General features: G+C 39.2%; 1 protein-coding gene across 13 annotated transcripts; it reads left to right on the forward strand.

The window, feature by feature from the left end:
• Positions 1–89,314: 89,314 nt before the first annotated feature.
• Positions 89,315–460,228, forward strand: CELF2 (CUGBP Elav-like family member 2; the record flags this gene model as incomplete). Of its 13 annotated transcripts, none has more annotated exons than XM_080352320.1 (14): positions 89,315–89,587; positions 156,413–156,448; positions 331,899–332,095; positions 364,500–364,582; positions 387,257–387,305; positions 396,188–396,322; positions 406,770–406,849; positions 411,759–411,917; positions 413,584–413,647; positions 425,639–425,773; positions 445,382–445,513; positions 451,117–451,296; positions 454,618–454,761; positions 460,101–460,228. In XM_080352320.1, 14 exons carry the CDS (start codon positions 89,535–89,537, stop codon positions 460,226–460,228), a joined length of 1,575 nt encoding a protein of 524 aa, XP_080208446.1. The 13 variants fall into 13 exon arrangements, with proteins under 13 accessions (XP_080208446.1, XP_080208445.1, XP_080208436.1 ...); XM_080352319.1 differs by having other exon boundaries at positions 445,382–445,501; positions 451,099–451,296; XM_080352310.1 differs by having other exon boundaries at positions 445,382–445,501.
• Between the last annotated feature and the right edge of the window lie 47,107 nt (positions 460,229–507,335).

Here is a 507,335-nt window from a genome sequence, read left to right on the forward strand (position 1 = left end):
AGGAGCTCCTTTTATATTAGGGCTCTTGAAAGTCACATTCCTATTCCATTCCATTCTACTCTTAAATAAGTTTTGTGCCAGAAAATAACTCAATCACATCACTAATACACATCACATGGGTTACTACATTGTGTAGGTCAACATGTCATTAGTAATGGATGCATATGTGCTGAAGAAATCAAAGAAGCTTCTAAGCTTGCAATCATTTTTAGTTTCTAATGTCCTATCAGAACTCCGAACATTAGTGCTCAAGCCAAAGCCACAACAGCAGAAAAAGATGCGTGCTAGTGCAAACCCGTAGGAGCTTAGTCTAAACTGGTAAAGCAAAGAAGGAAAAAGCTGAGGAAATGGAACACAGATGTGGAAAGATGAGGTGAATAGCCTCATGAGCACACAGTGCAGCTAGATGATGATAAAGCTGGGAACCAAATCAGCTCCACAGTTTCCCAGTTCAAGGCACAACCCAGCAGCTTTGGTGGCTGGCCATACTGGGAACCTATTCAATTTGTTGATCTTTCACAAGTCACTCTAGATTGCAAAAAATAAGAAAAAAAAAATAAAAAGGGTTTAAAAGCCACTTGGGTGAACTAAAAATGTTTGAGGGTCAGCGGGGGGAAAGATATATTTTAAATGTCAATTGTACCCACCATTGCATATATTGATCATCTCCATGGTCTGGATGACCACCACACAGAGATAGACCAGCCAGTATAAATACCATAGGCACTCGTTACAAAATAAATCCTTATCTATTTACCTTTCAGAACATTAGATCGATCTGCTCTGAACTTTGGTCTTTTCGCAATCATAAGTATTATTGTTTCCTATTCATAGCAACTGCAGAAATAACGGGGCTACCACTGATGGAAAGACCATGACCTTACTTATTACACCACCTGTGTACTCTTGAGAACCCTATAATTGAAAAATTACATGTTGACTCACCTTTTTCTTATGATGTATTGTAACTTCTCAAGGCTAGAGTTTTCAATCATGGATTTTCAGAGCTATATCAGTGGAACAGATTTTAAATCTATTCTGCTCTGAGAGAAGCTGGTCGTCCTCGAGAAACTCTCCATATTTCCCAGTTATTTGATTTCATTAAAAAGAATGTTGTAAACAATTTGTTTTTCTATTATAGCTCAGCTTATTCTTGAATAACATTTTACTATAAGGTTTTCTGTTAACTGGGAAGAGTTCAAAAGTGTAGCTGGGCCATTCAGGACTCCAGCATATCAGCACTGCACACCCTATTCCCCTCTCAAAGGCCCCTATACCTTTCTTAGACCACATATAGAAACAAAAATATCCTCCCACTACTACTGCATCTTGAAGATGTTATCCCCTATGTTTCACTTGCCCCCTGCAAAACCTTTTGTATAGATGCTACCTTCAGCTCCTCTCTGGTACTATTCCCAAAAACAGGGAGCCGGGAAAGCATCTAAGATATGCTCCTCTGTCATTGCAGCACCAGCCTGTGCCATTTGTCTTCCCAGGAGATACCTCCTGATGGGAAGCAGTCAGACCATCTGCAGATTCTCCTCCAAGACATTCAACCAATGATTTCATATGAATAGTGCATTGGTCTAATAAAACCTATTAGTCCTGTGGAGCCAGATTACTATGGAGAGCAAATATGTTTCTAGCTTGACTAACATGCTTGCCTAAATATGTTTTTGAGGTTTGGCCCTTATTCTATTAGATGCTTGGAGGATGCCAATAGCTAGAAGACATTTCTCCCAGTGAACTCCATGAATGTTGCTTGTTTCTTAGGTCTCGCTGCAGCCTTCATGCACACAGCTGAGAGATGAAGGACCACAGAGTGTGGTTCATCTGTCTATGGCAGCTTTCCATTCCCATGGGGGAAATCAGCTCCCTTTACTAGCAGAAATCTCGGTGATCAATGCATTTTGGTCTGTAGTCCCTACAAAATAGGCAAAAAGGAGGCACTTATAAGGAAAACTCTTTCTGTGGTTGTGATACACTGATACCTAAATTAATCCTAAAGATAACCAAACAATGCTTTGTGAATTCTGATCACCCTGGCTATTTTTTTTTCATGTTTCATCACTTTATGATAGTTACTTACTAGTTAAAAACACTGCTGAGAAGCATGTCGCCTCCTGTAGGAATAGCTGAGGAGAATATGTTACAAGAAGTTGTACAGAAAGCTACCTGCAGGTGAGAAAAGACATCTAAAATTTTCTCAGATTTTAGAGTGCTTGCTCAACAGATAACTGAAGATCTGCTTACAAAAGCAATTTGAATCACTGGTAATCAACTGTTTGGAAGCACTGATATTTCTAGGCTGATATTATAAATGCCCTATCCATCCTTAAACACCATCTCCCCATTTCAGGCAGTAGTATCTTCTGCGTATTTTGTGGTTCAGTATTGTGGAAGGTTTCCAGAGATTTTCCAAAGAATTGTCAACGGGACACTAGTTAATATAAAGACCTATGGAAGAAATGAACTAAAATCTTGGCTTTGACAATTGCCTGACAGTTAAATGGGCAAGAGTTCTACTTCCTCAAGTACAGTTAGGTACTTATCATCTGCTGATTCCACGGTGAATTAGATGCCTGCATAAATTCAGAGATCCCAGTCTGTATCTCCTTATGACAGCTGGGATTCTGTTAAGGATCTCAAACACTTTGAAATCTACTAAGGTAGTAGTAAGAAATTATTATTGATAACAGTTATTAGTGAAAATATTTAATTCCCTTAATTCTTTGAAAAATTCTCTTATTTTTGAGAAGGTGCATATTGTTCCTCACCTAAAATTCCTGGCACCACTTCCAGCTTCTTTCGTCTTAATAGAAAGATGTTCCAGAACACTGCTTCCATATTTTACATCTTTTAAATAAAGAATGCCTTCTGAAATACTAAAATTATGCTTGGCTTTGGTTACTAAAGAAGTTAACATAAGCTACTTAGATTACTATTATAAAAATGTTATTCAAATGTTTTTACTAATTTGAGTCCATATAGAGAACTTGACATGAATGGCTTTTGTTCTTCAAGTTCTTCTTGACCTGCATAATCTTTTGGTTTAAATTCTTGAGGGAACGCAAAAGCACATTAAAGAAATCGTGCTCTGTATACAAATATTTTTCATTATATGCATAACATATTCCTGGTATTCCTATCATGCATTGGTTTCTTCTTTCACAAAAATATTTCTTCAAATCCAAAAAATATATAGCCTCGAATCATGAAGGTCGAAAGTTTGACAATGTGATAAAATATTTTCACAGCAGTAATTTAAAATAGGCTGTACCAGTTGCTAATTTTTCCGTCAACTGTAAGATTACAAAAGATTTGCAAAGGGGAAAAAGTACACCCTGCCTTTTTTGCTAGCCTATGTACAACTTCCTAACTGCTTTCTAAATAAAATAAAATTAAATTAAATTAAAAGAATGAAAGGAAATTAAAAAAAAAAAATCACTGGAGTAAGAATAAGAGAAGTCTCAGAAGGTATCAGAGAAATCCAGAAATCTACATTCAACTGGAGACAAAGTAAAAATTTTGAAGAATATTTTGCTACCAAAGTAGCAAAACCAGACTGAGGAAAGGGAGGAGACCTTTACCATGTTCACAGAGCCATGAATATGCAAATATAATGCATCCTGCCACAACATGGCTCCTTCCTCAACTAGAGTTTAACCCACATAACATTGTTGGTGAATATGTTGCTGGTATTGATGAAGTTAATGGTTCTGGAATTTTTAGTTAATCAGTAGAAATTTCCATTTTCAGATATCCTACTATTCATTCTCATAGACAATTATCCTCAGGAGCATTATAATGGTTTGTAGTCTTCAGCTGATGGCAATTATGGATGAAAAATATTTCAGATGAGAGAGAGATGGAGATTGAGTGGATTGAGTAAGGTCACTGCAGTGATCTAGAGATTACTTTACCAGTCCAGTTCCCACCTCATTGCAAAATATATTCATTTCTATAGTGTGTTCTTCCCTTGAAAACACAGACCAGAAATACTGCTGTGCAACTTTCCTTTTACTGTGGGAGTGTGGTAGTGTACTGCCACCCTCTGCTGGAATATACATGGACCAAACCATTACTCCACCTCCCCATGTCTATTTAGAAAGAACAGTATGGATTGCATTTTATTTTTCTTGTCAGACACAGGAAAAAATTAAGGAAAGTGGAAGTTTAATTTGAGATCATTTAAAAAAAAAAAAAAGTTTAGAAACTTCGTAATAAATTTTATTACAAGACCAATGTACACTAAGTATATAAAATTCAGTTCCTACAACCAAAGCAATGGCAAGTGGAGTTTGGTCAGGGAGCTTTGATGTTACTAGTTGCAGAGCAGTTGACCTCTAGGGATTCCTTGGTTGCTTCAAAATTTACAAGCATTATGAAAGGACTTAAACAAGCTTCCAGTTACGACTTTTTGCAACACTTCTAAACCCCACTAGAGAACAACTAAAAGCAGAAAGAGACACAAGTTCAGCTCCTGGCTTTTCTTTAAATGAACCAAGGTCTACTTGATATTATTTAGGTTATAAGTCAGAATTTTGTGCTTCGTTACAGTGGAATTGGACCAAATCTTTTGAGTTATAAAAGCAAATAATGGGTGTGATGAGATGGACAGCAATAAATTATTTAAATAAGATCAAGGGATCAACAACTTTACCTATATGTTTGTTCTAAAGAGGTATGATAAGGTATATGTTTTTAAATGCAAGTGATGAAACTTGAGTACTTCCATTTTGCTCAGTTTAGTCGTTTAAAGACAGGTAAACTACACTCAGTCCTCTCTGAGTACCCCAGATTTCTCAAAAATATTTAAACCAAACTCATGTAGAGCATGAGTTCCGTTTCTAAAAAAAAAAAAAAAAAAAAAAAAAAAAGAAAAAAAGCTATTGAGATCAAATTCTGACCATATGGGAGTTACAAGAAGGTCTCAGTGCAAGAATATTCCATCATGTTAATTGATTACTGCAATATGTTGCACATGAGGAGAAGGAAGGAAAAAGAATGTTATGAAGATGTTCCAGCAGGTCTCGTCTGAGTAATGTGGATCACTGAGGATTTATTGCCCAAGAATTTACTGCCTTTATTCACAGTTGGCTCTGATTTAAATATCTGATCCAGATTCTTGAAACAAATGGTAGACAAAACCTTGACTGTACTTGAGCTAGGTTCTTTAGAAAATAAAGTTAACTATTATAAGCAATACTTTGTTTATCTAGGACAATCAGATCTTTACACCTAACAGTCCATAGCTGATTTACTGTACTGATTTAAATGGCAGTCTGACATGCACTATGATAATTTCATTATCATAGTCTATATATGACCACCTAAGATCTTTTCACTGGTCATATTTGATAACTTGGATTTATATTAGTTAAGCAAAAATAGAAGGCATTATTTTGTGTAATCACCTACTCATAAAGTGATGTTCACATTTATTATTTGTTATTATTTCTGTCTAAAAATATATTCATTCTCCGTGTTTGAAGCTTAGATAGATGCGAGGGGGGTGGAGGGGGGAGAAAAACTGTAGTGTAAGCAAGGGAAAAACCATTACAATTCGGGAGGGAAAGTGTAGCATAAAGAGAAAGTTGGGTTAACATTAAAGCACAGTATTTCATTGTCTTGACTAGTAATTCGGAATTTAAAATCAATTCAAATTACTAACACAAGAGAGCTTTCAATAAAATCAAAGTTGACTGGACTTATGAGTCATCTGTGCCATACACTGAAGCTTAACTGCATTACTGTGGTCAAAGTGCTGAATTAAAGGGAGTCAGAAGGGGGACATGGGAGGAGACACAAGAGGTATAACCTCTAAAACCTCTATAAATCTAATGTCCCACCTTCCTACTGCCATCATTAGATTCCTACTCTGCCACAGAATAGTCTCAGGTAAGGCTTTAGCATTTGACAAATGAAGGCAATTTGAGGATTTTATACTTGTGGATACAATGTTGGACTTACTGTGTGACTGAAAAGCATTTTTCTTGTAAATCAAATATTACCTCGGAAAATAACAATACTGGCAAATGAAACCAGTGAGGTGCCACACAAGACTACAGTTCTGCTTTAATCGTGTTGCTCTTTGAGAATTTAAAGCTTTTAATCATGCCAGGCTGCCACGTTTTGGGTTAAAATTCATGGGAATTTACAGATATTATTTTGGCCACTGGAGAGCTCACTTACTGATACAACAGGGACTCTACTGAAATCATGGAAACTTTTTGCATTATTATTTTTGAATGCACTAAAATAACTGCAAAGCTCATACCTATCTGAGTTCATATGCGAAAAAGTTAATGAAAAACAGTCTTAATTTGCAATGATTTTGCTTCTTTTGCTCTTTTTTTTTTTTTTGGTCTGTGCTATGCAATAGCAAGTGATTCAGTGTAAAACCAGCATATTTTTGTTTCATCATATCTTCACAGCAATAGCTTGTGTTGACTTTTGTATTAGTGCTTTAACCTTGAATTAATAAAGACATAAATGAGTTTTCACATCTCTGCTGTTTTTAGTATCCAGTTTAGGTCAATGTGGTCTTATGACAGGATACAAGCCAACAATTAACTGCTCAGAGTTTCATTCAATAAGGCAATTTTTTATCTTTCAGACAAATTATCAAATAACTACCTATGAGACACCAGTCTGAAATATAAAACCAAAGCCATGAGAAACTAGTCTTGGGTTTTTTTTCCTCCTAGTTTTAAGGAGAAACCTAAAGACTGGCAGCAAATATCGGGGGTTATTTATATTTTTCTCCCCCTATTCTGTATGTTTGCAGTTACGTACCACTGAGAAGCTTCAGAAGCCAATAGGGACAGACAATGTATACAGCACACCATTACTGATACACAACCAAACAAAATTAGAAAATGCTACTGTTGTGGTTTAACCCCAGCCGGCAACTAAGCACCACACAGCCACACACTCACTCCTCCACAGTGGGATGGGGAGAGAATCCGAAGAGTGCAAGTGAGAAAACCCATGGGTTGAGATTAAGATAGTTTAATAGGTAAAGAAGCTGCAAGACTAACAAAGCAAAACAAGTAATTCATTCACTACTTCCCATCGGCAAGGAGATGTTCAGCCATCTCCAGGAAGGCCGGGCTCTGTAATCTGTAGCAGTTACTTGGGAAGACAAAGCATTATTAACTCTAAACATCCCTCCCTTCCTTCTCCTTCCCCCAGCTTTATATACTGAGCATGACACCATACAGTATGGAATTTTCCTTTTGTAAGCTGGGATCAGCTGTCCTATCTGTGTCCCCTCACAATTTTGACACCATCAGCCTAGTCACTGGTGGGGTAGTGTGAGGAGCCAAAAATGCCTCAACTCTGTGTAAGCACTGCTTAGCAATAATGAATCCATGTATTATCAGCACTGTTTCCAGCAGAAATTCAAAACATAGCCCCATAATAGCTACTATGAAGAAAATTAGCTGCATTTCAGTCAAAACCAGCACAGGTACCAACTAGCTACTATTACAGATAAACACTGGAAAGATGTGCTTTGGTTTTATGAGCATGTAAGTCTGATTTTACGGAATACACTTCATGAAAATCTAAGCCTTTTGAATATTCCTTCAGCAGTTACATTCCTCCTATTGACAAATCTTTTAAACACATTATGCAAGCATCACTTCATGCAAATCAGATTTTCAGAGGTGCCATGTGAGAATACATGCATTAGAACCAAATCCATCAGAATGATGGGGATAAACACGTGTTGCCAAATCATAGGAAAATCAGAACAGTTTTTAAAAGGCAGTCTTTCTAGAACATAGATTCATTTCTTCATAACACCATTTTCCAGATGGATTTATTTCTGAGTATCAGGTTTTGAGTTCATCTTAGTTCGTACTTCTGAGCCCAAGACTGTCAGCCAGATATTTGAAAAGCCATCTATTTCTCAGACATTTAAACTAACCAATTCATGGATATGCACGGCTTGTAAACCTACTTCCATATACCAATCTTAATGAGATTTTGTTCTTCAGCCTTCTAGTTATGGGCAAAACAATCTAGTTTTGTGACTCCAGTGTATATGCCTTGAATGTGAAATAAACTTGCATGTTTCTGTTCCTCACTTTTGTATTTGGGTGACAATTCATGTTATGCAGAGAAACACAGTTTTAAAGTGGTAATAAAAGCACATTAAGCCTACTTAATTTTTGGTATTTCATGTATTTTCAGTTGTGTGCAACCATATAAAATGTACTGAAGTGTCCGTCTAAAAAACAGAGTTCTCAGAAACATGCTGTATAATTGTTAACAGCACTTGTGTCCATTATGTCCATACACCCCATTTAATATGGAATAGAGGATGTATAAGACATTTCCGGTGCAAATATAATGTCAAACAGCACAGCAGATTTTATATTTCTCTCACGACGTTAAAATTATTAACTCACCAAATGCAATTAGTTAAGTATAAAGGACCATATCACCATAATTCTTGTCCTTTAGCCTTTAACAGTTATGAATTGTTAGCACTATGAAGTTGCTTATGTATTGCTTGAGAACTCATTTTCATACTCCCTAAGTGCTTGCTATGGACAAGTTTACACGACTACCAGTGCCTGAGCAATTGCATTCAGTTGAACTATTCTTGCCAGCTGACCCATATTATCTCATCTTCTGCATGCTCCACTTCTGAGCCATTTGTAAAACAAGGCAGACAGTCTTAAATCACCACTGTGTTAGTTTAACACATTTTAATTTGCATTTACAAGAGGTTGCAAGAGCAGTAGAAGTTTATCAAGCAACCATCATTTGCAGTGAGCAACAACATTTGAGCACTGGACTAGATGACTTTCAGAGATTCCTTCCACCCTATTTTTTTTTTTTTATCTGGGATTGTATGAATTACGTAATTTAGTGACTAAATCACATCAAAGATTTGCAAACAGTGAACTCTGGTAACCAGAACATCCCAGGTGGAGTAATCATTGCTATGCTGATGTTATGATACATCTACTGAGAGGAAACTTCTATTTGAAAGGAAAGGGATTCCAATCACCAGTTGACCAGGTGTCTACACAAAAGGGTTATAACAGAATATCTGTAGCCCAGACCAGCTAGTCAGCTATTTGCCTGAACTCCATGTAGCTTTTAGTGCTGCCAAAGAGTTTCTTAAAGCTTCCCCAAAGCAAGAGAAATTGTTGAGGAAGGAGATGTGGGAAGGGAAATATTACAAATCTCACTGGTGAGGTAGACGCTGTAAGGAGGTAGATTATAACCCCAAGGTTTATAGGTTTAAAGCTCCAAATTTGCTATTGGACAATATATATTTTATAATAACATTGCTTTTCCTTCATAGACTTGTGGCCTCAACCAGTTCTGAGCAAAAGCCTGACTCTATCTGTCTGAACTATGAAGGCTGATCCATAACAAGGAATTTTCCTGTCACAGTTACAGTGGGAAGCCCAAACCAGACAAACTGGGAAGTCAAATGACTCAGAGAACTTAGTCCCAGATATGTAACACGGCCTTATCTCATGCTCATTGAGAGTTAGATATACACATGCTTTGCAAAGTTAAACTAAATTAAAATGAGTTTGTTATTGATTTAAAAGATTCAAAAACTTTAGAATCACATGCAGAATGTTCACAGTGTGAGTCACAAATTGAATTCATTCTTTTCAAATAAAAGTCTCTATTCAGGGAAAGAAAATCAATTTTTTGAACGTAGTCGGCAGGCAGATCAATTTGTAGTAGAGCTGCTGTTCAAGGAATGTCAGAGGCCCTTATTGCCCAGGTCTAAAAAAAAGTATGTTTGATTTAATTTTAAAAAGTTAAATAATGTAAATTACATTCCCATCTGATTTCTGGTGTGAGTCTGTCAAAGACTTGGACTGCACCAAAGGAATCAGTTCACAGTTGTTTTGTGGGGTGTTTGTTTATTAATAGCTTGGTTTAACCTCCATTATGTTGTATTGAAGAACCCATTTGACAGTTTGGTCCTGTGTAGGCAGGCAATGAAGATGATGGATCTTGCATTACGTGACAGAACATACTGGACAGAGAGAAGGCAAATGGGAAAGGCCAGAAATGGATACACATTAAGTGAACAATCAGAAGAAGAGGAAAAAAGATTTTTTTGGTCCATGGATTGCTTAATTAATAGAGGAGGAAACAACTCCACCACACCAGAAGTAGCTTACCATGTCACTTCTTAGTAGTTTATGTGGGATGAGTAAGAATTGCCTTCATAAGACATCTTTTACCTAAATATTTGCTGTGATAGCTATGTGTATTGTACATACGTGGTCTCTGGACCAAACCTGAATGGAACTTGAGCAGTAGCGGCAGAAGATGGAACACTGGTAGAGACCTTGACAGAAGTAAGTTGTCACAAGGTCAGAATCCTAGATACAAATCATACTACTAAAAATCCAAGGGAATAAGCTGCTTGAGAACTTTAATGTGGACATATTTGATTTCATTTTGTGAGCCCTTCAAGCTGCAAAACTGTATACCCAGACACACACACACACACCAAAACTAAACCAAACCAATCACACACACACACACACACAAAACAGACAAATAAACAAACAAACAGTCTAATAAACATTATCTTGCATTATATTAAAATTTTGAGGTTAATGTTTACTTATTCAGTATTTTTACCTCAAGTCTTAGGTTTCAAATCAATGCAAAACTACTTTGAGTGTTTATATGGCCTTTTTCTTCCAGATTCAGGCTGCAAATGGAAGCAGGAGAAATAACAGTGTTAGGTCAGCCTGATGTTATTTATGCTCCAAAAAGAAGCATAAACTACAAGAAATCTCTTGTGAAAATCCTTGGTACTTACATCTCTCTTTTTAGCATTTTCAGGTTGAATAACTTTAAGACAAACAGCAATACTCCAAACATTTGTGACACAGGTCACAGTTTACCTTGTCTGCTTTTGAGGCTTCCTATCACCAACATTTAGCTGAGGATCTTCACTGACTCTATATTCAAGTAGGATTATGCTCTCCCAAGTGCCATGAATCAGAAACCCAGAGTTTATGACTGGGACAGCCTGTGAGACTCTACCATTATCAAACTTCTTTCTAATCTGATCTGAAGCTGGAGACCAGATGCAACACTAGTTTGTATTTAAGTTAGCAAAAAATAAATAATCTGTTTTAAATATTTTGTTTTGACTGGACAACAGTGATTTTCTGTGTTGCTCCTATCTAAATACTATGCATTCCCTACTTTATGGAGGTAATAATCTTCCTAAAGAGCCATTGGCTCAGGTTTAATCAGAACTCCATTTCTCAGATGGGATAATATCATTTTCTGCAATGAGCCACCAACCCAATCACCATAGGATTAATAACAGTACATACCACTTGGTACATCAATAATTTTCTTTCCACGCAGCTTGGATGGTCAAAGCCTGCTTAGTACCTGGGTCACAGCTATGGTTCAGTAGCTACATACACACTAGTGATCGAAAGAAATAAAATTCAGTCCAGTCATTTTATAACGCCTTTTTGAATCTCACAGTATTGACAACATGTTTAACTTTTGCTTCCTAAACTTAGACACATCAAGTGACTATTAAGAAACTGCCTATTTTTTTGTCTTGTTTACATATATGCCTGATGCAAAGCATGCAAATAAACCTTTTGAAGTTGTAGAGAATTTGCATGTGACACTATACATATGCTTTATCACTGTGCTTTATGGAACTGCTAATGATTTTTGTCCTGACCATTTTAATGCCCATTTTAGCATCTGTCATGCATGAAATTCCTCTTACTGACAGACTTATGTGGATAATCTGGCATTTAACTCCTATCTTTGCTGAGTCAGGTGCATTTTGCTTTCATCTCTATTCTAAGCCAATACATTTTTGGTGATTACCTTTATCAATCTCCCTGCACTAAATCTGAGAATATTCACTGAGTAAACTGCACCATAAACAACCTGTTTGGTACACTGATAAGAACTGAATCCTTTTAATCCCAACTTGTAATTATTTCAAACTCCAAATTTGTAATTTATGATCAAAGCCTGAATTATTGTCATAAATGCAATTCAATAACAAGGAAAACCTGAATGATTTTCAGATAAACAGAATCAAGCTAAATCAATGTAAATCTATAACTATTTGTCTAATGTCATTTAGTGTATTTAATTTCATTTTGTATTTTTCTTTGTTAGGTCTACAAATAGAAAGAGTTCAAGGTGTTAATCAACTGAACAGGTAAGAGTCAAGTTTTCCCTAGGGCTTTAGAATTTTGTTTTAATTATTCTATTTTTCTACTATATCTGCAATTCAAGGGTATAACAAATTTATAATGTAACATTATTATTTAGTTATCTTGTTTCCAATTTCTGTAATCTTGTTTACACTAATTTTTCGTGTTCATTTCTCTGCATTTTATTTTCTTTTAGGCAATTTTCATACTGTCTTTCAGTTATTTGTTACACATTTAACACTTGATGTTTTCCTTGTTTAAACTAAAAGAAATACCTCAGGATTATCAATGAAATGTTAGTTAATTGGTTTAAAAAAAAAAAAAAAAAAGGAAAAATCCTTCAGTTTGATGTGAATTGAAATGTTGGGAGTCAAAGTAACAGTAAAAGTATGGGATAGATCAGCAGTATAAACACACAAAGTATGTTGCCCAGAGTTCAGAATAGAATTTCTGCGTTCTCTCTCCTTCACTTAAATATACACAGGTGCACTTAAATATGCACAGGTGCATCTTTACCGTAGTCTGCCTGTGTTCATGTAAACTTTATCAATGCTATTTGGTTGATACCTGAAACAGAATAGTGAACTACCAGCCTGTGGTTAAATCATATTTTTTCTTTCTGTAATAAAAGTTTAATTACAATTTAAAAGGGCTGAAAAGCTAGAAGAAAAATGACAGTAAACATAAATATTTATTTCACCATTATTTAGTAAATACATAAATCTTTTCTTCTTTCCTTAGATATTCATCTCTTTTCAACAGAATAACACAGAGTAGGTAAGTTACAATGATAAATTATTCTTTCTAGTTTCATATTCTATTTATAATATTTTCATCCATTAGAGGTTTTAATTTGTTTGGGGTTTTTGGTTTTCATGCTCTCATGTATTTTTAAAGAAATAATTTATTACAATTCATATTTCTTTCTTTTCAAAATTATAATCCAATTACTTTCTCAGTAAACAAGAATTCCTCCTTTTTGTGTGAAATGAACTACTAGCAAAAGTGGTTTCTGATTAGACAAGCTAATATTGAAAGGACAGAAAGAATCAAGCAATGAACTGGATAAAAATAATAATGGAGCATACCTTGTTAGATAACAAATGGAACAGGCTTTAGAGACAATTAATGCAGGAGGTACTTAATGCTGAGATATGTTAAACAAGCTTTGTCTTATTTATTTGTTGCTATAAATCATAGTTAATTTCCTTAAATAACATACTGTAACCACTTAGCTAAAAACATTGCATTTCTGTAAACACATGCTATTGTAACTCTCTGTTCTCCCCTGCTTTGCATGAAAACACTGGCACCCATTGTAGGAGGGGGCGTGTGTACTTATATATGTGTATACAGAGATAAAATAGATACAGATATACATAGACAGACAGATAGTTACATACATACATATGTACATGGATACACAGAGACATAGATAGATGGAAAGATCAACAGTTTTTCAATTGATACAGTAAGGGAAAGTGGTCTGACAACATTCAGGATGAATACTGCAGGAAGATGTTTGGTAACTCCATCCAACAGATAAACACGATTTCTTTTACAGTAGGTTTCCAAATGGCTAAATTTAAAGACTGCAAGCCATTACATGCAGGGCTTGATTCAGTTTCAATTCTTACACTAAAGTAGCCATTTTTATTTGCTGTTGGAAAAATTGTATCAGAGTCATGTGGTCTGAGTGATATTTTTTCCTACATTATCTCTTTGCTCTATATAAAAACTTCTGGTTTTAAGAAGTATAAAAAGGGACTTTTTTCAAGTAAAAAACCAGAATGGTAGACTTTTGATTAAAAATCAAACAAACAAACAAAAACCCCAAAACTATTACTTTTATGTACTGTGTACATATTTCTAGAGAAAGAATCAAGTTAGTATTAAAAATATCTCTGGCCTATATTAATGACTTAGCCCTTCCAATGGAAGCAATTTTCCAAGTCCAAACCTCGTCAAATTCCAGAGGTCAAGAGTAAACCATTTCAGTTTTTTAGGACTGTATAAATCTGTACAATATAATCAAAATAAAATTTCAAGTTTTTTAGTACAGATGGATGATCCTGACTGTATCTGTTCAGCATTTGATTCAGCAGTTAAGCAATTGGCAATTTATTTAGGAAAGATAATTTGTAGGTGCATATCTGTGTAGTGCTTGTCTGATGTTTTTTCTTTTCTTTGGAGCTAGAGAAATTTTACAAAAGACTTGTTTTTTTCACCCTTACAAAATAAATTTTCTATATCTTCTCTTAGAAAAAATACTTTTTTGGGCAATTTTCAAGAGTGCTTTCAAAGAGTAGAGAAACACTATGTGCAACTATTAAGAAATCAGAGTTTGACATAATTCTCTGACTTTATATTATATGATTGCATTTTGTATCAAACAACAAAATTTACTGCTGTGAAAAATTTAGTTATAATGCTATTTCTTGAACAATGCCTTCGACTAGAAGGCTGCTGAAGCAAGCAGATGATACACAATGGTTTAAAAAGGAACTGGACAAGGTTATAGGGAGTCAAGATGTTCCTCAGCAACACTTAACTATGAAGGGCTTAGAAAATGCATCATTTTCTCTGGAAACACAAGGACCTTGTATGATTTTGGGGACAAATGACACCAAGGAGTCAATGCAGGACTTCAGGAGAAGAAGCAGTCAGCATGGATGGTTAAGGATACTGTCCTCCAGGCTACTTATGGTCCCAATCCAATGTTTACTGCCAGATTGCTCCATCTTCCTCTTTCTGTGGTTTTATCTCAGTAAGAATAGTGTTGCTTCCTGTTCGTCTTGTGATCTGTGAATATCTCAATGTCAGACAGGAAAACACTATAGAAAGCTTTCAACAGTTCTACAAGGAGGATTCAGTCCTCTCAGTACCTTTATACCTTCTTAATTCTCTTCTATGAAACAAGTTGAAATGGAAACAGAGTCCTTCTCCATGTAGCCAGTCCTGATTTTGGGCAGCCAGGTTCTTCCCCACAGTGAGTAGCATCTATAGAGGAGTTGTTTTAGACAGAAATGTGTCAGGCGCTTCACCTCAGTGTACTCCACTGGAATCAATCTTATCATCTCGAGTCTGAGGAACAACTCTTTACACTTAAGTTGGAATGGTGTGTGACTGCTTATAAATATATAATAATATATAATAAGTATGTTCCACCACCAGCATAATATCCAGCCTGTGTTGAAGAAAATATTTTATTTTAAAGGTCTGATGATTTTTAAAGATGTCAGTAGAAAGGTAGCAAATACCACCAGTACCATAAACAGCCAAATTCTAGAATTGAAGAAGGGAAGGGAATCATAGGTCTTTGTCTCTTTCTAACAAATATTGTAGGTACGATCTTTTTAAACCAGGGACTGCAATCACTGTGCAGGCCCACATGCTGTGACAGTATTCAGAATAAACTCTTCACCTGAGTTCTCACAAATTGTGTGAAACTGATCCTTCTGCTTTTATTTGTGCTACAAACTTCAGTTTTATATAATGTTTTAACGTTAAAAACTTCAATAGTTTTATTTTATTTTTCAGTACTCAGGCAACTAGTCATGTGGATGTTAATTTTTCTTGGCGACTGTTAATCTGTTTCTAAGCATTCCCTGTACTAAAACTTTTTTATTTACTTCCACGCACTCCCCCTTATTCACTTGCTTTCAAAGATTATATAATACCAACAAATCCTTCTTATCTCTCATGTCCATATCTGGAAATAATCTCTAACCACCTTCTCTCCTTTACTCAGCCAAACTGCACCTTAATACTGAGCCACTGAAACAATTTCATAGCTTCAACACCTGAAATGCCTTTCTCCGGTTTGTGTCTTTCTCCAGCCACCAAGTCCAGCATTTCCAGGTGTCTGTTATTCATGCTGTACTGCATGTCTAGATTTACGGCCACTCTCATTTTTCTACTTGTTCCTTCCTCTACTACCTCAGGTTCCCTTTTGTCATGGTTTTCTGGATGTACACTGCCAGAAGAGTGCAAGATATGCAAGGCTATGCTGGGAGGCAAAGCCAAGTCCAGACCGCAAACCTCTAGTACCTCAGCACAGGGCATGAAATTTAGTTTGCAATATATGTGATGATAAGATTTTGGGGTATTGTTGAATAGCACTACCATTCTTTGCTTATGAACCCTTGCCTAATTTTGTATCATTTTTCATCTCTTCTGCTCTCGTTTTTCCATTGTGATTTCCTCTTCAGACCTCCTTGCTTACAAGAAAGTTGTTCCCAGGATTATTTCCCCTCTGGCCTTGTGATTTCTCTTAGAGTATCCGGTCCTATCCCGTGACTACCCTGCTTATTAATAGAGCTTATTTTTATATGGATTAGAGTCTTTCTGTATTTCAGAACCACTCCGTCAGAGAACCACTGCACAAATACAGTTACAATTGAGTGCCACATATGTTAAATATGGCTGAATCTCATCTTGCCTGCCTGTTCCTGTTTACTCTCCTTACATACGTATTCAGTAAAGAACAAAAGTGAAAGACTAGTCATATAGTTTTTTTGGAAAGATGGGCTTTTGTCAAGATAGTCATAGTATAATTCTGCATGTTTTAATTGTAAGTTATATTTTCATTTATCATGGTAGATGTTTCCAGGAAAAATACTTTTGCCTTCTCATGTTTGAAACAGGCCCTGCAAGCAGCTCAAATGTGACCCAATTTAGTACTTAATGTAATATTGCCTTTGATTTAATTTGGGGATTTTTTTTGGCCTCAGGTTATGTGTAGTCCAGGGTTTCATGCTGCCACTGAACAAAAGATTTAACACATAGGCAGATTGTTCTTTAACTTTCAGCTGTCTTAGGACTCGTGCAATGAGGTATATGGGAAAGGATGGAGCACAATTATATCCCTCCCGTAGAAACAGAAAGTGTGATGCGTTGCATTTTTAGCCTGAATGGGTAGGAGAGACAAGGGTAGAAAGATATCTGAATGCAGAAGACATGGCGATGGGAGGTAAGAACCATCCTAGGAGGAGAAAAAGTGTTGAAGGCAGATTGTAACATGAAACAGCTGTGATTTCAGACACTTAATGAGTCAAACCCCCTCCACTGTCCCTCTGTGATGGAGCCTGAGGACCAGATTGGCCTCTGGGGAATGATGGTGAATGATCTAGCTAGGAGACAATGAAGATTTTGAGGTTGCCTGTATTTCGTTAGAAAGTTGAGCAGAATCAGCACATTTCCTGAGAAATGGTTCTGTATTGATGAACCGGCATTTTCTGTAAGAAGGCAAATATTCTGTTGACAGTTTTGATCAGCTCTATTTTCAGCATGAAGGGATCCTATGTAACTTCTCTCTGTCACATCCACTCTGGCCCTTGATGCAAGAATTGTCATCTTTAGTTATATTTGCATGTTGCCTGCAGCACTGGCTGGAAGCTATAGACCACAGCACAAATAGGCATAGAAATCGAGAGACCTAAGGTGTTTTCATTTCTGTGCCTATCTAATTGATGGCCCCTGTAATTAATGCTGCCAAAAGTTGATATTGTCACATCACAGATCAACCCCACACAAGTGAACCATGTGCCACATTCCAGGTTATCTTTGGTGTTGCTGGTACAGGAATATACTACAGCAAAACCTCAAGTTATTGAATGTGGATAGTTTGTACCCAAGCAAAGTATAATCACAAGTGATGAGACTTCTCCTTTCCTTTGTGACAAAGCTGATTTAAATTTAAGTTTAGTTCACTCTTTTTAATTTATTTCTCCTTTTAATTTCCTCTTTTCATATAGGGGAAATTATGATCTTATGAAGCTGACAGTAAATGATCAAACAATATTGAACAACCTAATGAAAATCTTAGGCAAAAGTCATTGTGAATTAGGTATTTGCTAAACTGACAACACAAGCCTTTGTAAACCTGATATTGTTCTTATGTAAACTCATGAATGGAGACTTTCTCAAATAAATTACTTAATAGCATCAGAGAGTCATTGGCTGTGTAAATATATCCCAGGGGCGCATACTAAGATTCCTGAATTTAAATGTTCAATAGAACTTCATATTTGTCACCTTTACTAACGAGTTTTTCCTTATGAAATCATTATTAGCATGAAAAAGTTAAATTTTGTATCTAATTTCTGGAATTAATGCTGTTTGAAGACCCTAAGGGTTTGAAAGTTCTTTCGCTAGAATTCATCATTTACATAATTTTCATAGCCCCAGTCCTTTGCTCTCAACTATGAATGCACATTGTGATTTTTTTACACATTAAGGAAGCAACTTCTATTTTTCTCTACACAAAACAATTAACAGAAGAATAACAGGTAATAAACATTTTTAATCTTTAATGTTACATTAACAGTGAAGTGCCATATTTCATGCTTTCGCAACAACACTGCCTGCTGAATGAAGCCTTACTGGTTCCTCGCTATGAAGATATTTGATTAGAAAAGGAAAAACAATTGAGTTATTTGAGATCAGTGGAGCTTTCCATCATTTCCTGCTTGAGATACTTGTGAGTGCACAGCAGCACTGCCAGATTTTTAAGCAGACTAGACAGTTTATCAACTCTACATTATCATAGTTCAGTCGTGATCTATGCAAGAGACGCTAACTTGATATATTTCTTTTTGTTGTTAATATAGCTTATTAAACTGAAATTGTATTATTTTCATAAGCCTAAACTTTGGACACCAATGCAACACAGCTTCTGACCAAAATATCTCTTGACATTAACCCCTCCTCTGTGTATTGTTACTAATAATATTAGTACTGCAGATCTTTGTGAACTCAGGGTCACAGACATACAGTAGGCTTCAGACAAAGATGTAGGACAGAGCTAAAACTGAAAAATACTGTCAAAGTAGTGACAAAGTCAGACCTAATATCTGAGGGGTTCAGATTTAGCATAAGTGTCACAATGGAATCACAACAGTTCAGACAGTATTTGGAATGGAAAAACTGAACTTAGCTCTGTGTTGAGGCTAAACTTGTTAGACAACAACTAGTTCCATCCAGTGATTTACTACAGAGTACAAATCAATTTTACATTGTAGACATATCCACTGTTCCTCAGTCTAACAATGTGGATTTTTATTTTTTTTTATTTTATTTTTATTATTCTTCCTGCCTATGCATAGTGAAAAGACTAAGGCAAATGATGCAATCTGGTTTGTGACAAACTTTTGATTAGGATTCAATGTGAGGTTAATATTGTGCATTTGAGTGTACACGTTTAATCCATCTACGGGTACCTAAAATGCTATTGTAGCCACATAAGATGCACTGACCCTTCCCTGGCTGTGATAGGAACTTAAACACCTACTGCACTAACTACTTCTGTATTTTTGACTTTTCAAGTCTACATCTGGAGCTGAATGTGACCCTCTGAGTTTCATTAATTTGCCCATACTGTTATGCCTACTAGCATTTGAGAATCCATAAGTTACTTGAGAAATCCTTATGGGATCAACATAGATTCAGCAGGATGTATGGCAGTCCAGTGGATTTCTGGACTGGCCACCATATGCCAGACCCTGCTGCAACTCCTATTGCCCTGTGCGTGTTATTTAGGTAACCAAATTAGTTCTTCGCATCTCAAGAGTCATGTTCTCTTACGATAAAAGAGTTAACACCACCTCCTTACACCAGCCCTGGAAGTAGTTTGCCCTATTCCAATTCAAAATGGAGAATCAGCTTCATAAAATTTAAACTGAATGCAATTAACTTGCATTGCTAAATGCCATGCAATACAGTGAACACTGATGGGTATTTTAAGCCAAGCTAATGTGCCTCGGACTTCCTCCAATCTTTTTAAAATTTTCTGTAAACGCACACACTTGTTATTCTGTAGAATGAAAACAACAAGAAAAAAAAATCTGTTTTTTTCTCTCTATCCACAAAATATCTAGAAAGAGCTTCTAGGAGCATTGTATATCTTCTTATTTTCCAACAGAAGTTTAAAATGTCATGTTACATGTTAATGTTACTGTTATTCCCACTCAGGGACAGTACCGAAGAGTCACAAGGATGGAAAAAAAAGATGAACTATCTTGAAAGTATTGTTAACAACGAAACCGAGTGGTGATCAGTGCTTAATGTAGAAAAGGATTTAAATCAAATGCTAAAAATAATGAACCCAAAGAAACCCTATGAGTTTACATTCTGAGCACCAGCAGCTTCCTTGCAAACCTTACCCCACATTTTCTCTCTAGACAAACCACTCTGCTTGCCATGATGGAAGAAGTCCAGTATGTGTGATCAACTGTGTATGGTTTTAAATTTCCTACAAATCATGTTAGTTGCTTGACAATATGTGAAACTGTAGGAATTAGCCATACTGAAGTTATTCATTTTGGACTCCAAATGAACAACCCCAGAACAGCTTGTTGGAAGGCCTGGCCACTTAGTTACAATCAAAATGAGGTCAGCCATTTGAGGCTGCTTACAACCAGCCTTCCCTTTCCACGAGCCAAATCACTGCCCAGGCACTCATAGAAGCTTGTTATTATCATAATGCAAACATGTTACCCAGGTTAAAATGTGTTTTTGCTATTGATCCAAATATCCACTAACCCACTGGAAAACTTTATCAAGGAGTGCTATGCCGCTCGTGAATGCCAGAATTCTACTGGCTCAGAATATTGACAGATTTTGAGCCATTTGCTGTGTCATAACTCACTCTGTTGTAAATTCTGGTGTATAAGATGTGAGATATTAAATTAATCCAGATGTTTGTGGGCTTTTGTAGTTGTTTTGCTGTTTTGGATTTGTTTATTTGGTTTTGGTTTTCCCATGCTTTTACATGACCATTTGCAATAGCCAAACCCCCAAAAAGGCATTTACCACAGAACCCCACAGATTTCTGTGTGTTCTGGATGCAGCTGTTGGAAAATCTGCACTTGACATGCATTGCCCTGCTGAGATTCCAGCCAATGTTCTCACCCTGTACTGATGTGCTCTTCAGATGTAACTTTTTGTATCTGATTTGCAGTATCTCTTAGTAACCCAGATACTCTCTGTGATTAATTCCAGTGACAACGAGCACAAATTGAAAAAAAAAAAAACAAACCACTCATAAAGCTCAAATTAAAACATGTAACTCAAACTTTCATGTGACAGCAAGATTTGACTGGTTGTAAATAAAAACTATCTGGTCTGATTTTAAGAAAATATATTGTTGTCCTTTAAACCAAAGCTATGAAAAAGTATGACTAATGATACCAGGACAACAGGAGATACATATTTCCGTCTGTTTATCTCTTCTAGTTTGAATAACTCAGGGATACTTTCGATTTCATTCCTGTTAGGGCACTAATTTTACATTTGTAGACGAAAAATCTCTCTGTGTGAGCATCAGAAGATACTGAAGGCATCACAAACCAGTGTTTCACTGGATCTTCCCTCTATTTTCAGCATGTTTTTAAAGTGCATATTAGACACCAGATGGGGGGGGGAAAAAAACCAAAAAAAAACCAACTCTTTCATTAAAATTTCTCTCAATTTTGTAATTTTGTTTTTGGACACCAGTATCTTTCAGTTTGACATCTAAGAAATATACACTTTTGAGGGATACTTTACTCCTTGGTGTTGATGTGTGTCCTAATTTAGAGGAGACTATTCATGAACCAAAACAATTTTGGTTTTTTTTTCTGTATTGTCTACCTGTAACTTTGACTTTTCCTAGTTTGTGTAAACAGCAAACTTTCCCATGTTATCTGTTATCACCATTGTCATCTCTGTTGTATGACATATATTGTCTTTTTCTGCTATTCAGAAAAGAGAAAATGGACTATCATCAAAGATTCCTTTTGTTCTTATCCTGCTGTATTTTGATAATATGCAAGTTCATAATGTTGGGATTTTTTGTTGATTTGAATTGCTGTAATTGGTACTTAGTGTATAGAATGAGCTTGTACATCAGTTAAAGAGAGAGAACCTTGAGCTGCTTAACTTAATAAGGAGAAGTTAACTGACTTGATCAAAGTCTAATACTTGCAGAGGGAAGAATTTCTGATAATCGTTGACTCTTTAATTTAGCAGAAAAAGATATAACAAGATCCAGGCAGTGGTAGATGAAGCTTGACAAATTCAGAGGTAGAAAGAAGATACTCAGAGTGTAATTAAGCATCACAACTTCCCTACTGATTTATTAGATTCTTTGCTGCGTGCAGTTTTGAAGTTGAAACAGTCTTCTGACAAAATTCAGAATTCAAATAGAATTTATTGCCTGGTTGCCATGCTAGGATGAAATTCCTGGTATACTGTGTAGAAGAGAAAGCAAGTAGTTTTATGACAAGCTTTTTTGGATTTCACCTACATTTATAGCAGAATGTTTTCATTTTACTCAGTTGTCTACATCACATCTTCTAAACATCAGGACGGCATTCTTCTGCTTTATGTACAAGGTCTCCACTGAGTTCTGGTTTGCATCCATACAGGATGCAAATGATACAAGACCTATAATAATTAATTTGTATTTGACTTCTAGATAGAAAGACATTAGTAATAACAGCCTCTACTCATGGCAAAACCAGCAATATGTTTGCACCATAGACTTCAGGAATGTGATTCAGGAGTATCAAATTAGTCATCTAATTTTAACCAGTTCTCAGGTTATGCCAAAATATTCTTCATAGAGTCAGCAAGAAGGGAGAGAGAGAGAGAGAGGTGTTGCCTATCGAAGTTTAGGTTTTATACCAAAGCTCTGGGCCCAAATAAAATTCTGAAACAGCCTGTTTCTCTTCTTTAATTGTGTAATGATGCTAAGAGATTAAACCTCTAAGATAGATAACCACTTAGGTTTCAGGAAAACACTTTATAGTAAACCTCTGATGACTTTCAAAAATTACAGCTTCCCATTTGCGCTTTACTTACCCTAAATACTTGTGAGTCCTGTCTAGCCACAACACCTTCAAACCTTCTACTTCCCTCTTCAAACCCAAATTCCTCTTAGATAAGGTGGTTCTTATAAAAAAATTTGGAAGGATTTATCAGATGTAGGCCTCTTGGGACAATCATCCTCAATTGTCTTTATATTAAAAAAAAAAAAATCATCTTTTGTATTGTTATATATAAATTGCATTCTAATTACACCTATTTTTCCCTATCACTACAAAGTCAACCTAAGGAAATTAGTTAGGGTTTAGACACTGACACTGTATATGTCTGAAGTTAGGTCAGATGTACCTTCCAAATGTTGTCATGAAAAGCTTCTTCATCTGGTCAAATTAACAAGGGTTGAACAGAACCAGATGTAACTCAGTAACATTTCAGAAGACAGGTCAGAATACTGTATTGCATGCATCATGCATTTACTATTTCAATATAGGAAAAAAAGCTTCTGTTACACAATAGCAAAAAAATAAATGGAAATTCATTTTGAACACACTGTACAGAACATTTCTCCTGAATAAACCTTTGTTATGAAAATAACACATCATATGCAAAGTGTTATCAATATTTTTGGTGCTCAGAACCAGACCATGCTGATTATGCTTTGGAGTGCACACATGGCATTTGGGTACTTAGTTGACATTTTAAGTGATTGAGTGTTAGGAACCTACATCCCATCCCTCTTGCTGAAAATGTGCTCCCAGGGTTCATATCCTAGAAAAGTCCCAGGTCATAGGTATAACAACAAATAGATGAGGAGAAAGGGAAATTATATCATCCATAAGGTCAGGCAGCTTCCTTTCATTGTGAGAGAATAGGTTTTTGAAATTAGCAAAGGGTTTGGAAGAGAATATCAAAGCTTTCAAGGCAGAGATTTTTTTTCAATAGGGAGCTGGAGTTGGGGAAATTGGAGGTATCGAAGTGTGTTAGGTTTAGAGCCACAGGCATTGCAACTATCCTGAAACAACCAAGAGAAAGAGAAGGATGCTGGAGGATTAAAAGGAATATAAACAAGTTCAAGGACAAACATGAGGAAACTCATTGTCCTTTACCATGAAAGAGGTTAGAATGAATGATAATCTCAAATACTTTCAGCCTCTCATCAAAAGGAAAATGGAATTTTATACCTATTATTTTTTTAAACTATATTTCTGTTCCTTTCCTGGAGTGACATCAAACAGTTCCCTCTATGTTCTACTTTGTTCCAAAAGTGAGCTTAAAAGGGTACAGGTGAAACTGGTGTCATAGGTAATGAATATTGGGGTCTATATCTCAACAGCAGCTGTAGAGCATGTTTTTCCATTGTGAACCTATTATGCAAGTGGATAAAATTGCATCAAAGTATGACTGGCTCATCTTATAGCAACTTTAAGATCTTTTACTAGTTATGTCTTCAAAGCAAGAAAATTTAGTTCAAGAAAATTTAAACTCTTTGATTCTGAATGGGTTATCAGGAGTAAGTGGCTTTGAATTTTAGTCTTTATGCAGTTGCAGAGCAAAAATTTCCTAAGGGTTAGCTTTAGTAAGTAAACACAACATGAAATCCAGCTGTGAGTTTCTCCATAGATTTGGCTGTTTGTGGAAAATATCTTTTGAAGTTCTCAAAGTAATACCCTATCACACTAAAAAGCAACACCAGGTCATATCTCCTGGCAATGTTCATGTACTTGCTAATAAGGATTCCAATGTACTTGCTAATAAAGACTCCTGGAACCTGTAAAGTTGCTAGATACAATTCTCAAATGGTAGAACTGTATAAAGTAACTATTTGCATTTTATTTCCACCAATGTGAATTAAAATTTCACACTGTTCAAATAAGATCGCATTTGTATCCAATAAAATTGCATTTTTACCCAAAAACACAAAAAGAAAAAATAACATTACCTATTGTGAATCTTTTCATGACAATTTGCAGTTGGCCCATTTCTAGGTTTTATTTTCTTAGAATGCATCAGAGCTACCAGTCTGGGACATATGAAAATGTAATTGAGCTTGAAATGTCATCTTGATAGCAAGTGATACAGTTAATTCTGTTGGTAAATGTTGTGCAGTGCTAATTGCTAAGTCTAAATTTAACAATTCATTTAGAAAATCTGAAGTGTAATTTATAATGGGATTTAAGCTGCAGGCTTCAGCTTGTACTGACTTTTTTATTATTATTACTTGTACCAGTTTAGGAGGATGCAGCTGAAGAATTTTAACCAACAATCAAGATGCATGCCTAATTTAGCTTCAACCAAATTTGACTATACATCTAGTAAATTTGCTATGGCTTCAAAATATGTTCTAACAAATTAAACTTGTATCAAGTCTTTTGCTTTCTACACTTTGTAATTATACATGAACTGATATTGTCATCCTAAACTTCATTAACTTCTTTAAAATTTTCATTGATGTTGTCTATCAGATAAGTTGTTTGGTACTGATCTCTGTGTTTTCCATCCTTTTAAAGAGGAATGTTGTTATATATCAGCATTTGGGGTTTTAAAACTTTGAAATAGTCACAGGTTTTATGTTGGACATTCTGCAATACAAAAATCTTTGAGTTAGTAAAACACTAGCCAGAAGGAAATAAACTGGAGATCATTAAATTAAAACTTATTTTTCTCACACAAAAACACTTTATATCGCAGAATCACTGGATAGCTGACGTCGAAAGAGAGTTCTGAAGAATAGCTTGTTCAAATACCCTGCTCAAAGCAGAGTCAATTAGTGTAGGCTACCCAAGATCATTCTCCAAGGATTGAGACTCCACAGTCTCTCTGGGCAACCTATTCCAGTGTTTGATGACCCTCACAGTGAAAGCGTTTTAATGGAATTTCTTGTACTTCAATGTAGGCTCATGACATCTTGTTCTGTGACTAGGCACCACCAAAAAGAGTCTGGCTCCTCCCCATTGATTATTTATACACACTGATGACATCCCCCGTGAGCTGCCTTCTCTCCTGGCAAAACAAACCCTGCTGCTTTGGCCTCTCCACATTTAACAGGTGTTAAAACCCCTTAAGCATCTTCATGGCCCTTTGCTGGACTTGCTCCAGTATGTCCATGCCTATCTTGTACTGGAAAACACAAAACTGTGTATGGCACTCCAGAAGTGTTTCCCCAATGCTGAGCAGAGAGGACAGATCACTTCCCTTGATCTGATGTACACGCTCTGCCTAATACAGCCGAGGATGCCATTGGTCTTTTTTGCCACAAGGGTGCATCACTGGTTCGTGGTCAACTTGGAGGCTCCCAGAACCCCAAGTGTTTCTTTCCAAGCTACTTTCCAACCATTTGCCCCCCAGCATGTACTGGTATGTAGAATTGTTCCACCCCATTCTCAGGATTTTGCATTTCCCTTCTTTACCTTCATGATGTCCATGTTGGTCCATTTCTTCAGCCTGCTGAGGTTCCTTTTCTGTTCATATTTTTAGATACAGTAGCATAAAAATACTTCGGTGTTGTCATTGTCAACAAAGCTGGATTTACCAAGTTACACAATCCTGAAAAGATTCACTTATAAGAAAGACAACACCCCCAGCTAATATAAACTGCCATGTTTCATTGAAGTGTGCCATGCCAGACTTGCACTGGCTCAATATTTGGCTCCAAAAGCTCCTTTTGAAGTCAGTCAACCACATATTATCATCCTTGTGGAATGTGGAACATTTCACCTGTGCCATAATCTTTTAGGTAGAACAGGTAGAAGGATTTTCCTCAACAACAGAGTATTACAGAAGAGATAGAACAAGTTAACTGCTTTTTAAGCTGTACAATGTAATTACTGAACAGTCACTGCTCTGGTATGAGGAAAAACAATGACTGAAAGAATAGTCACAGTAAATAATTTTCAGCCCACTGAAAGAGCATTCTTGCTCTCCCACAACAGTCCGAAGATGATACAAAAGCTTGAGCCTGGTAATGATAGCTTGATATTCTTTTGCATTGCCCCAGCTCAGAAAGCGTAATCTTCCTGTCATATAAAAATATCTGAATGACAACAAGGCAAAAATGTAGTTCAGCATCCTACTTAGTATTGACCTTAGTTATGCATTGCCAGCTCACCACTATAAGGAGACAGTTACATGTCTTCTCTTCCACTTAACCTCTCTTTATATGAAACAATTCAGATTCCCTGTGCCTTCCACCGGTTCTGAGCAGAGTAAGCAAAGCAGCACAAAAACTCAAGTGATGTCAGTGACTGTTGCCCTGGGTTCTGGGGGAATAGGCAGGGGAATGATGAACTGAAATCTGTATCACACAACCACAATGGCAGTGGCAGAAAAAGGGAAGAGATTTCATCTTCTTTTTAGCTGTAAGATGTACTTAGTGAATTGAGCATTTTTTTAAATCAACATGAACCATGACTTGCCTAGGTCTGTGTAGTTTAGTTTTTTCTTTTCTTCCGGTAGCAGGTTTGCAGTCCAACATTCTTCTTTATGAATGAAAATAAAAAAAATAGGTTAAATGGGGTCAAAATGTTACCTTGCTAAAGATGCAGAGACTTGCCTCTGTTACAGTACCTTTTCCATAGCAGTCTTGTGCAGGATTACTGTGGCATTCACATCACCAACAGTAAGCAACACGCATCTTTCATGCTTTTGTCGTAGAAGTAGTGACACCTTGCCAGACCTCTTTACTGAAAGCCAGGTGAATTAAATGAGCTTAAAGGCAATAAAGTATATACTTTAACCTATAATCATTGAAACGAATACGATTATATTTCCAGCAATTTTCAGAGATTAAGGTTAGATCCAAGCATTAAATATGACTTTTACTGTTCTCTTCATACAGTACCAAAGGCACAATAAATTAAATAAGTTACTACAGTTCATAAAATCATTGTAAATGTAATACATATCGGTTGATATAAATGAACTCGGTTAGGATTTTATATAACAAAGATGAGTCTTTAAATGATGAGTAATATTTCTGCTTTTATTAGTTGAACTAGAGAAGGTTTTTGTCTTGCATTTTTGAAGAGACAGTTAAAATGTAACTTCCAGGATCTCATAAAATGGATTTAGAAGCTTTCACATTACAAAACCAAAAAAAGCAGATGGTCAACAGAGTTCAGCAGGTGAGTTTTGGAAGGGTTACAGAGAGGTAGCTTGGATGTCAGTAAAGCTTTAGTGCTGGGTATTAGAAACATAATTTTATCTGCATTAAACACACATCAACAATTTTAATGGTTGGCGTTTAGAAAAAGGAACACAAAAATGATGATGTAGATACAAACTGAGTAGGAGGCAAGGACTTAAGGTGAATACAGCAGCCAACTTCTGAGCAGTTCTTATGTAAAAGAACATACTAAAAATATTTTCCACATTTTATCCTTCAAAACCAATGCAATGTTAAAAAGAAGTGTTCAATAAAACCAGAGAGAATTCACAACTAATAATGTACAGGTTGTCCAGGCCCTTATATGAATCCTGTCACTGCTAGTTGCAAAGCTCTTACGCCTCTATGTATTCTCACTGTTTTTTAAAGCAATCTAGAGTTGAAAGCAATCCAAAGCTACATTGTTACATTGTAAATTGATGTACATCATCGTTAAACCAGTCATTAGTGTGAAGGGAACCAGGAGAAGACGGGGAAGACATAAATTATTCAGCATACAGGGAGACCATTTTTCTATATGCTTCCATTTTTAATATAAAAAATAAATGTGTACGCACGTACACACACCCACACAGACACTTTCTATGAACCCTTCAAGTCTGAGCGTCTTTGAAAGCAACAGCATACAGATAGAATCCAAATACTTAGTACAATTCTCTCCACAATGGCATTAGTGTAAATAGACTCTCTTTTGTATTGGATGACTAGATGACATAAAAGTTTGCCGTCTGGCTGTGATGAACAGGTACCCAGGGAGAGGTTTTCAAACCTCTCAGGTTTTGACCTGTTGATTTTATTAAGAACAAAATTTGTGCAAAATTAAGCACTTTTCACAATTTTAGCCATCTTTTATTGTAGTAAGAACAATAGACACCATTTCTGCTTATGACTTTTATGTCTTTAAAAAATTATCTTAGATGCTGAACAAATACTCAGTGACATGACAGACAAATTCATTCTGGAGCTGGTAACTAGTCTTAACATAGCCTGGCATAGAACTGAAAAATCTCAAAACTATACCTTTTAATGGAAATGTCTTCTAATCTTACACTGTATCAAAGAATGTATTCTGTATTAAAGAAAGAGAAATCATAATTTTTTAAAATCCAATTTTCTTTTACAATTTTATCTGTATTTGATGTACAAGCAGCACTTGGTAAAACTTAAGCTGAACCAGGTAATATAATTTCCAATTTATAATCAATAATAGAAAATATTAACATGTATTTCTGGTGCCACAATGGAACATTTATGAAGCTGTATCTGTCCAGTTCCATTTGCATGAAATATTTGTGGTCCTACCATGAGTCACAAACCTCAGAACTTAAATTTGGAACATATGCTTCCTAATAGCCTCTCGTTAATAATGTATCTGTGTCTCTAATCAATGTGAGTGAAATGTTTTCATAATTTAATAATAAAGTGGGTATATTCAGAATTTTGAACACGTGAGGATAAATCATGTTTGCCTGTGAATAACAGCTTTTATCATTGACTCAGTGGGATCATAATGTATTCTTTCAATCTGCACCAAAGGTAGTAGCAGGAAGCTATTTTATAGATTTCTTGGTAATCTGAGTTGATGTTATACCTGTTACAGGACACTTCCAATAAAATAGAAACACAGCAGGATGAAAAAAGATACAAAATGGTGGTTTTATACCAGTCAATAAAAGCATGACTCTGTAGTAATAGAAATTTTGTTCATAAATTGTGAAGTACCAGTGGCTCAGTTGGTAAGGTATTAAAATAATTCATGTCCTGCTATTGTATTTTTTTCTTGCAGTTGTACCTTTAATTTGTTGTCTCATTTTCATTGTCAAAGAGAAAAATTAAGTACATTTATGGACCATATCATTAAAGCAGTTTATTGGAATTACTTTATATCTTATAGATAATTCTCTGTAAGAAGGAAGTCTAGCACATGTGTACATATGAACTTATTTCTAACGACTCAAGTTCATGTCTTATAAGTTGTACTTTAATGATGCAAAACTTATTTTATTTGAGATTCCAGGTCTGGTCAGCTAACATCACAAAACCACTTCCAAAAACATTAAAAAGTCTAGGCTGCTATCTGCAAGCTGATGCATGCCAGCAAACACTTTTCTCCTCTTCACCAAAACCCTGCAGACTTCAGGGTTACTCCCAGTAGACATCAAGGTTGCTAGTTGGGCTCAGTTTGCTGAACAGAGTCAGTAATTTTGGAAACAAGCATTGCAGATATGAAAGTTAATTGGGTGCACCAGATTCTGACCCGAGTCACACTGCTTAAACTGGGAGTCATTCCAGAAGGAGTAGAAATTCTTCTACTTTCTGGTTATGGTCCATAAGCTGTGATTAGTGTGGGTCATGCATTTCTTTTAAACCAGGAAGTGAAAATTAAATACATAGAAGAGAAATAGGAATAACCATTCTGCACCTGAAATGTAATTTCTCTGGCTGGTTGGAGAAGAATTTTATAGCCGTTATTCTCTCAGTTTTGGTAAAAAGATGTTTTAGTACATTTAGTTTTCCAGTCTCCATCTTTTTAACTGTGGATTTTGTTTTGGTTTTTTTTTTAAAGTCTAGATGGACATTGCTCTATTGCATTTGTTTCACCGCATGTGCATTTGTTATTTTCTTCCTGAGTAGGAAATTCTGATATTTAAAAACATGTTACACTTTTAAAGCATGTGATGCTAAGCACATTCAATCTATAAAGGAATGTTCTTTCAGCCTTCCATGGGAGAAAAGAAATCATGAGTGGTATAAATTTTGCATCTTAGATCTCATTTCCTCTTTATAATATAAATCTTGTGCAAAGGAAATGGGGTCTCCATTATCTCTTAAAGATGAAACAGCTTCTAATATGGATAGTCTGCATTCCCTCTGTCATGTTCCTAGGGGATAGGTTAATAAATAATGAACTAAATGTCATATTTTGAAGTCTCTTAGTTCATGGTGATGCAGCTTTCTTACAAGTTTATTAAATTTCAGTCTTCATTAGACAGAGTTAGTGAAGAAATTAGGTCCCTCTTGTATTGATTTACTACTTTAGGGTTATAAAATAAATAAAAAGTAGATAGGGGGGTTTTTTACTATTATTTTTAATCATCTGTGGGTCTTTCCTTGATCTTGACTGTGCCAGGTACACTGACTATAACTGAATCAGCTGAAGCATTTGTCGAAATTCTTTCAACACCATCCATTGTGAAGGTTAAAAATGGAAAAAAACATTTGAGATTATGTGTTATATCTGAACAACAGTGACCAGCCTGAGCAATTACTAATTAAATTTGGTAAAACTCTTTAAAAATTAGTAAAACTTTATTGAAAAGCACAAGTTACCCAGGACCTTCAGCTCCGTTCAGGTCCCAGGCATAGGAAAGTGTGTGAACACTGAACTTATCACCACCTCTCTTCATCTCTACATTCAACTGAGTCATTGGAGTAATCTTTTTAAATTTCTCTCCAGCATCCAGGGACTAACCTAAGCTCAAGTGGAAGAACTCATGCTTACTTGGTGTTTGCTTCTTACCTTTCCTGGAAGGAGTTTAACAATCTAACATAAGCACAAATGAAGTTGTTTAGGAATCCAGAAGTGATTTAGGGATTAGAAAATCTCACCTACTGGACATTCTGCAGACTGGTGAATTTGAGCCAAAAGGCCAAAACAGGCTGAGCAAAGCTTGGTTTTCTAGGCATCATTTCCAAATGCAATGCCAAAAACTTTGTGGTTCTGCTCTCTGGGCACCGAGACTAACGTCTGTAATGGTCTTCATTTATTCTCTACTCTCCAAGAGTTTAAGTAAAACCTTTCATTTTGCTCCCATCTGTTGGGAGCTCCCATTTGTAGTTCATCTCCCCAGGGTTATAAAAGAACTGATGGTCATAACACACAGGACCAAAAAAAAAAATGTAAATCTTACCTTCCTAGAATAATCCTGGTGGGTAAGGACCTCAGAGGGTCTCTAGTCCAACTTCTCACTCAAAATACAGTTAGCCACAGGTCAGACCAGGTTGCTCAGATCATTGTACAGTCAGGTCTTTACTCTGAATACAAGGGCAAAGAAAGTCTAACTAATGGAAATGTTGATCTGAAAGTTAGTAGTTGCAGCTAAAAGAGGTGAGCAATAAATCCCTGACCGGGAGACCATTTGGTTAAAATTACTAACACACAGCTCTTATAGTACCAACACATGCATGAGAAACTTGCTAAGCCAGGTAAGTACTATGTAACTAGAAACTCACTATAATTAATCCTATAATCAAGAAATGGACCTTGGAAAACTATAAATTTGAAAGTATATAATACTTTAAAACTTATTTTGTAGAAAACGATAATCATCTCTGAAAGAGCAGGAAAATAAAAAAATATACAAATGCAGTATTATCAGTTACAAAATAAATGTCTACTTAAGAGAGATTTCGAATTTACTAAAGTATTTCCTCTGCTAACATATGAAAAATCATTACTCCTGTTAGAAAAAGTTGGAATTAACACAGAAACTGTGAGGAAGGTCAGCTAAATGAAAATAAAGTAGATCCATGTGAACCTCATGAGGTTCAACAAGGCCATGTGCAACGTCCTGCACCTGGGTCGGGGCAACCCCAGGTGTCAATCCAGGCTGGGGATGAAGGGATTGAGAGCAGCCCTGCCGAGAAGGACTTGGGGGTACTGGTGGATGAGAGATCGGACATGAGCCGGCAATGTGCGCTTGCAGCCCAGAAGCCAATGGTGTCCTGGGCTGCATCACAAGGAGCGTGGGCAGCAGGTCAGGGAGGTGATTCTGCCCCTCTGCTCCGCTCTGGTGAGACCCCACCTGCAGTGCTGGTCCAGCTCTGGGGTCCTCAGCACAGGACACACATTGACCTGTTGGAGAGGGGCCAGAGGAGCCACAGGAATGATCCGAGGCTGGAACAGCTCTGCTGGGAGGACAGGCTGAGAGTTGGGCTGTTTAGAGTGGAGAAGGTTCCAGGGAGACCTTATTGCGGCCTTTCAGTGCTTAAAAGGGGCCGATAAGAAAGATGAGGCCAGACTTTTTAGCAGGGCCTGTTGTGGAACGACAAGAGGTGATGGTTTTAAAATAAAAGAAGGGAGATTCAGGCGAGACATAAGGAAGAAATTTTTTATGATCAGAGTGGTAGAACACTGACCCAGATTGCCCAGAGAGGTGGTAGATGTCCCATCCCTGGAGACATCCCAGGCCAGGCTGAACGGGGCTCTGAGAAACCTGATCTGGGTGAAGATGTCCCTGTTCATGGCAGGGGTGTTGAACTAGGTGATCTTTGAAGGTCCCTTCAACACAAACTATTCTATGAATACAGTGAAAAAAACAAGGGGATTAGAAGGAGGATCACAGGACTATTGGAGTGGTAGGACACAACTGTGAAAAAGGATGTGACAAGTATTTCTGTTATTGTTGGCACTCTTCCCATGCTGTTGAGACTTCACTGGGAAAATAGCAGGTATTGCTGATCACTCTTATATGAAAACATGCTTTCAAACATTGACAGACACAAGCAGAGGCTGGTAGGATGAGCACAGAAACAGAGTGTTTCTTTTGCAGAAGGACACAAAGAGAGTTTGGCTTATTTAGCCTTGCAAAACACAGATGAAGACAGTATGTGATTGCTCTCTATAAACTTATCAGGTAGGTAAACACCAGGGAAAAGAATAGCTTAAACTAAAAAACAATGTTTGTCCAAGAACAAATAGCTATAAATTGTCTATGAATAAATTTAGGCTGGAAATTAGATAAAGTTTTCTAATCCTCTGGTGAGTAAGGTTCTGAAACAGTTTTCCAGTAAGAATAATAAAGGAAATGGGACTCTAGTTAGTCTTGAGAAGGACTATTAAATAGTTTTTGAAAGGGATTACATGGTGTGGGTGCCTGTGATGAGCAGATTGGATTCAGTGGCCCAGTGGACTCTTCCCCATTTTATAAGCAGATATTCTGCTTAGACTGATTCTACAACATTATATCTAACTCTTTACTCATGGGTGTCCTGTTTGAGTGGATAGTGATACAAATGTAGGAGTCATCCCTGATGGCGCTAAAACTGAATTGATAATTTACTTTTCTGGTGTATTTTATGTGAACATGAAGGCAAAAGGCATCAGAAAATGAAAACAAAAAGGTCATTCAAAGCAGGCTGCTTACTGTACAAAGGAAATCACAAGGAGAACAAAAAGACACTTGATGCCCCCAAGAAAATGTGCAATTTAAAAATAAGAAAATAGCCAACATTTAGATAGTGGAATACGAAGAAATAATGAGGTAGTATTGGTCAGCACGCTGAATAGCTGTGTTAGCACATGACAAGTATTTTGTAAGTATGAGGAGGAAAATGAACTACATGTATTTATGTGAATCTGCATTAAAGTTTGCATGGCAGTGAAAGTGGAAGGGCAGAAGGGGGTGCATGAATGTGAACAGTAAGTTGAAGGTTTACTCATTACTTAACCAGAGATGAGTCCATGTCATGAGAGAAAGAGAGATGATAGACAGACAAGGCTGCAGGTGGTGAAGAGCCATGAAAGTAAAGGGAATGGTTCCCATTTGATCCATGGGAACACAGCAAGCAAGGAGAATAAAGTACTATCAAAATGAAAAAATCAGAAGGTGGTGTTTGTGGTGACATTCAAAGGGGACACAAGCAAGTTAAAGTTGCATACGTCAAAAAAAAATAGTATCACAGAAACAGACAAATAAGACACCAGATCTGTTGGTGGGAAATATACCATACATGTTATAAATGTTGAAAATCAACCTATAAAACTTGAGCAAAAGTGAAACTTGAGCCTGAAAATGAGACTATAGTATGACAATAATGCACATACGGGAAATTCTGAAGTCAGAAATTCAGATGGGATCTATAAATTGTCTAAAGATGGACATCACAGATTATTACAGATGCTCAAGTACCTTTGACTCCCAGCACACAGCAGCTCTTCAACTCTTTAACTGATGTTTGGGTTGTTAAAAATGCTGTCTCTTAAACCCAGGTCTTGAAAAGGTGGGTCACTTCATGGTGTTAGTTTAGTTTTCTTCTACATTTACAATGGGAACAGATTAATGTCAGACCTAGCATTTAATTTTTCACTTTAAATCTTTGTATCCATTTGTAACTTTGCAGGATTATTTCACTTAATAGATACGCTCTGACTCTTGAGTATGGGCTTCATGCACTCAATCTACCCCTTTTTTCTCCCAAGTGATATTTAGCAATTATTGTTATTTAATTCCTGGATGAAAAATTACAGGGCTCTGCTCTGTAATTATCAATGACCTTTCCATGCAGAAAAATGCAGCCAATCAGATTAAATGGGACTGCCACAGGCGGCCTAAGTATTTGGACAGATATCTTAGGAAGAATGCTTTCCCTCGTCTGGATCTGTCTTTCATTGAAGGCCAGTGAAGCTGTAGGGTAGAGCTTTGAACAAACTTTTCTTATTGCTGCTTGTCATTTTAGAATTAGTTATGTTAAAAAATGAACTAGGAATGAATCTATCTGGAAAATGACACAGCACTCATCTATTTTTTTTGCTTCAGGCAACACTGGTTTGTTAAGTTAATAAACACAACATTAACACTGGTAGTACCGCAAATGCAGTCGCATATATGGTATCAAGTACTATACTGACATATAGAAATTCATTCTTTCTGTAGAGATATTATGGCACAGCTAGGAAAAGCAGTGAACAGGAGAACTTAAATTATCTTAATTTTAGAGAGAGAAACACAATGATGAGGATCTGATTCAGCAAGCGACTTGAGACATGCTGGGTAGTCAGCTTCACATCCACAGTGGGTAAACCTCCTCAGTATCTTCCTTCATCACATCCTAGAGTGGTCTGTCCCAGGTTACAGTAGTAGAATATGGTGATGAGAGAGGAATAGGCCTCTAGTACTTTGGTCTGGAGACAAAAAACACACCAAAAAATCATTGGTATAAGCACAGCTCTACTGGCTGCCCTGCCTGAGGCACAGTCAGGAGGTGACATGCAGTAAGTAGCAGCTATCCTCTACGAGAAAGTCTAGAAAAGAGTATAGCAAGGCCAAAAGCACTTCAGACCCTGATGGGTGCTTCCCTATCTACTGTTTACTGTTTGTTCAGTGACTCCTCATGGAGTCACCTCTGCTGATCCACATTTGGTGCAATAACTAGACACAACAAAGAAAAAAATATCTTCTAAGGATCTCATTGACTGTTGCAACACAGGGAAGCATCCTTCTTGGGTCAAGTCCTGCCTCCTGTTCATAGGGTGAACACTACAGCACTTTTCTGAACTTTGAAACAGAAAAAGAAGTGAGTTGGGCCATGTGCTTTTGCGAAGTTATTATTCCTCAATTTATTCATCCAAATTTCTAAATAGGGCACTTTCCATTTATCTCCCTGACTGTTCCTGTATTCTGAGTGATACATCTGATAAGAAGGCCTTAGGTCTCAAGATATTCCTCTTATTACCTTTGCATTTTGTCTAATCTGATTGGAACTAAGCTTAAAAAATTGTTCACTTGTCTAGTTTCTATGAGGCTTTGCCCAGACTGTGGTTATACTAATGCACATATGTCTGCAAATGCCCATCACTGCAATAGTAAGTTAAAGCCATTTCTTTGATGGTCCACAATTGCCATATATTCATTAGTTACTTGGACCTTAACAGCTTTTTTTTCTGAATCATTTGCTGTACTAAGTCCTGCACCCAGTAATATCTGTCAGCATTATTAATGGACACTGTGTTGCAGAACCACCGTGCCAAAGCATTAGCTATAACTATTTTCATGCATGTTTATGTGTACATAAATCCAGGGACATATGCAGGTAAGATTTTCATACCCATGTGACACTCAGATAACCAATGATGCTTTAGAACTAGATTGGATCAAGAAACCGTGAGGCATCCTCACAGAGCCATGCATTAGAAAGGGTTATGTATTCAAGGAATCTTTTTCATCCACTGACCCAGAGTAAACTGTGGGAGCTGCTCAAACCACACAATTTAGGATGGGAAGTGAAGGCAACTTCTGTCTCAGTAGCAGGAATCTAATTAACCTTTGGGAAAACAGCCAAGACCCTGGATGTATTATAGATATAGTATTCTGTACTAAATGGTACAGATTTTTAAGAACCACATGTGGGTAACTTTCCATTCCACTTCCCTATTAGAGACATTTTCAGTGGCCTCTTGTCTCCTAATACCATAGACATTACCTCAGGCTTGACACAGAGAAACAGACTGTCTACTGCATTCATTCATTCTGATGCTTTGGCTTAAAGAGAGGATGGCCATGCCCATATTCACCAAGCTATATACTCCATAAATCCCACTAAGACTAGAAGATCTGAGAAGATAACTCCAGAGGTTGAGTGACTGCAGGTAGTAGGATACGGTTGAGTGTAATTTAGAAGATAAATTTAATCATCAGAATCTTAACTGTGAATCACCATCACATCCAACCATTATGATATATTAATTTATAATTAAATGTTGATTGTTTTCCCTAAAGATATTTTGGTTTCTATACCAGCACAGTTCAAAGTTAGTGACTGTGGCTGATCCAGTTCTTGTCATGTCTTCGATCACTTTCCATCTAACTGAGCAAAGAGTAGATACCAAAACCCTTTGTGCTTCTTCGTAACTGCAGGCAGAATGTTTGCTTCCTATGGAAGGAATAGCATTTTCTCAACCTGAGTCATTGCTTCTCATGACGGTCCTCTTATTTTGTTGAAAATCATGAAAATTTCCCCAAATCCATGTTTTGGATCATGATATTTCCTTTTCCTGATGTCATGTACATCAGTGAGATAACCAGTGTTATTTTCACAGGACTCTCTGGTGATTCTTAAAATGAGTAATTCTCGCTAGTAGAGATGAAAAAATGGTTTTAAAAAAAATCCAGTTAAGTAACATCTATGCTATTGGTTCTCTAGGTCTAAAACTATTATAAACTATTATATATTTTTGCTTAAATATAATGTACAATATAATTCCTGTTCTGAATCAGCCCTCAAAGCATAATGGTGCTTCTCTCTGTCAGAAAGTAAAGACGTAGAAAACATTAAGTTTATAAAAGCTTGACTGAATTTAAGTATGTTATTTCCACTACAATTCCCTCTACCTTAGTTACTAACCAATTGAAGTTTCTTACTCAAACAGTAGGAAATTTTCTTCTTTAGAAGATATTTTCCTGCTTAATTTTTTATAGATTTTTTTTTTAAAGTCTAGTGAAAAAAAAAATGAAAAAGCAAACAAACAAACAAAAACAACAAAACCAAACTAATACAGAGCTGACAATACTTTTTAGTAACATTGTCAACACAGATGATTTGCAGATGATACCAACTTGTTAAAATGCACCATCAACTTTATAAAACATCAGTTTCTCTCTTATATTTCTCACAGCTTTTGCTATGCATAACACCAAAGCCTCCCGTAACTGAAGGTTTAATGTATTTTTTAAACCAGCCTCTTTAATCTTTCAGTATTTCTTTGAGCATTTGTCAGAACTTTGTGCTTACACACCTTCATTAACTCCCTTGTATAGTCACTCAGTTAGGATTTGTTTAATGTAACTTCAATCGTCTAGAAGTTAGTATGTGGAGTAAACGAGCAATCTGAGCTTTCTGCAGGGACAGCTGATCCCTTGCTAGGATGCACGTTTGATATAGACGGAATTATATTCTTCTGAAGTTGTTTATCTCAATCCACTGACTACAGGGGAAGCCTAAGCAATTACCTCAAAAGAAACACCAAATATTTTAACAGCTAAAATGATGAGATGAATTTCTTAGCCTTGTCTTTTGTTTATGTGGCTGAGCTACGGGAGAAGAAAACACTGTTTTCATTTTTTAACAGGGTATCATGACTGTGAATCTGGCAGCAGAGAAAGAATTGAAAACTATGCTTTGGCTCATATTTTGAAATTAACAGTAGTGGAAATCGTGTCCCTCCTCAGTTCATGCACCTCACTGGAAAACGTGTCTTAGTTACAACAGCTGTGTTACAGAGCTAAGAGGCAATCATGATATTTGCCCACAGCTAACTTTTGACATTACTTGATATAATAACTAAGCCAGGCTTGTCACCAAAAGGGACCATTCCTCTTTCCCCATCCCTAATTGTTCACATGCATTCCATCCTTCTTCCTTGACTAAAGCTTGTATGGAGAGGTGATTCAAAGCAAACTCTCTTCTTGACGTTAGTTTTGTTTAAAATTCACCCTCTGGACTTGCTCACTCAATGCCAGGTCAGCAGTGGGAACACACCGGTTGAATTGGCAATGGCTGGAAGAGACGGACTGTCTCCATTTCCAGTCTTCAGCATTTCTAGGTAAATGGTAAATCACACCCTAAACGATGTTCTCCTCATGGCATGTATGGTTTTGAACTTGTATACAAGGTGTATATAGAAATGTAGCACAAATATAAGATTCAGGTAGACATTTGTTGTCTGACATGTTAAGAGTGATGAAATATTTTGTGTTTATTTGTCATTGTCCTAAAATATCCAGAGGTGTACACTGACCACACTCCACACCCCCAAAAATAAATACTCTCTAGTCTGGACTGTGGTAATTGGCAGTTGCAAATAGCATAACATACTGCTGTCCTGCCCTAAGTGTTACAACTCAATGAAGTCTGAGGGATAAAAATTCCTATCTCTATTTATAAAAACTGGAAGGACAGAAGGAGAGTGATACAGAATTAGATTATGATCAGAAAATTTCTCAAAAGCACATAGATCTTGAAAAATTGTAGCCAAAGTTTCAAAACATTGCCTTTCAAAACAGGTTTGTGCAGTGATTTGAAGTTATCTTTCACTACTTATACAGAATTTTATATTATTAATGATCTCTCTTGTTCTTATATTACTTTTATGGCTTCCATTCATTTCACATTGATTTTTTCCTGATTTATTAAGGGCCCAGTCTCAGACCCTAGACACTTTGCAAATGTAAATTGCTGTACAGAAAATAAAAATGCCAAAATCAGGCTGTACTTGCCAAGTCATAACTCAATAATATCTACCATCTATGAAAATGAAATCCATAAATACTTCTTAATATCTACATTAGCTTCATAGAGCATAATCTGTAAATGCTCTAACCATTCCCTCCTCTGATGCATGAGGTTGCTTAATCCAGATGCTAGAAGTATTTCTTTTGCGAGCATTAGTATTAAACCGCTGATCAAAGTGAACCTTCAAAGCTTCCACATGTCTAAGTATTTACAGGATCCTGCACCATCTGCATGTAGTCTTGCCACCATATTTCAGACTATTTACGTGCTAAGCTTCACGTTGAATATATAAACAACGCTGGATTGCACCAAGCATGCTGTTCAAACACTACAGTGTGGAAGGTGCTTTCCCTCCTGGGCTTCACAATACCAGGAAGATGCTGGGAAGCTCTTCATAAAAGCAGCAGGAATTATTAGAAGACTGACTGGTAGATTTAGGAAGATGGAAGAGAGTAAGAATGAATTTGAATAGTTTGACTAAATAGTGTCTCAGACTTATTAATAAATCGGTCTAGCAAATGACTTTTAAGTCTTTGTCCCTTATCAGCAGGCACATAACCAATATTCATTATGGGTCGTAGGGTACCCACAGATAAAATTCATGCTATAGTGTCTTTCTACCTTATGGATATGCAGGTAAATATATCATTTATCATGTACATCTTCCTATTCATTTGGAAAACAGTAGAGTATTTTGCAGCATATTCCACTGGGATATGTAGAAAATATTGATATCCTGGTGTGCAGTAGCCTTACATTGGTTTGAGAGTTTATGTTGCACAGTAATTATGAAGTATAATGTACATTAATTATAATGCAAAATGACTGTTTAATTCAAGACAGACCCAAGGATTTAGATTACTGCAGATATATACAATATGTATGAGCAATATAAGTATATCCATATTTTGAGCAGGAGAACATGACATGTCCAGGGATTTCAGTATCACAAAGAATAACACAAGGTTTTCTTAGCATGTTCTACAAGTATAAATCCATCTTGATGTTCAAGACATCTTTTCAATTTACACTAAAATTAACAAAGTCAATTAGTTTAATAAATGAGCACTTTTACCTATAGAAAGCAATTTCACTGTGTGTCTCAATTGATACTAAACAAAAGGAAAACAAGTTGAAAAAGCGTAAGGTAGCATTTAAGCAAAAACTGATAGGAGCAGGGCATTCACATCTACCATGTCCTCACAATTTCTTCATCTTTTCCACGTGCATTCAACCAAGGAGGGGACTGGGTGACTCAGGGAGTGAATGCCCAGCTCAGGAGATGCTCTCTGCTCAGCGGGATCCTCTTCCAGCTTTGACAACAATCTTCACAGGAACTGAAGGCCACATATAGTATTATTAATATTAACTTCCAGGGGGATGGTTTTGCAGTCAGACTTGGGGGAACCCATATACAGTGGGTGCATATGAGAAGCCCATATGTAACACATATGCAGTTTCCCCCCCCTTCACAGTGGGACCTTCTACATCCTCACAGCCCCCTCTTCCCTGAGGGATATTGCAGCTGGAAAGAGAGAAATGCCGAGAATTTTCTTCTGTATGCTGTAGGTATGGATATACAAAGGGTGGATATCACAAGGATGGAGCCAGGCTCTTCTCGGTGACAACCAATGATAGGACAAGGGTCAATGGGTATAAACTGGAACACAGGAGGTTCCATTTAAATTTGAGAAGAAACTTCTTCATGGTGAGGGTGACAGACACTGGAACAGGCTGCCTGGGGAGGGGGGTGGAGTCTCCTTCTCTGGAGACATTCAAACCCACCTGGACACCTTCCTGTGTAACCTTATCTAGATGTTCCTGCTCTGGTAGGGGGATTGGACCAGATGATCTTTCCAGGTCTCTTTCAAACCCTGACATTCTGTGATTCTGTGATTCTGCGATATGTTGTGGTTTCTGCTCTCATTCTTCTGCATGCATCGTACTCCATGCTGCCCATTAGTGAAGTACCTATAGACCGAAAGTGGTATGTCAAGATGCTGACACAGTCAACTTTTCATCTGAGTGTTGATTTCAACAGTTCCTTTGACTGTGGTTCTTCTGCTGACAAAGTTTCGCTCCCATGAAAACGAGCAGACTCATCGCTATTTCTTCACTAGCTGGGAAAATAAAGCTGTCCTGGCTGCAGCGTTGTGCTCCAGCCAGAGTGGGGCTGAAGCTGAAACTGCAGAGAACATCACACTTTAATGCACAAAGCCACAACTTCTGGGTGAAACAGCCTTTGACTGCATGTGGAAGAGACATGAAAAGGTATTATTTCTGTCCTGGCTGTGTAAGAAATTGAGGCATTTCATCTAAAATGTCTGTTTTTTTCTAGAAACTGGATTTAGGTGCACGTAATGCACCAATTAATACAAGACAAACAAATGAGGTCTCACCTGGTCTTTATTGAAATTAGCAATTGCTATTGTTGGAGATGGGATAGTTGAAATAATAGAACATTATCTGGTCTGGTAAGGACACCCCTGTTGGATCTCAATTTGAAGTGTTTTGTAGTGTCTCAGAGAGCACAAGGGAAAAAGCTGGAAAAAATCCCTTACTTTGAAGACTAACATACTTCACTTGGAAATACTGTAAAATAAAGCTTACATTCAGAAGGACTGAGGCAATCCTAGGCCAGTCTCAAATGTTCATAACTACTAAAATGGTATCTATGTGTTTGCTTGTAGTTAATATGATTTGGTTTTGTTAATTTACATCAAAATAACTTGGAAGTTAAAAGTAGTCTATACACAAGAATCAAATACTCGGTAACTGTTTAGGGGAAAATATGTGTATGCATATATAAAATACGCATATATTTATATATATGTACATACAGATGTATCTCATAGGTGCTATTTGCAGGTTTTGACTAATGGTTTTGTGCCAAATTTTCGAAGCTAAACCAGTAACGCACAATGTTTTTTTTTTTTCTTTTTTTAAGCATATATATTGGATAACTTCTTGATGCCTTTCAGGACTTTTTGATTGCCAGGAAAGGAATTCTTACATCTTAAGAGGATAAAATATTACCTGGAAATGGGATGAGCAGGTAAATTAGTGGGATTCTGCTGCTACCATGAGAGTCTTGTTGCAGACAGACACAGGTTAAGGCAGCAGAGAGACTGTTCCAATTAACACTATACTATGAAGAGGCCAAAGGACTTGACAAGTGAAAAGCTATTTTTATATCCTTTGGAGTTAGGCACTGCTGGAAAGCAGGCAGATATATCAAATGACACTTATGGATATTTAAATAAAAACACCTATGTAAGAGCTTGCAGTTTCATACATGCTCCTAACCACAGGCAGGACCAGGCATTGAATCTACTCTTCAAGTTGAAACATCAGATGGATGTTGAATCTCCATTTGTAGCTTCAAGTGACCAGTGGAAAAATTCCACATGCAAAGACTCAGTCCTGCCATAGAAGGACTCAGTCAGACATATCACACTTCTTAACACCAGCCAGAAGTAAGGGATAAAATGTAGTAATAACAAATACTGAAGCATCTACATATTTTTTCAATTATTTCATTTTTTTCTTAGTAGTCTCTTATTCAAATGTGATCTGGCCTCAAATGAATTCAACTGGAAAGACTTGGTAAATCAAAGTTCAAGTTGATTTGACTGCAGATTTCCAGTTACAAGCGTACAGATTAGGTGACTGGAACCAACCACTACAGAAGAATTTGGCTAAAATCTCAAGAAAATATGTTATATTTTTTTAGTTACCCTTTTTAATGAAAACATGCTTTGTCTGAAATATTTTAGGGAGGTTATGTCTCTTCAAAAAATTCCAACCAATACACATTTCGCTGACAGTGCACCTTACTTGCCACAAGACCCTTGGTTAAAAGTTATCTCTACAGTTACTAGTCTTTAGTATTCCCATTATACAACATACAAAAAATTGGCAAAGGTTTTGGAACTGGAATAAACTTTGAGCTAGAATTATAATTCTATCACAGAAAAATTTTGAACAGCAGTAGTTTGTGTGGATTTACTGATAATGCCAATGCTTTTTAAAGGCTTTTACGCAAGCGTGCACATGCATGCACTCAGTATCTCATAACTGAGATAGCCCTACGATGCCAATACAAGACTTGCCAGGCAGATGAAATCAATTCACTTCAACTACAACTATTTTGCATGTCAGTAAGACCTGTTGCTTAATTCACTTATGCACTTTGAAAACAAGGTAGGAAGTTAAATCCTTCTTAGTGGTGTGACTATTCTAAAGGCAACAAAAATTTGCTCTTCAAAAGTGTTTTTCAGAACCCCTAGGATAAGTCTTCTCTGGCAAAGAGTTAGCTATAGACAAAGAGGGGGTGGACTCCATCAGAGACAGAAAAAAAATCACACCTACTGTTGAGGTGGAGGAGGATTTCTTAAATTGGGGCTCCCAAAAGCCCCCTCTAGCACTCCATCATATGAACGCTTTGAAGATCTTTGATGGAGACTTGGAGCCATATTCTTCAAAGTGTAGTGAATAGATTTCATTTTTAAGCAACTTCATCAAATAAACAGGAGAACCATGAAATTTATTTTCTATGTACTGTGGAAGTTTAAACAAGGGGTTCCTCTGACTGGCAATGGGGTTTGTGATTTCGACATCTAGCACTTGAAGAAGATGGATGTTATCTCCTGTAGATAAGAGAAACAGTGAGCATAATATTCTGGAAAATTTTGAGTGTTCAGTAATACTTACACCTGATGAAAACCATATTGTACTACATGAGGCATTCAGCCGTTTTATTGAAATGTGAACATTTATGGATATAGCTGTCTGTACGTTTGATAACATATACATCCATGAGAAGACTCAGTATGTTTACAACTGTAAGATCACTATGGAGAGCTGTTAAAGCCAAAGGAGAGCAGAAATTTGTCAGCTGACCAAAACAAAGGTTGCCTCTTTCTGCATGCCTTGCCTCACTTACGTCTCCAGATCCTCATGGCTGCAAAAACTTACTGATGCTTCACAGGCCTGAACTAACAGATCACATCTTTGCATGAAAAACACCTCAGTGTCTAGATAAGTTTGATCTTCTGTTTAGGTTGCAAATTGTGATATTCTTGAAATGGGGAAAGTTGCCTACTAAAACTCATATTGAGTGCACTCAGCTTATTTTACACAGAACTCATGGACAGGTTTCAGGTAGAAATGCAACCTGTTCATTATCAAGCCAAGTTTTTAATCAGTTGTCTCAGGGTAAAAGGCTTTGCTACAGCAACTCTTAATCTGTGTCCCACTGCAGTGTTCGGTCTGCTGTACAAATCAGGGATTTTCCAAGAGCTTTGTGCACCACAGATGGATTACTGTACTTGAAATATCGCCCTCAAAAATTACATGCTCTCATGCACTTAAAACAACATGCTTTCATACTTTTGTTGTTATTCTAGCTGAAACAAGGAGAAAGGACTTTTCATTTGTCTTACACAAGCAGTAGCATCCAGCTTGTGAGATTAGGTGGGAGACATGCTAGAGTTCCAGTTAAACTGAGACCTGCAGTAGAATGCCCACAAATCCCAAAGCTTTGTTAAATGGTATCCTATATCATGAAAAAATAAGAAATCAAGGCAGCTTTCCCACTGTGACACCACAGGCTTGTTTGTTTTGTTTTTTTTTTTCATTATAGAGTGCTATCCATTAAATCACAATGTCATCAGTTATATCCATCATCAGATTTGATAATGAGTAAAAATTCACCTTCCTCAACCTTAACTTTGACTGTTCAGATACATTTGAATAACTAAACCACCAATTCTTACCAGGTTGAAAGATATATTTTAGCACCTTATTAATAAAGAATTATTGGTTCTATGTTAATGGGACAGTATGTATGGTAATATAAAGTACACAATATGAGTTCAACCTCTTGTATGGCAGGGTTTGAGAAAAATTCCAAGACCACTGATCAATAAGGGCAATGCCAATGAAAATTACAAACATTACCAATGAAGATATGTTCCTAACACTGTAGCACACCATACCTCAGGGAAAGACTTATTGGGGGCTAATATTTAAAACACATAGGAATGCAAATAGAAACAGTTTTCTTTTTCAAATAAGTAATTTTCTTCTTCGCTGAGCTAAGTAAACTGAGAGAAAAATGTTCTGCTCTCAAAGGCCTCCTTTTTACTGAGGAAAAATAGGTTTTTTACACAAATCTGCTAATGTGGCAACTGATTTGAGATGAATTTATGAAGAGAAAGGCTGTTAATCCATCTCCATGCAAGTTAGCAGACTGACATTTTCAGTGTGAAAATCACTGGCTACCTTGTTTCCTCTGAGGTTTTTGCTTAGTTTTAGTTAACATAAAGTAAAACCACTTTTTTCTCCCTTAATGATAATTAAAGTCACTTATTTTCACTTTATTGTCTTCATTCCAGACTGACAAAACACTTATTTTCAGAGGAAGTGCAAAAAAAGATGTGTGATTTATTCTAGGATTTGTAAATTTCTCTTCGCAGAAACAGGTGTTGTATATATAAAGTTGGGAATCTTTCTTCTAGAGGAAAACAAACAAAAAACCCACACCAAACTACATTGCTTTAGAAACCTTCTATTTAATTAAAAGAAAGACAAACAGGCAGAAAGACAGAAAAACAGAAAGACAGTGGATTAAATGAATCAAGACAGACAAAAAAAAAGAAAGTGAGCATCAAAGTGTAGTGATCTGATGTATTTGAATATTCCTTAGCAAAAATAAAGTTTCAGAAAGTGTATCTGCAGAAATATTCCCAAATATATGTGCTATTAGTCCATTCAAATGCAATGTGAAAAGATCTGAAAATCTTAGAGGAAAACTTATGATGCTACTCTAGATGGTAAATGAAGCAGAGCCATGTCTATTCTACCTAATAAGAACTCACTTAAAGTGAAATATGTAGCCACACAGCAAAAGCTTTCATAAATATATAGATTTTCACCTATAGCGTATATTCCAAAATTGATCCTGACACAATCCTTTGAAGGGAATTTGTATATAGAAAATCAACAGTTGTGGCTATTTTTTTAGTACCTGTGACAGAGTGACTGGGATGGCCAAGAAGGGACTAGGACTCTCAGTCATCCATTCTTGACCTGGGGATAAAAGTGATTTGCAGAGGCCAAGCATGTTCACAACATGCAAATAGTATCTGTTGAGGAGTCTCCTGACTTCTTCTCAGACCACTACACTGCAATAATTGTTTTCTCAGGCTATTTTTAATGGCAATTCCCATTTCAAAATCGAAGCAAGATTTAACTTCCTATTTATTATTATTCCCTTTATATTCTTCCAAAGAGATCCGTGCCTTTTTTAGTAAATTGCGTTACAGGCTTCAGTGGGTTTTGTAGTGACTTGTAAAGTATTTCTAAAATGTCTTTGCAAAAACTGAGCCGAGGTTCCAGTATGAAGTTTCAGACTAATCCTGAAATCACTAAACTCTGTTTTACTAGATCAAAATGTAGTCATTTTTTAAACACTTTGGGGAAAGGCTCTACACCAGTACAGATGGCAAAGTATTCAACTAGCTCTGGAGTCTATAAAAATAATTCCTTTTTATTACTCAGTTCTTTCACAAGTAATATGAAAAGAGGTCTGTTTCTTGATAATTATATTAAGGATAATTGGCAGAAAGTAATAGGGCATCTTCTCATTATTGCATATGAATTGATGTTCCTCAATTATGTTTTTTTACATGAATGTCCTGTATTGTTTGCTTTTTTTGTTGTTGTTTTTAAGGGAGCAATTTTGCCTTCCAAGTATCTTTTCCAAGGGAAATTAACACATATCGTGCTTCTAGACTAAGTACTGCAGCATAATTCATCTCTGCACTGTCCTTCCTAGCAACCCAAAGTAGGAAATATATGCAGCTAAAGTGTAAAGCTAAACAGCTAGCAGGTTTCTATATTTACAAGAATCAAAGCAGTTAAATGACTCAGCTGCCTCCTAATGTGGGTTATATTTGAATTTGGGGAGGGTGGAGGGAAGAATGGGACATTATTGCTTTAACAAGGTTTACTGCTAAACTGAACATATGTTGCTCATAATGTCACTTTCTAAATCAATGAAATTATCATTATAGAACATGTCGACAAATTAGACATGTAAAGTGCAGGCTGTATGTGGGAGAGATGTAATTTGGCTCTATAAAAAGAAATTAAACAATAAAATATCAATGACAGATGTAGTTAGCTAAAGGTTTTGAGGTTTAAATACCAATTTGTGAAAAAAAATTATGCAGACCCAATCAGGCTGTGAGATAAAAATACCAGCCTTCATGCAACAAGATGATTAAGTATTTGGACCAGATGTTCGGAGACCTTAGCTGTGCCCTTTATTTAACTGGCAAGCATGCTGGCAAGTCCTTAAATTTGTAAAATCCAAGTAAGGAAGGTTAGCTCAGATGGAAGTAATAAAACAATCAAATATCAAGAGACGTTCATGTCTGTGCACAATAGATCATGCTACAGTTCTGAACTCCGCCTTTTAATATACCAGCATAGGTTTTCAAGGAATAGGCTTTTTGCATTATTTTTTAGAGAAGCTTACTGAAGTATTATTTTCTGTTCCAACTTTCAGTTCTCAAAGCAAATGCAGGAACTGGATGCATTTGGTATGTTTTAGATCTGTTTCGCCACAGGTCTGCAGATTTTATAGCTCTCAAGTCTCAGCTAAAACTCTGTGTCATAACTCCTGGGTTATAGCTTTGTCTTGCAGCTGCTATATCGTTGTGGGCAAGGTGTTTAAGACTAAACAACAAAACATCTGTACCTTCAAAGAAGAATGTCTTGCAGGTTAAGAGATGACTTCTGTTTCAGACTCTTTATCGACTTTGCAAGGCGATCAATCTCTTTGTGCCCTGTCTTTTTCTATTCACAAACAGCAGGGTGACATAATGTAATCTTTTAGCCTCATTCCAAACCACACAGGAGCTGCCGTGCACAACCATGTTGTGTCAGACCAAAGTTGTGCTCTGCAGTCACATATCTTGGGGTCCTGGCTGGGCCAAGCTACAGGTCCTGTACTACCCATGCACCACATATATTTGTATCTTACCAGAGTGTTTATCCCGAGCTCAGAAATACTGGATCCTGTCTTTGATGCAGCCACTCTGCTTGGACAGTGACTGGCAGAGATGGCCCTGATCTTGTTTAAGCCTTCAAGACATTGCCATAATATAATCAGCAGCAATTCTGAGGGCATAAATAAAAGATAACATTCATGAGGTTTTCAGAGGGATGACATAGTGTGCATAAAACATCCGAGTGCCACAGACAGAGCAGATGAAAAGGGATTGAGCTGTAAAGAAGAAATCATTCCTTGATGGGGTGATGTAGTTTGGCAGTAGAAGATGGGTTTCATCTGATCGATGTCAGCATCTGCAGCTATTCACCCCCACTCTTTACCAACCGTATAGACAATTAATATTCTTCTCAGACACAATTTAACTCTTCTGAAAAAAAAAAAAAATAGATGCATTTTAACTACAGCCTAAAAACTCATGTTCCTCACCATCAGCTCTGGAGATAGTCTATGGTGACTAGCTCAGATGTGGAGATCTGCTGGATAAATAAGAAGAGGCAAACGAAATGTGTGCCAATGACAGCGACCATCAATTTGCAGCTTTTCAGCCTGCCTTCCTATTGTAACCCCACTTTAAGGAGCATTACAGCCAGTTAGAAAGTTAAAGAAAATAAATGCATGAAAAATATAATACTATCATGAAAATTCTCCCGTGTCTTAGGAGAAGCTTGATTTGATATTCCCCACAATTTAGGAAAATGATTCCAGCCATATGTGTAGAAGAATATGCTCTTATGTACTCTGTTGCTCTTGTGTAACATACTTTGAAATATGCATTTCAACTCTTCTGTTACCATGGTGTCACTTGCAAAACATTTGCAAGCCTGCTAAGGACATCACAACTTGATTAATTATAAAATGCTTTGAATTTCACTAGGTAAAAGATATCCAGGGTTAGTTTTTCAGCCCTCTCTCATGAGGAGCAGGATTTTCAAAATATGAGTGAAGGTATGTGAAAATTATTGTTTGCCTGGAGGCAGATAAACTAGTCCTGCAAAATGAGGTTTTGTAAATTCATTTTGACCCTCCTTTTTTTCCCTATTGCCCTTTAAAGGGCAAATCCCAGTCCTATGTAAATGCTAACTTTGATGTACTGACTACACTAAGTGTAAACTCTTACACAGTCTGGGCAAGCAGGGAAAAAGCTTTTGTTATTCAAAAGCACTTAAATGAAGTGAAATACCTTATTTTAAGTGATTGTCTGAACATAGAAGAGAGACGGAACTTGTAGGAAGAAGTAATGTCTTTTCCAAGACAAACCGATAAAAGCGAAAAGAAATAGACAAGCTTTAAGGGGCTTTTGTCCTGGAAAGATTGTTTCTTTCCAACACTGTCAGTTATTCTAATAAAAGATATTACCTCTCCATATAAACCTTGCCTCTCACCTCTTAATGTTTCTTATACTTCTTTTTATTCCTCTTTCCAAAGCTATATGGATTTAGCAAGAGTCTATATCTATCTTATGAAGTTTCCAAGTGCTTAAAAGACTCTGCCTGTAGAATTTATACTGTATATGGAGTGCTCTCAAAGAGCTGCACTTACATAACAGTGTTTGATTGAATGTCTTGTTTTCCACATGCAAGTCCAACAGGCTGGAAATTCGGACTGCAGAGAAATACCTGCTTTCTGAAAATCATTAGTCTTTTTTTCCCCTCTCTAATTAATTTTTCTGTACCGCTAGAGAGTTGCACTAGGGGCAACAAGTTTGCTGAATCTGGATCATGCTCCAGTGTAACCCGGGCTTGCCTAGGCATCCACTAAGATCCCCTGCTCACTCCTAGAAGGGCTTTTTGTGAGCTTGACATAACTTTATTCCCAGAATTTGGGCTGGAGTTATATTTAGCTGCTTTTGTTCTTCTCTGGACATGATTAGAAGGATGTTCACTTTGTCTCTAAGATGCTTCAAAAATAAGAAAGCTTCTGGGTATTCATATTGAACTTCCCAATCACTCCATTTATCTGCAACAAATAAAAATTATCTACAGTTCTTTGGACAAAAGCAAAATTACCTTGCCTACTGAACTGATTGAAAATAGAATTCCCCTGTGTTACCCAGCTTGGACTATTTTTTTCTATCTGTTAACTGAGGTTAGTTCTGTTGTTCCCCTTCCCAAACCATCAGGTCACTGCTTCAGAAAACTGAGACAAAGTTCTTCTCTAAGAGCTATTTTAACCAATATCCTACAGAAAGATTATGCCCGGAAGGCAAATAGTCCCAAAATTGACAGTCTGATAGCTTTAATTTAGAGAAAAAAATAACCAGAGAGATTATCATAGAATCATAGAACCTCAGAATAACTTGGGTTGGAAGGGACCTTCAAAGTTCACCTCGCCCAACCCCCCTGCCCTTCACCCAGATCAGGTTGCTCAGGGCCCCGTACAGACTGGCCTGGGATGTCTCCAGGGATGGGGCATCCACCACCTCTCTGGCCAACCTGGCCTAGCATTCTACCACTCCCATCATAAAAAATTTCTTCCTCATGTCTTGCCTGAATCTCCCCTCTTTTAGTTTAAAACCGTCACCCCTTGTCCTATCACAACAGGCCCTGCTAAAAAGTCTGTCCCCATCTTTCTTATAGGCCCCTTTTAAGTATTGAAAGCCACAATAAGGTCTCCACTACTGGAGGGACAACACAGCAAGGCTTAAACAATCCAGGAGGTTCCTGGAGTGTGTTCATGGCAAGTTCCTCCTCCAAGTGATAGAGGACCCAACAAGGAGAAGTGTTATGCTGGACCTCGTATGCACCAACAATGAGAGGCTTGTTGGGTTTGTGAAGGTCAAAGGTAACCATGGATTTAGTGAGCATAACATGGTGGAGTTCAGAATCCTGGGAGTAGGAAGGAGGGTGAAAAGCAAGCTCAAAGTCCTGGACTTCAGGAGAATAGATTTTCACATCTTCAGAGATCTTCTCAGAAGAGTCTTGTGAGCTAAGGTGCTGGAGGGAAGGAGGGCCCAAGAAACTTGTTGTATATTCAAGGATCACCTCCTCCAAGCCCAGGAGAGTTCCATTACAACAAATACGAAGTCAGGTAAAAATGCCAGGAGGCCTGCATGGATGAACAAGGAGCTCTTGGCCAAAAAGACAAAAAGAAGGCATATAAAGGGTGGAAGCAACCAATGGCCCTGCTTGAGCAGGAGGGTTGTACCAGATGACCTCCATAGGTCCCTTCCAAACACAGCCACTCTGTGATTCTGTGATATCTGCCATCATGTCTTGAAAGCTATCCAACTAGAGACATAATATATTTTTCAAGATATATAAAATATTGGCACATCACAGCTAGCTCACTGCAAAACTGAAAGCTGGAGCCTGGGTGATGTTCTGGCATTGTATCATCTCCCATTTTCACCTCTGGACACTGACCACTGGATGCTGGAGACCTTTACTTGGAGCCAGAATGTTTTTAACATCTGGCCAAACAAACCCAGAAATCAGCACTACCATCTAACTGCACTTCCATGGCATTTTCTTGCTGTCAGGGAATGAATTTTGTAGACATAAATGGCACAAATGACAAAATATAAGCTTCTTCTCATTTTACTGAGGGTATATGAGGGTGTTCAAGAAGGACTACAGCATCCAAGTGTTCATTAATGTAGTGTTCCACAGCTATAAGGCATAATATTTAGAATAATTCCTGGTGGAGTTTAATTAGATATGTTAAAACTTTTTGTACTTTTTTTGATGGAAACATATTTTCAGTGAAATGGTAGGAAATTTGAAGGTTTGGGCTTGGGGGAAGAAAATCAGACAACAAATTTTTATGTTTTAAGTCATAATCTGGAAAATATAGAAAACTTTAAAAAAATACTTATTAATACTCACTAAGTAATAAAATCTGTGATTTTTTTACTCAGGGTAAAATGAATTATTTTCTGACTATCTGTCTTTACACTATGCATTTTGCATAACAGGCTGTATCAGCCCTTTCTCTCATGAGCAATATAAGCAAATGTAAATTGTTGGCATGAGTCCAGACAGCTGGCCTCAGTGGGACATCTTCCTTGGCCATGTCTTTGAATCTAAAAACTGCAGACAAAAGGCGGCGGTGAATAAGTCACCCTTTTCACACTGGGGTCCAATTACATCTGTTGCTTTTTGAGGGAGGGCGTTTGAATTTTGCAGACAGTCCTTGGGCAGCTGTTAAGTTTGCAGCCACATCTGAGTCTGAATTCTCATGAACTGAAAGTACTTAAACTCCACTATGATTCCCATTTCCCACAACCATGGGAACCACGAGAAAACTTAGGCTGATTGATTAGACTTTCTGAGTCACCTAACTTCTGTCAGGGATGTGAATCTGGAAAGCCAAAATAAGCTTCCTTCAGATGGAGATTCACTGGAGATTTCTCTGTGGTGTTTAATAATATGACTGTGCCCCAAACAAACTAAGAAATTGTATGTTTCTTCTCATCTGACATTAATAAAATTAATTTGCCTTCGGAGTAATAATGAAATGTTTCTCTAAGGAAACTTATTTTACATGCATTTTTATTTCTTCTTTTGAACTGGATATCTTCTACATATTCTGCTAATTATATTTATAAATCCTACACTATTTTGAAACATGAAATTAAAAGGTTTTCAAGCAAAAAAATGCAAAATCTGATAATAGCTTCTTGGTCCATTTTTCTCTCCTTCAGCTGTAGTCCCATGAAACCAGAATGTTAGGAGCTATTAATTCCCTGTTATTTTTTGGTTATCTAAAGACTTCATCATTCTTGTGATATCTTAATATATGACGTGTTTTCTGTGAAAGTGATTAAGGTATTACAGGCAGAAACCTGTGGTACTGCTTGAGCAGTTCCAAAGCATGGGATCTCCAAGGAAACAGAGATCCTTTTACCAGTCCCTTTCCTACAGAAGTTATCAGTTGTACAAGATGCTGTGAGTCGTGCTGTTGACTCCAGTAGGACGATTCCTAATGTGTGAAATTCAGTACGTGAAATCTACCTAATTGGGTTATTTTTAAAATAAATTAAACTGTACACAAATTTATTTCAATGACATGCTTCCCAGGCTTTTTAACTTATTTTGTACTCTTTCAAAGGGACTATCGGTATGAAAAATAAACTTTACAAGAAAAGTTCAGGTTTTGGTGCAAAAACATTCCATGTCCAGCCGTCACAGGAGTTGGCCAGCTTTGGTTATCTTCACAAGTTGGGTCCACCTTCATCCCTTCCAACCCAAATTATTCTATGATTCTATGATCCCAAAGTATCATCAGAGCCTCTCCAGAACTGTAAGACAATAAACACACTTAAACATACGCTTTTGCTACAAGGAGAAAGAAAATGCAAAGTAAATGAAGACTTTTACAACTCTCTGTTATCTCATGACCAGCCTTCCTAGTCAAATATGCAAAATTTTGTTCATATTTCTACTGGAGTACATAAAAGCTTCACTGCTGCTGTATCAGGGCCCCTCATCCCTTTACCAAGGAGGTCTGGGACAGCATAAGTATGTGCAGGCAGGTCCCCAAGGGCTGAAGTATTGTTGTAGCCATAGGACAGCCTTGCAATTTTGTTGGAAGGAGGAGGGGACATGATTTTCCAGTGCTTTGCTGAATTCGGATGTGTATAAGCTTGTTTCCAGGTGTTTTTTTCTTAGTTTCTCTCACACACTGTTTTATATTGGCTTTACAGAATCCTGGTGTATTAGATGTATTGTAAATGATGTCTTAAATATCACTGATGGCTCCCTGAAGTACATTCTCTGTTAAAATGTTCAGTCTGATTTAAATGACCAAAGCTACAGAGCTCACATCAGTTCCCTGAGGAAGCTCTTGAGAGACTAACAGATCTCACCTTCCAGTTAGCAATACTCTCATATTTAATTTTGCCTGTCTTGTACCTACAGACACTTCTTGCACCCTAAGCGTGCCATTTGCACTTTCACTATAATGTGTTATGGCTTAGGATACAAATGACTTAACTGTCTGTTGGTTATGTCTAGCCTTTTGTTCAGAAAAAAAATGTGGATAGAAAACCATACAGCAGAAAAACTGTCAGACACTTTATAGCTAAGGCTAAGAGGTTATTATTTTTTTGGTTATTATCTTTTTTGGCTTAGTTTATTTGCTTGGTTAGTTGGTTGGTTGTTTTTTTAAGATAATGCATCTGGCACTGAAATTTTAAACATAGTGTGGGAGATTTAGCAACTTTATTTTCTGTAAGTTTATAAAGGTAGCTTTACATTAAAATGGGTTGGTCTGTTCTGGAACAAAAATGCAAGCCATACATCTCTTTATGATATCTTAAAGGACGCTGATTTGATACTGTAGGCTTTAGACACATTGGCATTAAAATCTAAGAAAGAAAATCGGAAAATTAGGTCTGCAGGTTTCAAGAAGCTTAGGTGTGGGATTCTAGGCTACCTTAACATTGCAGACGGCATTTGCAGGGACAAATATGTATGTGATAACACTCTAAGTGTCCCTGTAAGTGCAATACCTCATCCTTATGTACAGTTTTGTTGTCTAAGATAACGTTCAAGTTTGTCTCAAGCAACATTAAGATAAGGAACAAGGGATGGCCTTGTACTGAAGAAGACAATCTCCATCCAAAGATGTGTCATCAGCTCAAAGTGGGATTCACCCAATACTGAATTTATTCATGTATTTTTCTCCTGGATCTCATCTGTCTTTCCCACGTCAGTTGTAAACATCAATGAAAGGGCTCTATTTCAGTGTGTGTGCCAGGCACGAAAGATTTCTCATCTTGGACAGCACTTTTGGATGCCAACATAGTGCAGTAATGACTCGCTTCAAATGCAGAATGTTCTGCTCCAGAAATCACAGCTGATTATGGCTTGTACTATACTGATCCAGAATGAGTCTTGCTTCTCACTAAGTAGGGTTTGGATAAAGATGTAGTAGAGGAAGAAAGCACATTTCAGGGAGAACATAAGCCATCTCTTGTACAGTGCCAACAATGCTATGAAGATAACAGAATTTTTGCTGTAATATTTCTCAGCCCTAAGATCTATTCCTGCAGGAAATTAATAGCTCCTCTAAAGTCCTTCAGTCTCATTGATTTTGATGGTGTTCAGTGCCTTAAAAGATGAGGTAAAACATTTGAATAAAATGTAAATACCTCTATAAAAAACAGGGTAAATATAATAATCAAAAGTGAAAATCAGTCATGATAGATTTAAATGGAAATGATTTTTTCTTGTTACTTTCAGCTTTCATTCATTCAGTGGACATTTCCACTTTAGGTCTTTGTACCTTTAATTATTTCAGATATGAAACAGCTGCTGTTTCAGGAACGTACGCTTCAGCAGAACATACAATCAGAATAACTTTCATGCAGCAAAGCCAATTTGACTTGTGTGGAACTGAAATGCAAATTGGTAACGGTAGCATTAGTCAGAAGGTTTCTCTATGCATGACAGCTGCTTTGTAGACCCTGTGACAAAGTGAAAGTGCATGGCATTGTCACCTGCCTGTCTCTTCATCCATCATTAGTTAGGCTAGAATTGGTTAAAGTGTCGCATATGCCGACTGATGTAGCAGGATGCTGTTCAACATTGGTTGCTATGGGTCCCGGAGTCACTAAATCCCTTTTATTCCCGTTCAGACTCAGAGTCTATAAAAGGTGTCATATCCCTTTGTTAAAAACTACAAGCTGGCACTGAAACCTACAGAAATGTCTGACATCATTTCTCTGAATACCTGTAGGTATCTCAGACATGTTTTCTGCAGTATTAGGAAAAAAAATATACATATATATGTGTATGTATATATGTATATATAAAACCTACATATTTTCTCTTCTTTTTTATAGAATATAGAGGGATTAAGAACAGTTTATCTGTGTGATATAGCTTAGTAGATTTGTTAGCTACTGTAAGCTTTCCATAATTCTTTCATACCTTCTTAGCACCCTATAAAAACTCTCAAAAATCAAAAGGAGTTTTTCGAGATTTCAGACTCTGATTAGCCTAAAAAGGATGGTTTGGAAGAAGCATTTAAGTAAGGAATTGCAGGACCAAGATAAACTATTTCAATATAATAATCTAAATTGTATGTGATTAGTGTTTACATGAAAACAAAGCTGTTGGGTTTTGAGTCAGAGACAACAGTGTTTTCTCTAGATTTACATAACATCTAAAAGTGATCCATCCTAGGTTTGGTGGTTTTTTTTTTTTTTTAACTTTCTCTATTTCCTTTGTTTCTGAAATTTGAGGGTGGAAAGCATATGTACATTTTTAGAGTGATAAACTCTTATTTATTTTGTTTCTATGAGGCAATTCATACTATTTGTGTTCCCTGCTCTTGATTAAGATCGGAATTTTCAAGTATCATTAAAATCAATATGTACTTATACAAAGCATAGTGTGTGAATTAAAAAATCGAAGCAAACATTGTTATGCTAACTACTGTAAAGGCAATATTAACATGAGAAATTGCAAAGGTTTCTTACTGCATGATGTTAAAAGCACTTTACCACCTTAATTTCACACTATAATTCATCCAGTGAAGTGATCAAATTTCAATATTCTTCATAATTGCCACACTCAAATTATAAAAATCATTTGGCTTGCTGGAGAGTGCAATGGAACCAAAGGGACAAGTATAAACCTGCAGACACAAGAAATTATTTGGTATTTTTTTCCATATTGAAAGCAATATTTTCAATATTGTTCCAGTACTTATCATTTTCATTTCTATCTCAACATGTTCTGCAGGGCATTACAACAAATAATTTCATTATCTGTGTAACACTGGATCTGAAGTATTGCAGGTTAAGAGTTATGTGACATAAAATGATTCTGAGTCTATCTTATAGGTATCATCTTAAATTTATAGTTGCATTACTTCCAACTGGGTTTGTAGATTGAGCACTGGTTTATGAAGTATTAATTCCTGTTTTATTTTTTTAAATACTGCTTTCTCAGTTAAAAAAAAATCAATATATACAACAGCAAATATTTTCCCACTGGGTTACAAGCAATTAGAATCCACCAAGAGAAAAGTCATCTGTCACTTGCAAATATTGTACTTAAAAACAAATCCTCATTGCTGTGTGACTAAGCCAATGCTTAAGCAAACAAATATATTCAAATATTCAAAGATATAGTTTAAGTAGTAACACTTTTGGCTGAGCTTAATTCAAAAATCATTGCAGTGCAGTAAATAGAACACCCCCTAAAACAGAGATTAAAACAAGTGATGACAGAACTGCATATAAATGACAAAATAACCACAGGTATATGAATCTTTATTGCTGAAAGAGACCATATTTCACAGCAAACACAAGAAGTAGAGGTGAGGTGATATAAAAAATAATGGTTTAAATAAAAAATAATAGGATGTTGTCAGTCAGTGGCACGGTCAGTGTTTGACAATGCTCAAATCATGCACCAGACTAACAATGTCTTGTTCTTATGGACATATATTATAAATATATGTTACATACAGACACAATATTATGTATTTGGCTGCATCTTATTGATGATAAGACTTAACACATGGGATTTACATTTTCGCTGTTTTTTCCAGTCTATAGGGCACACAGGTCACATTTTCATTCTTTTCTTCAAGGTCTTAAGTACCTGAAAACTCAGAGTTTAAATAATAGATGAGGTTTTTTTCTGTTTTCATATGACACACAATAAATCACAGGACTTGGCAATATTGCTATAAATTCATAGGCAGGCATAACAAAGATTAGAAGAAGGCAAAACAAAGATTAGATTCAAGATTACCTTGAATTTATTGGTTTTGAACATACCTTTGACTTTCAAGGTACATACTTTTATTTAGGGTTCTCTGCATTAAGCTTTGACTGCATTTCTTATTTCTGTTTTTGTATCAAATTGTAAAACCCAAGGATCGTAGTCTCTGAACCGATGTTAAGTGCCTGGCACTAAAGACGGTACAGAAGGATCAGCAGCAAACCTGGTTCCCATGATTGGTATGCAAAGCTGCAGCTCGTTCAGCAACAGCAACGAGAGGTTACAATTGCCCACTGCTTGGTTTAATTGGAGTTAAGTAGATCTATTATGTCAGTGTGCCCCATACACTCGCTGTTTATTTTGATTAATACATGCATTCCTGTGAGTGAAACATGTGTGAGAGATAAAAACTTTTAGAAGAAATAAGTGAACAGTAGGAAAATCTTATATAAACTAATTTTACCCAGAGATAGGTGTATTTTTAATGCTTCCCCTGGCTGGGCTATCCGATTTCAGGCTCTTCGATAGATTCGCTGCTCAGGATGAGAAGTACTCAGCAATCGTTATATTTCGCAAGTTAGGACCTTAAGAATTTAAATACTCAAAATCACCAGTCTTGCTTAGATTTTATGACTTCTGATTTGTGACAAAAATAATAGTGAGTGAACTGTGAGTGGGGATCTGGTCAGAAGGAAGACAGAGACTTCAAATGGTCAATTTAAAAGAAGGAGATTTAAAATAAGACAGGGAAAAAAAGAAGCTAGGAAGAAATTTCTTAACTTTGCTTATAAGTAAAAGGGTATACAGCCTGCAAGAGTATTGTGGCAGGGTGTCGAAGGTTTAGATTGCAGGGTGACAATAAAACCCTGGCAGATGTATTGTTAACCTCCTCTCCCCACCCCCCACTTCCCCCTTTTAACTCTCCCTCTCCCCGCTTCCAAACAAGGACAGGCGATTAGGAGGGAAAAAAGACAGAGAGAAGAGAGCTGGAAAAATTAAAGGTATTTTACTAATGCTACTGATAAGAATATAGAAAATAATACAAAATATACAAAACTGATCTTGAAAGTCCCAGCAACTGCAGAGCCGGCACCCAAAGTCCTGGACTGGACTCTGCAGCCAACCGGAGCTGGATTCAGTCTGTCACTAGGCCTCAGTTCGCAGGGACGACTAGCAAGATCCTGTCCTAATGTCGGCAACAGGCAGAAGGGAAAAAAGGAGACGAGATCTTCATGATCTCACACTTTTATATGAAGTATTCACGTGAATGGAATGTTATACGCAGTTGGTCAGTTTCTTGGTCACCTGTTTCTCGTTGCCCCTCTCGCAAGATGTCCATCAGTGCTTATCAATAACTTCGCATTCCATTGCTATGTTTACCAAAACGTGTATCTGGTTCTCCAGGAAAATGCAGCTAATATGAAGCTTTAGCTGACAGGCAAATTCACTAAAAGAGAAACTTGTTTTTTAATAAAAAAAAAAAAAAAAGGTTTTCTTGTGATAGGCTCACAGGAGAGGTGACTTGCCTGGAGAACACAAGGGGTAGATGAACCTAATTGAAAAGAAAACGTGAGAACCAGGACAAAACCTTTCCAGACAAACTCCATCAAGGTCAGGTAAATTCGAGTCCCTTCCAGCATCAGCTGAATTTTCCTGGTGGTTACAAAGGGAACGTAAATGACTCGTTTATGCTAAATGCCTAAAACTAAGGCATCAATCCTGTGCCATCTGTGAATGTTACCAGCCATGTGTGCTGCACGAAATAGCTGCAATGTGGCCTCAGACTGAAGGTTATTTAGAGAAAGTCCTTTTGCAATCTGATTTATCGCACTGGAAAACTCAGGGAAATGTAGAGCCATCAGCAGGCAGAATCTGCTCAGGACCTCATAGAGCCACACCAGTCACATCCTCTGGTGGGAAACAGGGACAGAGAGATTACCTGGGGGAGATTTTTCAGGAGGTCAGGACCAAAAGAGACAAACATTTATCAGAAAATAGGAATAACAACCAGAGTTGGGATAATAGCACATTAGCTTTTAAAGTTTCTAGATGCTTATCCTAATGAAAATTGAACCTCTGAACCTTCTGAGGTTAACTTGTCCCCACTTATAACATCATTAGGAGATAATGTCAATGAAATGGAACATTGTCACAGGACAGCAGTTTCCCACTGCTAAATAAATGCTGAGCCAAAGCCAAGATATTTATTTTCAAAGTGGGAGATATTTACCCTGTAAACATGTTCTGTTCCAGTGACTTTATGTCTGTTACACCAAACTGCTAATGAGGTAGATGCTGCCTGTTGCATGTGGTTAAACTAATAAGAGTTGCTCTGTGTCATCCTATTGAAAATATATCTTTTTATTGGATTAGAGAACAGATTAACTCAGCATTTCAGATAGTCTGGAAAACAGTTCATTCATTCCAGGGCAGTTTTTGATACTTCATACCATACTTCAGTGGCTTCTCAATGTAAACAGCTGGAAAACCCTGTGTTCACACAACAGCTGTAGAGCTGTAAATTAATTGTCTTGCTAAGCTAAAAATTTGACATATATGACACGACACTAGCACTGTAGGCATCACAGGAACCAAAATTTCAGAATCCCATTAACTTCAACATGAATGGTACAAAGGAATAGCAACAGTTTCTGGAGATATGGATGAGAAGGAGGATGTCTGGGCCAAGAATCTGTTCTTTGCACAGATCCAAGAAATTCCAGGTCCAAGCCCAGATGCAGGAATTTGGAGAAAAGCACAGTGGCCTAATCAAGCAGGAGAAGGGTTTTGATACAGAGGCAGGAAGTATAGACAGTTTTAATAGCCACTTTTATTAAACTAAATCTGTGTAAGGCTATAGACCGTTTACCCTCTTGCTTTGAGAAACTCAGTCCTTGATTGTTGACCATCCAAGGGAAACAGAAAAATTGTTTACAAAAAACACCTTTACTTTTCATTATTGTTTACACTAGAAGAAATCAAAGTTTAAATTAGAAGTTCTAAAATTCAATAAATTCTTCCTTTCTTGCCATGTACATTGAGAAAAGTCCTAAAAGTATGACTTAAAAAATAAATTTCTAGACAGAAAATAAAAGGGTATTAAGTACCTATGTCACACCCATGTTAGTAGGATATTTTTTATTTCAGGGGTTTAAGGCTCCTTTATTCTTCTGTGGATCTGGATCTTCATGCCTTAAATTTATCAAATCATAGTTTCTTCACTAATGAGAGCTGAATATTGCACAGGCCTGAACTGGAAGTTGATACAAGTTGTAAAAAGCATTGACTGTTAAGGAATACTTATCTATTGTCATGAAGCATCTCTTATTATTTACACCTGTCATCCTTATTGTTTTTACCATATGGGCTTTTCCATAGGCAAGGAATTTGGGTAGAATCACCTAACAAAACCATTAATCCACTGCCCAGTAGTTTGTAAGTTAGGTATTCCCAGTGCTTCCACTGAGCATTTTCTCTGCTCCTTAGTGAGGCCAGGACATTGGAGTGCTTCAGAAATAAACTTGCCCCAGACCATTAACCATAAGGGCACACCTTTATGACTTACTGTATTCCATTTTTTTGCTTGTGTTACAAACTCTCTCAGTCCTTTATTCTGTTCTGAAAATGATTTTTTTTAAAATAAATGTATTTTCCAGGAGTAATCCTAGGCAACACAGACATCAGCTGGAGTTTGCATTTTGAAAAACCTTGGTTTTCATCATGTACCCAAAGCTCCATGACAGTCCTTCCTTGGACCGCATATGTCAATGATGATAAGCTCTACAGCTTCCTCCATATTCAAGTTACCTCAACATGCTTTTTTTTCTGTAGGTTTATTTCAATTCATTTTAATATAGCCTCAGAGCAGATGTCATCAGGATCCAATAATCACAGTTTATTGGGTGAACAGAAAGCAGGCAGTGTAGTCTCTATTGGGATCTTCAGCATCAATTTATGAGGTGCATTGCAAAATCCGTCTGATTGCCATCAGCTTAGCTATAAATGTGGCCATAATGATTCTGTCCACTTATTTTCAAATCAATTTAACAGAACTATCTCCCAGAATTAGGAGACATGGATCGCTGCACAGTTTAGGCACTAATATAGTGGTTTCTACTCACCAATGTCCAATAGCACTGATTAGTTTAGCATCCCACTCCTGATTAGTTTAGCCTTCACTCCACATCATTAACAACTATTGGAAATTGTAGATTTGTCTTGGTTTGGCTTTCTTATGCAATCCATGCAATTGAGAGAGTAGAAAATTCAAAATGTTTTAATATCAACTGTTGCAATTGATAAGTGCTTAGCACATCAGAATGTTTAACATGTTTTGGTGCTTTGGGAATAAAAACATCAATAACTTGAAATTTGGAAATTTAGACTGATATGTTCATACAAAACTTGGACTGAATAAAAATGTCCATTTTAGAAGCAAAATTGAACTCTGCTTCATCTATGTTTTCTTTCAGTTTTCAGTTGTCTCATCAGCTTTACCAGAATACAAGTGGTTTACATCAGTGTAGTTATGCTGATGGCTGAAATGGGAGCACATCCCAAAATAGACAATGTATTAGTGGGGTTTATATGAGTATGTAAATATGCATAGCCACATTCCAGTGTACACATTATTCCAGAGAAAAATTCAATTCACAACATGTAAAGAAAGAATTGAGACATTAAGATGGATGCATTTTAATGTGGAAGTTTAATTTATATTTTCAATGTTTATTTATAGGGAAGGTTTTATTATGAACAGGATGTTCATCTGATCAAATGCAATGATGCAATTAAATTGCTGCTTGTTGAAACAGGGTTTATGGTGCTTATTAAAAGTAAATATAAATAAATGTTTGAAGATCTGTGTCATCAGAAATGCCTTTTGGTCGTAGACAGAAATATATCAGTGCATTAAATGCCTTAATATTTGAAATGTGGCAGATGAGTTTTCTTAACTTTACCACCCCAGCTTACTGTAAACACAACTAACACAACTTATTTGTTAGTTTGTTTGGGTTTTTTTCAAAAGCTTTTGTTACAGAACTCATGGGAGGCTATTAGAAACAAACAAACAAACAAACAAATCACAAGCAAATGAAAAACAACAACAACAACAAACAAACAAAAAAATGGGGTATATCAGAAATACCTAGGTCAAAGACAGAATCCAGTATGACAGTATACTGCTAGAAAGTCTGTCAATGCAAGAGTAAGTGGATTGAGAAATCTATGGGCAGAAACACCTAAACAACCAGAGTGTCTACTACCTCTTTTGATTCTGCCTTCACTGAGGATGTGATAAAATGGCTAAAGTAATTCAAGGCATGAACAAACAAGAAAAACTGAGACTAAGTAAGATAAGTGCTAATATTAGTTATATATTGTCATGGTCACTGAGCCTCAGGATATCCATCCAAGGTGAACACTATCAGAGAAAAAGAGCTGTCAGGACAATCTCAGAGCTGTCATGGTTATCTTGGGAAGCTTACGGGGGCGTTCCAGAATACTGGAAAAGTGCAATTATTGAGCCTATCTTTTAAAAAAGGGAAAAGGAGGATAGATTTGTCAGCTTAACTTCAATTCCTAGAAAAATCCTGGAGCAAATAACCAAGCAAACAATTTGTAAGCCCCTAGAAGATAACAAAAAGATGAGTGACAGCCAACATGGATTTGTCAGAAACAAATCTTGTCAAACCAACTTCATTTCCTCCTCTGACAGGGTAACAGGTTTGTAGATAGGGTAGAAGCGGTAGATGCTATATGTCTTCACTTCAGTGAGATTTCTGACAATGTTGCACCTGACACTGTCATAGTAAGGAAGGGAAACATTGGCTAGATTAAACTACTATAAGATGGGCAGAGAAATGGCTAGAAATTTGTACTCAAGACATACAGAAGAAAATAAAGTGTATTTATTAGGACAGAAGATGCCAAGTAACTGAAAAGAGGTCCAACCACTTGGTAGGGTGAGAATTCAGAATAAGTTTGACAATCTGTAGAAAAAAGTCTGAAAGATCTAAGATTACTTGAGGGAACAACTGGCTAATCAGCAGCTCTACAGAAAAAGAACAATGATAGGCAATAAGATGAGGATTCCTGAAATTCATTTTATCAGCAAAATGACACTTTTGCAGAAAAGCTAAATGCTATGATGGGATGTACAAGTAGGAATAATCTCCTTAAGATGCATGACATAATCTTTCTGCTCTATTTGGTATGGATGAGGCCATAGTTGAAGCATGGTGTTCCCTCTCCAGTTTGTGCTTAAAGAGATATTTGGGTCAGCTGAAGGCAGAGCAGGGTCATTATGGGTGTAGAAACTTGACCTATTAGAAATCAAAGAGTTCAAATTGCTCCTTCAAGAGAAAAAGACCAGGTAGAGACAGGATTAGTCTTCAAATAAATACATAAAATGTTGCTGAAAATGGCAAAAGTTTGAATTGTTCCACATACTCATTCTGTATGTGACAAGAAATAATGTGGTCTAAGTTGCAGAAAGGGATATTTATGTTAGTCACTGGAAGAACTTTTTAATAGTAAGAATGATCAAGCACAGAAATATATTGCCTGAGAAGACTGTGAATTTCCATCACTGGACACCTTAAGAACAGTTTAGATAAACATATGTTAGGAATAGTTCAGAAAGAACTGATCCTGCCTGAGGTAAAAGAATGACCCTTTGATGTTCCTTCCACCCACTATTTCTTTATTTCTCAAAAACATTCACAGGATAGCACACAAAGGTTCACCATTCAGAGCTGAATGCATCTGCTAATGATGTGCACAATGGATAAGCAGGACACTGGCAGATGACGTAACATTCTCTCTAGTTAAAGTTTACTCAGAGGAACTCTTCTGACAGTAATAAATGGGAAAAATTATAGCAAGGATGGCTTGAAATCCTTATTCACAGCACTGGCTAGGCTAGCTTGCAAGCCAGAAGATATCTAGATGACTTTGTATACACAAGACACATGAAGGGACTGTTCAGCCTCCCCTGATGATGAAACTGAGCATAAAAGAAACGAATCCGCACTAACATTCATAATGTTATTATGTAAAGTCAAAGGATTTTATTAGTTTTTAACCTAGATTATTATATGAATTCGGGTCATTCTTTAGCAGAAATGCAGAAGTCCAAATTTGCATTGTTTCCTTATCACAAAGGAACCGAATGACTGGATTGGATGGAGATGAGTAGGGAATACAAAAACTCTAATGAAAATAATGATATGCTAAAGTGTATTACATCTTATAATCAAGATCATATGAGCGTGCAACATCATTTGTGCCATTCAAAGTGATGAGGGAAATTAAAACCTAGAATGTCCCTAAGTGGAAATATTTTAGGTTATCTGTCATTTAGAGCAGCCTGGCTTGGAGAAAGGAGCGTATTCATCAGAAGAGCAATAGAGCAACATTCATAAATAAGCGGCACATTTTGAACTCCAGAAGACTGCTTCGTCTCTGTACAATAGAGGCTTGTATTCTCATAAAGGGTTTCCTTCTCCTCAATTAGTAACTCTACACGGTTATTAGCCATCAGAGTCTACACTGGGCCATTCTTCCCCTGACGACACATATTTAATTTACTTCTTTGCAACTAACAAACTTGAAGGGTGATTATACAGGCAGGTTTTACCTAATGGTAGGACAGTCTACTTCTCAGAAAAATGCATTACATCTGATATGAGTCTGCTATATCTTTTGAATTAACCAGGGTGTTAACTGGAGTCTTTACCATGATGACAAGCTGAAGAAAACCCAGGTGTACCAATATGTCAGTGATTCTTCATAAGAAATATTGTCTTCCAAGCCATCAAAGATCAAATCCATTCTCTAAAATTCATAATACATAACACAAGAGTGCTAGGTTTTCCTCATTTTTTAAGATGAAGAAACAAGATCTTCCTACCTGCCTAGAGTGTCAAGGAGAGAAATCTCATTGGTTTTATTTCCTATCTAAATATATTAATGTCATATGAATATAAAATTATTACTGTATTTTCCCCAGCTGCAGTTGTCTTCTCAAAGTGGATGACTGTTCCTCAAGGTCTCTAAACTGCGTTGGTGTTCTTTGGGATAGAAACTGCTACTTATATAACTAAAAAAATCATCTACTTTCATGATTTAGGTTTGATCATAAAGGAAAGAGAGTTCTTGCACAACATTTAAAGGAGAAAAAGTTATTAGAAGAGTTTAAAAGTGTTACTTGTTGGAATACAGCAATGCAGACTAGACAATTTGAAATTACTGTAAGTGTCACTAAATAAAGTAATGGGGTCAAATCTCATGTGTCTCTAAACTGGTACAGGTCCATGGAGTTTAACAACACTGAGCTAATTACAGCAGCAGAGAATTTGCCCTCTAGTTTCTTAAGGCCTGTCACACAAAAATGCTTTGCACACAGACATTTATTCTCAATTTGATACCCTTGGATGTGCTTGCTTGTGTTTATATAGATGCAGAGACTGATGCAGGGAAAGATCTGTGCAGTTCTCTGGCTCTGACATGGCTACCAGCAATCTGAGCATTTTCATTTTGAACTCTGGCACCTTGGAATAAACTGGAGAAGAACTAATAACTCTGCCTGGTGTCTCCAGGTCTAGAGAGAGCTGAAATGCTTTTATTGATAGACTATGAACTCTGTTTGTGACTGAGGAATATGGGGAGAGTTGGGGGAGTTCTGCTTCTGAAAAACTATAACTATTGAACTACTTTTACTGAGGAAAGGAAAAAAGCAAGCAAACAAAACAATGTAGTATGTATTAGGCCGGAATTCACCTTAGGCCCTTTATCTACTTTTTTCATTCTGTTTTCTCTCTATTTTATTCCCTGCTCCAGCCTATAAGGATTTGACAGTACTGCTGCCCTTTAGCAGTGCTTGTTCTACATAGGAGGGCTGGAAAATATTAGCTATTTTAATTACACTCTCTGGGTCCCTAGAAGAGTAACATTCATCATCATTACTTAAGAAAACACCTTATCTCAAGTAGACAAGCTCAAGCAGGTTATTGCATCCACATCTATTACAAAGTTGCAATATCTACACTGAGGTTACCAGAATCAACATACATTTTGCTACTACTTCAGAGAGAATTAATATATTGAACCACAGTGCTAGCTAATTATCTATATCATTGACCCTGACACCTCAATGGAAAATATTGTTCGCCCATTGAACAGCAGCTCACACAGAATTAGTGTAGTATTGAACATATGATAATTAAGGCCTGAAAGCACATATATGGGTAGAAGAGGAAAAGAGGCCACTCTCAGTACCTTACTCGTTGCTCCTGTTCTTCCTTCAAATTCAACTCTAAGTCAAATTTTAGCTCATTTATATGTGTTGCAAACTTTTGTCACATCATGGTGTCCAAGCTGATTTTGTCTTGGGATCCTAAGATCATAGACTCATAGGTTAATGCAGACTAGAAAGGACTTCATTTAGTCCAACCTTCTGCTCACAGCAGGGTCAGCAACAAGCTCAGACCACGCTCCTCAGGGCTTCAATGGCTTTGGGTAATAAAAACAATGCAGAGGTGTAAGCATAATGCTCCACCTCTCAAATGGATTGCTCCTACTGGTTGCTTGAGGCCACTGCACTGCTCTGAGTACCACAGCTAACCTTGCGTAGTACTAATTCCACTATGTAGAGCACTTGACTAGCTGTGTCTATTTCCTTTTAATGGTACCCCTAACTAACACCCCATCACTTTGTCAACACACTTGTAACAGTGAGGTAGTAAGACTCAGAAAGGAATTCTAAATATACAATTTTTTGAGGTTTCTCAGTCACTAGCTATCTTCTTGTTTCTTTTCTGTTATTAATTTGCTTTCTCTCCTTTTACTAGTCAGTTGCTTAAATATTAATATTCCAAGTCTCCATAGTGTCCAATGAAAAGGAATTAGGCATTTGAGTGTGTTCTCAGACTTAATCTTGTAATTATCTATTTCATATTGTTCATCACTCTGCCCAGGCTCTCTCGTCAGGAAGATTATTTGGCCTGAATAAATACTTTCAAGGTTTGAAGACTCAGTTTCAATAAAGTTTACAGGGGCTTTCATCTTTATCAACATTACAAAAATCTGCAGTGTGATTTCTAAATTTAGTGGCATACTACCTTCCTTTGAGCCATAGTAATACTCTTGACCAAGAGTACGGAAAACTTTTGTAACCACCTTTTCAGTATTTTGACTTTTCCTTACTGGACTCAGAAACTGGATAAAGATATGGAAAATGTTAAGAATATGTGAAGAACAATGCATGGACTGAAACATGGAGAACCAAGGATTATATAGCAGGTTTCAGATGGCTAGAGATCGCTCACAAAAGATTTGTTGACCTGACTTTAAGTTTTTGGTGTATTAACTGTAGTAGCATCTCAGTATTTACTAACAGTCATTTCAGGCACCTATCAAACTTTGAGAAGTGCTCACAATTTTTAAATCCTCAAAAACTGAGTCCCTCTGAAATGAGCAAAAGAACACATGCTCATGTCAAAACTTTCATGAAGCAGAGACATAAAAATGGCTTCAGAAACTGAGATCCCTAAGGAAACACACGATCATTTCAAAGTACTAGCGCAGATTCTCTCAGGATGCAGCTGCCTGTTGAGAGCAATAACATTTTCCTAGTTTTGAACCTTTAACGAAATTTCAGTATGAAGATTCAGGCACCAAACCCAAGACATTTTCCATGAAAAAGTAAGGCTGACCTTGATTGAGCAGGAGGTTGAACTTGATGATCTCCTCTAGTTCTTTGCAACTTGTGATCCTATAAATCATGAATAATTATTTTTTAGGATATATTTTTACATATTTAATTGTCAGCTTTATTACTGTTGGTTTAAAACTGAATTTTCTGGAGAAATTATATTTAAAAAGCCCTTGACAATAGTAAAGAAGTTGTAAAATTAAATTAAACATCATTCTTTGATATCTAGGGCAGAAAATATGTTTGTAAAGCAGTTACAGTAAATCTATGCACATATTTTATTGGATTAGATGTATAATACACGTGGATGGCCGTCTTATGCTGTTTTATTTGCTATACTAAGTGCATTGTATCTTGCAGATCACAGAGAATTGTGCTGCTGTATTAATTACATTTTTAACTGATTTTCTAATCTTTGGACCATATTAATATCTGACTGTTGCAGAGAGAGTATATTAGAATTTCACACAGCACTGCTATTTGAAAGAATTTAAATAGTAAGCAAAAGCTCTCAATTTTTTGTGTTCTTTCAGCCATTTATTTCCATTAGTATCAAAGTGGCTGTTTTATGTTATGCAAACATTCATTGCAAAAGCAAGTTGGATAGTAGGTTAACTTGTAGAGAAGAAATATATCCTATGATAACATTACCTAGTATGGTTGTGTTACACTTAAGACATTAACTTCAGTATAAATCATGTTTCATTCGAAATAAAAGTGCTTTATTGCATTATAGTAAGACCCTAAAACACAGTAGATGGATGTTGTAGGATGTATTCTGGGTGTTGCCCATCAATTGCTGCTCTTTTCAGAGTAAAGGATGGAATTGTAGACAATGATATCCAGAAGAACATAAAAATCTGATGTATACCCACAAAATCAATGACTATTTAGAATGAAGCCTGAAAACTTGGTATAAAGACTATCTTTATCTCATCAAGCTAGGCCTACATCTTGTCCCATTGAGGGGATTTATGGAGGCAGTACTGCAGTATCTTTAAATGAATGTGAATTCCCCTGCTCCTTCAGTTCTAAGACACACAGTGGAACATTATGACCTGTTGAGATTTTTCTGAGCAGTAGCAAAGGTAATAACAGCTTCACTTACAGGGATATGGGAAATCAATCAGTCTTTCCTTTTAAGATTCTCTTTGCTTGTGAATAATATAACCATAGCATAAAAGTATGTTTAGCAAAACAACGAATTAATTTCTTTTCAGAGCTTGCTGGAAATTTTCCATCCATGTTCTTTCAGTAGAAAAAAAAGATGTTTTGTGAAAATAAAATGTTCTTCCCGAAATGTAATTTTTCTGAGAAATACTTTTTTTTTTCTATCTTAAAAACATGTAGTATACATTTGGACTAAAAAGCATATATTCTGTTCTTTTTTTTTTTTTCCCCCAAGAATTTCCTCTCTGTGTTACTAACTAATCCTTAAGTAGCAGTTTTCATCAGTAGCTTTCAGATCGGTACAAAGGAGAAAAATGTCATTGTTCCTGCTGAACCTAAGGCACAGCAAGGGGGAGGAAAGAGATGCTAAGTGGTTTGCATTAATCACCCAGCAAGCCACTGTAGCAAAGCCCACCTCCCAAACCCTAGGACAATTTTCTACTTACTTTTGCACATTCCCTGTGTGCCCACTAAAATCACCCTCAGCCCAAAATACCTTTAAATGTGGTGGAACTTGGATTTAACCTTCATATTTGATCAGTTCATTTGCTGAAAGAGGAACTTTTGGCTCAATTAGAAAAAAACATCTTCTCTTCTTTCTCAGTTCATCAGCTTTCGAGCACTGGGAGCCAAATCACATGATTTTTTGTGCCTTGAATGTTTATTGCTTTACTTTGTAGCTCAGCAGACAAAGAAGAAGAGAGCAGGTGTGGAAGGCAGGGAAGAACAGTGGGACTCCTTCAAGACAGGAAAAAATACTCTCAGGCATGCAGAAGAAAATAAAGAATAAGCTGCTTTGTGCTACCATTGCCTACAGTGGAGGAGCCAAACTACATTCCAAACAGCAGCTCTGCTACTTTCTCCATGCACCTCATTTTTTGCATAATAAGAGAAAATAACACTTTGTCATGCTGTATTAAAATAATTATCTCCTGCAGTCCTTGTGGTTTTCTATGGTTCTATAGTTAACCCAGTTACAGTCCTTGATATTTGCACAGCAACTTGTTGCTGCCTCAAAATGGAAATTCTTTGTTTGCTCCTAAAGAATTCTTATTCAGTCTGGAGATGTTGACCTTGATTGCTGGTCTCTCGGTCAGCAATTACATGGCCAAATTCAAGGAGAGTTGTGGTCATCCCTTTGACTAGTTTGCATTCTTGAGAGGTTCTGGAAAACGTCCACATGGTTGTAATGCATCTGAGACCTATGTCACTGTTAGTGAAAATGGTAGTGACCCACACCATGAGCCATCAGGGCACAAGAGGGAACAAATATCCCCAGAACTTTTACTGATTTTAGAATAGCTTTGGGGACAAAGAAAATGTTTGGATCTAGTGGTGCTTGACATACTGATGGCAGCTGCTCTTCTAGCAGAGGGCTTTTGTAGGGAAATCAGTCCCTGAAGGTGACATCCAGAGGACCTTCTCTGGAGGTCCTGTAGGTCTGTACATTCATGAGGCCTGGAAATCTGCTCTGTCCTTGAGAAGGTGCTCTTCGTGTTCAATGATGTAGCTGAATGGTTGGCTTACAGACAGATATAAGTCACATCTGTGAACAGAATCCAGATAGATGAAAACCAAACCAATAGAAGATTTCCTGAATGATGGCAAGAGATAGCTATACATCTGTTACTGAATACAATGTGCCTACCAGTTAATATCTTCAGAAAGCCTATAGGATGCAGTCAGTGTTGGAATACCTGAGACACCCTAATGCGTTAAAGGGCTTGCAGATTGGAAGATATAAACCCGATATAAACCCTTATGCTCCAGTATTCAAGTACACAAAGGCTGGGCTTTGTCTACAGGCCAGCACTGCAGTTCTCCTTGTCCCAGGGCTTTCTCTCATGGACTTGCAGAAGGGCAGAATCACACATTAAAGCCACGTACTCAGGTCCCTAATATGTATTTTTACCTTAGGGTAACGCCTAAGTGCATAAGCTGAAATAACTGCACCGTGATATACACTGTACCAGCACTATAAAAGACAGTAGGATTCTCAAGCCACGTATCATTGAAACAGACAAAAAGAATGGGAGAATGTAAATATTATCATTCCCGTTGAGAAAACAGAGAGCTGGTATCACTCAGGGCAGGTCAGGTGGATTAAGGAAGAAAACCCAGATCTCACGACTGCCAGGCCAGCGTCTGAACCACACAACCACAGCTCCTCTCTCAACAGAGCCGCTCTCTCTGGGTTTTGATCAGCATATATGGCTTCTGGCAGTTACCCTGTCTGATTTCCATATCCCTATTAAATTTTCTATTGATGATGTAAAAGGTCAGGGGAGAAAAAAAAAAAGCACGTGCAAATGTTTCGAGAAAAATGCCGTCCCTTTTCTGAAAGCTTATTGTAAAATAAATAAATAAAGTGGCATTAAAGAATGGAAAAATTACCAAGGGAGTCATAAAAAGTTAGCTTTAGGCCAGAGAAATGTTGCTTTTCATTTCTATATAGTACATGAGAATATTTTATGGACTAACAGTGCATGAATAATGTTTTATTAAAATGTATATCTTTACAGCTTTATTTTATCAGGTCCTTCAAGGCTTGGCATAAAAAAGGTTTAACAAGTCTGACACATGCTGATTTAGCATTTATACCACAAACTGAATCTGATGCTTTGTAAGAGAAAATAGGCCAGCTTTCAAAATACAAACACTGTGAAGTATTCAAAGTGAAACAAAACAAAAGTGAGAAGTGGGAAGAACAAAAAAAAAAAAAAGAAGAAGAAAAAAAAATGCAAACCACGATCATTCCAAACCCACTGTGGAAAGGCTTGGACTAACTGAGAAAATAAATTGCATTAAATGTTTCTGCACTGATGGTCTTAACATCCAAGTTTCTTAATATAATATGCAAGTCTGATCTGTGGGATTCAACTAAAAGTATTCAGTGAGCTTTCTTCTTTTTTCTTCTTTCAAATGAGCATTTGATCAGGCCCTTCCTGAGCGATCTTAACACTTTCAGCTACTAAACACATTAGCCAAAAGAAACATTTCTGATAGTATAAAAGAGTATTAAAATTTTAAATTAATGTTACATCATCAGTTACAGAAGGAGGTGTTTTAGGAATCTCCATGTTCAGTCTTAGTCTCCAACCCAGAATAAAGGTGCCCTAATGTTTGTTGGGGCTGTTATTTTCAGGTTTGTTTATAAGGTAATAAATACGTACTGCTGTAAGCCCTAACATTTAGGGGGAAAAGAGCTTTTCCTGCACTATACTAAACTGTGACCCAGATTCCTGCAATACTGAAGTTAGACAAACCTCAGATAAACTCTAAGCTAACCTGTCTTGTGCAGGAATTTTTTTAATGTTTTTAATCAGAATTTTTTCTTATTATATAAACCCTGCATAGCTGGCACGTTCTGTAACTTTGCATTTCCATTATTAAAAATGCCAGATGGAGACTGGTTAAAATGATTTTTATTTCTGTTACTTTGATATTTTCGTATTCTGCTTTTAAAGTAACCAGATGGGGGTTAGCTAAATCCTCTGAGCTACTTGTTTATACAAATGGGCTGTAGAGACAAGTATTTAAATCTATATACTAAGCTTCCTGAAATTGCTACAGCACTACAATAGGCAGACGATAGGTAACATACTATTTTTGTCAACAGGACACCATCTTTACAGAGCTAATCGATAAACTAATTAAGCTTTGGAGTTGTACTATTGCCCAACTTCATGATGAGGCTTTGATGTTTTATCTACATCTCTTCCACATTTCCTATATTTCTGCCAAATTAGAGATGACAGAAATTTGCATCTACCATGACACATACTTGAACTTTTTTTCTTGATATGTTGAACAGCAGAGACCCCCTCTGCATCATAACTTAACGTGTATTTTAGAATGAAAGCTCATATATAAAGCCCTTAATGTTTTCTCTGACAAATACATTCGTATGACATTCATTTAACCTGAAGATTATCTTCCTGACCTCTGTATTCTTTCTGTTTAAAAAGTCCGAAGATTTCCAGTACCTTAAAATCCCTTTAGTAGAGATCATTCCAGGGGTAATTAAAATATTTTTTATTTGTTTAGGAATTTTCCTACCATTAATTTTTGAACTTCAAGAGATTCCGAAACTGTCTGTATGGATTAATTCATTTTTCAGCAGTACAGTGGACACAGACACTTCCTGCAGCAATACAGAAGAAGGAAACAGTAATAGTTGTCGCATTCCTTTGCAATTTCAAAAAATGTACATATACCTTTTGTAAAACCTGAATGTCAAAAAGTAAAACTAACAGAGCTGATCTCATTAAGTAGACATCACAGTTTTCATGAAACCAGCTGTTCTTTACCTACATACATCTACTTGAAACAAATTAATACGGGAAGGGTATGTCAGAAATTATCTAATTTATTAAGCTTTCTGGAACTGTCATTTGTCCATTTAGAAACAGAGTACTTTGAGTTTTAGACAACAGTTTTCCTCTTAACTGTGCCAACTACAATACCTCTTTCCCTAACAATCTTCATAGGCAATACAATACTGGAGGGGAAATATGCTGTTTCTTGTGGTAAGAGGTGAGGTAACATTAACAGGAATTTTAAATTAATTTTTTCCTTTTTAGGGTTTATTTAGTATGAGAAAGGCTCATGCTTTCCTTAAGAAATAGTGTGACTCTTGCACAACAACTGCCAGTTTCTCTCCATTGTATGTTTTATTGTTAGGTGATTCAAAACTGAAAAAATGCTGAAATCATCTCAGGAAAAAAACAGCTAGGTTGGGTAATGGTGCTAATGGAAAGTGATAATTGGGAAAGCTACGAATGTTGGAAATTTTCTAATAATAAAGTAAAAATCATTAATTTGGACTGCTTTACCGTAATCTGCACAAGAGAAGATTTGTATAGCAATAGGAATATGATCAACGGAGAAATTGTCTTGGGATTCTCATCCAGGTTCGCAAGCTAAGCAAATCTACATTTTCTGGTGACGTATTATCCTGTTTGTTCAGTTGTCTCTCCTACGGATTTCCATTTCAAATTTAACTTTGTGAATATAGTAAGGTAGTGTGACAACAGTAGAGCACTCTGAATCCTTATATCACTTTCTAACTTGTGCTATGTCTTCTGTGGCAAACTTCAATGGCAATAATTAATAATTAATTTAAACTCATCCTCTTCATAGTAGCATTTTGTTCATAGTGTCTTCTTAATAATATTTTACTCTTCTTCATTTTAACCTTCTTTCCCATTTGGAGCGTGGAAATAAGGGTTAATCATTTCAAATGCTCACTGCTACAAAATGAGCTGATAACTGTTGATTAGCATGTTCCAGGAAGGTTTACAGAGCAAGTTGTTTTGCTTTGTTTTCTGCTAAGCATTGCGGGTGACCCAATCCTCTCTGCAGGCTTCTGCTTCCACAGAGTTGTCCAGATGGTCTGGCTCTGACCTTCTTTCCTTTCATGTGAGGTGGGGAGTTGGTGGGGAAAGTTTGTTTCTGGCTCAAATGACACATTCCCCAGATCCCTGGACCTCAGCTGCTACGCAATCCTCAGAAGAGCCCCAACGCATGCTTTATGCCATTGCTTTTTTTGGGTTTTTTTGCCTTTTTGCTTTTTTTTTTTAAATAATCTCATCACCACCTCTTGCTCCTTGAGCCCTGGAAGAATACAGAGGAGCAGATGTTACCCTCGCATTAGCTGTACATTGGAAGGCAAACTGCAGAGTGAAAGACAGGGCATGTCAGGATGGCTCTGACTGGTTACAGTAGAAGTAGAGTAGAAATTTCTGTGCATGTTGGAAAAAGACCAGTTTTCCAGGATTGTGGACTCCACAACCTGACAGAAACATGTTGGAGATTGGTCTCACCCCATTCTCCCACTAGACAAGTGGTAATATCAGTGCTCAGGACTGGGTGAAAACTGTCTGTCTGTCTGCTTAGCACAGCCTGAACCCCAGCTGATGAACCATAAAGCACAATACTAACGTTTCAGCTAAATAATAGCTGGAGCAGCCTAGAGGGCTTTAAATTAGCTTGTTTAGTAGGGCACTGTGAAGGTCCAGGCAGTCCAAACTCAAAATTGAACCTATGTGGCTGTGAATATGACAGAAATATGTTTCCTTGTTGCTTACATGTGAATGCTAGTCCTATGAAATATAAAGCAAGGGAACCAGAATTTTATGTAGAAAAATCTGTTGCATTTATCTTGTTGACAGATTACTGATTTGAATAAATAGATATAGTATCTCTACCCTTAACCCTCTGAAATGGGTGGAGCGAGGGGGGGAAAAAAAAAAAAAAAGTGATTGGAGACGATTCGGGGACCATAAGGGGACTGGGGTTGGAAGTAACCTAAAAAGGTTTCTAATGCTCAGTGCTCAAAGCTGCATCACACCAGGTTGCTTAGAGAGAAGGCTGCAAAAAATGAGTCTATGCAAACCACTAAATACACTTGCTAGAGAGAAAGTACTTGAAATTGAGATAATGGGTGGAATTAATGGATGGATGGAATAAGAGGTGCCAAGATCCTTAGTTTTGTGGAGCTCCGTGCAGGTTCGTAAGATCATGGACCATAGAATCATAGAATCATTTCAGTTGGAAGAGACTCTCAATATCATCAAGTACAAACATAATCTAACTCTACCACTAAGTCATGTCCCTAAAAAGCTCATTTAAGTGCCTTTTAAACACCTCCAGGGATGGTGACTCCACCACTCCTCTGGGAAGCCTGTTCCAATGCCCAACAACCCTTTCTGTGAATAATTTTTACTAATATCGAATCTAAACCTCCCCTGGTGCAACTATACTAAAACCACTACCTGCATCTGTGTTAGCAGCACTGAAAGTACACATCAATCAGTGATGCAACTAATAGTGCTGCAAACGTGTCTCCACTCAACTATTTCAAACAAGAGACACAAATTCAACCTCAGAATGTGTTATTCCATAAGCATCAGTCATTAATGCATGGAGGAGAATAAAGGTGTGATGAGAGACTTCAGTTTCTGAGACCTGGCTATGTAGCCATGCAGTTGGTGGCAAAATATCAAGGATGATTTGTTTGTACTTTTTATGTTTCAAACATAAATGATATTGTGCTCAATGACAACAAAGTCTGTTCTGGACTTCATTATGTTGGATGAAGATGAATTTGTCTCTAGACAGGAAGTTAGTGGTTGCCTAAGGATAAATTATGATGACATGATTACATTCAGTACAGCAAATTGAGTACAGTCCTGATAGTCATACAGTACTGGCACTTTCAAACAAATAGTTTTCCAAAGGTGAAAAATTCTGAATGAAACTTATTGGAAAATATTAAGTTCTTTACTCATGATTTATTAGACTATCATATTTCCACAGTGAAGGAAAGAGAACACCTTTCTCTAAAAGCTTATGCTGTCTCAGTGGTATGGACAGCAATTATAGATAGATAGAGATACAGCAAGAGAAAATGAGGAAAAAAAAGAGGTAATAGAGGTAAATCATAAGTTATTAAATATGTAAGGTTCTAATAGAGAAGACAAAGGCACAATGGGATGTGAGGGGTGTCTTTCAGGACTGAGACCAAGTGGGATCTAAAGTGTGAGCTGAAGGTATACCAGGAGCAAACAGCAGTTCTGTAGCTCAGGGGACTGTGAACATTTATTGCCACACACTGGTATTGTTGCTGGTAAGGCAGTAACAGTTTTTGGCTGTGGGACAGACTATTTACTTGAAAATGGCTCTTATATCACTCTTTAATTTGGGAATTCCTGCCTTTAGGAACCCTTTTCCTCTATTATTGAAACGACTTAATTTCTAAAAATCCAATGTATTTTTCATTCACTAGGTTATTTTCTTAATTATATTTGCTGGAGATAGTTTCAATTGCAGCTTTGTTCACCTTCAATTTATGTTCTTATTTCTAAAGCCTTTGGCAGTCTTTCAAAGAGTATCCATACACACTGAATTTTGTCTCTCAGCTCTACATGATAGCTCTCAATAAATCCACAAGCAGTGCCTGCAGAGGGGAGAGCACCTTCGCTTCTTTTCTCCCCCGAGCAGAGCTCCAGAGTAAATCATGATCCGTAACACTTCATTGATCTCGGTAAAGCTTTCCTTGCTGCCAAATTCAATGGCTGATGAAGTTGCAGCTACTATTTCTCCAGTCTCATGCCAAGTTTTACAGCAGTTGGAGCAGAAATTAAGGAATCTGTAGCGTATTAATGTATTAAGGGTTGTTTTTCTATTCCAGGTATTAAAAGCTCTCCTTCTACTCAGGTCAAGACAACTTTCTAGGACAGTTATTTTGCTCAGACATGAGTTTGAACTATGACAGACGTATCAGTTTGGGTGGTTTCGCTAAAATGGTTGTCACCTCTGACAGGGAGGGAGAGTGGCCAGATGGGAGCTGGAAAGCAGGAATTTGCCTCAGCAAGAGCTGGCAAACTTTCAGCACGTGCAGTTGGAGATAAAAAGTGACATTGCTCCTCTATATTGGGCTGTATACTCCTTTAAAATGTTCTTTTAAAACAATTTCTTAACACCTTAACACCTGTGTATGGTGTAGGTCACTACTAGCCAGAGATTGTTAAGTTGTTAATATCACTGTAGGAAAGACAGAGGTAGGCAATAGGTTTCTTTAGATGTTGGGTGAAAAATATTTTCATTATGGATTCGAAAAGTAGCAGGATGATTTATTCACATCACCTGAGAATAATGGCATTTTTTTTTCTTATTTATAGAAAATTTAGATAGCTAGAAACATCTCTTGGGAATGGATCATTTTAAATCTGTAGGCTGGGTTAATCTGCACTGAAAGGGAAATTTTATTTGCGATACCATGGCTGTGTTAGAGTTACATGGGTTCAAAAAGGGCAGGTGGGTTGCCCCACATACCCATAGGCTGCTCAATCTGTCAACAAAGGGAAAATACCAGAAAAGATAGAAAAGATTTGGCTGAAAAATATTTTACTAATAGCAATACAACTAACAAAAAACAGGAATTCCTTCAAAAATACCCATTTCATTCCTTTATGACATTACTGCGGAAAAGCATTAGTACTCCCAGGTTCTTTACTTTTCATCCCTAGGCAGTCTAGGGAAGATTATGACTATTCATTATGAGGTTAACTGGATAGAAGGTTAATTGGATCAAAGACAGGCCATTTAACATCTCAAAGCAGGACTCAGCTGGATGATTGCATTTTGGGAGAAGTACTAGGCCCAGTTCTATCATCAATGTCAACATGAAGCCTGAACTCACTATTCACATCACAAAATGAATGTGAATTTTTGAAGCAGCATCCATAATTTGAAAATAAGTTTGTGTGAACACAACCTTTTTGTGGAGTACAGGATCTTGAGGGTAGGGAGGAGAGTGAAAAGCAAGCTCAAAACCCTGGGCTTCAGGAGAGTAGATTTTGGCATCTTCAAAGATAGGATAAGGCCCTGGAAGAAAGAATGGCCCAAGAAAGCTGGTTCATATTCAAAGATCACATCCTCCAAGCTCAAGAGAGTTCCATCCCAGCAAATTAGAAGTCAGGCAAAAATGTTGGGAGCTCCTGGACAAAGTCAAACACATAAAGGAAGCATACAGAAGGTGGGAGCATGGACAGGTAACCTGAAGGAACACAGAAACATTGTCCAGGCATCCAGAGATTAAGTTAGGAAAGCTAGATCCCATATAGAATTGGGCCAGAGACATCAAAGACAAGAAGTGCAGCTGCAAGTACACAGCTGATAAAAGGAAGGGTAGGGGAAATGCGGGCCCATTGCTCAGTGAGACAGGGAACCTCATTACACAGGACATAGAAACTGAATATCTTCTTTGTCTAAGCCTTGACTAGCAAGACTAGCTCTAAGTAATCTAAGGAGTCAGAGACCAGGTGGAAAGGCTGGATCAAGGAAGCTCTACCATTGGTGGTTGTGGATCAGCTCAGAGAACACTTAAGCAAACAGGACAGACATAAAAAAAACTATGAGTTATTGGCAACCAACCCAATCCAGATTTAGGGTACTCAGCCCATATTAGGTCCTGCAGCTTCCAGAAAAGAATGGATTTGCTTGGTCTGTAACAATTGGACATCCAAATGAGAAAACAAGGATATTTTCCTTGCTCCTTTATGGGCCAAATTGTACAATATGCAATTTTCCAGACGTCCAGTGTATAGAGGGCAGTGTAACATTCTAGAAAGCTGGTTCTCTTAATCTAACTCTTTTTGCAGTCTTTATTGGTTGGATTTTGTCAGATGAAGCAATGAATGTTTATGGCTGAGGTTTAAAAAGTCATAAAAATGTTTTATTTTCAACACAGGGACCTGTGCTTGTCCTTATTGGAATCACAGCATAGACCTTGTCTGGGAGAAGAATCATTAACCGTGCTTGGGCTTTTGTAAATGAGGTCAGCAAGGAAGAAAACTGTGACATGAGATTTTGAATATTTTTGAATGAAAGGAAAACATCTCTAGTAAACAAACTGTATGTGTGAATATGACCCATGTATATAAATAATGCAATCTGGGCCAGGGTAGCTATTAATGCTTTGAAAGATATAAAACTTTCATGAAGTTATGTAGGAAGTAATGGAATAGCCAACATGGGAATGAATGAAAGTTTACATGATGCTTTTTTTGAAATTGGTAGTCATCAGTAACAAAAAAACATGGTACTGCTTTTTCACAAATAAAAGAAGTTACCTCAGATGATAAAGGCAAATAACTGCACTCAATAATTAAGCAAAAGAAAAAGGAGTTTTCTCTGATTTCCCCTGAATTAGAAAAAGGACTTTTTTAGTGAACTTTTTATATGGATAATTTGCATTTTAGAATTCCATTTAATTTCAGACTACTATTGATGAAGTAATATTGTTACGAAACTGTCTCCTGTACTGTTTTCACAGGGATTAAACGGTTTTTCTTTTCTCAGGAGGGAAACAGATTCTTTCAGTGTGCTCCATGGTGCTTTTGTTTAGATGTACACACACACTTGTACATGGATTTGTAGATGCTTGTGCCTATGCACGCAGATAAGCACTTCAAAACAAAAGCTTGAGGGGAGTTACATGCCCAGAATGAGGGCACTTAATTGTTTTCTGTGCCTACAAAAATCTCCTGCCAGCTGTTAAGGCAAAAAAGTAGTCTCCTCATTTTTTTCAGATCTCCCTGCCTTTCTAACAGGAGGGGAAAACGGAACAGTGTTATCTCTAGTGAGTGCAGCAAATCTTGAATCCTAACCAGCGTCAGACATAAACTCAGCCTGAGCTGCTGCAGTTCATACACAGGCTAAAAGGATGCTTGTCCGTGCCTTTATATGAAATATGTATGTGATTGCTCAGCCATCTAAATTATTTTCTCTCTCCCTACTTGCATGTCATCATCTTTAGGTCGATAGCAAAGCACACTGTCATGGGGGACCTCGTGTCTCTTGCTCTCTGTGTTTAAAGGACACAAACTTCATGTACAAAGTAGGTGTTTGTGGCTGGTACTTTCAAAATCACGTGCCTGAATGTAGTTTAATAAAGATGAACCTCAGAAATGGAAGACTTATGTCACCATTTTCTTAGTTTCGTAATTATTCCATTTTGATATTTTCCCCTTATTTCTTCTAGGACTTCAGAGATTTAAATTATTTTCATTTCAGAGTATGATATAGGTGGCCATTTTTTAAAGCTTCAGGAGTTCCTTGCTTTGCTACATAAACTCTTAAATTTTTGAAGCACTGGAAGCCATCTGTCTCAGCAGATCATGTTCTTTTACACTGAATCACGAACCAGTATTTCAGTTGATTTAGACTTACAACAATCTTGGAAAGGAGGGAATTTCATAAGGCTGCCAATTTTTATGTCTTCTTCTAAAAGTTCCTAGTGTTCTGCTCTGTATATTGCTAGGGTGGTATCCGTCCCTCCCAGATGGGAGAGGAGGGCACAGATAAAAGAATTGTTTTTTCAATATGAGGAAGAAAGACTAAGAGGAATTAACTGAATATCTCCATCTAGTCCTTTACTAATAATCATCCCATCCTCCGACTTCTGTGATCGATAGAAAACCAGAGATAAATATATGACAAGTCTGTTAAAGACACATATGTGTACAAAGCCACGAATTTTCCTTTGTCTCTTTGGACATAGTTTCCTAAATATTTTACATTATGCATTCAGCATAATTTACTTACTTTAGATTTATGCTTCAAGCCTGCATGAGGAGACATTCAGATTGTATAAATGCAGCTGTGGTTCATGTGAAAACAAGGCCTTCATAACAAAGCACTTATTAAGGTCATTACCGAAGTTTTTGTTTTCTGGACTATGTTATGGAGGCAGCCTGAACAATAACCTTTTCATGAGGATTCATAAAGACCTCTTGGTGTTCACTGTATGACCTGACACCAAAAGAATGGAAATTAAAAGACAGTGTCAGCTTTGGCTTTTCAGTCTACTGTGGTGCTGGAACAGTTAATGGCTGCTATTTTCCTCTCTACCAAATTTGACCCATGACTCTCCCGAAAGGAATGAAAGAAGCAGATTGGGGTGTGCAAGAAGCTCTTTTTTAACATGTCTGGCAAATACAAGGAGCTTTTCTATTCTTTCTTTCTTTTGGGTTAGGAAGGGCAAGCCCTGCCTCGGACTACAGAAGTGTTTTCCTTCTGCCAATGTTGCAGAATGAAGAAACCCTCCTGCTATCCGATAAAGAGAAATTTAGCACAGGACATAATTGTTTTGCTCATACGCTGTTAAAAAAAAAAAAAAAAAAGAAAAAAAAAAGAAACAAAAAACTAGAAACACCTCAAAAACTATTAGAATGCTGGGAGTTTGGGGGAGACTGTCTCTTCAGAAAGGCTGGAAAGCATTTATCCCATAATAAAATACACTGTAACAGTCATTTTCTGCTAGGTGAATAGGCACAAAACACATCTTTGTTCATAAGGCTTTTTATTGTAGCAGTTGTCATGAGCAAAACCTGAAAGTACTTGAAAATCCATTAAAATCACAATCTGTATATAAAAAAATACCATCTCTTGAAAGTTTGTCTCTACAGACTTTGTAAAAGTGAAAAGTCGATAAGTATGAGACACATTTATGTAATTTTAGACTAATGATTAACTGTTAAAGTGCAGTCTTTGTATAATGAGGCCTGCTGTTTAGCAAAGAAACAAAACCCTTAAATCTCTGCAGCTGCTGGATGAATCCAGCTTCTAAGTTGCTCTGTGTGATAAGATGTGCCGAATCCCAGACTGGTTTACCATTGACTGGCTGTGAATCAGTGCTGACTGTCTCCGGGGTGTTTTGGTTACAGTACTCTTTCCCAAAGGGTAATTGTCATTCGGATTTATGCCTGCTTTTATCTGCTTTTTCTCCACTTGTGCCCAAGCACTGCTGGACAACTTTGTGCATTTCTTAAATTTAGGGCTTACAATTTCTTGTCTCCGACATCATGTATTTCATAACGAGAGAATGGACTTGCTTCAAAGATTTGTAATACTTGGATTTACTCGTATCAGTTCTAGAAGTGAGATTTTCATATTTTTTTTTCAGCAGAACTATTGAATTCAGCCAGATTTTTTTCACACATCCAGGCCATGAGCAAGTGCCCAAGTTCTCAAGTTAAAACAGCATCTTGCCAACTTTAAAACATTTGGCTGGTCAGCAGGAAAGGAAAAGCTGCTTGTAAAGCACTGGAATGCATTTTCAATTAGTCACTACACTGCTTACAAGGCAAGGCGTTAGGCACTGGGAGGAGAGGCAGGGGGTTGGCAATGCTGGTGGGGAGGGATAGCATGAGACAGTCTGGAGAAGAGCCTTTATCAGCCCACAACAGCAGCCCTGAAGTTGGAGGCCACTCTTTCATAGATAAGCTTTTGTTTAACAACAGGCTCCCTAGGGAGAGTGAGGTTTTCCTGGTAAAAGACCAGGATTTCTTTCAAATAAATTAATATTGTTTTATATGAAAGAGTAATGGAAAATATGTGTTGGGAAGATGCTAGAAGGTTATTTATTTCTCTATTATTGCCTGATAACCAGGCTGTTGGGCATCCTGACTAAAAGGTTGTGCTTTGGTAGACCTTCCTTAGCTCCTAAAATATTTTGAATGAGATAACACCCTAGAAAGAAGATTAAATAACCAACCTAAACTGCTTACTATCCTTGGTTTATTTTTCCTGCCCAACAGTATGAAGTCTTCAGTCCAAGAGGTTTCTTATAAAGAAACAGCTGAGAAAAAAAAAATCTCATTATATAAAATCATCTTTCTAGTGCGCAGTAGCCATCATTGCTTATGTTTTTTTAAATGCTTTGTCCTGTACTTGACCTTCAAATGTTTGTAGTTAGCTGATCTGGAACTTTTTTGACTCCACAGCTGTCTAAACTAAGGATGATGACATTGCCTAGAGATCCTTTTGTGTATGTGTGTGTACATATGAATACTGGTTTCAAAAGTATATATATATATATATTTACTTTTACAGGACTCAAAATCTTGGAAAGCTTGTACTTCTTTATCATATTAACTGAGAACTGCTAAGTTCTCACTAGTGGGACATGTTATGGCTTGAGAGATCCAAGTTATACAATAGGTTGGATTTCAGCAGATAGAGAAAACTTTCAGGGTTGTTGCCTTCTGGCTAACTGTAATAAGTTTGCTTAAGTAATATTTCACAGATGTGCTGGCTGTTTCTTGACAAACAAGCTGAAGATGATAGGAAATTTCTTCATTTAAAGCATAAAAATAAAGGTTTTGAAGACAAAGTCCTTAACCGCAATAGAAAAAAACATTTAGTTAAAAGACGAGCTATAGTGCTGCTATCCAAGTACAAGAGTTAAAATAATTTTACAGTGGGTTTGTTTCTGTTCTATTTGTTTTCTCCCACTATAGCTACATGCTGTATGAAATACTCAAGGCTGTTTTGGAAAATCCATTGCCTGTTGCGAGTTTCTCTGTGCTAAACTTAATCTTCTAGTTTTATTTTTAGAAAGCCTATAGTTGCTTTCTTCAACGTTGTAGGAAAAGCTGGCAAAATTCCAGTCAGGTCCAGCAAAATGGAGACCTGGCCTTCGTTTCAGACATGAAGTTGAAGATGAAAACAATTAAAATAACCATAAAAAAATTACAAATGGGAAAGGAATAAGAATCTCTACTCTTCAGTATATTTTTAATGTGAATATGTTAGAGGAAATAATGAAGTGTTTTCTGTGGGAAGGCAGTGGAAAATGTGTCTGAGGAAAGTATAAAATATACCTGTTAGAGACAAAATTGTTGAAATGGAGATAGTTTGCGGAATTTCTGGATGAACAGAGTAAGAGACACTCAGCATCTTGGTGTGATGGAGCTCTGAACAGGCTTGGCACTGACCTGAACTGGGATACAGGGGCTCAGTTGTTGTTCTTGGCCTTGGTTTCTCCATATACTTAGAGGAAACTGTGATCCTCCACCTCCTGTGTCTAGTCTTTGAAGTCTAGAGAACCAGGAACATCTAACCTTATTGTAAAGGTTTCTTGCCTTTGTAGATCTCACCTACTCCTGACCAGAACAGAAACTGAAACCAGTTAGATCCTTAAGTGGGGTATAAAGGCAGAGCTTCACTGCTTCTTTCTCATCCTGATGTGCAACAGTGGACAGATAGGATGTGATAAGGACTCAAACTGGGCTTGGTGAGGGGACACAACAGGTCAGGGTATTTTTAGTTTTCTTTTGTTTTCAGGTTGAGCTTGAAGCCTTTCTTAATTTGAGCTTGGTCACCAGTATGAAACATTCAGTGAGAAGTTCACATGGGAAAATACATGAATATGGCTCTAAAACCTGCAAACGTGACAGTAAAGTCATGAGGAAAGAGAAAAAAGTGTGATCTAACCACTTATGTTCTCCCCAGACTCAAGTGATGGTTTAACATGTAACAGTGGCTTACAAACTTTTGGGAAGAAAGGAAGTGACACTGGCCAATCCCTTTTAAATTGCTTCTCACACTAGAAATGAAAGGTTACACTGCTCCACAAAGAAACATAGGACAAGTGTCAATGGAATTTCATTTTCCATGGCAAGCATCTAACCCATCTCCTGTAGGTAAAAAAACATAGGACCCCAGACGTGGATATAACCTTTATCTCTGAAGAAGTGTTCAGAGATACGTGTGTATCAGGTGAAAAACACTCTGCGCCACACTGGTGTTAAGAGGAAGGTGGATCATCCGTAAACCCCCAGCTGTCCTCCACCCTCCTCCCCCAGATCTGCACTTGCAATCTCACTATCACCAGTCTCTGATGTGTTTATTCTTGTTACACCCCTCAGAGATAAAGCAAAGCTGTTAGAGATGTTGCCCAGGGGAGAATGTAAAATCCAGAGGTCTGAAATTGAGGCCCGACTTGTTAAACCGTTCAACTGATATGGCCCCACAAGCTGAGCCAGGAGTTTCACCAGATTCAGGAGTGGAAAAGGAGGCAGGAGAATAGAATCACAGAAATATAGAATCATTTCAGTTGGAAGAGACCCTCAGGATCATCAAGTCCAACCATAACCTAACCTAAGTCCAGCACTAAACCACGTACCTAAGAACCTCGTCTAAATGCTTTTTAAACACCTTCAAGGGTGGTGACTCTACCACTTCCCTGGGCAGCCTGTTCCAATGCCTGAGAAACCTTTCCATGAAGAATTTTTTCCTAATGTCCAATCTAAACCTCCCCTGGTGCAACTTGAAGCCATTTCCTCTTGTCCTATCACTTGCTGCTTTGGAAAAGAGACCAGCACCCTCCATGCTCCAACCTCATTTCAGGTAGTTGTATTGAGATTGAGAAGGTCTCCCCTCACCCTCCTTTTCTCAAGGCTAAGCAGCCCCAGGTCCCTGAACGACTCCTCATAAGACTTGTGCTCCGGGCTCCTCACCAGCTTCGTCACCTCCTCTATACTCTCTCTTGTACCTCAATGTCCTTCTTATGATGAGGGGCCCAAAACTGAACACAGGATTAGAGGTGGGGCCTCACCAGTGCCAAGTGGAGAGGACCTGATGGACTTTTCTCCTAAATCAAAGGTCAATGACACGCTGCTCTTTGAACAAAGAAGGCATTTTGTGTCTGGGTAGTTTAAAACTGGTAGTTTCTATCTGACCACTCTCTCCTGGCTGCTGTCTGGCAGGGAAAATGGTCACACAGTCATTTTGGGGCAGTGGGAAACCTCATTGTCGCTTTCTGGCATGGTCAAGAATATGCTGGCTTTGTACTATAGGGACACCAGCAAAGGGAGGTTCTGCCTGCGCAAAACCAGCCCACAGCATACAAGGGAGCCCTGAAAACAGTTTAAACAAAACTCAAATTTTTATCTCACCAAAGGAAGAAGTATTGAAAGACTTAAAGCAGCCTCAAAAGTGTATTGTGCCTTATTATATCCTTCATAATGTTTCCATGAGTGTGTGATGTCACACACTACCAGATGTCACATTACTGCTTCTTTTTAACATACAAGAGCTGATCTGAACTTTTTCCCTCCCCCTGCCAAGAACTGATGGCAGAGGGAAACTCTGAGCATATGCCTGTGGTATAAATAGGAAAGTGGAAGTATCTGCCATTTGGGGTAGTTTGCTTCCAATTGAACAGTTCATAAGGTACAGTTTTGCCTTTTCCTCCCCTGAATTTTAATTTGGGAACTTGCAGAAATCCCAATGAATCGGTGGAGCTCAATAAGAGGTTAGTCATCCACAGGACAAATGGAAAACATTTAGCGGGAAAAAAAAATGCAAAAGATAAATATTTAAATGCAGGAAAATCAATGTCAAAAAGTGTTACAGAAACACAAAAGAAGCCAATCATCTAGATTTTCCTAAACAAACACACTAACAGTGGTTACACAACTTTTCAGATCACCATAGTAATCTGGAAGATGTTTTATTCATTATTTTTTTAAGCAGCAAAAAGAAAAAAAGAAAAAATGGATTAAATAGAATTATATAGATGCTCCTTTCCCTTTCAAACATGCAAAGGGTTACATCTTTCTTTGCTTTATTAGGCTTTTTATTATTCTACCATAATAGTAGTCCTGCTATAAATCAGACTTTCAGTCACAGCTTCAGCTTGCAAGTCTAATAGCTTTTAAAAAAATAAAGGAGAGGAGAAAGATGATTCTGTATTCAAAAGGTTGTGAACTGTTTTTAAATGTGTATATCCCTCTATATGAGGTTGAGGGGTAAGGGGAGGAGGAAAGGGTGGGAGAGGAGTTGCATTAGAAACTCCCTCCTTTAAAAGTGTCGAACTCCAACCTGCACAGAATAGGGAAAGGGAGACCCCAACAACCTTCAGAAAATAATATCAAAGTAAACCTCAGAGGCAGAAGGAAATGCCCAAAAGGAGAAGACTGCAGCTTGCAGTAATCTGTAAATGATTGCTGGCAAAGACTGGAGGCTTCAAGCTTGAGCTGTGTTTGTTCCAAAAGAAAGCCAAGAAGGACGGTGTTAATAAAGAGAGATTTAACTGAGGGCTGTGCTTGGAATAAAGTAGGCTACAAAAAGGTCAAATTTGATCAGTTGGAGCAGATTACAAGGGCTTTAAAAGGTAGTGGTGAAGAAATGAAACTGGGACTGTGAAGCAATATAGCACAAGATTGATTTTGGGGGTGGAGAGAAGCTGGGACAAGTGCTTATCAGCTTGAGAAGGAGGAAGAGCTGTGCTGGGTTTGTTGTCATTCCCACACTGAGTAGAGTACTTGCTGCTTTTGTGGTTAGGCTTCCCTGCCGTGTTTTCTTTTTTTAAAAAATATATATATATTTTATTGTTATTATTGCTACAATGGTGTCTATAATCTCTGACTTGGATCCTCTGAAAAGCTGGAAAGTTTTAAGGTAGGCCTATGTTTTTTTTTTTCTCTTTGGTACAGGCATTTTTGGTTTAGTCCTAAATTAACTGGAGCTTGAGTTATAATCGAAATGTGAGCCCTGGGCTTAAGTAAGAGAGGAGTTTCTGGTAATTAGAGCCCTTTTAAGATACGGCAAACCTTTAAGCAGATGTTTAGAGAGACCCGAGGGAGATTTTTAAAATATAGTTCTCAGTGTTACAGTGCAGTGAGGAATTTTCTTTTTTGTTTTCCTTTCTTTTTTTCTTTTTTTTTAAAGTAGAAATTGCTCTGTAAATTCAAATTAATAGTAAAGGCTCACACCAGTTGAAACTGCAGGATTAACTCTTTGGTTTCCTCACTGTGCTCTGCAGGGGAATGGGTGGGAAACTTCAGAGGAGAAAAAAAAAACAGCATAAAAGTTGATCAAGAAAGGGAAAATAGTCTTGGGGGAAGGAAGAGGGAGAAATGTGTTTGTTCCGTTTTGTTGTTGAAACTTCCAGTTTGCTGTCCCGCTAAGGCATGTGTTTGATACTTTAAAGTTGCTACTGATTTTTACCTTCAGCACTGCTCTTTGCTTCTTTGAACAGTGAAAAATGGTAACTTGAACTGTTAAAAGGAAGGATAAAGGACAAAAAAACCACTGTTACTGCCTGCTGCAGATATTAAAACTCCACAGTGTTAAATGTCCATGGTTAATGCTGCTGTAAGTGCCTAGTTTTGCCTATTGAGAATCCAGACGTGTAAAAAGTTTGCAGATGGTTTGCAGAAACTTCACTAAAACATTGGAACCATGTGGGAATGTAGATGGAGAAATTATACAATTAGTTAAATAGAAAGTTTATTTCCCTCAGCTCTTAAGCAAAATGTGAAGCTGCACCTAATACAGTACTTTTTTGGGGGGGAGGAGGGGCTGTTTTTTTCATTTGTTTGTGGGTTTGGTTTGTTTTGGTTTTGTTTAAGGGAATAAATTACATGGATTTTGAGAGGGTGAATTGCGATATTACTATATACATATATATAATAATAATATTTTAAAGTATTCTTGAACTTCTTGTTACAGTATTTTAAAGGACTCAATGTGTCCTGACCTGAAAGATGAAAACAAACCCTTCAAAAGTCAAACTATAAAGTCTACTTACATGACTCGTTTTTCTGTTTGTTTGGGTTTTTTTCCCTCATGTTTGCAGAGTATTAAACTTTCTTTTTTCAGAAGTTTTAAATGTCTTTGACCATCTTCAGAGTTTGGGTGTAGGAATGTGGACTAAGTTTCTTTATCCTTGTCTGTGGTATAAGACCTGGTAGAGCAGTCCTATTGCAAATGTTTGGGGCTTTTTTGTAAGTCATTTAGGACTGTCAGGGGAGGATGATGAGTTTCCACTTGACTTCCAAAACTTCAGTGTGGGTGTTAGTTCACATGTAGTATGGTGCAGGATGGTGGAGTGCAGGGCTGTGATTGGCATCTGAGGCGAGTGGTCACGTTATGGACCAGAGCCGGGCTGACTTCTGTGAGTCATCACTAATGAATGCCAGTAAAGTGTTTTTGCAGAGCTCCATATGTGTTGTCTTACAGTGTGTGTGCTCCAGAAAAGCTATTCTAGGAATTATTTTAAAAGTTTGTCTAGCTCTGTGAGACTACTTCTGATTCCTTGGCTAGTCAGGTCAGGTGATACCTGGGTTTTGCTGAGTTGAAGGATGACACAAAGGACTTGAAAGATGAGAAGATTTGAGAAGGGGAAACTTTTGCCCTCTCGAAGAATCCTGTTTTCTTAGAAAAATAATGTGTTTACATGACTCTGGAAGAAATATCTCCCTGGCACTCTTTCCCTACAGCATGACTGAAGTTTCCCAACTTTGTGTGTGAATCTGGAGGTTACAGCTGTGTGAAAACAGAACAGAGCAGGTTAAAGCTGTGGTTAAAGCAATTATATTGGATGTTTCTTTGTAGTTTCTGTGTACAATTACAGCAGCAACCCTATACAGATGTATCATTGTGTAGTTCAACTGCAGGATGCAGAGGGTTAAGAGATGGGAAAAGTCAGTATGTAATAAAAGTTAAATGATCACTGACAGTCAAAAGAAAAAAAAAAACCAAACCTGGAAGTCACCATGCACCTCAAATGCCTCATGACTTATTAAATTTCAATGCCATTTCTACTTTTTCTTATAAATTTGAGTTCCTTTTCTGCAGGCAAATTTCCAGCCTGTTTGCTGCCTCTGAGCTTACCATTTTTAGTATCTCCCTTCCATGTACCAAGGGAGCCTACACCTAATATTAATAAAAAATAGAGGAGTGTTTCTGTGTTTCTCTTAGATGGCACGAAGCAATTATTTAAGACCCAAATGAAATGCTGTAGCAAACGCTACAATCAGCTCGAGCGTAGTGTCCTGCAGTGACAAATTCTCAATTTTGTTTGCCTTGTGCACCCCCTGTAATTTATTCTGTGACTCACTCACACTCTGAGACCTGCTTAGCTTGGGTAAAGCCTGAAGGATACACATCTTGTGGAGGTGTGGGTAGTAACTGCATTGGGGCTTAAGAATTCCCAGGGGCTCGGACTAAACATGGGCTGCCTTGGTGTTGGCTACCCTCATCTCAGCTGAGCTCTGGCTCCTCTGCTCCCCAAATCCCTCAGAAGCCTATTTGCTGCCCTCTGGGTACAAGTAATAATAGAAGAAAAGGTAAAATATAGCAACACACAAGGCTCTGCCCTGTGGTGGAGCCCAAAGGGTGGGAGAGGTGATGTTGGAGACAGGCAGGGGATTCTGCTGGACTCTGCCCAGCAGGGCTGGGAGAGATAGCAGAGGGATTAAAATACATAAATGGCAATATGGTGTGTGTATATAATATTACAACAGGCCTTCCTCTTTGGCTGTGGCTGTCCAGGGTAGGACAGTGAGAGCTGCAATACTTTCTGGCAAGTCTCAGCACCCGCTGGCTTCATGTTACTGCAAGGGGGGAGGAACTCGTGGAATCTAAACATGGTTTAATGTGCAGAACAAAACTCACTTCAGCAAATATTTTCTTTCTCTGGATTGCTTGATAGTGATCTGATTATTAAAGTTATGGGAAAGTAAATCTTGGAGTGTTCATGGATTTTATTTTTTTTTTCCCCTCTCCTGTTGTCTCTTTTCAGATAAGCCCCCAGTAGAAGATCTATGCTTTGACATTAACACACTGCTGCCTGATCTTCCCTTAGAGATGCCTTCTCACTTTTCATAATGTAACTAGAATAAGTACCATGTCTGTTGTACTCCTTGCAGCCAGGAGGCACTGGCAAATCTTTGGGACATTTTAAAGTCCTTTAGAGCCTCACCAATAAATGATGTGTGCTTGAAGTCCCATTTACCTATCTCCAAAATGATACAGGGAGTTTAGATCTCATGCCCTCAGTGCATAAGAGAGAGTGAGATCTGTTGCTGTGACTCCAGAGACATCTCTAATCTCTGTTCAAAACTTTTCCTGTACTTCTGTGATGTGGTTTTGTTCCTCATATGTGACAGGGACAGCTTTGGTTGCTGTTTTGTTCTGAGCCTGTGCTCTGGGCCCCCAAAATAGTAAAAGTGGAGCAGTAGTCTGGAAAGGAGAGGCACAAAAAGGAGAACAAAAAAATATCTGTGGAGGCCACATCTTCTCTGTTGCTTTTCTCCATTAATTTGTCTCTGAAAAGGCTGAAAGCAGCACTATAAATCACATCAGTTACCTATACAGGCAAGACCTTGTACGCCTTTGCATTCCTGTCTGAAGAAGTATGTGAACTTTCTATGGCCTGTTGCTAGGAAGAAAAAAAAATTGTTTTAATTTGACTTCACAACCTCAAGGTGAAATCCAAGTAAAGAGTAGGAGTTTTTGCTCAGATGAACGGTCAACTTACGGTCTGTAAAGCACCAAATCTTGCTGTTCTGCTCTGCATACAGATGACCTGAATTTCACAAGTCCTATTGAAGTTGCCCGTAAAACTTGGCTAGTGGAGCTGGGAACATCTTGTTTGGAACACGTCATGTGTCAGGCGGATGTACCAATTCAAATGTTCTCTCCAAGATGCCTTTTCCCAGTGTGTGCACCGTCCAAACAGCCTGTAAATGATTTGGCTTTTCAGGAAAAAAAAAAAAGTGGTTTTCATGCTTGGCAAGTCAGTCCCAGAAGGAACAATTTCAGCCTTGTTGGTGTCTCTGTATTATGAGCTATTTTGGGTAAATAGTGCTATCCCCACACCCCATTCTTATGACAGCCTGTGAATTGAGATGGGTTAAATAGATTCAAGGCTTTCAAATTGGGGAAGGTGGCCTGGGATTAGGAGGGGAAGTACACACAACAGCTCAAATTCAGTTGCTGGCACAGAATAAACTGAAACAACCATAGTGATAGGAGTCTTGTTCCTGACTTGGCTTTTGCCTTTCCATCTTAGCAAAGCTTAAGATAAGGCATCCTCTGTCGTATTCAGTATCTGAACAGACCAGTTCAGTGCATGGACCCCCAACACAGAACTAGCATTCAGAAAAGGGGGTATAAAAAGTTATTTTGCATGTGCTTTACTCTGAGGACCTGAACGATGTTGTCTCCGTGTGCTCCTGAAAGACAAAAAACAAGCCCTGAAAGTTTGGCCCAGGGACATAATACTGGACTCCATCACCACCATGAAATACAGATAATGGAATTTCAAATGTCAGTGGAGAATACAAATTCCCACATACCTGCCACAGTGTTCTTGCTTTAAAAAAAAAAAAGGAGTGAAAAGAGGGTGTATCTATTTTGTAATAACTAAAAACACATTTGTGAAGTGGTTTTCCAGTTAACCCCTCCAAAATGCAGATCGTATCAGAGATGGCACTGAAAGGGATGTTAGTGACAGTCATGTAAATCTCAAGTTGTGACACAGATGAGTATCACTAGAGGTATGATGATCGTTGCTAAGCTCTGGTATGTAAAATACAAGCAGCAAAATGTAGTCTAAATTCCTCTGCCTTCAGTTTGAACATGTGACTCTATAATCACTCCAATGACTAATGCAGGCATGAAAAATTAGGGCCAGCTATGTTGAAGTATGAGTTTTTAATCACTTTTTCATCTTTTGTGTCTGTGCTTTCTCTGCACTTTTAGGGGACAATACTGTGAGGGGTTTTTTTTTGTTTGGCTTCTTTTCTTAAAAAGGCAGGATATAGGGGTGATTGAAATAGTAAAGATAACAGAAAATAGCAGATTATGATGTAAGACACTCCTGCATCTATTGTTGATGGCTGAGAAAGTCATCTAGTCCTTCTCTAAGCCTGTGCAGATTTATTCTTGCATCTTTATTTTCCCCTGATTAAAATTCAATATCGCTCTTTTCAATAAGAGGTTATTCTCCACCGTTTTACTAAAAACAATCCACTTTTCACATCAAGCCTGTATACAAGCTTATTACATCTTGTTCATTTGGACATGAGTTGTTAAATCTTTCAAGTGCTTTATGGAGGATTTAACCATCCAATTCAAATGAAAGCTCTATCACAAAGAGGTGTACTTACTGTTGCTGCTACGTTCCTTGGCCTAATTGCTTAAATTGTCCTAACCCCTAAAACATAATAAAAAATTACTGCACCAGCAACACAGATGCGAAGCAAGAGTCTACGATTGTGTGTAGTAACATCCTCCCAGCCACCAATGATTTGCCGTTCAGGTTCTTCCTATGCCAGCAGTGATGTCTCTTTTTGATTAATGCTTCCTTCATGAATTTATCATCTGACTACTTTTGCAGATTTAACTTTGAGGCCACAACATCTTACAGCAAATGAATTCTGTGGTTTGATACAGTGTTTGCATCTATGCTAACAAAACCTTGCACTGGAAGAGCTCATTTACATGTAAACTTGCATCCATGTTTTGGGACATGTGGTGACTGTTTGGAGTTGTTGGCCTGCTAAGGCCTTGAGATGTCAAATTTGGGTTCCCTTTTTTTGAGGGGGAGAAGGAGGCTGTGTTGTTTCTGTATCTGTTATACCCAAAAATTTCATTCCTGAATGGTGATTAGTGACATCCGGTTAAGTGGATGCACACATTGCAGGATGCAGTTAAAAAGTGGATCATCCTTTTCTACACACATTATTTAATCATACTGACCTTTATCTACTATTTCATCATCTTCATCCCTTAAATCAATTTGAGTCCTAATGTACTTCTGCAGCTCTTCCATAACTAACCCATTGCAAATGTTAATCTTTGTCTAGTTGTGCACTCAGTGGAACTGAAATAAGAAGGAAATTGCCTGTAGAAAGGAAACGTAACTGGGCAGTGAGTTACTAAATCTCTACATGCCTCTGTTCCCACCACTCACATGGAGTTGTTAATACCTGTCTTATCTACTTTGGCTATAAAATTTTCATGGCTATAGAGATGTACAGCTCTGTCCATATAAAGCCCACGGCAGTGAGTTCTAAGCCTGAGGCTGGGCTTTTCACCACTTGCCTTCATAAAAATAATTTATTAAATTAAACCAGAATTTAACTCTTTTCAAGACAAGCAATCCCTTGCTCATTTACTAAAACACTTTCTTCCATATTTTTGCCTTGGCAAGGCATCTCCATAGGTCAGCCACTCAAATTCCTTGCAGGCACCAGTTTTTCTTCCAAGAAGTTGTTAGGCTGAATTTGATTGAAGCCTGGAACACAGAGCTGAATGATCTGGCTGGGCTTTGCCTAATAGCAAATTACTTTGCTAGAGCATTTGGTTTTCTTATTTTTCCCCCTTAAATTTTGTGTATGTGTGATGCTTCTGTTTAGTAACCCTTTATAAAAATTTGTAAGCTCAGTTACCGTTCTGCTTTATTAAACTCCCCTCCAATCTTAGTCTCTCCTTTGGTATGCAAGTTCCTTCTCTGCATAGCTGGTCTTTTCATCTCTAATAGCAGCACATGTGAATAATTATTTTCATAGATTCATTTCTTGCTCTCCTTCATTTTTCTAATCCCCTCGCCAGTTGACATGCAACTTTACTCGCCTGCATTTCATCACCATCCTTCAGACATACTTGTACCACACGGGATTTTCACAGCCTTTGGTAGTGTGCCCCGCTGTCCCCACGGAGAGGTGTCATTAGAGGAATTAAAGTCATCTTGTAGTTATTATTCCAGCATTCATTATGACAGTATTGCCTATATAATAGGCTTTGTTTTGTTCAAGAGAGATTCATTAAAGATCTTTTGCACCCCTGCTAGTCTCAAGATGCCATACCAAGGACGGAGCGCAAAGGAAGGTGAAACTGGAGATATTTGCAGTCTCTCTTGCTGGGACTTTACATCAAGATCCAAAGGGTTTTCTTTTGCTTGACCTGAGCAGGAGCTAAATTTCTTATCTGTGAGGAAAATGGTCTAATAGTTCCCTGTGGGTGTTGTCTGGTGGGTATCACTGTCTCCCAAGGAATCTGTTCAGACTGCAAGAGCTCTCATTCTCCTGAAAAATCTTCTGTGGCACTAAAAACATTCTTAGAATAACCTAAATGTTACCATCCAATTCTTTTACATGAGCATCTGAACATGCTTCTACTGATTATACTCTAATTTTCCTTAATAAAAAAAACCACACCTCATATGAATTACATTTCTATGTAACTTCCTCAGATGCTTTTTGTCTGTGTTTCCCCATGTTTCATCACAAGTGGAAGAGATTCCTCAGTTTTCTATTCCTCACCTGGGAAAGTCCATGCACACCTTGTGTAGAGTTCATTTTGGTAATTCATTGTAGGATACTTGCTCTTGAGTTGGTCCCAAGCTGATATTAGTGGGCCACTTTATTACTGCAACTGAACTCCTGTTGATCTGCAGATACCAGCCTTTTGTTGTTGCTCGCTTGTTTTTTTTCAGATGAATTTTAAAGCAGAATATTTTCTAAAACTAGAAATACTGGGAGACTCCAGTGATCATCACAATAATTGGACTGTCTCTTTCGTTGAACATGTGGATTTCAGATTATTGGAAAAATCTGCCATGTTAGTTGTGCTACATTTATCTCCTTTTCATTTGTGTTTTTCTGTTGTCAAGTTAAGTTCTCTGTAGCCTGTTATCTTCAAGAAATGCTTTATATTATTTGTATAATTTGTATCTGTTAAAAAATAATTTACTTGTTCGAGTAACTTTGCAAGAGTGCCCAGTACTGGAAGACTGATTCTTAGTTTAACATACCTGAACTGCAGACTGCTTTTATGTATTAAATTAGTAGATCAATGGAGTCATAGCTCAGTTGGGGTTGGAAATCTTGGTATGACTTTTAAGTGATTTGATTAGTATATTCCATCCAATAATTTGTAAGATAATATGGAAACCTTTAAAGTAAAAGTGGGAGAAGTTAGATTTTTCTTTAGTTTTAAGACTCTTAGATTTAACTATGTGTCTTGGTTTCTAGGTCTCAAAGAAAGCAGTGACATATTAGAACTTCAAATGAGCATTTGAAGCGGTATGTGAAGTATGTGGACTTGATAATCTTTCTCCACAAAGAACAGGTTATAAGTATACAAGTGAATTAACCTATTTGTGTCAATCCAGCACTAGTCTTCCCATTACACCCATCCTGAACCAGGGGGCACTGGGAGATTTCAACCTGACACTACTTAATTCTGCAAATAGTAATTAAATTCACCTTGAAGCAATTGTAAGATGAATTTCACTTCTATTAGGCTGTAATTATTCTTTGCTTTAAGCAAGGGGTTACTATATATGAATCAGAGGTGGTTTCTCATCCCTGAGAAGTTTGCATGGATTTCCATTTGACTTCCTTCAAGAAGTACTATGTATTTGAGCCTAAATTTTTACGTACCCTGTTAGTAGAGCTGCTGGGCACATTTGCGAACTTGGCACTTCAGCTGGGCATCCTTTCTGCCCTAATGTGGTTTTAGGGAAGAATTTCAATCCCACCAGTAGCTGGCACTGCTGAGGCTGGTGAGTGTCCTTGTAGCTCTTGGACTTCCCTCTTGTTGGAAAAACTGACCTTGCCAAGAGTTGCAAAATGTTGTTGACTGAGGTCAGGTTTCGGCTGGACATGCCAAAATAAAGGATTTATGTGGCCTGAGAAGAATTACAGGCTTGGAAGAGGGAAATAGGTATTAAAAGTCTCAAATGGAATGACGGGGAGAAAAGTATTTAAACACTCATGTAAACTTTCGTTGACTCCAACAGGAATTAATTGGCAGAGTCTTTTATGTGGCTTTTGGGGTTAGATTTCCAGCTGACACAAACTGATAAAGCTCCATTGAGGAAGATCTACTGACTTAGAGTAATTGTGAGTTGGGCCCCATGTGTTCTGCAGAAAACCTGACGTCTTTCTTTCTATAAATATAGTTTCTGGATCTAATAGGAGAAAAAATGTCTTAGTCAGAGTACTTACTTTACTAATTAATTCCAGCCTGTTGATGCCCAGTTTTACTCTGTCTGGAGTCTGGATTCTAAAAAGTTCTTGGGAATAATTTTAAAATAACTTTTAGTTTTGTGGTTATTTTTCCATGTATTTAAAAGAAACAGATGACCTGGCTCTTTGCTCCTTAGTCAGCTTTCAAGTAGACTAACAAATTAGCATAATCTATTAACAAACTTAAACTTATGATATACTAGGTTGCAGACAAGCTGTGTAAGCTAACTATATAAGTTTCATGCCAACTTGAAATCATAGGAGAGTAGTGATGGGAGGAACAGAACTTAAACTTGCTGTATTGTAAAGTGACTTTCCCCCCACTTATTTAAGCTGAAAATTTCCTGATATTTTGAAAAGGGATTTTTTTATTATTATTTTATTTATTTTTTTTTTTAGTCTTGCAGAAGCAGATTGTATTTTTAACCCAGAACAATGTGGTTCCCACATACAGACCTGGGACTGTTCTTAGACTTAGTTTAGATCTCCCTGCTGTTCACTGAGGGTTGCAGCCACTTCTGTTGCCAGTAAGTTGCTCTGTTAGCCATGAAATTCATTAAAATGTATGGTTAATGAGAGCTTACATTGTGCACACAGGCCTTAGAAGTGCAACTGCAGAGTCTTGTTATGTGATTGTTCAAAGCCAGCTAGATCGCTATTTCATGTGGACTTTGAGGTCTCCTCTTACATCTTTATTCTCATTCTTCTCATAAGAATTAAAAGCAGTATTAGTTCTCCACCCACACACTCCAGAGAAAAAAACAAGTTACTCTTTTATTAAGAGGTCTCCTAATTTAAAAATACCTTCTGTAATAAGCTACAATCTGAATTTTTCTATCGGCATAGTCTGGGCTGCAATCATTGCACTTTATATTCTCTCTTCTTTGTCTTATCTACACATACTGTAAAACCACACACAGAAGAGCATCCAACAACAAAAATAGGCAATTATTTTACAATGACAAAGTAGTACAAATACTTTAATCTACTGCAAAGGAAATTCATGTTGTTCACATTGATGTGGTTGAGTAAAGGCAATAAGGAGCAGCATGGATTAAGATGTAGGTTCAATTCCAAGAGACATGTCTGAATGGAAATAGGATAAATTTAAGTTACCGTTGCCAGCATTATTTTAGCTACAATTAGAGATGTTTACTGGGCAGGCAGAAAACTCTTAGGAAAATACTTCAGTTAATTTCTAGGAAAAAAAAAAAAAGTCACTGTTTAAGAAGAATAAAACACCTTAAAACTGGAATGTCCTGTAATGTACAGAAACTTAGCTTGAATGTACCGTGTACCCACTTTATTCTGACTGTACTAATTATTGGTTTGTTTTCCTGTTAAACTCTCTGTAAATTATTAGAGAGTTGATTGTACTTCATGTATTGGGAATTATGAAAATACAGTCTGTATACAAGAGGGGAGAAAGAAGCTCTGTGGATGAAAATAAACCATGTATACAGTGAGCTTGTGATGTGAGCATGAAACATTGTTGGGCTTGAGGTTACAACATCACAGAACATGACAGTTCTAGGAAAGAATGAGTTCTGCAGTTTCGTTTTGTTTTTCCCATTTGTTCTTATAATACCCCCAAAAAAATAGTCAGACCACACAGGAAGTTTGCACAAATCTCCATGGTGAAAGTGGGATGGGAAAGCAGAACCAGTTCAGCAGCAAAGGGTTGGACACTTCTATTTTTTTAGCAGCTGGAAGCTTCATGTGGCACTACTGAACAAAATTAGCTTTGTAGGGAAGAAGCTGTGTAATCAGTATGTATGACCATTTTTTAAGATGTGATGGTCTGGAACAGAGCAGTTACCTATATATGGTATCTTTGTATCTCCACAGTAGTACCAGCCAATTTTGAATTCCTTCAGGAAGATGATAAAAAAATAATGTGTTTCAACTGAGGGGTTCCAGCAATAGTTATGTCAGACCTAGAAGGACTTCCTTATGAGGAGTGTTTAATTCAGAGGAAAAGAGTTGTACAGAATAACAAGCACTTCTCAGAAATGGTGATTTAGGCCTTTACTGTTTGAATTTTCTCATAATACAAATGGGGGGGGTGGGGGGAGGGAAACTTGTGAGAGATTTTTAAAGCAATAACCCACATGACAATTACCTTGAGGGATGCTGTGTAAGTAGGTACCGTGGAGACTCAATTCTTGGAACTGGAAAAAGAAATTTTCATGGATGATGAGAACATCTGCAATTAGGATTAAAACAGATGGGTAAGGATGTAAGTCCTCATGCTTTGGACAACTACTGTCAAAAGCCTGAGAAGAAGCTTTCCTTATTTGGGAACATCCCCCTATCCATGTAGGATTTTCGTACCTTCTAGGGATGGAAGTTCATATAAAACAAACTTCTGTCTGATCCCATGAGACAATTCCTGTGTTATACGAGAGTGTTAAAATCCTACTAATTTAATTTTATTTCTTAATGCTGACTTCCAGCTCCATTTACTTTATTGATGCAATGCATGAGTCAGAAGACAGAATAAATCTTTCAAGCCTTGTCTTACTAAAACATATACTTTTATTTAACAGTGTTATATATGGTATCTTAACCACTTTCTGGACCAATGAGTTCCACTGGGTAATTTTGCATTGCATTAAAATAATTATCCATCACCATTTGAACTTCACGTTCTCTCCAACAGGTAAATTGTATACTTTAGCAAGCCAGCATGCATTCTGAAATTGTTATGGGAAGGATTTGCATTAGGAAAATGTAGACTTCCTCCTCCTACTCTCTATGATAAAAATCTCTGTTCACAATAGCTGTACTGCCACATGTCATGGGGACATTGTGTAAATTACAGAGTTACAAATTTGTCAGCCTAACCAAATGTCTGAAAGAATAATGTCATATTAGTTATATTTCAGCTGTAAGCCTGGCCTGTTTTAACCTTGGTTTGTGTGGCAGCCAGCCATACCAACAGCTTGTGCATGGTTGATTATAAACAACTTTGTTTTAATGTAACAAGATTCTCATTTAATTCCTGGGAGCTTGATGCAATGGTGATCAAAGATAAATTCAGACACTTCCCTGAGGTAAAAGATTAGATTAGACTGACCAGAAAAGACAGGGTCCTGACAATTCCAAGATCATAAGATCTTTTGTATGTTGTAATTTAAACTTTCTGAAGTTGGATAATGCGCCTGAAAATACATAGATGGAGAATTGCATTAGGTGCATAGCGAATCTTGATATAATTTGGAATGGTTTTGATTTTAATTTAATTCTGCTTTTGTGTGGAATGACCTATATGTTCAACCAAGTTTGTTTATTTATTTTTTTATAGAAAATCTTAACTCATTTGCATTTTTAAGTTATTTTTCCTCTGTATCATGTTTCCACATGGAGTATGAAAAAATAATTCTGGAAGAGGTGGAACCCTTGAAATCTGTTTTCTTTGTCTGGGGTTTGTGTGTATGTCTTCATCGCATCCTCTTGTGCTGAATCAGATGCAGATTCAGACTTGGGGAGAGAGTGATCATGCTTGAATTTTTTGATATTTCCGATGGTTTCAGTGTTGTTGTTTTAGGGGCTAGATTTGGTGATTTTTTTTAAAATTATTTTTGTGGGCTTTTTTTTTTTTTCCTCTGGTTATCTAATTTGTTTTGGGCTGGGTTTCATATTGGTTTTGTTTAAATTTGGTTTTTGTTCTGGTGAGGATTAATAATGTCCTTGACTAAAGCAGTGTAGCTGAGAGGCTCTCTGTCTTTACTTGACTGCCTATTTTCAGGAGGCTTAAGACAATTCAATATTTTTGAGATTACCACTTCTTTGAAAATGACTCAGAAGCTGGGCAAGAAGTTCAGAAAAGGTGGGAGGGATTAAGCTAACATTTCTATATGCCTATACTTACACATCTGCTTCCTAAAGAGTGGGGGGAGGAACTATGATTTTCACTCTGTTTTGAAATCAGCAATAGTCAACTTAGGTCTGTAAATGTCAAATGTGAGGGGTTTGGTTACATGAGCATCAAAATCTGAGTTGAGTGGTTCTTAAGCCTGTGGCAAAATGGATCAAATTACAGGAATGATCCTTAGCTTAATTACCCTGATAAACTTCTGCTACTTTTCAGCTTTACATTCTGTCTGAATAGCTGGTTTTGAACATGCCCTCTTTCCCTCCTGTAGAAAAAATACAAGTCTTAACCTTCGAATAGAATCACATCTTTACAGAAAGATGATTGGGAAAAAATTAGCTTCTTCCTCTCAAGTCTTAAATTCCTGATTTTTGTTTTGTTTTTTGATTTTTACTTTTTTAATTTCTTTTTTTTTTTGCTTGAGAGAGGAGTGATTTAAATCATGTACTTCTAGTTTCTGTGTGGTGTTGCCAGTGATGGGGAGGAGTAATAATCCACCGTAATTTGTTATGAGTTTGATATTTGTATCATAGGGCAATATGGCATTGCCCATCACCCAGTGTTGGGGAATCTTTAGGAGTAATGATAATTAATCCAGTGCTGCCAGTTTTCATAGTAACAAATTTTATTGGCTCTGGGAGAAATCATTATATGAACAGGAATTTTCATCTATAAACATAGAAGGATGCTCATGTACACAAAGACTTTTAAGGTCAATAACCTCCTGATCAGTCAGAAGATAAAAATGCACAAATCTTCTGTGTATTAGTTCTGGTTTTTATTTTTTTTCCTGTTGGTTTGGTTTTATATATATATATATATATAAATATATATATAATATATATTATATATAAATATAAAAAAAACACTAAGTGGGTTTTTCTTTACATCTGCCCTGAGATTATTGCACAGTCTTAGGACTTGCTTTGAGACCTACTTTTCTGTTGTGGTGGCCAGTCCCTGAGTTTTTGAAACAGGAACCACACAAAGACTTCTGACCTCATAAGGTAACAGAAATTACTCTTCTAAATTCAACAAGAACTTCCAATCAAATGTTTGCTTCTGTTTCAACTGTGATATTTCTCACTCAGTCTGAACTACTTATGATATGAATGTTGCATCAGTCCTGTTTCTGCACTAAATTTTAATAGTCCCTTTAAATGCATACTGTAGAAACTAAATAAAACTCCTGCCCAACATCCACAGAAGAAATCATCTTGCAGAGGTTTCTGACAGTGTGCTTGAGGGAAAGATTTTAAGTAATTTAAAATATTTTAACTACAGTTCTTTTATATGCTCATGTTTATGGCTTGCTGTTTTAAAGACCTGTTGTTTTAAGACTTCGCACTGGTACTAATGAAAGTTAACCTGGGGAGGTCACGAGGCTATGTATGAAGACAATGTATATATGTTTTTATTTTTTAAAGAAGACCGTATGCCAAACTAAAGGCTTAATAATCAGTCAGTGCTGGGTGGAGATCTTTTTTTGTTTAGCTGTGTTTGTCCTGGAGACTGTCAGGCTGAACTATTTGTCTTTCAAAAAAAAAAAAGTCTACAGCCAAGTTTTCAAACCATCATCTTGCTCACTGGCACCCGCTGAGACAGGAAAAGTGATGGCTAGTGCTTCCAAAATCTTTTGTGCTCTCATTTTTTGGAATCTGATCTCCTAAGAGAGTCTGGCGTTTTGCCTACATCTTGAGATAAGCCTGAGCACTGAGGGGTTTTTTTCTGACCTACACAGTTTAAAATTAAGACGATTGTTGGGAAGTTTTTAAGACAGTTCTTGTTACGGTATCTCCTTCGAGGTACCAGCCACCTTTAACCATTATCGACTTCGACTTCTGTTGTTGATGGAGTTCCATACGGGCTTATCAATACAGAAGAAAACCCTAGTTTGAAGAGCTGTGCTTTCATTAGGTTTTGAACCTCTCTTGCCATTTCTGCTCTGTGAATCTCAATTGTTTCTAATACTGTGTTTAACTTTGCTGTGAACTTTTGTTTGGCAAAGTAACGTATTTGCTTGTTTGGGGCAGCCTGAGTTTTCTGCTTTGCTTGAATATCCTGGTGTTCTCCAAAATCACAGTGGTTTACTTGGGAATCTTGCCAGTGTGTTAGACTTCAAATAGTGATAGTAAGATTTGTGGGCTCATTTGAGGCTTACATAAGGCTAAAGCTAATATTTGTGGGCATGATTAAATGTGTTTGGTATTTGGGGGGGGAGCTTTTAAGTTATGCTTGCTGTCTTGTGAGGATTCTTGTGAAATGTAGCAGCAGCTCAGCAAGTTATCTAGCAGAGGGAGAGTGAATACATAGTGCTGATACTCATAAATCAGTATGTTAGTGCCTGCCTTACACCTCTTAATAAAAATAGCAGAGAACAACCGTCTTATCAACATAACATGTAATCAGTAAACAAGTGTTGTATTCATATAACAAAATAGATTTTTATCATTCTTCTGCTTCAAAGGATGTGACTTTGCAGTGAAGCACTTTCAGGAGATGAGTTAATACATGTTTCATGACAGCTGCAGCCAAAAAAAAAAAAAAGTCACAAATGCTAACATGAGAGAGATAATTGGGATAGAAGGGGGTGAATGTCCAGATTTGAACTTTTGAACTGTCAAGAATAAAAGCCTGCTGCTTTCTCTCAGCAACTGGTACAGGCTGGTTGCAAATTTTATGAACACCTGGACTAGACAAAAGTGGCACGTGCTAAATCTTCCAGTTAATGAAGAGACATTGCATCGATGCATCAATTAACAGGCTGATCACTTGTTGTCCTTCTGCACATAGACTGTTTTGATTGGTAAATGGGAAGCTTGGGGGAGGCTGAAAAGAGTTGTTCCTAGAATGAAGTGGTCCTGGAGAAGAGGAGAAGGAGATGGAGGGTTAAAAAGAAGATGAAGATCACAACTAGAGGAAAGATCTGGGAAATGAAGCAAGTCCTGGAGATGAGGAAGATATGCAGAGGTGAATGTTGGGGAATGCCTGGAGACCTTGGCCAGTGATGCCCAATATAGATAACTGCAAGTAGCAGCACAGCATGGACCAACATAACATCCTGCCTGACCTTCCCAAACCAGAGATTTTGAGACCTTCTGCATCTAGCATGAATGTATTATGTGAGTTGATCAAGTAAGGTAAAACTGAAAGTCCTTGATTTCTAAATGATTCCTTATACTGCCATGAATGGTCTGCTGAAACATCAACGAATATTCAAGGTTGCATATATAAGGGAACTCCTTAGGTGGTGGTATATGGCACTTTTCAAAGCACAAAACAAATTCTGGCTCCTATATTTAAACACATCATGCATACATATGCATGCACACGATACACAGGCTCAAAGATTATGTGGAGTTCCAGGAATTTAATAAATAGTATTTATAGCAGGTTGTAGGACTGTAAGCAGCAATGTAACCTTAGGAGTTTTCCAGAGGAGATTGAGGTTGCCTTTTCAATGCCAGTCCACTTCCAAAAAGTACAGAGAAGCTGGAAACATTTTGAATTAAATGTTACTCCGTGAAGAGTACATAAGATTCATTACACACATTCCTAATTAGGTCTTTGAATATAAATTATTTTATATGGCATTTAATAACATATTTTGCTTTGAACTCTCAAACGTCACTCTAATCACCTTCTAGCTTTCTTTGGTACCCCTGGGAACAAACTAACCCTTTTTTTATCCTGAAATAATCTATCAAGGCCTGTTAGCTGTGGGAAGAGTGTCGTTGCAGAAGCCAATAAGTCAGTGACATAGTTTGTTTCCTCTCAAAAATGTGTATGAATGAAGATAGTTGCATCTGTTAGCATAGAGATAAAATTCCTATGCTTTGATTAAGAGTCTTTTGATGAAAATTATTTGTGTATATGTTGTTCAGCTAACCCATTTTAAGGAAAGATTTGAATAAACAGGGTATCTGTACTTCCTAAAAAATGAACTCTTATTAAAAGTGAAGGAAATTATAAGCTATTTTAAATGGCTTAACTTCGCACAGGAAAGAAACTTAACTTTGCACAGAGAAAAGTAGGTGTAAAACCATGTTCTGTATCTTGAAGCTGGAATAAAGGATGACAGGCATACTTATTATTTAAATATCTTCCTACATAAAAGTAATAAACTATTTACTGCCTGATTTTTCTCAGGGCTTTGAAACTCCTAGCATAGGTGTCTCTCCTGCAGCAGGTCCTCCTTATAGCCTTCACTACTGATGGTTTGGAAAATTAGAGAGGAAACCCCTGTTCTCCTGCCCCCATCTCCTCACTATTCTTAGTCCATATTATTTTCCAAACATTAATTGCAAAAATTAATGTTAAGCCATGAATCTGAGCAGGTGTCAGGCCACTAAATCTCATCCTTTAGGGCAGCTTGAATATATTAGCCCAAGCAGAGGAGAGACACCAATCTTGTAAAGACAATTTAGGCACTGAGCAGTAACACTTGGTCTCTAGTCAAGCATAGGGAACTCTAAAACTACTGTATAAATACAGTCACAAATTGTTATAGCTTCAGATACTTCTAGTTGGACTTGAAAAAGTTTGGATCATCTGTAGTTAAATTCTAGTGGTGACCGAGACACCTACCTCCTAAACCTATGCTGCTATTAAAAGCAGACCAACATTGGCTCCAAGTATAAGCCTAGGTTAGATTTTTAAAGCATGTAGATATATCTGTCAACAAAGACCTTTTAAATTATATTAAGTGAAGCTACTCCTTAACTACAAGCATGGCTCTTGTGCAATATTAGTTGGGTTTTGTTGTGTGTGTTTTTTTCTTTATGCAAGTGTCTGTCTTAGAGATTCGTGCTCATGTAATTGCTGGTCAAACACTTGGCTGCAATTTATTTCTGTCAAAAGAAGACAAAAATACAAGCAATTTAGTTTACTTTTTTTTTTTTTTCTCTTTTCTTTGATTTACAATGATATTAGAGAGGTACCCAGCAGACAGTCGTCCCACAGTGTGGCTCTCAAAATCTGTCAGAAATCCTGGCAAATACTTGAGAGTTAAATCAAGGCTCAGTTCTTCACTGCTTAAAAAATTACATAAATATATATATATAATGTTATATGTTTTAAAGTAAATTGGGTACATTCAGGTTTAAATAAGTTAGACTCAGCTCACAAAGGACTAAAGGATAGGGTGTATCTTTAGTATCTGTGCTGCAGCTATTTACATATAAAAAGTTTGACAGGGATGATGTCCAGATAGATACATTAGTAAACTGGGGAGGGGGGCACAAGCATTTTCACTAGGGTAGACCACTCAGAGATGTATGTGTGAGAAACAATGTGCTGCATGCAAGGTTTTTTCTACTAGAGTATGAAATTGGTGCAGACATGAAGTGTTTGAAGCTTCTTGTAGCCATGTGGTGGTTGTACCAAAACTCCTTTCCACTGATTGTTGGCTGGAAAAAAAAAAATATATACATGTATATATATATGTATATATGTGTATATATATGTGTGTATATATATGTATATATATAGACTTGCTGTCTCAGCTGCTGGGTTCACAATATGCTTCACATGGTGAGTCACACCAAATGCATAAGTAGTTATTGTCTGCTGGTGTTAATTGATAGAGTGATCTTCAGAAACAGAAATGGACTCTTAACTCTTCTGGGTATTGTTTCTCCTTTGTACAGAGGTGACACAAAGGGAAAAAAACCTTTATTAAGAGTCTTATTGAATTGGTAAGGTTATACAGAACAGTAACAATTTATGGGTTAGTGTGCTTAAAATGTGTTGTAAAACCCAGCAATTTACACGTGCATATTTGGGATATCCAACATACATTCCAGAGGATACTTGTAAGAAAACCCCTATGTGCCCTCTCCCTAACCCCTTCCTCCCCTGGGCTTCACCTTGCTGTTGATTTGCAGCCTTTTTTGTCACATCTTGATTAATACTAGGTGCTAAAAGCAAATTGGTGATAACTGCTGGTCATGACAGCTATTGTGCAAGTTCTTGCTGATGGCAGTGCTAGTTTTTCCCTGTTCTTACCTGCAGCAGCCTTCGTATTTTAATCATGGGCCCCGAGCAGAAATTGTCAATTAGATTGAGCCTTGCGGTTGTCTTTGAATAAATGTTCTTTAGCAGATAGATTTAGTGCCTTGCTACTCTATTCCCCTGGTTTCTATATGCAATATACCTTCCATATACACTAAAATGAAGTATCTTCCTGGGGAAAAAAAAATCTATCCAATCGCACACCAGATAAAGTGGCTACTCTGCTGAGCTCAAGAAAGAAATGAGAGGGTGTGATGAATGCCTTGAGGCCAAAACAATGATTCTCTTGCTGCTTTCTCTCAGAAAAAAAAAAATGTGAGATGGAAAATCTGAGTTATTTCAATTTAAACAGTACAGAGGATTGTGATAAAAAAGGCAAAGTCGCTTCTTTTATAGCATCTACGTTTGATCAGTGTTTCTTGAACTGTTTTGTCCCAAATGGGATAAGGGAAACCAGGGTCTTCTGTGTAACAGGATACAAATTATTGATAAATAGGCTAGGATCTATGAGGATGCGGGGTGGGTTGTTCCGTGGACTCATGAGAGTTCTGGGTGGTACTGGATGCAAACGCAGCTCTGTTGTGCTTCAAAGGATGGTTGCATAATCAGAGATTTGCCCATCTTAAAAGTCACAGACAATTTGCATGTAATCTGTTGGACTTAAATGGGCTGTGAAAAGGAAAGAAGATAAGAGTCTGGAGTTTGATTAAGTCTAAGAAAAGTCTAGCCCAAGACAGGGAGGGACAAAATGTCATCTTGCATCAAACTTACAATTTTTTGAGTTTCTGATTCTTTTTTTTCTATGAAGTTTCATAGTTATCTTTTATAGTGGAATCGACCATATATGTAAGATGCTTATACGCTGCAGCAAGTGAATGAGGGAAAACATTCCACTTGAAGGGAGTTTGGTGGGTACAAACAGGGCATTGAGATAAGTCCAGGATCACAGCTGGGTTGGGATATCGTCTAATCAGCCATAGCAGATATAGAGAGGACTGAGGTTATATATATGGTAGAGTCCAGACCTGAGACTAACAACTGAACACTGTGGCCAAAATTTTCAGAAGGATAGTTTGTTCTGTTTTGAGTTTTCCTTTTTTTTGTGGTTGCTTGGGTTTTGTTGTTCTTGTTGTTTGTTCTGTTTTAATTTAGTTTTATTTCTTCATTCCAACAAACTAGTAAAAAAAAAAAAAAAGGGAGGGGGGGAAATAACGCAAAATAAAAAAAAAAAAAAGGAAGAAGATTATCTAGCACATATTTCAGCAGTTGTCCTGATGAGTTCTGAGTGCAAACTCAAATGTGAGGTGCTGACCAAAAACTTGACATTGGAGTTGGACAACATGATTTGTTGTGCTTGGTGCAGCTTACACACATGCTCTAAAACATGATTTTCTGTGAAAGCATTTGGCTGGAGGAGGCAAACGAGAAAGGGAATAGTTGTTACCATGATATGGATGAGTGTAATTAGGTGCTTTGCCCAAGGTGACATGGAAATCTTCTGTCAAAAATGAAAATGGCAATCCAGGTCTTGTGGAGAAAAGCCTGTTGCAATAAACACAAAGTTATCCTTCCTCTTCTACCTGCTGCTTTCCAGCTAAGCCCTCTCCTCTAGGACTGTGTGCTTTGGTTTTACCTCCAGTAACATAACGATTGAGAAAAAATAAAAGGTGCTTGGACAAAAAAGATTAGTAACTCTGAGCTTCCAACCATGGGCAGTGTGTAGAACTACTGCCTCTTACTGGCATTTAGGTCAAAGGTCTATCTTAGGTTGCGAGGTTTTTTGATGTTTTTACTATAATTATTTTTTTAATTATTATTTTAACTTGTTTAGAATGGAAAAGCCTCCTGCACAATGAAACTCCAGCACTTTTGCACTGAATAAAATGGAGGCATCATTTGCCTGTGTTTCCCCTGCAGTTACAAAGCAACTCTCTTGTTTTGTTTGAATTTCCTTTGTCGTTATGAAATGCAACAGGCTGACGGCTTGATATTAAAAGCAATTGTGTTTCCATTCATGCAGATGCCAGCCTGTTTAGGTGAATTTACTAAGTCCCTAGACATACATTTTTATATTATTGCTGTCTCTGGGCCGTGCTGAGCATTTTAATTCTCTGAAAATAACCTCTGTTTTCCTTTCATCTCTTCATTAGCTCTTTCATCATGAGAACATGAATTTAAAAATATATATATATATCTTAAAATTGTATGTAATAAAGATGTTTTCATCATTCCAATTTGTTGAGCTGTGCTTTTAAAGTTGCATGGCTTTCACAACCATAAAATGGCACAATTATTTTTGTGTTGTATTACTTTGTACCCTGAGGTTCCATTTAAAGCAAAGCAGAGAGACATGTTTATAGGCAGTATTGAAAGCAACGTATATGGATCTTGATGTCAAGCATATTTTATTGAAGTAAGATTAGAAGGGGATCTGATGACAAATTCTGCACCACTGAAGTGAAATCAGAATGAGGTTTTGTGCCAAGCTGCACATTGTTAAATCAAAATTAAAGTAATACCAAGCCATGTTGTTATTTTTGTGGCTTATTGGTGACATCTTTTAAAGATGAACTTTATAGCCAATTATGAGTATTTTAAAGTAAACATTCTGGGCTTTTGGGACATATTGATACATTGCAGCACTCAATCATGCTATCCCAACCCAGCCTTTGGATTGGGGGGAATTTCTATAGGTGTATCATATATCAGAAGATTGCAGTTCCCTGCTACATATTCTGCATATATGCTTGGATTAAATCGTTGTGAGTAAAACTAATTTCCTTCCTCTATAAAATTGTCCTGTTAAGTACATTTTAAGGGAAAAGCCCTTTTTATTTTATCTCTTCATCTATTTTGATAATGTTCTGAAAACAAGCTGAAAATGTTTGGTTTTTTTGGTTTTTGATTTTCAAGAGGGATAGGCTTAAATTCAATCTGGATTTAAGTCAAGTGCCTGGGATTGGCTCTAGCTAATAGCTGCAGTACAGTAAGGAAAATTAGCTAAATTGTGGATATTCATTCTGTATACAATTCTGTGTTGTGCTGGGAAGAGATGCCATAGGAAACATAAGTTTACCTTCAAATTTTCATTTTAGATACGTAGAGAGGATACATTTCTGTTTAGTAGTGGGGTCACCAAAACTACAGGTTTTATTAGGTTGTGTTTCAGGATGTGAAGGATTAACCTCTTTAATGATGGCCAAATTAAATATCTTATTTCAATGTTTTCTGACGAGTCACTCTGCAGGAACACCTTGTAGTTTGCACATACTCTAAATTTTTTGTGATGCTACAGTATTAGTGTCTGGAAAATACAGTTACATGAGGCTTTTGAAGCTATGAAGTAGTATGACTCAAACTTCTTACTGTGCTATTGCGAGAATTTAAGAGTGTAAAGGAACACCAGGTTCCTATTTTAACTACCAGCTCTGAACGTCAAGCTGGATTTTTTTTTTTATCATCGCTGGCGTTATTACGTCTCTCACCTCTTCTTCCCATGAGACAGTAATCTTAGCAATATAGGATCTAATAAATATAGATGATTTAAATCCCAGCTGCTTTTACTCCATCTAGTCAGGGTTTAGCAACTGCCCAGTATGTGTCATGCAGTAACTCTCCTCTTATTTTTTTTGGGCTGTCCACGTTTTTGCTTCTTTTCCATTGAAATCACAAAGGATGGAGACACAACTGCAATGTGTTTTGTGTAGCATTCAACACAATCAGATCTCATTCCCATTTTAGGCCTGTAGGTGTTGGCATCCCAAACATGTTCCCGCTTGATGTTATTTCTTTAACACATGGAATTTTATAGCTCTCTTCACCCTCAAGGGTGAATAACGTGGAGCTACTGTGCAAAATATACTTCTTTGGTCAGGTTGGCTTTCTAGTTCCAAAACTCCTGTTTTAATAACTGAGCGATGATTCTATATAATAACATATTATGTGATTATATACACAGAATCATATATAATATAATTCTATATAATAACAAGATCTGTGGTACAGAAGTATGATTTTTTTTTTTGCCTGTGCACTGAAAGATTGTGAATTTGGTTTTTGTTTTAGTTTTTTAATGTTAACAAAATCTATCTACAGTTTAAATCCTATCTGTAGGACTGCCACTAGGTGAAGACTGGTAATCTTTAAAAGTTAGTTTTCTGACAATGTGTTTATCCAGGTGAAGGAAGAGATGTTGCTTTAACTTAGTTTTACATTTCCAATAATTTGGGTGGCAGAATAAAAAGGTGTTCTGTCAAACTCAGGAGAAAAAGATAGTAAATGTCTTATTGTTCATTCAAATTTTTGGCTGTTGTAACTTGAGTATGCTAGGCCCATGGATTTTTAGTTAATTTTTTTAATTCTTCATTCTGTTTCATTTTTTTATGGAGAAATTTGGAAAAACTGAGGAATCTACCACCAATTAATATATTAACTAAATGTATTAGTTAATACCAACCTAACGGCTGGCTTGTCCATGTTTAAAGGGGCACATACTGCTTGGGCTTGAAGAATGAATCAAAATAAAAGATCACTATGATATATTTTGGGGTGAACTTTGCGAACAGTCACGTTTCTGCAAGTCTGCCCAAATGGGCAAAACTGGGTGATCCATAGCAATGACCTTTTCTGTCTAAAGGCAATGCTCTTGTCTTGCTCACTGTTAATAAATGCATAGGAACCAGGTATTTGGGAAGCTACCATCCTACAAACAACAAATGTTAGTAAATGACAGGGAAAATGCACAAGACAGTCTCTGAGAACAACTCATTAGCCTTGGCAGAGTGTCTGTCACCCACTGCAGGTAATGCACAGAGAAGGATGTCTTGAGGGAAATGACGTTATCCATTTTTGGTTGCTTTTCTTCTGACATCGCTATGAAAACAAATTGGCTTAATAAGATCTGGGGGGCTTTTGGCTTCTCATTTGTTCTTTTGGTGCCAGGTGATCTCTACCTTTGACAGTGCCATTTTCAGCCAGGCATGTGAGTGAGATACATGTCAGTGGTTGTGCTGCACATATATATTTTTTTGTTATTTATCCTTGGGACACTCATGGTGAAAGACTTCTTGAGCCCCTGCTGTAATGCAGCATGTCAGTTTGGCAGACTCATTTATACAGGCCCTCGGCCTCTTCCTTTTCTCAGCTGTTTAAATGCTCTGTTTTGGCACGCGTGTCAACAAGTGTGATCAGGTGTAAAGAGCCAAGTGGTGCAGAAGTGACATGGCTGTCACATAGGATGGACTTACCACAGTTGAAACAGCACCTTCTGTGGTACAGCTCAGGATGTTTGTATGTAGCCCATTGGCACCCGTGTCACCGTGAGAACTGGCTCACCAGCAAGGAGGTAGTGTTCATGTCTTTTGGTAAATATTTGTGTTTTGACCCCAATGTTGCAGCGCCACTGCTGTGTTGGCTCAGTGATTCCCTTGCTTTACCCTCTTCTCAGCATGAGAACGCGCTGTCGTTCATCCCACTCGTATTTTGGGATGATTTGGAAGCCAGCCAGCTGAAGGTGACTTGATTCCAGTTGTCAGCGTCAGAATCTGCAGACAGCAAGACATTGCTGCTTTATTGGTTGCTGCCAGGAGATCATCCTGGTAGAACAGACCCTGAAAGTAATTTAATGGGACTGCTACATTTTAGATTGCTTAGAAGGCTCCACTAAAGACAGGCTTTAGTTAATGAGAAACTTCACAAAACACGGTGCAAAGTTAAATGCAGTAAGTATTCTATGTTGAATTGTCCTTCTCAGCATATGAAGAAACCATACAAGTGCTAAATACTGCTGGAAGAAATTGTCAGAAATGGATGAAAACAGAATTTTATCAGTAGGAGCTATTAAACATTTGGTTTCAAACCGTTAACAGTCCAATAGTAACATTTTGAAAAATAGTGTACAGTTGTATTTTGATGTTTGGGGAGAGTGATAGCAAAAGGTGTTTTAATTCAGCCCTCCTTTGCATCTAGCACAAGCCACACCTGATGGAGAGATTTAACGATCACAGGTTCCACAAGCTAATGGATCTGAGATAAATAAGGGAACAGGTTGCTCAGAGAAGTGGTGGATGCCCCATCCCTAGAAACATTCAAAGCCAGGCTTGATGTGGCTCTGAGCAACCTGATCTGGGTGAAGATGCCCCTGCTCATGGCAGGGGTGGGACTGGATGAGCTTTGAAGGTCCCTTCCAACCCAAATGGTTCTATGATTTCCCATAGGCTAGGTGGTGACAGCTCAGGCTAGATGTAATGCCCTTTTGAAATATGTCACATCTCAGCCCTGTCCTGAGGCTTGATAATCACAAAAAAAGTTTCTCTATTTCAGAAGAGAGACCAAGGACAAGTTACTCCAAAAGTCAGGGCTTTTAGTTACTTGTCAAACATGGGCATTTCTCTGCTACTTGCCTGTGATGTACCAGTGATGGACTTCATCAGTAACTTCCAGCTGTAGAGCTGTCAGTCTGACAATAGTTCAAATTCAAGTTTAAAATAAAGCCAGGACTTCTCCATAGCTATGCAGGCTATTTTTGATGGATTCTGCCACAGCTGAGAAGTAGGCAGATGTCTGTGCTGTTTTTCAGTGGTTAGGACAAAGCTTTGTGAGTGATGTGGAAGAAGGAAATGAAGAAGGGTCACAAGCAGGGTCCCATTTTGCTGGGTTTGCCTGTCTCCTTTCAGAAGTTACTCTCCCTCTGCCAAACACAATTCTTTCTGACTTCCATGAAGTTATAAGTGATTAAGGGTAGGAATCCAGAAATCCCAGAGCATGAGTGCTCAAAGCATTCAGATCAAACAGGGCATGGTAACAAAAATGTAGGCAAAGGACACGGACCAAAATTCCAACTATAATTGCAGTTCTGCTGTATCAAGCAGTTATTCAGAAAATGAACAATTGAAAAGCTATTCACATCACTTCACATTTGCTTAGCCTTCTGGCTAACATGTCATTTTGGCTATTGTTAGATGGCAAACAAAAGCATTGAAGAGTCTCTACCACTTGGGAAAGAATTTAAAAATATGACTAAATGAACAGCTCTTTTTAGGATGCCTCTTATTGCCCTAAGTTAGACATGGAAGTGTTAGGTGAACTTGACCCATGTTTTGCCAAGTGCCTTGGTCTGTCCATAGCATATATGGAAAGCCTTAATTTTTGAAAGGTAAAAGCCAAGCAAAGGTACAAGAAGACATCTCTTGACAGGAACCCATGCCTACTCACTTCGGAGATTTTCTCACAACATGAATAGAGTTCTTTTACTTTTGACTTTGGATGAAACAGAAAGAAAATGGAAAGGATGCCTTTGCGGTACCTATCTGGAGCCTGTACAAGAACTAAATCAAACTTATTTAATCTAAAGAAATAATTCATTTCAAATATTAGCTTTCAACTTGGCTGCTACTTCTTCTGTAGAAACTATTAGTCTTTCCTTGGGTCTGACCTGGGGCTTCCAAAATCTGAGGGTTTTTCTCTTTCTTTGGATTGCTGGCAGCAATTGCTCTTAACTATTATGTTTAGAATACAAATAAACAAAAAACCCTACAATAACTAAAACACACTGATGTCTAATCTCTGTGCTGATTAGAGATGACGTATTATAGCTTTGTGAAACAGTATAGGAGAAACCAGCTACACAGGAAAGACCTTTGTTAACCACTGAGATTTGCAAGGGTATCAGAATAAATCTGAAATTAGTATTAATCAGGGTCAATGCTATTGTTTTGTTTTAGCATTTTGCTTGATGCAAAACAAGCTCAGACAAATAAAAGAAACCTGTTAATAACAGAGAAAACTCTCCCAAATGCTCCAGTCAAGAAGACTCAAACTTGTTTGTATAAATTCCATTGATGCAGCACACTTTCTTGTTGTTTTTATTTTGTTTTGGTTTGATTGTTATGTTTCTACTGAGTGAAAATCAGCCAATGCCATATAATTTCTTTTTGTGTGGTTGCTAAGGGTTCCTTCGTATGTGCTGATGTGTGACCTGGCACAACATTTAATGTGGGAGAGAAGGGTTATCCCAGACCTTCCTTTTACAGTTTCTGTCTTTCATCAGTCCTCCAGAACAAGCATCAAAAGCAACAACCGAATAGGTTTGGCTGGTTCGATTGGTTTTGAATTGTATTCAGCTCCTTGCATTGTAAAGACCACAGCTTAATTGCTTATCTGCTTACTAAAAAGGCAAAGGTACATGGTTAACAAATAGATCAAAGTCAAGACATAGGACTTGGACTCCATAGGAATTGGGATTCCATCCCAGGTTGACAGTAGATGTCTTACATGACCCTGGAGAAATTGTTTAAATTCTAGGTGGCCTCTATTCAGTATTAGAAAAACAGGATGATACTAATGTAAGTATTGTGAAGATATAACTCATTAACACTTGCATGGGGCTCGAGCACTGCAAAGATCAAAGCACATTCCTGATGTGGTCTTCACAGCTAGACTGGACTCAGTTAAAATCCAGTCTGTCTCCCAAAATACTCAAGTCCAGTTCTGTGAGCTTTAAGGATAACAACGGATTAGGTGTGAGGGGTTTGTTTGTTTATTTGTTTGTTTCCCATGGTTAAGACAGTTCCGTTGACGAGGTAGGAGCAAAAAGGCTTTTGGAAATGAAAGATGCTGTACTTGGATTGAATGAAACAGTGTATCATGCGAGCTAAATTACTTTGTACAAATAACTAACACGATTATGTTTCTATATTAAAAACAGTAATTCACAGTCACAAAAATCCGTTCCCTGAAGACAACGTAATACAAAGAGGCTGATTTGGCTGTTGTGTGTTCTGCCAAATGTTTTTTGTTTGTTTTTTAAATTAGATATTTATTTTGTTGTTTGTTTTTTGTTATGTGTGATGTTTTGTTTGGGTTTTTTTTTTTTTGCTTAAGGGTACTTCAGAAAAACAGTAGAGAGAAATATAAATGGGATATCTCTTCTATAATTTTTTGTATAAACTTCTAGACTCAGAAAAGCCAGACAGATCTATCTGCCACTATGGCAGGCTCTGTGCAAAAGCAGCTAAATTCAGCCCATATTACAATTTAATTAAAATAAACTACAATGAGTATAAGGAAATAACTGAAAAGCGAAAGGTGAAAGTCTTTGGAGATTAATCATATTTGTCACTTAGAAGCACTTTCAGCACAAGTAGGGGGCTTCAGGTCTCTAAAATAAGTAAATATAAGTAGGTTAGGAAGCTGCTAACATCTTCCAAATAACAAGTGATAGTTCCCACATCAGAAGTGGTGTTTCAGGAGGGATTTTTTTAGCTGGAAGGAGTTTAAGAATGTGAGCTGGGTATGAAAAGAGTCCAGTTAATCTGTTACAGGTAGTTATGTTCCTTCCCGGAGGACTAATTTGAGACAGATACTCAATTTTGAAGAAGCAAGATACTGTAGTACCTATATGTGAAGTAAATGAGTGATGAACACCACTTCTGACAGACTGTATATGATGCTTTAACATGAAAGTGAGGACTAGAACTGGGCTTTAGTCATTAAGCAGCACAGGGGTTTTATATATTAAAAATTATTTGCTCTCATTTCCTGAACTGACATATTCACATCTCACTTGTAAAAATCCACTAATTCATAATATTTTGTTGCTTATATTCTTCAAGAAAAAGGTTTTTTTAGTACGTACAAAACCTTATTCTTGGAGGTGGGAGAGGCTGTTAAAAGGGAGAGTACTTTCATGTAGCATTCATTAATAGCAAATCCTTTTTTACTTTTTACATGCAGCTTGTCTTCTGTTCAGAAGGGGATTCATAGTTATGTATGTTTAAGGGAGGAAAACTAAATTCCTTATTAGATTTTTTGTTGTTGTTGTTTTAGGTCTACTTTAGTCAGTGTTGATATGTTGGAAAAGCAAAGTTAGAGCTATTTAAGTTGCTTGCAGAGACAGACATCAGCAGGCTCGCAGCCTCTGTTTATCAGGGCTGTCTTGTGCAGCTGCATTTATAACATCAAGCATCTATGAACAGGCCACAGGGCAAATAGTTTAAAATGTGTTGCAACTCGTGAGGCTGCTTCTTTTTTGTCCACTTTCTAAAATGGAATTGTAGTGGCAGATCCCAAACAATCTGAAGACAAATGTTGTTTTATTCTTTTTCTCTGAACTCTTCTTTCCTGGACTCAAAGTAAAGGTTCACTTTCTGTTCTGTGACGAGTCTTAGGAACTCAAAGTAGTAAGTTCATCCTAGAAAAGAACATTATCACAGTTATCTGTGCAAAAGAGAAGCTGCAGTGGAATCTAAGTCATCCAGACAATCTCAAGCCCTGAAACCTAATTTTAGTATTTCAGGGAGTGGAGAGGGATGCACAGATCTACTTACTCCAACATTAGACCAGCCAAAAAAGGCACATGTCATTTGAGACTTGAGCCCATGGAAACAATTTGGAATGAAAATGTAGGAGGAAAGTGCTTGCTTAATCATAATCTTTCCACATCTTCACTGAAGAAGAAAAGTAAAGTCAGATATATCCAATTTGCATGAGATTTTTTCTTGAATGCAGCTCCTGCTGTGAAGTAATAAAATATTTCCGCTGCATTTGAAGCAGCCATGATAGCCTGCCAGTGGCTAGTTTAACACCTGTAAGCCAGCCTGTCTCTTAACCAAGTCCTGTGAATCCAGGAAGATAAAGCTATTTTATTTCAAAAACAGTGAATTCTAATCTAGTGGTTGTGCATTGTCTTTTACCTTCCATGCCCAACCTATTACTGTGCTTTCAGCACTTATTTATCATATATTAATATCATATCCAAATAGTCTAAATTGAGATATGTCTCACTGTAGAGGATCTTGCCTGAGTAGCAGGAATATCTTATTAAATAAGAGATTATTTTTATCAGTGTAGAGGGTTGCTTAAATACCTTCAATTACCTTATGCCAAAGGAAAATATATGATACCTGGTTTTAATTAATAATTTCACTAACTGTTGCATGATTTTATAGTTTTTCCAAATAAAGCCCTTCAAGGGCTTTAGATGTTTTGACGTAACGTTACAGTTTTGGAGAGGCAAAAGGGCAGAAGTGTGTGTTTTATGTTGAAGCCTTCACCATATCTTTTAGCTTTGCCTTCTTTGTGATTAGGGTACATAAAATATCGGGTAAAACTTCACCTTTCTTTTTCTAGAGCTACAAAGTTTGAATTTATAACTCCACGAGTTGCCTCAAAAAGAGTTGATTTAACCAAGGAGTGTTACTATAAACTCAAACAGCTGGAGTTGGGCAAAGTTGCAATCAATTGGTCACGATGGGAGCTGCTAAATGAGTCTCAATTGCAGTTAGTTTCGAGCTACTGCACCAGGACAGTCGTTAAAATATGTGTTCAGTTGTCAAAGCAAACACTGATCAGAAAGATTTTTCTACTGACAGGGGAGAGAGGTTTATATGATCTAAGGGGATGGTGCTTTTTTCCAAAGGAAAGGAAAATGTGTACTATTTAAAGTCCTTGAAATACTGCTTCAAATTCTGAAAAGCAGCCTGGATGTCACTAGTACATATAGAAAGCCAAGCACATGATAAGTTAGGTATGTAAAGCTGTAGTGCTGCTACAAGGGTGATGTTTCCTGCGTGGTCGGCAATAGTAAAGGGCCTAGCCCTCCCTGCAAAATCCTGAAGCATATTCCCAAAGAGTAAACTGTTTCTTGCTAATGATAATTTTCTCTGAATGGCAAATGAACCTTCCAAGAAATGTAATATGGAAAAGCACAAGCCCTCCACACGACTTCATCTATCAATAAGAAAATGTTATTATCTGGAAGTGAAAAAATTGAACTTTGGGAACTTTGTTTAACAATCATTTCTCTTCCTGATTGAAATAAATGAGCCCAAAGATTTAGCCCCGTGTTCACTCTTCAGAGAAAGGGCTTTTACATTGATTTCTTTCAATGAGCATAATTTTTTATTTTGATGTGCAATTAGGGCAAATTCAACTTATTTTTTTCCAGCTTTTACTTTCACACAATGCTCCTTAATTAAATGCACTATACAGAGATTGCAGGTGACTTGACATGCAGGACTGAGACTCTGCTGTGATCAGAATTAGAGACACGGTTCACACCAGCCAGTGGCACTTTTAGGAATATAAAGCTGCAAAATTGAAGGTAAAAAAGCCAAAGCCCATAATGGCTCACTACAGAGCTAGCTGGTGAAAGCCAAGCACAGTCTAATTCTCAGCTATATGCACAAACTGGTCCATATAGCACCGTTTTGACAAGCTAGTGGTCACATATAGCAAAGGGTACATCTAGTTAGCAAAGTCCAAAGCCACATTTGAACCTCTAATTTGCTTTCAACTTGCTATTCAACAACAACTCCTAACAAGTAAAAAGAGCCCATGCTTGTCAGTGAGGGCTGCGCTAATTGTGTTTAATGTGATTCAGTTCCATGCTCTGAATCCCGGGCTGAAAGCCAGCAGGGACCTTTGGCTCCTCCTCTAGCTTTGGGCTTTCTCAGTTTCCATTGCCCTAATATGTGAGTAATTCTTGCATCCCGTACCAGCGTGTTAATTCTTCAAAGCACTTTGCAAATCCCTTCATGACCAGTTCCAGCTGGCCGCTGTAAAGACACCATGATTCAGATGTCTACTTACGGACACCTCTTTGCCTCACCAACGCTTGAAATTTTTCATGCAAACTGTATCGCAAAGTATCTTCCAATGATGATAAATACTATTTTAGAGCTAAGCAGCTGTGGGAGAGTATGAAAGGTACAAGGAAACAGTTGATTTATTGACTGTAGTCTAAGGAAGATGGAGAACTGAGAAAGCAAGAGTATCCATGGAGATTTCTCCAGGTGGCTAAAGGACAATCTGAAGTGACTTTCCTGCCAAATTCTTTTGAACTCTTAAATTCCTGACCTGGTCAGGATTTCAGTTTCTTTTCACTGTATACACCAATGTTTCTTGACACTTAAAACTAAGAATACATTCAACAGCCTAAAAAGGAAATTAGTGTTAGGTAGAGACAGGGTGGTAACCTGAGGTCTTGAAAATGGTCTTTGAGGGGAAAAAACTGGGCAAACTTCAAATTCTGACATCGGTTGGTATTCTGACAATAACCTGTTTTCAGAAGCTACATATTTTGCTGAATATATGACAAGGATAGTTATAACACAGGGACTTGAGGAGCCTTGGAGAAATACATAGTTAGAAATACTTCTGCTTTGCAGGACTTTTTTTTTCCTTCTTTTTAATATATCCTGAGTACCAGAGTCTATATTTTCTTTGTTCAAAACTGTACAGTAGCTGTCTACAAACTGCTGTAAAGTGCAGTTACCTGTTATTGCCATGTAAATAATTGAATAACCTCTTCCAGGCAACATGGCCAAGATGCAGATTTAATTTACTTACAGGCCAGAAGTAAAGATGGTTGAATTCGTTCAGTTCACTGTCTGTGTCTTGAGGTGTTGCGTGTGGGTACATAAATAGTTTACTGAACTTGTCAAATTCTCTGCCAGGAATGAGCATGCCCTCTGGTCTGCTACATGTGCTTATATGAAACAGTTCCCCTTCAGTTCTCAAGCAGCAGGGAGTAATATATTTTCCAATACTTTTGTGGAAGTAGGTAAAAGACATAATGAATCATACATATAGCAGCAGAAATGGACCCAGGGTTTGGGTTTATGAGTTTTTTGGTGGTGGTTTTTTTTTTGGTTTGGTTTGGGGTTTTGTTTATTTCCTTTCAGGGGAGAGCATGGTATGAGATTTTTTTGTCTCTGTGCTTTTGTGAAACGATATACCCTAATTGGAGAGGTGATATGTGATTGCCTCTGCCAAAATTCTGAAGGTAGTAGACAATAGGGCTGAAATGCTCCCTAATGTAATGTTCAGGTTGTGAAATGAAGCTCAGGAGAATCAAAACTCAAAATAGTCACCATAAACACACAAGCAGATGTGTGTAGCCTGCAGCCTGCTGTGGCAGTGGCCTTTTGAGCTGAGATGCTGAGGACCAGCCTGTTGCTTCATACCAAATTTGGGCTTCCAGAAGAGCTCAAGGGGCTGCTCCCCATCGCCAAGGCATAGGTTTGTAACATCTTGAATGAGGATGTCACATAAAACCTGCTTTTTGGATAATTAGTACCATGATAAGGAGTGCGATTGAAACAAGAGACTAGCTCGTATTTTACTTAAAGCCCAGATCCAAACTCAGTCATGTCCCTTGACTAGTTACCTGAGCCTTTCAAAATCGTTCATGTCTGATTTTCAAAGCTTTTATATTGCTTTCTGTTTAAAGAAAAACAAAATGCTTTTGACTCTGATCTGCACTCATTAGATAAAACTTTAACTGATATTATTTCCTCCTCAAATTGGCATGTTTTGAATTCTTTAGTCTATACCAAAAAAAAGAGACAAAAAGAATTTTTAGGGATGGGATATATTAGAGGGGAGAGAAGAGAGAAACTTTTCTTTAGCAAAGGAAGTCTTCCATGGGGTATCATCATCTGCAGATGTCCCATCTAAATTTATTTTCCAGAATAATTAACAAAATCTGGATACCACTATTTCTTCATTAACACTGCTCCTTTGGAACAGTAGATGCTAAAAATCATGTTGACAGCACAACTTTTCCAATTGTTGACACTTGAAAAAGCTGAAATAATATAAACAAGAACACTCCATCCAACTGTAAGTATCCAAGATGTGGATGCTTTAAGGCCTGATCACATGTAATCAGTAAATTTTCTCTTTATTTTGGTAAGATGGTGGATGTTTAACACACTGACACACACACACACACACACACACACACATGTGCTTGCAATGTCCTGGCAATGTTCCCTAATGGATAATGATTTTTCTGTCTCAGTTCCCCTACAGTTTGGATTAGATACAGTGTTTTTCTACTCTTGCTGTTCTAAATTCTTATATCATGTGGTTGTGCACTGTTAAACAGCTGTTACTGTCACCTCTAGAAGCAGATGCACTAAGCTGTGCTACTGTTGCAAAAATACTTTGGGTGCTTTTTAATGAAAAATCTTGGGATGGGAGCCACACCATATTTTGTTGGAAATCGTCTCTCTTCAAAGGTCACTGAAGATATTCTACTGTTTTGAATGAGTGGTCTTGAGTCTTTCAACAGTCCATGAGTCCTGTTTGTGGTTGCCCTCCATCCAAGGACAGTGCGGTGCCTTCCTGCAAAGTGAGCAAAAGGCGACTGTCCCCAGGGTGTAACCAGATGTGTAGCCATCACACAAAATGGTTTGCCATAACCCTGACCAGTAAAGACAAGCCACAGCTGGCATCACAGAGATGACGTACCTGGTGACAGTATCAGAGCCCAATGACTCCCTTATTTCATGCCCTGAGAGTATCGGGAGTTGCTATCACTACTGTTTCAAGGCAGCAACTCTTGACTTGGAATCTGTTAGTTTTGAAAATAACTTTCTTGTATGGATAGATATAAGTAAAGCCATTATATCTGCATATAATAATGTGCAGCTAATATTTATAGAAGTGTTCCATACTGCTTTATAGTTTGTCACTTTTGTTGCAAGCTTACATAAAATCTATGGCTGCTGTAGGGCAAAAGTATAAAACTTTCATGAGTAATATAAAATATACAAAATGTTGTTGTTAATATTTAATACAATTTGCAGCAGTCAATGAGCACAATCAATGTTTATTAATTAAGTAGTTCTGTTGCAATAGCAATTTCTTCTTTTTGGTGTATGTGTGTCTTCAGAGAGAATTTAGCAAGCTTTTTTGACCCTTTAAAAAAAAAATTGGCGTGTTTAACAATAGTGTTGGCAACATCTTGCATTACTTATTTGCCTTTTCTTGAGCAAGTAAACACAACTCTTTTAGTGACATCTTCTATTTAAACACTACATGATAAGAGAACTGGGATTTGGCCAAGGTGTTTAATAAGATGTGTTGCAATTCAGGCTGTTTGTAGCAGCCATACTGACGCACTGCAGATAATCTAGCATTTGCAAGGGTGTTGCTTTTTTCAGTTGTTGTTTTAACCTGGTTTCCTACATGTTCATGGGGTTGCAAACAACATATGCAGGGGAAGAGCTAAATTTATTCAGCTGATACCTGTAAGACCATAAGAACTTTAGTTAAATTGATGTGTTTCTCGGTGTACCTGTTGAATCAGGCCACATACTGAATTGCCCCAAAGGGGCAGTGCTTTGGCCCCAGGCACAGACATGCCCATGTTGGCGATGCTCTCCCTGAGGACTACAACACCATCTTGTGCTTCCTCGGTTCCCAGACCCAAATGTTCTTTGCAGGGTTGAACTGGTTAGCAACAGAATTTTGAGTAAAACCTCTACAGCTCAGCTTGGTCTCAAGATTGAGTGAAAACCATTAGCTTGGAGGTCTTCATAATACCCAAGGGGCTGGTTGTGATGAAGACCTGCCAAGGGCCACAGCCTGTTTCAGCAGCAGATGCAGTGTGTGATTCCAGTGGATCCATGAGATTACTTCTGTCACCTGAATCAGGCGGTTAATCTCCCACTGTGGTTTCAATCTTTGTTCTCCTTTTTTTTTTTTTTCCATGTTCTTTATCTCTTAAATAAAACTAAGTGGTTTTAAGATGACTTGTTCACACCATAAAATAAAATACATCTCACTATCAAAAAAGCTTTTGTAATAGCACTTAATGCCATATCCAATACGATGTGTAGTCTGTAAAACCCATCCTTTCATTTTCATACATGGGCTGTACGAGTTGAGAATTGCTCAAAGGTATTTTATTTCTGTTTTTCCCCCTAGACCATACTGAACTCTCCAACTGCATTAAAACTGGAGCACTTCATGGTTTAGTTGTTTGGGGGTTTTTTGGCTTCTTCGGAAACAAAAATATTTTACAAGACAGGCCACAGTAAGAAGTGGTTCTGCTGCAGCTACAAAGTGGTTAAGTCATTAATTTATTTGTCTAAAATCATCCCTAAAGTAAACATAACAGCCATGGTTCTTTATTTAATTTGTGCTCTGAGCTAAAAATATCTTGAGATTACCAGTGATCTTAGTTGTAATAACTTTTGTTATAGATATATATACATATACATATATATAACTGTGCCACATTATTTTGAACTGTACTGCTAGGGGTTTATTGAAATATATCAACCTTATGGCTAATATTTCACAGACAGTTCTTCATTTCAGCAATATAGAATTCAATTTAGCAGAAATGTGATATTCCTTCTGAAATTTTAAATTCCCAGCAGATGTATAATTCAATTAAGTCCAGAAGATTAAAAAAACTGAAGTCATTCTCTATACATACACTCTTTCTGCTCAGTTCCAAAATAATGAAAAACTACAGCTGTTCAGTTTTGGTTCATCTATCGCTTTGTACAATTTTTATGGGTTTTATGTGTAATCACATTTGCAGAGAGAATTTTTATACAGTCTGCTCCATTTTGCACAGTTATTATCTTTCCACATTAAAAACAGATTGTAAAAACTGATACACAAGCCTTGGGCCCACTCCTTAAGGAAAGTAAACCACCGTCATTAATCATAGGGGGGTGCAGGGGAAAATGTAGCTTGTAAAACTTAATTGTTCTGTTTCCTTGTACTGCAGGATGACCTTTGTCTCTTCTTCCTTCCATCAACACAATTTTTTGTAAACTCTTTCCAGTCTGTGTGTGGAACTAAAGGGGTCATTTATTTGTGCATAACCGACTTCAGAAGAAATTGGACACACGCATTACCAAAAACTGTAATTCTCCTCTGAAGGTGAAGGGATCCTTTCATGTAACAGCCTGTGTGCTAAGAACTTCACCAATCCCTTCTTACATTCTTGGCTTGTGTTCCCAGGCCAGCACTGGAGGTCAGGTTTCCATGTCAGGTGTCACAACAGTGCCAGCAACCTGTGCAGAATAATTTAATTTCCTTTGCCTCAATTTGTGCATTTTTGAATGCAGCTGCAACACAGACCTGTTTCGGATGGTGCTACTTGCACCTAAACATTTGCTTTGTTTATTAATCTGCGATTCCTACAACCTTGCTACTCTGTAGGGTTATAAGTGAGGTAAACCTTCACTATGTTCGTATAACTTATGCCATTTTTTTTCTTCCAATCACATTGTCTATTAAAATATTACATCTCTCTGTCTCTCTGAATTCCTGGTCCAGAGGCAAATTAAAATCTGTTTCATGTTGGCACTTCAAGCATAAAATATATAAAATATTTTTATTCAAAGTTTCAAGTGTAGGGTGTCAGAAGGATATTTAAAAAAAAAAAAATTATGCTAGGATTCCTTCCAACAGGAAAGCACTTGCAACTCTCCTTAACCAGTCACTCAAAGGTAAATAGCTTAAGCATTAGTGATCACCACTGCATTTAATCAACTACCTGATTGCCTACACGAATCCTACACTGCTTGGTATTGACCTCCATGAAGAAAAAATTGATTCACTGACCTGTCACTAGATTGTTTTCCAGAAAGTATAAGGGTCTTACCCATGCTTGTTGAAGGTGTTTCTTATCTGTAAGGTGTCTTGCCTTTAGCAGATAATGGTAGGGTTTTTTTCTCTCCTCCTCCCCAGGCAAAACTGCAATGTACAGCTGTTGAAATGGAAGAAGCAGATTATTTCACTTTGATTCTGCTTTAGCTAAAGGATCTGACTTTGGGGTGAATAAACCAGCTGAGGAAAAATAACTAGCAAAAAATTAATGTTGGCAGGAGAGCAGTATTGAATGGAACTGTGAACAATCACGCTAGGTGAAATATGATGTATGTACTTGCCATAACATGTGCAATAACACAGCTGTCCTGTCCACAGTTACTACTTTAGCAGCCATGAAAAGCTTTTCAGATCAGACCCTGCATTTGTTTGTGTTACAAATTGATAAGGATTCCACCTTAATATTAAAGGAAGAAAAACTTCTTTATTGTTGACCTGTAATTTTAATGCCTTGTGTATCTGGCAGCATGTTAGGATCTCAGTCATCATTTGGGTACTATGCATTCCTCTTACTACTACTTTTAATTTATATTGTGATCTATGAAGTTTGTAGACTGTTTGCAATTTTGTAGAGATCCAGGTCCCAGGGTTGTTAGTTTTCTAATGGGAAAAACGTCCATGCCCACATAAAACAAAAGGTATTAGTACCTACTGTCTCTTTTCACCTCCTTCTGAATCATGTCTTATAAAATATGAAAGTCTTTGAGCTGCAGTTGGGTGATTACTTCTTCCCTTCCCTATGGAGTCTGCCTGTATCAAAGATGACTTCCTACATCTACTAAGCCAAAAAATCCAGACACTGCCTTCTTCTGATGGTACTGTTCCTCTTTTATGGTACAGTAGCCTTTCCTTGGACTGTAGGATTTGACTTCACACTTCTACATATGAAGTAGAGCTACAGGAGGCACTGTATGGTAAAGGACCATAAGGAAAGTCAGTGTTTACTGTGATCTGCCCTCTATGCTTACCTATGACACTTAAAAAATGCAAGTCAGACATCTGCCATTATATATGTTTGGTTTTGTGAATTCTCTGTTCCTCTCACTCTGGACATAGAGAACACATTATTCTCCTCTTTTTGCAGCAACCTTTTCTGTATTTGAAGATGTTGAAGCTTCCCTTAGCCATCTACTCTCCAGATCATCCCAGCAACCTCAGTTCTTCCCCCTTTTTCTACTTGTAGGTCATAGCATCTGGAACTTTGGCCACTCTTGCTACTCTCCTCTGGGCTCTTTCTAGTTGTCTCATAACTTTGTGGTGATTTGGTGCCTGATACCTCAGCAACACTGAGTAGAGTGTGTTGTGTTAAAAGGTACTTTTGTGGAACAAAAATTCTCATTTCCCACTAGACTGTGTAAATGCGGTGACACTGACTTTGTGCTTATCTTTCCTGTGATCAAGGTGGTTTCCCCATCCCTCCCCTTCACAACTTTGTATATTCCTTTGAAGACAAAACATCAGAAAGAACTCCTTCAGCCTGGTCAGTCTAGGCTGTATCGAAACAAATAATTATTGTGCAGTTGGATGATAAATTCTCTTTGTTTTCTTGTTGAATTTGCTGTATTGCAAAACTTTGAATCTTGTGGCTGTAGCCTATATTTTGGAAGCTGATCCTGTTGATGCAGGAAAGGCTCAAAATGTTTATCCAGAACAGGAAATGTTGGCAGATCTTATACATCTGGCTGACTGATGAGACAATAAAAAAGAGTGGTTCGAGTTTGAGTTCTTTTGCTGTTACCCAATCTGCACTCAGACGTTATCTGCATATCGAAGTGCAATGCCTTTTCCCAAGAAATCTCCATGTGAGATTTTTCTCATAGTTCTGCCATTGCGCTGAAAATGTATTGTCCGGTGAATAGGAGGGCAGTCCTGAGATACTGTATCTATATAAGATAAGCTGCATGAACAAATAAATAATAAAGAAATATTTCTGGGGTTTTGTGCAAAATCCGTATTTTCTTCATAAATGGGTTTCCTTCTCTCAGATTATGACATGAAACAGCCATTTAAATTTGCTGTTTAATTTGTCTGGGCAATAGGTTATGTGATTGGGGCCAAGAAGGAAATAGAGCTGGGTTGCTCACCTTACTGTCTTGCTGTTTTTATGGCGGGGAGCATGCTTCATTGTCAGCTTATACAGGTTTCATGGCTAACACCCCACAACAGTCCCTGTAGAATTTACAATTAATTAGGGCCTTAATATAATTTCCTTTGTAAAAAATTGATAGAAGTTTTGAAAAGCTTGTGTTCTTACTTTTATCAGGTGCAGGCATAAGTCTCCTTAACCTGCCTGAGCTGCAAGTGAGCAAGAGTCTGAGCTGAGCTTTGAAGTATTTTTTTTGCAACTTGCCTACAGTTAAACGTGTCTCTTGGTCTGAGAATGATGAATTTATTCTGAGAGATCCAAGAACATAATGCCAAATTGGTAGCTGAGACTACCTCAATTTGTGAGAAAATTTCTCCTTTGTTTCAAAATGTTAAATCCTTTATCTCTACTAACTGCAAAGTATAAGACTGGTTAAAGTGTGCTGCTACAGGGCTGGTCCTTTTTTTTTTTTTTACTGCTGGGTGCACATTAGGTTTTCAATTACTTTCTTGTTTACATCAAGAGAGGAAAACAATGCTGATTGTACCCACAGGTGGTCAGCCTTTCGGTAATCAAATGAAAGCAATTAATTCCTTCCATGCACAGCAATTCACTTCCTCTTAATGGAAAATAAACACTGTCACTTGCCATAATGCAGCTGAACATAGGAGGAAGGACCCATGGACACTGGCCTTTCTCAGCTGCCATGCTGCTTCCCAGGGAGAGGTGAGGGGTTGGAGTGGGGCAAAAAGGATGCTTTATTTCCCAGCTGCTGCCTTTTGGGTGAAACAGATCAAAACAAGCCAATCTCTGATGTGGAAAACATTGGAGCAATCCATATCCAGAAAACAGAATGACAGAATGTCAGGGATTGGAAGGGACCTCGAAAGATCATCTAGTCCAATCCCCCTGCCGGAGCAGGAACACCTAGATGAGGTCACACAGGAAGGTGTCCAGGCGGGTTTTGAATGTCTCCAGAGTACTCAAAGGAATTAGTGTTTTAAGGGGCAAATTTGTGGTTTCCTGCACTTCCAAACTCTTAAGCAAGCAGCAAATAGATGCTTGAAGAGGTTGAATTCCTACAAGCAGTGTAGGACTCGGGTACCTCATGGCTCAGACCCGGGGCTGGTGGTTTCACAGCCAGGGGTGCACCCAAGACACTGTCACATTGTAAACCAGCTGCTGTCTTGTCTTCAATGTCCAAGAAAAGCACCTCTTTTTACAAAAGTGATGGCACAGCACAAATGGAGATGAGTAAAACAAGCGTTATCTGGATAAGGACAGGAATGAACTCATCCCAGCACTGCTAACAAGGTATTTCAGAGATGTTCATCAAAACATTATGGTGTGGGCCCTTAGAAGAAACTAGGAAGATGGTCTTTCAAATGCTCTAAGGTATACAAAGCTCTATAGTTGTTAGTTTGTTGTGGTTTGTTTTCTCTCTATTAACGTGAGACCTAGAAACTTACTTGTAAAACAACCAAACTAAAAAAGCATCCGGCTAAGAAAAGTGCTACCATGGGACTAGCAATAAAAGTGAAAGAGCTGATAATACTGTATCCCATCTTTCCAAAACATACATTTGAGAATTTTATGACTTTGACTTGGGTAAGCATGAAAACTTACTCAAACTGAGCTTGAAACTCTTATAGGTTTCGTCTTTTAAATTGCAGTATGGGTGAGTTGACAGTTCAACTTTAGTTATACTTAATGTTTTGTTTTGTGGGGGTTATTCTACCATCTTGAAATGACAGTATCTTCTTACATTTACCAAGATCATAAAAGTGTTTTCTTAAAACCTGGGAAAAAAAAAAACCACGTGTTCTGTGTAGTCCATTCTTATTTTGGTCTATTTATATACATAAGTGGTCAGAGTGATACTTGTAAGCGACTTCAGCCTAAGTTTATCCTAACTCAAAAAGAATTTGGAGAAAATCCAGCAATGGACAGGGTAGGGTCTTGTTTTATTTGGAGCTTCTTTTTTTCTTTTTCTTTTTTTCTTTTTTTTTTTTTGTTTGTTTGTTTGTGTTTTTGTTTTTTGTTTTTTTGTTTTGTTTTGTTTTTTGATTTCTTTTTTTTGTGTGTGTGTGTGTGTGTGATTGGTTTACGTTGGTTTAAGGCAGCACCAGTGATAGAAGGAAGATACTGCAAGGGACATGAATTTAATGTTATCCCCAGTTTAGCAGACAACAATGACTTAATGCATTTTTTGTTTTAACTTCTTTTTTTTAATTATTTTTTATTTTTATTTTTAATCTATTAACTCCTAAATAGTTGAGAGCAGTGACAAAAGAAGAAAGAAAAGGCAACAAGCACCGTCCTCTGAGTCTATCAGACCCACCTTTCCTGTGCTGTGGCAAGATCATTCCTATACAACTTCTTGTGCAACAAATAAACTTGAGTAACATGAGCTCGATAATGCAAAAATATTAGTGCTAACCACTTGGGAGATGACATAGCTCTCTGTCGTGTTTATTTTTGTCACAGACGTCAAAATGAAGTTTGCCTTTCTTTCCTTAATCTCTCAATGTTTAATTTCTGTGGTCGGACAACTCAGTCTCTGGTTCCACTGCCCCCCTGAGCTGTTGCACAATAACTAACATCTGCATTCAACAGCCTCCTCCTCCAATGGCGATCCACAACAACCTCAACAAAATAAGCTTTATTTCCATACAACTGTTAAGCCTCCAAACATCACCTCTTTTGTGTTCAGTTTTGCATGAAGGTGTAATTGTTCTTGTCCCTTAAGCGCCCAAAGGAGTGACCCAAGCCTTGAAGTCTATTTTTCTCCTTAGCGGGAAGACCACTGTGGTTTGTACACGTCAGCTTGGCTACTGCTATCAAACATGTAAGTTGTAAATGTGAAGTGTCATGAATCCTTCAAGTGGCTCGAGTGCTGGGAAACTGCCTTGAAAGCTGTCAAACCAGCAAAAACGTTGCTTCTCAGACACGATCTGTCACTAAAAAATCCTTTCAGCTAGAAGCTGCAAATAGCAAATCCGCTACCTGGGCTATCTGACCAATTTCTATTCATAGGGTGGGAGAAAAGGAATGTACAACACTGGGGAAAATTACTTGCTGGTAATTTTTTGTTGTTATCCTCTTCTTTTCCCAGACTACTTTCCTTCTTTCTTGCCTGTCTAGGATGTTGCTTGACAGATGTTTCCTTCTTATCTCACTCTTTCTTTATTGCTCTGCCAGTAGTATCTGATTGATAGAAAGTGGGCAGGCTGGTACTTACAATACCATCATTGGCTGATAACTCTTTTGCCACCTTTTTTAAGAAAGCTGGAGTCTGTTTTGACTGATTTCTGCTAATAGAGTGGGAAAAAGAAAGTAGGATAAATTGTCCTGTGGTAATTACTGTTCTTATTGTGCATGGAATTTTAATAAAGCCTGAATAAATTTGAGCAAATGCTTGAGTTTTAAGGACCTGGGTGATCCATTTTACTTCAAACATTTAGCTGGGCTGGGACTTGGATTAAGCTCAGAGAATGATGTAAAAAGATTTTGAGCAAAAGTTTAAGACCTTTCATCATCTTTGTATAAATAAGCCCTACTGGCCAAATTGCTGGTCACATTTTAAGTGTCACCCTTTTGCCTGGCTTCTTGTTTCCATTCACGTGAGTGCTTATCCTGTTGCTTAATATCTTTGGTCCTACTCTTAGTTCAGTAAAACATCATGCAAGTCGACAGCACAGTTTGCGTGAACAAGGAACGTTACTGGGGGTACAGAGGAGACCTAATGGTCCTCCTGGGTATAGCAGAAGCATATTTATTGCTTTCATTGTAATTTAGTAGATATTTTTTATCTTGATGGCTCTTTAAACTACCTAGAACCTCTAAAATTATTTATATGGGGAAATTTTGCCAAGTAAGAAATGGAGACTGGTCCAAATTGCCGTAGTGCCTAATGCATCCGGAGTGATCTCTGTGAGGATTTTTGTCACTGTGTTTCTCTTTTATCACTTTATTTACTATATGTCATTGCCAGTAAACCCTGTTCATCTGTGATTAATAAGATAATTTCATTCTTGACTTAACTGGGACTCTGCATAGTAAGAAATATGTGGTGATTGTATTGCTTTATGCAATGAGAGCTGTGTCATGTAAGCAATTGGGGAAACGTTCTGCTAGCATGTGTTTATTACAGTGCAGTACTTTGTAAAGTCCATTTGAATTGAACAAGGCTTTTGAACTATTGATTTAACTGGCACTTTGCACATTGAGAATAATAAGGAGTTGTAATATGTAGGCAGAAGTCTGTAAAGATGTAGGAGTCTGTCTGCTGGCATATGTAATGCAACATGCATTGATGGGATGCAGTAATGAATATGGTAAAGCATAAATTTAAAAATTATAAAAATAAAAGAAAAAGAGAGCTTAACTTCAAGTGTCTAAGCAGGAACACACAAGACATTTTGTCCCGAGGCTGGATTTAGGTATACAGCAAATCCCATAATATGTTTTGCAACAGTGTATACTTTGGTGAAATATTTTACACTGTTCAAACAGACTTAGAAATCACTCTAATCAAAGAATAGCATGTGTGTTTATATTGGGTAGATATATGTTTGTATGGGCTAACCTTCTCTTTCTGAGAGATTTACCTGGAAATAAAGAAGTAAGAAATACATTGTCTGGAAGTTTTCTAGTGAGCTTAAGTATTTGTAGATTATTTATAAAGTGTGCAGCTGGATGATAGAGCCACACATCTTAAATCTTTTGGTTTACAAATGTGTCTAAATTGACTTTTCCCCTTTATCAGTGAATGGAAGAGGGGGTTGCACCCGCTAAGATGAAACAGACATAAGAGCTCATGTCAAAATTGCTGCGCGGTAATGGGGATAATCTTTTTGCCCCTGGGAACTCTGGTGACTAATGAACATAGATCAAATCCTCAGCACCACATTCACTTAGTGTGTTCTTGTCTTTTTTATTTTTTCCTTTTTACCTCAAATGCCTGCCTGAAATGACATCCATTAAAAGTGTAGGCGCTAGCTTTGTAGAGGACAACGTGCCACATCACGCTGCCACTTTGGAGACAGAACTCCCACGGACTTCAGCAAACGCTGCTGGGGACCAGACGGCAAGTCTTGGCCCAGCCGAGGCGTGCGAAGCCGAATTGAGGCACGACCAGCCTGTTGGGCAAATCTCTTTGAAACTGGGGTAAATTCTTGCAGCTTTCTGTGATCTAGCCTGGATTTCAAATAGTGGGATTATTTTTTTTTATTGTATAACATCAGCAAAGGACTTTCACAGTCCTGCTGGTCCACTGTGATCAAAAAATGGTGCTCAAGTCTTGCTGCTGGTGGGAAGTTTCATGTGTTACCTCTGTGCTCAGAGTGGATCCGCCGCTTCAATCTGTGACAAGTGGAGGGAATAAAGCAATGTGTTCACCTGCTGTATGTTTTATATATTTAACATAACGTTTTATGGCCAAATTCAAAGTAACCAACTTTTATATCCATAGAGAAGCTCAGAATTAAAACTGGTGGGGTTTTTTTATTCCCCTCAGTTATTTTTCCCCCTCACAAAGGCCCAGAGGCAGCAGCAAGATTAACACATCATGAGGTTTTTGAGTGCACGAGCATTTTATTTTTCCCCCTTCATTTGCGTTCACCATGTGCTTAAAGTTAAACACATGCTTAAGAGCTTTGCTCAATCAGAGGTGAAATCCAGCAAGTCTGACTGTCATTTCCAGCACAAATGATCAGAAATTAAGGACTGTCCGCAGAGTTTTGGCAGCTGCAATTGTTTGGGGCTCTGGACTCCCCGGGTAAAATTACTGGACCATATTAGATGTGCAAAGTTCACAGTTAACCTGCAGTAGCTGCTTTAAAGACTCTGCATAGTCTTCCTGAAGCATTGACCATAGTCTGACTGGTAGCCATCTTGATCCAAAGCATGTTGGCTGTCGCCCATTGAAGAGTTTTGGGTTTTCCTGTGGCATTTGAAATCCAGTTTTGGTTTATTTTGGCCCTCCTTCTCATATTTGGGTTGGTTTTGTTGCTCTTGCTCCCTGTAAGATGTTCTGCATCCTTTGAGACTTGCAATGAAGTGTTTGCTCATAAATGACAGACCGCAGGAAAAATGTGGTATGTGGTTATTCCTGCCATATTATGGGGGCTAAGAATGCAGCTCCTTTTTTTTTTTCCTTTTTACTTTTTTTCTTCCTCTCCGTTTCACTTAAGAGGCAAGGATTATATAGTTGAATTGTCTGTCAGTCCCTATTTTTACTCCTCTTGTCTCTGTGGCGTTTTACGCCAGTGAATACATTTTAACCAAATTTGACAGGCGCAGAGGTCTCAGATATATTTAATTTCTGCCAGTTTCATGAAAATAGCAGGCATTACAGAGGGGAAAAAGTAGTCTCTACAAGGTAAAGTCAGGAGATCAGCCTTCATTAGATATTCAAAAATTCGCGTGGGAGGGCAACTTTGAGACATAAATCAATAGACAACGAGGCCCCTTCAGTTCCACTGCTCACCAAACCCCTTGTCTTCCTCCCACCTCTCCGTTTAGCTGAACCATTAGGAGCAGATACAGCATAATTCTCTGTCTAAGAACACTGTGGGGTGACATAAGATGAATGTGAGCTGTAATAGTGTTACATTGAATGCAAAAGGCAGTTGGGGGAACTAAATTCAGATCGACTTACTATTTCTGGATGGACTTCTGAGCTGGGGAGGGCAAGGAAATGGCCCCACTTAAGTGGTCAGTGCACTTAAGTCTTTGAGCACAGGAGTGGGTTAGGCAGGCTGGTGCTGCCTGTGTGTGTCTGTGTGCATTTGTGGTGCTGATTAATTACATTCTTTTGTAGTTTGGTAGCAATTTCATCTGGAGGAAATGAAAGGATGTGCAGTTAAATAATGCTCTGTGTGTATATGTAATTTCTGGAGCTGCCTGTGAATGTTAATGTTGTTACTTGATAAGTTATTTTTTGGCTTTTGCAGCCTCCTGGCAAAGCGCAAGTGGAAGTTTTTTAACTTCTAGGTGATTTTGCCCAGTGAAAACACAGCAGGTTGCTGATGGTACGATCTGCTTTTGTGTGTCTCTTCAGTTCCTAATCTCTGGGTAAAAATCTCTATTTATTTTCAGGGAAATAATAGGCAGAAGAATGATCTACACCTTGTTTTTAAAAAAGGTCTCAATTCTTTGAAGGTACAAATTCTTCAAGTATGCGAATACACCCCAAAAAATGAACTTAAGCTAAGGAAATTTTTCAGTCTGAAATTTGTGCATTTGCTTTTTTGTTGTTCTCTACTTCTGGCTGCTGTTCTGTGAGATGGCGCCTGCTTGGAGGTGTTAATCTATACACAATGAAAGTTCAGAGAACACATGTTCTGTATCGGTAGTGCTCCAACTGTTCATTGAGATCCCTGTGAATGCATCTCACATAATAACCAAAGAAAATAGCAGAAAACCTGCAATTAGAAACCTAACAAGTAGAGCTTATATAGCGATAGCTAAAAAAGCTACCATTCACATGGACTGGTTTTCTTTATATGGCTCAACAAGACAGATCTATGTCTTTGCTGGCATAGAAAACACTTTAAAGCAGAACACGTGAATTTATTATTTCCATGGCTCACTTTGAAAATCGGTCTTTTTCCAATGTTTTTTTCCTTTTTTAACTACTGAAAGCTCTTTTGGAAGGTGCAAGACCTGTTTCACTAACCAGCTTGACCTTTTTTCCCCACCCTGTGTAAGTACATACAGTGAGAACTTTTCAGGTAAATATCACTGAAGGTTTAGGACAATTAAAGGCATAGCTAATGCTTGTATTAAGTCAATAACAAAGGCTGTTACATAAAATTACCGACTAATCCTTATGTACCAACTTCATGCTTAGCCTTATTTTCTGGGACATTGTGTGTTTGTCACTTGTTAAATAGGAGGGAAGGTGCTTTATAGGTCAAAATAACTTATATCCAGGCAGTCTGTGGCACATAAACACAAACATGAATGTGTAAAGAAGTGACTGAAGAGGCAACTTGCTTTAGCTGAGTATTGCAATGTATAGGTAACTTATGCACTGAGTTGTTTTGTATATTCCAGGTTCACTATTCTATGTGGTTTGGGCGGAAATTTGGCCTTTTGAACAGGCCTGATGTACTAAAAATTTTTTGTGTAATGGATAAAATACTTGGGTTTGGATTTCATTGATTGATGGTAGGGGGGGTGAAATCAGAGGCTGTATTTCTGGAGGCAAGGTTATACAGACTTTCTAGAATAAAGCAAGCTAAGGTAGAAGAAGATGACGTAAAAGGGGAGTGAAAAGCAAGAGAAGGTGACTGTGAACTTAATACTGGGAGTAAACCAGTCTAGTAGAGATTTAAAAATAGAAGAAGTTAAAAAGACACATTACTGGCAGTGAAATAAAGAACCACCACTGAAACTTTTGCCAGGAACACACATGGAAGTATGGGCATAAACCTCAGCAGTGGAAGGGAAAAAGCAAGTATGTCAGTCATTTTGCTGGCTTTTGCCTTTTTTTTTTAAAGATGGGTAAAATCTTGTGCATGTTAAAAGTATTGGAGTATGAGGGGAGAACTTCAGCAGCTGACAGATGATGTGACTGTCACTGTTGTACATGGGGGGAAATGTCTCCAGAGTTTTTAAAAGTCTTTCTAGTCCTGCCTATTTAAAATACAAAGCTTTTAGGAGCCCAATAGCATTAGTGTCACTGTGGGGCATGGATTTGTTGTTAACTCATGGAGGGTTACGTGTAAGAATCTCCACCAAGAACTTTCTGAAGCACCTGGGGTTCCCTGGGAGGTGTCTCCCACAGTCCCAGCCAGACCTGGCCCCATTTCGCTTATGAGATCTGACGAGACCATAGCCCGGGGTGGGAATGGCTTTTGCAAAGAGCTCTGTGGGTTCAGGGAATAGGACGGATTGGGGTCAGGCTGACAAGATTTAAGTTGACACACATTTCGTGAAATGAAAAGGTCATATTTCAATGAAAAAGAAGTGGGTTTTTTGTCTGTGGGATTTGTCTTCTGCCTTGAATTTCACTGTGGCAACCTGGTACACAAATGTGAATGTTGCCAACCCTTGAATATCAGGGCTTTTGTAAGGATTTCAGGTGGTTACAACTCATTCATCTGATATGTCTCAGTTGTATGAATATGCAAGTTCACTCCACACCTCCCACACCCTCTGTATTTCAAAAGCCTTGCCCATGGCTTCATAAACCAAAGAAGTCCAAGAAAGTTTTGCACCTCTCAAGAGGACAGCAGAGCAGCTCCAATACCCCTCCATGTCAAGGGATTCAGCTGGGGGAAAATGTCAAGATTCTGGCTGGTTGAGAAAACTCTTCTTTTGTCCCTGCTATAAAGTTTTAAACCTAAACAAATAAGGATTTTAATTGGGATAAAACTTCAATGAGGAAATTCTTTCTTGTATTGAAATATTCTTGTTTGGTTTTGCTTTTCGGGGTTTCTTTTGTGGGTTTTTTTTGTTTGTTTGTTGGGGTTTCTTTTTCTATTGAAACACTTATGGCATCACCTCAAAGCCCTAGTTGTGCTCTGTGCTGTCTGGAAATGCAACAAAACAGTTGCTTCTGGCTCAAAGACAATATACGCTATATATTGCAACACAACTAGAGGGAGTTCTCACTAATATGGGCTCCCCAGTTAGAAATAAACTGTTGTAGATAACTCTAATGTGGACAAGAGGATTCTGGGTATTTTTTCTACATTCGAGACTGCTTTTAAAGGACTTCTGCTGATAGCTATTTTTATACTTAGTATTTTTCTCTTTGGCATTGATTTGTTTACAGCTGTTGTAGTTGCACCCAATTTCCATCTGTCATGGAGGTGCAATGACTTAAGTTGGATCTCACACACAAGGAGACTTTAACAGCAGTTTGAAATACAGTACCCCCTAAGGTGTATGTATTAAGACCCTTAACACTTTCATTCGCTGGTCCTACTTTTTCCCTTGTGCAGTTGATGTGGTTGCTCTGAGCAGTTGCTACAGAATGATAAATCTTCAATTTTCCTAAACACACTTGCATTATGATGCTATTGGAAGCTGTTTTCCCAAATGGTGTTATCGACTAGCATGACAATATGTTCTTCCACCTATATTGCAGTGTTCCTTCCTAGAGGGGCAAATAGAAACCTCCATTTTTGCCTTCTTTGATCAGAGCAATGAGCATGCCCATAGCATCTGAAGATGGGTATTTCCCTACTCAAGCGAATGTGGTAGCAGCAAATTCCCACTCTCTGGGCAAATGAGTTGTGCCAGGCATTTTAATGATAAGGTAGGTCAGCCAGGTTATAATTATCTTTAATTTGTGCTTGCAGAAGCTGTAACATTTACCTGAACATGATTGGCACTGGGAGAAGTGGAAAATTCTGTTGCACTTCTGAAAAAAAATCAAAGAAACAACTTCAGATGTCGTATTTGAAAGAGAATATCCTGCTGATTGACCATGCACATTGGTATCAGTAGGATTTTTTGATCCATAGAGCTGAATGATCACTGCAAGTAGTGAACACAAAAAATCAGTTCCATGGTGGAAAGCATGTAGTTTTGCTTTTATTTTATCTTTTTTTTTTCCTTTTCCAAGAGTGCTTCAGAGCACTCAGCCCTTTTCCCTGCTGAATGGCACGTTGAATTCTTGCTCTTCTCTCTGCTGTTCTCAGAGACTCAGAACATTTTTAAACCGAGGTTATCTAGGGTTTTGTCTAGTTTAGTTATTTTTAATAATGGAAAGAAAAGGCTGTCCTTCCCATCCCGCCCACTATGGCACCTTTTTACTGTAAAATATAATTTCCTTCATGAGTGAGAAATGAGTGATGAGCATAATAACTACTGCAGTCCTGTGCACCCATCCTGACACTTCTCATTAACTTGTAAACCAAGGCTGTGTATTCCCATTCTGTTGTGTCCTGCAAACTTCCCCTCTTTCTTTGCAGAACTTCTTGCAGGAAATACCCATAGGCTTTAATTTCATACTTACTGCTGCATTTTTTTCTTATTTTTCAACTTTTGAAGTGAATGGTTTTTGCTTTCAGTGTTTCTGTTCTGTAGGAGGGAACTGTGGGTGGTTACAGCTGTAACGTGTGCTACATAATCTCTAAGCATTTGTTCAAAAAATTCCCGTTTGCTCTGTTTCAATTTTTAACTGGTTGAGTGGTGTATGCTGGTGCCCTGGGGGAGTCTTGATGCTCCAGCCATTGCAAGCTGAATTGCATCCCACCAATACTTGGAGTGCTTGGCAATTGTGTTAAGTCCCTACAGGACCCACAGCCTCCAAAAAGAGGATAAGATGAGGGATGACGGTTGCAGTGTAAGCCTAGAAATCACTGCAGGTCATAACTGAGGGGAGCAGCTTCTGAAGATTTTATTTTGCATTCGGTTTAATATTTTCCCATAAGCTTCTGGCCAGCCAGTCCACGACCTCAATTTCTGCTGAAGCCCCTTTGGGAAGGCATGAAGGAGCATTAGGGAACAGTGGGGGTTCTCTTGTTGGTAGCCAACAGCAGAAGGGCCAAAGTATTGATTGGGAAAGGTGTGAGAAAAGGATCCTGCTTCCAAAGAGGAAGCAGAAGGCATGAACAGCAGGTAGTTTGGATGGGGAGAAGGATTTTGGCTTAGGGACAAGAAGAGAAGAGACCATGGTTTGTCTTGGTTTTCATCCATCCAGACTATTTGGGAGCATGTGAATGTTATATCTTCATGTTAATACTCTCCACAAATCTTTTTTTTTCCCCATTCCTTGTTCTGATGATGTGATATTTGCAATGCAAGTTTTCTTGATACTGTTATAGAGACATCTCTTCTCATGCCAACTATTAAGAGCCACCATGTGCAATAACATTTGCGCTTATTCTTCTCCTGGCATTAGCAGAGAGATTTATTCTCTTTGTAAATGTTGAAATGTTTTACAGCTTAGTTATAAATATAGCAAAATCATGTCACTTTAGTTCCAGCATCTGGTAGGATCAGTTTAAAATATAATTGAGAAAAAATTATAATTTAAACAGCAATTTTGTCCCTATTTTGCTACTTTAAAACCAAAAATCCAACTTTTTTTGTCGTGATATCTATAAACAAATATCTTCTTTCTTTTGTAAAACTAAAAATAACTACAGATGCATTCTCTTTCCCAAACTGCTTGCAATTTATATTAGCAGTGGCTTCAAGATTCAAACTATGGATCTGCCTGTTGAACAATCCCTGAGCTGATGGATATAAGATTGTGGGCTTTGTCAGGGACACAGCCAGACGTGAAACCCTGGCTGCCTCTTGTTTACTATTATGAATGTTCATTTTTTAAAATGTTGTAAAGAAATGAAAGCCAGATGAAACATCTGTGAATCTCATTGCTGTGCACACAGGTTCCTGCAATGCATGGTGTACACCAGGGATACAGTTGTCTGCTCCATGTGTTGCTAAAATGGGGTATTCAGCCCCTCTCTTGGGGAAATATGTAGCAGGTTCATGGTGGGGTCTAAAACTGAAATAAAGGATCTATTATATTTATTATCTCCATACTTCTTTTTCCTTGTCTTTTTTTCCTATTGTGTGGTTTGGTTTGGTTTTGTCTCCTTTTTTCTCCATCTTGTTTTTCGGGGTAGCCTTTGGACCAAAGGTGTTTGACATTCTGTCCCAGGTTTTGCCTTTTCAATTCTGGTCTCAGTTTCAGTGAAGAAGTTTTGCTTCAACTTAACAGTAGGAACAAACCTGTTTTGGAGGGGAGGCTGCTTGGAAGTATGTTGTGAGCCTCAGATTTTTCAGAGCACTTTTCTGAACTAATTGTGAGTTTAGTATATTGGTCTAAACTTCTGAACAAATAGTGGCAAGTCATCTTCCCTTTTACAAGGTAATTCAAGCTTCTTAATTCCTGCTTTAGTTTAAATCAGTTGGTGAAACTTCTGTGATTCTCTGCAAGGAAGAGTTTATAAATACAGAGATCCTGCTGTTTCTCTACAGAGCTGGAAAAGAGAAATGACTCTCTTTCTGTCTCAGAGCTCCTCATTCGTTATGTTCATCTTTGCAAGAGTGAAATACCCTCATTAGCCACGATTTGTACTTTATGTGTAAAAATAGTAAGCCTATCGCTTGGCAAAATTGCTGAACCTTGAATAATTTCACTATTTTTACCATTTTTAATTCCGACGACTTGAAGACTGAAGGCATACCTGGGACATTTGTGACCATGTCTCGAAATGTATTTCTCTAGTCCCTGTTGCTGGTTCAGCTACTTTGGGGGAGGCTTTTGGTGTTCAATGTCTGTGCTATAGAGATTTGTGGCTATAGTTAAAAACCTGATGCATCTGTTTAAAGCATGTGAAAGATGGGTCTCGCCACAAAAGCTTCTTCTAAATTTAATCGAAGGAAATAATGTGGGCAAAGGATGGATCAGGAAACAGTTCAGCTGTGATGCTACTCCAAGTTTCCCAATTCTCATGCTTTAGATTATGCTGTTCCTAATCTATACAACAGGCTCACCCCTTGGAACACATGACCAGTAGAAAAAGAAAACTTAATATGACTTTGTAGCTCGCTATCTTTTTACATCACAACACTTATTTTGCAGTGTTTGGAAAAGATGCATTACAGAGTGAGGGAATTTTACATGCCATATCTTCATTTGAAAGCTGTGGCATGCATTAAATTTAATTACTCTCCTTCTATGGCTTAAATTGAGGGCAGCTTCAAAAATGAGGGTGGCTTCTATTAAACTTAATTACTTTTCCCTCCGGTCTGTATGGTTAGTAATCGCGGGTAGATTCTAAACAAAGATACAGTAGAGAGGTTATTTTATGAGAATAAGGCTGGAAAACAGGCTATAAAATATAGAGAGATGCCAAATGCCTTATATATGCAGCTTTAATTTATTATTGTTATAATTAGTATAATAATAATGTTTCAGTGTAATTAAGAAGGTATTGCTGGGGAAGGGGTGTTAGTTGAATTTGGCCTTTATATGTTTAAGCAATGAATTCTTCAATTTCTTCAAGTTCTTTTGTAGATTTATGGGGTGAAAAAAGGTTAATGATAGAATTTTTTTACAGTGTGTTCTATTGACTATAGATGGCAGATCTGACAGTTAAAATGAAAATTGTTCCAGAAGAAATTTGAGTCAAACTAATTATTGGAGATGTTATAAGGATGTATAATTATATTCACCTTAAAAAAAAAAAAAAAAAAAGGAAAGAGGGAGGGGGAAAAAAAGTTGTATTACAACTGTGCTTTTTAAAGAACAAGTGAAGAAATAAAAGCTGTAATTGTTCTTAATTATAGCTAACTGTAATTGCACACGACCACAATATGCAGCACATCAGCAGCAGATTAAGAGATCCTGGCAAATGTGCAACGTGCAGAGCAACTTTGAGAGGTGTAGTTTTATGAATATACTTATGTATAATTTAGGTCTCCTGCTTTGGATTCCATCTGTGTTGATTTTATTTTATTTTTTATGGCTATTGTGGCAAGATAATTGTCAGTTGGAAAGTGCTGCTGCAGTGATTTATCTGTTCCAAACGAGTCAAAAACCTTCAAAAGGAAAACTTGTTTTCTTTCACACCAGCGATGTGATGTGATCAGGAGAGATTTTTTTCTCAAATGCCCTTGTGCATCTGATGCAGATAGATGGCTAGCAAGATGGTTTTTTAAGCATCTCAATATAATCAGCACTGAACTCCCAAGGGTTTTACAGTGTGGTTGAAAATCTTCGTTAACAATCCATCCACAAGTTTTCTTTAGATTGAAACCTCTCAAAAATGTAACCCATGAGTCTTTAGCCCATGTGAAAATGCTGCTTTGAACAAAATCCAGGGATGTGAATGCCTAGAGGTAGACTCTGATTTCTTCTCTTTGCACCTGATTTCCAGTCTAACTTTTTTTTTCACCTGCATACAAACAACTCCTGTCTTCAAGTGCAATTTTACCTGTAAAACATTAAGCGATTGTTACATAGTGAGCCAAAGAGGGAATGTAGATGCTTAAATGAGGCTTCTGAGCTTCAGAGCTACTGCTTGTATTTTCTACTGCAAAACAGACCTTTGCTGAAAGAATTAGGGTCAGTGGGCACCATATTAGTGATGAATATGTGCATCTTGTGATGGTAATTTCTCCATCTCTTGAGTACTTCAGATGCATTCAGACTTTGTCTTGATGTGCCAGGATCCTCCCCTGTGTTCCCAACCTGTTTTAAGCTGTTTCTTTTACCCAAAAATAAATAAAATCCATCTGTCACTGAATGCCTTCCTTCCAAATCATAGTTTTGCAAAATGTTTCAGTCTTGGACCAGCAGCAGAGTTGATTCAGCCTAAACTTTGCGAACCAGAAGCAATCTTTTAGGCTTCTGGGATAGGGTTTGATTTTTGTCCTGATTGCTGGCACAAACTGTAGCCTCAGTTGTAAGGAGATGTACTTCCAAGTTTGTTCAGTTTTGTAGTTTCGGAAAAGTGTGTATGTCTGCTCCAAATCAGTAGAGAAGGTTTTACAAAAGAACTGTATGTTTTAAAAGAGGGGGTTCACCAAGAATAACAGTGATGCACAAGGAGTGACACATTTCTGAGAGTAAGAAGCAGCAGGAAGAAATTGTGAGAAATCGCTCACAGCAAAAAGAAGTAAAATGGATGGCTAGTTACACAAGCAAGCATGCAAAGATGTAGATACAACAGAAGTTAAAGCTCGTTCTTGCACGTAGCCATGAGCAATCAAAACTTGTTGTTTCAAAAGATTTACTGCATGGAGAATCTCCTGATAACTGGCATGTTCTAAATAAAGCATTTGCTTCAAATGGCAGCACCATAGCAAAAATCTATCCATTACAGAGCTGCTAATAAGTAAATGTGTGCAATATTTTTGACAGAAGGCTGTGGGTATTTTTTAATAAATCTGTGTTAAGTAGAAAAAGAATAAAAGCTGAAACCCTAATAGCAACCCTATTTTGGCTACTGTTTTCTTGGCCCAAGCATAGATGGATACATTGACCCTGATCAGAAATTCACGAAGGATGTTCTGGTTAGTAGAAGTTAATGAGGAATTAAATGTATATACATTTGTGTATCTTTTCCCAGAAAAGCTAATGATATGATTCCAAATGCTGAACATGTTCCGCACTCCTCTTTGTTAATACAGTGTTGCTTATGCTTGGCAATAAACTATTATTTCTCTGCTACTTCTGTAATTACATTTAATAATCAGCTCTCACAGTCCGATAGTATTAAGCGTAGGAGTCTTTTCAACAAACTATGATAAATAGCTCCTTGCAGAACTGTTGTACTTGAGGAAGCTTTATGGCTCTCTTTGTAAGATTTGTCATTTTCTTAATGCAGCTTCAAAAAGCTTCTGAGCTTCGTTATGGACCGTCACTGTATTTTTTCCCTTCCCCCTCTGCCTATGAGTGTAGCTGGGTAAATGAAGCTTAATGTGCCATTTCCAAGCACTGTGACACTCCTCCAGGGCTGGTTACATTTACCATTGCTAAAGTCTAAATAAGTGAGTTTTAATGAGCAGGAATGCTTGCTAATAGCTGATTCAGGTACTTAGTAGTCCATGTTATTTAACTGTGGTAGAATTACAGAACATAAATGGTCTGATGATTAATAAATGTACCTGCTATATATTACAGCCTAATAGTTTTTGTCATTAAAGAACTATCTTAACATCCTCTGGTTTGAATGTGGTTGGGGATAAAAGAACTTGCTTGTAGATTTGTATCACTGGTAATTTACACCTTAAAATACTTTTTATAATAATTTCACAATGTCATCAATAAATTGTTCAGTAACATTAATGAACTTGTTAGAGAATGGTGGTACTTGTGTATTTCGACTTCCCGAGGTGGCTAGCTCAGCAGATTTAGTCTCTTTGCTTAGTGTTGTCAAAAATAAATTCAACCCATCCTTTTAAGGTTAAAAAATAAGGCAGTGAATTAGATCTTTATCTCCTGCCTTCTCTTGTCCTGTTAATTTTGGGCAGCAGTAGAGGGACCAGAAAGAAAAGAGGTTGACCATAGGTTTTTCTTTAAAACACTTATGATTTGTGCACAAGCAGGTGGTAAGAGGAGAAAAAGGGGAAAAAAAAATAAAAATTAACAGATGGACAAGAATGAAGAAATAACAGCATCCAACATCTGTTGCGGTTTGTGTTGAGATGCTCCAGAAGATACTGGAGTATTTATGGAAATAGTATAAGGGATGTTTTGAACCACAGCTAATGGCACACAGGCTGCTGGCTGGCAGGCTTGTTCACAGAGGCCTTTCTGCATTTTTGCTATTCCATCCCATGTTTCAACCTGACACTGTTGCTTTTTGGATCACAAGGAGGAGTTGTCAGGACAGAAAGGAGCTAAGCAGTGACTTTATCCTTGAGTAAACAGTAGAGAGAAAGGCAGTAACTATTTCAGCAAGTATCTACATCTTCAGGCAGATGCCTGAAGGAGCTGTTGGCAAAACTGGTGTTTGGTAGAGATGAGCTGTTTTCAGTCAACTTGTGTGCACCCAATTAATCCTCTGTTAAAGTGAAGCTTCCAAAATGTAGGCAGACTTCTCAAAAGTCATCAAATGCTTCCTCAGCACGGGGTTAAGTAAGGTAGGTGCAGCATTTATTGAAGCTGGTTCATGTTTCCATAACTGGGAGTGTAAACAGAGGAGTTTGCATCTGCCTGTGGTCCAGCATGTGGCCAAGGCCAGCATCCCTCCTACTGCATGACACTTCAGCAAGAGTTGACCTTGTGAGATTTCTGGTATTTGCTGCCTTCTTTTGCACGAAAAAAATACCGTGAGATTTCACTGCTCTCAAATCTGGAAGTAGGAAGATCCCAAAACGGTTTTCAGTGTTTGTTAGTTTTGGTGTTTTGGTTTGTTTTTACCTGGTAGCCACCAGTACAGTTCCTGTAGAAAACAAGTTATTTGCATATTGAACTGAGCAAGGAAGGCATTTCCTTCCTAACTAATGTTAATTCTTCGAAGGTGCCTATATTTTAGCATCTCACTTTGTTTCAGAGGTTCCTGAGCTTCACAAAACTTCAGAGGTTCCCAAATGTATGTCTCTGCCTGGTCTGCCTTGAGTAAGAAAACAAGTATTTGAATACATAATAGCTGAAGTATCTAAGTTGTTCTGATTCAGTAAAGTATTTTGAGACCAGGATGAGATGCCATTGCCAAGCTTAGCATTTTGTGGTGGAGAATTAAGAGTTAGTCTGAAATAAGTTTAAATAAAGCCTACAAATTCTTTGAGTGTCTTCAAGTCTGTCTATAATAGTGAAAACATCCAACACCAGGGAATACCAAAGTTTTCAACTGTTATCATGTGAAATCTGGGAGTGGGCTGGGAGAGAGAGGTGTGGACATTCAATGGAAAACAGTTGTTAGGGTGTTGGTTTTTTTCTTTTTTGATGTTCATTATTAAACTGAAGATATGAACTTTTGACCCAATCAACAGCTGCTACATCATAAAAGCTGCTTTGTGTAGATGGTACATATATCTGCTCACTACACACCACATGAATATGAGAAAGTCTTAAATATCAGAAGATATTTACTGTAGCCCTGTACAACATCCTAGAAACTAAGCAAAGAATCTAGGCCATCAACATCTATAGTACTTGAACAATTTCTATGTTTTCATGTCTCTTATGCATCCTTGTGATTGTATGGCTTCTTCTGTGGAATTAACACATGACCCAGAATTCTCCTTCAGTTCTACATTTGTACAAGTAAGTTTGACCTCAAACTTTTGCTGAGATGTCAGACGTGATTACCCTCCTTTCCTATGTAGAGAAGAGATGATGGGAAATTATAGCACTGCAACCGATAGAAACGGCAGCATGAGCTACAGGTCAGTCAAACACCAAGTGTGCAAAATTTTCCACCCAGGGAGGTTACAGTAGGTTTAATGAGCATATGGGGAGGAACATCTGCTCTGTTTTGGATGATCTTCTCATTTTGGAGAGAGACAAAGGGTATTTTCCTCCCACTGAGCTCATACAGCTCCTGGGGAAGGAGACTGCATCACTTCTTTCTCTCCCTGTACTAATAGGGTGAGGGTGTAGGAGTTGGTATCACAGTGGGTTCTTCTGCATGTTCTACCTGCTACTTGCTGCATCCCAGAGAGTCAAATCCTCTACCCATAGTGCTTCCTTCCTTCATTTCTGAGTCATTAGCTTTCAAAATACAGCACTTCCCTGAGAAAACACACAGCGAGAGCAGTCCCAGTGCTGCAACAGCCGTATTTGCACATCCACGATGGCAGGGAATGACCTTGGAGCAAAGCACCAAAACAGGATGTTTCTTCATTTCTTCTGGGTGCCCCGGCTTTTCCCCCTAATTAACCTGGCTAAATTGCATCCTATCTGTGCTCCCGTTACCAGTCTATAAAATGGACACATTGCTGTGTTTCTTCCACCTACTAATTTTTATCTTGCTCTTTAATACCAGAGGAAGAAGATGTAAGACAGGAGCTTTCACCTTATGTCCTTGACAGTCATTTAGATAAGAGGTCAAGATCTTAGCTGGGATTTATAAGTAAATTGCAAGGTGTAAGGATTTGGCCTGAATTATGCTTTAACTTATAATTTATAATATTACTGTCTTCAAAGATGTTGGGTAGTGGTTTAAAACAAAACTTAAGTTTTAGTGAAATATATAAAATAATCACAATGAAGAGGATATGTTTTATTTGGGGTACTATTTGTACGTTGGATGTGCACTGGACTTACACTGTTTCTGTGGCAAGCACTTATCACTGGATACACAGAGATTTACTTCCTCCTTACCTAAGGAGGAACAGAAAATTCAGAAGTAGCAAATTTAGAACAGTGTAAAATGCAGCTTTTAAAAATAATTATGGGAGAAAACAACAAGCATGTTTCCTCATGTCCTTTATCTCAGGCAGCTAATCTTGCAGAATGTCAGCTTGTATAGAAATAGATTTTTACATATGAACTTGTTACATCACTTCCTAAAAAAAGAGTGTTTAGCTTGTACTTAAATAGCACATTCAGAGCCTGTTTATGCAGTTTTTCTGCTGCAAATGTATGATCCTTGTTAGGTAGCTAAGCTCTGTGTGAAGTTTTTAAACTGCAGTGTATTTATTTGCATCTTACTGTGTGAAAGATAAAATACCCGGAGAAGAATCAGTTTGAAATCTTGATTTTTTTTTTTTTTTTAATACCATCTTAATTTGCTTAAAAGGTTAAATTGTTTTTTTACCATTTTGATCTTTAGTGGTGATAGAGCACAATTCTTAAAAAAAATATATGCTAAAAGCATGTGATATGGAGAAAACAAAAGCTTCTGTGGAATGTGTCACATTAGCCTTAGCAACACTGAATTCAAAATTCAAACTCCATATTTTACCCAAATGTAGCTCGTTTGTTTTGTTGCACTCTAACAAATGAAGAAACTATCCAATTTAAGATCAGTGAAATATTTTGTGTCTCACAATGTTATCTCAATGCACACTATTAATTCTTCTAAGTCAACTCAGACATAATACCCTATGTGATTTTAGGAAGAGCAAGAACAACAATGTATCTTTGGAGGTGCCATTTTTCAGCTGAAATGTGAAATCAATGTCCTGACCATTTGTGGTCATTAAAAATCCCATGGCTCTTTTCTGCAAGAGTAGAGGCATTGACTCCCAAGTCTTGGTGAAATTCCAACTGAGTAATTGTATTCCTCCTGATACAACCTTTCTTTTAGAACTAATTCAACGTTCCTCTTCAGCTGTTCTCCCCTGTTTAAGTGGAAAATCCTTCATTTCCCTTTGTAAACTTTTATTTAGTTCTGCTTTATAGTGACAATTAGTAGCTGCCTTGTCTCTTGCCACATCACTGATGCATGTCTATGCAGCGAGCACATGTGCAAACATGGAACTGAACAATTTAGAAAGCTGTTTATTGACGGTCTGGTTAAAAGCGACTGAAATTAATGGGACATATCCCTTTGAGTTGGTTGTCACAGGAGCCACTAACACTGTAGCTGAGAGATGTTGCCAAGCTGCATGCTTTGAACCCTTCTCTACCCTGATTTTCTTGTGTTGCTCAAGTGTAGTGTGGAGCCACTGTTGGTGGTTGGGTTTCTGCTCACTGTCAGGAGAGAGTGGTCAAAAGTATCAGGTGCACTGTTTGTTCTGGCGAGCCAGATTTGCCCATGGGGCAAAACAAAGAATAACTTCACAGTTATGCAGTATTTGGAAATATTTCAAAGTAGATCTTCCTAGTTATCAACATCATTGCAATTTGTTACACACACCTTATCAAAGCACACTTGGCATATCCAGTTATGCCCACAGTGGATATTCCTGGAAAAATACTTTTCAAGTAATTCTCTCAAACACCTCATTTCTCTTTGAATTGTAGTTATTCCTGTTCACAAATATATCTCTTTTGATATGATTAATGCTTCTGTCAGGTGTAGAACCCTGCTCATTCAAGGGCTGAACATTTCACCCAAACCAGAAATATCAGCTTAACCTTTGGGGGTATTTTGTGTTTCATGGAAAATGAGCATAAATTATAGAGCTGCTGCTACATGTCCCAGGGAATCAAATGGATTGTGGTCACTTGTCATGGAGAAGAGAGGACCTTCTAACCCTCCTGGTTGAAACAACAGCTGCTGACCCTGATGCCTACAACCATGACCCAAGGGTTTGGATACTTCTCTTCACCAGCTGGAAGACTCCCATATTCTGCATCTTGGGTATTTTTTGCTTGCATTTGTGCTGCTTTCTTAATAGTACATCATACAGATCCCTTCTTCAGCTTCACCCTTATCCTCATGTCCTTATCCTCACGTGCCTCATCTACCATATGTGGGCTTTATCCTCTCCCCAAAGTGTGAGATAAAAAAAGGAAGAATGGTGACACAACAGCAGGAATGTGTTGCTGCCTTTCTTTTTGCATCTTCCCCAGAACCCTGAGAGATTGCTTAGTTTGAATCCATATGCTTTTCTTTTCAGAACAAAATGTATTACACGGAATCACAGAATCCCAGGATGTCAGGGATTGGAAGGGACCTCGAAAGCTCATCCAGTCCAATCCCCCTGCTGGAGCAGGAACACCCAGATGAGGTTACACAGGAAGGTGTCCAGGTGGGTTTGAATGTCTCCAGAGTAGGAGACTCCACAACCCCCCTGGGCAGCCTGTTCCAGTGTCTGTCACGCTCACTGAGAATTTTCTTCTCTTATTTAAGTGGAACCTCTTGTGTTCCAGTTTGAACCCATTACCCCTTGTCTTACCATTGGTTGTCACTGAGAAGAGCCTGGCTCCATCCTCCTGACACTCACCCTTTACATATCTGTAAACATTAATGAGGTCACTCTTCAGTCTCCTCTTTTCCAAGCTAAAGAGACCCAGGTCCCTCAGCCTTTCCTCATAAGGGAGATGCTCCACTCCCTTCAGCATCCTCATTACCCTGCATTGGACCCTCTCCAGCAGTTCCCTGTCCTTCTGAAACTGAGGGGCCCAGAACTGGACACAATATTCCAGGTGTGATCTCACCAGGGTAGAGTAGAGGGGCAGGAGAACCTCTCTGACCTACTGACCACCTCCCTTCTAATCCACCCCAGGTACCATTGGCCTTCCTGGCCACAAGGGCACAGTGCTGGCTCATGGTCATCCTGTTGTCCACCAGGACCCCCAGTTCCCTTTCCCCTGCGCTGCTCTCTAAGGTTTGGGTTTGTCAGATCGTTGAAGGCCATGATCCTGCAGAAGCAAAAATTGTTTCTAAGCATAATCCTGACCTTGCTAAGTTTTCTCACATTCATCTAGCAGAGCATACACATGTCTATCTCAGTCACCCTTTGAAACCCTGCCCTGTCTCTTGTGCCTCAGTTTACATCTCTGCAGAAGAGCATTAAACTGGATAAAAATATTGCACAGTTAAACCTCATAGCTGTGTTGTGCCAGACCCTGCACGTAGGTGGGTATCAACAGCTGACAATCAGCCTCTGAGAGAAGAGCACCATCTGATTTCTCAGTGAACAAAACATTTAATACAAACACAACACTTTACAAATATTCTGAAGAGTATTCCTCAACAACTTTCTTTAAACAAAACTAATAGGCAGTAAAGTCTGTTTGCTGATCTTTATGCAGATCTTCCCACTTCCACTTCACTATAAGGTTTTGACTAAAATATTTATACTTTTCTGCTTTGGTACACATCCTACTCCGATCCTACAGGAAGGATTCCTCAGCCTGTAGAGAGAAATGGCAAAATCTGTATGTGATGCTTGGTTCATCCACACCAGCTTTCTGGGTTCTGAGAATAGTTATGTAGTTCTCTCTGGAGGGTACAGAGCCTCTTCAATAGGTCTAGTGAATGATTTGTAAACCTGCATTTTGATCTTTTTGGAAGATGGGATAGCACTTTGGGATGCAGACCTCCCACCCAGCACTCTCCTGTCTTCTACAGCACCTTCACTTTCCTTATGTACAGGCTCTGCTGCCCCAGATCCCCCTTGCGTGGCTGAACACAAAATGCTTGGAAATTGTAAATGACCTTCTTGGAAATGCTGTGACTACGTTTTGCAATGTCACCATCCACCTAAAAGCTTTTTCAGGGTCTTTAGTCTTGTCCTCTTCTGTCCTTAGCATTGCTGTGCTGTAGCTTCTCTGATTTGCGTTGGCACAAATTTTAGTGGAATTCGGGACAGCCCTGACAAAGCATTTAGCTTTCCGTTCTCACTCTTTTTCAAGGTCTTCCTTTCATATCATAGGTAGGATGTGAAGACACATAGTCTTATATTAATTTTCCCTATAAGTATTATCCTTCTCTTGTTTTTACCCGTAAAAAAATATTTTTTTTCTGTAGATACAGTAAATCATGAGATATGTTTATTGTATGTCTCATTTGGGAGGACTAGGGATTGGAAAATTGGTTGTATAAGTCTAGCTTCAGTTTCTTGAAATACTGCAGAGTGAGTATCCATTATGTTTAAATAAACTTTAAGCAAGGGTTTTCTTGATGAGTAATTTGCTCCATAAGATTTTCTTTTTTTAAACTCCCATGAAATATATTTATAGAGCAGTGTTTCAATTCCTGATATTTATAGGACACTCACAGTGGACGTAAGCTGTCTTCAGCAGTCCATGTACCATTTATTTCCAGCGACATTGCAAGGATAATTGTGCTTGTTTTCTAGGAAAATAATATTTTTAGTTTAATAAGCTAAAGGCAGTTTGTTTGTTTTTCAATGGTTGGATACTTCAACTTTTAATGGTTGGTTTTTTTTAATGGTTTAGATGTTTATTCAGTTCATGAGAAATAGTGATGTTTCTGGGAAGTAATCTGACTTCTCTTTTACTTGTGAGTCTGAGTTTTGAGTTCGATCTGTATTTCAAAAATCATTACCTTACATATTTTAGTTTAAAATTGAAATTTGATCTGATCAAGCTTGAAACTGGCAACAGAATTAATTACATTAAAAATATATCTGCTAAAGGCCCACAGCGTCTTTGTTTAAGATTCTGATCACATTCAGACTTTTTACCATTATATCAACTATTTAATAATTCTGTTCATGAGGTCATCATGTCTTATAGAGAGGCTTATTTAACAAAAATTAAAATTTTTAGAAATTTAGATGCCCAGATCCCTCACTGCTCTGCTCAGAAGCCGTGTTTCCAGTTTATCATTCTTTTTTAAACATAGCTTCTTATGCTTCTTCAGGCTTCCTGCAATATCCACCTATGATTTGCCTGGTTGTATCTTTAAGCTGGATGAGCAACTGCTATTTTATGAAGTGTGCTCCTATACCCTAAAGCAATAAGGTTTGTGCTATTCTGTTATTAGAGTGATAATAGGTAGCTAAAGGCTAGGGAGTCCCTTTAGAAGAAGAAACAAAGAAATGCCCAGTCTCACTTTGTCATCCAGGTTCTTTCCCAAAAAAAGCATTTAAATGAAAGTACATGATGCCTGTGATTAGTGGTGGAAGGGAGACGATTGGAACCATTTAGTGTTCCAGTTCTTTGATAGGTTATGGGTAATATCATGTTAATTCTTTGAACTGTATAAGTTGTGGGTAAGGCTTGGAAAATAAGGTGATATGATACCAATGTGAAGGAGTTTAATGAAAATAAAATATCTAAAATGTACAGCTGTATCAAATTACCTCATAGAAACCAAATCTGTATTGCTCCACTCTAATGTCATTTTCTTATCTTTTTCCATTCTCCTCCTCTTGCTCCTGGCTCTCAACTTTGATGTCATTTATATTATGGACTTTGTTCATCGCAGGTACTTGTTAAATGCATATGTGTCTGCCTTTGCTGGAGTGGGAACTGGCTTTTTTGAGAAGGATTATATGTCTGTTGTTGAATGGAGGGTGCAAGAAAAGAGTGTTAGCCCCCTTTTTATTTTTCGCTTATTCCTCTTTGCAACCACCAAACACATTTTTGCTCTGTGCCTTTTGAAGCAAAACACCAGGAGCTTTAACGCAACCTTCTGTGACCAGCAAACTGCACAGTTTGAAGATAGAGACTCAATGAAAATGCAAAGCCATGCATGTTTAGCAGGACTGTTTTATCTTCTCTGACACTGTAATGGAGTCTACAGTTGCCAGTGTAACCATTAAGGAAAAAGCTTGGGTGGTCAAAAAACCAACCAACCAACCAAAACAACAATAACAAAACCAAAGCAAAAATATCCTTGTACCTCTTCATATTTCATATAGTGCCAAAAAGCATGGGGGATCTAAAATTATAAAGGAGTTTTGAATTATTGTGGTTTTAGTATAATAATTCTGTAGGTAGCCCATCGAAAAAAGTGGTTTCAGAACATGGAAAAGCTCTACAAGAACCTTCAAATTTTATTTTTTTTTTTTATTTAAGAATAAATTAGGCTTGAATGTTCAATATATATTTATAAGGTTTATACCCTCACAACAAAAAAATATGTAAGCTTGGTTCCATACTTAGACACCACTAGATTAATGGTTTTGAGAACTGTTAAGACACGGAGGATTTTGGGACCTGTCTTAATTACCACCACCCTCCAAAAAAATCAGATTTCTTTTTCCCCCCGCCGTATGTAAAAGTGGAAGGAAGGTTTTTCTGTTCCTCATCTGTAAAAAAGGAGAAGAGAATATTATGTTTAGAATTGTCCCATAGCACATGTTCAAAGCTACAGGTGTGAAATTTTGCAGTTTGGATCTCAGCTGAAATAAATAGGGTATGAATTAACCACCTGTCTTTCATGCAGTCAACTTAAACATAGGACAGAGATTTCATAACTGGACAAGCAAAGTGTGAAATGAGATGGACCTCTGGTCAAGTCTAGGACAACAAGACCCCTTATGCCTCCTTGCTGTGTTTTTAAGGTCTTATACATGAGAGAGAAAGGAGATATGGAGCTATCCAGATGTTTTCCTGATGTTTGGATAACGTATAAGCAAATATGCTGGAGAGGGGAGCGAGGACATACAGTGGTGGTAGATCTGGGACGTGTTTTAAGGCTATGTGCACATAGCTAACGATAATGTATTTAATTGTGCTTTAATGTGACATACTGGTCACAGTAGCCCACTTCCACTGTCTCACACTCAGTTTCCCTCAAACAAACTGCTAACCCACAGAACAGATTCAAGCAAGTAAATTGGATCAAAAATTACATATTTGGACAGTAACTATTGCCTAAAACCCAATATAAGAAGATTTAGCATTCACATCGTACTTTTTTTTTTTCAGTTATGACGTGGTTATAAATCTGTCTAATGTCTTACTTTTGTTGCAGTACTGAAAAGGGAATTTTTTCCACTGGAAAATTGGCCCAGTACTACGTTTTGGCTATGTAGGATCATGTAGTGCTGGCATTTGAAACAGTGATAATTTTGTGCCTAAAAAATGAGTAATTGAACCATTGAGAACTTTATTCTGCCGAAATCCTTAGATCACATTCCATCATCTGTTCTTCGCATTTTTGTGTATATGATCATGTGGAGATTACATCCGCAAAGGACGCATTTGCATATGAAGTTGTGTATGTGTATCCACGCTCCTAAAAAATACAAGCAGGATAAAGGCATCTTTCAAGTTTTAAAGCTTCTTTAAACACAAGCTAATTTTTCCTCACTTTTGTGTCTTTCAGAGAGACTTCCACAGAATTACCTGGAACATTACCAAGGTAAGCAAGTTGCCCTAAACTGTGTCTGTGTATCAGTGTCTTGAAGGTGCTGAAAGAAGCACAACTTTTTGAGCCAGAACATGAGCTTTTTCCTAAGGAAAGCTGCTGGGATATTGAGAACTGAAGTTGTAGAGAGGAGAACACAAGCTACATACCTCAGACAGACAAATAACTGTGAAATACTGGCACAATCAAAACTAAACAGCTCAAAGCGACATGTTGAAGTTGCTTTGAGGCTTAGCACAGTTGTGCCTCTGATGAGAAAAATCCCAGATGTGGCTTTCATCCAGCTGTGCAATTATACCCATTGCAGGTGGCTTGGCTTTTGCTTTAAATTTCACCTGAGGGATGAGGGGAGGGAAACTTGGAGGTAGGAGGAAAAAAACAGTGTGATCTTAAGGCATTTTCATTCGGAAAGCAGCTTAGACCAAATTCTTCTATACTGAGAAAGCTTTTCATAAAATAATAGAACTAGACAAGTCTCTCAAGGTACAGTAGAGGTTTTTGAAGAAGGAACTGCCTACATATTGTCAGAGGATAGAATAAAATTCTGTAATCATGCAGATAAAGTGTTGAGAGAAGGGAAACAAAAGAATCTGATATGGTAACCTGTTACTTAGCAGAGATGTCTGGTGAGCAGAGAAAAAGGTGCTCTCAGTCCTCTTGCATCTTCTGCCACCAGTTCTGTTCTTCAAGGTGCAGAGGTTTTCAGTGAGATTGTGGTTTGGGGGTTTGTTGTCCTCAGATTAATACCAGTGTTGTAGTTCATACAATATATAATGTTGAAAGGATATTTCAACCAAAAAATTCATGTTTTCTTTAGCCATGGTAATACATACAAGTTATTTCTGCGGCCAAGAAAAAATGTCTGCCTTTCTTTGTGGTGCGTATTGGTTGGCTTGACTGTGTTATCAAGCTGTAAAAATATAGATTTTCACTGTGTGGGATTTTTTTTTCCCTTTTGTAATGTATCACCTTGTTTTGTAGGTACAAATTTGTGTAATTTATATCAGATATTCATTTAATAGATAACTTTCTTCTTATGACTTACCATCACTTGATATCCTCAGTTGTGGAAGCAAACATGCTGGTGAAATTTATCCAGGCGTTTCAAGTGCTGACCGATCAGGCCTACCTGACATATAAAAGATTTTAGTCATATTCATTGCAAAGGAATTACGGTTCTTTATACATACAAAAATTCCTTGATTAGGAATAACACTGCTTAGCTGTATCTTTTACTGGTTTTAGTGCTAAAATATTTCAAGTTTGATTGCATGCCCTTAATTGGTTAGGTATTATATGACTAATATACTGGAAACATGAAGACCTTGTACTGTAGAAATGAATTCCACTTTCAATTAAAAATGAGAGATACAGGTGCTTGAATAAACATCCAGTTTCATACTTGCCATTAATGATTGCCTAAATGTGTTTTCTGAATTATTACCACAAGGCTTTAACTTCAACTGTTGCAAGATGTCACAAGTGAAAATCAGATTATACAAACAATGTGCACAAGGCATTGTAATTGTGTTATAAATATTAAAACCACTGATCTCATCTTGATTTAAAACAAACATACACAGCTATGTGCAGGTTCTCTAGTCCTCCAGCCTTCTTGGGGATTCACCTGTTCCTGCATTTCTCTAAACAAGCAGTTCCTTGGGGTTTTTAATCTTATGTGGTGATGTATTCATCTAATATTTTTTGTTCCACTTTCAAACTTCAAGTGAACCCTTTTGCTATTATTAATTCATAAGTGTGAAACAGTCTAATTTCCCCACCAAGACCACATCTTCTTCCACCTTCACCCTGTAACGACTTTATAGCAAATAAAATTTTAGGTGGAGCACCTTGAAATGATGAAACTAATAACCACTTTCCCATAGTCACTGTGCCCTCTATAATGCTAGAAGTCTAATCCTCATTTGTGCAGGCAAACACGATGCCTTTTCTCCTGGATATATTTGTGGCCAGGACTGATCAAATTCTTTTCAAGCATTTGTAAACCTGGTGAAAGGGTTTTCTTTGCAAGCAAAGTGTGAGCAGATGTGTCTGTACTTGGAACATTTTGTCTGACTGTCAGAAGGATTCAGGCACTGGTAGCACTAATTTTTGGTTGTCATTTAAAAAAAAATAATTATATATATATAAAAAATTTCCCAAAAAACTCTTCTGAATTTTACATAGTTGAAATAAAGAAGAGAAAATAGGGATTTATTACTAGAAAGCCCTGTAAATAGTAAGAAGTTATGGAAAATAATATTATATTTTTCATATCTTCTCTGCTCCTATAGTAACCAAGAGAGGTTACTTCCGTGCATTTTTAAAAAAGCAAACATAAAAAAGTGTCTTGATAAATGGTGACTTTTTAATGTAGTCATTTTCCATTAAATACTGCTGACTGATCTCCAATGATTATATTTAAGAGGAAGAAGAAATTACCCTACATTGTGCCACTGAAGAATATGTATCACTGATAGGTTAAAGTAGAAATATCTGAGTTGGTGCATGTCATTTAGAAGGAAACCTAATAGATTAACTTTGCCTGTAGAAAGATATAAAAATATTCAGCACGACTGTATTGTGTCAGTTCTAATTTACCAGTTATTTCTGATGATTTTGGGAAGCTCAGGCTAGAGAAGGAATTGAAAATTTAAACTTAAAATACGATAAAGAAGCTTTACAATTTTTATATTAAATGACATTCTTATATCTATAAATGTATATTGTTTTTTCGAAGAAAGGCTTTCTGTGTGCAACAGCACATCAAAGAACAGATCTTCACAAGGAAAACTTTATAATAATATTAAATTGTTCATTGCATGACCTATTTAAAGTACTCAGATACTTCTTGTTGTAGACTACATAATTAAATTTTAAATGGAACATGATAAAGAAATTATACTGGTGATCTCTAGAGATTTGAATACCCTATTTGGATCTTTACAAGAGTGTAGCGAAGACATACTTTAAAATTTAATAACGGTCTGGCCTATTTTTTTTTCCTTTTAGATGTTCTATAGCTGCTATGGCAGTCCTATTTCAAACTGTATTTGCTCTCAACATTATATAGACAGTACCTGTGTTAACCAACCAAACTAAAAGTACTAGAAGAAATATAGCTTAACCTGAGAAATCCACCATTTTAAGCATGATACAAAACAATTAATGAATGAAGATAAGCTCCTAAAATCTCGTGGTACCTAAGCCTGTAACCACCCTTTCATAGACCAACATCTAAGTGGTTGAGAGGATGGTAAATTAGCGAGGTGGAGTGCTCAGAACAGTGTGAAGCCCCGTGGGCAAAACAGAGATGATATTTGGAGCTTAAATGAGAAAATACTCAGCTTCAATATCAAAGGAATGATTTCAGTCTCTAGCCACTTCTGTTTGTTTCTGTGAAAGTTACTTTATATTTAAAGAAGAACAAATATTTTAAATATAGATTAACCACATGGATTATTTATTTGCTTAATACTAGGTTAGTAATGATAACAGAAGTAAAATTTAGGTTACTATTCCACTTTTATGTAGTGGCTGAATTTTACATTTCACTTGGTGGGGAACTAAAGTTTAAATGGTCACTTCCTCCTCAAGGTCATTCTTATCTACTGTCAAATAAATCCAAGAGAATAATTTGCATAGTTATTTTTCATAGAAAAGTTGTAGAAAGATCTCTGCAACCCCTCCATAAATCTTGGACATAATTCAGGAAAACTTATATTTTGAGGTAAAGGCCATCTTAAAACTGTCATTTAGAAGGGTTTTTTTAGACATGCAGGAGGAAGTATGCAATAAAATATAACAGCATGGATATATTGATGTGAAAACAATCAAGTATCTTCAGAATGGAAATTTAAAACTGTAGTTTTTCTTAGAATTGTAATAATTTGCCAATTTTATGTATTTTAAACAATTGGTCTGGAGTAGGTTACAAATTTTAAGCCCTTCTGACTAAGTTGGGGTTTTATTCTCCACCTTTCCATAAATTTCTCTAATAATGTCTAAGTTCCATTTACTGTAGAGACTTATGTTCTGGAATGTCTACAGCATTTTGAAAATAGAATTTAAGTACTGAAGTCACTTTGGTACTTTTGAAAAATGTTAACCTGCAACTTCACCATTATTTAAATCTAATGCAACGAAGCTTTTATCCAAAGGGAAAAGAAGAATTGACAACCCACCATATGACAAGCAAAATGAAATCTCTTGATCACTAACTGTCAGCAGTCTTTCTGATACCATTGTGTTAGGGAATGATATGTCTTCCAAGGAGCTAAGTACACAATGTTTTGAATCATTTCTGTCTTGACAGCCTAACCCAAGTAACTACTTGTAAGTGTGTGGATGAATTATAAAATCTATGTGGCTCTGTAGAGAGTTAATAAAACATCTATGAGCATTTTAATTACTATAAAATGAACAGGATCTTTTCCCAGCAGTAATAGGGGCATGGACTAAGACGTACTTGACATCTCAGTTGCTGTCTTCACTAGTTTTGCTGGGAAGGTGGGAGCTGGGATTAGCTTCTGTGTTTGTTCTTCTGGTCCACTTCCAGTTGAGGTCTTCTACCAAACAATTTCTCTAAGAAAACTGGGTTATACCTTTCCCCTACTCATATTTCATATATTGTGGATGCCCTTTCATATTACTGGTGCTGCTTTGCAAGTCATGTCTGGCTTGAACGCCCATCCACCTATGCCATATGTGTGTCTCTGCCAATCTATTCCACAATTTTCCTTTCCTTGGTATAATATTTACAGAAGTTTTATTCTCCCTTAAATAAAGCAGGGATTGGGCATATTCCATTTGTGACCCTCCCTTCTAACTGAGAAGTTCTCCTTGCCACCTCCAAATCCCTTCTCAAAACTCACTTTCATTTAGAGGCATATAAATAATAGGTCAAGAAAATGTTGTTCATCCTGGGTGACAGGCAGTGGTAGCTGATAACATCAATCTCTTGAATGTCAAACTATATGCAGCTAACCAGAGTTAGTCTCTGGAAATGATACCATCTTGTAATTTTTCTGAAACCACATCATTAAAAAGAAAAAGATTCCAGACCTCGATATTTAAATGTTCTCAAGTCAGCTGTCATAAAGAGCAGGTTTTCCATAATTTGGATGCCTGCCATTTTCTGAAGAAAATCATTATTTAAAATTGAGACTTGAATTTAACTAATCACTCCCTTAAAAAATGAATCTTGTTTGACCTTTTCTGTGTCTCAGATGCTTATTTCTAAATAATATTTTCTTTCGTCTAACCTTTGAGCTGTTTTTCTGTACTGGAAGCAGGACTGCCTATTACCCATTGTATGTGCTGTATAGGAATGCCCTGATGTTGTTTGGTCTTTCTGAGATTTTGTACTGTAAATTACAGTAATTATTGGGATAGCAATGGGTTTGATGTTATTGTAAATGAATCTGGGTTTCTGAAGAAATAATACACAAGTTGTCTCTTCTCTATTCTGATTTTTATTTTTTTCTAAGTAAAGCTTCAATATAATTAAAATGTGAGATGGAGTTATTCCTTCTAGTAGCTGTCAGCATTTTGGGGGGATTTTTTACATCCATTTTGAAATATGTTTTTTACAGCTACTGTTAATCTTAAAACACACTTATGTGCAATCTGATCCCTTTCTGAAGAGATATTTTTAAAATCTTAAGAGGAACCTAAGGAGCACAGAGGTGATTATCCATATGTGCTTACTGATGAATTGCATTCAAAAATTACTAAGATACCAATGGCAGGATTCACATTGCCTACATTTAGCTATCACAGAAGTCCTCAACCTAATGAACCAAGGGAGAAATGATGAGAAATTCCTTGGGGAATTGTTTTTTCTTTCTCCACTGCCTGAAAGTAGAGCCTGGGGGAATAGCATAGACTAGACGTTCCACCTGATGATTTCTATAATTTAAGGTGAGTCTTAGCAACCTGAGTTTTATAACTGTTAAAAGTGCCAAGTGACATCAGCTGATGCTTACTGGAGTTTTGAGGACATTAGCATCCTTAACCTCAAAAAAACTTTCGATATTTGGTACTTAAGTCCTAAATATAGACCCTGGGAAGGAGGGGAGAAAGTCAGACAAAAATGACTGTTGGACTTGATATGACTCTGACCTAGAAGGCAGCAACTCTTCTCACAGTGTGAAGTTCTCCGAAATCACAGTTCATAGTGTTGAAACAGCTCCTAATTACACATAGCATTTGAATCTTAAAATTATCGTCAGTGATTTTACTCAGTGGTCTGGGTTTTGAACCCACAACCATTTTTTTCACGAGCAATTGTTAACACCTCTCACAAACACTAATGAATTTGACAGCAGACATTTATCTTAAAAGTCTGGTAGGGCTTTTATTTTTATTCCCTGTTGTAAACTCTAGAACTATAGACATGTTCTCCTCTTTTTTTCCCCCCCATTATTCACCTTTAACAGACTTCCAAGCATCTTTTAAACTTGTCTTACAAAGCATTGCCATCCAAAGGTGCCCAATGAGGATAACGTGCAGCAGAAATGAAAGGACTCAGATAATTTCCATTCCTGAAGGTGAATTCCAAGATCGTGATTATTTTTATTTATACAGTGCCTAAAGAGTGCTAAATACTTTATAGAACAAATAAAAGACCTCTTGTAAAATGCACGTGTTCCTATAATCGAATTTTAGTCTCAAATCAGGCAGTCTGAATGCTAAGCAGCAGGGCTTGAAGGAAAACAGAAAGTATATGAGGGCTACACTAATAAGATTGAGCAGTTATTTAGGTTCGTTATCTGTTCGACTTAATAGCGCTGCAATATTTTACTGGTTTACGTTAAATTTACAGTGGTCTGAGGATAACTTTTCACTGACACAGGAATGGTATTTCGTGGATTTGTTCAAAAAATGAGCATTTGAACAGAAGTTTAAATGAAAATAAAGGGACCATTAGATGCGGATTTTGAGACCATTCCAGTGTAAGAAACAGCAAAGGAAACCACCTTTAAATACAAAGCCTTTTTTTACCCTACATGCTTTGTTTCCCAGCTCACTTGAAATACCTGTGCTCCAAGGTAGTAATTTGTGTGTGTCCTTTATTTCAGTGTTGTTTTAGCACTTAAGATCATGAGAACAATGTTCCTTAGAAAGTCAGTGCAAAGGATGAAACTTGTGGGAATAACTTCAGATGTAAATATGCATTTGAGGGGGAAAAAAAGATGTATACGCAACTTCTTATGGTCAAAGACCCCAGCAAGAGAGGTCAAGGAGGGCTTTGTTAACATGTCAGAGTTGAGAAGCTTTCTCGTTGTACCTTTGCTATGACATAGGCAAGATGTTTTGTATGTTATATGTATATTGTAATATAATACAGAGTATTATATCATAAGTTTTATAAATATTAATATTTAGAAATGAACTTTTGATATACAGGGTTTTTTTCTGTGTCATGCTTACCTTTGGTCCCAGAAAAACTACAGTAAGATACATCAATGAGACAGTGTTAGGAAACCCACACTAGAACACCTAGGACAGCAGAGACTCAGGTTTAGTGCTCATTTCAATGTTGTCTGCCTTCTGACCATTACTTTTAATTACAAAATAATAGCTATTCTAACACTTACAAAAATTGCAACTATTTTAATGATTCTAAAACATTTGCTATTAAATACAAGCAAATCTTTGACAGTTCTTAGTAAATTATTTAAAGAGGTTAAAGAAACCCCAAGAACCTAACACATTCCCCGATGTTCAAGGTTAACAGTTTATACTTCATCTACATTATATTAAAAACATTTTTACTGGAGTTCGTAAACGTTGAACATTTTTAAACGGCAATGATCACAGTGGGACTAAATAACATTGCATAAAGCCAGACACGAGACCTGCAAGCAGTAATTGGTGGCTCTTTTTATTTTATGGGGGTGCTGACTTGAGATTCCTCCTGTGAGACAATGCAGGTTTTCCCATCTGCACATTGCCATTAGAAGCAGGGAGTCCTGAAAGTTTTACTGTGGTCAGCAGAAGACAACTGTGAGGCCTAAAGTCAGATCAGTGTTCAGATCAGCGTCTCATAGCGGTGCTGTAACTCTCCTATTAGTGATGATGATTTGCCTGTTTGGAGCCACTGTGGACCTACCCTACTTTCTGTGTATGTTCTCCCAATGTATTTTGCAAGTTGTGCCCTACGCAGCACTTCTACAACAGCAAAGTGCCGGCGTGGCGCTTCTCTTAGCTGGGCTATAATGGAAAATATTATTCATTCAGACCCTTGGAATTTTTAGAGCTTTCAAACCATTGTCTGCAGGGAACATTTAAGCCTCAGCAAAGTCATGATGTTGTACAGTAGATGGAAACCACGTCTGTTTGCTGTAATCTAACCTTAATGAATATCCATGGAGAAAGAAGGAGGGAAAACAAGATACCAGGCTTTACCTAGCACATGCAAAAAAACAAAGAGAACTGACTTTTGGCCCTTTCTGATTCTTTTGCTTCTGAACTTTTAGATACTCATCTCACAATGGTTCACGTGCTTAACTGTGAAGAATAGTTCTGCTGATATCAAAGTGATTGCATAAAGTGCAATTTTAGCGTGAGTATTGCTGCTTACTCATTGCTGTAAAATGAATATCATCTGCTTTGATCCTGTCTTTGTCACTAAGACTATAGACAGCTCTACTTGGTTAAGAAAGGAGAATATACACATAGAAACTTGGTTTTGGTATTGCCCTCTTGAAACGTGAACTGAGAATCGTGAAGTGGAAGCTTAAAATAATGGCCTAAATGACATCTAATACCATTTAGATATATGGTTTAGTTAAATCAAAAGTATTTGCCAACTGCAGGTGCTACTGACTTTAGTTCGAAAGGCAAGTTCACTTTTCTGAATCAGGCTATTAATTAAAGTTCCTAAAAGGTAGAATGACGTTTAGGAAATCTGCTAGGACTTGGAGCCCAACTTTGAATTAGATGTTCAAAAATTATTTTTGTTATTAAGATTTTCTGTTAGGGGGCACAGATGCACCTATACCAGTATGCTCATGGGTGCCAAAGATACTGTGGCTTGCCATGGCTCACTCACTGGAAACTTTCATTCCAGGATGACATGGTGAAGTAAGCAGAAGTTCCTGCAAAAGTTTTATTTAACAGAAATGAAATATTATTATTCATGTCATGAGTAATTGAATCCCCAGATGTTCTCATTCTATATCAATGGCTGGGGACAATATGACTCTAGATAGACTGTGACAACATGAATTGATTTAGTCCTTCTCTTTATTCTTTTTTTTTCTTTTTTTAAACCTGAAAAGTGACTATGGTTTGGTTTTTGGTTTTTTTGTTTGTTTTAGCTGATTGCTTGGAGCTGACATTACGGGCTGTGCAGCTGTAAAAAAGACCTTCTCATTTTCATTGAAAGTAAATAAAATAAAACATTGCAGAAATAGCATTGCTTTTCCCCAGTCCTGCCTCTGAAGAAACAGACATACAAAATTTGGATAAAGCAATTGAATTTGGAGAGGCATTCACAAAAAGAGATGGTTGCTGCTAACGCTGAATATTCAGAATGTAATAATAAAAGTAACCATGTTACTAAAAAGCCACCTGTTACTTTCTTCAGGTTTTATCTAAAGCATGGGGTTCACTTTTTTGTTTCTGAATTTATAGCAGGGACGGAAAGTCCAGTCCTTTAGAAACCTTATTACATGCAAGGTAGCAATTCCTTATTAAAGTTAACCAGAAAAAGAAACCATGCTCGCTAGCATTTCCAAAGCTGTTAAAGACGGATGTTTCCATGAAGGAACAGAAGTAGAAAAACTTTAAGTGCTTGTTAAGGCATGCACACACAGTGCATCCAAGCAATAAGTCTGTTTTGCTGAACTGTGAAATTGCACTCAGTAATTTCTCTAATAACAGAATAGATATTGCGCCTCTGACCCCGGAGGAGCTCCGGGCTCAGTGCAGCCACCGGCCCTGGCATCAGCAGAAACTTGTGCAACCAAAGCATGGGCTGCGTGCTGAGTGGTGGAAAGACGAGGAAAAAGGTGGCGACAAAAGAGATTTGACATACAACTTGTAAATGCTCTGGTTGATTTAAAAATTCAGAAAATGATTAATGATGAAGGTACCTTATTGATTCCCCCCATGTGACCTGTACTTTAGACAAGCTGCACAACTGTGGCCAGAGCTGTGTTTGGAAGCTACCTCCTGCTTGCAATGCAAGTATTTGATTGACTATGAGTGTACAGTAGCAGAAACTTTTAATTGGCATTTCATGTTAGCTTTCTCTTATAGAAGTGATGCAGTGGTGATGTTTTTCCTTTCTGTTATGGAGAATGCCTGTGGAAATAACAGTTCAGTAGCTGGAGCAAGAAAAAAAATGCAGTATCCCTCAGGATAACACTGCACATGCAGAAATGGGCAAAAAAATCATATAAGAAAAGCTTTCAGTTAAAGTAGCAACTTATATCTCTGTTTCAAAAGTTATAAGGTGAAAACGAGTGATGTGGTTTAAAGGAGATATTGATTCGGCTGAGCTATGCATGAACTCATACCACAACCCCAGTACTTCTCCAGTCTCTGAACCTCTTAAAATTAATGTAAGGGGTTTGGATTGATTGCTTGAAGTTTTGCCATAAAAACAGTGAGTTTGATGAATGGCAAGTACTTGAAGTGATTAAAAAATAAATAAATAAAAACTTACTTTAAGGACTAGGCAAAATTTTGTCAGCTATACTTTCTTGTAGTGCTATATAGTCAGAGCAAGGCAGTGAGAGACTCTACCTCATTTCTTCTGCCTTCCATTTTACCGTGTGAGTGATTGACTTTCTTCAGCAGCTCCATCACATAATGTGACATAAATGAGAAATAAACTCCCATCATGAATTTGTCTCACAGTGCCAGGGACATAACAGACATTTTTAGATATTCACCCATTTGAAAAAATTCAGAGCTCAGGCAGATGTTGAAAATCTGGCAGCCAAGTTTGGCTTGTTATTCTAATGCAGGTTTTCAAATTTTGATCTTAAGTAGGTGATAATTCATGAACTTGTGGAGTGCTGTGGGGCCTTGGTAGTGGGTGCTGGATAACAGAAATCGTGTCACAGGAGCTGTTTATCTTTACAGCAGCATAAGATTTCAGTAGAAGTCAGTGGTTCATCAGATTATTACCTAGCACTGAAAGGCAGACTGGCAAAGTCAAGGAGAGGCAGCTATGGAAAGAAATATCTACAGGAAAACCTTCCCAGTCACTAGCCAAACCCCTTTTCACAGTAATAAGAAGACGCTTTATACCTTGTTTTCTATGGATTTTAGGACTTTTATAACGTCTGATAGTCTACCTTTTCAAGACATACAGATAACTGGGTTTTTTTCTTCATTTTCAGCTGTGATGCTTTCTTTGGATGAGCCAAAACCAAAAGCATTTTTCCTTTTGTAAATTCAACTTTGGATTAACTTCATTCTGTGAGACAAGGCACAGCTTTAAAGAATTATGACTAGAGTTTGCAAAACCAATAAGGAAATAAGGATTACCAATAAATAAGGAAAAGCCCCCCATTTCTTTTTCCTTCACCCCCACCCCTTGTATTCTTCTGACCTTCTGGAGGCTTGTAAGATTTAGGTTCTCTATAAATCTTACAGTGAATGATCAAGTCTAATATAAGAAAAATCAAACTGTCCAAAGCAAAAAGACAAATAAAATTAAAACCCCAAAACCTCCACCAAGCCCGTCTTTGATATTATTCTGCCTGTGTGAGAACTTGTCAGAGTAACTAGAGGCAGTTGCATGTGATTTTTCTGCACCCAGTAATGCCTTTGCAAGGCTCACCAGTGGGCTGCTGCTCTCAGGCGTGTGATGCATCAGTCATCTTCTGCTTCTCTCACCATGTTTTTCACTCTTCCTTACTTTCAAAAATTCTCAATGTGCTTTCATAAAAAAAAAAAAAAAAAAATCTTCTCCAACCACCAGACTCTTACTGGTATTTCCTAATTGGAAAAAAAAAAGGGGGGGTGTTTATATAACTTATCTCATATGTGGTTTATGGTGCTGAGACTGGATAACTGAGATATGATTTTAGAATGAAAAATCCTCCAGGGAGGCATGTAGACGTGCTGTGGAAAGATACTGGCACTCTGTGCTTCATTTGTAGGAAGGGTATGAGCAATTTCTCCCCTTCTTTCAAACAGGAAAGAATATTAAATAATAGTCTTGTGTCTCTTGTAAAACTCCTGAAGATATGTCCAACTGGTGGCTGAACAATGTACACACATTGATATGGTACTCTGCAACGCATCAGGCTAAAATTTAGAAAAGATACCTGATCACTGATGGTACCACTGTCTCCTTTCTTTCAACTAAATCTGTAGCCTTTCAAATTTGAAGTGAGTGCTGTAGCTAGGGAAATTCAGCAAGATGCTAATAGTAAAGGGGGCTGTTGATGGCATGCTCCATACTGGAAAGCTGTCTTGTTATTGAATGCAAATGTGACTTAGATATGGAAATTATATTCAAGATTTCATCAGTAAGTCTTTAATATATCTAGAAACTATCCTAAAGCATTTAAATAAAATGTTAATTGAAAGTATGGAATAGTGTTAGCAAGCTTTTTCAAAGAAAGCTTCAATTCCAGGCACGTAACAAGGAAGCAAGTGCTCTGATCTAGTCAAACAGAACCTCCCATGGTAAAAACCTATAATTGTTTTAAAGTTCTCCAAAAACCTACATCTCTGTTCTCATCTCATCCCACACACTGTGATATTCCTTATGTTCCTCACTCTCCTCTCTCAGAGCTGACTTTCTTTGTAGCCTTCTCCCACTCCCAGCGTGCTGCCTTCTCTCACCTCCTACACACGGAGCTGCCTCCTGCTGCCCATACAACAAGCACTTTTCTACACATCCCAGCCTCTTCCTTTCCTTGAGCTGGTCGGTGCCAAATTCCCCATGAAACCATCAGGATGTCTTGCCCTGCATCAAAATCCCAAGGGTGAACTTTGTTTCCAAACTCAGGAAAGCTCGGTAGTAAGCCAAGCAGTGAATTCAGATCTTCTGAGAGCTATGATCAGATGGAGCAGATGACTGATTTTTATATTTAAAAATAAACCCAAACTTATTTTATAGAATAAAGAGAGAGTAACTGAGCTAGAATACATCCCTCTGGTGCTTATGGAAATGCTTTCACAAGTGGCAGGGCAGTTCTCAGCAACATTGACTTTAGTGGTTCAGTGTCAACCAACCCAGGTCCAGTTCATCAACAAAAACTTGAAGTTAGTCCTAAGAGCTAGAAGTGTGAGAACATAGAAGCAACAGCGTCTCTTGCTGCAGTTCTGGTTTGGATTGTCACTACTTACTTACTCATTAAGCATAGGGATTTTGGAGGTGTTTGCTCACCTACCTTCCTATCGGCAGATGGTCTGCAACAGTGACAGCAGCTGTTCCAAAAGTAAGCATGAAGGGAGGTATTATTGCTTCTTAGCTATGTTTACAAATTTGCAACAAGACTACTATTTAAAGTATGTTCTTCTGTGACTGCATGCAATATGTTATCATCTAAATGTTGCTGGATTGCTGGAGGTCATCAAAGGGATGTGGCACAGAGATTTTTCTCTGCTTTGAAGTGGTTTCTTTCTTCCAGAGCTTGTGCGGATGTCGTAGATTTGGGCAGAGGTTGCATGGATTAATACTACAACCTGTGACTTGCATTCCCATGATCAGGGTGAAATGAGAAGCAGGCATGTGATAGTGTTCAGCTGGCAGGAGTTTACTAAGGCTGGGAAAGTGCTTGAGTTCAGGAAAGGCATAGTTTTATGCTGAAAAGCAAAAAAATAACTAGAAATAAAGCACGTTTAATTTTTGCATGTTGAGTGCACTTTTGATGGCAGAAGAAAAGTGCCAACTACGAGTGCAGGAATTATTTTTATGGTCTTTTTTCACAAATCACTGTATCCATAGGCTGAAGGAACCTAGCTGTGTGCTATGCCTCACAGAGGCTGTGGGAGGACCAGGATGCTCTTGTGTGGCTCCAAATCATCCCTTCAACCAGCAGCAACTCGGGCAGGCTGTGCTGCTTTAGCTATGATGCCTCTTGGGAATGACCCGAAGTGGATAACCCATGCAGGTGGGACCCAGATCTTGAAGCTGGTTCATATCAGCCCAAACTGTACAGGAGAGGTGAAATGGTCCTGTCCATGCTCTTCTAGTAGAAGTTTCTCTGTTTCAGTGTATACTTTTAATTACACCTTATAAAATATAGGTGCTATTGAAGATGTTTTGTTTTCTTTTCTTTGCAGAACATCTATGAAAAGGAGGTTTCTGACTATGTATGTCTATGGGAGGTGTTAACAGCAAAAAAAAAAAAAAAAAGTTGGGAAATGCATCTAACAAAAGATTTAAATAGAAATCTGAACTTTTTAGTAGGAAAGTGAAAATCCAAACTGCCTCTGCCTCATTTCCATTGGAGACATGTTGAGTTTCCATGTAGTTCCTCACTTGCATGACTCATTGCTGGTGTTTGTGTTATTCCCATTTGGCTTTGAAAAGGTTCCCCACCCTCTCAGGTGAAGGGATTCATCCCACAGTCCTTTACAGATCCATATTGGAGTGAGATGAATCATTTCTGGCTGTTTTCAGTGTTGACTTGAAGGACACCTACGCAACAGGTTCCCATGGAAAAGTCCATGTTGGAGACAGGTAAAGTTACAGGGGAAAAACTTCACTGTTGTCTTTGCCATCATTTCAATGAGACTGGGGTTACAATTCTCGTTTTGTTGAAATAACACATGATGGGGGGCAACAGGAGTGATGTACGTGTCCCACTGTGTGATACCATTTGGCAAACCACACAAGTTAGACTGATGGATTAAAGACTATAGTAAAGTGAGAATGTGTTGTGTGGTTTTAAGCATTAGATGTTAATTAATACATTTGAGCTAGAAAAATATACTTAATTATCTTTCTAGGAGTGACTGTCATTTCTTAATACTGCTTGCATGTTGGGAAGCAGAACTAGAAAAATGCTTTTAAAAATTGCACCTTGCTGTACCGTTTTAATTGGAGGTCAGTAAAATCTCAATGGGAGAAAAAGAGCTGATGCAGATATTTTGAGTTCATTTAAACTGGGTATTAATACAGAAAGTTCTGTAATGTAGGGCTGAAGGTTATACTTGGTTTCGCTCAAAGGGAAAGGTGAGTGTACTGTGGTTGTTACCTGTTAGGAGAGGTAGAAGAAAATATCATTATTCTCTGAAAAGCCAGAAAAAACAGTATTTGCACGGCTGTTCATGCATGTGTTGTAGCTTACAACAGCTCAGTGTAAGATTTATTGTGTTCCAGTCTGCTGTCATGCCAAAACCTTTGAATACACCTGTGTAATCAAATCACAAAGTAAAGACCTATCATTTACTTCTCTTAATGCTCTTGGACAGATTGCTGTCTCATTAGAAAGACTCAGCAAAGTAATTCAAGAACTGTAAGGCGCTAATAAGGTGCTATCTTTAAAAATGGATTGGCTGAGTGGAAAGTCTGGCAGATCCCCAGAACAAATATCTGGCCACAGGCTGGAATTATTTCTGTGCTAATCTGCTTGGTGTGTTCAGAGGATCTACTTGCATCCTGTGGAGCAGGAGGTTTGGAAGCTACAGACCCATGGAGAGCTTCCATCTGTGGATCCACCTTGCTGCAATGGTGTCGGCTGGGTGACTGATGATTTTACCATTTTCTGCAGCTAAAGTCCATGGGCCAGGGAATGGACTATGAAAAGAGGCATGTTCTGAATATGCCCAGCCCTAATCTGTATTTGCATTTCGCTAGGGTGATGTATAGGCTTTATGCAGTTCTGTTTGCTGTGCTGAAGTGAGCTGTCGGAGCTTATCGCTGTAAATTTAGTTTTTCTATGTGTCCTTGGGAGAGGAAGCTTTGGATTTTAGAAAAGAACTGGCAAAGAGAGAGCTGACAAAATCAGAAACTGCACACTTCACTGAAAAGTGACTGGGCACAGCTCTTTAAAATATGGGGTTTGCAGAATTGATCTGGAAGAGATGCAAATTCCATCCAGACTAAATTAGACTGAGATTTAAAATGCAAGTCACATGGACACCAGCTAATACACCAGCCAAATGCACTTCATTATTAAGTTAAGAGACTATCAGCTGACCCCCATGAAATACAATAGCATAATGTCAATAATGAGTCTTTTTATAGGAAGGTGTTGAGGAAATGCAAGCAGAGTTTGTGATATGGTACCACACTTCCAGCCTGGCTCGTTTCTCGTTTCACAAAGCATTATGTGATGGATCCATCTGTTCCCGGGAGATGAGAGTGTGTTGATGCCATTTTCATGGGACACTCTGTTTCTAGTTTGAAGCTTTCTGAGTTCGCTGGAAGTTGCCTGAGATTTTATATTCATTGCCTGTGACTAATTATTGCCAAGACACTCAGCATAGCTAGCAGAGATTGTCTTCATAGGCTGGGTGGGGCCTTTACTTATCTCGATAAAGTCTCATTAAAGCTTCAAATCTCTGAATGCACATTCAAAATTGAGTGACAGGAACTTCTGGGAAAGTTTTCTTGAAAAGCCTGGCATAACTGAGTAATTATAATATAGAAATACTTCATATGCAACTTGATTGTCACTGCCTGTGTCAAGAGAACTCATAATTTTGGAAGGATAAGACCATATGTTCCAATGAGATCTTTCAGAATGTGGGATACTTGTTTTGCAAGTTATTTTTTTCATCTTCATAAAATACAAAGTGTTATCAAATGAGATTAAAAAAATCCCCCACGCTTAATTAAACTGATTCTCCAAGAGGAGGGCTTAGACCTGTTGGATAAGCATGTTCTCAAAGCTGTGGTTTCTGATTTACTTCTGGGTGTAGCTGAAATAAAATTTTACAAGGATAGTTGGAAGGACACTGTTTTTCCTAAATCTAAATATAATAATGTGTAAGAATTATTTTTTTAAAATTGTTTTTCCATTTATGCAGTCTAATGCACTAGTTAAGGACCTCCTCACATAAGATGAAAATCACCTTGCTGGTTGTAATTGGCTCCTGAAAAAAAGTATGAGTCCAAGAGAGTCCAGCAAATGTCCAGACAGATTTGTATGTAGTATCTGGAAATGTTATATACTGTGGTTTACATCAACATCCAATATAAATGTAGGTGACATCATTGTCTTCCATTTTAAGCTGTATCTAAATCACCTGTGCTGTCCTGAAAACTTTTTACATCTTGAATGTAACGTGAAAGGGTAACTTAGGCAACACCAGTGTTTAAAAGTCAGAACTGAACCTGAGTTGACATTTCTAGGGACATTAAGAATTATTCAGAATTCTGCTCCAACAGGAAGGAATAATATCAACTAACAAGATCTCAGTCTGCTTTTGGACAACTTGAATATACACTGTAGTTTTATTTTTAGAATTTAGATTTTATTTTCATTAGCAATAATATTCCAGTAATAGGGTGGTGAAAATCAACTAGAGTCAGGCTGGTAGGTTGGGATATTTTTATTCCCAGTAAGGGACAAGCACACAGGGAGATGTCATTATTGCCCCAAGAGATTATAATATCCATAGTCACAAGCACAACTTTATCAACTAATTAAGGATATCCCTCTAAGATTTCCTAATAGATTTTTTTTCTGCATTTCATGTTGAAGGAAAGTGCCATACAACAACCAGTCTTTGCTTGCCTTGCTCATGTTGTTGTGAGAAAATGGGATAATATCACCCAAATGTTTTCTTGACCTAGCTGGGAAACGGACACATCATCTTAGCTCTGCATGCTCGAGCTCGCCACTTTATTGTTAGCTTCCTTTAAATAAGGATAACATCACATAGAGTTTCCTTGTAAATTTACCCACTTTAAATACTCAGAAAATTCTAAATGTTTTATGTGTGCTTAATTTTACCTGGTTTCCTAACATTTCAAATTTTGGATAACTTGTCATCACTAGGTTCCTAGTGGATACTTACTGATGAAGGGACGGATACCTCCACTGGAAAGCATCTTTGCAGATTTGGCATTTGTTAGGCTTGTAACATTTGCTGATCTGTGTTTCCCATGGAGTATTGATTGAGATATTAGATTAATCCTAAACAAAATGTTCTTGGTATCAGCTCTGCAGGTGTACTCATCTGGGCTGGCCATTCCATGCTTTCTTTATGGCTGCTAGAGAAAAGTAGGCACTTTTCCAAACAACTTTTCCCAAAATAGCTATTTAAAATAGGTTGTATGGATTGCTTCTTACTCAACGCAGGAAAACAGGCATCACTATACAGGGAACCTGAGTTAGTGGTTCAGGTGTGGACAGCTTCTCTGAAGAGGTCTAAAGTCACATGAAATGGTTTGTACCAACTTCTCCTCTGACTCTTTATGGGGAAAAAAAAAGAAAATCCTTCCATAAATCCTTTCCATTATGCCGTCTCACAGAATAACTTCTAATGGACTGCCAGATGCAAAAAAAAAAAAGATCAACCTTTTTCTACGATCTGTCAAGTTAATTATTTTTATGTTTCAAATCCCAGTGATTTGGTTGCCTGAGTTTTGGCTGGACAACTTGCAACATCTGCAGCAAACCATCTTGTCTGTAAAGGCTTCACTGAATGGTGTTAAGAATAAGCTAATTCTGTGGAGTATAGCCTCCATCAGGCAGTTCTCTGGTAAATGCTAATGAGTAAGTAGCAAGAGGTGTTCCAGAAGTGATGTGAGCTGCCTCCGCTTAACGAAATACTCCCCATTTTCCTAGTTTTAGCTTGTCCCAGTCCTCATTTCCTAATCTAGGCAAACCACAAGAGAACTGTTTAGCTAATGAATGATTGAAAAGTATGAACACCGAATTCAATAAGTCAAGAAGAAAACAAACATAAAACCCCACAGAGATAACAAAATGTATGCTTAAATGCATCATTCAATTACTCTGCTCACTCTTTGCTTCCCATTACACTCTCCTTTGTCAGTACACAGTGTATCTAAATGGCAATCTCTTTGTGACAAGAAACTTTTCTTCATGCCTTTACCTGCTGGTGCAGAACACTGTTGGTACTTTGCAAATATCAAACAATAAAAAGAATTGATTTCAAGCAACATATGAATTGCATGATGGTTAGTGAAGCTTCTCAGAATTTTCCTTACCCAGTACTAAGTCAGCCACCAAAGTTTCCAGATTTGAACTGTGCTTTTCAGGCAGTTTCAAGTCAACTACCATTAGACGATTTTATTTCCTTAAGTCACCAAGTGTCATACAAGCCACAGAAGGATTGTGATCGATGCAACATTATTCTTTGGTTTTTCTTGCAAGAAAACTCAGCCAGGAATCAAATTACCATTTCCTGCTTAAAATTTGTTGTCCCTGGGGATGAAAGTTGTATCAGGTGCTCTACTCAGGCTTTTCTTTCTTGAATATTACTAGAAAGTTGGCTGCTCCGAGGCCACACATATTGCAGAACAGAGACGTTCCCTTGCCTCAAAGCCAACTGCTTTGTCTTGCACCATTTTTAGCAGGTCTTTTAAACTGATTGTAATGTGAATAAGTCAAAGGCAGAGCTAGTGTTTGTATTATTCGGCTGCATTGTATTAATGCTTCTTGCGATCTCAAAATCCTCATTTTCAGTGTACTAGCATCTGAAAATGATTGTGTGGTTCCCCAGAGATTTGTTTGGATATTGCAAGCAGATGTTAGAAAAAACCTGAAAATGGATAGAGGTATTGATGAGTCCCATCATAAAATGATAAAATAAAAATGTCATTACCTTTGCATTGCTCTGTAGCTTAAGATGATGAAATGCAGCAGTTATTATGGAAGAAATGGTCTTTTTGCATCCTCCAGCTATAATCTACTGAACATGATTAACACTGAGAGTCTTTACTAATTAGCTTTTATGGTCAAACGCTTTTCATGAAGTTGATTTCAGAGAAATCAAAATTAAACTCCTTATAGCTCTGAAAGGTAGAATTATGGAAATGAAAACATAGGTAATCTTTACAAGCTAGAGGAAAATGATCGTTGAGCAACAAAAGCTACATAAAAAGACCAAGTAATATTTCAGATATTGCAACATAGTGTGTATGGGTAAGTGATGATGCTGGGATTTTATAAATGCAGTCTAAGTAGATTGGGGAATATATAAGGCTATCTTTTGTCTGATAGTGTGTATTAATGAAACTTTACGTATTGATGCTGTGAATGCAAGTGGTATAAAATTGATCTGAGCAGGATGCAAAGCTTCACTCTTTACTCATCCTTGTAAAATTAAAAAATACAAGAATAGGATGTGGTCAACTGAATTTGTCCCATCAGAAGTACTGCTGCAAATCAAAATGAATCATTTCCCCCTCCGTTATTTTGGTCCTCAGTTTCTCTTTGCGTTACTTTTTTACTTTGCCATACCTTCAAAATAAAACACTGTTTTGACCGACTTGATCCTGCAGTGTTGCGCTGCATCTTCTATTTGTAAGTGTAATGACAAAAGAGCTTTTAAAAGATACTTACACTGAAATGTGGTGTTTATTTTCCAGGTCAAACTGCCTTCATTTACCTATGTGTTTGTGCAGATAAGCTTTACTAAACTGTGGCCCAGTAAATATAATCTCTTCAGTGAGCCTGTAGCAATTACATTTCACAGAAGGAAGGGAAAGCACTGGATTTAGTACAGTTTTCAAAACAACTTAGTTTAATAGCAGAAAAACGTTTTAGCGTTTAGGGGCTCATATCAGTCACTACCAATAAATTTCTAGGTCCCAGAAGATTTAGCAACCCAAGTGCTTTTGAAAAGTCTATCTCTTGCTCACTGAATCTCATAGATGAATCACAAGCATTTAATTTTTTTACAGAATAAAGGCGAGATCTTACGTTTCTTGGGGGCTACATTCTGGAATCAAGATCTTTGTAGAGACAAAAACATAGAACTCCAAAAGATCTCATAATTAGTTTCATGAAATTTGCCCTATTTCTCTGTCATTGATCCCTTTGACATGTGATAACTTTAGGTCAAAGAGATCCTTAAACATGTTTTAAACATTAGAGTCATACACAGAAGTTGTCCTCACAGATAAGCTTTTATTCATGGTGGTTTCATAGGAAGGCTTCATCCTTCTAGTTGTATTGTGGAGCTCTGCAACAGACATATTTGCAGTTGTGATATGGTTTACATATTTGAGATTCCCCAAGCACTGCTTTCTTTGGTCTCTTTGTTAATGTTTGCTTAAATAAATAAGAGAGTGAGGTTGAGGATGATTCTGCCGTAGGCTACATTACTCCAGCTCAGAGAGCCTGCAAAAATTCAGTGTTCTTCTGAAGTAGCACGGGATGACCACGAGATCCTTTCCTTTGAATTTTGATCTCTTGTGTCAGGGCTTTTGGGGTTTTTCTTGTTTTTCTTTTTTTTAATATGGTTTGGGGTTTTGGGGGTGCCAGGTGGGGAGGAGTTGTACCTAGCTATACAAATTCCCAGTATCATTGTTAAAAAATAAACACATATATCATGGTAGAATCTTACCCATTCAGAGAAACATCAGCATGGAGACATTGGAGGCAATTAGGTGTATATAGACAATTCATGTTTTCAAAGTGTCTTACAAACTCAATTTCAAAACAGGTCGATTGTCTCTCAGGACAAGGCAATCTCCATAGCCTGCTGAGATCTTGGCTTGTTTTTTCTGACATTGCCAATGTAGGCCAAATAAATGCAAAACTCATCTTGATTTTGAGATACACCCTCTATCCTACAGCTACAGTGATGACTCTCTTTTCTATTCAAAACAACACTATCTAGTAATAAACACATCTACTACAGCAGATTAAAGAATGTGAAATCTTAGAAAAGCAACAAGGGTTTAAATTATAAAGTGGCCCAGATACCCTCCATTAATAAAAGAAAGAAACCCACTATTTCAAATGTTGGGAAAAGTTTCTTTAGTGGTTGTAAAATAGATTCCATTGCTCAAGAGACTTAGCACACGAAAAGGATCTGGCCCCATTACGTCATTAAGAGAATCCACTTCTTATTTACAAGTTAGGATTAATTTTTACTGAGGTTTAAATTCTGTAAACCCCTGTCGTGTAGCAGAGACTGTGACATTCTGTTACAGGTTAATTTCTTTCCTTGCAAATTAGAAAATAGTGTGACTTGCAAAACAGGGGAAGAGAAAGGGGAAATATGCCAGCAGCTGTGCTTAGACTTTTTTGCCTTTTGGCTTCTTCTTTCATTTTCTAGTCTGCTGCACTTCTTCTTTCAGTGATTTGGATGCTGGATGCCAATTTAAATTTCCAGTGCATTTAGCGTCCTACAACACCAGGGGTTTGAAAAAAGAATTAAGAATCTACACGTCATCAAAAAAGATACATTTTTCTCCACGGTCCTTTTTATCTTTTTAGCTCTTATGATTGCAGTGATAACAGAATCCAGTAAACTAGAGCCACAAAAAGCCAGTAGCATGTTTATTTTGCAAAGGTGTGTTTATAAGGGGAACTAGACGGGGCTCGCTCGTCGCTCGCAATCTGTAGAGGGCTCTTTCACAGATCAACAGACTATAAGATTACTTTCCTGGATATGAGCCACTGATAGACCCATACAGGCTAGTAAGAGTCATGTAAGAGTCTTTTATCCTGTCTCAGCAGGGACATCTTCCCCATGGGCTTCACAAGAGAGTGTTTTCCTAGCAGTGGATTTAACGGGGGGAGAGAGGGGATGGAAAGAAGATTAATGTTTCTGCCAGTTCCCCACAACTTCACAGAAATACTGGCTAGAGCAGGAGTGGTCTGACTCAGTCATGCTCCAGCCCTTTCTGTGTACTTAGACTGGCATGTTTTTAATCAAATGTGAAATATAGCTTTAGCAGGTCGGATGGATTAGCCTTCCTTGTAAGTAACTCTGTCTGATTTAGTCAAGAGTGCAACTTTTTTTTTTTTAATGTTTCGCACCAAACGTTGTTGTCTTTAACTTCATCTGTTTAATGGGTCTTTGGAGTTTTGACTGTTAAAGGTGGGAACTATTTAATAACCATATCCACTTGAGCTTCGAGGTTCGTGCAGTGAAGAGAGCAAGGTAAGAAACTTCTCAGCCGGTCTGTTATAACAGCTTGGAAATACTTTAGAAAAACAGGGAGTGATCTGTTCCTTTTTTCAATGCCATATCAAGATTATAGCACTTGTAAATATTAAAGTTTTCCTTGCTTTGGGCTTTCAAGTCTGTGTACGTTTAGCAAGTTAATATTCTCATATTGAAAAGCTGGAAAATCTGTTCATGACAATGTACATAACTGATTTCCTTCCTCTAATGCTGGTTGTTATTTATATCAGCATCTCATCCGTCTCCTCTTCTTACACAGCGTTGAAGTTATCAAAGAACTGGGGGGATTTTCAACTACCTTGTTTCTGGGCCTCTGAATCAGCTAAGCCTCTAATAAAGTTAGGCTGTTCATATCAAACTATCCCTTATCAGTAATGCACTTTGAAAGCTGTTCTATCTGGTTAAATCCAAGTGAAATAATAGACCTCGTACCTGTCACATCCTCGGGCTGCTGTAAAGTGTTGCTGCTCCACTAAAATAAATAGTTTCAGTGATTTCTGTGTGCTGAGAAATTGATGTAAGAATTAGAAATAATTTTAATATTTTTTTTTTTTCAGAATAACTAAAAAGTTATTTTTGTATATTAATTGCTGCCATATTTCAGTGCCAGATATGCTGTGAAATTGCTCTCAATTTTTGTTGTAACACAGACTTTGAAATTTTTAATTTTTCTTTTAGGCACTATTTGTAAGTACCTTTTACATTTCTGACCTGTGTTTTACTGTGTTGTTTAGGCAAGTTTCTAGGGGCTTGTTCATTTTACTAAGTACAGTTATGAAAAAGCAAGGTTTAACTAAAAACAGACAAAACCAAACCTCAAAACTTGTAAAGCTGTCTTTATAGGAATTAATGGAATTAGAAGAGCAAGGAGAGACAGCAAAATAAAAATATATCCAAAGATTCATGGGCTGAACCAAGTCTCTGCAATAGTCTTAAGACAAGTTTAATTATGTTTGCATTTAAGTAGATAGGAAATGTTAACATTTTGTTTAGTAGAAACCAACACTGACTTCTCTGAAGACCCTGTCTTAGATGACTACCTTGTCATCATTGCTGTCATGTTGAAATTCCTCCTTCTATTCTGCAAGGGTCAGCAATGTAAGTGCAGACAGCAAGAAGTTCAGCAGTCAAGATATACTGCAAAATTTCAGGCAACGGAGAACAGGATAACATGATAGCTTGACCATATACAATTGGATTAAAACTGTAAGACATGGTGCTTTGATTTCTGTGAGAAGTCATTGCAGTGTGACAAAATTCATTACTTAACATAATAGATTTATATATTTTCTTTAAAAAAAAATAGTTTAGCCCAGTAGCATTGCAAAAGAAGTTGGAACCAGATCTTCTGGTTCATATTCCCAATACCTTGCATGTTCCGATCTCTTATCTTTTCTATTCCTCTGTCTGTCTGTCCATTAAGTAGGAATAAAACTCAAAGGGTGCCTGGTGTCTTCTTCACTCTTTTTTTTCTTTTTTTAATTTGAATGTTGGTTCAAGGCCATGTTTCAGCAAAGCATGTCAGCATTTAAGTCTCACTGACTTTAGAGATGAGCACAGTGTTTTGAGAAACCGAGCCCTCTGAAGTTATGAAGTTATGTGAAAACAGTCCATCCTCAGTATAAATAATATATCTTACTTTATCTGATTAGTGGTGGGTTATGCATTTTTTTTTTCTTTTTAAAACAAGTGCTTTCATTTATCACCATCCAGGGACCTATTTGGATAGTCAGTGGACAGAAAACAAGGCATGAATCTGTTGGAAAAATCATTTGGCTCATGTAGTCCTTTCTAAATATAACTCCCTGATCAAAGCGCTGAGTGTCTTTTGTAAGTCCTATCCAAAACAGATGTTAGATGAAGAATATACTGAAGCCTTCAGATTTTTGACGGTGCCTTTTCAAAGGCATGCCATCCTGAATGTAGCATCATGTGATGCTGTTTGAACTAAGCAAACATTTTGCCTTCAACTTCTTTTTCTTGCCTTCATGCCACTCTACAGAGATAATTGTATATACAGCTTTAAAATAAAAAAAAAACAGACAAAAAAGCATCTTCAATTAAAATGCTGGGGATTTTTGAAGGCTTCTGGAGAAAAGCTGTTGCAGTGTTATGTCTTATAAGTAATTTTTTTTGTTCATAGCAACTTGTGGACATAAATAAGCATAAATTGTTTCAGGGTTTTGTAGTACATGCATAAACATAAGGGTCCTTACAGCTGAAATGGTATCCTTCTGAAATGACAGTTAATAATAGCTATTTTTGATTTAGCATCTAACCATTTTACATTCTAACAGTGTCTTTCAGGTAACTCTTACTGTTTTGGGGATACATGCAGGTGTAGGCATAAGAATAATGTGACTAAACCCTCCTGAATCTTTACCAGTTATTAACTGAGCACTGAATTTCATTGTACTGCTTTTCCAACGCTGTGGTTTTCTAAAACAAAATTGTTAGTTGTTCTGAGGGTGCAATCACAGGACAGAGGGATGTACAAAGACATGAGGTTTTCCTGCTAGTGCTTGTCGTAAGAGAGGCCAAGGAGAAAAAGTTGTTGTTCCTGTAAAACTGCCAGAAACAGTGGTAATTAATACACTGTTTTTCCAGGTGATGTAGGGGAAGTTATAAAGACAGAATTAATTATTGAAAAATCTTTCTTCAAAACACTCTTTCTAAGGTGCTCTGCATGATTATAATATGAACCTGCCCTACAAACAAGTCACAGATCTAAGATCAGATTCAGACAACAGTCATGTACTTTATCAAGAGTTTGAAGACGAATGTATGCGCAGATCTGGTGAAATTAGGGAGGCTGGTTCTGAGAGATGCTGTCAGGATCAAAGCCTGGGGAGTACAACATAGTGAGTGAAGTCAACACACATCAGGGGAAAGTAAGACTTTACTAAGTCAGTCACAATACATGGGACGCTCCCTCGCTTGTGAGTTTTTAATGTATTAAGTTTTTTGATTTTGCAAGTTTTAGGAACTTCATTGTGTCGTTTTCATCAGAATCCAAGGAGAGATGTAGTAAACAAATCCAGCTGTGATTACGCTGGAGTTGCACTCTCTCGGTGCTGGATTTACTCCTAAACTACCTGCAATAATCTGCGGTAGCTGCAAAAAAAGAAAACCCAGCTCACTACAAAATAGCTATTTAATTGGGGTTCATGCTTCAGGGAACTATTTTGAGAGTTACAGCAAAAATCAGACCTTGCAGTAGAGAAGGGTTTGTAACAGACCAAAGACCAAATTGTTATTTCTAATGCTGGTTTTATTCTTAGCCCTGCATAGTGATGCTACTCATGTCTGGAGCACAGATAAAAATGAGATATTGATGACTTTCAGACTCCAAAACCCTTTTGCTTGTCTAGAATGCAATTATATAAGTGGCAGTAAGTGATGCCTGAATGAGATTAATACAAACTGCCTTGCTTCTCATTGCTACAGGTAGGAATGAGAAGATCTAGGGAATGACTATTGAAAGTATTAAGCAATTAAGGTTGGTAGTGAAAAAGGGAGACTGTGGTTTGTTTTTTTTTTCTTTAACTGCGTGAAAATCTGAAGTATTGACTAACTGCTTTATATATACCATCAGGTGTGATGATGTATTACATATATTATTATTATTTCATTTAAGAATAGCTTCAAAAGATCTAATGCACCTTCTCAATCTGATTTTAAGCAATCAGAGGATATTTGATGACACATATCTCTTTTTACAGCCTAAAGGTTTATATCAATCTAAATTAGTAAGATTAAAAACAGGGGGTTTGCAATTTGAAAGCAGTTTAGTCTACCAAATACTAATAGTGTAAAGAAAGAGGCTCAGCCTCCACTGATAGTCAGGTTTTATCCTAAATTTTGGGGCAGAATCTGTTCTCAGTTTTACACCTCCATAAGCTGACAGTGATTTCATTAGTGCCTTTATACTTAATCTGTATAATTCAACTAAGAATTGAGACCCTTGAGGTTGAAAAGCACAATGTCAAATTGCAATAACTGTGAAGTCAATCACTCTATAATTTCCCCTAGGTTTCATGGATAGTGAAGTCTCTGGATACCTCGGTAAATTTTGAATAACTGGGTGAACCTAAATTCAGGGGTTTGTGTTGAGGAATTGAGCTTTCAGGAAGGCAGATATTTATTTGGTTGCTTTTTTGTCTTTTTTTTTCCAGAGAAGGTGAAAAGATTACATTGATTATATTGGTGTAATTGATGTGTGGCAGCCCAGTTACTACAAAATAAAAGGCATCAGAAGAAAAAGACTAGCTCTTTTCCTTGAAAGTATAATATTAAAATCTATTGAACTTAAATAAATCCATTGAATTTCATTGCAGAAAAATCGCTTGCTTGAAAAGTTACCTGAACTGACACTAACTGTGTGCTGGGAAATGAAGCAGCAGAACTAAATTCTGATCTCATTTATAGTGATATAATTAGGGAAGATTGTAGGCCCTTTGGTCTTTGAGGTGATCCTTGTGCATGAGTAGGGCCAATGGAGGCTACAATAATAAATCTAATATATCTAAGAAAATCACTGATACTGGTGTAAAGCTGCTTTATGGGTAAGAGTAAAGCTGATCAACACATAAAACATCCACAACACATTTTTCTCAGGAGGTTGTTCACATAATAGGCACGCAAGTGTAGGAATGAGAAGGATGATTATCTTTTATATTAAAGCTTTTTTTATGTCTCTCTGGAATATAAAGCAGCTGTATGAAAGAATTTACGCCAATATTCAGTTCCCTGCATATATCTGCAACATAGAGGGGATATGTGTGTGAGTGGGAACAAGGCTCATGTGTATCATTAATACATCTCAGTGCTGAAACACTCATAGGAAAGCTTGTGCCCAGGATTTTGCTCGTGCAACCCCCAAATTGCACTACTGTCGTTGCTAGGAGTGTTTATTCAAGGTAACATGAAATACAATCCAGTAACCTTGTCCCTACTGCAGACAGAGGAGAGGAGGGGAGGTGACCTCTCTTTATTCTTGCAAGCTATTCAGCTCTGCAAAGAGAAATCTGGGGTGTTGAGCTACCAGCTGCTCCTGCCGCAGGTGCATCTGAGGATGCTGTGGGGGAAGGACTCGGATCGGGACAAGGCAACATGTATCAGGCAAAATATCTGCTGGGACCACTTGTGTGTGCCATGTAGGGCAGCTGGTGTCACTGGTCCCTTTTTTCTTTTATGCCTATGGGGGCTCTGTGGAAAATCCCATCTCTTTTGTTACAAAAAAATAGATCAGTATGTGTCTGCAGCTCTTATACCCAGAGCAGCATTTTGATAGCCATTTCATCCCTCACTTCTCTAGTGTGGATAAAGCTGTTGTTTCTCCTTTACTAGAAGAGAAAAAATAAACATTTTTAATTATTTTAGGTGTGGCAACTGTGCAGCACATGGTTCCTGTGAAACTCTCTTGAAATGCCTGATATTTCAGAAGTATCCACTAATTAGGGCTGCCCAATTGGACCTGATTTTTCAGATCTTCTGAGTGATTGTTGCCTTCATTAATCTTTAACAGGAGTGGACGGTCAGGGCATCTGAAAATCTGTGAGGCAGACGGATGAATGTTGATGAACCAGAGGGAGAGTGTGGAAAGAAAATGCTTTGTTTGATATTGTTAATTGTTTTGTTTTGGCAATTAAGTATTTTTTGAATCAAGTGATTGATTTTGTGAGAGATGAAAAGGGATTAAGTGCGACCCACTGAAACTCATTTCTAGCCCTAGCTGCTTATTATGAAATTACGTTTTGTTTCAGAATAAAACACAGACAGGCTTGGTGGTATGGAAACCATCAATTAGCTAAATATATAGAGAAGTCCCTTTCTGCAAGATGTCATCTTCTTATGTGACAATCTTCTAAATATATTCTTTTGAGAGTTTTAATTATTTGTTGATGTTTTTAAAAGCAGCGGTGGTAAGGAAAAGGAATACATTGTGATAGAAAACAACCGAAAATACTTGTTTACTTTTTTATTTCCCCAAACATGTCCAGAACAAATTATTTTGGCAATTTTAAAATAATACTGCTGGTTTGGTCAAGGAGAGTATGACCCTCTGTCAATAATTATTTGATACTGTTATCATGAAATAGTGATATTAGTGTCTTTGATTTAAAATAATAATAATAATAGCATGTTTGCTTCAGTTTGTCCTAAACTGCAGAGCAATTACTATGAAGTTAGGCGGTAGACATAGACTCAGGCAGAAAAGTGTTTGTCTTACTGTGGTTATCAGACGCACAGATACTACACAGAAAGAGTTTAGGACGAGTCTGATTTTGATCATCTTCTCTCCAGATATTTTCTGCAGTAACTGTCTAGTTGAAATGCAATCTGCTGGACCTTCAAAGATTTTGGAATTAATTTTCCACACGAAACCAAAACTCAATGAAAAAAATCTATCTCATCTTAGAATTGTAGAATCATTTAGGTTGGAAAAGACATTTAAGATCAAGTTCAACTGTTAAGCCAATACTGGCAAGTCCACCACTAACTCTTACAAAGTATTTATTTTAATCATAGAATGTCCTGAATTGGAAGGGACCCATAAGGCTCATCAAGTCCAACTCCTGCCCCTGCATATGACAACCCCACAGTTCACACTATATGTCTGAGGGCCTTGTCTAGTGTTTTCTTGAATAATTAAAGGAATGACGGGGCTTTCCAAATACTTAAATCACTTTATAAAACATAGAAGAAAAAACAAAACAAAGAAACAAAACTCAAAACAAAACAGAAAACCAACCAACCAACCAACAAGCCCCAAAACAAAACAAAACCCCAAACACACAAAAACAAAAATCAAAATAAAACAAAAAACACTAGGGTCCCAAAGACTTTCGATATGTTTTTAGGAACATGCATGATTTTCACAGAGGCTTCAGCATGCCTGATGTAGCCCCTTCCATAAAGATGATCCTTGGACATCCTTGGGTCCCCGGACAGGCAGCCACCAACTCCATCTTGGTGGCTTTGTAGATGATCTGTCTTTGTAGCCGCAGCTGTCAATAAAGAATAAAGAGAAGAGAAGAGAACGGGGCTCTTAACGATGCAGCTTGATTTGATGTTTTACCTGAATCTTCTCAAGTGTAAATATTTGACTGCAGTTTTGGTGGGTTTTTTATTCCCCTTCAGGTAGAGTATTTGTTTACATAGCATAAAATTTCTTTCTTCCTGTCTTCTGTTCTTTCACTCCATGAGTGAAAATCTGCAGCTTTTTTTTTTTGGCAAAGTCTTAAAGGCATTAACACCAGTGATCTGAAATCCTACTTTCTCTTCAGATTGTATAAATTACACTTTTTTTTACTAAAGGCTCCCACAGGAAGGGGGATTTGAGTTTTGACCCATTTTTTGCAGCCTCACCCCACTGAGTCCAAACGGACCTGGAAAGATTAGTTAACAAAATCATCAGATTTTTAACATCAACATCCAAGTTTCAAATTCCTGCTCAAGTGAGACCTTCCTTACAAAGCAGAGGGCAATTTAGGAGATAATGTTGTGCTTGACTACTGTCTACTCCATTCATCTGAATGGATACTGGGACTGTAGGTACTGGGAATATTGTCATATTTTACATGAGACGAATACTCAGCACAAGAGTCTTAGCCCACCCCACCAAAAAAAGAAAAAAACAACAAATGTGGATATGTCCCTACTTCTAGCAATCACATTCATTATTTACTCTTTTATGCAGGCATCATTGCCTCCAGCATGTGCATGTGGTAGGATTGTTCAAGTTTAGGATATTTTAACTTCTCTTTGGAAGTTCTTTTTGAAAAAATAAGAGAGTCTACCATAGGTTTCTATTTATGTTGTTTGTTTAGAGGGTGGAAACAAACAACTAAACATATGTTCTTTCAGATGTGTAGATGTAGAGACATTTGGTTATAAAGTTTATCTGATGCTATATGAAGGTTGCTTTTAAATGCCATAAAAGACAAAAAAAAATAGCCTTAAAAATCCATAAACAAGAACACGTGCTGACATTTGGCAGGTTCACACCCCGTTTCTGGGATCCTGCACAACAAAATAGTCACAAAGGAAATTTAACACTGCAGCATCTGCGGCATTAAAAAAAATCTCCCTCTTTCGAGTGACTTTGCTGAAGTATATAGTTGTAAGATTTAGAAGTAGCTTAATTTAAGCGTATTGAAACCTGATGATTGAGTGAAACAGCTTTTCCTAACGAGTACCTTGCTCCCAAGGCAGACAAGATGACTTGCAATTTTTTTTCTTAATGAAAGCGGAATAGGAAGAAATTAGGTTTCATAGGCCTGTTTCAGAAGTGCTAATGCAAGAAGCAAATCAGTAATGAAACTACAGATTTTTTTCTTCTCGTGTAAAGGAAAGTTACTGAACCTGTAATGACAGACAATGGCTGATTTTCACATTGCTATCAGTTTTCTCTGTGCACTTTATTATGAAATTATTTGACACTTAAATACCTTAATGAAATTATCAGGTTTAAAAGACCAGCATGGGAGAGTGTGGAAGATTTCGTGCTGTCATCTGTGCTGTTTCCCTTAAGAGTTTGAATCTTATTTATTTTGATTTATGAGTTAGGAAAGGTCTTTTCTAGAATGACCTGCGACAACACCTTGCAATTAGTTGTTCACATTCATGGCATCTCCAGGACAGAAGGTACCAATAGGTTAATGATTTTTCTATCTTAAATTGGTCATACTGCTTGACTTATGAGACAATAGATGAATCAAGACTCTAATATTCTTTTAAATCACAGAAGACTGGCAAAATCCACTCATTTGAATGGAGGGGGAACAGATACATGTTGAAGAGTGTAGAAGAGCAATTGAAATAAATGAAAATTATTTGAGGATGAAATTCCTGTCACTCAAAAAATATTTTCTTCAGATTAACTGTAGATGTTATGAATGTTATTAGAAATTTTTAACCTCTATTTGGATTTGTGTCCATAGGGTCAACGATCTACGAAACATTGTTCTCCACCTATGGAGACAGGAATCTTTGAAAACCAGGTTTCATGTCTCTTTGGTTTTTCATGTCGTTTCCCTTCAGTTCAGCCATCTCAGTCTTTGGGGATGATTTAATACCATTTGAAGAACTGAATCCAACTTCTCTAACACTGACATACTTGATACTGTGTGATCTTATATAAGTGCTGTCTGGAAAGTATAATAATATGTAGCTAGACTGAAATATGGACAGTGTGGGTTCCCATTAGCTGAAGTGCCTAAAGAATTTGTTATATTTAGAATTTTGTTCACTTATGCTTAATGGAGCTCCACTTTAAGTTAGGGAAAATTGGTTTCATTTTCTCTTCCTACCATTAATAGCTATTAGAGTTGAAAATAAGGCTTTAAACATATCATTAAAGTACACTTAAGTAACTTACAATTGACAATTAACTCAGCATGGTAATACATTATCATAACATTTTCCTTTGATACATTTGTCTCTTAAAAGATACAAGAAAAGACAAAGGATGCCTTTGGAAGACTTATATTGAAGTTATATCTGTTTCGGTTGTTCACATTTTGTGTATTTTATCAGTGAAATGTGTTTCGTCATATATGTTCATAAAATTTATTTGGTGTTTGGTGGGCAGTTTTAAGGGACTGTGTTGAGGGCGTGTCTGAGTTTTGTTGATCTGTTACTGTGGGTACAGTGGTCAGGTGGGATGCATACAAAAGAAAATCTACTATGTGCTTCATGGATCTCCAAGTTTGGGAGATTGCTTTAGCAGCTGAAGGAAGATACAGGCAGAATTCAGATCCACATCCAAGCATGTTTGGCTTTCAGGTTTTATTAAAATCCTCTTCAGCAGAAGGTATGATAAGTTCTAGGAACAAACACTCTGATTGCCAACATCTCAGCATAACCTACCGTGCATTTTCCTTTTCAGGACAATAGTGAAATATAGTACTGCACTTAAACTGAAAGCACTGTTTGTCCTGTCTGTTAAGATACAGAATTAATGGTCAGTGTGTAAGCTGCGTCTCCTCAGCGTGATTACCAAGGACTGGCATGTCTCAAAGCTGAGTTTTGACGTTACTAAGACAATAGCAACACCGATGACATTCTCTGTTCCTTGCACAGGCAATGGGCATTGACCTTATCCTGTCAAAGCATGTAAAAAGTGATGTGGGGAACAATGGCTTTGTGAAAATTGGACACATTTACCTAGGACATTTCACCACATTACTGTATATTGAGTTTTAGAAGTGTAGCTAAAATAGCTGCTGTATTGTAAGGGTTTTTTGTGGTGAAGCTAGAAATGCAACGAAGGCAACTGTAATCTGAGTGAATGTGTTTTTCTAATGGTTTAAAAGCAAATCCACCAGTGCCAGGCATGCAAAATTCTGTCAGCTCTATGCCCCAGATCTTCTTCTCTCCTGTATTTTTGCAAATCCGCTCTTAAACATATTGGTTTGGAAATTGTACATCTTAGGGCTCTGTAGTCTGGCAGTGTGAGTAGTTTGTTTTGTTTTGAACCATTTCACTACGCCAAAGTCTGCAGAACTTTAAGAAATCAAACTGTTTTCACACATCCTGCTGAAGTCAACAGTAGCACAGCATACAAGCATAGTATTTCTTAGCTCACTATCCTCCCTTTCCTCCTCAATCATTTCATGAAAATGCCTTCATAATAACCTTATCCAAGCCATAAATATGAAAGTCAAATAAGCCCAAAGGAGATTTATCATCCTCTGACTCGGCACTCCTTTTATGATTAATAATGACATTGATTCCTTTAGAAATGAAACAAAAATTAATTTAAAGGTTCTGATTGGTTTTAGTATTAGGTAAACTTAACATATTGAATGAGCGTAAAACAATTATCAGTCTTATTAACAAAATTAGCTACAGCAAATTTACCAGAAGGAAACTGTTGCTATTTAGCTCCCTAATTATGTCGCTATTCTTTGTGACCAAATGATATAATGAAAATAATTTGATCTACTGGTGCTGCATGGAGAATTTTCCAGGAGCAGCTGAATATCATAATCTGTTTTGAACTTCTATTTTCCTACTCTTCTTCTGTTTCAGAAAGTAGAGATCAAGGGCTTCAAAGAACTTTGCAGTGAAGTGAAGTTGAACTGTGCTGGGCAGAATATGGAATAGATCCTTTACTATTACAAAATGTTAGATAACCCTTTCCTTGAGGCCAGGACCCTTTGACTTCTCCAACTGATTCATGGTGTTTGAATTTTAGGCTCTGGAAAAGCATAGGATGTCTTTTATTCTGCCTGGCACAGAAGCCAAGAACTGGACTTTCCGTGCTGTGCTTTTGTCTACATATTTCCTTGCACGGTGCCTCAGTCCTGGCACTTAAACTTGGCAAGATTTTCTTTTCAGCCCTGGGAGATGGTAGAGAGCAGTTGGATGCCCTCTAGCTGTAGACATTTCAGCCCAGAAGGAGTGTCACCTGGCCAGGTTTGAAGGCTACCCAAACATTGGTGTGATAGGCAGAATTTGGTTTTGAGTGTCACCTTTCATCTATTTTGTGTGAGCATCACACGCTCATGGGTTAGCAGTGCAGTGGGACAGAAGCAATGAGAGCTGACGAAGCTAATGAGAGAAATCATACATGGTCTTGGAAAAGTTCTTGCAAAATGTCTCTACTGGTACTTCTATACTTTCACCCCAGTAAGCATCTAAATGTTGGGGTCTCAGAGCGTTTCCTTCCTACCAGATCTGTGTGCTCTCGTTGGCTGCTTCCTGGCTTTGTCAGAATATGACCCATGTCGTATTTGTTCTCATTATTTTCTTCCACTTACCATCTCTCTTCCCTGGATTGCCATCAGTGGGCAACTTGGGTTTAGGCACATTTCTGAGCGCAATACCTGTAACAGCTGCTTTAGGGAAGTTTTTAAGCAGGATTTTTCCCTTTCTTCCTCCTGGTGTAGCTTTTCCACATTGAAACAAGGAGAGGGAGACATTTGGTACAGTAAGAACTCGGCAGCTCATGAGTGATCTGCATATCATAATACTACCCTATATTGTAACGATGAACTTCAACATGATCAACCGTAATATCAAACCACACTGAGGAAGTCAATGGGAAACTGTGGAATAGAAACCCCTTGAGTACATCCCCTGGCTTCTTGCTCAACACTTATGAAGATGCTCTGAAACACACAACTTGTTTTCTTGCCCATACTATGACTTTGTATCTTTACAGTTTATACCCTCTGGGAAACACTTTCATTTGTGTTTCATTATTTAAAGTAAACCTAATATTAATGCTGGGGCTGCTGTGCATTAAAGCACTGTGCTACCAATACACATCAGCACGTAACTTTTGGTGAGGCCTTCTGCATAATTTATGTCCAAAGGAGAGGATGCTGACACAAAATTGAGGATTTAACCATGTTTACTGCTGTTTGCAATAATTAGATCATTTCAAACTGGAACTACTAAGCAAGTATAACAAAGTGAGCTTCTAAGTAACTGTTAAATCTACAATCTTCTTTGAAACTGGTCAGACATAAAGAACTTGAAATGTTTCACAGCCTGCTCTTTATCTAGCTTTATCAGACAACCCAGGTGCTTTAAATAAGACACTTGGGTGCCATCAAATGGACTACTGCAAAAACAGGTAAGCAGAAATCATGTCCAAATCACAGGATTTGCCCCGTCTTAAATTGCTTGGGTTTATGGTATTTCTTGAAATAATTGGGTAAGAGCTGTGTTACGTTCCAAATATCACAATTTGCTGATGGTTTCAACATTTCTAAACATGACTGGAACAGAAAAGGCTTTAAATGAGAAATCAAATCCATACACGTGTGCTTTTGTTAACCTCTAGTTTGGCACACTTTAAATCCATATGCACTCCATTCAGCCATGCTCTAGCATTTGGTTAAAAGTGTGTACCAAGTCTAAGAAATAAATATATGAAGTGTGCGGTGTCAATGTGAGAAACATCTAGAAGATGCAGTATAGAAAGATTATTATTATTATTATACAACATGTATTATTTTAAGTGGAAAGCAAACATTTTTTCCTACTGTGGATTATGATGTAATTGTAAGAAACATAAATTCAGAGTCACACAGCCATCTAAAGACAGTTACATGCAGCAGTACAAAAATCTTCACTATCTTGCGTAGGGAGACTGTAGAAATGCTTTGCTTTGAAATGCATTTTACATTAATCACTCACTCTCGTGGTTCCTTCTCACCTTCATGTTCTGCCATCTGATGTTTGACATCTTGGTTGAAGGGGATGACTCATATTCAGAGTGGTCCCATCCATCCTTTGACAGCACTGGAGGATTTAGGTAGCATAATATGACCCTTCATTGAGTTTATATGCTGTTTTCTACCTAATTGCTTCTGTAGCTGGCGGGTGTGGATAAAGACAATTCAGCAAAGCAAAAACCTGTTTTCACATGTTTAGAAGAGTCAGGCTGTGTCAAGCTGCTACATGTAATCAAGTCAGGCTGTTTTGAGAGGACAGGTAGTTTCTAAACTCTGCTACATGGATGAGACTTTAAATTGTTAGACCCTACAGATCAGAGGGGAGAAGGAGGTTCCCATACATTTGAAGCATAAAGTCTGAGTGCTCCTTGCCAGATTCAAGAGAGCTCTTTTGATTTGGGGATAGTTATTTGTTTCTTTCTTGAATCAGACAATGCCCATTCTTATTTTTTGCAGCTTTTATAGCAGCTCATCTTGTTACCCTTTAGACACCCTGAAGAGATATGTGAGGGAGGTGGACTCCTACCAGGTTGCCCTGTAACTTGGGAATGTGTGTTGGGTTGTTCCTGAGATTACAAGAGGTGTAACCTTCCCGTAGACACCAACCTGATTAGTTTTTGGATGCCTTTACTGAAAAATATTTACTACCAATTTCAGAAAAGTTAAGCAAACCCAGTCTGTGGTGTATATATATTAATGAATTTCCATCTCTCACTCACATCAGCGTAAGGAGACTGCAACAGAAGTCATGACTTGTTTTTTCTGTGGGTTTAATACAAGCTCCCCCATTTGCATCCTTTGCTCAGAAACCAGAAACTGTTCTTCTCCAGCTCCAGATTCGGTTGGGCTATGCTACATCTTTTTCAGTGGGTCGGAGTGTGCTGTGCTTCAATCTTAACATAGAAATTCCAGTCCCTGCTGCAAAGTGATTAAATAAAACAAAATTCCCCGCATATGTTACTCCTGCACTTTGTTTCTTCAGTCATCTCTACGAGTGAAATGCATTCAAATGCCAAAAATACATAGCACTTCTGAAGCTGATTGTTATTAATATTGTCCTGTTTGGGGTTTTTTAGCTGTAAACCTTTTTGAAGTGTCTAGCAAACAGTGAGAGGAGCAGCTTTGGAGGGGGGAGACAACTTTGAAATCCACAGAGCAGAAGCTTTAATCTCCAGTTGTGACTGACATCAAACAAAAGTGCAAAAACTCCCTTTGTTCTTGAGCACAAAGGGTGTGTTTGTTGTTTGTTCAGGGTAAGTGAAAGGCCCCCATGAAGTCCCACTGAAGATGTTTAATGAATCTGGCAGCCTGCAAGCTGTCTCTTCTACAGAGTAATCCTAACGACAGACCCATCACACATAATTTAACAGAGTGTGACATGACAATCTCCACTCAGGAGATACTTCGGAGGGGAAATACTTTTATTACTCAACAGCACAGGCCCCTTAGGGTTAGTGTTGTGGAGCAGAATTCATGCTGGTGGTGGTCACACTTCTGTCTCTGAATTGAGGAGATTTATTCATTCAGCTATCAGTTATTAAGTTTCCTAAACACCGACTTTGAACTCATGTTTAAAACTGAGTGAATTGTACTATCTGTAGTGCAGGTGGGGCTGGCATTTTGGCAGCTTCAACTTGTAGTAGAAGTCAAAGTCAAGATTATCTAAGAAATAAAGTCTTCTACCAAAATCAGGACAAACAAAGACATGCAGGAAGAAATTGCATCAAGATTGGAGCAATAATGGAAAGCAATATTTAAAAAGCAAAACAAACCACAATGAACATTTCTTAGGCATTGAGTGGGATAAGGTCTACCATACACAATTCATCTTTTTATCAGTTCACCATGCTTGATCAGTCTTTGGATGACTAGAATAAGAATGACCATGGCATGTGAATTCAACCTCCCTCGTCCTTTCTATGGTCTAAAGTTTATAGCCTTATGTATTGTGGAAGTTGGGCTGTTTGCTGTCAGGTCTCTTGTTTTCTTGTTGGGATAATGATGTTTTGTGTGGTTGGGAGCATATGGAGTAGTTGGTTTGTGCCTTTGGGTTTGGTCATCTATTGTCCATGAATGGGGCAGAAGGGACTCAGATCCACTTTAGACTTCAGTGCTCAGGTGGGAGTAATATTTGAGCGTGTTACTTTTCTATCAGCAAAATCTGTTTTCAGCTCTACCTCATGCTGCATGTGTAAATTTGGCCAATTCACATAACTTTTCTGTGCTGCTACATCTTCTACGGAATGGACATAATGTTGTTTATGGCCTTTGGAATAAGTATGGAGTGGACTGTGACTATTTACTGCAGCAGAGCCTGTGAAGAAGAAACCACTGTTCTCTTGGAAAATACTGGGTTTGGGGTTCTTTTTTTTTCCCTAGCTTTCTCATGACATAAATCAAATTTCATCCCCACTGCTGGACATAAATGCAAAATGCATTTGTACTGTAAATGTCAGCCACTCCAGGGACTGCTGAAGAGCTAAGCACTACTTGCTGTTGCGTTTGATCCTTATGCCAGTCACCAACCAGAGCCCCAGCAAACCATCATATATCAGATCTAATGACTGGGATTCAGATTCAGTGCCAAAACAATGCTGATATCCTGGAACATAATACACAGCCCCTAAGAGCTTCTCTGCTCAGTGTCACTGTTTGAATTAATTCCTTGTTCTCTCTTGAATTGCAAGAATTTTGTAGGATCTCTCTCAAATAGCAGTCCCTGTTTCCCTCCCTTCTTCCCCCACCCCCTTATCAAATCAGACATGCGAAATCAAGTGTCTGTGTACTCTGCTGAGAAGCACAAGGGGATTAGGGAGTGACGGGTTTAACAAAACTGGCTCAAGGTTTTGTAAAATGCATCTTGGAGCTTGAGCTCTGAACGAGCCATAAAATTCCTCCCATGAGGTAGAAGTGAGGTTTCTGCAAGACTGGATCAGAACTTAATAGTGTTTTTTTAGGTTGTTTTTTCTTGTTTTCTAAAAGGTGCTACAAAAACGCCTGATTTTTGAAGAAGCTGCAAGACTAACAATGCAACTTAATGTAACCATTGTGTAAAGAAAATCACAAATGTGTTTTACACCGGCAAAAAGAACTGATTTCTGGGCTGCATGGAAACAATTTAGGGCAATTAGCATGTAATTTAATTTGCATTAATCAGCACAAGGTCAGCAAGAAATTAACTTCGCATGTAGATTTTGCATATAACAGTATATGAGAAGAAAGGAGGAACTGTTTTTACAAGGTGTTAATTTGGAGTTAAGTGCATTCAGCAAGATTTGCAGGGTTTGGCCTTGCAGAAGGAAGATATATAATGTGGATTTGGGAACATGGAAAGCACAAAATGATGTGGCGATTTACCCAGCATCTAATGTTGCAATATGTAAATGCATTAACAGACTTCTTGGCACTTGTAAAGATCGTAGTGCAGGTTTTGCTGGAGTATCGAACACATGACTTGAACTGAAGGGATGAACGTGGATGGGGTCCCACTAGGCTGTTGTGCACTGACCACATGTTGCGCCAAATGATTCAAGAACACAGACAGATATCCCAAAAGCAGGGATCTCTGTACAGCTCCACAGTATTACCTTACTGAGCTCTAAAGTTGGAAAAATTTAGGCAAATTTTACTCATTTTCTCGTGCATCCCTTTGTCCCTCCAGCCTTTCCCTCCCCTGCTATGGGAAATGAGATTCTGAGGAGTTCAGTGGTGTTTGACTATGGTAAGGAGATAGAAGGTGAGAGGACAAGAGGAAATGGTCTTCAGTTGCATCAAGGGAGGTTTAGATGGGTTATTAGGAAAAAAATTATTCACAGAAAGGGTTGCGAGGCATTGGAACAGGCTGCTCATGGAAGTGGTGGAGTCACCATCCCAATGATCCAGCTGGTCAAGGTCCATCTGTAGAACCTTCCTGCCTTTGAGCAGATCAACACTCTTACCCAGTGTGATGTTTTCTGCAAGCTTACTGAGGGTGCAGTTGATCCCCTTGTCCAGATCATTGCTAAAGACACCTTTCTCTTCAAAAATCGTGCTTTGACGTTTTAAGGAATCCCATAGCCTAGAAACTCAGGTAAGATTTTTCATAAAGGATTTTCAAATGCATTTATCTCATGGGTGATTTCACAGGGTCCAATTTATTTCTTCCTCCCCACTAATTAACATCCTAACTTGAACTACAGGTCCTATGAAACTCTTTGAGTTTTAGCACCAGAACTACCAAAAATCACTAGTCATTTTTTAACATCTTGCACAAAGTTGTCCAGTGTTGGATGACATGAGAAAGGTCAAAGAATGATATATTGTGTAGTAAATCTAACTGAAGATTTATATCCAAGCTCTTTCTTTTTAATCAATGCTAATAGATTTTTAAAGACAAAGAAGGGAAGAGAGAAAGAAAGAGTATCATTTGGAAAAGAATAGTTAAGTAGAGATTTTAAAGTACTAAACGAGTGGCATGATTTTTTTTTCTACGATGTAATGAAGTTAATTAGGGCAAATGCTGCTGAAACAAGTGTTTGTACTAATTCATTTATAAAATAATGAAAATTATTTTGTAGTTATTAGTTTTATTTTTATGGCAACTATATAGAAATTGATCCATTTCCTTCCCTTTAGAGCATATGTAAAAGGAAATATATATTCTGTAGAGAGTCCTTTCTTCAAAGTCTAACTTATTATCAGATAATGAATCAAGAGTTCTCAACTAGCATTTGCAAATGAAGATCACTTCATCTAATTTGAATTATATGACTTTCAGTTTGTTTCACTTGCATATAGGACAATGCTGTATTATCTACCTTTTCAGGCAACTTGATGGATGAGTTGTTCCAACAAGCCTATATGTCATGTTAAATAGTGTAGGAGTAAGGTCCACTTATCACATCACATTCATTGCTAAAGGTTCTCTTAGTAGATCCGTCCACTCATCTAGATCCCAGATCAAAGAAAATAAACTTCTTCCTCATTTTTCCTTGTATGTGAGTTTCTGTTGAACATCACTCTCTCTGGAGATATCTTGTTTTTAAATATCTACATTCATCCCTAGTGTTGGACACGCTTCATGGACATGTGAAATGAACCTTTTGCATGGAGCACCATAAGATCATTTTAAAATAGGCTCAAAAGAACTGTTAAATGTGGTTCTATTTCTAATTTTAATTTAAGAAGATGAGTAGCCATTAAATTCTCATCTGTAAGTAGTAACATTTTTCACATTCATCATATGTATTAATATACACAGTTTGTACATTTGTGTATGTTATGCATGTTCACTTTAGTCTGTGTTCACAAGAACACAAAGCCTTTGATATTCCACATGGCACATCAAAAGTTATGATCTTGGCATTACTACAAGTCTAAAATAAAGATTTTCCTGTTTTAGAGCAGGTTCTACTTATACCTTAAAAAGACTTTAAATTAAAGCAGAAAATAAATGATTCTATAACCAGCTGTTTGTTCTCTCTCTCCCTTCTTTTCTCTCTCTTTCTCTCAGATCTGGTGCTCTGTTGCCTCCTCTGTTCCTCTTTGCTCTTTTGATCAGCTTTCTCCTCCTTTTCTTTAGTTGCAGGCCAGATGTTCTTATGACATGTAGATCTTTCCAAATAAATTATTTGCTTTGTAGAGTAGCCATGTCTGCAATCACAACCTGGCCAGTTGTAAGCAGTTTCAAGTGATGTATTGTCTTTAAAGAACACGATGTGTGTTTACGTGTCAGAATTTGTGATTTGCACAAGCTGTATTTTTTACCCTTTTCCTATCAAGGGTGCAGGAAGCACCAGAGCACGTGATTAAGTAAAGAGAGGGGGTTATTCCTTCTGGTGTCTCTGTCTTCCAGATGCTGAGATGCAGAGTCAGCGCTGTTGAATGCTAGAGGGAGGCAGTGCACACCTTTTCTAACAGAGAGAAGCAGCCGACACCAGTCGTGCTGTATGCTTTAAATATGAAACTTTTTATTCTTCTGCTGCCCAAATATTAATCTTCAGCACTTATGCAAAGTTTTGTACTTCTCTGTTTTCTGTCTGTGCTATTTAGTTTTTATGGTGCTCCTTGGATGCTCCCAGGTGGAAAAGCAAGGCTACAAAAGATCTCTCGCAACATTCAGGCCTACCTGTAGATCTGCAAGTGTTAGTAATTCCTAGCCCCGTGACTCAGATAGGAAAGCTAGACATATAATCTGAAAGATATACCAAAACAGATGTGGACAAATGTTAGGCTGTTTTTGTTCCCTCTTAGACTAAAAACTATTATTTGTTGCCTCTCTACTGCAGGAGCTTGAAAATAATTTGCCTTTTCCTGCACAGAGAGATGAAACCTGCAGATGCTCTGGGTATGATTAGCATACAACACATACAGAGTTAGTATCTGTCCTGAAGATAGCATGGTCTGCAAATGTGCACCTGCCTCTTCAGCTGATCAGTATGATTTTCCCATGAAATTGTATTAAGATACTTAATGGTGAGGAGCTATGTCTCTGTGTTTTGTGTTTTCACAGCCTGTAACAGTCAAGAAACTTCTCTACTTGTATGTACATGCATAATACAAATAGAAAACGCAGCACTGTCTAATACCGTGTAGTTACCGCTTTTCTGCTAAAAATATTATCTTAGATGTCAGAGAGTTGGAGTTTGGTACCAAACTAAATTTCCCACTTACAGTTATCTTAAAGGCTGCATAAACAAAACATAAATCAATAGGAGAAACAGAGATAAATATGTAACAATGTGTTTTACATAAAAACAAACAAAAATTTCAATAAGAGCAGAGGTAAAACCTAATGAGGCACAGCCTTTTGAGTTATAGGCCATTTCTTGCTACGCACATTCACCAGTGAAGTGGTCCAGAGTACTCTAGTTCTAACAACACTTGATCTCATGTTCCATGGTTTCTCATAACATAAGAGCTCCAGGCAATGAGTTGCGCATTTTTCCTAGGAGAGTTTAGGAGGAGATACCTAAATGAAGTGCCAGCTTTCTCAAAGCATGCTGGAAAGCCTTCACTTGCTCCATTTCTGAAGCTGAGGCTAATTTCCTCTCTACTTTGCATAGATTGTATGGTAAAGAACCATAGAGTCATTTTGGTTGGAAGAGACTCTTGAGATCATGGGGTCCAACCATTAACCTAACACTAGTACTAAACTGTGTCCCTAGGAACTTCATCTATGCATCTTTTAAATACCTTCAGGGATGGTGACTCAAACACATTCCTGGGCAACCTGTTTCAATGTCTGACAACCCTTTCCATTAATAAGTTTTTCTTAATATCCTATCTAAACCTCCCCTGGCACAACCGGAAACCATTTCCTCTTGTTCAATCACTTGTTACTTGGGAGAAGAGACTGACCCCCAACCTTGCTACAAGCTCTTTTCAGGTAGCTGTAGAGAGCGAGAAGGTCTCCCCTCAGCCTCCTTTTTTCCAGGCTACACAATCCCAGATCCCTCAGTTGTTCCTCATCAGACTTGTGTTCCAGACCCTTCACCAGCTCCATTCCTTTTTCTGAACTTGCTCCAGCACCTCAAGATCTCTCTTGAAGTGAGAGGCCCAAAAGTGAAGACAGGATTTGAGGTGCAGTATTCTGACCTAGAATTCTTGCCTAGCTACAACTTGATTGCTGTAGACGTCCTGCAGGCAGGTTACAACTACATCTGGAAGCGTTAGACATGCCCAAGGTATCTGAGCTGCACTTGCACAGTGGTCCCAGCAGGACCAGCACACTCAAAGTGCCATGGAGCACAGGGACATGCACGGGCGATGAAGAAACAGAAACAGGGGATTTCTCACCTTCGCTTTTGGCATGTAGGTGCGATTCATCTTGCCTAATATACATATCTAAAAGTTAGGAATCTAATCCCTTTGTTGTCAATGGAGAGAGGTGGTAATGCTCTTTAGTATAACTAATCTCTCCATGCTGACAACAGAGAAACCCTAGATGACTAGCTTAGACTAATTGCTCAACTTCAAAGGTGGGATTTAGCCGTCTAAAACAGTAAAATGTTATCAGATTAAAGAGTATCTTTTCACACATATAAAACAAATGTGATTTCAGCCTAAATAACTACACAGAACAGCATATAACCGAGATTTCCACTGCAAGTCCCTCTTGTGAGAAGGCATATTTTAAATGTTTGTGTGATGCACAATAGTACTCTGTTTTATATAGCTTTTAGCGTTCTGTGTTATTGTCACACTGCTCTGGAGTTTATTGGGTTTTTCCATTTTACGGATGTAGATGTGAGCAAGAGGTTAATTGGCTTGCATAAGATCTGACATGGGGACATGTGGTAAAACAGGAAAATGAATCAAGGCTTTCTATTCCTCTCATGATTGCATACATGATTTTTGGGCTGTTGTCCTGGCCACTCGTCCAACATTTCTCTGTCATTAAATGTAGTTCATTACTTGGCTGGTGGTATTGTGTAGTAAAATGCCGTTATGCTTTGGGCTTCTGAATATTCTGAAAACACGGTAAGTAAATGGAATGCTCAAAGAATAACCTGAGGTAGAAGTAGAGAGCTGAAGGCATACTTTTAATGGCTGTAAATTACTCGTTGTTGCAGTTTGCCACAGAAGCTTTGATCATTTTGCCTCTGTAAATGATTGGTAGTCCTGTGGTCTTCCAAGGATTTGCAACATCACCTAATTAGTTTAGGAAGCTCATAGACCATATGTAGAAGGTTTGGGTTTACATTAAATACAGGGCAGTGAAACTATTAGATTTCCACTGTATGTAATTTGTGCTTAACGTTTTGCAATATATACGTATCAGTTATGAATCTACAATCAATTTTCATGTTAAATGTTAAATTTAAACTCCACAGCTGGACTTTCATCTTGAAAGAAGCCAGATAGCCCTGTGCATCTGGTTTAATCTTCCCTTTAGCCATATTCTTTTAAAAGCACTCCTGCTTAGTACATCTTACAATTGAAAAATAATACTCATATTCCCTCTCATCCTCAGCAGCTGTGATCCCTCTGAAGATGTTGTTCTGTCAGACATTTCATTATGTGTGATAGAAAGCGTAGGGTCTTTTTGTCTGTCTGCATTACCGCTTTGTGGATTTTATTTTCTTTTTCTTTATTTATTCCTTTGGCTGTAGATGAGCCCTTCCATAATACTTCGCTTTATTTCCTGTTGCTGCTGCTTCGCCTTCTTTCTAAGTGCAGAAAACGATCAAGAACTTGCAACTGCGTGGAGCCGCCCAACAGAAGCCCATTGATTCCCCACCAAAGAGCTCTGTGTGATACATTCTACTGCAGCCTGAAAAGAAAGCTTTGTTCCCTCAGCTGGTAGTGTCTTAAGATGCTGATCCTTGCCATATTTTTGGAAAACTGTAGCAGTTTATCAGAGTGTTTGACACTTCTCGTTCAGCTGTATATTCTGTATACTCTGGTGTTTGCCTCTTCTCATACATCAGCCTCACGAGCACAAGGCTGGTCTGGAGCAGCCCAGGCATCACTGTGAGTTGCACCGGGCACAAGTCGTTCGGATGCAAACAGTGAAGGAGGAGGAATCTGGAGTGCTGTTGGCCATGCCTGATATGGTAGTAATAGATTTAGTATTTGGGGCAGGAGGTATGGGATTTGTCATGTTGGCTGAGTATTTTCCTGGCCACCTTCCATGGCTGTTCAGATATTTTTAGCATGAAGTACAAGCTATGTTGTCTCAGTTGACCTTGGAGCATGACATTTTAACATGGAATTGGTTTTAATTGCTAATCATTAAAATGATTTATTATTTTTTATTCCAAGAGCAACTAGAATCCCAGTCATGTTTTGCAGATGAAAAGGGAAGCAAATTGAAACCTGTCTTCTCCTTACTTACAGTCTTTCATGATATCCATGTTTCCTAAATTACCCAGTTCTTTCTCTACATCATTAAGAAGAGATTATGCCTTGGTTTGTTTTTTAACTTGTCTTTTGGTCATTCGAAAAATATTATATCAGAATGACTGAAACTAATCCCAGGGTCTCACAGTGCTCAGCAAGAAGTGTAGAACAAAAGCATCGTTTCTGTTGCAAACAATTTATGACCTTAATAGAAGTTTACAGCTGCTATCAGGAAGACAAGATCTTGCTATCAGTACATTTATCCTGGTCATTGCTCCCTCCTTTCCCTCATCTCCAGACTCAAGTTTACTGAAATAATCAAGCCCCTAAATGCCAGCTCCTGTCTAGGAATTAGAAGCACTAGCACTGCATCAGGATATTGTAGAAGTAAATTTTAAGGAAGTAAGATATAATGTAGGAGAAGAGGTTCAGATCAACTGCAGGTACAGCTGGAAATCTGTGGAAGTTTGAGTTCCAGTTTTGAGGTCCAGATCTATTTCTACCTGAGGGTATTTGACTCCTTCTGGGATTTTTGACTGGTTCTTGGTTTTGGACGACTCATGTTCACTGGATTTTGCATGTTCTTATCTTAATAGTACCTCAGAGGAAATGATAATAATTTTTAAGATGCATTTTACTGCTGCAATTCTGCAGAGAAGCCTTTGACTGAAAAAAGCATCACGGTATTGTTGACTTCTTCAGTCTACTAAATAAGCACTTAGTCAAATATCTGATGTAGATTTCCAAAACAAACAAACAAACAAAATAAAACAAACAAACAAAAAATCACAACCATTCTCCTGCTTCAAAAGTAGCTGCGTGGTTTAAAGATTTACCCAGCAGAAGCTGAAACCAAGTTGTGAAAATAAACCTTTCTTTGGCTGCCTTAGCAACTGGGAAGACTACAACCTGTTTCTACAAATTACATGGCAGATCTCCCAAGTAGGGCCAAAGAGGCTCTTTGGCTGTTTCAGTGTCACACTATAGTTCCTTTCATACATAGGAAGTGAGTAAATCAGAGAATAATGCAACACCTTTCCTGTCTGCAAGAACTCTGCCAAAGCCAAGCCTAAGGATCTGGGTTAAAGCAAATTCAGGTGCTTGTTAACTGAGTTGTGTTTTGGTGGGGTTAAAATTGAAGGAATTTTGGACTTGTGTTTTGGAGGGGTTAAAACTGCCAAGAAAAGCCGAAAACCTGCAGAAGATCCCCAGATGCCAGCATTAATACTCCCCAGTCTCTCTGATGCGAGCTGGCAGGTCCCATAAAGCCACTCAGCCTTGAACGTGGAAGGGAAGGAGGGAGAAAGCAAAAGCTCCAGCTGCGACTCCAGAGCCCCAGAAAGAGCCTCTAACCCAATTCCCTTAAAGTGCACAAGCCTCGCCAGCCCCAGCATCCCTTTGCCACTGTATTCACCGAGTTTGCAGGGCAAACAAAAGATCCATATCAAGCATGTATCATTGCAGAGGGGGAAAGCCTTCCCTCATTCGCCCATAGGTTTTCCCTCTTTTTCTTTCAGTTATATATATTTTATTATTGTTTTTTCAGAAGTGTGGGGGGGAGATGTTGCTAATTTTTTTTTTGAATGGTAATTAAGAGAGCTAACACCAGCTAGGCTAGAGTGAACGCAAACAAGACCCCTATAGGCAGCACAGTGCATTAATGTAAAATATGCCCAGACAACATAACTTGTCAGAGAGGATTATTTCTGCTTAGTGAATCTGCAGGGGCCCCTTTGCTCCACCACTCAGCGTCTGACTAGAGAGAGAAAGAGAGAAAGAGTAGCCATTAGTGAGTAGCTACTGTGGCATTGATGTTTGAGCGCACTTCTGAACTGGCTTTTGTTGAGAATATCGGTGCAGAAAGCATGCGCTGTCCCAAATCCGCTGTTACTATGAGAAATGAGGAGCTGCTTTTAAGGTATGTTGTCTCCTTTGTTTTAACGCGTGCTTTCGAGTTGCCTGGGCCCGCCGCAACTATAACCGCGCTGTGTATTAAGTAGTTTCCTTATTTAAAAGAAAACACAGGCGTTGCCGTGTGCAAGTAGCATTTTCCACGAGTTAAAATTGCACATTTCGTGTGTGATGACAAATGTACGGCGAGGGCAAGGAGGGAAAAGAAAAAATTTCTCCCCCCCCTAAAGGAGAGCTGATATTTCTTTTATCACCTCCTTTGCAATATTTCTGCCTGATTCATTATTATGCACAGGACATGGAAAAATCATGGAAAAAGCTCAGGGAGACTCCATATTAGAGCTAGTGCCCTAAATACCACTTTAATTTTCACTTAGCCTGTGTAAATAGTTACTAATTCTCTATCTAGTCTTTACCACTTGAAGATGTTTTAAAAACATCTAAATACTCCCATATGTTGGATTACACATATATTCTTAATGTTCCAAGGTTTAGCGAGGGGCCAGCATCGACTACTCTTTTCAGACACACACATACACACACAGACACACGCACATATACACAGAATTATGCTAGAATTGGCACCCCGCTTTGAAAAATGTAGTCTTTTGTTTATTTGCTAGCAGACATTGTAGCATTGAATACATCTTTTGGTCTGACAATGGGACAGCTGAACAATGGTGCTGTCAAAGTAGCTTAATCTATGTCTGGCGATGGGTGGTTTGTTGTTTCTGGGTTTTTTTCTTTCCTTTTCTCAGCCCCTTTTTCATTTCCCTTAATCTTTTTGTATATACGGGAGAATATGAAGTGCGTTGCCTATTTTGTGATGGTTGTTTTATTTTAATATCTGCTGCTAATAGTGCAGGGAGGGGGAGGTTTGCATCTTGCAATTATTCCTATTGCGTTAAGTTGGAGATTTATTACAAACCTCTCCTTTAACTGCGTCGAGAAAAGTTATTGATTCTGAAAGCTTACAATACTGCTGTCAATCTAGCAAATACATAGTTGCCAAATGTGCCCTTGCCTGATTTTACGCCTGATCATATCAACTTTAACTGCTGTTTTGAAGATACTGTTTCTAATTTTGTTTAGGTAATGAAAATGCAATTAAAATGATAAATCAGATCTCAAAGTAGGAGCAAATGCTACTTTCCATTTTTATAATCCAGCTATTAGCATACGTTAGAATTTTTAAGGTCAGGCAGAATAATTTACCTGGATGATTCCTATCCCAAAATCTAACAAATTATTCATATGACATTTCATGAATTATCTTTCTGTTTAGACAGCCATAGTTTAACATTAGAGCAGCTAACAATTTTGAGTTTGAATTTGGCAAAATATTCATGCACCTTATGCATTATGAAAAGAAATTGTTACAAAGCTTTTGAAAATTTTGGAGTTACTACTTGGACAGCAGCTCGTGTCTTAAATAAAATGAATTGTCATCAGTCTGTGGAGTTTCTGAAACTGTTCGAGTCTTTACGTACTTCACATGTTAAGGAAATATATTACTTTTAGTAAGAATTGTAATATTTTTCTGAGAAAAAAAGACTGATACTTATTAGTGGCTTTTATTTTTTGCCTAGATCAGGTAATTGTAGGGGGGTTGTGACTTTTTTAAACTGGATTCTAGGGCACGATTTATATGAGTTGAGGGGTCTCTAGGACCCTCTAATTAAAAATAAATAAATAAATAAATAAATATTGGTAAGGGTCAGAGCTCTCTAAAACATGTAATTTCAACAACAAAAAATGTTTTATGGGGAGACTCTCCTTGCTTGCTCTGTTTTTTTAATTTGTTTTTGTTGCTGTTGCATCTCCTTCCCCTGTGTGTTAAAATGGTACAGATCAATAGAGTTCACATGAACAAAAAGGTAATATCACATAAAATACACTAGAAGCCTAGAGGTTATGGATTATCAGGTAGTGCTTGCATGCTGTGTGTTATGTATAAACATGAAGAAAGCAAGGATGCTGTTTAATCAAATGGGACCGTGCTACAATTCACTTTCTTGGAAGAACTTCTTTCGAGACAAACATTAACTCATTCACAACTGCTCTGCTCTGCCAGATCTGGACGGAGGGGGTATTTTTTAGTCAAGTTTTCTTCCTTCAGCCTGAGCTTTCCAGCAGCTGCTGCCCCTTGTGAATGGCAATAAAGTGAATCCCGCTTCCATGGAAATGCCCCTTTAGTGACTGCCCAGAGTAGGGTGAATGCTCTGTTGTAGCAGCCACCACCAGACACATGGGCAGCAGACCCATCCACCACTTTTAAGGACTATTCAATACTAAAACTGTTTCCTAAGCGCTCTTCTCACAGGTGAGTTCATGCTAAACTTGCAGTAGTTCCTAATGTTTTCAAAAAAAACGCTGCATAAAATACTTATACTACAGGTTTTTGTCTTGGATTGCCAATTGCTTTGTTCTTTTCTAAGGGTATTTTCTGACATTGCATTCACATCAAAGACTAATTTTTTAATTATTCTGTATGAACCCTACACCCCCAAAAAATATATTTCTATGCGTATTTAGTGAAATATTTCTTTTTGAGCCATAAAAATTATTATTAACATTAAAGAAGGTTAAGAAAATCTGTAACACAAGTCACTTCTCAGCATACTTTAACAAAAATGTCAGGTTTTGGGAGACAGTATAGGTTTAGAGATCTTATGCATGAACATCACAGGTGTCCTTTGAGTTACCTGTTTTGAATCTCACCCATTCACAAAGCAATGTGGTGCCTTGCAGTTGTCAAACTTGGCAACATCTGTTTCCACAACAGCGCTAAGAGAGCTAATTCAGACTCTGCATGAGTTGTTATTTGTTCTTGCAATGACCAAGTGTAATGTCAAAAAGAAAGACCGTCCGCAGTCCTACTTGTCAGAGCAAGGGCTGGGTAGGTCTTAACCTGGGAACTGGCTTTCCATGCTGCCATAGGAAATGGAAGTGAATGATATTTATCTATTAGCCTGTAGTCTTTGTCTATTTATTTATTATTTTTTCAGATTCGTGAACCTCAATCTCTAACATCAACATGTTAATATTCTCTTTGTTAAATGAGAATAAAACTGAAGGGTTTCTGTTATCAAATTTAAGTATATAAGATTGCAAACTATACCTTTGGGGCTGAAAAACAAAGGAGAGCATTCAATTAATATTCATATCTAGAAGTTTTACTGCAAGTGTAGATTGTGCTTGAATACTTAAGAAGTCATTCAGGAGTGAATCAATACTAATTATTGTAATCAGGAGGGTTAATTAGCTGAAGATGCTGCTGATGGAAAGTTCACTGCTTACAGCCCTGAAAACACCTAAGTTGATGAAATCTGAAAGCAAGACGTCTAAGAGGACTTTGTGTGGAGAGAAAAGCTTGGCTTTCCTTTGGTATTTCAAGAGCCAGTTGCTTCAAAGGGGAAACATAGCTTGTAGTTTATGTTTTGCATTATATTAATTCAGGAGGTATTAGAGGATGCAACTAAATCTGTCTTAAAGATATTTTGTGGTAGTTTCTCATTAGATGCAAGTACCATTTTGGATAACCTGTACAGTCCCTGCAGCATTCATTTGTAGATTACCATAAATTAATATGGATAATCTTGTGCATTTGAAATCTTGTTCCAGCAGTGTTATTGGGAGCAGGTTTTGGGGGGTTTTGTTTGTTTGTTTTTTGTTTCTTGGGTTTATTTTACCATTTGTGTGGAGACAGAGGGTCTTTACGTCATATACATACATAAATTTACGCATGCTCCGTACCAAATATGCAGGTATACATGTGTGTGCATATGCACGCATAAGTTTAAACATATTTTCATTGCAGGTGTTTATTTCTTTACTCCTGTGCCCTCAACACTCCCACTCAGTTCCCATCTGCAAAAAAAGTATTCAACTCCATGTAATTCATTGAACAAGTAGTTCATGACATTTCAGTTAGATGCTACGGAATAAAGACTGAAAAGACTGAAGAAAATCCTTTTCTTTTCCCTTAATTACAGCAGTTGTGTTTCTGCAAGTGAATGTGACTGAATTCAAGCAAAATCGAGCTGTACAAAATCTTTTCTCACAAGTGAACTCAATAAGATTTTTTTATTTGATGCTGGATGTGCTGTTGTTTGGTTGTGGTTTTGGTTGTTGTTTTTCTTTTTTCCCCTTTTTCCCATAGTTATATCTCTTAAGGTTACAACCATGATGAATGTCTGGATGTTTATTCGAGAAAATAAAAGATAACACAAACCCCCAGCACTCAGCCACCCCCCCACACACACACATAAACCCCCCCAAGTCAAGCGATGCTTTCAGAAGAAAGAAATTCTATTTCCAAACACATCCTTCTTTCCTCTCTAATGACATTAGAGATTATCACGTGCAGGTGCTATTTATCTTCGCAACTGCTTTCCTATGACTGTTTTACTGCTTCCAACACATTTCCTTGTATGTCAGCCATAGAAAAGGTAACTGAAAATGGCAGCTGTTGAGAAAGCATGTCGCCATGCCTGGAATGACAGGCATTATCGGGGCAGCAGGAGTTGCTGGCTCTACAGCCCATTTCGACTTGACCTGCCGAATGATTGGCTGCCTGGGATGGTGATGAATCACTGGAGTTTATGAAACAGGACTGCTGGCATCCTCACAGAGGAAATAAAAACGGGGTTTCTTTTTTTCCTCTAACGCTCTTGCCATGGCAAAAAGCTGCTTTTTATTTTTTAGGTTTTGATTTGCTTTTGTGTTATTTCACACTGCAGCGGAAGTCACTTTAATACTGTTCTTGGCAAGTTAATGATGCACTGGAGGTTAACTATCTTTAGTGGATAGAAGGGGGCAGGAATTTTCCCAAATTTGGGCTAAATCCTGACCTGGACTCTCATTTTCTCATCTCTCACTCCAGTCTTGAGACTGAGATAGCATAACTGGTAATCAGCTCAAGCAGGATATAAAAAGGATTTTAGGTGTTCTCACACACAACTTTATTTTCTCTGATATTCTAAGGATCACTGACCGCTCCACAGGCTAGTTATCAGACAGATCCATCCTCGGGTTTTCTCAATGAATGGCTAACATTATATTTCTGGAAAGCATCGCCTCTCAAGTTTGCACTCAGTTTCTAGGTGGTTCGTGAAATTATATTACGCATTAAGCCCACATTACCGGATTAGGCTCTTATGAGTCGGTGCTTGTAGGAAAGTATCGTAGGTCTGTAAAGCTGCCAGTGCACTGACAAGACTGACATAGTGTGGATCACAAGCTGCCCTGCAAAATGCAGCCAAGTAAAAATGATCCTTCTATTTCAATCAAAACACCCCAAATTGTGTTTGGGGGTGGGGAACTGAGATAATAACTCTCTCGTCTCTCCTTGTAGCAGACTCAGTGGCTGATGTGTCAGGCCATTTCCCTTATTCAGGTACAATAACCTAATTTTAAATTAACTCTCTCTGATTCGAAAGAATAGGGTTACCAATAAAATTGCTTAGGAAGTTTTAAATACCGCACTTACACAAAGATAACGCTTTCTGCCATTACATTAGAGAGGGTTTTTCTCAAGTCTTACGCTTTGCTGCCTAAGCTTTTTCTCCACTAGTTTTGAAAAGCAATTTGCGTGCTCACATATGCTATTAGATTTTTTTTCACCTCTCTCCAAATAATTCAGCAGTGGCTGCTGCTGGATGCTGGAGAGGCTGCAGCACTCTTGTTATTTAAGGCACAGCCTTCCAAAGTCCCTGCAAGGCTTCTGAAATAAGAGGAGGGCAAACTTTTACTGGCGAGAGGGGTGGCATCGGCAACTGTTGCTTGTGCCCTTTGGTGTGCGAGGGGTAAATTCTGTCCTTGCTCTGGAGTTCCCATGGCAGCAAATCAGCAGGTCATCTTCAAGAGCAGCCTTTGAGGATGCCAGACAACAGTCTGGCGTTGGGAAGGGGATAGAGCAGAGGGTTGGAGGGGGGAAAGAAACTGATAGAAAATCAGAGATTGGATACAGGAATTTACTGTCCCTTTTAGACAAATGGAGAAGTGAAGAGAAAAGCAAGGGCACCCGGACATAGATCTAGAAATAGAATCTTGCAAGTGTAGATAACTGTGGATGATGCGATAGCTGTGCTAGAGAGTGAAATTTAGATTCAAATCCTGCACCTGCTATACCTGGAAGCTGCAGGTCAGCATCTGAAGAATTGAGGCCCTCTAGAAAGGAAATGGTGAATTATCAGAAAACTTAACTTCTTAGAGACTCAATTTTTCAACTGTAACAACCTTTTGGTTTCGTTTTCTTTCTCTTCTGCCTAAAAAATGGTCTATTTTCAGCTAAACTGCAAGGAAGAAGCTCACTGTAAAGCTTGAGAATTTGCCTGCATCATTTCAGCCCACATTTAATTTTAATGAGAGAGTTATATAACCCCCTTTAAAAATAACAAAACACTAACAGAACTGCATCGGCAACATCAGGTGTTCTGCAGTGCTGCTCCAATGAATCATATGGAGATTTGTCTATGCATGGCTGATGAACATACATTTAACTCAGTTAACCCCCCACCCCCAATTATAGCGATACAAAGTGGCCAGAATTTTTCCTAAAGAGCCTTTCTCACAAAAGGATGCTGAACTAGATGCCTACTCTAGGAACCTTATGGTTTCAGCATTTTTCCTCTTAGAAAATTGTGTTATCAATGGGTTGTTTTTTAAAAAAAAGTTGCAGCTGACTTATTGTGACTCTGCTGAAGTGAAACATTTTATGTTAATCACTAAGTTGGTTTTAATGTTTTGTTTCAGAAAAGAAAGCCAGTGTTCCTATTGGTTGTACTGAGCCCCAAACCTCCGAAACTGTTTAGAACAGCCCATTTAACAGGCAGCTCTGGGACTAATAAACACATGACTTCATTAATGTTCCTTTCAGAGGGAGACTTTGGGGGAAAAACTGAATCAGCGATTTTGAGCCTGCTAAATGTCTTAGTTTGGACGTAGTCCTCGACTCTAGGAAGTCCCTCAGCCTAAAGGTGGGCAGGATCTCAACACACTTGCCTACTTACGCTCTTTCTCTCTGCATCCATTACAGGCCATTATCAGAGGTAGGGTCATGGACTGGGTGGACCTTTTGGTCTGACCTATGTGGCAATCCTTACAACATCCATTCAAGGGGAAATAATAACCCGGACCAGGCACAGTGCTGTTTTCTGCATGTCTGAATGCCTTACAGTTACTGCAGGAGCCTTTTCTTTCTGTCCTTCATGTCTAAGGTTTAATGGGTTCTGTCTGGAGGAAATAACAATGCCAAACAAAGAGAGTTACTTTACATATTATCAGGGTGATTGCTTGTTAGTTTTGAAGACCAAGATGTATGCTAGTGAAAAGTGAAAAAGAGTCTTGTGAAATTTCCTACCATAAAGATGTTACAATTTTAGTGCAAGGTGAGATCCAATCGTTTGCAATTTAAAAGTAAAAAAAAAAAAAGCACATGGTAGTAGTGAATGAGAAGGAAAGACAGAGGTTAATCTTATGAAGGTCCTAACGTTATGAAGGTCCTGCTGTTAGAAGTGGAGTACAAGAGGATAATTAAGATATTGTAATAATATTATCAGATTTCTTTACATTTTGGTTTTTAAGTGAATAAGTGAAATTTTGGCTTCCTGCCCCTTTTGATCGTTCTTACCCAACATCTTGCTTTGCTTATGCCACATTAGAACCCCACACTTGCCTTTGCCCATTGCTTTTGGAGTTGGATCTGCCCTTCAGCGTTGGCTCCTGATCCAACTTTTTGCTGTATTCAGCCCATCTTCACCATCCGCTTCCCTGATCCTGTACCTCTCACAGTAACCAGTCTCCCTACTGGGCAAAAATCTTCATAAATCTCAGATTTATGTAAAATGAGGGAGGTTTTTGTGTCTACTAGTAGTTGTTCCTGTGGTTTTAAAAGGGACAGGAGGAGGTTTTTTTGTTATAGCGGGGTTTTTCTCCTGCACTGTGAAAGCATAACTGGGGTTCTTGCACACTGTGAGGATGGAGCAACACAGATAAGAGCACCAGGTGTGTGATTCCTCCTGTCCTGAGCAATACAAGATCATATTCTTTTCATACGAAGATAATATAATGGCCAAATACAACAATATCAAGTTCCCTCTTCCAGGGTTATTTGGACAGGTGCCTTTTTTAACCATAAATTATATGCCTGCTGTCTAGTATGAAATCAGTTCTGCCCAGTGTGTGCAGTACTCCAGTTTCTGTCCAGGTTGGGTGGTGGTTGTTGATGGGATCAATCAGCAGGTGAGAAGATAAGGTGCTCCATAAAAAAAGATATTTTGTTAAAAATAAGAAAAAATATAAATGTAGAGAAGAAAAAACGGAAAAACAGTCAATGTCTGTTGTCAGGTTGAGATAGGACTGGGTTGACAAAAGCCTTGGTCTTGTGTCTATACGTACAAGGTACCACATAAAGGCAACACCTACCAATCAATAGTGATGCTCTTCAATAGGGCTGTAAATAAATAACAGGATGGTAAGACTTGGTCTGGCAAATATTTACTTGTTACTACTTCAGTATTTGCTAAATACAGTGCTGAGCGCTGTGGAGAGACCAACTGGTGGAAATGGTACCGGCCAGATCCTGCTCAGCACCAGCACTATGCAGGATGGGGCCTGAGGGTCGTGATTGACTAGCCCAGGTATTTTCAGGCTCTTCACAAAGTAGAGTGTTCCTCCAAATTAAAGGCCTTTCCTGACAGCTCTCCATCACATGTAGCATCTGCCTTGTGCCATAAAATCTTGCCTAATTGTTTTCGGAAAGATTGAGTTATTACCTACAAAATGGAACAAAGGCCTTATACCCACAGTGAGATGAAATCACCTCTTCAGTGGTATAAAATAGGAAGGAAAAAAAAAATAGTAGCGAGTGGGAAGTTTTACTATAGCAACCAAGTTTATATAATATCAATGTGCTTCAAGTGAAAGCTCTAGAAATGCTTAATTTGAGGTAACTTTTCACAGGGCTGATTTTAAATGACGTTATTTCTGAAAATTACTGATCAGCTACAATAACCTACAGAAGGTGGGGGGGGACGACCATCACAAGCGGATAGATTTCAATACCTAAAATTCATTCATCAGCTTTAATCAATAATTAAATTTGCTTTTTAAAAGGGTTTTGGTTATGTAAAATTGTTTTATTTCTCAAAATAAGATGAAGGGAAGACTGATGTGTGTTTCAGAAATAAAAACAATCCTTAATGAGAGGTTAAGGCTTCATAATGCAAAACTTTACTCTAATGTTAGATCTAACTGGCAAAGATGGATTTGTTACAAATAATGAAAATCTTCACATGTAAAATGGTTCAGAATCGGGTCCATTATTATTTTCCACTCAAATGCACTACTTTTTGCTTTAATTGTTTACGGTGCTTACACATTCTCTAGCTCTGCCCAAATGCTTTGTGTGACTTGTGCTCATGTGTTTTGCTTTCCTTTTTTATCTTTTACCTTTCTCGTCCCTCCAGAAGTCTGCTAATAAAAGTTAAGCTGATGAGCTTCCTCTCTCCCTTATAGGCAGGTAGGCTCACGTCCTGCCGCACAAACCCAAATGCTGTGTTTTCTGCCCTTAGCCATGCTACTGCTTTCAGGCTGATGGTTTGCCTGGAAGGTTATTTCTTTGTGACAGATAGTGAACACCTCATTTGCATTCACTAACACTATCTGGACCAGATTTCTTTTTCCCCTCGCATTAGTGGAAGCTTTCGAGTGATTCCACTGAAGTCATTTGAGCCCGCTCCAAATTTACACCGCTGTCGCTGAGCTCTGCCTCTGCCGCCTCTGTTAGAAACTTGCTTTGATGCCAGAGATAAGCTGAATCCCAAGCATGTTCATTGGCTTAGGGGGGAATAAAGCAGAGGATTTGAACTCTCTTCATACTGCCTTGCAGGCTTGGGAGAGAGTGAAGTCATTTGGAAACTTTCCCTTGAAGTGCTTCCAACAGTAGCACTTCCTTGGCCCAATACTGGGGGTGGAGGCAAGTTGATTAAAAGACTTGCAATTAAGGAAAGGGTGAGGAGGGGTCTGGAGAGGGGACATGATGTGCCATTTGGCTATAGGATCTGGGAGGGAAGGGGCTGTCCGCTCTCTTTGTCACTCACCGAATGAAAACCACCAGTAGTGATGTTAGAGTGACATCATACATTCAACACCAACCCACCACTCAACCCCTGGCTTACTCCAGCTGAACTTTTTGGGCTATTTTTCTTCCTTTCCTCTGAAGAGGTGTTCGGTTTTCAAAGGTTGAGTTGTTTGGAGAAATTGCATATAGCTCTGTGTTTGAAAAGCCGCTTGAACTGTGACTAGTCTGCAAACGTGAGGTGGAATTGTTTCACCTGCAATGCTTTAACATATGGAGAAACCAAGGCACAAAGAGTAAATGATGCAACTGCGGGGGCAAGCAGGGTCTGGGCCTCTGAAACGAGGGGAGGATGGATAGGAGGCAACATTTGTAGCTGGAATAGGATTAAAGCCTGAGAATTGCTGATTCCAAATTCCAGGTTCCTTCCTCAAAACTGCCATATGCTCCACCAGCTGAAAAAGCTTAATATCGGCGGGCAGCGATAGCACAGCAATAATGCAGCTCCTCTAAGCCAGTGTTTGCATCTATTGTCTGATTTATGCTTTGAAAATTAATGCAGCTTCATTTGCCATTCCCTTTCCCCATTTGCCTCTGTACCATAGTAAAAGACCAAATCTTCCATTTTTCCTGCATTTTTAATAAAAGTCACTATTTAGCGCACACGTGCAGGTCTAGAAACTGGCATTAATGTTACGAATAACAGCTGAGCCTGTAACAGTGTGAGATGTTCTTTTTTTACCACTTACCCTCTGTATTCAAGAGTTAATTCATACATAGACGCTACGTAATTTATGTTTGAGAAACTAATTATTCAAATGCAGTTTCTCCTTATAAGCTCTCCTTGAATCATATCTCGGTATCTTTTATAGAGAGGGTTTCTTTTTGCATTTGTCGCTGTTCCTGCCTCTAACTTTTAAATGGCAAAAGCAAATGTGCTTTGAAAAGTGTGTTACACTGTAGTTGTTAAATAAAGCAATAACCTATGCACTTGTAATGCTTTCTCTATGACCTACTTACATACTACTTCACCCTCCTTATAGTATGATTAAAAGCTGCTTTGAATCCACTATTCCCTCAAGGGATTTGAGGCTAGAATTTAACAAACTGCTGAGAAGGCTTAAGTCAGTAAGAGGGCTTCCCTACAGCTTCTTCCAGCTAATTCACATGTAATTAAAAGGAAAAATAAATATTTCAAAAGAACATACGTTTTAATGAAGCATTTTTAAGCACTTACACCTTGTGAAATGGGACAAATTTATAAAGATCTCACTATGCCATATGCAGATTTTAAGCAAAATTATTTGTGACTCTCTCCTTCTCGCCCCCTTTGCATCCTGTGCAAGGCGTGGATTTACTTTTCAGTCAGCAGCAATGGGACTGTGGTCCTTAAGTGAGACTGAAGTCCCTTAGACTTCCAAAAAAAAAGATGAAGAAGAGGTACAGATCCAGCTGGACAGGGTGAAATTAGGGTGGAGACTTCTTACTTAAAAGAGTATCTTCATCCTCACTGAGCTGCCTGTATTTCTCCTGAGCTAAAACCTGCCTCTTCTACAGTGGCAAGATTTTGAAATCGAAAGTTAATCCATCTCTGCTCTGGGCTGGATTAACCACCATGGAGGCCTCAGATCAAAACTCAGGTGGCTGCATCCAGCCAGAGAAAGTTGGGCTGGTTTCTCCTTTTATTTCGACTTGGGTACTTATTTGTTATCTGCTGTATAGTCCTACAAAGCAATGGATGGGTGACGTAGAGGAACTGCTATTAATTGAGTAAAAAGCCACAGCTTTGCTTTGTGCATGTCTACATAGATGTTTAGGTGCCATGGTGATGAGGACAGTATGTGGACATATAGAACTGAGCAGATTAATAACGCTATAGATATCTGTTCAGGATTGCAGCTGTCCTGCAAGGATTAAGCTGAGGGCCAAGTGAACTTCTTCTTTCTTTAGTCTTGCAAAGTAGGCAAAAAAATCAGCAGCCTGAGGGTTTTTTCTTCCTTTTAACTGTTTTAAATGGAAAAGTCTCTTAGTGCAATAAACCAGACTCTGAAAATTTGCCTCATCTGTATTTTTAGTGTCAAATCAATATTGGTCAAAATTTAAATAACACTTGGCTTGATTGATGGCATATTTATTTATTGGTCAACTTCATTTTATGTTATAATACTCTTCAAAAACTTTAAGTGTAGTAGTTTTTAATTCGCATTTGTTACTTTGTTCAAGCATTGATTATGTAGAACAAATGAAATCATAAAACCTGGGGAGAGATTCAGAAGGAGAAGCACACGCAATGCAGAGAAACATTTTGTCTGTCTAGACTGCTCAGATCATCCAGTAATCTTCGTAAATATGTTAATATTCTTTTGCCTGGAGCTGCTTTGTATTGAAGCAAGTAGGCTTTGGAGATGCAAAGGAAAATTTATACAGATTTTCAGGGGGCGGTAGCGTGGGGGGGGTGGCTCCAGCTATTTGTATGTGTGGAATTTTGTGTGAGTCTTGGTGGTGTCGCTTCTGTGTGCTGGCTGTGGCCAACTCCGAGTGCAGCGGGGTTGGGAATGGGCTTTTGGCAGGTTACAGCCATGAGGAAGGATTTGCCATCGTTACTTATTTAAATCCCTATTTTTGATCAGTGAAGACAGAGTTGCTACTTAGCCTCTTGCGAGCCAGTAACACCACTTGGAGCGTTTCATGGGTGCTAAGGTCTGAATGGCAGGATTTCGAGTAGAGAGAGCATGGACTGAGCACTCTGCCTAAATGTCCCCAGTGCTCCCAGTTTGGCAGTGGCCACTGTGCCTTCATAGCATACTGGGAAGAACTGAGTCTGTGCAAACCGCTCGCGTGTGCTGGTAGAAATTGAAGCAGGGGGTGCCCGGCTGCTCACTCCACGGGGGCGAAGCTCCCCCCTTGATAACGCCGTGGGTGCACCCCCCGAAACCCGACCGTGGGGCAGCGGGGAGCGCTGCTGAGGCAGCCGGGCGGGCGCTGGGGCTGGGGCGGCTCTTCCCTCCCTCCCACCCCGCCGCCCGCAAACTTTGGCCGGGCGCTGCCCGCGGGGGAAGCGGCGACCCGACCCCTCCACCGCGGGGAGCCCCGGGCGGCGTGTCCCCCATCCCCGGTGCCTATTCTAGGCCTCTCCCCGGGGCGGCGGGCCCCGCCGGGGGCTCAGGGGTTAACGGGGAGCCGCAGCGGGGAGATGGCTCCGCCTCCCCGCTCAGCACCTGGCGCTCCACCGACAGTTGCCTCAGCAGTCGATTTCGGAGGGGATTGGCGGAAAAAACCAAAGAGGGGGAGAGAAATGTGACAACTGCCGGGGCTGGCGGCTGCCGCGGGGAGGCCTCCGCACCTGTGCCTGCCTCTCCGCCGCCCGGCGCAGTTGTGGGATCCGCCGAGCCCCGCCGCATCCTCCCTCCAGACCGCCGCGGCGCCCCCGGAGCCCAGCATGACTTCTTCGTTCAAGCTGGATTTCCTTCCGGAGATGATGGTCGACGGCCGCTTGCTGGTCTCTGATAGAATGTAAGTGGTGGCGGGGTTGCCGCCGGGTACCCCCAACCCCCCACACCGGGTACCCCCCCGCCGCCGGGCGCGGGGCTTTGGCCGGGTCCCCTCCCGCACCCTCCGCCCCTCCGCGGGAGGAGAAGGGGGGGTCTTCCCTCCCCTTTCATTTTCCCACCCCTTTCTCAAGTCACTTGGTGGTCTCCGTGTTGTGTCCCCCGCCTCTCCCGAAAGGGCGGCAGCTGGGTGTTTAGTATTCCGGCAGGTCGGTAAAGGCGGGCGAGGAGCGGCCGGGTGAGGGTTGGGGAGGGGGGGTGTTTATCCGCTGCTGATGCAACGTGGAGAAACGCGCAGCGATCGCGCAGAACCGCGTGCGCTCCCCTCCGTGCCCAGCGGGAATTCCTGCACAGCCACTTGTCCCCTGCGCCCAGCCCGGACCCACCCGTGCTACTCTGCCCTTCCCCAGCAGGATGAAAATCCACTTGAAGCAGCTTCCTCAGTTTGTCAATTCGAATGAAATCCTGGGCATCCACTGAGAATAACACCAGGCAGAAAGCAAGGATTTTTCTCCTTTTTTTTTTTCTTTTAAACCTGTTCTCGACAGCTTCCTGGTATGGAGAGTGTTAATTAGGGTGAGGATGGTTGTTTTACACGCAGTTGAACTGGGGATGAGGTTTATCGGAAGGTGCTGAATGCCGGAATTTCAGGAAGAGAAGTATTCCCCTAGCCCAACTCTGCTCCATTAATCTCAATCTGAAAGTTTCTATTATCATCCTCTTGGGCATTGCCAACTGACAGGGATTTTCAGGTAACCTAAGCGTTATATGAAAAAAATAAAAGCTAGAAGCGAGGAAATAGCCACTTGCTGAAATATACGAAAGCTGAGGACTGTACTGCATTTTTACAGTATCCAAAATGTCTTTTATTTTGTTGCTTTTTCTTCTTTCATCAGGATGACAAATGTGATTTGAGTTACATTAGAATGAAGCGAGAGGCTTTGGCATTGACTCTGTACTGGAGCTATTCCGGTTGAGGCAGCACTTAAGTTACAAGTGTAAATAAACCCGTGTGTGCAGCAGAGACTGTCACCTGTGATTTGCACAAATCAGGTTGCATACTGTGCCCCCATCTAAGACTATTCAGACTTTTATTACCTTCTTTACTGGCAAGCAAACTTTCTCCTAAGTTGAAGTGCTTTCCCTTGCACCAGCAGTGTTCTGCATGGAGATATTCAGTACTGGCCAGCTGTTCGGGCAGCTGAGATTTAACAAGTGTGTGGGAGGGGGGAAAGAGGCAGGGGGAGAACCTGCTTGGTGTGGATGACTTATAGTATTTTTACAGTCCTTGAAGGACAGCACAGTGTTTGCGTAAATGCTGCACGTTATCTCAGTTCCGTGATCTTAAATTCAAACAAGTTCTCTGCTGTGTTTTGTTTTCCCATTGTGAGATCCCTGTTTTCATTGGCACCCGTCAGTTGTGGAAAAGGTGCTGTATTTCTCCCCTTTTACATAAATTGCATAAATTTTACTATTAGGATATAAAGTCACAGCTGAACATTTGTATCGCTTCCTCTGTGGGGACTTGCCACAGCCAAGCTTTCCCTTGTTTTTATCATCTCAGCTTTGATTAGACTTTTTACCTGCTGTCCTTCCAGGCAGTCAGAAAAGATGCTGTTACCAAACATCTCCAAGCTCAAAGGCACTATTAACTGTGGCTGATGATGCCTTGTTGTCACTTAGGCTTATATAACTTTATCTCCAACTTACCCCTTGAGGGGAGAGTTCCATGTCAAACTCTTCCTTCTGCATTGCTATCTTTATACTCTTCTTCTTTGGGAGGCATCCATAATGTATTTTAACACAGCTTGAAACACAGTCAATGTTCATCAGACGCAGGTCATAATGTGTGTCCAAAGAAACAAAAATTACTTTAGAGATATGTCAGCTTCTAAGTGGATCTCAAAATACAGAAGTTTAATAATGGAATTGTCAAATACACACATCCTGGTAGGATTTGGTGCTGGTTCCTCGTATTGGGGGGGACTTCCTAATCTCTTGAAGAAAGAAGTTTACCTCCTGCATCATCAGCGGTCGTGTGGTGATGTGCTTCCTTGTGTTAAACGAGCTTTGCTTTGCTGCTGCTCTAAGTTAATTGTGAAGAAGTAGGATTTCAAGGGATCATGTATCGTGCATACAAATTAATATCAAGGCTAAATTGCTATTTACTGAAGGAGCTCCTAGTCTTAAAAATAATAATAATTAAAAAAAAATCTTGAAAGTAAATGCTGTCTGTGGAAGCTTTGCTACCCTGCCTTTCACTGTTGAAAACATCCTTATTTCCTTCTTCTAGCCAAGTAGTAACATACATTTATTTGCAAGTCCCCAGCTCTCTGGACTAATCAGTGCTGACGAGAATGCAGTTTCATTACGCGTAAGGGGTCATGGGCACGTATGCCCCTCACCCTTGAGCTGGCTCACCCCAGCCGTGCAGCGAGAGGCCGGCAGCGTTCAGGGGGTGGCACGGGGCGTCGCAGAGCGTGCTCCGAGTTATGATGCTGCACAAAACTTCTAACCTCGCCATCTGGTCTAGCCATTGAGTATCGCTTAGTTCAGGCTTTGGCAGAAAGGAATTTCCTATTTTAGAGCGAGGCAATTAGCAAGATATATGTAAAACTCTTCTCTTTCACAGTGAAAATATGCAGAACTGGATGATTTTTTTTTCTTCTTTTTTATGCCGGTGGCGTATCAGATGTTTTAGGAAAACCATACTGTGTCACTTACACTTCCCATTCTTTACACATTTAAAAAGTCTTTCTAAAGGGAATTCTTTTCAGAATCATCCATTCTTTCAACAAGCAACAGCGATGGAGAATTTTCAAGGAATAACTTTCAGCGCATACCTATTGTGAAGGTTAACTGCCAGTTTGATAATTATCAAACTTAAAATGCTCTTACCTCTGTGAGACTGTTAATTGCTCTTAAATGTTGCTTCCTCCCAATTTTTACTGCTATTAAGTTAAATAGAACATCAGATACTTTGAGTATGATTATTTAGTATAATTAAATTGTATGCATGGCATCAGTGTACCTGGTTAGTAACTGAACGGCAATTTTATTAACAAGAATTAATTAATGAAATGGCTTCGGAAAATAGATACTCCGGGATATGAAGCGTAAAGATGCATGAGCTTTTGTTCTTGAGGGCAGATGGCAAGCTGGATGCTCTAGTCATTGTAAATGCTTGCAAAGAGACTGCTTGGTTAGTGCTCTACTTAAAGGATCAGAGATTGTTTGACTGATGTTACGTGTGGCCTGTGTGTGTTAAGTGTGTGGAAGAAGCAATTTTGAAGATAAGATGTAGGTGGAAATAGCGTGTGTATATTTAGGCAGGGTAGGAGAGGGTTAATGGTTACTAAGTGCGGTTATAAAATGTGAGTTCAATGTAATTTGCTTAGTAATTTCACTGGCTTACATGTACGCACCAACTGGATAGTTGTAAAGTTGTTGCTTCGAGGATTAAATACTCATCATAGTAACCCCCCACGTTGATTTCTGCAATGCCACCAAAGATTTTCTGTTCCACGATACACATTCCGCTGCCTGGGATGACCTTTAATGTAAATGAGTCATAGTGTTTGTTGCTACCAAGACAAACTCAAATTTGCCTTTAATTTTTGATAGCTCAGTACAATGCCAATAAAATATATGATGCTTAAAGCAGTCCACATGCAACTGCATGGGTTCTATGGCACTTATGTGTAAAAGCATTTAGCCTTTGAATTCCTGCCTCTTGTAATCCAAGATGAATCAAAATCAGGTATATGTGCAATATACTAATTAGAAAGGCAGTGGAGATCAATTTCCAATGCTTTTTGTTTGTTTGTATTTATTGTTTAATAAATAAGGGATGTTATCATTAACAGGCCGTGCTAATACTTTGGAAAAACAAACCTTCCCTTTCTGCACTACACTTGCAAAATAGGACTTTTTCCATCATAAGCTAGAGATAATAATTAAAACAAAACCAAACTTCACCACAGGGAGAATTCAACGTACTGTTAAAATTTTTTTCAACTATTTGGGTGTTTTTATATGTAGAATATCAAACCATGAATTGCTAACTGAAAATGGATAGCTGGGTATCGGCTGTTTAAGTCCATAGCCTCACCCTTATACTGGCATTTTATTCTGACTTTTATTTAGTAATAGGTACATTTTAAGTGTCATGACATTTTACTTGAGTTACTTGCATGACAGATTCCTTGGGCCACTACTGAGGGAAAGTGAAGCAAAAGAAGAAGAAAATTCTTGATTGTTGACAAGAGCTTCAGAAAGGAAAATAAATCTTTTTTATATCAATTCAGTAATTATTATTTCATGATGTCCTTCTCCCCATTATCTTTTCTAGTGGCTGCCTAGAACTCCATTCAGTATTAACCTACAATATTTAAATATATTCTCCACTTCCTGTGATATGATCTTACAAGTTTTGAAGCCTCCTCCACATGTATTCATCATCCAAATTAATCATCAGTTATGATCGCTTTAAAAAACTTTGACAACTCTAAATATTTCATTGGCATTTTAGGGTGTTTGATATCTTATGAGCATTTGGACTAGTCACATTTCATAAGTAATTCATAGATTAATATAAAAATATTTGACCCAACCGATATGGGGTAACGGTGTACAAAATCTTTTAGTTTTTAAAAGCTCCTGGAATGAAGATAATACACTTTGACAAGACAACCCTCTAGAGAAAAATAATTGTTTTGTAGTTAAGCACATAAAAACCTCTTTCCTTTGAAAGCAGTGAGATGATTTTTTTTCTCTTCATTTCTACAGACTGTGTTTCTATAGCAGATTATTTCTTGTGTGTTCATATAATTGCCCAAGTATATTGCATCTCCTGACATGGTTTCCTTTGATTAATACAAGCTGGTGACAGGGCAAGGTTAACCAGAAGCTAAAGTCACAAAACAGAGAATACACAGAGAGAGCGAGGCTGAGCTTCCCTTGCCAAAGAAGTGGGAAAACAGGAAACAAACCTTCATAGGTGCAAGAAAAATGCAGAAACAAGAATGCCTATTTGGAAAATAAAAACTAATTAGAGCAATAAATGTAATGTTCTCAAGTAATTGTAAAATAATTATTCCCCTTTAGAATCATCATACTTTAATTGCTTTCCCCCGCATTCCTGCGTTCCGCCTGCCTATGGAAAGGAAGAGAAGCACTTGTGTTCCCTCCAGGATTTCATTTTTCATTTGCTCTAAGCTGCTGACTTTCTCATAAAGGTTTTCAGAAATATGTTATATTAAACACTATTGTGTTCTTCCATATGGTGTTAAAAAGAAAAGGTGAATGGCAGATGCTGAAACTATAAATTCTCTCCTATCGTCCAGGTAAAGCACCTTGAGATTTAGTTGTGCAGTTTATCCATCCTCTGTATCACAGATTTATAATCAATCTCTCATTTTCATTGACTGTGTTACATAAATAGGACACACTTCAGCAGTGTATTCTCTTCACTCACAGCTTGATCCTTGAAAAATCAGCTGACAATAGTTTAAAATTATAATATTAATAAAGAGGAGATCATCTGGCCTTCAAAATGACATCTGAAAGCAGCTCTGTTTTGTGCTAAATCTTAATTACTGTATTTAAATGAATGCCTAAATGAGCCAATTCACAAAGGAGTTGCCTACTGTACCAATGATGCCTGTTTGGTGCTTTTTTGGCTCTTTTTTTTATTTCCTGTGGGTTTACACAAGTATAAAGCAGTTTATATTGAAGAGGACAGCTATGTTCTCTGACCTTTTAGAGCTGAACTGAGTCTGGTCTCTGCCTTGGGACAGCCTCTCCCTTGTCCATCAAACAGTGGCAATGCTTGAAGCCATGTTCAAAAGCAATGCCACAAAAGAAACATTGGCACAAGAGCAGCAGGAAAGACTCCGTGTCAGCCACCTGAGTGTTATTTTTGAATTTACCTATTGCTTACTATCAGGAGGAGGAAATTCTCACACCTGAAGGAAGGAGTTGTGGCTTAGGACCGAGGTGCAACTTACACCCTGCCTGTAAATGCGCCAGCCCTGCTGCCTTCGATTAGTCTGGAAGGGATGTGATCATGTCCAGCTCTGCCCAAGTTAGTCTGGAAGAAGATAAATGTGTCCAGCTGTGCCCAGGTTACTCTGGAAGGGGGCAGTTGTGTCCAACTGTGCCCAGTTCACCCCACTCCTCACTGCCACCAGGGATGCACTCATCCTCTCTGAAGGAATTTGCAGGGAATTAATCTCTGTCCTTTCCCCGTCAGCCTCTGCGAGTTGAGCCGCTTCGGGTTTGCCAGGAAAACAACAACAGCAACCTGAGTATTTTGTTTTATGATTTTTCACATCACTCTTGATTTCTTAGGTCGTTCTGTGGATCTTACTCTGGGGTCTTAAAGTTTACAACCATGGTAATTTGAGAGATGCAGCCATTGATCTTCCATTAAAATGGCATTAGTGATCTACTGATTTATTATTATTATTTTCCTTTTTCTGTGCAGGTTAGCATCATAAAGCAAATATAGCCCTGACAGAAAGGCTTAACACTGACTGTCTCCCAGCAGTGGTGGAAATTCATTGCAATGCTGATTTACAACTTTTTCAGTTCCTTGTCGTTCAAATGTGCTGACCCTTAGACACCAGTGGAGCTGACGTGTGGGTAAGAGACAGGAGATGTCCAGCTACACCCCCCCTCCTGTAGGTGGGTATCTCCTGGATAGGAGGACAGGCAGTTCCTGTGGAACCAACTATGACCCTTTCTGTCTCAGACTATATTACGCTTTTTCTTGAACTCTGCATCCTATATCCTTTGAAACAGTTCCAGTCTGATTGCAAGTCACAGCTGACAAGAGCTATCTTTTGTTTCATAACCCTGGAAAATAATGAAGATCCTTCATCCTCTTAATTCAAAGGCAGGACGCCATGTTTTCATTTGATACACACGCACTCCTCCCTCTTTTTGGTTCTTGATGGCTTCACATCACTAACTTGCTCAGAGATGAAAAACAAAAAGAAATCCACGACTTGCTTGACCCACCACTTGTTGTGTCGTTGACTCCAGACCTTGCTGGCACTTGGTCCAGTGGTCCTGACGGTGCCTGGCCTGATGTGCCTGAAACAGGCCCAAGTAATTGAAAGTTATTAACTTCTGGCAGAGGATAAGATGATTAAGGGAGTGGAGCATCTCCCCTCTGAGGAAAGGTTGAGGGAGTTGGGGCTCTTTAGCTTGGAGAAGAGGAGACTGAGGGGTGACCTCATTAATGTTTACAGATATCTAAAGGGTGAGTATCAGGAGGATGGAGCCAGGCTCTTCTCAGTGACAACCAATGACAGAACAAGGGGTAATGGGTTCAAACTGGAACACAAAAGGTTCCATTTAAAATTGAGAAGAAACTTCTTCTCAGTGAGGGTGACAGAGCCTGGAACAGGCTGCCCAGGGGGGTTGTGGAGTCTCCTTCTCTGCAGACATTCAAACCCACCTGGACACCTTCCTGTGTAACCTCATCTGGGTGTTCCTGCTCCGGCAGGGGGATTGGACCGGATGAGCTTTCGAGGTCCCTTCCAATCCCTGACATTCTGTGATAATTGTATTTGAAAATCTACAAAATCAAGCCATCTATTCCTTTCCTGTCTTTATTTTTTTTTTTATCCTGGCTCACTCAATTGCTGAGATCTGTCAGCCTTCGCCTGCAATTCATTGCTGTTGAGAGAGACATCTGGCTATGCCCTTTATCAATAAACGCTTTTATTTTTTGTTAATATTTTACCACAGATGGATCATAGAACAAGCATTAAGAGTCTGAAATGTTGTCAAGCACACTCCATGCCCAGTGGCTATCTCTTAAAGAAAATCCTATTTTGTACCTGCTTTTCATACAAAACACTGTAGAAATCGCAAGATAGATGGCTGCAGTTTTGCTTGATTTTTGCCATGCATTTTAGTAAACTTCATCCCCGTGTCACATCGTTGAAGGGTGTAAAGGGTTTAGATTGTGGGGTGACAATAAAACCCTGGCAGATGTATTGTTAACCTCCTCTACCCCCCCACTTCCCCCTTTTCCCTTCTTCCCCGCTTCCCACTCAGGACAGGTGATTGGGAGGGAAAGAAGGACAGAGAGAAGAGAGTTGGAAAAATTAAAGATGTTTTACTAATGCTACTGATAAGAATAGAGAAAATAATACAAAATATACAAAAATGATCTTGAAAGTCTCAGCAACTGCAGAGCCGGCACCCGAAGTCCTGGACTGGACTCTGCAGCCAACCGGAGCTGGATTCAGTCTCTCACTAGGCCTCAGTTTGCAGGGACGACTAGCAAGGTCCTCTCCTAATGTCGGCCATAAGCAGAAGGGATGAAAAGAAGGGAAAAAAGGGACGAGATCCTCGTGATCTCCCACTTTTATATGAAGTATTCACGTGAATGGAATGTTATACACAGTTGGTCAGTTTCTTGGTCACCTGTTTCTCGTTGCCCCTCTTGCCAGATGTCAGTCTGTCCTTATCAATAACTTCACATTCCATTGCTATGTTTGCCAAAGCATGTATGGGGTTCTCCAGGAATATGCAGCTAATATGAAGCTTTAGCTGACAGGCAAATTCACTAAAAGAGAAACTTGTTTTTTAACAAAACCAGGACAAAGGGAAAAAATAATCTATCATTTTATTTACAATGTTTCAGTATAAGCATACAGAAAACTTCATCATTTCATTAGTCAGTAAATAAACATTCATTTTTTTTTTAAGTTCAGACTGTTACTTCAAGTATGAATTCTCTTCTGTAAACTCCTAGTTCTTTCGGATTGTTTAGTCTTTAAAACTGATTCTTGAAAATATCCTGATTGGGAGCTGCTTCAGACATTTTACTGTTAAAAATATAAATGCCTCATTAAGGGGTAGCCACAAGTTGAGATGATCTCTCCAAGGAAAAAATTGCAAACATCGTTCCCCTTGTCCTAATGTGACCCATGTAATGCAACTTGTTTCTTGAAGGACTGAAATTTTAGGATTGCAAAGTGAGCACTGGCTTTCTCTGACAGGTTCAGAGTTGCCGGAGGGAGGAGAAGAGGAACAAATAAAATGAGCATTTAATTCTGCAGGTTGTGGAAAAACAAGTGAGGCAATTCGTAGAAAAAGAGAACGTCTCTGGACACGTAAAGCACGATTATCTGATATTTTTTTATCAACTATAGCCTGCAGTTCATGTTCAAGCCAAACTTCCAATGGGCTTACAGGAGCTTGGCTTGAATGAGGAATGCATAATGCTGGGTTTTGTGTCCCATTCAAGGCTGTCCAACTCTGATCCATGAATTGCAATTGTATAAATGTTTTTTGCAGTCTTTTTTTGGTTGCTCTCTTCAGAGTGAGCTTCAACATGGAAACACAAGGCAACTAACCTTTCAGATACTATTCTACGTCCTAGCAGAGTGAGTTGCTAGTTTGATGATGGAGTGGAAGATAAGTTGATTTTCCTCTGCCACGTGTTCTTTTGAGGGACGTTCACTCACCTCAGGTTGGGGCAGGGGGTTTCTTTTGTTCTAGAGGAACCTTTTCCCCTTTCGTAGAGAGGAGGCTTCATGTTAACGCCTGAGGGCTCTCAGCTTTCACCAACATATATCTTTATCATTTGGCTGCAGAAGACAGAGTATGACTTTTCCTTTTAAGTCAGTTTGCTGGCTGTGGAGAAAAGAGTAAATGCAGCAGCTTCATAACAGAGCTCAGATATAGTCAAAGTCCAGCAGTATCTTACAGATTTTTAAAACAGTTGTGTTTGCCTGATTTCATTATCCTTTAAGTGTAACCTTGTACCTCATGTGCTAGACCACATTTATTTATCTTCAAGATTCTGTACAATGAAGAGAACCTCAGAGTTTTCCTATCTTCTTCTTACCATGCTCAGTATCTGTGTTGTTCCTGGGGTATTTCACTGGAATGGAGCTTTGCATGCTTTATTATATGTTGTAGTGCATAATGACTTAGGGGCAGATTGTGTATTTTTGAGCTTTTTTCCTGCTACAGCCATTACAACATGGCCCTGTTAATGTTGATGTAGGGTTCCTAGCTGTCATTGTAAAGTAAGACAGAAGCAGCTCTTCAATGTCCTATGCAAAGTCTACTTTGGAACAAACATGCAGTAATTCATAGAGGAGTGAGATCTATTTTCCAGCCATCAATATTGTTCACCAGGCTTAGTTTAGCCCAAGCAGTCTTCATCAGCACTGCCTGATCCATGTGTTTTTAAAGTATTATTCCAGGCTCCTTTAGGTCATTTCTTCTTCCCCTCATGTGTACAGTTTATCGGATTTGGGAAAAGGTCCCACATTGTTGCCTGTGTGTCCTTGTCAAGGAACAGCAGGATATTCGTAGCAGGAGATACACACCAGGATTCAGAAAGGAACAATTTTCAGCTTGCTAAGATATCCATATTGCTACCTGGATGCTCTGCAGGAGCTAGAGAGGTTTTGACTGTTTCTGTGGCTCTTTGCTCTCTCTGTCCTCACCTCCACATCAGGGGACACTTAGACTTTACTTCACTGGCCTGTAGAGGATTTGAAGGTCTCTGAGCTTCCCTAGGCTCTCTATTCCTACTCAAGTGGGAAAGGAAAAGGACACGACTGCTGCTGACTTGAGCCAGTCAGATCTGATTTTTCTGTTTGGTTTGAAGCCACAGATATGGAATGAATTTGGAGTTAAGAGATGCCAGACCCCTGGGTAAGATGAATATTGTGGCAGGGAGATATGCAGAAGAAAACAGGAGGAGAAAGGTATGTATTTAGGCAGACTTTCATAAAAGATGCAAAATCAGGATTACTTAGCAGAGAAAATAACCATTTAAAATTAATGTTATGTTTAAAAAGTGGAGCATCATTTGTGTTAACAGGAGTGAAGATTTCATTTTTAAGCTCAGCAAAGCCTCAAATCCCAGAAAATGCAAAATTGCTGCTGATAATTTCTAGAGTGTGAACCTGGAAGGCTTCACGAAAACTTAGAAAGAAAGAAAGAAAGTTCCCTCCCCTTTCCAAAAAATCTTTGAGAAAAAAATAATCTGTAAATATTTAACGGCAAATAATTACATTGCCAAGAACCAGCAAACAAAGCCCTTTTATCCAGTCCTATAATATGCTGTAAATAATGAAAACCCTCCTAGATCTAGCTGAAAAACTTTTTCTTTTTTTAATCAGTGAAGAAGCTTAGCATCTAGCACTTTAAAAATCCATCAACATGGCTAAAACTCATTTTCCAGTCTCTTACGACTTCATGTCACATTGTTCTCTGTCCTTGACATATACCAGTTTGCCCTGCTTATATCTGTTTAAAATGCTGGGAGCCTTAAGTGTGCTTTGCTCCACATTGTGTACCTACCACATTGTGTTCCACCCTCTCCTGCCTCACAAGGTAGGAACTACCCTGCTCTGCTGTCTCCACTTGGCCACCACTGAAAGGTTGTTTTGACTGTTGGGTCCACTCAATATTTAAACTTCTGTGATTCTTTATCAGCTAATCTGGTGGAAGAAGTTCCTATAAATATCTGCAAAACATGTATTTTATTTTCCTCCTTTCTTGGTAAAATACGTAAGAGAAACCTATTGAACTTGGAGAACTACCTGTTATACAATGATTCTATATTCTTAGTAGCCAGATGATGGCTAATGTCTCAGAACTTCCTGGAAATATCACCATCATTTTTGGTCTGTGCTCACTGACCCCACATACTGGAATTATCAGCCCTGCCTAAGACTTGTTAGGTCTTCTGGGGATCTGTTGTCTAATGAAAATGCTACTTGACAGAATATGGTAGGTTTTCTCACATCATTGTGGTGAAGGCTTTATTAGGTTCTCTCTCATCTCCATTTTTTAAATAGTCTTGTACTACAGTTGTGAACCAAATATGATAGTATCATGTTTTGTTGTTTTTTTTTTCCCACAACCACAAGTTGCCCTACTTACTCAATGCAAATCACTGTGGATCTACGTAATATATCTTTCTCAAGGGCATCTGTTAATTCTGTGTGATAAGCTGGGAGTTTCAGCCAGGAATACTGAGCATTGAAAGAAGACCTGGTTAAACTCAGTAGGACTTAAATTTAATCAAATTTTAAGCAATTCTCCCAAATTATAGCTTTGACAGACTTTGTGTGTGAGCAGTTGCTTCAGTATTGGGGTGTTTAGGTGAAACTTTTATCATTAATGGGAACAGCGTTCCTCTATACAGTAGGTATATGCAGTTGCAAGTTAGATGATGCAGCAGGAAGATGTACATTCAGTACATTATAGTCCTTTCTTTAAGAGCTTGACTCTATGTCCAGTGCAACTGGTGGTAAAACTCAATTAACAGGTGTGGTTTAGAATCAGCTCAGATTCAGATTCCAGAAAGACTGGTTTTTATGAATAAATTAAGGACTGAATCCAAGGCTTGTTGAGATGATGGGCAAAGTCCCTTTGATTTCAAAGCACTCTGTATCTGTGATCCAAATGCACTGCAAACAAATAAAGACAAAGAATTTATGTTGATTGAACATATTCACTGTGACAAGAGCTTAAGTCTGATTCTCCTCTTTGCTTATGAAACACAACTGTGTGCTTCTTCCCAAGGGTGGCTGGAAGACAAGTATTTTGGTAGCTGCATGCTAGGATTCCCAATTAGTGCAAATGCTGACTCTGTGTGCTGAGAATCACAAAGCTCTATGAAATTGAGAGATATATATTTTGGGGTTATCCTCATTTGCCTTCAGAGATGTAAGGAATTTATCCCTGGTTTTGGGTTCTTTTGTTTTATTTCTTTTTTTTTTTTTTTCTTAAAAAATAAAGTCATCTTGATCTTGCAAGGCATTAAGATTAACGGTATCAAAATACTTGCAGTACAGCTGTGGGCTTTAATGAGATGAGGTTCTCTGCTTGCTGACTGCCCTTGGTTCTCACCCCTTTGTGCTGGTTGGGGAACACTTTGTGGCATCAAGCTCTGGGTCTGCCTACCTCTCATGCCTAATTGCCTGTGAGATTTTGGGATAGCGTATGGTTCTTTTTTCTGATATGCGAATACGCATCCTATTCTTTCTGTGTGTAAATCTCTGTCTTCTTTAGAAAGCAGGTTAATTTTCTCAGTCAAGGAGCTCAATGTGCTCTAAGGGATGGATATGTTGAAAGTAGCACCAAAGCAGCATCCAGATCAGTGGTGCCTCAGGCTGATTCTGGTTTACTACTGAGGTGGACGAGTAGTTACTATGAATATAGAAGCATGAATCACTTTTACTTAGCATATGATTAACTTACATGAAGCAGAGCTCCTCTGATATAGATTAATTTTTCAATATCAGATACATACATTTTATTTCACCCTAAAATAATTTACTCTGGGTGGATCTTCTGACCAAATTAAATGTTTGATTTCTCTTCCTCAAAGTCCTCATCATGTTAGCTTTGAAGCAGTCTTCAGTCTCACTTCTAACCTAAACCTGATTAGTTTGTCTCAAAGTGACTTACCCCCTTGCAACATTGATACCTCTTCACTTTTTGGGTTTACTTTTGCAACTGCAAAATGCATGGCCATTTGAGCAAGGTGTACTGATATTCCTCTATATTTTTAGTTAATGTATTTTAAATATTTTATAGACATCAGACTTTCAAAGTAACTTCAGTTAATCTTCATTAAGGCAGAGTAAAAGCAGAATGTACGTATGGGTTAGTTTAAACCCCCATCTTTTTCATTTTCTTGTTGAAATGCCACCACTCTTGGCACAAGACAGGCTTCATAACCTAAGAGGATGTGATTCGAGTGGAGTTTCCATGCCCCATGTGCTCATTGTGTTCTTGCCACTGATGCAAACATTATCTATAATTACATTTTCAAGAGAATGAAAATTGCAGTCTTTGTGGGACAAAAATGCAGCTGAAGAATGGAATGTATATCCTCTCCACCCTCATTATAAGGCTTATAAAAATCAAACTATAAGGCCCAGTACCATAGCTTTCAGATACAGGAAACCAGCACCATTAGCCTGTGTTAGAGAATTTTTGGCTGAAAATTATGGCCTTTTGATGATAAAGCTATTGCTCTTATTTCCAATAGTTTGCCATTGAAACTAATGGAACTAAAATTTGTTATTGAGATCGGTATAAATAAAAATCAGAGTAATTACTCTGGTTTTTGCTTATTTATGATATTATTTTCATGGATTTGAGATTTCATTCATGGTTGATGGTGACAGCTAATCCTGAACTTTTATAATATGCTTTTTGGAGTAAAAAGTTGTAGAATCATAGTATATTACTCACCTGTTCATACCACCCATACGTTCTTTTCCTCTCATGAGCTTTAGTTTTCAGTGGTTGTGTTTGTTTGTATTTTTTTTGTTGTTGCATTTGTTTGTTTGTTTTGTTTGTTTTCTCCAAAGTGGGGCATTTGAATACTTTCTGAAAGTGGAATTTGATCCTACAGGGATGTTCCTGGGGAGATCGCTGATAGGTGTATTTGATGAGAAAGGCACATGTAGTTATTGGTTCTGTGATGTACTGCAGTGAGGAGTGTGGGCAGAAGTGCCGAATGATCATGTGAATGCTAATAAATAAATAAGGGGTGGTACTGAACGCCTGTACATCCATGAGCAATTAATAAGTGCAGGTATGTAGGTCAATGAATTTATTGCAAGTGGCACAAATAGTCTGGACTGAAATTAGTGTGTCCACTGTTTTCCTTTCAATCTGGTTGTTTTTTCTTGTTCTAAAGAGAGAAATAATTTGGATACTCTTCATAGGTTCACAGGTTTTCTTAAAAGCAATTCTAAAAATCATTTGGATGAAATAATACGAGTCTTATTACACATTTGTTTATGACCATCTAGCTTTCTGTGGAAGGGGCTCTGGGAAACTTCATATTGCAGTCAGGTGACAACAGGGGCAATTAGATTCATGTGCTTTATGCAACTGCTGCCGAAGTTGGTAATTCTGCCTCCAAGTTCTGCTGCCTGATTGCCGCAAGTTATGCACAGGAACACCATGGTGAATGAGTGCTGAAGTTCCCAGGACAGCATCTATTCTTAGTGGTCCAGCAAAACTTATTAAGAAAAGTAATTAGAACAAAGCTCAAGTACATTAGCCTCTTTAATGCCCCTGAATTCTCAGAGCTATCTTCAGCATCAGCAGAGGCTGTATTTCCAGCAGAGAAACGGAAGAAACTTTCTTTGCAGAAGTTAAACCCACTTTGGTCTTAGCATAGCGGTAGAAATAGCTTCTAGTGTTACAGTACCAAGACGCAGACAGACAGAAGGGCGGTGGTATGCTGATTAGTGAAGATAACCCACCTTTGATTTTATTTTTATGAATGAATTTCTGTCAAGATGCAAGGTTCTGTGTTTCTGCCCACCTCTTATGTGTGGTGCTCTATATGTCTATGTTTCTGTCAGCTCCTGAGGCTCAAGAGCTATAAAATGGCTATATAACTAACTGTTTCTCTTTCAAGAATCATTGTTTTCTTTCTTTCTTTCTTCCTCATCTGTTAACACTGGCAGGCTAGAAATGTATTTTCTGCTTGCAACACCACCCAGCGTTACATTTGCTCAACAAATCTTCTCCACCGTCCTCCTGAATATTTGTTTCTCTGTAGGAGTCAAAAAAAGCAATCGCAAGCCTGTTTGGTCTTTCTTGTTGGGTGAATCAAAACTCTTTCTCCTCAAGCCTTCAGGATGTTTTTGGGGAGGTCTCTCTGGTCTTTAAGCTACTTCAGAAATGTGGGTGGCCATCTTACTGAGGTGGGAACCTTCAGTAGATTTGAAGACGTTCAATACAGTGAGATACAGGCTCTATTGAGTAGACCACAAGATGAGCTGCTCTTCAGTTTTCTTTATCATATACCCATATTCATTCAGCTTGTGTACTTATCTCCTTCCCCAGGCATCACTCTCACAGATAATTGTGGTATAGATGGATGAGAATTAACAAAGTGCCCCTGGAACTGTAGGATGTCCAGTTAGGTAGGTATGTATGGAGAGTTCAAAGCAAACAGGAAAATGGTTTTCTGGGTTTTACCAGGTCCAGCCACTCACATTTACTTACTGAACAGTCTTTTTTATAAAAGGAACTATTTTCTTCCCTTATGCCGATTAGTGAAGGTTTTTTAGGTGTTCTCTTGTGCCACACTCAGGTTTTTTTTTCCTTTGTTCTTCAGTTGGCTTAGAGAGGACTTCTGATGCTTTCTGTATTGTTGCTTCAAAGACCAGGTAGTCATGTCTAGTGTCAGTCCCAGCAACATGCAATCTGTATAGTAAATTAAACAGAATAACACTCTTTTTTTTCCTTTTCCTAAAAAGGGATTCTTTGTTCAGTGGAAGCTGCTAAATTGCAAGGATTGCATGACAGCTTGTGTTTCTGTGAATACCTGAGAATGGCTGAAGCCCCATCACTGTGACCACACCAGTACTCTGGTATTTGGTTTTTTTTCTTTGTGGCAACCTTTAGACCTGTGAGGGAGTGAAACAAAGTCTCATTTCAGATCTTTGTGTCTTAAATTTCCCATGGCGCTGAAAATGTCACCTTCGTTAATTTTAGAAGATTTTCAGCATGTTCCCAAGGATGGAGAGGAAGTATGTCCCATAACTCCTGAGGCAGGCTGCTGCGGACAGGATTGATGTTAGTTTCACAACCAACTTTTTAATAAAATACACTGCTTGAATATCAATATTACAGTAGTCGGAAAAGAGTCTGCTGCTACCTGCGTTAGAGTCGCTGCTTCCCCACACTGAGGAGTTGAACGCCAATCCTCAGGCTATTTTATTCTGTAATGCTAATAGCGCTAATACAGTATCATTGTGTTTGAGGCTTCAAAGATACTATACAAGCATTTTCTTATGATTCCCTGATCTTTGCATTTATACCCAGCTGTTTGTTATTCAGTTCAGCCATCAGCATCTAAGTCTCAATGGACCATGTAATATGCAGCTGTAGCCAGATGTAATGCTTCCTATTCCTAAATGTTTCTGTTAGAAGCTAAGAGTGGCAGGCTAAAGACTACTGATAACAGTGTTGCTTGCATTAATTTAAACTCTAGAGCTACACTGATTCTGTTTGGCAAATTTATTCCATGGCCAACAAGCAGAGCAATATTTCCAATCTCCATCGTTGCTAGCAGTGTTGACATTAAATACATCGAGTATGTCGGCACTGATACAGAATGTACTTATAGTGCTAATTCAAATAGGAGAAGGATGTCCAATTTGCATAAACAAATATATTTTCAGATACAGTTCTATTTAAGAGAGATAAAGACGGGAAGGAGCTTGTTCTAAACAATGACTCGCAATGATTTAGAACAGTTCAACAAATCTTCACCCTCTTTAATTTTTTGTTTTCTGTGGATAGCTGGGGAACCTTTACAATACCTTTTTCAAGCTGCAGGCGGGTCTTGCTCTGCTCAGCTTTCCCGGCTTGGCTGGTGGCACAAAGGGAATCTTAGCATTTGAGTTTTCTGTTGCAGATTGTTCTGAAGCACTTGGCAGATCACTTCAGCAGGTGTGTAACCTCATCTGGGTGTTCCTGCTCCGGCAGGGGGATTGGACTGGATGAGCTTTCGAGGTCCCTTCCAACCCCTAACATTCAGTGATTCAGGTGACTGGGGTTGTGCAGATGCTTGTGGTGACTTGGTCAAGCCCATCACTAGAAGTTGATGTCAATGTGTGGTTAGAGGCCTCTAAGAAACTTTGGGCAGTAGAGTTCTTCACAATTATACAATGCCCTGCCAGTGCGGACTCAGCATGCATCAAAATCTTCACGAAAATGAACTCTTCTATGGGGATTTTTATTTTTCATTGACAATGCATCTTTAAAACACATGCTGTAGGCTCTGCTTTGTCATTTACAGGTGTATGGTTTAATTCAATGTAAGAATGAAAACTAAATTACATTTATAGTGGTGGCTCCTTGTTTCTTCCCTTGCTCAGCCCCTGTCCCTATCCCCAGCCTGTTTTGTTTTGTTTATTTATTTATTTATTTTTAATTACTCTGCACACTAAGTAATCCTAATCCAGCAAGGTTGTTCAGGTTATGAGCACTGCCTTGTTTTCAGCTCCTCCCTCTGTTCCATGCATGCCTGGGGTGGCTGGTGCTGCACAGCATCAGGATTCTGCCCCACGTGCCCGGCAATATGGGCTCATGTTTCGATTCCAGAGCGAACAGCATTACACAAAGGATTTGATGTGATTGTAATGAATTGCACAGGGGAAGTGCTTGTTTGAAATCAACTCCATTAACTCAGAGCACAAACCATCGCAAAGTCAACAGTTTTTATGAGTGGCCACCACCAGCCATCTCTTTTGAAAACACTAATGGGCTGTTTAATTAGGGGATGAAAATTGTTTACAGTTGGTGATCTCAAGTTTTGTCATCTTAATAATGGTTAAATTCAATCTCTTCTTTGATTCTTGGCAACTCTCTCATTGTTTCATAACCTGCTTATGTCTAGTTTAATTCATTTGCTCATATTAAAACTGAACCTCTCTCATGCAGCAGTGGTGTTTACTTAACTGCACTGTGTCATTATAATAGGTGGTGAATGACTAATATACAGCAGTAGATGTTAAACAAGTATAGCATTGCAAGAGAATATTTACATTTGTGGAAGATGTATTCCTTTGGAGCTGACTGTGTATGAGATCTAAAGGTAATTCTGCCAATAACATCCAAATTTCAACTGTTCCTGTGCATCTGTTACTCCTTGTGTTGTGCTAGCTTCTCTCTCACTCAGTTTACTAATAGCTGTCACTTTGAGCATCTAAAAGGCAATGTACAGAAGTGTCCTTATATGCTTGTTTTTGGCTTCAGTGATTGCTGTACAGCCATGGCCAAGAGCAGAAGTTTTCTTCTTTTAATTTTCTGATGCTTATCCTTACTTAGAGATGGCAGGCTGGAATATTGGGAAGCACTGAACTGACTGCTAATTTTTATGAATGTGGGTGGGCACATGATGCCTATAAGCTCCTTTTCACCCTGTCCAAATGAACTACAGAGACAGACAAGTCCCTGTCTTAACAAGCACACAGCCTAAGCAACAGGAAAAAAAAATGGTTGGAATGTGAAAAACAAAATGGAAGCACACCTGAATTACAAGAGGTGTGTCCAGACTCATTGGATGGCATTGGCAGAGGCCAGGAGATGCCTGGTTCCCTGTCCCCTGGTCCTGTGCCCTCTCAGTCGTCTTGGATTTTGGTTTGTTTGTGATAGCATTAGCTATATGCCACGTATTTTGCAGATACTTTCTGCCAAGGAGCTTAAGCACAGGCAGATAAACAAACTGACAGATGCTGGGGAAGGGAGTGACTTTCGTGTTTTGTGTTTGTTTTTTGTTTTGTTTTTGTTTTTTTGGTTGTTTGTTGTTTTTTTTCCCCTTCATTTCAAAAGTATGTCACATATGGGTCTGAGTTCAGAAGGGGTAGCAGCCTTTCAGATGGGTTTTGGACACCACCAAGGGGTGTTTTTTTGAGGAACTGCTGACTATTCTGTTCAGAAATCACAGTGTTGTCAGGTTGATACTGTGATATGAAATCCTACAGCATTTGTAAACCTCCATGCACCTCCTATTTTTGCATTGCAGATGTAAAGACATCATTAAGATAAGTGTGTAATATGCTATGTGGGTAATTAAAGCATTCTTGCATAGCTTTCCCTTGCAAATTGGCACCGAAGGTAACAACTATATGTGACCAGTTAGGTAAAGGTTGTGCTTCCTGGAGCTCAGAAACCATGTAGGGGAGACCCAGGCCCATCTTGGTGGCTTCTAAGTCTTGGTTACTTTTAGCAAATCCTAGTTTTCTAAGACATTTTCGAAGAAAGTCCACCTGCAGATCAGCTGCTCAAGTGTTTTTTAACCCTAAAGTCCACCAAAAAAAGACAAAACCTTAGCTATAATTTTAGAGCAGTTCTTACCACAGCAGTTGTACATGTGTGGCCAGCTAAGCATATAAAAACCAAAGAGGTAAGAAGATTGTACACAATGGGAGAGGTGTTTTCAAACATGACAGTACTCACGTAAGGCATTTTCCACTGCCATCATGGATACTTAGCTTTCTAAAATCAAGGTAAAGAGGCAAGCAGTGGATTGTTGTAATCCTTTGTCTCTGACATTACCGGACTTCTGGAAAGTATTGTGATGCTGTTGTAGTAGAACAGGTGGTCTATTATGTAAATAAGAATGAGGGAAGAAGAAATGTTTATGTTCAAGGAATAGAACTACATAAATAATTCAAAGGAAATATGTTTTCTCCCATTTTCAGGCTGCTGTGTTCTTGGGAAGTTCTCTAAATATGCATAGAAAGTGCAAGCAAAATAGGTTTTTAAAAATTTCTAATTGTATGTGCCATTTTCTCCCTAGGGAGTAAACAGATGAACTAAAATAAGTAAGGTTTATTCTACAGCTTTAATAATAAAGATGCTTGACCTGAATAATGGTGGAAAGCAATGAATGCAAATGTTTGCAAGAATCTGTCACATATTTTTATTATGTAATCAATAGAAAATAGTTGACAACATGTTCATGGAGCAATGGCAGACCCTATTAAAATACGGTTCAGCATATATGTTATTTTAAGGGTACCACTCTTAAAATTGGCTATATATATGGGATGTTCTTAACAAACTTTTCCTTCTTATCCTTGTTTCTTAATTACACACTCAGAAAAGTCTCTCCTTTGCTTGAAACTTTGCAAAGCAAACTTTGCTAGAAAGCGGTTTGAGGTTTGTTTGGGATTTTCTTAGTTGAAATTGTATTAGCTCGGCCATTTTCAAAGCTAGAAAGCAAATGGTTAAGAGGAGACTTTGTAATTCTCTATTCCCAAGTCAACATTTAAATTGAAACATAATTTTATAAACATTACATCTGAATACCGTTTCTCTTTACAGGATCTTTTACCTCTGGGATGCTGGCTTGGATCAGGATTGTTTTTTTCTTGCAACAGCTGTTCAGTGCATGAAATAAGCCAGTGGATATGGTCCAGTTTGTAGTGGGAAAGTGTCCATCTCAAAACCACCATCTCAATTGGCACTGAGTAACATCCTTGTCTCAGCAAAACAGCCAGAAATTGAATGAGCGTGAATAATGAACCCTTTGCAATTGTCCAGGTCAGGTTGACAGCAATTTTGCCTCTGCGTATTGATAAACTTGGCAAAGGTTCTGTATTTCCAGGCATGCAGAGGCCTTTCGTAATGGTTAAATCTTTAAAATAAAATGCACTGAGTTTAAAGTCGCTGTATTCCCTACTGCTGATTAATAGGATGATGTAGTTTTGAGAACATTTTAATACAGAAGAGATCTAATTCTTAACTCTGAACAGGTTTCACTTTAAAATCACGACTAAATGAACAAGACAAGGTGGCTTCTTGATGCAGTAATCCAGGATATGAGATTTAAATAGTATAGATTGTCACATGACCTAAATCTTCAAATTTGGGTATCTAAAGTTAGACACTGAAAATCAGGCCAATTATTTTAGTCTCCCTTCCCATTTTTGCAAGCACAGAAATGTATTGTAAAGCCTCATACTCATTCTCTATGGATGTAATGTTGGTTTAGTTCTAACTTAGTGCTTTTTCTCTGAGGAGCTCTGAACGTTTTTATGAAGTATGTCAATGTCTTGGTAAAGAAAATTTGCTATTGGAACACAGTGAAGTTGAGTCTGTGTTGTCAGCTTAATGTACAACTTTCCTTTTAACCCAGCCTGGTGTCTTTGGAGGTATTTGTGAAGAGGATTATAGTTCTCTGGTTCCTCCATAACCAGTGGAGAATGAGAGGCTCCAGTTCTGAAATGTTCTGTTGGAGCCAAATGTCGATGCTCTTCATCATCCATTTGAGGAGCTTTTGCTGTGGTGTCTATAGAGGGAACCCAGGGCACTGGATTTCTATGTCTAAAACTACCTTTGTGAGTACCTTCTCTTGTGGGATTTATGCCTTATACAAGGATAATGATTCTTCCATCGTTGTCACCTGGAAGACTTTTGTCCTTTCAGGTCCTGCTTTTTCTTATCCTTGGGACAGCCACAGATCAAACTGTATAAAATGCCCGAGCAGAGCCGATTAATCTTCATTTTCTCAAGTATTTACTCAGGAGTAAGCCTTTTCCTTTGAAGCGCCTGGTGGGACACCCTTTTGTTGCACAAAAATGAGACCAGATTTTTCCAACAGGTTCATTTTTATGTGGTCCATCTTGATTTGAGACAAGATTGTCATGTTAATTGGCTGGTCTCATATGACCTGTTTGTCCAGGCTGAGCCCTAGAGCTGCTTTCAGCAACTCCATCCAAGCCAACTAGAAAGCAGTAGGCTCAGAGAAAGCAAAAGCAGCATCTCAAATGCAGGCTTGTCTCAGCAGTTCTTCATCAAATGCCGAAAGTGATGATGAAAATTTAGGTTTATGTGGTTTGGGAAACTTCCAGTGAAAATATTCTCTTTGCAAAATGTCAAGTCTTTGTTATCGCAGTTGGTTTTGTAGAAGTACGCCAGTTTTCTGTCAACAAATAGTCCTTTCCTCAGGAGTGGAAGTGGATTAAGAAAAAAGATAGATCTAGATGAGCTAGTAAGCTACCAAGTGGACCGCTATCTAGACTGACCTGATTTGAGTGAGAAACTTGAACCTCAGTGTCTTTGTATCACCTGTGTTCCCTGCCTGCCAAGTTGTTTGGTATTTTCCTGTGTAAAAGTAGACAGAATAAGGCATTTTCATCCCCCCTGTTTGAAAACACTGAGCTCAGGACTTACAAGGATAGTGCAAGAGAAAACTGTTCTCCAAAACTGAATGTCTCCTGGCCTGTAGAGATAATAGCAATTCTCATATGTATCTCATGTCATCACTGCCCCCCTCTGCAAGACCTTTGCTAACCTTAAAGTAAATATCGTTCCTATAAAGGAAGGCTTTAGATCCAGTTCTGCACTTCTCTGGTGATTAGTAATCTTATTATTTATTAATTTATTAAGTTCAACTGCTGCTTTGCAGTGCAAAAGCCATAGAAGATGGTCAACAGACTGACCACTAACAGTCAAGAGCTCAGCTCTGTCCTGAACTCCTTTTACTGAATAAATTTGCTTCTTATTTCAGATTCATTTGAGACCTTGAGACTGTGCAAGGTCTTCAGAGAAAAGACCATTTCCTTGTACTGTGTTTATACAAAACCTAATTCCGGAGACCCTGATCCATGAAAGATCTGAGCAGCTCCTACAGTGCAAAAAATCATTTGGGAAATGTAAGCTTAACCCCTGCAAAAACAAATGTATTTGCTGGTTGTTGAAGGGTAGAAGAAAAGAAAAAGTGTGCATAAAGAAAATTGCCTCTGGTAGGCTACTGGAAAATGGACCGGTCTATTAGGAATTAGTACTAACAGGCCTCTAAGTTTCTTTCATCAAAATTACTGCAGTCAAAAAAAAAATACCACTTCACATTTGTGCTTAATTTCACCTCTGTTTATTCTCCTTTCCTGTTCCCTGAAGAATGTAGATGAGGTTTAAGTTAGTCTTAATAGTAATAGGTTTGGAATCTAGCACACTTTCACAAAATTAACTTTGCTTCTGTTGATCTGGGAATTAAAATGCTTCATTAATTTAGCGAGTCCTGGTTTGACAGCCAAATAATACATTTTGTGACTTGTACTCTTAAGTCTAAAATTCTCATCTGCAGTTCTCCCTGATAGTCTCTGACATTCAGGGCAGCTTGGAGATCCGCATGGCCTGGAGAGGAGGAAAATGTGCATGAACATATGTAGGTATAAGTGTTATAACACAGTTTATATGAGTGACTGTTCTGTGTCCAAGCATGTCTTTAAGCACTGTGTGCATAGGTAACTATCAAGAATCCTTATTCTCTCCTCTCCTTTACAATATACACCTGTTTTTTCCTTTGTTTGTTTGGGTTTTTTTTTGTTTTGTTTTGTTTTATTTTCATTGTGTTTTGGTTTTTTCCTTTGCCAATGCAACTCAATACAAGCAAGGATGTTTTTGGTGAAGGCAAAAAGGCTTGGAAGTATGAAGGCATGATGGATTGCTGTGCTATACACTGGGGCTAGGGGAAGGAAACAAAAAAACCCTAAATATCTGTATTAAAGGAAGAGATTGGTCATCTTCTTCACACTGGACACCATGAGACACCAACTCCTGGGAAACCCAAGAGATGCCTGTATGTACTCTATAGTTGTATATTTGAGAACTTGGTGGCTATTTAGAGTGTTCTCATGTTGCTGGTTCCAGTCATGTTGCAAATGCTCTTTATTCTATAGAAATTTTGCACTAAAAACATCCAGGAGCAACGCAGACCATGCTATGATGATGTAGCAGGCTTGTGGACTGTGCTATGGCATGATACACACCTGCTGAGGACTTGTATGGTGTCTTTGGGGTTTTCTCCATCACAGAAAACAAATCTCTTCTTCACATGTGTTGTAAATGAATATGATGTCCCCAAATCATTTCTGTTTGTATCACAGTGTGTCTCAGGAATTACTTTGGTTCTGGGCTGTAGGCTGCGCACTGACATTGCATGGGCACAACCCAGGCAAATGGCTGCAAAACACAGCTACAAAAAGACCCCAGGATCCTGAAGGCTTTATAAAACTAACCGTAAAGCACTGAATTAGAAAACGAGTTGAAATAGTTTTGTTTTATTGGTGTCTAAGAATGCTTTCTCCCCTTTAGTGTCACCTCAGAGTGGTGCAGTCCAGCAAGTTTACAAGGAACCCATATAAAAGCATGTACAGATTCCCCAACATGAGACATCCCTGGGTTCTGGGTTACAAAGGCAGAGCGGTTCAGCCAGCCCAGTAATCCCGCTGGATGAATATGCCTCCATGTACCACAGCACGCTAAAAACCAACATGATAGCTTCAGATTAACTTGTGCTTTGTTTGTTGTTTTTTTTTTTTGCAAACTCTAAGATTTATGTCGTACCCGGGCTCACAAAAATGTCATGCAAAGATGAACTGCAAAATTCTATTTGTATGTCCCATTGATAAAGCAGGGATTTTTAACCCCTCTAGATCAGTGAATTTTTTAATTATCTTTTCTCTGCTTTAATTATCATAACTAAAGATACGTCTGTAGCTTTTGTAGATGAGGCTAATTGTGTTTTGTTTGGGAAAGGGTGTGGACTGAAAGCAAGGTGGGTTTTCACAATGTAGCAACGTGACTTTTTTTTTCCCACGTATTGCTTTATAACATCGGTCATTTTAGTGGTAGCTCTTCTTTAATGTCGTTCAGATAGCAAAATTCAGTATTTCTGCCTCTGTTTTGGGAGGGGCGGGGGAAGAGTTAATTTTGCTCTTCTGTTGTCTAGGAAACAGTGGTTGTACTTACTTCCCTTTTAAAAACAGATAGTGAATTCCACATTCAGGGAGCAATGAATAAGATAAAAAGCCACAGATTAGAAGCTTGAATTAGACACCATTTGAGAAAGTAAAGATAAGTTTGTGTGGGATGGGAACTTTTAGGTCGCGCTGAAGTGAATAAGAGTGGGGCTTAGATATGTTTTTAAATACTGTATCAGGGCTTTAAGGCTCTAAGTGTGTTGGCACTGATTCAGAAAAGTGCCTAAGAGCCTAATTTTAATTGATATAGGACCTCACTGATTCCACAGTTAAGGACATCATCCGTTTTTTGTTTTAAGGACTTTGTCTCACACTTGGAAAATTGAGCCCTGTGCATATAGTGCTAAAAAAGAGAAGAGCGAGAGACACCAACAATTGCAATTTAGGTGTCTGTGCTGAAACAAGCTATCCATCCAATTTAGGGCTGTAAATACTAAAACTAGAGATGAAGTTAGTGACTGGGAACAACAAAAAAGGGAGCAGAATTTTTTTAAAAAAAAAAAAAAAAAAGAAAAAAGAGACAGTTGACACTATGGACATTAAATGACAAGTGCATTTCAGTGCAAGCATAAGATGATTATACTTGGAAGAAGGAACTAAAATATAAAGCAAGAGCTGTATGCAACACTGCACATTCAACTGGAAATGTAGGTTATGTACTTGCTACTAATTCATGTCCCAGCGAACAGAAAATCTCTCCAGTTCAGATGGGACTCGAGCTGTAGATTTTTCTGACTAAAAAGCTCTGGATAATTCTTTTCTTATGTATTATTAATAGCTCTATTACATTAAATCTTAGGTGCTCAGAATGAGCCTCCAGAGGTGTTTCTGCCTCTCTCTCTCTCTCTCTGTTGTTCTCAGCTCAAGTCTGGGGTGACTGTGCTCCTGGGTAGGTGAATCTGGGCTTGGAGAACAGGCACGCAGATGCATATAAAGAGAGACACAATTTGCAGGACTAATTTATTGCAAGTGATTCAGCAGATGTGTTTTCAGGAGGGATTTTAGACCGGTCAAGGAGGTGCTGCCGTCCAAAAGGGACCAGTTTGAAAAATTGCAGAGTTCTGGGAAAGAAATACTAAAGCAAATGAGTGGGAGTGGGGTGGGACTGATAAAAAAGAAGAACATGCTGTAAGTGGTGAAGCATAAAGATCCTGGCAGGCGCTGAAGAACGGGCCTTCTGCATGTGTTTTAGGGTGCAAAAAAGGGAAGTGTCAGAGAAAGTAATGCAGATGGTAGATGTCCTATCAGGGTTTGTGATTACTATGTCATGATTAGAAAACAAACAAAAAACCAAAAACTCCCACAAACAAACAAAACCAAAACCAACTAACCAAAACTAAACACAAAACAAACCAACCCACAACGACAAAAAAAAAAACCCAAATAAACAAACAAAAAAACCCTCACTCAAACCCAAGACAAAAAAAGTCACAAAAAGTCACATGGAGGATCCTTCTGACTCCTCTTTTGTATTGCTGATCACAAGCAGTCCCTTGTGAAAGCGGTCAGTATTACTATACAAATATGCATGTCATGCTTCTGAGTAGCAAATTCCATCCCTCCTTGAGGGGAGCTTTGAGAGACATTTTGGAAATATAAATGCAAAATCCAAAAATGGAGAAGTAATAGGAAAAATTGAGAATGCTCAAGAGAATTTGTGCTGGCTTTGCAGAGTGGAAGTAGGATGCAAACTCCTAAGTTGGAAGAGGTTTCTGAAACGGCAGTCAATTAAAATTAGATGTGATAATGAGCTGACAGTCTACATGTTTCCAAATGATCCAGCTATACCTTGGAGTGTGGTAGGTAAGGTGCAGCACTTAGCTGGATGTCGTCCTATGGCAGTCATTAGTCACCTTTTCCCTTCCTGTAGAGCAGTGAGGTCCCTAATGACAGTGGATATAACGATGCCTTCAGGGATGCTTAAGGAGTAACACGGCTCCTATAGCAAGGTGTAGCCTGATTCTCTTCATCTCCTCCATTTAGGCAGTGTGCAGAGGAGCTGAGGACATGGCACAGAGGGGTTGTCAGCTCTCTCGTTACCCATCCTCCTCCTTGAACTTCCCAGAGCAGATAGACAATTAGCGGCTGCTTCCTGCACATGGCCATGAGTCAAAAGGCAGCTCCATCTCCACCACCTTGTGTAGGGCCAGCAGTCATTTGGCCTCCACTGTACAGAACCAAGGAATATGAGTTACCACTCAGCCTGAGCTGTGCTTTTCACCATAAAGGGTTACCGAGCAAGTCTTCTGCAACAGGAATCCATGTCGTCTGTCAAGCTTTCCAGTGCTGCTCTTGCTTTGTCTCTTTAATGTCAACTTTCTGGGGCTGCTGCAGCCTTACGTAAGTGCCCCAGCTCTCCCAGCAGCATTTTTTGGGGGAAAAACTGCTGATTCACTCTCCATGCAGGTGCTACAGCACAGGTTCAGTTGCATCTCTTGGGTTGGGCAGCACCAAACTCCTCTCTTGAGCAGAGCTGGGGAGAAGAAAAGAGAGGGGAAAAAGTTGGAGCTTGGGGGATGTCACACTGCAGCATCCATGTTTCTACCTCTCCCTTAGGGGATGCCTGCAGGGAAAAGACAAACCTGATGGATGGTTGTGTTTGCGAGAGGATAGAATACAAAGCGGGTGGTACTGGCACTTAGTAGACCTGGGAGTGTGTCTGTGCTGCTTTTGGTGGTGCACCTCCAGTAGGCTTTAATCCTGGCTGCTGTGGCTTGTACTAACAAAAAGACATGATGGCAGAGACCGCAGGATGAGCCACCCATGTGCCAGGGCCCCTCAGAGTGGTGCATGATGCTGAATACTGGTATTGGTGCCTCTTTGCAATCGCAGTTCATATCGTGATGATAATTAGCAGAACTCGGTGTACCATCGGTGTGTCTCGCCCAGCTGCAACGCTGTCTCCCTGCAGTGATATCAGCATTCACCGTGTGTGGTACTCAGTTGTGCTACAGCAGTGGTTCCCCACCCTGAATAGGAGTGGGCCATAGACTACAGCTCAGGTTTTCTTGAAAGGGGATTAAAATAGGAATTACCAGCCCTAGCTCAAATAGCCAGCTCTGAAATCTAAGGCTGTAATCTCAGGTTCTTCTGTGCCCTTCGGCAGAGGCGAAATTGTACCCCGGGGATGTTCATCTCTTCCTGGGCCATGGGTGTACAACAGACCAAACAAATTGCCTTGGAGGGCCAGATTTTGTCCATCCATGAGAGAGGCTGCCAATGGTGTGACCTACACAGCCTCAGACATTGGGACTTCAGACATCTGAGATGGGACAAGGTGATATGCAGAGATATCTAGGGACATGAGTAGAAATGAGGAAAGGGAGGCATTTTTAAAATATGTCATTTTAATGAACATTTTCAAAGCAAAGCAAAATTGAAGTCCTATCGTAAGGCAGTCTACAAAGATGCCAGACTTCAAAAGCCAGAAAGGAGGAGATATGTGGCTTTCAGTGTACAGGATTTGCAATATATAAATATATATTTTTGGAAGACTTTTGAAAACTCAAAAATCAGAGTCAAGAAGGAACGGGAAGAAGAAAAGAAAAGGTGAGTTGAGAGGGAACAAAGAGAGTTTTCAAGGCTTGCTTTGTTGTTTCAGGTTTGTTTCTTTTACCATTTGTCAAAGCAGGAACTTTCCGTCAGTTGGCTCTAAGTAACTGTCCCAAGGAGTCCCTCGTCCCACAGGGATCACCTGCTTGTTGTGAATGTACTAATTTCCAATGATAGTTCTGAAAGTGTATTATGTTTCCTCACTGACAGAGACTGTATTAGCCAATAAAAACAATTAAATTTATATTATCTTGATGTAATTAGTTATTATGCCCTCTAGGTGGGAAAAAATGCTTTCAGATGAGCTGAAACCTATATCCTCTGTTCAAATGACTAAACTTCTTTAATTTCCACAGAAGTGGGCTGCGGGGAGAGTGGTATCCCCTGAGCCTGCACAGAGAGGGCATTAGCAGCCATTTCCTAAAGTAATTTATAGTATGGTTCACTGTATTATGCCAGCTCTAACGAACTCTGTTCTCCTTTCCTGCTAGCATGGCTGTATTCACGGTTACTCTACTGGGAATTTGGCTCTTGGAAAGCTAAGTGATTTATAAATTTTTAAGAAGTGATGCATACACCTAATCTAAAGGAAAATGGTCTCTTGCAGCCTGTGCACCTGCTGTCTGAGAGGGGGAGAGGCTTTCTTACAGGATTCCTCCACCAAAATGGGAAAACCCTGACAATCTTTAGGGTAGCTTGTTTAAATTTAGTGTTGATTAAAAGCCCCTGGGGCCTAAAGCCCTTGTTTTACCTACAAACAGTTGAAGCAAAGGTTATGTTTTGTAGCAGTGCTTAGTCTTGGCTTGTAACTATGAATTTGCCAAATACTGGCTACTTTGCTGCCTATGTGGTGGTGCGGTTTGTTCTGAAATTGCGGTGGCATTTAGTTCAGTCAAACTTGTGAGTCCTTTCTTGCATCTCTCTCCAACATGCTTTCAGCATGGAAAACAAAGTCTTCCTAGGATACAATCTCTGAACAGCCTCCTTCCTTCCAGCTGGGACTTATGGGCAGTGGAGAAGTGTGGAGCCAGGAGGATTGCCAGGTGGGGAGCCTGAGAAGAAGTCCTCCTCGGTGAATTAATATGGTAGTGACTTGATATTTGATTTCTGGAAGGGTACGGTTACTCATGAAATTGTGGAAACGCTTCTGAAAGAAATGGATGCCCGTGACAAACGTACACTTCAAAATGTGGCTTAAATAATAATACTAATCCATTTACCCTTAGTCCTTGGCAAACCAGGTCAAAAGTTGCGTGGCGTTCCTGTTCCCCTGACACAGATGGTACCTGACGCAGTAGAGATGAAGGAGAAGCTGCTCTCTGCCCTGCTTCAGTTGTTAGTGTGTCATTGTTGCTAGAGAAACACAAAACCTTGGACTGGGATTCTGGCAGAATAAAAGCCTTTCAGTTCATATTTCATCACATTTAAAGGAGCGGGGAGGAGGGACCTTGTAAAAACCCTGTTCCTCCACTAGAGAGCATATAGGCAGTGCTTCTCCTTGGAGAAAATAAAAATGTCAAGCTCTTATTACACACAATAATGCAATGCAGTTTAAATGTTTACTGCAATTCTACTCGTCATGGTTACATATGGAGAAGAGAGTATGTAAAAACTGGAAGAAGGCTTTGTAGATATGTAACTTTCATGTTCAAAAGCCTTTTACCTCCTTGTTAGCATTTTATACCTTCTTGTTCTTAAAAAGCATTCATATTCTCCCCATGGATATATTGAATTATTTACAAAGCTGCAAAATCCAGGAGTGGACTCAAGAAGGTGCAGAGCAGATCTCTGCAAGGGTATTTTATGGCTTTTAGAGAATCCAAGAGTTTCATTTCTAGCTGATGTGGTCGCGAAGAAGTTTGTGCAAACAAACTGATGTGATGCTGCTCGTTCTGCAGATGATCAGTGTGAGAAGATGGTTCTGAGAAGGTGATGTCCTTTGAAGTCTAATAATATTATTGTTGAGTCTTAAATATTTCATAGCTGTCACTCTTTTGTAGTGTTTTTAGTGCTTGAGTTAAGCAGCAAACTGTTTTTTCCCAATCTAATTTCCATTTTTACCCTCAAAATGGTGCCTTCTGTGTGTACACAATACATGTGTGTAACTTCAAATTTAAACCATAGGGTTTTGCATGCACTAAATGAACAGTGGTAGACTCTGTTAATTGATTAAACTCCCTCCTCCCCCCGCAATGAGTTTGAAATTTACTTATTCCAAATGCAATTCTACAGTTTGTTAATACAGTCAATGGTAGAGGCAGTTTCTTCCAGTGGAATAAGCTGCTGACTTTCTCTGCTGCTCTAGTTAACCTTATTCCCTCCATCTGTAGGTTACAGATCATTCCACTTACACTTGTAACCTGCTGTGAGAGCCAGGCATGAAAAACAGTTTATAAAGCCCAGGTAACTCTTGGGATAGGTGTCTTTTCCTCTGGTTTCTTTGTGCTTGTCTTTGTGGGCGCCAGAATCCTTCATAGTGAATTTGCTACGTTCATATAGAGCAACATGGGTTTGGTGCAGCACAGATATAGATTCATTACATGTCCTTTCCTGGTGTATTTTTACTTTTTGTATGCCTGACTTAGTAGTTGGCAAAACATTCGTGTAGCACTTAGACGCTGGATGGATTTCCACTGAGAATAATGGACGATCTGGTCAGGATTTTATTTGCTCTCAGCATCAAGCAAAACTTTATTTTTGTTGCCTTTTGCAAGTGATCAATGAATCCACTTACATTATAACCTGGAGTTAGGAGCAGAATTGTATGTTAATATCTCTCATTGCAATAAAACGACTGTTAAAGTCCATTACTTTTCTGGGAAAAAAATGGGAAGTATTTAATTTTAACTGCTTCAGTAGTGTACTAGTGCATATGTAAATCCTGATGAATGAAATCAAGCAATTAGAATTAGAAATGAATAACACAAGGCATCTAGTCATTTTGACGAGTTTGGATTTTGATGCTGCTTGATTTTTCTGGTATTTACTAAGTGCATCAGCAAAGGCTCTATATCCATATGTTGTATTAATATTTTTTTAAATGCCATCATGTTGGCTTCTATTATCTAGATCTGTTATCTGACAGCATATTGTGATTAAATTTCAGTTATCTGAAAAGCTGCACCATTAAAATAGCTGTCGCAGAATTTAAGCATGTCTGTTCATTGTTCTTTTTTCAAGGTTTTTGAAAATTACACTTAAGCCTGGCACTGCAGAGTCAGTTTATGTTTCAGGCAAGGTTATTTTTCCTCTTTGAATGACAGCGAGTATTTCTGTGCGTGTACACAAGCGCGACATGAAAATATGGATATATCTGCTTTACAGTTTTTTATTTGCTTTTTAATTGATATTTGGATGATATAAAGCAAGGAACTGCCATATGACAATAAAGTGGACCAACTTTCCCAGCTGGATGTCGTATTTTACGAAGTATGTAACCAGAGAAACTGTGAATTATCTAAACTGCTAAATAGGATTCTGGGTGTAACTTATTACCCTGCTGCCTGGAAGATACTTCTTGTTACTTGCACTTTCTGAAGCAACATGATTCTGGCTGTTTCGCAGAAGTGCTGAATTTTGTAATTGGGAAAAAAAAAGAAATGAAGAAGTGAGTGTCGTACTTCTGGTTTCCTATGGTGAAGGAGGTTTTGGAAGGCTGGAAGTGAGCGGTATCAAGCACGCCTTGTGAAGAGCTGGCTGCCGTGCCTCGCATGTGTCTGCTCCACTGTCTCCAGGTAGGGACTGGGATGAGCCAGATTGCATGATAGCTCCTGACAAGGACAGATGCTGCTGTCTGGGTCTGTTGAGATAAGCGTTCAGCAGCCAGTTTGGGATGGTGGTTTTGTTTTATATTCTGGGTTACTTCACCAAGGAACATTTTATTTTCTTCTCTGCTGTGTCCCTGTGTTTTTGTGCCTACTTTTTTTCACTTAAATTGAATCACATAGTTTATTTTTACATACAGTTGTTGAAATACTCTCTCCTGACATCATAAATTTGTTTTGCTGAGTAAACCTAATGAAGCTTCACCGAAACAGACGTTTTAAATTTTGTCCTCGATATAAAACTTGCTACTTTTTTTTTTCTGCTTTTCAACTTTGTTGCCTTTCCCACTGTGTTCACTGTTCTTGCTCAGAGTCCTTGGATTTGCTGTTGAAACATGTGCAGCACAGTCTTATTTATCAGCCACCATGAGTGTAGTAGGTGCTTTGCAGAGGTAGCCAAACTTTTTTGCAGTAACATTCAAGTTGTGTCAGGAGGTCATATCTACGTGAGGGTGTACAAGGTGATTCAGTTTTAGGAGGAAAGACTCTTTGGAAGGACGAGATTTGGAGAACTTTTGTGCTAAAACTTGTTTGGCTCTACGATGCATTAGACTGAGCTTGTACAAAAACTCGCTACTCACAGCAGATAACTGGAGTCATAGTAAGTGTGAGCTCAGTACTTGTGGAAGGTATGCGTGTCAGAAAAATGCTGATGTAGTTGGGTGTTTTTTTGTTAAGGTGAGACAATATTAGCTGCTGACGTGAGGGAGGTTTCCCATCCAAAGGCACCTTATGATTCAGGGGCACTTCTTGAGTGGAGTCCAAAAGGAACTGTGTGAAAAAGAGTAGGACATGATGTTGAAGTTATCAGACCTACTGTTTAGATATTACTGTTAACTTTTTTACCATTAACTTTTTTACCCTCTCCAAAAGACCTGGTGTGTCAGGCATCATGTAACACTTCGACCAAGTTGCCCTCATCATCTTCTCCTGTTCACCTTGTTCTCAGTTGGAGCCCAGGCTACAGGCAAACTTGTGGAAATAGGCAGCCAGGTCAGGCCCTGGGGCAGGATCCTCACTGTTTTCTCTGACCCTGGAGGAGAAGGGACAGTCCACAGGACTTGCTGGGTTTCCAGCTGCAGGCAGGGTCAGCTCATCTTGCCTGTCTCATCATTAACTGGATGGGACAAAAGTTGGTAAGATGAATGATGCTTTAGGCCCCAACACTTGAGTTTTAAAATAAATACTTATATTTTTTTTCCATTTCCATCTATATTTTGGAGTTTTTAAGATGTCTTTATTTTTTTTTTCATGGTTTTTTGAGCTGATTGATGGTACCACACAACAGAAGAGGTGACACTTCAAACCTTCACAGCATTTCTTTCTAGGACGTGGTTTCCCATGCTTTTACATGTGAACATTATGCAGGGTCAAGTACAGGGCAAGGCAGCAGCATGGCTAGAAGAAGTAGCCTTGCTCTTGCCTTCACCTCAGTGAACTGCAAACTTCTTCTTTCCTAAAGACCTGGCCAGAGACTTTCTTGCTTTTGCAGCTAGAAAAAGGCACTATCTTTTTCAAAGTCCCACTGAAATAACAGGAAAATACCAAGAACTAGAGAACACCTGCACTATTCCCTCTTATAAGACCTTCTCAGCGTGGTGGCAGATGGAGGAAAATCCTAGTGCGTGCCTTCAGAATATTTTAGTTTACTACCGATGGGTATTTTCCTGGGTAAAACCTTGCTGAAAATATGTTGGATCAACTTATGGATTTGGCTGGTTGGGTACCATACATTGGGAACATTATGACTCCTTCCCATAATGTGAAGGTTTCAGGGGGAAAAAGGAGCTGTTGTAATGGTAAGTCACAAGTGGCTCATGCTGCTGTGTGCCATGACCTTCACACAGGAAGCTCCGTTATAGCATGGAAACAGTGCACAGGTGTTTGCAACCCTATGCATGTGCCTTCCTGGGTGTTTGTTCTCATTTTGAGCTTTAAGGTCTGCAGAGCTGGGCAAAAGTTACAAGAGAAGATCTCTATAGTGGCATGAGGGGAAGGTCTTGCAGAACCTCTGCAAAATGGCAAATTTTGCATCAAAGCGTTGGGAATCCAATAACTTGTAAACAGCTCATCCTTCTCCATTCTTCCCTGAAATACTTTTTTTTTACATAAATCCTGTATTTTTCCTGTAATACAACTATCTTCTATTACAATTCTATTATTTTTTGCTCCTATGTGAACCTAAATCTCAGTTAGATATAGTAGCCCCTAGGTAATTTGGCAATATGTAAAGTATTTGTAAATTCAGAAATTTAAAAATTAGTGCTGAAACTTAGGTTCATCTGTCAGTATTCAGGTAATTCCTATTATAAAATGCAAAACTTTCAGGCTTAGCAAGAAGGTATTAAAATGCAAGCAAACTGAGTTTTCATTTGTTTTCATGTTTTTAGCTTTTAGTTTCAGTCTACATTATGAATGTAAAACTTCCTAAGTCTCATCATCTAAAACTTCTTTCTGTCAATATATTTCTGCTTATTCATTTCACTGTAAGATCATAGGCTTTAAAATAAAACAAAGAAAGAAGAAAGGAAAAAAGGTGAAATGATTGGGAGACTCAAGAGAAAAGTGAGTTTGAGATGTGCTGCATATTTATTACATATACATAAGCACCTTAATGAAGAAATGTGATGTTTCCCTCTTTTTATTAACTCACTTTAAAAGTGGAAAATATTAATCTTTAATACTCTGTATACAAGTTCTGCTTCTAAAAGATTAAGTAGGATTTTTTTTTTTACCAATTTACTAATTTCCAATGGGTTCCCAATCCCAAATATCCTCTTTTTTTTAAGGTGAATCTTTTCCTTTTACTGTAGTTGATCTTTGTTTTCTATGTAATTTGTCAGTTATGCAGAAGAATTACCAATATAATTCTCTACAAACTTCAGTAAAATCTTTGTCCTTCACAAAATAATGCAGAGATCTTTAAAATATTGTTTATAATCTTTAAAACGTACATAATTTTTTCAGTTTTCTTAGAGGAGGTAACTAGTGCTCTTCCTTGTCTCAGGACCTTTTAAAATATCTGGTTCTGCTAAATGGTTCCACTGCTGGCTGTGATAGGATATTCAATAATGCAGTCCTCATGCAACCTCCTGCTTTCAGTTTGAATTTCAAGTCCAAGTGATTTTTTACTTCTTTCCAGCATTGATTTGCACCAAAATTCATCCTTTTCAGCTTTTCCAAATTTCTTTTGCCACCTGTGTTCTGCAATGAGTTCAGTCCCACTTTTCAATATTCGTTAACCTTTTTGCCCTGTAAATATTCGTTGATGGAATTTTTTCTCGCTTTGCTTAGGTGTGTGATAGTCAACCAGTCAAGGTTGATAACGAAACCGCGTTGACAGCATGCCGAGGAAAGCATTAAACCACAGCTGTACTCCTTAGTGCTCCTGTCTTTACCTGCCCCTATCGCATACCATTACACTTGATTTATCCAATGTAACATGATCCTTATTCTAAGCCAAGCTTGGTTGTTGTAAGACCTTCCATTTTCATGCCTTTCTTATCTCTTTTCCAGCTGCCTTTTCCCCAGTTGAACAAATAGCAAAACTTTCAGTGTGAAAGGAGCCAGGACTAAATTTGAGCGACTTGGATTTGGATGAGACTCAGGGATGAATGTGGGTTTTTGGGGGGTTTGTTTTTTATTTTATTTTTTCATCCTCCTTCCTTTCAGCCTCTTATTTTCTGATTTCTTTTATGTGATATTAAGTATCTTGGTTATCTCAACACCCGAGAAAGTCTGCAGTGAGATGCAGTGCTGTGTAGCATATCCTGTTGTCTACATGTTTTCTTGATCCCATTCAAATGCCTTGTGAGCCCAACAACAGTAATCTCAGACTGACTTCTGGGGGGATGCAGGGGCAATTTTGCATTTCCATGAAGCCGAGTGCTTAAAATCTAGGCAAAGTAGTCTGGCCAAAATACAAACAATTATTCCATAGTAAGACCCACTAGAACACATTCCTCTTCGAACTTTGACGTGAATCAGTTCTTGGTGCTAATCTTTGCATTGGATCCAGTCTACAGTGAGTCAAGCAAAGAAAAATGTCATTCATATCTCACTGTGAATTCAAACAGTCAAAGGCTTTAGAGTAAGATAAAACTAGCTGCAAAATTGGAAGGTGCTGCTAAATTCAGGTCATTAAAAATAGTCCTGCCTTTAGAAGTCTTTAAATTTATCAAAAAACGCAAGAGTTCTGTGAAAAAAACAGAATGTAAAAACCTAATCGAATAGATATTTCTTTGTCTTGAGAACCATAAACCTCTAGGATAGTCTTGTTTCACATTTCATTTTTTTTTTCGTTGTAGCCATGTGGACTGAAAACTTATTTTGTCCATTTTTTTTAAGTGAAACCTGAGGATCTGGTGTAATCTAACTGGTTCTGTTCTTTCAGTTTTGATTCGTACTTGGTTTTTGCATGCATCAAAAACATGACTTACAGTCAGAATATGAGCGTCCTTGTCAACATTTCAGTAAGCAGAGGTCAAACTGGAATATAAGAACATAACTTACATATTCATAATTGCATAAATTGTCCCAAAAGAAGGTCTTTTATTATAGACTGTCCATTTGCACGCTTAGTTAATAGTTTAGTGGGCACCATGAAGATGTCAGCTACTCCCTTACTGATGTATTTTATTTTATTTTGCATAAGCTTACATACTTCTTCAGACAAGAGTATTAGTGTAATCTGTTTCTGCATGTTAGGGACATGGGTTCAAGGCCTAAAAGAAAGGATGTATTGTATATCTGTTAAAAAAAGAAGAAAACCTTTAAATATTCCGTTCACCTATGCAGATAAACTGACCAGAGATTTGACCGTTCCTCAAAACACTGGTGCAAATTCACTATATAAAGTGTACCACACCTGGCAGAAAAGAGAAAGTTAGTAAGTATAAGAAGAGATTTGGAGATATTTGAAAAGATGAAGCAAGTATACACAGCTACTGTACTGGAGATAAGGCAGATTTTTAACAGTAAGAAGAAAGGAGATGAGGCAGGCACATCATGTAAAAGCTAATGTAAACTTTAATGTAAACTGATGTGTTTTGCATAAATAACTTAATGGTTTGGGGAAAAAAAAAATATAGACTATATATATATATATATAGTGAAGCCATAAAAGAAAAAAAAGAAGATGATACTGTGGTCACTGGTGATGGAGTCCATAGATGCAGCCAGCTGAAGATGAAGGAAACCATGATTGCCTTGGTCCACTTTTTGGTGAGATCTTTGTCAATGATGGTTGTGCTACAGGAATGTTTGAGAGTCTTGCCTGTAATCAATTCTGTACTGCTCTGAGCACAGTGGTAAAATGCTCGAACTGCTTAGCTGTAGGACAGCAAAGCCAAACCTGTCTTTGTTTGGGATAGCTGCAGTGGTGAATCAGGTGAACACTTGAGTAGAGGTGACACAGTTGCAGGGCAAAATGTCAGGGGTGGAACAAAAAATCCACCCAATTACTAGTGAAAGCAAAGTCTGCAACTTGGTTTCCCCTATTTTGCTAGGATGTGGTTTTGCAGAATTGCCACCATGTGCCTGCAGAGGTGATGAGCCCCAACTGAGACAGCAGGACTTGGAAACAGCCAAGCTGCACAGTGTGGTATCATCTGCGCAGCAGATGACGGGCCATAGCTCTGGGGGCAAAAATATAATCAATCCAAGAGGCAGCATGTAACTACTGAGAAACACAGAGTCTCTACCAAACCCCTGCACGGGTCAAATGTGAATGTGCTTGTAGGAAACAAGAGGATAGTGGAAACCAGAGCAAGGGCTGCGGCAGAGCCCTGTGGTGCATTCATCCTTGGGAAGCTCCGAATTTCCGATCCACTGCCCTGTGATGGTGCCTCCTCCCCAACCCTCCAGCACAACCTCTTGTCAAAGGGAACTGTAATTTTTATGAATGCCTTGAATTGCAGCCAGGTAATTACCTTCAGGAAATTTTCATTTTGCTAAATGTTAATCTATATAGAGTGAATGAAGAAGAAGAAAAAAAAAACTCCGCTAATTTAATAGCATGATAAACAACCATCTTGATTTAGAAGCCTTGTAAAGGAAGGTGTAGGTGTGATCTTCAAGGAAATATTCAATTTCTGTAAGTGCTAATCCTAGGAGAATACTTTACTATTGGTGAATATACACGATGTCCGCATACTGGGCCCAACACGCTGAATTCTGTTCCCGAACCACCCCAAATTATCTTTGAGCAGCATCAGGCTTCTGTAACAGTACTGAGTGTCAGATGGTTGCTTGTGACTTTTCAAGAATCAAAACCTAACATCTCTGCTGAAGAGGCTGTTTTCTCAAGCTGACTTTCAGGTTATTAGTGTGTTGGGGCTTTTTTTTTTGTTTGTTTGTATGTTTTTTTCCTACTTCTATTAATTTGTTTTCTGCCTTCCATTAAAAATGGCATTTACAGGTCAAGGAGCATTAAGATGATTTTATTTGCAAAAAGATAACCCCTCAAAACAACAACAACAAAAACCTCTCTGCCTTTGTTGGTTGTGCACTTTAACAAAGATTTACATTTTTCACATCTGTTGACTTCCCATTATGGTTTTCTTCTTGCATGTAAAATTAATATAGCAAGATAAACATTCTCCCAATGGCTGGAGTAGGGGAGCTTACTAATAGCTCTGATTATTTTTTTTCCAAAATAACACTAAAACAGCCTTTATTTTTTATGATGTCACAACTAGTGGAGAGTTTGTCATTATCACATTAACTGCTAACATTTAAATGCAACACTAATGTACTAGAATTAAAACATTGTATAATGACCTTCCCTTAGTTCAGCCATTAAAAATACATTAATACCCTTTCTTGCAAATTGGACCTGATGCAATTTATTCCTACATAACTCGTTTGTGGTTTTTTGTATGAATATCTGCATTTATTCCCTGGAAAATTATTCCGACTTTGTCTTTTGCAAAGTAAAAACTGTCAACATCCTGAGTATGCTTATAGAGCCTTTATTTTATTTAGAAGAATAGTAACCAGAACAAGGAAACTCAGTCTCTGTCCTTCTAGCTGATATTCAGGTACTTCTGTTGGCCAGCTCTATCCAGCATTCTGTAGTTTAACACACCCATTTGTAAAATTAGTATATTACCCATCTCACATGCAAATTGAGGCTTAATTAACAGATGTTTGTAACTGCTTTCACATCCTCCTAAGAATCACACTACGTGAGTGCAAAGCAGTTGTTGCTGGGAGATGAGAAGAACACTGAAGCAAAGGCATTTTTGGAGATGGGAAGAGGTTTAGGTAGGGGGTTTTGGGGGGATCATGTCGTAGTTTTTGGTTTTGTTTATTTCTTTGTTTTAAAGCTGTTTTTGTGACTCTTAAAAACTCCATGTTTTGAAGTAGGTGGGGCGCAAGATGGCAAAAGGTATTTCCCACATAATATGTGCTACTACATTCTTACCCCTTCTGCATCCCCCATGAATCAAGGTTTTAAAGCTTTAAAAACCAAGCTCGGAGTTGAACAAGAGGACTGCTAGAACAGCAATGGGCATGTCGCAGCACACTTGAAGATAACAGCTGTCAGGACAGAGGAGATGAAAATGCAACCAAGTATATGGGCTGGGGGTTGGGAAACTTGGCCTTGGGCGTTTTGCTTTCACTTTGGTAGTTTTAACCCATTACACTCCAGAAACCATGTTTAAATTTGGGAGAGCGCAAAGGAGGAGAAAATCCTTTGAGAGTTGTTTGTGAAAACTGAAAGTACACAAGTAACTAGTAAATAGCTGCTGGGTCATAGTTATAAAGTACAGGCAGTGCCGAATTTAGATAGCTTGGTTTTTATCTGATTGTGAGCCATGTGTTTCCTCATATGGGAACTGCCGCCGACCCAATTTTAATCAGTTGCAATTTTGCTTTTACATCTAAATTAGAATAGCTTGGATTGAACAGGAAGTGAAAAGAAATGTCTGATCAAAAGCATTTCTATAAAGCAATAACTCTCTTGCTTTAGTTTCATCAAGCATCTCCAGCCTGATATTCTTCATTTTACCCAAATATTACCCCGGCTATAACTCTAGTGTGTTTTACATGAGCCTCCTGATTAGAAAGTTAAACAAACAGTTCATGAACCATGTGGGGAAGTTTCCCTGACGATCTTGCTCTTTAAAACATGTAAGTACACATATGACTCAGGAGATTGGCAATGAAGAATGGAAACTTTTGGTTCTGTTGTCTCACATCTACCTTGATTTGGGAGCAACCAAAAATATTCCTTTGGGGACCATTTGGGGCCTACATGAAGAGTCAGTGGTGTCAGTTACTGCAAGTAAGCAGATGCATATTTGGCTCGTGCCTCAGCAGAGACCAATATACCCCCCAGCCAAGCCAAGGTACGTTAGCACGACAGCGCTTGATTTATGGCTAAAATCTGATCTGTGACCCAGCAAATCCTCTCTCCACTGAGCCTGTTGCTCCTGCACTTTCCACCTGTATAAATCCAGTTAAAACGAAAACAGCTATATACAAGCTTATGCTGGCATCTGTTTCCATGCTTGTTGTCTGAAACAAAGCCTAATTATCACAGCCCCTTCTTCGATATTTTATTTTGACTCACCCAACTGTCTACAGCCCTGATATCTAGAGCATAAATGCCAAGGCTGAAACATGCATTCAATTAGAAGATGACTCCTGACTGACCTACATAACAGTTCATTCATGAGATAATGTGACCTGGAGTCATGGAGATAGAAGTCAGTTGATTGAGCTGGGTTGGCTGTGTACACTGCAAACTCTCCAGTGATTGAGGAATCATCTAAAATTAGATGTACGCTGTACGTTATCGAGAGCCTTTCAGATCCAGCTCTGTTTCGGTAGCATTTCTTTTATGAGATGGGCGTATAATTTGTCACATTGTAATCCTTTAATGCTGAACTTTATTAGCATGAAGTACTTGGGTATCAAATAAAATGAGCAATTAAGCGATTTATATTTAAGGTCTGCTCTCAGTTCAGGGCTTAGGTAGTCAGCCTCCCATGAAGCAGCGAGAGCGTGCACGGTATTTACCACTTCCTTAAGAGAGCTACAAAATGGTGCTTTTTGCAGATGAACCTAGTTGTGCATGTAAATCCCAACTGACTGTTACTGCACCGCAAGTTAATATGTGTATTTATTTTAAGGGTTATTGTGTGTTTCTAGTGAACCACAGGATACTTTTCCTAGCTTTCGCCTACTAGATTTACAAAAGGGTGAACTTGCAGCATTCAGCTGCAAGGCGGGGGGAAAAAAGTTAACCAGCGAGCGAATGGTTTAAGCGTAACGATTAAGCGACACTTTTTGTATTACTAAGCCACAAAGGAAGCTCAGATAAAGGTTGTAGGTCAGAAAGAAACCTTCGGGAGCATGCTCGTGAAGTGAGGCGGTTCAAGAGAGGCTGCAGCTGTCACTTCCAGATCTAAGGGCTGAGGTATTTCAACGATTTTCTTATCCTATCTTGTCTTAAAGATTCATTAACGGAATAATGTGAAATTATCTTGTGTCCTCTAGGGCATAAGTTCCTCTTTTTTGTTTTTCCTGTCCTCTGTAAGTGCGGTAGGAGAAGTCTGCACCCTGTCACATCGAGTCCTCGGTTCCCCTCAGATGAAGCTGCTTCGGCGCTGACTGACGCGTGTTGAGAGGCGGAAGGGGGGACATTTTGTGCAGGGAGCCTGTGCGCCCTTCAAAACACATTTGGGGCACGGCACTACATTTTTCTAAGGTTTTCTGTATTAGTAGGTGCACCTCGTGTATTTTGTCTGTGCGTTTAAAACGCAGGTTGTGTGCTACTTCGCCTTTGGTGTGTGTGTTTGGTGTTTAACTCCATGCTGACACAGCCATGGTCCTCACTAGGAGAGGGTAAAGATTAATCAAGAAGCACAGGACTTTGCTGTCAAGCTGTCCAGCAGGAGGGTTTTACTTTGTTTGGGAGTCTTTTTCACTTTATGTTGTACAAGAAATAGTAAGGAAGTGACTACTTGTACAGGAATAAAAAGGCATTGAATTTAATCTTTTACTTTATCCATTCTGCAGTGCTTTTGTACAATCCATTTTTTGTAATGCTGCTCACACGTCGTTTGGCTTTGATGAGCGAAGAAAATGTTGGGTAGGCTGGTAGAGAGGAACAGGAGAGAAACTTTTATTTTGGGGGGAAGTTTTGTGGTTTAGGTAGAGCACTCTGCAAGCTGAGGCTGAAATTGCACAGGGCCCAATTAGTGCCTGTTACCTTTTCTGTTTGGTCTTGATTGGTTGCAGAGTCAGAGGTTTAATTAAGCAGAAATGGGGATGTAGAGCTAATGTTCATTATAACTAAAATCGAAACAGCTGTTTACCTTGCCGAAGCCTTGTGTGTTAACGTCCATAAATCTCACCCCGAGGAGAGCTTGGAGGAACTATCCCTGGTAAAACATGCTTTTCTGAATATCATGTTATATCATTTTACATACTCATTTTCACAACATTTCCTAATCATATTAATTAACACATTAGGGTATAATTCTTATTGTCTACAGAAATTACTTCAATTAAAACTATTACCATATTATCATGATTGTTATATTCGTACAACTCGCTTTGTTACTACTCAAAAACTACTCTAGCAAACCCAAATGTTTGAAATTAGCATAAAATTGTTGTGGCTGTTTTTTTTCTCTTAACTGATGGATCAGGTCTCAGTGTAAACTTTCTGAATAATCTCTGTTTCTGTGCTGGGGTTTCTATGGTGAGAAAAGACGTGAGGGGCAGTGACTGTCCCATAAGATGAGGCTAAAAAGGTGTTTTCTTGATGAGCCTCTGCAGTGCCTAACAGGAGTGTGAGCACTGTGCAGGAACGTATGGAAAGAAGAAATGGTACAGAGGAGCACAAGATAATAATGGATATAAAGTGGCTGTATTCATGCTAGAAAATTAGTAGCGGTTTGTTTGTTTGGGTTTTTTTTTTTTGGTCAGATCTGTGAGTTTTGGGCATGGCTGTCTTGTAGGAGAAATGAAGGCGAGAGGTATAACTAGCTTTAATATTGAATGTTGTTACACTCAAAATCTTTGTACGAGCAAGACACAATGTGGCCTCTGTGTAAATGCAAAAATTTATTGTTAGTGTAACTCAAATATTAATGGTCTAATAAAAGAATTATTAATAGTCCAGATCTACTTACTAAGAGGAAAAAAAAAAAAAAGAATATTGTTGGAAGGGGGAAGCTTCAAAAGTAATACATTTTAAGTGGATATACACATATTTCCAAGTATGTACTCCTTTCTGTGGTGTTTTGTTCACCTCCATGGCTTGTGTGGCTGTTCACTTTAGTTTTTGGAGCTGGGGAGTGGTCATGGCAAGTTTTCAGGTATAAAGGGTTTCACATACTGGGGGTTTTTTCCTCTATGTCTTGAGGACTTGCTGATGATCTCTTCCTTCTCACTCCGGGCTCTTCTTCTGGCTATTTTTATGTTTTCTAAACAATTTTACACCTTGCTCTTTATTCATTGAATTACAACACCACGTTACCCCTGAATTCAGTATGTATACAATGTCTTACATATGTTGGATACTTCTTATCCCTAAACCCACAGGTCTGCATTTCTTTAGCCAGCAATAGGTGATTTTTTTATAGCCCTGAGGTCTTACGTGTCGCTCTGTGCCCTGTCTGATATTGGCTCGTGCCTCCACCCCTCTGTATCACCTCTTCTGAGGCCTCCGCTATGATACCACATCCGTGTTCCTCTGCATTCTGTCATTACCCTGGGATCATAAATATTTCATCCTGTGCAGCTTAACTACTTGTTACTACTGTCTGTATAAAAATTACACTTAAATCACATCATTATGCGAAGATAAGCAAAAGTGAAATAAATTAGGCAGTAGCCACCTGGTCATTAGGAAAATTGCTGCTGCAGCTAAAGCGAAGCTCTGGGCTGGGCAAAGCAAGTGTAGGCAAGCCTGACGTGCCTGGGTCCCGAGGCCGTGCAGACTCAGCACAAAGTCTGTGGCTTATTACTGGCACCAGCAACACTGTGTTTACTGGGCTACAGTCCTTGAATGTGACAAATGAGATCATTATTTGGGTTTACCCATATTGGCTGGAGACCAAACTTGGTGACACTGGATGTCCTTTCTGGTCTTAGGTTCCTAGCAACACCTTAAACTGTTGAAATAGATAGGGAATACTTTGCTTTTCACAGAGCAGATGTTTATTGGTGTACTATTAGCAGAGACGTGTAACAGAAAACAAGAAAGTTGATCTAACTGAGGTGGATAATTGCTGTTGTTGTTCTAAGCCATACATATTCTATTCATCTTCATGATATTGCTGTGAAAAAAGCTGTTATCTTTCTTTACAGATAGACAGTATTTATCTATAGCTTCCCAAGAATGCCTCGATAGTCAATGGAAAGACATTGCTACCTCCATTTTAGTACACCTGAAGTCTGAATTGCCCTCTAAAATGATTATTTCTCTTCACGGACTAAATAGGAAATCCTGCACACATAGATTTAATAAATCTGAGCCAAAGAGATTAGAGATTTGTCTGCAGCAGATGAGTTTCAGAGCCTGTGCTTTCACAGCTGTTACTAGTAACTAACTTAGCTTAAATTTATTTTGTATATGGTCTGTATAGGCTACTGCCATGGTTTAGACTGTACTGTTTTTATACCCCAAATTAGACATGTCCCCAGAAAGTCTATGTCTGAGCGTGGAACTCTATTCTTGTATTTCAAGTGAGAAGATAATACCCTAATCAGTTCTCGTCTGCGTAATGCGGTCAGTGGCACTACTCAGTTCTTTTCAGTTTGGCTGCCACTCCAAACTGTTAAACCATCTGCTGGTGGCAGGCGAAAAAGATGACAATTTAATAAATTACTAGAAAAAGTTAAGATGCCTAACATCTGCTCTCCACCAAGCTCGAGCATCTTCCCTTTATTGATATTCTGTCATGTCCTGACACAGTAAGAGAAGATGCTTGCTCTGAAGTTCTTGCAAATTCGAATCATTTACATCTGGACCCGCATTCCAGCCATCCATCCTCTTGTGAATTTTAGACCTAAATAGGGAATAACAATAGAGAAGGGAGAAGACAAGGGTAGCAGAACAAATAGTTTCTTAAAATACCTGAATTCCTGGCCCAGGTAAAGGCCTGCATCTACTCATTCTTCTTTATGATTGATGAAGAAATACCCAATGATGGCAGGCAGAATTTTGCAAGACAGAAATAGAAACTGCTGCCTCTTCAGAGCCACATGACTGTGTGTCCTAGAGTTATGTTCTGCATAATGTTTTAATCAAATAACAGTTTGCTAAGTAGTATAGACCATGCTGGTTAGAGCAAACAGAATACAAACATATTCTAGATAAGATTATGTAGCTCTAAAGGTGCTGGTAGGCAGACACTGTTGAGAAAATATACACATAATATTTACTTAAACCATTCCTGGAGCCTCCTTTGGTGTTATTAGTCTGTCATGAAAATCTGCAAACACACACTTATCAAAGACTCACTGCAAAACATTAGACAGTTAGCAAGTCAAATATAGGGGGGTGGATGCCATAGCAGAGCACAGTTAATGGTTGAGCTGTGACTTAACTACATCCCAGTGCAAACATAATTAAATTAGAAAAAGTCCTGAACCAAACGCAGGAGGTGTAGCCTGCTTGGAATGCAAAGATGAACCTGGATCCCATCCTACTGCTTCAGTCTCCTGAAGTAAAACTGTAGGAGACAGGAGTCCAGAGCTGAATCCGGGTTAAAAGGTGTAGTGAAGCAGCAGAGTAGTTGCCACAATGTTCTGCTCATTATTGTGACACAAACTTGCGCAAAATGATGTGATCCAAGAGAAAAGGAATGCAGGACTCATGGAGGTTACTATGACACGAATTTTGTAGATTGTCCTTACATTAAAGAAGCTGATATCTAGTTTCCTTTTCCAAGTTTGTTTGAGTCTAAAAAACTCCTGTTAAGGCATGATTTCTCTAAGCATAATAATTGGTTTCTTCTGTGTTCTTAATTTTTCTCACATACATGGTTCTAGCAGCTTATTATACTGTGAACAGGTGAGGGAAGCTCACTCAGTGCAGATGCCTCCAAAGCAGATTCTCTGTGATTTTAAGCCAGATCAGTGAAATACCACTGGATCTGAATTCACCTTAAGCAGAAGGATGATCTTTGTAAATAAATAGGAGATAATATAATGTCATTATAATAAATAAAAGAATAGAAACATAAAAATAAAGAGTGTAAATACCTAAATACTCTTGTAGTCATCACTATATAGTAAACCAACTGCATTTGATCCTTGAGAGTATCTTCCAGGCTGTATTCCTATGAGTCCTGTTCTGCCACAGATCTCTCATCCATATGTCCATGAAAATTTATTCTTGCATGTCTAAAATTAGACAATGTTTCCCCCTGTTGTTTTTCCTTGTACCAGTTGTGTTCATCATTCACTCTGCTGCTTCTCCACACCTCTTTCTGTCTCCTGAATAGACCTTGGGACTGCTGATTTGTGTTCTCTAAGACCAGCAAGTTTTTTTCCTGAGCTAGACCCAGTAGAAGCAGTAAGCAAGCTAGGTCTACCTTGACTTCAGCAAAGCATTTGACAGTCTCCCATAGCATCCTAGTTGCTAAGTTGAGGAGGTGTGGTCTGGACAATAGAGTAGTGAGGTGGATTGCAAACTGGCTTAAGGAGAGAAGCCAGAGAGTGGTAGTCAATGGTGCGGAGTCTAGTTGGAGGCCAGTATCTAGTGGAGTGCCTCAGCGGTCAGTACTGGGGCCAGTATTGTTCAACATATTCATTAACGATTTAGACGAGGGAATTGAATGTACTATCAGCAGGTTTGCTGATGACACAAAGCTGGGAGGAGTGGCTGACACGCCAGAGGCTGTGCTGCCATCAGAGACCTGGACAGGCTGGAGAGTTGGGCGGGGAATAACCTGATGAAGTTTAACAAGGGCAAGTGTAGAGTCTTGCATCTGGGCAGGAACAAACCCAGGTTCCAGTATAGGCTGGGGAATGACCTATTAGAAAGCAGTGTAGGGGAAAGGGACCTGGGGGTCCTGGTGGACAACAGGATGACCGTGAGCCAGCACTGGGCCCTTGTGGCCGGGAAGGCCAATGGCATCCTGGGGTGTATTAGAAGGGGGGTGGTTAGTAGATCGAGAGAGGTTCTCCTTCCCCTCTACTCTGCCCTGGTGAGACCACATCTGGAGTATTGTGTCCAGTTCTGGGCCCCTCAGTTCCAGAAGGACAGGGAACTGCTGGAGAGAGTCCAGCGCAGGGCAACAAAGATGATTAAGGGAGTGGAGCATCTCCCTTATGAAGAAAGGCTGAGGGAGCTGGGGCTCTTTAGTTTGGAGAAGAGGAGACTAAGGGGGTACCTTATTAATGTCTATAAGTATATAAAAGGTGAGTGTCATGAGGATGGAGCCAGGCTCTTCTCGGTGGCAAACAATGATAGGACAAGAGGTAATGGGATCAAGCTGGAACACAAGAGGTTCCTCTTAAATTTGAGAAGAAACTTCTTCTCAGTGAGGGTGACAGACACTGGAACAGGCTGCCCAGAGGGGTTGTGGAGTCTCCTTCCCTGGAGACATTCAAAACCTACCTGGACACATTCCTGTGTGACCTCATCTGGGTGTTCCTGCTCTGGCAGGGGAATTGGACTGGATGATCTTCTGAGGTCCCTTCCAATCCCTGACATACTGTGATACTGTGTGATATTTTAGCTCATGTGATTTGGCAAGCACAAGCACCTGGTGACAGCTGAAATAAGAAGCCCATAGGCTAGCAGCAGGAACCTAAGTAACAGAGAGCATCACAGTGATGGTTAAACTGAGATTTCTGCCATTGATGCTCCTGGACATCTGTCTAGGAACATATATTCAGATTTATGTCATACTCCACCAGCCTGGAGAAGTCCTAAGGGATTACTCAGATGAGTTGGTGTGTTTTTTATGGACCAGTGCTGTTTGGAAAAGGCTGGAGGGTAAAAGTCTATTTGCATTTTTGGTTCTTGACTGATACATTTAACCTAATGCAGGAAACAGAATTTAAACTGTAGCTGTCACTGTCTCATCCCAACATAATGACCAGATGTAGCTGACTGGTTATAACAAACTGGTTTCCTTTTTAAAGGTATTGGTTATAGTGTTATCTTTTAGAAGGAGGTGAGAGACTGGTGTATTCGGCTGGATGGCAATGTCAGTATGTTCGTCTACTACGGGTAGAGGCGATATTTCTAATCAAGCTGGGGCTGAATGGACTTTCCAAGAGGAGCGAGGTGAGATTTGTAAACAACTTAAAGGATTTGGTTGAGAACAGTCATTAATCAGTCATTAAAAAGCGATTGCAAATGCCATTACTTCTGTCCATCTCTAGTGTTTCTCAAGCATGCCCCCAAAAGCTCGACAGCAGTCTGCAGGTTTAGCAGTAATTTCAATGCAACAAATTGTACCTGCAAAGCACAGATGTTGAAAGCTGAAAAATCTGAAGGTGCCGTATGTTTCCTGTAATTGAAAGCAGGTGCCCTGAAGGAAGCAGAGATTCTGTTTCACTTTATGAAGTATCTAGTTGGCAGAGCAGGCAAAAAAATACCCTCCAAAGCTTCACTCACTAGGACTGGATAAAACAGATTAAAGCTGTTGTTTTATGATAGCTCTAAGGGGCTCCAGCAAGGGGTTGAGGTCCTGTTCTGTTGGGCACCATAGACAAAAGGAATTAAGTCACAGAGTTCAGAGTATTGAATGAATTGAACTGTATGTATTTAAAGGATGTGATGAGGAGAAAGACCATGGTAATCCTGCTTTGTGGAGCACTGGAAACCAAGCCAAACATCTCCAGCACTTTGGTTTTATTCTACTCTGCCCTGGGATGGATGTGGCATCTCAGGTCCACATCTCCCAGTTGTCCCACTTCTGAACAATTCTTCTGTCGTTGCTCCAGTGAGTGCTCGATTTGATAGGCTACCAAGACTCTTTTGCCTTGGTCATTGTATACAAAGAATCCAGGCCTAAAAATGAATAAAAGCTATGAAAATTCAGGTTTTTAAAGATGACTTTTTGAAAGCAGTCTGTAATGTGAAGCCTTCAGCATAATGAACAGGAGAGAAGTGCCTGGTGTGTCCTACCTGCAGCTCCACCTGCAGATTTCACAAGGCTTTCGGGAGGGCTTTTTTGTGTGTTTGTGCCTCAGTTTACTTACAGACAGTGGTAAAAGCCCCACAGGTTCTCTGAGAATTATTCAATTTATGTTTGTGGGGGAGGTCGTGTGCTTTGCGGTGCTTTTAAGCTATATAAGAGCCAAATGTTATTACCCCATGGAGTTTAGCTGAATTGCATTCAAGCTGAGCATAGTCTGTGGGTGAAGGTGGTATTTCATACTTATAGACAGAAAAACAAATAACAGAAAAGCACCCCCAGACATCAAAACTTATTAATGCTTCCAGCCGGCTTTGTAGTGCTGCAGGTTTGAGCAAGCCAGGACTATTTCCCTTTCTGTTCTGCGTTTTGGTAGCTAAAGCAAGTGTAGAAAGAGGAAACAACTTGGATCAAAACATTTTTCAGCTCTTTCTCTAATGAAACAGATAGTGTCTGGCACAGACGGTTGTTTCATCTTCCCCCAAAATACTTTTGTCAGGTTCTGATAGTACTGACTGACCTGTGTGTACCAGACTCAAAGCTCTTGCTCTGAGTCTTCTACTGCCCTTTAAAGACTGGGCAGCAATTAGATGGTTCTATCTTTCTCTTTGGATTGCCCACAACAGTTTTATTTTCTCCTTTGGTAGCAGGCAGACATTTTCTAGGAATTTTTCTTCTTTAGCCTATTGAACCACCCGAAAGAAAGGAAGAAATGCCTTTTGTCCACATTGTGAAAGAGATCATAAATTTTGTTGAGCAAATTGAGAATTGTGTTTACTGCCTTTAACTAACAGCCAAGAATAGATAGGAAAATGTGTGCTCCCAACAAGTAGAAGAAAAGGCCTGATTTTTCAATAAATATTGCTCAGGTTTTCATCCTTTTTGAGAATCCCATTTAACTGACTTAATACTGAATCTCAATTCTAGCCAAAACTTTTAAAAGTAGGAATTTAATTACTGTTCCCATCATTTCTCTCCTTATAGCTTCCTATACATGAAAGGTCAAAAATGTCAGTCAGACCGCACCATTTGGCATGAAGATGAATAGAGAAGCTAAAGAGGATTTTAAAAATACATGATCTAGCATTTGAGACTGAAGGTTGGGAGTTGAGTCCTGCTTTTATTCCTGTATCTGCTAATGACCTAGAACTTTGTCTCTTACGGGTTGTGTTTGCAGATTCAATAGTCTTTTTGTTCTAGTATATACCAGTGGAGAAAGTCCTGCAGGGCCTGAGTCAGATTTTAGGTAGGTGGAAGTGTCTGGGTGATGCTGTCACTCTCCCTAGAGACATCTGTGTGCAGCAAGGGCATAAAATAGGCTTAATGCTCTCCTCACAGAACCCAAAAGAAGCCCATTTACCCTAAAATTCCTGCTTATACCAAGGGAGAGATAGGCATCCTTGGCAGAGCAGTCTGGTCCACTTGTTTGTCATTATTGACTGTCGATGTCTGGGTTACTGATGTAGTACTTACTGAGGCTTCTGTAGCTCAGTGAAATCACGTTAGTGCCTTAATTTTCCCATCTGTGAAATGCAGGTTGTGTCTCACAGCGGAGTTACGATCCTTACGACTTCTGTGTTCAAAATGCCTGGAGAAAGAAGGCAAAGTTAAAAGACAAGGTGTTACTCTGGTCAGTGTGGTGTTTACTCTAAAAACTGCGAATCTACAGCATGGAAGTGTAGCACAGAAAAATAAATTAGCACTTGAAGTCTCATAGCCATATTTCTTTGCGCACATTTTTAGATGTTATTCTTAGGCATCTCCAGAAAGCAGTTAAACATTTGCAGTCAGTCTTGGAAATATCCATTTTAAAGTACACAGCAGAGGTGAGGGACCTTTACTTATGATTTGAATATCTGCAAACATTTAGGTCTCTGTGCATGGTCACTATTCTCTATTGTTAGCTGCCGACTTTTGTTAATTGCATTACTGTGAAAAATAAAACATATGTGTGTATATATATATATATATATGTGACTTCATTTAGCATCATTAAAGTCAGCAGTTAGCCAACCTGCTGAATTGACCACTAGTTATTCTTATAAAAGATTGGAACAAATAACACATTTCTGAACTTCGGAGCTTTGTATGACAGGAAACCTGTCTGAATAAGCCACATCTTCGTGTTATCCATTTGTCTTTCTCTGCAAGGACACAAAGTTCCCTTCTGACATGTACGGGTCCTCTGTACGTCCAGTGCCACATGCTTCACATTTTCCTTTGTCCGTCCTGGCAGCTATGTCGCCCAGTAATAGGGTTTGAATTGTAGTGAAAATCTTAAGATCATCAAAAAGAGAGCATCATGGTGATTAGATTTTTGGGAAAAATCTCATTGAGGATATATAAAAAAAAAAAAATTCCTTTTTACTCTCTTGACTCATGCAGCTTGGAGATGATTTGTAAATTTGAGCTAATGTAAGTTCACTGATGTTTTTTGGACTTTGAAGCACATCATTGTACAGATAGTCTGGTGGTGCCTGACCATCTTATCTGGCTTTTAAGATGCTTAAAATGTGGAGTTAAACCTTTGGATTCAAACTGTCCAACAGATACAAGTTAGTAGCTTATGTCTCAGGTTGTCTGTAATTTAACTTCTGTCTTTCAAGTTGTTTGGGCAGGAACAAACTACATATTTAGCATTCACTCATGGGGTTTTTCTTTGCTTGTCTGCCATAACTTCTCCTATGGAAGCAGAATTAAAGGGTCTGTGAAAGATTGACCTCATAGGTGCTCACAGATCCCACGCTGAATACCAAATTACTCTACCAGCACTTCCTTAGTGGCTGCTAAAAGCTTTCTGTAACTTCAAACACCGTGTTGTGATGTTCTGGATGACTTCCACTTTTATACTTGCATATTTAATTACATATCTTAGAGAGTAGAAGGTGCTACGGTGTAGGAGCTTTTCTCTTCAAATGCATGTCACCTTGTTTTAGTTTTCTCTTTTATTGTTTTGTCATGTAAATATAATATCAACTGTTCCAGAAAACACAAGAGTAACTTTCCTGTGTTAAAGTACAAGCTGAGGTTGCAATATGATATATAACCTACATAGAGCTTTCTTTTCTGTTTTCACATACAGAGAAATCAAGTATATATTTTCTTAGGATGCCTAGGTTATCAGGCATTATAAAATATCCATCACTCATTCCTACGTCCAGTATGTTGCCATATGCAGAGAGCAAAAAACTCAATCCCCAAGTGCTACAAATCACCATTTGTAGCAAAGTGGGACAGGTTTTCTGAGTGAAATCTCAGATGATCTGGTGATGTTTGGCCTCTGCAAGAAAGCTGCTCTCTGCGAGTAGGTGGTTTATAATTTATCAAAACCAGAAGACTTTGACACACAATCCTGTCACTTAAGACTGAGCTGCTGCTGTGGTGCATGAGATAAGGTTATGCTGCCCCTGGAAAAAAAGAATTCACTTTTTTCATACTCTGATATTTCAGTTTCATCTTTTCATGATGTGATGGCTTTCCATTGTCACTTCTCATTTTTGTAAAGTATTACTATGTGCTCCTGCTGCTAGTAGGAACAGGATCAGGTGCTGACTGAGGATGGAGGGTCCCTCAGGAGATCTCTAGTCCAACCTCCTGCTCAAAGTTGGATCAGCTGTGAGGTCAGACCAGGTTGCTCAGGGTTTGATACCACTGGGTCTTGAAAAACCTCTCAACATGGGGATCGCAGAGGGTTTCTGGGCAACCTGTGGGCAATCGTTGGCTGTCCTCATGAGGAAAATATTTTTCCTTCTATCCAGTGAGATACTATTCTTTTAACTTATATATGTTGCTTGTTGTCTTCCCACTATTGTGCCATGCAAAGGACCTGGTCTCATTCAATCTGGATAGGAGAAGGCTTCAGAGGAACATTCACATACTTACGAGAAGCTATGGAGAGACAGGGCCAAGCTCTTAAACTGATAAAGACTCCCATACCACTTTATCAACAAAGGTTGGTCTGGAGTTGTTCACTGTTTGAAAAGTCTTTGGAAGAAGATTTTTTTTAAAACCATGATATCATTTCTGCCTATGGTGTGAATTTACAGGATTCTGACTCTCCTTCTAGTCTTTCACTTAGGGAATCCATTCTTCATTGCGTGACATCTTGCTTTTCTCATAACTGAAGTTTTGTGCATTGCCTTAGTCTTTTGAACATCCATAATCTACTGGCAGTGTGAAGTGAGACTTGTTCTGCTCCAGGTTTTCTAAGCAGATATAATAGGTTTTCCCCCTCAATTGCTAACACTCACATATGCAAAACCAAGAATGATTGTCTCAATTTTTGCATACGTCTGAGTTTTCTCTCCAGTAGCTGTCTCATGTTAACTTACTGCCTGAAGTTATACAAATTACTGCTACGAATGGTTAACACTTAAGGAAATGGGGAAATTGTTTGTCGTTCAGACAGTACCTATCAGTCTGGGCAGCAAGTATACAAAGACTTGTTTCATTGTAAGGAAGAATAGCAGCCAAAGGCAAAGAATTGCATCAGTGTTTTCTAACTACCCAATAACACTTTGCTTTTTTTTTTTTTTTTTTATCTGCCAATAAATACACATCTATTTGAGTTGATTTTTTAAAAAATCATTTGGGTCTATGCTATTATTTCCCTACTACTAGTCAAGGGTGGCTCTCTAATTTGTAGTTCTAAATCCTACATGATCCTGTTCCACCAGCATGGCAAATTGCTTAGGTGCTATCTGCAGACCTAAATGAAGCAAACTTCTGCTGTATAAATAGGTGCATGTCATTACTTAATGAAAATAGTATATTTTTAAGTCCTTTGGAAATACTTGCTACATTTTTCATTTTTGGGTGTTACTATTGCTAATACTGCATTGCCTCCCAAGCACATACCTGCAGGTTTCACGAAAACAAAACATCCTGTTATCAAAAAAACCTTTATCTTCTGGACCTGGAGAGTTATGCAAGTACATTGGAGTACAGAAAAGTACAGTTGGGAGTACAGAAAAGGGAGGTTTGAGGTTTTGCAGAAACTTATTTTCCAGATGAGAGATGGGGGACTTCTGTTCCTGGAGCAATGTGCAGTAGCTAGACTATGGTCCTTTTTAACTTAAGATATGACTAAAAATAAGAGGAGAAAATCTTTTTGAAATCTATTTAAATTTCAACGTTAGCTGTGTAAAAGCATATGAAAAGCTTTACAGGATCAAGGTAAATGTCCACCTAACCTAGTGGCCTGCCTTCCACAGAAACTCATAGAAAATGTGTAAGTAAAAATAAACAAAATAATGGTGAGGGTGCTCAGGGATTACTTTTTTTCCTCTAAGCTCTCCCAGATATTTTCAAACAGTAACATGGTGACTTCCAAACCTGAAGTCGCACCTGCAAATTGCACCTCACATAGCTTTTGTTGGATTTCTTTTCCACCAGGGAAGAATTCAATGGGTTCTTGCACGTCCTCATATTCTGTGCTATTTTGAGAGCGAAGACATATATATTTTTTTCATTATATCACTGTTTGCTGCTACATTTTATTATACTCTCCTGTATATTAATAGTGCTGAGCTATTAGCATCATCCCACACATTCTGTGTTTATGCCAGCATGGTGAATCAGAAAAAAACATCTGCCTGGGAGGTAGAAATGTGTTTTTATGTATGAATGCGTAAACATGAAAACTCTACACTTTCTAATTTGAACTCACACCAGAGAGCAGCGGAGAGACCTGTGAATGTCTGCGATCAGGAACTGGCCCTTGTGCAAATCCCGTGAGCGAAGGTTGGAAGGGATGAGGTGTCTGTCCACATCAGTGTTAACAAAGGAGAAAAATGGCAGAGTGACTGCTCCATCTGAGAGTAAAGCCACAGACGCTGTGACACTGAGACACACAAGCTGTGTATTTTATTAGTATCCATGAGCTACTTGTCATTAATTAAGGTCGGTGTTGCATTGCTCATACATAAGATTCAGCGCAGGGAATATTTAAGGTAACATTGATCCTTCCCTTTATTTTTTTTTTTTTAATTTTCCAACAACTTTTTTTATTTTTTAAATATTCTAATTTTGTCCCTTCAGGATGAATGGTGTATGTTTAGCATGGTGACTTCTGAACTGTACTCAGCTCAGCGGCATTGATGAGGAGATACAATTGCTTAAAATAAGCAAGGATCTCTTCTTGAACGTTTTTACATTTAGAAAAGTACAGCTACCTAAACTTCCCAGAACACACTGAGCTTTTAGTAAATAACTTAATAGGCTCAGGGTCACAGTGATCCTCCTGTTGATACTGTGGAGTTTGCTGGCAGCTGACACCTCTGTGGAAAAGCAGAAATGTCAGCCGATGAAAGCAGCATTAGCATCTTGACAGATTCGTGTTGTAATGGCATCTTTAGACAGCTTTGAAAGCAAAACAGAGCTCATGTGTTTCTTAAAAAACTTACTTTATGCCACAATTACTGGAGTTTTTAAAGTCTTGTTTTGAAAGGTGCCTGTGATAAAATCAGGTCTTCAAGAGTCGGCTGCACAGCCTTTCTGGAAAAGCCCAAGGCTCTGTCCCTTGGTTCTGCATTATTAAGAGTAAGATGGACACAGAATTCCCTTTCCTCTTTAATCCCTGCACTCTCATCTTTTCAGGCATTTTTTTAAAAACACATTTTACACCAAAACACCATCAGCAACCTGGCAGATAAGAAATCTAACAGCCAGCGAAGATGCTGTACAAACAGCAGAGCTCTAAGTATTTAGCAACATCACCGTAGCCTTGTTCCGCATTTGCAATTAATACACGTCTGTGTTTGCATTTGTTATAGGACTCTTGACAGCACCAACATAACAAGAAAAACGAACAACCTGAGTAATAAATCTCTGGAGGCATTCAGCAAGTGCCATAGGGCTCATTAATCTTGATTATTCCCCATAATAGATAACTTCACAAATGATCTATTCTCCCCAATCATGCACATAAGGATAATGTATATATAATAGCCTCCCGTACTGTATAACACCAAATAGAATTTCATTTTTTAAATATAAGTCTTGACAAATGTAAGACAAATATTTATAGAAAAGGAATGGGTATGAATAACAATGAACTGGACTGAAACAAGTGGGGCAGATACTATTGTGAAAAGAAGGTGACATCTTTTCTGGGGTTTGGGTTTGTTTCCCCGCCCCCCCGCCTCCACACACACACTCTATGATGTCTCTATTTGAATCAAGGAATTCATTTATTTATAGCCTGAAGTAGATGGGATTTTCTTCCTGAGAGTTTTGGCCAGGGAGATAAAGGAGTCTGCAGCTGCAGCCTTCATGCACGCTCTTCAACAGGGGAAAATAGGAACCGCTGAGAAATATCCTGGATTTCAAGCAATTTAGTATTTATAATTTATGCTACTGATTCCTTCTTTTTCTTGTAGTCTTCCTAAAGCCTTCCTTTGAAAAGCACCCAAGTTATCAGAGGAAACCACGATGCTGATTTGATTTGGTCTTTACCTGTTTATCAGGTTTCCTCGACTGCAACTTAAATAACATAAGAGATCTGCAAAAGACATCATATTTAGAGAAAGGGTATATATGATCCTTTCAGTTAGAATAACAGAGGTGCTTTAATACCCATAGTTGACAATGAACTGCAGGCTGTGCTTGAGCTCAGAAATACCATGGTTATCTAAAAGATAATTGTGCAAAGAAAAGAAAATATAGGCGACTATAACTTTAAAAATGTGCAAAATATCCTGGTTTTAATACAATTGGTATTAAAAAAGGATAAGCAAATTGAGTGAGGAGGAAAACAGAAGAACTTTTTTTTACATAGAAGGGGACCAGTACCTTTTATATCTTCATAACTCTTATGCCCTTAACCTGATACTTAAGTTCTGCTGATTGAAGTTGCAGAAGCATAAAGGTGTATTCACAGCTATCCTTCCTCTTATACAGTATAAAGCATGAGATTTGATTGCCCTCATCTTTGCCATTTTTCCACCTTTCTTCTCCCTCCATGTGTCCAAATGCTCTCAAAACCCCAGGATTTTGCTCCGTGACCTGGGACTCCAAAATAGCAGTTTTGTGTGAGTGGAAAGGATTTAAGAAGAGTAACAACTGAACTAATATAAGAGAAGGTTTCGTCTTCTTTTTCACTGTCCCTCCTCCACCCTCTATAACAAGTATTCATGATTAATTTTCTGTAAAATTTAATAGAAAATAGAATATATGTATCATCTCTCAGAGCTAAACCAAGAACACCCTGAGATTTGGATCCATTTCTTTCTCCAACATCTGCTGTGCACATCACTTGAGCAATTCTCCTTCTTTAATTCTTTTGTATGTGAATGAAGTAAACATCCATAAAGCATCATAGTCCTTTAATAGACTACATTATTATGTCTCTGCTCCTAAATACATACACATTAATCATATCCATGGGCACAGAGGTAAAGAATGGATCTTGCCTCTAAGAAGTTTTAAAAAAGAGAGAAAAAAATTGAAAATGTTCACCGTCTTACGAGTTTGATTAGATGGGTTCAGGATCCTGTAGATTTGGCTTCTATGTTTAGACTCATTTTTCCTCAGCCCTCTGCAAAGAAATTTCTAAGATTGTGACAAACAGTAGTGCATTTTGCTTTGAAATTTTTCTTTGATATCAGCACAGTCTGGTAGTTTGAATCACAGTTTCAGAATCAGGATAAATGAGTTGTATTCTTAGTTGTCTGAGAAAAATTCAAGTAACTCCCTTAATCTCTCTTGGTCTCTGTTTGTCCCTGTATAAAACTATATTAATAATACCTCACCATCTTTGTAAAATGATCCACAGTCTTCTGATGAAAGGAATTATTTTAAGTTCAAAGCGTTACTCTTAATGAAAGAATGAACTTGCTTATTCTTTAAGAAATACATTATATAAACATCAAAGACCTGTTTGTACCAAGTGTTAGCCTGCTATAAGGTACTCCTGTGTCTCAGCAATATTTTCTCTTTCACTTCTCTGTGAAAAAGAATGTATTTGGTGATCTGGATGCCATGTGATACAATTCCATCAATGTCAATGTGTGCAGTAGAACTAAGTACAGTGATTGGCATCAGCCATAATTTCCTATTCTGTCAAAAAATTAGCATGCCAATGGATGCAAAGTGATGTGCAGTCACTTGTAATCATTCTCTTTCCACTGCCCTGTCTGGCTGATTCCTCCAAAGAGCCAAGAGTTATTGCTAGAGAGCAGCTTGAGTTTTGAAGTTCAGGTTATGACCCAAAGGCTTACTTGCTAGTTTTTATGCTTGGACTCATCTTTAGATAATGCACCTTGCCATCACTTCCAAAAATGGGAGTATTCTCATCTTTTGTTGTAAAACTTTAGGGATTGTTTCTTTAGAAGTTAATGCAAAAAGCCAGGTAATGATTCACACCAGTTGACCACCAACAAAAAGGGGTTAAGCAAGTGGAAAACATATGTTCTTAGGTGGGTTAACACACGTTTTAGTGTTTTCCCTTTTTGTTGAATTTTTCTACCTCTGGCTAGTGTCAGCTCAGCCACATGAACTTGGTGACTTCTCTGGCTCTTCTTGCTTTGATAAAATGCAGAGTGGTAACAGACTGTCCGCTTTCTGCATTTACGCAGTGCAGCAAGTAACGAGTTCATGCCTCTTCTTGCAGAAGTCCTTTTTCAGGAGGCAGTGGCAAGAAGAGGAGGCAGATGGGTAGTGAAGAGCTTCCCTGCATTTGGAAGCTATTGTGCAGTTGATGGAGGTGAGCTTACAAGGCACTAACAACGTGGCTGTACATGTCCCCAGGGTTCTGTGATGGCCTCTGAGTGAGGAGTCTGCTCTGCTGTGAGAGTGGACTGTGCTACTTCCCCTGTAGCATCACAGAATCATTTAGGTTGGAAAAGACCTTAAAGGTCATCAAGTCCAACCGTAAACCTAGCACTGCCAACTCCACTGCTAAACCAGTCCCTAAGCACCACATCTACACATCAACCACTTCCCTGGGCAGCCTGTTCCAATGCCTGATACCCCTTTCAGTGAAGAAATTTTTTCTAATATCTGATTTAAACTTCCCCTGGTGCAACTTGAGACCATTTCCTCCTCTTGTCACCTGGGAGAAGAGACCAACCCCAACCTCGCTACAACCTCCTTTCAGGCAGTTGCAGAGAGGGAGAAGGTCTCGCCTCAGCCTCCTTGTCTCCAGGCTGAACCCCCACCAGGCCCATCAGCCCCTTCCCCAGCTCCATTCCCTTCTCTGAACTCACTCCAGCACCTCAATGTCTTTCTTGTAGTGAGGGCCCCAAAACTGAACACAGGATTCACAGTGCAGCCTCACCAGTGCCCAGTACATGGGGATGGTCACTGCTCTGCTCCTGCTGGCCACACTGTTTCTGATACAAGCCAGGATGCTCTTGGCCTTCTTGGCCACCTGTGCACACTGCTGACTTGTATTCAGCCAGCTGTTGACCAACAGCCATACTCCAAGTATGGAGCTTCTTCTGGAAGTATGAAAGAGGACAGCAACATTCAAGAAGGACAACACAGTACAGTAGAAGGTGGACCTGGTGTAACTTGCCCCTCATCTGGGTTGAAAAAGAATAAACACTAAGAGGGTTTGTAGTGACACTGAACAACGTAAGTCCTGAAGGACATTTGTATTGCTCGAACAGCAACAGGTCTGTCTCTGATACCTTTTCTTTCTGATGCCTTTTCTTTCTGCATATTGAAAAGGCATTAGAAAGCCTTTTCTGTTCTTTTTTTGTTATACTGATGTAGCAGTACAAAAGAGGATATTGGCCCTTCTGGTTTAAACTGAGATCACTCAGTCTAAATGGGCAAAGAATATAGTTAAGGAAGGCCAGAACATGAATACTGGGACATCTCTGCATCTCTTTAACTGATGATGGAAAGAGAGAGGACAGCACTCTGTTACGACAGTTGAGTTCAAGTACATAAAGAGTTAGAGGATAAACTGGTCCCTCTCCAGGCCTTGCTGAGATGGGACTATAAATACAACTAAATAAGCAGTCAAGGAAGTTGCTGGAGGGATCATTCCCATTTTCCGATATAAGATCTAGTATTGTGAGGAGGCAGCATTTGACTCTTCCAATGGTATCTACTTTTAACTAGGAAAACATCTCCGTAAGAACTTTGCCAATAGTCTCGTGCTTTCTTTGGTGAGATCAAGTGACCAAAAAAATGTTCCCACTGTAAACAGAAAAATACATTAGCCGCCTTATTTTTAAGTTGTTCAGAAACTTGACAAGTGAAAGCAGCTCTAAATGACATCCAGATTAAAAAAAAAAGCAACATTACTCTGAGTATCTGAAATAGAAGTTCTAGTTGTGACAGACTCTCAGTGCTCACATCTCCACAGCTTTAAAGATGAGAAACACGTGTTGAAACTCAGATGCCTAATTTAGAAATAAATTCATGCAGTCTCTAAATCTCTAGACTAGGACCTGTGTTATGGAAAAAAAAGTTTATGTAATACTGTTTCCATTATAAATAGAGACTAATTTTCTCGAAAGGACTCTTAATACTGAGCAAACAAGTAAGTTTAGTACTAAAAACATTCTCAGTGCTTCATTGCCTTGGGTTTACAATATCATTTGCACGTCAAATTATATTTCATCTTATGATTTAGTAATGCCAGAAGAATAGATCTAATTCTGTGTCTCACGATACCCTTAAAGATGGAAGATTGCTTTCCATGGAGTGTAAAACTCAATTTGTAGTCATGTGTATAAAACATGACTTTATGGCAGATTAGCTTGCTGTAGATTTAGTTCTCTCTGACAGTGAACTGAAAAATATTAGCATTTCACTGAACACAGTATTAATGGCAAGAAGAAAGTATTATTGTAACGTAGAAAGTAGAATGAGATTTTTGAAAGTAGAACCAGTAAGCAGAAGAAAATGTAGAGATTTGCAAGGAGTTTAGATAGAGTCGGTTTAACTCTTTTCTTTTATCTTTCTGGTTTTTTCCCCTCTGTGAGTCATTTTAAGAAACAAAAGTATGTTTGCAGTTCTCAGACTGATCTCCCAATGATTTTAAAGAAAACAGCAATTACAATACTGGAAGAGGCCTTTGGGCCATTTATGTCTCAGGTGACTGTAGTAAATCTATTTTTTTTTATTTTTTTAAAAAGGATTCCTTTGTTTGATTCACAAAAGTCTTGCTTAGTGGTCAGACGTGTTGTTTGCTTTTTCCGGTGCAAGGAGAAGGTATAAGCAGAAGATCAGAGTGAGTGTTTCTATGCAGTTCATTATTTATAATGCTGCGGTGGTGTTGTCAGGTTGCTGAAGCAGGTGAACATCACCTCCCGGGTGTGACGAGACTGTCTCTTGGCATGCTGAGTACTCGCATTAGAAAATGGGCCCGAGCCAATTAACGTGCTGCTAAAATCATTACATCCATGTGTTGCACTGAGGGTTTTAGAAGCGATGGAAGGAGGAAAGAAATTGAAAAGGAAACCAAGTAGACGCTATAATTAAATGGCATTCAAGAGGAGAATGTTTTGTGGAGAGTGCTTCATACTATTCTGTATCCTGCACTTTAATTTTTGCAGAGTATCTTATATGTATCTGCCAGAGTGATCCAACATGTTTGTACAGAGTCTGCTTTTATAATGTGACTGATAATTATGCAATTCTTTATGCTTAACTCAAAGTTAATATATTCAAGATACAAATGATATATGAGGGCATAGAAAGCACTGCAACAATTTAGCTGCAGTTGTAGAAAGCTTCCCCGTGCTTCTATTTTAACTGGATACTTTCTGTTTATTCTGTTCGTTTTAATTCCATAGAAAGTCAAATAATGATGTGTGAAAATGGCATTAATTATGCTTTGATATTTCTGCAAAAGTAATAACTGAATTTGATCTGCTTTTAATCTTTCAAGCTATTCATTGTCTCTGTCTCTTATTCCTACAGATATCTTTTTCCTCATTCAGTTCTCTTTGTTCAACAGACAGTGGGGGTCTACCTGCTTTCTTGGGTCAGGCACAAGCTCCGCATTCTTTTAAAATAGCTTTCAACGATTGGTGTTCCTTTGTTTCTATTTAGGAAAGCATTTAAGATTGCGAACGATGTGCTAAATTGTCCCATTCTCTACAGAATATTTTCCACATATTCCAAAGGTTGAAAATGATGACAGCATGCTTGTTCTTAATTATGCACGCTCATATTAATTAATATTTTCACTAGTTTTCTTTAATTTTCAGCTACAGCTACTACTGTGTGGGACCCAGTCCCACAAATATGCATGTGATTTATCACCAGAACTGTTTTTCTTACTATTGCTTTTTTGCAGTCTCCATAGGACCTTCTTTGCAACATACACTACATACAGCAATGTGTGCACTTGCTGTGGGACACAGCTTGAATACAGTCAGAATAAGGCGCTAAAGGGTGGAAGGGGCAACTGGTTGCAGCCACTTGACGCTGACTGGTTTGTAATGGGTCAGTTGGGAAAAGCAGGGGGGTACTTAGTGACACAAGGGTGGGCACAGATGGCAAAGTACTCTCAGGAAGCTGAGATGCTTCCTTCCTCATCTGTGAGCAGCTGCTGAGCTCGGTTACCACAACAACATTGCTCACAGTACCTGAGCCCCCCAGCAGAAACCAGCTGTCATGATGGTGGAGCCTCAGATGAACAAAGTGAGATGCAGTAAGTCATAGGGGAAGACAAGGACACACAACTGCTTCCCAAGCTGTCCTGTTGCAATGCTTATTTTTACAAGCTATCGTAAAAGATATTTCTAAACTGTGGAAGATGGAGTGTGGTGTTCTCTAATCACGTGGGGGTCTTCTTGTCTTTGGTGGTAGCACAGGGGTTTAAGTGGCGTTGTCCAATCATAGAGTTATAGAATGTCCTGAGTTGGAAGGGACCCAGAAGGATCATCGCGTCCAACTCCTGTCCCTGCATAGGACAACCCCAAAATTCACACTGTATATCTGAGGGCATTGGGGTTTACTCTTGGAGTTACAGTCTATCCAGACTGAGAATTCAGCTCTAGAATTTTGTCTTCAAAATATTTGCCTCTTTGCCAAGCAGTAAGAGACTTTTGATTACCATTACAATGAGGCAGAAATTCAATGAGAAGACACAGGAACCTGTCTTGTGTGACTTCCTTCCTCTGACCACATATCCGCTGCCCCAGACAGAGGTGGGGAGTGCACATAGCTTTTCCTTCTGAAAACCTCACAAATACAATAAACCTATTGTACACTCGGGCATGTGAGTTGTGCGCAGTTGGGTGAAGGCCCACCACGACCCATCGACCAGGTTTGCGATGCACACATATGCGTCATGGGCCTGTGATCGCTCTCCAGCTACATGACCCAAACACAACCAATATCTCCATAACCTTCCAAACCAGCCTGTTTGATGGCATGTTTCCCGGCTGGAGTTTGTCACCTCCTTCCTCAAGCCCAGCACAGCCTCTCCCCTTGCATGTCCCAACTATTTAAGCAGCAGTAAAAATGCATTTCTAGAACGAACAGGGCCAAAAAAAGATGTGGTTGCTACAAAAAGGGTACAGAAGTAGAAACTTAATGACATCTTAACCACAGTGGGACCATTGTGATACCAGTTATTAACCCTCTCAAGCAAAGCATTTATTGAAATGTGGAAATTTATTTTAAGTTGAACATGCCAGAACAAATACTGAGGGTTGCCTGTGGTTTATCTGGCTTACTGATGTGCTAAAACTGTATCAGCCAAGCACACCCTAGGACTGTAAATAGGTAGGTAGTCTTCAAAAACACATCTTATTCCATTGCGATAGCCATGTCTTTATGCCTCAGCTTTTAGAAAATCCTTAATCTATAGATATGCTGCTCTGTGTTGCATAGTTTACATAAAGATGCCCAGAAAAGATGGCCTCAGTTTATGGACTGTGCTCTGTGGTACAGGAAAAGAGTATCAGAGATGGTTTGCCTGCCTACTCGGAAACCACCCTTAGCCACACAGTCCTATAAATAACAGCTTGGATGTTGTTCCCACGTGGTGCAACTTAGATGTTGTAGCACAACAGAAATACTTTCTTTGACAAAATTGATCCTTGCATGCACATATAAATATTTAGAAATACGCGCATGGATGCATTTTGAGGGCTCTTTCACACACCTGACACAAGCACCTTTTGTCCTAATATTTAATGAAATTTTTGCATTTTTCTTACACACCTACTGATCCCTTCAGGCTTTAAAGGTTATTTGTAGGTATTCTAAGAGGCATTCCAAATACTCTAAAAAAAATAGACACAGGCCTTAAATAGTTAATGAATGCACATAATTTACCTAAACAGTGTTTTTATAGATCTTTGCAAATATGACATTAATTAAGGAGAGTAACTAAAGCTGAAGTGCCACAGAATGTTAATCCTCAGCATCAGTAATTAGCTGTGGATGAGAGTTTTTTTAAAATGTTTCGGTTTCTATCATTTTGTTTTGGAAGAAACACAAGTATGTGGCTTGAATTATTAAGAAAACAAATGAGCCCTGAAGAGAGTAAAACAAGACTCTTAAATGCGGATGGCCATATCTGTGCTATTGCAATGAGCCTTTGCCAGTCCATGGCTTTACTGACTCCGTGATGGAAAAGAAATCCAAGATAACCCTGAGCCATCCCCTCACGCACTCTCACCCCCATGCCCACGCAGGGAGTGTCCTGTGTGTCCTTCATTCCACGCTGGGAGAAGAAGGGGAGATCAATCAGCCCGGCCCGTTGCAGAAGATAACGCTGCATCCTTGTGTTTGCAAATGGCCAGTGAGACCAAGTAGTGCAGACAGCTACTCGGTCATTAATTTGATTGTGTTTTTAACAAACTAGTAAAGGCAGCTCTTTGAATCTATCCCTCCTGCATGGCCTGATAATTATTTTGTTTATCTGCACAATTTTACTCGCCGCAGCGGGCAGTGGAAGGGCTGTCTGTATTGTTTGTCTTCTTAAATTGTTAAATGAAATGACTCAGAAGATTCAGGAAATTAATTTTTGTAGTCTAGATACATGGCGAAAAAAGAAAGCTTTGAAGTGGTGATGACAGCGTAGCCACTCTGAAATTCATGAATCAGCCTTTGCAAGATTTTCAGAGGCTTAGAAAGTGAGAATTTTTTAAAATAGTGCATCCTTTTTAGTTCCCTATTGATATCTGAACTTTAACAATTCATGTCACTCCAAGCTTTATTCAAAGGGTGTTTTGTATGAAAATGAAAACCAAGATACCCATATAAATAGGACTTCAAGACACAGAGCTTTTAAAATAAAGCATAACATTATTATTAGACTCATATTAAAATTGTGATAATAGTCAATGTTACCTATTCTTTTCTCTGTTTTTTCAGGATGATTAATTTAACAGCTACTATTGAAATAGCCATAAACAATATCATAAACCCAGTGGAACTTCAGATGCTTCTTTATTATGCATTCAAATAGGATTCTCGTCCTCTGGAGTCCTACTCTACATCCTTGAATGCTGCTAAGTAGTGCCATTAATACCGCAATACTAGGAGACCATTCTCATTTATGGCAATTGTAAAGTAAGGGCTAGACACTGGTTTGGATTCAGTTTGAGAGAGATCTGTTTCCATAATAAATGCTAAAAAAACTATAATGTCTCTGGATACCAAAAGGTTCACTTTCCCTTGTTGACATATGTTAATACTGTCTTTGACTCTCCTGTGTTAAGCTTGAATGTGTGCTAGCAAATGTTAAAAATGGATCTTCCTACCTTGAAAACAGTCAGAATTGTGGCTAAAGAAGAGTTTTGTCTTAATGAAATATCATTAATTTTCTACAGGTTGATTTCTTTTAATGTTTAGTGGGTTTTGTTAGCTGCAAATGTTTAAGGGGAAGAAGTTAATACAATAAAATATTTTTATTGCAAGTTTATGAAGAAAAGCTTATTTGAAAACAGCTTTTTTGAGGTATTTGATATCTGAAATTCAGGCCTCAAAGATATTCCATTAGTTGAACCATATTATGCAGGATCTTAGATCTTTTGCCCTCATTTTCCTGATACATATTTACAGGTAATAACTCAAGCTGCATGACAGCTAGGTGAAATGTGAGCCTGTGGTTTTCTCCCTAGATGGAAAAAGGTGAAGCCGTGAGCCTTTGATTTCTTGGTTATTTGAATACACAGATAAAGGTATATTGTTCAGAGGTACAGTCAAGAGTCATCTTTGTGGTCAAAGAGATACACAAGAATTGCACAGAAAATGTTCTGTCGCCTAAATTTGTAAGGGTTCTTCTCTAGGGAGTATGGGCAGACATCAATGATGAAGAGCAAGTGGGCAATCTAACATACTGCTTCTTCCTCCAAGGAGTCATCTTGCAATTCCTTTCTGACACCTATAGTGTTTCTTTACATTTTTCAGGGACTTTCTGCTTCAGTGCCACAGCTGGAAAACAGAGTTTGTAATCAGTGAGTGGAACAGAACCATTGCCTTTCTGCTTCTGGAGGAGAAGGTCAGGAGTTGCTGAGTCCTTCATCCATTTGGTTGAGAAAGTAGATTTTCAGAGAAGGCTGCGGAACAGTACTCGTGTCCCTGATAGACCTTTCCTTTGCGTATGAAATTTGTTGTTTTGCACAGTGACAAGCTGATTAAGAGCAGTTTTCTAGAGAGGAAATAAAGCTACCTACCTAGGAGCTGGAGAATAGAAAAATATTAGGCTCCTGCGTGAACATCCTTATGTCAGTGGTTGTGCTCCAGTAATTAAATTCTGACAAACAAATGAACAAACAATCTCCAGGGGTAATGAGGCTCAGTCAATGAACCACAAGAGTTCACAAGTACTAACAATAAGAGAAAATACAATGGAAACCCTTGCGTATGTGTTACTCAAAAAGCAAGTTAAGAACTAATTAAAAGGATTTCTGTTTTCTCCTCCATGCTTTGCATTTAGAAATAGATTTACAGAGTATATTCTCCACATTCCAGTATTCTTAGATATAAGCACGATAATAGGCTTTAAACACATTTCTTTAAAAAGAAAATTTTGTAAGTTCAATGTCCCCCTTGACAAAAATTAGCACCAGCACTATGGGCTTCTTTTCAGCAAACTTGAAAACCTGTAATGAGAGACGTCAAATCCTTCAAATGCAATGTGCTCACCCTCTGCTTAGGGTGCATGAAATGCAGCGTCATGAAAATGTGGTCGTAGAAATTGAATACAGTTCCTTCCAACCTGCTTGGTGATAGCATATTTCACAGGCTGAAATGTAAGTATCTTTTCTGCTCTTTGGAAAAAGTGATAACATATGCCATCACCTTAACTGTGCAATAAAGTAGCTCAAATTGGTCAAGTCCGTATAAAAGTGCTTTGTGTCGTGTGATATAAATATCTAGATTTTTTTAATATCCTTTTCTTATCACCTTTGACAGAGGCCTGTCCTTGCCGCTGTCAGAATTGACTTTTTTCCCTTTGAAGTATTGTTTCTTAGTTCTTCAAAAATACTTTTTTTCCCCAGAAAAAAAAGATTGGCACAATGACCATCTCATATGACAAGTACAGATGAGAAGTTGACAGTAAATAGAACACCAGCTTTCCCTTGTGCGGCTGCTGTTGGGCTGAGAGAGTTAATCTCATCAATAATGACAGTCACGTTAGTTTTATTGATATTTTGTAATCTGTCTTTCGTTATTCTCCCTGGTTCACTGCAATCTGCTCTTGGTTAGTGACCTGCCATACGCTACTTGGTATCTAATTGCTGCATGTGCTTCTTTTTTTAATTTAAAATTGTGCTTTTAGGGATCACTGTCAAGTGGTTAGGTATAAAGTATTTTTTCCCTTCTCTCCCTCAATGGATCCCACACATAAATTCTATTTATCAGGGTGGTCTTTGGCTGCTGTAAATGATGAAGATCACCAGTGGTTGGTGTTTCCAGCTGTTCCAGAGCAATGGACAGAGGACTTTTTGGAGAGATTTAGTGATGCATCTCTAGCAGCATGGAAGTCATGGTGGTTTGAAGTGAACCAACTGATAGTGTAGTACCAGGTCCATAGTAAACCCTTTTAACCAACAAGGAATCTGCTCCCCATTTATGGAGCTTACAGCTAAAATGCATATCGTGGGGGGTTTTTATTTTTATTCCTTTTTACGTCAGAACCAGCAATAGCAAGTACTAAGGTCTTAAGCACAGTAAGGGAAAGTCCTGATGACTCAAAAAGACAAGAGCTGAACTGAAGGTGATTTGCAAAAAGCTGAATGTGGTTCTGACATCCTAGGCCAGAAAAAGATTTGCATCTGGGGTTTAGTTTCATACTTCTGTCTGTGAATAGGAATAGTAATTTGAAAGAGAAGGGATGCTGCTTGAAGGTTAATGTCACCATGCACAGTGACAGTGGAACCTGAACTGTACAGTGTAGCTGGGCACGACTGGGATAAAGAAGGGTAAGAAAGGTTTGGGTCTGTTTTTTTAATTTATATTTTTAAAATCTATACCTGTGCCAAAACAAAATGTATGTCTTCATCAGATGGAAGACAGAAGAGCTTTTATGGTCCTCTTGAAGATGCGGCCGCACTGTCCTTAACACCATGGGAGCTTTCGTATACTCCTGACTGGGGTGGCACTGTCTTTGACAGAAAGAGGGGCAAAGGGACCGTATGGTCAAAACATTGATGTTTCCTCTACTGGCATCCAAAGATAGGCAACAGAATAGACAAGACAATTTAATAAGGGTTTCCTTCTCAAATGAGATAGTTTTTCCTTCTCTCCATATTAGGTATTTTTTATATAGAAGGGGAAGGAAAAACAGGTAGACTAATATTTATATCTAATCCATTTACACATTTAATTTTTGCTATTTATATAATACTTGCTGACAAGATGGCCTGGTACACTAATGTATCCACTGATGTATTTTACATCTAGAATACAGTGTTATCACTCTTTGTAGGTTTAAATCCTGTGTCTCCATCATGGGATATGAATACAGCAAAAGGACAGAGAGACTGAATTGGTGAGGCATGGAGATTTCAGAACCACAAAACACTTTTAAGAATCTAGTGTTCATTGATCCACTCACTTAAAATTTCATTTTACCTTGAGGCTTTCTGCAGCCACAAAGTGAATTTTTACGTATAACTGGTAATAACGGCCTGGAATCTGGCAAATTTAATTAGTGTGTTTTAATAAAATCTTACATTTTAAAACAGTGAACTTAAGTAACTTGTAAACATGGCTGTAGATATCTTTGGAATAAACTATAGTAAGAATGCATGAAGGTCATAATTCAGCCATATCAAGATTGTTCTTTAATAATACTAGGGGTTTTTTTAATACTACTGGTTGCTGTTGTGGTGGTGTTCACACAAGAGTCTCAAACCCTTCACCAAAGGTTAACAAAAGTTCCCTTATGCAGTCCTGTAGTCATTTTTCACCTTCTTCCATTGTGGTTCAGGGAAGTGAAGTAATTTTCCTTCTACAAAAGCTGGAAGTAGAACCTAGATTCTCCCAACCGGTGACCCCTTTAGTGACTTTCTTTGTGTTCCTCAGTTAAAATGCAATCGCTTATTGTCTTTGTATATTTGAAATGGTTTAAGATTCTTCTGAATTCTTTGCTGTCCAGGAATTATATGATCTGGTGCATGGTATAGTTATGAGTGGGTATTTCATGGTCTGTAGAGTGTTTCATCCCCTTTTATTTCTATTTCCTTTTACTTTGCCCCCTTTTCTGCCCCTCCTCTCCCCAAAAGATGTTTCTAAGCATAAATAAGGTCTATGCATTTTGTGATCTTGATATATATTCGGGGGTGTTGTGGAATTAGTATTCTAATTTTGTAGAATTAATTCAAAAATAAGTATTTTCATGACTTCTTCCTCCTATGAAGGAAATCCCCTGACCTTATACCCTTTTAACTTCCCTTGGAGAAGGCGGCCCTGACATCTTACTATCTGAAATCTTTACCCTAATGCTAAATATACATTTTTTGACAGCTAGAGGAAAATTTCAACTGTAACTGAGAGGCTGTTTGTGCACAAACAGGTGCCTCCGTCCTACCCGTCTGTGCATGCAGGCGCGTGGGCACAGACTCTGTTCCCCTCCCATCCTCCCACCGCATTCCTCCCTTGAAGAGCTCTCTGTATCGAAGAAATTAAGCCTCATTACATACCCTACTCCAGTCAATCCCATTATCATTAAACTCTTGTTCTGGGATGCCTAAACGGACTAACTTGTGCATAGCGTGCTGTTTTCCCAGCGTTGAGCAGTCCCCATTTGTGCGGGTTTTTTTTCTGTCGTGGAGCCGTAGCCAAGAAAGACAAACTTCCCTCCCACAGCACAAGAACAAAGCATTGTTTCCTCATTGCCTGAAATTATATTTTCTTGAGATTGTCCTACAGGGACCAAAGCCATTTTGCCATTACCCCTTTGTGCTACTTTATGTGGGATTTATAATGAAATTGCTTTGACAATTTGGATAATGACGGAGCAATGCAATAATTGATGAAACATTTTGGGGTAGAAGGATTTCCTTTGGGAGACATCAACTTTAGTATTTAAATTGTAGTCCTAGAGTAATACACTGAAACTTTAAATAATAATGATTAAAAAAATACTCTTCGACTGCATTACTTAGTGTCTCACTGATTCTTGTTTCTGATAGTTCTTAAAGCAGGATTGAAAAGGTTTCTTGATCAGTGAAAACCACAATAGCTAAAGAATTCTATCTCTACTAATAAAATAATCAAGGAATTACCTTGTTTGTTTTAGTTCCAGGATGGACATATGAGTAATAATTTTCTGTAGTTTTCACTAAGCCAAGTAAATGAGCTCAGTGAGACAGCTTTACATTTTCCTAACAGAAAGGGAATTCTATTGTGGTTTTCAATAATTTCCTTGAAATTCTTTGTGTAAAACTTATTCCCTAAGACAGTAATATGTTTTACAACATCTCTATATTTTTTTTATTGTCCATCTAATGCCTTTTTATTTAAAGATATCAGAACATTTAACTTCAGTTAGTTTGTTAATGGGTAGTTTCACAGAACACTTAATGTAGATCAGAGAATTACGTTTATTACTTCTAGAATATCGTTTTGTTCATCTGTAGATCCAAAGGACCTAATGAAAATAGGTTGTCCTTCATATCTGCAATTTGCAAATAGGAAAAGTGAAATTCAGAGAGCTCAAGTGCCTCAGCCACAACCATAAAGCAAGCCAGGAACCTGATCCATATAGGCTATATACATTAAATTCTCTCTGAGTACTCTGATTTGTTTAGCAGAACAGCCAGTCTCTTTCAATTACAAGCGCAGGACTATTTGCGTGAATGGATTTTTGTCATGCTAATTGCCAACACTTAAATTCTTTCAGGTAAAGCAGTCAGATCAATTGGTAAAAAAATAAGTTCTTCTTCTCCTGAGAAAAATTGTTACAGCTGAGCTGTGGATTCCTGGAAAGGGAAACTGAATCCTTGAAAACCCAGCTCCACAGCCCTGGAGAACTCCTCAAAAGAGCTGCATCGCATAGATTTATCTACTAATCAGAGCAGTTTTGCAGTGAATGCTTTAAGAAGCCTGGACTTCAGCTGTAGCTCTGACACTTGTAAAAGAGATGTTGACTTAAAACATGTGACATTACACCAAACAGATATGTTAAAAATTGTATTTAAAGGTTAATATAATAAAAGTGTAGTTCATGTGAGAGTGATAGAAATATTGATCATAAAAATAAGCAGTGGCCCAGAAATTCAACTGAAAAGGGGGGAAAAAAACTGGTTGATATATGAAGAATTTGAGTTGTGACACTAAGATCAATGGCTGTATTTTCACCCAGTGAAGCATGAGAGCTTCAGATAAGGGCAGTTAGTCAGTGAAATACTGACTGACATACCCTTTTACTGTTGGCATTTGGTCTCCAATATTGATCTCGCCTGTCACTTCCAACAAAGTATACTGAAGCTATATTTATGTTCAGATAATGTTGTGTTCAGTGTTTTATGAATATCTAAAAACTTAAGGTGTACAAGCAGTTAATTCTAGCATCCACCCACTTTTATTTCATTATATCTTTTATATTCCTACAAGCCATTATAATCTTCTATCAAATGATCAGAAAACAGATAGGATGCTATAATGTGCAGAGATTCTTAAAATCTGAAGATTTCCCATTCCTCTGCTGAGAAACAGTGTACTGTAAACAACAATTATATAGCACAGTCATTCTTTGACTGTCAATGGTGGGAACACAGTTCTTGAGTGTACAGAAGGTAGCAACTAAACTGGTTAAAGAATAAATCTTTAGGAGGAGGGCCATTATTTCTTCTGTCAGTGTAGTGGAGCTGGAAGACTTAAAGCTTTTGGAAATAGTAGTGATATTAGAGCAAAACATGTTTACTGAGAGACATATATCAAAAAGTTTTGATGTGTTATTTTCCTTTGCCTTTTTCTGCTGGCTGCAGCTGAAAATCATCTGCGAACAAGATATTTGGTTCTGTTTTTGTAAAATTAGCAGTTTGTGCTTGAGTTAGAAAGAATTATGTCCTTGGTTGCCAAGTGTGGTGGGTTTCAGCTTTGTTTCAGCCACCTTGGCTGGACCAGGGATGAAGCTCTTGCTCCATTGCAACAGGAACTTTTGCATATTATGAATTAGTCATTGGCTGCTTCAGTGAGATGGAAGGATTTGTCTAGAGAAGAGTAGCTTAATCCAAATCAAACGTTTTTTCTGCTTTTCTCAGAATATCAGTGTTAATTTCAGATTAACTTTTCTCATGTATGGTCTTATCTACAGGATCCGCTATGGTTATCATAGCTAGCAGACCCAACATGGTTTTTATTGTAGTCTGGCAAACCTTGAACTTTAAGAGAAGAAAAGACAAGGAAAGAAAGTAGAGCCCAAGCACTGGGTTCCCTGACTGCTGTGAGGGTTTGATGTGCCGTGCCCTAAGGTACACTCAAGTAGATGAGGTTTCTTTATGCAATGACTAGTTATTTCTAGAGAAATAGTTAGATAAAGTTGAGATTTGTCATTTACCTGAGACAGTTTCTGTCAGTCTTAGCCTTTGACCTGTCATTCAAGTTTATTTGCTTTCTTGTAGCCAAATAACTCCCCAGGATAATTCTAGTCAGCAGCAGAAACATCACAAGAATCAGTAATGAAATTAGGTGCCGGAGGCGTGGGAGCGATGTTAGAAACAAACTGGGAAATGGCATTAGCTTTTAAGAAGAATGAGTGGTTATCATAGCAGTAATTTAAGAGCATAATGGTTAAGACGAAGTATTTGCGTGCAAAATTCTGTAGCAGAATTAAATAATACTGGAAAATCACTTAATCCAACTTTACTGCATCACATACTAGTAATGAAGCAGTGGTCAAACTAATGCAAAGTGCCCCCAGCCAGTGACACTTGCTTCTCCACAGCCAGTTAGAAAGAACCTGTAACAGAAAAATAGAAATTTGATATTCTTTCTACCTGGTTTTGCTTCAGATTTTGTTTTCTACAATCCGTACAGTTTTGTACTGAATACCAGATAGTCCCATCACTGGTGTTGAGTTTTATGATGAGGGTGTCTACCCAGTCAGCTGCATGCAAAGACTAGCTGGGTTTTGAGTTATGACTGGATGTTTCTCTGATGGGATGTTTGAAGTTATGACAGTACTTCATCATCTTTAAAACTCTAGAGTTCTACTTTACATGGCAATTCTAGAGATGCTGAAAGTTCTACAAGCATAGCAATATATATATTTTTTTTTTAATAATTCACATTTTGTTTAAGCAGACTGAGGAACCACAGTTGAGATGCAGATGTGCAGTATTACTGGGCTTCTCAGACTGGATTGTAGTGATGCTTGTCTTAATGTGGATCTTCCTAGGGTTACTGAGGGTGGTGTGACCACCTTTTAGCTCAGAGATGGTGAATGAATATGGTCATGAAATGTAATACAGCACATTGTAGGGAAAAAGCATTCCTGGACATTGGATGAAGCCAGCTGATGTTCTTTTTGCATTCTTACCTCAGAGATGAGGAAAAGAAGGTTAAAATTAGAAATTACAGTGCTTTACTCATTCAGGCTTTTACAATTATGAGTATGGTGTTAGAAGGGATGTCTTCTAGACCATCAAAAGCAATTCTTAGCACTTGTAGATGTCACCTTTTCCTGAAACAGGGAAATCATTTATGCATTTTACCAGTTGCTTCCTAAAAGACAAGACATTTTTCTGAAAGAGGCTTGAAAAATGAGACCTTTTCAAACTTTCTGTTTCAGTCAATCAGCTTTGATTTTAAATCTTGAAATTGCTTAGATATGGGTGAGCAAAACCAGACACCTGTGAAACGCATCTGCTGATGGCAGCCAATAGTGAGCTCAGAAGTGAGCTGATGCCTCTCTGATGTCAGCCCAAGTCAATCAGTATCTGCTGGTTGTCCATGTAAAGCAAGTATTCCCAAAACTTTGAATTTGATATTCAAAGCCATACTTTATAAGAATATATATGAAATGCCTTTTTTGTTTGTTTGTTTTAAATGGCATGAGCAAACGAGATGGACTGGAAACAAAAGGGGGATTCCTCACCATGGATCTTGGAGATGGAGTCATTTCAGTTAACAGAGTAGGTTGCTGGAAAATTTACAGAAGCTCTTTGGTTCTCAGTATGTCTGTCCTTCCATCATTTCCACAGCCTGCTCTTTCCAATGGTCCTCTGCTGTCCCTCTTGCCACTGCTGTGACTATCATCCTCTTGCCACCATGGCTGGAAGCATCTCTCCCAAACATGCTCTTTTTCACCCAGGGAGCTCTGTCTCCCTGTTAACAGGAGCAGCTTGAGAGCAGAGATGTAGCCTGTTGCCAGCATTAACCACTCTCACATGCCAGGAATTGCCTCCTTCGCTCCCTGAATGTGTGAGAGGCTCCTGCTCCAGCCACAGCACAACATCCAGGTACTCTGTGGCCAGTGATCACCTTTTGACTTGATTCCTTTTTCTTTCTTCTTGGGTGAGACTTGGAGCACTTGCAGCAGTCTGCAAAACCTGACAATCATTGGGAACGCCATTACCAGAGGTTTAAAAGTTTTTCAGGAAACACTTTCTGTTTTCAGGGACAGAAAGGGGGAAAAAGGGGTTATTTATGGGGCTTTCGCGTATTCATTTTTTTTTCCAGCTAAAGGCCCTTTCTCTTCAACACTCTTCAGGGATCCAATGCAGTAGGTGTGTCTTTGGACTTTGTTTCATTCTCCCTCACTTCATCTGTGTCATAATTTACTAAAAGAGCAAAGGTGTTCAAGGGTGAATGAAACCAGACATCCAAAAAGAAAAAAGGTACAGCACACTTCAGTAGCATTTTACGATGATATGATCAAACAAGCTCATACACTACTACTGACATTAGTGTGATGACAATTTAAGAGCATTAATGATCTGTATCAGCATCTTCATCAGCCTGCAGAAAAAAAAAAGGCAAAAGCAAATATTAACATAGCTTGTTACAGGTTGACCTCTTTTCTCATTTCACTTTATTTTGACATTCCATAATATGTATCCTGCCCGCTATGACTGTTGGCCTTATCACCATCGTCTTACCACCTCCACTTAAACTTCTTCATTAAATGTTGCACTAAAATGAATAATTGCTATTAAGTGTTTGGAGGGATTAAGGGTTGTTTTCAGTATCTAAGGCAGATCGATCTAGCACTGTAACCAAGTCTAATGACTTTTTCCTTTCCTTTCCTTTCCTTTCCTTTCCTTTCCTTTCCTTTCCTTTCCTTTCCTTTCCTTTCCTTTCCTTTCCTTTCCTTTCCTTCCCTTCCCTTCCCTTCCCTTCCCTTCCCTTCCCTTCCCTTCCCTTCCCTTCCCTTCCCTTCCCTTCCCTTCCTTTTTCTTTTAATATATATCCCTCTGATATATTTTGATGAGTGTAATTTTAAAGGGTGATTATATTGTCCTAATTTAGAGTGTTAATATAATGTTAATATATATGCATACACACTCATACATAATATATGTGTGTTTATATATGTATGTTTATGCACATACATAAACATAGAAATACACAGAGTACTCCATGTTGTCCCTTTTATGTGGGATCTGTGCATATATCCTTGAGATAAGAAGCCATCATTTCTGTTCTCCTAGGCACTCTAAAATTCATTAAGCTAAGTAAAATGGCAAATTATTTGCTGCTGTTGAAGGACATAGAAGCACGCTTGTTTGATTTTTGGACTCTTGTCTGTGTTGCTACCGAGCAACATTGCCTCATATTAGAAGGGGTGTGATTTCAAAAGACTCTTATAAAGCAAGTCATATTATGTGTGTGTATTAGAGTGTAGCAAAAAGCCTTTGTTCATTTTGACTGCAATGGAGCTGACTTAATGCCCTGGTTTGCAGCTGTTTTCTAACTACTACTCACTCCAGTAGTTTTTCCTTGCTAAGACCAGTTTTGTTCATCCCATGGGTTCATTTAAGAGTGTTTGCAGTAACATCTTTTGAGGTTTTGCTGGCCTGTGATATGTCTAATGAAACAACTGGATATTTGCTGGTGTAGAAAGCTGAGGAATATTTTCTCTCTATCAAGTTAAGAGAGCAGAAGTAGTTTTACACTGGGGTTGGATAGGTTGGAGTATTGGTGCAAATCAGGCCTCAAGGTGTTTAGAGTGCACAAGTGTTCACGAGTTTACTCTTTGCATCTCTAATTCCCTTGTTACAACTAAAGATATGTCAAATCATTTCTTTATGAGTTTAGGGAATGAGACTCAAAGGACTCCAAAAGACACTGTCATTTGATGGTTTGCATTTAGGCACCTAAGTAAACAACCTAGTATTACAGTTCATTTGTCATCCAGCAGACTCACTTGATCTTGACAGGATTGTTTGCAGGGAACACTTCTGCTAACCTGACCGCATCTTTCAGATGGCTAACTGCGAGGTGAGCACTTGGGATCCAGCCAGGGCTGGATATGCTTATCACCACTGAAATTCCATTCCAGGATCTCTTGTTTTCCAAGCGCAGCTTGTTGGTACGTGTGTCAGTGTGCCAGGTAGGCTTCTAGGCTTTGCACCTCATCCTGTTCACCATCAGTCCACTCAACTGGTGGTCCTTGCTCAGTAGCGGATAGCAGAAGCTAAAGATGAAAATATGCTTAGACCTTCTCCTCCTCCCTCCCCATACGCTGAGCCATGCTAAGTATAAGCATCTGGCATGGAATCTATCGTTTGTCCTGGCTTTGAAACCTATAAATAGCCAGATCATTAAAGGTGTCGCTTACAATAAGCCTTTGTCCCAGAAGCTATTTGTGGTGTGGGCTTTGGCTCTGCACTGTTTTCTAGGATTGCCAGAAGCAATGTTACTCTACCTGTGGCAGTGAGGCTGGCAGAACTGGTAGCGATTAACCCTTCTCCTTTGTGTATTGCTCAGTCTGGGCAAATCCTGAAACCTGTAGGGTTACTATGAATTCATCTGGATATAATGAAGAGCAAAATTTGACCATATGTGTTTAACATCAAATAGAAAACAAAATGATCCAATAGCTGGCAAAATTTTCATAAAAGTGTTTTAGATGGGGAAGTAAATATATTCCTCAATTATTTATTACTCTTTGAAAGAAAGAAAATGCACTTTTTATTTTAAAGATTTCATTGGGTTCCTGTTTACTGCCTGGGAAACAGAGAATGCCACAGTCCAGAGCTGAATGCATGCACTTTAGATGGGTTCTAATGAAAACATATAGTAACAGAGTGTTCGGTGGTTATAGGGCTATTAAGAGACTCAGCAGACCCAGATTAATTTCCCTCCTCTGCCATGGACCTACGTTATTACCTTGGTCAGGTCACTCAGTCTGTAAAGGGAGAATTATGCTTGCCTGTCTCTAGGGGTAATGTCAAGATAAATGAATCAAGCTTATGAGTCACCCAAATACTGCTCTAACGAAGGTGGTTTACTATGGACGTGTGCAAATGTTTCGCAGATGTAAGCACCAAAGGAAAAAGGAATAACATAACATATCTTTAAAAATGAGCACTGCAGTTTCTTAGGGATAGTGTTTCGGTTGGGGAAACTCCCAAATATGCTAAAATCCTTCATTTGCATTAGGAGAATTAGGAGTTAGGTGCTGCTATTATTCCCCAGCTTTCTTCTGTAATTCCAGTATTAACTGCAAGCAGTATGGTTTGATTTCACATCGGCGGGGGTCTTTTCCATTAGCCAAAGCCAGTTAAATCATGAAGATTTTCTCCTTTAAAATCACAGAAGCAAATGTCACTCAAATCAATGATCACTGAAAAATGCTGTGCTAATTGAGTTAGGAGAGACTCTGCCCATTCCATTGTTTCAGTGATTTCTTTGAATATGACAGACTGGTTTGACTGAAGTCAGCCAGTGTCTCTATATATAAATATATGTGTGTGTGTGCATGCATGCCTGTATGCCTGTGTGGCACAGCTGATGCTCGCTGAAAGCTTCTGTGTAGTGAACCGTGGCATATTAATAGTGAAATCAAGGTTTGCTTCCTGACAGACATCAATTTGCCAGAGGCCATCCCTCTTCTCCACCCTCCCTGGCACATTTGTGCACTCACACACAGACATACATATATATACATATATATATATATATATATATATATATATATATAATCTCGTCTGCTGTTTTCTGGCAAATCCTATGGAAACTTGGAATCTCTGTTCTGAAGAAATTTGCCAGCCAGCCTCTCATTCATAATGTCTTGTGTGTGTTCCTGCAGGCTCGGAAGAAAAAAAGTGAGAAGAATTACAGATGATTCAATTAAACTGATATTGTGCACAACAAAACTGAGAGCAAATGCAATTTGGGTCCTGTTCATGTGACTTAATTATCTCTTACCTCCCCACTCCACCCCCTTTTTTAGAATTTAAAAACAATTATGATATAATTGCCAATCTGGAGATCCCTAGATATGCAGTAAATACCCTTTGTCTCATCAAATGCTCTTTTCCTCGATTCAGAGATGGGACCTTATTAAAAATGCGCACACACACAAAAACCCAAAACAACAACACATAAAGTCATTAAATGACCTTCAGGAAATAAAATTCTGTCATGCTGTATACCCAGAAAAGACATACCCGCGTATTAAGTGAATACATCAGCTGAAGTCATTGAAGATAATTAGCTGTGTGCATTTATAAGATGCACACACTTTCAACACTCAAGGCAAATCCCTAGAAGTCAATTGAGACCTTCTCTGAGAGAGGCTTGGAGGTGCATTTGAAGACCAAACATGCCTTTTTTTGCTTGAATTAGTAACATGTTTCAAAATTTACTAACAGCTTTTTAATGTGTAATCAACTCCACTTAATGGGGAAGAAAAACATCGCAGTCATTAAGAAGCCCATACTGAGTGTATATATTCACACGGTGGGAAAGCGCCTCACAGTATACAGTAGTTTGGAGTAAGTAGGATCCATTACCCATATCTGCTGAAGGGCTGTCAGATATGAAGTAAATTTAGAGACCTGCTTGTCCCTTTAGCTATTCATCACTGCTCAGTGGCTCCAGCAGCAGCCGGCGATATTTTTAGCGAGGAGAATGATACGGAATTTCTCCATGTGCCGAACATTAGCTGATCCCATTACTCAGAGCTACTCAGAAAGTCACAGCTGACACTTCAGGTTGGTGGCAAAGAAGCACAATTGGCTTCGAAGGGAAAACACAGAGGAGACATCTGAGGAGGGTACATTTGTGAGGACACTGCCACGTTGGGACTTTGATCAACAATGGTCTTGTTTTACTTGGAGCCCGCAGCAAATTGCAAAGATAATTTTTGAAATGTACATTTTCTGAGGATTCGGTGCAATGTTGGTTGGGCATGTTTTCACATAATGTATGTGATATTTAGAACAAGAAGAATAAAGCTCTTTGTTAGCTGCATAAAGCATCTAGCAGTCAAAAAAAGGTTTGTCCTAAACTTTAGAAATTTTCAAAATAATGTGAGCAACTGACTATGAATAAGCTATTTTGCAAACAACCAAAGTCATCTGTGTTATTATTTATCATTATTTCATCAAAGAAAATCCATTTAGTTTAATGTTCATTCGAATTGCTTCTCTTTAAGACCTCCAAATCCTAATAATGCGTCGAACGCACTCCCGAATGTCAAAATAGTAAATTGTATGTAATTTTCTTTGACAGTAAATGGACTAGTCCTTGCCAGAATTGTTCCTCTTTACACCCGGTGTGAAGTCATTGCTTTTTTTCCCCATCAAGTGATATTTGACTTTTTAAAACCCACTAACAAGAACACCGCTGACCTTCTTCTAACAGATTCAATCAGCGCTGAGTGGGGCTGGATAAGCGGGGAGCAGTGGGCAGCAAGCAGTTGTCTTCTGCAGGGTCTACCACAGCCCTGGCCCCACACAATCGAAAACTGAGGGTGGGCATGTGTTCCACATATTTAAATATTGGACGATTCTTTTAAAAAATGTATTTTTTTTTTTTTTAAATCTCTCTAGTACTGACCGCCAAGCACGGCGATACTGAACTTCCAAAGCTTTAGGCTGACAATGAATAGCATTCATCTTCACTTCTGGTTCTGATCTTGTAAAAGCTAACTCATGCATGCACAACATGATAGACCATGTTACGCCTCAGAGCCTTTTTCAGAGCTATCATCTAATACATTTTTTATAAGCCAGAGTGCATTCATAGAATTCTGCCTCAAAAGGCATTCTGCTTTAATGGCTGCACCGAAATGTCTAGTCTGGGTACTTGTGCTTTTTGGAACAAAAGCGTAATGAAAATGTTGACAATTTTTATAGCAGTCTTTAAATTTCAAGGTGTTTTCATGGGTTTTGGTTTTTTTTTTTTTTTATTAAAGGTATGTTGTTTAAAGGTGGAAGGATGTCTAGAGAAAAGCTGCTTTCTGCTGGTGCTAAATGAAAAGGGTCAGAATTTTGGCTTCCAGGAAGGCGCATGGTCTTTGTGCAAGTGGCTGTTTGTGTATGTTTTATAGTATATACATGCATGTTTGCATCTGTGGACAGGCTGATCTTGAAACAAATTAGATTAGGAGAAGTATTAGGAGTGGCTTTCTGATGTTAGTCCAGGAGCTTACGTTAGGTGCTAACAACAGAAGTGAAAAGCAAAAATGGTTCACAGATTCAGTTCTGTAATGTGCATCAAAGTACTAAAAAATGGAAAAAAAAAACCAAAAAGCACAACTTAAAATTTCGATTGAGAAGGGAAAGATTCAAAATATATATTTACCTTTATTGGATTCATTAGTAGATGAACAGTGTCGTACTCTCACTGAGAAATTAATTTTCTAAAGAAACTTAGTAATATGAAGTAAATAATGGTGCTCTTGAATTTTTTTTGTGCTCCACAGGCAGGAGTCCATTCATTTGGCTCGCTTTGACACATTTTGAAGATTATTTCCCTATTGATCAGAAATTTGATTTAGCAACTAGAGTTATTTTTGGTTTTGTCTGTAACTAGAAAGCTTGTTTGTCTTTAAAATGGGCAAGAAATTCATCTGTAGCAGTAGAAAAATTGAGATTTTACATTATAAAGCTTTCTTGGACTCCCAAGGTAAAAATTCTGTTGAAGTATTTTAGAAAATACTTTGTCTTTTTTTTAAGATGCTTTTGAAAGGCTTCAAGATAAAAATTCTGCAAACTGTTTACTGGGTATGAGTGACTCATTGTAAAAGCTGATCTTGGCTCTCTGTACTTTGAAAATCTGCAAAGATGGAGAGTGTGTCAGAATCTGGGCCTTTGATTCACTTCTGTGTAGGAGATGGAGAGTGTCTTTTGTTTTGTCTTAAGAAAGAATAATTTGTCCTGATGCTATTGTCCTCAACTGAATTTGAAAAAATAGAGCTTATGTATTTATGAGTCAAATTAGAGTTGAAGATGAGATAATTGAATTGTGTCTTTTGTATTGGACAGTGGGGTATTTGGTGCAAAAATAGTCCAGATTTTTCTTTTAGATTTTTTTTTTTAATAGAGACTTGGTACAGTTTGCCACACTTTGCTTTGCCTTGGTATCTTCTGCCCTTGGTTTAATCCCACAGCTTTTTAGCCACTGTACTGGTAGGTTCATTTTGATTTTAGCAGTGGTTGCAAGCAGCCTAACCTTTTGTGCATGTGTGCCTTTCCATGGGACTTGAGTATCATTTGCTTGGCAGAGAAGGCCCTAGGGGAGGGTCTATCTGGATAGCAAGTTGTACAGGAATCAGCATTGCACCCTTGCAGCACGGAAGGGCAAGCCCTTCTTGGGGTGTTCTAGCCAAAGCGTAGGGAACAGGCCATGAGAGGTGGTTATTTCTCCTTTTGGTAGCTGTGTCCACTTTTGGGCTCCCCGGCACAAGACATTGCCATACTGGGAGAAATTTTGGAGAGGGCCACCAAGATAATCAGGGGTCTGGAACATGTGGTCGTAGAATCATAGAATCATCTTGGTTGGAAGAGACTCTCAGGATCATCGAGTCCAACCATAACCTAACTCTAGCACTAAATCATGTCCCTAAGAAGCTCGTCTAAATGCCTTTTACCACCCCTCCAGGGACAGTGACTCCACCACTTCCCTGGGCAGCCTGTTTCAATGCCTGACAACCCTTTCCAGGAAGAATTTTGTTCCTGATATCCAATCTGAACCTTCCCTAGTGCAACTTGAGCGCATTTTCTCTTGTCCTATCACTTGTTGCTTAGGAGAAGAGACCAACACCCTCCGTGCTACAACCTCCTTTCAGGTAATTGTAGACAGCGATAAGGTCTCCCCTCACCTTCCTGTTCTCCAGGCTAAACAGCCCCAGTTCCATCAGCTGCTCCTCATCAGACTTGTGCTCCAGGTCCCTCATCAGCCTCGTCGCCTCCTCTGCACTCTCTCTAGTACTCCAATATCCTTATGATTAAGGACATTGATATGAGGGGCCCAAAACTGAACACAGTATTCAAAGTGGGGCAAATGTGATGTACAAGGAGGGCATCAAAGAGCTGCTTTATTATCCTGGAAGAGAAAGGGAAGGGGAAATCTAAAGCTCTTCTCAACTACTTATTGAGAAGTTACAAAGACAGGCCAAGCCTTTTTATTTTTCCCAAAATACACAGAGTACACAGGACAGAAGGCAGTGAGCACAAGTTGTTAAAATGGATATGCAAATGTTGATAGGAAAATATTTTCACCATGGTAGTGGTCAGACACTATAAGAGACACCCAGAGGGACTGTCCTTGGAGATACTGAAATGTCAGCACAGCCCTGAGCAACCTGAGCAAGTTGGCCCTGCTCTGAGGATGGCTTGACCAGGTGCCCTTAAGATGTCCCTTCCAACCAAAATTACCCTGTGAATCTATGCTGGCACAGGCTTTCTCTGTTTAACAATGTAGATATGAAATTTTAATGCTGAGAAAGGGGAAGAGGTCAATTCCTTCTGGTTTAACAACCATATGTGTGAAGTTAAACCAAAAAAAAAATAAAATACACCCTTGTTTATCATTTGTGAGTTTTATACAACTTGTGACCAGAAACGGGCCAGTTATAACATTTTATTTTACATTCTGCAGAAGTAGAAACCGCATGGCTATGTTTTTGCAATGATCGCAGTAGTAATCCATGGTTCTTGTAGCAAATAAGTATTCGTAGTCACCTCCATTGCACTCTGATTTCCTTGGAGAGTTGTTGGATATGGAGAAGAAAGAACTGCTTGGATCTTATAAGGAATGGGATGAACCAATGGTGAAGTATGACTTCAGAATCAATTAAATGTCCACCTTTCTTTCTACTTTTAAAACTGTCAGGACATCTAGGAGCAGATTTAATATATCTAATCTTTAAAGCTATAATTAGCATTAATTTCTATTGCAGCAGTATTCAGAGAGCTCAATCAAGGTCAGTTGCCAGATGAACATATAAGAGGCAGACTTTGCTTCACCCTCTCCCACAGAAGCAATTAATTTAAATATTAAGCTACCTGTGCAATTCATGACAAGATCCACCCCACTTAGTTGTAGCCGCCTTAAGTGTTCATCCGCTGTGGACCTTTTACAGTCAATGGAAAAGAACAGGTCCTGCAGAAGGCTGCCTCAAAAGTTTTAGATGCTACAAGGAAAACACGTCAGATTTATCTCAACAAAAGGACTTGTCAAAGACCAAATTTCTAGTACCGTACCATGGCCTGGAATTAAGACCCAGACTTCCTAAGTCACGGTCCAGTGCCTGTGTTATTTTTCTATTCTACCTATCGTGATCCTGAAGATACCCCTCTATTTGAAATGAAATGTGCTGTTTCATGGAATCTTATTTTGTCTGTTTTCTCCAGCAAAAGTGTGTTTTGCACACCTGTATCACTTCTGAAACAGACAGTCTGTCATTCTAGACATTTCAAAAGCACCCTCCAGCAGCCTTGCTCAACATTTCTGCAATAATGATGACAACCACTGGAATAATATAAACCACTTACTAATCAGTTTGCGAAGGCAGGACATCTGCTTTACACAATACAGAAGCAAATTAAGGAGGCTTTCACAGTAGTCTGAAATTGTGTGTTAGAGTTTAAAAAGAGAGAGAGAGAGAAAGAAACTAATGGTAAATAAATTGGACCATAGTGCTAGTTTTCATCCAGCTGTACATGGCTCTAAACCAGCTATCTCAGAAAGGTACCAATTATTTATTAATTCAAGATGACTCCAGAAAGCAATTCCTCCATAAATTTCTTTCCAACAACTTTCAGTAAGTTGTTGCAGCAGTTGTACTGGGAGAATATATCCTCAATCACAGCCTTCACTATTGTAAATCCAAACCACACTTGCCTGTAGACACTTGGCTTTTTAAAGCCCCTGGTTTTGTATACAGACTTATCATGCGTTCAGGTGCTGACTCCAAACTATTCAGTCCTACCATGCATTACAGAAGAAATAAAGGGAGCTTGGGATTCATGGTATCCCAGATTTGATGAGTTTGGTTTGGATGACTTTATCAAGGTTCCTATTCATATCCGCTTTTCCATCATCTTCCTGATAGCAGCTGCAAAGCCAGTTTTCACTGCCTCTAAAAAGCTCCATACATCATCTCCTGAGCTAAAATGTTTAATATTTTTCATGCATGGAAGGCTGTCAACTTGTGTTCTGAGATGTACTATCTGGGCAAGGGGGAGACTAACTCAACTACCTTTGGGGATTAAGTGTCAGAGCCAGGAATAAGACAACTGGGCAAAACTCAGATATAGATTTGATTTAGGATAGGCATTGTGCTTCAGCTTGGAAGCAGATCTCTCTATTTGATTTCCTTTCTTGGATACGTATTTCAATAGACAGCTATGTCTGGCAAGGTTTAGAATGAATCTGGACAGAAATCCTAAGATTAACTTTTATCACTGTCTGGTCCATGACAAGGATGCCAGTTTAACTTGTTCCTTATTTGCTCTGAAGACTAGTGGCATTGAGATCTAAGGTTATGTTTCCAGCAGTTAGCCACATCAATACTGTTTGATTAAGCGTACTCATTAAGAATTGGGACAATGTAAGTCTGAACTATGTCTGGTGCATGGAGAACCCAGTGGTGGGATACACACACAACTGTGCTTTGAATGTTTTAGATGGCACAACATACAGCCAAAATCTGACTGTCCAGAGAAAATTAGTCCTTTTGGGAAATGCAGATATTAAAGAACTGAATGTGTGTAGCCTTTAACTAGGAGAAAAATACACTTTCAGTTCATCAATATTCCCTTTTTTCTTGGATTGAGAAATGTGCTGATTGACAAGATTTCTGTAGAACTTGCTAGTTTTGCGAATATTAACACTTTACCACTTAAAAGAAAATGAGATATTAATCCTTTTACTTTTTCCTGGATATGTAGTTCCTGCACTCCTCTTAGATTTGGAAAGTTTAAAACATAATTCCATTAAAAAGATGTTTAAGGCTCTTCAGGAACTGTTTTTCATAAGTCCAAAGTATGATGTGCAGGTTTTCTTTCATCTATTTATTTTTAAAGGTGATGAAATATTTAGTACACGGTGTTACACTTTTCCCCTTTCTAAATTAAAGGCTACAGTTGCCCATCATCTTTCAAATGAAATGGCAGGGCAAAGCAAGACTCTACTACAATCTTTTTCTAAACCAAAAATGTGAGAAACTACAGATCTTGGGGAGCTGCTCAGTGTTTCTCCCACCTGATCCTCTTGTCAGGGATGACAGCGAAGACTTGTGGTCCTCTAAGAAACTGTGGTGTCCTCTGCTGTTCCTGGGGTTCATCTGTCTGCTGCTAACCCCTGATAATGAGCTTGTCTGAGATCAGAGCTCTTAGTACTGCTGCAGTGAAGCAAATATTGGGGGGTTAATATAACAGCTCACTTCAGTGCTCTGTTGTTCCACGATTATCTTAGCATTCACTGAAAAATGTGAATTCATCGGATCTATTCAGACTTGTTACTAATATAAAATACCGCTGATCTGCACCATGCTGGCTACAACAGCCTTAGGACCTGCTGCATAATTTAAGCTAATGATTCTTTTTATTTCATTTTATGCAGCCCTCTATTTCTGCCTGGAAGCAGAGATACTGCAACACTGCATGAACACCTCTGAGAATCAGCATAGCTCCAGACACTTGTAGCACCCCTGTTTTGTGAAGTCTTAGGTGCACATTACAAGATCAATACTTATTTTTGGACTAGAGGTTCAGAAGAAGCCCCTGGAATAATATTTTTGCAATAAATCAGGATTGAACTCGCTGTGGTTGGGATATACTGCGATAGTCTTAATCATGGCAGCAATTTGTGCCTTCTGCACAATGTTTCTCAAACCTCAAAATGTTTTTCCCTCAGCAATTTAAAGGTTGCTGTTGGCTGTGACTGCAGGGGAAAAGACATTACTGTTTCTGTGAAGAAGTCAGTTGTAAACATTAAAAGAGCCTCAGTAATTTCTCTATGGGGAAGCACCAAGCCTCATAAAAATATTGACTGAGCTTATGCATAGCTTTTCTGCACCTTGTTGGTTATAACTAAAATCAAAGCACCCAGATTACATTTCGTAATAGAAGAGAGGTGACCTGAAAAATTTATAAAGGTGCGAGATAATTAGGAATGATAATTTTCAGTTAACATTTGAATGATATGGCTCCATTATAAACCATTTAATGCAAGATGCAAATGAGTGCATCTGAAATGGGAGTGTTATATTTGTGGGTTTACTGTAATCGAGTGTAATATGTATTTGAAGGAGTTGTTAGTAGGAAAATTAAGGTTTAAGGCTAAATATGACTCGTCTGCTGAAAAACCTGAAAATGTTTGAATCAAGTGCTGAAAATAGGCCCCTAAACAAACAGAAATTACAGGAACATTGGGGTACTCTTTGGGGGCATGTGAGGCTACAAGATTTTAAATAGTCAGGGGATTATAAGACAATGAGAAGACCCCCCCAAACCATATTTGTGCTATTGATGTTTGCTGTAGAATGTCCCAGTTCATCCCAGGTCTGATATCCACAACAGTCTCAGAGCAGCAAGTTTGCTCCTTCATCAAGAAGTTTTGATGAAAAAGTGCCTTAGAAGCCATCAACACCCGTGGAAGAGGGGAAGAGCCACCACCGAATGGTGTAGACAATGAAAGGCCAAAAACAGCCCCTTGAGTTGGCTTTTCCAAGGGTGGGTATGGCCCATGTCTTGTCTGCTGAGAACAAATTAGGTGTGCTAGAGGGACAGAAGTGGCACTGAGTGCATCTAGAGCTGCTGGGCTGGAGAAACCCAACCCCAAAACCCCACAACAGCTGAAGTGAAAAGGAGCAGTGGGGTCAGGGACACCAGGCAGGCTGGATGGGTGATAGGAAATTTATTAATTAACTTGACAAGTGCTCTTCAAAGACAGAAACAGCAGTGTATGTCCTCCCAGGTAAATCTAGGAGATAAATATTGCGTTGTGACAAGTAAGTGAGGCTGTGTGAAAGCCTCTGCTGCCGGATCCAGCAACAGTGCTTCGAATATAAACATTTGTGAGGATACCTTTAAATGCTGATGCTCTTCTCCTCTCTGGGAAAACACTGAAAATAGCATTTTCTAGCCCAGAGCCACTGAGCAGAAGTAAGTAGCTGCAATCTATTGACATTGGATGTTAAAAACCACAATCTGTATGTGGCAGACGAGTAGAGATTTTGAAGCTGGAGATCATTGAACTGGCGGAGGTAAACATACAGGAAGAGGTGCTTTGGTCTTTAATTTGTATTCATTTTTAATATCGTTTAATTGATTTTTGAAGTATTTTTAGAGCTTCCAAAGAATTTGTAATGGTCTTTCAGAGCTTTAGATATAGTGCATCATATTTTCAATTAAAGAATCATTATTTAATTAATGTGGCTCAGTCAAGTCCTGATAAATATGGGCACCATCAGAGCTATTTTTGTTTCCTGATTCATTTCTCCAGCAGGACTGAGGAAACACAGCCTTGAACCATGTCTGTAATGGGGAACTCATTTCCTGCTAAATAAATACACTGAAGAATAGCATTATTTGCATGTATTCTACTAAGAATTCCACCACATAATGCAAAGATTATTATTAATAATACCACTATATTTCTCCCGCCCAAAACCACCTGACTTGACTTTACTAAGCCACACACTCTGCAGCACAATGTGAAACATTGAACAGAAATAGTAAATAATATTTAAATATATGAGGAAAAGACAAATGTTTTTAGCTCAGTTTTGACTCTATTCATGTTGGACCCCAGAACCAACCTCTGTTTCTAAATGATTTGCATGCTGTTTGGCTATTAGCATTGCTGCCATTTGAAGCTCTGTCCTTTTTTGTCTCTCTCCTCCCTCCCCCAATATTTCATTTTTATACCTGTCATGAAATGGTTGGGGTCGAAAGTTAGTGCAGAGTGCATCATTTGTACATTGTGTCTCTTTTCCTCATGTACCTCTGCTGCCAGAGAAATTGAACTTTCATCCATTAAAAATCCATTTATTGTGTCTTGACTTCACGGAACGAAGGAACAGGACGTTTCATCAAACAGTACAGTTTAAAATCAAATTAAATTGTACTAGTGCCCAGAAAATGTGACAGGATAAAGACCCTAGTCATTTAAAAAATCTTTTTAAAGACCTCCTTGATTGCACTTATTGATACTTTCACATGTCCTTTAATGTCAAAACTGGTCAGTGATGCAAAGATTCATCATGGACCACCTAAAAGGACACTTTTGGTTTTGTTTTTCCCTTCTTTCCATAAGATGGTAAGCACTTCTTCCAGATTCATGGTCTCTCAAGTTTGACACCTGCAAGCTGAGTTACTGTGTAAGTGGTTCCTAGTTTTGATGTCCTTCCCTGTCCTTGATGTTGGACATCACTGCTCCAGGATGCTGGTGGTGCATTACTGCCATCTACAGTGATCACTTGCATTGAATTGTGTAGCATCTGTTTAAGTAACCTGGTAGTAAATCTCATGGAAATCAGGGGAAGCATGCTTGTCCAGTAAACATGCCTGATGGCCTTTCAACTTGGTTAAACACAACTCAGAAAAACGGGGTTGGCGTCATATGCTCTTCTGTTGGCAACCTGGTCCCTTTTTTTCCATATGTAGCCACAACACATGGAGGAGAGCTTCACTAAGTATTTTTCTTATCCTAGTTGCAGTTTCCATAATGTTGATAGGTCACTGGAGTCAGAGAAGCTGGAGTTTCACAGGTGGATCACAGAATTAAATTGTGCGACTTGCAGGACTACGCTTGCGCAGAATTTCTGGAATTCCAGAAATTAAACCGGGGCTGAGAAAACACTCTTCTTACCAACCCAGTCACACAGGCAACAACTGGAATTTACATGGCTCCTTATTTGATTAATATTCAAAAGCCACTACAGCATTTTCCCAAGAGAAAAGCGAGAGTAAAAGCAAACTGTGACATGCAACTCCACTGTTTGTCCTCCCCTTTATGCAGCATTGGGTTGTTGGATTGGTTGTTGGTAGTGTTTTGTTTCTTTTTTTAACCTCTTACAAATAAGTGTTACATTTGGCAAAGGGACAACTAGGGACCAAGAAGGGAACAGCAAAGTGGTGTTTCAGAAGCCAAGAGAGAAGCATGTTTAAAGCGATTTGCACCAGCCTTTGGTGATACGGGAGATGCTTGTAGTGTTTTTGTTTGACTTGCTTCAGTGCATAGTGAACTGCTGTTTATGTTATAGTTTAGATACTTAAGGTATGGTTTGGGTTTGTGGTCTAACAAACAAGGGGAAGGTTTACTACAGTGATATTTATTTGGATATCATGCTAACAAGGTTTCTAAAATATATGCAACAGATTAAATGCAAAAAGGTTATTACTGCCTTTCATTTTCAAAAACATTAGGTGTATCCTTTCACTTTTGAAGTGTAGCCTATATTCTAAGTGTGACCAGATTGCAAAAAAATTATTTGGGAAATGTATTCTATAAACCCCCTTTTTAGTCATATATATACATACAAGCTGTCCATTTAATTTGTTTGCAGAAGGAATACAGGCAGTGTGATGGTTTTCTTGGCTCCCCAGCTGCTGCAATAGGCCAGGGAATGTATTGCCTTACAGTGCTGTTTCTGGACTGGGCTGACCCATGAATTGCAGGTACTGCACAAGCTCCAGAAGAGTCAATTCTCAGGCAGTTGGCTTTTTTTCCCCTGCTCAAGGCCAACCCTGGAGAAACGGAGGTAAAAGAGAGTTACTAAATTGCATAGGTTGTTACTTTCTGGCTTCAGGGAATGGTTTCAGTCTAGAAATCATTCATCATTTCTTGTGAAGTATTGACAAGTGACCAAAAGCTGAAAGAAGGCTGTGGAAGTTAAGTTTTTAGTTTGCAATCAAAATGAGAGGCTTTGGGGATCTGGATTCCTTCTTTTTCTGAGCCACCAATTTCAGGGCAGTGAGAGCAAGAAGTGCTACAATATTTTTTCATATACTTGATTTTGTAATATGTCATCTCAAATACAAACTTTGGGTCACTCATTCCAACACAGACTGAGGGGATATAAATCAGTGGTCTTGACTTCGGTGTCTGGCTTTTTGATTTCAGGATTTCCATGTGCATGAGTTGCATCATTTTAATAGCAAACTACTTCTTTTTTGGTACATCATCATAGTTTAAATAATAGGTTGTGTTCAATTTGTACCTTTTTTTCCATTTTGACAATTACGATTATAGTGTACAGCTTTATCATTGTCTCATAAATGATATAACAACTGCTTGTGAATGCCCATAAGTTTTTATTGTTGTGTGTGCATGCTAATAACAACATTGTGGAATGGCACAGAGAAGTTTTTAGCAAAATAATGTTTGCATTTCCTCTCATAAAACACAATACCATAGTACAATTCCCATATAATAAACTCATAGAATCTCTTCTCTATCTGTATCATGGTAATGATTCTAGTACAGAGCTTCTAAAGAGAAGGCATATGACACATCTCTGATATGGATAGATAGTTGGAGAAACAGAAGGGTTATGATTCATCTAAAGTCTGAGAAAATTATTTCCATCCCCAGGAACTCCAGGTCTTACTTCCCATGACTATCATACTTCCCATGAGTATCATGAGTTCCCTGATCACTGGGCAAATTGCACTATGTGTGTACTGAGCAGTGGTCACAGAGCTGAAGTGCAAAGAGCTGGAGGTTTCAGGCATTTTTGGGAATGGAGGGAACATTCTTTGTACCACCTTTCCTGGTTGTAGAGTCAGGCTTCACTCATGTGTAATGCCACCAGTCGGGAATAAAGGATATTATATCAATTCCTATTGAAAATAAAAAATCCATTTCCTCCAAGGAAATATATAGAATAGAATAGAGTACAATTTAGTTGAAGGGACTTAAAATGATCATCTGTTCCAACTGCCCGATGAATTCAGGGTTGATCAAGACAAAGCATGTTGTTAAGGGCACTGTCCAAATGCCTCTTAAACACTGACAGGCTTGGGGCATCGACCACCTCTCTAGGAAGCCTGTTGCAGTGTTTAACCACCTTCTTGGTAACGAAGTGCCTCCTGATGTCCAGTCTAAACCTCCCCTGGCACAGCTTTGGGCTGTTCCAATGCCTCCTATCACTGGATCCTAGGGAGAAGAGCTCAGCACCTCCCTCTCCATGTCCCCTCCTCAGGAAGCTGTGGAGAGCCATGAGGTCGTCCCTCAGCCTCCTTTTCTCCAAACTAGAGTAGACCAAAGCCCTCAGCCGCTCCTCACAGGAGCTTTGTTCACCAGCTTTGTTGCATTCTTCTGGACTCATTCTAGGACCTTCACATCCTTCTTAAAATTGTGGGGCCCAGAACAACAGAGAGTCCTCAAGGTAAGACTGCTTGATTTCTTAAAGCATTTCCTCCAGTTCCAGTACATTTTCTTCTGGGTGCTGATGTCTAGACCACAGAGTAATGTAAGTTTGGATCTCTGGGGTCTCCTGCTCCAACCCCTAACTCTGAAGCAGCTCCAATGAGGTCAGGTTGCTCAGGGGTTTGTCACACTCTTGAACACAAAAATGCTAAGAGTGGAACACCAGATTGATTATTTTAATTCCCTCTTCTTAGTAATCTGTTGTTGTCATACTTTGCTTCTTCATTTTAGTTTGAGAGGATATTAATACGTCTGAATGGGATTAAGCATGTATAAGCCTTCTGTTGACTGGCATTGTAGGAAATAGTTGTTTTCTTCAGCCATAACGTTTTACTCCTGTGAAATGCTACTAGTATTTTTTGAAAGCTTAGTCAAAAGCTTAGAGCTAAAATCAGGTAATGATCTATGTTTTACTAAAAATTTAATCAAGTGCTTACTTCAGTCATTTTTTAGAAGAACACAAAAACTACAATGAGACAGCTTATTAGGAACGAAATAACCAGTTCAGGCACATAATGTGTTTAAATTTACTGCTTCTTTTTGCTGTGGGAGGACAGGAATGTGGGATGAATGGAAAGCCTGGAGTCTGAACCAAACGTGACACAGGAGATAGGCAAGATGTTAAGGCAGGAATAAGATATGGCAGGTTCTGCAAGCTTCACATGGGGAAGCAGGCGCAGCTCCTGCCTCTTTCCTCCTCCCTGCCCTAGAAAGCCATCGTGGTGATAACCCAACCTGAAACAGCACAGACATGGGTGATTGCACCCTGCCTCTCACCCTAGGACATTTTTGCTTCTCTGGCCCCTTGCAGGTAGAGGAGAATTCAAGAATTCAATATCCCTGTGGTTTTTATCTCCTAGGAAATCTCAGTAGTCAGGCAAACAATCTTAGCACTGTTAACACTAATGAAAGTTGAAGGCGGTAAATAAAATCATGGACTAAATCATCCAGTGCTGACATGTCTTTTGGACAGTGAAGAGCCTTTCATTCGAAGATGTGAAATAACATTTCCATCGTGTTTTTGCTGGTCTGATAATTAGAAGTGATTTAGGATAGCGGTGAAGGTGCCCCTAATGGGCACCTCATAGATGTTAATAAAAGGAAGAATACATTAAATATAGCGATTTGTGATTGGGCTGATGGGGTTAATATTTTCTTAGAATATAGCTAGCCGTTTTTCTTCGAAGTAACAGTGTAATGTAATTATAAGTACCTCAGTAGATGGACTCAATTGCTCCTATCATGAAAATTAATTTCAGGATCATGCTGAGGCTTTCTTTCCTTTCTTCTTTATTTTCCACACTGTGCAGGAGGGAGCAGGCACATACAAATGAAATTATGTTTGAACAGATCTGCTCAGAGAGGCCTATCTGATTCCTATGAACGACTTAAATTGAAATCTATGGGAAAGGAGTGCATTTCTTGCTATATTCCTTCACATTTTCTGTACCTGTACGACTCTCAGTTTTCTCGCACGCTCTTTTAGACTATTTGACAAAGTTGGATGGATGTCTCCAATTTATAGGAGGGAAAACTGAGATATGCTGAGTTTTCTCAAAATGATTCGCTGAAGTAACTGAGCTGTGATTACAGTAAGTTTTGCCAAGCTTTCTAATCAAGCTTCTTCAGAACAGGTAAATTTTCTTCTTGTAGTATTTTTAGACACTCAAATAATAAATAAAAATTAATACATTATTATTATAATCATCATTATTATCATCATTATCATTATTAAGCTTTTATATTCTCAATTATTTAATGCATGGCAAAATACAAAATCCTGCAAGTTATAGTCTTAAGATATCGAGACCTTTCTAAATTTTTGCAACAAGTAAAAATCTAATATGCAGAGTGATTGCAAAGGTTTTCAAAGAATAAAATAGACCAAAATCTGACATGAAAAATCTGTGTTTAATGATATTTTGAACTCTTACCAGTAACTTTAGCCTTGAAGAACTTAATGGAATTAAATCAAATAGAACTCTCAGAAATTGCTCTGAAAACACACACATATTAGAAGAGATATCAGCAACATGAAAGTGTTGGATTGATGCTGTGTGGTTTGAAACCTTAATTACCAATGCTCATTAGCAGATATACATCTGACCTATACTGATTTAAAGCAGCTAAAAATAAGTCCTAAACCCATGAAGGAAGAGGAATGTATAACAGAACAAAGTAGTGAGTCTTGGTCTGTTTGAAAGCAGTTTATTGCATGTTTTTAAACCCAAAGCAGACAAACCCAGGGTTAGTTTCTGTAGGTGTGAAATTGGGTCCTGATTGGAGCTGGTGATGTAAATCTGTATTTGGGTGGAATTTCAGTGGAAGATTTTGAACCAATTGTGTCGACCTTGCAAGCCCAGAGAATTGTCTGTTGTATGTGTCTGTGCTTCCTCACTTGAATAATATGAATATTTCTTGCTACTCTTAACAGAGTCTATAAAGTGTTAATAAAAGTAAAAGAAAGGCTGAAAATTCCTTCCCAGAGAATCCTTTGCCAAGGAAGGAAGGAAAGACACAAATGTACTTCCAAGTCCGAGCAGAACTATGCTGGAGTTTATCACTCCCTTCCCTTCCGTTTTCTGGAGAGGTACTTAATGGTGTTTGAATATGACTGTATAGTGCCATTAATGTAACAATTTTCATTCGTACAGTGCAACACCAGAAAGATAATCTCTGTGTTAAGTACTTTTCCTTTATAATCCCTGGAGAGTCAGAACTCTAAAGGCAAATATTGTATTTACCATAGACTGTAAAAGGGAAGAAATGAGGCTAAAATGCAAAGCAGCAAAGATAAAATAGAGCTCTTTTTGGATGTCTGCAGTGCTACTTTGAATATATACATACACACTGTTATGCTTTTTATATTATCTCTAATTTGAAATAAACAACATGATTACAGATTAGATCAATCATGGCTTCAGCATTTCTGGCCAAAGCAAGAAAAGACTTGATGTGCTAGCTAACCACATAATTGAAGCAGAAATTGTTTCACTCTTGGTGATTTGTTTAAGGATTTTAATTTACTGTAATGGGTATTCTTCATTGCATTGTAACCTGGCTCCCCATGCCTGCCTTTGGAAAACAGTTAGTGCTTGTATGTACCGCTGGAATGATGATGCGAGGCACTAAACGCCAAAATGGAGCAGCTGAATGCTGCTGCCTGACATCCATCTTCCAGAACAGAAAAAAAGTGGGAAAATTGATGCCTTACTGTCCTTTGGTTTGCACAGGAGCTCTGGTGGGAGCTCAGCCACTGTTGGGGACCGGGGGACGTAGAAGTGGAGTGTCTTTCAGAATTCATCAAGTGAGCAGATAACTGGTGCACCCCTGAGGACAGCTCTGCCTTGGCTACTGGAAGGGCTGAAGGATGACTTTTTCCTCCATTTGACTTGTGTGTTTCTTGTTATAAAGTTAAGCAAAGGAGCAATAAGCTGTCATAGCTGGAGAACATCACAGGTGGTTGAAAGCAATTTGACAAAAACAGAAAGAGAAAAAGAGATCAGCAGTGTACAGCACTTTTATTTTTCTGTGGAGTAGATATTCAGAGGCTTGTTGGGAATCCAACCAGTATTCAAAAATGATAAAATATGGTGCTAGGAGCCCTATGTTCAAATGCTTTAAGTCGCTGTCACTCTGCTTTTGGAATACTGTCCAGGAATGCAGCAATTATGAGGGCCAGCTACCTTAGTTGCTTTCTTTATTTTAATATTTGGTATAATTTTGGTGGAATAATGAGTTTAGTCAAGAGCAAATAAGCTAAACATAAAAAAAAAAAGATGTGTTAAGGGCAACACAAAAGATGAGTGGTAGGAAAAAGACTGTGAATACAATAGGAAGTAGAGGAAATTGGGCTAGAGTAAAGAGGAAAATTTAGTTAAGCTTACAGAAAGTTATTTGAATGTTCAATAAAAAACAGGTTTGGTTGTCTGTTCCAGATGGACAAATGGTGCCTTTTCCTTTAAATTCCCTCTAGAGAGTCCATCCATACTTTCAGTGCCCACCTGAGGAGCTCAGTGGATGTTCCCTTCAGGGTGTCTGGAAGCCTTGGCCAGATGTCAGCATCTTCTTTTTTGTGGGCAGCTCAGTCAATATTGAGAGTTAAAGTCTACTTTTCAGTGAAAGCTAATGGCATTGTTCCCTTAATCCAAAATTATAGATTTTGTGTCCGAATTCAAGAACTCTTACAATCAACAGGATTCTTTTTTTCTTCACGAGGCTGTTACTTAGACCACCACTGCTAGAAACTCATGCTTAGTTTGCTCGTTGATAGTTCAACAGTAATTGTATCTACGGTTCATTTTGTTTGGATGCTGGTGACTCTAATCTTTTTATAGTGTCAGGGGTACAATTCAGCTCTGGTGTATGGACTCACTGTCCTACTAACCAGAAAATCCCATTGCAGATATGATTTCTGTCATCTGTACACGAGTTAGGAGAAAGTACGTCGTGGGAGTACTATGAGAAAAGAATGTGTGCTACGTGGCAGAAATGCGGGTTGTGACCAAATCCTCAATCTTGTCCACTCTATACCTGTAATTTAAAGGTGAATCTATATACATTAAACGTTTAATCATATGTTGTACCTCTAGTTGTTAGAGGTACAACTGAGATATTAGTTATAGAAAGCAGCACCAAGGTGTTGCGCAGCAGTACTGGGAAGTGTAATAAATAACACAGAAAGCTGAAACAGTCAGGGAGAAATCCAAGTAGCTTCACTGTTACATCCTCCTGTTTAATTTTTCAGTGAGACACTTGGAATGACATCTTTTCATTTGCAAATGCCAAGAAGGTATTTTCATAGACAGGATTGCGGAACAACACGAGTCTTCCATTTCACAGGACTTTGCACCAAGTATGAATATTAGTAGGCCACTCAGTGGGAAGTAGGGCAGATGATTTAAGTCTTCATTTTGTTTCTGTTGAGCCTTAGCAACTGAACTTTAATGCTTTTTAATCACATCCCTTACCTGTCTGGTGAGAGGGGATGTATTAAACTACAAATACCTTAACATCTGGGGCTCATTTGTTCCAAAATGAACACCGTCTCCTTTAATTCCCTATTTGTCTCTCTCTGCTCTTACAATATTTGCCTTGTACTGATTCCCCTTGCTAATTGCAATACATCCAGTGCGGTATGTGAAAAAGCCATTTTAGTTGCATGATTTAATGCTTTTAAGTCATCTTGGCTCTGCTGACTCATTGGTCAACCTTGAAAAATCACAACAGTGCAAACATTGCAATGCCATCAGAGGACTAGCAGGTTGCGCAGGGGACTCTGTTACTGATTAGTGTCATTTTTTTTCTGAGTTGAAAGAGCTATTGTGTTTAAGGCCATGAGATTTAGAATTAGGAGTAATTAAAAACCAAGGCTGCTGCCTTTATATTTTTTTAAATATGAAGGGCCCCAGGAGTCTCTGCAGTCATTAGAAAATCCTATTCTCGTGCTAAGCTTGTCCTTATAAGCAGTTCTGTTGTTGACTTTCCTGAATGTAAAGCAGGATCTTGTTCAGAGGAGATGCTGATGGAGGGGGGGAAATATTGTAAAAGCAGGGGAGAAGAAAAGTGTGTGTTTGGGGGGCAGATATTTAGTGGTTGCTTTGTAATGTGACCTTAGCAACTGGCTTTCTACTCTAATGAGAAAAATAGATGGTGGGAAAGCATTCAAGGAAAGTGGGTCACGTTTGATCCATGACCTAAAAGGAGAAGTGGGGGGAGGGAATAATCAGCTCAGATCATTAATGAGGTGAAAATTTATATTTATAAGGCTTATGCATCAAACTGGTCAAAACTGCTATTCCAGTCTCTTGATTATGTGATAGAAAACACAGCTCCCGCTCTCTCAAAACACTACAGTTGCTCCACGGCTTTTTGTTAAAAACAAAACAACAACAACAAAAAAGTTGTTTGTTTTAAACACGCTGAAGCAACACAATGATTAGACATGACAGTTTGGCTGTGGGGCCTTCCTTTCAGTTCAGGAAAATATAGAACATAGCTGAGCAGTCCTTTCCTGGCAAAAATGAGGTCATTTGTAAAGCTTTGTGTACGTTTCAGCAACACTCGTAGAACAGAGCTAGTGAAACACTTCTCCTGGAGTTGCAATCCTACCTCCTCTGATATCCCCATTTTTAAGAAATGCAGACCTATTGGCCATGTAAGATGAGAAATCACGAGCTGTGATTTACAGTAAATGACTCCTCGAGGATGTATAGTTTTGATTTAACTGTCAGGGGCGCATACAATACAGCTGTAAATGTGCTGCCATTGCAGACTCTGGGTTTCTTACAGCTCCATATGGTTAAGGGAAAGCTTCTTGTCATCTGGTTCTTTTTCCACGTGAGCTGTGTACATGTTCTGAAATAAGCAAAAGTACGCTGTCACGCTTAATTTTTCTCTTTGTTACATATAAAAATGTATTGTATACATTATATTTGTTAATCCCTGTTGTTCATAAAAATGCCCTAGGCAATTAGAATTTATTAAATAATAATTTGTTTTATGTAAAAGCTAATACTAATTTTCATATCCCAACTGTTTCTCTTCTACCAATCAAATGTTATATAGCTGCTAATATTTCAAGGTAGTTTTAATTAGCATCTCAGCCTAATGCAACTCTGTCCCAGAATGCATTGTTAAATTAAGTAAGAAAGGATAGCAGAGGATATACTGAATAAGTGACTGGAAAATGCGGAGTAGTGCAAGATGTGAGCTGGTGCATCGTATGCCCATTCCCTTCCACCTTGAAACTTCAGGGATATGCTCCCATTCTGTCCAGGAAACTCTTTATATTAACCCCTGGGCTTTTCTTAGTAAAGCATTAACTATTTCAGTCAACTGTGGTGATATTCAGTCCCATCACAGAAAGATGGAAGCACAGAGAAGTAAAGAAGCCATTCAAGGACTTGGGTCCTTAATGAAGATACTTGGTAGAAAACTGTAGAGTAAAAATTCCTGACTTTGTAGGTTAAGTGAACTTAGACCTGCTATGTCTTCTTCTCCCTTTTCTTCTTAACCACCTATTAAAATACTTTGAGAGTGTGTCATATTTCCTAACATATGTATATATACATATATATATAAAAGGTACGAAAGCATCTGGACTTACTAATAAAGTTAGGTCTGTTACTTAAAAGGCAGCCAGCATTGTTTGGGGCCTCAGGGATGCTCCCACAATGCAAATAATAGTAGTGGCTTTGGAAACTACTTTACTTCTATATCTTCAGCGACAAATTAGAATTGCATGAAGTTAAAAGAAAAAGTGTATCATGAAAGCCATTTTTTTAATCTTTGATAACATAACAGTTAAACATTTATGTAGTGCTTTCCTCTGAGTGTTTCGAAGTACTTCATTGGGATGGGAATATAATGTACCAATTCAAAGGTAGGGAGATAAGCACAGCAAATGGAAGAGACAATTGCATAGTCCTCTGCTCTTTAACATTAGAAAGACTTCCCAGTTTTGTTCTTCTGTTGGGTTTCATCTTCTCTGAAGCATGGTTATAGCAAGAAAACTCATGTGCCTTAAAATAATCTGTAAGTAATATCCCTCTCAATGAATCTGAAATTGCTTGAGTGAAGCTCCATGTTTGGTGTTCATAGCTGACCTGCTGCCCAGCTGGTTGCTGTCTATCAGGAGTGATTGCATGGGCATGGGTTACAGATATCCTGCCTTCTCTGCATTAAAACAAAATGAGCATGAGTCTTCAGTTCTCTGATGGGTGGCAGTCAGAATAAAATTCAGGCTTCACATTTTTTCTCTGTATCTCTTTCTTACAGTGACAAGCCCAGCAGGTTCAGCCTTCAAATCATTAAAATAAATGTTCATATTATTAAAATCTCATATTTGATGTTTGTATTCCCCTCTGCTTCCTCTATCCAGCAACTGAGACTTGTGAGCTTTAAATCTATACTCTCCCACTGGCAGCATCCAGGTTCCTCCACCTGCCCTGGGGCAGTTTTCTTTGCTTTTTCCATCTGCTGAGTGAAGGTGCCAATGACCATACAGAGAGGGGTTATATGGAAAAACAGTTGCAAGAGGGCTAGAGATCTTAGGGAACCACATGGTGTTACTAATCCTCCAGCTTTCCAAAGACTTGTCATCACAAATAAGAGTTTTCAACTTTTAAGGGGACGAGGGAAAGAGAAAAAAGAAGGAAAGAAATTAACCCTGTGGTGTGATGACAGAGATTTCTATAAATCACACTGCGTTTCACACTGCTGCTGACAGTCAGCCAAACCTGAGCTGGCCAAGTTTCCGCAGGTCGAGTGTGTTACAGGGAGCTTAAAAATACATCCACAAGTGTTTAACTACCTTTTCTGTTGCACGAGACTATTGAAGTTAAGAGGCTCTGTACGTCATGAGATGGTCAAAGGGATGTGGATGTTATTCTGTTTTTTTCCATCTCCTCCTTTCCCATTTCTTCTGTAAATGAGCCAGCAAGTGCTCAAGATCTGGGCTTGTTTTCGCTTGTGAATAAAACCTCCACAGCAAAAAATAACCCATTAGGATAAGCTTTTGTCCAAAATGTAGAAATAGGAAATTAGCCTTTTAAATTTCTCCCATTGCAAGTATTTACCATGACCTTAAAAACATGGTTTTCAGCAATTTTCCAAGATATATTTTTCATGTTGGTTTGACAAACAAGTTCAAAATAGCAGCGCTCTGCTGTTTTCTCGATGCTCTGCACAGAGCGCCTGGGAAACTCCCAGCTAGAAGATGAAGGTCTCTCTTTGGAGTCAGAAGTGTCCCCATAAATGACTGCCATATGACTGGGGAACTGGGTGTGTTAGGGTGTGGTTTTGTCGGGATTTTTCATGGTACATTTATTTGGAAAATTTAAAACAATTTTTCTGAGGGGTTTTTTAGTTTCTTTGAATGATGCCATTAAAAGCAAGTTGTTTCTATCCTAATTATTTGTAGTTGTTTATTTTCTTGTGAGCCTCAAAAGAACAACGTAAGCAGAGCAGCAAAATTACTTATTTGCAATATTAGGGTAAAAATAAAAAACTAATTAAAATCTTTAACTATAATAAGAGTGTACCTTAAAGGCTCAGATTTGTTGTGGACTATTTGTGTGCTGGTACTACTTAGCCTTTTGTATAATTGCTCTCTCTTCAGATGTAGAAGTATAACTGTTGTTAACCCAAAAAAACTCAAAGGAAAATGAATCTTTTGAAGAGCTTAGAAGACACATTGCAATGGGATTTAGAGGTTTCAACAAGTGCCAAATGGAGACTGCATGGCCCATTTCTTCACACATAAAGGGCAATGCTTTCCATTTAGTACATGTAGTGTCTTTTTCATTAAAAATTGCTTAGTATTCTGGTTTCACAGCCAGTTTCTCTTCTGTAACCTGTGTATCATGACTGCATGTGTTGACAGTGGTACATCTGGTAGGACCTGGTTCTGCTGCCATTTCACACCAGCAGTAGCGTCTGAGACTCGAGCAGCTCAAGTTGAAGCTAGGCTCCAGCTTAACCCATTACTCTGTCCTCCATAAAGCTGGTAGGAGTACTTGTGCTGTAACATAACTTGGTCCTGGTGTAATATTAAAGTTTTGGTGCTTCCCTCCCCCCCTCAAAAAAAGCACAAAAGTGTGGTTTAAGTATGTTGAAAGTCACTGGGGAAAATCACTTTCTAACTATTGATATTTCGATAGCAATCTAATGAGGTACTTAGATTTTTCTAGTACGTTATGTTGAGGAGTAGTTAGAAAATATTCAGGAAAAGGAAACCTTTGGATTTCTTTAAGCTTCCCTGTAATACAACGTGAAAAAAAGCAACTCTATTGATTTCACTGCTGTCCAACGATCTGATGAGAGCTGAGTTCTGCTCTACAGAAAGACTGGGCACTTTTCCAACTCCCCTTTTCTGCCCCCAAAAACCTGGCTGGACAAAGATGATTTCCATACTCCTCTCTGAAGAGCTAGAAAGTATTTCCCAGACAACATTCATGTTTTCCTCTACTAAACAGGCAGAATTTAGAAGAGGTAGGAGAAAGAGAGGTGTTTTCTGGAGAGATGGAGAAAAAGATCAAAAAACTTTGCCCTCAATCCCACACCCCTGCTATATTTTCCATTTAAATGGCAAAGTCAACTTGCCTCCTGCCCTGCGTGCAGATATTCAGTTGAGCTACAGCTTCATAAGGTTATTCATCCAAATAACATTTGAGAACTTTCCTACTCTTCACAACATTGTGCCTGCCCACAGACTTTACCCTCAAGCCTTGAAAGGGATAAAGATTTTCTTCCTTCTTTGCTTGTGTATTTAAGATTTTGCCCTTCTCTGCCACTAAACCAAGCCTGGTGCTGATTTTCAATTTCATCGTTTTATCTGTAGCCTCTCTAACACTCGGCTAATTCCAGAACACGCTGTACTGGAGGATTTACTCTACCCGAAAGAGTTACGAAGGCATGAGGAGAGTCAGCAAGGCACTAAAATTCCCAAGGGCGAGTAGTAGGGTGAGGAGAGATGGGAACAACCTCTAGCACCTCTTGGTTCTCCAGCCAGAGGCAATACCGCCTAATGAATAGGCACTGAATATCTTCGCACATTTTATCTACCTGCAAAAATTGCCCTGTAGTCCTCCAGGGTGGGATTGCCCCACTCCTGCCCTACTCCTTCTAGTTTCTGATAAACTGACAAAGTGCAGCCTTGAGTACTGAAATAACTGAACTCCCTCCTCTTCCCTTGGCCACTGGTGCAAGTCCACCCTGCCCAGACAAAATGCTTGATGCATTGAAATAAAGCACGATGGTCTGCATTTTCCTCTGTGCTGCAGAAATCAGCTTCGTCACCTCTTTGAGCTCTGGTTCACCAAAACCTTTCCGTGTGTGGAAAGTAAAAAGTTGGCTATGGTCCTTCAGAGATGACTGGCAGCTGCTGTGTGGTTTCTACAGGCTTGGTGAGCGCAGAAGCAGGTCAAGACCACACCGTGTTGTAGTCTGCAGTGTTCACAGTTGTTGCCCCAGCAGTATCGCGTTAAACCCATCGTATCCCAAGATGTGGTGGACCAGCCACCCTAATCTAAGCACGTACGATACCCGAGAGCTCTCACAGCATGTGCAGTGTTTGTGTATATGTTATTAGTGTTTCCACTGAGGTCTGCATCTTTCTAACAGCTCGCTGCAGCTGTATTTGTGCATTATAAAATAGCATGCTTTAAAGTGCCTTGTGAAGCAGATCTTTCCAGCCTCGCGTTGTAAGGAACCAAGAGTCACACCATGCAAAAGTGTGTCTGCGCGTGTCAGCAAAGTGCTTTTTTGGAGTGGTAGCTGAGTGCAAAAATTTCAAAAGGAATCAGGCAATTAAATTTCAAACTCACATCTCTTCTGCTTGTTAGGAATTCATTGTTTCACACAGATGCAATGCTTCCTTTTGTGTCACGTATCTTCTATATACACAAATTCATTTTAATTTTTTAATATTGTCTTTTCCTGTTTTGCAGAATTTTTTCTTTCTTTTTCTGGACAGGTTATACATATGCTAATAGAAATATGCCTATTATTTGAAGCATAGTTCTGCTTGTCAATGAAGCTTCATTAACACCGTTATCACTGCCTGACATTTATCTTATAATTTTCCAGAGTTGACTGTTACATCTCCATGGAAACCCAAATTGCAATTGAAACAAGTGAGATAATAAAGGCATCCATAGAGGATTGACAGTATGCAAGCCCACAGCGTTTGCAGGCTACACTTGTTTATAGTTCGTTAGATAAATCCATCGCAGTGGAGATTTTTACTACCTGTCTCCTGTCTTTCTATGATTGCTGCTTATTGCAAGGTTTAGAAAAACACATTTTTTATTTTGCTTTTTAATTAGAGCAATACATTTTATTGGACTCACCAAGGGAGGTATTGAAGTTATAAATTCTAGTGTGATTTTTCTGGGATGAAATGTTAAGTTTTTCATATATTATTTTAGCACTAGATAGACTGATGCATTCTTAGGTTGGTTTGGGGGTTTGTTTGAAGCAGACAAAACTACCGGTGTATTCGTTTGCTTTGCTCACTCTTTCAGTATGCAAGAAGAATCTTTTTTTTCTATACCTAAGGACTTGAGCTCTCTAAGTTCGTGACTCTAAATCAATTTAGATGGTGCCTCAAAGCATAGAGTCATGAAACTGGAGTGGGTCCAGAGTGAATTAATCTGAAATTAATTTGATTTTGAAAGGCTCCATCTGCCTGTGTTTGGAAAAGGCATTTAGACAGATATATAAACAAATGATCATCTGTATTCTATACGCCAGATGTGGTGTCAAAAAATAAAGAAATTGTTTAAAAAAAATTAGCTGAGGGGGGTTTTGCTATAACGATGCTCAACTTGTTAAAATTACAATTGCATCACACTTTGGACAATAATCTTTTCTTATATTCATATTTGTAAAAGGGGAGAGCATGGGAGAGCTTGGTAGGATATTTTGTTTTAAGTAAGAAAATTGAATGTCACAGCTTGCTTTAATTGTCTATTTGAGATCTCACATAAATAAGCGCAGCTAAGCGAAATTGGCTGTGCCCTTAATACGAGCAGTGCTGTGATCTTCCATTCCCTTTTAAAGGCAGCTATTTAGGTAAAGCAGCCATGTAGGCCACGAGCCGTTGGCCTCCCTCTCTTTAGGCAGATGTTTTTGGGCCCTATGAAAATTGCTACCCATGCTTTGTGGAGCTCAGCTGGGAGTGGGTCTGAGAGTGTGTGCGCACATGTTGGTGCCAGTCTTGAAATATGTTATACTCTAAATTACTTCTTACAATAATCTGTTGGCTTTAGCACACAAAACGACTGCTGTGTTTCAAAACAAGTGTTTGGAGGACACTTTTCCCATGCCCTCCATCCTTTAGCCCCAACTCCGGGATACAGTTTGCCATACACTAGACAAATTCTTACAAACCTCAGAAGAACTTGCAAATAGCTGCCAGCCTGGACACAAAACTTGGTGAAATGGTCACGTCGTTAATTATCAAATAAAAAGCAATTTTTTTTGAAGTTTTTGGGGGGCAAAAGAAGAAGGGAATTGAGTAACAACTTCTTAAATTAGAGCAATAACTGTGTGAAATGTGGAGAGAGACTGAGGTTGTTGACAAGAAAACAGATGGTCCTACGTGTCCTGAATTTTAAAAGGCTGGTACTATTCTAATTCAGTTGTTGACATGTCACAAATACAGAAGCATTTGGGTGTAATCAAATACTTTTTTTTTTCAAGTGATACCGATAAATGTTTCCTGCCACACAAAAAGAAGTATGCTTCATTGCAAATACGTGTAATCAGTAAAGCAAGGCATTAATAATCCACACGATTAATATTGAGCAGTCAGCTACTTTAGACTCAACTTCACATGAAAAATTATGTCAGTTGGTGCTCCAAAACTGTAAAATAATTGTGCAAGTGCATGAGCGCTCTCTTCTGTTACTGTCCACTTTTGGTAATGTGGAGAGGGCCCCTTTGCAATTTGAGACCCTTTTAGACATAGCACAGATATTTATGCAAAAGGGCAGATTCTGCCCCAAAAAATTACGCTGGAGGAAGTTGGTGAGGAGCACAACAGGAGCGGAACAGTAAGTTGCAGGTGTTGCTCGCGAGCATCGTAGTTGTGGTGACTTGCCAGGGTTCTCTTCCTGCCATAACAGAGACCAGTTTAAAGACAGAAAAATTATAATTATTTTGTTAATGCTAAGCTCTCCAGATCAAAACCAGATGTGCGCACGCCCATTTGGGAGTTGGCCAACAGAAAACAGATATTTTAAAATCATGACTTAGGTATTTATCAGTCATGCCTTAACTCTTGCGGCACTTTTCTCCTGCTGTGTAGAGTTAGAAATGCAGTTACCGTACACCTGATGGAGACAGACCCAAGCTTTTCTGAGGGTTTAACATACACAACAAATTCTGCCCAGGAATACAGCAAAAATGACTTCTTGAATGGTTGCCTAAGCTGAGGTCTATGCTACACAACATCATTGCTTGAAGGACCTCATCTGGCCTTGAACTAATTAGTTCCTAAAACCCACAGGAAAGCCTGGAAGAACAGGGTCAGGGGTTATTACACAGCCTCTCAGTGTAGATTTCTAAACACATATTTTAGTGATTCTTATAATGTATCTTTAGAAATTTGTGATCCTCACCGATAACTGCACAAGAAGGAGAACGAACCCAAGAAAGTAAGGGTTGGGTAGGAGTGGGATTGGCTTTCTTCAACCGCTAAAGGGCTGTTATCTGTCACTGTTCAGCTTCCAATAGTTTCAGTGTAGTAAAATCTATGGGTCAGTGTATGCAAATCCTTAAAGATAACAAAACTAGACCATTGTAAGTTTTATCAGCATAAACAAAAAGATGCTCCCCAGTTCAGACCTGTACAGATGGTGTGTTTAATTGTTTCCTTCCACTATTGGATGAACTAGCAATGATTTTTTAATTGGTTTCCAAAATAGAGGACTTTAAAAAATCCAAACCCCTTCCTTTTCCTGTTTGCCTTCACTTCTACACGAATTCATTCTCTTGTTTACATGTATATGAGTGTATGTGTATAAACTAAATATAAAATATGTATTTTAACTTCTGTGAGTTCTCCACTTCTGTCTGTATATAACATAAACACCTTATTAAGCACTCCTGCCTGCACGTTCTAGAAAGTAATTTGCTTGATAAAAAATAGGTCTGTCTATCAGAGGTAAGATATAAGACAATCCAAAGCCACAACATGAAATATCTTTTTTAAAAAGATGTACTTGAATGTAAGGCTTTTTGTAAGATATGATGCAGCATATGTACAAAGCTTTTGCAAACTTACCATTGGTTGACTTTACAGTTCTAGCAAACATTACCAAAAGCAGGTCATTAAAATAACACCATCTAGGAGATTTAAACACTCATACAAGGTGTATCCAGGGTTTTGGTTGGAAGACCAGCCTTAAATCAGACAGGTTTGAAGTGGAGGTTGTGCAGCACTGCGGAGGCTGAGCACCCAAACAGCATGTCCAGGTGAATGTTCAGCCATGGGCACAGCGGAGGTTGCAGCCGGCTGGGAACAAACCCTCCCTAATTTGCTTTGGTGAGCACAACTCTGAGGGTAATTTTAGGAAGTCAAGAAGCCTTAGGACAAAGGAGTGTTTGTGCTCTAATGTGCACCAAGAGCTGAAAAGCTAGTTACATTTTAACATAGCTCTTATTTCTATTTTCTTTTGTATCCTTGATCTCTTCCTGTGATACTAATGAGGAATCTGCATCTATGCCTCTAAAGAACTATGTGCTTTATCCCAGGTGTGCTCAGCTCTCTTCTGATGTTACTCTAGTGTGTATATTGTTCAATACTTCTCCCAATTCATATTGTTCTCAATATCACTCATTCTGACCTACCTGTTTGAAAGGCGACTTCTCTCTGCTGCTACTTCTCCTAACCCAAATTTATTCTCTCAAAACATTTTTCAAGGCAGGAAAAGCTTTTTTTCACACCTGTTTTCCTCTGTGATGGGGCAATACCTCCTTACCTTATCTAAAATCTACATTTAAGGCATTAAAGTGATTCCATGTACTTTGTTTGGAATTAATCAGAAAACAAGCATCCTGTATAGTAACAATGGTTTGCCATGTTTTGTATGATGTAATATATGGAGAGAGTTAGGAAAGCTGAGCTGCAGCTAGTCACTGACTCCACCAGAAAAATGGCTGTGAATTTTAAGTAATCAGGGCAGTAAAAAAGACTCCATTGTCTTAGGCAACATTATGCCTTCACAGATAATTTCTGCCAATGTCAAGGCAACACAAGAAAGAAGAAACACCTTTGCATTTACCATTCTGTGCTTACACGAGCACTTAAGTATTATTAGCTATTGAGAAGAATAAAGTCTGAGCATTGGATATCAGGTATTAAAAGCCATAAGTGTTGGTAGATAGTTAATGTGTATGTATGAATGCAAGTGCGGTTGCTCTCTGCTGGATGGATGAAGAATCGCTCAGCTCTTTGTGAAAGGCTTTATGGGCCTGTAAGATGGAGCAAGGGAGAATGTCTTGGGAGCTCAGATGGCCTGGCATTTGCTGCTTTGTTCATTGGATGTGATGTCAGGTTCATTTAACAACTGCTGTTACAGATATATGTTACTTAATAATAATTATTAGCATTGTTAGGATTTAATAGTTATGCCAAAAACTGTACAAGACACTACAGCAGGAGCAGTTAATAATTTTTGAAACATCACGTTTCCTTCAGGCTGCTTTTGAGCAACTGCACTGTAAAAATGCTGATGGGCCAGAAAACTTCTGGAGATAACCTTTTTTTATCTGAAAACACAGAGACCTGGTCATTTACAGCTTAAAAACATGAAACGGCTTCTTTTTTTGTTTGTCAGAGGTTCTGGCCCTTGTTTTGCTGGCCAGAATCCAATTTAGGTAATTGCATTCTGTGTCTATAAATCGCAACCCCCTGCAGTTTTCAATTGGGTATGGTATTGTTCTACCCTTCCTGGCTGAAACTGTTGTGCGATAATGCTCCATGTCATTAAACAGCTGCCGTCTGTCACCTTATGATGAAGCCGTTTCTCTCTAAACAATGAGTTTATAAAGCTCTTTTGGGTCCTTCCAGATAAAATTGGCTCATAAACCAGCAATTATGATCTGTCGTGTACAGTAAGGTGATGCTTGTTCGTCTCTCATGACAGCAGTTGGAGTCCTTCAAACGGGTAGTGTCCCTTTTGTCAGCTTGTGTGATACCATAGCAGTGCCTCTGCAGCTCCCATGTAAATATTTATTACTGTAAAACTCTGATGCCTGTACCTACGTCTGTGCTGGGGTTGATTTAGCAGTCCTTGCACTTGGAACCTGTTTGTTATCGTGTTCTTGGTGTTATGTTGGCTCTTAGAGGGAATTTAGCATCCTTCTACTGATGTCTTATATCATGGAACACAAAAAAAGCAAATCCCCAGCAAAATGGTAAAGATACTAAAACAGGGTGAGGGTTGAGACATGAATTAACCAAAATAGAACAATAAGAAGGGTTCTGGGTAGGTTTAAAAACAGATTTGAAAAATGGATCTCACATAAGCCCGTTTGGTGCCCATTAACAGATGTTTTTCAGCACCTGGCTTGACACTTCGTTCATTAACAGAAATGGACATGGCTTAATGCCAAAGCTCTTAACAGTGATGAATTTAAGAGAGCCCCTTTCGATCCAGACTTTGTTTCTGAAGTCCACCCCTCTCAGTGAGTTCACTTTTAGCAGTCTTACAATAATTACAGATATGAATGGGAGAGATGGAGAAGACGTCTACTGTTTTTTTTCTGGTGCTCCTGCTTAAGCAGCAGTGATATTAAAACAGTCTCTGGCTCCTCAAAGAGTGGCCCTGTCAACTTGTTGAAATGATGGAATGGTAGTTAGGTTATTAGAAGGAAAATTGGCACAAATTGAGAGAGAGGATGCTCTGACAGCAACCACAAGCAGCCAGAGCCTCAGTGGCTTAATCTCTGCCCTCGGGCTGCTCTCTACGATATAGATGACATCTTGTCAGTGAAGATGATGTGCTGGGTCACCCCTGAGTCCAATGGGCTAAATTGGCCATGGAGGGAAGGATTGCTGTGGTGTAGAGACAGCAAGCCACAGAATCTCTTTTTTTTTTTCTTTTATTTTTTTTAATGTATGTCGTAATTTGGGTACTGACAGTAACTGTCAAGGGATCCCATTCTCATTAGTGTCCCCTAGACACAGCTATCTCTGTACGCTTGTGCTTTCAAGAAATAGTCTGAAGCTTTTTGCAAGGATTGCTTTGCCTCCTCTTGGAAAGTTTCATGCATAGTTTCTCTTTTGCCGTGTTATTTCTTGGGTACAGCACAAGGGGAAGATGAGGGAAGGAAAGAGCTGCTTCCTCTGAGAGCCAGTGTGTGTTGGGAAACTGTTGGAGACTCTTAGGTCTTGGCACAGAGCAGTAATGTCCATTGGTTAAAGATGAAGGTTGGGAAAGGATAAGGAAATTCAACTTTAGCAGAGATTATTTGCAAGGGATCAAGAATATTTCACTGGGTTTTGTTTTGACCCCAGAAGCTCTGTGACAACTGAACTGACAGGCAGGGGTGCTGTAAGGTTGTGTTCCTCAGTGGAACCTTCAAGTTCCATGGAATCTATAAATTTCATTTTTTTCCCATTTCTATCTTTATGTTGTTTTATTTACTTGCTCAGTTTGTCTGCATTGTCCGTAGTCCTGCAGCTACTACTGGAGCTGGGTGAGGATGGTACTCAAAGTTCTATTGCTGCAGCAGCGCTCATGCACTCCTCAAAACCCCAACAGCGAGAGTGGGATCCCTACTCCAAGATGCTGAAGTCAAAGGAAATGCAATTTAGAAAGGAGCCCATCTGTGCTTGCAGGAACGAGTGCTCTCTCTGTGGACTGAACTTGCCTATCAACCCCCCAGCATGCTGGCAGCTCAGCGAAACCCCTACTTTGTGGCAGAAAAGGATTATAAAGAAAAGTCTAACTTATGCTCGATTTTCTTCCCGGATTCTGCATGAGTTAGTCGATTGGCAGAGTTGTCCATGGATTAATTAATTCAGGCAGCAAGTGACAAAACCTGTTCTCCAGAGCTTTGCATCACAGTGTACAGTAGCCAATGTGTGGAATCAGAACCTTTAGCCATGTTTATCCAATAAAGCATTTAAGGAATATGATCAATGTAATTAAACTTTAGTACCACCAAATTAAAGAAAGGGCTTAAGCATTTTGTGGCATTATAAGACATCTTGGCTTGTGCCTAAAACTTTAGCTCAAAAAAGGAACTTGATGCTAACGGGGTCATTAACTTGAGAAAACAGTTATAAGTGTTTGGTTTTGTGGTTTCCTAAAAATTGACTTATTAGCAATGGAAATTGTGATGTTCTTGGTGGTAAAGGTGGTTTGGGTAAAGGAAAAAACGATGGAATAAATTCTTTATTAAATATGACCTTTGCTGTAATTTTGGGCTGAAGTTGCAGTTGTGTATGTATTTCTCGAAGAAGGGATCCAAGAGAGAATAGATGAAGGGCCAAAATAGTGTGTAAGCATTTTCCTTGACTATCTTAAGCTACAGGTCAGGGATTTCCCTCCCCATCCCCCTCTCCCTTACTAGGGTGGTTGTTTAACAGATTGGGTTTTACATAAAGGAATAGAAATCAGAAATAATGGAGTGATTTTCTAGCGGTGTAAATGTCATGCAGATGCCTACTGCTTTGTGAAAGTCTCAAAAGTTGTTCCCATGGGGTATCGTTCAAATAAGACAATGAAGGTTTTTCTGGTTCTTGGAGATTTTGGGGTGGTGGGTCATTGGTTGGTTGGTTTGGTTTGGCTTAAGTGTTACATATGTACGGAAAAAGCAGTTTCTAAGGCCTGGAGAACGCATGATTGCTCCAGGTCTGCTCATGACCTGTAGAGCACCTTCAAAATGAAGAGCATGTGTAAGACAAGAGAGGGTATTTGTGCATGAAACTTCATGTAAAAGGTTGGACTAAATCCTTCAGTCTCTTATTCAGGCATGGCTGTCACTAGAATCAGTAGGAATTTTGTCTTATAAATGAGTGTGATAAATCTCATTGTCTGCTGATCCATGTTGAAGACACTTCACAAGTGATGATCCAGCTTCTCGTTGTTGGTTTAAAATCTGCCTTTAACATAACTTTCTCCTTCCTGCAGTAAGCAGGGAAAGTGCTAAAATTAATATGGGTGTATTAATGTGTTCAGGTGAATTATGCTTTCCTTGGTGGAAAGATGGGGGAATGCTCTAGAAGTCACATCTAATTCGTGTTCTTTCTTGAAACCAAAGCATCCAATAATTATCACTTATGGAATCTCTAGCCAAATAAGTACTTGAAATTGTTGTCCTTAATTATCAATAATGGCATGAGGGTTTTTTTGTATTTTTTACTTCTGTTCAGTATTTAAAATTAATTTGTTTTCCTTATAAGAATACAACTCTTCCTAAAACATAAAACGCCATTTGCCTGACAGAGCAGGTTCGTTTTTGCTACTAAGTTCTTTTCATCCGCAAAAGTATGTGGTTGTTTTGAACTTTGATATACATCTTGAGATCAGATAGGGTAACAATTTAATTTACAGAGTGTGAAAAATTCCAAAAATTTAATGTGCATTTGCAGGGAGAAAAACTTTTTGAAGCAGCATTTTAATTTTTGCAATAATGTAGGCAGTTTTGCCACTGCCTTGTTTTTTTGTATTGTGCTTTTTTTTTAATGCCAGGATGCAATAAACAATGTGCTTTAAACTGGAGCTTTCCAGACTGTTTTTCATTTCTAAAGAGCGTAGGCAACTAATCGGCAGCAACCAGCCGCATAGCTGGAGTGTTTTCCATTCTGGGCAATATCATACTAATTTGATGCACACATGGATGCTTCACACAATCTGCAGATTCATCGCTGGCATCTTGCATTAGTCATCTGACAGATTGCCAAGTGTTTCATATTCCTTTCATGTGACTTTATTACAAAACACACACACACTGCCTTATTTTTGCCAGTAGCCAGTTTAGCAAGAATTCACTGCAGCTCTGTTTACAACAGCCATGGAGAGAAAGCTGCACTTACGTGCAACTATTCTCTGCTTCAAAATGCAAAAGTCCCGGTTTGCATTTGGCCACTCTCTTCTTATATAATGACATTAAGAAGCAGCCTGCAGAGAAAACCAGACTCAATGAAAAATGTAATCGCATTGGATTTTGTTCATAATACTTATGCTATTAATTAAATACTGTTGGGGTTTTTTTTCTGCTCTGTGCCAATTGACATCATCTTCTGTATCCAGTGAACATGAAAACTGCGTAGTCTCCTAACTTGTCTTCTCTTTTTAATCTCCTTTTCCACTTTATAGTAACGGCACAGCTAACAAGATGAATGGAGCTTTGGATCATTCAGACCAACCAGACCCAGATGCCATTAAGATGTTTGTTGGACAGATTCCCCGTTCATGGTCGGAAAAAGAGTTAAAAGAACTTTTTGAGCCTTATGGAGCTGTCTACCAGATTAATGTTCTCCGAGACAGAAGTCAGAACCCTCCCCAAAGTAAAGGTACGGTAGTTGTGCTCTCTTTGCTTTCAGTTTTGCTTATTTTTTTTTCCTGATGATCTTGTTTGCCTTCAGGATTTTCAAAGGGGTTTGCATCTGGGCTGTCTGTTTGGAAGCATACTGTGTTGAGCTATGCAGCAGTCCTAAGAAGAGAGGACTCCTGAATATCTATCGATTACTGTCTTCCTCTTCTTAAATTGCAGTTTAAACATCTGTTATCTGGAAGCGTGCATTCCAACTGTGCAAAAAATAACAAAAGATTGCCGTCCTTGTTTAAATTATTATCGCTGAGAGACATGGAAACTTGAGTGGTCACTTTTTCAGGATTAGCTCACGAAAAACATAATTTTCTACTTCCTTTCGTTTCCTCTCTCTGCACCCCAGGTGGGAATAATTTTCAGGATACAGAAGGAGAGGAAGGATAGCAGTTGGCTTCTTCCTATGTCATTGCTCCAGAGACAATAAGAATTAAAAAATAGAGTCACCCTGCCCTTTTTCCAAAAATCTGATTTCTTTTTTGTAGTTATATTAAAGGATTGATTTTTGGCACTGGGATTTTTCCAAAAGAAAGCGTTGTTTTTCCTTCCTACATTTTTTTCCATATGCATGTAGAGTATTTGTCCTTAACTATATTGCTTTCTTTAACTGCACATTTAGTCATGTGAGAATTCTGTGTATTATTGTTATGTATGGCTACATAAGTATATACTGAGGTATGCATATACTATGTAAGTATATCATGAAAGTGAATATTTTGTTTCAAAAAATACATTTTTCTCCCTAACTAGCCGTATACTTTCATTTACACTTTGAGCTCTTCAGGGCTGGTACATAGAAGTGGTAGCACTACAAATGATTAGTGCGGCTCAGAGGTGTAACTAGATATGCATGTGTGCCTGGCTGTGAGGTTACTAGATATTTATTCATTCTTACTGCACTCCTGCCACTGCTTCTAAAAACCTTTAAAGCACACATGCTATGGAGAATATTACAAAATTATTTTGTGGACTAACAGCTAACAGTGCAAAACAGCGCTCACTTGAGATTTCCAGTTCAGTGAGGGGCAATTGCTATTGCGTGAGGCTGGCAGCACAACTTTGGGTGCTCATGTGCTTTTGTGCGAAGTGCTGCCAAGGTTCAGCATTTCCTCCTTGCACTGGTATGGGGCAGAGGATCCCCTGAGTGGCTTCTTCTTTGCTGGCTCGATTTAAGTAGAATGGTCCTTTAAGTGATACTAGTTCATTTTGAGTCACTTGCGTACATCAGTTCTGGTTAAAAATCTGGCTCTTTTGCACCAGGTGTCCCATCAGTGTCATGGTGGGTGTTCATACCTTGCTGCTGATCAAATACCTATAGTAGACTGGGGACAGAGTTTTTAGCAGGGCCTGTTGTGGGAGGACAAGGAGTGATGGTTTTAAACTAAAGGAGGGGAGATTCAAGCTGGACACGAGGAAGAAATGTTTTACAATGAGGGTGGTGAGAGCCTGGCCCAGGTTGCCCAGAGAGGTGGTGGATGAACCATCCCTGGTGACATCCCAGGCCAGGCTGGACGGGGCTCTGAGCAGCCTGATCTGGGTGAAGATGTCCCTGCTCATGGCAGAGGGGTTGGACTAGATGAGCTTTGAAGGTCCCTTCCAACCCAAATTATTCTATGATTGCTCGTTCCCACTGGTACTTCCAAAGCAGAAGGTATTTTTTGTCACAATGTTCCAGTGTAGTTCTGCTTCCAGCTCCCTCTGTTCCCTAGAATTGATGAATTGTAGCATGTAGACCTCTGCTATGTTAGCACAGAGCCCTCACCCAGTGTCTTTTTCTTGTAATGCTGGATAGGAGACAGCATTAAGAGGTCAAGCAACTGGATTTTCTGCAGTCCGGGCTGCTATGGATGAGCAAACTCCTACTTAGTTTAAACCACTAAAATGCTGAACTTTGAGACTCGTCCATTTAGAAGGAGCTGATTCCTGGGCCACAGAAATGCCTTCTCACTAAGCCGTAAATGAAGTGAGAATGATATTGTGGTTAGACAGAAGAAATCCATTGATTCCCATTTCTGTAGTGTTTTCCATTATACTGAACCTGTCTGTCAGGCAGCTGGAAGGCGCAGGGATTAAGCATGGGTCATGCAAATCGTTGTAGGCTAATTATGAAGGCTTGTAGTCCCAATATTCAATATTCTTTTTCAAAGGTGGCTGGTTGGTTTCTTGTTGGTTTTGTTGCGATTTTTTCTTTCTTTTTTTTTTTTTTTTTTTGTTTGGTTTTGTTTGGTTTGCGGTTTTTTGCTTGTATGCTTTTCAGCCATGCAGAAATGATGCTTTTATGCCACTTTAGCCATTATATGTTTTAATGAGTAAATGAAATTAATCCTCAAGAAAGACAGAGTAGCCTTCAGACTTATATTTCCCTGACACAGCAACAAGCTCCTCCAGTGGTCAGTTTTTCCCTTGGAAGCTTTGGTGGAGTGTGTCTCCATGCTGGCTCTGTCCACTTTCCCGTCTGAGTCTGCCAGCAAGGTTGCTAGATATAGAAACCTCTTGAGTTTCTTGTGGCTATCTCTCGACTAGGAATGATCTTTATTTTCTTAATCCAGTAGCACAAAGGATTCTGTGTGAGAGTTTGCTAAGAACGTTAGAAACAAACCAACCAAAAAAAAAAAGCCCTGAAAAATGTCTCATAGTCTTGTTTTCATCGTGATGCATGAGAAATACTTCACCTGTGCTATCTAATTGGCATTTAATAATGAAGCTGAGTTTTGACTTTTTGTTCAGAGGCGTGGTCAACTTCCATGCTCCTTCTCTGTAAAAACCCACACAAAACAACTATTTATATTTTATTTGACCTGAGGGGATTTGAGTATTGCAGGGCAGTTTCTTGCACATGCTCTTTCTGCATCACCTCCAGTTTTGCTGAACAGTGGCATCAAGGGGACTTTGTGGTTGGATAATGCCAGAAAAGTCCAATTTTTCATTTCATTGCATGGCCATGGTTGTGTGTCTTGCAGAACATTCACAGGCTAGTGTCACCCAGAAATTGTCTCTAAATATTCTGCAAGCCATGAATTGCATAACGAAAATGCAAGTTGTTGTTACTACACTGTGCAGGGGAGGGAGTGGTGGTTTGATTTCATTCTTTGAAGACAGGCATTTTGATGTTTGAAGGATTTCTCTCTTACCAGACAAGGGCTGTGTATTTCTGTTAGCTTGGCCAAGAGGGCTTCTCCAAATTGGACAGAATTTTTTTTTCTGATGATCTGTTTATGAAGCTGCAATCTGAGTCTCTCCCAATTCTGTCAAAAATAACCATAGGCTGCTTCTCTCTCTCCTGCTGTTATTAAGACTGTCTTTCATACCCTCCAACGACAGATGGCCTAGTTCATGTCTTTCCTTCTTTTTTTGTATTGCTTGCCAGCTCTGCAAAGCTGAATATGGAGGAAGAGGAGGAAGACAGGTAGAAAGTTTTACTCTCTTTGGAAAACTAGAGAAAAACCATCTTATTTCCACAGTTATATTGCTGCTGATGCGAATGCTGAAACTCAGCTTTATTAACTGGGAACTGCAGGAATGGCTGCATTTCCATGGGTGATGGCTGGAATAACCTCCGTTGATAGGAAATTCCTCATGCTTTCTAGAGTTTGCAGTTCTCCAGTTGTTTTTGGATGTGTGAAAGAGCTCAACAAAGTCATTTGACTTTGTGTTTATCCTGTGTTGTTTTGTAAGGCTTTTTCCTCTTGCTGCAACAAGAGAAATCCAGGGGATTAAGTAAACTAAATTAAAAAAAAAGCAGGAAATCCTGTAACGCTGAAATAAATGGCACTTTTAGCTTCTGAGGGCTAAGGGGATTCAAAGTCTAGGCAGATCAGCCCTCTCTGCTCCCAGTCCGGCTTGCTCCCTTTTGTAATTTATTCTGGGTGGATAGATGACTTTTTTTCAGAGTAATTGTTAAAGAGAGCTTCTGTAATACCTCAAATATAGCGAGCTCTACGCGAAGGCAGGATACACTGCCGCCGACATCCCTCTTCTCCCCCACTATTCCCCTAAGCCAGAAAGATTTCCCTGGCTGCTTTTTTTTCGGAATCCCAAATGATGAAGCGAACAGATGGCACAAGGCTACTGGTGCCCTCTGAAATGCAGCAGAAGAGTCTTGGGCCAGATCCACAACGTCCTTTTGGTACCTTGCCCCTGTTTCTCTACCTGTTAATTCTTGCAGGGATCAAGGTCTTCTAAACCGGGGTTGTGAGCCTGAGCAGAAAGCAGGAGAGAGACACCCGTTTAACAACTAACTGTAGCCTTTTACAGACCCTTTAGCAGATTAGAGGGAGGCTGCTGAGTGAACAAGGATGTGCTGTAGTTAGAGGCCAGTGTTTATTATTATCCTATTTAACATGGTAATTTAAGTCTACCGGGAAGCATGCAGAGGAATCTGATAATGAGGCATTCATCTGCTGCATACAGGAGAGACCCGACGGGCAAGGTATATAGGAGGCAGAAGTTATGTGGCTTGTTTGGGTACCATTTTGGCTACAGTTTAGCTCTTAAAAAAAGCTCCTGCAGGCAGGAGGGACTGTTCCTCCCTTCCAGCAGGTCCCTGCTCAGGGTGCCCCATTTTCTGTGTGGTTATAGGAGAAAAAGGAACAGAGCTGTGACACTCTGCTGGTCACACAAACCCATCCTGACTGTCCTAATCAGTAGCAAAGATACTCACCAACTGCTTCTTGCCTGTTCTTGCATCACCACCCAGCCGGTTGCACACTCCTGCGCCTCGAAGCTCTTTCAATGCATTGTGTTTTGCAAAACTACTTCAGTTGCTCTTTAAAAGCTCCCTTCAGTCAGAGCTCCAGGAGTCGGGGTTTCTATACAAAATTTTGACTTATTTTGTGTTTTCAATGCACTCACAGGTCCACATGAATATTGTTTAGCTTTTGAGATCCAACGAGTTGCGTCATGAACACATATGCTGTCGAAACTGCAAGACTCAGGATCACTGCCATAATGCATGTGTGTTTTAGACTAAATTTTAGTGATTGTGCCTGAGATCTTCTGTTATAAACGCAGACTTGAAATCTTTTATGCACTTGAAAGAAGAGGTGCCTAGTGTTTTGGGTTTTTTTGGTTTTTAACAGGTGATTTGTGCACTATATGAAGTTTCACATGACAAAGTCTGGCAAAAGCCACATGTTGCTGCTAGATAAAACAGGAAGGAAGAGTGAATGATAAAGCTGAATTTTCAACTTCCAGTTTCTGGCTTTAGGATGTTTAAACCTTAAAGAACCTTAATTCCATAATTTTATATGGGTTAAAAGTAACATTATAAAATATATTATAGGTATGAGCTGATGTTTATAAGAAGTAATTCTTATATGATGAATCTACTGGAGTTTTTCAAGAGGTTTCTCTGAAGGTGGACAGGTGTGAAATTGTGTATATAATCAAGCTGGATTTCCCAGGGGCATTTCACACAGTGTCACACAGGAGACTAATACATACGGTTGCTGGTGAAGCAGAGAAGGGCCCATTTTCAAATGGAGAAAGGAGCTGGTTAGATGATCGAGGGCAGATTAGAATGGGGGAAAGGTTACGGGCCAGGGAAAGAGAGGGGATGATGATTGGAGAGCAACAGGCACTGCTATTGGAGATCGATACTTTTTCACTCTCTATGTAAATGGCTTTGACAGAATGAACCACCAACTTGTTATCCAACTTTTTGGATCATGCAGAAGGGACTGGATGGGGGTGAAGGCACCTGGTGACCTGGAGAAAACAATCCAATACAAAGAGATTCAGTTGGGTAAAACTAACCGTGAGCAAGAAGAGTAAATTTGAGTTTTGAGTGAACACATATTGCATGACTGAGTTTTTGGAAGATTCAGGAGCAGGGGAAGATTTGAAGAGTGCATATATCATAAAAGGACTGGCATTATGTTTTGTATCCATGTGGTCAAAAAGGCACAGAAAATATGAAGCTGTATAAATGGAAGCATTGAATATAGCTGTCAAGGAAATACTGTGCCACTTAAAGAAGGATTTTTTTGATCATGTTTAAACTACAGTTACCAATATTTAGTACTATTCTATGGAAAAGGGCAAAGGTCCAGAGAAGAGCGGCATGATTTTGTATGAAGTCAGGAAGGGTTAAGCCATGGTGAAAGGTTCAAGAAGGTTAACTTGTAAAGGGCTTCAAGCATTGACTTACAAGAAAGCTAAAAGGGGAAAAGCTGAGGAAGAATACAGGACTGTACCTTGGTTTGGAAAGAAAAAGTTATACTGGGATACGTTTGAAGTTTTTGCTGTATGTTGAAGTGCATACTGAAGGCAGGAATAGGTAAGCGCTTTCAATTAATATTAAACCCAGAGACTGCACAGCATAAGCTTTTGATTGAGAAACAGCAGGCCAACAGGAAAAAAACAAACAAACAAACAAACAAACCTTCTTAAGTCAGTTTTTTTTCCTTCACTTGCAGAGCAGAGAATGATTTTCCTGCAGTAGCAGTAAGAAGAGTTCCTGAAGAAACTTTTTTCTTGCTCGCTTCCATTTAGTATTTTGAAATAATAACATGACATGACTGTTCCCCATGTCCCAGTAGTTTCACCCCGTAAGCAGGACGAGGTGCCAGGGCTCCAGTGTACACAGCTGACAGTGGCTTATCTATGTCCAGCATGAAGAGGGTCTGAGATTTCTGATGACCCCTGATATTTTTGCATTGCTTTGAAGAGAAGGAGCAGATGAGGATAACATTGCACACTTGACTGCAAACCTGTTGCCCACATAAATCAGTCTCACTGTATATCTCCATCATTAACCATGGCAAAAAAGTCAGTCCCTTTAATACTGAAAACAATCACAGCAAACCCAACCCAATCAGATGGTGCAGAAGTAGTGGAGGATCTTTGGGAAGACAGTGAAACAGGAGCGGGGGTTTGTGACAGCAAAATAGGAAGAGTGGAGGATGTTGGGAGGATTGGATAGAAAGCATTTTTTGGTTGCCGTGTCTAAAGAGGGAGACAGCACGTTAAACCTTCCTTAGCTTTGTTTCTGAAGTTCCTATTTGTAGCATGTGAATCACTGGAGCTGTAGCAGAATTAAGCTTTTTTTAAGGCATCTTTTCACTCTATGTTTTTACAGTATTTATCACAGTAGGGCCTTGCTCCAGAAGTGAGGGCTCTGGGTGTTGCTGTAAGAAATTAATAAAAACAACACATCTCTAAGGGATTAAAGGAGATCGCTTTGGGGCTCATTGGTTGCACAGTTTTGTAGCAGCTTAACTATGATTTACAACTGTATATGAATTTTCAAAATTAAACTAAGGCTTTATAAGCACATTATAATTACATCTATGCTGAAAAAGTGCACAAACTTTAACTACATGAATTGGTTTAGTTAAATTGATAGAAAAAACAAATGCAGACCAGCCATTAGAACAGTAGGGCTTCATATTCCAATTGTGGTTTTCTTAATCAGTCTCTAATGTTCATATTTGATAAACACCTCAGGAAAAGGCAAGTAAGGTAAAAGGATGCTAGAGCTTCAATTCAGGCATGAAATAAATTCAAGCACTTTCCAGGTACATTCAAAAGCGCCAAGAATACAGGTGAAAATATGGGTTCAGTTTTCTGGACAGTTCAAGAAAAACAAGACAACAGAAAAGGAAGGGATATGTCTGTCTGACTTATTTTTTCTAATTATATCTAAAAACAATTGAAGGCTAATGACTGAGAATTAGGGGGCTTGAACCATAATGGGGTTTTGTTAAGACAGTGCTGGAAAAGAATAGTTAAAAAAGGCAGGCGATTCTTTGCTATAATGTTGACTTCTTCAGCACACTGTATCGTATTTACCTACAGAATATTTTAGAGCAATTTTACAAAAAAATGCCAAAATGTAAATGGGCAGTATGTTTTTTGTAATGCTAACATTACATCAGAAAAAAACACATATGCAAGCAGTTGAAACAGCTTGAACTTTCAATAAATTTGAAAAAAAAAAAAAAACAGCTAATCAAATTTCATTGTTGAATCTGAATAATATGCCAAACCTCGGTCTCTCAAATAAATAATCTCAAAGGCAGAAATTGTAACGCATGGAAAAATCTAAGTCAAGTCATGCGCGCACTTGCATGCAGGAATTAATCAATGGATATAATACTCAGACATAAAATCACATGCATGTTTACATATTGTGAAGATTGGTGCCTACATTTAAAGCATATACCTCTGTAATAGTGCCAGATACTGTCAGCTGGAGATTTATGGTACCCGATTTCTTCAGTTGCATATTAAAGCTCACATCAATGAGTTTCGATCTTTCTATGACATTGTTGTGGCACTGAAATTCTTTCCTCTTCCAATTTTCTATTAAATTAATAACCATACAATATTTATCTGTTTGCCACATAAAAAAATGACAGGTGCTTTTTTTTAAAGAACAGTCACTTAAAGCAAACCAACAACACAACCTTTCTCTTAATAGATAGTGTTTCTGATACTATTCAATTCTAATGCTGCTCATCACACAGGAGGAGGGTTTGCAAAGGATTTGAGAACCAGTCTGAAATTTTCCCACACTTTGGCATGGAGCAAAAAGCAAGAAAACATTTGACAACTGAGCAATTTCAAAAATGAAGTGTAATTGGAGAGTAGCCTTATAAGCATGTATTTCAGCTGCACTGCAGCATCCAATTCTCTCGTTTCTACCACAAGAACACATTTTATTGCTTTCATCTTCTGCTCCTGTCACCCCATTAAAATCACACACAAGTGCACATGAACACCTATGTGCAATTAAATAAAAGCTTAAAATGAAAACCGCAATGCAAAAAGTTTAGCTTATTAAAAGATAGGAGAAGAGACTCCCAAGAGAGTAAGAATTCCTCTTTCTCAGCTAAGATGATGTGAGAGATACAGAAATATTACAATGATGGGTCACATTAAAAAGTTAAAGACCATGTAAAACATTTTAGCATATGTATGTTTTCAGTTTTGCTAGTTAGGAGATCAAACTTAAACCCCAGGAAGGCCTTGAAAAGATGTCTGCTGTTCTTTATCATTTTAAAATACATTACAAAATGGCTTTATGTGTAGTATTTGCAGTATAGTTAATTACTAGCTCATTACCTCCATCTTCCCCAGACCATTGCCAGCCTGTATTTCTGCTGGAGCAGAGTAGCAAGAGTGATCCAAGTATTGGTGATGCTTTAGCTTTGGTAGGACCTACAACCTTGTCAGTGCCAGACTTCTGTGATACAGATGCCAGGAAAGGATGTGCCATGCCAGTTGTAGTATTGCTGTTTTTCAGACATCATTTCCATAGTATATTGTAACCATCAGCATATTTCAAAAGAACAACAAATATCTCCCTAAGTGGCTTCTAAGCCTGGTTTGAGCTTAACTCAAGCCGGTGAGCTACGAGTGGAAGGCTGTATATGCCATATAAATCTCCTGGTCCATCTATCTCAGGGAAGAAGGCATTTTCAGAAAACTGTATCTTTCTAATTGCTCATAAAAACACTCTGAGACAAGCTGGTGAATAGATTAAATTTGAATCTTTCCAGTGGATCTTTCAGGTTTTCACTGAACCTAATTACTGTCTAATCTATGCCCATGAGGATGCAGTTTTAAGCGGGACGTTAGACTTTCACTCTGCAGATTAAACTCTGTGGTGCATAAATTCATTATTATTTGTGGAGGAAAAAACTTCAGTGTCTACTACCTCGTGGTTTTAATTTAAAATAACTAATACAACTGAGTCATGGATTCTCTTAGAATAAGACAAGCTGTGAAGAGGTGGAAGATGTTTTGTAATAAACCATGTCTCTTATTTGCCGAACTGAATTGGGAAAAGTTATTTTTCAAACAATAATTAAACTGTCCTGGTAGGCCAAGGTGTCACTATTTCAATTGCAGTTTTAGGGACCTGCACTGCAACAGGAAGTAGATTAATACAATGTATGGCATGGAACTTTTTAGCTGCAAGGGTGAGCATGGCACCATAAGGAGCAGTGCTGCTGCTTCAGCCATAGATCTCCAGGTGTTTTACAAAGGGAGATGATATATATCATCAACACAGTTTTTACCAGCTGGAAGAAATGAGATACAGAGTCCTTGTGGGGGACTTTTCCCAAAATTTTTGAGTCACTTTGAGCAGGCAGAGGATAATGTCCTGCCTGTGCCATTGTGTCACCTAGATCAAATCTGCTCCCTTCACTCTCAGTGCTTGAATCCCTGAGCTGGTTGACACAAAGATTTTGCCGTGTTAAGGCTGCCCCAGTGAGATCTGCAATAGTTTATTTATGTGTTAGTCAGATCTGGTGAGGACGACAGTTAGAAAATGAGTGTGGAGCAGACCCATAGGCGCTGGCTCCCACTCTTCCTATGCCCTCCCTAATTAAAACAGTGAGTATTAAACAACAGGCTTCCTTTATTATTTGCCGATCATGGGATATAAAAATCATTGTAGATTTAAAATGGACTATATTAACCCGAGCAATTCCAATGGGGCTTCAGTTTCTATAGTGAAAAGTGTTGTGTTGTCTCTGGCTCAATTAGATTTTTCTCGGTGTCAATTTTAATTCACTTCACCGGAGCATGGGGGAACTCTCTGTGGAAGGGAAAATGTTACTTCTGAATGAGATCCTCCTGTAGCCTACATTTATTTAAGAGTTTTAAAATGCTTCACGGTCCCACGTTCTCCCTTGAACGTCTGTGATTGTGTGCCGTAAGAGCTCAACGAAATCGCTTGATGTTTCTTAATGTGACAGGCATTCTTGTTGGAGCAGGACGATGGAAATGGGGAGAGTGAGATCCTTGGTTCTCTCTTTTTACTTAATAGCAAAGAAAAGAAATAAAGCCTCGGCAAACCTTGATGATCAAATAGACATAATTATGTTGAATATTTCTGATCCTTACAAACATCCACCCGGCCATGTGTACAGAGATGTAAAAACTAAGAAGCAGGTTTCCATTTGCAGTGCTGAGTGGGTCCAGGACAGAGGCGGAGTGGCCTGAGAAGCTGTTTTTTCCCCTTTAGACTTGGCATTTCTCTCCTCTTATGGCCCTCGGCACTTAATCGTGGATTGCTTGGTTACATTCCGCTTGGTGCGCACTGCTGGACTAGCCCAAATTGAACTGTTCCTTCCCTATGTTTAAAGGGCAGAATGGAGAAGATCTTAATTCTGATGGTGCTTCCTGTTGTTGCGATAAAGAGAAGAAAATTAAAAGAGCCTACCATAGAAATGTGGGGGAAGGTTTCCGTAGACAAGGGGCTTTCCAAACTACTTGTTTCCATCATGCTTAGCAGGTTTCTCTTCCTATCCCTATACCTATCCTTCCAAAATTTCATTAAATGCTCAATACAGTAGATGCATGAATATCTGTACACAATTAAGTTTTACTTTGTTTCTGTTTTTTTCATTTATTGTGGGGTTTTTGACTGATACCTCCCAGTTTCCAGTTTTGCAAATGATTCAGGCTGCTTTCCAGTATATTACTGGTCTACCTATAGGAAAGCACCTAGGAGTCTCACCAAAACCACTCAGCTGGGTCAATGGGTGTGAATCTCTTTTCTGCTTTAGACAGAAGATGATACCATGGCATGATGCTGGAGTGCCCCATAGTTATTGATAATACCAGCTTGTGTATGAAAGGTAAATATGAAATTTTCTCGGAAGAGAGACAATCTTATGTTTTTCAGAAGAACTGAGCAAAATGATCCATGAAATTCCGGCTTCTGAGTGCATCATCTCCCAGCCTTCTTGCCTTTCCAGTCCTGAGCTGTTAACATGCAATGCCTTTCTGTGTTTTGTTGCTTGCTAATTCTTGCTTGGGTATATATTGAGTTAAAAGGTGCTGCATGAAAGTGGCAAATTATTATTCTTCTTATTATTATCATCATTATTTAGATACTGCAGCCTAAGTAGTTCAAAAAAATCTCACAACTAAAGGTCAGCGTAGCTTGTAGGTTTACACGTGCACAGTACAAGTAACCTTCAGAAATTTCCTCATGACAAGATAAGTGCAGCAATTATATTTAAATGAGTCCCGGAGAAAATTTCACTGTAAACTACATTAGCAGGAGCGTATGCTGTAAGAGGATTTAATTGAATTAATACTACTTACTATTAAATGCTCCATCTAGTGTATTGCCAGGTCTCCTTATTACTAAGAATAATATTTGGTTCATAAAGACCCCTGTTCAACTAAGCACACAGTCCTTATGACTTCAGCAAGTGATTAAAGTTAAAGCCTGGTCTTCACTGCTTTGCTGAATAAGAATAGGCTTGAAGCTAAGAACAAGTATCGGTGTGTGTACATAACACATAATCATTGAGCCCTTTAAGAAGGCTGTTTATGGAGATTCCTCTTAAAGATGGTTTTCCAAATGTCTAGTAAAGGTGTGATCATAGAATCATAGAATGTCCTGAGCTGGAAGGGACCCACAAGGATCATCGAGTCCAACTCCTGTCCCTGCACAGGACAACAGTTCACACCATGTGTCTGAGGGTGTTGTTCAGTCTCTTCTTGAACACTGTCAGGCCTGGGGCCGTGACACCTCTCTGGGGAGGCTGTTCCAGTGTCCAGCACCCTCTGGGTGAAGAACCTTTTCCTAATATCCAAACTATCCTTTCTAGTTTGAGAGTAACTGTCACAGATAAAGGCTGCACCAGCGATTAAAACCAGCAGCCTGAGCACAACTCTGGGTGCACAGCAGGAGGGGTGTCAGGGTGACCTGTGCTGGGGCTTTGGAGACCTCTACTAATAAGGGCTGTAACTGATCATGATGGCAGAGGGATTTTGTTGAATAATCCTGGTGGTATTTTTAATGCTGTTATTAATGCAGGATTCTTATTCTCACGTTATACAGAGATGCCAAAATGAGATCCAGGAAGGTATTTTGTGTGACTTCCTACATAAAAGCAGAAATGCAAATAGGCTACGTTAACATATTCACATTATATAAATGTAAAACTCAGCCACATGGAAACACAGTGACAGAGCCAGAGATGTGTTTCAAGCCAGTGATAAAGATATCAACAGTTTTCCTATTCTGCTCTTATGTTTTAACCATTAAGGAGAAAATGTGATATATTGGATGTTTTTGCAAAATACTTTTGAATGTCAAAAATATCATTGAAGTATGCGTCTCCTTTATGTTTTATATTATTTATTTCCCTTTCAAATGCATTCTTTAAAAGAGAATACATGAAAACTAGCAAAAAATCCTTTTATTCTCCATTCAGCACCAAAACAAAAAACAAAACAAACAACAACAACAAAAAAAAGGTTTTATGGAAATTGGGAAACAATGGAATAGTTTCTAAAGTAACTTTATTGTTGGCTGAATCAAATGGCAAAAGTTTTTATTCACCTATGCATCTAACATTTTAATGATCCACATGTCACTCCCAAACTTCACCCGCCCGTGTTTATGCATGCAGTTAACATTCTGGTACAATCAGCAAGGCACATGCCATTCAAAGGAGTTACAGTCTCCTCTTTGTTTTTTGGGGAAAAAGAAAGAGTAATTGCCTGTGTCAACTGATGTTCATTACACGGAATTGTTTAGCTCTCTTAAAAAATCATTGATCTACTTTTCCCCCGTGAAAATATTCAAGGTCTCAGTTCACAAAAGAGAAATCAGCATGTCGAGCAGCAGCCTGGCAATCTGTGCTGCAAGGAGCGTGCAATGTTCTGTGCAGCAAATGTCACAAGTGCTTGCTGTCTTTAAAAATAAAAGGTAAATATTTTGTAAGGATGAGAAACATTATTACTATTGCAGTCAGATATGATTTGGGGGAACAACATGTTTGAAAGTAGGGATTTTTTTTGTACATCTGTATGTAGCATTTATGGTTTAATATCCGTTGGGCAGCATCCGGCATGAACTATTTGTTTCTCCCTAAGTTTCATGGCTTTCTTTTACCTTTAAGTAGAATATTACAAAAGGTGATTTGGTGTGTGGCTCCCATTGGTATGGTCATGGTTAACTTTTGAATGACTTCCTTGAAGCAGGAAGAAACGGGGGAAACTATGGGGTTTTTTTTGCTAGGAAATATACAGTATTTACATTTCATGGGGAGTGCCCATGGTACATTGTGTGCACACAGCAAGTCAGAATTGCAGCCGCCTTCGCTGTGGTTCAGGGTCAGTGCGCCACTGATAACAAAGGGACCCAAAATCTGGGGCTCCAGTCTTGTCCACGTGCTCTTATTATCATTTGCTGTTTGTATTGCAGATGCACGTAACAGATTGTACAATATGCTGTACAAACAGATTGGTAAAATGATCTTTGTCCTGAAACACTGGCGGCATAGATGAACAAGAAGAATTGAAAGCATGCCTGCAGCAAAAGCTGCACAGCACAGACGGCAGAGTTTTGGACCCGTGTCCTCAACAAAAAGGGTTTTGTGCATCTTTATTGAAGCAAAGATCTGTTCTTTGTGATCTTACTGTAATGGGCTGAAATTTTAAATAAGATTTAAAGGAAAGTAGCACAAAGATCGTTAGAGAGTGAGTAGGAGAGGGGAATGTGCCTACTTTTCCCTTTTCTTTTTTTTCTTCTCATCTAACAGCATTTATCCTCCTCTTGCCAAACCATGCATGTCAAAGGAGCAGACTTTCGAACTTTGGGTAGTTGTTCACAGTATTGGAACAACGCCCTGAAAAATAAAAAGGCCAGGACGTGCAGGGCTGGGGCTTCGCTGACCCAACTTGGGGATGCTCAGCTCATGGAAACTCTGACACTCTGGAAATGACAACAAGAATGAGCCTGCAAACTTGGCTTGCTCTCACCGGGCTACTCAAACAGGAAAAATTTTAATACTTAATGTCTTTTTCGTCAGCCAGGCCGTGTAAAGAGATCATCCACTTATGCCCTGTGCGGTTAGGAAGAACAAGAATTGCTCATCTTATTTATTGAAGTAGCTCATATGCGTTCCAGAGTGCCTGGATGTTAGCTTGTGGGGGAAGGAGGAGTGGACATTAAGATTAATCTAATTGAAAATATTTTTTGTGGGAATAGATTGCTCAGTGAATATATATCATCTGCAGCTGGTAGAATAATGATATAAGCCTGTTTATGTGTTTTATTAAATTAATAAACCATTTACATGAAAATAGAGGTGCCTGGATTGTGCAGGCAGCTCTTTCAGAGGATCTTTCCTCAGGGATGCGAAAAGATTTTGCTATTTTGAAACACTTCTGTTTCTCTTTCACATGAAAGTGCTCTCTCACTAGAATTATTAAAGAAAATAGTTTTCAAGTCTGATGTATTGCTGATTTTTTGCCAGTGGCTGTGGCCAGTAGTCTAAGTGATGGGAACTACTGAGCGCTTGGAATTCAAATAACTTGTATTGACTTTGTGGTAAAAGAAATGTTATGTGTGGACAGAATATAAAATCTGGACCCATGTGGTTTTCTTGGTTTGAGGTACGATGGTACCTGAACATGTCGAGATGCAGGGCTCAGTGTCCCTGGCTGCTCATGGCTGAGCCACTATGGTCTTGGTCAAGAGAGGTGAATCTCTAGATTAGGCAAGAGATCTCATGTTCCAAGATGCAAAGGTCTCAGGTTTGGAAATGTAACTCAACTGAAAAAAGATCTGCTAGCTCATCCAGCTTGTTGTCTGCCAAATCCACGCTTGTTCTGTTTAGTGCATTCCTAAATATCTTGTCCAATTTTATTTGGAATTGAATGCTGTTTCCAGCTCCTCCCCTCCTCCAAGATTAAATGTTTTATTATTGTACTGTAAACACACAGAGCCCTAACATTTTTTTGTGTTTTGTTCCCCCCACTTTATTTATTTTCTGTTGTATAATCTGTGTTCTGTGCTAATACCAATGAATGGGAGGGATGCGTTTTCTATCATGTAAAATAGTACTGGGGATAAACTCTGCCTAAGATTTTGGCTGACCTCCTCTTCAGGCTTAGCTCGAAAATTAATTTGTCATTACCCAGGTGCTATGCACTAAGCTTTATTGGCATAGGGAAGAGCCACATACTCTTATGTTCTTTGGAAGGAAAAAAAGTGGTCATATAATCACTGAGACAGTAAACAGTCATTTCCAATCTAGTAATATTTTATATGAACTGGCACTGTATGTTGTATATCATCCATCTTGCTAATCCTTGTTCCACATTGCCTCCCACTTGAGGCCAAAAACATTACGGCTGTGCCAGAGAGTGGGTGGAAAAATAGCCTTATTATTAACCTAAGTTGAAGACATAATGGCTTTTTGAATGTCTTCATTCACAGATGCAGTCATATTAAAATATTAATACCCCTAAGTGTAGAGAAACAGAACTTTCATTTAAAATTCATTGTCCATATGTGTTGCAAAAGTGAAAGCCTTAAAAAAGTGTTGTGAATACCCTGTACCTTTTGTTTTATGTTTTATCTTATAAATTCAAGTATTCTGTAATAAAGGAGACAGACTATTCTTCTGAGTAGGTTTTGAGCAATGTTGCTGCCACCACTAGCATTGTGTTGTGGTAACTGAGTGTTTCTCCAGTCTTCTGATTCTTTATAAACACAGGAAATAATTAAATCGATATTGAAACACAGATAATGACTTTTTAGTACCATGATCAAGCAGAATTGCATTGCCAATGTCAGTGTTTAATTCTCAAGCTCGGGGGGTTCAGAGGTATTCAAGATCCCTCTGTTTTCTGGGAACAACCATCATGGGAAGTAGAGGAGAAAACTGCAAGCCTCACCTAATTAGTCTTCATAACACTCCAGAATACTTGATTTACAAGCAGAAATGAAGGACCTAGCAATGAAAACTGAGTAAATCTGCAGCACAGAAAAAGATGTTGCTGTTCTTCAGCTGTAGTCATGGTTTCTTTTCTAGGTCTGTAAGTGACTTCTGGATGTATCTTCCCAGGTAAAATATGAATCTTACACAAACATCTTTGGGAAGTGTAAGAATTGCTCTTGAGAATTCGGGTTGGGGGGGAAATCTTGATCGTACTAATTTATGACTAGCATGAACAAAATGTGTCCCCTTTTAAAAAGGAAAAAAATAAAAAGGATTCAACCCTATATTGTATCGGTCCATGTTGTAAATCAGCCTAATTGCTTTAGAATTCAGAAGTGTTTCATCATTTTAAATTGGGCTTGTCTTATATTTAGTTCCACATTTTTGATAACTCTGCAGGACTAATCTGAAGCCTGCTGTTGCACATGAAAAGCTTTTTTTCTCCTATCTATTAAGACTGATAGAATGAGAGGAAGTTGACAAGTAATCTCTTAGTTATCTCTGTGTCAAAGCTTATGATATGTATTGTAGTGAAAATGTGCAATATTCAGCTTCAGAAATAATTTTACTATACATTAAGGTTTATCTTTCTTGCATACAAAATTTGAGAGTGTGTATTGCTGCAGTCTGATAGAGGATTTCAAATTGCTTGGAAATATCTTTAGATTTGCCCTAATACGGCTTAGTGGGAGCCAAAATATTGTACAAGATATGGGTCTCAATCTTACCAGGACTTCCCTCCAATTGCATCCTTATTCCCCTGTCTCCCATCTCAAATGGGAAAAGAAATTGCACATTTTTAGGACATCATTTGCTGTTTCTCTGTTGACTTGTATTCTGTGGATAAATACAACTCATCTGTGAATAGAGGTTGGTTGGTTGGTTGGTTGGTTTGTTTGTTTGTTTGTTTGTTTGTTTTATGAAAAGACCAAGAAATGCTTGTTGCCAGTAAGAACTGGTGGTTGCAAAGCTCATTTGACAATCTTCCCTCTAACCCACCAGTCCTCAGGTGTCCTTTATTTAAAGTTTGCATAGTTTTTCTTTAAACTAGCTATTTTAAGCAAGAATAACATGTTGCATAAAAGATGGGGGCACAGTGTAACATTATCTAAAGGATACTGCTACCAAAATATTGTGATTGTTCAGGTTGGTCTTCATTTAAAATGAACACTGATTAAAAGAAAGAACATTTTGTCAGAGAAGGAGCAGAGGGTGAAGATGAAATACTGTACAAGGACTCCTTGGATTTTTTCTTTATTTTATTTTGGAGTTTGTTGGTTGGTTTTTTTAGCTTTCAGATAAGTCTGGGGACTTTGTTCTAAAGCTCTATGATTTCCTTGGTAGCAAAGCACATCCGTGATATTTTGTTGGACATGTTCCTGTGGCTGCCATGGTGACCTGCGGAGAAAGCTGTACAGAATCATGCTACTCCAAACGTGATTAGATACATTCAGGCTCCGCATTCTATTGATGCCAAGGAACACTGAATAGTTTCATCTACTTTGCAGACAAGCTTCAGTGTAAGCCCTCCTGCCACTGCCTGCTCAAGGCCACCTTTGACAGCCGCAGGAGCCAACACATCGCTGTTTAGGCACTCGTTTTGTTCCTTTTCTCTATTTTTCCTTCTCCCTCTGATTAAGTTGCCAATCATCCAGCTCCTTTCTCTTCTTGTCTTGATAAGTTGCCAATCATTTCATACAGCCTGTACCTCTCTAGCCAAGTATTTCTCTTGTCATAAACTTGGAAACAGGCTGCTGAAGATTTATTTTAAATCTCAGTCTGATTAAACGCCACATCTTGATCTTTGCAGAGCCCTACGGCCTATATATCATGGTACTATCTTGTTTGGACTGCTCCGAACTGGTATTAAGTAGAGGTCTTCAGATGTGTCCTATGGGTTGTCCAACACACCCTCAATGTTCCCTTCCCTTAATAGATATTAAATATAGCTGAATAGACTTTTTAATCAGTTTTCTAAGTCGTACGTGGTTGATAGTATCAAGAAAGAACCAGTCCATTCTATGAAGACTTCTGGGGGGAATAATGTGTTTACTTGTATGATACATGGGGTTTTATTGTTGTGGTCTAGTTAGCAAATCATTTATATAAAGATTGCAAAGCAGTAGTGTTATTTAGGAAAGTTTTCAATAAATGAATATCAGTGGGAAATGAAGAAAAACTGAAAGTGTTTACCATGAAAAGTGTCTTTAAAATTAATGTTTATGAGATTGCAAAATCATTTTGTGGGGAAATTTTGGGAAGCCTTACTCTGCGAAATCTACAGATAGGACCAGATAAAACTTTGGAAGAATCACATGTGGAAGCATAATGTTGTCCTCTCTGGGAGGGGAGCTTAGCTGAATTTTCGTGTCTGTGACAGTTTTATAATTCTATTAAAACTGCTTTCCTAGATTTACAAGATAACTGTTTCCCCCAGTATTTATACTTCATTAGTTCATTTTCCAGTCACAAGGAGAAGACTGTATGAATCATCTTAGCTTCTCCCTCATTTTGAAAGTACATGTGTTACATGTGTATTCTGCATCTCCCTTCATTGATTTTATATTAATCATCAGACAAAAAGAATAATAATGAACGGGGATAACAATCTCTTGCCATGAGTATTTTCCCTGCTCCTGTGAGGCTGCCCATGCAAGGTGAAATGTTAGCTGTAATTCTTCATCTGAACACTTTATTTTCACACTATTAGTCTGTGCAAATCAAGATGCTGCACAAGGGGCAAACATGAGTCAGGCTGGGAGGCTGTTGTGAGATCCTTCTCAAATATCTCTGAGCTTGAGCTTTCTAAACATGGATCCCCCACATGAAGCGCGTTCTTCGTTCTCGTTGCTTGTGCTCATTAAGCACTGCCATTTATTTTTGTGTGTCTGCACAAATATATGGCTTTATTACTAAAGTGGTTTGTTTATCTTTGCTGCTGCTGCATTTATTTTAGCACTCATCTAAACAATTAATTAGGGAAACACTTGAGTGCTGAATACACTTCTTCAGATACCACTCAGTTGTGGTTTTTTATTTCCAGGAGCATCAAGCATTTAAAAAAACTTAAAAAAAAGAGTCTTTTCATTTTTTTTCTAACTGTGCCTTTTTCCCCCTTGTTTGAAGCTTCCACAGGCAGAGTATCTTGCTTTGAAAGATCATGGGCCCCGTTGATAGTTCAAAGCCAAGTGAAGATGATGCTTAAAGTTCAAAGACTCTGTAGAGTTCCATCTTCATCTGCATGAAATTGTTTCAACCATCTAGAAAGACAGAAGAGTTGCCAGGAATACCTTCTATTTCTTTTAGTATTATTATTACTATAATAAAAAGGCTTAATTGGAGAATGTGTCACTGCTAACAAGTTGAGGAAAAGTGAAGCTCCTTAGATGAAACACTGCTTGAAGATGTACAGAGCATAGGAAAGGCTTGACATGTGCTGTGACCCTGCAAGAGTGAAACTGTGAATGCCTAGAAATCAATACAAGATATGTAAGGGTTTATAATTTTGAAGTCAAGAAAGAACTGAAAGTGTTTGACTGAACCTTAGACAAATGGAGCAGGGAGTATGACATATTCAGACAATGGATTTATACCCAAGTTTTAAAGATGGGGAAAAGTAGCACACTTCTAAGGAAAAAAAAGTTTTCAAATAGATGAAAATTTGCTCCCTGAAATAGTGTGTATATTGTAACAAATTGTGACGCAGAGTGGAGGCTTTGTCGGGTCTTCCACTGGCAGAGGATGGAGCCCCTATTAGGTGGCTTGGCCAAAAGCAGTAAAATATGGGGTTGGGTGGCCTTGGATGTTGGGGGAAAATACATCTTCACTGACTGAAGCTCAAGGCAATTTGAGACAATATTTTACCTATGATGTCTTCCTGTGCTCCTTATGTGCCCCTTAAGCCAGCTTGAATGTCTTGTATTGATTTCTTCTGTTTCCTATAAGCAAACTTTTGGAGGAAACATTCCAGACTGTAGTTGGTTAGATGGAAGCAACACTTGAAAGTAGTGCTCTGCTGTTACTTACATCGCCATTATTGAAGTATCTTTTTACCATTTTTTACCCTTTTTCTTTTTTTTTAATGATTTCTTCACAGTATTCCTTTGAGCTCAGGACATTTTTTTTTCCACTTTAGAAGGAGAAGCTGAGGCACAGGGAGATTAAAGGCCAGGTTGTTCAAAAGCGTTGAGGCACCTGAAGATTCAGATGGGCCTTGAACATTATTTTCAGAAGAATTTCAACACTCTATTCCTAGAAATGAATTATCCGAGGTCAGCTTTAGATTCTCTTGAAAAAAAGGTATCCAATTCTTCCAGATCCAGACAAGTGTTGAAACCAACCTATACAGCATCTTAATAAACTGGGTAAAGGACAGGATTGAGATTTTGTTGTTCTTTTTTTAATGGATTTTAATTAAGTGTCAGCAATAGCAATCTTTCCACCCTATGCCTTCTTTTATAACTGTTTCTCCTTGGAACTCTTCCTCTTTTGTCTCTTTGCAGTGCTAGATCTGACTTTTTCTATACTGTCTTTAGAAGACACAAGCTCAGAATTTTAGAGCTGTCAGGGTTGCAGGTGGATAAATGTTCTTGCAATGCTGAAGGAATGTGTGGGACTGAAACAAAACGTCCTCATGTTAGATGCAACAGGACTCGATAAACTGTAACTTTAAAAAAATGCATCATAGTATCAGTTTCCGAATTCATAAATTTATTGATCTATTTCTAAAAACAAGGTGTGACATATTTCCTTGCATTTCTGTAGCGACATGACCCATGCTAAGATTTTAATGTCTCTGCTTCTGCTTCTATTAAAAAAATATTAACTCCTGTGTTAATGCTCTGAAAGAACTCATCTTGTATGTGAGATTTGCTAGTGAATGACAGCTGGTTCCCAGCTGATGAGTACAACAATAAAACAGTAATTAAACTGATGTTTTGTGGTAAAGTTAAATAAGCTTGCAATGTATTTCTGAGGAAGTTAAACTGTGTTAGTAGGGGTTTTGTGGAAAAGCCACTTAAAATCCATCATTGCCATTTCACAGCATCACAGGCTGGCTGAGATTGGAAGGGACCTCTGGGGTCCATCTCATCCAACCCCTGCTCAAAGCAGGGTCACCTACAGCAAGTTGCTCAGGATTGTATCCAGGTAGGATTTTAATATCTCCAGGAACTGAGAGTCCACAACTTCTCTGGGCAAACTGTGCCGGCGTTTGATCACCCTTGTAGTAAAAACATTTTTCCTTATGTTTAAATTGAATTGTATTTTAATTTGTGTTCATGGTCTCTAGTTCTGTTACTGGACACCACTGAGAAGGCTCCATCGTCTTTAGTCCCTCCTCATCAGGTATTTATAGACACTGATAAGATTACCCTGAGCCTTTTCTTCTCCAGGCCAAACAGTCCCACCTCTTTCAGTCTCTCCTCATATGAGAGATGTTCCACTCCCTTCACCATCTTGATGGCCCTTCACAGTATCACAGTATCACAGTATGTTCTGGATTGGAAGGGACCTCAAAAGATCATCTAGTCCAATCCCCCACTGGACTCCCTCCTGTATGTCCACACCTCTTTTGTACTGGGGAGCCAAGAATAGGACCCAGCACCCCAGATGTGTCTCAGCAGGGCTAAGCAGAGAGCAAGGGTCACCTCCATTGACGTGCTGGCAGCTCTCTGCCTGATGCAGGCAAGGATGCCATTGGCATTTAACCATGAAAATAATTTCCAATACAGAACATAGGTTTTCATAGTGACTGTAGGTTTAGAAATTGCAGTAAACTCTGAAAGTCAAAGGTTTGAAGATTTTAAAGGGATAACTCTGAGTATTTTTCACGACAGAGTTGCCTCCTGATTGAACTAGGACTTGAGTGGCTTCTCAGGACTTGCAGTGCAATTAGAGATTTCATCAAAGCAGTGGCCTGGAAGTCTCTTTGGGGAAAACTAGTCTTTAGTGATCTTTCTTAAGCATTAAAGTGAAAGAAAACATAGAAGGAAAACCAGGAGTGTGAGATGTGTGTGCTTGGAAGTTGGACTTGCTACTAGTGAATATCAGGGTTTGAGTTTTCAGGGCTTTTGAAATGTCATTAAAGAAAGATGTATACCTGCCTACATTAATTTATGTAAACATGATGTTTGTAGAGTCTTTTTGAATTTAAATCCAGTGTCACACCAGTTTTCTGCTGTAAGAATGGAGGAGGGAGGACATCTTAATTTTTTATTTCCATTTTTTTTATCACGTGTGCTTTGAACCATCATTATTTACTATATCCAAAAATGAATTTAGCACTTGGACAAACTTAGGAGTTAACTTCCACAGAGGATGTGTTAAATTAATTCCAAAGCTAGTAAACTCAGATCAGTAGTTTTTATCTGGCCAAGGAAAAAGGAAACAATAACCAGTTGCTAGGAAGAAAAGAGTAAGGATTCATATGACGGGAAGAAAAAGTGTAAATATTAAGGAGAATTAGTGTGAGAATAAGAAGGGAAAGAAGAAAATGTAAAAGGTCAATGAGAATGCAGCATACGAAATAGGTTATTATTTTGTAGTTTCATTGAGATGTCCCCCCAGTTCCACATTTCTTTGTGATACAGTGTATGCACATAATGAGAGAAGTTGTTTAGAATTATTTCCAATTGGAAAACACATATTTCTTTTTTCTCCTGTATTTTGTTTATATGGTTTTCTATACTTTACGGGTGGGAAGTACAGTGACTTCCCACGGCTGACCCCTCACAGAGCTAGAAACAGAAACACCATATCCCCACCCTCTCCCTCTGCTGTCCTACTTATTTGTTGTTTTTTTTTCCCCAAAAAGCTCTGACAGTCAGTTTTTGTTGTAAGCTGTATGGACTGATTTATAAGATCGCAATTATTCCTTGCCTCCAAGATCTAGAAAGATGAACACACCAAACATGAACTCAGCTAGAGGCGCTGAGCAGCCGCTTTGATGTTCTTGCTGGTGTTGATTGACTGACAGCCTTCCAGCTCACAGGGCTGGAAAAGCAAAGACTCCCCCAAGGGGTTTATACCGGGTGGGTGCTTGGGAGGGGCTGACAGAGGAGGAACATCCCAGTGCAGGTCAGTGGTGTTTCCATCCACCTGCAGATCAGGGTGTTGACGCAGGACTGATGTGCAGGTCCAGTGTCACCAGCTGCTCATCAGTATCTCCACAGCACTTTCTGTGTTTGCGTTTGGACATCTCTCATCTGCCAGTCAGCCCAGAGCATTACAGCTCAGCTCATGCAGTCATGGTTTCTTTAGGGACAGATTAGTTAGTAATGACTTAAAATTGCCTTGATGCTGTAAACCTGATTTTATGTATATATTTACCCTGCCACCACATATTTAATCCAATTCTGCATCTGTTTTCTTTTTCCCCCCTTTATCATAGAATCATAGAATCATTTGGATTGAAAGAGACCCTCAGGATCATTGAGTCCAACCATAACCTCACTCTAACACTAAACCATGTCCCTAAGAACCTTGTCTAAACGCCTTTTAAACACCTCCAGGGATGGTGACTCCACCACTGCCCTGGGCAGCCTGTTCCAATGCCTGACAACCCTTTCCATTAAGAATTTTTGCCTAATATCCAATCTAAACCTCCCCTGGCACAACTTGAGGCCATTTCCTCTTGTCCTATCACTTGTTACTTGGGAGAAGAGACCAACACGCTCCAACCTCCTTTCAAGCAGTTGCAGAGAGCGAGAAGGTCTCCCCGCAGCCTCCTGTTCTCCAGGCTGAACTCCCAGTTGCCTCAACCGCGCCTCATAAGACTTATCACCACCTAGTGCATAATATTGAATGAGTGTTGTTGAACTGCAGATGTGGAAGTTGGCCCCTTTCTTCAAAAGCAAACCAGACAGCCCTGACAAACTGTACCAATGTGCTGACCATTTGCTTCCCGGTCATTACTCAGGCAGTGGGAAGGTTCAGGAATTTTGCTAAAAGCTGTCATTGTCCTATATGAAAAAATGTACATTGAAATTCTTCAGATACATTTACAGATATTAGCCATTTAAAACTGTTTAACGTAAGTGGCTTATTTCAGAGAGCAAGAAAAGCAGATTCTGGCAATTTCGCCCTTGATATCTTTACTATCTGTGTCGCACTTTAGTCAAAATTTACATAATAATGGGTAGGGAAGTGTTGTGGCACATGGACCGGTGCATATTAGTTCTTAGTTGCTTTCCCAAAAGGCTTGAAAATGCAGCAGATTTAATCTAGGTCAAAAAAAAAAAAAAAAAAAGGAAAAAAAAGAAACACTTCCATTTTGCAGGCAGAGGACATTTATAGAGAGCATTTGTATTCACAAGGGTACAGGAATGACAGAGTGAGACTCCTCCAAAAGAGCTCCCCGGTGCAGCTGAAGGCTGACAGCAAACTAGGACTTGTGGCCAATTAACAGAAAGGCCGTCATAACTTGCAAGTCATGGAGAGAAAAAATTGAGCTCCGTGGGATCATTTTTCACTGGCCATTTACAGGGTTGTTACCGGCCGGGAGCATTTGTGTTTTAATGCGATAGGGGCACACTGGGGCTGGGGCATTGCTATCCTGGATGTTATAATCGGGAGGAAAAATAGAGCACAGGGTGGAATTTGGCAGGTCCTGGTTGTGAATCCTCCTCGCATATGAGCCCCTGCCTTCCTTCAGCTAATGTATTAATATTAGAAGTGGCATCACTATAATATGTGCTGTCATTAGAGTAGTGATGCGGTTTCCTGGCTGGTGACGGGAGGATTGGTAATACGGTTTCCATCAGGGTGCCAATTATATCAAACTATTAGCAAACCTGAGCTAATTGGGAGGCGGCATCATTAGAGGTTGATTTCTGCAGTATATGGCAATTCTGTCAGGGGCTGCTTCAGGATTGAAACATTGCCATCATAGTCTCGAGTGACTCTATATACAATAGAGCAAGAGGGCGGTGCAGGTAGGAATCAAAATCCATCCATGCCTTATCCACCTTCTTTTTCTGTTCAGTAGAATTACAGAAATAGTTGGATTTCTATTTCTGGAAATGGTTTTTTGCTTCCCTTTGTCAAGAATGTCTGTATTTGCTATTTAGTCATTTCATGTTTTTCCTTGTTTTTGTATGGAATCACCCAACCAAAAGCTGTAAGACTTGAAACACTTCTAGTCTTCCATGCAGGTCAGCTAATTGCACTAAAATCTAAAATACAAAAGAAATGCCAGACAAGGCTCCCATTGTGATTCTGTGATTGTACTGCGCCAAAATTAATGTGAAAATGCTCATTGCCCAACCACGCACCTGAACTCCCGCAGCAACAGTTCTTTTCAGTGGCTTTACTGAAGGATAATTTTTGATGCTTTCATCACCTTTTGGAAAATGACAGTGCAGGTTATGGTGGGTTTAGTTGCAAATCACACTGTTCAGGCAGCTGTTTGTGATTTATGGAGCATGTATTTCAGCATTTGGGTGAACAGCTGGAATGCAAGTGACCCTTTAAAAATGTAACCCTGTTAAATCACAGTCTAAAGTTTAAATTTTGGTAGTGGAAGAGTGAACGTGGAAAGTAGGAGATGATCATTTGGTGGCGAGCGGGGAGAGGGGGGAAGAGATTCTCCTTAACTTAAACTAGCTTGAACTGTGCTGCATTGACAAGAAGCTACTTTTCCCATTGAGATTCCAAGCTTGTATGAAGCCAGCACCTGTTCTGCTTGCAAATGCACACACAAAAGTGAGCTTCATTCACAGAAAGAAAGAAACATAGCGGGACTTCACTCATTTAGCCTTCCAGGGCCTTCAGTCCCTTGATCTGTCAGCCCCTTAGAATTCAAACGCAGCCTTTAAAGGAATTTTCAATTCACAACATGATGACTTTGTTGATGTCCTGAATGTAAATGTATTTTGAATTGAATTTGTCTGCCAGGATTCCATTACTTGCTAAAAGAATACAGAGTTCAATCATCAGATAATCATTATAGCTGTTTTGAAGTGTTTATTTTATTAGTCTAGAAGGTAAAGCAAATTTCATACTTTTAAGTTGTTGCAGGCTTTGCAGGCGCGCTGATAAGCTCTTGTATTTCTATACCCTATGGTTAGGGTTCAGATACTGGCAGCAGGTGATAATATGCACAACGCAGTAGAGATCCAAACTGACAAATTTTGACAGTTGAAAACTATAGAAGCTCATAAATCAGACCAAAGAATATGACTTTTTTTTTTTTTTCTCGTGTATCTTTTCCCTTTTAATTCCCGAAAGTTAAATTTTCAGGCCTGGGAAACTGCAGCACATTCCTTCAAGTAAATCAAAACCTCAGATCACCTTGTAGAATAATGTGTTTTAATTCCTGTCCACGTCCAAGGGCTGTTTTCTCAGATTAATGCACATGTGTAATTCCTGGTAGCTTTAACCTAAGAACCGTATATTCAGTTTAGGGAGCTGTAAGAGACGTTTTCACACCCGAAGCAAGATGGAGGTTGCCGTATTCATTCAAGCATGAAATCCTGCCTGAGAGATTAAGCCTCTTACACAGATCCCAGCGCCGTTAAATGCCAACGAGGACCGTGTAAGCCACATCTCTGAGAGGAGGAGAGCTTCCTTTTGTTAGTTGTTCAAAATTAGGAATGTAAACAGCTCTCACGGAGTAATTAGTCCGTGCTTGAATTGGGAAATAGTGATAAAAATAATGACACGGCGGAGCTCCTAGCGATGTCGTACGGCTGTATCTCACAGCCTAACAAAGCCACGTCTGCTCTGCTGGGCGGATGGGGGTGAGGGTTTCACAGGTGGCTAATTTGGGTTGTAGAGCAGAAGTCACATGGGAGGAGAAGTCCCATTGCAGGAGGTCACTAACAGCTCGTCGAAAAAATCCTCTTGCCCACAAGAGGGATGGTGGCATTGTTTGAAATTTAATAGTGAAAACTCTGCGAATTGTTGTAATTCCATAATGCACACAAATGTCCCCCAGAAATTCAGGTTTGCTGTCTGCAGAAGATCATGGGTGCAGTGGTATGAAATTTGTCATAATTTGCTCTTTTTTTTCCCCATCCCTAACTTCTAAATGATTGCTTTAGTGAATCCCTGGCTGCATGATCCCCGTGTAATCCTGCTGCCATCTTTGACAGTGACTCAAGTAAAGCTGTTTCTAGCCATACATAAGGCTGTTTGCCCCTGTCGGTGTCTTGCTAAACAGGTTTCTGTGGAAATTAAATAAATAAAATCTCCACCACTGGTGCTAATTGGTACCTTTGGCAGCCTGAGCAGGGGCTTGTGAATTGAATGTGTCATGGAGAATTGAATGTGTCAACTCTCTCCCAATGGCTGGGACCTTGGGGTCTTTTTCTGGCACTAAATTTCCTTTGACAAAAGAAAAAGGGGAAGAAAAAAAAAAGAGAAGAGAGAGAGAAAATAAGGTGAAATAAGAGATCTTTTCCTTTTTTTAATGAGGTGTTGAAGTTGAGCATTGTAGTTTACACACTGCAGCATTTTCTCGTCAGATGCTTTGAGAAGCAGGGCTGGTTTCTGCCTTTGTTTCTCAGGCATCCCATTTGTTGCTATCAGACACAGTGCAGTGTGGGGTGGCAGGTTTTATTCAGTCTGTTCAAGCATCTGGCAGGATCGCCACGAAGTTGTTGCCGATGTCCTTAAGGGACTGGAGAGATCCGCATGATTCATTCAGTATTTTTTCTAGGTACAAAGAAGAAATGTCTTACGCTGTAGTAAATACAGTTCCAAATAGAGCACAACCAGTGTACCAAAACACAGGAGATTTGCTGCTTTGGAGGCACTGACTGGCAGCACAAATTCCTGTTCCTTTGGTTGAGAAGATACTAACCCACATGGAGTTAAACCAGGCTGTGTTTCAGGCTATTGAGGATTGACAGAACCATGTCCACAAACCAATTCACCTTTTAAGTTGTCCTGACTAGGAGGGGAGAAGGTTATCGCTGCCAGGCTTTGAGTTATTTGGATGTCAGAAAAGTTTAGTTTTGGTTCAAGCTGCTGTCAAGTTTGTTGATGATGAGGCCAAGATTATGTGTGCTGGGGAGAGCATGTTTTCCTTCTTTTTTCTTTTCTTTCTTTTCTTTTCTTTTCTTCTTTTCTTTTCTTTTCTTTTCTTTTCTTTTCTTTTCTTTTCTTTTCTTTTCCTTTTCTTTTCTTTTCTTTTCTTTTCTTTTCTTTTCTTTTCTTTTCTTTTCTTTTTTCTTTTCCTTTCCTTTTCTTTTTCCTTTCCTTTTCTTTTTCCTTTCCTTTTCTTTTTCCTTTCCTTTTCTTTTTCCTTTCCTTTCCTTCCCCTTCCCCTTCCCCTTCCCCTTCCCCTTCCCCTTCCCCTTCCCCTTCCCCTTCCCCTTCCCCTTCCCCTTCCCCTTCCCCTTCCCCTTCCCCTTCCCCTTCCCCTTCCCCTTCCCCTTCCCCTCCCCTCCCCTCCCCTCCCCTCCCCTCCCCTCTCCTCTCCTCTCCTCTCCTCTCCCTTCTCCTCTTTCTCTTTCTCTCTGTCTCTCTCTCTTCTCTCTTAGTAGAAATGTACTTTTTCTTTTCCAGTGGTATCACCAATTTGTCTTTGGCAAGATTATCTTTTGTTAGGGAAAATGGGGGAAGAAAAGTTGTTTCCTAATTGTCTTTCAACAAGGGGCAGCTACCAGTCTCAAAGCGCAGATTAGACCTGTCCTCTCACACAGGCTTCTTCCCTTGCAATATTTCTGCAGAAAGGGCTGAATTTGGTACTTTCTCCTATGGGATGTCATACAGACCCAAAGGGTTGTTACACTGGAGTAAGCACCATGTGCATTTGTGGCTTTTCTGTTCTTCCGTGTTTTCATATTTTCTTTCCTTAGTCCAGCCCTGACCTCTTTAGCAGATAACTTCAAAATCAGGTGTCCACAACTGGTGGCCATCATCTCTTCAAACCAAAGCAAACCATCACTTGTTTTGCTGTGATTTTTTAAAGAAGAGATGAGCAAAATGAGTCCAGAGAAAGGTTTTATCTATGTACATTTTCAGATGTGTCAGTCTGTGAGCTTAGAAGGCTCCGTTTTCATCAGGGTCTGATGACCTGCCTGAAACATCTGCACGTTTCTCATTAAGCTACTGTTTTCTCCCAGTCCTCATTCACAGAGACATTTTTCTCTCCTGCACTATTACTTCCCAAAAATGACTAGTTAAAGGGTATTTTACAGCATATTCATCTTTCAAGTGCAGTTCTTTCAAGTAGTGCCAAGAATGATAAACCAATAGATTTCAAACTTCTCCTTATTGGAAAAAAACCCCACAGAGCTGAAATCTAAAATGAAACTCTTCAGACCCATGGTTAAAGGACATGGCAACTGCAAAGTTGTGACTACTGCTTGGTATTTTCCCCTCTGAATCCTCTCTCCTGATTAAAAAACTTTATATTAAAAAGCTAATAGACCAAATGAAGAAACAATAGATGATAGACTTTGGAGGTGGCAGGCAGGACAGAGAAATGTTGCAATGTTTTCTCGAAGTCACGCTGATAAATGTTACAAACTTGGAATTGTTTCCCATTTTATTTCTGGAGTAAAATAATTTAAATTTTCAGAATTTGCCAGTGAAACAAAAACTGATGGAAGTGAAATTAGAAACACTCAAAGGAAGCACAAACCTGTGCTGTCTGTAGTACTCCTCCATGCTAAACAATGTTTGGTTCACTGAAATAATTACTAAACTGTCTCTGTCGTAAACTGTGACATTTTAAGGAACCTATTGGCAGCATGAAAAATGTTTCTCTCAGCTGTGTTACATCTGCATTACCTGCCTGCTCGTGTATTGTTTTTCCTGCAAGTGCTTTTCTGCGTTAGGGATAAACTCATTGTATTCCAGCTGGGAATACAGGATTACTTTTGCTTGCTGTAAAGGTGATGGTTGTCTCTGGTCTGGCTGCAAAGCCAGAGAGAGGGTTTTCAGTGCAATGCAGAGCTTAAGCCAAGCAATAGTTCAGCCCTTCCTTCCAAGGTGCAGTGTGGGCCACCTCCACATGGGTACTTAAAATGTTTGCTGTCTGCGTTCTCCTGTGCACACTCTCCCCTAGGTCTCCTTTGCTGTTATGGGGATGCTGCAAGGTTGAACAAAAGTGGACATGTCAGGTGGGATGTGATGTTTCACCTTGGTCAGCATTAGGGATCTGGTGCAAGCAAAATCTTTGCTCACTGCCCGAAGTGTCACATTCCAAGGGAACAATGAGGCTCAAGAGACAGGGTTTCTTCTCTTTACTGTTTGGTTTTGACGTTTCTCTGGACTTGCCAAAGATCTCCACTTATGATTAGCAAAATAGAATTGCTTTCTGGTTCATCAGTGAAATCTGCATCATCTTGTTTGATATCAAGTAAGTTTCTGCTTCAGTAGCCACTTCTGCCTCCTGACCAGCCTTAGCCAGCATGTTTTGCCTCTCCATGTAGCAGCTGGGTCACTGAGTGCCCAGGTTGCAGCCACAGAGCCCCATAGTTTTGGGATCTCTTCTTTGTGTGACATGGCTCCAAAGCAAGGGCTGCCCGTGTCCACAGGACAAGGGCTTCATTCAGCCCCACCTGGTTTCCCCAAGGACAGAGTAGCAACAGGTTATGTTCCAAGGGTGTGCCTACATCATCAATTTACTATGCTGGGTGGGAGCTATTTAAGTGTGGATTTTCCTTGTGTCTATACCTGTAATCTTGTGTTATGCATGTAAGTGCACGAGTGATGCTTTTAGAGTGGTTTCCCTCCTCCTGGAAGTAAAGTTGAAGCCACAAGCTGGGATATTGTGTTGAGCATCCTACCTGCAACATGGATGCAAGGTCTTCCTGCAGAAAGCTCTCCGCATGTGCCCCTTGCATCCATGCAAGCGAACTTCCTTACTGTGGAACATTACGGATTGCAGCAAGTCAAATCTTGATCCGTGTTTCATTGTCCCACACCTATCATGTTATATCTGTCCCCTGAGGATCCACCTGTGAGCCCTGACCTCACCCTGGGGCACGTGTTGAGCTGCCTGGGTTCGTTTGCATGTTTGCAATGGAGAAAGTGATAACAACTTGTGTTTGGTCCCACATACCATGTAGTTGCACCGTGCTGCCAAAGGGATAAACAAGGGATTAAGGCAACTAAAACTGTCTGGTTTACTAAAGGTTAGATGGGTGCAGCCTCACTTAGTGCTGCCAACCATCAGGAACCTCTCCTATCCCACCAGTGGTGAATTGTCCCGTAGCTTATCTTCTTTTTGCAACTGAGGCGAGTGTCCTACCTCCCATTCTACTTGGTTTCTAATGGTCAGGAGAAAACCTTAGTTCTTACATATAAGGTACTTTAAATGAGGTCCTGCTTTCACCTGGTTTTCTGCCTGGCATCAAACAATGGATTCCTGCTGCTTGAGCTTGCCACGTTGCTTATATTCAAAGTATAATGGGGAGCCTTCTGAAAAATATAACCTTATTTGTACTGTACAAAGCCAATTGGATTTTGGTTAACTTAATTTCTAAGTGATTACAGTTCACTAACAATGTAGGTGCAATGCACAGGGGGTGACTTTTTATTTTAAACCATACAAGCTTTCTTTTATTCATGTCATTCAGGCAGCCTCATGATAATTCACATTTCCAGCTTTCATAATGTGTTGTTCAACCACTGTTTTTTCTCTCTCCCTATTGTACTCTCACAAATCATACTCACTAATTTCTGAAAGCTTTTCATTTCTCTCTATAGGTTGTTGTTTCGTAACATTTTATACAAGAAAAGCTGCTCTTGAGGCACAGAATGCACTGCACAATATTAAAACTTTACCTGGGGTGAGTACATTTATTTTTTGATCCTAATTATTTTATCACCAGAAAAATAGACCTTTTGCTCAAGATGCTGTTTGGTGCCCCAAATGACCTTGGTCTCTTCAAGGGAGGGTGGCTAACCTGATGGTCTGTCCTATAACGGTGCCAGTCCTGTAGCAATGGCATCATCTCAAAGGGGAGTTGCTGTTCCGTAGAAAATCCCTTGGCTGGAAACAGTGCTGATTCCTGCTGACTAGAGGCATTTGCTGAAATGCAAGGTAGATTCATTTTTTATTTCTTTTTAATTTAACAGGAAGGGAGGGGGAAAAACATATGGCAGAAAAACGCTGCACCACTGGGGCTTCTAGTTTGGAAAGGGAGAGAAGAGGAAAAGACATAATGCAGCCAGCTTTGTTACACGCAGCCTTTATCCCCATGGTTTCTACACAACCTGACTGCATTGGTGTGGTGGCTGCAAATCAGGATACCGTGGAGTGCGGTACCACATAGCTGCTTCCAAAATGTCACCCTGTTCCCTGCCACCACCTCTCTTCAGCAATATATTCTCACTGATAACCTCACACCGGCGGTTGAAACAGTTGTGGTCGTGTTGAGCAAACTGTAACTTGTGTTATCCTACAGTAGTTCAGATTTAAGTTACAGGGCTAGAGAGAAGTATGTCACTAGTAATTGCATTATTTAACTCTGAATTCTTGTTTGAATGTTTAATTTTTTTCTGCTGTGTGCAGCCAAATACTTTGGGGATTGTGAAGGAAAAATATAAAGGATGGGGAAGATGTAGGGGAAATGTTCAAGTATGTGGTTTCAGTGTATGGTTGCAGACACAAAAATAAATAAATATATACAACACTGTATAAATAAATAGTACATTAAGTGGACTGACAGTTATATGGACAATATCCTGTAGTTCCTACATGCTGTATGTGAAATTGGACACTGTGTTTGAAGAATTCACATCTGGCCAGCTCACTTTATGCAACTCCTGTTAGGAAAGCCACCTCATCTGTCACGGAAATGACCAATGTAGAGAAATACGTTGGATAGTCCTGCTAATTCACCGAAGTAAAATGGGAACCCTCTGTCATTTGCAAGTGAAAATGCAGGAAGAGGTGCTGGGAAATCTTCAGAGGCAAACCTACTACAAGAAAATAAAAGAAAAATTGTGGCATTTCAGATTCAAGTGATGTTTTCCAGCAACTGGCCCTTGGAAGTGTCAAGACTTTACAAGCCTCCCAGTGGTAGGCTCAGCTTTTGGGGGTGTAGAGGATGGATGTACCACCCTCAGAGAGAAAAGAAGGCTCTGAGGGACAGTTCCCTTTGAGATCCTTTTGGAGCTCAGGCTGAAATTCAGAATCCTCTGGCTCTACAACCACAGTTGTCAGTTCCCATCCCCACTGCCAGAAAACACTGAGGCCTTGGATGTTGAATACTCTTTAACCCAAATCACCTAACGTTGCATTTAACCCAACTCATTGTGTAGTCGCTCTCCAACATGCTTTGAGTCAAGCGGCTGTGCTGAGTGCCTGGCTAGGATGGACACTCCAGTGGAGGTGGGTACCCAGCTGCTGGAGCAGCACCCTGCCCAGACGGCATCCCTGGGTCCAGGTAGGCTGTGGGACCCTACTCTGGAGCTCTGAGATGAGATCTAGACATCACTCTCCTTAGAAGCAGAGAGTTTCCTCCTCTGTTCTTCCCTGAGCCCCAGGAGGTGGTTGCTGTGTTTTGAGAGATCTTAGTTATCCATGCGGGTGACTCGGAGGGTCAAACTCCTTCCCTGACCAGGCTTGACTGTGACCTGTGGTAGACATTAAAGTATTAGTAGTAGCGTTCCCACGTACAGGTGGCAAAGCTGGCTGAGCTCTGTGTCACATTTTACTGGAGCAGGGCATCGTTTTCTCCTTTGCTTTTGTACAGATAACGAACATGCAGCAGTTAAAGAGACCACTATACCTTTTGATATTTTTTTTTATAAAACTCAAAAATATATTTTTTACTAATGTCATCTCTAGCTCCTTGTCATTTAAAACTTGTCTTTTCAAGCTGTGTTTTTCTGTCTTGACGGCGAGGTTACAAACTTTTCTTTTAAGAAAATGTGAAAATTACATTCCCGTGACTCTAGGGCCTGGGCTTTAAAAATACTCCTGATACTGCCAGAGATGTTAAGATTCTACTTTGAGATACGTTGTTATACCTACTTCTTAAAGGGGCACTTCTAATAAAGAGAAACAGCTCGAATACAGATCCGTTACTCTGAGAACCATTCAGCATATATTATATAATGAATTCCATATTTTGCACATGCTGTGTGCTGACATTCAGCATATATGGTGAGATTGTTATGCTGCATCTGTGTATTCCCAAAATAACTTCATTTAAGCACACTTTAAAGTTTTGCACACATGCTTAAGACATTTCACATTAGCGGGATTCTCCTTATTTGAATTTTAGCAATTTCCATGTTGTCGGCTCTGGCCCACTAAGCAGCTTCCATCGAACGAGCAGGAATCAGTAGTGGATGGGTCCATGTGCGAAAAAGCCTCTTTCAGAGCAAATGGAAGAAATCTTCTGGCAGAGTTACAACAGAGGATGAATTTGGATCAGGTTCATTTGGGCATCAAGTGTCAGCTTGCTTCCAGTAAATAAGATATGGTATGTAGGAGGTTCAGCAATAAGGTGTCTCTTGGAAAGAAAAGAATCAGGGCCTTCCACTTTTACTGTAATACCGCCATGTGTTAGATAAGAGGCATCCTTAAATAGCCCACGAAGAAAATCCGAGGCAAAGGCAGGTGATTTATCAGTGTAAGATAAGGAATGATGGCAGATGCAGGAGCAGGGGCCGGAAGGGATGCTGCGGTGGTAGCAACTCACCTGCGTTTTACCTGCACGCAGGTATAACCCATCCTGCTGCGGAAACATGGAGAGGAATACCTCCACGTGCATTAAATGATGGGGCCAGATTAGTTTTGGTCTTAGTCTCTCCATTTCTTGAGTGCAGACTTGCTCCACGTGGCTCCATAAGCAGGTTTTAGATCAGTGCTCACAAAGCCAAATAAAGTGGGTTTTTCAGTGTGAAATTCATCCCACTTTCAAGACTGCACATTCAGTTTAATTTAGGTAGGTGTTTGAGCAAAGCCTGCAGCACTCTGTTTCGATATCTACTTCTTGCATGGACCTCATCCTTAACAGAGACATGAGAACACAAACGTTTATCTGCTCCTTTGAGCTGCACGCTTTTAGTGGACATAAAGAAAATAAGACCAGACATAAATGATTAATGCAGAATCTTGGAAGAAAATATTGCAGGGTGCCTTGCTGTTTGATTACAAGCCTTGGAATTAGTCAACATTTCCATAATTCTAAACCAATATACACCTGTTTTCCCACTGTGATGTGAAGGCACAACTTAATTTAACAGAAACCCTGCTGTGCTAAATCTCTCATTAAATACCAAGCTAGTTCTGTAATTTAAAGTTGCAGCACCACTATTTTAACTGAATTGCCTTTGTATTATAAAATTAATAAGAAGTTAATGATGCACTTTGCTGTATTCTCTCAGATTTTTTTTCACAGCAACAACAACAAAAAGAAAGATAAAGAAGAAAAACATGTCACCAGCTGACATCTCAAGGCTTTTCTGGTTTTAATCATTTTCCTGAGGATAAAATTAATTTAAAAGATTTCTTTTTAATTTTTAAAAACTTTCAGCATAAGTAGGATCAAACATCTTTTTACTCATGATTAGTATAATCTCTCTGTTAGTCATAATATTCCTTGTCATATAATGGAGCTTTTATCTTTCCTCCAAAATGTATTTAGATATCAACTTGTTATGGTAGGATTGCTATTAGGCAGAGAAGATACACAGTGTTTGAGAAATACAGGCATATTGATATATATGAGACATATCAATGAAATAGGGGCAGTTCTGTTTACTTTGCGCTGGCATCATGAATAGCTTTTGTGTCTTGTAAATGAACAATATTAATTTCCAGATGCGTCTTTTAAAATATATCAAGCTCATAGCTCATATCCTGGCTCATAGGGATGCAGTTTGTATTACTGAGCTTACAGTCAGGGTTTTTTAGAATGTCGGTCTGGATTTTGTTTTAAAGGGCAGAAGAGAGAAATGGGAAAAACTCAATTTGAATGTAATAATGATCTTAGAAATGGGCTTCTTGGGGATGAGATGTAGAGCTGAGGCCTTAACTAGTCTCATCTTCATTAAGAATCTCATGGTTTTGTTAGAGGTGTTTAGCTTCTGTTCCCTAAACACAATATACAAAATAAACAAAAATCCAATAAATTCCTCTCATCTAAATTTATTCTGTACCTTACATTAGATGTGATAATCTTAGTCCCTGCCCTGAGCTCTAATTCGCCGCTTAATGAAAATTGGCTTCTGTACAGAGAGCAAACCTCTAAGAGCTGAATGCAGAGACTGCTTGAGCTGCCTTTGTGGCACTGGCATTTTTTGTTTGTTTTAGTTTTAAAGTGCATTAGTTTAAAATGAGAATGTGCTCTGTTTTGCTACCTAGTGAATGTGGTAGGATTTCCCATCAAGAGCTAAGTGCAGACAGGTAACACAAGCATTATTTGTTGGTCTGATTCTTGGAGTTCAGTTGCTGAATAAATGCACCTTTAATCTCATGCAGAGGCTATTTGAAGTCAGGAATCAATGGGAATACATTTGTAAAGTCTGCACCTGAAACTCTTTGGAGTCTTTGTTCTGTATTTTAAGTTAGATTTAGGTTGGTTTAGTGTCAGATGTGTCAGTGTTAGGTTTGCAGTTGAACTCAATCTTAAGGTCTTTTCCAACCTAAATGATTCTGTGATTCATCTGACATGGCCATGATTATCTGTTGCCTATATGTATATTTTCACATATATTCTTATAGCTAAGGTTACTGCAGAAGCAAGTAACAGCCCACAGTGATTTAGGTCTTAGCGCTCTTGTGCGTTCAACAGCCTAATGGTTTACGTGGTTCTTATTTCAAGCGGGATATACATATTACATGTAGCAGCAAACCCTTTATTTTAAAGTTTTGGCATGAAATTAGGACATTAGCTATATGAATCGATCTAATTAAGGGTTTAACAATGGAGAAATACAGTTCTGAGAAAGCTCTTAAAATTTAAACAGCAAGGTGGAGTTTGTAGGATGTAACTGTCTTGTAAAATATTAATGGCTTCCTTTTTGCCAAATGTTGTCGAGGGAGAGATTTTTCAGTTTTTATATTAGAAGAATCACTGCTGCTTGTTTTAAATGCTGTTTACATGACAAGGAAACAGAAGTGTATTAGGGGGAACTTTTCTCTAACTATTTTGCACTGGCTGTGAGGAAACCTCAGGGTCTATTTAGCGGTGTGGAGTATGAAAAACTGGTTTTTTAAAGAGGAACTTAGATCATTATTCTCTTCTGGTGCCCATTCACAGTGGGGTTTGTTCTGCCAGGCTGACAATCATCGTCATGAAGCCAAGTCTACTTTGAGCCTTCCTCTCACCCTGCAGACCAGCTCAGGTTTCACGTTGGGTGTAAAACGCACTTGGTCTTGTTACGTGTCACGCTGTCGCTATGGCGTGTATCGGCAAGGCAGCACCACGGCCCATCTGGGACATGGGGCTTAAGGGGTTGTAACGTGGGAGAGAAATCTCAGCACTGTGCTGAATCAATTCAGCAGGTTATTTAACCTTCAGAATAATCTACTTCAAAATGCAGGAATCCATGACGACTTACTATGAATCCATGTTCACTTTCTGATAAAATACCGTTTGTCTAACAAGAAGCAAAAAACCAAACACGTTTCTGATTTTCACTTTACATCATGGTCTCATTTCTAATGAATATCCTGGCACTGTCCTTTCTAGAGTAGCGTTTTAATATCCAGTTCCCTTTCCTGCTTTAGGTCTTATGAGTTGTCAGTACTATATGAACATTATGTAAAAATTACCTGTAATAAAAAGATAATCATCCAATATGACTTGAATAATAGCATGAATATGAGATATCAGTGACTTTGAGAGATTTTGACAAACAGAAGGGGAATTCAAAGAGCAATTAAGTTAGTTAAGGGATTGGAGTTATTGATTTATGATGACAAATTAAACTAATTCATTACCCATATAGCATGGCCAAATGCTGTTTAATGAAGGATCTGAAAAATATAGAACTGTTTAAATGATGAAAATAACCAGATGGGAAACCGGAGAATTCCCAGGGAGTGCCTATTCCTAGGAACTGAGCTGTAAGACATTGAATGATGTTAGGAAAGTGAATCTGGGCAAATTCTTCCTTTAAAGCACTATGCAAATAGAACCACAATGATACATCTTGTCCAGCTCAGAAGTGACTTTTTATTATCCAAATACAGTGCTTCCACCTCTGCCCCTCAATAAAGTTTGCACTGACTTTGCCACTTAAATGAAAAATCAATATTTGCACTAAATGCAGGTACCTTAGTAGAAAGGTCGGGTTTACATCTACCGTTACTATGAAACACAGGATGGATCACCAGCCCTAAATTCATAAAATGGTAAAAAGTGACTTAGGACCCCAGTGAAATCCCTGTAAGTAGCTAAGCTTGGAGCTTAATGGCAGAATAATGGGTATTGTACAGGCACAGGGAAAGTGGAATATTGATTAACTGAAAAGAACTTCTTTAAGTTGAGCAAAACATTTAATTCCTAATCATAGTGTCTCTTTTTTCATTGAGGGATGGGGGGCAAATTCACCTTCCCATACAGCCTGAGCTTTAGGAGAGGTTTCTGTCATGCAGGAGAATGCAATTCATATCCTCTCTGGCTAGTTTGTTGTAAGGATTTAACTTGAACTGACCCAATGGAACCTTCACCACTGGACTTAGTTGAGATTGGAGGTCACCATTTCTCATCTTGAAGCTGTTCCACTCTGTATGAAAATATTAAACTACCATGGAATAAAGAGAAAACAAGAACTTGGTTGCCTAGTACTGAGGGCAGTGACTCAAAACTTGTGATATTAGGATATGAGTCCATGCTCTAAATATTTTTATTATTTGGAAAAGCTTCCAAACATTTGAAGCATATTCATTAAGAATAGGGAAGTGCAGGAAGATCCATTGACCTGAAACACTGGGAGAAGGAACCTAAACTTTGATCTGTCTTATCAGGGAGGCGATGCCCCAGCCTAACCCTTGGGGGATGTCACCTGTAGCACTGTGTGTGGTTCTGGGCGCCACAGTATTAAAAGGATATAAAGATACTGGAGAGTGGGCCACATGGGCCACAAAATTAGTGAAGAGTTTGGAGAGGAAGCTGTATGAAGAGCAGCTAAAGTCACTTGGTTTGTTCAGCCTGGAGGAGACTGAGGGGAGACCTCATGGCAGCTCCAGCTTCATCACAAGGGAGGAGGAGGGGCAGGCGCTGAGCTCTTCTTTCTGGTGACCAACAACAGAACCCAAGGGAATAGCAGGAAGATGTGCTATGGGGAGGCTTAGGTTGGACATTAGGAAAAGGTTCTTTATGCAGAGGGTGCTGGACACTGGAACAGGCTCCCCAGGGAGGTGTCACGGCGCCAAGCCTGACAGTGTTCAAGAAGAGACTGGACAACACCCTCAGACACATGGTGTGAACTGTGGGCTTGTCCTGTGCAGGGACAGCAGTTGGACTTGATGATCCTTGTGGGTCCATTCCAATGCAGGACATTCTATGATTCTATGTATGACAGGAGAGTGCAGAACTGCACGGGGTGTGGGCGTCAGTGAGCTCTCTCAAATCCCAGACGTTCATATCAGACTGTTGCTTTGCCATAGTGTAGCAGATCTGCTGAGAAGCAAGAGCATGTTAGCCCTGCTGAAAACGCAGTTAGGTGCATGCTAGCTTTTTCAGATAGCTGGTTTGGAGTAGTTCAGGAATTTTTGTGCAGCTTTGCAGTATAATAATATCAGGATGGAAACTAAGTAACACTTAATACTGGCTTAATGTCAGAAAAATTCCCTAATGTGAAGCCCATCCTCAAAAGGCCAAACTGTTCTGGCATGTGACACTGGGCTGTACCTCTGATTTCCGAAACTCCAGACAGTTGAGGTCATCGCTTTGCAAAATGCCTCCAGAATTTAATGTGCAGCTTAGAACATCTTATTCAGCGAGGCTGGAGGATCTGTTCACATGATATCACTTTCAAGCTGGGTACCCAAAAATCACTGACTGGAGAACCTTTTGCTGCGTGCTTCAGAATGGAAAACTCTGAACAAAATTGAGAGGTCATCACTGTGGTACTGTGGGGTATTCCAAAGATCACCAAGACTTAGGTGGGATGCTAAGCTAAGTATAATAGGCCAGACACTCTCTTAAACAGCTGTTTATCCTCCTGCTGGCGTTAGCTGTTTTCTGTTATCCAGAACAGAAAGTACAGGTGCTCCAGTCAGCCTCATTAGCACCATGACACAACCTATTAAAACTGTCTTCATGATGAAAAACTAGTACAGGGAGCCTTCCTAGCTGTCTGACTACTCCTACGATAGTGAAATTAGAAAGGCAAATCATAAACAATGTTGCAGGCGTCAGGAAGTAACATCATTAGAGTTGCCCTTGGATGACACTTACTTGCCTCAATAGCAATGTTTGGCACCTGTGGATCTGAGCCTGTGCTTCATGACATGTTTATAACAGAAGTGTTGTTTGTTCAGCATCTTTCTGCCATTGTATTCAACCCTGGGAGCTGTGCTGCTTCTTTCAAAGACCTCTGCTGTGCGGTCTGTGGCTATTGAAGCGATGCAATGTTCTCATTTGGTATCAGTACTCCCATGGTGGTGTGGGAAGCTGAGGCATCCCTAGCTACCTTTCTGCCATCTCAATTGGGTAATGATGTTTAGATGCACCATCCTATTGTATATGACAACATGCATGGAAAATGAGGTGAAACTGGGTGGCTTGACTGAGCCTCTTGCTCTAATAACAGACTTTGAGCAATTATATTCTGCCTAATTAAAAGTATTCTTTCCAGACCCAGAGAGATAATTGATTTTTTGCTTATTCTCTGGAAGAAATTATCATCTTCATCAGCTTTAGTTGGAAGAGCCACTTCTTTGTCCGCTCTTCCCCTGTGGTGTGCAGAGCAATCATTTCTCCTCTTGCCAGCAGGGTCACTGGGGCTGCTACAAATACTCAGGGACTCATTTGGGTGCAAGCACCTCTTTGGAGTACAGATACATTCATCTGATTGTCATGGTGGACATCCAAAACCTTTAGAAACACTAAAATGTGAGTTTCAGCCTGAAAAGTTAAGGAAGACCCCCTAGTTGCAGAGCTTATATTTCAGGCTGTCAGGATGGAGCAAGTGATCAGAACCCGCTAAAAGAGAGCAAATATCATCAAAGTATTTAATACTTTTAAGCAGTGCTGGAGTGGGCAAGGCTAATGTTTGTCTTACTTTTGGAATGGTCTATCTATTCACTGACAGCTTTGCCGAAATCAGTAATGGCTTCGCTCCCAGAATGTAGCCTGAGCATCTCCAGGAGCGGAGAGAAGCAGCCACTGAAAAACATGCCACCATAACTTTACTTATTAGCAATAGCCCACCTCTATTGCCTTGTGCCAGGGAAGTTAAAATAGCAAAAACTGCAGAAGAGAAAAAAAACAACAACACATTGAGCTAAACAGAGTCTTAAGCAGTGGTAAACAAAATGTAGCTTCCTTTGTGGTTGATTTTTATCCAGCTGCAGCCAAATATCAAAGCGATATCAAAGGAAAGCTACCCATTAATTAATTCAGACTGACTTCACAAAGCAAGCTGGAGCTTTTGCTGATATCTGATTCTGACAAGTTCCTAATCTTCACAAGTTGTCATTAAAGCAGTCTGCAGTCAATCCCAGCTCTCGCCCCATTGTAACTCAGAGATGGGCTATCTCCCGTCGCAGGAGGGGGACAGGATACATGAGCAGGGGTTAGAATAAGCGACTTTGCTTCTTTGCAAATGGAATTTGCAATGTATCAAGGAATCTCATGAATATATTGCCTCTGTCATTCATTCCACGAATGCTCACCCAGTCCCACTTGCAACCATTACAAGTCGCGGAGAGTGGAAATTTTCTCTTCTGAAGGAGAAACACAGGGAAAAAAAGAGAAAGAAAGAAAACACAAACAGAGAAAGAAATAATTAAAAAAAAAAAAAAAAAGGCTAATGTCTGAAAGGAATAATTGGAAGTCTGTAACAAGCTTTAAGAAAGTATGAATTGAGCCTTATCATTGTTTTCAAGATAGAGAACGTAGGATTCTGGGTTGAAGAAAATAAGACTGTGGAAAATAAGACACTAATCAGAGGATAAGATTAGTTTTAAACTAAGAACTGGAAGTCAGGTACCTCTATAAGGGAAGCTTGTAATTCCACCATGAAAATAAACAAAACACTGTAGTGTTCCTTGCTGCTGCCAGGATCTCTCAATGGGATTATAGCCTCATGCAGAGATGTGAGGTACGTGATACCTTTATATTTCCATTCAGCTGTGAATGGCTCAAATGATTGAAGGGAGTTTCTGTTCTAGACCATCACTTGAGCAAGTATCCGCCAGACAGCAACTAATATTATTTTGTGGCCAATTCATGACAATACCTTAGAGGAAAATGTGCTGGGTTATTATACACTATGTTCATTTCAAATATTGCGAGTGATACAGAGAGGATAAATGCTGTTGTGGGAGTACCTCACCAAGCATCCACAGCAGCATGGATGTAGATGGTGCATTTATTTCCTCCAGGAACAAGTACTGCCCAAATGCCAGTGACAAATAGGAATTCTTTTTGACTGCACACAGAACTGAGGATTTACCATCATAAGAGGTGAAATAAAGCTTAAATCAAATATCAGGAAAAAGACTGTATGTCCAATTAGAATAATCTTCTAAAAGAAACAGTTAAATCCCAGTCCTTATGGGCATTTGGGGTAGGAAAGAATTAGAAAATATATGATAGGTAGTAATCCTTATTGGCATTTAGTCGTTTGAGATGAGCTACTGGATTTTTTTCACCTCTCATTTCTGCAATTGCTAAGAAGTGAAAGAAATTGCTATGCTAGCCTGAACATAGAATCCTCCTATTTCTACAAAAATATATGATTAACCAAAAAGAAAGATGCTTGTAAGTAAGAGCTACAGTCAGTTTAAATGCTGTACTGATAGCTTGTGTCTGGAGGACTCAACGTTCCTCAGGCAGGCGTTCCCTTGCCTCTCGTGACCCTATTCGTTTTGCAAAGAATGACATGGATTTATCCCAGTTTAAAAGTGGCCTGATAGCCAACAGCGCTCATGTCTCGCACTTGTCTTCCTCCCTGTTGGCATGAGAGCCAAAAATAGAGGGTGTGACTTGGTGAAAATTTCTTTTTCCGCACCCATGTTGTGTTCCCCTGTGCTTTCATTGCCCTCTGCTAGTTTCAACAAAGCTGCAACAGCCCTCAGGCTTCATTAGTCTCGCTCAGAAAAAGTAGCATACGCCAAAAAACCAGGAGTTCAAGAGTTCCCAGTAGCTCCAAATGCTACCTTTGGAGCAGGTGAGATGAATGACGTAGGAGCTTTTAGCTCAGTTGGTTTTATCAGAGGACGTAGCTCTCCGTGGCCTCCAGCTGTTCCACCTGAAGCCATCTCTGCAAAGAGATTTCTTTGACCTTTAGGCAAGTCACAAGTAAACACGTTACTCATGGGGTACAATGCAGAGGAAACTTCTAATTGGGTAGAATAGCAATACAAAGAATAAGAGAAGACAGCTTTTCACATGCTGGCATTTATAGTCACTAAATTAACCATGTTGGTGCTTTTTCAAGACAATGAAGTGGCCCAGTCTCTGCAAAAATTCATTAAGATTCATATTTGGGGTCAGATATTAGTTCAGAGGTGTGCAGGTGGGTGTGGGCAGGTTGATTTTGGCCTTACTGTGCCTGATACTGTCTCTTTTCCTAGTGAAAGCTTAATCACAGCTCAGTCCAAAACCACAGCCAGCTGGAACTGACTCATTCTTCAAAAATATATGTTTCTGCTTATGTTGACCATTTATTTTTTTGTTTGTTTTACTTCCCAGGCACCTAGTGAGGGAAATATTTAAATACATTAGAATTCCTTGAGATTAGCATTATCAATGTATACTGCTTGTTTAGTATGAACAAAATACTTCCTTTATGCCAAAGAAAGCACTGGCAAAGTACATTAGCTACAGAGATGCTGAAAAATTAAAGAGAACGAGTTCATACAAAGGGCGGTTAAAAATTACATGGTTACATAATGTGATTCTTACTGCTGTTTGTAATCGTATGTATACACAACTAGACATTCATATTTTTGTGTGGACTGTGTGTTGGTGTACACTTGTGGCTGGAGACTGCAGTGACATTCTATTTTTCATAGATGGATCAAATATCGAGCTATCTTTTTTCATTCTCTCGCCACAGCCAGATTATTTTGCCACTGCAGAGTATTGGCACACATTGAGAGCTTTTATTTGGATGCTGACACTGGATAGTTGTGGAAAATTCCTGTAACTTCAGCTCATGGAGAGCTTAAATAGAATTTATGAGCCGTATCCACATTTGGCATAAAATATTATGGCTCTGCTGGTTAAACAATAAAACTGTGCTACTTACCCCAGCTGATCTCAGTCAGGAGAGTAGGATTTTTGACATCTTCATTCAAAAGCCCTTTTCTACCTGAATGCTTTGGCTATTTGCTCTAGTATTTAATGAGGCATGTGTGTTGACAAGTAGTTTGGGGCTCATATCTGACCTTTAAAGAAATCTGGACTAGTCCACGTTTGGTAACAGGGAGGAGTTTGACTGTCCGACTGCTGGAGAGGTGAGAACTGTGAATCAAGACATATTCTGGGCTCAGAACCCCTCTGCACCTTTGCTTATTGAAAACAGCAGCAGCCCCACATCATCAGTGCCAACTGTTTCTATAAATGGTACCCTCTGCTCTAATTTAAAAGGTAGAATTCCAATAGAAGTTGTAATTTTGATGCTTTTGGGGCTTATTTTAGACTTACCTCAATCACACTGTTTAGCTATAAGATATTCTCACTGGTACATTATAATGTAAATACGAAAGCTTTCCAACAAGAACTTTAAAAAAGCTTTACATTAAAAAAAACAAATCCCATAGCCTAAAATTTGAGTTTTGGCCCAAGAGACTCTGTTTCTGTCAGAAGGGGAGACCAAGTGCATTGTTGGATCAAGGTGACCTTCCATGCTGCAGAGTCAGGCAGAAGATCTGCTTAGTAAATGAAGAGAAAAATCCGTGATGTGAAACTGAGGGGAACGGTTGAGGCTGGTTTCTCTCTTACTGAATGAAAACCAAAAATGGAGAAGTGTAGATGAGGTAACATTGTGAAAGAAACAGAGGAACACCTATCTATGCTTTCTTGCCTTTCTGAAATGTTGCTGTTGTATGTCCTTCCTTTTTGAAGGGTTATTTCCTGAATTTCAGCTTGGCAAAAGTAGAGGATATTGCTGAGCATAATCACATGGTGTTTTCTCAGAGCACAGTTCACAGAGGAGACAGTACATGCAAACACAGAACAGTGTAAATCTTAAAATAAAACTTCTGCAAAACAAGCATTTAATATCCTAATATCCATGCCCTCAGTCCCAACCGAGTCTGTTTTGCATTACAAAAGCCATTGCATGTAAAAACCTTTCATTTAAACTAAATTTTGTCACAGTCATCGATAGCCTAAAAGAATTTATTTTATTTTTGTTGGGAATTGTGGTTTTGGGGGAGGAGAAGAAGGAGGATTGCTTTGTTTTCTTCACAAGTTTCTAAAAATCATCCTAGATGTTAATGTGGAATCAGAGGGATTACTGTGGAAAGAGAGGGGCTTCATGCGGACCAGGCTCAAACATTAACACCCTAAAATGGTGCCCATAGCATGAGCTACTTGAATGTTTCCTTTTGGCAGCAGGAGAGGTTTTTTTTAAGATGGGAACATCGTCTTGAGTCTTCACAGATTCTGAAGTCATAAATAAGAAGGGCAAAGTCCCCTGAACACGCGCTCAGGAGTTGGTGCTTCCTAAGCAGGAGGTTTTACTTTTGCTAGGAGAACAAATGTGAAATATGCCTCTGCAGACCATTCAAGTAAAGACAAGCCTCTACTTTGCTGCCTTCCCCTTCTGGAATTGTTAAGGGACATCTGTTTCATTCCTGTGGGAGGTGGGAAGACATTTCATGGAAGATGAGATAATAGGTAGCGTGTTTTGGCTTTTGCTCTGACTCTGTTTTCCAAATATTCATATGGGGGAGTGGAGAGGGGTGGTGTTCTAAGAGTTGAAGGAAAAGTCCTCCTTTTAAAGTCTCAGCCTCCTGTGGACTTCTGGAAACCAACACCCAACGAGGGAGATGGAAGAAAGTACGGCTTCAGAACACTTGAGTCATGTTCACTGGGACATTGACTGTAAGGCTTGTCTCATGCTGGGAACTGAGTCCTGGCATCTTAGGTCATGCTGGGCAAATCACCCGATGCAGCGTTAGTTATTAGCTGAGATCCCAAACCCACAATAGCTTGGCTGGAATTTGGTTCTTCAGCTATCCTGGATCATTTCTTCAGGTTCTTACATTACTTCTTGATTAGGGTATCTAGGGAGTAACACTATAAAAAAAAACTGCTTGCGTGGAATACACCCGTTCATTAATGTCTTGCCTATACCTGGTGATAAAACTCTGAGATTTTGGCTTGAGAGACTTGGCTTTGATTGTGGAATAACTCCAGATGAATTGCGCATATCTTCTCTGTCTTTTTTTTCCCCCATCTTCTTCCTTTCTCCTAAAAGTAGAGAGCAGCAGTAAGCACCTGGCAATGCTGTTAGGAGGAGAAATCAATTAGAGCGTGAGGAGCTCGGGCTGTGCTGCGATGGGGACAGCCCGGCTGGGCCGTGCGGTGCCTCCCTGCGTGACACTGGGCACTTCTCTACTTCACCGCGCTTCGTGTGCCACTCAGAAACTTGGGCAGTAATTTCGGCTCCTCACAGTTACCTTGGATGAGTGTTAAAACTCAGTCAATTAGTGTCACAGGGAGACTTTTGTTATCTTTCTGTGCCTTATCGTTTTAATGCAAAGGGAAAAAAAAAGACCAACAAAAAAACAGCCCCACACATCGGCATGCAAACTTCAATTGGCAAAATGTCAACAAAAGTTATTGCCGCTGCAGATGAGATGAATAACTCTTGCTGTTAAAGTAATATCTGGTGCTTTGCTCAGATGTCTAATGGGTTTGCTTTTTAAGCATGGATGATACAAAATATCCCCAAGGCATTATTCCCGACAAGATATAGAATCCCACTTAATGTCTATTTTTAGGATTGAATAGGTTCTGTAAAGGCTCATTTGTTTGAAGAAAAGATAGTTAATCACTTTGGTTTCCATGTGATTTTGAAGAGAGAAATTTTGATCGTACCTCCCTTTCCTTATCTCCACTCCATTTGGCTCACATGTGTCCTGGAGTTGCTGCCATTTGTGTGGGTAGTAAGGAATGAAGGAATTAAATAAATGGGGTAGAACTGCTAACGGAGCAACAGTACTTATTTGTACATTGGCACTTCTAAGACCACCAACTTTTTCATTTCTATATGAGGGTACAACTTTTAAAAGAGACCAAGTGTTATAGCCTAATTAGTAAATGTGCAGGAAGAACAGCAGGATGAGGGGGCGATTGTGGAAGGGATCACTAAAATATTATTATTATTATTATTATTATTATTACTATTATTTTAAAGCACAGCATTGTTTTTAGTCGCTCGAGCTAATGTTCAATTTAACTTGAATTTAAAACACAGAGTGCAGTGGATTGCAAATGACTGAGTTGGAAAGCTTCCAGAAGTCATTGAATTGCAGCAGTTTTAGTGTTCTCTGGTAAAAGAAACAACTTGTTTTAAGCAAGCTATGTGCTTGTTTCTATGCTCTAAATAGAAAATAATGATGTTATGCATTACTGCATGAACTGTATTTGGCACCCACCAGCAATATTCATTTTCTTCTGCTTCTCTCCCTTTCTCCCTTCCTCTCTCTCTTTCCAAAGTATGCATCTCTATATATATATATATGTCTGACAGTAATCTAGGAGGCCAAGCAACAGACTGCATTCTTCTAATACTAAAATTGTATGAATACCTAACACAGTTTAAATCCCTTAAATTGGGATTTATGAAAGGATGACAGCAAACAATCTTCTGGCTATGCCATTGCTCAGGCAGTTACAGCTACTGCTTTGCATTTATTTGTGAGAGTCTATGTGACGGATGCACATTTGTACTCCTTTTACCTATGAATAAACTAAGGTAAATGACTTAAACCAATACTGGGAATCCAAAGCTCTGCCTGTGCCAGTAAAGCGAGAAGGACCACGGTGTTGGTTTTATTGCCAGTTAACACTTTCCTGTTCAGTGTGGGGGGCATATTTGGGGGAATAACATGGGCTAGACACTGTTCCCATTAGGCAGTATGGACACAGGCATCCTCTTTTGAGATGAAGGAGAAGTATAGCTGTCTAATGCAAGCTGTGCCATGCCACTTCTCCTAAAAGCTGGAGATCAGTCTCTTGCCTCTTTTATTCACTACTATTTATTTGGCCTCAGAGACTGTCCCTGGTTCCCAGAGAAGTTCCCTGAAGCTGTAGCCAGATATTGACTGTATAATTCAAGTTAGTTTGACCCTAGAGAAGTCATTCTAAACAGTTCTCTTCGATAGGAAAATACACCTCTTTCGCTTCTGAGAAACTTGTATTACTTGTGAGTCACAAGGGTTTAAAAAGGCAAAACCAGTTGGCATTGAAGTGATGTGAGAAACATGTTTGAGAGCTCCTCCAAAAGGATGCTGCTGAAAAACTTGGCAGCTAAGAGCTGAAATGAGGAGCTGAGGGGGGATGTGTAGAGGTGTCTGCACATAATAATCCAGAAAAACAATCATCTCCAAAGACACTGAAAATCAATTAATTATCTGGTGTTTGTGAACCGTTTTCTTCCCCCAGTCTTTTGGTAGGTCAATTTGTTCCTTCCTGACTTCCAGGCTTGGCAAAGATGTTCAGGAACCTGAAGGTAGAGATTTGCATTCTTCTTTTCCTTGGACTAGAGTTCCAATTAAGCTTCACTAACTGATTGGAGCAGGGGCTTGGAGAAAGCTTTAAATTAATTCCCAGACCAGAGTTAGGCAAAGAACATAATTTTTGCCATTGTTATTCATGCTAGTGCACCTTTACTTGTTTTTCTTTCCCTGTGCCCTTACCCTGCCCCTGCTGCTCCTTTATATTGTCTTCCTCTTGGGTTTTCCTATTGGTTCCAAAAAGTCTATGGATTTATAATCCTTCTTCCAAGAAGAAAATAACGGTTTTATAAAGGTCTGATGTCTTCTCTCTCCCACATTCTCTCCTGCCATTTTACAATTGTGAGATGTGCAAAATGTGAAGGAAGTCCCTTTTAGCTTCAACAATGATTGATGCTAGCAAAAAGCCAGTCCCAAAGTGCTAGAAAAGGCAGGGTACGTGCAAGGTGTCATTATTTATTCCTATTGCAGTTTGTTTGGTCTGGAAGTTACCCCAGTAACGCAAGTTCTTCAAATTTACCCTTTGCCTTGGAGAAGGTTTATCTCAACTTTGTGTTGTGTTTCCTCACAATGTGGTCTGTGAAGGTGACACGTAGGGGACAAACTGAGCTGGGGCATGGCTGGAAACTTATAGCCATGGCAGATGACAGGGAGGAAAGGGCACAGGTCTAAAGAAGGCTGAGAGCTCTAGAAATCTGATGATGGCTTTAAAAGGTTGTAGAAACATGGTGAGAGGAATGGTAAGGAGTGAGGAGTCACAGATAATGTCCTCTGCACCCATCCCCTAAACTTCCATGGTGTAAACTCACACTGGGCTTGACCTTAGAGGACTTATAGGAGGTGATTGTTGACCGACATACTGAGCTGGGTGAAGGAATGGGTAGGTTTATGTGCATTCATGGTTCTTTCTTCATGAGTGGTTTTCTTTCCTTAAGGCACTAGGAATGATGGGAGCAAGGCATTTGCAGTCTGCACCAGCAGAAATGGAGAAGAAAAGTTGCTAATAGATATAGTAATCATGTGTGAAGGTGTTTTTGCAATGGACCATAAAAATAATGATTTTTCATAGTCTAATTACATGGCCAGAGTTTTGGAGGTGCTGAGGGCACCTGAATTTCACAGATTCAACACAGCTGCAGCAAATTGAGCCCATCAGCTCCTTCATCTTCACTGAAAGGCATTTCCTGCTTTTTAATCACCAAAGTCCTATGTAAGACAAACATACTCTTATATATAACAAAATACCTCTTATTAAACCAACCGATACAGATCATTTAGTGTTGACTGCCTCAGCCTACAAACTTTGCTTCACTTGCAGAAATCACTACTCACAGGAAGTCTTTAGCCTACCTAGAACATCTGAGTGCCCATTTCTCTTCAGAAAATGATGGAAGGCAGGTGCCTGAAAGCCTTTCCACCAAACACGCTGACAACACTGAAATGAGATTTAAGCAATTGCTGGTGACGCAGCGTGCCAATCCCATGCTTGGCCATGCCTGGAGACAGTTCTTCCCCATTCACCCATAGCATTCTGGGCTTAAGATTACACCTGATTTGAAGCATCCCCTGACTAAATAAAACAAGCCATAAGCTGATCGCATCATGCAATGTGCAAGCACACAATAGTAATCACAGCTAATGACTCCGCTAAATGCTAGACTGCACACACCTCCTTGTTTGGTGTTTGTTTTGTATACAGAAGGTAACATCGCCTGAATAACGAGCATGCCAAGTTACAGATGGGGTTGTGGAATCATATTTGACAGCCGATTAGAGTAATCTGACAGAAATGATGACTTAATCACCACGACAGACTCCAAATTCCCAGATAGAATTCCACCCAGGTTAATCTAATTTCCTTGCAATATTTTTGCCAGAAATAAGACTCTTAGCTGGCTTGTTTTCTCCCATGCAGATGTCACGTGGCTTTGACAAGAATGTAAATACATAGCATTACTATTGTCAAAAAGATGACTTTGAGGCTCTAAAGGTGGAGAGGATGCATGCCTTTGAGAGGTTTTTGGGTTGCTCTGCTGCGATTTTTTTCTCTAATGAAGTTATATTTACATGCGGTGGGATGTACTCAGGAAAAGGAGGGTGAAAAAAAAGATGTAACTAGTCAATTGTAACTCTAGGCTATGGCTTGGTCCTGCTGCTGCCATCGACATAGCCAGCGGCCAGATTCTCATTGGTTTCAGGGTGATTTTCAGGATTGCATGTTTGACAGCTGTTTCTTCCCCTTGTTGGTTCCTGTGGACCACATCAGCACCGCTGTTTGGGATGCGCCCGAGGAGCAGTGGTGATGTGCTTGGCCTCAGGCTTTGCGTGGCCTCCATGACAGCGCAGACAGTGGATGGAGCCTCCACTTTGCTGCCAGCGCTGCTGCAAGGCACCATGCAACCTTGGGCAAGAGACATTTGCCTCCTCTTTGTTGTAAAACAGTGGTGATGGTGTTTTGGGAGACATACAGGTAGAGGAAAGGTAGCTCATGCCACTACTGTCTTCACAACGATATCTCATAGAGCTCTCTAAATAATTGCCAAGGAGAGGTTATTCCTTACAGCCTGTTCTCCAGCCTGGTTTCAATATCCCCATGCATAGTGCTTGCTGGGGGAAGCTGCTCATATGCCAAAATAACTTGCCTGAGTTGCATTGTTCTTTTTTACTATAAGGTCTGTGCACAGGATGATGTTAATGTCTATATATTTTTTACTGCAGTTACTTTTCTCTATTCTAACTATTTATTAATTGCAACTGTGCATTCATAAATACTGTATTTTTATAAGCAAAGCTTTCTTCAAGCACAGAAGAAAATGTTTCCTGTTTTTCTGTGTGACAACGTGACATACTGAGAAATCACTTACCTCGAGATCCATAAGTGTATGGCTTTGTGATGTATAGCTACAATAACAGCTTTCTGATAACACATGAAATCCTTCATTTCGGTAGATGACATGATTCTAGTGGGTGGCATCTAATTTGAAACAGGTTTATATCATCTATAATCTTTTGGAGGGCCTCACAAAGCACAGCTATTTTATTATTTTATAGCCTGCAGTTATACAAGCAAGATATAAAACGCACAGATTATTTTCTCTTTTGCTCATCGTAGAGTGAAACGATAGTACCTATTTAGCCTTTGTCTCTGCCCCTTTAATTTTCTTATTCACTGCACACTTCTTTGAGATTCATTCTTTTCTTTTTTACACTTACTTTTAAATATTTTATGGGTAGAGAGCTTATAATATGTATTGTCACGGCAGTTGTCTCTAGAGGTCAGCAATGAGTTTAATAATGAGATGCGAACCAGTGACTCCGTAAAACCCATTTCAGGTTATAAATGGCATGTTTTATTGAATCTAGTGTTAAAGGTTGTTAACGTATCAATTGGTGATGGTCAGGGTTAAACAAGCTTCAACACGAGCCCTCTCATGTTAGGAAACTGTCAGTAATGTATTTTTCCACCTTCATCTTCACTGAAGCCATGTTTGTGTATTGCATCCATTTTGCCGTGGATATCCTGTGGTTTAAACCCTCTAGGCCTGATCTGAGTCTTTCATTAGTTTTGTGTCAATATAATTCTGTTAAGCACGATGGCATCACTCCTGACTTCGGCTTGCTGGTGTGAAGAGAATTTGGATCATGGTTTTTTAGCTGGGACCTTTGAAATCAGGTCAAAACCCAATTGAAGCATCTTGTTAAATCTTGCCTTTTGCTTTGCCAAAATACAAGATTACTGACTTAATGAACTTGGGGTAATTATGCATAACAAAAGAGGATGATTTCTGATGTGTAACTGTGTGTGTCAGGTAACACTGATCTTTATATTGTGACAGTGGGGCTGCAAAAATAACTTCTAATGAATTTGGTCTAAAGTTGTCTTCTTTGGTTCAGGCAGTTTGAAAAGAGAAAGGGTTTTAACATTGCTAGAATTGCCTTTATTCAAAATATCTCCACTTAAGAACATAAAATGCAGCTAGACAGAACAATAGATTCTCTGTCTGCGTAAGGTCTGGATTTGGGTTGGGGTTCTATAATCTGCATATTCCAAAATTTACAATACTCATTTTTTTTTTCCTCTGTTTTGTCGCCAATATTGCTCTGCAAAGACATCAATACCTGCAATGGACTCATGGAGCAAGTTACACCTTTCACTTTTTGCTTTCTGAGTGGACACACTGCATCACATTCCCATGAATTTCAAGTCTCCTGTAGTGCCCAATGTATTGTTGATGCCAGGATAAATGTTAAGCACTCATTAAAGAACACAGAGTACAGTAGAACTTCACTTTTTTTCTATAAATTGGATCAAATAAGAGTGGTGGCAGACAAGTGCTGGGCTATTAAAGTCCATTTGGGAAACAAATGATTCAAAGCGAACAGAATTGTTAAAATTGAAGCAAATTTATGCACCCTAGTGACTACACCCACCTTGTGGCTTTGCCTTTTCCTTAGGGCACAGTGGGGAGCTTTGCAAGCCGTACAAGAAATGCATTGATTTGCAGGGCTGGAGAGAGTTCTGGACTTTGAGTAAATCTTAGGGGAAAAATTCACTGCAATATTTTCTAAAGAATCTAGCAACAGTGTCCTTGGAGGTTAAGTAAGTGACTCCAAAAGCGATGCAGATTTGGTTTTCTGTGCTGCTTTGAAAGCACATTTGATAAGAGTACATGGATCTTCTCTCCTGCTCAGCTGTTTTTGTTTCCCAAAGTTTGCCATAATAGTCTTTTATAAAGAAACAGAGCTGCCTCTGACATTTTCAGGCAATAGTCAGTCCTGTTGCACTGAAAAATCATACAAAAGGAGCATAGATTTTTACACGCTCACATGAAATGGTGAGGAATTGCTGAGGAGAGAAAAGGCAGTGGCCTGTTTCTGCCGGAAGGTTCGTGCAGTCTAATCCCAGCAATTCTGCAGAACTCTATGGAAGAAAATAAGAATGGATGCTTTTTGGGGAGGTTCAACATCTCCCACATTGAATGGATGGAGGAAGAGGTTGAAAAGGAAAACTTATTAGGAGCTTTATGGAAGCCAGGATTGTGCCGTGTTGTAATGGAAGCTTTATGGATGAATGTATAATGTATTTAAAGAAAAAAAAAAAAGAAAGAAATTATTAAATACTAACCAGTTATAGGAAGCGCAAGTCTCTTCTTCTCCAGTCCTGAAAGAATCAACGCATGTTTTTTTAATTACAAGCAAAGTTCATTTGTCAAACTCTACTCCTCTAAGTATGCTTGAAATGCTTGCTAGCTCTTAAATTACTTGAAAACTCCATCTCAGTTTTGGCAGTGGCTGAGCTCAAGGAAAGAAAAGCTGGTGAAACAGAAAGCAAGCATGCCATCACATAATGAGGGCTGTAACTTTAGAGGTCTTCTGAAGCTAGATACAGCAAATTAAAGTTTTATATGAGTCCTGTGGGCCCAATGCTCTATTTTTTACATTTTCCTGGTTGTAAAATGCTCCTTTACTGTTTTATTTTTTTCTTAAAAGCCTATAATACAGCATTATTTTGAATTTATATAATTTCAACATATTTAATATTAATCATGTATCTTTTTAGGCCTTCATAAAAAGACAATTCTTGATTTCTTATGACTATCCAACCTGCCTTACTCTTTTTCATTTTTGTTTTTAGATGCATCATCCTATTCAGATGAAACCCGCAGATAGTGAAAAGTCAAATGGTATGTGTTTAACTTATTTTTACTTAATTCTGACGCTCTCTAAACTGAAGCAAACACAACATTGCAAGGGCTTTTGCTTTACTCCTTGTGTGGTGAAAATGATATGAGACAGTTTCCCTACACCTGACATGTTGGAGAAGATGTTGACCTGCTCTGAACTCCCATTTATGCTCTGCTTTAAAGAAGGAAGGAAATGTTCTGAAAAACAGTCTTGCTGTATGTCACGGCCTGCCTTGTTACATACGTCTCTCCTTTGTGTTCTCCTAACAGCGAGGGGTGATACAGGAGCACCTGCTACTGATAAGATGGAGATGAAATTTTAATGCTGAAAAGAAAAAAATAAAATAAAATAAATAAAACACATTCCCATGGTAAAAAAATGTGTAAGCAGCTGACGAGCCTTAAACATTTGCCTAAACTTCCTTTTTGTAGAATGATGCTGTTCTGAATCTGAGCCAAATTTAGGTTTAATCATGTGCTCGGTTCTGAACTGGGAAACCCACCTTGCAGCTCTCCGTGTACTTATTCCTCTCTATGATTGTAGAATGAATGTTATAATGACAGTAATATCCATTCAGAATACTAGGGTACTGCCTAAGTGGATGTATATGACATGCAAAATAGACAGCATGCTAAATCTATTAAACATGCCAGGTTTGTATATTCAAGGAAATAAGATAATCGGATGGTAACACAGCCTGGCTGTGTGTGATTCTTTAAAAATATATACATGTGTATATTTTGCCCTTTGATTTGTTCCTGTAATTTTCTAAAATATATGTTAAAGATATCATCTGCCTTCTTAGATTGCAAGAGCTTCATTTTCCCATAAGGCCCACATAATCAGAGCTGGTTCCTCCAACAGGCATCTTTGCACCTCATTAATTAGTAATCAGGGCAGAAGCCGTGCACTTAGAGATCTACATACCTGCAAATGTAAATTATGATTGGGCTCTAAGTCTCTCTGCAAGGCTTTTTTAAGGCTTCTTTTTTTTTTTTGCTAATTGTAGCGCATCCCATTTTGAGGCTTCTCCAAGGATTATAAAGTTTGGAAGGAAATTAAAACTTCACATTGTGTTAGCTTTCCTATTATGAAAACTTTCAAAATAAAACTTGCCACAAGCACAAGAAATTCGAACCGTCACCCATTTTAAAGGGAGTGGCGTTCTCTCTCTTGGGTTGAGTTTTAGCAGTGATTTTTTGCCTTTTTTGAATGCTCAGAAGAGAGGCCAAGGCAGGAGAACCAAACTTTTCAATCCAAACTCTACTTCTCACTATTTACTGTGCTTGCAGTGGGCAAAATTTTCCCTTAGGTACAGGAATATTGGCCTGGACCCTCCGAACTAAGTATAGCCTCTATGAGTTCTTCTTTCAAAGCTAAATTTTGCCTCAGGTTCCTTGGCAAACTAGAAAAATAAGAGGCAATGGGCCAAAATATACTCCCAGTGAGTTACTTGCTCATTGCCAGAAGTTTTTTCTTCCTAAAGGAGATTGAACATATTGGCAAAGCGCTATGGGGAATTGTGCAAATTCCATCTTGCTCTGCAAATAGCACCTGCTTGGAAAGCAGGGTGGGTTAGCTCCTCACTGTTGCTGTTAGACCAGGGTTATCTGCGTGATACTCCTGCCTGCACCACTGGAACACTCGCTTATTTTCTTCCACCTGTTCCTATCAGGAAAATCACAAGGGATTAGATGTTTTTTTTCTTTTTTTTCCTTTATTTTCTTTGCATTTTGATGAAAACACATTGACAGATCAGAGGTTGCAACTGTCAAATTAAAAACCTTTTTAAATTTAGACTCCTGGAGGCTGTAGGTACTTCTGGTAGGCATGATCTGGGGTTGGTGAACTCTTATTTTTTAAAGACTAGGGAAACAGAAGACAAACTGATACCACGATGAGGTATGGTACAGTTCCTTGGAAAGATGGGGCGTAGGCGTGGAATCTATGGAGGAGGTGAGAGCTTGGAAGCAGCTTGGAGAGCCAAAAAGGGAAAGAACAGCAGCATGGGGGATGCGGAGGCCTGTTTGGCACGTGTTTCCCATATGCTTCAGGCTATCCATCTGAGGAGGTATATTATCTGTGCCAACAGCAAATTACAAACTGTACCTCTTCAACCAGATTGGTAAGTTCAAAGGGGAAAAGAAAGCAAGCATGCCAAGACATCTTGGTTTTCATGATCCATGGTGTTTGAGCTTTTGAGGAATACTTGAAACTCTTTGATTTCCAAGTTGTGGAAGGATCCCACTCCATTTTATAGGTAAAGTGCTGTTTCTCAAGTTTTGAAGAGGTTAAAGAAGTTCTCTTGGTCAAAATTTCCAGATACCTTGTGGAAAGATATGTGCGAGAGGTTGAACACTCGTTATGTTCTTCTGAGCTTGCGCACATTTATGAAAGCCTGAGACACCTGTTGAAATTATGCAGGGAGGAAAGAGGAGTCCCCTCATTCATCTTATAGAGATTTTCAAAGGGCAATATTTGCTGTGTAATAAGATGTCCCCTCCCCACCTTGAGTTCCTTGCAAAAGCTTTTGAATGAGCATCCAAGCCCAGGAGTACCCGGATGAAATGCTCCTCCTTCTCCATCACTGTTCCTGTCTTTAGATGTACGCAGAACTTCAGAAACATGTCCCTTGGCACAAAAAGCCAAGCTCACCCCATGGAAACTGGGAGATGGATATAGAAGAGGCACCTCCTGCACACATTTGACTAAGTGCCTGGGCACTTCTGCAGGATTAGAACTTTATTAGCAACCTGAAGTTCTACTTTATTCTGGATAGGAACTGGGTGGCTGATAGATCTATGCAATCATCTCCATTCCTTCTCTGTGTACAACAGCTCATGTGTCTGAGTGATCCCTCTGCTCGTGCAGATGAAGCAAAGATTAATTTCTTCTACCAGGCTTCTAGCAGGTAGAGTTGATGGGGAAAGACTTGCCTTTAGATATAATTAAGGTTTCTACCTGGGAGGATTTTTTTTGTTGAGAAATGTAACATCCCTGAAACATTTTCAGATGATGAATATTATAGTGTGTCCTGGTCTGATCACCCATTAGGTCTCATCTGACCACCTTTACATTGCTAGCTGGTTATTTTAACCTATCTACAAAGTTTTGGTTAAGGAATACCTGCCAGAAAAGCATGGTTAAAGACTTTGAAGGCTCCACCATTCCTAGATTCAGCTTGACTGTTAATCACTCACAATATTTGTCTAAGAATATTTTCTCTTTTTCAAACAAAGGGTGTTCTTTACTGCCAAAAAACACCTAAACACATGCTTGACTCTATGTTGTCTGTTGGCCATTAAGATGCTGCAATTTAATAGATACTCAAATGTGTCTTGGATCAGGATTTGAATACAGTCAATACTTTAAGGCACATATCCTGCATACAGTATGCTCTTAAATAGATGAAAGCATCACCACTTCAGGAAAAATGACAAAATTCTCTATTGAAAAAAAAAAAAAAAAGATGGGTAGCTGAGTGATCTTATAATTTTTATTTATCTATTTTATTAGTGATAACTTGAAAAAATAATTTTTAAATTCTAAGTGGCACAACTTTGCTGATTTGAAGGGAGTAATTAAATGCCATATGTTAGCACTAACACATAGAAAAGTTGATAATTAATGCAGGCAGCTCCACATCCAGGTGTGACTATGACAGATTGTATGCAAGGGTTTTTCTTAGTGTTACAAATAGGCATAAAAAGTCTGTTTTCCCCCTTTCCATTCTGGATGAAAAAATAGATAGATAGATAGATAGATACATACATACATACATGATTAATTATTTCTTTATTGGCTCGAAAGAGAAGGCAACTTCTGGATGGAAAATGCATTCTTTAACTGACCTGACTCCTCAAAAGTGTATAATAGCAGGCAATAATTTTGATTTTTCAGGACATAATTTTGGGAGTCTAAAAGAGAGAAAAGGAAAGTTTGTTGAATCTTCAGGGAAATTTCCCATGATTATTACAGGGTTTAATTCTTTTGTAGCATACAGAAAATAATCTCTACTCCTTTATTCTCCTGGGTTAGCACAAGCAATCTAATACAGCCTCCAAGAAATGCTCATTACTGAAGCAAATTGAGTAAAGCTAAAAAATTAGACCCTTCAGGATGTTATTCTGCAAGTTGGATGTAGTGCTGTCAGAGGCAGGAGACTTGATTTGAAAAAAGCCTCCCCCAGCAGAGGCAGATTTCATCTCAGATAACTTTTTATGGCTAACGTAGCATTCTGGATTCCAACATAATACCTAGGCACCCATGCTGGCGATTACAGAAACACAGAATCGACTGGGTTGGAAAAGACCTCAGAGATCATCAAGTCCAACCCTTGGTCCATCTCCAGTCCATTGACTAGATCATGGCACTAAGTGCCATGTCCAGTCTCAGTTTAAAAACCTCCAGGGACGGTGAGTCCAGCACCTCCCTGGGCAGCCATTCCAATGCCTGACCACTCTCTCCGTAAAGAATTGCTTTCTAATATCCAGCCTAAATTTCCCCTGGCAGAGTTGAAGCCCATGCCCCCTTGTCCTATTGCTGACTGCAATTGTAGAGCTTGTCTTGATGGAGTTACAAAAACAAGGACTCACATGGAAAAGATGAGGGGTAATGGGTGCAAGTTACTTCTGGGGAGATTCCGATTGGACACAAGACAGAAAATTTTTCATGATGAGAGCAGTCACCCATCGGAATAATCTCCCCAGGGAAGTGACAGATTCCCTAACACTGGACACTTTGCAGATTAAGCTGGACAGGGTGCTGGGCTGTCTTGTGTAGACCGTGTTCTTGCCATGAAAGGTTTGACCAGATGATCCATGTGGTCCCTTTGAAACTGGTATTCTGTGATTCTATGAACAACTCATTCCATTTCAAAAGAGATATCTGCTCCTCATCACACAGGGTTCCTGCATTTGGATGAGATTTCCACCCCAAATCCAGCAGGCTTAGCACTGGATGTGCCACACTAACTACCCTGGCAGCATAGCTAACCTGCATTTGTAACGTGTTTGAATGGATTAGAGGTGAACCTTGTAATTAATTAATCAAGATACTGTGCAGTTTCACACCTTCCTTCATGTAACTACAACTTCAGGCCTTGTTCATTGTGACCTTCCAGCTGTTTCTGCTTCATCAATGAGAGCTACTCAGCCACTCCATCCTACTCGCTGCTTATGAATGGTTGTGTCTACTTCATGCCCCCAGAGTGGTGCAAAACAGCCAGAAAGTACAACTAGCCCTAGAATCAAGGTTCAGAAATAATATCATCTAATTCTCACAAAAAAAAAATTCATTCGTTTTCTGGATTTTGAATGATTGAAACCTACCCCTAGTGTGGGAGAAAGAATTATCAAGCAGCAGTGAAATGCCTACAAGAAATGTACACACAGGTTCTGACCCTGATGTCAATCCCCCAGCCTTCTTCTTTGCCTCCTCTCATTGCCTGAAGTACTCACAGCTCCCAAACTTTGGCCAGTCCTTCAGAGCTCATTTATTCCTCCTGGCCATGCAGCTGGAGCTCAGGACATCTATGGGTTTTCATGATGACCAAGTTTTAGGAGTTGGCTGGAAGGTAACAGCCCTATCTACTGTCACTAGTCGGGGAGAGACTCTTTGGAGGAGCTGATCTCTTGGCATTGGCAACAGCCAATCGATAATAGTTTAGCTGATGTTAAAACTGGACACCTAAACTGTAGATAATTAAAGTTAGGCAAGATGACTTTAGACTACCACCCTTTCTCCAACCAGGCAGCACCTTTCCCAGTCTCAATGCTTTGTTGAGTTACATGCTGGGGTCCTCATTTTACAGTCTATGGGAGCAAACCAACATGCACAGGCAAATCCTCAGGCTTGGCTCATCAAAAGGGAACTTTGCTAACCTCTTTATATGTTTGACCCATCCTTCTTGCAGTCTGTTGTCTATTTGATTCTCCAAACATGTCTCCGTGGCAGGTAAGAATTCATTTCAGAAAGAAAGGAGAGAAGTGGCTGATCAAAAATGCAGAAACAAATCCAGACAGCCAGTCTTAAAGAGGTGAAAAAGCATTCCTTTCTCTGCATGAGAATATATCGTTAAAAACTCTTTCAGGCTAATCATATCAAATGTTCTATCAGATAGATTGAAGACGTGTCATTTTGATCCTGACAATTGCCCCTTTAAATGTTTTTTTAATGCTGGGCCCCTAGCCAAAAAAAAAAAGAATAACAATTTTCTTAAGCTTCAACACTGATCAGCACTGACTGATATCAGCGAATGCAGAGCACGTCATCATATCAATATGTTTTCTGTACTCTGAGCATTCTTTGTGAAATCTGCATTTTTAAGATGTACAGTACACAGGAGCTGGATGTTTAATTTACTATAAAATCACCCTCAAGCTGAAAACCTGCAAATCATGTTAGTTAAATGGCATATTTATAGGTTTACTAGCGAAACTGAAGGAGGCCGGTGGGGAGTTTGTCATCTGCTACTCTTTGGAAAATTAAAACAAAGCTTTCCTGTCCGCATCTCATTTCTTTTGAATCTCTGTGTGAATCTCTTTGGTTTGGGTCTTTGTCCTTGCACCTAAGGAGGACCCAAGGGACCTCCTTTGGGATGGCATTACAGGCATTTGTATAATTCAGCCAGAAGCTGTTTTTAGGAGAGGCTTGGGATCCAGTCACCCTTAGGGTAGACCTGCACACTGTCTTTCAAGTTTAAAATCAACCCAAATTTAAACTGGCTGGTACCAGCTGAAGCACAGGCAGAAGTGAAGAGGTTTGTAACACAGAGCAGAAGGCAAAGCTTGGGCCCCTGCTTGGCACCAAGGCCTCTCCCAGCCTGACCTCTGTTTGTGCTATGGAGATATTCATAAGCAGCAGCCTACGGTCCAGGGTGTGTGGCTGTTGTTGAGGGGACAGGCTGGCCATGGACCAAGGCAATACAGGAATTGTAAGCAGCCAAGTTACCAGCATCCTTCACCAGCTAAAGTCACTGCCTAGGTTCTCCCTGTGGCTGTCAGCAAGGCGATTCAGCTTTACCATCCTTAAAATAACTATTAGCAGCATCAAGACCAAATATATATTACAAATCAGATGTAAAATTTAATCGTAAGACACAAATATATATATACACATATTATATATATATAAATCCCAACTTGCTAGTCTTATTTGCGGTCCCGCATATTCAGCTCCTGATCTGCATATAACCAGCTCATCCCATGCATTCATCATTTGTTAACCCTTTCTGGAGGGTTAACCTGCATGTGGAACCTCTTCAGTATAAAGTGTGAATGGAAAAAATGAGTTTTGAGGAATGTCTGCTGAGGAAAACTTCTCCTGGGTGTTAAATTCACACCAGTTTTCTTGTAGGCTTGTAGAGTGAGAAGCTGGGATTGCAGGGGCTTGTCTCTGTTTTAGATTCTGAAAAATGCACTGTCTTGGTGCTTGCTTGTATAAAAGCTCCAAATACTTCTTAAAGTCAGCAATTCTAAAGGAAAAATTACTTCAAACACCTCTCATGATTGATAAACATGAACCTTCCCTTTTTATTGTTGAAATGATTAAATGCACTTAAAGTGTTGAAGCATAACACAAATAAAATCCTATGAAAATAGACACAGTTTCTTCTTCCTCAGCTGCAATTTATTCCATTTGACAAACTTGTACTAATACAGGAGAAAGAGTTGGGGAGCAAGGGAAGATTTTATTTTTTTTTCGTAAGCCCAGAAATGAAAATACTTCATTACAAAAATAATTTGCACAATAATAGAAATAAGTAAGTTCACTGCAGACTCTCTGGAGTAAAGCTTTCCTTCTCTCTTTGCTTCCCCACAAACTCTGACAGTCTGCTCATTAACAGTGAATTGGATTTACATGCCATTTCCAGAGAAGAAGAAAGCACTGGTGTATATGCTGTATAATAAGCACTTAGATTTTTGGTTTAATATAGATGGGAGGGTGCGTTCACATTTTTTAAGTCTTTCCAGGGTAAATCAAGTTTTGATTATTTTTTTCATTTCTGACAAGGGTCAACAGCTTTAGACCTGTAAATTTGAGTTTGACTAACAGAACTGCATGTATCTTGCTGCAGTAGTGTAGCTTTTGCCGATTTGGGTGACAATGCAGGCAGGAAATATTCTTCCAGTAATTCAGGTAAAGCACCTTTTTCATGGTTTTTTGCAAACTCAGCATCATTACGAATCAAAAGGTTTGGCTCTGGGAAAGCATTATGCAGCCTCCTTGTTAAAGTGATGCCCTGGAAGATGCCTTGTGTCCTCTTGGAGGGGAGGGGGCTGTGGCAGTCTGGAAAGAAAAGCAGGAAAATGTAACGCATTCTTTTTCCAAAGCAGTCGTTACATATCTGCCTGTCGAGTGCCACGCATTAAGTTGGTTGAAATTGCAAGCTCAGATAGGAGCCGCTCTCTCAAAACATTTCTCGGGAATATTTTTCATGAGCTCATATCATTACGTGCACAATCCCTTCTTCACCCTCAGCCCTGTCATGATTTCTTTTATACATTAGGCAGGTGAGGGAATTTATCGGAATTAAAATCTATGCACAAATATCTTTAAAAGTCTCTCTTAGAGGATGCTTTTCTTCTCGTCCACTGTGATGGGGAAGCATATGCAGAATGACTAAGGCAGCCAATTAATATGTTATATAAACAGCAAGCACCACTAGAAAAAGGAGAGAGAAAAAGAAAAACGAGACATTTGGGGTGGGAGAGGAAGGGGGGGAAGGGAGGTTGTAAGTATAAAGTGTTTGCCTTAGGACTTGTCTTCAGTTACAGAGCCAGACTCACATGACTGGAGCTTGGTTTGATGTGGTAATGAAGCATTGATCACAGGAAAAAGATGAAATGGCCTTTGCTCATTCATTATTTTTATCTTCTAGCTGTGGAAGACAGAAAATTGTTCATAGGAATGGTTTCGAAGAAGTGTAATGAGAATGATATCAGGGTGATGTTTTCTCCGTTTGGCCAGATAGAAGAATGCCGAATCCTTCGGGGACCGGACGGGCTGAGCAGAGGTGAGTGTGCAGTCTGTAAAGTCTCTTTCCTTAAGTGCTAATTGGGAGCTATATGTCACAGCCAAGGTAGGCATAGCCGCTGTCTGCAGCTAGAGGTTACGCTGTAATACGTCCCACGTGATGAAGGTATCCACATGAACTTTTCACAGTGACTGAAATTATCACCTCTTATTTCCAGTGTCAGAAAGGTCTCGGCGCCAACATATTAACTTGTGTTATCGCCCAGTTTGTCAGCTGGAAAGGTTCCTTTGCACCCTGAGAAAACACCCTCAGTTTTCTGCTCTCGCAAAATCAAAGGTCCTTCCTTGACCCCATTTCTGCTTTGTAGCACAAGGCCAAAAACAAATAAAAAGGACTGTAAACGAGTGCTTGAAGGCATATAGGGTCACGGGAACTGGCCCACATTGTAGCACTATCTTCTCCATTCCTGTGTTTTCTACAGCTATATGCAAAACAGAGGTCTGCTGTAACTCAGAAACAAAGAGGTTAGCTTGAACCTGCGATGTTTGCCTGGACAAAACTTTGCAAAAAGAGCTTTTAAATCTTGTGCCTCTATCACAACCCAAAAACCAGGGCAGAGTGTTAAGCAACACCATCGAGAGTGGTCAAGCGGCTGAGCTGAACTTTGGAGATGAAGTGCAGCACAGACTTCAATAGCCAGTGATCCCTTTTGAGTGCAAAAGTGCCTTTTGGGTAAGGGCCCTCTGAAAATGTATTGAAGAAAAATAAATGTATGTTGATGACCCAGGCTGCAGATTAACTCCATGGTATATGGACCTGAAATGCTTCTCAGAGCGTAAACTTTCTCAAAAAGTCAGAGCCAGGTGGTGCTGAGTGGAATGGAAAATAATGTTACTCCCGTCTGTCAGTGGGGAAGGATGCTGTGGTAGTAGCCACGGCCATTTAACCGCATGAGCAGTAATTTTAAGTGTGGAGCTGTGAAAACATCACTTCTGCTTCTATAGAAAAAAAAAATACATAGAAAGCACAGTTTATGCATTTTATTACATTTTCAAAAGGCACAGAAAAAATAATAGTAGCCATTTTGCATTTAGATATAGATATATATTTTTTTCTTTACTTTTGGATCTGCTTGTTTCCAGTAGACTACAGGATCTGCAGTATTTTATGCAATAATTTGTACATGGGATTTTTTCTGTTTTGTGTGCACCCCATCTTCTTTAAAATGCCTATACATTTCAGCAGTGCAAGTCACAGGTATTCCATTTCATGGCGCTGCTTGAAAGCAGTTACTATACTAGATCTGAATAATAAAGACTTGTTGAAAGACAATCTGACAATAAATAGGGAATCCCAAGAAAATCACATTTATGCCTCCTTAGTCTGCAGCTCTAAAACTTTTGGGGCTGGGCTGCAGTGGTCCCTTCAGGCAAGGAGATCGTGGCTTTTGCCTTGAGAAGACTAAGGGAAAGCTCTGAGGTTGGTTCCTGCAGTTCAGCAATGAATGTTAGCTGATGGAGTTGAGTGCTGTCATTATCTGTCTAGACTCAACATTGCAGCAAAACAAATATTACAGATTTTCACTTATTTCACTTAGTAAGTAGCACAGGGTAGGGGTGACGGAAGATACAAGTGGGAAAGGAGATAAGCAACTGCTGAAATAACAAGATCTGGGCATCAGATGTTTTGAGCCCCAAAAGGATTTAATTGATTCCTCAGCATCACTCAACAAGTAAATGGATCTTTCCCGAGATCCATAGAAATCCCACTGTATACTTGCTTTTATTCAACAGACATTGGGCGTAGTGTAAGCATAGAAAAGATAATTATGAAATCCAATAGGGTAGGTAAAGGTGGTGGGGTAGTTTTGTTATGCTGTAAATAGCGATCTCACGATAATCAGAAGCTGAGATTTTTAAGCCCTGTCCCCAAGGTACCACACAGGGCAGTGCCAGCCAGCAGAGCCGCAAAGTTAATGTGCTGCTCTCTCCTCCTGGAGCCTGAAGATCTCAGCCCAGGTAGGTCACACACCAGTGGCTGTAGCAGAGCTGTATCCTTTCTGCCACTTGGGTTTATTTCGGTCACAATCACGAGTGATATTCTATCATGCCCTCATGCATCATGCCTTGTTAAACTTGAATTGCTTTCTACACACCCGTGTTCACACTTGAAAATGAGTTCAGCTGTGCCAACCAGGTTTTCAGGCAGATGTTTATCAGCTTCACAAAACCACCACTCCATGAGAGAAGGCAAAGTGTTGGGAAAATGGTTGGTATTGCAGTTGAAATGAAAAGGGCTAAGGGAGATTTAAGGTGGATAGAGCTTGACTGAAAAAGCACAGGGTGAAAAGCTGCTTCACTAAAGCGAAAGGGAGAATTTATACAGTTAAATGTTTGTAATGAGTTCCAATACTTATCAAGCTTTAATTCATGTTGCCATTTCCAAGATGTGAGTTCCCTTCACCACAAACAGTATTTGTTTTCCCAGCACCCGTCTGGATGTTCTTCCCTCCCAGACACAGAGGAGTGAATGAAAAATAGTCACTGTCTTAGGAAAACACTGTCCTCGCCATGCCAGAGCCTTCGGGAACTCGCAGTGCTCACAGCAGTGAGCTGGAAATATGGCCCAATAAACTCTGTTTGGCATCTCTTTTCAATTGCATAACAAGTGCACATCATGGGATCTCGGGCAAAAAGAACTTGAGAAGTGTATTCATTGGTATTTATGCCAACTTTCGAGCTTTCTTGAAGAGTTCAGGCAAACAATCTTTATTACCAGCAGATAGCTGCAAGGTTACACTGCTCAATAGAACAGTTTTGGTTTGTGCTGCCTTTTTTGTTTTCCTTAATAAAGATTAAAAAGCTTTCAGTTGACTTTTAGGCCATGTCTACACTACAACAGCAACCGCACCGCTAGTATAGTAGGAGTCTGCTGTCAGCCCATGGGCAGGGTGTAGAGCACCCCATGGCTCCCACTCCAAGGCGAAATCCCCTCCTGTGGCACCAGGGAGAAGCAAAACACTTTGTGATGAGTGTGATATAGGTGCTAAGATAAATAGAGAGAGGGAGAGAGATTGAACTGGGTGTTTCTGTTGCGGTTGCTAGCCAAGAGTTAACAGAACTTTAATAAAGTCACACCCATTGCTGTCACTACTGATAATGGACTATCAGCATTTCCACTCCAAATTCCTATTGTCAGCTGTTTGAAATTCACCTGTAAAACTAGTCTAAAATAATGACAAAAAGCTCCAGTGGTGCAGCAGCATACTTTAAAGAAACTAAGATTTTTTTATTTCCTTGACTTTTTTTTTCCCCCTGCTATTATTCATTCCTGCATTGTTGTTTATATCTGTAACTTGCTATATTCTGGCCAGCTAGAAGAAATAGTGAGCAACCAAAAGGCCTTCCGAAGGCTCTGGGATAGTCCCTGTGAAATTATTGGCTGGCAGAGAGTAATTCCTAGCTGTGAAAAGTATTAAAAAATAAAAATACCCTGTTGGCTGTAGAGATAAAGAAACCAGGGACTCAGCAGACGTGGAGGCTGGCCCTCACTTTAGAAGGGTTCATGGGACTATCTAAAGAAGCTTGCCACTGCCTGTACTATATTCATTATTCAAAGAGAAGGATTCAGCCTGCAGGGTTGTTTAATCCAGCAGTTTTTCTGAAGAGCTAAGTATGCTTTACAAAAATTCATGATTGTGATATCATGTGCTAAGCTTCATTATCATGAAAAAGCAGAAGCGAACTGCCTCAGATGATTAAGATTTTAAATCGCTTATTGTAAACGGCTTAAGGAAAGTTTCAGACCTCCTGACTCCTGGCTCTATGTAATGGCTACATGACCACAGATACCAACACAGACGTCCATAGCCAGAGTGTACAAAAATAGTCAGAAATACCTAATTTTGATTTGTAACTGTGCCACTGATGTGCTGTATTGACCACAGATGAGTGGGTCTCTCATCATCTCTTTTATCCCCTTCCTTAAAATAAGGATAGCTATGCTCCTCTACCTTTGTAAAATGCCTTTTTTTTTTTTTTGGATCAGTGGATCAATATCCCTGTATCACTCCAGGAATTATTACTATCCATAATGATGATTTTAAAAAATCCTCTTATCCTTATCACAGGAGCACCACACAGCAAATTATTCTGCTGTATTGCTAAGTGCAGATTTATATAACAGATACCAGAAAGAAGTCAACTGGCTTAATAGCATGGACTGAAAAAAACCTGCTAATAATATGTACAGACAGTTGGATATACCATGAAAATTGTGTAAAAGCTTGAAATGTGTATTCCTACATCTTCTAGGCTCCTAATTGTATGATTTTTTAACAAAACATCAGGAGGCACATGGGACAAGTAAACCTTTCTACCGACATTGATTACAGGGACTTTTTTTTCCTTTCTTTGCTTTAGGAGCAGGTTAGAAATGTCATGGAGAGTTATACCACGGTCAGGCAATTTAATTTCATGAAAATCCATTCGTAACTTTTAGATTCAGGAGTCAATGAACGAGTAAAAGAAAATTAGTGTTTGCATCATAATTAATTGCAGTGAAGGGTAGGTGAGGAGGTTTTATGCCTGTTTGTTTTTAGTTAAGAATATTTACTTCTCTTTTCTGAGCTAAAGTAACATGAAGTGCCAGTCATGAGAACAGCCTGGATTAGGGGCCAACATTGTGACTTGTGTGTCAGTAAGTGATGGCAAATTAGGACGGTAGAAGTGCGGTGTTTTTAATTGCTCTCTAGAAACACCTCCTTGCCTTCTTTATTTTGCTGTAAGATGGTAACATTTTTCATTTTTTCCAATCATTATGGCGCATTTAATTTTCTTTTTTTCCCTTACTGAAGCTCTACTGAAGCTGGGGAAAAAACAAACACGTTTAATACAAGTGACCAGTCTCTCTGCTGGCCTTTGGTCAGTAACTCTACATCTCAGGTCTCCATTACTGCATCTTCACAACAATCCCTGCACAGAGGAAAGTCTGAAATTAAATCATTTGCAAGAGTTTTTATTCCAACAAGAGCGTCATCGAGGCACTGTTAGAGAAAGTGGTCTTTGGTAGCCACTCAAGTCTGCACTTTGCAGGACGGTTAATTGATTGTCCAATTAGAAATGCTTCAAGGGAGCCATGGAATCTAAAATCTAGAATCTGTCATCTGATCAATAGTCAAGAGAAGTCAGTAAAGCCAAAGAGATGAGGCACGTTTACAGGACTTGCCTCTTCTTACCTTCATGTGCCTGGTATGTATAAACTAAGGAGATTCACTGTGACTTTGTCAACATTTTACTTTAGGCTAGGTTGTTGGACCTGGTCTACGATCTGCCACTGTGTGTCTTAAGCAATATTTTTAATGACCAAATGCTTGCACAATAATCAATTTGATGTCTTAATTTGTAGCTGAAATGTATTTTAACCGCTAAGACAGATTTTTGTGTGATGTCTTCATTAGAAGGCTGTTTCCCAGGCTGGTCTTTCCTTCAGACTGCTCTATTAGCACAGTGTAGAAAAGAGAAAGTCTACTTTGCAATCTCAGCTAGAAATATTTTAGCACAATTAGAGCTTATTTTTATCACGCCTCAATTTCCATAGCTTTTTATTTGAGCCTTATCTTTTCCTTTAAGTAGAGGCTTTCATCTCAGAGGATCCAAAATACTTCTTGCAGGAGTATTTTGGCAGCTTTTCACTATTGTTTCTTCACAAAAAGCGAAGAAAAACCTTGTTTATGTTGAACCAGGAAGCTGTAGCTCAACCATTACACCACCAGCTGCGCAGCCTCCATACGTAGTAGTGCAATTGCTTGGATGGCTTTGAAAATACCTTGAGCCTTCTTCTGTGTCAGAGGGGTCACTACATATATATATGTTGTTTGGTTTTTTTTAAATTGGTTGCATCTGCCTTTCTTTCATTTCCAGAACTTTAAAGCCATGGTTTTTAAACTTCCATTTTTAACCCTAGGCCTGATTCAAAAATACTAGGTGTTTTGCATCTATCTCCCTTTGGCTTCACTAAGGGTTCAGGCGCTTTAAAACCTCTGGTAGACCACAGTAGTTTTGTGTGGCAGGTTTCTCCTGTAGGTATAAAATCAGACCCCTTACCTCCATACTTAAAAATGTTCTACTTCACTTACAGCTTACATATACTGATATTATGTTAGCCTGTGCGTGAACTGCTGACTGAATGTTTAAAAACAGTCCATGAAAGCCTGAGATGAGAAGAATCGAGTGAAGCAGGAACTGAAATGGGGCAGTGCTGAGCTTTTTTAAATATTTTAAATAATCCAGTTGCTCAAGCAGTGAGCCCTAGGTTTGGGGCAACACAGTTCAAGGAGGAAGCTTTTCTAATTTTGCAACCTCTTCAAAATTTTGTTTCAGTTTGGGATAGGAGGGGAGTAAGCACCAGCCCTGCGAGTTTAGATGTTCTCTCAGCTGAGATGGCAAATGTAATAATGTGCTCCAATATCTCCTCTGTGGCAGGGCTGGGTGCTTCCCCTGATTCTGCCTGCAAGAGGAAATTACTTTGAGAAGCCTTTCCCCAGTCAATCATTTATCTGGTGTAGGGGGTAAAAAGGCAGCCTTGGAGAAGGAACTAAAAGGTTTAGACTTCCTTCCTACCTCATTTTTTGTTTCTGTTGGTGATCCCTGACATCTTGAAACCAGAGGTGATAAATAATTGCAAGGTGACTTGCAGGTTGGCTGTATTTACAAAAGGGTATTTTGTGTGTGGTTAGGTAGCTGGTGGTACAATCCGAAGTAATTTCAAGGCATTAGATATAAAAATATTCCCCATGTCCATGTTTTCTCTGCTGCGGAGCTCCACAGACCCAGTAAGAAGGGAGTAATTAAAGTATCAGGATTCAGTGTGGCAGAAGAGAAATACTTTGCTTGTAGCTGTTGGTCCAGAAGACCTCAGCCCACAGCACTGCAATCAATGCAATGTTTCATAGGATGGGGTAAGAGGCCATGGATATCTTTCTTGTTTCCTTGCACCACGAGGCATGAAATCTGATTAGTCTTGTCCTCTTATAATTGTGATTTACTGCCCTGAAGCTGACAGTGTGTTCCCAAAAGACCACCTGGATCCATGCGATACAGAGAGTGAGAATATGCTGAAAAAGGGTTTCCCAGCCCCTCAGAAACCACTGCGGCAAGAGTACAGGTCCAGGCAGAGCTCTTCTAGCTTAAGTGAAATCCAGTGTGCTTGGACACCAACCTCTGATTAAATTCAAGGTGCCAAACACAACCATCCTCCTAAAATACATATGTACACCATATAGCAAAATTAAAGGCACTGCCATTGGCTGTGGCAGAGAACACAAGCATCTCGGAAGAACAGTTTTTCTGAATACCTAAATTAGAGGTGAGAGTTCAATGATTGAGTTAATTGGATTGAATCCTGTGATATAAGCTTAGCTCCCCTCCAGTGTGGCAGTCTAGTCATGAAGGAAAGGATCCCATGGTTCACAGACAATAAATATATAGGATGCAATATTTCACACGTAATAAAATGTATGTGCACACATAATAAATATACAAATTTTGTGTGTGAGTGTTCAGGTTTGGTAGCTGAAAAAATAATCCTTGAATGTGAATACATGTAGCAACGTCTGGAAAGGTGGTTAAATTAGCTAGCATTTAATTGGGGTGCTCGATGGTAACAACTGAATGTCTAGGTTATCAAATAATTTAGAAATAAGTTTGTCTACTGAATTTTTACCATGGTTATTGAGACAAACTGGGTGTTTACTGTGCAAATGGTCACTGTCCATTGGTGGGAAATGGCCTGCCGGCTGGAGATAACAAGGGGACCTAACCTTGTAGCCTCTGGCTGGCAAACTGTAATTAAAATGCTGTCCCATCTTCTGCATGGAATGCTGTTTCCAAATGCTCATATTCAAGCTGCATCAGGCATTCCTCTTGCCTGGAGAACAAGTTTCTTTTAAATTGGTAGCTTGCTATATGGCATTTTACAGAGATCTGCTACGAAGGTCTTTTCACTCCACGACAAAGGCAACAGGATCCAAGCAAATGGATTTGGGCTGAGGAATGAGGAGGGAGGTTTTGCGGTAGCGCTGGACGCTGAAAGTCCCCAACAGCTGAGCTTTGTGGTTAAAAAGAGGAAAAGCTTAAGGGAGGGAAGAGAAAGTCTGCTTTATCTTGAGAGAAGCACAGCTTTATTTCTCTGCTGATTCACACATTTCTTTTGAGACCTGCTAATTGCAACATCTCTCAGTAAGTTACTTACAGCAGTACTGCTGGGTAGAAATTGTGATAAATGCATAAACTGTGTCTTATTGATTTTTGTTGACATTTTGCATGCTTCTTATGCATTCTAAACCTCTATTCAGTAATTGTCACTATGGTACACACTCCTGGATAATGAGAGCGAAACAAGTGAATGAAGCAGTTTCTTGACCATTATAAACAATATTATTCAAGGCTCTGTATGGGGTTTCTTGCCTGCCCTCCAGTACATCTCTATTTGTGCTTATCCCCCACTGAAATTGCAAAATGAGAAATGAAAACCCTTGGTGTTATTTCCTCTGTTAATGATAATAAAAGTTTTAAAGAGAGATTACTTTGATGGTAAATTTGGGCCTCTTTAATTTTAGTGCACAGCAGCAATATGGAATCTAGCAAAGGTACTGTTGTTTATTCACCTGTCTACTGCACATTTTGCCTAGGTTGCTGTACAGAAAGTTGGTTTGTTACATCATTTGCTTTGACAGAAATTTGTTGCTGAATAAGAATAGTCCAGCAACATGTAGTGTGGCTAAACAGGAGTAAGACATCACCAGCTGTTATATTACCTGAGAAATATGTAAAGAGTCACAATACTGCCATGAAGCTTGTGTAAAATAATTCAGGTTTATGATGCTCGCTTATCAGTCCAAGGTACATAAGCCAGCTTAGGTTTTCCTGCATCAAGGGCCTTTACTTTAAAGAGAAAAAAAAATACTGCATGATGCAAAAATGCATTGACTTTATTTTCATGACTAGATGTAGTGCTTTTGGGTAATGATCAGGCATTGCTTTCTCTTACTGTTGTTTGATTAAAATGTGAATACAGTCTTGACTTGATAATCTTACCAGGTACACACAGAGCAAAAAAGAAAAAGTATTTTATGCCTCAAAATAATTTACATAAAGCAAACAATCTGTTGCTTGTTGGATTGCAAAATGGTTTATTTTGCCCATTGGCCACAGGGGCAACAATATTGTATTTTTGATGCCAGAATGTAGCTTTCATGCATTAGCTTTAAAATGACAATATGCTTCAGCCTCTCAGTGCTTAGATTTGCTTCATTTGGAAATCTTTTAAGTAGTAATAATAATAATGTTTTGAGGAAATTGAGTGGAACACTAAATTATTCTCTGAAACCTAAGTTCAAACTGTGCAAGGCTAAGGGAGCTGAAAATCAATGCACTTTTAAAGTCATTAGAGATCACAAGTGAAATAAGTCCGTGTTGCTTTAGCTAAGCTTTTAGTGTGCCATGGTATTATTACAAAATCAGCCTGAATCTGCATTAATTTCACAGTCTTTTTCTTTAAGATGCCCAAGGGTGCATGAAGAATAAAATGTAAACCTCAGAAAGCAATGTTTTTATTAGTCAAAAGGGCAGTGAGTCATGCACTGAAAAAGTTGACCTGTACCATGCCCAGTGTAGGTATGACTGACAATAGTAAAAGGGTGGAAAAATAGTACAGGCATTAGCCTATTGGCTTTTCATTATGATTTAAAAGGCTGAGGAGGGAGAAAAGTGATTTTTTTTGGTTATTCATGCACATGGCTTCAGAATTGCTCAAACTGGTAGTAGCTTTCCTAGATCGAAGAACTGTACTTATACCTGGGACTCGGAGAAACAAAAATCACTAAGATTTTTATTTTAATATGTTATTTTCTTAAATGTTGAGATTCCACGTGCATTATTGAATTTTGTCTGAGTCTTTTCACACTCAGTCAGAGGGTACACGGTGGAGTTTTTCTCATCTTTATTTGTATGGTTGTTCTTGGTGCATCACAAAAATACGTGACTTTATGGACTCCTTTAAATTCCCAGCTGCCAGGGCTGCCAGTCACTTATTCACTATCCACAATTTACCTGCACAAAGCCATAGCAAGTAATTGTTAATGCATGGCATGAATAGACTAAAGTATGCAATCCAAAGACTACATAAAAGCCTTACTTATTTCAAACCCTGTGGCAAAAAAATAAAGGAAAAAAGGAAAAAAAAAAAAAAAAGAAAAAACACCTTTCTCCTCACCCATTCCCACCTAATTTTTTTCTTTCATCTATGGTCAGATTAGCAAGTCAGCACTGTCGATAAATAAACTAGAGAAGTTGTTTATTTTTATGTACTACTGAGAACAGTGTCGTCTTGTGGCCGTTCTCGTAGACTGTGTTGGTTTAACAAGCGTCCAACCCTTTTGTCTTGTTGTTTTTTGTCTTTCCTGCTCCCTGTCCCCTTGTTCCCACAGGCTGTGCGTTTGTCACATTTTCTACAAGGGCAATGGCACAGAATGCAATCAAAGCCATGCACCAGTCTCAGACCATGGAGGTACAGTACTGTATCATTTGCCCTTTCTTTGTTTTCTTTGTGCAAATGATTGCGAATGGTAAAGCCATGCTCTCCTGGACCAGATCAGACACATGACAATCACAGATTTAAACTTTTTACTGACTCACTCTACCTCTCTTTATGAACCTTATTTTTCTTAATGACCGGAAAGCGCACAGTGAGGTTGCTGTGTGGTATCCAAACACGGCTCTGGATCCTGTTTCCAGTGGCATTCAGCAGAAAATAAAAAGGCTGTGAATACCACTCCTAAGTTATACTCAGAATGCATCCAATGAGTAAATTACCTTGAATTTTAAAACACACACACATCCAAAGAAATATCTTAGCTCCTTTTAAATAGATTTCTAAGTGTTGAGGTTTTCGCTGCTCTGAGAAAAAAGCTCGAGAGATTTAACCTGGCCACACTGAGTTACTAGTGCATGTGTTTTTTTGCAAATAGAATCTCCTTTAAGTTAATATAATTTCTCCTTCTTCATGTAGCCAATAAAAATGCTAATGATGACAGAGCATATCAAAGTGTGGCAATTCCTACAGAGCAGTGTTGTGGCCGGCCTCTCACAAGCAACGCTCTTTATTTCCTCCCAAACTGCCTTTACGGCCTCGTATTTTATCACGACGAGCAACACAAACCTTTAAATCTGCTCACTTAATGTGAATACAGCTGCAGGCTAACGATGAGTTCATTGGAGTGGTTATCGAATGCCACGGCTTGTCTGACAATCTCAAACCTTTTTTCAGTCTGTGATTTTTGTCATGGTCTTTCAGAATTTTGCACAAAAAACCGCACAAGTATGAAGTCTTTACTTACTCTGGATCTTCTAGCTTATCATTGGAGAGTGCATGTTAAACTGTATTATGTACACTGTATCTTTGTGTAGTGATGATTTTTCTCAGAGGTGGCATTGATGTTTTGTGCACTTGTTTCTTTTATTTTTCTTTCTTTTTCCATCAGGACCTTTCAATTTTTTTTATTATTATTATTATTATTATTTTTTCTTCCTCAGTGATTTTTCTTTGCAATGCTCTAGTCTCCCAAAGCATGCTGGGTGCTAAACAATCATTATTGCGTCATGTCGTTGAGCTGCTTTGTGTAACGAGCCAAGTGGGGAGACCAGGGGTGGGAGGGTGGAGAGAAGAAGGAGGAGAAGATAAAAATCAAGGCAGTGCATGAAAATGTCACTAACTGTTTCCTGTATAGTATAAGTAATGATATCAGCATTGCGAAGCTATTGTCTTTCCAAACATCACGTTTGAATTTGGTTGAGCTTCTTTTATAATCAATGTGTTTTCTTTTCAGTGCAATGCATTTTTAGACCCTGAGTATACAGTTTTAGATGAGACTCTGCCAATGAGATGAGAATAATTGAAATAATCTTTACTAGAAAGCTGCTGTTATACAATATATACAGTCTGACAGTACATTGTGAAAAAAAAAAAAAATGCCACTTTGATTCTCCAAAATAATACTTATATTTTATCTGCCATACACTGCTCCATTACTTCAGATCTATATGTCTTTCTGAGTTTGATTCCAAGGAAATGTTTATTGGTAATACTGTGCTTTACCTACATTTTTCCATGTGTTTTAATGTATTTTTCTGTCTAGCAAAATGAATTTTACACAGCTCTACTTCAAAAAAAATGGTAAAATTAAATCGATAATACCTCCTATACAAATTCTCCCATTCTTCTGTTCTGTGCAGTGCTCCAAAAGAGGCTGCATTTTGATGTGATAGTCCTGTTGACATTAGTTCCATAGAATAGTTACTGTTGGATCAAAATACTTCTCGACACCTTTAGAGACATCATCAATGAGATCCCCACATTGGCAAGGTGATCCCAAGTATTTTGCACTTTGAACATCTGGGTCTTTGTGCCAATTGAGCTTAGGCTGAGAGTCTATTTTTGGAGAGAAGCAATAGACCCTCCAGCTCCGGGGGTGAGGGACTCAACAGAGTCTGTACCAACTGTCTTGACATCAGCTGCTGGGAAGAAAATGGCACTAAATGGGATGGAGACACCAAGCCATTGAATGAGGAGGGAACCTGCACCCTGCATATATGCCGGGAGCTTCCTCTCAAGATAGATAATGGAAGAGCATAAAACACAAATCATTATTCAAACAAACAACAAAAAAAATTGCTCACTTTGCCAATAATCTTCTATTAAAAAATTGACCTGGGTTAGCTGGAGTTAAATCTCAACTCTCAGCCTGAAACACTGGTCCTTGGACACTTTTGTTTTGTGGGTTTTTTTGCAAACAAAAGTGAGCTGGAGTGCCAATACATAGTACACAATTATGTTTCAATCAAATTACTGCAGAGTATTTCTTCTGATTTCATTATTTTCAATTCTTGGGCACACATCACTCACCAACATGAATTTCCAAAGTGGACCATAAAAGAACATTGAGGATGTTAATGTCCAAATGAATGCATCTCATAGAATTCTCTTACTACTGTTTCCACCTGACTTTCTGACCTGGTTAAATCAACTGATTTTAAAAACATAATTGCTGCTCTAAGTTTTTGCTCTTCTGTCTCATTTCTGTGGAGTTTTTTGTTTGTTTGTTTAAGGCATTCAAATGCAGCACCAGTAGAAGACACTAATTTGTTATCACAGAGTAAATTTGATGCAACAATAACAACCCGTTTCTCATATAGAGCCACATGCTACATATAATTTCAGTTTTCAAAATGTTTGGTCTCTTGAAAATGATGAAGTGATGAAATATAGAGCAGACAGTGAAAAAATGAATTATAGATTCATAAATTGCAGAGATACTGTTTTTATACAATTTACTGACATTTAAACATTCATAAATTTGATGTCAGCTGTAGTGTTGAGTGCTGAGCTGCTGAACTGAGAACTGAAATAGTATATAATATTTCTTCCTTTGAAATTCGTTCTGTTTCTTTGGAAATAGGCTTGATTCTCTTGGACATCTAGGTAGAAGGCAGCAAATTCTTGTTGTTGTTAACCCAGTGCTGCCAAATCTCATATTAAATAGAAACTACTTGCTTTTTTTATTAGCTAAACCAGAAGAAACTCTCTCAAACCCTCCACTCCTTTTTCTTTCTTTTCTTTTTTTTTTATTTTTTTAAGGGTCTTGTTTTTAATATTAGTATAAAAAATCACTAGAGAGGGGTAATTGTGTAACAAGCTGACTCCTTCATAATCTTTATTTGATTGCTGGAGTGGTACATATCTCCTTTCTTCCCCACTGAAACACTGAAAGACACTTTTACAATGAAACACAGAGGAAAGGAGTTGCAGGTAGAATAATAAATCACAAGTGATGATTTTCTAAGATAATTCTAAAGGAACAGTATTGATGGGAGATCTTCATACAAGAGATGTTATTATTGTGATTTATTTCATCATTTTGCCTGTTGGTTGTGAATGTTCTTATCATTTCTCTGGGTGTGAGGTTCTTCAGAGAAAAGGTACATGGCTGGTTTTTGTAAATAAAAGAGGACAGGAACTTTTCTGAAGATATTCACAGTGTTGGGAGAGCAGCCATGGGAAGTGTTAGGTTAAGTAGAACCCTGTTCCACATCCCACACTATACATTTTGACTAAAATGCCGCTGTGGTTTTTGGACCTGAGTCATCTTTCACTCCCCGCATTGTGTCCAGATTGAAGTTAGACAAGAAATTAGTATAACAAAGCATAGCGTGTGGAGGGAAATTATTCATTGGATCCTATGAAGCTGGAAAACAGTGTGCAATGGATTGACAGTTAATATGACTCACAAAATGCTTGAATTAATTTGAATAACTGAATCAATGCAGTATATAGTTTGCTCCTTTGATTTGAAAAAATGAAGACTTGAGAGGTTAAATTATGAAAAATATTTTTGTGTGTTAGCGGGCAAAAAAAAAATCAAGTGAGAGCAGCAGAGATTTCATATTCACGTCTCATTCTTTCAGTGACTTTGCCCAGGAAAACCCAACTTGAAGTCCAAGAGAAATATCCAGCTTACCTCTAAAGTCCATCTAGTCCATGACCTCCTACTTCTCCTCAAGGGTCCCTAAGACACGGGTGAGGAGTAGGCTGCAGACCAGATCTCTAGTTCTTTCTTACAGCCTCCCTGTTTCCTAAGGTGTCTTGCAGCCCTCTCATATCATGTAACAAGAGGCTCATAGCAGCAATGAAGAAATAAGGGCAATTAGGAATGAGCTGCTGTCACCAGAACTAGTCGCTTTTGGTCTGCATCCTGCCCTTTGTTCACATCTCAAGGATGCTTGATACAAAGCGTGCCTGGGAGCAGACCAGAGGTGGGTGAATTCTCCAGCAGCATCACCCTTTGCTCTCACTTGGGACTGGAGGTCCTTGGTACGAAAAGGACCAGTGACCCACTGATGATGGGCACTGAAGTAAATCTGTTGCCCATGGTCTATTTACATCAGGCACAGGAGCCAGCTGCACTGAGCGTGACCGCACAGCCAGCCCATGGTGGCAGGGCAGTGTTGGCTGTGTGGTCCCTGGCAGCAGGGAGGTTGGACACCGCTCCCTTTGGCGATGCCTTGAAAACAGACTGCAGACAAAGCATCGCATCCATCTCATCAACTGTGAAGCTTAATTAAAGGGGACTGGTACAGTTCACTGTCTCTGGCAGCAGTTTTGATAGCTGGAAAGAAAAGAGAGCCTAAGGAAAGGTGCTTTATACAAAGAACTGGGAGACGAATAATTTCTCCGTAGTCTCTTTACCTAAGAAGCTAAAAATCTTAGCGCTTGCCATCCTACACATGCCAATCACAAAAAGAGAGTGAGCAACCAGGTTGTGCCGTTGCTGGTGGCCCTCTGAGACGTGGCTGAGCTCACGATGCGAGCGTGACTCGGTGGGATTTAACCCTTCTGTCTTTCCCAATCTGTCTAACCACAGGGCTGCTCTTCGCCAATCGTGGTGAAGTTCGCCGATACCCAAAAGGACAAGGAGCAGCGGCGTTTGCAGCAGCAGTTGGCACAGCAGATGCAACAGCTCAATACTGCCACTTGGGGAAACCTCACAGGTCTTGGAGGACTCACACCACAATATCTAGCTGTAAGTGCATTGCAGAGGCAGCAGATATATTATGCTGCATTTATTTTAGAAACATGGTAAATCAGCTATAGTAAACTCCCTGCAATAAATTGTTAAGTCCTCCAGGGCAGGTAGCATGTCATCTTCTATACAAAAAAAATCTGTATGTTTATCACATGATCTAAAATTAAATAACAAGGAATAGAACTTGAATAAACTTTTCAAGAAGTGTCAGTACTGTCCAAGGCAAGCATTTGAAGTTTACTTGTGCTGCAAAATAAAATTTGATTCCGTTAGCTTTATTATTCTTTTGAATGTTAGAGTCTGTTCTTTATAGCTCGAATAAAATTTAAGCTCTTCCTTAGAGGAGGACAGAAAGGCAGCTGATAGGGGCCATATCTATATGGTGCAGCCTCTAAACTAGAATGTTGTGGTTCTGTCCTCTGATTTTTTCCACATTTTTGTTTGGAAATGGCTTTCAGTTTAATGCATGACTCTGACAATGCTAAGCATATGTGGTTCATACTACCTGTTGGGTGGGTCAAACTACCTGTTTGGCTAGGTTTAGATTGGAGATTAGGAAAAAATTATTCACGGAAAGGGTTGTCAGGCACTGGAACAGGCTGCCCAGGGCAGTGGTGGAATCACCATCCCTGGAGGTGTTTAAAAGGTGTTTAGACAAGGTTCTTAGGGACATGGTTTAGTGCTAGAGTTAGGTTATGGTTGGACTCGATGATCCTGAGGGTCTCTTCCAACTGAAATGATTCTATGACTCTACCTTGTACAGAAAGTGAAGAAAAGCAATTTGTTTCTCATAAATTTAAAATGGTATTTTCCTTTGTCCACTTGTAAGATGGAAACAAATTCTAGCTGCTGCCCCTGTTGGAGAAATCTGAAATCCACAGTCATGAGTCTCGGGTCCTGGATGGCCAAGAGAGTCTCCCCTGCAGCACAGCTGAGAGGGAGCATCTGCCTTTGGTCACACGGAAACAGAGAGGTCTCATTGAGCAGCTTTTGGATAATTCGGGGAGCTCCTGATGATTCCGAGTTAAACAAATAGATGCATCCATATAGATGTACCATGTAGGCATATATATACACGTAATATATATGCATACAATGCTTTGATAAAGTGATATCATTATAAACAGCTATTTACCTGGCAATTAAAAATATATATTAGTACTGAGGTAGGCTAATTAATACTGTGGCAGGGTAAATTGTTATATACAAATACCAGTCTAATGACTATCTGTGTGCTTGATTCATGGAGATAATAAAGAAAAAACTGAATTCAAGGGGATGGGGGAGAATGGACTGTGATTGACAGAGATGAGTTATGGTAACTACTAGACTACAGAGGGTTGTAATTAGTCACGCTATGTTGGTTTAAATAGATTTAACACCTGGTTGTTAAAAAGAATAAATTGATTAATTGTTTTAAAGCAGCAATGTTATTGAGTTTCCCTTGTGTCTCTGTGTTTCTTAATAGAGATTAGACATTAATATGGATTTACAGCATTGACTCTGGGGATGTTCATTCCAACAATAGACAGAAGCAAGAGACTATATAAATGTAAAGGAAAGCAGAAATACTCCAAATGTGAAATGATAGCTCATTTTAGTTTTATCTTCATTTGTTACATTAATGTCAGATAGATTGCTGTGTTGTGTTGTTAATTTGCAGCTCCTGCAGCAAGCAACTTCCTCCAGTAACTTGGGTGCCTTCAGCGGCATTCAGCAAATGGCCGGTAAGTTAAAAACTATTTCCTTCTGCTCCAGCTATGTTTTATATTCTTAAGCTATTGAATTCTGTACCTCTAATAATCACCTTGTCGGGGGCGGGGAAGGTGTTGTGTATTAAATGTGGCAGATGTATTGGCAGGGGACAGCTCGCGGTTCAGTGTCAATAGAAACACTTTCTCCCCTCTTTCAGAGACTGAAATTAAACCCGGTGCTCCCAGGTTGTGCAAACAGTTTGTCTTGCATTAGTCACCTGCCATTTGTCCAAAGTAACCAATTGTAAATTGCAGGAGAGCTCTCAGTCCCTGCAGCCGTATCCTACCCTATGAAAAGTGCCAGTAAAGCAACAGCAGGATTGCATTCTAATTTCCAGTGAGATTTCTATGTCCTGAAAAATCAAATTAATGGCAGCCCTCAAATATTTTAATAATGGGTGGTGAGTAAAAACGTTCTGACCTTTTTAATGAAACCCAAGATTACAGGCCTACCTTCAGTATGAATTTTCAGGCTCCTTTTATAATCACGGAAAATTAACTGGGTGCCTTTTTGACTTTGGAACCCTAGTTGACAAAATTACACAACAGAAGCTTTTATGTAAAAGTATAATCTTTAGTCTGGGGGACAAAAAGAAAGAAAGAAAAGGAACAAAAAAAGGAAAAATCAAAGTGTGACTGGATTTGAAAGCCAGCTAGTTGGAGGGTTTCTTAGTAATGAGCTGTGTGCCAGTAGTAACTGATGTGTAGTGATTAGCAAAAGGTCGTTCCCACTGTGTGACCTACCATGCTGATACCCCAACTTAACATGATGCTAGAGAAGGCAGCATGTGCAGTAAATCAGAGCACAGATGCACATTATGCCTGCCGCGAGAAACTGTTAAAAAGCCTTTTTTCTTGTTATAGGGAAAGAAAAAAAGGAAGCACAGCACAAAACCCCTAAATTGCTACATTAGTTTATTTTAATCATGAACCCACTGAATTAATGAAATACAACATCGTGCTTGCTTCATCATCACAAAATAAGGGCTGAAATATTCAGAAGTCTTTATGAACACCATTTTCTCACTCTTCTTTTAATCCTGGTCTTTTGCTTCTTCTGGTTCTGCTTTGAATGAATCCTGAAATACTTTAACAAGTAGAGATATACCGCACCATATAGCTATACCCCACAGGTATTCTTCACTCAATTGTTATATTATGCCATTATTGCAGTGACATCAGAGACTAATGTGAACCTGCTGTCTGACAATATAAATTGGCCTACAGATGACAATATCTCTGAATTATTCTCTTTTCCTCAGACCTGCTGGCAGTGCTTGCTGGTTCTATTATGTTACACTTGCAATCTAGCATTTTTTTCATCAAAAAAATGTATCTTAATATGATAAACAGAACACAGCGGCTCGGTAACAGTTTTATACTTGGCAGTTTTGGAAGTGGCTTTGAGCTCAGAGATTGTGTTTAATGTTTTCATATTTGGTTAGGTCTACAAAATGAAAGAATTGAGACCACAAGGAAAAATAATGTGATATCCGTTGCATTATGTGGACCTTAGAAGTTTTGTTGCCTATTCCTCACTGTTAGTGTAGGTTCAACTTTTTCTCCAAGAACTATGTTGAAACCAAAAATTTTAGTCAAGTAGCTTCAGGATGGGATCTTGATCTGAGATGTGGTTTATTCTCTGAAAATCATATGGTCTAGTACAAAGTCATAATAAGAAATCGTAGTGACACATCACTGTCACTTGAGGGATATACCTTCTTGAGTACAGATTAGATTGCTGATGTGCTCATCTATGGAATAATTTAATGACTGGTTGCTTCTCCTGAAAATTATGGGGTTTTTTCTCTTATATTCATGTTATCAAAACAGCTTGAAGTTTACTCCTGTCTTTCCCCAAAACATGTAAGTCCTAAACCTTAATGTTTAAGGTCAAATTAGTGATATTAAATGCAGCTCTACAGGAAAGTGCCAAAGACTAAGCACTATTTCATCATTAAGACTGAGAGTTCATGTTCTCTCCTCAGAAATCATGCAGAACTATGTTATGCTGTGCATCTAGTATTAAAGATTCATCCACTACGTTTTGTGAAAGCAATAGAAAATACTCCTGTGTCTGCAGCAATATCTTGCATTACCTGCTGAAGCCATCCTTGAATGTTTTTAAAGGCCTAGAGTTTTTAACTTAAGCTATACACATTCATTTTACAAAAACTAATCTAACCTGTATATCTGTATTGTGTCTAGCTTGCCTATTAGTGTAATATTTCAAGGTGAGGAATAAAATCTAGACACAATTGAGGAAGGTGTTAAAGAAGATCCATCATTGCAGCTTGCAAGTTCTTTGAACTTTGTGTCTGAGGGGTCCAACTTTTATCTTTGAAGTCAATCGGTGTGCTTACCATAGAATTCAGACACTGAAAGTTTGATCAAAAGCCACAAGAGCCATTAAAATTTCACTTTTACTTCCATGTCAGGGCTCTGCCATCTCTTTTGTGCTAAAGTTTCAGTGAAGTCACAGTTTGCTGAATTAGGACTAAATACAGTCACGCCAGTGTCTAAAATTGGGGACTCTTGGATCTACAAGCATTTGTTTGTTCTACTAAAGCTCATGTTATCTTCATACTTGTGCTGTTTTATTGTAGCTGGCACAGTCAGTTGGATTTAGTTTGAGAACAAGAAGATAACACCCCGAGACCGAATTAGTGTTTTTCTTCGAGTAAATTTCCAGTGTTTTTGAGTTAGAGAGGCAACAATTGAAGAGGTTACTGTTATCTTCATTGTTTGGGAGCCAAGGTCTTTCTGGGCTCTCTATCTGCAGCTGGAAAGGGGAGCATGGATGGGACTGACTTTGACTGACATCCAGACTTGACCATTTTGCAGAGACCTCTGGGCCTTTCTGCCTTTTTGGTGTTTTTCTCTTGCTTCTCTTTTTCCTTGCTTGCTGTTCAGGACCAGGGTCCTCTCTTCCCAGGAATTATTTTATATTTTATTCTCATTATATATATATATATACACACATAAAATTACTTGTAGTATACTACTGCTATTTTGTTATTTTATTAAACTGTTTTTATCTTAGTCCATGACTTTCTTCCTTTTCAATTCTCTCCTTGATTTGGGGGGGAGGTGAGGGAGTGAGTGAGCAGATGTCGTGGTTTTGATTGATTAGCTGAGTTAAACTTCAACAATAATGAACAGAAAGAACACAGCACATTCCCAGCTGCACATATGAGGAAACATTTGCCATGCAGTCCTCTGCAGTATTTTTTCTTAAAGAGCGAAGACTGATTTTCAGTGTAAAATTTGAATATCATGCCTCAGTCTGGTTGAAGTAGTTTTTCTGTGGCAAAAGCAGAGATTCTTTGTTAAAAGAAGCGGGGGTTTTAGGCATTTCTGGTTGAAGAGAATTGAAGTTTGTTTGTTTGGCAGCTGGGGATTCAATCCAAAGAAAAATGGGGACTTTTCTCAAGAACTCACCAACATACAGGCATTAAACACACAGAGGGCCAGCTCTAAAAGTGAATGCTGTTCTTTAGCAGTTTACTGGCCCTACGATATATTCATTACTGCCTTTACCCCATGTTCATAAACCATGCATGAAGTCCAACCAAATCATGAAAACTGGTTTAATTAAAATTTGGTAGACATTAAAATTTGAGACACAAAAAGTTGTAGTTTGCCATTTAGCTTTCCAAGCTTTAAGGTTGCACGCTTGATTCCCTAGTTTAGGTTTTCCTGTATTTACTGAAAAATGACATTTGCATTAAATTGTTTTATTTCAGGTGCCAAGGCAAAGACAATAATGTAATTTGTTGAGACTGGTAACAAATTTGGGGGAGTTGGTAACGCTGCCCTTGGTATTAGAGTAATCCCCTGGTGTTGATTACAGGAGCTGAGCCTACCTTGCCAAGCTCTGCTTCACTGTCCTTTGTAAAACATGCAAGCACAAACCACCATCAAGTGAACATTTTGCAGTGAGCACTTCCCCACTTTTCCTCCCCTCCTCTGCTAATGCTAATTTAAAGGCAATGCTTTCTCTCACATGCCTCTCAAGCCTCAGCTTCTAGCCTGAGCTTTGTCTTTGGGGAAGGCTAATAATGTAGATGAATTACATTATGTGATTTGATTGTATTACTTTAAAAAGACAATGCAAGCTACATTAAGCACTAGCAACCTTTCAAGCAAAAAAGATTGCTCCTTCAAATATATACAAATTACATGGAAATCTTAGTTCAAAGGAGATTGATGTTGCTTGAATGTTTGCATTGAATTTGGCTGGTGCTGGGTCAGGTCTTAAAAGCTGCAGTTATTTAAGCCAACCTGCCTGTTTTAAGAAGACCCTGGAAAGTACTATACAGACAGTATAAACAGGGAGGTTTTATATGACATAGGGTGATCGCAGAAAATTGAAATGTTCAAAAATATAGGATCTGTGAAGATCTCCTATTTGCTAATGTAAAATGTTTTGGCAGGAATAAATATCTGCTCATGCAGAAATATTTCTATATATGTCACCACTCAGGACATGTAAACATGTATAGTTCTCATAAAAGACACAAAGGGACTCTCTTAATTTCATTGAACAGACAGTGTATTTTGCCTTCTGAAATCACGCAGGAGATGAAACCATGCTTTTGTCTTTTCTGGCTTTTGCTTTGAGATCCCTAAACCCTCTACAGCTGGGACTTTTTATATTTTTCCAATGTATGGTTTTTTTCTGGTCCTTTCCAAACTCTCTCACAGTTTGGTTGCATTTTGGGTTGAACTTCTGGCCCCTTCTGAGCCCTGTTCAAGCCATTTCACCCTTCCTCTGTTACTCAAGCCAGATTCCCTCCTGTTGCAGAGTCTGTAGGAGCAGATGGGTGAGAGAAACTCTGTGAGGTTCTGCTTTCTGAATATTTCCCTCTAATTGTTGGATTGGCTCGGTAGATCTGGAGGGACCAGTTGGAAGCCAGGACCATCTGCACAGAAGCTCAATACTTCTGCATTGGCCCAAGGACCCTTTATATCCTCTGACTCTTCGGTGGCCTCATTCCAGCAGAGCCATACTGAAGGAGGGCTTCTCCTGCTATGACCTCTTTAGGGATATCATATTAAAAGTAAAGGTCACTGAGAAACTGTTTCCAGCTCAAGGGAGATAGCTGTTTCTTGAAGATAACTACCAGTTTTGAAAGTGTTGACATCAGGGACTAAAAGCATTGAGCTTTTGTAGTAGTAATTCCTTTGAAAGTCCTACTTAATTGAACCCATACAATTAGATTTGGTTGCTATATTTTTTTTTAAGCTAATAAATTAAACAACTCCATTTAGCTTTTTTTGGAGAGGCAGAGTTTGAAGCAAGTGAGGCTGCTCTCTGCACACATTGCTTCTGCTCACAGGAGAAGGAGAGGCACCTTGAGAGGAAAAATAATGCTTGGCAGTTTATGAGATGTGCTTATTCAGGTGGTAAAAAGGCACAATATGGAATTTTGGCCAAGTCTGGGCACAAAATCTGTAGCCTTGCCTGGGCTTTCCATAGGCAGTGAAGGGAAGGAGAGGAGCTTTTTATCGCCTTGGTTCCTCTGGGAGTGGAATTCATCCCACTGAACCCCAGCAGTTTGGAAATTAAGCATCCAGTGCCCCTGCAATGTCAACGAGGAGTCACTCACAGGCTGAGATTCATCCTACCAAGGGTAGGTCTATTTTAGGATCAGATGAATCATCCACTCACTCTCCTTTGACTATAGCAAGAGCCCGATTAAGTAACTTTTATTCAGATAAAGTTAGACCAGATGAATCCTTCCCACTAGGCCTGGGGAAGTTTCAATTGAGAAAAGTGCATTTCTTGCCAGGATATGTTTAGAGCATGTATAACCTGAAAATGTGCTGAAATCCTACATGAATCTATCAGTACCTCCAACTTTCAGTTGGATTCAAGCATATACTCTTAAAAAACAGGGCAGAACCAAATCACAGTATCACAGTATGTTTGGGATTGGAAGGGACCTCAAAAGATCTTCTAGTCCAATCCCCCTGCTGGAGCAGTAACGCCTAAGTGAGGTCGCACAGGAACATGTCCAGGCGGGTTTTGAATGTCTGCAGAGAAGGAGACTCCACAGCCCCCCTGGGCAGCCTGTTCCAGTGTTTGTCACCCTCACTGAGAAGAAGTTTTTTCTCAAATTTAAGTGGAACCTCTTGTGTTCCAGCTTGATCCCATTACCCCTTGTCCTATCATTGGTTGTCACCGAGAAGAGCCTGGCTCCATCCTCGTGGCACTCACCCTTTATATATTTATAAACATTAATAAGGTCACCCCTCAGTCTCCTCTTCTCCAAACTAAAGAGACCCAGCTCCCTCAGCCTTTCTTCATAAGGGAGATGCTCCACTCCCTTAATCATCTTTGTTGCCCTACGCTGGACCCTCTCCAGCAGTTCTCTGTCCTTCTGGAACTGAGGGGCCCAGAACTGGACACAATATTCCAGATGTGGTCTCACCAGGGCTCATGGCTTAATGTGGGCTTAAAAGTTGTTTTAAGGGCTTTGCTAGATCAGACACTAAATAGTCACGGTACCTTTAGCGCTGATCAGATAAGCAGCTTTTCTAAAGGTAGATACAGACTGTATGTGGTTTGACGGAAGTAATGCTCAGGTCTCCTGTCTATTTTGAGTATTAAAATATTGCTAGAATAACATCACTGTCTTTCATAAACAGTTTTCCCCCATTTTTAACATCAGCATCTGGAATGGCTGATGTCAGAGTTGCTTATTAGCCTGGAGATGATAAAGTTTACCTTAATACACAATTTTTAAGGTACAGTCAGGATTTAATTCAAAAGGAATAAATCCTGATATTTGGGAAGGGTAAAATTTTCAAAGAAAAAGAAGCCCATTTATTGGCAACTGCTTATGAACTGTCCAGATTTGTCTCTGATAATCGCCACTGACTTTGAAATTCTCCATGTCACTAAAATGTAGCTGGTGCCTTCTTTTATTAGGAATTTGTTCAGCAAGCAAATCACAACTATTTCCTAATATGATTTTATTATGGTTTTGGAAACCCAAGAGCTGATGATGCCTAAGAAGTCTTCAGGAACGGCTCATGACTCTGTTGCCTCCTCTACATATACCTAGTAATTCTGAATTTATGGTTATCACAGGAGAAAAACTGTGGTGACTGAAATGAGGCAAATTGCTTCATTGTATTAAAGTTCGCAACGCAGGCAGCACAAGAAGTTGTAAAATGTAAATCTCTTGCTCTCAAATTTCCCCGTGTTTTCACAGAACTGCATCTGTGACTGTGCAGTGCTACAAAAATTTCCTGCGAATGTGCTAATAGGCCTTATGAGAATGTTCTATCACCACCCATCTGTCACTTTTTAACAGGCCTGATTGGCAAGCACTTGTAACAACTGACATCTGTTCTCGCTTATTGATATGTAGATTTATGGTAATTGCTGTGAACAATAAGACACAAAATTACCTAAGGTGAACGTTAAATTAAATTTTCATGCCCCTATCCTTATAAATAATTTTTTTTAAATCTTAAGTTTCAAGCAAGGCATACTGTGCATCTGTTTTGTACATAAATTAATTGTTTTTTTAATCTGCCAAATAACAAAATGAAAGTTGAATTTCCTTGCAATCTTGAATATTTGCCAAGCTGATAGCACATTGGTAAATACATGTTATTAAAAACGGAATCAAACTGTATTGTGATTCTGGGTTTTTTTAATCATTTCCCTTTAATTCCCAACATCGTCTCCATCATGAAGATCAAGAGTTATTCCTTACCCTGAAGTTTTTTTCCCCCTACAGGGGGATTTTCATTTTTCATGTGCAGCTCTGCCTGTGAGGCTGTTCTTCAACGTTAAGCAATTTGCATTTCTTCAGAGAGAGGCGCATTTGCTGAGTGAGCAGCGCTTTCAAATAAAAACGATCTACTCATTTGTGGTCCAGCTCTGTTGCGGGATTTGGGACTGTTTTGAACAAGCTGCAGGATGTGAAATGTGTGAAGACAGTGTGTGAAAGGGGAGAGAATAAGAGAGGAGATTAGTCCCATAGAACTGTACCTTGGCTGAAGTTCAATTGAACCAAAAATATGCATTTGAAAGCAAAATACTCACTGGGTCTGTGACTTGAGAGCATTTGGTTTCCTTCTCCAAGTTTGTCCTAGCAAGTAAGACATTGGCACCCTTGACAAGTTGATGGGAGAAACCAATAAAGAGGGAGGAAAGATGGTGAAATGCCTGGGGAGTGTGAAACAGTGATGACAGGATTTATTTTTTATATGTTTGAAAAGACAGTGGATCTTAAAGACAATTCATATTAAGTGATAAACCTGTTGAAACAACTAGGTCTGAACTGTGCTGGATGGCAGTGTGTGCCATGAGCCCTTGGTGACAATCACATTTGGGTGGCCAGTTCAATGGGGTTCTTTGCCATCCTTCTGTTACGCATGTGTGACAGAAGCAAGCAGTCTTTTCTTCCTGAAATCACTGAAGCTGACACCCGGTAACATCTGCAGAGCTGGTTTGTGGCCAGTGTCTTTTAGTCACCTCTACAGTAAAACAGACTGGGTGGGGAGATGACTCCGTCACTGCATGGCTCTTGCTTCTCTTTTTTTGGCGTTCAGACTCTTTTGTCAAGTTGATGGGTTCCTCTTGTGCTTCCACAGGAAATGTCCCACTATTAAAAAAATGGTTTTGTGGGATGAGGCAATGCTGGAATTATTTTGCATCCATACAGGCACAACAGTGGTTCGTGAGCCCGGAGAGAGCAGTTGTTTGTTCCGCTGCCTGGTGACCTTGTCTTGGCTGCTGCGCTTTTCCTTGAGCGCAGAATAGTGTCTGTGCTGCCTTCCAGCCACACAGCTCACTATGCTCACAGCCTTCTGCAGCCTTGCAGGCATGGATGAAGCTGTGGACATCAAATGCAAGAGTAAAAGCATTATTAAATTGCTTCAAAATTCATTTGCATCTAAACTGAGGTTTGAAGAAAAGTCCTTGCGTTTTCCAGAAGCATGTGGGATTTCCTCTAGGTTAAGCTATTTTGCAGTCTCTCCTCTAGTGCCGTTCTGGTTTTGGCTATTATTTAACCCTGCCATGCGTGCTGTTTAAAAGTCCGAAGTGGAAACCTCCTCATAGACGACAGATAAGCTGATTATGACAGTCCTTCTGATGAATAACTAACCAGTGGGTGACAGAAAACCATGCTGCTGTGGTGAAGAGCAACCTACTGCTTTCCCAAATCTCTCTTGTAGAATGGCACGAAATATGGCCTCAGTGAAGAAGAGCAATGTTTGCTGGACATTCTTTGCTGATTTATTTTTTATGAAACAGGAAGTTAAACAATACTTGAGGACCAAATATCAGTTCAGGATGAAAATGGATTCTGTATCTCATTTTGAGAACCACTGTCTACTTTGCAAAGAGCTGGACCCCAGCTTTAGTCTTCTCCATCACTAAAACATTGTTTGAAATAAACTGCACAATTCTACTACCAAATAAAGGATCTTTTAATGAAAAAATAATACACTTGAGGCAAGCAAGTAGGTCAGATGAGTAGTTAAATATATATATATATGCTTGCATATCTGAATTTCTATCTGAATTGTACTTTTTGACTGAAAAGTTCTCAAGTTGAACCAGAGATGAGATTTGAAAACTGTTATGAGTTTCCTTGCTGTGTCTGGTTTCAGAAATGTATTTGTTAATATGATGGTGCTTCTAAAACTTAGTTTTAGACTAATAGTAAAGGTTCTTTAAATATTCAGTCAACTTTTCCTGCTTTAGAGGATGGCCTTGTTCAAGATTTGAGATGTTTTGAGCAGTTTTCTTCTATTCATTTGGGTATCCAATACCTAATTCTCTAGTATTTATAAAACGACCATGTAATTAAGGTACAGTTTTGCCATTTCAGAGTTATCTTTGTATTCTAAGCACTTAAACTTTGTGAGAGCTAGTTTAGAAGACTGAACAAATTGCAACAATGACCCATGATCGCTTGATTTAGTTGTTAGACCTTATTGTCTATGTTAATAATGATTTGTGAGTATGGCAGCTTTATTGCACCTTGCAAATAATTTGCGTTGGTAGGGTTTGAGAAAAACGTTATTTCTTAAGATGGTCATTAGCCTTCAAAAGAAGCCTGAAAGAGCTCTTTTGGTCATGTAATTCCTCCAAGTGTGTGGTGCAGATTCCAGACTACAAAGTGGTGCTTTCTTGGATCAACTGAAACCTTACTCTTAACGTGTTGTCATATCACCTTTTCAAAAGCACCAACATCTGAGCTGAATGTGGTCATTTGATTAAGCCACAGAAGTCAGAACTTCAACCAAGCTAGGTGGTCATCTGAGACCAGACCTGGAACATGCTGTATTTAAATTTGAGGGTTTATTCACAAATAGATGCTTATATCAAGGTTCATCTCACAGTTCCTAATGCTGGGACAGTAAGAATGTATCTTTATGGGGCTCATTGATTGTACCAACCTCAGTCTGCAATATATGTGTTTGAAAGTAATATCACAGTCAGTTATTGTAGGAGTTCTCAATTCCTATAAAATGCCTCTCCATTGCATTTTTTCCTTCTCAAACGCACTTACAAAGCATATCATTTAACCTCCTTTCTTTTTTTTCATCTTCTTTAAGTTGATATTAAGGTCCCCTCATTTGAGAAACAAAGTGTGTAGGGAGAAATAATGTTCAGAAAAAGTTGGACAAATGTCCAAGCACTCAAGCTCTTCTTTGGGTGTTCCCCAAAACTCATGCAGTCTTCCCAGTGCTATCACTTGGTCTATAAAAGGTATTTCTCCTCCTACCGCCTAATCTTTTGTGTGTACTTATATTATCAGGACTATGAGAACCTAATAAAGCTCTTTTAGTATTTTGTTCTCATTCACTTTGTCAACTCTATGGAGGGCTCAAGTAGCATACATAGATCACCCTTGTGTCCAGACCAAAAAAGATGATCCCTCACTGCCATCCAAACAATCTCTCTCACATCTGTGACATACACATCCAGTCTGAACATTGCTGTGGGCAGTCGTATCTTATTCAGAGGACCCTGAGAAGGATCCCGTTTATTTAATGCTAGCACTTAATTTGTGTCTACATTTTAGTGTCTTACTGAAGCTGTTTGCCTTAGATTAAGTGCTTAAGTACTTTGTCTAGTCCAAGGTAAAAAGTAGGTACTTTTGAAGGCATCTGTAGAGGTAGACTTCTGTCCCTCTGATTTAAGTCAAATGAATGCCATTTTCTGTTTCTTAATAATCTTTTTTCCATTTCACATAAATTGTATTTATTGTTTGTCCTTTTTTAATTGCCATCTTAATTAAAGCCTTTGCAATTGAAATGCATCCATTAGTTCAAAGTCCTCATTGAAATGCAACTATATCTCCTGACATCTTCTAAAATGATGAAGTTACAGATGACTGAGTACACAGTCCAGTGCTTGTGGCCCGCAAGTCCCTCCCTCAGTGACGGTTCTGTGATAAGACTGATACTAATTTGATATTCTTAGTTCATATGTGGTTTTAGAAAAGGAACATCAAAAGGAAGATCAGCACGATTATTGGCTGCTGCACAGCATAGCCTTAGTACCTACATTCAGAGGAGACACACAAAATAAATTGTATTTATCTCAATTATATGACCCTGTCCTGAATGTGTTTTAAATGTTAGTTATCTTCTTTACACCCCCTGTTGTGTCAGGAAATAATGTTGCACCTGGGCTTCACACAGGGTTTAAATGACTTTTAATTCTACACTTCCCTTATAGAAGAGACACAAACCAGGTTTAATTTTCCTAAACTATAGGCTGGTGCCTTTGCTGTGTTCTCTCAACTCCAAGGTAGAGAGGTGAGAGATGCTACTCAGGGTGGTTAGCAGATTATAGATGTCTTGGGAAGGAAAAGAAGAATTGAATCTCTTGGCAAGGTACATCCAAATCTCTATGTCCATTGCAAATCATTTACTTTTTTTCTAATGCCATCCTTTCACTAACCCAATTTCTTCTCCACGCAGGCATGAACGCTTTACAATTACAGAATTTGGCAACTTTAGCAGCCGCAGCAGCCGCCGCCCAAACCTCAGCTACCACCACCAATGCAAATCCTCTCTCCACAACGACCGGTGCTCTGGGAGCCCTCACAAGTCCTGGTAAGAGCAGAGTGCTTGCTATCAAAATAGGAAAATGAGAATAAATGGGTAGACAATTGTTAAAACAATGATTCCGTGTGTCTGAGTTCAGTGGTCATATAATTTTCAGAAGCCCTTTTAATATTTTTGTAGCTGTTATTTTTAAGCCAATAGCTGACTTTTGAAGTGGTCCAACGTGGACACATTGACCTTTCCAGATTCATTTCAGGGGCCATTAAAACCTAATGGACCCATCTTATGAAACTCTACATGAAAAGTACAATTTCATGGGAAACTTAAGCTAAATTATACTTTTCAAAAAGAACTCAGAACACGAGCCTTCTCATCCTACAGAAAGATCAACCGAGGTGGTTCTTTTTAATCCCTGAGAAACATATCTTTGATTTCCAGTACACCATGTGCATATTGCTTTCACCTATCATGAATTTTTGTGAAGGTCTTCTACCTTTTTTCCCTTCTCTTTTCCTCATTGTAACCTTAGTGGAGCTTTCTTCTGCTCCTGAGAATACAGTTACAGAATTGCTATCAGATGCACAAAGAATATGGATTCTGACTTCATTACACAAAGCAGAAGACAGATTTATGGGGGGAAAAAAGGGACAGGATAAGAGGCACAGGTGCCTCCATGACCATCATGTAGACTTTCAGTCATGCGTGTCTGATATCTGCAAAACCCTAGAGAGAAATCAGGACAAATCCAGAGTTCAGCAACACTCTAGCAGCTCCAGAATCCATGGGGAGAGATGGTGATTCAATTTACTTACTCCAGATTTACATTGATGTAGCCGAGTCAAGAATCTGGCCACTTATCTTACATGAAGGCTGCAGGGTGTAATTATTTGCGTCATGAAGTGTGTTTATTGCTGTTCTAAAAAACATTCATATTATTTTAGACAGCACTAAAGAACGTTTGTGTTTAATCTTGTTTAAGTGTGTATTTATTCCCCATGAAAAAGTAATTCATGGCAGACGGTTTGAGTTCATCAGCAGGGAAAATACTCTTCACTGAACAACAGAACTGAGACCAAGTGTGGTGCCAGGTGTTGAAGCTGGCCGGTGCTTCCCATTATATTATAGTTTTATTGTTTGTCTGGGAGAGAGGTTAAATGGAAGGCAGCTTGGCCAGATACAAAGTTTGTGCAGCATTTTCCTGTTTATGGTGTAAGGTTCATCTTGACCTAAAAATCATATTAATTCACCACATCTCTGAGAAGCAGGTTGGGTGGAAATAATTTTGGTTCGCTGATATATATTTTTTTTAAACCTGAGCAACCTCTTCCCTCTATCCTGGAGCTGAGATTTAACACTTTGCAAAAGGCTAGTCTCAGTGTCAGTGATTCTCTGCTACTCATGTCAAAATGTCACCCACTTCTAGAAGCAGAAATGTTGCATTTCGTGCGTGCTCTGTAATATCTCTGCAGTTTAGCTGTTAAATGTCTGAGTAACCTGACCTCCCAAAGCGTGCTCAGCATTTCTTGAGCCACACTGACAAGACTTCTCAGGACAACTCAACGTACCAAAATGAACTTTCCTTGTCCTTGCAGCTCTGCAGCAAAGTGGCACCAGAACCTCAGGTGGCAGCATGTTTCTGTCGTGATCTTTGTCTTCCTGTGTTAGCACAGGACTCAGATTCATCCTTAAGGTTCATGTTTTCCTCTCTGCCTCTCCAACGCAATCTTCTTATCCACCCTGGCTATTCCCTATTTGAACCTGGTCTCAAGGCTCCTTGGGTACCTAGAAGGTGGTTTCATCTCATGTCCAAGACTGCAGAGGGACATGGTTAGAAAGGTGCTTCACCTGGCCTGGGCTGGTATTTCTTTGGGATAACTAGAGCTTAGTATTGCTCAGGGTGTTATCACAGAGCAGACCCAAGGTTTTTCAATGGAGACTAATGATTTTGGCAACACATTGAAGACGTATTATTTTCCAAAAATTCTGGCCATTTAGTCTTTGAAGTAGTGTATTCAGAATGACAATTGCTTTTGAAAGTCTTACAGAAAGTAGCTGTATACAAGTGTTTCCAATATTTGGTGTGTCAAAGAGAAAGTCTATATCTAATAGGTCCACTAACCTATTTATGTTGCACAACCAACCTAAAATCAAGCCTTGTTAAAATGCCCTTCAGTTTAACCTTTCTTATCTGGTTCCACATTCTCCACCCTATTAAATATTTTGTAAACCTGAACAATATCTTCAATGATTCTTCTCAGCTCCATGGAAAATGAATTTAGTTTGATAAAGCTTTTCATAGTAGCTCAAAGTATTTCCATTAAAACTTGAAATATGTTGGCAGAAAACATTTAAATCTGCCTTTCAATGTGTGGATATGTGGAGGCCTTGAGGGTATTTTTTTGGTCTAGTTTTCTTTTAATAGAACACTTCAGTTTGTTGTGTTTCATAAGTGTAAATTATTTCATCTGATTTCAAAGTCTACACTAAGCCTAGGAAGAAATGTTTGTGTCTCTCCAGATAATGCATTAAATTAATATTTCTCAGTTCAGAAAACTGCCCAAATTTAGGAGAATACAAAGGTACATGCTTGAATTTAATCCTTTTCTTGATGTTGTTAAAGCCAAAATACTGCACGGAACAAGGATGGGTATAAGCATGTACTTCTAATATGCCCTAAACCATGACAGCCACATAAATCATATCCATGTCCCTACCCATATATAACTGTATCTCTCCTGAATATCTCTCCTGAATTGAACTTTGATCAAGAACTCTTGTTCTGTCTCTTGTAGACATGTGTTATAAGAGCCCCAAAAGGTGGTTACTTCCGTTAAAATTCATCTTGTAGCCTAATTTTACATATGTAAGATTTAGCAACCTTTAGCGCATCAAAGTATTATGAAGGGGATGGTGGTCAAGCCAACTTTGATGTATTGGCAACACAGAAAAACAGGCCAGGAAGTGAGAGACCAAAAGGGCATTTGATATTTGAGGATGTCAAGTTTTGCTGCTGGCTTCTAATTGCAATATATTCAAAAAGAGGAGAAAAATTTTCAGCATCTAATAGTGACTGTTTAATCTCTATGAAACTCCTTCTTGAAGGTTCATACAATCACGTATTTCCAAGCAAATTAAACTCCAGTGATCTTTCTCTCATACATGCTTACTAAATAGTTTTGACTGCAAGAGAGTCTAAGGACATTCATTCTCCTCCATGTGCTAAATACTTTCTCTTAAGCTTGAAACAGTGTTCATTCAGAAAGAACAGAGACAATGCAATCCCCCAAACTATTAATTTTTTTATAATTGTAAATTTATAATTTCAATTTTGCATACCCATGGAAGTCTCTCCCTACAGCATTGTAAGAAATGATTTTTTAAAAGCCTTTACTTAAAAAAACATGAAAGATTAAGCTTTCATTTTAGTAAAAATCCCCTCAGGCAATAAATAGGTTCTTTTGTCTCTTGGCCCTCAAAAAAAAATTAAAATGGTTTAAATTGCCCATGGTTAAACTAACTGTTTTTTGCAATTATCAGATGGTAGTGAATAAAAATGAAAATGAAATCATGAAAGAATAAAAACCAGGTAAATGCATATTATGTCTTTTGTGAGTTTCTCATGGGTCTTTTGAAGACTCATTTAATCATCTTTCTTGTCTTTTATTTTGATATGATAATGGTTTCCTTTATTTACTTTAATCACCTCTATTTACTTAATTAATTCTTCACTTTCTTTTCATTTCACTTGCTTCGAACATTTTCTTGTTTTAACAGCAGGCACCTGTAGTATTTCATAACATAAGGATTTAGGCTGAGGTAGCTTTTACCTGATTCCAGGTTGTCCAAGACCGTTTTTCTCAGCTCGTTTTTGGCTGGGCCCTGGAAGCTTGCATTCCCCATTAATTGTGAAGGGATTTTGGAGTGACTACCTCAGGTGTAGGTACTGACACCATACATTTCTCAGTTTAGGCAGGATGAATCTCAGCTGCTTGTCAGGAACCTTGTTTTGTCCTCCAGAGACTGTCCTTGTGATATCCTGCAGATGGATCAACTAGAAAAGAGCTTGCAAGGAGGCTGCGACTCCAGAGCCCGCAGAGATTTATGGTTTATTCAGTGGGTAGTGGGCAGGCCTAGAGGTGTTTGTGAAGGACAGACATACATGCTCAGGATCAAAGGATCTGCCTCTAATACTGTCTGACATTTAATTTGCCTCAGTTGACCTGCTACCCTAATTTTCCCAAGGACAACAATGTTCATTCTGACTGTCCTGGGTGCTACAAGTTTGATAGGGTACTGCAAAAAAATTCTTAATATCAGAAGCTATGAAGCTCCAGATCTTTTTGCAAACTAATGTTAAGCAACAGCAGAAAAAAGTTTTGTATTCACAGGAAGAATATGGAAGCTGGGTTTCAGACACCAGCTTGTGTTGTCATCTTGCCCTTCTCCATCACTGCAAGGATTTTTATTGTTTAATGCCATAACATTAGAATCACAGAATTACATAGATTGGTAGACACTTCCCAAGGTCTCTACCTCAGGCTTCTACTTGAAGCAGGACTACTCAGAGCAGGTTGGTAAAGGTCATGTCCAGTCGAGCTTTGAATATCTCCAAGGATGGAGATTCCACAGCCTCTGTGAACTCATTATAATTTTGTTTCTTAATATTCATGCGTAAATGCTCTTTTCAGTAGCCAGTAGGAAAACCCTTCTATGTGCAAGTGAAGAGACAAAACATCTAGTTATAAATCCAAATTTATCTATATAAACATACGCAAAATAACTTCTGAGCTGGGGGGGGGGGGGGTAGAATTGCTAAACCAGAAGCTAATTCAGTTTCAGACTTCAGAGTCTTGATTTTCCATGACATTTTCATGATTATTTCATTCTCTAAACTATTATTTATTCACACAGCTGAACAGCTATTCATGCTTCGGTAAAAAAGCTCCTGAGTTTTATCTGCTGTGTAAACCTAGGAAGAAATCTTTCTGCAAAGAAATACTGTCAGTGTAGAAAATAAGACATTTTTCTTTAACAACCTCTTAAAATCCAGCCCAGCTTTTGCTATATTATATCAGAATTCAGCCATTAACTCTTACGTTGAAAAAAAGCTCTCCTAAGCACTAAAGTCTAAAAATACTCATTTTCAGACAGATACTGACATTGAAGAATAGCAACCTCAAAAAAGAAAGCCTGTGAAGTATAGAATATACTGAAAAAAAAAAAGAGAGGAAAAAAAACCTGCTTACAGTGCCTGTCCTGTAAGAATTAATTCATCCTTTTCCCCTGCTAAAAGCAAAGAATTATAGTTAGCATCCGTGGTTCATTATTTTCTTTACCCCCTAATATAGCATAAAGATTGTCTTTGTTAGCTGAAGGTATTCATGTTGTGAACACAATTGTTGAAATGTTAGAGATTTTATAGAATATACAAGATGCTTCTGCTGAGAAGCAGTGAAAAATGTTCAAATAATCATTCTTAGAAGATTCTCTTTTTGTTCACTTCAGTACAATACGTTTTTCTCCAATCAGCAGTGCAAGTCTGCCACCGTGACATTTTGTTAGAGGCCAGTACACCCACTGAGATAGCTGTGATTTGCTTCCAGGATGATCCAAAAATAACCCTACCGTTAGGTGTGCAGGAAGGTCTGACAGTTTGCTAAAGGATGAATTGAGGTAGATGTGTCATGTTGGAAAAGATCAGTTTAAAATGCAGAATGGCACTTTTCATGCTGTAGTACAAATTGATTATTTTTGTGCCATTTCGTGTGGACTTAATGCAGGTTCCATTATTATAACATCATTTAAAATAAGGTGTACTGTTATTATAAAATCATTTAAAATAAGCTTTATTAGTTTTGCAGTACATAGAACACTTCCCTAGTATAATGTTCATTATTTTTAGGATAAAATTACAGCTGATAAATATAACACATATCTGAAATAAAGCTTTATAGGGTACATACGTTACTGGATGGATGCATAAACGATCCGTGTATGATATTCAATTTTATATTTAAATCTAGTTCCACTATTAGTACTATTACCTTACTGCTCTGACCACAGAGGAGTCCAATGCCTTAACCCTCATCTCAGCACCAATTTTTTAAAAGAATGCATTTGCAAAGAATCCGTGGAAGAAAATCTTGCCTAGCGTGCCCACCACCCTGTCGCATAGTGCAAAGAGATTTGTGATGGGAGAAGTATGTTTCTGAACTGTTGTGTTTCAGCTGCTCTTACCCACATAGTGTTAAGTTTCTGAGTCTGTGGTTAGACTCCTAAATAAGTGAATTGATTCTGACTGTTCTTAGTGCCCAGAGATTATGCTACTTCTTTTGGGGGGGATGTATTGGTACTAAACCCAGCTGATAATTAGGTCACCCTTAAGCAGTCATCCAAATACAGGTTGGAGCCAAAAATAGGAAACTAGGCATGTAGTTTTGACCTATATTTGTATTTTTAATAATACTTCAAAATGTCTTAAGTGACTAAAGAAGCAAAGAGTAGGAATTGTGGCTAAAAGTCTCCCAGAGTCCCAGTGCAGTGAAGGGAGAAGCGAAAGGTGATGAATTCTTGTGGAACCTCAGCAGTTTCTCTCCTCATTGGAAAAACGAACTGGTGATAACCTGAAGGATACGAGTGGCAGCAGACAAGCCATCAATTAACCGGAAAGACATGTTTGCAGATTTGCCCCTTAAAATTTAACAGGTCTTCGTATATTCTCCTGGCAAATCGGTATCTGAACTGATGTGGATCAGCTCAGCCTAAAGGGTCTTCGGGAAGTTCAGTTACTAAACAGCTGGGTTTTGTGTGGGTAGAACCTGTCAGTGTGAGGATGCTCAACAGCTGCAGGAAGAGGCATTTTGCAAAAGTTCCTTGTCTCTTTTTTTGGAATCAACAGTATTGATTTATGAATCTTTGGCACAGAAGAATCTCAGAGTGTTTTCTCAGAATAGCCTAAGTACCAAAACGATATGCTAAAGGACAGAAACTCATGCGTATTTTTCATTGAGGCATTGTGCTAGTTAATTCTTTGGGGTTTTCTTTAGGAAACTGTGCAGTAATAAACATGGATTAGTAGGATCTAATTCAACAGGAGACATGTTTGGTTTTTAAGCATTAGTACATTATCATCTTCCTAAAGTATTAAATCCATTGCCTTAGCATATTTCAGGATTTACTTTGCTTGTGGTATACAAATAATGCTTTGTAATACATTATATTTTGAAAGTGTCTTTCTACACCACTCTTAATCTCTGTTTCAAGCCACCAGAATCCCATTTTGTAAGAAAGGCTATTTTTCTTTCTGTTAGAAGTACTATTTCAAGTTCATTCAGGGTTTTTTACTAAAGAAATGTGATACTATCAGCTTGGCTACACAGGTAAATATGTGAGCTTATAGGGTATATATCTTACAAGAAGTTCCAAGCCCAGAAAATGCTGGGGTATGTAATATTCGGGAAATAATGTACATCTTAGCAAAACTCATGCACTTGAAGAAGCTTTCAACTATTTAACGTTTACTACTGGCAGTAGTACTGGCAGCTCCTTCAACCCTAGTGAATTGTGTACATGTCCATGGATACTCATGGTCCGTTTTCCTAAGGCGGGATAAATTGAGGAACATAAGAGAAATTAGAGTTTATGAGTGTCTTTAACCTAATTGTTTCAGCAAAAAGAGATATCGGTTTCAATATGGCTCTGCTAATTTATTGTATATATTGGGCAAACAAAAATATTGCAAACAACTGCATGAGTTTAAAACAAAATAAAGTAAACCTTTGACGGTCTTTGCTGTTCATGGAACAGAAATGTGCAATATAAATGATAAGAACCAGTGACACATTAAACTATATATGACTTTACAAATGGTCTGCAAAGGACATGGCTGAGTAATTTTAGATGAGACAAGATAATCCTTGAGTTCTGCGGCTTACAGAGTTGAATGACTATATCTTTTAGTGTGCTGTTACAATGAGGTTGTGCTTGCACACCCTACAAAAATCCCTTCTTCCATGGAAATTCTTATTCATGCACTTTCTGGGCTCATATCTCTCTATCTACAGACTCAAATTGTCAGTATATAATTTATCTCTATTCTAAAATACCATGGATATGACTCCTGTATGTCTGAAATAAACAAATCTTTTAGGCACATCTTGCAGCAACTGAAAGTCAAACACCTCCTTAGGACTATTTATCTGATCTTAAGACAGATGTATTAGAGAGGTGAAAATGAAGATGAATCAGGCCATCCTCTGCCATGTACTAGAATCTGAATTTCCATAGATGCATGTGATTAGCACTCTTGCAACAAAAACATACCTTGAACTATAGGCTTGAACTCTACTGACACTCCTATTTTATGGAGACATGCTGCTGCTTGTTATTGAGACCACATCTGGAATATTGTGTCCAGTTCTGAGCCCCTCAATTCAAGAAGGACAGGGAACTGCTGCAGAGAGTCCAGCGCAGGGCAACAAAGATGATGAAGGGAGTGGAGCATCTCCCATGTGAGGAAAGGCTGAGAGAGCTGGGGCTCTTTATTTGAGGTCCCTTCCAATCCCAAACATACTGTGATACTGTGATACTGTGAGACTGAGGGATGACCTCTTCATGTTTATAAATATATAAAGGGTGAGTATTATGAGGAAGGAGCCAGGCTCTTCTCTGTGGCAACCAAGGATAGGACAAGGGGCAATGGGTATAAACTGGAACACAGGAGGTTCCATTTAAATCTGAGAAGAAACTTCTTCTCAGTGAGGGTGACAGACACAGGAACAGGCTGCCCAGGGGGGTTGTGGAGTCTCCTCTGAAGACCTTCAAAACCTGCCTGGACACCTTCCTGTGTAACCTCATCTGGGTGTTCCTGCTCCAGCAAGGGGATTGGACTGGATGAGCTTTAAGGTCCCTTCCAATCTCTGACATTCTGTGATTCTGTGATTTGTTGCTACTTAGTGGTGAAAATATGCCAAAGATGTTGCAGGCACTCAGAGAGCAGTGTGAAGGAACCTGTACTCCAGGCAGAAGACCCTGGCCTCAAGGAGAGCCTTATTGATTCTAGATCAGAAATTCTTTGGAAAGTGATTTAGAAGTGGTTGTATGCTGAAGTGGCTCCATGTGGAGGTCATTTCAGCATCAGGGCACGAGTCTCTGAACAATAGCTCACTCCAGATAGTGTGAGATAGCAGTAATAAACATGAGAGCACAGCTGGAAGTTCCCTGTAGAAATGCTAATGCTCTGGTTTTGATGTGAACTCAGTGCTGCTTCGATGAACACAGGCCACAGCCCTTGGCCCCACTGAGTAAAACAGTCATAAATGCTCAGTAATTATTCTTTGTTTTCTTCATATTGTGAGGTTTCAATTTGGTTTGATTTCAGTTTGAGTTACAGCTGGAAACATCTAATGGGCATCTATGACGTTTAACCCAAGCCGGTCCGCTGTGCCCTATTACTCTGTTCCCAAGCCTCTCTTTAATGTACTTCCTACCCAAAACCAAAAGTGATTTATCATTGTGGTCTGCTGGGGAGAGTGCATGATATTTTGCAGGCACAGTGGTGAAATAGGATATATGACTTGGAGTTTACACCAGAGGCGGATGGTCTTCACTGAGCAATACATTTCAACAACACAGAACGATTAGTGTGGAATTGACCCAGAATATTAACTTGTTTTTTACTCTCTCTCTCCATTTCCATAACCTCACAGGAAAAATGTACCCTTAAACACAATAGCCTAGATCCACAAAGATATGCCCAATCAATAAATCCTTGTTTCCTAAAATAACTTCTGTTGGGTAGATAGGTTGGAAGAAAATTAAGGAACGTAAGATGGGAAAGACCTTGGCTTCTTAATTTGCAAAGAACCCAAAGAACCCGGTCTTCTTTTCTCCTTTCCTCACTGGTGCTTCTCTTTTCCTGTACCCTGAGAAGATCTGGGTAATCTTTTATAGGAATTGTTCACCTGTGAGTAATGAAGAAGTAGAGCGACATTGACTTATTTGAGAAAGGCTGTGATATTACTAGATGTCTTTCTATATTGTCATTCTTGTTTCCTTCCGATTCTTTCTTGCTCTCTTGCTTTTCTGGTGCTCTTTCCCTGGAGTGTGTCTGTCACTTTTATTTTATTCTATCCGAGCACAAGCAGAGCACTTAAATTTACTAGTATCTTCCTTTTTGACATGTCAGACAGCACTTCCAAGATACCAGAAAATCAGCAAGTTTTTGCTTCTCTCTCCACACCAATGGCAATGACTTTACAGAAAATTAACCTCCTCAGACTAGGAAAATCCACCTCTCCTTTGCCAAAAATTGCTCCAAGAAACAGAACTGGTGCATGCTGGTGCTGTGTTAAGAGATCGGGAAACCACCAGTTTGTGCAAGGGTGAATATTCGGATTGGCTGGAGATCACCGTAAAGGGCAGACAATTTAATGCCAATCACACTGCTAGTTAGATTAGAATACTGATGAGCCCTTTTGAAAGGCCAACTGCATCTTCTTTCGGCAAAAATATTAAAGTACCCCCCTTCCCCCCACCCTCCCTCCCAGATTCTCCACAAGAATAAATTAAAACTTGGAGGTGTGGTTATTATCACAGAATAATTAGACCCCATGGGATTAGAGACACTCAACGTTTGTTAATGCCCCTGGGTTGTGATTATCTAATAATGATGATGCCTCTGTCATCGCTTAATTATTCTTCCCCTTTAAAATGTTCCTTATGCAGTCAGAGCCTGTAGAGTGTGCTCATTTCAGACAGAAACGGAACTGCAAATTCCTGAGAGCACTGTCACATGGGCGGTGTGATTGACTTGCCCACTTCTCCCCCACACCCGTGTTTATAATCCTCATTTCATAAGCTCTATCATCACTATATTTCAGTCGCTCATCTTTTCCACAGGAGGTATTTAATTCACAGGTTTGGGGAACCCTTCTCTTTTTAACAACCAGTTGTCTTTAGTGCTACATGAAGAGAATACACCTTAATCGATTGACCTTAAACATGTAAGATCAGATCTGGCCAGAATGATACATAACACCAGATCATTGGTCCAGATTCCCTGCTACATAAGAATCTCCTACAGCTGAGTGCCTTTCTTCTCTGTTTAAGAAAGTACCACAACCAAAATAAGATGTTGTAGATCAGACCAAAGTTGGAAGCTTTGCATAGACTTCATCCAACACAACTGAACTTTGGCCAATATCTTTAGTCTTTCACTCAGGCCAGCAGGTGTTTGTCTTGTTTAGATGCAGTTTGCAAGACATCATTCAAAACATCGCTGGTTTTTGCAACTAAAGATTAGAAGGGAAACAGAGAATGCAGCCTTAATCTGATTATCCTTAAATCCAGTGTTGTCTCTTAATTTTATTATCCCTCTTGTATTAACAAAGAGACAAAGGAGTATTCTGTTTAGCTAAGAGATTTTGGCTAATAAACAAAGATTTTAAATTCAACCTGCTAAAATTAGAGTTTTCTTCTTTGGGTTTAGTATTTCTTTTTCTTTTGTCCAAAACACCTATGTCACTGACTGGGGACACGTTAGAAGTATTAAAATAATTTTGATCTTATTTTCTTACTGTGTTTACTCTCTTTGCACAATTTCTTTCTCTTCATCTACTACAATTTTATTATCTCTCTTGCACATTGCTAAAGCTAAAGGAAACTAAGAGGAATCTAGAATAACAAGGAATCATCCAAGGTCAGAACCTCCTTTACCTAGATGTAGATCTATCCCTGGAAATTTTACACACAAAGTAATTGTGACAGATCAGAAACAGAAGCACAGACAAGAATTAAGTGGCATATTTGGTGCCAACGTCTATTCCTGAAAACAGACCCAAGGACAGAAGCCAGTTCAGTTTTCTGTCAACACATCTTCATTCTTCAGCTTGCTTTCATTCTGCCTCAGTGTTACCTGACTTTTTCTTACTTTCTGCTAGACTCTTTTATTTTTTATAATTTCATAAAATAATTGACATTTGAAGGTCTGTCAGGACGTCTGTAGTCCAGCCCCCTGCTCCAAGCAGTGTCAAGTGAGATCAGGTTGCTCAGGGCTTCATCCATTCAAGCCTTGAAAACCTCCAAGGACATGGGCAGGGCAGTCTGGGTAATCTGTTCCAGTGCTTGACAATCCTCGTGATACAAATATTTTTTATTTACATCTGGACAGAACACTTCTTGTTTCAATTTACCTCTCCTCCTCCCACCATGCAGAGCTCTGTCTCGCTGGTGGCCTCCTCATAAGTGCAGGGAGGCTGCTTTAGGCCCACCTGAAACCATATCTTCTCTAGCCTGAACAAGCCAGGCTTGTTACAAGATGAGTGCTCCAGCTGATCAATGTTTTCCTTGCAATGAGGAGCCTAAATCTGGATGTAGTATTTAGATGTGATTTAACAAATGCTAAGCAAAGAGGAAAAATCACCTGGGTCTCCTGGCTCTTCTCCTGTTGGTTTTCTTTGCTGCCAGGGCATGCTGCTGGCTCATGGTCACCTCCTACCATGACTCTCTCAGATCCTTTTCATCAGAGCTCCTCCCCAGCACATCCATCCATCCCCAGCCTGTGTTACTGAAAGGGCTTATTCCTTCCCAGGTGCAGGACTTTGCATCTGTCCTTGTTAAACCAATTCTGCATGTCTGCATCCGTCTGAATGGCAGCCATTTAGTCAGAAGCAGATTAAGTCAAATCTATTTTATCTAGTCCTTGAAGTCAGTGAGCTCAGGAAAGCAACAGAAAATCAGAAATACACCCAAAGTCAGAGGATTCTGGACTCAGACAACTGCCAGTACAGATTTGACAGGAATATCTCCCAAAAGACAGCATGTTTTCTCTGCAACTTCTCATGCTTAAAGTCACAGAGATGCTGAACCTTAAATTTGTGGTTAATATTGATCCCTGGTGCACTACTGTATCATCTTAACTGGAGCAAAATAAGTGTTTCGAACACTGAGTTATTTAAACTCTCCATTAAGTAAAACAACAAGAACAAAGTTGTGGTTCACAGCCGAGCGATGTGGTTTGCTTTCTAACTTACTCACGTCCTCTACAACTGACTAAGCAGGATGTGACCAGAACACAGATAAGCAGATGGCTGATATCAAAGTAAAACGTTGAGCTTCCTGTTGTGCCGTGAGTTAGGTGGTGACAGCCAATTGTGGAAGGTAACTAAGAGTGGCCTAAAGGAAAGCTGTCAGCACTGCTGACACGGTTACTGTTGTGAATCTTTATGCAGAGAGCCCCAGAGTAGTTAAGCCAGTCTTAGAGCTGCCCTGAAGCCCTGCAGCACCAGAAAGCTGATTCTGCTCTGCAAACATTAGCTGCTCTTCACATAGATGGGGTAGATGGAGGTTTACGGCAACCCTCCATGTAGGCAAAGATCTGAAGATGCCCTTGCTTTGCCCATTATGTCATTTGGTCTGGCCCAAAAAACAAAATAATGTTTCCAAAAGGAAACTACACTTAAAATCTTTGAAATGCCTCTTTGATGTTCTTAATACCTCAGTGCCAGGCCTGCAGTGTGCCTGTGTACTATTTCCATACACTATGTCAGTGTTGGAAGAGGAAGAAGAGAATGGGACAAGGTGAAGGGGAATGGAGAGAGTGCATGGCTTTCATATCACCACCCATGAAATAGTGCCAAGTTAGGATATACAGTATGGAATTTCCAAGAGAGACCATATTTCTGTGGTATATGACTTTTCTCTTAAGTCTTTGTAGTTCTTTATTACTTAGACATTTACCAAACAAATTAAGGAAAGAATGGGGTTGACTACACACTGCAGACCATCTTGCTGCTAAATCATAGGGGTATGTGTGTGATTTGAGCAGGTCATTTTATTCAGAGCAACAGTGAGAGGGAGTGTTTATCTCATACTTCATTTCATCACCAAATGCACAGGTAGCCTCCCTAGACCCTCCAGTTGATCTTCTCTGTTGGGGAAGAGGATTGATTTTATAAATTGGACCTGGGACATGAGAGGGGTGGGATTTTCCCAAGGCTGTACTACAGACAAACATAGGTCTGTGGTTTTCTTACTTCACTATACCTACAAGCTCTCTTAAGGGCACTCCTTGGTCTCAGGTGTAGGTAGTAAATAAGTAATGTGCCTGTGCCTTAGAAAACCAAAGATATGGCTTTCTAACAGACAAACCAGAAACTGGGAAGAAGCAGAATTAGCCCTTTCTTGGCAGTTAAAAAAAAATAGTGAGGGTTTTATACAGGGCAGCACAATAAGCTTGAGACAGAACTGGGAGAGACATCAACAGCATCTAGTTTAGCTCATCTTGCATTCTCTTGTGCAAGGCCATCCTACCTTGTACAACCTATACTGTAACACTATGTAAGTCCCTGCTGAGTGGGCTTTGCAGAAAAGTGAGCATCCTCTGCAGATTAACTCAGAATTGCCCAGCATCAGGCAATTCTCTGAGCCTGAGATTTGCTGGAGGTGATTACATCCCAGCTCCTGAGTTTGCGTGGTTTGGCATCAGTTCCGCAGACAGGATGAAAGCAGATTCCTCGCTTTCAGATCACCGGCTTGTAACACAACATGTGGCCAACAGGAGGGACAGGATCCATCCCACAGCACATTTCCTCTCTGAATTGTCTATGTCTACTTTGAATTCACCATCTCAATCAGGGGAAACAGGGTCAATTCCAGAGGGCAATTCAGCCCATCCTGAGATAGAAATCCAAATGAACTGTGTTTGAGTTTGAGGTCTCTTAACCTCAAAGACACTCCAAAAGAATAGTTTTTACTATACTAGCTTAAACTAATGATGAGGCTGCTAAATCTGGGGAAATTGAGCCCATCCACAGCAAAGCCAAAGAACTATTTACACATCATTGCCTTTCCTAGATGCCAATACCCTGAATCTAGTTTTCCAGCTGATGTAAATCCAGATGGTATAAATCATCATGACTCTATGGACATAAGCTGGCCAAAACAATGGCCAAAAGTTTCTATGCTAGTACAGGTTGTTTTTCTAGATTGGCATAGCTCTTAGGAATTGTGTTGAAATGTTATTTAAATTAAAAGGGAAATGGCTCATTGCTAGTTTAGATTTCTATTAAAAAATGTATGACCTAAAAGGTGCTATTACCTTTTATGGGCAGAAACAAATGTGTTGCAGATAATAGTTGAAAATGCCAGCTTTTTCCAGCCTTAAAAATCTCTATGAATGCAACATTACTAGTTAAACACAAATATCTGTACTGTGTAGAGCAACGACTCCAAATGAAAATGTGTTCTCTATCAAAGAGAGATCTGTTAAAGAATACATTAACCAAAGGCCAAGCGTCTTTATTCATAATGAAACTGATAGAAAAAAATTCACCAATTAAATGAAGGAAGCACAGTAAGATCAAATGGCTGAGGTTGGGGGTGTGTTGAGGGAAGGCTGCAGCCATGCCTTTCTCCATTTCACAGCTTGTTAATAATATTAATTGTATTACTTGGAGTTTTCTGAATGTTTATTAGAGTGGAGTTGAGTTTGGAAGAAAGAGGAGGAAGGTTGTGAGGCTGACACAGAAATGTGGGAATATAGGGGTCAGTGAAGAAGAAACAGTAAGGTCTGTAATAGTAAAATGAAAATTTTTAACCTTGCTACCTTTCATGGTTGGAGATGCTGAAGTGTTCTGTAAGGTCTCTGTATGTGGCCTGGATGGAGAAGGCAACAGGAGATCAGCATGCAGCACACCTGCAGGAAACAGAACAGATTGTTCTACAGGTTACAAGACAACTCTTTACTCTTACAAGTCTCAACTGACCTCTTTATCCCATGCTGTGTTATTATTTACGCGTATTAATAGATTTTTAAGGTCAGTGGGGAATACGATGAACATCTTTTCTGAACTCTTGCAAAAGCAGACAAAGGATTCAACCCCATAACTCCTGCCAATAGTCTTTGGTTGAGCAACAGCCTCTTTAAGAAAGTTGTCAGCTTATTCCAATGACTGATGTTAGAGAAAAAAAGGTTCCTTTGAGTAGACAAAATCTTGTCTGTCATGTTCTGATGTTTATTCAGGGTATAACATTATGAGGGAATGATCAGTGCAGCCAATAAAAAGTAGCTCTGTTCTTCACCAATTATTGTATATTCAACCAATATTCATCAGGCTGCAGCTCCAGTCTGCTGAATCTCTCCCCCTAGCTTCAGTATCAGCTAACTCAATGCTGTCCCAGGAACATATTGAGTCCCTGACATATACAGGTCTTAAGAAGGCAAAGACAAAATTCCCACTATAAGGAGAAAAATAATACACCAAATATTATGGACACAAGGCGTGCCATATAGAGTGACACCAGAAACCCAAGTCTTTTGCACATTTTTGCGTGGTTTTGCTTTTCCTCACTGTTGCACCAAGTGCTAGTGCACAAAGAGAGCAATTCCTAGTGGCACTACGGCTCCGTACATCAAGCTGTCTCTGGAGACAGATGCCTACTTCTTATTAAGCAGCACTATGAAGTGATTTGATTCAGAGCAGCAATGCTCTGGTGTGGAGGATGGAGAGAGTTGTGAAATGTTCTCTTTTAATTTGTTTAGTGGCAGGGGAACCTGGTAAAAACCAATTTATAAATTCAGTAGGTATCCAATCTATTTTTGTCAGCTGGACAGCTAAAACCCATAAATATAGAATAACACTATTTCAACAGTGAATTACACTTCCTTTGCCATTACTCTGAGCAGTTGTGGAGCCCAAGAGCTTTCCTGACACAAGAGAGTTATACAGGTTCACCCAAAGTAGTGCAGTCATCTACTGCTACCACAAGACGTGATTTTTCTTTTTTCCCTCTGGTTCGATATATGTTACAATTTCTTAGTTGAAAGAAACTAGGAAAGGGCAAAGGGCAGGAGAAGCATAGGCCTTGTCTTTAGGTGGATTTAAAAGTATTCTGGGACCACAGGAGGTAAAAACTTTCAGCTGGCCTAAGCCTCAATACATGTCTTGTAGGAGCTTTTAACTTCCGTTTCATCTCCCTTTAAGTTTTTTAGGGACAAGGGACTTTACTTCATCTGCTGTTTTTATCCAGCATTTTGTGAGAAATTTTCACCTCTCTTAGTATCTTGGACCTTTTATGGTGCGTTTATGATAGTATTTTAGCTCATCACTGTCTTAATCATCATTTCATACATTCAGGTCTTAGTCAAAGAGAAGGAAATAACCAGTGTGGAGTCTCTCAGAAAGCCTCACCCAGCAAGGTGCTGGATCTGTCCTGTACAAGTGCCCTAGTGAAAGGAGCTCCCTTCATTTCTCTTCACCCCGCGTCCAACAAGATAATGGAACCCACACAATTTGTTCGGCTTCTTTCTCCTCAAAGAAATAATAAGCCAAAGAAGAAAAGGCCTTGTCCCAATGGACCTGTGAGACAGATCACTACTAAGCAGAAGAAATAGCCACAACAATGGAACACTGATTTCTGAGGTGCTTCAGTGCTCCAACTAGTATTCTACATTGATTACATGCCAAGTCTTTATTTAGGCAAACGAGATAATCTGCATTGCAACTTCAAACGGGAGAATCATTGAGGCACCTGCTCTGTGTTTGTTTGGTGAAACAGAGAAACTTCCTATGAATAGGAGAAGCAAAGAGGTGCTGACCTCAGGTACTGGCCATCCCTGAAGCATGTGTTTGAGCAGTGAGACTAAGATAAGAGCTACCACCATGCGCTCTGTGGGCTGTGCTAGAGGGAAAGATTTAATCAGGTTTTTCTGCCTTCTCCGACAGATGTGTTGACAATCCATAAGCATATGGCTCTCATTTGCAGGAGTTATTTGTCCCCAAGAGCTTTAATGTAATTTTTCAGGCAGTATCCTAGCCCCCGTTTCTCTCATTTCTTAAATATGTGTGTCTCCTCAAGAGAAAAGAGTAATAACCCTCTGAAACAGAAATGAATGGAATTGAGCCCAGTAAAAACCAATTAGACCCTTCAGATTTGAGGTTTATATACCTCATTTAAATGATCTGCTAATGAACATGAGCAGAAACACAGAGCAGTGTTGGTCACGGGGAATTCACTGACATTCATTCATTTTGATTTTTTCCTTTCTTCTCTGTTGGTGCTCACATTATCTGACAAAAGTGGGTTTTTACTTGGCTTTTTTGATTACTTTTTTTTTTAACCAAAAGACATTATTGACTTCTTATTACTTTATGGAGAGATACTGAATAATCAAAGCTGCTTCTATCTGCAACATGTAAAATTATTCAAGTTAACATTGCAGGTGCTAGGGAAGTGAGGATAAGGAATGTCTCACAGAGTCTGCAAATCTCTCCTCACCCACACCAGGCGAGTCTTCTGAACTTTGAAGCGCCATGAGTGTGAAGGCTTGTTTTTGGTGGGTCTTAAGCTTGCAAAGGTGGGTAATTTGTAGGTTGGGGCTTTGAGGTTTACCCATGGAGTGAAAAAGATGCCTCCTACTTTCCTCACTGGATCCTACCACCTGTAGAGACTTCACTTATTTTGAGCATTCACTGAGTAATCTGATGTGTTTGACAGCTCAAAAGAGCACAGAGATAAAAGCAAAGTTGACTGTTTCACAACTAGATAATGAATGGGAGCTAAAAAGCATGGTGCAGGCATGATGTTCCTCTGGTAAATCATCAGCAAAACTCTAAATGTTCACTTTTCAGAAGATAATGCAACTTTTTAAAGGAAAAGCAAGTCTTTATGATTGATGCATTAAAGTAAGGCTCAAGAGACAAGCTAAAAACTTAATTGTTCCTGCAGCTTTTATGAGTGTGATTCATCTGGCATAACTTTATCTACCTCTAAGTCAAGTGTTTAATCTACACTAGTTATTCAGGGCTCTTCTATGAGAGAGACACACATTTCTAGTTCAGCCAACTTATCCTAAATGATAGCTCTTTCTAAGGTGCTTTATTACGTTCCTATGACAAGAAAGTAAGCGTGTAGTTTAGATGGATTAATCTCATCCACCTTCATCATTCCCTTGGCATTGTAGCAGCATTTTCTCCACCTAAACCTCAGCTTCCCCTCTTGCAGAGCTTTTGGGGGTGCATATAGTATAATTTATGGGGTGCATATACACGATTAGTTATATACAAAGGGCAGGCTAAAAGTCTGCAATAAAATGGATAGTAGTTACATTTTGTACTGGGCTTGCCATTGTTCTTTTCATAAACTTCAAGGCTTTAAATGATAAGGTGTCCTAGAGCAGAGCCATAATGGCATAGTGTCTCACTTAGAATAAGTAGAATTTCTCTTAGAATACTTGGGGCCCAGAACAGAAAGCTCTTGAATGACAAAATTACTATGAGTATTTCTTTTTTCAATGATGGGGTTTAAAATGTGGCAAAACCTCAATAGCCTGATTAGCTGATTAGCCTGGAATGCTAGGTTGATTGACAAACTTCTGAGAACGTGATTGATCCCATGCTTACTGTTTCTGTATTGTTTGCAAATAATAGCACTATGCTGAATTTTGTGATCCAGCTTTGCAGCTCAAGGCTTATCAACACGTTCCATGAACAAACATGCTATTATTATCTTGATCAAGGTTAGTCTACTGGTCTCGTTTTCTTTTTCTTTCAAGTAGCCCTGTTGTTGAGCTCAGCATTATTATAAGCTGGTTTGTGATCAACTAAAAAAAAGCAAAATATGACCTTAATTTTGCCTTGTTTTTTCTTTTCCTTTCAGTGGCTGCATCAACTGCTAATTCCACAGCTGGTGCGGCCATGAATTCTTTGACTTCTCTGGGTACTCTCCAAGGACTGGCTGGAGCCACTGTTGGACTGAATAATATTAATGCACTAGCAGGTACCGTAAACAGTGAGTATTTATTGCTGTGGTGGACAGCCTTCCCCAATTATCATGACACAAAAAACTACCAATTGTAAAGTTATTATTATTATTATTATTATTAATCTGTATACAAAATAAGGGGGTCAAGTTGATCTAGTTCCATTATGCAGTTCTGGAGTCACATAGTCAACTGCAAAGTGAAGTCCCTTGGGTCCCTGCACAGACTCCTTTTCTTGCAGGGTGTATGAAAGGTAAAAGAAATATCACCAGGGATTTGGGTTATCTCGGTTATAGGAGAGGCTCCTTTTTTATTTAGGGAGTCTGACAACTGGTGTATCGTCCCAATGTACAAAGTCTCACTCAGAAATGCAGTGATAAGAAAAATGTTTACCATGGAGGCAATCCTTTAAAAATGTCTATTGGAATTATCAAATTGACGTGAGAGCAACATACTTTGAAAATGAAGGCAAGTCTTTGGCTTTCAATTGGCAAGTATAAGAGAATGATGCAGTCAGCCACCTGTAATTCCAGAGCATGCACATCTATCCTGTGACATCTGAAACAAGCCTTAGCATCTCCAGCTAGGTAGATGCCAAGAGTTTTTAGAACATTCTTCCTTTTTTTTAGCCTTGGTCAACATTTTCCTGAAGAAGAAGGATTTTTTCTTTATTGTTTCTGCTATGATGACTTCACCTTTGCCTGCAATAGAAGAGATTTGTCCAGATCCATTTTCCCTCTCCTTTTTTCTTAGCTGCTGTTGCTCCTTGCATTTCCTTTTATAATGCAAGGAATCTGGTCATTGCCAGTCCATGACCCATCATAATGTACCCCCAGGAACGGATGTCCTCCTCAGTATCTCTTGCTCACTTTGATGCTGTGCATGATGTCCTTTTTGTCAGTGTTATTTGGCTGCTCACCCAGTTCTTTTGTTCTGTGATCTCTGGTTGTCATTGTTGGGAGTTGGGAAGGAAGGGGGATAATGGATGTCCATGTAGCAATGTTGAGTGGTTGCATGGGGTCTTGTATAAAACAGGTCTTGCTTCTGGCAAGGACATGTGTATTTCGTAGTAAATAGGACTCAAGAGCAACTTAGGAGAAGTAAGTATTAGGTCCTAAAATGGCCAATGTTTGTTTCCTTTCTTATTATTACATTAGTATTAAAGCAAGCCACTGAAAATGGCATGCATCAAAAACTAATTTATTTCCTCTCATGAGCTCTCTTAGTAGGAGAGCTACCCTATCATAACTAAGAAATCATTAAATACCCTTTCCCAATAAACACTCGTTGTGCTTTACTTGGTGTACAAGAGGTCACAATAATCAAGAGCAGAGTATGGCATCCCACTCCTTCCCTCCCACAAGTACTACGGACCAAGGCACACTGAAGCACTCCAAGATAATGATCCCTTCAGTAAGACTGAGTAAGAATGAGTCACCTATAAGCTCTTGACTTTGTGTGGGAGCCATTGCACTCTTTTTGACACTTTTTGCTAGGTCACAACCAAATAGTTTACATTTTCTCAGCAAGTATTTCAAGGTGATGTGTGTGCAAACTTATCTGCGTGTGTCACTTGAAGTATTAATGACGTATACACAACCTAGTACCAAATTTCAGCTTATTTTAAGCCACCATTGCTTCCATGGACTTACACCAAGAGTGGCTTCAGTCCCAAATTTTCTTCATGGATGTTTTTATGGACACAGAGATTGTAGGTGACTAGAATATCTGTATGTTTATAGCACTTACAAAATGTATGTGGATATGTCTGTCTATGTATATACATATGTGAGAGAGATCTAAAGAGAGGAAACTGCTTCCCCACAACACAATGTTGTGGCACTGTTTTTCTCAAAAAGTTGACACTGATTATCAATTTTGGGTACTTGGGATGCTAATGGTAGCAAAGCATTGTTCAAATTAAAACAACCTCCCCTGTCTATGTTAATGACAAGCTAGTGCTTTTCTTAGTGACCATGTCTGATCCAGTCATTCACACTCAAAACTGCCTAGGAGTTTGCCTTTGGAAAACTTCATGTTGAATGAATCTGATGTTTCACACTATACCATGTTTATAGTGCTTTAGTATCAACGTTCAAGCATCATTTGGTCATGGAGGCTCCTGGAGTAATTGTGCAGAGAAGTTGGAATTGAGTGACATGCTTCTAACTGGGGAATTAACAAGAGCAATCCAAAGCACAAGTCCAGAGTTTAACCCAAAAATTAGTCAGCAGGTGGCACTGGGCTTGGGCATTGATTCACACAGAGGTGTTGGAGGAGGTGCTCTTCTGTTGAAGTCATGTCCTGCTCTGTATGTGAGAACCACAAGGAGAATGTCTTCCAGGCTGAGCTCACTAGTAAACCTGTATTTGTTTTCTGAATCCTGGCTGGGTCCATGAAAAAGAAGCTGGGCTGTGGAGACTGATAATGTTCTCATTGTAGAGAGAAGCATTGTAGAAAGGTGTCTGGACGCCTTAAAAATTAAAGAAAGGGAAGTATGGTAAGTTTAACTGTCTCCAAGGGTTTGGCAACAGTTGTCCATATATATGGAGATTCACCCAGTCTTCCCTCAGTTGTGCTTGAAGCTTCTAAAACCTTAAATGACAAAACCTTAGAATGTCTCCTTTGGTCGAGTACATTTAAATAATGCAGCTAACAAAAAGAATTACGAATAATGAGGAAAAATTGATAAAGAGAGGAAGAGATTATTTTGTATTAAGAAAGGACACCATGGATTCATGATATTGGACAGCTATGACACAATATTTGTGTGTGAACCCAAGGCAGTCACTTAGCCTTTCTGCCCCCATATTTACATCTGTAAAATGGAGATAAAACTATTCATGGCAGATTTGAAGGTGCTTGGAAAACACTTTGAGAGACCTTTGGACCTGCCAAGCATTGTCACTTCTGTATGACGTAGAGTAACTCAAAAAAGTAGAAGGCCATAGATGAGAGACTGCAAAAGGTTATTTCACAGAGTGAGGAAGGGACCACAGTTCAATATCAGACTGAAGTGCATTGGTAGAGATAATAAAGAGATGGCAGAGATGTGTAACTGCACCTGGACCTTGCAGATTTCATAAAAGGGTATAAAGGAAGGATAGAAAAAAAAATGCTGAAAGCTTTCTGCAGATGTTTTGCTCAGGAGGGCAGTGTATTTAGACACGTGTGCTAGCAGCAGCAGTGCCCTTCCCAGGAGCAGCGCGGTGAGCAGGGGCTGTCTGGCTGTTTGCTAATCTGAAATCTTTTGGTAGGAAGGGGCTATTGATTCTAAGTGAAAGAAGGGGGAGGATGCTGCCCACTGCAACACAAAGCGTGTTTATCTAATAGCCTGATGACTCACAAAAGATAACATGTTATCCTAATGCTTCCTCTATTATCAAGTTATTTCTACACTATAATAAAAGGAGAGATACAAGCTGCTTTATCAGGAGTGTTTAACCAGTGCTGTGTGTACACCCATGCAAGCAATGACACAAACCTAAATACAAAAACAGCAGAGCAGGTTAAGGTCAGGCTCATGATGAAATTAGTAGCAGTACTATTTGAATCTTCATTTTCCTGTCTTTTAGATATAGGATGCTTCACAAGCTGTCTTGCTTTGCAAGTTTTTGTTTTATAACTGGAGCCATTATACAACAAATGTCTAGCTCTTTTTTACTCAGAGATTTTTGTTCAAAGCAATGGCAGCCAGTACCTCCTGTCAGGATATGATGATGCTCTGAAGTGGAGGGGAAAGAGAAATCTTCAAAGTGCGAGACATTTTATTAAGGAAAGGCTAAGAATATCACATCCCTGTCAAGTGTTTAGTCACACAAATTGTAGTAATATCAAAAGGTATAATTTATGCAGTACAATTCTCTTAATTGGCACAGACTCTGGTGGAGCCAAAAAGGTGCCACTTGAGCAATTGTCCTGATTATCAGAGACTCATAGGAATACACTTTTCAAATCTACATAAGAGATGGAACAAAACTAGTAGGTCAGCATCTTTATCCTCCCCTGTCAATGCAGGATGATTCCCTGCAGTATTATTTCTATCTCTAAATTACTCATGTGATGAGGTTTATGCCACTTCCTTGAAGATTGTTTCCCAGTCTATTAATAACAGATTTCATTGTTAATTCACTATAAAGTGTCATCTGCCTAATTTCCTCACTTTTCTCCAATTTACATATCACCCCTTGTTATTGCTCTGAAATTAAGCCCTTTGTTTCTCTTCAACATTCATATCTTTTGAGTCTTAATACGGCTTGACCAGCCACCTCTTCACCCAACCTAAACACTAGACAGTCAATGTCTAAAAACTGGTCATCAGTGGTTCTGGATGTCCTGTTTTTCTGGTGACTGGTCTACTGTACATTGAGGGGTCTGATTAAGCCCTTTTAAGTTGTTTGTGAGCTGTTCACCTTAAAACTGGGGAGCACCGGATAGCTGGCTTTGCAGAAAATGTGGCTTAACTTTCAGTCCTGATGGGAACTTACCGCTGTGGTTGACACAAGTCAGAGGTGTTGGCAAAGAGCAGGGCTCTGAACTCTGCCACCCCTTTGGCTGCCAAAGACATTGTAGCTCTAACAGGAAAAAAGCGGTTTTGTGGAATTTCTGGAAAAAATACATGTTGACATTGTTGAGTTTAACATGGCACTTTTAGGAGCCATTATGATGAATAGCAGGAAAGGAGAGAGGCTGTAGCCCAGGAGTTTGTCCACCATAGAGTCAGAGTAGTAAAACTGCTTTTGCAGACCACACTGTTTGCATGGATGAGGGATGCCATTTTCTGCACAGCTAGCAATCCAGTCTGAAATTTCCTCTTTGGCAGTCATCCCAGTTAAATTAATGTTATCTATCAGCATGTAGAATCACTTTCAAGAAAAAAAAAAATGAAACAGCTCTGCTTCCAGTGAGAAGAAGGACATTGCTAGAACTGAATGCATTTGTTTCTTTGTGAAAGATGCCTGGTCCCGATGAAGGACTTTTAGTCACTCCAGATGCGATGCTCTTCATCTCTTCTAGGGTAACTGGAGGAGGTGGGTGGAAGTGCAGAACATCACAGTCCATCGTCCTACCACAGAACTAAAGAATGAAGCCCATAATTGTACGGAGGGTCGCTTCAAAATGCTGTTAATCAGAGTTCTGTGCTAACTCTATATTAGCAAAACCCTCCTGATGTAGTCATGACTTGGTGTAGTCATGACTTGGTGTAGTCATGACCCTGGTCAGAAAGAGTTGGTTTCCTCTCAGACTGCTTTTTCCCATTTTCCGAGTGACCACTTATCAAGGATGCAGGTCGAACGTGTCCCACTCTCCCAGGTTCAGATACCCTCAGCAGCAGCACGAGAGTCAAGGAGGGTGTGCAGAGAGGCTTTCGGGAGCACCGAGCTGTGGTACTTGCCAGTAGCAGGCTGCATGCGAGTCCGTCTGACTGTGCAACCCTTGTGCTAAAAGTGATCCTGGCGCCAAAGTCGTGTTTCTTTGTTTTCAGTCCCATTTGGTGAAGTGCCGAGCTGCATGCACCGCTGTCGTTGTCAGTGTCATATAATACCAATGCCTTTCGGAAAGCACTAATGAACAAGTGCAATTTCTTTTCTCTATTGTTGGGTTTTTTGTAAAGTTGCTCAAATGCTCTCAGGTATGGCGGCCCTGAACGGAGGACTCGGCGCAACAGGCTTGACGAACGGTACGGCCGGCACCATGGACGCGCTCACCCAGGCCTACTCAGGAATCCAGCAGTACGCGGCCGCCGCGCTGCCCACCCTGTACAGCCAGAGCTTGTTGCAGCAGCAAAGCGCCGCGGGCAGCCAGAAGGAAGGTAAGCACCGAGCAGACGAAGAGAAAGCAGTGTCGTGGCTTTGTTTCTTCACAGAGGCTTAACAAAGGACCTCGAGTAGCCTAATCTTTAATTTATTTTTTTTTCTCAGTTTTCTGCTATTTAGTATTGTTACTTTTTTTTAACGTCTAATGTAATCTGTCCTTTAAGTTATACTTTACTGACCAGTGAAGTTCTTGAGCGTTGTGTACAGTTTTGGGCATAGAATCATAGAATGTCCTGAGTTGGAAGGGACCCACAGGGATCATCAAGTCCAACTCAGTATAAAAGGGATATAAAGATACTGGAGAGTGTCCAGAAGAGGCTACAAAGTTGGTGAAGGGTTTGGAAGAGATGCTGTATGAGGAGCAGCTAAAGACACAGTTTGTTCAGCCTGGAGGAGACTGAGGGGAGACCTCATGGTGGCTACAGCTTTATCACAAGGGAGGAGGAGGGGAAGGCGCTGAGCTCTTCTCTTTGGTGACCAACAACAGAACCCAAGGGAATGTCAGGAAGATGTGCCAGGGGAGGTTCAGGTTGGACATTAGGAAAAGGTTCTTCACCCAGAGGGTGCTGGAGCACCTGAACAGGCTCCCCAGGGAGGTGTCACAGCCCCAGGCCTGACAGTGTTCAAGAAGAGACTGGACAACACCCTCAGACACATGGTGTGAACTGTGGGGTTGTCCTGTGCAGGGACAGGAGTTGGACTCAATGAACCTTGTGGGTCCCTTCCAACTCAGGGCATTCTATGATTCCATGATCATCCTTTCTTATATAAGAGCATTTACTACCTACCGCATAACAAGGCACAGGTAACAAAAATCATCCTGTTATGGGTTCCATTCTCTCTTCTGGTTTCCATTATCTGTGATAATGGAGTTAATCTGATTAGGTTTAAGGTTTTGAGTTAATGACAAAATCCGTTCTTGCTTTGAGTGGTTCTTTGTTTAATTGTGGGTCTTGTGAGGAAGTAACTAAGTGAATGATTGCCCCCTCTCCCTGCGCCAACAGCAAATAAACCTCAGGAAGCAACTGCTAAGAATAAATGAATACTAATTACAAGATGTTTAGGAAAATGAGGTTACCCTTTTCCCCTCTTCCATTCCCCTGCACACTTCCCAGGCTTTTTTTTTCTTTTTTTTCTGTTTTTGTTGCTTTCTCTTCTCTCATCCTAATTTCTCGCTAATTCCAGAAGGACAGGAAAGTATCACATGCTTTCTGAGATTGTATCTATATTGTCACTACTGTTTTTGCCAGGCCTAAGCTTTAGAAATAAACCTAGGAGAATATCCTCAGGAGACATTTTTTTATCCTCTTTTAGAACAGTTTCTTGTACTGTCTTCCTAGGAAGGCAAATTGGGCATTCCCCAATGGCTGGCTATTGTAGAGGAACACTGGAGTTAAAATATGTTTTCTCTGAATTCTTTACTTCATTTACTGCTAATAGCATGGATTATTTAAAATGAAATGGGTTTTTTTTCCTCTTTTTTGTGTGCGTTCTCTGCTTTCATCTCGCACACTTTGGTCAGTGACAACAGACTATTTAACATGAGAAAAAAATTGTTTATTTGGTGTCATTGTAAGATACATAGTGGAGGACGATTTGATTTTTTTTCTAACTATTTTAATTTGTTTCTGTTTATGAACATTCATATCAAGTGTAGGCTTACTATGTATTTTTATGAACTGGCAGTGTCCCTTTTAAAATGTAGTCTTTTTTGTTGTATGTTTTGTTTCTGTTAGTAAGGGGTTAAGTTTGAGTAAATTCCATCACCGAGTACTGACAACTATGTTTTGACTCTTAACATGATTTCTGATGGAATGCTGAAGAGTCTGGAGTGGTTGAGGATAAACAAATACCAGAGAAAAAAAGCTATCTAAATATTAAATGTTGAAGCACAGTGAACTGGCTCATGAATATGCTCTAAACTATTGTTCAATAACTTTTTTCTTACTATTTTTAAAAATATTATTTTCTGGAAAGGATAGTTTCCTTGGGGTAAGAAGGAATATGTTCCAGGTGGCCAATTTTTTTCCCTTTTATTTTTTTCACCCCCCAAAAAAAATGTTTCTTTTAAAAACATTTTCTTTTCTAATCCAATTATCCTCTCCTTTGGGGCGAACATTGCAACATTTTCCTTCAGGCTGAGAGCAAGCAGCCAGCCTGGTTCTTCAATATGAGAGGTGAGGCTTCATGGCTGTGTGGAACGTACTCCATAAATCTGATGTGCACTTTTCTCTTCCTCTAGAGAAAACCTCTAAGGCACATTTAGATTCCAAGGGAATACTCAAATAGGTTACTCCAGATGTGTTTTTATCAGGAATGTTTGTTCCTTTTTTGTACCCCTAATGCTACTGCTGTCTGCATGGGAAGGGCACATGTCTGGCTCTGTCATAGATCATGTTCTTCCTGGCATCCATTGCTCATTTCCAATATGTTATTATAAAGGAGAACTTGAACTGGGGAGAAAAATAACGTACTAGTGCTAGGAGGAGTGTTTAAACCAACAGCACTAATAATGTGTATCTCAAATTTTGGCTGTAAGAAAAATATTCAGAGCACCTTTGAGTTTGCACCTTTCTTTGCAAACTCAGCTTTGTCTGAAGCCACTTTTGTTTCAACCAAGTACTTCATTTTGAACTTTTTTAAAAGACCGACTTTATACAAAGTTTATTCCAGGAGACAGGGCTTCTTATGTGGAATTTGTATTTAAAAAGAAGAAAAAAAGGGGGGGTGGCTGTCATTTTGAAATGAACCAGTATAAATTCAGTTCTGAGTATCTTTCTCCCTCTGACTTCACTGATTTCCAAGTCACAAGGTTTGCTTTCTCTTATCCTTTTTATTCCCATCTCCATTAATTTCCTGCCCTCTGAGTTTAAATATGTGATACTCAAATCTGAGCTCAGCTCATTGCATTTCCATAAGTTCCCACAACTAGAATTAAACCGACAAACCCATACAGGTGTTTGAGGCAGCAGAGGACTCCTTGTGCAGTTTTTGGGGTATTGTGAGAGAGCAATACATTGTGTACCTGTTTTCCTAACCCTAATTATACTGAAAGACATATAAATTGAAGAAACAGGCTGCAGTTTAACTTCTTAGAGTTATCAGGTAAACACTTTTCAAGATAGGATGCTCTAAAGAGCTGCATTTCAGCTCTGTTCATTTGATGATGCACTTGCGTTTATTCCTTCAAAGTCGGAAAGTGAAATGCTTTCTGACGACCACTTTCCGTAAGTATTATGGAAATATATATTAAATAAAACACTTGTTATAGCTGTTTTCCTACCTTTTTTTTTTTAATTATTATTATTTTCCTAAAGGTCCAGAAGGGGCAAACCTCTTTATTTACCACCTCCCCCAGGAGTTTGGAGACCAGGACATTCTGCAGATGTTCATGCCTTTTGGAAATGTTATCTCTGCTAAAGTCTTCATTGACAAACAGACCAATCTGAGCAAGTGCTTTGGTATGTCAAATTTAATAAATCGAATAGTAAAAACCACATGCACTGTACTGAAAAGGGGCCAGGAAAGAAAATTAACAGCAATGTGAGAAATGTCATACTGGAATCTCATTCCAAAAATAATCGACTGTTAATCCTCAAATGAGCAGGAAGATGCACAGACAAACTAGTTCTAACTAAGAATTGGATATGAAAAAACAATAATAATCTTCCAGTCTGACATCTCACATGAATGTGTCAAGTACATGAAACTAATTACACCCTATGTGGGGGAATGTCATTTACTATACTATTAAACTGCCTTATTATGGATACATAATTACTCTCTATTGTATAGCTAAGACACTTTAAAATGCTCTATGTTTAACCCATTACTTCTACATTACAGGAATTTCTTTCTTCTGAATTAAGTACAAGATTTTGCAATTAGTGGTTGAATGGTGTGTACCTGTATTTCAGAATGCTTTACAGACATTTGATGTATGGATATGCAGCTCCAGCTTTTGTGGGTGGGCTCCAGTGCACTATGAAGGTGGCATCTCCCCTTACCTTAGGGCAGGGATGAAGGGAGCCTCACAAGATCAGTGTCACATTTCCCAGAGAACACTTTGACCTGCCAGAAAATGAGATCACAACAGAGGAGACGATGATGTGTTGGCATAAAATAAGTTCTAGGGTTGATTAAGTGGGCTGATGTCTTTTGAATAGCATAGATGCACCAGCTCAGTGCTTTGATGGAGTGGAATACACAATGTCAGCGAGTGGCAATCTATTAGAACATTGGTCTAATAATTGTGGTCCTATGCAAGACATGGGGAGGGTCTAAGAGGAGGAAAGAATCTCTTAAAGATAAGTTTTATAAGGTTCGACCTAAAATATTTGAGCTTCCACAAAGTGACAATTCTTTCCCAAATTGAAGGAACACAGCTGTTTGTATGATGAGAGTAACCAGTCCAGACAACCCTCTAGTTTCCAAAACCCTTTTGTACTGACAGTGTTACCCTTTGCCCAGCTCCATCCCTTAATTCTGAAGTGTCCCCATTTGAAGCGTCCCCATTAACCATGATACATATTTCTTAGCTTGCATAGCATTACTTTTTTTTAAAATCTAGGTTTTGTTAAAACGTATTTGTCAAGGGATTTGTGTCCACCAGGGCCATTCAAGGGCCCCACAGCTCTTGGGCTTTAACCCATCTTGAAAGGGTTTGAATTTATCTAAACAGATAGGATCCAAACATGAAGTGGATACGTCAAGTTACTCAGAAAAACCTAATGCACTGGAATTCAAGCCTTGCCACAATCTGAGTGTTTTTCACCTGAAAACAAGCCTTTAGTACACTTGGAAAGTTAGTTCAGAGAAAGGATGTGACATTCTTTCTTCATTTTTCCTTAGTCTTTCAGTTCACTTTTGAAGCATTCACCTCTTTAAGCTTTACAAAAAATTGTTCATGTATAGACTAATATAATCCAGCATGTTTTTGCGATGGGATAAAACAGTCCATGAGGCTGTAGCAAATTTGAAAAGTGGAATTGAAAGGGACTCCCTAGATCTGGAGGTAGTTCAGTTAGTACATTGGGGTGACAAAATTGTTGTTGAGGTCTCCAGGAATCTTGATGAAATGTCAAATCAAGCTACATCAATTGAAATGCAGCCATTGTGGTGACTGCTGAAAGAATGTAAATTACTTTGAGCAGGCAGATAAGTTCCTCAGCTTCCTTTCCACACTTGCTTTTTGTGGGTTTCCTTTTACTCTTTGATTACCTACTTACACATTTATCGGGATTCGTAGAACACAATTACCTAATGCAGGGTGATGCACTGAGGTTACCTTGTTTGAGGGAAATGGAGGAGTCAACACCCAACAGATGGAGGAGCCCTCAGTCCTTTTGCCATTAGTCAGCCTTCACTAATATTTCAGTTTCTCATTCTTCCTCCCCAGATATTCTGCTTTAAAACCAAAAAGTACTGCAGTGGCAGAGGAAGTTGAGATTTTCTAATTCAGTAGGTGACCACCTGTGTGATGCTGCTAATTACAGGCACAGCCAGAATTAATCCTGCTAGTTTAACATACTAGTGTACTCTGTATGTACCTCCTCAGCTTTATTAGCAAGAATCTGCTATTTGTTGGTTTGGTCCCATATTTATGTTTTAAGAAGCTTCATTTTTTCTTTGTCCTCCTACCCAAACACTAGGACAATAGTGCATTTGAAGAACTCATTTCTTTCCTGTATTGTTGATGGTTATTGCTCTTGGTACAGTTTGGGTTTTTGTTGGTTGGCTGGTTTGTTTGGGGTTTTTTTTCCATAACAATAATAATAATGATGGTAATGATGTTCTGCATGTGCTTGGTGCTTTCTACTCTGGAGTTTCCAGGAAGTCAAATTACAGATGAGGACAGGTTAAACACCAGAAAGGTGAAAATGTTGTCCAAGGCTGTCCACTGGAAGAACTGGGAAGGGAAGGCACATTCTTAGTGAGTCACAGGGTAGTAATATACAGCGATGAACTTTTATGTGACACTGCTGCTCAAAATGAAAAATTGCTTTTCTTTGCAGAAAATGGACTTGGGCATTATTTGCTTTTTTGTCCACCTTGAAAGAATGCTCAAAAGATTAAATGGTGATGAGGATGACAAGACAGTCTGTTTATGCCTGGAGGTGCCCTTCCATGAGCTCTCATGAGCTCTAGTTGATTCAGGAGACTCTTCATTCACCCTTCAAGCTTATCTCTCACCTTTCATAAATCTTAGAATAACAGAAATGAGAGATGTAAAAGCAAGGCAGGGGAGGGGGAACCCAATGATATCAGTGCATAAATGCAGTCTGCCTCATAGCAAAACTGTTACTTGAATGATTAAAAATATTTATCTTGATTATAGAGATACCCAGAGTTTTAAAACAAAAATCAGAATCGTCATGATGGGGTCTTTGAAAATTCAGACAAAAAATGAGGATTGGGTGCAATCAGAAAAGGATAAATAAAGGGAGAGCCTGCCAGATTCCTCTGTAAGCTTTATAAATGAAGGTTCTTGATAAGGGAGAAGATGAAAGTGTAGCAGGCTAATGTAGATGCAGCATTCTGTGTAAAGAGACAAATTGTGAATAGAATAACAACTGAATGATAAAGGCTGATGCCACCGATGCAGCAGTGAAGTTGTATGTTTGAATCTGTGGCTGAGTCAAGGAAGCTAATAAAGAGACATACAATCAGGTGACTTGTCTCACCCCCCTGCAAAATAATCATGCCCTGATTTAATTGTTCTTTTGTCATCAATGGAAGTATCTAAACTGGAGACATGAATGGTGGGTGGAAAAGCCACCTCTGGGCACACTTGCTTCTTTTCATTCACCATTCGCGGATGCCATCTAAGTGACTAGTTTAGATGAGTTGCCTAACTTTCAGGTGGCTAAAACTAGCTAAGAAGAAAAGGAACTAAGGTGATGAGAAGTTCATAGCAGAAGACAGTTCTGAATGCACTTAAGAGAACAAAGTAAAGGTCAGGAAAGCTGTAGAGGAAAATGCTGAATTGTCAAGGGTAGTAAGAGCAGCTACATCTCAGTTGTGGGGCACCTGGAAGGTGCTACAGCTGCCTTCCAACTTATCATAGATCTCTTTTCTATCCCTGAGGTGATCCTAGAGATCAAGGCTGAGATCTGTGAGCTGATGGGAGAATATAGGAGTGCAGTGCTAAGCCAGTGATTGGAATCATGTAAACAGATAAGATCTCCTAGAAAAAAATAGGGGAAAGTTAGAGAGTGATGAAGCAACTCGGGATATATCGGTAATATTACAAGAAAATGATCTAGCGGAGAAAGTGAGGAAGTGACAAGAGTTACTAAAACCGAGGAAGATATGGAGGAATATTTATTATCCCTTAAGGAGGTAACAAATAATCAATCGCAGAGCAACGTGAGCAGAGCATATCGTCTGGCCAGGAGAAGGTCTGCAGAGATTTAAGCGAGAGGTGTTTTTGTGCAGAAGGAACAGAAGTGAGCCTGTATCATCAGAGAAGAGTCTTAACTTAAATAGTTTGGTGAAGCTTATTTAAGGTGAAACCATAGGGATGGTCTATGGAATGGAGCAGCTGGACAAAGGCCTGATGACTTAATAAGAGGGGTTTTTTTCTTTACAATGGGGAAAGGGTATCATTCTGGCGCTGAAGATGGAAAAGGGCAGCAGTGCAAGGTAAGCAAGAGCCATGAAAGAACAGGTTAAAACGTGGTAAAAAGAGGTTATGAATCAGAAAGATACACAGGCACTAAGCACAAATGAAGAAAGCTGGTAGAAGAGAGGCACCCAGAAGCCTATGTGTTAGGACTGAAAAACAAAGTGTGTGGGATCTATGCTTTAACAGAGGGAAGGGGTACGTATTGAGGCAAATTCAAGTGGAAAGAAGAGGGAGCATTTCAAAGCAGACACATAATAGTAGGCTGAGTACAGTAGCAATTAGGCAGAGCTGTAGGAAGCAGAGGCAGTTAGGAAAGCTTTGCAATTACAAGTGGGAGGCCAAGATATGAAAATGAATTTTGAGCTTCCAGAATCAGGGAGATTTGAGTCCATTATGAACAGAGCATTTTTAGTCTCCCGGGGAAAAGAAAGCTGAGCCAGGCCCAGACATTCTGAATCACCCAAGCAAGTATTATCCCCCTAGTTAGTGCTTGCAACCAAGGAGCAGAAGATCTGGAGTTCTCATCAAGCACTGCCTTTGTCTTTACAATGCTGCTTAATTTCGATGCTCGCATACCCCTTTGGGGACCAAGAGGCTGAATTAATTAACATTTAATGTACCTTGAGAGCTTGAACTGGAAGGAGCTGTAAAAATACGAAATATTAATATTGTAACTGTCCTGGGCTAAGCCCAAGGAGGTGAGTGTTTCAAAGCACACAGGACCAGTGCACGTGAACTCATCTTCAGGTGTGCACATGGTTATAGGCATCTAAGATTGGGGTTTGTTTTCATAACCAGACTTTCTGTTTCAGCTTCACACCTGCAGACTGGCCTAATAATACTTCCTAATAGACTGGAAGGTATTTAGATGTTACATTGAAAAGTGTCACACTAATAAATACCTTCAGTCTCTAAGGTAGGTAGATAAACAACAAATTGGAAACTGCACGAAAACCGAGCAACTGCATCGCAGGTAGTAAAGGAATATTATGAAGGTAAAGGGGAAGGCAAAGGAAAAGGGTGAGGAAATGGGATGTGAAGTGTGATCAAAGAACTAATTGAAAGTAAATGTTTCAAATAAATGGTAATAATAAAATCCTAACAAAATGCCTTCTGACATTTGTTCTAACCTATAGTTCGCTTTCTCTCCCGCCTCCGTTCTGTGTCTCGTAGGTTTTGTTAGCTATGACAATCCAGTCTCTGCACAAGCTGCTATCCAGGCTATGAACGGCTTTCAGATTGGCATGAAACGCTTGAAGGTTCAGCTGAAACGCTCCAAAAATGACAGCAAACCTTACTGATCTTAACCCCAGATGCTTACTGCTCTTATTTTAGCTTTCTTAGGGTAAGTCCCATGAGCAAACCTGTCCTCTGCAGGGGGGTTAAGAGAGAACATATAGCCAACCTTCACCAAGAGACAGTTATTTTTACAGTTACCACTTCCATTTCCCCACTTGTCCTTATTGCACTTGGCTCCCATTTCCTTGCCAAGTAATTCCTGAGTTGTGTTACTGTATTTTGTTTTGCAGCATAATTTATCTCCTTTTTTACAACAAAAAAAATAAACGTCTTGAAATTCAAAGCAACACATACACAAACACACACACAAAAAAATGTGCAATTTAACTCTGTGAACCCTGGTGCCATTTAGCACACAATAAAAGTTGTTTTCTACGGATGGATCGTATTTTACCAGGGTGGCACCAGCAGTTTATAGGTTAAACAAAATGGCCTCATGCCAGTCGAAGCACTTATTTTGCAACAAAAATTGAAACAAGTCTTTCCACTACATCAACTTGTTTTTTTGAGAAGATTCGATTTTTTTTGTCGTTGTTTGAATCAACGTATTGTTATATATTAGTCTGATTTTACACTGGTCGTCTTTATATTTCACTTTTTTTTTTTAAGTTCTTGTTTTTTTGGAGAGGATTAATGTAAAAAAGATTTAGAGATCTGTTTCTAAAGCTACAGGGTTTAAAATAATAAAAAAATAAAATGAGTGACAATACTTGATGTTTCTTGAGAGATAAATTTAATAATAATAATAAAAAAAAAAGAAAGCCACAGGCCTGTAAATTTTATTTGTAAAAAGCATTTCTATTTTTATACAAAATTTTTACTGCCTCAGAAATAATGGAAGTTATTTATTGCCTATTGTTAACTTATTGGGTACCTAAAGAGCAGCTCTCTATGCTAGCTAGATCCTTTGAAGTAGTCTCTAGAGTAATTGTGCCAAGAATGGGCGCTTTTTCACTGTTGAACCCTACACCTTTTACAGTTCATGCTTTTATCCTCTTGTTTGTATTTGTCTGGTTATTTTGTCCGTAGTTTCCATTACCTAGTTTAAAGTTCGGTTGTCTGACCTTTTATTTCCCTCCCTCCCTCCCTCCCCGTACTTTTCTGTTACATTTGTAGAAACTGGTTCTTTCCTCTCTTTTCTCCCCAAAGAGGAATCCATTCTCTCTGATTCCTTTCAGATGGATTCTTTTGGGGTTCCATTGTGCTCTTGTTGACAAGTATTGTAAGTTAATGCAAATTACGCGAACGGCTCATAGACTCTACTGATAAAAGATTTGCATTAGTTTTCTCCTGCACCCATAAAAGTGATTTTGTTTGTGCTGCATAGATTCTATGTAACTTGTTTTCCTCTTCCTTGTTTTTTCCCTAGACATCTCCATGCCCGTTAGCCCATCGTTTGCCTAGCATGTCCCTGTGGCATCGTCCCGTCATTGTTTCTGATGTCTTTCTGACCTCACATCATATTTGGTTCTCCTACTGACCTTTGATCTAGTTTGACCTTTGAAATTTGCATGTGACCTCATCTAGCTATGAATTCTGGGAAGTCAATGTGAAAAAACATTGCTGCATTCATGCAAGACTGAAATTTATTATTAGATAAATTAACGATAGGATTTAAAAACAACCTGTGGCAAAATGTTTTTTCTTTCTTTCCTTTTTTCTTTTTTTCTTCTTTTTGGTTTTTTTTTCCGTTGTTGTTTTTTTTGTTTGTTTGTTCGTTTGGGTTTGGTTTTTTTTTTTTTGTTTTGTTTTGTTTTGGATTTTATTTTTTCATTTCGTAAAAAAAAAATAAAAATAAAAATAAAAAAAAAAAAAACAGACTTGAAAGTATTATACAGGGATTGGCATTCTGCCTGGTCACTGGTGACAATAGCAATATGTGTCCAGAGGCACAGAATGTTGGTTTCTAACAGACTACTTCCAAAACAGTTTGAGAAATAAAACTGTCTGATTTTAAGTCTCTAGAGGTCTGTAATAGTTTTTACATTTTTCAGGCAGTGTAAAGTTTTTTGATAAGGCCATTTTAGGTGGCTCACTTTCTCATTAAAGTATATATATAGAACCACTTTTTGTAGATTAGTATAAGAAAATATTTACCCTGTTTTAGGGCAAATGCTACCTACTTGTGTCACCTTTTGCTGAACTGACTCACAGTTAGACAATCCATGGTTTAATGCACATGAAATTACCTATATTTTATACTGTTTCAATGTACAGAAGAAAGGTTACTGTAAAATGTGTTACGTTGGTGCTTCTGTGAATTAAGTTGTGGTTTCATCATGAGTCTTATGGTCTTAAGTGTTCTATGTTTATAAAAGACAAGTTTAAAATTGGTTTACTTGAACAACAAGAACAAAAACAAGATTCAAAATAAAAAAAAAAAAACACAAAAAAAAAGTTGTTTGCTTAAAAAAAAAAAATGAATTTCATGTGAAAAATGAACAAATATTCCAGAATAAGTTCGTGTTGGCTTGTGACGCATTGATGTCATTTTTTTATCGTGAACAATTTAGACGTGTTTGTGTTCAGCAAAATGTGATCGGTTTTTCTTTTAAAGAAAAAAAAATCAGTGAAACTATAGTGCCAAATTCCAAAGGTACTTTCTTCCTAGAGCTTCAGTGTGTTTCTTGTGTGAAGTAATTTGATAACATGGGTATTTTATTATGTGTTTTGTATAAATCCCTAATATTTAAAGAAAAAAGAGGTTAAAAAGTTTGTTAACTTGCTATCCTGTGGTCTTGTTGCCTGAAATTGTTATTGTTTGTTATTTCTCTTTGATGTTTTTTGTAAAACATTGTATAAGTGCCCATGTTTCACTTTTTTAACCACTCTGCACACATCAATGCTGTGAAAGCAAACCTCACTATGTATTTTCTTCATATTGTATGGAAACCTCTAAGGTGAGAAAGTTTTGAACTTTTAACCCTTTCCACCCAGAGCTGTCTTGAGTGTTAATACCTTTTATACATTCACCATTTTGCTGTTTATTTTTATATATATATCTATATCTATAAATATATATATACTTAGTTTTTTGTGGTTTATTTAATACATGGTTGAAATCAGAACAATGCACAGGGCAGATCTGAAGGACAAAAATATTTTACTGCTGTCTAAATTTCTTCTGTGTCTATTACTAAAATTATTTAAAACAGTAATTAACTTGTGGTTTTCCTTTTTAGATTTTGGGGATTTTGTCTTTTCTTAAAGAGCTTTTAATATGCTGCTGGAATATGCTATTCAGTATTAATAAAAGAAAAGAAAAAGAAAACAATTCTTTAATTATCTATTATGTGAGCCACTCCCCGACGAGAGTGGTAAATCCACCATTTGAAATCCTTGAGGAGAAAAAGAAAAAGAAAATCCTATTTTTGTAATTTAAATAAATGAACTTTTGCTTAAATCAGATGCACTAGATCTTCCTGGGTGAAAATTCAGTGTGCACTGCAGTTAAACTACTTTTTATGGATAAAGTTTACATACGCTGTAATGTTTGGTGTTATCTGCCATTATTTGTGACGGCAATATCTTGGCTTACTCCTGCAGACACTCGTATAGAGAGGAGTAACTTTACTCGTACAAGTAGTCCATGGCAACACATTTGTGACTGATGTGGGTGTTTGCTGGAGGAAGCTCTGTGTAAGGAACCAGAAAAGAGATGCTGGTAGCCCTTTTCACTGCCTTGTAAGTCCAATTAGATCGCATTTCTACCGCACAAGTAGTGACCAACAACCCAATTTGGTTTTTTACTACCAATATAGAGAATTCATTGCTAACCCAATGCGTGTGAGCAGCAGTAACTGCTACCAATGATAAAAGTGCCATATTTCTTCCTATTTCTATCCGATTATATTTGAAGCCACCTAAAAATTGAAAACGAAGCCCTATATGAACAACATCAGCTGGTGCACTCTTGTCTCTCATCCCCAACTTAAATGCTTCTTTATGTAGAGCCCTGGGATGGAAAGGACTAGCCTCTAGTGATGCAAAAAAGTTTCCTTCTTATAGCACATGCACTTATAAATAAATGATCTATACTTTTCTCACATGTTTTTACTACTGCTGGGGCCTTCCTACACCCTTTGAGGGCTATTTTGTACTACTTGCAGCAATTTTGCATATTCGAAGTATCATCTCATGTACGTTATATTATATATATGTACATATATATATAATATGAGATCATCATTTGGATTGCTTAGACTGTTTCACTAATTTTTCTCATTGTACACACCGTATAAATTTCCAAAGCTTTTTTAGATGCCCTAGTGTGTTCTTGCGGGTTTACCAGTCCAGTTAGAGCGGTGATGCCTTTGGTCCTCAAGCAGCGCGACTTGGCATCGGGCTGCCCCGAATTACGTTACACGGGACATTGGCTTTGCAGTGGGAGAGGAGGAACGCTTCTGTACTTGCAGGCAACCGAGATGGGTCATTGCTGAGAAAAGCGTCCATCTTTAAAAAAATTAATCAAATCAAACACAAAACGAAAAACCCAAACATACACCTTTCTGGAGACAAATTACCTACCAGTTCTCTTTCAAAATATTGAAAGGAAAAAGCTGCAAGGGTGCAAGGGCCTAATAAGAGAGGAAGAAAAACAAGGGAAATTGCTTTACAAAATTCTAATCAGAAGACTAGACTAGTTGCTTTTTCAAACAAATTAGCTAATTGCAATGAAATGGCAGTCCTCAAAGGAGTAACAAGTTCATCTTTCTTTCACCATAGGGGTTACAGTTCCTTGGCTTGTGCTACTCTGGAATCATTTTACTGTTTCTGTTTTTATTATCTTAAGTGCTAATTAACAAAAGGAAAAAATATCCTGTAGTTTCATTACCTTTTTGGATAATGTCATACAAAAAAAAAAAAAAAGAAAAAACAAACAAAAAAAAAAGAACCTATGTACTTGTGTTTTTTTTGTGCTGTGAGAATTGTTGTTTGTAGATTAATAATACTATCATTTTGTTTAGAATTACAGACTAGTTTTTAAGTATTGTCTGAGAAAAGCCAAAGTTAATGCAATCTAGTGGAAACTGTAAGACCATTTGAGTATTGTTTCTGTTTTATTGATGCATTTGGATTTTGTTGTTTGATGGAATTTGAGCCAAAAAAAAAAGAAAAAAGAAAAAAAGAAAAAAAAAGCAGGCTTTCCTATTTCTACAACTCGATTGTACTTATGCATTTTGTACCAGTGGAACTTTTTATACTGGAGATTAAAAAACAAATGGAAATTTTTGTGGCTTACTCTCGTGGGCCCCCTCGATCACGACTGATTTTCAAGTTTGATTTCCGGACGGTAGAAAGAGAGTTGGTTTTGTTTCGAGAACTCAAAACTTTGGCTTGATTTCTTTTTTTCCCTTTGCTTATATCTAGTGTTTAGAATTTTGTCTTAACAAAAGCGGTAAGTTTCACTTTTTATTCTGTATCGTGCAGTTACACAATAAGGTAATTAGAATTAGGAGTACTCGGTCACTTTGCGTGGATAAATGTATTAGTTAAAACGTTAGGGGTTTGCTTTTTTGCTGTTTAGATCAGAGTTTTTTCTGATTCTTCTGTCCTCATTGTGAACATAACCGTGTAGTTGAAACAGTCAGACTTATTTTTGTAACGTATGTTATTGTGTGATGCAGTTTTTTGCTTCTGTCTCCAATATTAAACCATTTTCCTAATACTTGTCTCTCTACTTTGTGTGTTGTATTGTTGGTGGTCATTCTGTGTTGGTAATACATCTACACACCTCACCGTTTCACGTGCCTGTTTTGTTTTTTTTTTCTCTATTTGTTGGTTGTGTACAAAAGATACAGTCGATTCCACCTAAGTGAATATCTGATTGGGGGGCAAAAGAGGATTTGTACATTTTAGACATTTTATGGTTTCTTTGACTCTATTTTTCTCTCTCTTCCTCCCCCTAGTCATGCCTTATCACTTGGATTATCTATCCGAGCAGGAAGCATGTTAAATGAGTTTCCTGCAAAGTCATATTGAAGGTAGCTTTTGTGAGCCTTCTAACTGCAAAAGCTTCTGCACACAAACACACAGAAGCCACGCGAAAAGATTTATTTCTCTTTTTTTTTTTTTACTGTGACGTTTCAGTCAGTCTGGGAAATGCAGATTATGGAGATCGATTCTTCCTAGATGTTAAAAACAAAATACTCTGTCACTACTTCGCAGAAGCACATGAAACATTCAAGAAAAGGAGGATACAGCCTTGGGATTTCTTCCAAACTGCACAGTAATCTGATGGCATATGGTGTTAGTCAAACTCTCCTTAGAAACTAATCACTCCTTAACTAGGGCCGTGAGAGCCTGCAAAAGCCTACCAGGTGATCAAGCTTGTTATGTGCAGTTATACATGTAATAATTACAAAAATAACATAAAATCCAAGTGAGCACAGGAAGACTTTCTATTAAAGCCAACAGAATTTAAAAAAAAAATATATATAAAAATTAAAAAAAAAAAAAAAAAGGAAAAAAAATCCCCCTATTGTTAAAACGGGTGATATTTTTGCTGTGGGCTTACAAAGCGGATCATTCTCAGCATTGGCTAATAGTATTACACAAATCTCAAAAGGGACAAAAGAAATACAATAGCGCTTTTTTTCTCCTTATTTTTTACAGTTGACTTTTAGCTTTTCTGCTCTCCCCCAGCCGGTGTCTACCACGATGAAATAAAAGCTGCGAAAGAAAAATCTCTGTTGTTCTGGTTTACAAAACGTCTCTCTTGTCTCCTCTGATCACAGATACAAAGCTTACAATTTGGAGAGAGGGGGAAAAATAAAAATAAACCAAAACCAACCAAATCAAACCAAACCAAACCCAAGGAGGAGAGGGCAGCACTGGCGAGTGCTCTCTGGAATTCAAGCCATATGCCCCCGTCCCTTTCCTTTGTCCCACTTTCCGTGATGCTCAGGAATCGAAGACCACTTAAAAGTGCTCTTATGAGACCCAAACGACGCTCTTCCCTCTTGTCTCCTCTGCCCTGGTCTTTCTGGCACTCTGGCTTGGGCTCACGCTCGCAGACACACACACCTCACGTAACATCTGCTGAGGTCATGGCGCTCCGGGTGTTTCCGTGTGATGTCAGCAGTGACGTTGGCTCCTGCGTTTGGAAGAGTTTTGACATTTTCTGGTGGCTCATGAGTTGGCCTAGTTGTTATTACTCAATATTTTTTTTCAACTTTTTCTTTCTTTTCACTTTTATGTTTCCATGAAAGGCAAATAAGTGATGAGTCTGGAGTCCCAAACAAGCTCAAATGTCGTCTTGCAGGGCCTCTTGTCAGAGGTCCAAGCAATTCTTAAGTTTAAACTAAAACCACAGAGGCCCTGTAGTGGACTAGCCCAGGCAGGAAAGTAGAAACCAACCATCAGACTATATCCTGGGTCTTTGACACCTCTAGAGTTTATGGTCCTGATTGGGATAATTTTGCCACCAGTGGATTCAGTGGAGTAAGTGTTGCCTTGCATGAATGATGAATCAGAATTGGTCTCTGGGGCTTTTAGGTTACTGTGGAATTTTTCTTTTTGTTTTTCTTCTTTTTCTTTTCTCAAAACTCGGTCTTTGGAAAGAAACTAGAGCTTTGTGAAGGGTCTTTTCTTCCCAAAATACAACTGAGGAAAAAAGACTTATACTGCAGTTGAGTTTCTTTTTCTTCTCTCAGGGCTGAAAGATACAGGTTTGTCTTTTTTATTTTTTTGTCTTTTTTTTTTTTTAATTTCAACAATGGGAAAAATGGGTTCCTTAAAGCAATGCAGCTGAACAGTTTGTCCTGCTTAAATGCATGCTTTTAATTTCAATTATGTAAGGCACCTTGCAGTGTTAGCAAAATGTCTCTTTGTTAGCTATATGTGTATCGCCATGGGAAATTACCAAACTGTCACAAGACTTGCTGATTAAAGAATAGCCTGCCAGAGTGTGTGTGCCTTTGCCCAGTGTGACTCTTAGGTATTAGGCTAAGGAAAACAGTTTAACAAAATGTAGTGTGAATCATTCCTGATAAGTGAATAAAGCATTGTGACCAAGCAATCAGGTTATTCACTTATCAGGAATCGACTGTACTGATAGTTTGCCTGATTGTTTTCGTTCCTCATCTCTGTTGTAGTTTCACTACTTTGCTGTGTTCTGTTTTTTCTCTCATGCTCTTAGCAAAATCACTGGGAATATCCCTTTGTGTGATCATGAAACGTGCTACTGAGTAACAAATAAAAAAATTAAAATATAAAAATGATATCTTAACAAAATCTATGCACTTGCTATCAGGAACACAATACTGGATGTGTCTTATATATATTGAACTATAATAGTATTCGATTTCTTAAATAAAGCTTAAGAAAGGATTCTGTTGTCTGTAAAATTTTATGAGCATTAAATGGAAAAAAAAATGTTTCTAGGGTTGGACGCTTTTTGTTATATGAAATCTTGCACAGTCTTTAACCATGCCCAGGCAAATGTTATATAATTTGCTTGATATTTCATTAATAACAGAGACCTTGAAAATTAGGCTTACTGAAATGTGTAGGGAGGAAAAGTCTTAACATTCAGTGACTCGCAGCAAAAGATACTAAAATGAAGAGATCTCTATCTTTTTCTGTATTGGCAAACTCAAACGTGCTTGCTTTTGCACTAAAACTAAGAAACAGCTAAAATATGTGAATCAGAAAATGTAATGAAACAATCCTATATTTCTTCCACAAATAATAACATACTTCTTTTGGGTATGTGACTTTCTTCCTCCTGATTCTAGACAGATTTATAATAAAAAAACCACGAAACCCTGTTTGCTCAAAATCACAGATTCAAGACTGGAGGTCAAAGCATCTTTTTGCAGCCGATGTGTGGTTTACTGTACATTTCCTGTATCTGAGCCTTCTCTCAGGAGAACATTTTCATATTCAAACCCCATGAATTAAATGGGAATCAAATAGCTAAAACTGTTGAGTACACTGAAAAATTTATTCCTTCAATGGCTGTACATTTGCCACAAAATTGTAAGTTTTGAACAAACAGATTTTTATGGAAATACGCGTACTTCTTATATTTAGTAAACTTTCAATAATGTCAGCCTTTGGCAGAAAGATCCAGGAGAGTGGTGGGGGCTGCTTTCTTTTTTTCTTTTGAACTGCATTACTGCCTCACTTTTCATATGCCATTATATTATCTGAAAAGAAAAAAAAAATAATTAAATTGTGGAAATCTTATCTGCTGCTTGTATCATTCTCCTCTATTCATACATATTTAGCAAATGTTATTGAGCTCAACATGCAACGGCCGGGTTTGTTAGACTTGTAAAACCAAAACTCTGCTCCCCTAGAGAGGCCATGGAGGGGATTGACTTTGGTGGGCAGCAGGATGGTCCTGTCCGTCCCACATTGCACAGAGCTCAGGTGGGGACACAGCCCTGGTTTTCAGGGCCCGCTGGTGTAACACAACTATTAAGTAATAGTAACGATTAGCTCATATTTGTATTCCCTCTGACTTGTCTCATTATCAGACTTTTTTTTTTTTTCCATGAAAAGGAGCTGGAAAGTTTCTCAGTCATTTTCTGAATCATTCGCCCCTGTTGATAACCTAATTGTTTTACATGAATGCTAATATTTCCCTCTCACACATTTATATCTATCATCAGCTAAATCAGCAGTAAAGTAAACTCATCTGGGATACATTCCTATATCAATTAGCAAGGATATATGCTCCAAAGCACCATTAACATTAATGGGAGCGTGCTCCTTAGCATAAACAATTGACGATAGGTCTGGTGGACTTTATTTCATAAACAAAGAAGCATTTGAATCTTAAAGAGTTGTTTCCTCAAGACAGTACTTCAGGGAGCGATGTCCCAGCCTCCCCGGGCTGCTCTGGGGACATCTCACTCACAAGACGTGCGTAAATTGTTGAGTTCCCAGAGAAAGGAGACAGTGTTGGTTTGGAAAGTGGGCCAGCTTCTGGTACAAAGTTTTGCTGGCTTTTTCCCTTCTGAATAAAACCTGCCCAAGAACACACCAGGCAAAATTTTCAGCGTTACCCTTCAACTCATGGCTTGAAAATTTTACTCCTGGCTCAGCCATGCTGCGTGATGCCACAGGGTGGAGACCACAGAGGTGTTGGAAGGAGGGATTTGGGAGATGAAGTCCTGTGGGAAAGCAAGCAGCAGGTTTATCAGCTCCCTGAACCGTCGGTTTCACAGCTCCATGCCTTTGAGCAGTGAGTTAGACAGGACCAATAAATCACCAAGTCTCACCTTTCACAACATAGTTTTCCCCTCAACCCATGCTTGATTGAGTCAACAAATATGTAATAAAAAGGTTTCAGCCTTAATCTGAAGCCACTGGGTGCTGGGGTGACAGTCCCACCACCTCCCCGAGGTGCTCGATCTCTTGGATCTCTGCCTGTGCTTCTGCAGATGTTTTCTCTGTTGGTTCTGGCTCTGCTCAGTTTGGCTACATAAAAGAACCCTTTTTATTTTTCTCCCTTCTCTTTTTTTTCCTAACATCCTCTCCTAATTTGGGGTACCAAAGCTGGGCATATTTTTTCAACAAGAACTATAGTGTCACGCCATGCCGAAATTAAAAGTTTCATCCCTACTCCTCTGAATTACACAGTCAGATATTGCATCATTCTTTGCAAAGAGTAACACACATAAGCCATAAAACACCATACTGGCAGAATGATTTTGAGTCTCTTCTTTAGTATTCCTAAATCCCTCTCAGATGCGTTGCACTCCAGATTCCCACATGTGTGGTCTGCTTGCCTGTTCTAGGCTTGAACGCTTGTTTACAACCATACTAAGAGCACTTATCTCCTAGTCGTCTTCATTATTTTCCAATGTTGTCAGCAGTTTTAATATTTATTTCCAAGTTATTAGTGAAAATATGCAATGGCATTCAGACCTATTACTGATCCCTGCAGAAGTCCTCTAAAAAAATACTCTCCTACAGTGACTCCCCTTTGACAGCTTCTTTGTTGACACATCAGCCAGTCCTGCATCCATTTTATGTGCCTTGTATTGATAGCGTAGGATGATAATTTTTTTAATCAGGATTTGCTGTACTGTCAAACATACAAAAGTCAGAGTATATTCCATATTTACAATTACTTTTATCAGCCAAAACCTACAATCACATCAAAGAATGAAATCGAGTTTGACAACCTTCCCTCCCTAAAAAGCATTTTGATTGGCATTAATTGCTTATCACTTTTTTTTTTTAATATCTTCTACCCCTTTATACCCATAACAACATTTCCATTATTTTGTCAAACTGATGTCAAACTAACCTACCACGAGCCGGGTCATCCTGCTTGCCTTTTATGAATGTGAGCATGAGAACGGCGTGTTCCCCATTGCCTAGGATACTGCTGGTGTGCTTGAAGAGTCCTAAAGATTGGTACCAATGGATCAGATCAACTGTCCCATTCCTGGTCCAAAATGCCTCGGGATACCTGCTTGGAAATATTGTGTCTTTAATAGCAATGGTAGCTAACTAAACTGTTACAGAGTTGGATCAGAAACCGTTTTATCCTTCTCCTGACACACAGGTATGTGAAAGAAGAGAATTTTTGACATTTCCTCTTTTTCTACAGCATGACTAGCAGTTTGTCCATCTCCATAAGCCTAAGATCAGTGTAAGAATGAAGATACTTAAATAGATTTTTGCAGTTGTGCCCTTCTCACCCAGGTAGAGTTGACCACGTAGTGGGGAACCATGGAGTAATGTAAATTTACTGATAAGTCAATAGGAAGCATGGGTAAACATAAAATATTTTTTCATTCAATCATCCTCCTCTGAATAGATACAGCCACTCATCTTTGATGTACGTGTGAGTTAAAGCCCTATGGCTCTGAAACGGACAATGGAGAAGAGTCAGTACCAACTGTGGAGTGGGGGAAACCTGGATGCACAAGACCTGTTAGAGAAGAGAGGTCATTTGGAAATCGGAAGAAACCTGATATAGTCAAACTGCCCTGACACCAGCATCAGTTTAGATCAAAATGCATAAGTAGCAGCAATAGTGGAGGAAGGTGATTTGTTGCTTTATGTAACAGCATAGGCACAGGTCCTGTTTCAGGCCACAGATCCCTGATCATGTTGCTTGGGTGTAGACATAAAGGTGCTGAGATACCAATGTATCTGCTCAACCTCAGCCCAGCACCCCTCAAAGAAAACGTGTGCCACTGCTTAACCCTGTAGACATCTCTGCTAGTTGTAGCAACATAAATTCATCCTGGAGACAAGTGTTCCCACCTAAAGCAGCATGCCTAAGACCAAGGAGTGAAGGATCTCTCTGGAGGTGCTACGGACTTTCCATTGGCTGTAAAAGGAGAACAGGAGCAGGATTCAGTTTTCTTAGTAAAGACATCAAGTATCACTCCCAGTGCCTGAGAATGCTCTGCTTAACCACTAGGTGCAACCACTGCAACAGAAGGGCACAGGTCTCCTCTAGGTCCTTTGTTGTGTCTGCCAGCCCCATGTGAGTGTCTCAAAGTACTCTAGGCATCTCAGTTGGCACTAGGCAGCTCTATTTAGGCAATTCATTCAAGCTTAGACAACTTGGAGATCCAGGTAGAGGAGTTTCCAGGTGCAACAAGAGTTTTAGCTCCCATGTGGGGCAACTGCAGAGTGCTCAGCAGAGTTATTCTGCTTGCCCTGAAGTATGGCTCAATTTGTGTGCCAGATGTAGGCATCTAGTGCTGTTTGAGAGGTCCTAGAGTCTCTGAAACATTCCTGAAGGCCCTGCATACATGATGCAGGATGACTAGGACATCTGTGACCTCCAACATGAGATATCCTAGGCCATTTCAATGCCTCTAAATAGCATATCCGGTGCATCCAGATATGTGGCTAAGTATCCCTAAACTTAGAAGGATGAGTCTGTGAGCTGAGGCTTTTATTCACTTTTCTAAACTTGGGCCATGTTTGGGCAACTCAACTGTGTCTCTAGGGGTCTAATTTGTAGACAGCTGAAGGTGAGATTCAGTTAATTGTATTGTTAACAATGAGCCCTCGGTGACATCCCACAGGACCTAAAAGTCAGAATTATGGCAAAAAAACAACCAACTGCAGCGGGACTGCTCTTTAGGGAACAGGTATATGCAGACCATCTCTATGGCAGAATAGCCAGGCCCCCAAGGAGTTGTACTTACACGAATTATAGAGCACCTCTGAGATCTGATTGACAGCAGCTGAACATGAGCCAGCGGTGTGCCCAGGTGGCCAAAAAGGCCAACAGCATCCTGGCTTGTGTCAGGAATAGTGTGGCCAGCAGGACTAGGGCAGTGGTCATCTCCCTGTACTCACTGCTGCTGAGGCTGCACCAAGAATCCTGGGGTCAGTTTTGGGCCCCTCATGATAAGAAAGACATTGAGGTGCTGGAGCAAGTGCAGAGAAGGGCAAAGAAGCTGGTGAAGGATCTGGAGCACAATTCTGATGAGGAATGGTTGAGGGAACTGGGGTGTTCAGCCTGGAGAAAAGGAGGCTGAGGGGAGACATTATCACTCTGTACAACTACCTGAAAGGAGGTTGGAGCATGGAGGGTGTTCTCCCAAGTAACAAGTGATGGGACAAGAGGAAATGGCTTCAAGCTGCACCAGGGAAGGTTCAAATTGCATATTAGAAAACATTTCTTCACTGAAAGGGTTGTGAAGCATTGGAACAGGCTGCCCAGGGAAGTGTTGGAGTCACCATCCCTGGAGGTGTTTAAAAGATACATAGATTAAGTTCTTAGGGACATGGTTGAGTGCTACAGTTAGGTTTTGTATGCAGTCAATGATCTAAAGGGTCTCTTCCAACCAAAACAACTGTATGATTCTATGATTACTTTCATCCTATTCAACTTTTGGTGCTGAGGATCCCCAGAAAATTATGACTTAATCCTTGTGGATGTGACCAAAGTATCACATAATTTGTGCCACACCAAGCTTGGTCTCTGATGCTGGTATAACCATGCCACACACTGAAGCATACCCCCTGCCCCAGACCACAGAGGAGAAGTAGACCCCGGATCCTCCTACTCAAAAGGATAGTAAAATAAAAAGCAGGAACAATTCACACCTTCTCTGGGCAATTTGTTGCACTACTTGACTGTCCTCATGTTGAAGATGTTTTTCCTGATATCTAATCTGGACCTTTCTTGTTGCAATTTATGTCCCTTGACTCTCACACCCTGCCATATACCACTGCAAAAAGTCCTGATAAACCTTCTTGATAAGTTCCACACAGGTGTCAGGGTATCAAGGGACACTTACCCCAGTGTCCTGGCTCTGACAATCGTCATGCAGCCCAGGATGCAGTTTGCTTTCTTTGCTGCCAGGACATGCTCAGGTCCTTTCCAGCAGAGCTGGTCCCCAGCTTGTCCATCCTCAACCTGTATAATTGTAAGCACCTCTTCCCTCCCTGGTGCAGGTTTCTGCATTTGTCCTTCTTGCATTACATGAAGTTCCTGCTGGCACTTTCCTCTAGCCTGTTGAGGTCACTCTGACTGGCAGCCTGGTCCTTGGTGTCCCCTCAATTTTGTGTGATCCGAAAACTTGACAAGAGGTGATATGGAGCATTGTGAAATACAGACCTTGTACTGGCACTTGTCTTGAGTTACACTTGTGATCCTACAGGTGGCCAACACTAACACAAGTCCAAGATGAGGAGGTAGAAAGCACGTCATATACCTCACCCACTCATCTCTCCTCTTAGATTCCTGTCAAAATGAGAAAAAAAATGAATCATAAAATCATAGAATGTCCTTAATTGTAAGGGACCCACAAGGATCATCAAGTCCAACTCCTGTCCCTGCACAGGACACTCCACAGTTCTGTGTCTGAGGGTGTTGTCCAGTCTCTTCTTGAACACTATCAGGCTTGGGGCCGTGACACCTCTCTGGGGAGCCTGTTCCAGTGTCCAGCACCCTCTGGGTGAAGAATCTTTTCATAAATCCAACCTAACCCCCTCCGCCTGGCACATCTTCCTGCCATTCCCTTGGGTTCAATTGTTGGTCACCAGAGAGAAGAGCTCAGCACCTGCCCCTCCTCCTTCCCTTGTGAGGAAGCTGTAGCTGTGATGTCTCCTCTTAGTCTCCTCTCCTCCAGGCTGAAAAAAACAAGTGACTTCAGCTGCTCCTCATACGGCTTCCCCTCTAAACCCTTCACCAGCTTTGTTCCCCTCCTCTGGACACTCTGCAGTATCTTTATATCTTCTTTATCCTGTGGTGCCCAGACCTGCACGCAGTGCTCCATGTGAGGCCGCACCAGTGCAGAGCAGAGCGGGACAATCACCTCCTTTGAGCAGCTGGTGATGCTGTGCTGGATGCACCCATGGCACAACTGGCCCTCTTGGCTGCCAGGCACACTGTTGGCTAATGTTCAACTTGCCATCGACCACAACCCCCAGATCCCTCTCTGTGGGGCTGCTCTCCAGCATCTCATTCTCCAGTTTGTATGTACAGCCATGGTTGCTGTGACCCAGGTACAAAATCCAGCACTTGCCCTTGGTGATTGCCCAGCTCTCTGATTCACCTAGATCCCTCTGCAGGACCTCTCTGCCCTCGAGGGTGTCAACAGCTCTTAGCCAATTTTGTGTCGTCAGTAAACTGTGTTACTATTCCTTCAGGTCCTGTGTCCAAAGATATTTATGAAGACATTAAAGAGTACTGAGATACAGAGTCTCCAGAAAGTGCTAAGAGAGGAAACAGGTTGGTCTCCAGCAGGTGCACTGTAACTAGTCACACAGCACTCAGCACACTCTGAAAGGCAGGACCAGGATTTCTGCTCAGTATCACACTGTGAAGCACACTCTTGTGTAACACTTTCACTGGTAGAAATACCTCCTACTGCTTAAATATGTCCACAGTAGTGACAAAGCCAAATCTTTGCAGCATTTCCAGGATGGCCAAGATCCTTGTGCTTGCAAGTGACAGGAATCCATCATGCCCCTCTCCTCGTTTTCCTCGTTAACTGTGGGTCAGTCTGCTACCAGCAGCCAAAGACAGTGTTTCCATAGGCATGAACACAACTTGCGTCACAAGGTTGAGGGCCTCCTGCTCTCCTGTCTTCATCCCAGCTTTTATTGCAGCTCAGCTTTGTCCCCACACTCTCAGCAGGCCTCAGGTTTCCAGTAATTTTGTGGGTAGGTTAAGGGAAAATAATAACACCAGCACTCAGTTACAAATTGAGAACGTGTTGAGTAGAAAGGCATAAAGACCTTGACCTCTTTGCATAGTTGTAGGGTGAGGAAGGGGTTATGAAGGGACACTTGTCATCCCTTTCCCACATCCCAGGTTCCTGTCTCAAACCATAGCCATGCACAGACAGAGGAGAAACAAGCCCAGCAGATGAGGTTGCATAGACAGGTCTACTTTCAGTTAGTTTTCTTTTTGCAAACACCATTTGGCAAGCCAGTGGATCTCATGTTCATCTTCATGGGCCTTACACAGTCAAGTACTACCACCAATTCCCGGAGGAGATGTCCCATTTCTCTGTCCTGTTCTTCACGACTGAGAACATTTGCTTACTAGACAGCTCTCATTTGTGCCAACATATATTTCTCTAATAAAAAGAAAACACTAGCATGGTCCCACATGTCTCCCTTTTAGTGTTACTTCTGCCTCACGAAAGACTTATGGCTGCATCCAACTTCGGAACAACAGCAATGGGGCTGTGGGGTGAACTAAGAGGCGCAAGCATTTTCACAACTACTGAAATTGTACCCATGCTTATGCCACAACCTGACTGTTTATATCTTCAACATCTCAGCAAAATGGCTTGTCCCTGGGACAGAATGCAATTTCTTTGCCGTAAATCACCTTCCTGTGCCTATTGCAGGAGCAGATGCGAGCCATAAATTCAGTCTTGGTGGAAGAGCGCTCCTGGATGAGAGGTCATGTTCCCACCTGTCAATAAATAAAAAGTGCGCAACTCACAGAAACAAGACCAAGCAACTGGGTTGTAACTTTGCATGGAGGGCAAACAGGGTTAACAGGCAGCAGTGTCCCCTCCTCCTACGGCCTCATTTCCTTCAGCTTATTTAGCCTTACACTTTTTATTAACAGTTAGCTGCCTCCCTGCTTGCTGACCACCCTCTTCCTTGGCAAAGGACAAAAATGTTTCTTATCACAGTCTCCAGGGCTATGGAGTTCAACCGAGGGGACTGGTGCCAAGTTGCCTATGTAGCCATAAGAACTTTTGTGTGGCCAGCCCTCGGGCTCACTTAACCCAAGTGTCTGGTTGTTCAAGCATCCCTGTACACCTCTTGGGAAACCTGAAGAGATGTCTCCAGAATGTGGGTCAGACCTTAGCTTGGCATATTATGTATCTGAAGAAATGACTTGTTCTCTGCAGATGGAGAATGGGGAATGGATCCTGGTGCAGAGACCTGACTTTAGCATCCCAGTTGCATGCTCAGCTCATGGTATCTGGGCACAGCTGGCACTGGGGCATGACTTCTGCCTTTGCATTCCAGGAATGCATTTCTGGGCTTGCCTAGAAATTTGAGGTCTTCAGTCATCAAGGTTTGAGGAAACAAAATAGCCAAAAAAGCATAACAAAATCCCTTTGAAATAGATTTTGTGCAGCAAAATCCACCCATACCCTTGGGAAAGCAAGCTTGTGAGGAGCATTCCTATCAGTGCTGGAAGCTCTTTTGAATCCTGCTTCTGCATATTTGCAGAACTGCCTCCCCCTGAGCAGCTTTCACCTGCTGAAGGCTTACAGGGCATCTGAACGGCTGCAGGGCTGGTGTCATGGTGCACCCACCACCGCTCCCATTTTACATTCAGTTGCCCAGCCATGCCTGGGGAGCTGCCTGCACGCTGCTGCTGGTTTGGACTGACAGGCATCAAAGGCCACGTTCTTCTTCTGAGCAGAGCACTTCAAGGCCCCACGAGGAACTGTGCTTTGCCTTCCCAAATTAATATGCAAAAGTAAGCAAAGTGAATCAGCCACGGGGCACTGAAGTGCTCCTGTATCCCTTTTACCAACAGCTTGGATTTTATGCTTAGAGCATCATTCTTTCTCCATTTCTTGCCTCTCAGTTGGTCCTCTCTCATACAGTTCCCATTCCTTTTCTTCCTATGAGTAATCCTTGTTCTCTGCTTTGTATTCAACAAGTGTTTGAAGTGAATGAAGGAGGTGATTAATTATTTAGGATTGTACAAGGGAATCTAAGTAGGTGCAGTGGGAAGGAATTAAGCAAGTGAGACATAAAGGCTGAAGATCAGGAAAATATTTCCTTAAAGTGAAAAGTAATAGAGGGCAAGCCTGCCTCTGGGGCAGCAGGGGAAGTTTTTCCTCCCGTGGGATTTAAGATTGCAAAGAGCAGAAAATGGTCTTTAAGAGTAATCCTACTGGGACAACGTTAGCTAGCCCAAAAAACTGTATTTCTCTCTCCCTTCCAGCACAATGGTGGGGGGGACACTGTGTGAGAAAGCACTGAAAAGAGAATATAAAGAGATTTATTCATGCTGCAAACTTAAATGCAGTGGGCAACTTCCATTCAGTGCAAACAAGTCCTTTTATAACCTATTTGAAGATTTTTTTTATATATATCCTTATTACTCAAGTAATTAATTTTCAGCAATAAATGTGCAAGGACACTGCATTAACACAGCAGGTGAATTTGAGACTGAAAAGAAAGCACACTAGCCCTTAAAATGAGAGTTATTTGAGAAGACTACATCTAAGATTTCTAATAGTAGTCTGAGCAATATCAGGGCTTTCTGCTTTCATTTGCTGGCTGTCTTCTTTCATTACAGAATGTCTTAGCATGAAACTATCTGCCACGCTCTTGAATTCTTTTATCTCTCGTTAACTCTACTTTTTTTTTTTTTTCCATTGATCACTTCCCTCTCATGCAAAGACTTGATATGTTTAACCTTCATAATCTTCCTACTTTGCAGCTGTGGATCTGTAATTACAGGCTGTTTGAGGGCTCACCTAGCAATAAATCAAGTTACACTAATTGAACAAAAACTTGTTCGAAAACCTTCTCACTCATCATTTCGCCTTTTTTTTTTAAACATTTTATTGCTCAGAAATAACACACAAACCTGTTGCTTATGTGAAGTCTCAGGATTATGTTGGCAACCCACAAAGCCTGTTCTGGCTGCAAACAAAGTGGTATCATCAGCTGAGATAGGCTCTGGGCTGTGGGCAACCCAAGGAAACTGTGAGTGACCAAATGTTGGCTTGAGTGAAGCCAACAATTTTGTCACATACAACAATGTGACATTTTAGTGCTGGAGACATCCATTCCAGCCTGTCTGAGGGCATTGCAACTTAGCTGATTCACTGAAACAGCTAAAATTTTGCTGCCTCTTAATAGCTTCATTAGCTGTGTTCAGTGCTTAAAATACATCTAGGGGACCAAACATCATCTCTGGAGTAATTCCCACTGTGGTGCTGAATTAGTTACCCAGGTCCTCGAAGCTACTGGAGCATTGTGTTCCTCTTGACCTAATTAGAAAGGCAGAGCGCAAGATCATCTCATGCAGAAAAGTCAACATACCTGATCAACCTATGTGCTTTGTGTGCAGGACACGTAGCCTGTGGATGGTGGCTCCTAAACACATGGGTCTTATTAGTTCATGGTGACTGAGCCACGTGCCAACATTGGTGCAACCATCAGACATTTGGCCAAGTAGAGGCATGTGTTTGGCAACACGTAGCCATGGAGACTCACAGGTCTCAAAGCTTTTCGGGTGCCTGGTGACTGCATGAGTTGATGGGAGATACTTGCTAGCACTGAACCTCCAATTTACATTGGCTTGCAGAACAGTAGTGGCTAGTAATTAATGCTTCATGACTCGCTGGAAACACTAAATGATTTGTTTTTGTTTTCCCTCAGCTATCACATTGCATGGGACTCCTGGCAATGCATGTTCTTCTCTTTTCTCTAATTTACTGTTGTTGAGGTGAGGACTGCCTGGTATCCCTGGCCGGAGGCTGTGTCTTCAAACCTTCAGTGCTCCAAACAACTGGCAGTGAGTTCAGATTCCCACAAACATACGCTGCAGAAGAAATAAGAACAATTTTACACCTATTTTACAGTACAGGGTACTGATGCTTCAGAGCTGTTCACAGGAAAAGTCCCAAGCAGGGAGAGGGAATGAAGAAATAACACAAGGGGGAGGTTTGTCATCACTTCTTGTTCCTCCCAGAGGATATTAGCTGCGCATTGATGCCAAACAGTATTGTGCATGTTCTTTATTTTGGCACAATATCTCCTGCCTTGTTCTTTATCTGATCTCCTGGATAAATCAGCCGACTCATCTTCCAGATCCTCAGGTGAAATTTCTTGGTGTACTGGTAAGCAAAACAAAGCTTGTGCATGTCCCAGTGGTTTCAGATTCCTTCCCTCTCATTTAATTAGTTCTTGTAGTTGTTAATGGACACCAAGTCTGCTCTCTATTTCTCCCTATGCATTATGAGAGTCTCATTTACAAATGATCTCAGGAGGCATCAGGTAAAAGAGGAGGGCTTTGCCACTCTGTCCCTCAACATTTTATTTATATTTTTGTTGAATCTTCATTTCCAGGCTAAATATTGCAGCCAACAGATACCAATGGAGGATAACCGAGACAGTTTTTCCTCCATATAGCCATTTTTTGAGGAACAACTTGAGACTCTTAAGATGTATCACCCAAATTAGCAGATACTGGGTCTGGGCTTCCCATCTCTAACAAGCTCCTCTTCAAGCACTGCAATGTGCAGCACAGGCTTTTGATGTAGAGGGACCTGTGACCAACCTGGTTTTGAACAAGAAGCTGTAAGATTCAGGAACTACCTAGATGCTGTGTTGTCCTCACAGATGTCTGAATGACATTTTCTTTCACAGAATTTCAAGGAATAATGATGGGCAAACCTGTGCATCCCTGTGAAGATTTCTCATTGATGGTTGGTAAGCAAACTTCAGGAGAAACTATTACATGCCTTAGATTAAAGAGAAGCATTGTCAGGATATTGGAAAGCTGAGATTTTGTCCATATAACATTTCAATGAGCAAATCTGTGCTAGGAGAAACAAGAAGAGGAACATCAGCAGTAAAAAGCAGCAGCTTACAATTGTATTATTAAAAAAAAAAAAAAAAAGATTCTGTAAAAAATATTTAAATGCCTTCTTACAGTGAAAAACCTGAACTGAGTCTGTCCCATCTGTTTTTTTTCACATTTATAAATAAGCGTATGATTATTTTTTACTATTTTCTCCATAGGGTGTTAAAGTGTTACTAAGTGATGCTGATTCCAGAGCCTCTATTTTCAAGACCCTGCCATGACTGCTTTGCAGCAAAGACGTGCCAAGGCTTGCATTTGACTCAGTAGTGCTCAAAGACTTCAAGTTCTCATTATCACTATGGCAACTATTAATCATTCGCTTGTTGTAACATGATAAATACATACCCTCAACTAGAAAGTATGTTATAAATCACTGAAGTACCCTCAGAGCTGCTCTGTGTAGCACTAAGTCACCCGAAGGAAAGCACAAGTACAACAGCGAGTGTGTGAAAGTGTTGCAGCAAACCTTGTGATTTGGGTCATCACAAGAACAAGGTAATCAAGTTCTCAGCTAGATTTTTATCTCTCAAAACACTCCATGCTTGTGGTGTAAAGCATTTACTCAAAAATGTAGGAGCTCAGAAGTGTGACAGTCAAGCAAGAAGGGTCTGGAGAGGAAACCATATGAGGAACGGCTAAAGTCACTTGGTTTGTTCAGCCTGGAGGAGACTGAGGGGAAACCTCATGGCGGCTACAGCTTCGTCACAAGGGAGGAGAAGTGGCAGGTGCTGAGCTCTTCTCTTTAGTGATCAATGACAGAACCCAAGGGAATGTCAGGAAGATGTGCCAGGGGAGGTTTAGGTTGAACGTGAGGAAAAGGTTCTTCAGCCAGAGGGTGCTGGACACTGGAACAGGCTCTCCAGGGAGCCTTCAGAAGAAGCTCCTGTAGCCAACTAGCATGGTCATAGCATGGGGCAGTGATCATAACCATAACAGGCCACGTGTCACTGGTAGCTGGAGACTCCCAGCTGCTCTGAAAAACCTTAGCCCTCATCCTGACAAGCCAGAATCAAGAGTAAAAGCCACTACCCAATGTCACTTAGACTTTGGACTTCTTTTGAGACAGCTAGTGATTTTTTCCTGCATCAATGGGAGTTTCATACAGTGAGAACAGGCCTATGGCCATCATTACACAGGTCACTGGCACTGGCAGCAGCTTCAAAAGGTTCTGCTGTATCAAGATCAGTAGTATCCCAGAGCAGATCCTTTGCTCCACAAGCAGGGCAAGGGAATTGATTATTCATTTGTATTTGGTTCTTGTGAGACCACATCTAAAGTACTGTGGTCAGTTTGGAGCCACCAAGAGAGTGATCACCCAACTGGAGTGAGTCCAGTTTGGTGATAGTCCAGGATGAGGGAGTCAGAGCACATGATGCATGGGGTGAGACTGAGACAGTCAGTTTTTTCATCCTGGAGAAGAGATAGCTTCAGGAGAAGAGGCAGGGTGGGATCCTGTAACTATCTTCAACAGCCTAAAGAAGATGGAGTCAGATGTTTCTCAGGGGTATACCACAAAAGGACAAAAAACTACATGGATGGGATGGGCACAGTAATTTGCTGTAAGGGCAATCTCAATTAGAAATAAGGAAGGAAATGTTCACCATGAAAGCAGTTCAGCACTGGAACAGATGTCCTTAGAGGAGGTGGGATCCCCATCCTTGGAGATATCCAAAATTCAGCTAAGCGTATCCCTGAGCAATCTGAGCTAACACTGAAGCTGGCCCAGCCCTGAGTGGCAGGTTGGATTGGGACCTCCTGAGGTCCCTTCCAGTCAAAATTGTATATGATGCTGTGATTTTTACTTAGGTGATTCCTACCTAGCTAATCCCCAGCAGCACGTCACTGCAGAATGCGTGCTACTTAATCCACTGCTCTTTGATATTCAGGACTGGAGTCAGTGAGGGGATCACTAAATTAGCCCAGCTCTGGAGAGATCTTGTCTCCAGAGACTTACAAGAGCTAACTACATTCCTCTCTCAGACTACATGGCATTTTATTTTCTTTTATCCTGCCCCGCCTAAATCCCTGTGCCCAGCGTAGCAATTCTCATCTGTGTTGTACAGAATCTGAAATAAAGAATTCAAAGATGTGTTAGCGCCACCAGGAAACGTTTTAGAACTAGCTCGTTGCTGTACGTCTTATATTCAGATTAATCAGGGAAATAATCACACACAATGTTCACCAATAGATGGATCCTGTGCTCCTAACAGAGGCTAAACTTGAAAAAAAAATAGAATCAAAGGATGGTCTGTGTCTAAGAACAGCAGGCTTAGCGGATGGAGAAGGAAAATCTTCTCATGGTATTTCTATTCAAGTCCAGCCTCAGCATAAGGTGATCACATTATGTATTTAAAAATGAAAAACTCCCATTTTTCTGAAGGGAGCTTTATCACAAGGATTATCTACAAAGGCTACACAGAAAGATGTCACAGCAAGGAATAGTGTGCCAGACTGGATAGAGCAGCAGTAAAGGGGCTCCGTGGCGCCCGGCACAGTCGAGATACAGAGATAACGGGTTCTTTGTTCCATAAATGTTTTTCCATAACGCTCATTGCTGAACTACCAGAGTACTTTCAAACCATGCACTAGGCCATATAACTGACATCTACCATGTTTTTTCCCTTTCATTCTGTCCCCAGAGGCAAAAGCTTGTGCAGTCATGGCGAAGTGGGTTTAATTGCATTGCATACATACATAGGTACACACATATATGCACCCACGCACATGCACACATACACGCTGATGAAATCTCTTCCTTGCACACATGTTGCTTTATTTTGCTTTTTGTCAGTAAGGGGAGGAACTAGAAGATGTACTTTCCATGGCAGTAGAAGGAGCGGAGGTTTGCACCGCATATAAAAGCTGAGAGACATTTCTTTGAAGTGCTGAAATGTAAAGGTAGCACACCCAAAATTACATCCTACATGTAATATACAAACAATATCTTTAAAAAAATATATACAAAATCACCCATCCTCCAAAAGCTCCAGCCCAAAAATATCCTTCCCTCTCCTCAAAACAAACAATTGTTGGCTGCAAAAACAACATGAGATGTGGCAAGGCAAGAGCTTCATAGTGTTCTCTTCCAAAGCAAACACTCAATGCTTTCATTATAGTGAAAAATAATAATGGGAGACAGAGTGTACATGATGTAAACACCTTTAATGCAATTCTAATTTTATTGTTGCTTCAAGATCACAGATTGTTATGGCAACTAAAGAGGGAAGGGGGGAAAACCTGATCGCAGCATTAATTTGATATCAGATTCATTTGTTCCATATTTGTGCTTCAACACATGCATAATAAACAATCCCGGTTAAAGAAAAATAATAATATTGAAGCTATAATAATGGCATAATGTAGTATCCACTTAACCCCCAAGTCTGGCTAAAAAAAATAAAAAATCCTTTATGAGGCTATTACAGTGCCAGCTGCAATACAACTCACATTTTAATCAATAACATTTGTAAAGCAGGAAGGTAAATTTTCAGAAAATAAAAACAAAATGAATGAAAAAGTCTATCAAAACACTGGAAACTGCTAGACTGACAACTGCAGCAGTAGCCCAGTGTCCCAGCTGTAAACTCTGGGCAGGTGACACAGCAGCCACAGTAGGTCCCATTCCATTCCCCAAGATGGGATGTGGGCATTGCCATACAAAAGTGGGGATGAACTCCTTGGTGCTCATGTGCCTCCTCCTAAGGAACGACAACATAATCTCTGGCTTCAGCCCTGCCTGGATGGGGAGGAGGCACCTCTTGTGCTCTGTGAACCTGAGCCGTGATGGTTGAGCTAGGATTTGGTTCCTAAGCTCACACTGAGAGTGAGAAACTCGTTGCAGATAGGCAGCTCCCCGGTGTGGTTAAAGCACTTACCATGGATGCCACAGAACCAGCTCAAAACTCAGCATTGACCATTAAAGCCTGGAACCTGAGCACACGTATACTACATCATGTCCCCATCTACAAGAACATGGGTAGAGCTCCATCTATGATGGGAGAAAAGACTTGTACGTTGGCTGCAAATCTCTTGGCTGGCCTGAGGATGTGCAGGGGGCAGGAGAAGAGGCTGAACTTCTCTAGGTAGACCTACAAGCCTTCTCCTGATGAATTTTTAGTACTGTGAGTTATAATCACAACCACTGGGGAACATTTAAGTATTCAGCTCTCATTTTGTTAACTGACACCCAAATTAGGTGTTTAAGGAGGGCATGAAAGTACTTTTGAGGTTCTGTGGCCGCTTCTTGCTTTGATTTAACAAGTTGTGGAGGAAACCTACATAGGGCCCTCCCCAAGCATGGGCTGTCCAAGAGCATGGAGTTGTTGCCTACAGCCACATAGAGCAACACACAGAGGTGGTTGGTAAAAGATTTTGTTTCAGGAAATAAATACTCTCAGGTTGGGAAGATGAGGACTGGGGGCAATAACAGAGACAATAAGCCCAGAAAAGTGATATTGTGGTAGCTCAGAGCTTCACTCAGGCTCAAATCTGGAATGAGCATGGGTGTTGGGTTTTTTCCTTCCACAAAAAGAAGTGTCTCTGCTACTCACCAGATAAAAACTGGTATAGGTAGGAAGTGGAACATGTACATTTACATATAAACGCACCCACACCCTGTCAACAGGTAAAAATTCCTCTTTTCATCCTTCCTGAGAATAAAAAGTAACTGCAAAACCCCAACATTTTCCACTAACCAGAACACCCATCTTGCCCAGAAGATCCATAAGTATAAAGTGGAAAAAAAGATTGAAGCTACTCGAATGAGGATTCTTAAGGGAACTGTATCCATCTCTGATAAAGGGAAATAAAAAAAAGCAGCATCAGAGAAATGGAAGACACAAGCTATTGCCCTCCAAGGAATGTGATGTCTGCAGTTTACCCAAACATAATTTTGGAGGCTTTGGGGCATGAAGTGTGGTTTCACTTCGAAAAGGACCCATTATTAATAGTGTCATGGGTTTCTGGGATTACTGTGTCTCAGAGGTTTATTGTATGTTCATTTGGTCCGTTTACTAGCAAAATGTTTCCCCTCCAGATTCTCATCTTCCAGGGCATAAATGCAGTTTAGTATCTGAAAGTCAAGATGAGCTCTTCCAGGCTCATCCATCAAGAGTAATAAAGTGTCTCCTGAAGGTTACACATGGGTAAGCAAGAGCACAGTCTGACAGTGGTGGGATTACACCGTGTGTCTTGCAATTAGAAATTAATGATCAATTCTTTCAGATGATGCAGAAGATAGAAAAGACTCCAGTTCCTGAGTTCTGCCGATACATTGGCCCTGATGGTAGTAAAAATTGCAGGCTCTTCCCTAGCCAGAAAGTGTAACTCTCAAAGCACAGAAAGTATCCAGGCTTATACAAGTGAGATGCCTTTTCTATGTCCACCATTTTCAGAGCCCAGATAGGCTTTTTTACTCATAATTCTTTCTTTGAAGAGGTGAAAGCAGTGAGATAGGATGTGGCCCGAGCATCAGAAATATGAATATCCTGTTAATGCAGAGAGAATTAAAACATGATAAACAGTTTCATAAAACTGGCTACTAAATGTACAAATGAGAAATTAGTTTGTTCTGGTTCCAGACAATAGCTCTATTCAAATGTGAGTCTGTAGTGCAGCATTCAGAAGCATCACCCTGTGCCTGGGAGCCAGGTAAAACCACATTTTATTCCAGTTGTTCCAAATGTATCCGCATTATTCTTTCAGTGACAAAAGGAAAAGCAGCAGGTCCCTGTAGAAATGATTGCCAGAGTCAGCAGAATTTGCATTTACAAACCATAAATGACCAAGCCCAGCTCAGCAGAAACAGTGTCACACAGCTACCAGCTTCTAGTTTAGTGATATTTAATTATTGCCAATATCACTGCTTCATTTTTTTAAAGCTTATTTCTGGCTATTCATATAAGACAAGGAAAATCAGTGTTATAAACAAACCATGTATTGTGTTCATCATCATTGGCACTTGGTCAAACAAATATTTACAAATATATAAAGAGTGTCAGGAGGATGGAGCCAGGCTCTTCTCGGTGACAACCAACAGTAGGACAAGGGGCAATGGGTACAAACTGGAACATAGAAGGTTCCACTTAAATTTGAGAAGAAACTTATTTACAGTGAGGGTGACAGAGCCTGGAACAGGCTGCCCAGGGGGTTGTGGAGTCTCCTCTGCAGACATTCAAACCCGCCTGGACACCTTCCTGTGTAACCTCATCTGGGTGTTCCTGCTCCGGCAGGCGGATTGCACTGGATGATGTTTCAAGGTCCTTTCCAATCCCTGACATTCTGTGATTCTGTGGTGCATAAGATGCAGCAGTAAGCTCTGAATTAGTAAGAGTTACAGACAGATTTTTTTATTTCCTGTAATAAATTGTCACCAGTCACTCTAAAGCATGAAGGCAAAGACTTGATGTTCTTGGTGATATGGAGTGACTAACCTTCGGTCTTTGAAAAGTCTTCAATCTGTACAGGACAGGCTGCCTCCACAAAGCTGATCACAAGACACCTGTGCTCAGGCTTACACTCTGGCACAAACATAATATTTCAAGTTCTTCTCAGCTGCCAGTGTAATCTTTATTAACTGACGTGTCATGCAGAGTTGTAAGAATTCATTTGCATGGTCGACCCAGCCATGACGAGAAGTTGAAACCTGACAGAACCTCAAACAGGAAACAGGGTGGAAATGATGGGCTTCCTCCAGAGAAGACCAAATTAGATAAGACAATGATCCTTTTTGGCCTTGCAGGCCAGGAATTGCCTTTATGTTTCATAAATAAACATGCAATTGATTTTTTGTTCATCTAGATACTTGAATAATGGCTTCTTTTTTTTTCTTTTCCTTTTTTGCACATGGACTACCATCCAAGGCTAACAAGGACAGGTTATTTGTGCAGAAATGGAAATATTTGTCCTTCATAGTTCATTTCTCATTTGACATTCTTTATACCTGATTGTTCTGCTTTAAAAGATAGAAGCATCCAGCCATGGAGAAACAATAATACCCAGCAACAAAGCAAGATGATGACACAGCACAAATGTTGTACTTGCACTTGGTGCCTGGCACTCAGCAACACCACAGGAGCCGAATCCAAAGGCATTTTCTGCAGAAACCCATTTAGCAGGTTCTTCAGAATAATAAACATGTTTAAACAAGGACCAGCCCATAAGCAAGGGGTAAGCAATTAAAAAATGAAATCAAATGAAATGAGATAATAGCAAATAAAAAAAATAAAATAACATAAGATAAAATTAAATTAAATTAAATTAAATTATAAAATATAAAATAATAGCTCACCTGCTCCCACTGGGATTTCACAAATGCTAAAACTGGATCATTAATTTTGGCGACATGGTCTTGAAAGGAGGCATTGAGCCTCCATATGTTATCCTCAATCTTCTTCCAGAAAAATGACCAATTAAATCAGGAGTTCCCATGCTGTCTTCTTTGGGACAACCTTGAAGTGCTTCCTGTAATAAAAAGGTCAATGGCTGGATCATGTAGATATTTATCTACTGACAGGCATGACATCTCCTCCTGCCATAGTCATTGCAGCATAAAGGATCTCTTGAAGTAAGTTATAAAGGGTATAGCTTCTATAATGCCGTTTCCTGTTTATCCTATTGCTGATCATTTTCCCTACCATCTGTTGCTGTTCGAAAACTAGAAAGCACATGTATGAAGGAGAAATAATCCCAAGTAAGGATTTATCTTGACATTCACTCATTCATTCTCATTTCTGTCCCTAAAAGTTGACTTTGCAAGACGTTTCTAACTGGATTTAACATGGTATTTTCAAAACATTACAGCTAAGTAGGTATTAGTATTAATACCATGGACAATCAAAGGGCAAAAGCTCTAAAATTCTGATTGCAAGAAAACAAAAAGATTTAACGACAAAAATAAGAAAAACAAAGGGATCAATCAATAACATCCATTTGGTCTGTTGAATACAACCAGAAGCTTCGGGCACATTGGGAATCCCAGAATCGACCAGGTTAGAAAAGGCTTCAGAGATCATCAAGTCCAACCCTTGGTCCAGCTCCAGTCCATTGACTAGATCATGGCACTAAGTGCCATGTCCAATCTCAGTTTAAAAACCTCCAGGGACGGTGAGTCCAGCACCTCCCTGGGCAGCCATTCCAATGCCTGACCACTCTCTCCGTAAATAATTTCTTTATAATCTCCAGCCTAAATTTCCCCTGGCAGAGTTGAAGCCCATGGCCCCCTGTCCTATTGCTGACTGCCTAGGAGAAGAGACCAATCCCCACCTGGCTAGAACTGCCCTTCATGTAGTTCTAGAGAGTGCTGAGCTCCCCTCTAAGCCTCCTCTTCTCCAGACTAAACAAGCCCAGCTCCCTCAGCCTCTCCCATAGGTCTTGTGTTCAGGTGTGAATTTTGGATCCAGATTTGGTTACTTTTAACCAGAATGGAACTTCTGATATCTTCTTGATACTGTATCTTGGATGAGATTGACTTGAACTAAGAGAGAGCAATCAAGCAAATACAGTGAGCCAATACAACCTGAAAATGATCTTTTTCATCCATGAGATCCCAGTGGCAAGCAGCATAAAATAATTGTAACTTGCAATTCTGAAGTTGATTTTTACGATGATTTTGAGGTTTTCTTGTTTAAGTTTTTAATGTTCAGAGTATTTCGCTCTTTCAAGTGCTTTCCTGCCTATGATGTCCCAGCAACTTGGAGTGATTAACGAAGCTCCAGTATACTCCCGTATGATAGAGGAGACGGAGGATTACAGCAGTTTCTTCTTCAATAAATGAAAATTGCACTCTCTTAGTCACTAGAATAAAGTAACTGCTGATGAACATTGACTGTAATGGTTACTGGGGATCTCTCACTCCACTACTAAAATTCAACCACTTTTAGGATGAGAATGCAACTGCTACCCAGCCATCTGCAGCCATGGAGAAAAGCAGTTCAGAGACAGCTGTTTCATGGTCGTAGTGCAGCAGAAATGGTAGCAAAATGTTGTTGATATTCAATGAAACCAATTTCTCTAACCAGAAAATTATTTTTCTGTGAAATTTAAAAAGAAATATTTAAAGAATTCTTAAAAGGAGGGACTGCTTTCAGTTAAGAATGGTTCAAAGCAAAACGTTTTCATCAAGCTGAAATTAAACATTTAGGGAGGTCATTTACTGGGAAATGACGCAATTTGGTTTCATATTTGATCCATTTCAGAAAATACTTTTGAAGTCTCAGCATTTTCAGTGCAGCAGAAACGCTGCTTATAGAACCATAGAATAGTTTGGGTTGGAAGGGACCTTCAAAGGTCATCCAGTCCAACCCCCCTGCAATGAGCAGGGATATTATTGCACTAACAACACAAAGGTGAGCCCCAAGACACTGTGCAGATGGATGGGAAGAGGTATCCCATGTCCCAGAGAACCTGGAGCCCAAAGAGATGAGTAAGGCAAAGAGTGGAAAGAGATGGCAAAGACCAGGCTGGGCTGATTTTTCCCAAAGGCTGCAGGAGGCCAGTGACTAACCCAGGCCTCCCAAATCCCACCCTGGTGTCTCTTTTATTGAATCCCACCTTCTCGTGGTAGTTCCATGCTTTCATTCGTGAAGGACTTCTGGCAGGTTGAGCTGTGCTACCTTGCATGGCCACACATGAAGGCAGGGCTATAATTCCTGATGTTCCAGTCTTTTTTTTATGGTTAAAATTGGCTCAGGCTTTGAATGAAAACAAATGAGCAAATGAGTCGTAAATAATGTATTTGGCATTCGTTACCTCACCCAAAAGGTAGCTCTGGAGAGCTTTCCTGGCAAATACAATTGGTTTTCTTTAAAGATATAAAAGCCATTATGCAAATCTCAGAGCCAGAGGACTCGTTTCCCCTTCAGCCTCACAGATACAGCCAGCTCCACCGAGTGCATGGCTCTGTGGGTTGCCCCGATATCATGCCGTTCATGTCCTGAAACAACCGAAGCCCCATGGCCACGGTTAATGTGGCACAGATTAAAGACATCCTTTGCTAAGCAGCTTTCAGCCAGCATGGCAGAGCTCATTCTGCCTGAAAAAAGTTGTGCAAAAACACCTTTAGTGACCCAGGCAATACCCTACCAGCCCATGGACTCATGCCCAGGGAAAAGACCTCATATCTGTGAAAAGTGTGCACGGCAGGATCAGTTTTAAATATGCTAAGATCCCTCTTAACATAACTGAACATCACAGCTTGAGCCCTTTGGCCAGGATTTCTCTGAACACCCTACTCTGGGCTCAGAAGAAGGCAACACTTACCCACCTGCCAACCCTGAGCCTCTGCGTGTTGCACAAGAGAATCCCCTACAGAAACAGCACATCACTCTTAAGTGATAAAACATCTTCTCCCACCCTCCCTCCAGCTGTTAAGGAGATATGCAAAAAATACCTCCTCTGCACAGTCAACCAGTAATAGCTGTTTGCTGGGACATGTCCTCCTCTACGCACCTGAGACCTTGAGCTGCTGGCAGTGGCTGTGGGGTGCCCGGGGTGGTCTCAATCCCTGGGAAGGGCTCCTTTCTGCTGCCCAGACTCTCTGACACATCACCCAGTGATGAAGCCATCAGCTGATGAGCATGTTTTCAGAAGATGCTCTAGAAAGCATTGATTTTTACCACTGGTGAAGCCTTCTCTACAAAATCTCCTGTAAAAGAGAACTAGTCAGAAGTAAAAGAGACTCCTCAACATGAGGAAGAATTAATGTTCCCATCTCCCTCTTCAGCTGAGCTTGATAGGGTGTGCAGCCATGCTGGGACACTGAGCCCTGCACAGCAAACAACCCCATGGTGGTGCAATGGCCATGGTGATGGAGACAGTCATCTTCCACCCAAGGTGCAGGGATGCTGGGCTCCCTGCAAGCCCATGGTGGTGGGCTCATGCCTGGCAAAAATGCAAGTGACTGTTAAAAGAGTTTTTTCATGATCTGGAGTAGACTTGCCACTGTCATGAAGATGACCATGTCCTCTGTGTTGGAGGAGAGGTGGGCTAAGCCCCCACGTCACCGAGACTGAGAGGGGAGGGAAGAATGGCACTTATTTAAAGTCCAATTATGAGTTTAGATGTCTAAGGCTTTTATACTGAATCATCTTTCAGGTGCAAAACTGGCCCTTAGGAGTCTCAGAGGAGAGGCCATCCCAACTGATGGAGGCCAACAGATGTTGGTTTCTCCTTATAACTGTATCAGAGTCAGAATAAAGAGGCAAGTTGAGCAGTTGGGATGTATTCCACTTCTCCAAGCACACGAGGTGAAAACAAACCAGCATGTCCCTGCCTGTGACCCAGCAGGCCTCTCTGTGCCTGTGGGGACCGAGGGTGGTTTTCGGTGCCTGCCCACCCATTCTCAACCATAGAGAATGTAAGGATGGGGCATGATTAGTTAGTAAAGACATCAAATGTGGTTGTGTGGTGTGAGCAGAGTCAGGATTTGGCAATCCAGGGCTAACCACGGCCAGTGAAACATCTGAGGAGAACAGCAGGGTAGGTGGTGGGGACTGAAAATAACAAATGTGACAACGAGCAGGCCAGTGGGTGGGAACTGATGGACAAACATCCAGTCAATCAAAAGGCAAGGAACTGGTGGATGAAATTAAGGCAGGAGCAATTAGGCACTGCAGGCAGCAGGGAAGTCAGTATGAGACGGTAGCTAACAGGTGGAGCAGGCAGCCATGGTCCCACCAGGCAGAGGGAGGCAACTCCAGAGCACCAGTCTGTCATTCCCCATGGTATTTGTTCTGCTTTCCTTCTTCTTTGATCAAATAATTCTTTTCCCACAGAAACCCCTTTTGTCTTTGCTACTAGCAGCCTCATCATTTATTATCTAACCCATCCTTCCCTAAAGTCATGCTTCCCATCACTGGTCACTCACAGCCTCCCCAGTTCATCCTGCATCCAAATAGCCATGTCCCATCTCCATCCAAAGCCAACCCAGTGCTCCTGCTACTCAACATACTCCTGTGATTTTTGCCGCCATGCAATTACAGATTATCACAGAATCACAGAATGTCAGGGATTGGAAGGGACCTCCAAAGCTCATCCAGTCCAATCGCCCTGCTGGAGCAGGAATACCCAGATGAGGTCACACAGAAAGGTGTCACAGTATCACAGTATGTTTGGGATTGGAAGGGACCTCAAAAGACCATCCAGTCCAATCCCCCTGCCCGAGCAGGAACACCTAGGTGAGGTCGCACAGGAACATGTCCAGGTGGGTTTGAATGTCTGCAGAGAAGGAGACTCCACAACCTCCCTGGGCAGCCTGTTCCAGTGTCTGTCACCCTCACTGTGAAGAAGTTTCTTCTCAAATTTAAGTGGAACCTCTTGTGTTCCAGTTTGAACCCATTACCCCTTGTCCTGCCATTGGTTGTCACTGAGAAGAGCCTGGCTCCATCCTCCTGACACTCATCCTTTATATATTTATAAACATTAATGAGGTCACCCCTCAGTCTCCTCTTTTCCAAACTAAAGAGACCCAACTCCCTCAGCCTTTCCTCATAAGAGAGATGCTCCACTCCATCATGTTTGTTGCCCTGCACTGGATGACTTGTTGCACCACTCATCGCATCACTAACGAGCTGTCGATGTAAATGTGCCACTGCATAAAGGACATGTCCCTGCAGCTCCCACATATTCAGGAAGGTTCAGGCTCTGGGAAAAAGCAACTCCCTGTGAAGACAGGTTATTTTAGCTGAATGTGTGTTTATTCAGAGGAACCACACCATTTTCATTGGGTGCAGAAATAGTGAGAACCAAAGCACAGGGAGAAGACGTGGTTTTCTGTGCCTGCCAAGGGAAGAAACAGAAGAAAAAGCTAAAGGCAGCTGTTGTCCATGTAGCCCAGGACATACCTGTGGTGGTCTCCAGACGGTTGCCTGAGGCTCCTTAACCTCTCACTGGGCTCCACAAACCTGAGACAGCTTGGTGCAAGAGATATCTGCATGGGACACGAATGGCCTTCGCAACTCATCTTGGGTCATAGGGGAGATGTGTACAGCACAGGAGCTTCATTATCCCCAGTCATTACAACAACAAAAAGGAAAGCAAAAAAAATAATAATAATTAAAAATATGACCCATGACATTTGGGATGGCGTGTTTCCTGACAGATGAAAAATGTCACCACCAACACTCTATACATCTGTGACAGATGAGCTGGCAGCTGCTCTAGGTCACAGTCAACCTTTGCTGAACTCATGCTGGCCCCACAGAGATTACTTCCCTGGCCTTAAGTCTTGCCTTGCCCAACACAAGCCCATGAGCTTGAGGGGGACAGTTTGTTCCCCGAAAAGAGCAGCAACATGTAAAACAACACTTTGAGGTTTGGAGAAGAATCCAGTCAATAGTTTAGAATCAAAAATAATAAATAAAATAAAATAAATAAAATAAAATAAAAGCCTCTCCCAATGTTCACAAGAGTTTAATGTTTTCTTTTCTGAGATTACCTAATTTTCCACTTTCATATGAAATTTTAAGACTCCAAATAGAAGCAATACCATCAGGATGATAAAAAAGCTTCCATGTGATCTCAAACTACTTTTGAGAAGGGACTGAATTGGTCTAGTTAGGAAAGCTTGTTTGTTATTGCCCAGGACAGTCCTAGAAAGAACATAATTTAGAATTATTGTTTAGTTTGGCTCCATTACTGAAAACTGAAAATGCTTTTCAGCGTGATTCACAGCCGTTTTATAAGTTTTTTGGATAACAAGAGGGAAAAGATATGCAAAACTTTTCCTTCTTCCACAGCTGGATCTTCAGGAGACTAACCAAGGCAAAAGCAGAACAGAGAAAGAAAACTTGAAACCAACTGAATTCTTTTAAAGTTGCTAAAATCATTGTTACGTTTGTTTTTAATGAAAGATATTGTGGTTGCTTTTCTCAAAAGGTGTTCTTGAAAATGCTCTAAATCCATGTTTCCAGTCACTAGAAACTACTTCTTTTTCCCAAGTGCCACTTTCAAAATTCAAAAAGATGGAGAAGGAAACCACCCAGTTCAGCCATTTCAAGAGGAACACAATTTTTGCCACAGAATTCCACAGCACTGCCACGGACCAACTTAATGTTAGGTACTTATCTTCAGACAATGGGCCAGTTGCTAACATTCTCTTCCAAACTGCAGGAATTGTCCTTTCCTTCCTAAGTTTTCGCCTTTAAGGAAGCTTGGAAAGGGAGGAAAACATCCTTTGGTGCCTTTTTCTGCTCAATGTAGAGGTCAGTGCCAGTGGACAGAGGGCATGAGATGTTCCGGCCCATTCCCATGAGGTCCCATCAGAACCAGGGAAGAAACAGCAGAGTGTTTCAGCCAATGGTTTTCACTGGAAAAGGAATATATTTAACTCTCAGCACCGGAAAACTGACTTTTTTAATCCAAAGGGTTAAAAAAACTCAACCTTACTCCTTTGCCTCAGTGCAATTTTGTTGGAAATGAACACAGAAATTCCAGTGAATGTGTTGAAAATTTTCTATTATGTGACATCTCGCTTTTTAATTGGGAGGGAGGTGGTTGAAAGGGAAGTTTAAAAACCAAATTTACCACCTGTCTTTTCAGCTTGTGGGTGTCAAGCTCACAAAAATATTAACAATCATAGCCAAATTTAGAGCAAACATAATTTTTCATATCAACTAACCACATTATTATGCAAGTTTTAAAAATGACAGATGATAGTTATTGAAAGTGAATCATAATGATAGTTTAGGTGGAAGTTCTAGGAAAATGCATAGGCAAGCATGCAGCTTAAGCTTGTAAACTCTATGTGTTGAATAGAGACTATAAACTATATATTTTAAGTTAAATGAGAGTGAAATGTTCCCTAAAAGAGCTAAGCCCTCTGAATTCAACTAGCCATTCACATGCTGAGTTCCTAAATAGATTTCCAAATGTATGTGTATGCACGTATTACAGATAATTATAAAAGATTAATATTTTATTTCATTAAACATTTTATTTCATAGATTCACCTAAAATAAATCAGTGTGTGTATGAAAATAGATATAACCAGATATACCTGTGGGTTTTTTTCAATATTTATGTGTGAACACATACACACACACATATCTATATATGTTGGTGGAGGCCTACATCTTGTGTATATATGACTGATCATCTTTTGACATAATGGATTTGCAAACTAGAGTGGCAAAGACCTGAAAAAATGAACCCTGCTGCAAGGACAGATTAGCATATTGTGAGATCCCTGCAGAGGAAATCAAGTATCTATACATTTCAGCCTACAATGTCCTGCAACAAGAGATTGCTCCAGTTGCCTGCAGCTGTATTGTTCAAGATGAGAAACTAATTAGCAACATTATCAGCATATCTTTGTCAAAAATTCTTTATCTTAGCCAGGTTGAAGAATGTTGTGCACAGGGAAAACACTGACTTTAATAACATAATAAGAGGGCCTCAGTGGGTTCTTAGTATAATAATAATAATAATAATAATAATAATAACAGCAGCAACAGGTAAGATAGGTTTCCCTTTTTCCCTAGTGTCTGTTGACAGATCTCAGATACCTGATATCAGTACTTCTTCCTTGGGTCTGAAATAGCAAGATCTTAATTCAAGCCCATCCTAGTTTACTGAAAATATGTCGTTTCTACCTCGGGGTGGGGTATAGGGGGATAGGAGGGCACAGAGGACCAGCCTTGGTGGACACAAGAGAAGAAGTGAGAAGAGGTCCCTGGAGGAAATTACCCTCAGGGTTGCACATTGAGGACAAGGTGGTTGAAAGCTGAGGAATGAACATACACCCCTGCACACAGTACACATGGGGGGCAACCAGAAAATCAAACCATCCTCTCATTTCACTGTGATGAAGATGGAGGAGACTTCATGGTCTGGCCATTGACAGCCCTCCCTCTCAGCAAGGGTCATCAGAGACCTCTAAAGTCTGGGGACAGCAAGAGTTGCTTTGTCTAAATTTTCACAGAGATTTTGAAAAGCCATGTCAATATTCAGGCCAGAGAAGCACAGGCAGGTTTAATGTAGCTTGTGTTTGCTGCTTGGTGTTGTCAACTGCCATGATTTTACCAAGAAACTCATAGAAAGTGGTGCTTTTCCTAAGACCGGACATTCCTGGAGCTGGATGCATGTATTTTATATATCACTGAAAGCTTGAAAATTTCAGTCCTATATGTTTCTCTACTTAATAGGAAAGTGACAGGAGTTTTGGCTTTCCTTTCAATCTTCATGTTTAAATCATCATTGGGATTTACAGGAGTGAAAAATGATGCTGGAGCTGGTATCACTGAGCATCCAATGATGGAGGTTTCCATCGTGGTTTTTCAAGAGAAAGCCACCCCTAAACTGTGTATAACATGAGCTGGAGAAGTCAATCTATTTGCTGCTAACGGGCCAAATTATCCATGCTGTGACATGGTCCAAGGCAGTGTAGATGCTCGAACCTGAGATTCCAAAAACTGGACTTGGGAAATGTCACAGAAGCCTGAAGAATAGTAAAAACATGGAAATACCTCCTGAGGGAATTTGTGTCACTCAATGCTCCTGTCAAGAAAATTGCAGAAAAATTCCAACTGACAAACGTACGAGCCCCAGGAGCAGCACTACGGTGGATGACAAGCCCATCACAACAGGGAACAGTGATTGCTGTACCTCTTTGAACAGAGCCCCCATCACCGCAGGGCAAAGCAATTCATAAGAGAAAAACACCCCCCAGCCCACGCAAACTGCCACGCTTCCTGCAAAAATACCCTTCCTCAAATCTCAAAATCAGGAATAGGCCTTAGGCCTCCCAGGAGGTGAAACAAGATGCTCTTGTCCTTCTCCTCCCACCCAATTGCCACCAGGAGAGAGGAAACAAACCCCACCTTGGGAGTTTTTCCATCCAGAGAGCAGAAGGCAGCTGATATAATTTATTGAATAATCCTCTGGACTTCTGGGTATTGTGTCACCTCTGAATTGAGTGAAATGAGTCCAGAGGGAGCAGGTATTGCCAAAGGCAATGGTATTTGCTGTGGTGACTTCCTTGCTTACACAAAACCCTCTTCTCACTTTGAAGGCCACCAGTTAAACTGAACCCTCAGTGCTGCCTGCAGTGTGGCCAGGGACAGTGCAATGACTCAAGCAAAATACAGAGATTTCTTAACCTACCCCTATAGCTTTTCTCTTGTACTGCAGTTGAAAGCCGAGTCTGGAAACACATCCAGTTTCATGTCAAGGTAACGGGGCTGCAAAGAGAGCAGGGCTATAAAAATCACTGGAAATCCATGTAGCATCTATGTTGTACCTAAAGTGTTTTCACTGTGGATTTAATCAAAGCATCCTTCAGGTCCCACACTTTTAGACTGTTTTATTTGAAAACAAACAAAGAAGGTGGTGGGTCGATGTCAGAGCTCAGCTCTGAGACACTGGATTTAAGTAAAGTTGTGTGATTTTGGTGCCTGGGCTCCCTCAGAGCCAACAGAGCCCACAAAGCAAGTTGGCTCCACTGAAAGTTGATTTGGGAGCACAGGGCTGGAAGATATGACACAGGACCAAAGAAAGACCTCTGCTCTTCTGGACTGACATCTGTCTTTGACCTAACAAATCAAGCCCTGACTGCTGTGCTGCTCTGTAGATTGACTTCACCTCCACTGAAAATAATGAGAACTTAAAGACTTAAGCACTCACATAGAGATCAAATGTAGGTGTCACTTCAGGCTGAATCCCATCCTGACTGTTAGAACATCAAGGACAACTCATCCTTTGTTATCTACCTGCTTTGTACTGCAGATTTCCACTTTGCCCATCCCCAAAGATGAAAGAGCAGATATAGGATGAAGATAGACGTTGGCTGATATGGCCACAGTCCTGAAAACTGACAGGCATCACAGACAGAAATTGTTCATGGCGATTACCAAATTCCTGAAGCTGCCCAGAGGCCATAGCCAAAGCTGAGACAAAGCTGCAGACCATCCAGGACATGACTTTTGGTGAGGCCAAAGGTGGCCTCTGTTGTGAAGAATGGGCTTTGTCAACTGCGCAAGTGGTTCACATGGCACGCAGGCTTTTTGCTAGAGAAATATGGAGCCCGAGGGATTTACGCTTCACTCTTCCACCACTGCTTACCACAGAGCTCTGATGTCCTGAGCAACTGAGGATCGGTTCAAGGGTTCAAGCACAGCCATTTAGCAGATCCTTCCCATTGGGTGTTTGCCAATGGGGTAATGAAGCACTTGCTCAAAAACAGAGATGCTGTGATTCTTCCTGATGAGTCCAAGTTGTGCACCCTATGCATTGTGATCAGGTGTAGATGATGCTTAAGAAACCATCCATGAAAGAGCAGGCGGACTGAGAGGTGCAATATTGCTGAGCTCTGCTGAAATGCCACCCTCAGCCCTCCCAGGAAGGTCAGGCCAGTTAGAAAGAGGTAAGACACATTTTTTAAATGACAGACAAATTTTCAGAGGCCTTGAAAATACAGTGTGTTGGGAAAGTTGGAAAGCCCAAAGAAATAAGAACTACCAAGAGACAAGCCTTCTGGCACATGAAAAGCACACTGAGAAAATGCAAGGGAGAACCCGTTTTCCACCTCTGGAGCATATAGGACGAGAATTAATGGGATTAAGTTAGGAAGAGGGAGATTCAGTTTAGATATAAAGAAAAACTTTCCAGTATCTGGGATAGCAGATAACTGGAATAAATTTTTCTGACAAGGTGGACTCCACATCATTAAAAGTAGGTTTTAAACAGATTTTTAAAACAAGTCAAGAAAAAAGCAGCTCTCAGGAGTGCTTCTGGCATAGGCGGGACTCTTTCATTCCTTCCAGCACTGTAATTCTGTAAGTCAGTGTAAATACCTGTTACAAATTGTACATGGTCTTTTGAAAGCTCACTTTGAAAGACAGTGCGGAGAGGAAAAAATGGAAACGTGTAAGACAGCATAAGAGATACTGAGAGGTTTACAGTCCTATAACTTCTGGGTTTTAGTCTATGATACATAACTATTTACTGTGTCATACTATTTACAAGGTGTTACATGTTCTAATAGTGACTTACTAACAAGCTGCCTGGTTCCTTTTGAAGCTGTGAGCTACCAATATTTATTTATCAAAATATTGTGCACAAGAATCATGCCCAAGTCTGGAAAAAACTTTCTGCATGTCCCAAGTGGACAAAATTCTGCTCTGAGATTCAGCAGAAAAATTTGCAACTGCTTCTGCACACCCTGTTTCAGCAGAGTTGGAATGAGTTACAGTGGCCTAGGGAATGTGGGATCTTGTAGCAACCTGCTCGCTGACTCTAATGCAGTTCTTCACCTTGATAAATCTCATTTCTCTTATACAAAGATACAAAGATGATGATAGATAAAGATGAAGAAGAAGAAGAAGAAGAAGAAGATGATGATAAAGATGATAAAGATGATAAAGATGATAAAGATATGAAGATGATGGTAAAGATAAAGGTAAAGGTAAAGATAAAGATAGATAAAGATAAAGATAGATAAAGATAAGATAAAGATAAAGATAAAGATAAAGATAAAGATGATGAAGATACACACATGCATAGAGATATTTAAAGTCAACCCCAGCAAGTGGAAACAAAGAATATTATTTGAGATGGGCCTAACAGATTGGATTAAAAAAATAAATTAAACCAGCAACAAACAGCCCTTGAGTACCCGTATGCCAAGTTTAATCCCCTCGTTAATTAAAAATGGCTGAATTATAACCCCTTTCAAAAATTAGGTTTACAGTAGAAATGCCAACTGAACAGACCCTTCACTGTAACAGCCCTGCTGGCGCCTCCAGAACACAATAGCAGAACGGCAAAACATATTGGCACCTCCTGTATATGCAATTGAAATATTCGCTCAGTGCCGTCTCTTCCTGTTAATTGCTGTGTGGAAAGTGGTCCCTGCACAACCTCTTTATCTATCTGCTTCAGAAGCGCTGCCTCCCGCCACGTGCACTCGAGGGGCACAGTTGGCCAGGCTGTCGGGCTCGAGTGCCAAGCTCGGCGAAGTCACCGAGTCCGTTCTCCCCTCCCGAAAGCGGCAGCTGGATCGTCACTTGGCTCCCAGGCTGGCGCCTTGGCTTGCTCTGCTCTTGGCTGGTGTGGGGCTGTGCAACAGCTTGCCCGTCTCGCCGGGCGGGACGCTCGCTGCCACCGCCACTGCTGGGCTGGCTCAACAGCCTCTCCTTGCTTTTCGGGAGACGAGTGCTCCCGAGGTCCTAACTACTACCTTTTCTCCTTTGAATACCAGCAGCATCACTCTAAAGAACTCACCTGCTTTGAAAACTAGTTTGCTTTGCCATGCATGGCATCCTCTTCTGTCCATTTTTCTCACTTAAATCAAGAGCTTTATGAAACAGGGTTCCTCTTTATTACAAGTTTCTTCAATACTTTGTAGGATGAAATAGCGCCCCAATATCAGCTATTAAAACCCATTGGGCTAAGGGAAACACAGGCTGTGAAATGGCTCCTGCCTTCGCAGAAGGATTCCCTGTACGAATTCAGGACCAAGGGCCAGATCTCCACTGGATCCATGCCAGTCCACACCAGCTGTCATCGCAGGCACGGAAGATCAAGTATTTCTATTCCACCCCATCTCATCATCACACCTGTCAGCTCAGGCCCCACCACAGAATATTTATTAGCAATGATAACAGGAAAGAATAGAAATATCAACTCTTAGGTTGACTTTTGCGGAGTCAGGAGGTAAAAAATTTACAATTTGCCCTCATAAAGTGATTAAACATCTTGGGAAATATATAGGAAAAAACCATGCTTGGGGCTTAGTGGCAAGCTTGTTTTTGTTTAATGAAGGAGTGGCAAAGGATTTATACTGCATGAAACTTGACATCTCTTTCAAATTCATATACAGAACTGGGAAACAGAGCGATCAGCAAAAGCACTGAAGTATTGGCATATCTGTGGTTTTGACCCTGCAAAAGTTATAAACAGTGAAGCACTAAGGGTTGTTCTGTACTGAGACACAGTATAAGTCTTTGCATTTACATACCAGCTGTCATCAAGGCTTAACTAAAGTGTTTCCAATTCCTTTTTATTGTATTTTGTATTATGTTTATGTGCTGGAAGTCGAGGCACAGAGCCTGCAAGTCAGGGTGAAAAAAAGGACAAAGACAAATTAAAGGAGGCACAAGTGGAATTCGAGTGCTTAAATGCACAGAAAGCAATATTTAAAATTCCCTGTTCTGCTGCTGTCTAAACACAGAGATACCTAAGTGCCCAAAGCATGATTCTCCATTAATCAAAAATTCCTTTATTCCTCTCCTCTACAGTGCACCAAACCATCTGCAATCCTCACTGGTGGGCTTTCAGTCCAAGACCCCACCAAGCATGGCCCCCTCCAAAACACAGCCAAGCCTCACCATGCTCCAGCAACTACCTTTCCACCAAACTGAGCCCAATCCCAGGGGAAAAGATGAAGGACTCCCTGTGTCCTTGGCTGTGGACCATGGCTGGTTGGAGAAGCTTCCCAGACACCTCATGTTTGGGACAAAAAGAGAGTTAAGGCTGATCTGCCTGATCTGCCCTTGGCCCAGCAACCACTCAACAGATTTAGGGCATCATCCTGCTCCCCGCTGGAGGGTCACTGAGTCTGACTCTCTTGTGGAGACCCCAAATAGCAAATGAGGAGCAGAGGTCTTTGAGTTCCCTGCTGGAGACGCACATTTCCAGGTGCCCCACGGGGACTTCAGCCCCGTGAGCTCTGCCCACGGCTGTGAAAGCATCAGGGGCTCATGTCAACCAACTTCCTATCCAGCCTGCTAATAAGAACTCCCTTGACTAGGAAGACACCACTGCAGGGAACAAAACCATCTCCTGCTGAACTGATTATATTTACTGTAAAACATGGAAGCAAATGAAATCTCTGATTGAGAGAGAAGGAGAAAGCTTTTAATCTCACTCTGCGATGCTTGCCAGATTGACAAGTCTAGAAATACCAAATGGAAGATTAATTATACAAGGCTCACTTACGTCACTGTTTAGATTTATTTTTTCAAATGTAAGAAAGAAAAAGAGACAGAAAAGGCCTGGCTTCTAATATTGGTTTCCATAGCTGCTAGTGCAAATTGATTAGAAATCAAAGTTCAAGTTGTTCCAAACTACTCAAAAAATCTTCTCCTCTTAGCTGTTGCACAATCACTGTTTTATGGATTGACACAAGACAAAGGAAAAAATAAAAAGAAAATAGCAATTTGGGGAAAAGTCGTATTTTCATTGTTACAAGTCCTATGGCTCCTCAAGGAGTAAGGAAATGTGAATGCTACCTCGTCACAACCATTTTAAAGTCATGGGAGAAATCTCCAAAAATGTCCCTTAATTCTTTGAATTCAATCCGTAAACAAGAGAGACAGAGAGGACGGAACCCTGAAGTGTCTGGCAATTTATAGTCACTAAATATTAGGAAAAGGTATGTCAGGGCTTTGGGTCAGACTTGAGCTCAGCACGAACACATTTTTACAAGGCCCTTACTTTTTAATTGGACTTGTACTTCCAATTTGAGACCTGAGTATTCATCACACAATGCATTATTTTTTTTTTTAATACAGCATAGACAGGATTAATCTTGCCTAATTCAAAACATCCACACTGGAGACATCTGTCTTACTGAGCCTCTCATCCTTTGTAACCGTGAGGAGAAACAGGCGCTTTTGCAACACGCTCAAATGACCTATTTTAGATATCGGCTTTAGGGCAAGATGAATCATGCCTTGAATGTGCCAATTTCCTTGTGGTGCCAAAGACAGACTAGACAGCCAGTTTATTTGCTCAGATGAATCCCACGTGGCTGGGGCTGATAGACTTGGGCTATATAGTCTGGTTGAATGTGAACTCTCTCTTGTCCCATGTCTTACATCATCCTACAGAGAGTCCCATGAGTCGGACAGATCAGCTTGGGTAGTTGTGCACTAATTCCATGATATACCACCACTACTGAAGCTGTCTGGGTAGCTAAAAAATTAGATGGAGGAAATCAACTCTGCACATACCTACCCATTCACATACCTTCAATGCAGCGAAGAGATCACCACTGCTTCAGTGCTGCTATATTACTGGGAAGACCCATGGGAAGCCAAAGTCAGACTGAAAATACAATGAATGTAGGACTAGAAAGCACTTCTTCCAGTCCCCTTTTTCTGACCAGTTCAGCTGGAAGTCTGATCACTTCTTCAAAACATTTTAATTATCTTTGGGAATCTTTTACCCTCCTTGAGAAATCTGGCCCTTCACATTTTAAGAGCAGACCAGCTCTGAGATGTCTTGAGGAGCCTCCAGACCTCCTGTTCCTCCTGGAACAATTGCAGCAGTCACCTGTGGTCTGCAGTGAGCGAGCGTAGCTCTGCCTTGGTGGGTCCTTAGAGGTGAGTTTGAAAGCAGCAGCTGTCCCTGGGTATCATCAGTGCTGCTGTAACAGTACCGTGCTGACAATTGCCAAGGTCTGCTAATGAAACTGGATAGTTTCCTTTGAGAGAGAAATCACCCTAAACTTTTAAGTTGTCCCCAAAGCTTTTATTTAATAAAGTCTGAATGAAACTGTGGCAGATCCAGCCTAATTCCAGCAATGTCGGTATGGATCTGCAGTGGGAATAATTTGCATTTTCAGTTTTTGTTTCTTGATGGATGTGTATTAATGCCCCAGATAGAAGCATCAAGAAAATAATTTGCATTCTGGTGAGGACTTTCTCTGAAAGGCAGCTGTATAGGTAAAGATTCAGATTGCATAGGGACACTGAATATTAAACAAGAGCTTTCCTTCTAAATTTTGTTTCCAGCAGGGCTTAAGAAAGATAACAAGAGTTTTATATGTTTGATTAAAGAGCCAACACTCCAAACAGTGCGTATGTGGGCTTTTGGCATGATTTCTGTTATGGTCATAATCATCTGCCTGCCCATTCCAGCTGCTGAGGCACAGTAGAGAAGACTTGAATTCCAAATATTATTCTCATCACCATGGTATCCTGTGCACAGATCCCCAAAGGTAATTAAAGAAGTTCGAGGCTGCGACTGCAAAGGCCAGCTCCATAAATAATTTCAGCTCTCACAATTAGGTGACATCGTGTTTTGTTTTGAGACTTTTGTACTGTGAGGAGAAAATCCAGAAGCTGCCTCGCCTCCAACAGACAGCAAGATCAGGGCACTCCAGAAAGGAACTGGAAAATAGTCCCCCCCAAAAGCCACACACATAGAGCGTGAAGTCACATTAGGCCAAGCCCAGAGAAGATGCTGCACACAGGGACCCATCTGCAATCTCACCTCTCTCAGAGGCTCCTCGCTCAGGCTTGCAGAGAAGCAGCTCCATCTCCTCCGGGTCTTTGGACAGAATCCTCCTTATCTCCTGAAGGTCAGCGGTAAAACCTGTGTTAAACACAACCTGCACACAAAAAACAGAAAAAGTCTCTTTGGTCACTCCCTCCTTCACCTCCCAAGTTCCCAGAAGGAGTTTTAGTTGCAAGGTGACAAGTCAAAGACCGTTTGCTATGTTGACTGTTTGGCTCAGTATTCCCATGAACACTCTGAATCCTACACTATTTTTCAGACAGAAGCTCAAACGAAACCAAGCCCCTCTTCCAGGAGATGACAGAAGAAGATCTGAAACCCTTCAGGACGAAGGATGTGAACCACACCAACATACACTCCACAGTTTCAGAAACAGAGATCCCACTACTTTCTTTGAGCAGCCTAATCTTGTCACTGCCCCTTAGGGTTGCTCTGAGAACTGCTACCGGACTGGATAACTCCAAAGATTTACCTTTGTCTTTAGTCCTCCATCTCATGATAAACAAAAATAATCAGGACTTCAGATTGTAGCTTTTCATGCTTTTACTAAACATAAAAAAGTGTGAGGCTGAACAGCAGCAAACCTGTAGGTATAGAGAACTCAAGTGATGCAAGGAGACATAAACAAAGTAAGAACCTCCAGAATTGGGTGGTGGTTGGAGATGAGCACTATGTGCTGTCATATTAAATTTACTTTCTTCAGCATCACTTGCATTTCACTTTAACTGGTATGATGTCCCTTCTGGCCACCACTCTTATTGCCCTGCATGCAAACATGGCTGACAACTGGTTGCATTGGTTTTCTTTTCAAGAGAGGAGAGCAATTCATAGAGTTTTTAAAAAGTGGTTAAAAGAAGAAACAGCAGAAAGTGGTCATGAGGTGGGAAAGGGAAATACTGGGGCCTGACCTGGTTTTCAGGTCCTGCAATAGTTCATGTGGTAATATAGGATCAGTCCATTGGAAAGCTACCACCTCCTGCATAAGGAACAAAGATTGGCTTTGCCTGAAGAGAAACAGTGTTTGCCCTTGATCTTCATCCTGAAATAAAAAGCAATAAATAGCTTTAACATGTAGTTTATTTACTTTTAAAGACGGCACAACAGGCACAGGATCAGTTTTAATCAGTTGCAGGTTTCGTCCCTTTTAGATCCTGTAGCTATGAGTGGTTTTAGGTTTTTTTGTTTCTGTTTGTTGGTCAAGCTGGCCTCTCAGCCATATATGTCTTTCTTGAAATGACAACCCAAAACTATACCATTTGTGATAATGTACAAGCTATGAAGGAAAAGAGAATAAAGCCATCAGGAAGAAGAGACACATACTTTTCCCCAAGTTCCCTTTCGCCCACACCATTTTCCATCCATCTGACAAAAAAAAAAGCTGTTTACAAGAGCCTCTTGAAATGAAGAATCTAATATTCAATCACAAAAAGATTAGCCTTTGACTGTACTTTACTCCATGCTACCCTAATACAATCAGCAGGGGAAATGTTATCCAGGAAGAGGTTAGGGAGAGGATGGAAGACCAGGTGGTGCCGGAGACCTAAATTATAAAGGTTTATTTTCCGTGAAGCGTGACTTTTATTTGCTTCTAACTTTAGGAAGTTGCAATGCTGGAGATGAAACGCACAGCGTGAGATGTTCAGCCAGGTACCGGAGGGCAGGTGTGCTGCTGAGTCACTGCTTACAGCGCTCCCGTCACGCTGGGCTGGGGCCGACCTGTGAAAAGGAGACAGGAAAACTGGGATTACTTTGGAGGAGTTAATTCAGAACTAAAGCAGACTGTACACACCGTGTCGAACGTGCCGCTGAAGACACGAGGAGCTGCAGGAGACCTGGACAGAGTTTGGGTA

The sequence above is a fragment of the Nesoenas mayeri genome (genome assembly GCF_963082525.1).
Source record: "Nesoenas mayeri genome assembly, chromosome: 1".
Classification (NCBI taxonomy): Eukaryota; Metazoa; Chordata; class Aves; order Columbiformes; family Columbidae; genus Nesoenas; species Nesoenas mayeri.